This window comes from Cydia pomonella, chromosome 8 (genome assembly GCF_033807575.1).
Source record: "Cydia pomonella isolate Wapato2018A chromosome 8, ilCydPomo1, whole genome shotgun sequence".
Classification (NCBI taxonomy): domain Eukaryota; kingdom Metazoa; phylum Arthropoda; class Insecta; order Lepidoptera; family Tortricidae; genus Cydia; species Cydia pomonella.
Window position 1 is genome coordinate 9,205,814 of NC_084710.1, and position 557,916 is coordinate 9,763,729.

The 557,916-nt window shown below is 38.3% G+C and overlaps 21 protein-coding genes across 48 annotated transcripts; 14 read left to right on the forward strand and 7 right to left on the reverse strand.

Annotated features, from left to right (window-relative positions):
• The first annotated feature begins 16,034 nt into the window (after positions 1-16,034).
• LOC133520313 (uncharacterized) lies at positions 16,035-16,847 on the forward strand. The gene has a single exon (XM_061854682.1). The coding sequence runs from the start codon at positions 16,035-16,037 to the stop codon at positions 16,845-16,847; it is 813 nt and encodes a 270-aa protein (XP_061710666.1).
• An 11,530-nt stretch (positions 16,848-28,377) lies between these two features.
• Positions 28,378-52,392, forward strand: LOC133520504 (ATP-dependent RNA helicase DDX54). The gene is made up of 14 exons (XM_061854954.1): positions 28,378-28,721; positions 29,237-29,416; positions 30,661-30,844; positions 31,654-31,803; positions 32,253-32,449; positions 33,002-33,212; positions 34,222-34,340; positions 39,579-39,692; positions 40,564-40,755; positions 41,445-41,558; positions 45,723-45,829; positions 49,604-49,739; positions 50,508-50,652; positions 52,186-52,392. The coding sequence occupies exons 1-14, from the start codon at positions 28,521-28,523 to the stop codon at positions 52,368-52,370; spliced, it is 2,235 nt and encodes a 744-aa protein (XP_061710938.1). The 5' UTR covers positions 28,378-28,520; the 3' UTR covers positions 52,371-52,392.
• Positions 52,393-52,671: 279 nt separating this feature from the next.
• LOC133520500 (phosphatidylinositol 4-kinase beta) lies at positions 52,672-116,728 on the reverse strand. 4 transcript variants are annotated; one of them, XM_061854946.1, is made up of 10 exons: positions 116,191-116,728; positions 82,391-83,294; positions 71,095-71,295; positions 60,477-60,740; positions 59,975-60,136; positions 58,068-58,301; positions 57,576-57,754; positions 57,267-57,378; positions 56,838-56,979; positions 55,456-55,776 (listed from the first exon to the last, which is right to left on the reverse strand). In XM_061854946.1, the coding sequence occupies exons 1-10, from the start codon at positions 116,280-116,282 to the stop codon at positions 55,595-55,597; spliced, it is 2,472 nt and encodes an 823-aa protein (XP_061710930.1). In that variant the 5' UTR covers positions 116,283-116,728; the 3' UTR covers positions 55,456-55,594. The 4 variants fall into 4 exon arrangements, with proteins under 4 accessions (XP_061710927.1, XP_061710928.1, XP_061710930.1 ...); XM_061854943.1 differs by lacking the exon at positions 59,975-60,136 and having other exon boundaries at positions 52,672-55,802; XM_061854944.1 differs by lacking the exons at positions 59,975-60,136; positions 116,191-116,728 and adding an exon at positions 87,176-87,407 and having other exon boundaries at positions 52,672-55,802.
• Positions 116,729-119,537: 2,809 nt separating this feature from the next.
• On the forward strand, positions 119,538-120,347 carry LOC133520503 (bolA-like protein DDB_G0274169). 3 transcript variants are annotated; one of them, XM_061854953.1, is made up of 3 exons: positions 119,538-119,605; positions 119,788-119,978; positions 120,120-120,347. In XM_061854953.1, the coding sequence occupies exons 1-3, from the start codon at positions 119,590-119,592 to the stop codon at positions 120,249-120,251; spliced, it is 339 nt and encodes a 112-aa protein (XP_061710937.1). In that variant the 5' UTR covers positions 119,538-119,589; the 3' UTR covers positions 120,252-120,347. The 3 variants fall into 3 exon arrangements, with proteins under 3 accessions (XP_061710937.1, XP_061710935.1, XP_061710936.1); XM_061854951.1 differs by having other exon boundaries at positions 119,561-119,703; XM_061854952.1 differs by having other exon boundaries at positions 119,561-119,703; positions 119,788-119,966.
• A 191-nt stretch (positions 120,348-120,538) lies between these two features.
• LOC133520501 (set1/Ash2 histone methyltransferase complex subunit ASH2) lies at positions 120,539-135,929 on the reverse strand. 2 transcript variants are annotated; one of them, XM_061854947.1, is made up of 10 exons: positions 135,621-135,929; positions 135,324-135,502; positions 135,102-135,249; positions 134,618-134,814; positions 125,106-125,323; positions 124,836-125,013; positions 123,546-123,702; positions 122,940-123,063; positions 122,233-122,487; positions 120,539-121,783 (listed from the first exon to the last, which is right to left on the reverse strand). In XM_061854947.1, the coding sequence occupies exons 1-10, from the start codon at positions 135,767-135,769 to the stop codon at positions 121,679-121,681; spliced, it is 1,710 nt and encodes a 569-aa protein (XP_061710931.1). In that variant the 5' UTR covers positions 135,770-135,929; the 3' UTR covers positions 120,539-121,678. The 2 variants fall into 2 exon arrangements, with proteins under 2 accessions (XP_061710931.1, XP_061710932.1); XM_061854948.1 differs by lacking the exons at positions 134,618-134,814; positions 135,102-135,249; positions 135,324-135,502; positions 135,621-135,929 and adding an exon at positions 131,158-131,320.
• Positions 135,930-136,412: 483 nt separating this feature from the next.
• LOC133520502 (uncharacterized) lies at positions 136,413-139,448 on the forward strand. The gene is made up of 4 exons (XM_061854949.1): positions 136,413-136,760; positions 136,989-137,215; positions 138,392-138,504; positions 139,266-139,448. Exons 1-4 carry the CDS (start codon positions 136,529-136,531, stop codon positions 139,435-139,437), a joined length of 744 nt encoding a protein of 247 aa, XP_061710933.1. The 5' UTR covers positions 136,413-136,528; the 3' UTR covers positions 139,438-139,448.
• A 3,253-nt stretch (positions 139,449-142,701) lies between these two features.
• Positions 142,702-168,957, forward strand: LOC133520508 (2-acylglycerol O-acyltransferase 2-A-like). Of its 4 annotated transcripts, XR_009799766.1 has the most exons (8): positions 150,592-150,840; positions 151,068-151,295; positions 151,716-152,159; positions 153,706-153,796; positions 154,004-154,112; positions 155,006-155,197; positions 157,910-158,084; positions 167,539-168,957. XR_009799766.1 is itself a non-coding variant. In XM_061854971.1 (6 exons), the coding sequence occupies exons 1-6, from the start codon at positions 142,875-142,877 to the stop codon at positions 155,161-155,163; spliced, it is 1,056 nt and encodes a 351-aa protein (XP_061710955.1). In that variant the 5' UTR covers positions 142,702-142,874; the 3' UTR covers positions 155,164-155,744. The 4 variants fall into 4 exon arrangements, 3 of the variants coding, with proteins under 3 accessions (XP_061710955.1, XP_061710956.1, XP_061710954.1); XM_061854971.1 differs by lacking the exons at positions 150,592-150,840; positions 157,910-158,084; positions 167,539-168,957 and adding an exon at positions 142,702-142,900 and having other exon boundaries at positions 155,006-155,744; XM_061854972.1 differs by lacking the exons at positions 150,592-150,840; positions 157,910-158,084; positions 167,539-168,957 and adding an exon at positions 142,706-142,904 and having other exon boundaries at positions 155,006-155,744.
• On the reverse strand, positions 155,892-195,639 carry LOC133520506 (uncharacterized). Of its 10 annotated transcripts, XM_061854956.1 has the most exons (29): positions 195,252-195,475; positions 180,704-180,886; positions 178,841-178,981; positions 173,853-173,885; positions 172,487-172,669; positions 172,023-172,166; positions 170,605-170,787; positions 170,123-170,254; positions 169,520-169,834; positions 169,043-169,357; positions 168,643-168,957; positions 168,105-168,293; positions 167,537-167,677; positions 164,833-165,153; positions 164,220-164,402; positions 163,795-163,845; positions 162,283-163,593; positions 161,768-161,998; positions 160,526-160,657; positions 160,120-160,443; positions 159,848-160,036; positions 159,511-159,648; positions 159,201-159,305; positions 158,398-158,712; positions 158,157-158,313; positions 157,908-158,074; positions 157,498-157,824; positions 157,233-157,412; positions 155,892-157,153 (listed from the first exon to the last, which is right to left on the reverse strand). In XM_061854956.1, exons 1-29 carry the CDS (start codon positions 195,412-195,414, stop codon positions 156,966-156,968), a joined length of 6,756 nt encoding a protein of 2,251 aa, XP_061710940.1. In that variant the 5' UTR covers positions 195,415-195,475; the 3' UTR covers positions 155,892-156,965. The 10 variants fall into 10 exon arrangements, with proteins under 10 accessions (XP_061710940.1, XP_061710941.1, XP_061710946.1 ...); XM_061854957.1 differs by lacking the exon at positions 173,853-173,885; XM_061854962.1 differs by lacking the exon at positions 162,283-163,593.
• On the forward strand, positions 174,693-178,566 carry LOC133520507 (uncharacterized protein K02A2.6-like). 2 transcript variants are annotated; one of them, XM_061854968.1, is made up of 2 exons: positions 174,693-175,799; positions 176,216-176,378. In XM_061854968.1, exons 1-2 carry the CDS (start codon positions 174,870-174,872, stop codon positions 176,228-176,230), a joined length of 945 nt encoding a protein of 314 aa, XP_061710952.1. In that variant the 5' UTR covers positions 174,693-174,869; the 3' UTR covers positions 176,231-176,378. The 2 variants fall into 2 exon arrangements, with proteins under 2 accessions (XP_061710952.1, XP_061710951.1); XM_061854967.1 differs by having other exon boundaries at positions 174,693-178,566.
• Positions 195,640-203,453: 7,814 nt separating the features above from the next.
• On the forward strand, positions 203,454-265,403 carry LOC133520509 (myosin heavy chain 95F). The gene is made up of 27 exons (XM_061854973.1): positions 203,454-203,661; positions 237,842-238,031; positions 238,729-238,802; positions 239,631-239,760; positions 240,655-240,819; positions 241,325-241,587; positions 242,758-242,907; positions 244,073-244,329; positions 244,916-245,073; positions 245,651-245,815; positions 246,264-246,387; positions 247,508-247,610; positions 247,871-248,068; positions 248,316-248,540; positions 250,623-250,830; positions 251,781-251,917; positions 252,729-252,833; positions 253,638-253,750; positions 254,745-254,852; positions 255,465-255,602; positions 256,716-256,808; positions 258,228-258,272; positions 260,498-260,618; positions 261,564-261,681; positions 262,876-263,061; positions 263,537-263,676; positions 264,160-265,403. Exons 2-26 carry the CDS (start codon positions 237,848-237,850, stop codon positions 263,674-263,676), a joined length of 3,708 nt encoding a protein of 1,235 aa, XP_061710957.1. The 5' UTR covers positions 203,454-203,661; positions 237,842-237,847; the 3' UTR covers positions 264,160-265,403.
• On the forward strand, positions 207,973-208,759 carry LOC133520505 (myophilin-like). Its single transcript, XM_061854955.1, has one exon. The coding sequence runs from the start codon at positions 208,152-208,154 to the stop codon at positions 208,713-208,715; it is 564 nt and encodes a 187-aa protein (XP_061710939.1). The 5' UTR covers positions 207,973-208,151; the 3' UTR covers positions 208,716-208,759.
• An 11,520-nt stretch (positions 265,404-276,923) lies between the features above and the next one.
• Positions 276,924-293,561, forward strand: LOC133520514 (cytochrome P450 4V2-like). The gene is made up of 8 exons (XM_061854984.1): positions 276,924-277,843; positions 279,235-279,420; positions 280,133-280,329; positions 283,791-283,845; positions 287,863-288,058; positions 291,434-291,585; positions 292,647-292,826; positions 293,197-293,561. Exons 1-8 carry the CDS (start codon positions 277,777-277,779, stop codon positions 293,403-293,405), a joined length of 1,242 nt encoding a protein of 413 aa, XP_061710968.1. The 5' UTR covers positions 276,924-277,776; the 3' UTR covers positions 293,406-293,561.
• A 6,739-nt stretch (positions 293,562-300,300) lies between these two features.
• Positions 300,301-319,791, forward strand: LOC133520511 (cytochrome P450 4C1-like). 2 transcript variants are annotated; one of them, XM_061854979.1, is made up of 10 exons: positions 300,301-300,523; positions 307,830-307,919; positions 308,110-308,220; positions 308,694-308,879; positions 309,471-309,667; positions 314,804-314,858; positions 316,695-316,899; positions 317,293-317,444; positions 317,820-317,999; positions 319,421-319,791. In XM_061854979.1, exons 1-10 carry the CDS (start codon positions 300,364-300,366, stop codon positions 319,624-319,626), a joined length of 1,542 nt encoding a protein of 513 aa, XP_061710963.1. In that variant the 5' UTR covers positions 300,301-300,363; the 3' UTR covers positions 319,627-319,791. The 2 variants fall into 2 exon arrangements, with proteins under 2 accessions (XP_061710963.1, XP_061710964.1); XM_061854980.1 differs by lacking the exon at positions 300,301-300,523 and adding an exon at positions 305,600-306,166.
• Positions 311,867-423,470, forward strand: LOC133520516 (uncharacterized). Its single transcript, XM_061854987.1, has 2 exons — positions 311,867-312,663; positions 420,037-423,470. The coding sequence occupies exon 2, from the start codon at positions 420,511-420,513 to the stop codon at positions 421,654-421,656; it is 1,146 nt and encodes a 381-aa protein (XP_061710971.1). The 5' UTR covers positions 311,867-312,663; positions 420,037-420,510; the 3' UTR covers positions 421,657-423,470.
• Positions 320,168-330,689, reverse strand: LOC133520512 (meiosis-specific nuclear structural protein 1-like). The gene is made up of 9 exons (XM_061854981.1): positions 330,475-330,689; positions 330,226-330,402; positions 329,628-329,858; positions 329,099-329,325; positions 327,162-327,326; positions 326,418-326,496; positions 325,796-325,999; positions 323,661-323,845; positions 320,168-320,599 (listed from the first exon to the last, which is right to left on the reverse strand). The coding sequence occupies exons 1-9, from the start codon at positions 330,475-330,477 to the stop codon at positions 320,368-320,370; spliced, it is 1,503 nt and encodes a 500-aa protein (XP_061710965.1). The 5' UTR covers positions 330,478-330,689; the 3' UTR covers positions 320,168-320,367.
• On the forward strand, positions 331,448-398,094 carry LOC133520513 (myc box-dependent-interacting protein 1). Of its 2 annotated transcripts, XM_061854982.1 has the most exons (10): positions 331,448-331,641; positions 386,571-386,706; positions 387,096-387,286; positions 388,192-388,296; positions 388,807-388,977; positions 390,840-391,008; positions 392,528-392,710; positions 393,584-393,718; positions 394,917-395,059; positions 395,431-398,094. In XM_061854982.1, exons 1-10 carry the CDS (start codon positions 331,573-331,575, stop codon positions 395,509-395,511), a joined length of 1,383 nt encoding a protein of 460 aa, XP_061710966.1. In that variant the 5' UTR covers positions 331,448-331,572; the 3' UTR covers positions 395,512-398,094. The 2 variants fall into 2 exon arrangements, with proteins under 2 accessions (XP_061710966.1, XP_061710967.1); XM_061854983.1 differs by lacking the exons at positions 392,528-392,710; positions 393,584-393,718 and having other exon boundaries at positions 331,451-331,641.
• LOC133520510 (uncharacterized) lies at positions 398,185-403,928 on the reverse strand. Of its 4 annotated transcripts, none has more exons than XM_061854974.1 (2): positions 403,815-403,928; positions 398,185-402,190 (listed from the first exon to the last, which is right to left on the reverse strand). In XM_061854974.1, exon 2 carries the CDS (start codon positions 402,167-402,169, stop codon positions 398,585-398,587), a length of 3,585 nt encoding a protein of 1,194 aa, XP_061710958.1. In that variant the 5' UTR covers positions 402,170-402,190; positions 403,815-403,928; the 3' UTR covers positions 398,185-398,584. The 4 variants fall into 4 exon arrangements, with proteins under 4 accessions (XP_061710958.1, XP_061710961.1, XP_061710959.1 ...); XM_061854977.1 differs by lacking the exon at positions 403,815-403,928 and adding an exon at positions 403,695-403,771; XM_061854975.1 differs by lacking the exon at positions 403,815-403,928 and adding an exon at positions 403,337-403,436.
• On the forward strand, positions 407,982-431,746 carry LOC133520515 (dnaJ homolog subfamily A member 1). Its single transcript, XM_061854985.1, has 8 exons — positions 407,982-408,162; positions 409,547-409,753; positions 410,791-411,038; positions 411,862-412,020; positions 423,873-424,028; positions 424,760-424,931; positions 425,433-425,560; positions 428,541-431,746. The coding sequence occupies exons 2-8, from the start codon at positions 409,555-409,557 to the stop codon at positions 428,688-428,690; spliced, it is 1,212 nt and encodes a 403-aa protein (XP_061710969.1). The 5' UTR covers positions 407,982-408,162; positions 409,547-409,554; the 3' UTR covers positions 428,691-431,746.
• A 9,629-nt stretch (positions 431,747-441,375) lies between these two features.
• On the reverse strand, positions 441,376-443,828 carry LOC133520314 (uncharacterized). Its single transcript, XM_061854683.1, has 2 exons — positions 442,790-443,828; positions 441,376-442,673 (listed from the first exon to the last, which is right to left on the reverse strand). Exons 1-2 carry the CDS (start codon positions 443,826-443,828, stop codon positions 441,376-441,378), a joined length of 2,337 nt encoding a protein of 778 aa, XP_061710667.1.
• Positions 443,829-447,014: 3,186 nt separating this feature from the next.
• Positions 447,015-449,408, reverse strand: LOC133520518 (U3 small nucleolar RNA-associated protein 18 homolog). The gene is made up of 2 exons (XM_061854992.1): positions 449,225-449,408; positions 447,015-448,385 (listed from the first exon to the last, which is right to left on the reverse strand). Exons 1-2 carry the CDS (start codon positions 449,305-449,307, stop codon positions 447,092-447,094), a joined length of 1,377 nt encoding a protein of 458 aa, XP_061710976.1. The 5' UTR covers positions 449,308-449,408; the 3' UTR covers positions 447,015-447,091.
• Positions 449,409-449,883: 475 nt separating this feature from the next.
• LOC133520517 (uncharacterized) lies at positions 449,884-540,385 on the forward strand. 4 transcript variants are annotated; one of them, XM_061854988.1, is made up of 9 exons: positions 449,884-451,393; positions 477,768-477,891; positions 500,050-500,188; positions 513,014-513,126; positions 528,315-532,364; positions 532,575-532,680; positions 534,984-535,355; positions 537,153-537,456; positions 537,961-540,385. In XM_061854988.1, exons 1-9 carry the CDS (start codon positions 450,480-450,482, stop codon positions 538,262-538,264), a joined length of 6,426 nt encoding a protein of 2,141 aa, XP_061710972.1. In that variant the 5' UTR covers positions 449,884-450,479; the 3' UTR covers positions 538,265-540,385. The 4 variants fall into 4 exon arrangements, with proteins under 4 accessions (XP_061710972.1, XP_061710973.1, XP_061710974.1 ...); XM_061854989.1 differs by having other exon boundaries at positions 513,017-513,126; XM_061854990.1 differs by lacking the exon at positions 537,153-537,456 and having other exon boundaries at positions 449,887-451,393; positions 537,961-538,121.
• Positions 540,386-557,916: the final 17,531 nt, after the last annotated feature.

Here is a 557,916-nt window from a genome sequence, read left to right on the forward strand (position 1 = left end):
CCGTCATACAAACCTACTGATATTCTATTCCTAACTATTAAAAAAACCGGCCAAGAGCATGTCGGGCCACGCTCAGTGTAGGGTTCCGTAGTTACTCTTCCGTCACAATAAGCTAAACTGGAGCTTAAAGTATAGTAAATTGTTAACCAAGGGATGAAACGGTACCTTTCACCCAAGTTGAACAGACAGACAGACAGACAGACAGACGGACATGGCGAAACTATAAGGGTTCCTAGTTGACTACGGAACCCTAAAAAGACAACGATCTATATTCTCAAGATACGAAAACCTCCCTCCTCTGTAAATTTTGTGTTTCATGGCCTCCTAAACTAGTTGGTAGTGACCCTGCTTACGAATCAGGAGGTCCCGGGTTCGAACCCTGGTACTTTGTGTGCTTATATATATATTGTGTTCAAATGTCAACTGCCGCTGCATGTCACTGTTGCGGCGCCGCCGTTGCCGCCGCTATATCTGGATCCAAATTCTTTGCGATGTCTTGTATCAAATAAATAAAAAAGTTGAGTGCTATTGCATGTCTTTCTAGCTGTAGATTATAATTCTCTTTAATGAAAAAAATATAAACTTAATTTCACCCCATACAAAAAGCTCCACTCCGTCAAATTTTTGGAAGCATAAAACAAGACAACGAAAAGAATTTTGCCCCACCTGTCACTTTCCTTGATAAAATGAATGAAGTTGGCCGCCGCGTTACAGCCGCGATTATGACGCTCATTCCATCACTCAAAGAGATTGACAGATACAGAGGCGCCAACAATGACGCCGCAACAGTAATGCAGCTACAGTTGACATCCGAACGTCACTTTTATGGATGTTTCCTATGTATATCTTATACCTTTAAACGAGCAATTCTTGTATATATATAAATATATATATTTCTGTGATCCCGGAAACGGCTCTAACGATTTCGCAGAAATTTGGTATATGGGGGTTTTTGGGGGTATACAATCGATCTAGATTAGTCTTATGTTTGGGAAAACGCGTGTTTTCGAGTTTTCATGCGTTTTTCTTTCGACGCAGAATATGGTCGCTAATTTCGTGTTGCCGGCCGCTGTCCGTCAGGTCCAGCGGGTTAAGACGCGGACTGCTAAACGAGTGTTACGGGTTCGAATCTCGCCCGGTGACTAACTTTTGTTTTTTTTTTTATATGTTCAAGTTTATATATAATTTTTATTGTTTTAGACAAGTTTAATTTAGTAAAAAAATGTAGTTAAGATTATCACCTGTAGACCACCATATTACAATAAATAGTTATAACCGAGCAAAGCTCGGTCGCCCAGGTACTAAGTGTTTATATATCTATGTATTAGATTTATCGTTGTCTAGTTAGTAGGTACCCACGATACAAGCCTTATTGAGCTTAATGTGCTTACTATAGATCGTTTCATTCACGACGACGCATGCCATCGTATTGTCATGTTATTAAAGGTTAGATTTGACAAATCTGCGCGTCATCGTGCATGACACGAACTATATAGGTCGATTTATGTAAAATTGTCCATAAAGTATTTAATTTTATTTTTATTTTATTTTACTTTACCTAAAAAATCTAAATAAAACTGGTCTAGATTTTAATTTGGCACTGTCATTGCATAAATTTAAATATTTTAAATCCACTTAACGTCTCGGACATTTCGAGGGTTAACTGCTTGGACTACTAACTGCTCATACCAATTTATCATTCGCGTACGCACTAACGTTTTATAATGAGAATTTATGTCTAGGACTTATTCAAATTTGAGATTTATTCATGCCATAAATTTTGGTTTGCAGGTACGTGATACGCGCTTTGGATTGGGACAAGTTGAGAAAAACTAAAATAAGAATGTGAAAAGTGAAAGACTTATCTCGTTTTTACACCAGCCTATGTTTAAATATCTACCTACCAGTGTCTGATACTACAGTCGGCTGATCAAGACTTTCTTATTCCTTAACCATGATGACAGGAGGCATGGTTATTAAGAGTATGTTTTAGAGTACGTTTCTCTAAACTTTTCTATGCAGTCATGTAAACCCCTATGATTTGTTAGTTCGTGGAATAAAAATATTAGTATAATATCGTGCGGGAAATTGCCTCAAGTCTAACCCACAAAGCAGATTCATAGCACAAAAAAAATGTGCTAAAGTGTAACATGCATAGATATCACCATCACCAGGATCATCATAAAGATTAAAGGCCTTCGGCAGTCGGGTAAGAACAATAAAATCGGGTTCCGCTTATAGTATAAGCATATATTATATTATATACCAAGTAACTCGTTTTAATTGTTCTTCGTTTTATTATAGATTTAGATTCGAATGTATATATCTCATAAGAAATACTTTTAATGTTAATGCACTACGTTTATTATTCAAATTATAGCAGAGCTGTATAATATAAGTAATGTAATACTACATTACGATAGAAGTGCGAACAATATTAAATTAATTCGCAACGAGTGGGTATAAATTAAAACACAACCGAAGGGAGTGCTTTAAATCGACACGAGTTGCGACTTGCTTACTCGCACATGTATTCTACAACATTTTACAGTACATATGACCCTTGAAATTTTCGATATAGTTACGTAATGTGCTAATTAACGCCCTAGTGCGGTAAAGTATCACCATTGTAGCGTTAATTTATTTCTCAATTATATTTTTCTCGTCGACATGATAAATAAATATTAGTCTCAGCAAGTGATAAGTATCGATGTCGATATTATCGACTTTCCCATTCCCGGGATACTTGTTTACGCGATCGCCGGCGCCATGTTGTAACGGTCCGCCGCAGCCACCATTGTACATCTGACTGCAGCGCTGGACGCACGTCGCTCGTGCGAGCGTTAACGGCCGCGCCTTGTTTCGCGATGTCGAATATAATACTCGTATAGGGAACAAGTGCTGTGCCCCTAAGTTTTCGAATATATTCAAGTGTATCTGTTTTCCCCCGCTTTGGGGTCTACCCTACGGGCTAATTCAACGTCCACGCCTGCCCTTATCTGCTGCCCGGCGCTAACGCCAGGTTGCCACTACGCCAGGAACACCAGGACAGTAACGCCCAGCTACACACCGATCCAAGTGCCACCACCACAGTAGGACAACGACCCACGTGATTTAAGCCCAATAAACCACTGCTGTACAATTTGTAGCCAAGGCCTTATTGCTCACCTCTGCCCTAGACACCTAACGCTACAAGTGGCGCCTTCAACCTGGTATCTAGGTGGTTTCTGTGGTATTTTGGATACTTGTAGCGTTAGGTGTCTAGGGCAGAGGTGAGCAATAAGGCCTTGGCTACAAATTGTACAGCAGTGGTTTATTGGGCTTAAATCACGTGGGTCGTTGTCCTACTGTGGTGGTGGCACTTGGATCGGTGTGTAGCTGGGCGTTACTGTCCTGGTGTTCCTGGCGTAGTGGCAACCTGGCGTTAGCGCCGGGCAGCAGATAAGGGCAGGCGTGGACGTTGAATTAGCCCGTAGGGTAGACCCCAAAGCGGGAGAAAACAGATACACTTGAATATATTCGAAAACTTAGGGGCACAGCACTTGTTCCCTATACGAGTATTATATTCGACATCGCGAAACAAGGCGCGGCCGTTAACGCTCGCACGAGCGACGTGCGTCCAGCGCTGCAGTCAGATGTACAATGGTGGCTGCGGCGGACCGTTACAACATGGCGCCGGCGATCGCGTAAACAAGTATCCCGGGAATGGGAAAGTCGATAATATCGACATCGATACTTATCAGTTGCTGAGACTAATATTTATTTATCATGTCGACGAGAAAAATATAATTGAGAAATAAATTAACGCTACACCATATGTTCTGTAAAATGTTAATACGTATCTAGGTAATATGTTATACCTAAGCATTAAAATTTACCTAGTAGCAAATAGTTATAGGCATAGATTCCAGGCTCTAATAATATTGTAATACCTTTATTTATTTTTTATTTCCATATAATTTTATTCCGTTCTAATTCGCTGTCAAATATCATTCTTATCATTAAATACTTAGACAAAGATAATGTACCTAATTCTTACTGATAATGTATATATAGGGCGTTCATGTCAAACGAAAGACATAGTTTTGATTTAAGCGGGCAGTGTGAACAGCCAACGACTAACTATACACCCTGTTTTTTTTTTTGATTTCCGTTAATTTCAAGGGTGCATCCCTGAGCTTAAATTAAGTAACTTTCTCAAAGACACCAGTATTCTAATTAACTCCATTTCGGAGATAATCAATATTGAATTTTTATCTTATAAGGCCCTTATGAGCGTGTACACTTGGCTTTGGCCCTGTTTACATATTGATCAGTGTCAAGTATGAGTTAATACATTTGCTACTAAACGTAAATACTATCTCGGACGATTGTCGTCAATTGTTTCGTTGAGTTGAATGTAATGCCCGTGTTACAACAACGCTATATGCAACATTTAATTACTTTTTATAAAAATACAAATAATAAAAAATAATAAAAAAATTTTTTTTGAAAATTTACTATGGCATATAGTTTCCTTAAACGTACTTACCAATACCCCGAAGTTAACGGAATTCAATAAAAACACGGTGTACGTATATGTACTGACATGTACTGACCCCTAATGTAAAACATACATGAGGCTCATATCGGTAGCTTATAAGATCCTCTATCAATAAACTTGCCTTCGTTTGATCCATACCGAACACCATACTCCCTACAGTCGCAGTAAAATGATATCTGTACCCCTAGTGTAAATTTATTCGATGGCGTAACGTGACGTACGCGTTTGCGTTGTCTCATTTTGTATAGGATTTAGAGTTTCCAAAACTTTTCGCTTGGCGCACTGTTTCTAAATCCCATACAAAATGAGTCTTATCGCAAACGCGTACGTCACGTCACGCTATCGAATAAATGTACACTAGGGGTTCAGATCTAATAGCTAAATCTCTACGGACATTTCTTGTGTGAGAACAAACCGCTACTCCGCTCCGATTGCCACCGGTCGGGCGCTCGGGCGCCATAGCGTTACGTATTAACTTACAAATCGCCGCCTTAGTCAAATTTCAGTATATTTGTAAGTGTAAACATAGATGAAGATATAGACGGTGTCATTTTTTTTACGGATCAGACCAATCAAAGAGGACATTAAGAGCAAACGATTTGACCCCTATATTAATCAGCGAAAATTTGAGAAACCATCCATTTTGTGATTTATGTAAATTGATTATTAAAAAATTTATGATTGCAATCGAATATCTCTTTACAAAGAACTAGTCAAAAAAAATTGAATCGCTTAATTCCACTGTTCTGATGGTAATAAATGTATGGAGCCAAATTTCAACGATTCCTTCGAAACTATAAATGTATCGTGTAGAACATACATGGGGGTCAAATCGTCAGCCCTTAAAGTCCTATATCATTGGATTTGATCCATACTACAACGCGACAACCTACTTATATACAAGGTGCCTACGAGGAACCCGAGAGATGTAAACCACGCATTATTGAGACCAAAAGAAGGAATATTATATGAGTTTAGGTCAATTTCACAACAACAACAAAAAAAAAACGATTTTTTGTATGTATAAAATGTTAACGCTATTTTTTAAACCGTAACTCAAAAATAATTTGAACTTTTTTTTGTAAAACCTATTTTTGGAAAAGTGTTAAGCTGTCACTTTTTGACATCTATCAACAAGGATATTTGGAGTAGGTCGCATAGTGGCAATATCGCCATCAAAAAGGCGTTTTGCACTAAATAACAATACTAAAAAGATGTTTTTTTTATGGTTTTAACTCTCGAGATTAGGCGAATTCCAAAAAAGTTTATAGGACATTTTAGTGTTTAAATATGATCAGCCCGCGTAGCCAACGTGCCTATCGTTCACGCTCCGTGGCGAACGAAACGCAACGGTCACAGTCGTACTAATATGGAAGAGTGATAGAGAAAGATGACTACGCTACGCTACGGAGCGTTAACGATTGTAACGTTGGCTACGCGGCCAGGAATATACTTACTTGTAAAAATTACTAAAAATCTCTCGCAATGTTCGCGGGCACCGTGTATAAATAGTATATTACACTAATCCCGACTATCTCGAGGCCAGAATGTTTTGGAGGAGGATTAACGATTATAATACCGGTGTTATAGCCCCACCCTTACTTCATATAATATACCTAGGTGAGGCCAGGTAAGGTTAAAGGTACACTGGTACTGTGACACGGTCCCCGCTGTCCCGGGCAAATAAACGGTTCATTTTACCCAACCCGTCGTAACAGACCTTTCCAGCGTCGATGTTACACTAATCATGTTAATTGTACTTTTAAGCGTTATCAACGTATAAATATTTAATCAACCAGTTGCAACACGCCACCGGCCTAGAAAAACAAGGTAAGGTTTATGCCGAATAGAATAAAGATATGAAATACACGTGTAGATGTTTTAAACGAGAGGACAGAAAAGGCTACTTAGGTCCGGTTGCATCAGCCACAATAGACGGCCTGGACAGGACACCTTTTGTGTGAAGCTTCGAAATACAATACAATTAGGGTTTGTACGACGGATCCGAAATGTATGGGAGGATCCGCGGATCACGATACAGATCCAGATAATTTCATACATTTCGGATCGGGATTGCAAACCCTAAATACAATACATAACAATTTTGACAAACAATATAATATTAGGTACCATTTCAGACGGCTTGGGTAATTAAGTGAAAAATTCTAATCGGTAAAATAAAAATATTAAATTAAATTCTAATCTGTAACAATTACCCAGTCCTCATTATGTAAGTAATTTAATGGTAGATACAAAACCTCATAGGTTTTAATTCAATCTATTAGGTCGAGTAAGCAGGAATCCATTAGAGAGTTTCATGCACAAAATATACGATCCGATGTAGTTAGTCTCTTTTGTTAGTCCGTATATAGCACAACAAGTCAATAATCATAAGTATATGTATGTGAATATATCCTGCCAGCCATTTGAGCTTTAATTATATTAATGTTATAATTTAATTGTCTGTTTATTTATTCAATTTTACAAAAAAAAATGTTTTATGTATAAATTCAGCAATAAACCTATTTAAAAAATGTTGGATTCTTTTTTATCCTTTTCCCTGTGAAATCAAACTAAAACAAAACCTCAAATTCTTACTTCATCTTCATGGACTAGTTGTTAAGGAGTTTCTTTACGCTAGACATTTCATAGCCTAAGTACTAAGTAACCGAATTAACTTAAATCCTAGATGACTGAACAATTAAAGTCCGTGGCCGTACATAATAACAACAAAAGTCTACCTCTAGACCATATAAAGCCAATTGATGATTATGTCATTAGGCATTAATGAAAGTACCTACATTCAAAACTTAAGTACCTACATTTACTTAAATATGAAAACAAAATAATCACATTGTCTGAACTAAATTCTAGAATAAACAAAGGTGTCTTATCACGGCAGGTGAAGAAGTATCGGAAAAATCCATGAGGTACCTACTTAAGTACTTAGTCGCAAAGAAACGCGACCACGTAAGTAAACAATAAATTCATACCGCGTACGTCTCGAACGCCTGCGCCAATCCATGCCTAAAGCCTCATGTACACGGTACGAGTTTCTTACCTTCTATTATTGTGCTCAAATTAATCAAATTATACCTTCTTAGTGACTTATATACCTCCTGGTGGGATCCCATTGTGGCCATTTTTTCTTTGCAAAATTGATGAGTACGAAATTTATACTATTACTGCGATTTTGTACCTTTCATTAACATTCTTTTTATACAAATGTTTAGCTTATTTCGGGCCTTGGTACCATGATACAACCAATTTAAATCAATGCTGAGAGTTGGCTTTATTTACATGTTTTCTGGCAACTACCAGATATTAAACTAGACTAAATGCGTACAAAATATTGCAGTCTCTTATTTGCTGAAAAAATTGGAGCCTATGCTGGAATTCACTAGGAGTTGCTGGAGAGATGCTCTATAGCAACTCCAACTTCATTTGGCTTATACTCCCAAACTATAGAGGTACAATTTTTTTCAAGTACAAATTCAATACCATTTGTGTACTAAATCCTCATATAATAAAAAATGCCAATACGCAATGTTAGGTTGCTGGAGAGCATGACGTCTGGATCTGGATTGCCATAATATGGAAGATTATCATAATATGGAAGAAATATATCGTGTAAACTACACATCGCAATTCGAAGACCTAGGTATACATGGAGTCTGACCAAGATAACTCTGCATGGCATTTGCAAGTCATGACAAAGTGTGGAATATCATAATTAAAGTATAATTTCTATGAACATATAACGTTTATGCCTAATGGCACTCTTTCACTTTCTTCTATTCAAATCGATGCAATGTTAGTTTGGACTCTAATCACCTTTGACGATTGAATTTCTCCGTGTAAAATATCTAAGAAATCGTGATCAAGAATCATATTAAATTATTACAATAATTATGGCATAACATTGATGTAAACATTTTTATACGATAATCGTCTCGCGATTGTTGCCTATTTTTATTGAAACTCGTACTATGTATATGTACCCTAATGGCGGGAAAATACGGCAATTATTCTCTTGTTCGCTTGTTCCGCTGCCACTAACCGATGATCAGTTCCTTTGTGATCAGGAAAATTAGATGTCGTAATGTTTTGCTTGAATAAAACCTAAAATAACGCCTGCGATATGCGATTTGTACTGGTCAGCTGAAAAAATTACATTTATACCTAGAACTTTTTTTAGCAAAAAAGAGGGATTGACAAAAATATGAATTAAGTATCTAGTCGTCGGTGCAGCTCATGAAATACGGCGTGTCGTGAACAAAAGATTTCCTTTGGCAGGATTAGTGGCTTAAAACCCAAGGATGGATATAAAAAGTGAATCCTTTTTAATCTACATTTTTAAGGGGGGGCTCTCAATTTTATCTTGATATCTATTTCGCTTAGCTTGTTATCGTTTTCGTATAAATTTGAGGTGCCGAATTCATATTGACAAAGATTCTGAAGCAAAAACATATAAAATAACCGCTTAACCCGCTTAAACCGCTGAACCAATTTGGTCAAAATTTGGTATAGAGAAAGGTTTTATCTTTTGAAGTTTTTTTAAGGTTTTACAGTGTCAAGTGAAGACACAGGGACCTCGCTATTGTTATGTACGGGCGACCCTGTGTCCGCGGTGACATATGCGAAAGGTGGTAATAATTTCATATTTTCAGATTTGTCATCACTATCTTACGAGTATTAAGAAATAGTGATGCTCATCGTAGAAATCTGATTTTGACTGTGTGGAACCTACTTGTGGACTTATGGTCCCCGCAGGGATATGGGCGGCCATATCTCCGGCGGTATGATTTGTAATATGATCGTTTATTATGGCTATAGGTATATAGATTTCTCGGAATTTTGACTTTATGAATTTTAAATTATGAAACGATGTATCTTTCGATCTATCGATGAAAAAGATCGCCGTACAAACTTTGAATAATCTCAACTAAACTATAAAGTGTATATGTGTAAGCGTATAGTGTGATTTAACTATAAAGACGAAAGACTTTTAATCAGAAGTACCTGTAGTAAGAAGTAGCTGTATTGTTGTGTACAGCGCTATCTATCGGCAAAATGTGTTGTGTTGGTTTTTCGAGGATAATTCTGTATCATGTAAACAGATCTAAATAATTGTTCTTTTATTTGAAAAAATGTGTCTTTGATATGATCTTATACACATTTTAAGTGTAATAAACACCCGTAAAGTTGGTTAAATTCCAAACTGAATTCGGAAATGTTTTTAGTTAATTAAAAAAGCATTATCAAGATAGAGGTCTGACTAATATATTTTTTCTGTAAAATGTATAGTAATGTTAATATTATGTTTTGACTTTGAAATTGTGCCCCCTCTTCATATTGAGCATTTTCCATACTTAATAAAAAAAAAATACTTTCAGTGTCTGGGTTAGCGTTGTTCATAACTATTCCAAACTTGATATCGATAGCTTAAGTGGTTCTCGAGATATTTAGCGATGTGACAGACAGACATACAGACTGATGGGCGGACAAAGTCGCACCATATGGGTTCCTTTTGTACCTTTTTGGTACGGAACCACAAAAAAAGGTCAAATATAATTTTGTCCGCACGCGATTACTCTATTTAAGCACTTATCAAAATATCAGACACCACCGGTGATGGCAGAGCTAGCAGCTTCCTCGGACAAAGAATTTAGTATTGCGATAGGTACAGCGAGGAAATGCTGCCAGCATCTACGGCACCAAGCCGCAGGGGGATAGTTTTGTTTAGATTAGTTTTATTTATTTTTAGATTTAAAATTTATGTTAGTTATTCAATTCTGTTATTTTGTTAATTGTGTTTTTGTAGTAAACTATTAAAACTAACTATTAAAAAGACGTTAAATTCAAAAACAAAAATATTATATATGAACGTCAGTATTTTAAAAGTAAAACTCATATATATATATATATATATATATAACTACTTGGTTCGTATGAACATACGAAATAATAAAAAATTATACCCATGGGCATAATATAGCTCATATCATCTCAGTGCATACAATAACACCGTTTACGAGTAAGTGTGATGAAAAGGTATATTATATTGAGTAATACCTTAAGAATTAGTAACATACAAGTTTATCAAAAACGTATTTCTTATCCATTGAAATTTTCATGTCTTTTTAAACACACACACATCACTTTATTATGTAAGTCACTAAAGAATTCACGAGAAATATTATAAGTCCACATGATTGATAGGTATTATGTACCTACCTAAATAAACTTGGGAAAATTAGAGGTCAGACAAACACACCTCAAATGTATATTTAGGTTCAAGTTAATTCAAAAGAAGCATCACGTGTTGCCAAAATTAGCAAGTTCGCAAAATAATGAACAAAAAACAATCATCGACGCAATAACCCGAGCTTTGTTAACCACGTGTACGAGTTGCGATTTGCGTCATTAGTATTTGTTAGTGTTTATTACATGGTATACCTGACAGGAATATTCCATGAATACCTCAATGTTGCCCAATTCATTTCAAAATCAGGGTTGGCAAAAGTATCTACCTTAGGGAACCCTAACTTCGCCGTTAGTGCCCAACAACGCCCAAGTAAAATATTAAAATATTGTTTTTACCAAGAAAGAGAAATCCAATGAAATCACAATACGGGTGCGTATATCTTTACGCCCTTTACAAATATCTTTGTCACCCGTATTCAACTTCGCCTTATCATTTTTCTATCATAAAAATTATACTTAAACCTTAAATGTTGAATACGCTTATGAATCCCATAATACCATGTATAGCGGAATTAGTATTTGCTGGTGAAGGCGAAGTTAAGTAGTAAAGGCGAATTAAGTTTACGTTAATATTATTTTCGCCAATCCTGAACTACAACATTGATAAGTAACGATGTTTGTCCATGAGCACTACAGTTTAAAAAACCAGTCGTTCGCGTTGTAGCTGGCCCCAGACGGCGAATCCTTTGTCTATTGTTAACTAAGGAAACTAATGCAGTAAAGTAGTAACATAGAAAATTACGATACGACACAATAGAAAAATACGATACAAGTGCAAAAAAATGGGAAATACTCAACGAGTGGCGATAAATTAAAACACGACCGAAGGTAGGTGTCAAAAATTTAAAGGTTCATATGCACTTAAGTAAAAAGTAAAGTAAAAATTGTTTATTTCAAAAAATATTCACAAGGATACAGTTTTTACTGACCTCCACACTAGGCTTTGCCTGTCCCGTGGAGGAGAGAATGATAACCCTAAATATCTAGTAATACAATAATGCTAATAACGAATAACTTGAAATTGCAAAATCTGAAGAATAGATAATCTGAAGAAAAGATAGATTCTGTCAATACAAAATGTTGTACGATTCATGTGCGAATAGGCAACTCGTTGCGAATTTCCTATTTTTCGCACTTGTATCGTAATTACTATCTTTTAATATATTAGAACCAATAATATTTCCTTTAACTATACCCAAGTCTTACATTTTTATTCAAACAAATATTCGCGTGACAGACGTGCGAGACCAACAAAATATATACAAAATATACTTAATAAGGTCCTATTTTGAAAATACCTACCCTAATAGGTAATATGCAAGTTTTGCACCACCAACCCTGCATCCTCGGGAGCTCTGACAAGCTAATCAACATACATGTCCAAATATTTACCACCGACCTACCACCCTAATACCTCCAAAATACATATCACCGACAAAGTAGTCATGTTATTTGGCTGAGGTCCACTGTACTTGCCCAGATACTCATACATTTGCCCGATACATTTTTACTTTTTTGGCGTTCGTTGATGTACGGTTGTCTTAAATATGTTAAAACGGGTCACTCGAGTATTTTAAATCGAAAACAAAGAGTAAAGTAAGTTATATAGGACAAGAGAGCCCTCTTGAAGCATTTTAAGGAAACTTATTTCGAAGCGCTATCTCTAATTTGTATCCGAAACTAGCTATGTGTGTTTTTTGTTTGATTTCTTGTAACTTTGATAGTATTTTGTTTACAAGATATCAAACAAAGTATTGACTTGTAAGCCGCCCAAGTAGACCTAATATAAAAGACAAGTAGAAAAGTTTATAGTAAAGCAAGTATAGGTATATGTTTATTGCTTATAATTTGGTATACAAGACTGTAATAGACTAGAGGTACTGTAAGTACATGAATTATTCTTATCTATGTTCATCTTTGTGTACAAAGCTGTGTAGTTTCGTCTTCTGTGACTTGTATCTCAGTCTCACTTGGAACTCTTTCATGTGTGCATAACTAACTTACCAATTTTATAGTGTCATCTGCTGATGTAGTTTGCACAATCGGTAGTCAATTTTAAACCATTAAAAAATTAATTTCCAACAATAAAAGACAAATTCATCAGACAGAAGCATAATAAATAATAAATTTCAAATGATCATATAAAAATATATACATAAATAAAAAAATAAAATAAAATTCTCAAATCAAAATTATACCGTAAAAATTTATACAAGCAATCGTCAGGGAAATAAAACATTTTAAACGTGGTAACTTTTATAATTGGTGACTTTAAAGTCTGCGCAGTTAGCTTAAACAAACACTCGCTCTCGTGACTCGTCCTATTTTCTGTTTACCCGACAACGCGACTCAAAGAACGGTAATGTGTTTATTCGAATAAAATCCGATGACTATCGTTCTTGAAAACTCTGTTAGCAATGCTTATTACTACTAATAATACATACAAACTGCTATAAGATTACTTCAGTCGGAAAATCCACGCGGATCCGGCGCATCAAGGCTGTTTCATTCTAGATTATCATGCTAAGTAGTTTTCCATTCATTCAGAGAATCGCAGGTAATGTTTACTCAATTAGATTCAGCGAGTAAACAAAGTAGCAGCTTCTATTTTTGCGCAGATGTTTTCCGAGAATAAAGACATGTCAGTGATAAGTAGAGGGCGGATTACCTGTAGAGTTGTGCCCGCTCGGTCTTTAAAAAGAGCGCTCCGATCTCGGTCAATCGGTCAAACGAACTAGTTCGCTCTTTTAGGTCCTTTAGTTCCTTTAGTTCAGGAGCAAATCTCGAGATCTGAATGAGTATGACTAGGTTATATCTTGCTCTCGCTCGCAAATAAACAGAGCGAGAGCGTGAGAGAGCGAATTTCTTGACCTTGACTCATTCCGATCATTCGCTCCCGACCGATTTGTTACTTGGTACTGAGGGCGAACCACGTTCGACGTGTTGCCTCTCTGTCGCACTTGTAAATTCGTACGTAAGTGTGACAGGGAGGCCACCCGTCGAACGTGGTTCGCGGTAGGCCCGCTGACATACCGACTACTGAACTAAAGGACCGAGACCGATTAAGAGCGCTTAAGATGAACTAGTTCCTTTCGGTCTGTGGTGGGATTTCATTCCTTTTAGTTCTTCGGTCCTGACCGACTCAAGCCTAATTACCTGAGGCAAATTTCACACAAAAGGTATGGAGTCGTTTTTATAATTATTATTTTAGGCTTGAATAATAAAATTATTCATTTACCTAATGTACTTAGTATGGTACCTACTCGTAAATTGGAAGTAAGTACTTAACATTTATTTTCATAAATCGATTTCAGGAACACCTAAATGTTATTTCGTAAATGTTTTGGGTTATTTTTCAATTTCTTTTAACAAAGTCACCATTCATCGATATAATATTTTTTACCATATGCAACCTTTCTTTTCAAAAAGTTACAAATTTACAAATTTATGAGACATTTAGAAACTAATTATTTGACATTGTCAATTTAGACAGCTGCTTTACATCTATATTCTCTGAATTATTATTGCGTCGGCTAAATATTTAAAACCGAAAAATATCAAGATGAATAAGCCATGTGAAGCAACAATTCTGCGGATGATAGAACCGTACGAAAATCTTATATATAATGAAGAAGAATGTAGCATTCACTGTATTTCTTGCTCAGTGGATTTAAAGCAGTTGAAAAAATATAATGTCGAAATATAATATATAATGTTTTGATAAGAAAACATATTATTATGTATTATAGATATTAACAACATATTACATTATATTTGTATGCTCGTAAGATAATTTCTATAAGTTCCTAAAAATTATTATGCAAAATTAATCATTTATTCGTTATTTATTTAATCATAAGAATACTTAGGCGACTCCATACCTTTTGTGTGAAATTTTCCACCGGTACTCCGCCCTCTAGTGATAAGAAAACAGAGCGAGCTGATAAAATAAAGGTGTATACTAATATGAAAAAAGATTTAGTGTAATTCACTGTTATAATACCGATTACAGCATAATATAGATATAAAAAAACATTTAACATAGTTCAACAGCAGCCGCTAAATACTAAATCCGGGTATGTTCTTTTGGAGAGGAAAGAGGTATGGGCATTGTGAATGTCAGCTCGCTTTGTGTGGTAGGGCGCAGCACAGCGAATGTCATTCCAGCTCTAGAGCAGAGCCCAACTGCGGAAGTACCTCCTTACAGAAAACCGCAGCCAAATAACAATAGACCCTACTCATAGTGTTGTGTTCCTGCCGGTGAGTAAGGTTGCCAGAGCTCGACAAGGGTGCGGAGTGTTAAGGTCGGCAACGCGCATGTAACTCCTTCGGAGTTGCAGGCGTACATAGGTTACGGAGAATAGTAATAGGGTTCCGTACCCAAAGGGTCAAACGGGACCCTATTACTGAGACTCCGCTGTCCGCCCGTCCGTCCGTCCGTCTGTCACCAGGCTATATCTCCTGAACTGTGATAGTTCGGCAGTTGAAATTTCTACAGATTATGTATTTCTGTTGCCGTTATAACAACAAATACTAAAAACAGAATAAAATAAATATTTCTTTCGAATCTCGAGGTTCTCATCCAATCACCGAAGTTAAGCAATATCGGGCGGGGTCAGTACTTGGATGGGTGACCGTTTTTATATATATAATGGTACGGAACCCTTCCTGTGCGAGTCCGACTCTCACTTGGCCGTTTTTTTTTATTCCGTTAACTTCAGAGTATGGGTAAGTACGTTTAAGGAAACTTAATGGCATAGTTAATTTTCAAAATTTTTGTTTTTTTTTAATTTATTTATTATTATTTTTATTTCTGTAAAAAGAATTTTAATTTTGCATATAGCGTTGTTGTAACACGGGCATAACATTTAACCCAACCAAACAATTGAAACTGTGACATATCAATGGGATTTCAGTCCGGTTCTCACCGTCATTGGGATTAGTTGTGTCCTTATGCGTTAATAAAAGATAACCAGTGAGTTTGACCCCTCGCCCTTGGTCATTTAGCTTTACTGTCAGTGTCTCGCGCGCCTGGTTTTTGATAAGGTGTTTACAACCATCGTCGCATCTTTTATTCTTTTAAATACCGGCGTATTACTTTAACTATTTTATTATGGAGTGTGGCAAGTGTAGTGAAATAGTAAGTGATGGTGTTTTATGTAACACATGTAATAAACACTTACATTTTGGATGTGCTGGGTTAGCGGAAACAACCTTTAGGCGTATGACCAATGAGAAAAAAGCATCCTGGCGATGCCCCGCGTGCCGAGTGGCCCCGCAATCGCCCCAAATTTCTCAGGAGGCCTCTTTAGCTGACTTGTTTGCCGAAGTAAAAATTTCGAGAGCTTCAATTGAGGCCAAAATAGATAATGTTCAGCTGCAAGTCACTGATTTGAACAACAAGTGGAGCAGCTTGGAGTCGCGCCTGGCTAGTATGGAGGAGAGAATTTCGAATACAGAGGATAAAATAGAGACCCTTTCGACTTTGCCGCCGCAAATTAAAGAGTTACAGGAACACGTTACATGCCTCAAAAAGGAAAATAATGATCGTGATCAGTTTGGAAGGCTAAATAACGTGGAGATCACCGGTGTTCCGTTACGTTCAGGGGAAAATCTGCGTACCATATTTCACAATATATGTACCAAGGTCGGCTTTGCCCTTGACCAATCGGACATCGATTGTATTCATCGGATTAGAGTTTTCTCTACGGAAGCAAAGCAGCAAAATCTTCGTCCACCCTCGATTATCGTCCGCTTTACCCGGCGGGCGCGCAGGGACGAGTTGCTGGCGGCGGCCCGCGCCCGCCGTGGCATCACCACGGCTGACGCCGGCTTGGACGGTCCATCGATCAACGTTTACTTGAACGAGCACCTGACGCCCGCTAATAAGTTGTTGTTAAAGCGTGCACGCGAAGTAAAATCTGAGCTGAACTATGCTTATGTGTGGGTGAAAGAATGCAAGATTTTTTTGCGTAAAAATGACACTTCGAGGGTTATACGTATCGTCTCCGAATCCGACCTGTTAAAACTTAAATGACTTTTATGTTTAACTAAATTGTGCCAACCTTTGTACTACATTAATGCCCAGTGGTGTATATTTAAAGTTACTTGGTATTTGTACTGTATTATTATTGTACTGTGCTTTAATCCCTCGGTTTACATATTTTGTCGCGCCCTTTATGTAATTATAATAAAAACATATATTTATAATACGCTCTTGGTAGTAAACGTGCTTATATTTAATGAACATTATATTAAATTTTTGGCATACTTTGAGCCATGCTACTACTTCATATCCTTATTTTCTACTGTACCTATTAATGTTCAGTCTTAATAAGTTAAGCATTTATTATCAGAACGTGAGAGGACTCAGAACTAAATCGCATTCTTTTCTCGCAAACGTACTCTCGGCTGATTATGATATTATATGTTTAACCGAAACTTGGCTCACGGAGGATTTTAGCGATGAGGAATTTTTCTATCATAATTATGTTGTTTATCGTCGGGATCGACCGTCGTCGGCGGCGGCGCGCGGTGGCGGCGTGCTGGTGGCGGTGCGGTGCGGCCTACGTGCGCTCCGCACTGACGACCTTTGTAGTGCGACGTACTCTGAGGAATTATGGCTGTCTCTGCCCTTAGCTGCAACGGGGTCGTCTTCTGCCGTGTCAGAGCGAGCGTACTTTTTACGCATAGCCTGTGTTTATTTCCCCCATAATCGTAATCATGCTGATTCGTTGCAATTATTTTTTAATAATGTCAATGACCTAATATGCCGTCACCCTAGTGATACTTATCTGCTGTTAGGTGATTTTAATATTTCTCACGCAATTTGGAACATAGATAATTTTTCAATACTAACACTTAATCACAATAACAATCCCTTAGCTATTGCACTTTCTGATTTTCTCTCTCTCTCTGGATTACAACAGTACAATGGTTGTGTCAATGCTCATGATCGTATCTTAGACCTTGTCATGAGTAATGTTGGTTGTGAGGTATCAGCCTGTTTATCTCCTCTTACACAAGAAGATGTACATCATAAATCGTTAGTTATTTCTTTTCCTTTGTCATTAATGAAGTCTTTAAATTCCATAGCGCATTATAAATATCTTTATCATTTAGCCAACTATGATAGTATACGGCAAGGTATCTCCGATGTGGACTGGTCTGTGATCGACGATATGGACACGGAAAGTGCCACAAGTTACTTTTACTCTATTCTTAACACTTTGGTTAATGATTTCGTTCCAAAGCGTAAGGTTTGCTCAACTTCTAGATATCCTCCCTGGTATAACAGACCTTTAATTAAAATTATTAAAAACAAATTGAATGCTCATGCTAGGTGGAAAAAATATAATAACGTTATTGATTATGCTGAGTTTAAATTACTAAGAAAAAGGGAAAAGAAACTTAGTAAAGATTGCTATACTAAATACATTGCCCTCAGTGAAAAGAAAATTACTTCTTCACCTAAATATTTTTGGAGTTTTATTAAGTCAAAATTTTCTGCAAATGAAATACCTTCTAACATGTATTTTAATGATAAATCCTCCTCCGAAGGCAATGTTATTTGTGATCTCTTTAACAATTATTTCAGTTCTGTTTTTGTCTCTGGTTGTAATCAATCACGACTTCCTTCTCCTCAGCCTTCGTCCCCTTCTGTAGATATTTCTAGTATTAATATTACTGATGATTTAGTATACAAGCATTTAAAAAACTTATGTGTTAATAAGGGTGCAGGTTTTGATAACATTCATCCATTATTAGTTTCTAAACTTTACGTTGAGCTGGCGGCTCCCTTGGCTAAACTTTTCAGAAAGTCTCTCAGTGAAGGTATTGTCCCTAGCATCTGGAAGCAGGCTATCATTACACCGGTGCACAAAGGCGGTGATAAACATAATATTAAGCTTTATCGACCAATTTCGAAACTTTGCGTATTCGCTAAGGTTTTCGAAAAAATTGTAACGAATGAAATGACTGCTGTGGTCTCTCGACACATTTCTGTGCATCAACATGGTTTTTTCAAAGGTAGAAGCGTCGACACTAACCTAGTCACCTATACCGACCATATTATTAATGCTTTGGATGCCGGTTATCAAGTGGACGCCGTGTATACCGATTTCTCTAAATGCTTCGATAAAATAGATCATTCAATTTTACTTCAGAAGCTTTTCAGGATCGGCATACACGGTGACCTCTTTAGGTGGTTAAAGTCTTACATTAGTAATAGAAGTCAGGCGGTTGCACTCAAGGGTCATAGGTCGAAGTTTCTACCCGTTCCCTCAGGGGTTCCCCAGGGCTCTCACCTGGGGCCTTTTCTATTTGTCCTATATGTAAATGATATTGATACTATCTTTCAGTCTTCATCCCACATACTTTATGCAGACGACACAAAAATATATAAGACTATTAGGAATTATGATGATTGTGTTGCGTTACAATCCGATTTGTCACAATTTGAGGACTATTGTCAGCGAAATCACTTAATTCTAAACGCTGAGAAATGCTACACTATCACATTTTCCCGTAAACATAATCCTATAACTTTCGATTATAAGTTAGCTGGTGGCAGTGTCTCACGGGTGTCGTCGATCCGAGATTTAGGGATTACTCTGGATGCTAAACTCTCCTTTGTTGAACACATAGATAATATTGTGGCGAGAGCATATAAAAAATTAGGAATGATTTTGCGTTTAAGTAAACCATTCAAAAGTACATTCACGTTAAAAGTTTTGTATTACTCTTTCGTCCGTAGTATTTTGGAGTTTGGCAGTGTTGTTTGGAGCCCACATTTTGGCATTCATAAGTCACGACTTGAAAGGATTCAGAAAATTTTTTGTAAGTCCCTTGATTACAGAACCGGCCGCTATAACTGTGATTATTTTTCGTCAGCAGCTAAACATAGTCTCCCTCCATTGGAGAAAAGAAGAGCATATCTAGATGTTTTATTTTTATTTAAAATTATTAGAAATCACATAGATTCTAACCTTTTATTAGATAGCGTTTCCTTCAAAATCTCTCGTTTCCACTCACGTTCTAAACCCACATTTTCTATTTCCTCCTGTGGCACACAGTATGCTAAAAACTCTTTCTTTAGGCGCACTTGTTATTTGTATAATGAATCTCTTAACGATATAGATATTTTTGTTCATAGTTTGTCCGTGTTCAAGAACAAAGTTCGGCAAATTTTGTTTTCTAGAAATTGATCAATTTGGTTCCAGTCATATTTTTCATACTTTTGTATGTTTTCTTAACTTACTTGCATGTAGCACACAACTAAACCGGTAATTTATAATTGCGTAATTTACATTTCCATGTAATAGTTTTCTTAGTAATGTAGGAAACTTTAGGCCTATTTTTAGTTCATTTACTTTAGACATATTTGTAAAAGGCTGTTTGTTTTCTAAATAAATTAAAAAAAAAAAAAAAAAAAAAAAATTTCGAACATCGATCGTTCGAGATAGTAGGTACGTACATTTAGTTAAGTAGCAAATGTATAAACTCGTACTAAACACTAATCCATATGTAAACAGGTTGTAAGGCAAGTGTATACGCTCGTTAAGGCCTTATAAGATAAAAATAAATTATCGATTATTTCCGAATTGGATTTAATTAAATTACCGATGTCTTTGAGCAAGCGATTACTTAATTTAAGCTCAAGAATGCACCCCTGAAATTAACGGAAATAAAAAAACACGGTGTATATACTTAATACGGTGACGCAAGGACCAAAAGTGAGTCCTGGCCTCCGACACCAGATCACGCCATGCCTCTCGGTCTTGCGATAGCTGTCGCCAGTCGCGTTGGCCGAGGTTGAGCAGGTCTTCAGCTACTAGGTCATTCCCGTGGTACCTAGGACGTCCAATTGGGAGTCTTCCATTTGGTTGTCCTAAATACGCTCTCTTCACGGCACGAATGGCACGATCCTCTCCCATTTTCTCTAAGTCTCTGTCCTAGCTACTGAAGCCTAGCCGCTTTGATTTCTCCAAAAAATGTTAAATATATGTATAACCATGTTATTTTAAAAGCGTCACTAAAAAGGTCTCCGTCTCCATCCAGATGTTAAGCTATTATAATTTGTCCTCGGGTACTACTTTTTAAAGCTGGTCTTCCGTGGACCATGCTGGTTTCCATCCTATACACCAAACAGCAAAACTAACTGGGCATTATTTTAGAGTTTAAGAGTGTTATTTTTTCAAATATTGGATTATTAAGAACCTTTTAGTCCTTCCAATTTTTAAAGACTTCGAGATAGATCGAATCAATTTTTTTTCATTTACTAGCGACCTGCCCCATTCTCGCACTGGTTTCACAAACAAATAATACATCAAAACCTTCCTCAAGAATCACTCTATTGATTGATTGGTGGAAACCGCATGAAATCCGTTTAGTAGTTTTTGAGTTTATCGTGAACATACATACACAGAGAGATGCGGCGGGGGAATTTGTTTTGTAAGGTAGTAAAGTAGTTACATATATATAGAGTGCCACATTATATATTTTTATTTATCTGTCCTAAAATATACGTCACATAAACACACCACCAGTTCAAATTTTCTTTAACATTCCTCATCGTTACTGAATAAAATGGCTGTGACAGTGTACGATATCACAAATGGAAATAATTTAAATAATAAAAGGGTTCCGTTATTGCCATTTTGCCTATGGAAATCCAAAAAAGACTCTTAGGCTACACAGCCGTGTTTACTGTCTTAATTAAGCTCTCTCTTCGTTTCCATTTTTCATTTGCATTATTCTTTCTTTTATTTAGAGGTGCAGTATTATTCCTTTTTTGTGAACAATGGTTGTTTTTTTGTTCAGATACTTTCTTGCGCCGCCCTTAGCACGTTGGACGACGACAAAGACCAGACAAAGTAGAGGAATTAAAGTTAATTAGACATTTATTAAGGTTTCAAAGCGCAATAAATTTTGACATAGACCTCCGATATTTCAAAAGTGCTATAGTAACATATAATATAATAGGGGAAAGCGGAGCTAAAACGTCTGCGAGCAAAAAGGCCTTTTAAGCTTAGTACGTTTAGGATAAAGTTGTCATATAATGAAGGCGTTTTATAGGGTTACGGACGATTGTCAAAAATCTTGAAGGATTTAACAACTGGAGACGCCTTTAAGAGTTTACCCCTCTGTCGAAAAGCTGGGCCAATGGTCATATGTATTGTATGGACTGACGTTTATCTGACATGGCTATTTGTGCGTTCCGTAGAAATAGCCATACCTACATTTGACGTGCCCCTCCCCCGCAAAAACCGGCAGACTGTTTTGTACAGAAAATTACAACCAAGGCGTCTCCAGTTTTTTAATCCTCAAAGTCAAAAATAGATAAATAGGATGGCCATCTTGCAGTAGCACGGTTTATCTACGAGATATACAAACGATTACAAACGTTCAACCAAGAACGCAAATCTTCTTCTGGACATTGCCTATTTACTGTTTTTTACTTTTACTTCAGTCACGGCGAATCCTCAATTCTCATACATGTATAAAGAGCTAGTAAAGCGCGAGCAAACACCGTGGAGAATTGCAAGTCTCGATATAGCGGTCATGTAAGATTATCGATACTACGGAATTGAGCTTCAATTGTCCTTTGAATATCCAATCAATGGAACAATAGACTATCTTTCATACGAGTCAGGCTCAGGTGAAACTGCTCGAATCCAAGGATAGTTCAGTAATGAATGGGTATTCAACGTGGACCTATTATTAAACTGTCCCATCGACAATTCCAAGCATCGGTCGCCTCGCCCGTGCAGTGCAGTGGAATTTGACAAAGTTTGGCTTAGGTAGGTACCACTTTGTAAGTGTGGTTAAAACTTTACTTGTCGTTAGGTATATTAGACGTTTTCATACCTAACTATATTATTCAGAATAAATGTTATTATTTCATAAAAGTGCGATAAGTGTCGTGTAAGACAGACTATGAGTGCTGTAAATATTGTATGTAGGTATAATATTAAACATTTGTTTTACAAGTGGGTAAAATAGATGTTCAACGAGATAAGATCGGGTACACAAAAACTGTAAGTGAGTGCAACATTCGCCGATAAACGTTATGTTTGGCGAAATATTATGTAAATATATACCTATTGTACCAACTTTTTTTGGATAAATAAATTAAAAAAAAAAAAAAAAAAACCACTTGTACTAATATTAATACTCGAGTAGGTAAGCGAAAGATTGCAAAGTTCGAATAGTGCAATCTTGAGCATTACGAGGGTTTTAAGGCACGAGGGTTAAACAAACTTTGCTACCGAGTGGAACAGAACATTTTTCGCCACACCAACGCGAGAAAAATACGGGGTAAATATAAAACATCACAAAATCTAATTCGAATAAACATTAAGTATATCTTCCGGGCACTAACATTGATGCTGGTCAAGCCGTGTCCGCAGCGGAGAACCTCAAACGCCGCAAATACGCAACCCTTGGCAGTAGCTATATTTTGGTCCGTTGTGACAGAATCTACTATTTCATGTCTCATCAGTCTCGTGCTCTGAAATTGGGTCATTATTTATCTATGAAACGAGTTGAAATTGATACATTATTTACAACCCTAGAGTTAAAAAGTGGCATATTTCTCTTTTTCCCCGTCTCATGAGCAAGTAGATGGAAACAAATGGAAAAGTGATGTCTTATTTCCTGCTGATTGGATCTATTTTATTTCAAAAATGTAAGTAAGTGGTTAAAAAATATATTTTTTCTTTTGTTGAATTGTATCCACACCCAGCTCAGAATCATGTGGGAACCAAAAGAATACACCAATAGGTAACATTTTTTTAACATTAAAGTTGCGTAGAAGGCACTTACCGTGACCTTACGGAAAACTAGTTTTAGAGTATTCTCTGTATCTTTAGGTTATAAATAAAAGTAGACAATTTGTACATTTTCGGGTAGTTGTAACATTTATTGGTTAACCAATCGATTACAAAACCGCCTGGATCTGTCACTGAACGACCTGACTTTAACCTGCATTATTTGATCATGTAATGTTTTCATCTATCCTCAACTGGCTTAAGGAGCCATTTGAGGGTAGACTTTGTTTACTTTTATTTAAATACCTATATAGAGGGATAACGTGTAGTCACTTAAAACGGCTTTTATCATATCTATGTATGAGTAATTACTGGTCTCTTTTTATTTGGTTTCCTCGTATTCGAAATGAAAAGTAGAGTGTAACTCTGGTGAAAGGCACCATTTCAGTCTCGGATTACTGAGGTTCTCACTGCGTTTGGGCTCTAAACTGCTTCGACTGAGTTGGATGCCTTTCATGCCTTGGTTATCAATCTACTATTTTTTATGTCTTAAAGAATAAAAAAACCGGCCAAGAGCATGTAGGGCCATGCTCAGAGTAGGGTTCCGTAGTTACTCTTCCGTCACAATAAGCTAAACTGGAGCTTAAAGTATGGTAGATTGTTAACCAATGGATGAACTGTGGGTGTACGTCTTTTTACTATGAAGGGGAAACTTTTTGCGATAACTCAAAAACAGCTAATCTGATCATATCCACTATAGTTTTCATTTAATGTCTTTCTCAAGCTCTACTTCCAAGATTTTTTCATATTTTTTGGACCTATGGTTCAAAAGTTAGAGGGGGGGACAATTTTTTTTTTCTTTCGGAGCAATTATCTCCAAGTATATTCACTTTATCAAGAAATGTTTGTTGAAGACCCCTATTAGTTTTGAAAGACCTTTCCAACGATATCCCACACTGTAGGGTTGAAACAAAAAAAAATGTTCACCCCCACTTTACGTGTAGGGGAGGTACCCTAAAAAAAAATTTTTTAGATTTTATTGTACGACTTTGTTGGCTTTATTAAAAAAAAAAAAAAATGAAATTCTTTTATTTCAGACAGGGTCCATAAACATTTATTGATTTATATATCCATGCCAAATTTCAGCTTTCTCGCACTAACGACCACGGAGCAAAGCCTCGGACAGACAGACAGACGGACATGGCGAAACTAGAAGGGTTCCTAGTTGACTACGGAGCCCTAAAAAAGACGAAGTATCACACTTACTTTTTCACTGTATTTTGTAACCCCGTAATAAAAAGGAAATAGACAAATATATTTCCGGCTGTCCGTCAACTTGAACTTTACTATTAGAACAAATTAAATTATTTTTAGAAAATATTTTTTAGGAAATACTTGGAATAATTCGACAAATGCTGCCGTGACCCCGGTGGCCGAGTGGCTCAGGCACCTGCCGCGATAGCGGAGGACGCTGGTTCGATTCCAGCCTGGGGCACTGGAGGCCTTGGTCACTTTTTCTTAGTATATGACATTTATTCCAGTTTATAACTTGAACTTTACCCATCACAAAGTTGCCCATCAATTATTTATTGCAATGATGGTGCTCGTAGGAGCTAAGTCGTGAGTTACACAATCGTCGTTGTAAATCAGTTGATAACAGCTGGGTTATCAATCTTATCATGAAGGATGAATCACGCTAGTATACTACTATACTATCGTAGTAGTAGTAGTACTACTACTACTGTAGTACTGTACTAGTGTAGTAGTAGTAGTATAGTGTTGTGTTCCTGCCGGTGAGTAAGATTGCCAGAGCTCAACGAGGAGAAGGGGTTAGGGTCGGCAACGCTCATATAACTACTCTGGAGTTGCAGGCGTACATAGGCTACGGAGACTGCTTACCATCAATGAAACGATGTTACCAGTGATGCCTAGAAAGGCATAATTTCTTGTGACAACAACTCCGTATAGGCGGAAGAAGAAGCTAGACCTTGTTCAGATTATAATCATTAGCAGAAATGTTTTTAAAGGTGGTGCATTTTGACCATAAAACCAGTTTCCAGCCTTGAATAAAAAATATAAACACGCTGTGCGTTCAACCATTATTGAAAACAGGAAGTTATTGGCAAGTGCTATTATTAGAGGTCAACGGGAGGTGAGAACACGAATTTTAGGAATCTTTTGACCTTATTCCACATCCGTCTTTCCGTGTTTTTTTAAACATTGACAATCCTTTTCACGGTCAAAATGTAATAAGCTTTGACTTTAGATAGATAGATATAAATAGATCTGCAAGAACCAGGCTGGGTCAGTTGCACCAACCCAAAGAGCATATAATCACCACCAACCACACAGTTAACAGACTAATCAACGTCACGCAGCAGAGATCTATGAAACTTCCCATACAAAATTTTTTTGGGAATGCTTTAACGGTGTCAGACAGTTTGGTACGGCCGACCCTAAGTCGACGTCGACACCCTTTATAAATCTCTAACACGAAGCTTTTGGCGTTTCCCTTGAAATTTGTGTTATAGAGGTTCCACAGTATTAAGTATCCACTTTTCTACACTGCTAGTTCGGCGACGAAGGTACTTTAGGTATTAGAAATATACCACGTGTAAGTCCATACAAAAAGAGAAAACGTTATTCCACTTCTAAATATTTTCCATTCTCCATGATTTGTTAAGATTTAGATAGTGGAAACAGTTTTCTCCCGAAATGAAAAATCCTAGAAAAATTACCGTTATTTCGTTAAATTCAAAACGTTATTCTTCCCTATACGGACCGTGCGCGTTGGAGGGTCTGCCATCTTGTGGCCTGAATCGGAACCATAAACATGTACATTTACACGTCACGTGTTTTCTTGTGCATATAGTAGATTCTGCCATCTTGTGGGCTACATCGGAACAATAAACATCACATTTACGCCTCGCGCCAAAAATCTGACGGCTCCTGTGCTGCCTCCTGCAGTTCATGCACGCTCCCTATTAAGCTGGGGCACTTACAGTAGCTGCATGCCTATTTTAAAGGAATGTCATTGAAATATTTCGCTCTTCCCGTAGTCTTAAGCTCATTGTCCCCCAACACCGAACGGGTTTCATGTCCAATTCTTTCACTGTCCAGGCAATCAGACTTTGGAACGTTCTCCCACTCTCTATCAGACAAGCGCAGACCAAATTCTCATTCAAACGCATGTTGCGCAAGTATTTCCTTGACAAACTTTCATCTTCATTGACTTAATGATTCACACTTGGTATAATTATGTATGTATTAATATATGTATGTTTATTTGTATTAAGTATATGTGTAAGTTTATATTCATATATAGTCTTGGTTACAAATAAATTTACTCTAAAAGACACTGCACCTACTTAATCTTTCTGGTTTAACCCATTGGTTGATTGGTAGAGAATGCCTTAAGGCATTAAGTCCGCCATTTGTACCTTCATGTATTGTGCAATAAAAATTAAATAAATAAAATAATTAAATAAATATTTCATATCAAACATACCTACACGTTATCATACGTGATATGTTACTAGAGTCAGACCACGATAAGTTGGCAACGATTTTGATAGCCCAGCCTGTGTATGTGTTAAGTAAACGTCATAATTTCATAGAAGTTTGACATTTAAAATAACACTTGAAGTGTCTGAGCTGTCAACTTATCTTGATCTAACTCTACATACCTATTAACTACATGAAACTAGCTACTTTTTAATGAAGTAAAACATCCAGGGGGAACATGCATAAGTAGCTACCTATATTTGTAAATAAATTCAAGGAAAACCAAAAGGAAAATATACCATGAAAAAAGGTTCAGAAGGTGTGTGCTCATACAGTAATGGGATATACATATTAAAGGCTGGCAAATTGGCAATGATGATGTAAGCACTTTATTAATGAGCTCCGTTTGCTGACTCTGCACACGTCTTGTTGGCCAAAAGGTTAAAGTCCTTTAATTCCAGCTGAATATCCCATCAATAGGGAGCGTGCATGAACTGTAGGAGGCAGATGCCTCTGCACAGGAGCCGTCAGATTTTTGACGCGAGGCGTAAATGTGATGTTTATTGTTCCGATGTAGCCCACAAGATGGCAGAACCTATTATGCACAAGAAAACACGTGACGTGTAAATGTGCATGTTTATGGTTCCGATTCAGGCCACAAGATGGCAGACCCTCCAACGCGCACGGTCCCTATCATCGTCAGCCATTCCTGTCATTAAGTCAAACACGAAATTTACTTGAATGACGTCATATATTGGAATTGCCGCCACTTTATATATTTAAACTTTATTGCACAAAATATATACAATAATGTACAAAAGGCGGACTTAATGCCAAATGGCATTCTCTACCAGTCAACCATAGGGCCAAACAGAGACACTTTGTACAGGTTGATGCTCTTGATATTTGTATAAGTACTTTGATTGTATTGTACTTATCCCATCAAAACCTATATACCTACAAGTGTCTTTTGTTAAAAAAAAATTGACTCTTCCAAACAAGATATCAACATCAGACCAGCCAAAATGTATGAAACAGACAAAAAAATTTCGTGATTTCGGGGCTAAAGTCTGTTCGGAAAGAAAATAGTCGTGGAATGTATTGGGCCCCATAAATTCCACGACTCTTCTCTTTCCGCGCAGACCCTAGTCCTATGGTAAAAGTTACTCGGTATGTAAGTATGACCTACCAAAGAACTAAACGAAAAAATCTACAAAAAAATTATAATCGGTCCATGAAACGGAACGTCCCGTTGCTGTCATACTTTTGTGTCATTCGGAACGGGGTTGTCAATGTCATTGTCATAAATGTCATGTCATGTCAATGTCATTGTCAGACGAAATACGAAAACAGTCACACGTGTGTTTATAGTTAAGTTTCAGGAAAATATGTAATGAAATAGTGTTAATGTTAATACTGTTTATTAAACACAAAACATGCTGAAACCTAAAGAAAAGCTTGACGATCTGCCGGGCTTCGAAGTACCAACAGATGAAACGGCACCCGAGAATGAATCGCAAAGCAATAAAAAGAAAAAGAAGGGGTCTGGGGGTTTCCAGTCGATGGGGCTGAGTTTTCCAATCCTCAAAGGCATTGCCAAGCGAGGCTATAAGCAGCCAACACCTATACAGCGTAAGGTAAGCTGCTAGGAAAAGTATCCAAACATAACCTCAAAAGAACTGCATGGTTTTGTACAAACTAAAAATATATGTACTTCTTTTTCTTAATATTATTTATTTGAATAAAATGTCACAGTACTACTGACTAGCCTGTCAGACTATTATTAGTCTGAGTCAATTGTCAATTTTATTGGAAAGTTCTAGCACAAATTAACACATTCACTGCCAAGAGCCTGCTAGATGGATTCATTTTGTATAGGAAATGTAGCGCTTGATACTGATAGTGTTAAATGCTAATTTGTGATTACCATAAGTCAAAGCTTATCCCAAGACTAGTCTGCCACTGCAAAGATGGTTCTCCAAACTTTGAAACCTGAAGGCCACAGCCAAGCCTTTGCTTACTTTTGTAGGCTAGGCTTTATAGAATTTGGTTTTTGTTCATGGGCCGGAGAGCAGGTCATGGTTTAGCAACCCCTGAAGCATTGTTCACTTTTAAATCATTAGTTTAAATATTCCCAATTAACCTTTTGCAGACAATCCCCCTAGCATTAGAAAACAAAGATGTGGTAGCCATGGCCCGGACGGGGTCTGGCAAGACTGCTTGCTTTGTGTTGCCAATACTGGACAAGCTCATAGCACCAACCAACAAGCCTATGCCCGGGAAGAACTTCAGAGCCCTCATTCTGTCACCAACCAGGGAGTTGGCTTTACAGGTAGGATGTAAGAGTATGTTAATACTAAACAAATATAGTTAGTTTCAGTTCATAGCTTAAATGTGATACCTTTAAACAAGCAATTCTTGTATATTTATATGTTTCGGGGATCTTGGAAATAGCTCTAACAATATTGATGAAATTTGATTGATATATGGGGGTTTTCGGGGGCGAGAAATTGATCTAGGTCTTATGTCTTATACTCATAACTGGTTAACACAATGGCGCGTGAGAGCTAGTGCTCACAAGTCAAACCACATCACCTTTAGCCTAAGAAGAGGAGATTGCCCTCCAGTCAAACTTGGAAATGATGTCCTGCCACATTGCGAGTGTATCAAGTACCTAGGATTTCATCTAGATAGGCGCCTTACATGGAAAACTCACATAAAACACGAACGGAATGAAATTATATTAAAATACAAAAATCTTCATTGGCTATTGGGACGAAACTCTACCCTCTCAGTGGATAATAAATTACTCCTATACAACACAATCATTAAGCCTATCTGGACATATGGGATCCAGCTATGGGGAACTGCTAGTGATAGTAACATAATGTGTCTTCAAAGAGTACAGAATGCCATCCTTTGAGTGATTGCCAACGCACCGTGGTTCACCCGAAACGATGAAATACACAATTATCTCAATATGACCACCATAAAGGAAGAGATCAAAAAATTCACAAACAATTATATTGAGCGCCTAGCAAGCCACCCTAACCCACTGGCTTCAAAATTACTGGATAAGACTAAAAGTGTACATAGACTTAAAAGGAAGCACATTGTGCAAAATTAATGTTTGGTTAAATGAGACGATGGTCTCCAAAACCCCAATTCCTACATACATCAAAACTGATTATAGTCGTTACCGACTGATGGCAGTTCCAATCAGAAAAAAAAAACAGAAACAGGTCTTATGTCTGGGAAAAGCATTTTGTGAGTTTTTATATGTTTTCCGAGCAAAGCTGAGCAAAGCTCGGTCTAGATATTATGTTGTAATTTTAGCTTTATGTTATTTAATTAAATTTCCAATACACATTCCTGCTGTGGTAGCTTGCCTCGCATAGCGCTAATTTAATGATAGTTATAGAACTAAAAGTAAAAAATAAAAGTTTAAAGAAATTCCTTCAATAAATTTCACTATTTTCATTAATAGTGCTTACGCTACTATTATTTTGAATACAACATAATTTAAAAAACATAGAAGTATAGACTGAAAATGTACTAATTTATTTGCATTTTCAGACACTGAAATTTGTCCGAGAACTGGGCAAATTCACAGGCTTGTCTTCAGCTGCAATTCTCGGTGGAGAATCTATTGAGCAGCAATTCAGCGTGATGTCAGGAAAGGCTCCAGATATTGTGGTTGCCACGCCTGGAAGATTCCTGCACATTTGCATAGAAATGAATTTAAAACTGGACAATATAAGTGAGTTTGTCTTTCACTTGTAAAAACATTTTTATCAAGCTATCAATAATACAAAAAAAAAACAAATACTTTATTTCCAAAAAATATTAGAGCAAGTTACATTTTATTCTGACCCCCACACTAGGCAAAGCCTGTTCCGTGAGGGAAATCATACGATTTACTTAAATATATTACATAAGCGGCTATTGGCAACCATGTTGAACAGAAAATAGACTATTGTCAAATTAACCACAAGTCGTCTCCTTCACGATTTTCGTAGAAATCTCTTCTAAATACCCAAAACTGATACGGACGTGCTCTTCGCTATCTCCAGAACACGAAATAATAGCTGGTAACACTGATCCTAGATGATTCATACTCGTAGTTACCACTCATAGTATGAATTTTTATAGATTACAATATCCAAAAAATCCTCTAATAGATAGATAGATAGAATACGTTTTATTGGCACACTTCAGTAAAATACAGCTTAAAGAAAAACAATTGAATAATGATAGAGACAGACAAAAGGCGTTCTTATCGCTAAAGAGCGATCTCTTCCATTCCAGACAACCTTTGATGATACAAAATAATATTCTCCAATTTTTTGTAATGATATTACTGAATTTGTAACTAAGGCCAATGTTAACCTACAGGGCACTAAAAATTAAGTGTGATGTAAAGACTGCAACATGCAACAGCAGTCTGTAAGTGCAGAAGAAACGGTTAATGATTTAAGTTCATTTGTACTCACACATTACTCTTGGCCATACAATAGTTCATGATGGTTCTTATATGGTGTCTAAAAGTACATATCATAATGTTTACAGAAGTAATAGTGTTTGACGAGGCGGACAGGTTGTTTGAACTGGGCTTCGGTGAGCAACTTCGGGAGATAGTAGCACGCCTGCCTTCTGGCCGGCAAACCCTGCTGTTCTCAGCCACGTTGCCCAAAATGTTAGTCGAGTTCGCCCGTGCAGGCAAGTAATTACTTAATTATTAAATTATACTAATTAAGATGAACAATACTAATGATGATGATTACACTTTATGAAGATGGACCTGTGTCTCTAGTGGCTTTGGCGCGTTTTATAATTTTCAAATTTTCTCTTGTCTCGTTTTGTGAACTCGCACAGTTAGTAAAATGCCTAGATGTTATTAGTACACTCATCCTATAGTCAAGGATTTGTTTCAGAGTAATGCTTGTTTGCAATAATCTTTTCAATCAATTCTAATTGGATAAGGATACATTCAATTGTTGTTGGTCAACTTAAGAACTGAAACATGCTTTTGACACCCTAACAAATAAACTCATTAACAAAACGGGTCAAACTTTATTTGGGCATGCCTATAAGAAACAACCATTTTCATTGGCCTTGAGCTTATATTCACCAGCATAAAACTTATTCCAAGTTATTGATATAACCAGGCCTGTCCGACCCGGTGCTAATTCGTCTGGACGTGGACTGGAAGCTGCCATCCACATTATGGCTGGGCTGGATATACGTCCGCGCAGAACTGAAAACGGCAGCGTTACTACTGCTACTCGAACGGGTGCTGACAGATACCACCCCGCAGGCCGTCGTGTTCGCCGCTACCAAGCACCACGTCGAGTACCTACACATGGTGAGTACGCCAGGTCTAACTGAAGAGCTTCTAGCGGGCACTACAGATTGTTATTATGGACGGGGACTGGAAGCTACCATCAACCCTATGGCTGGGCTGGATCTACGTGCGCGCCGAACTGAAGACGGCCGCGCTGCTGCTGCTACTGGAGCGCGTGCTGACGGACACCACGCCGCAGGTGAGGTGGGGGGGTGGTGTTCGCCGCCACCAAGCACCATGTCGAGTATTTACAATTTACACATGGTAAGAACGGGCACTAGGGGATCTAGCCAAGTGATAATCTCAGGTATATAAAAAATGCCAACCGAAACGTAAATGATGTATGGAAGTGATCACTTGACTTTTTTAATATTAATATCCGAGACTCGCGAGAGATTGGTATTTAGAATTGAACACATTAGGAATTTCTTCGACTTGGTTACTTGACGCTTATTAGTTGACTTTATTGTCCACGCTATCGTCAGCGGCACCCCTATGTAGCCTATTGATGTGAGTTAAGACCCGCCGTGTCGATTATTTTTCATAAAAAACTTTTTTAATATTTCAACCCAGATTCTGCAAAAATCCGGCATCTCCTCAACCTACGCCTACTCCGGACTCGACCCGTCGGCGCGTAAGATCGCGCTTGGACGCTTCACCAACAATAAGTGCTCCGTGCTCATAGTAACGGACGTTGCGGCGAGAGGGTTAGATCTGCCGGCGTTGGATACAGTGATCAATTATAACTTCCCGGCTAAACCCAAGCTATTCGTGCATAGAGTTGGTGAGTTCATTGTTTCAATATATCCTATATGGTCCATTCACACTGCCACTGGGTAACATTGGTAGATTAGATCTGGCGGCGTTAAATACAGTGATATGCTTTAGCGCATGGAGTCGATGAGTTAACTGCAATATATCCGATATCCAATACATTCTCAAAGTACTAATGCTACCCAGCGGTACCCCAGCACAGGTAATATAGACCGTGCTCAGCCGCTTCTACAATATTTGGTCCGTGTTCATAGTAACGGATGTCGTAGCGAGAGGTTTAGATCTGCCGGCGTTGGACGCAGTGATACTGGCTAAGCCTAAGTATTTGTGCATACAGTTTGTGACTTTAATTTCCTGTGATATACATTTATGATTGTATTTATTTTATAGTATTTTAAGTAAAAATAGTAAGATAAAATGGATCATACACTACCGCATTTTAGCGTGGACGGTCTTTAAGGCCTAGACAAAGTGTAAGTCTCCGTCTGCAGCTGCTACAAATGAAGACCCGCGTGCACACATGCTGCTAATGCAAGTTATGCATCTGGTGTGCAGTGGCCTTTAGTCTCTCAACTAGGGGGTGTCAACATTCTAGTTTATTTAGCTTAAATTGACAGAGACAAAGTTGGAGACTAAGTACTAATGTTTACACACGTGGTCTCGTTAGTTTACTCGTAAATAAGTAAGTTTAGTTTTAATAAGTAAGTTTTAGTTTCTATCTGTAAATAGTTTGCTTATTAATCTAAAAAAAATTATTAATATATTATATATTATTATTATATTTTTAATCGTTTTAGCCACCCACACTTATACGATTGTTTATACCGATCACTCTCTGAGTATGTCGCAACTAGCCCTAGCACAGGCTTCGGTCTTTTTGGGCTGTTACTGCACACTATGTCTTTAAACGCTGGTCGGGAGAACCTTTGTTTATATTATTTTGTATAAACAGTAAATAGTTATGTGTTGTTTTTTAATGAATAAAAAATAAAATAAAATACGTAAGATGGTGTTCTCAGGTCGTAGCGCTCGCGCCGGACGCGCGGGCCGCGCGTGGTCGCTGGTGGCGGCGGGCGACGTGGCGCACCTGCTCGACCTGCAGCTGTTCCTCGGCGCCGACCTCAAGTGTCCCGACCAGGTAACGTAACATGATGCTCCCAGGCCGCAGCGCACGGGCCGCGCGTGGTCGCTGGTGGCGGCGGGCGACGTGGCGCACCTGCTCGACCTGCAGCTGTTCCTCGGCGCCGACCTCAAGTGTCCCGACCAGGTAACGTAACATGATGCTCCCAGGCCGCAGCGCACGGGCCGCGCGTGGTCGCTGGTGGCGGCGGGCGACGTGGCGCACCTGCTCGACCTGCAGCTGTTCCTCGGCGCCGACCTCAAGTGTCCCGACCAGGTAACGTAACATGATGCTCCCAGGCCGCAGCGCACGGGCCGCGCGTGGTCGCTGGTGGCGGCGGGCGACGTGGCGCACCTGCTCGACCTGCAGCTGTTCCTCGGCGCCGACCTCAAGTGTCCCGACCAGGTAACGTAACATGATGCTCCCAGGCCGCAGCGCACGGGCCGCGCGTGGTCGCTGGTGGCGGCGGGCGACGTGGCGCACCTGCTCGACCTGCAGCTGTTCCTCGGCGCCGACCTCAAGTGTCCCGACCAGGTAACGTAACATGATGCTCCCAGGCCGCAGCGCACGGGCCGCGCGTGGTCGCTGGTGGCGGCGGGCGACGTGGCGCACCTGCTCGACCTGCAGCTGTTCCTCGGCGCCGACCTCAAGTGTCCCGACCAGGTAACGTAACATGATGCTCCCAGGCCGCAGCGCACGGGCCGCGCGTGGTCGCTGGTGGCGGCGGGCGACGTGGCGCACCTGCTCGACCTGCAGCTGTTCCTCGGCGCCGACCTCAAGTGTCCCGACCAGGTAACGTAACATGATGCTCCCAGGCCGCAGCGCACGGGCCGCGCGTGGTCGCTGGTGGCGGCGGGCGACGTGGCGCACCTGCTCGACCTGCAGCTGTTCCTCGGCGCCGACCTCAAGTGTCCCGACCAGGTAACGTAACATGATGCTCCCAGGCCGCAGCGCACGGGCCGCGCGTGGTCGCTGGTGGCGGCGGGCGACGTGGCGAACCTGCTCGACCTGCAGCTGTTCCTCGGCGCCGACCTCAAGTGTCCCGACCAGGTAACGTAACATGATGCTCCCAGGCCGCAGCGCATGGGCCGCGCGTGGTCGCTGGTGGCGGCGGGCGACGTGGCGCACCTGCTCGACCTGCAGCTGTTCCTCGGCGCCGACCTCAAGTGTCCCGACCAGGTAACGTAACATGATGCTCCCAGGCCGCAGCGCACGGGCCGCGCGTGGTCGCTGGTGGCGGCGGGCGACGTGGCGCACCTGCTCGACCTGCAGCTGTTCCTCGGCGCCGACCTCAAGTGTCCCGACCAGGTAACGTAACATGATGCTCCCAGGCCGCAGCGCACGGGCCGCGCGTGGTCGCTGGTGGCGGCGGGCGACGTGGCGCACCTGCTCGACCTGCAGCTGTTCCTCGGCGCCGACCTCAAGTGTCCCGACCAGGTAACGTAACATGATGCTCCCAGGCCGCAGCGCACGGGCCGCGCGTGGTCGCTGGTGGCGGCGGGCGACGTGGCGCACCTGCTCGACCTGCAGCTGTTCCTCGGCGCCGACCTCAAGTGTCCCGACCAGGTAACGTAACATGATGCTCCCAGGCCGCAGCGCACGGGCCGCGCGTGGTCGCTGGTGGCGGCGGGCGACGTGGCGCACCTGCTCGACCTGCAGCTGTTCCTCGGCGCCGACCTCAAGTGTCCCGACCAGGTAACGTAACATGATGCTCCCAGGCCGCAGCGCACGGGCCGCGCGTGGTCGCTGGTGGCGGCGGGCGACGTGGCGCACCTGCTCGACCTGCAGCTGTTCCTCGGCGCCGACCTCAAGTGTCCCGACCAGGTAACGTAACATGATGCTCCCAGGCCGCAGCGCACGGGCCGCGCGTGGTCGCTGGTGGCGGCGGGCGACGTGGCGCACCTGCTCGACCTGCAGCTGTTCCTCGGCGCCGACCTCAAGTGTCCCGACCAGGTAACGTAACATGATGCTCCCAGGCCGCAGCGCACGGGCCGCGCGTGGTCGCTGGTGGCGGCGGGCGACGTGGCGCACCTGCTCGACCTGCAGCTGTTCCTCGGCGCCGACCTCAAGTGTCCCGACCAGGTAACGTAACATGATGCTCCCAGGCCGCAGCGCACGGGCCGCGCGTGGTCGCTGGTGGCGGCGGGCGACGTGGCGCACCTGCTCGACCTGCAGCTGTTCCTCGGCGCCGACCTCAAGTGTCCCGACCAGGTAACGTAACATGATGCTCCCAGGCCGCAGCGCACGGGCCGCGCGTGGTCGCTGGTGGCGGCGGGCGACGTGGCGCACCTGCTCGACCTGCAGCTGTTCCTCGGCGCCGACCTCAAGTGTCCCGACCAGGTAACGTAACATGATGCTCCCAGGCCGCAGCGCACGGGCCGCGCGTGGTCGCTGGTGGCGGCGGGCGACGTGGCGCACCTGCTCGACCTGCAGCTGTTCCTCGGCGCCGACCTCAAGTGTCCCGACCAGGTAACGTAACATGATGCTCCCAGGCCGCAGCGCACGGGCCGCGCGTGGTCGCTGGTGGCGGCGGGCGACGTGGCGCACCTGCTCGACCTGCAGCTGTTCCTCGGCGCCGACCTCAAGTGTCCCGACCAGGTAACGTAACATGATGCTCCCAGGCCGCAGCGCACGGGCCGCGCGTGGTCGCTGGTGGCGGCGGGCGACGTGGCGCACCTGCTCGACCTGCAGCTGTTCCTCGGCGCCGACCTCAAGTGTCCCGACCAGGTAACGTAACATGATGCTCCCAGGCCGCAGCGCACGGGCCGCGCGTGGTCGCTGGTGGCGGCGGGCGACGTGGCGCACCTGCTCGACCTGCAGCTGTTCCTCGGCGCCGACCTCAAGTGTCCCGACCAGGTAACGTAACATGATGCTCCCAGGCCGCAGCGCACGGGCCGCGCGTGGTCGCTGGTGGCGGCGGGCGACGTGGCGCACCTGCTCGACCTGCAGCTGTTCCTCGGCGCCGACCTCAAGTGTCCCGACCAGGTAACGTAACATGATGCTCCCAGGCCGCAGCGCACGGGCCGCGCGTGGTCGCTGGTGGCGGCGGGCGACGTGGCGCACCTGCTCGACCTGCAGCTGTTCCTCGGCGCCGACCTCAAGTGTCCCGACCAGGTAACGTAACATGATGCTCCCAGGCCGCAGCGCACGGGCCGCGCGTGGTCGCTGGTGGCGGCGGGCGACGTGGCGCACCTGCTCGACCTGCAGCTGTTCCTCGGCGCCGACCTCAAGTGTCCCGACCAGGTAACGTAACATGATGCTCCCAGGCCGCAGCGCACGGGCCGCGCGTGGTCGCTGGTGGCGGCGGGCGACGTGGCGCACCTGCTCGACCTGCAGCTGTTCCTCGGCGCCGACCTCAAGTGTCCCGACCAGGTAACGTAACATGATGCTCCCAGGCCGCAGCGCACGGGCCGCGCGTGGTCGCTGGTGGCGGCGGGCGACGTGGCGCACCTGCTCGACCTGCAGCTGTTCCTCGGCGCCGACCTCAAGTGTCCCGACCAGGTAACGTAACATGATGCTCCCAGGCCGCAGCGCACGGGCCGCGCGTGGTCGCTGGTGGCGGCGGGCGACGTGGCGCACCTGCTCGACCTGCAGCTGTTCCTCGGCGCCGACCTCAAGTGTCCCGACCAGGTAACGTAACATGATGCTCCCAGGCCGCAGCGCACGGGCCGCGCGTGGTCGCTGGTGGCCGGCGGGCGACGGGGCGCACCTGCTCGACCTGCAGCTGTTCCTCGGCGCCGACCTCAAGTGTCCCGACCAGGTAACGTAACATGATGCTCCCAGGCCGCAGCGCACGGGCCGCGCGTGGTCGCTGGTGGCGGCGGGCGACGTGGCGCACCTGCTCGACCTGCAGCTGTTCCTCGGCGCCGACCTCAAGTGTCCCGACCAGGTAACGTAACATGATGCTCCCCAGGCCGCAGCGCACGGGCCGCGCGTGGTCGCTGGTGGCGGCGGGCGACGTGGCGCACCTGCTCGACCTGCAGCTGTTCCTCGGCGCCGACCTCAAGTGTCCCGACCAGGTAACGTAACATGATGCTCCCAGGCCGCAGCGCACGGGCCGCGCGTGGTCGCTGGTGGCGGCGGGCGACGTGGCGCACCTGCTCGACCTGCAGCTGTTCCTCGGCGCCGACCTCAAGTGTCCCGACCAGGTAACTTAGGACCGGTGGCACCAAAACAGTGTCTGTCACTGTTAAAGCGTTCGTTCGCTCAATTTTATCGTATGGGAAGTTTCATATTTCACTGCTGAGTGACGTTGATCAGTCTGCTAAATGTGGTTGGTGCACCTGGGCCTTAGGCTTAGGCTTAGGCTGGCTCGTAGGATGGTATTTCACCTGTCCAATTTATTTGTCCAATGTGCATGGCGTCTCACTATCTCATTAAGCAAAATGTGAGATGCAAATACACATTGGACCAAGTAATTGGACAGGTGGAATACCATCCTTAGAGCTAATAAACTTTGCGCTTCTCTAAAAAAATCTTGTGACGCACACTTTTAGCTATCGGCGTAAGTGTTATGTTGAGGAGCGCGCAATAACGAAATTTAAAGATTGTTTTGTATATAACGATTTCAAGCAAAATTTACTTGCTTCGTTGTCAATACATTATGTAGTGGTCACCACGCATAATTAACGAACTGATCAACGTTAAATGTGCATTTTAGTTAATAGCATACGTAACTGTTTATTATGACCGTTACAGGGATGAGCTTGTAAAAGCATTGTAATATAAGTAATCTGTTTCCTTCCCTTTGTCGGCACTTGCCTTTGTGTTAATCTGTCTTTGTTTTATTTCTTTGTCAGTTTCCGAATATTGTTAACTTTAAATAATAAACTAATTTGTAGCCAGCGGAGTAATCCGTGGGAAACGTTAGGATTCGCCATGTGCGAAACCGTTATAGGTTCTGTACCGCTATTCCTATTGCGTACCTGATGCAAGGTTATAATCTCGCGGGAGTCGAAGATAGTTCGTAGTCAGACGTCAACTCGACAAGTTGTCTCGTACCTATTATCACAGGTCGAGCTTGATATCGTATCGCTCCCTCGCGTTCTCTTGGTACCTATCTTTAACGGTCGAGCTCGATCATATATCGCTCCCTACTTATTATTGTAATTAGTGTTAGTTTAGTATTGAGTTGTGTTAATATAGATTTATTATTGTTACCGCGTCTGAACTTTTTATTTGCAACAATCCCAACACCTAAGTACAAATACCAAACCCCACTGCCAAACATGTTTATAATGCAGTGTTTGTTCCCAGGTATCAGAGCCCGGGCCGGCGTGTCCGAGCGGCGTGTGGGGCTGCATGCCGCCCAGCGCGCTGGAGATGCGCCACCAGGACGTCATGGCCTGGGAGAAGAACTACAACGAGATCGTACGTACAAACTACTCATCATACTCAGAATTTCGAGAAATGTGTCACAAATCGGACAAGCCATAGTAGGAAAACTTAAGTGTATCATCAATGTCTGTGTAAGTCCTTATGGCAATATAATATATTTCAATGTGGTTCAAGAAATAGTTGCTATTTACAATTAACAAGAACCCTTACATGGCAAAATATAACAACATTTTGAACTATTCCTCGTTGCGTTAATAATCGAACTGAAATTCTGTTAATCTAGCTCCAGGTGAAGTAATTCCATTCGGAGAGGTACCCCGCCATGCGTGGCCATTCTGTATGAAATACTATTACCAAAGAGAAATTGAAATAGAGGTGGATTGTCAAAGAAAATTTTGTAGCCACAGTGAATTTTCTGCCATCTTTCGACACATGATTAAAACTGTTAGAGCGCTATTTGACTTTGATCTTTATTCTGTCACTGATATGTGTTAAATTTGTTAAATATCAAAAACTGGCGCCATCTTACCGGGCATCGGTTAAAGGTTGTGTCGCCATCGCTCGAAACGATCCCGCCATACCTTTGGCCTTTGATCTATTAGATGGCGCCACTCTTTGATATTTAAAAAATTTAACACATATCAGTATAGGAATAAGGATCAAAGTCAAATGGCGTTCTAAAAGTTTTAATATGTGTCGAAAGATGCCAGTAAATTTATTGTGGCTACAAAGTTTTCTTTGACAATCCATGTCTATTTGCAATTCTCATCGCTGTTACTTACTCTGGTTATGTGGAAGTTTCTCTGTGGAGAAATATGATAGCAGGTTCTTGGGCCTTGTGAAAGTACCTGCCACTTTAAAACTTTTAAAACCGTTCGTAACTTATTGATAAATATTTGTCCAGGAAGACGCAGCCCGCGTGATGGGCCGCGGTTGGCAGCAGTACATGCGGTGGCGCGAGCCCGCCTCCGCCGACGCCAACAAGCGCGCCAAGGCCACCACGCCACCTGCTCTGACGCACCCGGCGCTGTTAGACGAAGGGCAGAGGGCTGTACTCGACTTGGCCGCGCAGATCAAGAACTACACACCGAAAGGGGTATGTTACATTAGAGACTGACCTAACTTACACCTAAAGGGCTGAGTTAGATTGTCACTGACAGACCAACAAGGGCTAGGCAACTACACCAGTCACGCTCACACACCCGTTAGATGAAGGACAGGGCCGACGGAGCACTACACTACACTACAAACCTAAACGGGTAAGTTTGACAAGTTATACGATTGTTTGACACCATCATAGCATAAAATAAACATTTTTCTACTCGTCGACTGTAATGGTTGAATTAAGATTTCGTATACCAAACGCGTATAAGTGCGTACTTTTCATGTATGGGCTCCCAACTTAACATTAATATTCGTTTCGATACGCTGCAGACAACTATTTAGAAAAAAAATACCTAAAACGTGCCGCCGCGCCCCCATAGAACGGGCGGTGGGCGGACGGGGGCTCCCACGTTTGTACTACATTTTTGTCTACTGAGATACTTACCAATTTCCATGACTTATTTAGGTTTTATAGTAAAAAAGTATTATTTTTGATGACTCGTAGAAAAAGTATTGTATACGATAGTGATATAATCAAGCTCTACAATCTCGTACCCAGCAAGCTTCGTTGCCTAAACACGGTACTCGACTAAAAACATTATGGTGATTGAACATATTATGGTGTTAAAACTTACGTACGCAAACAGTATTTAAAGTTTCTTTCAACCTGACTTGTTCCAGACCATCCTCGAATTGGGCGTGAAACATGACTCCCCGATGAACGTGGCCATGAAGACCATGAAAAAGAAACACGGCAAACTAGTGCAGCGCGTGCGCGAGAACAAAAAACTGCAGGTGAATATACCATTTTCCGCAGATGTATACTAACATAGCAATCATGTGAATTATATCATTTGTTCCGATAGGCAGGACGGTACAGGTTTTCAAAATGGCGAGAGTCAAAAATCCATGGGTACGTTAAACGGAGGCATCGAGAGTTAGATAGATAGATAGATAAACCATTTATTCGCTTGCCACAATACACACAACTAAACAAAAAATAATACAAACAATAGCAACACCAAAATAAAAATTAAATAAAGAGCAAAAAGCATCAATAAAAGGTAATGTGTGCTGTGTGCGTTGCAGCAAAACAAAAGGGTTCTGGCTCAGTAATACGCTCCACTCTTTCGGGTGAAGCACTGATAATTCTGCTAGAACCCAGATCACGAACGATTCACGATGTAACAAAAAAAAACATATATATACATAAATATTTAGTAGCATGCCTATAAAATAATAATACGTGTCGTAGTATGCATTATGTAAAAGTGTGGTGCGTGTTGGTGTATAGTACCTTATTATATCAGATGTCGAGTATAAAACGGCCTACAATAATATAAAGAGTTTGTACACATACAGACTAGATTCGGTAATCTGCAACCAAGTACCCGTGCGGTATTCCTGAAATTTGTTTATTTAAAAGGTACATTTTAAAATAAGACTTAAACGATTGCTTTGTTTTAAGGCATCTTAATGGTGGAGGGATATTATTCCAGCACTTGGTTGCGAGATACCGGAAGCAGCCCGTAAAAGCGACGGTTTTGTGTGGATGTGTTTCTAAAAGACAACGCCTGGTGGATCTAGTACCATGTCGTCTGTGGAATGAGGAAATATGTATTTTTGAATATAAATATTCCGGTTTTTTGTCATTCAGGACACCAAATAAAAGACTTGCAAGGTGTAGGTGTCTGCGAGACGTCATATTAAGTATTGAGGCTTTATTTAAATGTGGTGTAATGTGACTCCTAGGTGGGACTGAATAACAAAAACGATAACAGGCATTCTGAACTCGCTGTATAAGACGTCGCGTTTTCTCTTGTAGACGTGGCCCGTACACTATGTCTCCATAATTTAGTTTGGACAGAACTAGTGATTCGCATAAAATCTTACGTACTTCCTCACTTAAGAGGTTTCGAATTTGATATAGGACCTTCAGGCGAAAAAAGCACGACTTGACCAACTCTCTCACATGTTTTTCGAACCGCAACTGGCTGTCAATCACAAGCCCTATGTTTCTAGCCTCCTCCACTCGTTCTATGAATGAACCTCTTATACTTATTTTAGGGTCAAGATCCAACATTTTTGATCTTTGTGTCTTGGAACCTAATATCATGAACTTTGATTTAAGGGGGTTCAGCAATAATCCATTTTTATCAGCCCAAGTGGATATACTTTCCAGATCCGCATTAATTTTGTGAATTGCTTCGGCTATATTACCAGGACGGGTTGAAAAGTACAGTTGGACGTCATCTGCGTATAAGTGGTATTTGCAGTATTTAACCCATTCATGGCCACGAACCACGAAGCGTACACGACACGCCGGGCCACCATACAAACCGTTTTCAGCTAAAACGTATGACTCAGCTTATGGGTCTAGGGCCTGGCGCGAACGTCAAAGAAATTGCCGCTTATGAATCCGGTCCGTTGGACAATATTATGCAACATTTTTATTAACCAACTGTTTACTGTTCATATTAAAATATATATATATATTTACTAATTTGTTGCTATTTGTAAGAAACTAAGAATGAACATTAGCCTGATCAGAAATAGATGATCATTGTCAAGAGGGCGCTATTATTTTCATATAATTATAGGGTTCAGAAAAATATGAAGAAAAAAAAAGTTCTAATAAAATTCTGCATCTTAGTGCGTGATTATGTATATTTCTAGTCAGCCTTTACTTTTTAATCATAAACCAGGTTGCTTTCAGAACATGAAAGGAAATAGGTTTTTTGAAATTGCAACATTTATTATAAACGATTTAAAGGCATAGAATACAATCAAATACAAAACGTAATATTTACAAACTTAAATACTAAGTTACACTACCTCTCCTTCAAGATTGGCATGGCAATCAAGAAGACTAGGTAAATTCGCTTTACTTCGATTTACGGCAGTTAAAAAGTGACTTAGCTTGATTGTTAAATGATCGATATTGTTATATTTTTTCTTTTCGTTTATCTCTCGTGATTATAAATACTACGAATAAATACATTTTAATTAATCAATAATCGCAAGAATGAAAAATAAAGAAACCTGTTTATCTAATTGAGTTTGGATTGTAATCCGAAAAAAATGTATCTTACCGGCAGGTTCAATCACATTCACACCCATTTCATTGTTGTTTATTTCTTGCATCATTGCTGTTAAATCAGGATGCATATCATTCAACAGGGGCGAGTTCAGGGTTCCAGTATTCTAAGCCTGGTCGTTCGGGTGAAGCAGGTTCGGAGTCCAGTTCATAGCACAATTTGTCAGGAGGTCAGGAGGGTTCAAATTCCGGGTATCCATAGCCAAGGTCACAAAAATCACAAAATACGAAATCACTGAAGAGCACAGAGAGGAGCATAAAGTCGCCAACGAATAAATCGTGACTAAATATAATTTCCCATGTTACTCTAAAATACATCCTAATAGAGGGGATGGGGTGAATCATTTCTTGAGTTTATGTCAAAAATACCACGTTAAAGATAATACCGCCGCTAAATCCGCCGCCGCCCAGGTGCATCCATTGTTTATTGTCCAAGTGTCTCCGATAATCTTACATGTGGCCGGTCATGAACTTTGTTTTGGTAAACGTCATTATAATATAAACAATAGAGCACTTAAAATGTATTATAGTACTTATTACCACAAGAATGTTTAGAAAAAATCTTTTCTTTTAAATATTTCTCACACACTATTGCGATAATACAATATACCATTTAGTTGGTGACTGTTTAAGCTGCCCTGTTTTTATAATGAAACAAAAAAATTGGCATGGTAATAAGTTTGGTTCTTAGAAATGTTGCTTGCTACCATCCAAACAGTAATCCATTGTAAAAAGGTACAATTTGCAACGAGTTTCGTCATGAAATAAGCTTTAAAACCAAGTTATAAAGTTTATTTTTGCGTGCTATGAAGATATGTGTAGTTTTTACAATTAGCGCCAGGCCACGGTGACCCATACCTTGAGTCATGTCAATAACTTCAGGCATAAATATATTTTTGATATTTTTGAAATGTAGATTTATCCATTTGCTTGGGACACGTATGTATCTCGAATTTCAGAATATTTACTATATTACACTTCCAGTAAACCAAACTTGAATATTCTAGACCCTGTTTCACTAAAAAAAAAACATGTTTACAATTATGTTTTTCAACATGCCTTATAAAGATGGTTGTTAGCTCAAATTATACTTATGTTATTTCGTCATATTACGTTTTGTTTATGTTTAAATCAGAATTTATTCACGACTCACATGTGAGTCACGGGCACTGCGCGACTGTTTGAACATGACCCATACGCTGAGTCACGGGCCCTGAATGGGTTAATCGTTTTTATTATATCTGCACTGTAAATAATAAATAACAATGGACCAAGTATAGAGCCCTGGGGGACTCCCCGGGTTGAAGATCTGGCGTCAGAAACCGATGAGGTACCATTTTCTTTTGATAGTTTGACAGACTGCGTTCGCTCACCAAGGTAACTACTAAACCAAGCTAGTGACTTTAAGTCTACTCCATAGTAACTCAGTTTTGAGAGTAGCAAGGTAATATTTATGCAGTCAAAAGCGCGCGAAAAATCTAAAAGTACCAAACAGGTGCCTTTACCAGAATCTTGTTCAGAAAGAACATTATCGACGACATCAATTAAAGCAGTAATGGTCCCCATTCCATTTCGAAAGCCTGATTGCATTTGGGGCAGGATATTTGTGTCCTCTACATACTGGTATAATTGATCGTAAACAGCTTTTTCTAGTAACTTAGATAAGAATGGTAATATGCTTATTGGTCTAAGGTCTTTAAGTTCGTATGCATTATCCACCTTGTTAATGGGGCAGAAGTTATGAATTTACCACATATGAGAATAATGTCAGAAAGTTTCGGGACATCTATAATAGCTTGTCTTTCAATTAAACGTGGAAATCTCTTGGGGTACGCACAAAATGAACTTAAAATAACTTTCAGGCGGAGGGAATATTGAACACAACTGAGGGCAAATCAAAGAAGAAGGAAGTGGTACGAGACGAGAACTACATACCGCACCAAGCCAGCGACCAAGTTACTGAAGTCGGGTATGTACACAATTCAATGTATGAATGAAATTATATGTTTCAAATGGATTTATACGTCCGGATTTATTCTCCCAAGTTCCAGACGACTATATACATTGCTAGGTACAACTTGTACATTTTGCTTATTTCCATTTTGAACAGGACTTCACAATGGTTTCATTATGTTCTAAAAAAAGCTAGTTCAGTTTCTGTAAAATTATAGTATTTTATGCAACAGTTGTATAAGAAGGGTCAAAAAAGGCGAGTGTCCTGAGTTACAATGTGAGCCGGAGCCGAAGGCGTAGGCATTTTTCGACCTACTTATACAACGTTGCATACAATACTTTTCCTACGAGTCAACTAAAATAATACTTTAAAGTAGTATAGAATCATATAGGTAAACAAACCAAAATTATACAGCTAAGATATGCGAGGCGAGCATACATTCTTACGCGCCCGGCCCGGCTGGTCAGCGACACCTTCTCGTCAGTCATGAGGCCCTGGTACTTGTTCTTTGCTAAATTAAATTTTTGGACTGTTTTTTGAGAGAATGGACGAAGATCGGAACGTAAAAAGAGCGTACCTGGGTCGCCTAGCAGGAGGACGTCCTATCGGACGCCCTAGATATCGCTGGAGCGACATGGTGGAGGCGGATCTGCGCGAGCTTCGAGTCGACAATTGGCGAGAGGTCGCACAGGACCGAGAAAAGTGGCGCTGTCTTGTGTCGGAGGCCAAGTCTCATTTTGGGTCGCTGAGCCAACGGAGTAAGTAAGTAAGTAAGTAAGTTTTTTCTCGATTTTGGCCCCAGTAGCCTATGGAGGGTAACAAGCGACGCTAAGCGGTCTTCGTAGTCTATGGGTGTTGTATTACGGGTGTCACATGCGTGTTTCTAACTTATGAAGCAATAGGGTTGTTTCCAATTTTTGAAACGCTTATATTACGTTATATATTAACTAAAAGTTGCCCTGAAATTCAACTTTTATACTAAAAACGGCTTTAATAGTATTTTACAGTACATATGGGGCTACTTTATAGCACTAGTGCGAGAAGTAGCATATTACGTTACTGTGTCGAACATTTAAAGGGCCATATGTACTGTAAAACGTTGTACGATACATGTGCGAATAGGTAATTCGCAACTCGTGTCGATTTAAAACACTCCCTTCGGTCGTGTTTTAATTTATCGCCACTCGTTTCGAATTTCCTATTTTTCGCACTTGTATCGTAATGTACTATTATGCAAAGTTGTATAAGAAGGGTCAAAAAAGGCGAGTGGCGTGAGTTACAATGTGAGCCGGAGCCGAAGGCGTAGGCGAACATTGTAAAGGTATACGCTACGAGCATTTTTTGACCTACTTATACAACGTTGCATACAATACTTTTCCTACGAGTCAACAAAAATAAATCTTAATTTAGGCAAACAAAGCAAAAGTATATAGCAAAGACGCGCGAGCATACCTTGTTACACGCCCGGCTCGCCCCGGGCCGCGGCCGGCCGGTCAGCGACACCTTCTCGTAACTCATGAGGCCCTGGTACTTGCTACTTGCTAAATTAAATTTTTGGACAGTTTTTTCTCGATTTTGGCCACCGTAGCCTACGGAGACTAACAAGCAACGCTAAGCGGTCTTCGTAGTCTATGGGTGTTGCTATATTACGGGTGTCACATGCGTGTTTCTGATTTATGAAGTGATTGTTTTTACTATGCACACGTAGAAGATACGAACTGCCAACTGACATTTGTCATTTGTTGTTTATCGCCTAACAGTGTCAATCCGAGAGTTGTGACGTCATCAGAATCTTCAATGACGTTTCGAGTTTGGTCACGTGACGTGTGCCAAAACATATTTTACAGTACATATGGGGCTACTTTATAGCACTAGTGCGAGAAGTAGCATATTATGTTATTGTGTCGAACATTTAAAGGGCCATATGTACTGTAAAACGTTGTACGATACATGTGCGAATAGGTAATTCGCAACTCATGTCGATTTAAAACACTCCCTTCGGTCGTGTTTTAATTTATCGCCACTCGTTTCGAATTTCCTATTTTTCGCACTTGTATCGTAATGTACTATTACAGTACATATGGGGCTACTTTATAGCACTAGTGCGAGAAGTAGCATATTATGTTATTGTGTCGAACATTTAAAGGGCCATATGTACTGTAAAACGTTGTACGATACATGTGCGAATAGGTAATTCGCAACTCGTGTCGATTTAAAACACTCCCTTCGGTCGTGTTTTTAATTTATCGCCACTCGTTTCGAATTTCCTATTTTTCGCACTTGTATCGTAATGTACTATTAAATTCAATATTTACAAAAATATGGTCATTACAGGTCCCCTAAAAGTAGTTTAACATGTTCTTATAATCCCAAAGAATTTATTGTGATACAATTCTGCCCTAAGATTTGTAGATGGAAACAACCCTATTGTTTCTACAATACAACCAAATGAATATTTTGTAAGTTGGCTGCAATGCACTTAGTTTAAAACTGTATTCAATTTGATTTTGTTAGGTTTGCAGCCATTAGTTACAGTATCGTTATAGCGATTTTAAAGCACAAGTGCTGTTATGAGGAATAGACAATATAGACTTTTCTTCAAACCTTTTATGTAGGTTCTTACATTCGTGTTCATGAATATATAAATAACAGATAACAGTAGAGGAGTAGGAACAATATTTTTTCTACTACCGTACTTTTATTTGTCATTTAAAGGGTCGTGCACACATCTTTAAAACCCTACCTTATAGTTGTCAAGACAAGTATTTAGTTTATTCCCCAAAAACGCATTTTTGCATACACGCAGTATCTTTTTGGCACTTAGATAGATAGATAGATAAAATCTTTATTCAACCACAACTTACATGCGTTGTAACACAAACAAATAACAAGAGAAAAAGAAAATTGACAAGAGACAAAGAGAAAGTAACATACAATTTGACACTAATATCAATGTCTTATTTTTAGATTAGTAGAGATATTAGTAGAGGGTCATGTGTTGTGGTAAAGAATAGGCGCTGACTCAGCATAAATGCTGCGGTAATTACACTTCGTGTAATTACCACTTAAAGAATATTGTATGAAATACATTGTTGCCAACCTTACTTTAAATGTCATCTCTGACAAATAAGTGAACCATAGACAAGTTTTTTTTAATTTAATTCATTAATTTTCCCGCCCGTACCCTACATTCTTTGTTACTTCTTGTATGAGGTTATTGTGGTTGTCGAATAAAAACTTAACTTTTGTGTTAAATAACAGTATGTCTTTCAAGTTAAAATGGATGAAGACGAAAACTTAGTGTCTACGCCTGAAGAAATATCAGTGATGGCCCAAGAAGTCACTAAAAATTTTCTGCCTTCAAAATCGCGATAGATGAATATTTGTTAAATTTACAATTTTATTTCAAAGTAAGTGCTTGGCCGTAGAAAAAGTATTGTATGCAATGTTGTTTAACTGAGTCAAAAAATACTCGTGGCGTCTTTATTATCAATTTTCGGCTTCGCCTCAAATTGTTACTCACGCCACTCGCCTTTTCTGACCTCTCTTAAACAACGATTGCATAAAATACTATAAAAAGTCCCGGGACTGAAACTCATATCGATGGTTTTTTTTATAGGTAGAACATTGCAGGGAATTTATCAATATTTAAATAAATTATTAGCTTTACGATGTTTGTTTACAAAACGGAGGCAAATTCAACACATTAACTGGTATTTGCACATGCGAGACACAGACGACGTATAGTACGAGTATAATAGACAGTGACCAATGGCAGTATGTTTGCAGCATGGCGGTGAACTTCAACTCGGGCGCCGCGGCCGCCGAGCTGGACGTGGGCGCCGACAGCGGCGAGGCGGCGCGCGCGCAGCACCACCAGATGCGCTGGGACCGCAAGCGCAAGAAGATGGTGCACGCCGACCCGGTACGGAGCTCGTTAGTGCACGTGCACTCGACGCCGACTGCCATATATCGGTTAAAACAAATGTATGGCGGCCGGCGTCAGTGCCTCGACGCACTTCCCCGCCTACTTACCGTACGAAATGGCGGCGCGCTGTACCACGGCGCCAAAAATGTCTACTAGCAAAGCTAGGTCTTAAGAGTTAACTGTAGGGGTCCACGCGTCCTTGGCAGGTAACCCAACACACAACCGTTGTTATCTCTTACGGATTACGGTGGTGTCTTGCCCATAATAATGTACATACCTAATTATCAGTTTATTAATTTCACATGGCATTTACTTTCTTTAAAAAATCTGATGACATAGGCATAGGTGTAATAAGCCAAAGCAAGAGGCCCACACCGTTACAGAAACGTATAACATATCATTGGGACACAAAAGGTCTATTTTGTCGAGGACGTAACCCGTATGGCAGCAATCTAACCGAAAGTAAAAAAAAATTAACGGTTTATTTATTTTTGAAGTTTTTTTTTTACATCAGTACATGTTCCGATACTAAACTTATATTTGAAGTGTGGTATTCTACCTGTCCAATTTCTTGTTTCTTGATCCAATATGCATTGCGTCTCACTCTCTCATTAAGCAAAATGTCAGACGCAAATACACAATGGACCAAGAATTTATAACATGACATTATGAGTCAAGGCATGCGTCGTTGTGAATGACACAATCTATAGAGGCTTCTTAATTCTTAGATAAAACTTCACACAATTGTGAACTTTTCTGTCATAGGATGGCGGGCGCAAAATGATCCGAACTGAAAGTGGCGGACGAGTCCCGGCCTCGTTCCGTAGCGGCCGCTACGAGGAGTGGCGAAAAAGAAACGCACAGGACCAGGACGAGGAGGAGGACACTAACGCCAACAGGAAACGGCCTGGTAAGTGTTTAGGGTGCTCGAGTTGCTTATAGGGCAATGATTTCACCAGGGTACACTGACGAGTCGCGCCGCGTCTTTGGTTGCAAATTGTGTTACGGAAATCGACAAACTTGACAGCCGCGGGAATGCTGACTTGACTCGCGGTCTAAGGGTGTTAACACACTAATCCATAGTTTCTACCTAGATCAATCAATTGGTGTGGTAACCTGGTAACATCCTAACTCCCGGATGCAAGTTGTGCTAGCCTTGCTGATGTGTACACAACGCAATAGACTACTTTTTTTTAAATTACAAATTAAGCTTTGGTCAACACAAAGTCATTATTGTAGATTTACCCGTGCTAGAATAAGGACGCTGAGCACGAAAAATTTCGTACATACACTATTCGTAAACCGACAATGCCCTGAAATGCCCCTCGTAAACCGACCAGAAGTAAAAACCTTTTTGTTCTTCCCAAAATAAGGACCAATGCTGGAAAGCGTGTTCCGTTATACATACTATGTAGCTACCACAATACATTTCTAAATGAAATTGATATATTCTCATGCTCCCGCTCCCAGTTCAAGTATGCTGTTACTAAAATATATCTTTAAAATGTCTCTTATCATTCTTATGTCATCTTAGTAATTTATCTTATCTTTACCTTCTCCTAAGCATACAACAGTTCAGCTACCAACAATGTACTTTTAACGCACGGTTTTGTTGTATCCAAATTTAGCAAAGTATTATCGCATTGCGCATCTACTATGTGTTCATACATGTTTGTTCTATTGTTGTTTCTTGTATGATTGTTTCTGTGTTATCTCCGAAATATAAAATATAATATAAATATAAAATTATATATATATATATACTATTATATACCCGGCTGTTCCTATGTCTATCGCTCGTGCTCAATTATATTGCTGTCCCGCTCGCACAGTGGCAAGGGCGGATCAGCAATGTAATAACACGCGTGCGATAGAGATAGACAGGCGGGTGGATGTATGAAATTCTTCGTGCTCAGTGTCCTTACTTTATACTATTTTCATTAACTCACATAAGAATATTAAGTAGAAACAAGTGGAAGTTATATGTTATTTAAATAAATTATATTTAAATTTCACGCAAAATACTGACGCTTTATTTTTCCTGGCAGCATTTAGAAAGGGGCAGAGGGTTCTTTCCTGCCTCTCACACGGTACTTTTTCCTCCTTCATCCTTATCATCCTTACCATGCGATTCATGCGAAAAACTTTAATATGATAGAAAAAAAGTACAGGTTATTTATTTACTTTTTTAACAGTACTCGTTCCTTATCTAAAGCCAGTAATATATGATCACGCGCCATTTTGCTGAATTTCATTGGAACTAAATTTTTCATCCTAAACTGAACTGTCACCCTATACATGAGAATAACAGCGCCCTCCTGACAATGATCATGTATTTCTGGTCGGGCTTTATAAAATATCCTTGGTCAGTCCTTATTCAGGGGCGCTATCTAATTGAAGCTAATTTTAAAAGCAAACACCAACAAATTTCTCACCTTTTCAGTGTCAGAATTCCGTCCCCACTGGGTGAAGCACAACGAGGCGATAGCCAAGAAGAAGGCCACGGCGTCCTCCAAAGAGTTCCGCGACAAGGCGCAGATCGTCAAGGACCGCATCCGCAAGGAGAAGATCAAGCAGAAACTCAAACACAAGCTCGGCAAGAAGGGCAAGGGGAAGAAGAGGAAATGAGACGAATATATTATATTTAAAAGTGGAAGTTTTTGATTTCCGTTCCCTTTTCTGTAAGACTAGTCTGCCGATTCGCTTCTCCTCGGTGGTGATAATGTACGACCAACTTTCTTCTGCAAGTGAACTTCCACCAACAAAGAATATATTTCGTTGAAGAAATATAATTTGCACAAAAATGTATGCGAAATAAGTGCAAGTTTTACTACCACCATACCACTACCATTTTCATTCAGAAATTACTGATACGAAAAACGCAGGTGAAACTCGTATATAAAATATTGGATTATAATAAAAAACTAAATAAAAAATCGTGATATATATTTTAAAAAATTAAGATAAACATTATAGTACTTATAATTATCTGTACACTGATAAATAAATTGGAATTAATTTTGACGAAAATACTAATATTGGACTTTGGATGTTATGTTTCTTAACTGGAATAGGTAATTATTATCATTATTGAATTATTAAGCAAATACTATTCTATTTACAAGTTCAATTTATCTAGAAAACGAATATAATGAGACTATATTAAGAGTAAAATATTAAAGGTACATCCGATATAAGCTATCTACATGTTCAATATCTCAACAGCGACAAAACTCGCGCAAAAATACAATTCGACACATGACCGTACTCACAGTCCAGATTGTTACACAAAAATATAACTATCAAACGACGAATTCGGAGGAAAAACTAATTTTACACATAACAAAATGTACCTTATATTGAGGCGCTTAAAGTTTTATTGTTTGAAATGTAAATTCCCGTTTTTCCTCCGTATTCTGCAAATGTATTATCTAAAACGATCAGAAGGCGACAGTATACTCCAAACAAGTATTTGGGAGGTTTAACTGAAATCACTGAAATAATTCAATGTGCATAAACATTTGGTTTTCTATATCAAGAAGCATCTTATAACAACTGCATAAGGTACATTTTGATATATTAAAGCGACGTTTTATTTTTGAAGTCTGGCGATGTTTGAATTATACAATGGCCTTTTTAATTGCTATGTTATATGTTAAGTCTATTACAATAGGAAAGTCAAGAGTGAATATCAGGGAAATCGTGAATGTATCGAAAAATATCAGCATCTCTTTCCTGCTCAGTAATAATTTGGCAACATTCTCTTTCCACACTACCCTAAGCTAATTTACAAAACAATCCCAACATAATTCAATCGCGAACAGGAAAACTAAATTAAGTATTAACATCAATTTCCAAACATTTTGTCTGGGTAACGTAATGCATAATTTATTCCTTTAGTTATAATACAGAAGCCTATCTAGCGCACCGCGGCGTCGAGACAACATCAAACAACAACCGTCCTTACAACAGGAATCATAACATTACATATATCAGCATGCTGCCACAATTTTATATCTACTTGTCCAATTTCAGTGATGCTATCTAATCTATCAACAATATTCCAATACGTCCATCCGCGAATGCTTTGGCTTTCATATTTAGAACCTGCGTTTATCCATAAATTCATCGTACACAATTAATTTCAATATAGATCATTAAAACTTATATAAGGATAAGAAACCTAAATCTAAACCGCTTCATGCTCGAACATCAGTCTTCTCATTGCGAAAATTATCATAATTTTGTTACTATATACAGGGTGTCCGAAAGTGAGGGTTGTCTGTTGGGGTAGAGCGGCGCGGCGCCGAGCAACTTGCGTTCGGAGGACCACCGACACCTGAATGTGGCCCTGCGCAGACCTAGAGGCAGGCGAACTGAGACAATTTATCATTTTTAATATTGTCAAAATCAAAATAAAGAGGTAGCTCTTTCTAAAAAGAACGAACAAATTAATCAAGCAAAACAAATTCTAACTTTACACCGCTGCGATGCACAATATGCTGATATATCCCCGGTTCTAGTTTTGTTATATTTTCATACTTGTGCGTGTTCCAGTACGGTTCAATTTAAAAGTTACCCATTCTCCTCTACTCTATAGGTCTGCGCTGGCCCTATGGCACTAACTACAGAGGACCTACCGAGAATACCGAATTTCGCAAATTGCGGGCATCTTTCTTCTTTACTCCAATTCAGGCGTAATTAGAGTGACAGAGAAAAAGGCGTAATTAGAGTGGTAGAGAAAAAATCCCGCAATTTGCGAACTTCGGTGATCGCGGTAGGCCCTCAGAGCCGCTTGCGGCTCGAAACGTCGAACATCTTCGACGGACTCGTCAATACGTTCGAAAACAACGCAGTACCTTAAGTAACCAGTCAATAATATGTATACGTATTTATCCTTCTTTCCATGGCATAAGTTGAATACATATTTCTGACTATGTAATGGCTGCGTTCCTCGTTAGGGCAGAATGCAAAGATGTAACTTAACAATATTTCCTATATCAGAAAATTCTGTCTTTTACTAAACAAATTTGGATGAAATTAAGTCTAAATATTCTCCCATGGATTAAATTCGACTGTTATAAATTTATTATATTTATAATTATAATAAGTCAGATATTATTGACTGCAAAGTAGTTTGAAAAACGTTAGAAAAATCTAAACCCATTTTAAAACTAATTCAGTGAATAAGTTTATGATATTCGATGGAATGGAATAAATATTCTATCTACATCACTCAGATATTTTGTCAGAGTCAAAAAATATACATTGAGTACAGCCGTGTTACAATTTGAAAGGACCTCCTGTGTGGTCAAGCATAAAAGGAACTCTGTATTTGAATACCTTGTTATCATGGAAGTTTTTAATACTCCAATGTAAACAAGGCAAAGATACTACTCATACGTTTAATTTCGTTAAAGATCGGCGCTATGTTAAAATGAATTTAAATAATGTATACAATATTTAGTAATAAATTTTTTATGCGATCTTTATTAGATGATGTTCCTTTTAAATTGTAACTTTATTTCCAATACCATTAAGATACGTCGACAAGTTTCACTCGGGATTCTGCTACTTTCATATTTTCACGGCAAGATTTTCTTCCGACCCTACTTCAAATTCGTGGCACGCATCGAACAAAGTCGTGCGACTCGGGCCGACACGTCCGAAAGTGGCACGATAACGAATACGGCACGTGAACTCACACGAATTCGTCCGCCACCTCGGGACACGTACACAACCGCGAGCCGCTTCGTTCGTCTATCTGCCTCTTTATCGCTCGAATATGCGTGCGATAGAGCGGCAGATATGTAAAGTCCGCGGGAGACCGGGAGACGGTGTCGCCAGTGACATTAGAGTATCCCGTTGGTGTAGTACTGGTAGTTGTCGTAGAGGCGCGTGGAGAGCGAGTGCAGCGCGTCGCGCACGAGGCGGTCCACGAGCGCCCGCAGCTGCGGCTCGGTGCGCGCCGGGTGGAAGCGCGCGCGCAGCGCCGGCACCGCCGCGCTGCTGCGCAGGCACGCCAGCTGCCCGCCTGCCCAGGGCCCACCCACGACGATACTTATATTATTATACGACATTATTACACAAATTGACTAACTCCCACAGTAAGCTCAACAAGGCTTGTGTCGAGGGTACTTAGACAACGATATATATAATTACTTAAATACATAGAAAACACCTATGACTCGGGAACAATTATCCATGCTCATCACACGAATAAATGCCCTTACCAGGATTTGAACCCGGGACCATCGGCTTCATAGGCAGGGTCACTACCCACTAGGCCAGACCGGTCGTCAAAATCTTATCACCATAGAAGACGAATCCTCGAATAAACTCAATCAATTCCGAACACCGCAGATGCTCAAATGACAATGCACCGTCCGTCTCAGGCAAAGATTATTAACATTTCAGTAACCAGTGGACAAAATTATATTTTTAGCCAAGGACTACCAACTATTTCAAATAAAATACCTATGATATTGACGAGCAAAGTCACCAAGAGTGGTTGTTTATAAATATGCGGATTAAGGTTTTTTTTTTTTATAAAAAGAGATAATTTAACGGAGGTTCGCAGTTTAATGAATAAGGAGTTAAAACGTGTAATCACATAAAAAGAAATGCGAGATAGACCAAAAGTGATGTTCGTTAGTGAGCAAATTCAATACGGCATTCGGAATCAAAGTTCTAATACAAACTAAGGAAATTAGGCCATTTTCTAGTCTAAAACCACAAGCACATGTCCAACCAACCCAATTAATGCAAATAAGGATAAAGTTACCCCACACAAACTTCACTATAAAGACGAATGCATCCTCCTTCAAACCTACTTATTGCCGATCCAACATTTCGACACAGTTGGCAATGCCAACACAAGCGAACCTTTGAGTTGATTCCAAAAGTCGACGAATTTACGTGTTGAGTGCTTTAGCCAGGTTATATTATATTGCTTAACACGAGTCTCGCAAACACGATATCGACTCGGCAGAAAAGTTACCTCTAAGTTCCACAGACACGATATCGCACACGATACACGATTTATGGAAAGTCAAAAACCCCTGCGACGTCAAATAATGACTGAATTGTACTCACACATGCGCATAAGCTCGACGATGTGTATGATCTGGTCGCAGTGCTTGCGCGCCGCGATGAGACCGCGCAGCATCAGGATCTTGAAGTAGCCGAACATGTCCGAGTTCTCACCGTCCATTACCTCCACGAACTCTTGCGTCAACTGCAATGCCATAAAATCACTTGTTACAAACGGTTAGTTTCCTCATAGACTACAGAAGAGAGTTATGAAAACAGAGATCTCCAAACTACGGTCGGAGCTGGCACGTCTGCTTATATGACCCGCGAAAAGAAAGTCCAGGCCTTGCTGTGGCCCTCGGGTAAAAAGATTCATGTCTTACGGGTATTCCTAATTAGTGACTTGATACAACATAAACTGATACATGTTTGCAAATATAAACAATCAATAAACGTCATCTACTTAAACAATTTCTGATTCCTTATACATACCTTAAAAGGTGAACTCTCAAATCCCAGATTCTTGGGAGAAATTGAGAAAATAAATCCAAAGTCAATGTGGATAATGTGTCCTGCACTGTCCAGTAGAATGTTTCCGTTATGTCTGAAAATAAAATAAGTATTCATTAAAAAAAGACATTCAGTGACACCAATCTAGTTTTTTTTATCGGACCGTTCACATATTTCGAGCTGATTCCTAATAGCCAGAATAATAACGAAAATAAATTGACGTTAGTTCGACAGGCTGAGATCACCCTTAGACCGCTGAACCGGAGTAGTCATTAGGTTAGTAGTAATCACCTGTCCTTCAGCTGTAGCAAGTAGCTGGTTAACGCGTATGCAGCCGCGGACTGCACGAAGTTGTTCTGCGCGCGCATGAAGCCCTCGCTGGTGGGGGGTCCGTGCTCCAGCTCCAACCACGCGCGGAGGGATTTGCCCGATTGCTTCTTGATTTGGTGCAGTGATACGGAATTCAATACCTGGAGAATATAAGTGCACGTTTAGATACGGTTGTTGTGTTACTGCTGGACCAAATTCGTCGTCCGGACATAGGATCTCATAAGGGCTAAGGACCCTTATAGAAAAGAAATGCTACTAGAAAAGTGGGTTAGGTTAGATTTGAACTACGATCCTCACTGAACCGAACCGCTATATATAGTGAATTAGGTAAGATTAAAACTGCAACTCTCCAAGTCCCAAACCTTTGCAGTGATTGTGCGACGAGCTTTTCTTGTCGAAGGTCTTCGACTATCACGATACAAGTAACCGTATCAATTTCTGTTGGACACTCACCGGTTGAATGAGACCTGACTCCTTATCCAGACAAAGGATTTCATAAGGGTGCAACTTTAGTGGCACTCTCTCCAAGTCCCAAACAGCCTGAAGTCTTCGCAGTAGTTGTGCGGCGAGCATTTCTTGTCGAAGATCGTCGCCGACTTTCACGATGCAGCCGAGTAGCCGCCAGCCCGCCAGGGAGCCGTAGGGGGAGGAGGAACGCATGCGAGCGAGCTTACTTTCCCAGGATTCCTGAATAACAAAAAGACGTTTAAACAATTTGCAGTGTGGTAAACACACTAAGTAGACCCAAGTTAGTTTTTCGTAAATAAGACTGTCTGCCTTTCAATGTATAATAATTATTATATATAATAATTATTATTATAATTATTATTGGTGCAATAAAGAATATTTACTTACTTACTCTTCAGTCGCTTCTATACAACATTGATTTGGGAACCGGAGTCGTTTTCGTCTGTACCAAATTACTGAGTTAATTAAAATGTGTTGTGCGTATACAACACAGCCGTAAAATTGGACAGCCATTTTATGAATGAATTAATTCGTAATGTGTTCATGCAATTTTCCAGCTCGCTGTACCTAGAAGGGTAATTACCCTTCACGAGACTGTAACGTAAGTTACCACTCGCTGACGTTACAGACTCGTGGAATTACCCAGAACTATGTTCAGTTCCCCTTCGGGATAGATTCAGAAATCAGTGGCATGGCTTGTTGGCAGGCCTCATAGCCGAAAAATAGGATGGTTTGTTAAGCCATAAAGTAGCGAACGGGGTTAAGCAATCGCAGCGTAGTATCGTCCTCAGCACAGTAAGGTGGACGGAAGTCCTCAAAAGGACCGCTATAACCGGTGGATGGGGTCATTGCAGTACCGCAATTTGTGGTGATCTATGTTTAGGATCAGAAGCTGAGTCTTCTGCTAATATAGTTTAGATAGGTACCTTGAGCGCGAGCGCGGAGGGGTCGGCGGGGTCGTGGCGGAAGGTGTTGGGCGGCGGCGCGGCCGTGGCGTCGGCCAGCCGCCGCCGCACCTCGCCCGCGCCCACCGCCAGCGACTCGTAGTATAGTTAGATAGGTACCTTGAGCGCGAGCGCGGAGGGGTCGGCGGGGTCGTGGCGGAAGGTGTTGGGCGGCGGCGCGGCCGTGGCGTCGGCCAGCCGCCGCCGCACCTCGCCCGCGCCCACCGCCAGCGACTCGTAGTATAGTTAGATAGGTACCTTGAGCGCGAGCGCGGAGGGGTCGGCGGGGTCGTGGCGGAAGGTGTTGGGCGGCGGCGCGGCCGTGGCGTCGGCCAGCCGCCGCCGCACCTCGCCCGCGCCCACCGCCTGCGACTCGTAGTATAGTTAGATAGGTACCTTGAGCGCGAGCGCGGAGGGGTCGGCGGGGTCGTGGCGGAAGGTGTTGGGCGGCGGCGCGGCCGTGGCGTCGGCCAGCCGCCGCCGCACCTCGCCCGCGCCCACCGCCAGCGACTCGTAGTATAGTTAGATAGGTACCTTGAGCGCGAGCGCGGAGGGGTCGGCGGGGTCGTGGCGGAAGGTGTTGGGCGGCGGCGCGGCCGTGGCGTCGGCCAGCCGCCGCCGCACCTCGCCCGCGCCCACCGCCAGCGACTCGTAGTATAGTTAGATAGGTACCTTGAGCGCGAGCGCGGAGGGGTCGGCGGGGTCGTGGCGGAAGGTGTTGGGCGGCGGCGCGGCCGTGGCGTCGGCCAGCCGCCGCCGCACCTCGCCCGCGCCCACCGCCAGCGACTCGTAGTATAGTTAGATAGGTACCTTGAGCGCGAGCGCGGAGGGGTCGGCGGGGTCGTGGCGGAAGGTGTTGGGCGGCGGCGCGGCCGTGGCGTCGGCCAGCCGCCGCCGCACCTCGCCCGCGCCCACCGCCAGCGACTCGTAGTATAGTTAGATAGGTACCTTGAGCGCGAGCGCGGAGGGGTCGGCGGGGTCGTGGCGGAAGGTGTTGGGCGGCGGCGCGGCCGTGGCGTCGGCCAGCCGCCGCCGCACCTCGCCCGCGCCCACCGCCAGCGACTCGCGCGATCCGGCCGACGACGCCGACAGCGCTGATACTGCTGACACCTGCGGAATTACAATATACATTACGTTTAGTTGACTTCTAACTCGGAGTCCTTGATTTTAAGATGCGTCCAGTACTAAGCGAACGCGCTTAATGTGGTAAAGGCTCGCTAACTGCTCGCGCGCATTATGTTAGTACATAATGCGCGCGCGATGCACAGTGCGCAAGCGATTCGCGAACGGCGACGACTGAGCTATATCTATTATCAGTTTCAATTTTAGTATGTTCATTCGCCTTGGAATACACCTTGAAATGGCTATTAAGAAATTGTCTGCCCGGTTTACCTTCGGTTTCATGAACCCTGCATAATGACAAGCAAGGAGCATAATAGTAGGTACTAACCTGAGAAACGCTGTCCGGCTGTGGCGCTCTCGCCGGGTACTGGCTCAAGTCTTCATCATCATGACTCCAGCAGTCTCCAGCATCGACATCATCCAGCGCAGAGTACAGGGACAGCGCGGGCCACTCCGGCACGAGGTTCTCTTCGCTCTTCGTGTGCCGGATGGGGGGAGAGTGGGGTGCGGGCGGCGCTGGTGGGAGGAGGCGCGGCGGGAGCGGCTCGTGGCCCTCTGTTTCTAGGACTTCCACGTACATTATGTAGGGGGCCTGCAACAAGACATAAACAGTTAAATACTAAGTTAAGTATGCCCTCTCCTATAGCCAATTGGTTATCTGATGGTCTCCCGCAAAATTGTAGTTTTTATTTTGAAATTTTAAACGTTTTAATGAAAAAAGGCAAATGCAATGAAGAAATTCATACGTAAACTAGACTATTTTTCCGGCTCGATAGAAATCACGAAAACATGTTAAATTTTCATTAATTTCCAATTATTATTATATATATCGTTATCCTGCATTCCATTTTGCAGTATAGTTTTAGATTAAAATAGCTAGTGATATAGCCGAGGGATTTGAAAAACGAAATTTTAATCGGAAGAATAATTTCAGAGTAATTGAGGTAACACGTCAAAACCCGCACGATCGTCAAATGTTCTATCGCAAATTTCGAGCGGCGCGCCATCTTTTTTGTTCCTTCCTAATTTCCTGGCTTTACGTGCCCACTTAATTAAACCCAGTAATTAAGTAACAGTTGCTAGTACTTTGACTACAAAGTACCTACCAACGACAGCTGTCTTTTTAACAAAATTATTTTACACAACTTTGGGAACAAATCAAATACTTTTTATCAAATATTTTATAGGGATTTTTTAATTTGTTAGTTAGGTTTAGTTTTAGTTGTCTTATTTTATAAGTATCTTTCTAATTGTATGTTACTTTTAATTTGTATTTCTAGTCTAGAATGTTTCTAGAATAAATTCCTTCTTTTGATTTGTGATTTTTAAGTAGTCACACTATACACACTTATTAACATGGCATATAGGCGAGAAATTGGGACCGGTTACGCCGTGGCGAGGTGGCCTAGTGGTTCAGGGCGTTAGCCACAATAGCTAAAGACGCAGGATCGAAGCCTGCCTTCACCACTGAACGGCTTCGACACTTTTTCTTTAATATATGACATCTATTTCAGTTTATAATAAACGATATTGTATTTTTTTTTCTTTAGTTCATTTTATGATAATTAGAAGGAATGAAGGCATCCTAAAACGTGCGGTTTGCTTGTGACTTTGTTAACTCCTTGCCAATGTTCTTAAATTAGCCGATTCCTCATACGGGTAAAACCGATCAAACTCGATTTACAAACACACAGCTATACATAAACACATGTATTGTACAGCCAATTCACAAACAGTGCCAAATGACTCAACGATCCTTTTTGCTTATACGCTCATGCAAAGCGGATAGTGACACATTTCTTGCGTTACCACTTTCGTAATATTCTACATAATTATATACTTAATTGCTCTTGACTTGGCCGTTCTTCTCCGATTTAGTAAGAAAGTTCTCTCGAGATTCACTTGCAGTCCGACTACAGTTATTTCAATACAACTTGTATTCGGATAATTCCGAAAAGTTCAGAATGTCAGGTAATTTAAAAAAAATGGAAGTGTTATGTTTGGAATCATGGGTGATTTTCGGAAATATTCGGAACTACCCGCAAACACCATACAATAAAATGTATGCAAAAACAGATTCTATCTGTTAGATGATTACTTTCTATTAGGTACCTAATATGTTAAGTTGTATTTAACCGATCTCTACAAGGAAAGGAATGTGTCAGTCAACAGTCAACACAACGATGTCGGAAGCGAGAGAGATGAGAAAATGCGTTGCGTCGCGCAATATGCGTAGTATACAATGTCGTTTCCTGTTGAATCATTGTCTCGAGCTTTATAAACATAATTAACAACATTACGTAAATTCATGTGCGCTGACGGAAACAATTGAGTAAATAGAAGTACTTGCGTGTTCAATGTCTTATACTAAGAAAAAGTGACCAAGGCCTCCAAGACCCAGGGCTGGAATCGAACCAGCGTCCTCTGCTATCGCAGCAGGGGGCTTAGTTAAAATTACATATAAATGGAAAAATTCGACCTATGCCGCCGTGACCTGGGTGGCCAAGGGGCGGAGGCACCTGCCGCGATAGCAGAGGACGCTTGTTAATTTCCAATCCTGGGCCCTAAACGCTTTGGTCACTTATTCTTACTTACTTACTCCATTAAGGTGCGAGACGTGGGAGACGTCATTATCATTACCAAGCTAAAATGGAATTGGGCAGGACATGTTGCCAGGCAGAGTGATTGCAGGTGGACCAAAATGTTGACAGATTGGTGGCCGCTTTCAGATGAAAGAAGCGCCTGGCGTCCGTTGGCTCGTTGGTCGGATGACATTCGAAAAATTGCGGGACACTTCTGGATGTGCCTAGCCCAGGACCGGGATAAGTGGCGTACACGAAAAAAGGCCCATGCTCAGCAGTGGGCGACTGGAGCCTAAAAGTGATGATGATGATGATGATGACTTACTCCATTTCCTCGGGCCCTAAAATGAAACTTGGCCGCCGGCACAAGACAGCGCCACTTTTCTCGGTCCTGTGCGACTTCTCGCCAATTGTTGACTGGAAGTTCGCGCAGATCCGCCTCCACCATGTCGCTCCAGCGATACCTAGGGCGTCCGATAGGAAGTCCTCCTGCTAGCCGATCCAGGTACGCTCTTTTTACGTTCCGCTCTTTATCCATTCTCTCAAGGTGCCCCAACCAACGGATTCTGTGAGCTTTACTTCTTAGTATATGACAATTATTTCGTGTTTTTTCGCAAGTTTTATGGTTGCAGTAAATGCCGCCCGTCCCATTCATCACCATCCTTTCCGCTACTAATGCAAGGTTTTTATTTTTATACACGTGGGAAACGTACATATTCTGTGATATCATCAGGTAATATATATTATACTTACCTGAGATGCACTTGGCCTAGAGCCTAGTGCCTGTGCATTCAGTACTTCGGTGAAAGCCGAGAAAATATGAAAAACGAGATAATAAAATTCAGCATATATAACGTCCCATTGCTGGGCACAGGCCTCGTCTCATGCGCGAAAGGGGTTGGGCTATAGTCCCTACGCTGGCCCAATGCGAATTGGGGACTTTACGTAAACCTTTGAATTTCTTCGCAGATGTATGCAGGTCTCCTCACGATGTTTTCCTTCACCGAAAAGCTAGTGGTAAATATCAAATGATACTTCGTACAGTCAGCGTCAAATACTTTGTAGCAACCAAAGTAGCCAAATAGTTCGGTACACCATATATTTAGTATGGTGTACCGAACTATTTGACCACTTTGACTGCTAAAAAGTATTTGACGCTGACTGTACATAAGTTCCGAAAAACTCATTGGTACGAGCCAGGATTTGAACCTGCGACCTCCGGATTGAAAGTCAGATGTCATATCCACTTGGCCACCGCCGCTTATCCACGCTTATTAACAAATATCTAATTGAACTAAACAAATCTTTTTAGTACTGTCACCCTACCAAAATGTACATAAACTGGTCAGTAGGTGTCTTTGTAATAAAATGAATTGCCTTTACTGGGTAATAATAATTGGTGAACCGAATTGTCATTATATAAAGCAAAACATACTTGCTAAATAGGCCGATCCCTGTCCTAAATTCCTTCCGTCGACTCGCAACGGCGCCAACTAGGGAGCCGATTTATCATTTAAATACTGGCCTTATAACCAAGCACAAATTTCCATTTTCGAGAAGTGGAACCTAAAAATAGAATGTTCTTACCGAATTCTGTTATTTAGTAGGTACCTAGGGATATATAAATCAGGCAGCGCCGTATAACACCGGTATTAATTTATTTACCCCTTTCCACCCTGTCTGATATGCTCGTGCGGGTTGATAACAGTTAATTGCCACATGTCACTAGAATCAAATATTAATTTTTCGAATGGAAAGGGTTAATCAACTAATAAGTAGCCTAATAAACGTGTTGTAGCTTTAGTTTGTAGACAGTAGAAAGTTCTGCTATGAAACCTGATAATATTGTCTAGGGGAAGTTTGCACGTATCCAACGACCAGAGCTTGAGCTATCAATTTGTTGTGCTGGAAGATCGTGCGGTTCTTGTGTCAGATTTTATGGCCACCAAACACACAGTATTGATATTCCGACCGAGACATTAAAGACCAATGATAAAAAGTTATCTTTGCAGCATTCGAATCGGCAAAAATAAGGATAATCGTGTATAAAGTATTCTGCAAATGCAATTAACGAGCGGAAAACTGTATTCGTAGCGACTGGGGACCTCTAATCTATAGAGAAATCTAAAGGTTTTTCACCACTTAAGTGAAGCTACGAAATAACTTTAGATTTTTTATACTGTCAACAGTAGCTATTCATTAAAATGCCAAGATACAAATCCAATCCCAGCGCAGCTCCTGCGTGTCGTGAACGGTATCGCTCAATCAGCTGAAGGTCGACCGGTCACTGGATCCGTAATTCGGACCGCGAAAGTCGATCAAGCGCTTGATCGATAGTAATAGTTTTAAATTACTCGAGGTAAACATTTAGGGCCATTTTTAAATAGCGGAAAAAATGTGATGAATCGTTTCAACCTTGCGTTTGTGTTGACGCAATTGCATGTGAAACCTTTGTCTACTCGTAAGTGGTTATTATTTATAACGATACGAACGTTTAAAAGTAAAATGAGTGCTGAGCAGTAAAAGCGGTGCAGCTTCGAAACTGGAGGCCGTAGGTTCGAGAGAACACCGACGCGTACTGATGAGTTCCTCAGAAATAATATTTACCTATTATATTTACAGTTGCTCTTTGGTGAAGAAAAACACACAACAAACAATACAAATCCAAATAAATAAATAGTTTTCCCCCTGTGTTATCGCATTTGCAAAACCTCGGGCTAGCGCCAATTCTTTGAATTAGGACGCAACATGGAAAACACCGGGTTAGACCCTTCTGAAGGCTTCGGATCAGGTGAAAGATCGCAAGTACAATGTCCAAAAACTAATAGTTCGAACAAAATGTTACCTGAATTAAATTAGAGTTGTGATACTTTATCTACACATATACATAGCTTCACAGCGTTTCTCTTACGATTATGAATTCAAGAGTTTCAAGACATCACGCATTGACATCTTGTTGGTTCCTGCAACGAGAGGAATTGTATAAAATAAATCAACCTGCCAGGAAAGTCAACTCTATATGCAGTTAATCCCGTAGTATGCCGTGTGCTTCTTGGCTGGATTTACAATGCGCTCTGTGACCATATTTACACAGGCAACAGTCACAGAAAAGCACTGAGAATAAAACATTCAACGTCGAGAAAACTTGACGTCTATAGAAAGATACCCGAGATAGACCATCTCTCTGTGGAAAAAATCATGCTTGTGGTGTGTGCTGAGCGCTAACTACATTAGGTACGGTAGGTACCTACATAGTAATTACAGCCCAACAGTATGACTGAGCAAAACAAACACGAAAAACGAAGCGCGGACAAGTTTCCGAGCTACCGTGTACCAGTTACAAATCGTATGAATGCCTGTTCGAATATTATATAAGTACAATAAAAAACCTGCTTCTAAGGTCGCAAAAGAATACGTTTCTTATCGTTTAATCGATGCAATAAAACTTGGCATTAACCGGATCTTGTGATAAATTATAATAATATTATGCAAGGTAATTCCGAACCCATTGTTTCGAACAATATCATAATCATACGTAAGAAATTCGTGCAAAAACATTTACGAGTTGAGTCTCTGCTGAAAAAATACTAAACCCACACGACGCCATGAATAGGTGCAACATATAACAACATTTAACCGGAACAAGCTTCTAGTAACAGGAGTTCCTTCTCAGGAATGTTCTAATATGGTAAATTATTTGATTAGATAAACTTTAAATTTCTTTTTTTTTTTGGTAAATTAATTCAAACAAATCATCAATAAAAAGGAGCATACAGCATACTGTGTTAGTCGTTCACAATTAAGATAAGGTTAAAGTGACATTAGTGACATGACATACTCTTTAATTACCGAGTATCTACATACAGGCTGTTCCGAAGTATTAAAACGTAAATCAATGATTTCTCCGTTAATACTGTGTCGTTTCCGGAATAAGACTTTGTATATAGGTTAGAAATACCCCAATCGACATGTCCTATTCATCTATGTCCAGAGGGTAGAGACACGTTGTCTTTTATTGTAAAGTAGTAATAAAGTACTTTTGGTTCACATTGTATCCTACCTTAGGCTTATGTTTGTATTGTATATCAATTTTCTGTTACATACCTATATATTTTATGAACCTCCAGGTCTTTTTAGTAGTAAGATTTATGTGCGTATTATGCACTTTTGACATATGTATCATATGACTGTATGTGTTCTAAATAAATAAATAATGTATACATTATATGCGATATAATCCGTTTACATAGTTTTATTTAATAACTATTCATGGCCAAATAGTAAGTATTAAGTTTAATTTTAAAGGACTTATGACACTGTAATAAGGTTCACACGCATGAATCGCATGGTCGGTTAGTACTGGTCAATCATAAATCAATTTCTGTTTGTTTTTATTTTCAATCAAAACCAGCCTTAATTAGCCTTGTTTCATTCACAGTCTTATAACCGAATAGATTCTACTTCCTATTTCATGGATTTTTCGTCACCTTTAAGACATTATTAGGTGGTACTGTGCTAGCATAAACATAGGTAATATGCGAATATCTTAACACAAACGACATAGAGATGATAAAATATGGCATTTCTCTTAAAAACTGTCAGTGATACTGATATGTAAGTACTAAGATATCATGAGTATAGCGAGAGTGGAAAAACAGGCTTACTCGGCACATAGATGGTACGTAATGCAGTAAAACCATTAGAAAGGCGCGGCGTACTAAGCAGAAAATGTACCATGGCGCCGGTGAAATGTTCACATAACAACTTAACTACATTGTTGCAAGTTCGCAATGGGCCTGCGAGTCTGCTGCTTATGTGCCTATTTGCTATTTTGCTTAATTAAGTTACTAACTAAAGATTAATGCATTGATTGTAGGTTAATCTTGATATATATGCAGTTGCAGTTGTGGTACGCAGCAGATCTAATTATTCGTTTTTGTAAATGGCAAAATTATTGCGTGTATTTCGTATTTTACTATACGATTGCCCGGAACGCCCTTTACGTTACGTTTTATTTCCAATTAGCTCAGGCTTACTTAATTACCACTAGCGGGAACTACAAAAGCTCCCATTGTTTAAAAAATAACTGAAATAGACGCATTGGTTGCATTTGTCTCGGTTGACCTTACCTATACCAAAAATGGCTCTCCATATCTGTCCCCCCAGGGTACCACTTAGTATTTGACGGGAAGATTTCGTCAGATTCAGTAATACCTCGACATTAACAGCTAATAACAGGTAGGTATCGGCCAAAAGAACTGCTGTAGGTATTCTATCTCCTATGCATTTTTATACTTAATCCTTTCAGATATATGGACTTTAGAGAAATTTTGATTCTAATGGCTTAAAGTGGTCCACTTTCACTGTCAGTTTTACGCTTGTACGTCTTATCGGTACTGCAACAGCGACACAATTCTGTACTCATTTGTCATGGACCGTTGACAGTCTTATATTACATATCTAATTAGAGATGCGGCTCGACGACTCATACATTTGAAGACTAGGTTCGGTTGCATACTGTTAAATATTTACGATACACGTTTCTTTTTCATGGTATTTGTCCATACAAATACCATGAACAAGAAACGTGTATCGTTGAGTACGACAAATGAGTACAGAATTGTGTCGCTGTTGCAGTACCGATAAGACGTACAAGCGTAAAACTGACAGTGAAAGTGGACCACTTTAAGCCATTAGATTTTAGCTGAAAATAATTAACAACGCTTTCACTGTGCATTGATAAAATCAATAAGATAAGTAATAAGAGATAAAATAAATTTCATTTTTGGTACAGGCTTTTATCGCTGACTGTACTTTTCTTTCCACAGGCAACTAATACTCATCGAGCCAATTCTAAAAAACCCCAAACACAATTAGGTTGCGTTGTTTTATCACAGAGGTCCTATGTCCTACCTGTTGTCTCCATCGTCAGATCAGCTCGATGGTACCATAATATTGCACTGTCACCCGACTTACACATGTATGCAAATTCTCAGCTCAATCAGAAACCGGTAAGTATATCAAATTTAACTTGCAAGATTTGTCCCATACATACTAACAGGGCAAGTTAAATAAAAGCTTATAAAAAAAGCAAATACGTAGGTGCTTCAATTCATTTGCGATATTATCCTATTTCAATCTTACAATCTCGATTACGAGTGATCATGAAATCAGTTTCGCAAGGTTCAAATAATTTAAAAATCATTTAGTCACTTTTAGACATTCAGGTATTGCTGTCTAATAGATACAGTAGCTAGGTAAAATGTCAAAAGTGGGAATATCAAACTTTAGGGGAAGGGTACTTTGAGTCAAAGACAATTCAGTAATTATTGTTCCTGGCAGGAAATACCCATGAGCCATTGGACGCACTTTACCGTATATTCCGGGCCGGGCGTCTCGATATTAATATACTGCATAAATATTAAGCTTACGAGTAACATGTCATGTCCAAAAACTTTTGCTAAATCTATATCTAATATCCCATCTAACTGCCCTTACTAAGATGGATCGTGCATAAATTTGTCAAAGCCAAATTTGTTTAAGAGACAGAGCCCAAAGTGTTACGTTTATTGTTAATATTCTATATTTAGAGAAAACTACATAGACAGATTGAGTAGAAGGTACCAGGTACCTAAACTGTAATAAAACAGAGTTCGACTAGACTACATTCAATAAATATAATTCTTCCTTCTTTGTCATTCGGGTAAACAACTTCAAAATTTACTTGCATAGATAACTTATATTACGAAAGGTTACGAATGGAATTTCAGCAGATAAGAACGACAAAACATTACGAGATTACGACTGATTTACTATACATAATGAGTGACGACACCATTTGTTGATTTACATTTAACAGCTATCAGAGCGCGCAAGAAGAGGGATTACAGCATTATGATAACAATTATACGTAAAAACCAAAACTGCGTGCAGATACACGTGGCTTATAATTTAACGTAAACTAAAAATATTTACTTTTTATAGCCTATTGAGCACACCGACCAACTCGCAGTAAATGCCAATCGGATAAAAATAATAGGTATTTTATCGCTATTGCCTAAATGCTGATGTCCAGCCATAGGAATCCGAGGGGCAAAATTGTTTGACAATTAGGGAGTTCCTGTATCGATAAACTCAACTATCGATACTAGTTCTATATACTAGTGATCACACAAGGGTTTGCTTGTAAAAATATGTTTTTCCTAAATATCCTATGTCTGCTGATGTCTGACGCGCGACTGTTTTGGTCTATCGGACAATAGGAAGTGAAACAAAGAAGCGTAGGATGTACAGTGATTATATTGCTGTACTTAAAACGTGCGATGTGCTAATGTCAACCCTGAGTGCCTCTGCGACTCTTGGACTTAATTATAAGATTGCAATTACAGTGGTTGTTGACGCGTAATGTCGCCAATTGTTTCTGCAATTTGTATTAAAAACATTACATGCCTACTGAAAAAATAATCGGACAGACAGACGGACATGACGAATTATAAGGGTTCCGTTCTTTGCCATTTGGCTACGGAACCCTAAAAATATATAGAACAAAATGTTAGATCACTGCATTCTCAGAATTACATTTTTAACTAATGACACGTGCAAGCAAAGTTTACAAACATCAACTCGTTTAAAATATAATACTGTATTTCCCCGTGCGGTAGGAACTATGTTGCAACAGCAATCCAAGTTGATAAAACACGGACGAACCGCCAGCCCGTGTTTGAAACTTCGACCGTCTCTCAACAAGTCGATTACTGCGATACTATGGTAGTCGCTTTGTATGTCTAGACGTTGGTAACTATCGTGCAATTTGTGGCTAGTAAGAATGTCCATTAATCTAAGGAACTTCTTGGTGTGCAATATGTTCAATATTATACCTATAGGAGTCCAGTATATCGATCTGATCGTCGCTGCAATCGCCAGACAAGGAAGCTAATGGGCGAGACAACTGAACAATTTGATTCGACGTCAAAAGAGTCATCCACGTTTAGTTATTACCGGCTTTTCCATTCAGTTCTGAGGCCATGGCTACGGCAAACGATGTGGTGGAATATGTTCGCAAGAAAATCCGTCATGAGCTGAGGGTGATCCAGCTGGAATAGCGTCATTACGTGCAGTTTGGCTTTACTGAGCCTTTGCTGGAGCGAGCGCGGATTTCTGGCCAATGGGTTTGGTATTTCGGCGGTTAATTTACCGAATCTGCCGACGCAGCAGAAAACTGTGTCGCCAAAATGATACTTAGCTTTTAAGATTATTATTATTGTATGTATGTAAGACTAGTGTTTTAGGTGTGTATATGGGCCTTAGTTGCCTGAAAATGATATTTGATTTTGATTTGAGACAGCCGTTTCTTCGTTGTCTTACCTTGTCCTTGCTGTTGAGCACAGCCGCAGCCTGCGAGGGTATCCTCAGCACGTGGTGCGGGCGCTGGTGCAGCGGCAGCCACACCCTGGCCGGCAGGTTGAGGTCCAGCGAAGCGAGCTCGGCCCTGAGCCGCCCGTTTCTTCGCTCTTTGTCTTGCACGCCGGCCAGCCTTCGACCGATGCTCGTGAGCGCGTTGAGAAACTGTAGACAATGGTTGTTGAACGTTAACGTTTATTAAACAAAGTAGCTTTATTATACTAATAATATCTAAACAGATTCACATGATTGTTTAGAAGCCGTGGTGGTAGTAAAAGTCTGATAAGAAATATTTAAGCTGATTCATTTTTACAGTTTCTTACTGCAGGTGACACTAAAAAACCATTTTCCCACAATACTAGTACTTTAATGGTCTCATTTAAGCGTAGAAACAAATTGAAAATGGAAGAATTGTCTTGGATTGAACTTGAATCCATGACCACCGGATCGCTAGCCCGCGGTGCTCTTCCATCTGACTTATCTATTTGTAAGAAAAAGATAAAATATAAATTAAGAAATTTACACCTGTAAAGTTTTATGAATATAGGGGAAAGCATTATATTAAAGAAAGAAAACTTCAGCGATATTTGCAACTGCTAACAGTAAGGAAATGTAAATAATCATGTTACAGTAGGACACTTCAAAATAATTATTTGAAACTTGTTTTGTGTTTGTTTCTACATTTGTTTAGCATGTAACGTACACATTTGTCAGTAACGACAGCATACAAGGACTGTATGTATTATTACTTATGCATAAACAAAAGCGCGTTTGTGCACCAATACCAAAATGTCAAAGTTACAAAAGTTCATGAACACCAAAAAGTGATGGAAGTTAGAATACGTTTGTTTACTTTCAAGTTTCCGAAGATTGCTTCAATGTATAATTGAAAAATTGGCGTATAGAATAATGTTATATTTACTTGGCTATCTTAGCGTTCAACATTATGCTTACATTAAGCCCTAATCTGGGACGTTCCCAGCCAGAAGTAATAAATATGTGCAAAACAGTTCTTCTCAGCGCAGATTTGTCAAATCTTACCTTTAATAACATGACAATACGAGTAAAGGCACGCGTCGTCGTGGATGACACCTATTACATGGCGCACGTAATATTTCTTGCCTTTGCATAACTAGGATTTCAGAAGGCCTCCAAACAGTTTACCATCGATTACGCCAACGTCAAACAATGAGCCCTCGTCCCACTACTGGGCACAAGTCTTGTAACATCCAGGTCAATGCCATTGCCGCCATACAGTTTTTATGGGAACATGCAACAGCAATATTTGTTAAATAATCGGATTTAGACCGACTCGCCGGTGCTCGAAAACACGCAATGAATAAAACCAACGAAACGGTATCATTTATATGTCGGTATAAACCAAAGATCGTGTTCTCCTTGGAAAAATGAGCTTCGTAGAAAACTCCTAACCTAAGCAAATCGAGAGAAACATGCTAAACGAAATTCGTTAAAAGAAAAAACCGTTGCCGCTAATCGTCATTGTGAAACCACATATTGATTCTCACTCAAATGAAAACAAGGACGCGACATTGTGTCGCGTGTTAACGATCCATTACATGAATTACAGTTGACTGTATTTACAATATCATATTAATAGCAAAATTAGTATGACCGGAGCAAGGTTACTGTCGTAAAATGAACTCGTACAGCACTAGGTACGATTATAGATACTTCTGTATTTTTTTAATAACACGCCGCAGGCCAGTATATCACGCAATCAACCTAATAGTAAACGGTTAACACATTAGACGGTAATTCTGACACGGTAATTCATTAGAAGATATAAATAACCTCATTGCAAATACGTATCAATACAAATTACTCGACTGTAAAAGATTAGATAAGGACCCCTGGCTCACGACTTCATCTTATTGTTAATGAATATTCATCCGACCTTGTAATAGCTGAGAACCGGCACAGTTTCCTCGTTTCACTCCGACAATCCAAGTATAGTTCTAATTACACCCACCATGGCCTAATTAGTGGAATAGACAAATGTATTATTTAAACAACGACCACAAATAGATAACCAGGTTAGCTATGTATTTCATTATGTACCTAATTAGTTAATTACATATCAATGTTATTTGCCCGTGTCGATGTCAAAAAGGCCGAAATCATCATCACCAATGTTCAATTGTTCACTCTCACTTCAGTATGGGGCTCGTCAAAAAAGGAGTCTACAGATTTTTAACGGGTCGAACATCTTGGAGTTGCAGGCGTCCGCAGACTACAGCGATCGCTTACTATCAGGCGGACCGCATGCTTGTTTGCCACCAATAAGGAGGGGGGGAAAAAGCCAAGCTAGCTATAGCTTAGCACGTTTGTTTTCCGTCTCTTTAGACTAGATCTGGTATCGCCCACTTGATTAGGTATTTGTTCGGTGATTAAGTCGATTTTTAAATAGGGCCCGTTTTTCTGATACGTTCATCTTTGTCTATCCTGACGCGGTTGTTTTGTTGTTGAATTTGGGACCTATTGTTAATAGGGAGAAGGGTAGTTGTCTGCCCCGCACGTCAGATCGCCTCTCGGCAAAATAAATCAAATAATTTAATTAGAATGCCGCAAAAGGCGCTCGAAAGCTCTATTCGTGAGCTCCAACAAATACTCACCACGGTGACAAATCGTTTAAGTGCACTAGAGACGAAAATAAGTGAGCAAAATGAGATAATCATCAAGCAAACAGAAGCAATAAATAGCCAGAAATCGAGTTCGGAGGGTATCTCAGCAACAAACCGTAAGTCCATCACCGCCTATATTACGCCACCAGCCCCGGCAGCGCTGCAGCGTCAGCGCCCAGTGCGTCAAACACGCCTAAAAGCCGCCGCGACTGCTACATCAAGCAATAGCGCCGCAAAAAAATCAAGCGCAATAGCTGCGGGCGGATCACGTACACTACACGTCGCGACGACTCCCGAGGTAAACCGACCGGCAAGTATGAATCCAGACCCAAGTATGACGCCGGACCTAAGTATGAATCCGGACCCAAGTATGAATCCGGCCCCAAGTAGGAATCCGGGTCCAAGTATGAATCCAGACCCAAGTATGAATTCGGACCCGAACACCTCCAACTTGCAGTCAATATATTCAAAAGCAAAACTAAATGACAGTACGACAGAACACACTAACTCCACCGACAATGACTATCGCACCGTGTCATACAAAAGAGGCCGTATGCAACCAAAAACAACACGAGTTGCAATCACCGGAACAGGCCCAGCAGATACGGACTTACTTACTATAGAGCGCGGTAAAAAAATTCACGCCTGCTTTTTTAAAAGCGACACAACCCCGGAGGCTATCAGGTCTTATATAGCTAAAAAGACTGGGTATACGAACTGCACGGCCGAAAAATTACGCCTAAAGCATGAGCACTATGCATCGTTTGCAATCACTGTCCCGTGCAGTAAGTATGAAGAAATGATGTCTCCAAATATCTGGCCATCTGGAACGGAGGTGAGCGAGTGGTTTCGAGGCGGCGCCGGGCGCGCCGGGCGCGCTCCCCCCCGACCCCGACACCGCCGCCTCGCGCACGTCGATCGACCAGCCGCCGGCGCAGAGAACAACTGACACCGACACACAGGCACCGCGAACTACGGTTCTCACGGTCTGCCACCAAAATATTAGAGGATTATATGGAAAAACGAAGCAACTAGAAATGTTACTAAGTAACGACCTGACGTGTGACATTTTAATTTTAACCGAACATTTTTTGCGTAGCCATGAAATTCATGCCGTGACATTAACTAATTTCGATTTACTATCACATTACTGTAGACCAAACATAGAACGGGGTGGAAGCTGCATTTATGCTAAATCAGATATAAAGGCTTTGACCCGATCGGACTATTGTGAGTTGTCTCGCGAGCAGGTTTTTGATGTTTGCGCAATACATATAATACATGAGGATCTTTTAATTGTGGGAATTTACCACTCCAACCTAACAAATCATTCCGAATATCTCGGGTTATTCGATGGCCTGCTGGCCAAAATAAATGAAGACAAACTCCAAGCAATCATAATGGGCGATATTAATATCGACTTGCTTAAGAATACTGCCATCAAAAAACAACTATGTGATATTTTATCAGCTCATAATTTTGGTCAGTATGTTAACGAAGTCACCCGGAAAGACGGTGATAGCGCGACGTTGCTAGACCACGCATATTCAAACATCCGTGACGACCGTGTGTCCGCAACATGCGTTGTCACTAACCTGAGTGACCATACAGCGCAGCGACTCACCGTGCCGCGCACTCCACACTTGTCGTCCCCACTGATAACGAAACGTGTTTTTAGCGATACAAACATAACATCTTTTGTAACTGCGCTTGAGTCTATAGATTGGAAAGGTATAGTGGCTAAGCACACGGGCAATTGCAATCAATTCGCAACTACAGTTGTTAACATCTTCACATTCCTACTCGAGATTCATTTCCCATTAAAAAATATGAATACTCGTCCTAAAAATAATCCTTGGATTGATCAAGAACTTAAAGACCTTAAATTGTTAGTTTTCGATTTTATTAAATTATCAAATAAATACCCGGGCAATATGTCTTTACATGACGCTTCAAATGAACTACTGAAATCGTACAATAACAAATTAAAATGCAAACGTACTATATATTTTAATTCATTAATTAGTAACAACCCCAATAAAAGTAGAGCAATGTGGAAGGCTATAAACATCGAGCTGGCTCGGGCGCCGCGCCCGCGCGTCGACTACACCGAGCTACTCACGGACAGCGCCGGCAGCCCGTTCGCAACCAAACAACTTGCGGTAGACGCGCTCAACCACGAGTTCGTAACGGCTGCCGCCGCATGCGGCGCGCCCGCCGCTGACCACAGCAGCTGTATCACCTCCTTATCTGACGGGTATGTCGCCAGTGATAGCTCTATAAGACTCAGGCCTTTTACACCAGCTGAAGTCGCAAACATATTTAAAACTTCTATCGCGACCAAAACAGTACCGACGTTTACGGCCTCTCTGCTAATCTGTTAAAACGAGCTAGTCCCGCAATTAGCTACGTTCTTTGTGAACTATTCAATAGCTGCATGCGAACAGGAGTATACCCTGAGAATCTGAAAAAAGTAAAAATAAGCCCACTTTACAAAGGTAAGGGTAAAAAATCATTAATAAAATCCTACCGCCCCATATCCCTGGTCCCAGTGCCCAGCAAATGTTTCGAAGTAGGTTTAAACAAGAGGCTACTCGGTTTTTGGGCACAAAAGAATACACTGTCGGACAGCCAATATGCCTACCGCCCTGGCCGGTCCACCACTGACCTAGTGCGAGAAGTAGTGCGCTGCGTATTGAGCGCCCGCGAAGCGGGGAACCACGTAGGTGTCATCTGCTGCGACCTGTCCCGTGCCTTTGACACTGCAGACCACGTACTCGTCTCCAATAAGCTAGCCCACTACGGTATCCGAGGCCTAGCCACCAAGCTAATACTGTCCTTTATGACTGACAGAGCGCAAGTGGTGGTAGGCGACGGAGGGAGGGTCGTTTCTGCCGAGCTAAAAAATCTGATGGGGGTCCCTCAAGGATCGTGCCTCTCCAACACCCTGTTCAGCGTCTTGCTGAACGATCTGCCAATGGCTATAAAAGGTGCTGATATATTCATGTACGCCGACGACGTCACGGCAGTCGTCAGCACTGCGTCGCAGCGGGAGTTGGAAGCGGCCCTAAATCTCGTCATGGAACAACTCCACCAATGGTTTCAGGCAAATGGTTTGGCTCTAAACAAAGAAAAAACCAGCTACATGATATTCAAGCTAAACGGCCATACAAGCCCAACCACTAGGGTGTGCGCTGGCGGTGCCCCTATACAGCACGTGAACGGCGCACGCCTGCTTGGTTTCCATCTCGATAGTGCCCTAACGTGGGAGACGCACATCGATGAACTATGCAAGAGAGTAGGGAGTGCGTGCTTCGCGCTGCGGCGATTGACGATCACCGCCGGAAAGCGTGCGGTGCGAGAGTGCTATTTCGCAACAGTGCACTCGCTCCTCACGTACGGCGTGGAGCTTTGGGGCCGCGCCTCCGACTGGAAGCGCGTCTTCTCACAGCAAAAGCGCGCCATTCGCGCGATGGCTGGTAAGGCGGAGGATGCCCCCGCGCGTGACCTATTCCGCGATTTAAAGATTTTGCCCCTGCCTTGTTTACTCATCTACCAGGTTTCAGTGTTCACACACGGGAACCTGGATTTGTTCAAGCGCAGAGGCACTAACACTAACTATAGTCTACGCAGTAATAGACACCACAATAGGCTGGTCGCCGAACCACACAAACTCGCCAAGTCACAGCGATCTGTGTACTATTTAGGCCCCTCTATTTACAATCGCCTGCCGAACTCGGTAAGAGATGCAGCTTCCACCGCGGCATTTAAGGTTAGACTCAAGAAGTGGCTGACACAAGAGTCATTTTATTCATATGACGAGTTTTTTAGTCTACCGCTTGTTATTTAAATGGTAAACAATATTGTGAAATATTATTGTGACATAATAAAATATTTGAATATGATATAATTTACATACAATATAATAATTAATTACATACAATATAAAATAATAATTGTATCTGCATGAATTTTATTTGTAAGATTATTGTAATTGATAAACTATTGCAAACTCACACGACACGACATGTAACAATTGTTATTAATAAATATTTCATTTCATTTCATTTCATTTCATTTCATTTCATTTCATTTCATTTCATTTCATTTCATTTCATTTCATTTCATTTCATTTCATTTCATTTCATAAATTAAAGTTTATAATAGTGGAATATATACAATTTTGTACCGGGGGTCTCAAGAAGCTATTTATAAAATTATCTGAATCCAATAGCAAGAGCATAAGTATAATAAAGGTGACATGCGGATGACGACTGCAGCTACATTACTGTTGCAACATAACTGCTGCGGCGGCATAGACATGTCTCTGTCAACTGTCAAAATCCTGTTCCTCGAAAATGAGTCCCGCTTGAACGATCTAATCGAGACAGTAACGCCGCAATGAAATCAACGCAAAAATCCATGGATATTGATAGCGACATTTTACGGCTCAACGCCTCAGCAGTAAAGTTAACGTTCCAAATGTTACAATAGTAATACTGCTGCGCTCTTCGTCCAAACGTCAGCTTAAGATGAACGCTTGATATTTGTTGCAACTTAATTTCCATATAGCCAATTACATATATGTTTTGGTACAACGTTCCAATCAAATTAATGTCTTGATCAATAATACCGGTAGGTATATGAATAGGTTTTCGCATGACATAAGTTTTACCCACGCGATGTCATTTTTTATTCGCAAATGCTACAGCCACACCCGCCCGATATAGGTACGCCTACATGTAACTAAACCGTTCCCACCATATTAGACTATGTTTCAAACAAACATGTGTAGAACCGAAAACGAATAGGAAGTTTAGCCTTAATCAACTCCGGGCAAAATATTGTTTTACACATTTGAAAGTTGCAAGAAAAGGTGAAATACTGTATGTGTATTATTCGGCACAAAGATTCGCGGAAAAGTAGACTAAGACGTGAAAAGAAACGTTGGCCGAAAAGAAGGCCGAATGGAAATGCAGCATGTAGCACAATTAAACATTGCCCTTGTTCGCTAATGGAATCCTATGGACGTTTCGCACATTACATGCTCAGAATAAAAGATACGCGGAAACGTTTCCTTGTAAGCGATTTGACTGAGCAAACCCATAAAAGGAACAATAGCGGACTCAAATCACGTTCTACTGATAGTACCTGTTGCACACTCCACGATATTGGAAAGAAAACGTACTGTCACAATATGTCGTATTCCTAAATACTTATGTAGATAATAACCTATATGCATCATATCTTGAATATGCGAGAATCCGTAACGAACTGTAAATAATTAACATTTTGGTTTGTTTAATTTAAATAACAACTTTCATTGACGTTCCTTCTAAATAGCATGTTTTCAATTGTTTACGGCTAAGAGGAAAAAAAAAACTTTATGAGCGCAAATTGAGTTCATTGAGAATGGAATTAACTACTTAATTGTTTTTTGATCGGTCGGTAGCTTGAAACTAAAAACAGCTTAATTTACGCAGTTAAGTTTTTTGAATAATACACTGTCTGCAAATAAAAGCATACTTAAAGTATTTTATCACCACATTTTCAGGTAAGTGAACAAATAATGTATTTTTATTATATTTCCTGACATTGTTTCAAAAACACCTTATACTTATGCCTCAAAGAAAACTGGACTTTTACTCGTATGACACGAATATTTTACCAGGTCTCTTTAAGCCTCGCCCTGGCAACTAAGTAACTCGTCATAAAATGCCTTTCATTTCGTTCCACTGCGATACTGCGGTATAGTATGAATCATCTAAAATGATTTTTGCGCCTTTAACCCTAAGCTGTTTATTTTGTGCATTGCGGTAGATACCCAATTTCTCATTAGTGAAAAGGATCACGCCCGTTTAAACGGCATTTTAGCGCTCTATTTATATGGTTCTAGTTTAGGTAACTAAATTCAGAGAGATAACACGTTTGGATACTGTAGGATGACCGATAAGAATATTTGAAGATAATAAAAAGCTGTAACATAAATTTGAGCCATATGTCGCCAAAACTGCTTTTTAAACCGGCTTGATCCTTCTCACTAATGAGAAATTCGGTAGCCACCGCGGTGCACTAGAGAAATGATGCCTTTTGTTTAACGGCTTAAGGTTAGAGGCGAAAAAATCATTTCAGATAATTTATACCTAATATTTCTCTCTATCTATAGCGACTAAATATATCTACCTAATCTTGAATCTGGTGCAGGCCCAATGTAAACTGTAAGTAAAAATTTATAAGGAAAATCCTCTCAGCCGCCAAAGACTCATGTAAAACAAAGCGCTTCAATTAAAGAAACTATAATGATTCGCTATCAAATCTACTGTAACGATATGGCTATTGTTGTACCTATAATATTTCAAGGATACTACTTCATCTTGATAATTAATTGATTTTAATAACATTATGTATCTTGATAAGTTTTTGACTATGATTATGTTAATTAGTGTTTGTGCTCATAAATAACAATTCCTCTGGTAGGTTCAATAGTTTTAGTATTAGCATTACTGTATAATCGTTCTGGTTGGAACGTACACAAAATTGAAAATGAAAGAGAGCAAGAAACATTGACGGGGCATAATAATATTCGTAGAGAAAGTCAGGGCTTAGGACTCAGGATTTGAGTAATTTTATTACATTATCGAAGTGTAAATAATTCATATCTATGAAACTATTGAAAAATAAACATGTTTAGCGCTGAGTCTATACATAAAAGCGCGCTTTGCAAGGAAAATTAAACAGGGCTTTGCATACGCTGACTGGCTGTCGAAACTGGCTGTTTGTTAAGCAGTTTTCGTCGGCCAGGTAATGAGTGCGGATAGAGTTACGGACATGCGCGATAATCTGCCGAACGCTTGAACGGCAGCTAACTTACTGTTATAACATCGTGTGTCCTAACGAGGACCCATAAAGTTAATTGCATTTGATATGGTTTGGTATTTCTCTAAGATTTAGATGTTAACGATGCAAGCTGTAATATGGAGATCATTACAATGTTTTTGTTGAATGTGTACTTTCATGGTGAATATATTATCATTTGGATTTCGAGAGAAGTACATATATATAAAAGTCTCTTATAGAAGAAACACTGAAATGATCAGAGATTAAATAGTTTCGATACGAAGAAATGATGATGAAGACACAAATTTTGAGTAATTTATATCTATGCTTTTTGTGTAGGTACTTAATTTTGTTCATTATTCCCATTGGGAAAAAAACTTTCATTCCATTGCATTTCTAATTAAATGACTGTTTCAAAGTTCAAACAGAGAACGAATTGAAATATGAAACGAAAATGTGAAACAAAAGAAAATCCCCTCCTTTTTATTACTACAAATTGATTCATTCAAATAAAAGAACTACCCTTTCGTTTTCAATAGCCACCCGCTTGTCGCGTCACGACTCTTTATTTAACTTTATATAACTTTGAACAATAAAATAACAAATTGCAGTCTTATTTTTATACACGTCTTAGTTAAGAAAATTAGGTCAACGAATGTCTATGTTGTGTATAGTATAGATCAATTAAATCAGAACGAATATAATTGCGCTACGTGAAAGCGTAAGCGGCTTTCGCCTTAGCACATAATTATAATATGGATCTTCAAGTGAATGAAGGCAACATAAGACGATAATCTCTGAAACAATTATAGGTACGTAAAGATCTTCCTCTCCCTTTGCTTTTCCGGAATCGCAACTGTATCTTATGGGACTAATGACAAAGTAGGTATCAACGGAACAGCTATATATTCTATTATAGAATGGAACTAATGGAAGAATATAACATGATAATTTGTGACAAAATTAATGTTAAGCAATAAGTAAAGCAGGATAATGTTTTATTTCAATGATAATTAAAGTAAATAGCTACTTGACATGTATCCAAATTCTATTTATTATGTAACATAATGTAACATAATTTATTTTACATTATAAACAATAAGTACTTAACGCGTATTGGGTCCCTATAATTGTTTAATATTAGTTCGATCAACCACCCATAAATACAGCTCATCCCATATTCAGGTCGTATAATTTAGATTATTAACACGTTCAATCACAGATTAAGTACGTGTTCCAATTTGATCAAATCTGGCTTAAAACATCGGCATTATCTGACCCAAACAAAACAAAGTAACTTATTATATTAAAGAACTTATTTAATATTTCACAGCCTACAGCCCATTAGCATAATCTTATTAAATAACACGGATACCTGTTTTTTGCACTTTACCAAGCGCAGTTCATTTACATCAGCCTTTAAAAGTCGCGTTTATTAAGGTTTGCCTTTCATTTTCCGCGTGCTGTACGCGGAAAATGAAATCTGAAATCTTTTGTTTAACCATAAATTTCAACTTAGCAACCTAGCAACTGACATTGCATATGTATATTTCCATTAACATTGTATATTCAAATTTAAAAAGGACTGATATTTCAACCGCGAGACCGCGACATTACATGGTGGATTACATAACTGTTAATTCATTTTCTTATTTGTTTTTATTCGCTGAACTATGCTGCCCATATACGATACATGAACAGCATAGCGCATTCACAAATATACATATTTATTTTGTGGCAATATTCAGCAGAAACCGCGTATGAATGTATGTAACACGTACCTGTGTTTGTGGTGCTAATCGCGGCGCTCCACAGGAGCACTGTTCGCCGCATAAGCAGCCGCTATCGAAGGCCCGGCCCGAGGCCAGGTCACCAAGGTGGCGCCCCGACGGCGTCGCCAGCCGCAACGCCGACGCGTCCGACTGCGACCGGTGGTGCCCGCGCCGCGCCGCCGGCCTGATCTCCTCGGCCAATATTGAATCTCTAAACTTCATCGCTTTCGACCGCTTCGCGTCCCCTCCGAATGCCGTCAATAACCAGGCCAACCTCAGAGAAAACTCCGCACTTTGTTTACACCTAAACACTAAATATGGCTTTAGGACGTCGGCCACATCACTCATCTCTATATACATGGTCGCCAATTGCGGCAAATAAAAGTCTACGTCCTCGTGCGGGAACGAGAAAAGTTTATTGGCCAGGTACGCCTGCACGCCGGGGTCTTTCGAATTGAAGAGGTATGAGATGGCCATGCTCATGTCGAAGAGTTTGCTTTCGAACAGTCGGAGTAGGAAGTCTTTGTTTTTCGATGTGTCCGCGTCCGCGGTCTGGTCCGGTTCGGATTTTGTTTCGTTTGTCTCATTAGTGTCGGGCGGATCGGGTGGTTTGTCAGTGTCTTCGGGGTTGCCGGAGTCGAGACTCTCGCGGGAGCGGGCGGCGGCGGACGGCGGGGGGCGATCGTCCTCGGGCCCATCAGGGGGAGTGTGGATGCCGGAGTCGTCGGAGCCGGCGGGCACCTCGGGCGGCAGCGCGAGTCGCGGCGCCGCCGGCTCGCAGGGCAGCCGGCCGGGGCAACCCTCGGGCGACGTCGGCGTCATGTCCTCGGGTATCCGCTGGAGGACGGAGTCCAGCGAGCGGTTCCGCTGGTGGCCGCATCCCGCCGGCGGCCCACTGGCACCCGTCACATGTCTGTGAACAAACATGAATAACATTAATCAAACTACACAATACGAACTATAAATTTCTATTCTAATTAATATAGACAGTAAAAGATTTCCCCCCTAGTATTCGTAAGATTTTGTACAAAAAACCTGTGTTGTTTGATATCAACTGGCAGGCGCATCTCAAACGTTGTAGGAGTAGGATTAATGAATCATAAATATGGCAGCTGATAGGGATGAATAAAAGAGGCTTCACCGAGCTTAATAAATGAAGCAAGAACAGGAAAATGATGGTGGCAAATATAGTGAAAAATACGTGCAACAACAAACGGAGCTTAAAGCTTTCATCTTTTGTGAGTTACGAAGCTTTTAAAAGCTCCGCGGGTGCGACAACAGCGTTCATAATACTTAGTCTATTGCTGTCATGACACGTTATAAACAACGATGCCTCACACTAGTTACATACACGTACAGAGATTTTACATTTTATAAGACCTACAGTACACACATCATAAATCCTATACGATGCTTTCAAAATCAACAAATATTGGCGAGCATTAAGATAAACTGTTTTGTTACAACAAATCTCATATCTGTAAAAATATTATTGCTTCATTACTTTATCAAACTCGATTTGGTAATGACATTCAAATTTCGAACATCTCTAAAAAAAGGTCAGTTTGATTTTACCTCTATTCTAATATGAGGAGAGATGACGTTTTATTCGAAATGAAATGTTAATTCCAAACAATTTTGACAAATCACGCATGTTCGTTCAAACGATATGGCAATCGGCCCGCGACCCGACTCTTAGTTTGTCTCTGAACTAAGAACCCACTAAGTTCGTTTCATAAACTCACACTCGTATTTTAAATGCCTTTCATTATGTAGCAACCTCATAAACTACTCTAATAACTCTGCGTCACTGATTATTGTAATTCAAATAGCGCAAAATTCGTCTTATATAAGATGCAGGATTTATTAGTGTACCTATCTATGTATTCTGGTAAACCACCTTTAACAACAATAAGAAATACGCGCAACTTTAGTTTATCAAGATAGTTTGGTTTAGTTTTATTTTAGATGAGTGCTGAAATAGCGAAAAATATTGCACTAATTGAGATTCAATTTCAATTGAAACTTTGATCAATGACGACTGCCAAGGTAGAAGATGATGCTTGAGTGACATTTGTGATATTTGACTATGAGTATAATTGGATGATATTGTGTAGCATCTTATTTATAATTACACGTTATATGCACATTTTCTGAAAACAGGCAGATATCAAGTATTTCATATACCTAGTCGATTCGATACGAATTTAAAAATAATGTAAATATAAACCATGACACTCAGTCATTCGGCCAATGATTGCGTCAGAAGGAGGGTAATGTTTTTCGGGCGTATGTATGTGTAAGGGTAAGAGAGATGTGAAATTTAAAATTAAAATAATATATTCTTTTCAATTTAAATTTCAAAGGGCATGTAAGGGCAAAGTCGATTATTAGGTCGAACCATAGTAGTCTCATTCGATATTTAATAACACCGTTAGAGTAACAAGAATAGAGATATCTATAAACAGTAAGGTAAGACGGAGACAGCGCTTTACAAATAAAAGACACTTCCAATATGTCGTTGTTTCAATAATCAAGTCCTTACATATGTATGTCCATTTCTTTGGCACGCCCTACAGCCCAAACGGCTGGACGGTTTTTAACATACGTTCTGTCGTTAAATTCGGCATAAATATGGTAGTGACACAGGCTATCAAAATTTAGAAAATGGCGGGTTTTTTTACAGCAATATGGGTATCGAATGAAAGCTAGTGAAAAGTTCATTTCAAAAATATATGAACACATCGGGTTCTTTGTTTTTAAAATAATTGTTCCTCTTGTGTATGTTATTTTGACATCAATGTGGAATAAACTATAGAACAGATTCTATCTTATACTTCAGTGAATTTCAAATTCTTCTCACAAAAATACTCTCGTATTTCCCGTCATGTCACGATCATTGAGCTAGCAAACACAATTTGCAATATTTATTCTAATAATTGGATAACAATTACTGTCGCCGAGGTCGCGGATAGCATTGCATCGCATCATCAAACGAATCACAAAGAATGTTATTGATGGCGGCGCGAAATTAAGAAATCTCCTCGTGAATGCAGTGGTTTCGAGTGTTTCGACATGGGTCTGAAACTCTTTTTGGTCGACTTAGCCTTTATTGTGTCGAAGCAGCTATTACGATTATAACTGAAAAGATTATTGCTTAAGAACTAGTAGTTCTTTTTATATTTATAAATTTTATATTGAAGGCTTCAAATATTGAATGTCTTGCTAAATTCCCATTGTGGATTCATATCCAATATATATAGATGGTCTATGTCGCCTCTCTATGTTAACCTCTCTTTCTAACAAATATACAAAGAGTAGTTGTTAGAAAGAGTGGCGAACAGCGAGATAGTGCTATTGGTTTATTATAAACGAAACAGGTGTGAACATACTTATATGTTTGGTCGTATTTAGTGGCGTAGATATTTTTATTTTTCCGGTTTCCGGCAAGCAAAATCAAGTTTGCTTTAATTATTTCTGGTATCGCATGTAATTTGTGTTTTTTTTTCTAACTTTGTTTATAAACTATCAATAACACATACAACTCTCTCGCTTCATGCAAAAATATTCCTAGATAGTTTTGTTGATATATGGATTTTGTTTCACTTGTCCTTCATAACACTGATGTAAGTATTCATAGACATCTAAAAGTTTCATAATAATCGGGAAAAGTAGGTAATATACCTAGGTAGTAAAAAACAACAAGTAGGTTGGACCAGTTCGACGTCAGAGGTAAGTAGTTAAGTACCTATGATTTCCAGCCATTTACAATACTTCAAACGCGTAAAATCTGCTTTGATTCGACATAGACCGCACAATTTAACACAGTTAAAGTGGTAATTCGAACAAATCTCGCTAGACCTACGTGTATTGGTTGTTTAGTTAAAAACCTTTTTTCTATTCATCGGCTGTAAAGGTTGAATTAAAATTTCGTATAGCTACGGTCACGTCTGAAAATATGGATACGAAAAAAGTACCAAAAATATGTACACACGACTTTATTGCACATATGTTAAGGTAGTGTATACATATTTTTGGCACATTTTTCGTATCGATATTTTCAGACGTGACTGTACCAAACTATAATTGCGTAGTTTTCATGTATTGGCTACCAACTCAACTATAATCTACATTTCGATACACTGTAGTCAACCATAAAAAAATATTATAAAATAGTGATATAATCAAGCTTTTCAATCTCGTACCTCACACTCGGCTAAAAAGCTCTTTATTATATCACGACTGTATAAAATACTATTGCAAATGAGACACCGCTTGATACTTCGCCTTAAAGTAACAATTTTTTTCCGTTGTGGGCTTCAATCGGCTGTGAGAAAATGGTTCATTCGCGTGGAAAAGGCATCTCAACAAAAGAAACGACTGTTTCCCGAGCAAGTGACATGAATAAAACTTATTACCTAGATAACCTAGGTAAGACTTGTTGGTAATGACATGGCACTATGTGGTGTACACGTTTTTCCTGGTGTGCTCTAAACCTGGTTAATCGGTGAATATTTTACACGGGTACATTAGATAGGTAGGTACGTCCCACTTGTACAATACAACAAGAACGCTTATGACGAATAAAGGCCAAAACACATAATTATAAAACAAATGCTACTCCATTTATTCCTTTTTAATTAATAGACCTTAGCTGTTAACACCTACATAAATATAGTCCTCCTGAAGCTCCAAAAGGCCAGTAATATGTAAAGTATGAAAACATCATAAATCTAGTTTGCACGTATAAATAATAGCGTTGATATCGTACGTGGATTATGGAATAAAACATACTTATAGAACGGGTCCTCATAGTACTGCAGTCCAACAACAACTATTTTCCTAACCATTTCCGATACACTTAGCACTGGTCACCGTAATATTCCCAAGCCTTCACACAAACATTATTGTAACACTGACAATCCAAGAGGCATTGTTGGCGCGAATGTAAACAGTTTCTCAAACGGAACGCACGTCTGCTCCCGAGAACCGTGAGGGGCGTACTGTTTTACGCAACGCATCAGCACGCCGCAGCATACCATTCGAACACTCTACTACGCCAGCAAAATACGCCAATATCAACGGTTCGACCATAACAATAAGAAATAGAATCGTTTCCAATACTTGAAAGCTGTGTCGTCCATTGTACAAGGATCGCCTCGATTACGCTACTAGCCTGAACTCCACTGAACAACAAATGAAACAGTAAACAAAGATTCGCGGCCCAAAGATAAAGATTTCCCCAACCGACTTCACGAGTGTCGGAGTTTACGTGAAAACTGGTTTCTATGGACGCACATACAACACACTTGCGCAAACTGACGTAGGCAGTAGGCACACGTGCAATTAACGATGGAGCTTGACAACAAATTATACTTCATTGTCAAAAAACAATGCCCGTAGTCGAGAAACTCGCCTACGTCACTGGAAATTGTGTTCGAAGGTTTATTGACGCGATTTCTTCATACGTGCGAGCATAGGACTCTAATATCTACACGAGCACTCGTAACATATTTGTATTCGTTGGATATCAACAGGTGCTCATATCGCTACCTTCTGAGGAATGTGCCGCATTAGTGTTCCGCGCAGGGAATATTAAAGAGAAACAGTTATGCTCGTAAACAAAGTTGGCTCATATAAAAGTAGAACTAACACTTGTTTGTATTCAGTAGTGGCCATCTGTCCTATTACGAAGCGCAGACAGACGTGATGACATAACGCTGAATTTGTAAATGCATACCAACATTTGGGAGAAAGCGGACGACGACCCTGTAAATCTCCATCGCTAGTTAAACTATCAATTTCAGAAGAGCCATCTGGCACAAGCGGCCCGTACACCTAGAGGCTTTCTCAACGCGGACGCATATTCACCCAATCAAGAAAGTAGAGGAAGTGGAAGTGTTATGGCCACTTACTGAGCAAGAATTCCGACGCAGCGCGAGTGGGGAGGGAATTAACATCGGTTATTTTTGGAACATTATCGAGTAAGGGGCATATGTTGCCTCCTGCTAACCACATGTGGCGTTGATAGAGTCGCAGCTCGGAAGAGCATTTATCGGATTCCAACCATTCCGGGCTAATGGGATCTAAGCACGTGGAAATGCAGACATTGCAGACTGAGTGAAAACCATTCTATTCATTCGCAAATAAGTCGGGTCGCACGAATGGGAAGTCGCTAGGAAACGGATTTCTAACTGCGACACGTACTCGTCGTAGTTAGTTTCCAGTAATGGAAATGGAATCGTTAATTGGGTACTTGCCACAACATGTTGAATATTATAACAAAATTTTGTTAAATGGATAGAAAATGAGCCATCCATTATAAAAAAGTGGAATTTAAAAAATTATATTGAGATTATAAAAAAATACAAGGCTCCGAAATCTCAAAAAAAAAATTTTTTGTCTTTCTTAAATAGAAAAGAAAATGGTACCATTCGATTCCTTACATTTTATTGAAAAATAAATTGTATGACAACTATACACATAAACGCAATATTTCAGGGTCAAAATGGCAATTTCCTTGATCTTCCATACATTTAGGACCGACTTATATGATGTGATGTCACATCACCTTATCATTTTGTTAGAGGCGTTTCAATCGTCGAGTGCGAGCATCAGACTTTAATTGTCATTTTTGATCTTTGTGTTGCTTAAATGCCATGAGTCCTATATAGACAAGATCGTTTGACATTATTTACAAAAACAGTCAAGTAGCCAATTGCTTGATTTGCCAGAGATTTAGAAGAAGCCCTTTTAGGAGTTCATTGGGTTGAATACAAAATCTTTACCAACCGACATCAATCCATTGAGCTAATTACTAATATCATTACACTTGCCAGGAACAATAAACGTTCATATTTAATGAACAATTACCGCTAGTAAGCGCCGATCTTACTTCATGGACTTGAGCCAATAGACGGTTTTTATTGCCATTTCAATGAAAATTTAAAACCATACCAACGTCATCGTCTGCTAATTTAAGAGATATACGCTGAGAGCGATAAAGGCAATCTATTTATAGCAAAGTGTGATGCGGTCACCGTGACAGATCATTCGGGTCGGGAAGTCGAGCCACTATCAATGGACACACAGCACAGTAGAACTCCGGTATGGCCTTGCATGCCAGCCGATCAGATAAACTCTGCTCAAATTTGTTTATTAGATAATGGCAAGGCATCACGCATTCAGAAAATGAAATCATCACAAGCCAGGCGCGTGATTGAACTAGATCCAACGGCGTAGTGGATTTCTTACACCATAGATTTAACTTATAACATTCAATACTTATGTAATACACTGAGGAAAGTGAAACATCACTGATCCAATTTAATCCATAAAGAGAACTAATGTAGGTATGCACTGTTAAGTAGATGCTCTTGATTGGTACTCCTCAGTAAAATATACAACATACGGAATAAACAATTGATTAATATAAAATTAGATGGCAAGCGGTGTTCTTGTCGTTAAAGGGCGATCTCTACCGTACACACCCCCGTTCCGTTTATACACTAACACGTAATGTTAGACTGCAAACATTATACATCATTAAATACATTTGTAGCAAATTAAAGCCGCGAAATAGGGGAATGCCAGCAAGGTTGTAGCAGTTCATGCCAATAATTAAAGAAAAAATATTGACAAGAAAAAAACAAAACAATTACCGCTTGAAAGGTGTAACGAAATGCAAGTCTTCAATACTGCCAATAAAATAAAATAACGTCAATTAACTGTGGCGGTAACTATATTGATTTCGATTGGTTCATAGAGTTCAAGGAGTCTATGACATGTCTATGCAAACAAACATTCTACATTGTTGAATTTTCTTCTAGTTATACCTAATCAACTCTGAGCCTCCTTTCCTATATAAACGTAATATCATTTACCAACTGCACATAACGAAGACTCACATCTCACATCAGTAATGCGAATGAGCGATACTTGGAAAGGTACATCAATATAAGATACCAAAAAAACTTCTAAACAAAATGAGGATCACTCTGTCCAAGGACAGGAAACTTTCAAGGCTTTCAGAATTTGACGGTAACTAAATGACATGTATTTAACTATTAATAGCTAGACTAAAAATGATCACTAATTGTTTTACGGTTTGCCGAAGAATGCCTAATACAATATAGATATACACATGCACTCTAAATGGTCTCCAATCGAGTTAGCTACAGCAATGCTCTAACGAATAATGATATTCTACATAAGAATTCGATTTCATTAAACAAAAATTCAATTAAACCGTCAGTAAAAAAATCGACCTACCAGACAGCCCGAGTTCTCAAAAGGCATGACGTCAATAAGTCAAACAATGGTTGGATTGATTCGACTCGGCGCCCGGGCGCATTGTTCTGGCCATTGGGTGATTGGAGAAAGGAACGCATGGCTTCTAACTGATTTCTTGGTCCGTAGAAATAATGAAAGATATGAACGTTTATGGTTAGCATTGTTCATTGATAACGAAACAAAGATTCATACATTACATGTGTATTTGAAAATTTAGGACGTATTTTTTAACTATTATACAGTAGAAGTGTTTTTAAATGAAATTTTCTGAAATACGTACAGGACAGCTTTACCGTAGACAGCTGAGCATTTTAGATCTATCTAATGTACAGTCGAGTTCATAAATATGAATACATTTCTACACGTTAATCCATTGCAATAAGGTGAAAAAATGTATACATATTTATGAACGCCACTATAAATGTCTACCAAATGTATTTGTCATATTGTCATATACTTACCCATGTTAATGTGATTAACTAATCACATCCATATTTATTTTATTTGTTAATGTTGAGCTGCTGGTAACTACCAGCAGCTCAACATTAACAAATAAATATGGATTCGAGAAAAAGACCATGTCAATGTTGCGACCGAGTTGTTTATCTTAAATTTCGGTAAAACTAGGAACATGGTATGTTACGCTCCTCGGGGTGGTTAAGTAATTTCTTAAAAGCCCCGCACTCATGATTGTGAACATTAAATTTAAGGTGTTACGTGCTTGCCAAATAGCGCGAAAGTGAACGCCCGCCGACCTTGCGGAGTTGCGATGTTCGCTACACTTTCTGTGCGAAATTTCACGTGTTATGCCTCCAAAATGTATAATTACGTAATTATTTAAATCAATCCGAATATTTTACAACTTAACGCAAATGTATTTTACGTAATTGTAGTTAATATACCTAACTTATTCTCCACGACATTCAATTCTAAAACTGACCATGATGTAAATCACCATTAACATCTCTATGATTTTCTGCATTCAAACAATACCAGTGCTTAGGCGCATTGTAATTCAGAATCCTTCATTACAGAATGTTTAGCCAAGACACTGGAGTAGCCGCTGGTATTACAGCATTAGGCAAACCTTGACCCACTGGGAATTACTCTACTAACTTTGTTACTCGCGTATCGTTGAAGCAATGGTTTAACGGCGCAATAACTAATTAAAAACGTATCGCTTAACATAACTATTAAATAAGCAAGTCATCTGGAACTTCAGATCGTAACATAGATTGAGCAACAAGTGGAACTTAGGGCCACATAATATTTAATAGAACCATCGTATTCTGGGGCCACACGAAATAAACCAAGATGAAAAACACTTTCCTGTTTTATGGTTGAATTCCGGATCCAGCGAAGTTTTATGAGAGAAAATAACTCTTTGTAGTTATTACGAAGGGCAAAGTTATGTTGACTTTAATCTGCCTGAATTATCTTCAAAAGGAATCTAGAGTATCTAAACATAGACGGAGATTGGTGTTTCCTTAACGTCAACATTGCTGAGAAACACGTGCCTTCGGATTAGGTCCATATCGGTCGCCAAATAAGCCTCTATCGATATTTCTGGACGGTATGCCGTCACAATCCAATAACGCAGAAGCCTATTCAACCAATCTGCAGTACCCTGATTCCGTAACTGCTACGGCTTCTTTGAGCAGAGTATTTATTTAGGTATATTAACACAAGCATCGTGAAGAACCAACACTAATTCTGACATTAAATTACACTGAACATACGCAGATTTCTACCAAACACTCGTTCTCGAATTTAACAATTATAATTTCATGCGGTGGCAGCAGGCGGGAGGGTTATTATAGAGATGCACTTCGAATACAATCTTATCATAATAAAACAAGATCGCATAGGCCTACCTATAAGTTAATTGCCTCTCTATTAAAGAAATTAAACAATTTTACTTAAGCCAAGAGTTTAGATTTTTATCGGAGAAATCTAAAAATCATATCTAACTTACATACAATAAATAGATCTATATAAAAGGCAAATTTAAATATAAAATGTATTTAATAAAATTACTGACTGAGAAGCCAAAGACAAAGTTTAAACTTAAATAGTGACGGCATCGTGACCTCAAGCTACCTGGTACCTCAATTTGGCAAACTACTAAATAAGTTTCGTTTGCAATATTTTAAGTTTAGCTTACGATTTAGATTTCTTTATTTTATGAAAGCAAATACACGATAAATTTGCATAAGTTAAATTTAAAATAGATGTCAAATGTCAATTAATTTATTCGTATACCGCCTAATCAAACTTGAAATATTACGTTTTTTTTCACTAATGGTCTCTTTTTAAGCCGACGAACTTTAACTTATTCGAAACTTCTTGTTTCGAATGTTCCGTTTCGGTCTCCCATAAGATAAGTAAAGAGAATATAAACTTAGGTTTGAATATTTTGCTTTTAAAGTATCTCAATTTTAAGAACGTGATTAATGGTTTTGTAACCAATTTAATTAACATCTGTCAATTATCTAACGCTAATAAATTAAATAACGCTCTAATTAAACTTCATAACAAATAAAGCGACGAAAAATTAGAAAACATTACAAATTAATCTAAGTAATAAATAAACTTTAATTAAATATTGTACTCAAGAATTCATTCTCTCAAACTGGTTGTAATGGAAAAAGTCACATCAAAGACATTTCATTTTTTTTTAATACCCATAAAACATTAGAATGACAAGAGATTAACTTGCATAAACAAATAAATATTAATTAATCCCTACTAATATTATAAATGCGTTAGTAACTGTCTGTCCGTTACCTCTTCACGCTTAAACCGCTGAACCGATTTCTATGAAATTTGGTATGGAGATAGTTTAAGGTTCGACGATGTAGGTACAAGATAGTTTTTATCAATCATCATCATCATCATCCCCCGCAGACGAAGTCGCTGGCAGATATTTATGATATAGTTATGACACTTATTACATTAAAAGTAAAGATTGTAACACTAAATAACAAGTACACATGTTTTAGTAAAAATACTATAAAACGCGATTATATTCCGTTTAATGATATAAATAACTGAAGTATGTGTACAAGAAAACTATTGTTAACTGGTCTAAATAATTATAAAAATCACGAAGTAACATTTTCCATACCACGCCTCGAATATACACGAGTTGGCTTGACCGACCGACCTATTCAAGTTGAATAATTCAGGCATATAAAATAAGCGTGTCGGTCAAGCACCGACCTGAAAACGCGAATCACTAGCCCGAGGGCCTGGTGACCCGACATGCATAAATAAAATAACATGTCATCATGGATACTTAATAATTTAGAGAAAGTCGGAGCTGGTGTCGGTTTCAATTACAAATAAATCGATCCCTTTGGGATGAGAGTAAATAACGTGAGAATGATCGAAGAGACGGGTGATTCTCGATGCTAGTGCGTGTATAAATAGAAAGACATGGAGGGAGGTATGGCTATATACTAATCATAGCAACGGAATTAGTTTCATAGAGATTTAATTTCTATCAAATATTATAAATCTTGTTTCTTGTTATACTATATATTTGTGTTATAAAATATATGTTTAAATTAACCCATACATTATTTCTAAATGGTAAAAAGCCTAAAAAACGTGAACAATCAGTTCAGTTACATAAAGCTGTTACACGATTTATCAAATCTCAAGTACCTAATCTAAAACAGTCCCGAAAAATACAATTCAAACATTAAAGTAATGTCATCAATGTCTATTTTAGGATTTTTAGGTAACCACATACAGGCAAAAAGTAATAATTAGTTATTAGTGACTTAACCCGAATTAGGTAGATACAATAAGATTTACTCAATATTGTTGTATGTGATATTCTTGGTCGTAAGCAAAATTGCTTAATGTAACTAAGTGTACCTAATTAATTACCAATATTGTGCTTTATTTCTAAACTAACACGTTTGAATCTTACGAAGTACTTATGTAACAACCTATCTATCTATACTTGGTTATAAAAGATTTGATGTGCTAATTGTTGAATACGTGAAAACAAGATGAACGTAGTGATTTTTAATATCCCTTTTAAGATTATTTTAGTCTTTACAAAAAACAAAAACATAACTATACGGCAGCGACATATGCAAGGTGCATTTGTGTGTACAGCTGCCCGGCGCGAAACGCGGATTGGTTCGTGTTGGAGTTCCGCCGGGCCATCTGTCGATTGCGCGGGGAGATAGCGCGAAACTTGAACACCTAAATTTGAGGGTATCGAGGACTTAATTTTAAACGAAATATATTCATAATTACACTTGCTCAAGCCTTACGGTAGGTATAATACTTGGTCAGGGAGGTCACCAAGACAGCCAATGTCAACATCTTTGAGATGTTTTCGCTTAATTAAAGTATTTTCAATTTGAAGTTATTTTTAAAACTATCAACGTCAAACAAGGTTCTATTAAAACAAGATCAATTAATTGAAGTATCCTTGGTAACGAGAGTTATGTCAAAATTCAAGTTAACTGAAATCCAATTACCAAGTTCTCTCAGGTGAGGTATTGTATCTTTAGCCGTCCTAAAGGGAATCCAATATGAGGGGTATTAAATTCATAAGACTTCTTGGATAAAATGAAACCTCCCCGAGCACCTCCTGAATACTACAGTTTTGGCAGACTTACGATTGCTTTTCCAGCTAAGTTAAAGTTAAAATATGCGGCTAATATGCAACTCGTATATAGTTGACAGTCAGTTTTAAGTTGTTCAAACCGCAGTGACCACACCCTCATTTAGTATATAATAGCCACTAACTAGCTATTCTGTAATAATCCTCGAATAAGGATTGTTCAATCAGCCATAATTCCCGACAAACCCGACTTAACGCCCTTGTACCTAAAATCTATTCCGACCCAGTTACCCGTGTGTAATGACTAATGACGCAATGAGCACTAACTTTTTTTTGGTTGCTAGGTCCTTTGAACTAATATTAATATAAAATATTTTACTGGATGTCATTTAAAAATTAGTTTTGGTCAACCAGAATAATGACTCTTGCTTGAATAACCATCGACAATGGATTGAATTTTTTACGCAATGATAAAAAAACAATACATCTTTGCCTTGTGGATGTGATAAGAGAAAAGTTATTGCCGATACTACATGTACGGCATAATCACGTAATTAACTATTCAAATTAGGCAAAGATTTCAAAATTGCGATATTTTGACCAAGTTAAAATTTCCTATCAGTTGCATTTCGGATGAAAACCTTTCTCGAAACGCAATAAGTTTGTAAACCATTACATATGTTTACTTTTACTTCTTTATGGTATAGTTAGACTTGAGTAGCCTTACCATGGCTGGCTTAGAGCAGTGTCAAACTGGAACTGACAATTTCATCTTACTGTATCTTCGTGCTCACACTAATATGTGAGTAGAGTACGAGCGATATGCATAGAACGTAAGTTACGCTGACGCTAGCAAATATCTCAGTGTCAAACTCGTGGTAGCCGTATAGATTCTGTATCCTCCTCAATCTCAGAGGCTTATATTATAGAGTAAGACTAAGCTATAAATTTTTACTAGTAAAGTATAAGTTCACAATTCAGACAAAATTTTCTGTTAGGTAAAGTTATCAGTAACTACTACCGACAGAGGTAAAAATTGAGTTAGTCTGAATTGTAGTGTCATAGACGAAATTGGTATTGCAATATGTGTTACCAACGCAGGATAGAGACAGTAGAGACATGTGAAGTAAATTGGGTTATTTGTCCACGAAACCGACGACTGAGCAGGCGACAAAGTGGATTACGTCGATCGCCCGGGGATTCAAAATGACATGGAGGTGATAGGCGACATTTATCATTCTAAACTAGTGCTAAATATAATGAAACTATGTCTACAAGTATTTGCAGAATTTACTAAAAACTGTGTGCTTTCTGAAACGTAGAATATTTCTATAACACTATTCGATTGTTTCGATTGTTAGTTTTAGAAGAATAATTAAATGTTATTAGAAACCTGTCCATTTTTCCTTTCCTTCCTTTAATAATTTTTACATTAGGTCTGATTGAAAAAAAACGTGAAAAAACATAAGGACAAAATTTGTTATTCCACGTTATTTTGAAACACCACGCACGCACGCATAAGGGTTTCCGTCACCATCATCAAAATTGACTGTCCCTTCATACAAGATAATTTGATGATTTATAAACCCTGCTTCCTTCCATTGCACGTAATAAAGGGCAATTATCACGAACTTCCTTCGGACACAATAGAATGTAAAAAGCAAGCAGCATGACGGTGGAGTGATTACAAATGACGCTCAGAGATACCATCACTACTGCATCCGGAACTCACGACGTCAGACGCTTTCTGTAAACAAATAGTCCTTTGATAAAGTTGTAGTAAATACAAACGGACCCGGGATCTGATGTTATTTGAAGACAATTAAAGCAAGTTAGAACAATAGTTTATACAGTTGACGAAAATTAGGTCTTTGTACGAAGCAAAACAAGACGGGCACAATTTGAACAAAGGATCTTTCCTTGAGGGTTTAGTTGTGAGTATTGCTAATGGCTTTCCGTTATTTAAGTAGAAATATGAAAAAAAAAATGCTCAATGGAACCATGCTATTAGGAAAATAAACAAAAATATATCTATCTATCAATAATGATTACCCATTTTCGACTCAAGAGAAGCTTGAACGTCGCTTGAAAATGGATGACGGCCGCGGTTCGACCCTATGTTATTACATCAGCGACGCCCTTACCCAAACACGTAAGGGAATGTCTATAAAAAACCACTCAGTATTTGTCCAGCCAGAGCATGCACACCAAACAAAAGACGTTAAATGCTGAATGATACGAAATTCTGATAAAAACAAATAAAAGTGGCTTGGTGTTGTTGACGAATAGCCGCAATTTGGCCTTCGGCATGTCTGTCGTTTTATAGAGTCATGGTTCCAAAGACAAACAAAGCTGACAAAGCAGAACAGTTGACTAATGACAGCAATTAAACGCTGGCTAAGCGATAGAAATCCCGCGAAAGCCCCAGTCAGTGACTGGCAGTCGCAATCTGACAATAGGAGGAACTGCGACAATCACGGTTTCCGCCGGCCGCTGATTGGTAGATTATGTACAGTAATTGTATCTTAATGGATATTGCGATACACGGTGCGCCTTAAGTGCACTATAAATTATAATTGAGTGTATAATAAAATTAGTCTAATACGCTTGAATGGCTATTACAATTTTGCGAGGGTCATGAGTACCTTTTCAATGTTAAAATAATCAAAAAAAAAAAAACATCCAGACAATTAATAAGAAGTTGCGTATCTTTATTTCAAAATTTTCAAAGCTGAAACTGACGCAGTCATGAGATCATATAAATAAAAGCAACGTGTGATGTGATCGATACGCTAATAGCATATGCCCGTCTGTTTTGTTTGATGTTTAAGGTCATTGGGGTTACGTTCGGAGGAAACCGTACAAAGCTCTTGTTTGTCCGTGTGACTTTTATATGAACTACGAATACATATCAAAACGTAACTCCCGAGAAAAGCGAATGCACTAAGCGTGAGCGTCGGTGCACGAATACAATATAAATATTCTTCACTCGTGCAAAAATAGCCCACGAACGCCACATAAAAATACAGGTAGAGCGGATTACAGTATATTTTGCATTGAAAAATCCGATCGAGGTCGCCCACATTACCGGTAATGCGAGATCAGAGCAGAAATCAATTCTATTGTTAACCTTGCCATTTGAGTGACGCAGGTTTATCGTGTGTACTGCCCTTGTTATTTCGGTCTACGGTTTTCAGTTCACCCACTAGCATAAGCAGTTTGTCTACGCCCCTACGTCCCCAAATGAAACCAATCTCGCCGCCCACGCCCGGACATATGCCTACTACAATCTTTACGTCTACAATACAATTTATGGTATTAATAGAATACGAGTGAAACTTATTTTTAACGTACAATGGCTGTGTCCCACGGCGAAAGCAGTGCCACAAAGTTTCCCAAAATACTGCTATAATTAAGACTACAATTCATCAACGGCGCAATCTTAATTATTCTTTAAATATTTCGTTGAAATTGCCGTTCTTGTTTTAAATTGACATTCTTGTGAAGAATTATTTTGCGTATTTTCTCATTACCTTATACCTATTAGTCTTTATTTTTAGGCGGAACAGCCACATTACAGGTAGTGGGACTTTTAAGCAATTAAGTATATCGGTTTAATGAAATGCTTTAGCTTAATAAGAAGGCATGAGAGCAATTTCGCATTTCGGCCTTGCCAAACAAGGCGAGGCGCGACTAAACCTGGCAAACTTGCGAATTGCCATTTCAGAATGCAAAGCAAGGTGGCTTATAATGAGTACATATGTAACTGGAAATTTGAAAGTACATAGTTATATCGATGTCCATCAGTTGCTTTTTAATTAAACGGGATAATAACAGACGGATACAAATCAATTAGGTATTTGAAAAAAAACGTAAATAAAGGCTCTTCTCTAGCGACAAACAAACGCGTTCCGTCATTGTAACACAATTATAATCCTAATCTTATTTCGGAAGATAAGACTAAAAGAAAAATGCTGACAAAACAGTCAAGTCAGTCATAATTGTTTCGTGACAAAACAGTAAAGTCAGCAATAGCCCATAATTGTTTCGCTTAAAGAAAAGTTAAATAAATCGGAGAAAAGCGTACTAGAAAGTCAGAAGTCGAAGCAGTGAACAAGTCAAGATGGGCTCGGATATTCGAACTCTTGAGTACTTTACAATGGCACCCATGGACACTGGCTGTTGTTACGCGGCCTCTCGGCCTGGGGGTCACTGATTGATGGTTTCCGTCCATTGTGGCCCCTCTTATTCTCCCCGGAGACCAGGCGACGTATCTCGGTTATATTTAATCTCAACAAATTGTTGCCGACGTCCGACATGAATCAAGCCGGGATAATAGGGTCTTTACGGACTGCCATAAATACTTTTTATTGGCGTAGGGAATTGTGCAAATTTAACTACCAATTTGGGAAGTCGGTTGGCGTAATTAAATCAATAGACATCGAAACTGATACTATGACCTTTGTTAGGGTTTGTGACGGGGTGTGCCCTGAAAGTTAAAAGTGGGTGAGGTTGAATGTCCTCATTTTCTGGGTCACTATAATATATACAAAGCAAAAAAATGTCTGCGCTCTGATCCAACAAAATTTTCATATTTAACGAATCAAACGAACGAACGAACGTATTCAGAATATTAATTTTATTCTTATTACGCAATTTGTAAAGCAAAAATTATGTTTCTTCTTTTTAGTCCTATGTATAGGTACTGCAGTGCTGCCATATGCCAATATAGCAGTATCATTCGAAGTAAAACAAAATACAATATAGCCAGGTGATTCAATTAGTCAGACGAGCTTGTTTACGTAACGTAACATGTTATTAATAAGATTTAAAGAGTGGGGTACTACATTTAGTTCTGGATTTAGGTATAGTCAGATTCAGAGACCGATGGTTGACTTCTTGATCTTCTGGGAACGGGGATCTTAGTGTAGCCAATAATAAATGTAAACTTAATACTTTTATTTTCCTTGTTTTGTTTTGAGTTTCGTCATTTTATCTGTTTTATTTACGCTACATTTTCCTGCTAGTAATCATCTACTGAAGGAAAGATACTTGTTTTACGTCATTCTGTGGTTTCTATATCAATTACTTGACGTGTATGTCTAACAGTGTCAGCGCCAGCGCCAGAAGGCGACGTAATAGTAGTCTTGTTTACGACAGTAGACATATAAATTTTACTATACAAGTATGTATCTATGTATACCTTTATTCGGCGGCTTCGTGGGCGCGTGTGCGACCTCGATACCAATTCGTGGGAAGTCACATTATGGGCTCGTCTCTCGTCTGTCTTACAGTCACGATAAAATATACAGTTTCTGATCTTATGTCATTTGTAATAAGGTGAATATGTGTGTACATGTTTATGAGCTTGAACAAAGCGATCTCACCGCATAATGGGTCCGTTATGTGTCCTGAGACTGCTAATATGCTATCCGTTATGATGTCATTAGTCATTTTCATTATACACTCTTTCAAAACATCTTTAGATTTTACTAATTACTGTAAGAGATAATTCAAAGCTCTACCTATAACCTGGATCGTCAATCAAAGTATAAGCGCAGTCGTAAGTGCCATTACTGCCGTTCAAAATATGAATGACATCAAGAGTAGACTCACCGAGACGAAATATTAACTCGACTATTTTCCATAAAGACAGCTTTCGTACCTGAAACGAATAATACAATTTGTTTAGTAGAATAATCCAGCAACTATCTACTATTTGTTTATGCTCCAAGGATAAGATCGTTATTTACTAAAATATTTGAGTTTGTTGTAACACGATTATGGTTCTGGACTTCTGAGATTAAGACACCTAAAAATGTGTACTAATTTAGTCTTACGTACAAAGAAAGACTTAGCCTGCTCAGAAAAGAGTATTTACGCTGGGATATCAATGTAATAAAGTATCGACTTTAAAAAATCAAAATAATCGTTTCATTAATATTTATGTCTATCGAGACATAAATATTAATGAAACGATTATTTTGATCAATATTTATGATCTTGACTGTACAATAATGAGTCAGTTAATTATATCAGTACTACTAACATTGCCCAGTAGACGAGTTTATCTTCGGAATCCTTCGTTGACTCATTAAGTACACTGCGTACTAATTTTAAAGGTGTTTTGATTCATTATGTGAACGTGAGTCACTATGAATCGGAAACCAAGAAACTTTGGTCATACTCTTACATCGATAGAGTAGCATGGAATGGAATTATTATAACAATAATATAGTGTCTTAAACGGGTAACATCAAATAACCTTTACAAAACTAATTAGTGAATGAGTAATGACTAGATAAGGTAAAGAGATTGTGGATGGTCCGGAGATTTCGCTTATCTTCAGTCGTCTTGGTTTTGTCTTTCCATATCTCCCTTAACGTTTGATTTCAGCTTCAATCCATACCCATGCGCACCACAATCACGGCACGAAGTTAGGCCTTGTGAAACCGGCTATGGAACTACTATCCCACATGAAAAGCCCACTTCCCACATTACTTTTATCTAGTTGCCTTCAATCCCAACGTCAATAACATTAACCGCGTTTAACATCTTCCTAGTGACCGTGAAATTTTGTTAGGAGGCAAGAGGCGATAAATTATATGACCTTTGCAAAAACATTGAAGATCATAGGTACCTTCATAACGTAATACAGATATAAAATGCAATCATCTTTTTATATTAATTATAAACCTCACCTTGAATAAGTTTAAATATATTTGACACTTCATAACCAAGCCAACTTAAGGTTTATAGAGATTATACTTCACATGTATAAATCAGATATAGTGGAGAAAAGAAAAAAGTAGGTCACATATGTACTCTGAAAATATGGGCAGTCGTGTAAAAAAAAACTAAACAGTTAGTAGTTTCATGCTCTTAGCAGCCAAGAGCCCAAGATGCCAAGCCACCAAAGACTTATAAATTTAATAAGATCCCTCCTCTAATCCAGTCAGGAGCTAAGAATAAAAGATATCAAGTATATCAACAAATTACGTTTATATTTGCGTGCTATAACAGCACGGTAGATGTCACGACAGACGCGAATGTTTCATATTCATATTTGCGCCGTGCCACGGACACCGCGGGCCGGGTGCGCAAGCACTGACCGTATATTATCATTGGTTGCAAGTAATTGGTTTTTACGGATGGCCGGTGTAGTGTGATCTCGATACCCATAGTAACAACTAGGATGCGGTTATTTGCTTTTGCACTGGTTCACCAGAGCGATTAAAGCGATTGGAATGATCCTGGTTTACCCATCAACCGAGACAAAATTAGCGTTATCTTTTGCCTGCTGCTTGTTGATGTTTTGCTGCATTATCATGTTTGTTCAAATATCAGTTTATTGTTTATTGTTTATTGTTTATTGTTTATTCATGCAACACACAAGCTTACAGTTCAGGCACCAAAGCGCTTACATGTTAAATAATAATATTAATAATTAGAATTATTTACAATATCCACAAATAGTTAAACATTACAAACTAGGTACAATCACTCAAAAACATATATAAAGCTGTGGAGAACGATCCTGGGGAGTCATAAAAGACATCAACATCAGGTCTTTGGATTGATAGTTCGTTTAGGAGTGAGAGTGCCCGATTGGTGGGAGCATTGTTGGTTTGACGCGTACGCACCCCGCCCACGGCGAACAGTCTTCTCCGGCGTCGCGGAGGCAAAGCGCCGCCCTCACTGGCGCCTAATACGCACGTCCTCGGCGCTGGAGCGAGCAATCCTATCCGCTCAAGCACCTTAACATTACTGATTCTGTTTCGCAACAAGTTATAGTAATGGATCACTAATAATATTTTACGTCGCAGTTCTAGCGTATCCAATCCCACCATTCCCGACACAAACATCGAGGGGAAAAGAAGTGGATAGTATCCGTAGATCCTTTTATACATATAGCGAGAAAACTTTCTCTGTATCCTTTCCACCATGAGAGAGTACTTTGCCTCGTGAGGATCCCAAATACAGGCACCAAATTCCAACCTACTGCGAACATACGCATTGTACAGAACTACTGCAACATTAGGATTAGAAAACTGCGACGATACTCGCATAATAAAACCTAGCATTTTATTAGCACGTCCACAGATCCCGGTTATATGCAAACGAAAATCCAAGTGCGCGTCTAAAGTCAACCCAAGATCTTGGACTACATCCACTCTCTCCAGTGGTAACCCGAGCAGGTTATATGATGGGGTAATAGCCTCTCGAGCTCTGGAAAAAGTAATCAGCTTACATTTGGTAACATTGAAGGGAAGCTGATTCGCAATACTCCAGGCCGCAACATTGTCTATGTCACGCTGTAGTGCTTCGCGGTCTGCCAAACTTCGCACGCTCCTAAACAACTTTAAGTCATCCGCGAATAGCAGGCACTCTGCGGTGGATGCTCAGTTTAACCATTTCGATGAAATTAGGTGTCACCTGTACTTATCAAATGCTCTGAAATGAGCCTTCTGACTTCTTGCCTTGGCATTTTATTTTATGGAGTCACGATTAAACGATAGTAATTATTAAACGTTCATATGCTACATAACATTATTCATCGATATCTATATCTAATCGTAGCACGACTAGCACGTCATAGCTGTTTTTTTTTTACAAAGTATGAGAGAAAGATCTCATTTATCCAAGTAAGTACTTATTCAAAGTTTGATATCTACACTATAATTCGATTTTACGTGGGCTGGCCTCAAGACGCTTGAGTCTTAATAAAACAAAAATAAATCAGTATTTGTAATAATTCTATGAAATAAAGCTAATCATCTTATAAATGAGGTCAATCACTTGTTTGTGATAATGATAACGACCGCAGCAATCAGTCTAGAGACGCATGGGGAATAAAGTTCATGTTCCGAACAACCAAATAGAGTATGTGGCAACTAAAAACAGATCTCAAGTCTAACTTGTGGAAAATGTAGTCCCCGTATAACAGGATTCAGAATGACGAGGGAAAATTTCAACAGCTGACTTCAAACCGTCTAAAAATTACATATCGCAGCTACTGGCACTCAGGAAAACGTGACAAATGATGGGAAAGAAAGATTTAAACAGCTTGTTTAATTTGACCCAAGTTACAAAGCTAACAAAACAAGCTTAACGACCGGAACTAATCGCTTTTCCTGGGATTTCAATTGAATGTGCAAATAAGGCAGTAGCACCGACATTAGGTATTCTTTAGGCAAGCAGTCAAGCACGGATCAGCTTAAATTGCGGTCAGCATACAAGCGTGCTGTTTAAACGGCGTTGTTGTACAAGGATACTTCTATACATACGCTCTTTGTATTTGTGGTGTACACTGCCGTGCATTCCTAGCATGCTTTGCTCGATTGTCCGCCCGATAAAGGGTCAACAATTAACTGTAATTGAGGTAGCTTATTACACTCGGACTCGGACGATTCTATCTTTAATCGCTCATTCGAATTGACTCATTTCATTGGGAGGAAAGTATTAGTCACGCCAAAGTGGGTGAGTGTATTTGGTCTAGTTTAAAAAGAATGTCTATTTTTTTTGGTTAAAAATAAAGTTAATATACTTCACGGATAATTTTCCTTTAAGATTCATTTTTGACCTCTTATCAAGTCGACAATCCAGTTCGTCAATGTCACATCACATCATTATTTGGGCTGAATTATAAAAATTCTATTTTCATTTAACGCGTACTTAATACTTTCAAAATAAATGTACGTATATGCGAATCGGATCTAATTAATACCATGTAATGCCCGTGTTACTTTATAATGAATACCTAAATGAAACTGAAACTAAAAATATCTCTTACAGTCAAATACATGCTGTTGCTGTTTCCAATCCAAGCTCAATTAATGATACGAAAACATGCCAAAAAATATAACGTGGGCATGACTTTATTTAAAAAAAAACCATCGAAGTAGGTACATAATCTATATTTAAATTTTATCTTAAAACTCCGAAACGTCTAGCCTTATATTAGTATAAAAACAAATGATGACAAATCGCAACCTGGCGAAACCATTACTCACCAAGTCACCATCCGCGAACAATAAATTCGATGAGCACGAGAAAAACGCGAAACGCCTCGAATCGACAATGACAAATGTCGGCAACATTGTAGCTTCACTTCCGGATCTACGAGTAGTTTCCGACGAGGTAAATGGACACTCAATAGCTCTCTCGGCAAGAAGGTCGTCAGAAAAAACTGAAGAGCCACCGGTCACGAGGATACCCACTTATCGTCGGCTGAAATCGCTAATCTCGTAACTTCATTTCAAGGACATTAGGGATTTGCTACTTTAGCCAACAATACCTAAAGTTGCAAACTTCTTAACTACTTTCGGAGGACATATGAGGTTTGTGACTTTATAGCCGACGTTATTCGACTTCGGCGTGTGGCCGTTAAAAAATTAAAATAATCGGTCGCACGGAAGAGGCGGAAATTCGGAAATCGTTACGAAACGAATTGCCACACTCGATAATCGTATGTACATATTGACATAGACGACACGTGTCAACACCCTTGTAATCATATGACCTCTTTTTGTTGTCTATGAGTTCACAACTTGTTTGCCCAATTTTATCTGATAAAAGGAAAAGGAGGATGGGAGGATAAGAGGTCCTTAACTGTTAAAGGATCACTTTTTCACTTTGTAATTGTATGGAAATTGCTATAGAAAGTGCTCCCTTCCCTTTCTCTTTATGTATAGATGTTTTATGTGTATGGCCACACATTATTTATTGTAGAATGTCAAAGAATATAATAATTATGTCCCATTTAAATTTGAAATAAAAACTGCCATTTACCTATATTTACTGATTTTTTTTACTTTACTTATCGTCAGTCGTAAGATGTGCATTAAATAATTTAATTCAATTTGTTAAGGCACATTTACGTAGAAAGTTTTATTTCCCAATTTACATGGATTATGATTTTTTTAATCATATTTGAGATTAAGTAGAGCACGCAAACCTACTGCATCTGTGTGGGTGTGTTTATAACAAAGTGTTGTCTTCCGTCTTCCGCGGCTCTAAAGCCCAATTGTAAATTAATCAGCAGCAGCACCGAATCAAATGAAGATTAGCCTTAATTAGGTGTACTATCATTCTCGTTTGTTACATATATTATATTTGCCAAAGGACCAAGCGGTCCCAGGACTCAAAGGGAAATTAAATTGTATTATATTAAGGAACGCAGTGCTCAAAGGGGTGATTAAGGGGGGGTTTTAGTCAGTTTGCGGGCATTGGTACGTAGTTACTGACAGTATTTTCGATTCCAGTAGGGCTAAGATGGTCGGCTCTTTATCATTTGTCACCATGCCTGTCACGTTCTAACAAGTAAGTAAGTGCAAAAGTGACGGGCATAGTGACAAGCGATAAAAATGGAATCATGCTGCCATAGCAAATCGGCAATTACTTACTGTAAGTTATATACCTGTTTAAAAATTAGTTCGTACTTCGTACTTACATATTATTGCACAAATGAAAAAACAAATGGCGGACTTATTGGCTACATGTCTAAAAAAATTAATGATTTTTCTTTAATCAATGATTTCAACCACATCTACTTATTTAAAATTACGCTTAGTTAAAACCCAATCCAACCCACAATATATTCGGGTTACATACACAAAAACTTGACAGTCGGGTAATTAACCCTTAAAATGGTAGGGCACGTGTGAGAGTTAGCTGTCTGTAGGCATTCCCTTTTCTGGTGGTAGTGTAGTGTGGCTTTAATATATTTAAGAGAATACTTCAGGTAACTTGCTGATTTACGATAATAGATAGAATTGGTTTACGATAATAGATAGAATTGGGTTAGAGTCCATTAGAGTTACTCTTATAAAAGAGGACTCGGCTCTGGACTTAAAAGGCTCAAGGTGTGTTGAGCGCAGAGTCTCGTAAAAACAAGTCGAGTTCTTCATATTCAGACTCAAAAGACTCTAGTTACTACCAAAACTAGGACGTATTATTTAAAGATGCAGGCGTCAAATAGTTGAGCTAATATAAAAGTACACAACACACAACCAATTTTCGTGACAATATTCTATTGACTGAACAAACATACCTACCTACTAAACTACTAACAATAAAGCTGCCTTGGACTGTCTATTGGACAGAAGGCCACAAACAAATCATTTTAGATTCATTGAATGATACACCGAAATTAGTTCAATATACATTTAGAAGGCCCACCACGTTCGGTAATTACATTTTCTTCATAAACCTTAAAGGAGTTGTGAATAAGACAAAAAAATATATATTTACGTGGAAAAGAACATAATACTTTTTACTTTACTGATACTGAAAACTTTGCTTTTTTTAATATCTCTGAATACCTAATGGCTAAGTCACTGGAGGTTTACATACATGAAGCGTCTACTCAATAACGTTTAAATTAATTAGCACTTTGCTAAATAAAGGTAAAAACGCATAACGCATCCGGCAATGAACGTTGACAGCAATTTAGCCTTAACCTTGATGCAAAAATGACAAAAATAAACTGGTTATTGCAGACAAAAAGAAGGAAACAGTGTCGCACCTATAATTAAGGACAAAAACAGATGAATTATTTTGAACATGAATTTTGCGATGACGAGCGGCCATCATGTCACCAATTAGTCATCCTTGTAAAAGACCAGAGGCAAATTTTATGAAAGCTTAAAAAGAGTAAAAAAACTTCCGGTTGTATTACAATTTACAAGTTATAAAAGCTTAAATGATAAGCCCTTCAGAACGTGTTTTATTTTAATAGAACTTTGCTGGTGAGCGTCCGATTATATATGTAGTTATTAGTAATAACTTGAGCCCTGAATCCTTAACAAATAGTGGAATGAGGCCGGAATACCGAGATTTTCTCTAGGGCTACAATATAGGGTTCTTCAAAAAAGGAGTGTACAGGAAAGGGTCGGCAGCGGCATCGCGTACACCTCTGGAGTTGCTGGCGTCCATAGGCTACGCTGACTGCTTACCACCAGATGGGCCATATGCTTGTTTGCTATATGTAATATTTTAGGGGGCTTATGTTATCAAGGACGTATAAATTAAACACGCTTAATTATTCGTTGTAGTAATTGTGTCCACTTGAAGATATGAAGTGTAATAAATGACACCAAAATGTTTGCTATAGCTGCCTCCATTCATTACATCTTTCATTTTCATTACATTTCCTGGCAACTACGAGGTATTGAACTAGACTAAATTTACTTATTTGGGAATAAAATCATGAGTACCTACGAAATATTCGAACCTCTGATTTGCTGGAAAAGTTATAGCCTATGTTGGAATTCAGTAGGCGATGCTCTAGAACAACCCCAACTTCATTTGACTTGTACCTACTCCCAAACTATACAGGTACTTTTTTTCAGATAAGTACAAATTCAGTACCAATAGCCGGGTCCACACAGAGCGAGCATACGCGTGAGGCAAGTGTAACTGTAACCGTACCTCGGCCGAGATTGCGCGCTCAGGCGAGGAAAACGCGCACGCCGCCGAGGCACGTCTACACTGGCCGATTTGTGAGGAAATTGCCTCGCGCGTACGCTCGCTGTGTGTGGACCCGCCTATTTGTGTACTAAATCCTCATATAATAAAAAATGACAAAACGAGATGTGGGGTAGGTTTCAGGACATACTTATAATTAATAGCAATTTTGATAATGAATTAATGACATGTTCAGTTCCACATCCACATGTAGCCAAATACAAATGTGATCTATTTTTCTCGTGCCACACTGAAAACTAGGCGATATTTGTTAACCACTCACGTGCTTTTGGCAACTGTAGTTGCCAGCTGTCACCCTTATTTTATTATAATAATAGAAGTCACTGAAAAATATCAAGCACGTGAGTCGTTAATTAAGAGCCGAGAGTTTCGTGGTCAGTAAATTCATACTCCAACTAAAACAATTTATAAAAATACAATATCTAGGTACCAGTACATAAATTAGCAGCGATTTAGCGTCATGATCGCGGACATGTACTTACGTACCTAGGCCGCAGTTGTTCTACTCGTGTTTGAACACGGCTCAACTCAAGGCATTGTTAAGATATATTATATTTACCTATATATGGAAATCAGCAACTGCTTACTTTTATGTGTAGCAAATACTGACATGTTGTGCCGTATGTGTTGCTCTAATTGTCAATTTTTTATACCGTAATGGTGGCAAAGCGTATAGAGGGCCTACCCTCAATATTGTAAATCGACAATTTGGTTTTCGCCGTTGGCCCCAAACCAAAAGTAGGTATTTGGCTGTCCTCCGCGCTGCTTCCAAATTTGAACTGTTTAAAATATGAGTGAAATGAAATTTCACTCAATCATCTTGGTAGTTATTTAGCGGTCCCATATTTTTGCACTGGATTTGAATTACTTCCGATTAAAAACGTTAATAAAACCAACTGAACCAATAAGTGGCTTGTTAACACTTTATATGGAGAGAGCTCGGAGCGTGGAAGCAATCTCAAACATTACCCGACGGGTCAAAGCCTGGCGCGCTATTAGTATTCCTCTCCATGTTGTGTTAATCTGTTTAAGTTCAGTAACCTAAGCGCGAGGGTTAAAGGATTAATAATTTAAATCGGTAAACTCGGAGCAAACCTTGATCATTATTTTTAAACACGTACCGTCCATAATAATGAAAAAATAAAAACTAAATTTCACCTCATACAAAAAGCTCCACTCCGTCACATTTTTCGGGACAAAAAACAAGACAACGAAAAAATTGTTGATCCAAATAGCAATAATAGGTCTTAAAGCAGTAATATAGAACTGCATGCTACTGCAGTTATATGTTATATCATTTTCAATTCTTTCTCTCAACAACGGTGTTAGGGATTGCAATCCGGTCCGGCGGATCCGGTAATCCGGCCGGATCCGGCACTTTTCAAGAGCTACCGGATCCGGTAAAATAAAAAAAACGCTTAAATACAGCACGCGCTGTGCATTTTAGATGAGGAAAAGGCGACGGGTGAGAAGTATGAAGTTAAACAGAACAAAAAACGAATGAAAAGTTTGAATTTAGTAAGATATTTATATATATATTTATTATGACGATAAATGGGAACAGAAGAGGATTTCTTCTTCTTTCGTGTTGGTGGCACGATATGACGATTACATAAATACTGTAATAGAAGGAAAAATTAAAGGATGCAGATGCCATGGAAGGCATTTGTAATTTATGCTAAAGAGAAAGTTAATGTTGTGTCATAATGTTGTGATAGGAGATTTATAATAGTAAACAAATGAGCAGGATTAAGTCGGCCGTACTCTACCGACTAGAGTTGGACTCATCAATATTTAGTTTACTCCGATTATATATATATATATAATTAAGATAAAATATTGATTCTTTACAATCTCATTCAATCTTATGCGATTTCCTTCATCTCCTGGTACATGCTACTCTACGTGTAGCCAATTCTTTATTTCATCCAAGTAACTTTTCTTAGGGAGTCCCTTTCCGCGATGGTTTTCAATCTTATACTCTATTATTTTTCGCATGAGATCGTCGTTTCGTGTTTTGTTCCCTATAATTTGACCAATATACTTTCCTGTAAATTAAAAAAAGTTCATTCTTTTATCATAGAGTCTGCTACATTCTCGGACAAAAAATTAAAGCAAGATGATACTAGAGCACATTTAATATAATTTTGGTTAAAAGTAAAATATCTTCCTTTCTTACTAGAATGGATGTCAACGTTACAAAGAATTCAATCAAAGAACAGTAACAAAAACATGTCCTTTCAAGGAGTTCCAATTCCCACCCCACATCCCATCATCGGGCTTGGAAACTAATCAAATTTATAATTGTAATCGAAAATTTGAGCACTTCTGAATGGTTAAATATAATAAATGACCGATTTCATATTTTGTTATTAAACTGATATAGACATTGTAACACTTTTTAGTCTTTTTACTACCAAGTTCTATTTTATTGTTAAGAAGTTATATATTAACTTCAAATTATAGATTTAGGAATACGTATTACGCAATAAACTAGAAAAATATGACATTTAATTAACTTCAATATCCCTATACCAAACCGGATCCGGTCCGGCCGGATCCGGCCGGAATAAGGCCAAAATCCGGCCGGATTGAAAATCAATCCGGTTTGCAATCCCTAAACGGTGTCGATGACATGTCACATAATTGAGAGCCATATAGTGACACTAATTAAATACAAGTGGTTAATGTAATAAAAGCCTTATTCTCGTGTTCTGATCATGTAACAGTAACAGGGATTAGTTCGACTACAAGTAATTTTGATTGCTTACGTTATCTCGCTTTTACGATTTGAGAAAAGAGAACTTTGTCAAAACGGATTAAGGTGGTTTATAGAACTTTCTTATTGCATCCGACACGAGGTTTAGAAAGTAATGAATACTAAGCAAAAGGCTGACCAGGAAGCCGGCTAGGTGGCGCTTTGCGCCCACTTTTACTTTCTGTCCATTCACCTCGCGGTCGAAGATCGCCCTACATTTTGTGAACCTTCTTTGTGGTCCAGTCAACAATTTGACCTCCATGCTATTTTTAAAGTTTGGTTTTGGGACCAGCGAGATTGTTTATATAATCGCACACATCTTTTTTCACCAGGTACTTTATTGCAGTTAATAAAATTTTGGTCAATTCCTGGACTTTGAAATGTAGTACTCCACCACAGAAAGAATACAATGGGTACTAAAATGATATAATTAATTTACCTGTGTAGACATATTCTGTTTATTTCAACCAATAAAAAGCTATAAAAACTTATAAAAGTTCCAGAGTTGGACGTACGTATACATTTTCATTTTATCGATGTATGTCCTATTTATGTGACAGGATCTGACTTATTGAATGAAGTAAGCGAAGTCTGGGGTTAAAGGACAGACTGCCTACATTCCAACTAGGCCACTCATCAATCATGAGCATTAGTTCCAACCGAATTCCTAGCATGTTATTTATTCGGAATTGAGGTAAATATAACTATGTATATTGGATACAGCTGTGCCTGATTCAACCCGTTGACCACGACTTGAAAGAGTACATCGTCTGAGGACTAACATTTATACACGTAGTTTGACATATTTACCTTATTATAATTTATTGTAGGTACCTTCATACCAGGCTAATAATTAATACTCAAAGTACTTAAAGGAAAACTACTTCTAATTAATGAAATAAAGACGGTCTTGATAATTTCAAGACCATCTTTATTTGATCATAATTCATCATTTCATTTTAACTAATGTTAGCTTTAGTCGACGACCATTCTGGCCTATTAGGTGGGGACCCTGCCTATAAAGCCGATGGTTCTGGGTTCAAAACCTGGTAAGGGCATTTATTAGTGTGATGAGCACGGATATTTGTTCCTGAGTCTTGGGTGTTTTCTATGTATTTAAGTATTTATATTGGTATTATATATATCGTTGTCTGAGTACCCACAACACAAGCCTTCTTGAGCTTACTGTCGGGCTTAGTCAATTTATCTAATAATGTCCTATAATATTTTATTTATTCAAAAAAAAAAAGAGGGGAATAAAAATGCAATGTTTTACGAAGTTACCGTCTACTGTCACAATAAGATGATATTTGGGGGGTGTCAGTTTTTCAAATTGGTCGCCAATCGCAAAGATTTTCCTACTACAATATTTTTATGGTACATCAGTAGTCGAGTCGGTAGCCGTATGACGTATTGTAAAATATTTTTTCGCATGTGTCCAAGTGAAACGAATTAATAAGTGCAGAACGAGTGTTCAAAATTACACTTATTGGAGCATAACACTAAGTTTAAGAATGATGTTAATAAGTGGTAGTATTCCACTAAAAACGTGATTTAAGTAGGGTAGCCTTGTGAAGTAAAGTAAATACATATGTTATATATGCCACCAAATATATGTTTACAATTTCCCACGTGAGTTGTATTGTAAGTAATAAGTCGAAAAACTACTACAATTTTTTTTGTAAATAGGTACCCCCGCGGCGACTGCAAAGAACCGCATGTGGCTGGCAAGCTGCGGTTTGCGGCCCCTGACCTAATGGATCGCATTAGATTGGACATGACCTGACCTGTGATATGACATGACGTACCTACCAGTGCTGACTATGTTTATAATGATCCTAATAGTCATACTCATAAATCCTAATACATATACTGATTTATTTGTATTTACTATCTAATAAATTTGATTATAGATATGTTAGTCACGAAACAATAACAAAACAGACCCAAACTAATTTTATAGTAGTCGCTACTATTAACATAAATTGTACATCAATCAAAACACAGGTAATGAACTCAATTAAGTGGAATGATTCCATTATTACCTATAGCAAAAAAAACATAACACATAAAGTAAGATTAAAAAAAACATGTTAAAAAAGAAAAAGCTGAAGCAATGAACAATTAGTTTGTTCATTGTATAAAAGTTTATTATCTATACAAAAGGATCATAACTTTAAACCATTTGCCGAACCATAAAATAGTCATATAATAATTATTGCTCACTTTGAACCATGTAAAAGTACACACAAGTACACTAGAGAAGTAATAAATAGCACGTTGGCAACAGTACAAGCTCTTTATTACACATAACTTGTACCACAAACATCTAAATATTTACTTAAAGATACTGTACATTGCTTAACAACACATACAATTCTACTTTGGGGACAAAAATCAACATAAGGAAGTTTATTAAAATGTTTCACACATTATGAAAGAAGCCTTCAAGATTATGCTCCTTGATAATTATTGCAATTATTGTTGCATAGTTATTAGATACAGAGATGGTTGATGATAAAATATTGCTGAATTTTTATCATTATTACATTTACATTCTCATTATTTTAAATGTGATTGTAAAATAATACAATTTATATTGACTGAGCATTAATGAGAGCGTTAGCGAAGGTCTCCTTTTCAGCTTGGGCAAAAATAATTTCGTATGTCTGGATGTTCTCCTATAACAGTCGCAATTCTCAACCGATTCGAGTTCAACAGATTTTTTTTTTGTTGATGCAGGTTTTGGAAATATTTGGGTGGATAAAAAATAGGCATAGACATATTCGATATCGTATTCTGATTACGAAAAAGTAAAAGAGTTTTTTGACACAATTAATAATAGGCCTTTGTATGGGCGGACTCGGACGACCTGCCCCATACAAAAAAAAATGCGTCAAAACAATTTTTCTTCTAGTTTTTCCCAATCAGAACATGATACAGAATATGCCCTTAAATAGATCTCCACTATTTTTGTTACACGTATTTTTGGTAACCTTTATATTCTGATTTAAGTTATGCTTGCAAGGTCTACAGCTAGAGGCACTAGTTATAGAATTTAAATCAAAATGTGTTTTTTTATTCATTGGGACATAGCGGAGAAATCCTAAACTCTGTTTTTTTAAACCTAGTTGCCAATTCGATTTTAATATTGCGAGTCAGTGGCATGACTGTCATCATCATAACTTTCATGAAATGTGTTAAGCAAGTTTACAAAATTAAAAAATGTTGACATCATTACTCTTGCAAACAATTCATGAAAAAATACCAGAACAATGTTTAAGCAAATATAAACTGAGGGAGTACCAAGGACAAATTGTTACAATATTACTATTTTTCAAAGCCATAGAAAATTATACCTTTTGACATATGCCACAAGAGCTCTTCTATTTTCATGTCAAAGATTGCACAAAAACAATGCAACTAAAATAAAATGATGTTCATAAAGTGTAACCAGTTTCTCAAGGCATTGTTTCATGCCCTCTTAACTGGTGGTTCAATTTCAATGCTCACATGGACAAATAAACTATAATGGAATAAATTGCTGTTGTTTGGAAAACTACCATCACGGTTAGACACTGTACTTCTATAGACTATAGCAATGGTGGGCAAACATTCTTCATGGGCACGAGTAAGTTTAAGAAATTTCAAAGGAGGGCCAGAATTACAGCAAAAATGCATTTTTATTATTTCACAACAACATACAAATTATTGTGTAGGTCCAGCGGTGGGTCAAATAAAATCTTTTCATGGGCCAGAGTTTTGCCTGAATTCCCAGATACCTGCAGAATTCCAGATAAAGTAAGTATTATACATTTGTATTACATCACCTAACAGTATAAAGCACCAGGAAAGTGCATATGTCCTAGCATACCTAGTTATTCACAGTTGGAAGATAATATTACATAAAGTAGGGATAGTCTTTTTCAAATATGAAGGGTAGAGTGAATTTGGATTTTTTTTATTGCATGCCATTGACATTACAAACCAATCCTTTTTAACAAAAATAACTTGAATCCCAATCGGACAAAAATTATATAGTTTAGAATATTGCATTATAATAGACACAAATCACCAAAATGTATATTATTATGTTATAAAAATAAAAGACAGATTTTAATATTGTTGAGTTTTATAATGTAAAATGGAACTCAATTGCAATAGAGTTTGACTCTACTTATCGACCAAATCAATTCCACTCATGTCTTATTGTTTCAGTCGACCTCATTTGTCAGCGTCCAATTGTGATAGTATGTTTATTTAAAAATATAAATGGCCTTTGCAAATTTAATCACATTCAGTCATAATTGCATTACAGACAAGCAACTTGAGATTCAAATTCAATATGTAGAAAAGTAATGTTGATACTTACTGTGTTGTTGAATGTTGTCACAAACATCGATTTGTATACAAATTTGGTAGGTGCATTAAACAACATGTTTAATAAGTATGGGTTGTTTTGGACTTGTTTATTTTCCCATGGAATAAATTATTACTTACAGAAACAAATATCTGTTTATGTAAAATAAGAACACTGTGATAGTGCATTTATTACCTGCGATTCTCCATAACAACATAACCTGAATTGTAAAGCCCATTTGGCATTGAAAACAGTACAATATCATTTGTCACGTCAATGCGTCGAGCGAAGATAAAGCACTGATAAGGTTTGTCTCGACTTACCTAAAGTCCAAGCTGAGATTTCTCTGGTGTGCGGAGGCCTTCGAGCCATTGGGGTCACTCCGGCTGCCGTGGACGGGTACATCCTCCAACATGCTCACACACTAACCGACGCTTTGCAAAATAACAATAAACCCATATCACGTCTCGCGACGATTACAAATCAAAGAGTAAATAACAACATGGCGTCCACTCCCCTGCATTCGTAACTAACATCCATAAACACGAAACCCTCGTTACGCACAATTGCTAATAACGATGATAATATATTACATCTCACAGCCATTAAAGTCCTCTCAATTTTTGTTTACACAAAATTGTAGCCCGAATAACTGAAAATATTAAATGGGAATTGCGCCCTACAAAAGCGAGCGAGCGTAACGCGAGAAATTAATTGTTACGAGAACAAAAAACTGCGAATATCAAAACTATAATTAAAGTATAATTACTAATGCGAACGTAACAAAAGAAATAATCACGAAAATTAAATAAATCGATGGCCTGCGACCAAATGCTGAGACATATTCGTTTTGTTATGTGCTGTCAAAAGTGTCAAAATTGGTGAAGGTGGTTTAAGATGGGGATGCCAAGTGAAACAAAAATTAGGCTAAGTACACATATTACGCCGAGGTACACTTATCTAAAGGTATAAATAGATTTACGTACCGGACCACAAATTCGATGCGATTCTATAAGAGTCGAAGTTGGTTTGCCGCATAGAAATAGGATAGTATAGAATGACTGTCAAACTTCGAAAGTGTGACCAAAAACGAAATGCAAGTGTGTGCGTAAATTGTTTATGTGCGAACAAAAATAGTGTCGTCATGTTACAACATACGTTGTGTACAAGTATACGCTGTCTTGTGTTTCCTTGTGTTGGCGGCAAAGCCGTGGAAAAGTGGTTAAAATGTAAGTACTGTGTTGGAAAGTGAAGTTTAAATTTATCGCTTAACATGTGCACCTTCAAAAAAGGTATTATAACAATCGTTATTATTTTAAGTCGGTTATAAAGGTAATATCTTAATGATGTCTTGTCAACAACTAATTCCATACCTACTAATATACCGACAAGTTATCGATACAGTCATTTTGTCAAGCCCTAGCGTAAAGTAACAGTTTAGGTTTTTAGACAAAATTATTGACTAATATGATGAAATATTAACACACAATTGAAGAAAAACTTATAATTAACTGTATAAATTGGTTTTTTACACTTTTTATGCTGTTAATTTGATTGATCGCTATGATGCGATTTGATTTGAAATATCGTTACGAAAATTTCGCTAGGAATATCATAATAGGGTTGTTTCCAATTTTTGAAAAACGCTTGTATTGCGTTCTATAGTAACTAAAAGTTGCCCTAAAATTCAACTTTTATACTAAAAACGGCTTTAAATATGTTAAATTAACAAAATATATTTTGACAGACGCTTTTGCGCGCAAAACGCTCTTTGAAAATTGGTGTGACGTCACAGTTTATGGTTTGACACATGATTACATAAACACGTAGAAGATACGAACTGTCAACTGACATTTGTCATTTGTTGTTTATCGCCTAACTGTCAACAGTGTCAATCCGAGAATTGTGATGTCATCAGAATCTTCAAAGGCGTTTCGAGTTTGGTCACGTGACGTGTGCCAAAAGATATTTTAAATTCAATATTTACAAAAATATGGTCATTACAGGTCCCCTAAAAGTAAATGAATTTATTGGGATACAATTCTGCCCTAAGATTTGTAGATGGAAACAACCCTATTACCTGTGAAATGACTAATGAGTATTTTCCTGGGTTTTTTGGCCCTGAAACACTACAACCCGGCACACAATATGACACCATCTTCACTAAATTACTTAATATATATTTTTCTTTTTGATTCTCTTATATTTTTCACGTCAAAAAATACGGCAATATGATCTTGGCCCTCTCAGCCGACTTCGAACTCTTCTTCTTCTTTTAAAATATGGCTTCCATCAAATCTATGATGATTTTGCCAATGTCAAGTTGTTGTAAGTTTTATGTGTGCTCGTAGAGCATGGCGTTGTTCGGTAGTAGTCAAAAAATGGTTACGTTTTCTCATATGTAGTCTGCCTCTTTCGCACTCATGGCTTGTTCATATACGTGATGGCTTCTCTTTCGCACACTTTATCTGTCTGTCAAGCAAAGCGTTTGACATGTCAATGGTTTGCCGTACGTCCAATAAGGATGCAGCACATGGATAGTAGCGTCGTACCGTACAGCTGCGTACGTCGTACGTGCCAAGATCGGTATGTACATAAGCAGCTGTATGGTGTAACGAGATGGCAATATCGCTTGCCCATAACTGGCCATGTTTAACCGTATGTAGTAGGCCAATGGGGCTTTGTTATACCACAAAGTAAATAGCGGCGGCGCACGCCAGGGGGCCTACCGCGAAAACCGAAATTCGCAAATTGCGGGGATCTTTTTCTTTTACTCTCACTAACACGTAATTAGAGAAAAATGCCCGCAATTAACGCATTTCGATTTTCGCGGTTATAGCCCAGAGCAGAGATAATAGTTCGCTCAGTACAAAGTGCCATTTTCGCCGCACACACACAGACGTGACATTTACGCACCCAAACGTTACATTTACAGGCGCTCTCGGGCACTCTCGGGCAGAGCAGAGCTTAATCGGGCTGTGCGCGCGTTGCTCACTTGACGTCCCCGCTGCTACGTAGGTACCTACTATTATGTACGTAAAATGCAGTCTCTAAGAAATGTAAACATGACAATATGTTTGTATAAACGAATCGATGTATGTATGTCTGTAAACTTGTGTTACCTACTCCTTTTTAAAATTCGATATTAATCAAATATTAATACAGAAGCAACCCTAGTGAGTCGGGCAAGTTTAGGTATGTATTTTCAAGAACGGCGAGAACGGACCTTCTGTTTTTTTTTTTGTGGTTATATAGAAAACGATCAACTCAATCTCTTTATCAATGCGAAAAGCGTCCAAATCCCCGGAGTTATTATGTAACTCCCTTTGACAAAAATGAAAAGTTGATCGCTTTCTAATTAGAGTGACAGAGTAAAATTACGATTTTCGCGTTTGGGGCCTACCGCGAAAACAGAAATTCACAAATTGCGGGAATCTTTCTCTTTTACTCTACTAAGACGTAATTAGAGTCACAGAGAAAAAGCCCGCAATTGACGAACTTCGATTTTCGCGGTTATAGCCAGCTTACACACTATCGATACGTGCGCCGCACCGCACCATGGTCGCACGCAGTGCGGTAGTCTGTTTGTGCTTTTATAATTGAACTGGCGTGCATATAAACCATATATAAACGGTCCTTTACCATCAATGTCAAAAAGTCAAAACTGATTAACTGACAAATGTCAATGTATCAGTAATGACTAACGAGTAAAAGGGAAGGTTATGTGTACGTCTGCATGTAAGATATCTGAGCATTTCTAAAATATTTATTTGAGATTTAGACCTGTAGTATGTTTCTTAATAACTCAAAGTCATTGTATAATGCATTCCATACAGGTATGGAGGAACATTATGTAGTAAATTGAGGAACACTATGTACTGTAAAACAGTTCAGACTTCTTGTATTTTCACTATTTACAGGTATTTCTTATACTACAAGACACAAGTCCGGGGTATTAGAGAGCACGATTAAGAAGAAATTACAGGCTGCTTTGCAAACGACTCACCTAGACGTCATAAATGATCTAGACCAAGCAGAAAAGCCTCTATTCAGATTAGTGGTGGTTACGGACAAGTTCCATGGATTACCTATGTACAAAGTATATAATTATGTAATTACGATAAACTCCATTTTATACTTACTTTTCTTTTTTCTATGAATTCACTATGTGTATTCATTTTGTATTGGAAATGGGGCACTTGGCTATGTAAATGTTGTAAAAACTAATAATTCTATATCACTAACTTTTCAGAGATACAATTTGGTTAATGACATCCTGAAAGAGGAGCTACAAGCTGGGACCCACATTTCTTCAATAGTAGCCAAAACCCCCATCCAATGGCACAGAAGTCTGGCAGCTAAGGAACATAGCCCTGACAGTTGAGGGTTTATAATTATGAGTTATAGAAAATAATGCTGTAATTAATTGTTGTTATTATAAGAAAAAAATGAGTAAAAGAAATTCATGGTACATTGTTTATTGTAGTGTTTTAAAATTAATCCTTTGAATTCCAAGAACCCTTTTAATTATTTACTAAAGCGGACATAATCACATGACTTGAAAATGAGATACATACACCCCCACAGCCCACTATTGCCTACATGTTTCCAGTCCATCATACCTGTGAGGTATCAGATTCATCTCAGTCATCCTATTACAAATGAAACAAATTTTTGGGTATAAAATATTTATCAACATGTACACTTTGCTTACACAACACAACATTCAACTTGTACAACTTGAGATACCTATTGATGTAACCTTGATATGTATACTTTGCTATGATTCTATTGTAATCCATTTAGGAGTTATAGGAATATAATACTCATCATTTCACTCAATATACATATGATTTCGAGATATTAAACATTTCTAAGGGTAATCAACCCTTCGCTTTCATTTTTCAAATTTCCTGCTTTTTTACTGGTGATAGACGTGCTCCTGACTACACAGGAGTACATGAATATTTTGGCCGGACAAAGCATTCTATTCTAATTTTAATAAATGATTCATTTTTGTAAGGCCAACATTCTGACAGAATAGAAATAGAAATTCTAATTTTAATACACGATTCATTTTTGAAAGGCCAATATTCTGACAAGTATTTAGTCGATTTAATGGTAACTATATAATCTTATATGTGACTACTTACTAGAATAGTTACCAATGCAATGAAGATTATGAATCATCATAATAATAGAATTCATATATGATACGTAAAAGGTATATTCCATTTGTATTCAATATTTGAGTACATATTGTTATAAGAGTTACAATGATTTAATTTAATACTTATCATTAATATTTATTCATATGACCAATACAGATTTCAATTATTTACAGTCATGTTCGCCATTAAGGGAGCCCTAGCCAAGTGACAATTGTTTATAGAAAATACCAACAGATATTTAAATAATGTATGGAAATGATCACTTTTCGTTCGCATGTAACAGTCCAATGAATTACTCTTCCGTATTTATAGATAAATGATTGTTATCTTGGTTACGGCCCCAATTAACGAAAATTAGTAATACTGCAACTTCATACCTTTGCCAATTTTTGTCATATTGTTCAGTTCAAGTTCAGACAACTTCCAAAATGTTAGACCATAAAAGATCATCCAAGGAGGTTTGCATTCACGATCTGGTTTTGAATTAAGGTTAAGTCAGTTAAAAGCGACCATGCTACATAAGTCGAGAAGGGTACTTTAATAAATATATTACATATACACATTCATATGATATATAGTTCACTGTTGTGTCGTATCTCACACTCAGTCCATGCACACCGAATTAACGGTGCTACGTATATCAGAGATTGAAGTTGTCGAGTCGCAGCTTGCCCTCGTTGTCGGTGAGGTACAGGAGATCGGCCATGGTCTGTTCGCAGATCGCTTCCTCTGCCTTTTCGGACATCTGGATAAGAACAAATTAAACTCTGCATTTTGGGGTTCGTTAAAAATAACTGTACAGGTTTTTAAAGGGTCACCAACGCGCAAGTAAGATCGCTACAGTCGTGGGCATTCATAGGCTACGGTGGCCAATGACCATCAGGCGGGCTGTAAGTTCATTCGCCACCACATAGTATTAAAAGAAAAAAAAGAAATATTTCCCTGTATGTTATTATTATATTCCTGTCCAGGTAAGATTTAGGCTGTTGAGAAATTAGAAGGCAGAAGAAATGACTTCTTAGTAGCTATATTCACTCCTCTGAAGTTAGGCCCAAAGTTGACACTAACAGTGGCACTCTTATGTAGGCTGGCTAGCGGGTAATAACAACCCTGCTAAACATCCTGGAAGGCAGCTGTTTGGCCCTGGGCATTCATGAAGTAGGCTTTAAAATTAGGAGGAAGGAAGACTCTTACCGGTCTGTAGCTATATTCACTCCCCGGAGGATGCTTGAAGTTGGGACCAAAGTTGACGCTAACCGTGGCACTCTTATGTAAACTGACTGAAGGATAATAGCAGCCCTGATACACGTCCAAAAAGGCTGCCCCTTGGCACTGGCCGTTCTTGAAGAAGTATATCTTGGAGCCAGTTAGCGGCTTCAGATTGTTGAGAGATTCTTGAATGTTGTCTTTGTCTTCATAGTAGAGGTGGCTTTTGAATTTTACTAGTGGCTGGAAAAGAAATTTCGATATTAAAGTAATAAATAGCAATATGAGAGTACCAAAAGAGGATATATTCTTTATTCTATGATAATATGATATTTATGGTCTGCACCCTGAAATCTATTTATATGATGACCTCTGAAGAAGAATCGCTACACATTCGCTGCAAAATTGGCTACATAGATTAATGCTAATGCCTGGATGAATTTTTTTAGAGATAGGAAATATGAAAGTGTGACCGCTTATTCCAGTTGCGTCCACATTTACGAATTGTACTTATATATACAAAAAAAATAGTTTCAGGGATGATAATGGTCTATTATAAAATAATGTAAGATGCAACTCAGTGGTACTATTCGCTGCGCCGGCATAGCGTTTTACAAGTAAGATTGACTTCGCGCTCTTCGTAAACACGTTACGCGGTGTCTGTGTACTGTGCAAATAAATGAGTATAAACTTACCCGATCCTTGTAGGTGTTGGGCGTGTACTTAGTATTGTGGTTGTTAGGCAACACAATAAGGAAGCCCAGCGTGTCACCCTCGCCGTAACCGTTGCTGTAATGTTTGCCGCGCGACTCGTGGAATCTGTACAGGGATGGGGCTAACTTAAATATTGAACATAAGTACAGTCGAGTTCTCAATCATCTTTCCAAAAATATATTCACACGCCTCTAAGTACACTAACAATAAGGTCGTTTAAATACATTATTGGAATGTTGGTTTATAAAGATGTTTGTGAGCTCGACTCGACGGTACAAGATCAATAAATAGCGTATGACCTGTAAATACTTCCTTTAGGACTGCTATCGGTGTGATTATGGACCGAGCGAAGTTAGTTTTTGGGTCAAGGTGTGCAAAGTTTGATTATATTTAATCAATTTTATAAAATTCGGTATAAACATAGATAAGATGTAATAGTGAATCGCTCATCATGTTAAGTAAGTACCTATGTACAGCCCAGTAGCAGAGAGAGGTGACCCCCCTGCATACAATCAGTATATGCAGGGGGGAGGGGGTTACCTCTGCAGCTGACATATGGATGGTGAGTATATAGTATACCAGTTCACCTGGTGCCCTTGCGGCTGCGCCACGAGTAGCCGAACTTGTCGTAGCCGAGCGGCGCCTGCAGGTTCGCGTAGCGCCGGCCCCAGCCCAGGCGGGACGCTGCGCCTTCCGGCATCTCTTCCACGGTGGCTTCCCAGTACCATGCGCCTCGTGATACGCCTGCAAACAACAATTCATATTTTAGAAAATATTCAAAACAAAATATTCAAATTTTAGAAAAAAATCAAAATATGCTATAAAGGTAATATAAGAGCGCCAATAGACATATTCACGCGAAGCCTTACTATGAAGAATGTTATTCTATATGTATAGAGGACTGCAAAGGGCTTTTTAGATTATCTAGAGCGCAAATAAATTTATATGTAGTAAGCCCTAAGAGATTCAGAGTTCAAACTGAAGGTTTGCCAACGCGCTGTGGAACGTAGCATTCTAGGTGTTAAACTAACTGAGCCCCTAATGTAAATTTATTCGATAGCGAAACGTGACGTACGCGATTGCGTTAAGTGTCATTTTGTACGGGATTTTGAGTTTCCAAAACGTCCCGCTTTGCGCGCTGTTTCTAAATCCCATACAAAATGAGACTTGACTCAAACGCGCACGTCACGTTTCCCTATCAAATAAATTTACACTAGGGGTACCGATCGCATAAGAAATACCACGCTGCGCTCTAAAACCCGCATTGCTGACGTAGGCGAGAAAACCGCTAGGCTAAAATGGGACTGGGCCGGTCACGTCTACCGCATGCATCCAGAGAGGTGGGCTAGCTTGGCAACTCGTGGATGCCGGTAGAGGGACGTGGACGGGGTAGGCCCAAACGGAGATGGCGGGATGACCTAGACAGCTTTCTGAAGAGCTGGCCGCAGGAAACACCAAATCGGGAGTCGTGGAAATCAGGAGGAGAGGCCTTTGCCCAGCAGTGGGACACTCAAACAGGCTAGGAAAAAAAAAGCCTTCAGAACTCACCATGAGTCTCAGGGCTCCTCTACACGATGGCCCATCGTACGCCAGTCTAAGGGACGTAGCTATGCAGTGGAATGAGATAGCAATATCACTTGCTCCCTCTAACGCATAAATGCGCCCCTTGGACTGGCCTACGCTGGGCCATCGTGTAGAGGAGCCATCACACACCATGCAGCTCTCAGTGGCGGGCATTAAATATATCCCCCGGGAAGCCGATGAAAATGGTCAACGTACGCTTCGCCACTGACTGATGGCCATTCTCGCTAGTAGGGTAACCTGATCCCGGGACAAAGCCAGACAACCAGCCCGGAATATAGCTGTCCCTGTCTCACCGTGGGTGGCGCGCACCATGCAGTAGCCCTTCTCGCCGGTCACCGCGAGCCGGTCCTCGGATATCTTCAGCTGCGGCGCGCGGTCGTGTAGAGCGAGCAGCACGATGCCGGGACAGAGCGAGCGGTACAACCAGCCTGGGATGGGCTTGCCGCTCCATTCATTGCTCTCGTCAAATTCCTGGAAAATGCAAATTTATATATATATATATATTATAAATATATACGAATATTGTATTTTAAATCTGATTAGTTCATTGGTTTTCTACTGACCTGTCTGAATGGTGCGTGAGGATCAGGCTCAGCCAGTATATACCGGTAGCCATCCTTATTGAATGGATGCTCCGTTGGATACCCATGAGATGGTAACTTGAGACTGGCGGGGTCGGCGGCGCGACCCTTCTTGCCGGCCGGGGCGCCCGCCTCGGCCGCGCCGCCGACGGCCGGACGGCGCTTGCCTTGACGTCCCTTTACGTTGCCTGCCAGGGGTACTGAAAAATAATCCGAAATATGTATAAGTGATCTCGCAGGAAAATGCTGGTAGTCTAATTCAGCATTTACATAAAATATATTGGTGGTAAACGCGTCCAGGCTGCACAATTCTTGCACAGTTTCATTATATTGGCAATTGAATTGTGTGTTGTAGATGGAAAACGAAATTCAAGGACATTAGTTGGCCAATTTTCAAAGTAATTTAGAGGCAACATACCTAATTGTTTCTGATCAAGTTGATTCAAAAAATGGTGACGTGAGCGTAAAATTCAATTGCAACCAAAGGTAATTAGGTAACTGATCAGATTGGCAATTAAATTGCTCATATGGACAGGGTTTAATAAGAACGTTTGCAAATCGCCATACCGCTCGTGCCGCATTTAAAGAGACCTTAAGATATCGATTACACCATCTAACCAAAAATAATAACTTCGTGTTAGTATTTTTGGTTGGTGGTTGGTATATTTTATTTATGCTAAATTGGTATTAAGCCTTGACTGTATAGTACATACATATAAATATTTATCAAAGATTTCCACGTGTAAGTATAAGCAATGCACATTAAATCCGAGCCAATCCGAGGTTAGCGGATATCCCACACTTTGTCACTTCTCTTCGATAGTGTACGTAACGATCCAATAATAAATCCATCGGTGCATATTAACCGACCAATTTCAATACACCTCCTACTGGGACGGAAATCTAGATATTAAGGTGTCAGTATAAAATAGTTACTTTATAGTTTGCATATGAAGTGTGGCTTATCACAAGTGTACTTTACCAACTTGGTTGCTATTTGGAAATTAACTTTGTTTATGAGACAATAAGGTGGAATGTAATACGATTAAGAGAACAAATAAGACATTTTGAAAATATGAGATTCGTATGTGCTACGTGATGGGTTGCGCTATGGAATTTCTTCGCAATGGTGATTGTAAAGACTGACAAGATTATAGAGAAAATAAATGCAAATTGTAAATTACGATACAATATTCCAGTCAGGAAATGATTTGTGCGATTCCATGCTGATAATAGAGCTGAACCGAAATAATTTAGAACATGTTTTAGGTGGGTACTGTCTGATAAGATTTACTAACCGATAAAAAAAACAATCAGTGTCGCTTACAAACTTTCTCCGTTGCCCTAAGGTTGACTGGTAGAGAACGCCTCATCCTTATGTTATGAAGACATTGAAGACCGCCTTTTGTACGACAGTTTTATTTTGTGCAATAAATATTAAATAAAATAAGGTAGTATAAAACCAAATAATTTGTTTTTAATACTACACAGATCAACCTAGCCCCAAAGTAAGCAAAGTTTGTTCTATGGGTACTAGGCGTCGATATTACATACCGTAAAACCACCCAACTATAGTCCAAAGCTCCCAACTATGGTCCACAAATAAACTCATTTTTTCTCGTTTAGGTGTGTATTTTACTATATTTTTGTAGTTCTAAGGCAAAGTATGTTTATAAATGGAAGGTAAAACTAGGAGTAAACCACAAGGAACATTGGTATAGATACTTAATTTCCTTTTGAACTTGTGGACCATAATTGCAGTATTGGACTATAGTTGGGTGGTTTTACGGTAATTAAATAGATAAATAATTAAATACATACTTATATACATAAAAACACCTATGACTCAGGAAAAAATACCCGTGCTCATCACATAAATAAATGCCCTTACCGGGATTCGAACCTGGGACCATCGGCTTCATAGGTAGGGTCACTACCCACTAGGCCTGACAGGTAGTAAACCATGTAAAAGCATGTAAATTAAAAAAAAACTCACATTCCATGTCGAATGCTCCTATATCACCTAAGCCCAATAAATGACAAAATTCTTATTTCGTAAGACGCGCGATAAGATAGCGCTATCAGTGTGAACTGAGTCTAATCGACGTGTATATTTGCTGTGTCATTGCTCAGAGTAGGCGAGCCGACCGTCCAATAGCACCAGACCAGTATGACTATAGCTTACAACTTAGGTAAGTTAAACTACCTTTTTTAGGGTTCCGTAGTCAACTAGGAACCCTTATAGTTTCGCCATGTCCGTCCGTCTGTCTGTCTGTCTGTCTGTCTGTCTGTCCGAGGCTTTGCTCCGTGGTCGTTAGTGCTAGAAAGCTGAAATTTGGCATGGATATATAAATCAATAAAGCCGACAAAGTCGTACAATAAAATCTAAAATATTTTTTTTAGGGTACCTCCCCTACACGTAAAGTGGGGGTGAAATTTTTATTTCGCTTCAACCCTAGAGTGTAGGGTATCGTTGGAAAGATCTTTCAAAACTAATAGGGGTTTTCAAGAAACATTTTTCGGAGATAATCGCACCGAAAGAAAATAAAATGTGGCCCCCCCCCCCCCCTCTAACTTTTGAACCATAAGTCCAAAAAATCGATGAAATAAAGCTTAAGAAAGACATTAAATGAAAACTATAGCGGACATGATCAGTTTAGCTGTTTTTGAGTTATCGCAAAAAGTTTTCCCTTCATAGTAAAAAGACTTACTTTAATTAGGTACTGATGAATTGATGATGCAAATTTGCCTATTTGTTTAACTCGGGTGAAAGGTACCGTTTCATCCCTTGGTTAACAATTTACTATACTTTAAGCTCCAGTTTAGCTTATTGTGACGGAAGAGTAACTACGGAACCCTACACTGAGCGTGGCCCGACATGCTCTTGGCCGGTTTTTATTATTATGATAGATTTAGCCAGACCTGCCAGACTATATTCACCAAAGTCAGAATCTGTTTTTCGATATCGATTGGGAGTGTAAAGCATGTAAAGTTTTTTACGCTGTTTTTTATTTATTATTTGATTAGGTGGCGAATAAGAAGTCTCGCTATTTCTGGTGAGAATTTATGCTATTTGTATAGGTGGCGGAAAGACCCAAAAAGTTTAACCCCGTCACAAACGGCGCCATAACATATTAGGTACCTAAAGATATCTTAAACGAGTAGTAAGGCATCTTACGATATATTTTACTTACCATTTGACAGAGTTCACACACAAAGCTATAATATGATTAATGTTAATGTTTATCTATGTTTAGCAGCAACCACCTACAAAGGTGTGGATCATTTTAGGTATCTTGGTTGCACAGTAACTGATACCAACCGAAGGGAGGAACAGATAGATCTACGAATCCAAAACGCTTTAAGATGCTCGGCAGCGCTCCATCGAGTTTTAGTGTCAAAGCTGATCAGTAGACCAACCAAGATTCGTGTCTACAAGACTGTAATTAGGCCAATTTTGATGTATGGGTGTGAAGCTTGGACTCTGACTCAGAAAGAAGAGAGCAAGCTCTTAGTGGCGGAGAGGAAAATCTGGCGGAAGATTCTGGGACCTATCAGAGATGAAGATGGAACTTGGAGGCGTAGAAAGAATAAGGAGCTAGAGGAGCTGGTTGCGATGCCCAATATAATTGGCGAAATCAAGGCCACACGACTCCGCTGGCTCGGTCACCTAGAGAGGATGGGAGAGGATCGTGCCGTGAGAAGAGCGTATGTGGGGCACCCGGGTGGAAAACGTCCGTCTGGGCGTCCCAGATACCGCTGGAGCGACGAAGTCCTAAAAGACCTGTTCGCCCTCGGAATACCCAACTGGCGTGAAGTGGCACAGGATAGGGCAGAGTGGCGCTCTCTTGTGTCAGAGGCCAAGATCCTGTTTGGGTCACTGAGCCAGTGAAGAAGAAGAAGAAGAAGAAGTTAATGTTTATCTAGTCCGCCTATCTAAAGCTATTACAATTGTCTGTAAGAAATCGCACTCGCACTATAAATATAGCTATAAAAGTAAGCAATAACTTAACAATGTTGGAGGGTAGAATAAGTTTTCTGCCAACAAACTGCTATGCAGTTTGGCAGATAAGTGATCATAGCCGACGTAACTTCTCTTTTACAAATAAAAAAAAAATATATATATATATATATATATTTTGGTATCTTACGATATCTTATAGCAGGGCATCTTAAGATACCTTGCGATATGTAGCTCGATCTATATTACGATATTATTTTGGTATATTTCATCTCTCTCACAATATGAGTGCTTGACAGACAGCGATATATGTTTTGGTATCGTTGGCGTGTGTGGTACTTAGCTATACTGTAAGATATCTGTCGTTATCTTACGGTATATATGTAATAAATAACATTGGAGGATGAAAGTGTGTCTTGAAGTTCAAATTTTATAGTAAGTTAGGAACTTGAAACTTCGTAAAAAGGTATTACAATAAAAGGGGAAAAAACTTATTTCAGCTTTTTTTAATTCATCTCCTAAAAGGTTTAAAATGGGGTTGAAAGTTTCTATTCGGTTCAAATTTTATTTTAAGCTAGGAACTTGAAACTTCGTAATAAGGTAAGATTTTATTAAAAGAGAATAAAACTAATTCCAGCCTTTTTGAAAATTCATCTCTCGAGGTGGCGAAACAGGGGTTGAAAGTTTGTATGGAGATCAAAATGTTTTTCGAGTACGGAACTCGAAACTTTGTATATTTGCATATTATTAAAATACAAGAAAACTGATTTCAACGTTTTTAAAAGTTCATCCCCTAAGATGGTGTAAAAGGGGTTGAAAGTTTGTATGGAGATGAAAATGTTTTTCGAGTGCGGAACTTGAAACTTTGTATAATTGCATATTGTTAGAATACAAAAAAAGTAATTTTAGCGTTTTTAAAAATTCATCTCCTAACTGGGTTAAAAAGGGGTCGAAAGTTTGAATCCATTACAAATGCTTTGAAACTTCTAAGATAGTCATTATACCTTAAATGTTAAAGATACGATTCCACGCGGACGAAATCGAGGGCAATTTAAACATGATTCAGTTATTAGTAGGTATGTAAGTAGGTGTGTATTTTTATGTACATATATCGATTTAAACTTACACGACCTTCACTAATTATTTAAAGAACGTTATCGCGTACTCTTATTTTTATTGTTTATCATGACATTTGATCGTGATAGGTTGCAACTTGCAGGCAGACTCAAGTAAGTATACAATTTAGTTATGGCTCAAACTCAAAACGATGTGCCTATTAACCTACCTACTGCTTTATAGCCTTGTTAAGTATCAGTACTACATTTTACGAAGACATACATACCTGTCTTTATAACGGAGGTATATAAGCGTAATATATCTGGGGGCACGGAAATGCCCCCGCCAAGACGAGAAAAGCGGAGGGCATGGGCACTACCTAACTTTTCTCAAAGCGCTTCGTTGTTTTGAACCCTCATAACTTGGTTCAACAATTCTCGTTTCGTTTCGTTATTACAAGAAGTATTGTATAATAAAAAATAATGAATTATCAATAAATTTTTCATCTTACGCCCATGTGACGGTAGCGAAATGGCCAAGCCATATATATTGACTAAGGTGTAAAGTTTGTGAAGTTACGGACTTGTATAAGTACATGAAAATGTTTTTGATGGGATTTATATTATACCCTGGACTGGCGACGGCTCCGTACGGGTGCAATAAATATCAACCTACATACTAATTATTGTCGTATTTCAACCAATGAAATATTAAAGTTTTTATTGAACACTTGCCTAACCAAAATTTTAATAATTCCAAAACAATCTTTAGTATTCAGGATCGGTCAAATTAAACCCTAATCTTTAAACATTATTAAATGTATCTCATTATTATTCGTTATTAATTTTAACATAGGAATTACACGATTGGCCAATCGTTAAAAACATTTTCAAGCAAACGAGATAAACACGTAAAACAATCGGCGTAAAATATACAAATATACCTGTGTATAATGCATAAGCTACAGCGTCAGTGATAACGCGCAAATAAAAAAAAAATATGTACGAAAAAACTTACCAGCCATCAAAGTTCAAGGTGATGAACCATTTAAATCTAAAATCAATAGTCAAGACACAGCACCGACGACACAATGCCTATGTGAGACGAGGAAATACTGATATAACACATACGTAAAGCGTAGTGTGCATGTTTACAAACACTAATGCATACAATAGCGGACAATGTGGTGATGGAATATTGTAGATGTGTCTGGGAGCTGACCGCGTGTGCGCCGAAGGTAGTGCTTGGTTTGACTGACGGAGCGATAACGAATAATGGGTACACAGACATATATCTAAACTACTTCTGCCTGTGGCTCAGCCCGCTTGGGATTCGGTCTGTGTTTTTCCTCCTCGTTTTCCCCATGGAGTAGTATCCCAAAAATAAAGATCTTTAGCAATATCCTCAAGTTTATGAAATATTCATCAAAATTGGTTCAGTAGTTTCGCCTTGAAAAGATAACAAACGGACTGTTACTTTCATATGTATACGACTATAGTATGGATCAAAGAGAATTTGAAATAGAGGTGGATTGTCAAGTTAACTACAAAGTTGCTACAAAGCCATAGTAAATTTACTGTCGTCTTTCGACACATGAACTATTGAATTATACTACTACTTTTAGAACGCCATTTGACTTTGATCCTTATTCTTTGACTAATATATGTTAAATATCAAAAACTGGCGCCATCTACTAGAGCGAAAGGTTACGGCGCCATCGCTCGAAAATATGCCGCCATACCTTTGGCATGGATATAGACGTGACATGTAGAGATATATCTACATTTTACACACATTTTATACATTTTTATGACATTGACTAACTCAAATTGTACGAAAATTAAGCATACTAATTTATTACTTTTCTCAGAAACTGTTTTTCACTGATTACTTTAAACCAATTTCTAAAACCAAACATACCTATTAGGATACCTAAAAACAGTAAAGAATATTGAAGAACATTTATTCAGTGAAGATATCACATATACAAAATAGTATATAGGTACATATTTAATAAGTGCAATTGAACTAAAAATGAAGTTACAAATGTATTTGTTTATCTATATTTACTACGGAAACTCAGGTACCCATATTGAGGGCGAGTGGACTAGTGGAGTTAATTGCCTGGAACGGGCACGTTCGACGAGAAATGTGACTGATTGTTTAAAACTGCATATGTTGTAATGGTTGTAAACAATCAGTGTGGTGTTGGTATATCTATGGCTTGAATGGGAAAATCGTTAGAATATCACATAAGTGAAATCCCAAGAAGAGCCAAGAATAATAAGTTGTTCACCACCCGAGTCGATATCTAGCAAGGTTTTTATTTTTTTGACAGAATAATTTGCCAGTTGTTATAAAATAAGTTTTTGCCTATAATATCGTTTTTTTATACCTACAAGCTTTTATTGCTGTCTGTACTTTTTTACCACAGGCTACTAATTCTCATCGAGACAATTCTAAAAACCCCAAACACAAATAGGTTGCATTGATTCATCACAGAGTTCCTATGGCCACCTCCTGTCTCCATCAACAGATCAGCTCGATGGTACCATAATATTACATTGTCACCAGACTTACATATGTAGGTATGCAAATTTTCAGCTCTAATTGGAAATCGGGAAGCGAGTCAAATTTAGCTTTCAAGATTTTCCCCACTAACAAACTAACCAACATACTAAAAGGGCAAGTTAAGTAAAAGCAAATATTGTAATATAATTGATTTCGGCCAGAATTCTCGACAATTTGGACCGGAAGACGGTAAAAGGTGTGATTTTCAGTGTTTAATCAGTACTAGTATTTTTAAAACTTAGTTACAATCACCTTATGCAAGCACTAAAAAAATTCTCGCCATTTTACATCTAGACGAGACGGGCCCGGATTACAGAATAAGTAATAGTACTATCGTACAGAAAATAAACTTCCTACAAAACCGAAGTTTGGCAGCGATTCAGGAGCGAATCATGCTGTCCCTTTCTAATGTATGGCACTATCCCTATTGGCTATTTAGGGTTGACAAAATTCAAGTAATTATATTATATGTGGTTGTGCACGCAAAGTCATGGCAAATTGTGCCAACCCTAATAAGTGCTCGGAGCAATGCTGAGCCGAACGGAGCCGAGAATGCCCGAATGCTGCAGTTTGCAAATGCACCACTGCGGACGCGCGCCATTAATATTTACACCAAGTTACAATACCTACCTACTTTACGGCCTTTACATAGTGATGGACTGCCTAGTTTTCAGACAAATTGGCTTAAAAAGAGACCTTTCTAACAACTGTCCAAGAACTACCAAGTAGTATGAGATTCTTTGACAGTACAATGGTTCAATATCTTTCGAGATATGGGCCCCGGAGGCTAAAAACATTCCATAATAAAATAGTAATCCAGTTCATACAATAAAACGGCTGTGTCTAGAAATAGACTGCCCAGTCTACACACATACTTGATCTTAGAGTCATTATCCAATAGCACGCCATGACGCGGTAGTCGGTGTTTGCATTGTACTGGGCGCGGATGCGTTTTTCAGACACTGGCTGAATGCCAAATTATATACTTTGTATAACATGCGAATTGCCTTTTAATTAAATTTAAATTTAAGTAAAATTGCGGTTATTTATCAAAGCACAACTGTTCATTGGCCTTGACTTTATGTTGATATGTTTCTACATATTTAGGTAGGTACTAGGTATGGTACAACCAAATTGATTTTCCTCAATTAGTCCATTTTACAGTTTTGGATAATAAATTGGTCTGTAAGATTAATGAAATATATGTTATGTACCTACCTATGATACAGTGTAGGGACTCAAAGTGTAACAATTTCCATAAAATTTACAAATAGGTTGGGGCAATAACTTGATCTTGTTTAGATCAAGATATCCTATTTGGGAAAGTTGAATTTTGAAAAATTTACTTTGGGATTCTAGTTTAAAAGGCTTTTGTCAAATTTAACTGACAAAACTGGTTCTCCACCACAGTGATATGAGAGTGGATTCATAAGTTTTTCGAAATGAAGACAAAAACAAACATATTTGAATCTGATGTAATTTATTTTTCTAGATATGGTCTTTCTAGCTTGACACAACTAAACCGAGGCTTGGTAGTAATCCTATGGCCGAACTTGCAACTTTGGACTGCTTTAGTTCTTAAACAGGCAAGTTAATCAAATAATTGTAATCAATAAAAGATGCTTATTTTAACGTATTATTTACAGTTGTAATAAAAATAGTAGCAAAAATACGGAAAAAATGTTTATAAAAAATTATAGTCCTAAAATCAGGCCCCCTTTCCTATACCCCAACCTCTTTTTTTACTTTTATTGGTAGTTTCTAAGGTGGACACCTCATTTGATCTTAAACTCCGGGATATGTCATTGACGCTTTGTCGTTTCCATATGAAATCATCATTTAAACTACCTAACCTGCTTATAAATCTAATTCTGGTGCTGACAACTTGTAAAATGTTTTGACTTACTTGTAGCAATTCCCATATCAGTGACTTTCAGCTGCCCTTGCTTGATCATAGCTTCATAATTAGGCTTGATTGAGGTAAGCTCCATATTGTAGAGCCCAAACATTGGCCCGTGGGTCGAGTCCTCCTCGTATGTAAAAAGAACCTGAATATCCTTGATTAGCGCTCTTTGCACTGTAGCATACCAAGACTGAGTCACTCTGAAAATAAACTTTTAATTACCACTCCAAGGGATATAGCACTTTTAATTAGGTACAGCACTGAAATTGATATATTGACATTTTTTTTGACATTTAAGAACTGGCCAGTATGTAAATGACATGTTTAAAAATAATAAAACTAAAGAGATCCAATGACATCAAAACAACACTTTTTTTAACTTTAGAATTTTTTAATGGAACCTTTTTTCCGAAAGTTGGGAAAGTCTAGGTCATCAAAACTAATCACAGACCATATACAAATACAAGTCACACTTTAGTCAGTTTACCTTCGAGGCATAGTTGTCATTGCCTCCCAGTATTGATCTATGTATGGAATAATCTCTCTATCCTTGCTAAAAAGAGACTTATTACTGCCATTTTTTGCACTCTCCTGCTTCAAATTTGCAATAGCTGTCAGACACATTTGCGGAAATGCTGCAAAAATAAAAAAATGTATTATCACCGCAAACTAAGATTCAAATATAAAACTTAAAACAAACAATACTCACGAGCTTGATTCTTCTTAAAAGTCTCCAGACCAGTCGGAGAGCAGTTTTTACAAATGAACAAATAATTTGTCATAAAAGGTACCAATTTTCCTAACTGATACCCAATACAAGACTCATGAAACCATCTGTTACATGAAGCGCACAGTAGTTCCACTATGTTAAGATTCCTGTCTTTGCCACTGTGAAAGAGAAATAAGAAACAGAAAAAGGATTTAAAAGAAGTTAAATTTGGAATGAAGGCTGTTACCTGCCAGTGTCTTAGTAGGAAGGAACTTTTTTTTTGTTAGTTGCACTTACCAGTAGCAAGACCCCTGAGAATCACTTCCAGATTTGTTTGTTTTGTTTCTATCGTAATGATCTGCCGGCTTATGAGATTCTGAATGCATGCATTGTGCACTAGTTGATAGATCTGCTTCGGATGATTTTCTTGTGTCTTCAGACGCCATCTCGCGTAATAGGGTCCCCTGGACACAAATAAATCCTTATTGTCTCAAAATTTATATGAGTATCACATGATTTACTAGAAATCTCTTGACTAAAACGCTCTACTATTGGCAAAACGGGATAAACGCTTGACCAAATCACACCAAATTGTCAGTATTTTTTTGTAAAAATTATAATTTGTTTATATTATAATGTCACATTACAAATCTGTCAAGTTTAGTTTGGCGCTAGTATAGCATTATAATACACTAAAGAGTGAAAGAGATAACCTATGAGTTCTGAAGATATCAACTATCCAACATTATTTTGCTTGATTTTACCGTACAGTCGTTCAGAATTGCACTAAATTGATAAAATAAAGAAAAAATATTTATTGCTAAATGTCGATGATTAATTAGTAATCAATTCAGTAATATTATAGAAAAAAACAATAAAAGAAAAAAGATATAACTTAATGTTCAATACCGAACGAAATCATGCAATGATAAAATGCAAGTGTCTTAGTGTTAAGGACGCAGCTATAAGTTAGAGCGTGAAAGAGATTTTTTTACCACACCAAGGACATTGTCTAGTGCGGTAGTCTGATGAGGCTATTATTGTAAACTTAAAAAAAAATACAAAATGTCAAATTTGAAAAATAATCGACTGTTACGTTACCTTGACAACCATTGGTTAATGTTGTGATAGTTGTGTATGTTATTTATTAATTTATTGAATTTTTACGTGAATTATTGGTACATTATCCTTATTATAAAAAAAACATGGATTCCATAACAAACACTGAGAACAGTGAGAACTTCAATATCGATTTAAAGACGTCCCAAGAGAACATTCTGCTGGAAATTATTAAAGAAGTCTGCAGTGACCCCAATAGCAAGATTTCATCAAAACTAATTGGCAAAGTTAATAGGATTATTGCGGACTGTGATTTATCTCATTATTCTAGTTTACACAAGCTTAGCACAGTCGATGAAAGCACATCTACTTTACTGGGTAAGTGGAGCTTAATAAATATAGGTACCTAATGTAAATTGTAATTTTAGTTCTCTGTAAGTAAAACCTCACTTCCGATCGTTTACAAATAGGCAAGGAAAAATCCTAAAATTCAGCAACATGCTTGGGAATAAAGTGACGACTAAGGGTCATTGACCCTCAGCACTGATGACCAAGTTTTATGGGGAAGGCAGTTACAATAATTTAAGCCATTTTAATTCATTCCAGGTCTCATGAACCAAACCACAAGGGAGCTCAGTTATGATGAGCAATCGGAGCTGATGCAGGCAATATCAGCTAAGATCCAGGCCAAGCTTCCGGCTTACATAGCAGAGCTGGAACAGCTTAAGCGAACCAGTCTGGCCAGCAAAGATGCCCGCAAACAGAAGATCCAGGAGCTTCAGGAGAGCTTGGATGAAAAGCTCAACACTTTGCAAGAACAGGAATCTGAGAAGGTAATATTGTGATATCCATATTTTGATTCATCGATCTAAAGGTCTTAGGATATTAATTGGATATTATTTAAAGAAAAGGATCCAATCTAAAACTGTCCATAGAATGTGAACTTTCTGTCAAAATGTAAAGTCATTCATTTAAATGATCCTTTTTTGCGAAACAATGTCCAAATATAAATAAAACACTTCATTATTGCACAACACAGTGCCCCCAAACACCATCAGTGCCATGACAGCTGACATAGTGTTGCTAACGCATCTGCTCATTTATTTGGTCGCCACAAATATCTTTATATAATCTTCCTTAATTTGGAAGTTCTTCAAAATACTCTATAAAATCTTTGACCCACATTTTGTTTTTTTTTTCTTAACCAGAATCATCAATGATACAGTATTTACTACCAAAGAGATTTGAACTCACACCTTCAATTTCTGCCAAATTAACACATTCACTGCCAGACAAAAACGGCGCACTACCCCAGAAACCGGTGGTCTATAGCTGCGTACAAAACAACCCGCCCAGGGGGTTGTCCGGCATCTGAACAAAGTTACGAGCGCCCACCAGGTGGGTTCCCGGCAGTGAATGTGTTAAGGATTATATATAATGCATGGGAATATAAATAGATAAAATCTGTATTCCGAATATGCCATGACATGACAAAACAACATGTGAGTAGGCAAAATATTGTTTTTTGTTAGGTTTATTAGGCAGGGAAAGCTTATAGGGTTTGCTCAATAGAAATAAATTATGAGGCAGAGTTTATTTACCTTTATCCTTTTTCTTTGTCTCCTTTGGCATTATTCCTTGAAAAGTAATATTTTTAAAATATTATATATCATTTGTATCAGTTCTACATTTCCCGCTACCAAAAGGCTGTTTGGAAGAGATCGCTTTTTAGCGATAAAACTGCATGTTGTTACCTAATTCTATTTTCCTTTAGAATTTGTCTGTATTTTTACATGTAAAATGTATTATTATTGGTGCAATAAAAAATATTTACTTACTTATATTTTCTTGGGTCAATAGTGTGTTTTAAGGGCACCCAGGATTTCAATAAGTTGTAATTCAAAGAGTTTCAATTTATTGGTATTCAATGTATCATAGCTTCATTAAAAGTGTTCTTGAAGTGTTGTTTTTTAAGTCATTAATTATACATAGGAAGAGATATATTTCAGGTGGAGCTGATGATGGAGTGGCTTAATCACCGGCTGCATGATGCCACAAAGTTCAGCGAGTCCTCCACAGAGCTGCTCACACTCAAGACCAGGAGTTTGGAGCTCAAGTCCAAGTGAGATAATCTGAAACCTACAAAAAATGTATTATTGCATGGAAATGTTTGTCTAGGCAGGGGTCAATCATAAGGGGCCCTAATTAAAAAGACTTTCATCTTTAAGTGGTTGAACCGGGAGTTGGCAATCTGACAAAACTTGGCAAAGAGCCATCCATTGTAGAAATCACCAGTTTTTGGAACCACAAAAGTTGATTTTAATGGTTTAAGAACCCTAATATATATGTTTTGGTTGAAGAGCCACAATTATACCGCCAAAGCGCCGCGTTTAGCCAAACCCTGGGACAGCGACAACAACAACGATTCTGACATTTGCAACAGTGAGGCAGTAATGTCGCGCTGCAATACTGCTGCCGTCTGCAATATTACTGCCAACTGCATTCTGAATCATTAATTCATTTTGACACTTGGAGAGACTACCTCCAAATTTTGTTAGTATTAGTACTCTGTCATCGGGGACCTTTTACATCTTCAAATTTAATATATTATTTAACTGAAACATTAAAAAACAAATAAATTTAGATACTGTATTAAAACTTATAAACTAAACCAAATTATAATAATCGAAATTCTCTATTACTATAAAGAGGTTCAATATAATATCTGGTATCTTGATATCAAACAAATCTCTCGGGGTATATAAAAGACTTTAATAATTAACATTTAATATCAAACAGACTTATGGTTGGAATTGGAACAAATAAAAAAAATCTGATAAAGTCCCGTTTAAGCATAAATATATATTTTTTTATCATTCACAGAATACTACACCTTCAGATCCTACAAAACATCTTCACGGAAACCAGCCAGTCGATCAAGGCGTACAGCGAAGTTCACAAAGACTTGAAGGACAACGTCAAAGACGCGGAGACCAGGATCAAGCAGTATAGAGAAATAATTGACAGTGATTTCAAAATGGGCGCTAATAAATAGTTAGTATTAAATGATTTTGTTTAATTTATATATTGTAGTTTGCTAGATGATTCACAGACTCTGGCAAGTTCTGGCGAGGCAAACCAGTGTAACGTGATCTCGAGACTTAGTAGCATAATATACAACATGTTCAAATTTGGGAAAGTGTCCAAAAACTTGGAAAATTTCGTAGGGAACATATGAAATATTTCATAGGGAACATGTGGTACAGTCACTTTTAGCTAACGATTTTTTTGCCATTGCAATAGTTATAATATAAATAGCATTTGCAGTGTGCAGAATTTATTGAAATTTAGTCTTTCTCAGAAATATTTGGACACCTTGGCTGCTCCGAAATATCTGCTGGCGACTGTACAATATAGTGCGTTGGAGTGGAGAGTCGTCGTTGGAGAGAGCCTAAGTCGAAAACTTAAATTAACCCTTAAATGCATAGTGTTGTTAAATGTCTACAAAGCATTAGACAGATCACAGATTTTAAAAATGTAATCATCATTTTTAGTTCTTTATTATTATTTTGATCGTAAATTAGTACACTTTCAGATGTTTTATTCAAATCTGCGCAGTATTTAAGTTTTAAAAAATTACATTAGTTTTAAGACAAATTGGCGGAAAATTTGGAAAATCTCGAAAAGTTGGTGATTTTTAGTATGTGATTTAGGCGGTTTTTTTCGGGGTTTGCAATTATTTTATATTTGAAAACATTATCATGGGTATATAACAAATAGTGTACATTTCTGGTAGTAGTAAGATTTTTCATATATCTCTTACTGAAAGTTATATATTTACATAAATATGATAAATCATATGTAAATTCTAACACTGATTTAGCAGTAAAATCGATGTTTTATTTATTTTTTCCCCCAGAATCAGTAAACAATTATGTAACATATATATTAATTTCAGACAAAAAGAAAAAATAATGCATTTAAGGGTTAAACTTAAATAGTGGATGTCCTATTTTGTGGCATGAATTTCTATCTATTCTGTGTAAAATGATTTTTTTTTCTCGTCGTAATGGTTGAATTAAGATTTCTTATACTTACCAAACTATAATTGCGTACTTTTCTTGCATGGGCTCCCAGTTCAACTATAATATTAATTTCGATACGCTGTAGTCAACTATAAAGAATTTGACCAATCGTGTGCTGCCGCGCTCTCATAGAATAGACATATACGGGCGTCAATAGTCGCACGTTTATGTCTTTGGTACTACATTCTTGTTTACTGAGATACTAACCAATTTTCATTAATTATTTAGGTTTTATAGTAAAAGAAGTATTATTTGAGATGACTCGTAGAAAAAGTGTTGTATATTATAGTGATATCATCAAGCTTTTCAATCTTGTATCTTACTCGGGCAACTCTGCAAGCTTCCTTGCCTAAACATAGTACTTTCGGCTGAAAAACTTTCTAGTTGTTGTTCTTCTTCGCGTTGTCCCGGTATTTGCCACGGCTCATGGGAACCTGGGGTCCGCTTGACAACTACTGAAAAGTTCTCTAGTATATCACGATTATTAGTACATAAAAGGTGCGAAAAATAGGAAATTCGAAACGAGTGGCGATAAATTAAAACAGTTGCGAATTACCTATTCGCACATGTATCGTACAACGTTTTACAGTACATATGGCCCTTTAAATGTTCGACACAGTAACGTAATATGCTAATTTTCGCACTAGTGCTATAAAGTAGTACCATATGTACTGTAATAGTACATTAAGTTACAAGTGCGAAAAATAGGAAATTCTAATTGCGAATTACCTATTCGCACATCTATCGTACGTTTTACTCTTTAAAAATTCGACATAGTTACGTAATGTGCTAATTATTGCACTAGTGCGGTAAAGTAGCACCATGTGTAGGTACTGTAAAATACTATTTGCTTATAGTTTTCACATGATGTAAAATAAAGCGCCTGAAACAATTAAATAGCAAAATTTGTCTTCGGATGAGACATCATCGCACTTAAGCGTGAGTAATTGTAATCTACAATTACACTTTGTCTTATACATCAGACAAAAGCGGTCAAAGTTTCATCGTACCATCGACCACTTTGGTTGCTCACAGTATAGGTTAGTGACAATTCTAAACCTTATTGCTAAGACATAAGATATAAACATGGTCAGTTAAAGAGTGTGGCTGGTTAATACAGTTGTGTTATAAATATATCCCGGGGTTTTGGGTGTGGGGATAATTTCGTGTAATTATAACTTCATTTGCCTATTGTAAATTAGTTACTAAACTAAGAATTAAAAATATGTATCAAGCTCCGAATGTGCTTAGAAACGTTCAAATACTTACATCTTACTATTTGAGATTGTTTGCACAAATTTAAATTTCGGTTTCTGACCGCATCAGCCTCATTAACATTTTTCTCCAGTATCACATTTCAATACGAACGTTGAAACGATTTGAGCAAGGTCCTTTTTCCATTGATAATACAAATTAAAAAAACTTTTCTTTGTATTGTAGGTACTTCTTTGTTGAGAAACCTTAAATGCTTATGGCGGCATTGAAAGAATAACTACTTGTTTTACCACTTTTGTAAAGGAAATACAAATTGTAATAACACCTCATGACATGACCTCGTACGTCTTAGGTATCTATGTATACGTACCTATAAGCCAAAGTATATTGGTACCTATGTATAGCGGAGGAGAGAGTGGCGAAGGGCATCTTTTATTCTGAACTAGAGGAGGATAAGCGGAAACTAACTCCTCCGATACAAAGATGTTCAGAAACGACACATGGAAAGATGCAACATCGAGCCCTCTCAGTGGGATTGTTTGGCAGCACATCGGCCTGATTGGCGCAAGCTGATGCAGGGCAATGTGCAGCGCGATTTCGAGGAGCAACGTAAACTTGACCTCGACGTTTTAAACAGTTTATTTATTTAAATAGTTTTGCGGGTAGTTTGATTGAATATACACACGATTGAGGAGATACCATAGTCCACACGGTCCACACTGTTAATTGACAATTCGTACTGAAAAAGGTCTATCCATGGTCAGTTGAAAAAGTGTTGGTTAAAATTCCGCCACAGAAATGATTTTTTTTTTTTATCTCAGACTCAGTGCAATATGGAAGCCGGGACCGGATAACATCTTGATGATCAACGGCACATCTCGATTAAAATAAATGGTCAGTTTAAAAAGTGTTGGTTATAATTCCGCCACAGAAATGTTTTTTTTATTTCAGACTCAGTGTAATACGGAAGCCGGGACCGGATAACATCTTGATGATCACCGGCACATCTCGATTAAAATAAAACTATCTAATAGAACGAGTTCTTAAGTCCTTCAACGCGACATGTGTTGATAAAGTTCATTGTTATTAGTTCAGTTTGTTAGTAGAACTTGCGGCGCGCTGCCGTTCGCTTGTGTGGTGTGTTTTATGACAAACAAGATATTAGTAAATCAACATAGTTCACGTGGTCGCAATGGAATTGATTACAACTCCAATCAAGTGCGTAAGTTTTGTAATTTTACTATAGGTGTTTATTTATTTAACCTTTATTGCACAAAAGAAAACCTTTAATACAGTACAAAAAGCGGATTTAGTGCCATAAGGCATTCATTACCAGTCAACTTTAAGGTAAAGTAAGGAGATTGTTTATGGTTCATTTTTCGATCCTTTTAAAGCTTAAACTGTAAACAGTTCTCAGCCCTAAAGGATAAGAGCATTTCTACTAACTAAATAGGTGCCTACCTCCTAATTTAATCAATCAGAATATACCTGAATAGTGAAATGTATGTACCTACATTGAGCCGAACCTTTACCGAGGACCGAGTTAAGCTCTTATTTAATCATCATCATATCACTAGGTCATTCATCCCATTCATCCCTAGGTACCTAGATTCTTAACGTAGGTAAGCCTCTAGATTTCTCATTTATAGTCGGTTAACTACGTTTTAAATGGTAAAATGCGAAAATAAGGGGCGGAGATGAAAAATAAGCTAAACATAATTTATTTGTAGGTGGGTATTAGGCATTAATCATCTCAATGTGTCAAATTGTTTATCAGCGTCTTTTCCGGGTAAATACGTATGTAGGTAAATTATTACAACAATGTATGTTAACATAGGTACATACCTACTTGTACTTAAATGAATATTTTGAAATAAAGGAAAATTTCATTTTTGATACAAGCTTTTATCGCTGACTGTACTTTTATTTCCACAGGTAAGCCAGGCAACTAATACCAGTGTTGACTGAACGTTAATTAGAATTGAACCGTAAATTGTAACCGTCCGTTACGGTTTACGGTTCAATTTGTAATGGTTAATGGTCAATTCTAATTAACGTTCGGCCAACACTGACTAATACTTATTCAAAAAATTCTAATAACCCCAAACACAATTAGGTATTAAGTACGTTGTTTTATCAGAGAGTTCCGGGAAGTGGGTCAAATTTATCTTGCAAGATTTGACCCGTACAAACACAGTTAGATATATACTTACATACATCGCAAGTTAAATTTAATATTCATAAAAGTAGCCAAGAACCTCACCAAATATCAACAAGGGGGAGGGGGGCCTCAAAAAGTAGCCGAAAAAACCTTCCGTGATTTGTGCACAAGCCCTTAGAAATATTATAATCTTAGAAAAACCTAAGTATAGATGGCGTCTATATTTTGATATTTTTGCACAGAACGAACATCAGTGTCCCGTCTCAATAATATTTTAGCAATTTTGATTACAGAAATTGCGGAAGTAGATGGCGCTGTCAGTCGCCGCTCTAAATGGGGGCCTACCGCTAAAACCGAAGTTCGCAAATTGCGAGCATCTTTCTCACTCTAATTAGGTACGTCTGAGTAAAATAGAAAGATGCCCGCAATTTATGAATTACGATTTTCGCGGTAGTAGGACAGGACTGCTGTTATTACCTATCGCATAATGCCCGTACACTATGTTTCAACGTTATCTACTTCAACGTCTAAACTGTAGTTAAAGTTAACTACACTACCTATGTTGCACTACTCTACGTGACATTGTAATCTATTAAATTGTTGTAGTTGTAACTCATTACAACACCAGCCATGATTTTATCTACCTATGTGTGGAACTAGGTAAGAACGGCTGATATCTAAATGGGTTAATTCAGTCTTACACGTTCGTCCTTAATTGGTTGTAACTCAAGACTAAATGCAAAGAGTCATTGATTGTATAAGATATTCATAGTCTTATATCTACATATTTTTACGTTAGAAGGCTATTAAGCGATTTTGCTATCTCGTTTCACCATATGCGGCGTCCAGCTGTACCCCTTAGATTGACCTATGTGACGTTAATATGTGTATGTATACAAGTTAATAGGCATAGCATAAGATAAAAGCGTGCTTAGTATTTGAAAGCTAAAGCTAATGAAGGTGGTGCTTGCTGTATGGCGTACATTACGCAGTAACTCTCTTTGTCAAAGGTTGACGTTTGACAATTCATAGGGAGTATTACTGCAATGTTCAGCCGCCAGAGTTCAGCACTAGCACCTATAACAATAGAGTAACTAATACATACTGTGCCTTAAACTGTTTTTTGACAAGTGCATCAAGGTGGTTTGTTTACAAAGGGCTTACCGGGAATCGCGAAAATCGAAATTTAGTCATGTTCCTCTTTATCGCTGGAATATGCGAGAGTGATAGAGAGGTAAGATAACGACATTTCGATTTTATTGTTTCGCGGTAGACCCTCAGATTGTGATGGATTACACAGAGTTTTGCGTAATATTCCCTATTACCACAAAACATAACAAGGCAACGTGTAGTAAAGCCATCTAGTTTGTGTGTCAAACTTGGAGTAAGATTCCTTCTTCTCAAGTCAAGTTTTTGTCTACAATACACCTCTTTTACAAACAATTACTCTTTGCTAAACGTAAGATGACCAGCGCTATCTGAATTAATGGCAAGGTGGAGAATAGGTCATTTTAGTTCTTAGACGCCTGTTTATTACTAAGATGAAAGGTCAGCCGCTATCGGTGACGGCATTCCTGTTTTCTTATTCTTTTATGCGTCATTTATCGACGGTTAAACACAAGTCATTGTGCCATGCACTAACGTTTTTGTTAATATAACAAAGCCAAAGCCTTCGCATATTAAGTACTACTCTACGCTTGTTACGAAGAAAGGATAAGTTTGGTAAAGGACGCTAAGCACAAAGATTTTTGTACATTGACCTGCCTGTTCCTAATATTATCGCAAGCGCATAAAGATATTGCTGCCCCGCTCGTACAGTAGCATTGACCGTCGGTATCATGGGCGGGACAAGACAAACACTTGTACGGAATCCCCATACTTCTACCTCACTACTACTGTTTTTTTATGATATAGGAGGCAAACGAGCAGACGACGTTTCACCTGATGGTAAGCGATTACCGCCTCCCATGGACACCCGCAACACCAGAGGGATTGTAAGTGCGTTCTTTAAGATAGGATGTTTGTTTTGCCCCGAGCAAAATAAACTATGTTCATCTCATCCCACCTTACCTTACTGCCCATAATAAGAATAGTACATTGTGCAACGAGGAGGGTAAGTAAAATATTGACACTAGGGTGATAACAGCCGCAGGCTGGAGGGAATTAAAGACCCGAGTTTGCAATATTCCTACCCTCGGAGTTTGTACACAATGTTTTTCATCACACTTGCGAAGAAAAAACTAAATTTTAAGCGAAATAATTCTTAAATACGGTGACATTTCTAACATTCGTCCGCCATATTGTCATTGTTTGACAGATTATTAGGCATCGAAGACACAGACATATCTGGCATTCAGCCACGATTGAAAATTGTATGAAAATATTTTAAACGGCTATTAAATTTGAAATTAAATCTTTTTAAATATAAACAAAAATATTAAATTTCAAACGTCAGTATTTTAAAAGTAAACCTACATGGTTCGTATGAATTAGTGACAAAAATAACTCCCACGGGAACTATATAGGCCTTTGTCTTTTAGTACACCTGCATGAAATAAGATCTTTTTCGAGCAAGATTATAATAAGAAGGTAGATAGGGTAAGTTATTGTGGCCGAAATCGAAAACTTAAACCGATATTTACTCTTTTCGCCAATAAACAGCGAGTACCTATGCTGCCCCCTGCAGTCGAATACACTTAAACACAACCTTAGCTTCTCTTACTGATACGATAATTAAGAAATGGACTTTGGGTCTAATACTAGATTAGGAACTTTACCGAAAATAATTTATTTTATCGTTACATTGATGATTAGTATTTCCAAGGCGATAAGTTTTAAGTTTAAACAGCAATCGGCGAGATAGTGGTCCTGATAGGATATCGAAGCAATATTTAAACCTGACAAGTGTTATTGACTGATAAAAGTATGAACATTTTGTAACTTGCTGCCTGATTTGGCTCAAGTGTGTTGTTGAATCTAAAAGTGTGTTAGAATATGGATTTTGGCGAAATTTGGGCACATATTAAAGATGGTTTCTGGTACGTTACATACGTAACTTGTTTAAATATGCATATTTATTTTCACCACACCAACTGGCAAAGGTCCTCTTAAGTATTCAGATGCAAATTTTGAGTTATTTCCTTATGTCAGCTGGTAGAATTGACTTTTAAACATTGATGTACGTAATAGGGGTAGATGAGGTACCAGGCGCTCGATCGTGAGCCACAAAATATAGGTTCCGGGACCTATATTGAATTAGTCGTACGGGTGACGCTGAAGTGTCAACATTGTCATCAAATTCGATAAAATATTGCCAAAGAATGCCGTGTTGCGCCTTTTTCCAGTGCCTCAATAGCTCCAAGCACAAAAACAAAGCTCACGGTATCACTTTTCATTCGTAAGTACTGTTATAACATTTGAAAACATATTTTTTTCTAAATAATATTTAAAATTTCCTTGTTATTGAGTGAGCGCGACAGCTAAATTATGCATTACCCATGTGAGAAACACGTTTATCCGACTGTCAAGTAAGCATGCATTGTAGAGTCAGCAAATTTTTTATAAATATGCAACTTTTTAAATCATGTGCTCCTATTCCTTGAAACTATAGAATGTAACCGGTTTTTATTTTAATATACGAATAACCGGTTGTTAACCAAAAATCCAGTTTTTCTGATAGTATTTTTAAAACAATATCTTGCATTAACTTGAAACCCAAATATCGGGAATAGTCCATCAAAAATTACTAAATAGTACTTGTACAACAATAGGAAAACTATGGACAACATTTTTAACCAGAGCTTGGATTTACAATTTTAATATGCGAGTTATAGTGTAGTTTTAAGATGTATTTATGTATGTTGAAAACTGTGTAAAAAATATTTAGAACAGATATTAAATCAATCAAATTTAACCTATTTATTTACTTCCTTTTATCATAAACAAAAGAAATAAATAATAATCATCTCTATTTGTCAAGTAAAATGTATGACGACTTGTCTGGCCTAGTGGGCAGTGACCCTGCCTATGAAGCCGATATTCCTGTCCCGGGTTCAAAGTTCTGATGATGGAATCCATGAAGAATTGAGGGAACACCTAAAATCTTATAGGTACACATATAGTGATTGTTGTAGTTTTTGTCTACAAATTAAGCATTTTCATCCAAAAACTGGCATTTAGTGTAGTGGAACTGCTGATGATGAACAGAACGAAACTCCCTAACTACGTATTTACCGTTTGACTATTTGTTTTAATTTGTCCTCTTTGTAGAGCAACTAAGGTGATGAAAATGAAAACGATGAAAATCAGAACGAATACTTTAAATTGAACATTCTAATGTAAGGGCACGCTGCCGTCTCAAATCGATAAAAGTGGGACATTGCTAATTTCGCCTTCGATAGGGAATGATTTAAAAAAATATAACTTTTTGCAATTTTTTTAACTAAAAATGAGTATGAACGTTAAAAAAATGAAAACTATTATGTTTAGAGAAAAAACTTTAACTTATTTCTATTTTAAAACGAGCTGCAGCAGTGGAAATGCCTAGCGATTGAATTGTGAAAATTAAAAATGATGTTCGGTTTCGTTTTTGATACAATTTTTTTCTCTCCATACATTATAATTTTCTTTTTTATACCGCCCTCTACGCATATTTTTTTTAATTGTATAGATAAACTATCGGTTTTACATATTTTATTTAGTGTGTTAGCGAAAAAAAATTGTTTTCCATAAAATAAATAAAGTGCCTATTTATTTTAATTTCGTATATATTTTATAAATATTTGTTTCCTGACGCTACCTAATAAAGACCGACGTTGAAGGCGCTTATTCCCATGACTTACAACTTGTCCAATATAAGTGAATCCGTATACGTATCGTAACTATGAATAAACAAGGTTCACACATTTATATTGGTTCTCTTGAGTCGTGCGCTCGGCGAACGATTGGAATATATAAATACCAGGAGTAACTACGAATTACCAGTGATTACAATATTGTCTCTTGTCAAGCGTACCTGTCTTTTCCGAAAAACCATCAGAAGTGAAACCCTGAAACCTCGAGATCCCTATCAACTGAGATCATATCGTTATACTGGTTTTCTCGAGGCGACACGTTAGTTGAACATAGTGAATAGTCGACCAGGGTTTCAGAAGTAAAAAATGAGGGTCAATTTCATGCTTTAAAAATATGATAGTCAATAATTTGATATTAATCTCAGTGTAACTCGTTCGCTCAGATATTTGCTTGAGAGAGACGGTCTAAGATTAGGTAATATCAAATCATTGATATTTTTTAAAAATCGAAATGACTTAATATCACTTTAAGACGACAATGTAAGAAGTATGTACGTCTCGCCTACACATTTGTATAATGTTATTAGTTTTTCTCTGTTGCACCTCGAGGAATACGCAAAATATAGGGGTCTCGCTTGCGCAGCACTGTTAACTATATTTGGTTATCCTTGTTGCTCGTTGTGCACATGTACATTATAATGGTGTGCAGTATTTGCAAATGAATGGGTGCTGGACCAGATTTTAGTTTTGTCAACTATTAACGTCACATATCTACCCCTTTTACTTACATCAATGCTTTTAAATCATGATTTTGAATGAAACATTTTTTATTTGATTTGGTCTGATTTTTTGGTATTTCATAGTAAGTATTTTCCTCGCGTTGGCGAAAAATTTTGTGTTGCACTCGGAGGCAAAGTTTGCTTAACCGCTCGTGGCTTGAAATCCCGCTCCGCCCATGATTCGCTACGCTTGTGGTTCAATTTTGGAATCTTTCGCTTGCTCGGGTATCAATATTAGCACGAGTGGTTAAATAACAACTTTGCCCCCTTGTAAAACAAATATGTATTACTCTGATGTCTCTGCTCGACTTTCAAGGACGGATTAAGGAGCAATCATACTGGGTCATTCACGGTTTGGTCGCCAAATGAAAACTATGTGGTTGCTAGGCAACTGACCATATACTGCACCATAAAACTCTTATAATGGTTTGTAAATATAGGTATTAGGTTAGTTGGGGAAGAGGAACACCAGGGCATTATCATATAGGTACCCGTAATGTTTCTCTTGTCCCGAGCCAAATAAACGACCAACGTTTTTAAGTTCCATTTATCCTTCATGACCTTATAATATATATTAATATAGTATTAATTTTTACATGTTTGTTTATTTATATTTTGACGAGTTTTCCTCTTGTACGGACTTTGTTTTTTAAATTATAATTAAGAATTAGATTCATTTTGCCTGCTTCTTTGTGATGAACTGATGAAAGCCAAGCACTAATGTAGGTATCCACGGTAAATTATTCACTTCTTGTGTACAGTTGCCGACATGCAGATAGCTTGGCTATTGGACTATTTAAGTATATATAAAGGGAATGAGGCATCATTATTATTGTTGGCTTCAATATTATTGATTCTAGATCTTAAATGACTTAGGTTTTAGGGTAACATTACCTGTGTGTAGTATTTATATTCTTTCTCTAAAAAAGCAAAATCTCAAATTATCTACCAAAGTCTCGTTCGACGTTTGTTTTTCAAAGTTCCGAAAGTCCCATTTCAAAATACTATACACGTAAAAGGATCGGAATTGACTCATCTCATTATTAAAAATCATTCTATATTATTTCCCCAACGCATCTTATAAATTCGCGTAAAGATTTTATATTACGTACGTATATACTTATCTTTACGGGTTCTTTATTTCTTCACAAGACTTTCATTCGAATTACCTACCCTAACGTCATGGCGCTAAACCAACGCGATTAGACAAACTCCTAACTAAATCAAACATGTTATTTTCACCAAAAATACTAAAATAATTTCAAAATGTAACAAGAAAACACTAACTTTAAAAGCAGTTTTAATCACCAGATTGTCATTTTGTAATTTTTATTTGAGTGCAAAAACTATCCTTCCGTTGCCACTTCCGTTGTTGGGTAAAAATAACAAAATGTCAAGAAGTCCAAAAAGCAAGACATATTCAGGGTAAGCCAAGTACCTTTTATATTTCTTTCACATCCCAAATATGTAATTCAACCGAAACACGTGGAAGACGAAGAATGGGTAGGTACCTATATCGCGTACCTATCGTCCCGACTGGATAGCTACTATAAAAAAGTCAATAGAGTTGTGTCTCCTGTCCTGACGCTGCCTGACCTTAACTGCCCCCTAAAATAGACATATAAATTACCTTTAATTCTACTTAATTTCAGGAGCCTATCAGACGCCCTAGGCATGCAATGGGCGCCACGCGATCTTCCCATGGCGCGGCGTCTTCAAACCCTTGGCGCCATTGGATGGATCAGCCTGGTGCTATTCGGGGAAGCCTTCGCCATCTACCTGTTCTTCAAGCTGCTGTACTCGCACTACTGGTGGCTCGCCATCATGTACTCCGTGTGGATGCTGAGGGATATCGACACGCCGGCTAGAGGGGGGCGGACGTGTGTATCTGGAAAATTATCCATCAATCATATAGTAGCTAGACACCTGCCTCAAGGATGTAAAACAATGAAGGATTTAATGGACGCCATTCGCTTGGCAATCCTATCCCTGATGTTAGCGTTTCTGATACCTTGCATCTTCAATAGTACTCGCGGGACCGCTCTTTGGCACTTTATCCGGAAAATTGGCGTTTAAACGGGCATTTGGGTTAACCTCTGCCTCTGGCTTTTCAGCACAGAGGGTAAACTAAGCTCTGTTGACATTAGTCTAGTTTCCTTGCGATAGTTACGATGTTTTTCTTCGCCGAAGAGCACCCAGTGAATATCAAAATCGTAACATTAGTTTCAATTATATTAATTGGTTCCAAGTGTAGTGTAATGTGGTGTGTATCCCCTGTAATCTTTGTATATTTGTTCCAGGTTTGAATGGGTCAGAAACTGGTCCTGGTGGCGTTACTACCGCGACTACTTCCCCCTCAAGCTTGTCAAAACGGCGGAACTGGATCCTTCCAGAAACTACCTCCTCGCGTGTTTCCCACACGGTGTGGTCTGCACCGGGGCCTTCGGGGCTTTCGCTACAAATGCCTTGGACTTCTACAAGATATTCCCAGGAATGAGCTGCAATATGATCACATTGGGGGGTCATTTTCTAGTACCTTTCTTCAGGGATTTGATTCTTGGGCTGGGCGCTTGCACGTCGTCAAGGGAAAGTTTGTTGTACCTGCTGGATAAGAAGAAGCATAAAGGGAACTGTGTGGCATTGATCGTTGGAGGGGCTGCTGAGGCTTTGGACTCGCATCCTGGAGAGTACAGTGTCATCCTGAGCAGGAGGAAGGGATTCATCCGTATCGCGATGACATCAGGGTAAGCGTTATAAACTAACTGTGCCTATTTAAGTAATTTGTCTAATTGTGGGCAATGAGGAAGAATTTCACTTGAAGTCGCGCGCGAAAATGTAAGTCATGCTAAGCAGTCAAAGTCCCAGAGGAGAGGGGATATAAGTAAGAGACAGCCAAATTTGTTCTAAGGAAACACGAGGCCGATTTTAAAATGCCTACACAACATATTGATAGAGAGAGATTGGCACATATAAACTTTTTTTTATACTACGTCGGGGCAAACAAGTATACGGCTCGCCTGATGGTAAGCAGTTTCCGTAGCCTATGGACGCCTGCAACTCTAGAGGTGTTACACGCGCGTTGCCGACCCTAACACTCCGCACCTTGGGTGCCTTGAAAACCAGTGCCGCGTCTAACAGACACGGCTTATGCTGAGCGGCATCGGCATCCTATTTCGTGTACGTGACATTATTTACTTTGTTGTTTGTTGTGTTTGTGTGTTGTTTTATCTGGCAACTTTATACTCACCCGCAGGAGCACAACACTATGAGTAGGGTCTGGTGTTATTTGGCTGCGGTATTCTGTAAGGTGGAGGTACTTTCCCCAGTTGGGGTCAGGGCTATAAGCGTGAAAATCGAAGTTCGTCAATTGCGGGCATTTTTCTCTGTCACTCTAATTACGTCTCAGTGAGAGTAAAAGAGAAAGATCCCCGCAATTTAATTTCGAATTTCACTTTTCGCGGTCGGCCTCCTGCTCTAGATCTGGAATGACATCCGCTGTGCTGTACCCTAACACTCAAAGCGTGATGACATTCACAGTACCCATACCTCTTTTAAAAACTAATATACATTCGTTGTTATAATTTATCGTATTCGCTGGAGTTCACTTCACTGATTTTATCTAAGTATCTAACTAACGACCTTTGAATTAACCCTTATCAGTAAATTAGTACCTAAACTTTGCAACTTATTTATAACTCGGTACATATATGTTGTTTTTGTTTTGCTTAGCAGTGTTTTGCCACAAATCTAAATTTTATTGACCCGAGATTTGCGCTAATTGTCTATTGACATTATTTGTTTGCGGAACCATTATAATATATTGTACATACATATATTGTTTATTAAATTTTTTATAGCTTGGGGTCAGTTTAGCCAACTATTTGAACCAAAGTACACGCGGTAAAACCAATTTAATCTGGCAAATACCTAGAATAAGACATTCTTAGTTCTTACGACTTTATTCAGAACATCACTTTACATGCTTCTAATATTTTACGCTGATATCAATAATTTGACTAAAGTCTGAATGCCTCTCAAGTTACAAATTAAAGGAAGCATAGTAAACCATAAATTCGTCTAAGTGCTAAGTACCTACCTTCTTCTTGTATATTAATCATCTCAAAATTAATCGATTATGACAATAAAACGATCGATTAATTTTAGACAGAAAGTAAGTTCGATTGGGTTAAAAAAATTGAATTGAGCGATTGGAGGATTCTGTTCTGAAAATCGAATAATCGACTAGTGGATTAATGGACCATCGATTTATATCGCTAGCTTTTATTGCAGAGCGCCCCTAGTGCCAGTATTCTCATTCGGCGAGCCCGACGTGTTCCGGCCGCTGAACAACCCTCAGGACAGCTGGCTGAGACGGTTCCAGGTAAGAAAAACGAAGGCAAAATCGTGACGTAGTTTTGGTCTTAGAAAGAATTCTGGGCACTTGCTTCACCAGTATTTTTAACTCGAAATAAATTAAAGCGTAATCTGTGTAAGATCCTCCTTTAGAAATGATCAGAACTGCTTACTTTTGATATAGTTGTAATTTCTGGTACGAATCTGTTGAACAACTTTAAAACCCTATTTACAGGAATCGGTACGGCGGTGGACCGGCATTTCGCCCATGTTCCCCGTGGGCCGCGGCGTATTTCAATACAATTTCGGCGTGGTGCCGCTCCGTGCACCTGTCACCACTGTAGGTGAGTGAAACCCGCAGGACAGTTTTAGCAGTAAAGGCTGAACTGATCATTTGTAGACTTTATCTCGTAGCAATAAGGTTCACGCATGGTCAATTATTGAATAAACGATGGAAAGGTTCCTCGTGGGATATTCCAGTACATTTTCGGGTTGGTTTGAGGTCTGTCTCAGGCACGCTTAGGCAGTGGACTGTACGCATGCGGGGCGGCGGGCGTGGCGGCAGGTGGCGCGGCAAGCGACTCGCCCAGGGCCAGATTTAGGGGAGGGCAACCGGGGCTACTGCCCCGGGCCTCCACAAAAGAGGGGCCCCCACAATAGAGAATTCGGAAAATTTACCATTTTAAATTTTGGAAAAATTTGGGGCCAGTGGGCCTCCACTCCTTTATTGCCCGAGGCCTCCAGACCTCTAAATCCGGCATTGGACTAGCCGCATGCGTCCAGTCCGCGGTCTTAGGTACCCTTTTTATGTCTTCACTGACTTCCCGGTTCTTGCTATACTAAATCAGCATCGGGACCATTTCACGTAGATCTGACCATTTCTTGAAGAGTTGCCTTAAACAGTTGCCTAGTAAATTTGTAAATTGCCTTAAACAGAAATAAATAAAAAACTCTGAAATACTTGTGTAGGTACAGTCAGCGTCAAATACTTCGTAGCAGTCAAAGTGGCCAAATAGTTCGGTACACCATACTAAATATATGGTGTACCGAACTATTTGGCTACTTTGGTTGCTACGAAGTATTTGACGCTGACTGTACCACACGAAGATTTGTAAAAACTTCGTAATTTACTCATGGGATCTTCTTTAGCCACTATTATTCGAGGTTATGTTTAAGAGGTAACACGATGGTATACTTTTCGACTTGATATACTTACTTACAAATTGTTTTCTTCCAGTCGGCACCCCCATGGAGGTCAAAAAAAATCTGGAACCGACCGACGCTGAAGTGGACGCAGTTCACGCGGAGTTTACCCAGAGACTCGTGGATCTCTTCGAAGCGGAGAAGCACAAGTACTTGAAGAACTCGGAGAATACGCATCTGGTCATTACGTAACGTGAATATTTTACAAGCCATCCTGGAGAAGCAGGTTATAGCACTTGTACTTGTTAGAAGCAGTTTAAATTGATTTCTACCAAAATATAAGGCACGCTAATATTCTGCAATTTACATATTTTCTAATTAAACCAGATGTTTGAAATTGGGTCGATCACCTATTTTGTTAGGTTAATTTTAACCTGACAAGAGATAATTAACCCAATTCAATTTCCTAAAAAATATCGTGTAGAATCTAGGATTACTAATACAAAATCTGATTTTAACTTGTTACAGCAATCAAATCATAATATAGCGTAAGGGATAGCTCAATGGTATTAGATAGATACTTTATTCTATATGAATAGACTGATAGTTTAAATTAATAATAAGTTCTTTAAAATGGATTATACCAATAGAATTATCTGGAATATTTTTCGCCCGAAGCTTTCTATACAGATTTTGGATAATTATTTCAAAATTAATAATATATTTTTGGGCAAATCTGTTTTAGACCAGCTATGACATCATGAAATATAAAATATAATTATGTTACAAGTGAAATGTAAGATACAAATATATTTTCGTATGTTGCTACAAAATGAATTGTTTTAGTGATTTGAACCTCGAATGGCTTCCACTTGTTCCTATCATAGTCAATACTCTGCACAAAACAAAATATTGCACAATACTTACCCGTTTATTTGGGAAAGTACATAAAGTTCAATGGGAAAAATTAAACCAAAGTCCAAGTTTTACTATTTTTATTTATATTATGTACATTTTATATACAATTTTATCATCGAACGCGCGCGCCTTTTTCCGCGCAGACTCTTTTGAGCATATAACACATCGTAACTGCTTAATGCTTCCCTTATCGTTCCTTTATGACGGTATCATTATAATTATACATATAATAGCGGGAATGATACAGAGAATATCGGGCATGCTACTACTATACTTTAAAACTTAATTATACTAAGCTGAATGATTTACGATAGCGGGATCATCGATATAAAAAAGTTACCAAATACACGAAGCAAAAAAAGGAGCAGTAGGAAATACTAGGTCGCGACGTAGATTATTGGCTACAAATAAAGGATTACTTAGAATAACCATAACTTACTTTAAGTATTGTAGTATCATGCTGATGGCAAGATCCCGCCTATTAGGCAGTCACTAGAACAGAGCTCGAATACAATGTCACAAAAAAATAAAAAATAATACAGTCGCCAAAGTAACAAATAAAGTTGACGACATTTAAATTGGTGACATTGCTGAGGAGCTCGAAATCACTCAAACGCAAACTTATCAAAGACTCAACGAAAATAAGAAGGTTGTAGATATCGATAGGTACAGGATCAATACAATCGACCGAAACAGAAACATTGGAAAATGGTTCATCGCACACTAAGATCCATACAGGCAATACTACCAAGAAGATTACGAACAGTCTTAAGGAAGATAACAGCAACATTTTCAAAATGCTAGAAATAAAAAAACTTACTTGAGTATTCTCGTAATTAGTAAAATGATGAACAAAATTTCAAAACCAAAGTACCCTTAGAAAACTTAGCCTATTGTCAATCCAGTATTGCTTTGTCAAAGCGAGTTCTATTATTTCGTAATATCTTCTAAAATATCTATCAAAGAAAATGTTTGATCCCAAGAACTAAAAAATTGTCTAATCTTATTTGATCCATCGTGAACAGACACTTGATGGGAGAAAGTTGAATGTCAATGGATCGTATGTCAAAGTCATGGTAAGAAATCCAAGCCTGAAGGCGGATAAGTAACAATCAAAATAGAAATGTAGTGTTGTCTCACGCCTGCTTTGGATGCGGTGCCGGCGCCGGCGGCGCGGGCTTGAAGCACTGCAGCAGGAACGCAGTGTACATCACGAACGCTATTGACAGCGCTATTAGAGCGTACATGAATATGTTCAACTCTGGCTGTCTAAATCGATTCTTCCGAAGCCAGTCCAGCACTTCCTCTTCGTTCATTGTGTCGCCTTTAAAGATGTAAATATTTTATTAATGTTGATCACTCGTATAAAGCACACATAAAAATTTAATTAAAAATAATCTTACCTCTGTATATACTTGGGAATCTCTTTCTAAAATACACGATAGCTGGTAATTTAGTGACTCCCCATTTTCTTGCATATCTTGGGTCTTCCATTTTTACGAAGGTTATATCTAAGTTATCTGTTTCGCTGTCAATATTTTCCAATTTGTCCAATACAGCGCGACTTTCTGGTGATTTTTCGTCTGCAACGAAAAATAATAATATTTCTGTTAATATTTATTTATGGTGAGTATAAATATTAATTTGATTAATTAATATAATACTTACAGAAATAAACAGCTAAAAATTCGTTTTCCTCCAGCAATTTATCCAACATTTTGCGGTTGACCTCCTCAATTTCATTTTTAATTTCAAAAACGTCTTGAGAAGTTAGCCAACTAAGAACCTTATCAACTTGATGGATGTCACCATCATAGAGCATGGGTATTTGTTTGCGGAAATACACTAGAGAAGGTATATTAATGACGTTGTACTTTGCGGCCGCTTCTGGACTGGCTATTTTCACAAAATCGATACCAAATTGATCTACTTCACCGTCTATTTGTTCTAGTGATTCGAGTAGATCTTCACACTCTTGACAGTCTTCATCATCATCTGTAATAAAAAAAAAATACTTTAACCTTTTCCGTGTTTACATTTTTCAATTATTTAAGAACTAAGCAAATTAAATTACTTACAGAAGAAGACGACAAGTAAATGCGATTCAACTAGGAGCCTCTCCAGCATTCTCTCGTTTACGGATTCAATTTCATCTGCAAGTTCCCGATTTTCATCGTCAATAAGCCATTCAAGAATTGATTCTTCATTCTGCAGATCGCCTTCAAAAAGCAGTGGATTGCCGTTCCTAAAATAAGGTTTGTTGATTTAGTTTGTGATATATTTTAGATTTACACGATCAAAGAGTTCTATTTTTTTTGTTTGAATACCTGAAGTAAACCATCGCCGGGAATGTCTTGATAGAATATCGTTTAGCTAATTGTGGATCTTGTATTTTCACCATATGAATACCGTAAACGTCGCATTCATCGTCTATCTGCTCTAGTCCTTCAAGAATAGCGTCGCAAATATGACAGTTCAACTTGTCTGGAACGCAAATTTGTGAAAGATAAGCATGTCGTTGGCATTAGGTATTTCTAAGTCGTGACATTTGAAAACAGAGTTACTTACAAAAGTATACTGCTAAGTACTGTGTTTCTTCAACCATATTTTCTAGCATCACTCTCGTTATTAATTCAATTCGGTCTTCAGTTTTCTGTGTAATCAACCATTGCAACACTTCTTCCTCCTCCGCCAGAGAACCTTCGTACACATTCGGAACATTGTTCTCAAAATACACCAACACTGGGAAGTCAGTAACTCCATACGACTCCGCTATAGAGTAATCTTGTGTCTTCACGAACTTTATTTTATGTCGGTCACAATCGTCATCTATGTTCTCCAGTTCTTCCAAAATGCCAGCGCATTGCTCGCAGTCGAGCGAATCTGAAACGGGCACATCTATTACCAATTAAATTGTTACGACAGGTTGTCAGTTGTTAGCAATTAAATGGGGATTGGTGCTGTATCTCAGAGCTTGCACGTAATTTATTAAAACTACGATAGGATATGACTAGCTAGTACAAAGATGGCGAAATAATGTTCAAAATTTATTTCTATTTTAAAAAACATAGCACTCATCAAATAAGATTCACCATCCCTGGTCTAGTGACTAGATCTAGAAAAGTCCTCGAACTCTACCTACGAAGACACTACTTACGCTACTATCAATTGAAGTAAGTATTAGAAAATAAAATGCAAAACAATGGAGATAAACGTATATACAATGCAACAGTCTAGAAAAATTACGCATGCACGTGCAGTAAAATTCTTAGTAATCTCTTAAAATGAGACTAAATACAGGGGTGTAAAAGGTGGTTTGGTAGTAAAATCGTGATTTTTCTAATTAAAGGGTTGTTCAGGGGAAGAAGTACCCTCTTCCGGTGCCTCTTCGTCTTCCGGATCTTTTTCTTTTTCTTTCTTTTTCAGTGCTTTTCGCATTGCCTTTGAATTGCATAATTCACATAACGTTTTGTTCCCTATTAAAAATGTTTAACGGTTATTTATTTACATTAGATACTACTATTATTGATTCTGTACCTGTAACAATGTATTTCTCCTCCCTGTGTGGGTTAATATTTCAGATAAAATAATATAAACTAGTATTTTTAGTGTAGCGTTGCATGTATTAGTTGTGTATTGTACAGTGTTAATAGTGTGATAGAAATCAAAGTCGACACTTACAGAAGTACACAGCAAGGGATCCTTCCTCTTCTATCAATTTCAGTAAATCTTTACCCTCAAGAGCTTCAATTACATCTCCTGATGGATTTTTTTGAGTCAACAACCAGTTTAATAACTGATGTTCATCGTAAAGATCACCTGCAATATTTAAAATCTTTGTACTAGTTTGTTATTTATTTATAAGATTGCTGCGCCCTTGTATTATGTAATTTATGTATGACTGCAATAAATGCTTTTCTTGTCCTGTCTATATCATACTTAAAATTGTAGATACATCCGACAATAAATCAATTTTGTTTGGTTCACGTTAAATAGTGAATGAATTACAAGTATTTACCAGCGTAAATTACAGGGTCTTTAGATCCCATTTTGAAGAACAGCACAGCAGGTAAAGCGAAAACTCCAAATTCCTTGGCCATCTGCTTGTCGTCAATCTTGACAAAGTTGATACCGGCGCCGTCAGCGTCGTCATCTATGTGCTCTATCTCCAGCAGTACTCTGGGACACTGTTTGCAGTCATTACTGTCTAAAACATGTCATATGTGCAATACCATTGAAATTATAATGAACCCTCTATTTAATATTCATCACTTCAAACTGATAACTCACAAAAGAATACTGCTACATAATCGGATGTCTGTCGTATCTTCTGAAACATTTTACGATTAACTTTTTCTATGTGATCCGTAAGTTCCATGTTTTCCGGATTGGTCAACCAGTCCAAAATCTCTTCCTCGTCATCCATGTCTCCATCGTAATTGATGTATTTGCCTTTCCTGAAGTAAGTAATGCCGGGCGGATTGCGGAAACCGTATTTCTTAGCCATCAAACGATCGCTGCATTTTACTATTTTGATGCCGTACTCCGATGCTTCGTCATCGATTAGTTCCACGTACCTTAGGATACGTGGACTCTCTGGATCTTCTTCTCTATCTAAAAGTAGAAATGTCGTCAAGCAAAGACTTCGCTTTTCAAAAATTATATAAACAAGGCTGTAAGACTGGTAGATACTTACAGAAAACAACTGCTAAGAATTCTTTTGTGTCAATATATTTGAACAATTTGTCTCTTTCAATATGTTCAATACTTTCATCTTCCTTTTGTTTGACCATCCATTCCAGCACTTCTGATTCATCCAGTAAATTACCTAAAATATTTCCATCGTTACTAATTTGCTGAAAAAGCTGTGTAAAATAACAAATGAATTAAGGAACCCACATCCATTTTAATTATATTTAAAAAAACTCACCCGTTTACATCCAATAAACGTCATGCTCGGAATATACTACAGCAATACCATGCTGACATCATTCGTAAATTAATGAATAATGATAAGATTAAGTATAATAGAAATAAGTATTTATTAAAACAAAAAAATATTGATCCAGCGCCGACTAAACAATAAATAACAGTCATGCGAATTTTCGGTCAAACAATACAACTTACATATCGCCATATATTGTCACTCAATGCCAGCACCGATCAGATAAATAATGGGTTAAAAACTTAAATTACAAGAATTGTACGTCACCGGCATTGCGTTGGTGTAAATCGAAAACAAATTATTTGATAAGTTTTGTAGAAAATAAAATCTATGTTTATATTCTAGAAAATACGTAAAATAGTTTATTAAATCTTTTACAAAATAATGAGATTCCATGAAGACTAGAAAACTATATGAACATGAAATCCTTACAACAATAAGTCTTTCAGATGACTCGGCAAAATACAATAAGAAATGCCTTCGTGTTGTTGTTTCCTCTCACTTTAATTTAAAAATATTGGAATCAATTTACAATAATTATAACGATTTATACATCTGTTCATAGTCACAAAACGTCCCAATATTTGGTCTTCACATGTTCAATTATATAGTAAAAAAGTATTTTTTAAAGATGACAAGAATGGTCCGTATTCACATTTGGTAGAGTTAGTGCTGATTTGAATAAAGTTTGCTGATGTAAATACAGTCCATTTGAGTTCAGTTAAATACAACATTCAACCCTGTTATGTGCTTGCAGGGATCAAGGGACACGAGGTTACAGAAAGCTAGCGTGTTAATGTGCAACAACCGATGCAACGTTAGGCTGGACTCAGAATTAGAGGTGAAACCGTATTGCAAGGACTAAACGTAACATTCGTGTCCTCTTGATGGCCGTGCACTTTCTTGCGGCAGTATCAGATGATAAATACTGCTACAAGCTATATTCTAACATGTAATTTTACCACCACCAAGTAGTTTCAGACCCTTGTGAACCTTTTTTTCCTTTTCCCTTTTCCGGCTTGGCGAGTGCTTTCGACCCCTTGGCGGCCTTTTCCTGCTGCTTGGGGCTTCCCTTCTCGAGTTTCTTGGCCGGAACCTTGGTCGGGGTGGCTTTTGCTACTTTGGTCGGACTTTGAACTTTAGTGGGACAGCACTGGTAGGGTTCGTAAGTCATTTTTGGGGCGGCCGGTTTCGCCCCCAATCCAATGTAGAAACAGCGATCGCCTGCAGTCAGTAAAAATCTCTTTTATAACCCGTAGAAACCTTAATTAGAATAGTTAACTGCGAGTTAATGCGCGTATATTTTGTTATGCGCTGTCTAGAAAAGATGATTTGTTAGTAAAGGTATAAGAGTTCTGAAAACATTTATTGGTAAGCGCGAATGACTGCAGGCGACAGCTGGAATGCTATGCTAGGACCCATGCGAGTTCCTTAACTCGACCATGCAGATGTATGTATGGGGTACGTCCGTGCCTCCGTGCAGGGTCTCAGGGCCAACCTTCATTTACCTGTAAACATTCGTTTTATTCTACCGAAAAAACTATCGTCTTCATCGTCATCGCCATCGTCGTCGTCCTCATCATCATCATCATCTTCGTCGTCGTCGTCATCATTATCGTCGTCGTCGTCATCATTGTCGTCGTTGTCATCGTCATCGTCGCCATTGTCACCGTCACCGTCGTCGTCATTGTTTCGCAAATTCTTTCTATACTGAATTCTTTTCTTTTGTCTCGAATAACTGTTGCGTTTCTTTTTAAATTTTACGCTGTCTTCGTCATTGTCGTCGTCATCGTCATCGTCGGCGTCATCATTTATTTTACGTTTTTCTTTACTCCCTGAATTACTACGGCCTTTATTTATTTTGGAGGTTGGTTCATCATCGTCGTCGTCGTCATCATCGTCGTCCTCATTACCATCTTCGTCATCATCATCGTCGTCATCATCATCTTCGTTATCATTCTCTTCACCATCACTGTCATTGTCATCGTTGTCGTCATCAGCGTCGTCATCGTTATGTTTACTTTTCACGGAGTTTTTATTTACTTGGATTTTTTTTGAATCAGGACCGTGATTAATTCTTTGATACTTATTTGACATGAGTTGTGATTTATAGCTTCTATTATCATCCTCGTCGTTATTGTTATCATCGCCATCATCATCATTGTCGTCATCGTCATTGTCGTCATCGTCATTGTCGTCATCGTTATCATCATCCTCTTTCTTACTATATTTGTTACCAGGAATACGGATTCTTAATTTGCCGACAGTTTTCCATGTAGCTTCTTTATTTTTTCTTAATCGTAGTAACTCCTTTAATTTAGACCCTTTTACTTCATTTTCCTTATCATCATCGTCATCTTTGTCATCATCGTCATCTTCATCGTCGTCATCATCATCATCATCCTCATCGTCATCATCCTCATCGTCATCATCATCATCACTGTCATACTTATCCTCATCATCATCGTCGTCGTCGTCGTCATCATCATCATCATCGTCACTGTCATTGTCGTCATCATCATCGTCGTCATTATCATCATCATCATCGTCGTCATTATCATCATCATCGTCGTCGTCATTATCGTCATCGTTATTAATTTTCAGTTTTACTTTCCCATCTTCCTTCCTTTTACTTTTTGGATCACCGGGGAATCTGACTTTCAATGTTCCCATAGTCTTCCATTCTGTTGGTTTTACCCTTTTCGGTGTAATTTTGTTATCCACATCTGCATTTCCGCCATACCCCGAGGCTTTCCTACCATCTGCATTGGCCTTCGATTTAGTATTAGCTCTATTTTTATGTCGGTTGCTATCTTCACCTGCAGGCATTAGTAACTGTCATGCAAAATGACATAGCTCAAACATCCAGCATTTTTAGCGTAAAAAAATAACAATTTTATATTTAGAAGTCTCTTTAGAATGATGTCATGCACGTAATATTGAATATAAGTAATATAGTTTCTAAGTCAAAGATCATTTTATCCTTAATTAAAAATCTAGAAATGGATGTGGATTCTTACTTTTTTGATCTATAAGCCACTGGAGGACCTTATTTTCGTTCTTTAAGTCACCTATAAACAGGATAAGGAGTTAGCATAGGAAATATTTATATGAAAACTCTTCTCTAAATCCATTGATTAGGAATTTAGAAAAGTTTTTCGGTGAGGAAATTATTTTGTACTTTGATTCGTTTGTTTGTTACGTGGTGTACCACGGTTTCATAGTTTTAATGTGGTTAGCTTATGTACATAATTTAGTAGAGTAACGTTTAAAAAATTAACAATAACATTATAAATTATTAGCATATTTTCTCACTCTATTTATTATTACTTGGCGTCGTTGAAAATCCTTTTTAAAAACATAAGGATTATATCTAATAAAATATAATAATATAGGAAATAAAAAATCAAGATATTGTTTTAGTTATTAACATATTTCAACTTACCATCGTACATGATCGGAACACCGGTCTCATAGTATACCAGAGCTGGGAAACTGAAAATGCCAATGTCAGAAGCTAGTTTGGAGTCCTTGGACTTGACGAACTGAATCTCGTATTTGTCTGTGTCGTCGTCAATTGTTTCCAACTCTTCGAGCACTTCGTCGCAGGTATCGCAATCATCACTGTCTGTAAAATAGTAAACGACAAATTTTAACTAAAATTTCCCCCGAACATTTAATGTCCTTAAACCTTCTCTACCATGTCAATGACATATTTATTATGTCAATGACAGGAATTGCTAAACTTCCATAATAAACATTTACTGCCTTAAATTTTTGAGCTTCTTGTGCCTAATCACGCATTACTTCGAATTTTTCACGTACAGCAACCAAGTACGGAAATACCGAATGATGATATTTCGTACATAAGTTCCGAAAAACTCATGGTACGAGCCGGGGTTTGAACCCGCGTCCTCCGGATTGCAAGTCGCACGCTCTTACCGCTAGGCCACCAGCGCTTATTTATAATATCTTATTAAATATTATAATATCCTATTATATATTTATAATATCCTATTAAAACTGAAAATGAAAATAAAATCGATGTGGATACTTACAAAAGAAGACGGCAAGATGCTCCACATCAGCAATTAAGTCCTTTAAAGTCTTCCTGTCTACACTCTCAATAACGTCAGGCTTAGAGTCAACCAATTCCAACACCCAAGACAAGATATCTTCTTCATGCATCAAGTCGCCTTCATAGATGGTCCTGAATTTGTGGCGGTAGAAAGCCAAAGCCGGCAGTTCAGGTAGGTCGTATTCCCTCTCCACTCCTTCATCAGAAATCTTGACGAAATCGATGTCTTTTTCTTCGCACTCGTCATCGATGTTTTCAAGCTCGCTGAGTACTTTTTGAGATTTCTTGTCGCCCTCCTTGTCTGGAATAATGCAGAAAGAAAACACTTACCCCTTATTCATAAACGTGTACTAAAGTTACGATGACGCTGATGATCGTTTGTCCCTTTCCATCATACCAATACGTCGGAAAGGGACAACAGATGATCAGCGGCATCGTAACTTTAGTACACGTTTATGAATAAGGGGGTAAGAGATAATATTTAATTTAAAATGTTATTAAGGGAATGGAAATAGCAAAATAAGAGAATAACATGACAAACATAAAATAAAACTAACAATAACTAACATTATATTCCATACAAAAGCCGGTGATCGTAGAAAGCGTAGCTTCCTCGCACAAAGAATTGCTGCCAGCATCTAGGGCACCATGCCGGGGGATAGTTTTTAATAGTTTATTTTAAGATTAGTTTTATTTATTTTTAGTTTGAAGTTTTATGTTAGTTATTTATACCTGTTAATTTTTGTTTCCAAGAGCATATATATTACATATCTTCTATTCTACTAATTTCCTCAAGGTTAACTGGAAGCGATCGCATACAGGGATAAGTTCGCCTTTGTTGTATTTAATTTACTCTGTAACTGTGTTTTTCGTTAGTGTCCGACCGAAGTTTCGGTAGGTTTCGGCATAAAAATCATGTTTCGGCCGAAGGTTCGATTTTGGTGAAAAACTGCCGAACCTCTCGGTTGCACCGAAACTTACAACCTTGTACTTTCGCATCAATTTTTTAGTGTCAGGACTATTCAATTTACTAAGCGGACACCCAAAACGGATATATATTAATAATATAAATCGATTATTTGGTCTAGAAACGTTTTATTTTTATAAATGTAAAACCGAATAAAACGGAACCCAACGATATAGAAGAGAGATTTTAAATAAATTGGTGATTCGAAATATACTCGGATGTGCCGCATCAATGCCTGCATATACATTTTTTGACGTTCATTTGTTTATTGTTATTCATTTAAATTATTCTAATGTTTTACCTTCTTCTTTTTCGTTTTTATGCGATAAACACAGCGTTGAACGCATGCGTCAACGGAATGTAGGAAAAATGTTAATGCGCTTACCGCTGCGTTTACCGCGTAAAACAATGTAGTGTCATTACTCATTAGATTATCTGATGTAAAATGGTTATGTCTATGCGGCAAACGCTTGCGTTTATTAACGCTGCGTTTATCGCATGAAACAACCGCGCGCCTAAGTTTATCTTCATAATGCCCCAGTATCTACTTACCTCTAATTATTTTATTCATTTCATTAGCCCCACTGTCTGACCAGCTTAGTGCGGTGCTTGTCAAATCAAGCCTTTTGGCAGTAAAAGTAGGCATAGCATACTTCTGATGGATGGCAACAAATCGTTATTTGTTACATTCTTTTCTGTAAAAGTCGCTACCAATAAGTTCCTGTTGCATAACAGAATGCACTTTTTAAGCCACTGAAATAAACTGGCTGTCAGACAAAAACTTTTTCCCGAAATTTATCTCTTTTTTATGGATTTCTCCACATCGGGTACATTTTCTTCTAAGACAATGTTGGATTGGGGCCATGTTAAATTATTTAAGTCATATTTTTCGTACATTTTGCCATCCATTAAAATGCAACGAGATTAATTTTTTTATTAAAACCTGTACAGGTAGCCACGATTACTGTCTGCAATTTTCATGGGATTTTTTTGCTTTTTATATTTTTATGATATTTTAAAATGTACCTACGCTAGCCCCTGCTTTCTTAGGAATTTAGCGAATGAATATTTTTAGATGTTAACAGCCGCATGACAGTACTTCGGTTTGTGGACTGGTCGGGCCGCTTCTGGGCTGTGATTTTGTAAAATCTTTTAGGTCGGGCCGCTTCTGGGCTGTGATTTTTAAATTATTTTAAATTAGTAGATTAAAAGAGGTGTATGAGTGTTTGCTCAGTAAATTTGAACAGGCCTTATTGAAGCTTGTTTGCTGGTGACCTTTAAAAATTAAAACTTGGGATAACATACATACATACATATTTATCACCGATTTTAATCTCAAGATATTCTGGACAATCATACTTCTACTCATACTTCTTTTGTTATTTTTAGGGTTCCGTAGCCAAATGGCAAAAAACGGAACCCTTATAGATTCGTCATGTCCCGTCTGTCGGTCCGTTTATGTCACAGCCACTTTTTTCCGAAACTATAAGAACTATACTGTTCAAACTTGGTAAATAGATGTATTCTATGAACCGCATTAAGATTTTTACACAAAAATAGAAAAAAAAAACAATAAATTTTGGGGGTTGGTCACATGCAACCAAACGCATAGAGACAGTCGGACATGATGAATCTATAAGGGTTCCGTTTTTTGCCATTTGGCTACGGAACCCTAAAAAGACGAAATAAATTTAAGTTTCAATTATTTGATACTTACAGAAAAATACAACGATGTGGTCGTTTTCAGCGAGGATCTTCTCCAGCATCCTGGAGTTGACCTCCTCGATTTTGCCGGGGATCTCAAGGGTGTCTTCGTCCGTCAGCCATGACAGCACTTCATCCTCGTCTTCGATGTCACCTGGAATTACCAATTTAATAATTTTTATTGACGAATATAAATAATACTTCGTCTTCCTTTGTATTCGAAGGTACAACCATCAAACAGAGGACAAAATATGAAATGGTAGTCAAATTTGGTAATCCGTTCATATAAATATATATATATATTTTTTTAATTTATGACTAATTTAATTATGCTGATGGACAAATAATAGTTTGTACACCCAAGGTGTACTCGTAATAAGTCAATTCAACAAGTCGATAATCAACTGAACAAATTATACAAAAATTAAAAAGTAGGTACTTACTCGGTTGTCAAATAACTTACTTGACATAAATTTTATAAGCTAACTACATAAGGACAATTTTCTGTGTAGCCCAAGTTTGAGTACGGAAATATTTCAACAAGACTTATTTCAAACACAATAATGGCTACGATTACTGACCCTTGTAAATGAGTGGGTCCTTGTTCCTGAAGAACACGAGCGTGGGGAAGGTCTTGATGCCGTACTTCTTGGCGAGCGCCAGGTCCTCAGTGGTGACGAAGATGATGCCCGTTTCGTCCAGCTCGTCGTCGATGTTCTCCAGCTCGTCCAGAATGTTGTCGCATTCATCACCTTCTTCACAGTTGCCGCCTGGAATTAATTGGTTTTTGATTAGATATTTTGCTTAATTTCTTATTGTTGACTATATTTATTTTTAACCTCTATAATGCCTAAAAAAAATATCATACCACCATACTTTAAAATAAAGTTTAATTAAGAATTTGTTACTGCAAGATTAAACGAGGATATATAGTTTAATCGGGAAGCCAACGTATTGCCGTTGAATTGGTATATACCTTAAATGGGCATTAATTAATGCACGTTTATATCTCTATCCTGCGCCTGATGTCAGCAGTTGAACACGACGCTCTGCAAAGAGTACAACGACAAAGAAGAAGATATCTCTATCACTACACAAATTATGTAAAAATCTACTTACTGAAATAAACGACCACATATTCGTGCTCTTCGATAAGATCAGTCAATATCTCATCAGTAACCTCCTCGATGGTAGCGCTGTTCTTCTGTTCAATGAGCCACTCCAATACTTCATCTTCATTCATTAGGTCACCTTCGTAGATAGCGGGGATGTTCTCTTCGAAGTATACGAGAGTCGGCAGATGGTCAATACCGAATTCTTTAGCTTCATTCTCGTTGTCCATTCGCACAATAACGATACCTTCCTTTTCTAGTTCATCATCAATATTCTCTAGTTCGTTGAGGATTCTTATGTCTTGTTTGTCCTCTTTGTCGTCTGAAATATTTAAAGTTTATTTAAAAATTTCACACGCTTAAAAGGTAAAATATAACACTACTTCTTGAGCATTTTTTATACTTACAAAAGATAACGGCCAAATACGGTGTACTTTCTATTAGCTTGTCCATCATCTCATCAGTGACTTCAGGAATTTCACTATGTCGCTTCTGATGTAACAACCAGCCGAGTAATTCATCTTCCTTCATCAGATCGCCTTCGTAGATGTGAGGGATACCTTTCTCGAAGAAAACCATAGTTGGAATGGATTCAATACCATATTCCTTGGCTTCTTTATCGTCATCAATCTTGACGAAGGCAATGTCATTTTGGTCACATTCATCGTCTATGTTCTCCAGCTCAGAAAGGATCTTTTGACTCTTCTTCTGGTCCTTGTCGTCTGAAATAAATTCGAAGAACTGTATTTCATTTTTATGTCAGTTCTTCACGGGACAGTTGAGAACGATTCAAGACATTAATCATCGGTGAAGTAATTTGTGAATTTGGCATTGTTTCAAACTGGCCAATGTTAAGGCTACGTGAGTGTGAAGAAAATACTTACAGAACAGCACAGCAACGTATGGCATTTTCTCGATGATGAGGTCGAGCATTTCATCAGTGATGTCCTCAATTTCGTCGCTCTCCGCTTGATACCTGAGCCAAGCCAATACTTTTTCTTCCTCTTCCAGATTTCCTTCGTAATAAGTTGGGATGCCTTTTTCGAAATACAGTAGAGTTGGGATCTTTTCAATACCGTATTCTTTGGCTTCTTCATCATTATCGATCTTTACAAACGCAATGCCAAGGGAATCGCATTCGTCATCAATGTTCTCAAGTTCTGCTAAAACTTTCTGAGATTTGCGATCGTTATTGTCATCTGTGAATGAAACCATAGTTTCATCAGAATTACGAATGTAGTTATAAAAGAGTTCAAGTAAGCAAACAAGTCAGATGTGTTATGGTGTGTGTAAATTATGACAGTTATTTTTTACTCTAGTCTAAATACACATACTTATGTATTATATAATAGCTATTTACAAGAATATAATGTCTGGTCAGTCTACTTGTCAGTCTGGTGTTAAAAATCATATCCGCATTCAAACTGCTCTGGAAACAGATTTTATTAGATGTTGCATTTTTTGGAAACTGTATAGTGTGAATTTACAGAATAGCACGGCAATGGTTTTCCCGTCCTTGATCAACTTGTCCAGCATCTCGTCGGTGACGTCCTCGATCTCGTCCTTCTCCAGCTGGCCTATCAGCCACTCCAGAATCTCTTCTTCGTTTTCAAGATCACCTGGAAGTATTCATATTTTATGTGAAGTTATTGCAAATGTTTGGGTAAAATTGGTACAATAGAGAATCTATTAACAATTCACATAAATCAAGTTACTTAATGAAATAATCTATAAACCTAAAAATGATCAGTGAAAGAAACTAAGGAAGTTTATAAGTGTTTAGTGTTTAACATCTTTCAAAATAAGACCTATAAAATTCCTCGCAACCCAGTTTTATGTTCAAACATACGAGTAGATACTGCGATATTTTCAGGTGAAAACATGAACAGTAATAAAATCTATGTAAACACAGTTCTTTATTTTGAAAGACTTTTATTGCTAACAAGTCTATTCGAAATATTATTGTTACCGTCGTAAACGTTGGGGATCTGCTTCTCGAAGTAGACGATGGAGGGAATGTTGTCGATGCCGAAGGAGTCAGCGGCCTTGGCGTCGTCGATCTTGACGAACTGGATGCCGTGGCGGTCACAGTCGTCATCGATGTTTTCGAGCTCGCCAAGGACTGTCATTGATTCCTCGTCACCGTGATCGTCTGTAAAAATATTTTATTTATTTGATCAAATAACAAAATACAGCTATTGAAAGGTCTAGATCATTTCAGAAAAGTAATCATCTGTGAGAGCTTTGTTGAGCATTTTAGGAAAATATTATCAATTTGCAAGGGAAACGGAATATCCCAAGTGAAAATACCCTACATATTCTGGGTATGGTGCCGTGAGATCCGAGGTTGGTTCGGTAAGTTTTAAGAGCGAAAGGTCGGAAATTAACTATACGAGAGTTTGGCCTTGGCATTGAAAATTTTATTTTACCTATATGTTCGGGAGATTCAATGATCCCGTTTAATATTTTATGTAGCAAGAGTTGATCTGCAATCCATCGGCGCTTCACTAAAGGAGATAATTTGAAAACATTTAGTCGACCCTCATATGTCGGAAGAGAACGGAGTTTCTTTTGATGTATGGATAAGAAAAATAGAAACTGTTTCTGAATTCTTTCTATTCTATCTTCGTGGCATTTATACTGAGGGTTCCATACACTTGAACAGTATTCTAAAGTATTCCTTACCGAGGAAGTCTAAGCGGTAATTAGAGCACTTCCTTTGAAAATTTTACAATTGCGCCATGCAAAACCTAATAGCTTATAACTTATTTTTACAATATCGTCTATATGGGCCTTAAACGATAGCTGACTGTCCAATATGACACCCAAATCCTTTATTTCGGAGACTTCTTCAAGAGCGACACTGTTGATATAATATGACGTAGGTAAGAGAAATTGTTTCCTTGTGAATTTAATTTGCTTACACTTATTGATGTTTAAAGGTAGTTGATTTATTTCGGACCATTCGACACTACGAGTTAAGTCTTCCTGTAGTAAAAGTGAATCAGATATTGAATCACTCACTTACTTACTTTGAAAATCATTAAGTAATTTTAATGCATACAGCCGAAGATCTTTTATTAGTTGCACCAGCATGAAATGGTTCAAGGTTGCAAATGAACCGTAACCTATTTTAGTGAAAGCTATAATTTCCCGTTTGACGTCATTTACAAGTGTAACCCACATTTTCTCCTTTGAAGTAAGTGTAAATATATTTTTAGAAGTAAAGTTTGGCATGATTAATTGTTATTTATTTCTATTAAGTAAGTAGCTATTATTTTCAAATACCATAGTGGGAATAAAGAGTCGAAAAACAACTTCAAAATACTCGCAAAAGGGTTGGACTGGTTGAGCTTGTAGGTTCATTTAAAACCCGTATGTACGTACAGAAGACAACAACAAGGTTATCCACGTTGCCTATGAGGGTGTTGAGGGTCTTTGCTGTGACGTCTTCGATGACATCTTCTTCGTCGCCAGTGGACTTGTTGGCAATCAACCACTCCAGGACATCCTCCTCTTTGCTCAACTCATCTACAATTTCAATGTCACGTTAGAATACAGCGTGAATTTTATTAGCTTGGCTTACCACGATTTGTTAATAGATTTACAATAACAACTAAATGCAAATACAATTAAACAAATAGTTAAAAAATACTGAATATCTACTAAATATGTAGAACAATAAAATTATTTTTAATAAATGACAAAGTATCAATAAATGCTACGAATGACAAGACACTGGTATGATTACCGCAAATGATGTTATGCGGAATGCTGCCAAGGCTTGTATATGATGCATCCGTCCATGTCGTAACCATTGTAACTAATCCATAAAAAGCTCTGTGACTCACTTTCATAGATAATTGGTATTTCATGCCTGTAGTACACCAGTCTTGGCAGCTCTCCAAGACTATACTCCTCGGCTAGTTCTTCGTCGTGGATCTTGACAAACCCGATTCCCAGCTGGTCAGCTTCGTCATCGATGTTCTCCAGCTCTTGAAGAGCCTTCGCACATTTCTTGCATTCAGGCTTGTCTGAAACACCATGTCGGGATATTTAAACTTTAATATCAACTACATTGGTTTAAGAATAATTATGTGTACTGCTGTTTGCATACCTCCATGCTCCAAGGATTCTAAAGCAGTGCTATTATTGTATGCAGTACTCAAAATTACGATGAGTGTTGTGTGTTACTGGAAAATTAGGTGTTTTAATTGTGTGTGCATATGAAGCGTGTGTCGTGCAGTATGGACGCCTCAGGCATCCTACGATTCGCATAAGTAGAATATAAAGCGGGGTCGACTATGTCCTATGGGACTATAATATAACAAGGTGCCTGGATTCTAATCGCTAAACAATAAAGTGCGTTGGGGCTTAGTGTACTGTGGTTGGGGTTCACTAAAATTGTTACCACATTTTCTGTTTCTATTCAAATTGTATTATTACACAAATGTGCATCTCGACCTCGGCCATATTTCTCTGCATAGTCTAGAGTATATAAATAGGTGAGCGTAAACAATTTGTGACATGCCGTCCGCTCCCATCACAGATTTAGGTCAAGGTCAATTCTTAAACCGACGAAGATTTGGGTTGGTTCGGGATGTTTCATGAGACAATGGGTTTTGAATAGTCCGTTGTCGTCGGGGAGAACGCGACGTGCGTGACAGGTCGGTGGGGCCGTCAATCCCGGCGGCTAACGACGGAAATAGAAGCTCTGAAATAGCTCGCCACTCGGCCCGATAATGCAAACGCGTTTTTGATTCTACTCTTCCCGTTAGGCTAGACTGGATTCATAGTTTGGCGATTTCAAGTAGCTTGATAATAGCTTGCTTTAGATAAGACCAAATATGCGTTCTCGCCGGAAGTTCATGGGTCGATTCTCTGTTCAGTCGTAGATTTAATCTCGAGAGTTAGTAAATTTCAGTTCAAATTGTAGGATACCTAGTCAAATTTGGATAACAAGGGTCGATTCTTTTGTGATTTCATGACTCAGACTATGTGGCATTGTGATAGAGACAAGATTTCAATTAACATTATATTCTTCGAAATAATTTGTAAACATTTTAACCTAAGATTTTCCCTTACTGCCAATCTAGTTTAGCTGAAGCCAAAGCGCGGCTGAAACATAAAAATTACACAAATACTATTCTACAAAGCGAGAAGAGTTATGCCACACGAACATAAAAGGAACATGCCGCCAGCTAGAATGTTACTTACTGTTCGATGGGCCGCAACTTTTGTGATCGGGACCTACGCCAAAAACACAGTAAAAAAACCAACGCCACAATGTACAAGTACAGAACACCACAGTACGCTTAGAGATAGAATGGCGTACCCTCTGTAAACTATAGCTTCAAAATGAAAGACACTTACAATTAAAACTACTGTACAGTACTGTATTTATATAACAGCTCCAATGAAACTAAAGTGAGTTAATTATTTATATTAGTTTAAAATACTCGGGTTTTTTGATTCCGTATAAAAACCAAATAAGTACATACGTAGGTACATCTTGCATTCAGATATAAGTAGGTCATGGTATATCTTATACCTTTAAACGAGCAATACTTGTATATATATTTCTGTGATCTCGGAATGGGCTCTAACGATTTCGCTGAAATTTGGTATATGGGGGTTTTTGGGGGTATACAATCGATCTAGATTAGTCTTATGTTTGGGAAAAAGCGTGTTTTCGAGTTTCCATGCGTTTTTCTTTCGATGCAGAATATGGTCGCTAATTTCGTGTTGCCGGCCACTGTCCATCTGGTCCAGCGGGTTAAGACGCGGACGGATAGAAACGATTGTTACGGGTTCGAATATCGCCCGGTGACCAACTTTTGTTTTTTTTTTATATGTTCATGTTTATATATAACTTTTTAATTTTTATTGTTTTAGACAAGTTTAATGTAGTAAAAAAATGTAGTTAAGATTATCATCTATACACCACCATATTACAATAAATAGTTATAACCGAGTTCGCCCAGGTACTTGGTATATAACGCAACAATTCCTCTACAAGCCCATAGGTCAATCTCGAGAAGAAAACTGTGATAAACATTCTGTCATGTATGTTGGTAGATGACAGTTGCGAATATACCTTGTTATGGAAAGCGTGTTTCATTACCAGCATTCCAGTATTTCCCCAAAATATTTTACTGGCGACGACGAATACCAAAAATCCGTGCGTGCTACGTATAGTTGTAATAATAGCAAACAAAAGAAAGTGCAAATACGATGTCGGTCGGCAAGATAAGTGAATTTAAAATCCATACGGACGATTGGAGGTTATACATTGAGCGGCTCGAACAATACTTTTTGGTTAATAAAATTGTGGACGATTTAAAGGTTCCCACACTAATAACAGTTATGGGAGCCGAAAGTTATGAACTATTAGTGAGTTTGTGTACCCCAACGAAACCCAGTGAAAAAACATTTAAGGACTTAACCGCCATTATGGAACGGCACTTACAACCGAAACCGAGTGCATTAGCCGAGCGATATAAATTCCGCCATAGGAAGCAGGCTACCAACGAAAGTATAGCGGAGTATGTAGCTATTTTGAAAAGGATGTCGAAGACATGTGAGTTTGGACTTTGGTTGGAAGAGAGCCTCAGGGATCAGCTGGTATGCGGGTTAAGTAGTGAAATGATACGACAGCGGTTATTCGCAGAAGAAAACTTAGATTTTGCCAAAGCGTACAGCTTGGCAGTCAGTTTAGCAGCGGCTGAAAAGGATGCGGCCGTGGTTGAGGGATCGTGCAAAAAGCAGGCTGAGGTCAAGGTGGCCGATTGTCAAGCCATGGCGGGAGCATGGCAGCGTAACGCAAGCGTCGCGACAGGCGATAGGGCGCAGGCTAGCAGCGGGCAATCAGGAGTAAACAGGCAGTTTGGGCAGCGCGCGCATTTCTCGACACGAGGGCAGCAAACGAACGGGCAGCGTACGGGCGCGGCCGCGAGGCAGCCTGCAGCGGCAGGACAGCGCGGGCAGCGACAATGCTCAGTTTGTGGGGGCTCCCACCCGGAAGCGCCGGCGCAGTGCAAATTCGCGCGATATGTGTGCAGAGTGTGTAATCGCGAGGGGCACCTGCGACGTGTTTGCCCTAACGTGACGGGGCATCATAGGGTGGAAGCGATGACAGACATGGACACTGACGACAGCGACGAGGTAATTGTAGTTAGCATGAATCATTTATCAGTGTCTGACTGTAAACCAATAATGATTCCAATTAATGTGCACAATAAATCTTTAAGTATGGAATTAGACACAGGCTGTGCAGTAAGTTGTATAAGTTTGGAATTGTATCAGCGTGAGTTTGCTGATTTAGAATTAAATAAAAGTAATGTAGTGTTAAGATATTATACTGGTGAACTCGTTAAACCGCTAGGAGTAATCAAACCATTAGTTAATTACCGAGATCGGAAGTCATATTTAAATTTATATGTTATCAAAGACGGTATAACGCTTCTTTTAGGTAGACAATGGATAGCGGCCTTGAATATACTTGACTTACCCGGCTATGACGAGTATATGTTAGGGTATGTCAATAGCGAAGATGAAGGCTTTAATATAACGGAATTTAGTTCCAGATTCTCTAAGGTGTTTGAAGACGGTTTGGGCCGGTTCACGGGCGGCCAAGTGAGCATACACCTGCGGCCTGAGGCGCAGCCGGTGTTCCTGCGCGCGCGGCCGCTGGCGTACGCACTGCGCGAGCCGGTAGAGCGCGCGCTGGAGCAGCTGGTGCGTGACGGCGTGCTCACCCCCGTCGACCGCTCCGACTGGGCTACCCCGATCGTCCCCGTGGTGAAGAAAGATGGTAATATTAGAATATGTGCCGACTATAAGTTGACTATAAATAAAGTTCTTGAAGTTGACCGTTATCCACTGCCTAGGGTAGAAGATCTGCTAGTGCGCCTCGACGGCGGAGATCGGTTTAGTAAAATTGACTTATCCCAGGCGTATGCTCAGTTTGAGCTAGATGAGTCCAAGAAAGTCACAGTAATAAATACCCATAAGGGTCTTTTCATGTATAACCGGCTCGTGTACGGATTGTCGTCCAGCCCGGGTATTTTTCAGCGCCGGTTAGAACAGCTGTTTGCAGATTTGCCTCACGTAGGGGTCTTCCTGGACGATATTATTATTACGGGTACGGATACTAGGAGCCATATCGAGAATTTGCATAAAGTCTTTGATAGATTACAATCTTTTGGTTTGCGAGTAAAAAAAAGAAAAGTGCGCGTTCTTTCAAAAAACGGTAAATTACTTAGGCCATGTCATTAGCAAGGACGGAGTACAGACATGTCCGGACAAGATTACGGCAATAATAAATACTCCGACTCCTACAAACATAACCGAGTTAAGGGCATTCATAGGCCTCGTTATGTATTATTCGAAATTTGTGGCAAACGTAAGTACAATATTAGCACCTTTATACATGTTACTGAGGGCAGGTGTAAGATTCGAGTGGAATGATGAGTGCCAGGTTGCGTTCGACAGGGTTAAGAGTGCATTATGCTCTAGTAAAGTGTTAGTGCATTACTCGGTATCGCTACCGCTAGTTCTAACTTCAGACGCGAGTAGCGTCGGCGTCGCCGCTGTGATATCGCACCTCACGGCGGAGGGCGAGCGGCCCATTGCTTATGCGTCGCGGGCGCTCACCACAGCGGAGCGCGCGTACGCACAGATCGATCGCGAAGCGTTGGGGATTATTTTTGGTATTAGGAAATTTCACCAATACCTATATGGGAGAAAGTTTATTTTAAGAACGGATCACAAACCGTTGACCCATATATTTGGTAATAAAGTGGGGATACCAGTCATGGCGGCATCACGAATACAGCGCTGGGCCGTTCTTCTGTCAGGATACGACTATGAAATCGAGTACGTTGCGTCAGCTAAAAATTGCGCGGATGCCTTGTCGCGTTTGCCTCAGACCGGCAGAGATCACCAGGCGAGTTCGGAGGTAACTTATGTTAATTTCGTAGAAGATTTTTTACCAGTAACCAATGAAGACGTAAAGAAGACTACAGAAAAAGATATTTTGTTGACTAGAATCATGTCGTATGTGCAATCGGGTTGGCCAACGGGGCAATTGGAAGAAAATCTAAATCCGTTTTATGTTAGGCGTAACGAAATGTATATAGATAGGGGCTGCCTGATGTGGGGATATAGAATGATAATACCGTGTGATTTAAGAGAGATCATATTACAGCAGCTGCATACTAGTCACATGGGCATAGTCAAAACGAAGGCCCTAGCTCGCAGCTACGTGTGGTGGCCGGGTATTGACGCCGACGTGGAGGCGCTGTGCCGGCGCTGCGACACGTGCGCGGCCGAGGCGCCGGCGCCGGCTCGCGCGCAGCCGTCTCCTTGGCCGTACCCACCACGGGTATGGAGTAGACTACATTGTGATTTTTTGGGACCATTTAAAAGCAAGGTTTTTTTTGTCTTAGTTGATGCGGGCTCTAAATGGATCGAGATATTCGAAATGTCACGAACAAACGCGTTATCCGTCATTAAAGTGCTTCGAGAGACGTTCGCGCGTTTCGGGTTACCGGCGGAAATCGTTTCTGATCAAGGGCCACCTTTCACGAGCGTAGAATTCGGGGATTTTTTAAAACGTAACGGAATACGACAGTACTTCTCACCTATTTATCATCAATCGTCTAATGGCGCAGCGGAAGCCGCCGTGAAACTTTGTAAACGCGCCCTAAAGAAGGCGTATCGAGACAAGGTAGATGTAGAAGCCGCCTTACAAACTTATTTGATGGCCTATAGAAATAGTGCACAAAGCACGACCGGGGAAAGCCCAGCGATGCTTTTGATGAGGCACACTCTTAGGACACGTTTAGATTTGTTGCGCGGCGATGGTATTGTTGAACAACGGGTTCACAATGCGCAGGAGCGGCAGGTGCGGGCGGCAGGGGGCGCCACGCGCGCTGTGGCGCGAGGCGCCCGGTTGAAACTTAAGCTCGAGATTTTTCCCTTGATGTAAGCCAAAACTACACGTATTATATATATAGTAAATGTATGCACACGTAAGAAACTCATTTGCTATTAATCCACCCACCTGACATGTTATACTTAGCAAAGTATTTTTGAGATCACTTTAATTTCAAAGGAGCGTAATGTTAGTTGAGAAATTGCTTTTATCACGATAGCTGATAAGTGGACGAAGACGAAAACCCTCTTTCCACGCGTATACTCACAAAAGAGAACGGCAACGTATTCCGTGTCCTCGATGATCTTGGACAGGATCTTCTGGTTTACCTCTTCTATCCGGTCCGGAAGGTCCATGGCTTCTAAACTCGTCAGGAAATCCAGGACGCTTTCTTCGTCCATGAGATCTCCTGGAAATGTAAAAGAATTTTAATTACTGGCAGCAGAAGTTGAAGACATTTTTGAAATTCTCGTTATGATTCTTTGGTCATACGTCCTATTTAGTTTTCTCATCCCATGTTCCTATTACATCAAGTTGATTCTGGTTAAATATTTCATCATGAGTAAAACTACCAATGTTATATCACTGAGTCCAATTATTTTAAGACTTGTGGTTTTTCAAATGTGACAAATTTAATATCTTTATATTTATCACAGTCGCGTTAGTCATCGAGATACATTTTTAGGGTCCCGTAGCCAAATGGCAAAAAACGGAACCCTTATAGATTCGTCATGTCCGTCTGTCTGTCCGATTATGTCACAGCCACTTTTTTCCGAAACTATTACATACTTAGAACTGAAAAAACTGTAACTTCTAAAATAACAGAATGAAAAATCTAAAAAAAATATATGATATACATTACCATGCAAACTTCCACCGAAAATTGGTTTGAACCAGATCTAGTAAGTAGTTTTTTTAATACGTCAAAAATGGTACGGAACCCTTCATTGGCGAGTCCGACTCGCACTTGGCCGCTTTTTTTATAGACCGCCTTTGAAGATATCGGCTGTGAATTAATTTAGAGCATCTCGAATTTCTTGAATTGTGCGGAAAATAGTCAATGCTATCAGATCTGGTTTTAATAAATCTACTTATTGGTGTGTGATATAGTTTTATAGATGTCCGAGAATACCGTAGGCACTTAGCACTGCAACGGTAACGGTAACCACAGACACCGAAAATCGAAATTTTGTTAGGTTAGGTATCTGCCACTTATCGGTCTTGCATATTTGAGTGATATTTGCTGCAGGAGGTCACGGGTAACATATATTCGTATTACGGTGCGAATTTACTGCGGTGTAGGTACTCTGTATGCTTTTCAGTTGGTTTGGAACCATTGACAAAACTTTTAAAATAAGACATATTATTTTCCGCTTTCAAGATTCCCTGTACGCCCACATGATTTACAAATCGCTATCTGCGTAAATAACTTTTACAATGTCATGTAGCCATTCTTTTAAAGCCTGACCAGTAATATATGATCACGCGCCATATTGCGGAATTTCTTTGGAACTAAACTTTTCATACTAAACTAAACTGTCACCCTATACATGAGAATAACAGCGCCCTCTTGACAATTATCATATATTTCTGGTCGGGCTTTATTTTGTTTTTAGTACTAGATCAACCTCTACCATCCTCTACTACCGATACTAACTTATGGGCTAAATCTAAATGCAACACTGACGGCCCCTGGCGCTTTCTGGTCACACTACCTAACCTTTTCAACAAACCAGAAAGTTTGCACGCTACATTTAGTTTAATTTTAATTTTCATAAAAGTCAAGGTGAATTTATTTTTCTTCCAAATTAATGTTAGAGACTACTGAAATAGTAGGTTAGTATCATATATGCCTATCAAAATAATATTGTAATCATCATAAAACTTTGTAACTTTATCAGTAATAATAATCATTAATCACTCCTGATCCTTGATATGGTGAGACGTCTGAGGTATTAGACATCCGAGAATTTTGGGTTTCTCTGATTTATCGTATGCCAAATTTTCATTCGACTAGATAATTTTTTAAGGCCATTAACTTTTACGACAAAAATAACATCAATATAAAAATATGGCAAATGCTAAGACAGGAGAGTATCGAATGACTAGTAGCCGAGATTAACAAACTAACCTTCGTAAATGATCGGTTCCTTCTCACGGAAGTACGTGAGGGCGGGAAATTTCGTGATGCCATACTGCTTGGCGAGCCTCTTGTCGTTGATCTTGACGAAGTCCACCCCGAACGTGTCTGTGTCGTCGTCTATCTTCTCTAGCTCTTCTAACACTTTGTCACATGTCACGCAGCTTCTTGCATCTGTTGGTGATATGATAAAACGTGAATCACAAGACCTCTATAGATTCGGGCTATGGAACTCCGAACGGCCCCGGCCCGGCCTCAGCTCTACTGTTTCCGGGCAGGATTTAATGCCCGCATCGCGTGCCAAAAGTGCTTGCAGGCTGAACCTGGATCCGCAGGGTTTGTGGATATAAATTAAAAAAGCAATAGATGTCGTTGGCATTGCCGGGTCTGGTGGAAGTATAACAGAATAACTAGATTTGCTAGATTTGTCAAAAATATTTGCATGTGAGTATTGTGAGTGTGATGGTTGCCACGCAAATAAACTGAATTAGTACATTACATAAAATGCAGTCATGTTGACTTGATACGTTTGTGTTGCGAGGTGGTTGCAATCGATGCCAATAAACTGTTTACACAAGTTTTTTAAAACACAACAGATCGCCAAGCATCGACCGCTTCACGAAATCGGTCTCTGCACAATCGTTCAGGAATATAACATACATAGTGGGAAATCCATTGGTTCGGTTATGGCTATTATGAATGGCCCATTTTATGAACAGTTGTATTACCTACACTTTACTTTTTTTTAAATTTAGGTTTTTATTGTTTTTACTCAGAATCAAGTGCTCGTTCCATCCTAATAGGAAAAAAAAGTGTCCCAAATCTTCCATATATTTTAAGTTTTTTTCCATTTCGTCGACCTCCTAAGAAAGCCGTAAAGGCGTAAAGTCAGGAAATTAGAAGGGATCAAAAGATATGGCGCGAAACCTGAAGATATGGCCATCACGCGGATGTTAACATTTTACATCAATACCTAACTTTGAAAATAATACTTCTATTTAAAATGTTGGTGGTCACATTCCTCGGCTCGGCTATATCACTATCTATAGCTATTTCATACTAAAATAATGCTGTATGCAGGTAACGATTAGGTAAATGAAAATGATACATGTTTTCGTGATTGTAAATATATTGAGTAACTGTTTTACTCTTACTGACTAGACTAGACTAGGCTCAGTATTGACGGAAAACTTGTCATGACATTTAATCTTGTCCTTGGGTTAGGTATTGGGACCGTGCGAAGTGCATGGTGGGGGTAAGTAAAGCGATCCCAGCGCATAAGGTGGTAAAAAATAGAACTAACTGCGGATAGCGTCTTAAACATTTCGTACAAGTTATATGGCTAGAAATGAAACTTTAATTTACAATTTCTCCTGAAATATTCATTTAAATTGTATGGTGTATGGGACCATTGTAATCTGTATGAATTATGAAATGCTTAATATAACTAACGTATTTAATTTGATAATTATTAATACTGTGTCTGTGTAAATAGCTTTGCAAATGCCACATACTACGTGATCTTTTTCTAGAAATTAAGAATAGATATAGTAAGTTATCTTTAAAAGATAGACATTTAACATCGCGGACTTTTTTGCAGACCTATGAATGAGAAACAACCCCACCATACATTGTTATAGCTCAAACGGATTAGGCAGCGTTTTCGATTAAAGTTCCTAGCCAGCGTGATTTTTTCCGACAACATCGTTATATTTCAACCAATTTACACAAGACCTTAACAAGTTATATACCTAAGCTTTCCTCAAGAATCACTCTATTGATAGATCAAAGTCGTATGAAAATGTGTAGTTTTTAATTTTGGAGCAGTTTTATAAGATGTAGTGGATTGACGTTTTCCTCTAGACTTGCGGACGCTAGGTTGCGTGACAGTCGATCATTACGAGTATGCTTACTGGAGGATCAGCGATAGTTTCAAAGCTAACATTATGCTGAGTTGGGTCCGTTTCATGATGAATGCCGCGAGCCAGCTTGGTCGCTTGCGCTAATTGGACCCGGGTACGTCCTTAAACTACGTCCACAAGAGAGGTATGGGCATTGTGAATGTCATCTCGCTTTGTGTGGTAGGGCACAGCACAGCGGATGTCATTCCAGATCTAGAGCAGAGCCCAACTGGGGAAGTACCTCCACCTTACAGAAAACCGCAGCCAAATAACACTAGACCCTACTCATAGTGTTGTGTTCCTGCTGGTGAGTAAGGTTGCCAGAGCTCAACGAGGGACGGGAGGGGGTTAGGGTCGGTAACGCGCATGTAAATCCTCTGGAGTTGCAGGCGTACATAGGCTACGGATACTGCTTACCATCAGGCGGGCCGTACGCTTGTTTGCCACCGACGTAGTATAAAAAAAAACTATAACATCATACAAAATAAAATTGCGGTGGACTACGCATAACGTAGGGTTCCATAGCTTTAGATCAGTATATTTAGCTCAGTATACTACATTAACAGTATGCTAATGGTTCTGGGTTCGAATTCTAATAGAAAGATTTTTTGTGTAATGTGCTCAGTCTCAGTACGAACTTTTTTGTTTAGGTAGGACTAGTTCACTCTGTGTAGGTTGCCCCAAAAGGTAAGATATTTTCACCACACCTACTGGTAAAGGCCCTCTTGATAGTCTTGATTGTTCAAAAACAAATGAGAAACATGCATTTTATCCACATGTGGGCCAAAGTAATCAGATGCAAATGTTGAGTTGTTTCCTTATGTTAGCTGGAGGAATTGCCTTTTAATGATGATTGATTTGGTTAGATTATTTTGGTATTTCATATTTAGTATTTTCCTCGCGTAGGTGTGGTGAAAATTTGTGTTTCACTCGGAGGCAAAGTTTGTGTTAAACAAACTCGTGCCTTGAAACCCTCGCAGCGCTCAATATTCCACTTCTCGAATCTTTTGCTAGCTCAGGTATCAATATGAGCACGAGCGGTTAAACAACAACTTTACCCCCTTGTAAAACAAATAACTATTATACACTAGTGACTATGTGAGCTGGTAGACCTTGCCATAAGCTGAAATTTTTAAAATAAAAAATATTTACTACATTGAATCATTATCCCAGCAAACTCACAATAGTCTTAAGTGCCATAGGCCCTGTCGGTGCTTAAAAACTTGAGGCCTATTTTCGCAATTTTGAAACTTTTCCAAAAAACGAAACGACAATTACAAAAGGTGAATCGTTTAAGAAATGCGACCTGCATAGGAGAACATCCGGACGTACGAAAGCATTTTTGCCTAAGCAGAAATGGTGACCTTTGCTAACTCTCGGTCTAATTATCAGTAATTTTTCAGTACTCTTAGTACTAGCAATACGAAAAAGGATTGGGAACTCGCCCTGCTTCAGTAAAACATAACATTGTGTACCTAAGTACCAAACGATGCCTATATGGAGGGAGAAATAGATGCGCATAACAAAAGTATGAGAGTTTTATTTTTGCTTAAACTTTTAAATTGTAAATATTTGTATAATGTTAAATGCTACAATATACACGGTGCTCACGAGGAACCCGAAAGATTTTGACAGTGTATTACTGATCACATTTAGAGACTAAAATGTCATATTAACTTTTCTGGATTTCACCTAGTTTCAGAGTTGATATCAATGTATAAAAAAAAAAACATCTTTTTATCGTAACTTACTGCAAAACGCCTTTTTGATCGCGATGATGCCATTATGGGGCGTAGTCTAAATATCCTTATTGATAGATGTCAAAAAGTGACAAGTAACCTTTGCAAGAACTAGTTTTTACAAAAAAAAAATCGTAAAAAATATTCTCAGTGCCAGTTTTACCATAACATTAACTTTTTATGTACAAATACGTTCAACATTTGAAAAAAAAAAAAAATTTTTTTTTGCGAAATTTACTGTAACTCATATAACAATTTTTCCTTCTTTTGGCCTCAGAAGTACGTGGTTAAAATCTTTCGGGTTCCTCGTGAGCACCGTGTATAATTATCACGAAGGCTAATTAATATATCGGCATCTAACGTAACGTATGTAACTCCATTAATCTTAAATTAAGCAGGTAAGTATTACAGGTAGGTATTACGACATAATAACTTAGAGAACCGGAGAAAACGAATTGTGAAAAGCAAGATGATAGGTAGGTACAGTAAGCTGCTGCGATAACTGACCCCCCTACCAACAAGTTTCTATGTAGGTGGGGTCAGTAAGATCTGCAGCTTACTGTACATGGCTAGAAAATTGTAAACTCGCTTGCGCGTTTATGTCTTTTTGTCTACTCAGATACGTACCAATTTTCACTACTTATTTAGGTTTTATAGTAAAAAAAATATTATTATTGATGACTCGTAGAAAAATTATTGCATACAATAGTGATATAATCAAGCTTCCCAATTTCGTGCCTCACTTAGGTAACTCAGCAAGCTTCGTTTAGGCAACACGTCACTCGACTGAAAATCTGTCTATTATATTACGATGGTATAAAATACTATTTTTGATGATTTTATACCAATATTTTCAAACAGGTGGCAGGAGTAGGTAGGTACGCGATGCTCCTAGACTTACAAAGACAAATCTTGGGTTGTGATTTTTATACTATCATTGTTTCTAATATAAAATACTAAATAAAACTGTTATTTAACTGTATGATAATATTTCTAATACTGTATTTTTGTTATTAGGCACTCATTTGTTTAACAGATTATTATACTTATTGTAATTGAAGTACGTTTTATACTTTGTAACCATTTTAACTTAGTAAGGCCCACTATAAAAAATACCCTATTTTTAATTTGGACCTTGTCGTATAGTAAATTGAGATGAATTTCTTTTGTTTGAGAAAGCAACGAAACAAAACATCGGTATGCTACTTTATTTGGTTTATGAATGGTTCTAATTAGATTGAAACAGAGTGTACATTGTAATGGACATTGGGACTTTTTTTTTTAATCGAAACCTATAAGCCTAGAATATATTATGCTGAAGCGATCGACATCAAAATGAAAGTGATATGTTAAGATTTAGTTAGTGGAAACCGTTTTCTCCCGAAATGGAATTTCATAGAAAAATTATCGTTATATCGTTACGAGTAGATTAAAAATGCTATTCTTCCCTCGCCGCCTTAAAGTGCCGTAGGTTCAGAGAACAGTTAAATGATATCGATAATGATATAATAATAATCAAAATAGGTATTTTTATCATTACGATGCCATTGAATCATAAAATTACGGGACAATGTACTGTCCCGTAATTTGGAGAAGAAAAATTCGTAAAATTTAAATTTAAAAAAAAAACGGGTCACTCATATTTTAAGACGACAATTCTTGCCTCGGTAATAAATGCCTTGAATTTACCAAACTTTATACTGGTAGAAGCCGATTCCGAATATTGGGACTTATGAGGTTATAGATAACTTGCCAAAGACTCCAAATATGGTATAAAAAGACGCAAGAAAAAATAAGTTTCCAAAAAAAGTTGTGTATATGTAGGTATATATTGCTATTATTTTTATATGTGTAGGTGTATAGATAGAATATTGTTATACTGTTTAGAATAACTTGATTTGAGTTTCATATTGCCTCCAGTACCCCTAATGTAAATAAATTCGATTTTGAAACGTGACGTACGCGTTTGCGTTTAGTCTCATTTTGTATTGGATTTAGAAAGAGCGCGCCAAGCGGGACGTTTTGGAAACTCAAAATCCTATACAAAATGAAACTTAACGCAAATGCGTTCGTCACGTTATGATGTCGAAAAAATTTACACTAGGGGTACTGTTGTGTACAATCCTGCACTAACTACAAGTTTCTGTTTATCCCAATGGTTGACTGGCAGAGAATGCCTTAAGGCATTAAGTCCGCCATTTGTACAATTGCACAATATTTTTAACTTTCGGAGCGATTACTTCCAAAAGTATACACTAAATCAAAAACACTTATAAAAACCTTCATGTTAACAGGATGAAGAGAAGAAAGAAATAGCCAAAATGGCAAAAACGGAACCCGTATAGTTTCGTCCTGTCCATCTATCTGTCTGTCTGTCCTTATGTCACAGTGGTCTTACTCGGAAGCTATAAGATACAATTTAACGAAATTTGGAACGCAAATGTATATTGTGAGCCGCTACTAAGTTTGTAAGTTAAATTTTTATATTCATACATAAAAATAAGTGTTATTTTTTTAGTGAATCGACATGTGACACATCGTTCCATACATTTTTAAAAATAAAATTAAGGTTGCAAAGAACGTTTTTAAAATTCAGTGAACCCCAAAAATATAATGTCCCCGTCCCGTCTAACTTTTAAACCGGGCGTATAAAAAATTGAGAATCATTCAATCAAATTACTTTGAATATGAACGGGTGAGGCATTAAAGGTTTATAAGAAAAAACAGATCTTCTATTCAAACTACGTAAGTGCCGCGAAGGTACGGAACCCTCCATTGTGCGTGGCCCGACACGCACTTGGCTGATTTTATTACATTAGTACGTCTTAAATAAACTCGCTCGTAATATCGAATCAATAAGATCAGAGGGCCTACCGCGAACCACGTTCGACGTGTTGGCTCTCTGTCGCACTTGTAAATTCGTATGTAAGTGTGACAGGGAGGCAATACGTCGAACGTGGTTCGCGGTAGGCCCTCTGATGCTTAAAGTTCGAATACCACTCAAGGCTTATACGCTCTACGAGAACTACGAGTGCTACGCCGTAGCCCGTAGCAATCATTTCAAATGTTTTTAATACTCTCCCTAGAAATAAATGGTCATAGAGTAGGTCACATAAAATGTTATCATTCGCGTGTGCATTTCGCTCGTGTATTGGCCAGAGCGAGACTCACAAGCGAATAAGAACAAAATTACATCATTTAGATGTCATTATTTTGATGTCAAATGTAAGTTTAGATTGGCATTCAGTATTCAGATTTAAAATCTGTAATGCTTTTTATATTGATTCAAGTATGATAAAATCTTCCAAGCGTATTGAGTTCCGCAAAATGCACTGCAAGTCGCAAGCTCTAGTTCACATTTTATATTAGGTGCGCGTGAGGTCCATTGCGAGTTGTTAATATCGTACTAAGAATCATATCGTATCTAGATATCATAACAATAACAAATCAAGTTGAGATTTTAACTGATATTGGCCTCCATTGTAATCTATTCAGGGATAATGATGACATGTTGGGATAAATCTTGCAAGTTAAATTTCCGATGAAGCTGAAAATTTGCATACATATGTAAGTCGGGTGACAATGCAATATTATGGTAACATCAAGCTGATCTGATGATGGAGACAGGAGGTAGCCATAGGAACTCTGTGATAAAACAACGCAACCTAATTGTGTTTGGGGTTCTTAGAATTGTCTCGATGAGTATTAGTTGCCTGTGGAAAAAAAGTACGGTCAGCGATAAAAGCTTGTACCAAAATGGGCCATTTTTGCCAAAAACTTATTTATGATGCTGACCTTTAAATGTTCGACATAGTTTGCTAATTTTGGCATAAGTGCGGCAAAGTAGCATATATCATATGTACTGTAAATATATTTAACTCTACATATTTATAGCCATATTTAAAATTTGTGAGAGGGAAAATTTTATTAGGTACTTAGTATTATAGGATGCCACACAAAGAATGAAGAACTTTAGAGCAGGTTTTTTGGAACCAAAGGAATTCAAAATGCTACTCGTGAGCTCCATCATCTGGCATATGGAGATGGCCGAAAAAGCTCTTGAGTAGTTAACGGATCTTTCCTAAGGGGGCAATTGCACAAAAGATCCCTATGGGTCGAAGTGTATAAGGGCCCCCAAAAAACATACAATAGGACTTAAAAAAGACAATGAGCAACATAAATATGTCTTCTGTTATTTTTCACACTGAGACACAGACAAAATTTATTCTCAACGAATGAGGCAAAACTCAGTATACCACCCATATATCACAGTCATCGCCTAACTAAATCATAGTTAATTTTATTAAGTCGGCCGGTCAACGTGGCCGTTTTATTTCCAACAATATGTCGGAACAACCAACCTTACGCAAACACATGCTCGACTATTTTAAATGTCCTCTGATTCATATGTAAAAACGTCAGAAATACGTAATGCTACGAAATGCATAACTACAAATGTGTTGTGTATTTTTAACTCGCCCGAAATGATGGACGGTCAGAGAATATAGCTGTGACGTCGACCGGATCAGAGTTTAGATGCAAATTTGGAACATGCGGAAGCACGTATACATTTTTTCTTAAGATTTTATTGCTCGTATTGTAAGCTTTTATTTTTGACTTGCCTCAGTGTATCGGTGTTAAAATATACGTACATAATCCTTAATAGTAGTTTATGTGACTGCTACATAATGAAAGGCATTAAAATAAGAGTGTGGGTTTACGAAGCAGCTTTATCTACATCAATATCATAAGCTTCAACAAAACAAAGTAATTTTACATTTTCAAGTGACTTACAAACTAATTAAACGTCAAAATGGCGGTAATGCATACTCGCGCCTGTCACGCATCTGTTGTTTTTTTTATTCAGAGACAAACTAGAGTCGAGGCCGACTGCCATATTGTTCGATATCAAGAGTAACATTGCTTGAGCTGATGGCCTAGTTGCCAATGCTCGTAATAAATTAAAAAAAAAAAAATCAAGAGTAACATTTGTCAGAAATTTGTCAAAATTCTTTGCAACTGACAAATCATTTCAAATAAAATGTCATCTCGTCTGATATTAGAGGCCAATTCTTTGTTTCTCAGAGATGTTCTAAATTTGAATGTAATAAGGTATCGGTTATCGATAAAGTAAAGTTACAATTACGTTGCACCTACAGATAGGAATTTGACATTGTGCAGCACTTTGTCATTGCAAAATGCCATGTAGAGTTATATATCTTGGTCCGACTCTATTACTTAGTACTTAGCTGATGAGTGGAATGGCCATGATAATATGATTATTTTTACATACTTTAATACTATCCTAGCTTATTTCCTATATTGATATTTTTTTTAAAGACACATTGTAAAAAAACATTAGTGACGAAATGGCGTGATTATAGGATTTAATATCATTTCCGATTATTTGATAGGGTTCTTGCAGCTAGGTACGGGACCAGAGTACCCAAACGCCTTCTAGACGGCCGACCAGAGAGCCGCAGAGGTAAAGGCAGGCCCAAGACGGCGTATACCAAGATATCAGGACCTTAGGAGTGACAAGTTGGAGAAGGAAAGCCACGAACAGATCGGACGGGAGAGATTTGCTTGAGCAGGCTAAGGCCCACCAGCGGCTGTAATACCTCAGATGATAATGAAACTGAAAAGTTGCACTGTACCTGTTACCTATTCTAATAGAATATCATTCCAAGGCAAGACATTGTAGTAAAATACCAGAATAATTAAGACAATCAAACAGCCACATTTCGTACAAATGGATACTACATTACCGCCCACATGGAATGCAAGGTGGTGTTGATGTATATCCAGACAAAATTAAGTCTGTTTTGATTATAACATTCTGTGAATACTCTCTTATTTTGTGAGAATATTTTATATCTTACGCGAAACCTGTATACTTACTTTAAGTACTTTATTTATACTAATTTACAGGTTGTTTTTTTAATGACCTAAAACTGACTCTCCCATAGAAAATATCAACATCATATCAGCTAAAATGTATGAAAGAGACAATTTTTTTTCGTGATTTCGGAGATAGCAAAAAATTCTGTTTTCAACAAGATTGTATCGCTGACTGTTCTTTCCACAGGCAACCAAAGCCTGGCCAGTAATATATGATCACGCGGCATATTGCGAAATTTAATTGGGTACTAGATTTTTTATATTAAACTGAACTGTCACCCTATACATGAGAATAACAGCGCCCTCTACATCACTGACATAAATGTACTAGACAGGCTATCGAGAACAAATTTTGCCCGTCATTTTCGTTTGGCGTCTGTCACTAAGCTAAAGAATAACGTGTACTAAAGTTACGATGCCGCTAATATCGTTTGTCCCTTTCCATCATACCAATACGTCGGAAAGGGACAAACGATTATTAGCGGCATCGTAACTTTAGTACACGTTTATGAATAAGGGGGGTATAGCTAGCCAGAGGCGAAACTGTTATGACAACTGTTAATTTTTTGACTACATATGCACTGTAAAGAATCTAGATAAAATGTATTTATTTCCTTACAAGTGTAAATATTCATAAAACTCTTTCAATATGATTATTTTACTCGTAGCATAATATCGTCAGGTGACTAGCAAAACTCACTAATTACCACCACAAGTTCATAGCCTGCACCATATCATGAACCATATTAATACTAATTTAAGGTTGATTTTTGTTTACTTTTTTTAAGTAATTAATGAAATTTGCTTGTCACCTGACGATATATCATTAATGTGTATATATTATGCAAACAATAAGGTAGGTAATCATTAGTACCTACGTGTTACATCTGCGAAATGAAATCTATGCTCCAAAGAAAATGGCGTACCACCGCGAGTGTTTAAAGTAACGTTTCAAAATAATCTAAATGAACATAAAACAAGAGTTTTTTCGCAGTTGATTGTTATTATATTGATTTTATTAGAATACATTTTCATAACGCAGAAAGGAATTTTTAACTTTTATAATTTTTTTAATTTCCGTTATATTCGCCAGTAGTCGGAGACGTTCTAAACAAATGAAGTGCCGGTACTTCATTGAGGTGCGGAAACATTTTGTTACAGATGCCGACTCTAGTACTATACTTACCTCAATGCCCTACATATGTACAAGTAATTTATTTCTTACGCGAAACCTGTGTACCTACTTTAAATACTTTTTCCTACTCCTCTACTGTTATCTGTCATTTATGCATTCATTAACACGAATATAAGAACATACATAAAAGATTTCAAGAAAAGTCTATATTGTCTATTCCTCATAAAAGCTCTTGTTGTTGCGACTGCAACTTAATATTATATAAAAATCAATGCAGTAGCTAAACGCAGCCGTCGGGCTCGGCTATTATTCGGAGGCTTTTTAAAAGCACCAATAGGAGCGCTCCACATAATCTGTATCGCGGCCAATTGGAAGCATTTAAATCTAAACCTTTTGTACTGATCAAGTCAAATATTGCAAATCACTCTTTCATCATCCTCCATACTTTCAACACCTATTTTCTACATTGAACCGTTTTGACAAGAACCCTTGTAAACCAGTACCCCTTTGGAAGATTATACTTCACTTCATCATAAATCGAAGTTTTATTTAAGTCGTCGACATCCTGACCTGCACGGCGGCTACACTTGTGCTTTTATAAGCTATAATGTTACTGCGATTAATGGCTACCAACCTAACAAAACCAAAACGAATACAGTTTTAAACTAAGTGCATTGCTGCCAACGTACAAAATATTCATTTGGTTGCATAGTAAAAATAATTACTTCATAAGTCAGAAACACGCATGTGACACCCGTAATATAGCAACACCCATAGACTACGAAGACCGCTTAGCGTTGCTTGTTAGGCTCCGTAGGCTACGGTGGCCAAAATTGAGAAAAAACTGTCCAAAAAATTAATTTAGCAAGTAGGCAAGTACCAGGGTCTCATGAGTTACGAGGAGGTGTCGCCGACCGGCCGGCCGCGGCGGGCCGGGCGCGTAGCAAGGTATGCTCGCGCGTCTTAGCTATATACTTTTGCTGTAATTTGTTTACCTAAATTAAGATTTATTTTTGTTGACTCGTAGGAAAAATATTGTATGCAACGTGTATAAGTAGGTCAAAAAATTCTCGTGGCGTATTCCTTTACAATGTTCGCCTACGAACAACTGTTGCATAAAATACTATAAACTAAGTACCTGGGCGACCGAGCTTTGCTCGGTTATAACTATTTATTGTAATATGGTGGTGTATAGGTTGATAATCTTAACTACATTTTTTTACTAAATTAAACTTGTCTAAAACAATAAAAATTAAAAAAAAATATATAAATTGAACATATAAAAAAAAGTTAGTCACCGGGCGAGATTCGAACCCGTAACATTCGTTTAGCCGTCCGCGTCTTAACTCGCTGGACCAGACGGACAGTGGCCGGTAACACGAAATTAGCGACCATATCTGCGTCGAAAGAAAAACGCATGAAAACTCGAAAACACGCGTTTTCCCAAACATAAGACTAATCTAGATCGATTGTATACCCCCAAAAACCCCCATATACCAAATTTCAGCGAAATCGTTAGAGCCGTTTTCGAGATCCAAGAATTGCTCGTTTAAAGGTATAAGATATACAGGTAGTTTTTTTCATGACCGGAAATATTTTACGATGTGAGCAACTGGGCAACTTTTACTGAAACCTGAAATCGCGAGAAAAATTTACTCTCTCATAGAAAATATCAACATTAAATCAGCCAAAATGTATGTAACAGACAATTTTTTTTCGTGATTTCGGGGTTGGTCCCATAGTCAGTTGCTCAGTGTGACCTATATACTTACACCTTAAAATATAGGTCGTTAAAAAACACCTGTAAGTAATTTAAGTTTAAAGCAAAAAAAAAAAAATTTGGTACAAGATTTAGTACAAACTGCATGTTTTCTTTGTTTCCGAAACCTTCAAAAATACTATGATCATGATCTATACGGTATGTAAAATTAATTCATTGAGTTGAATCACTATAGAACTACGAGTAAGTACTATTATTTATTCTGTAATTGGGCAACATCCACTGCCAGACTGCCACTGGATGTTGCTGACTGTGCTTCTATATGCCTCAATTTTGCAATTAACGTGAGTATATTGGACTAGTCTACTTAAAAACAATAGTAAAATTTAAATAACATTTTGGAAAGTTTCATTTTTCTATGATACAAGATTTTATCACTGACTGTTCCTATACATGAGAATAACAGTGCCCTCTACAATCCCCCCCCAGGTCCTGGGCGCAAGCGAGCTAATGTAAGCCTTACTCGAAAATGTGAAGGTTACATCTATAGGTATCCTTGGCACTGCGGTAACGACGGCACACACCTTTAGGAGTTCTTGGCGTTCAAAAGGTTAACACTCGTCGAGACAATTCTAACAACCCCAAACACTATTAGCTTGCTTTGCTTTATCACTGAATTCCCATGGCCACCTCCTGTCTCCATCGTCAGATCAGCTCCATGTCATCATAATATTGCATTGTCATCCGATTTACAAAATTTCAGCTCAATCGGAGATTGGAAAGTAGGTCAAATTTAGCGTCCAAGATTTGACCCACACTAACTAACATACCTACATACATACTAACAGGGCAAGTAATATAAAAGCTTGTAAAAATCACACTAAACATCTGCGTGCTTTACATAATGCGGCCGTTATTTTCATTAATCCAGTAACTAAATTGATAACATTCGGTGATTTTGGATGATTTCCAAAGAAAACAGTTGTATGGAACATTTTCTTAATTGTCTTTTCTGTAAAACACACTAAGCAACCTGCGCCTATTTTTGTAACAACACGTTTTATGACCGAAACTCTAGCAAGGGCTTCAACCGCGCGTGACTATTGGCCAGATGTCTGTGGGTTATTTGAAGTCTTTGGAATGTTTTCAATTGATTTCAGTAAACAGATGTGAAATGAGCAGGCTGGCTTGTCAACAATAAACTTATTTCAATACACAATTTTTAGTCTATCGACATGATATCAGATAAATGACTGCCCTCTAATGTTTTGTTTATGTTTTTGTTGACGTCACCAGCCACGTCATCTGGAGCGAAATACGAAATAGACACCTCAAAATGCATTTCGCAAGAAATCCGAGTTAAATCAAGGGATCGCCGAGCTTAGTGGAACGATCGCAGTTAGGTCAGAGCGACAGCGTTTCAGCCAAGAGACAAACTTGCATCGGCCGGGCTCTGACAGTGATTTATTGGACTTTTTGCGTCTAGCCGGCCACTGCATCCTTCAAATGAGTGAGAGCCGCATTTGACAGACGGGTGACGACACTTATATCGGGAGTAACATTTACATTCGAGATAGCGTCCGAGCTAAATCCGCACTCACAGATCGCACTTTCTCAAGCAGGATGTACGAGTCAACGAACAGATTAAATTGCCGCCACGCCAGCTGGTGACAAGTAAAAATAAGTGGAATGCCTAAGAGCACGTAATGGAAGTCTATTTCAGCGGCACGCACGGCACACCACACTAGTTAGTTTTAGCCGGGCCCGGAGCGTAGGCGCCTGTGACCTTGGAGCCAGCATCGGTGGAACGGTGGAAAAAGAGACTCGCCGCCATTTTAGGCCACGCCGACGGCCGCAGTGGTCGGGTCAAGTTTTATTGTCTCCGCTATTCGGTTGCATAACGAAAGAATCTCTCACCGAGCCGCTCGCTTCGAAAATATCATGCGCACAGCCGAAAGCTTCGGGGAGTCGAGGCGGGCGGCTCGGCCGTCTCCCGAAGATCATTAACTCGGCTATAACCCATTTGGACGGGCGCCGTCGCAGACGTTTCGACACGGCGGCCGCCCCCGCGCTGGCTCCAGGCCAGCGGCTTTCGAAAGCACGAAATTAATGGAGACGCGCGCCGGTCGGCCGCCGCACTTACACCAGTACACCGCGACGAAGTCCTTGTCTTCCAGCACTCGATCCAACTGTTTGGCGGTAACTTCCTCGATCTGGGGTTCGGCTTTCGGGGGCGACTTGCGCGCGGCGGTCGCGGCGGCGGCGAGGAGGAACACGGCCGCCAGGGCCTTCAGCCAGCGAGCCATGGCGAGGGCGCGCGCGTACTGAGAGCGCGCCCGGCGTGCGTCTGCGCCGCCCGCCCGCGCTGCGCATGCGCCCCGATATAGCGGCGTGCGCCCGCCCCACGTCGCGCCCTACGCGGAGCGGAAACGCTACCTCTTATCCCAAAGCAATTCATAAAACATCCTTTTAAGCGTCGCGCGTTTATTTAACTACTAAACTTATTGAAACTTTTAGAAAGTCACGCTAGTCCATTGTAACCCTTTTCTTGGCAATGTATGTATCTTACAGATACATAATTTAACACCTTTTTGTATTTTTTTTCTAAGAGTATTTTTTGCTCTATCAGGCGCAATCGAGGCTTGAACTCACTTTTTTGCCAAGGCTGCCAAGAAAAGTAAGTTAATAGTCAAACCTTTTGCAGAACAGAACTTCTTAAAAATGATCAGTAAAAAAAACTAAAGGAAAAACTGCTATCAACACTATTCATTGCCACAATCGCTCCCGCTCCCTCAATCGTCGAAAGCACCGCTCCAACCTTACCACTATCCATACCAATCCCGCCACCCAAGCCATGGGTATCGACGTGAAGCTCATTCTACATTGGATATTTTAAATTCTCTGAAATATCTAACTCACTGCTTCTCTCCCCATTCAAACGTAAGAGACAGCGACGCTCTTGAAGGTGATAAAGTCTTAACGTTTTCATTTTTCCCGGTTTCCCGGCACCTCGAAGCGAATGCTACAGTTTTGTTTACATCGCGTTTGTTAAGCATGGTGACACGGCCTTGCTGGCGTCAGTTATAAATGTCGGATAATTGGTAACGTTTATCGTGGAAACGTGAGTATTTTCCACTACGGGATAGGTAAAATAACAAAATTTATTACGGCACATATCTTGTCTGTATTGCCCCATACTTTTTAAACTCGCTAGTTGCGACTACCAATATTAAGATCTCTTGACCCCTTAATTTACAGGGATTGGATTGACTTGAAGTTTAAATACTTTAAATTGGGATTCAATTTTGAAGCTCTTTGCCGACTTGATATCGAGGAAGTTGATACTTTGAGAGGTTAATACCTACTCGGTTCGGCTTGTGGACAAAGTAAATGCCCGCAGAGATATCTTAGGTACCTAGTAACTTTTTGAGGAACTAAGTACGCCAGGAAATTTTCTGTGCTTTCTCCCGAGTAATAGGGTTGTTTCCATCTACAAATCTTAGGGTAGAATTGTATCCCAATAAATTCTTTTGGATTATAAGAACATGTTAAACTACTTTTAGGGGACCTGTAATGACCATATTTTTATAAATATTGAATTTAAAATATCTTTTGGCACACGTCACGTGACTAAACTCGGAACGTCATTGAAGATTCTGATGACGTCACAACTCTCGGATTGACACTGTTGACAGTTACGCGATAAACAACAAATGACAAATGTCAGTTGACAGTTCGTGTATATGTAGTTATGTATCAAACCGTAAACTGTGACGTCACACAATTTTCAAAGAGCCTTTTGGGCGCGAAAGCATCTGTCAAATATATTTTGTTAATTTAAAATATTTAAAGCCGTTTTTAGTATAAAAGTTGAATTTTAGGGCACCTTTTAGTTAATATAGAACGTAATACAAGCGTTTCAAAAAATTGGAAACAACCCTATTTGGACTCTGCGACTGTTTATTATTTTATATGGGATAGAGTGTTTGCTGCTCTTAAGACTGGTGACTTAAGAGGGAAGAAAAGCTTTTCGAATCTAAAGAAGTAACGGAATTTTTTCTATGGAATTCCATTTCGGGACGTTTTCCACTAACTAAAAAAAGAATATTTACTTTTACTTACTTACTTAAATCTTAACTAATCACTTTGATTTTGATGTCGATCGCTTCAGCATCATATATTCTAGGATCACAGGTTTCGTTTAAAATGTTTGTTATGCAAATTTTGGAAAAAAAGGAAAATCATTTATTTATTTATCGTATGGCATATTCACTGGATCAATAAATGGTCAAAATCAATAAAAAATATGAATACAGATCAGGTATTATTCATTGTGTCAGTAACATACTAAAAAAATCATGGAGATTGGAAAATGTTTAGAAGTGGATAAATGTTTTCTCTTTTTGTATGGAAGATCAAGTGGTGGTATAGTTTCTTCTTAACGTATTCGATTTTCTGTTAAAGGTCGAGGCCGAGGCCGATCGGATTCCTATCATGACAGTACACCACCGAGTCCACCGGCATAAGTAGATGTACGATATTGCTGTTGGTGGTCAAGCCTTCAGCTGATCTCCCTTATTTATTTAATCTTTATTGCACAAAAGAAAAACAATCTTATACTTAGTACAAAAGGCGGACTTAATGCCACGAGACATTCTCTACCAGTCAACCTTACGGCTAAGCAGAGAGATTTACGTCGAGTTTATTGCGGTGCTCAATGCCGAAGCCGTGCTGCCTTCTGTTCCCAGTCAGGTTTGCAACTGCAGAACATCCTCGTATATAGGCAATAGGTTCTCTTACAATGAGCAGCAGCAGATCCATAATTAATGGACCCATTCGATCTTTGTTCATGGGCTCTACACAAAAAAGTGCTGTAACTATCGTTTGATCGCTTTAATCAATCATTCCAGTAAAATTTTACTGCACGTCATAAAGGAGAGACTGAAAGCATAAGGGTTGTACCAAAAAAACTGTAAACTTCAAATGAAAAACTAATGTGATTGAGTATAACCTTAGTTTGTAGGATAACTACAATAAAAAAGTGACTTTTAATTTAGATACTTGACAGTTTTTTTAACTATATTTTTTCTGTAGGAGTGATAGGCAGCTTGATCTTAGCGCATTCTGTGGCAGCTTTTTTACGGACCCGTTTTTCATATTTGCCTGGATCTGCCCATCACCTGCTGGATTTGTTAATGTTTTTTTACTGTTTCATGCTTCTCTTTTGATTAAACTTTTGATTTGAGCCCATTAATAGTTGAGAGAACGTTGGTGCTCTTACTCTGATCTTCGTCAATTACCAAATGCCTTTTTTACGAAATTGTATGATTTTTGACTTGAGTATAATTAATAAACGCAAATTTTCAGTTACTTTAGCTATACTCACTTTCGTCGTAGATCATTCCACTTTAGCCGCATATGTGTCCCAGTTTTTACGATAAATATGACAGGCATGCTTCGTTTTCGCAAATTCCTAGAGGTCTTCCGCTTCGAGGCCTCTGTTCAAGAGACAACATACTAAATTCGTTATTTATTAAATTATTATGAAATGCACGAAACGAGGTAATTTTAAGTGTTACAAAATCAAGCATACAGGGCATTAAAAATATTTCTTGCTATTTGGAAAATACGAATTTTCAGTTATCTCTTTTATTGTTCGCACCAGAACAGGCTGATGGATTTGTAAAAGGTAAAGGAACTAGAGAGCAGATTCTCATACTGCGCCAAATAGTGGAGAAAGCTAGAGAATTCTACAGACCAACATACATCTTTTGTTGACTTTCAGAAGACTGTTAAATGGCCGCATCTATGGGAAATTCTCTTGAGTGGACGTCCTTTTACTATGATATAGTATAGTATAGTACTTTTACATTGTAAGAAATGAATGCCTGAGATTCTTTGAGGTAATGGATGCGAGGCACATCTGTGAAAGTGTATTTATTGATCCTAATTTGTAATTTTATGGTTTGTAATAATTTGTATGTACCTGTTTGTTATTTATATTAATTGAAATTCATGGCGCATTGAATCTGTCTGTAAGGTCATGAAAATATATATTCAAATAAAATAAATGATTGGACGATTTTTTGCGAAAACCATAAAACGTTTAAAGTCTTTATTAAGCTTTAATTTCATAATTTTTGGTTCAATTACAGCGAATTTCTGAAAATATTGATATTGACTTTATCCTTATGATATTGAAATATTGATATTTTCTTGTACTAACGAAACGGCAACGCTACATATTATTATTTTGCCTAAGGTCTAAGGTTAGAAGCTTGGCTCTACTAACTGGGATCTAATAACTTTTTGATTTTTGACAGTGCAAGTTTTATGGTTTCGTCTTGGCAATAGGTAATACCTACATACCTACCTACTAACCTTAATTTTCCTTTAACCTTTGTTTACTAATCTTATTTTACAACCACTTTGGTGTTGCAGGTGTCCATGGGCGGCGGTAATCGCTTACCATCAGGTGATCCGTCTGTTCGTTTGCCTCCTCTATCATAAAAAGAGGAAAATATATCACGTGATCATCCATACAAAAACAAAAAACGTTTTCCACTTCTAAATATTTTCCATTATCATGATTTTTTAGTATGTTATTGACACTATGTAAAACTAGGTTTATTGGTTATCCTTTTTTTTCAAAATTTGCAATACAAAAAAAATTGTATTTTTTTTTAAAAAGCGAAACCTATAAACCTAGAATATATTATGCTGAAACGATCGACATCAAAATCAAAACGATTTGTTAAGATTTAGTGGAAAATGTTTTCTACTGAAATGAAATTTCATAGAAAAATTACCGTTATTTCGGCAGATTCGAAAAGCTATTCTTCCTTGTTAATGACTGAAATACCTTAAAATAATATGAATTTCCACGTAAACATAAACTCCACTTTATTCTATTTCTGTCAAATTCCTGACATATTATTAATTTCGTTATTGATTTCTCAACTTCACTACCCATTTTCTTCTAAATTCTGTTTTTAGGGTTCTGTAGCCAAATGGCAAAAAAACGGAACCCTTATGGATTCGTCATGTCTGTCTGTCTGTTCGTCCGTATGTCCCAGCCACTTTTTGCCGAAACTATAAGAACTATACTGTTTAAACCATGTTGAAACTTGGTAAGTAGATGTATTCTGTGAACCGCATTAATATTTTCACACAAAAATAGAAAAAAAAAACAATTAAAATATATGATGTACATTGCCATGCAAACTTTCACCGAAAATTGGTTTGAACGAGATCTAGTAAGTAGTTTTTTTTAATACGTCATAAATGGTACGGAACCCCTAAAACCCCTTTAAATAAAAAAAAATACGAAAAACGTTACTGTAAATTGTCATTAAATTGTCGATTTCCGAACGAAACAAAACGATGGAAGTAGGGTTGTACCACTTAAAAATGGGAAATATCGATATCGAAAAATTACACAAATTACTGAACACAGTATTAAAGAGCAATGTTTATAATATTTCGTTAGCTTTGACACTTTTGTTGTTATTACGAGTTTTTTGAAGATTTCACTAGTTCACTGCACTGCTTTTGCCATATTTCTCTTACATAACTGAACGGCGTTTTCCTTGTTTAAGTAGTGTGTAGTTCCTAAATTATTTTTAAGACACCATTTTATACGGAGCCGATGTTTACTACACAGCGCACTGGTGCCATTAGGTTTGTTTGCTTTTAGAGGTCGATTACTTTAATCATTATATTAATATGAATATGCCGCAGGATTTCGATCAAGACATCTTTTGACAAAGTGAATTGATAATGACATTCTGCTTCTAATCTGCCAAACAAATGGATCATGTTTGGTGATGACAGACAATTTATTCCGTAACTATCGTTATTTCGTGCCAAACACAGCTCAGGTGGCGCTGCAACCCTCAAAGTAAAATTAGATCCATTTCTGTTTATGAAGTTGAGATAAGAACTCTTAGCTCACATAAATGAATAGAATCCCTCAATGTAAAAATTTTTGTATCATGTGTTGCGAATTTAAATTATAATAAGAATCAAACAACCAAGAGAAAGATGTGTCATGGACTACCTACTGACTTTTCTAGGTTCATTAAGCCTGATTTACATGTGTGACGAGACTTAGCAAGTTCAAGTTCAAGTTCAAATATACTTTATTCATGTAGGCCTAGCAACAAGCATACAAGCGTCAGGGACGCAGTTATGCGTTAGAAGGAGCAAGCGATGTCAAGTCTCGACACGTGTTGTGAAATCCCCTTACATATGTATAACACATATTACTTTATATATCATTATTAGGACTGCGATAACATACTAGTAAGTAGAGGGCGTCGCGATTCTAAACCAATGAGTGCCTAGGTTTATGGATTTGATGATCGCAGTCTCTCCATCTGCTTCGCTAACTAACGCCTCGCCGTTACCACGGCGCCATCGTCCTTCATCTGAGGGTAAAATAGTTTTATGACTACAGTGTCAAGTTCAGTCCGGTATGGTAAGATACATATGGTCATTAGTTAAGGTCTGTCAGTAACGTCATGGAAAGTCAGCATGGTCACATTGTCAGTAATTCAGTTACTTCAATCTGTTGGTCACTCAGGGAACTATCTGTACTCCATGTACTCTCTTCATGTTTTGACACCTTAACAACAGCCGCCTAGCACAAGAGCCTTCGGGACCGGCCTACAACATACGTCCCAGCACACAAGCCTTCGGGAGTTAACTACGGCTGCCCAGCACACAAGCCTTCGGCCATAACCTGTGGAGTATCGCCAAGCATAAGGCCTTTGGGCATAGCTTACTATGGTTCTCAAGGAGGGCATTCAATATTAAGCGTCATTACGGATTAAGATCAGACAATGCATATCTCCATATGCAATGTCTCCACATTACAGGATTATATTTATCGACTCGTACAAACACATCAGATATTCAGGATCATAATCAATCACAATACAAAGAATAAATACGAGACCAAGGGATACTTAACGTATCAATCACTAATCAGATAATTAAGATCAAAATACAAGTCATAGATACCAAGAATGAGCGTATTTAACTTATAAGCAGGGGTCGGACAAAAAGTGCGAATGACGTCAAACCACTTATAGGATGATTTCAAATAGTATTTTTGATTTTCATAAACAATTATCACGTATCATTTATCAATCTCTTTATTGACCTCTTTATTAAACGATATCGCCACTTGAAATGAGTAAGTAAGTTTTTGACTGACACATTGTCAATCAGATGAACAGTCAGCGTCAAATACTTCGTAGCAGTCAAAGTGGCCAAATAGTTCGGTACACCATACTAAATATATGGTGTACCGAACTATTTGGCTACTTTGACTGCTACGAAGTATTTGACGCTGACTGAACAATAAATTGACTTCGTTATTGTTTAGCTATTGTATCCTCACGATTATATTTAGCTAAAATTTATATTTACTAATATATAAGAAAACGCTCTAAAACGTCATCTTTACTCGAATATTGTGGCAATTTTCCGTTTTTGGAGGTACGTGACAAACACGTATACTGCTAATCTTACCTACTGTTCCCACTTTTGACTATTAAACCTATTTATCTGAGAATCCCACAGACTTGTTCTAACTAATTTCAAATAATTATACCTTATGGTAACAAGTTTCGTGAAATTTATTTTATTCACTACATCACCCTACCACCTGTATTATTAATTCCATGGATTTATTTACGATTATTTTGTTACTTCATTAATACTACTTTGTTACTACATGTCACACGGAAGTTTAAATACAAACTCAAACATCATCCTGTGTGCAAGATTAAGTACGTCATTTTTACGTCATCCGCACTTTTTGTCCGACCCCTGCTTATAAGGGATAAGCTGCCGTCGTCTCCATAATCCGACGTCAGCACGTGGCACTCACATTACTATACTTAATAACACTACTGTCCACTGTGGCTGATGCGGGCAAAATGGCGGAACGCACGGTTGCGTCGGAAATTTAAGAGTACCCACCCACTTATAAAAATATAATTAATTTTGCCGATATCTACATTACACTGTCCGACTAGATTGGTACTCGATTCGCAACAGCACGCATGCAAAATCTATGGGTTTTTAACCTCATTGAATATAATCATTTTGTGGTAGCATTAGAAAATTTTAAAATTTAAAGGCTTTATCGTGTAATAATTCAAGTATGTGAATAGAAACAAAATTTTCGTTAAATACTATCATAATCTCGGTTCTCCATAACATTGTGTGACGGACAATGCTTACATGCTCATCTCTATTTTCCAATCGACCAATCACAAGTTCGCCCGGAACTGTCACTTTCAAAACTGTCACGAGGAGGGGGCCGTAGAAGTGGGAGTAAAGGTTTCCGAACGGATAGTCAGCGCGCCGCGTACACCGTTGACTACTCGTTGTGTCAACAATTTTTTGTTGGATACGTGCGGTCGGTTGGCTGCTAAAAACTTGTGATAGTGCTGTGATTGTGAAATAGTACAAATGGATATTCAATCTTAACTCGTTCCTGTTTTGTGAAAAGTGGTATATTAATACGTATCAAATACTTGGTAAGTAATAAGAAAAGTTTGCAAACTAAGTTACCTACTTTTTACCTTTGTTACATTTTGATTAAGTTCTTATCATTGATTGTCGAGTCTATCACGCTGGAGACTACACGTTTTTCGCGATCTAAGTAGATCTGATCTGATTAGAAATAGGAATGCTTTCATAATTTTATTTTCTTCGTGTTCCAGTGCGTTTATAAATTATAAGCAGTTGTAAGTACTTGATATTATCGGGTTCGCTATTTTTGATAATCTAATATGATTATCACCGTATTCGGATAAGTTCTTTGTCCATAGACGGCGTGCGTGATTCACCTTAGATTCTACGTTTTTTATAAAAATTAGATAAACAACGTCATTAATATTCCGAATGTTTTAGTGTGCCTGAAGGTAATATATAATGGGCGGCTAACACATGCCATGTTAGTACCATGCCAACCCCATTTCATCATGCAATATGTACCCTTTGTACACAAAAATATAAATTGGTTATAAAATTTTATTTGTCTCAATTTGAAACAGTATTTTTTGTACTCAAGAGGGTATGTATACAATCGAGATCACAAACATCTTTATAAGCTAACATTACAAAAATATATTGACATGCATTTTAGAGCCTGTTTCACAATGTCCAAGTATTGGATAGCTAATAAATAAATAAATAACTGCCAAATAAAACAGCAAATTTGAAGATTGTGAAACACCATCAACGACTTTATTCATCAGATTAGTGGCAAGTAGCTTATTCAGGACTTTACTTAAACATTGTAAAACAGCCCCTTAGACACTGACAATATGGTAGTATAAATATATTTTTGGAAAAATGTTTGTGAACTTGACCATATTAACTGACAAGTCACTACTTATATGTACAGTCAAGTGTAAAAATATGGGTTCACGCAACTTACTCAAAAATATGTCCCATAGCTCTTAATTTGCCGACATAAGAGCTGTGGGACATATTTTTGGGCAACTTGTGTGCACCCATATTTTTACATATGACTGAACATATTTGTATTGTATTTTGATGTGAGTAAGAGATCATTACAAAACTGAGTCTTATTCAGTGTGGGTCATACCACCTTATTATTATTTGTACTCTGAAACTGCTCATAGTTTTTTAGTTATATATTTTTTGCCATTATGTTTTTGATTCCATAAAATATAGGATTGAAACTACTTTGTTATTTTTGAATAATGTGTTAAGATTATGTATGGAAAGAGAAGAGTCATAGATTGTATTTTGAATGACTGATATTTTTACCTACATAGCTGTGCAATACAGAGAGCATTGTACTGCGCCATATGTTTTGCGGTCACTGAATAGGGAATGTTACACAAATTTCTGCGTAGGGGGAGCCACTAGCACATTCAGAGGGTCTACTGCGAAATATGAAAATTGAAATCTCGATATCTGCCTCTCTATCACTCTTGCATATTCTAAGGAGATGAAGCAGATAACTAAATTTAATTTTTGCATTATGTGGGAGGTCCCTGTAAACATAATTAATAAGATTAGTTTTAAGTATAAGTACTTATTGTATAAGAATAAATTGCTGTGCCCTTACATGGTCTGTATTTATTGTAATATATGTGTTTACCATAAACTAGGTGGCTAAAGTAGTATTTTAAAATTACAGTACATCCTTTAAAGACAATATGAATAATTATATGCATAAAGAATTATGAAACACGAACACTTCGAAAATGTGACTGAATCAAATCAAGGTCTAACTAATAAGTCTAGGTAATAACTGTTGTTCTTTTTTGCATTAGAAAACCTAGAGTTAGACCAAGGCAAGTCTGCAATGATTTTGATAGCACACTCACTTGACACAGTGCAAGTGTTAATATGTCATAATTTCATAGAAGTTTGACATTTCAAAAATTCTATCTCAGTCATTGGAGACTTATCTTGGTCTGACTCTATGAAGACTAAGTAATGACGAGGGTATTTATAGAGTATGTTATGCAATATAACAATGAAATATTCTGATGATTAAAAAAGTATTTGTGCTTCGACAGTTTATAGAATGGTACAGATCAACATGATTTGAATAGGTAGGTAGCGGGAGGCACACTGCACCTACACCTAGCATGGGTACTGTACCTACAACAGTCAAAAACTAAAAAAATTGTGACAGCCAAATATACCATAACACACTTTTGTTAACATAGGTCATCAACAAAGGGGTCATCAACAAACAATTGGCGGACCACTGGCCTATTTTTTGCTATACATAGGGTTGCCATCTCTAAAATTTGGAAACCAGGACTAGACGCGTGGAAACCCCGAATTTTAGAGCCCAGAACCCGGACAGGTTTTTTTAAACAGGTTGTGCGTGTGTTGCGGGCGGCCTAAGACTTTAAATTTTTAAACCCGGACTACAAATAAAGACCCTCGGACGTTCTCTGGTTGCCCTCTAAACTAGGACAAATCTGGGGAAACCCGGACGGATGGCAACCCTAGCTATACATAACATTATTATTGTTTATTTAATAAACTCAGTAGAAACGGAACCCTTGACAATCAATTTATTTTAAAAACCAGACCCCTGAAGAAACTAAATGGTGACCCCTGCCATAGGTAATGTAGGTATCGTCTTGGTCAGGGGACCTTCGCAGTATGTTTCTACTTAAGTTTCTTAAATAAGCAAAAAAATTAAAATAGGTCGGCGGTCTGGATCCGGACCGCGGTCCGCTCTTTGGTGACCCCTGCTTTAATTATATATTATGAGACAAAATGGATGCAACTGAAAACTTTTTTCATTGTGTAGTTCATATCTAGATAATTTTAATCATTTTTTACCTTGTTGATTGCTATCATAAACTTTAATTGCCTCCCACCTATGCACAAAAGGAAATGTGAAATAAATCAGCATAATATATCTGTCCTATTTATCAGGACAAAATGATATGATATGTGTATGCTTTGTGCTAAACATAGAGCTACTGAATGTTTTGATAGTGATCACTTGATTCCAATGAAAATGTATAGAAGTATTTAAGTTGAGAAAAGTTATTCGATTTTAGCATTGGTGACACTTACATTTTGAGCACTAAAAACCAGAAGAAGGTACTTAATTCATTGTCATGCCAATAATTGACATCCATTATTTACATTGCAGTTTAGGCAATTTTTCTCTTAGTTATTAGTGAGATTTTGCTTGATCCTTTCCCACACTCCACTAACTAATGTCAAGTGAGGTGAGGTGAGAGTTGAGTGAAAATATTTTCTATAAGTAAAAAAAAAAATGTGTACAGTGGTATTATGCACCAGAAGTTAATTATAAGAAGTAGCCCATTAAGAGCTCTGCATTTAGAGATTAAAATCTCACTAAAAATTCATGACACACATTGACATCTGAGTGGAATGAACATGCCATTTTCAGACATGTTCTATCCGTGTACCCTTCAAATGCCGTCAAAATGTACATTATATATTTATTAACATAAGCAAAGAAATAAACAAACATAATAAAAAAGGTAAATTCAATTCATCCATACCTACCATTAAATTTTGCTTATGGTCAGCTATAGCTATATCCATCTTAACTAAGACTGTTGAAAGCTCATAGTACTTATACCTATTATTCCTGTCTCTACACTATCAGTATTTCTCAGATATTTCTAGTTTCCAAACATAGGTAAGTAGGTATGTTTTTTTTGTTTCTTGTAGGGCACATAGTGTTACCTAAGTCAGTAGGTATGGATAGGTATGAATACGAGTTGGCTATTAAATTTTATCGCAGAATATCATCTGATATAAATATGAACGTGAGTAGGTATCGTTACGTTACGTCAGCGATGATACCTATAAAGGTAAATCAAAATTACACTCTGGATAATTCTTTGAATTACGAAATTCCTGAAAACTAATTGATCCATATGCTGCGAGCTAATCGAGATGCAATTTTTGCTTTATAAGAAGTCAGTCTGGCAAAAATGTCACCCTTGAAATAATTGACGATTCCTCTTTTCTGTAACCTAATATATTATATTATGATTGTGAAATATATGAAATACCTATATTGAATCTTACGAATATTAATCACATACGTCCGATAAGCTCATAAGACTTTTAAGGTGTATCCGGGTAATTTCGAATCTATTACGAATGTCGGCTGATTCCGAAAATCACCCATAATTCTATCATATCAGACTATTTTCGGAATAAGCCGACATTCGGAAGTGATTTTAAATTATCCGAAATTAGTTATCCGACGACGAATACTTACAGCTTTTATAAGCCTAATAAGTACTCAAGAATTCCCTCGTAATCATGTGATACCTAGACGATGATTTCATACATTCTATCACATCGATCATATAATTAAAGGAATAAGTATACACTTATCAATATTGCCGCAGTAATAAATCGACTTCAATTCGTGAAACAAGTGATACCTAATCGTTATCGACCGTATCGCGCCGATATCGAGATATCATAAGGAGGCTCAGTGGATCCTTGTCTGCAAAGCCAACAACACATCATGGCAGAGAACCGCGCGGGGAAAGCTGGCATCAACGCCGACGCCCAGGCCAGAATCAACAGCAAGTACAATGATGACGTCGCCCGCGAGACGCTCGAGTGGGTCAGGGTGCTCACCGGACAGCCCGCCAACACCTCCGGCGACGTTGAGAACCTCTACAACGTCCTTAAAGACGGTACCCTGCTCTGTAAGCTAGTCAACGCCATCCAAGAGGGCTCCGTTAAGAAGATCAACCAGTCCACCATGGCATTCAAGTGCATGGAGAACATAAACGCCTTCTTGGAAGCGGCCAAGAAGCTTGGCGTACCTCCTCAGGAAACTTTCCAGACTATCGACCTGTGGGAGAGGCAGAACCTTTACTCTGTTGTGATCTGCCTGCAGTCTTTGGGAAGGAAAGCCGGTAACTATGGGAAGCCCTCTATTGGGCCCAAGGAGGCCGACAGGAACGTGCGAGAGTTCAGCGAGGAGCAGCTCAAGGCCGGCCAGAACGTCATCTCCCTGCAATACGGCACCAACAAAGGGCAGCAGACTGGCATCTCTTTCGGAGGCAGGCGGCAAATATAAAACCCTATCTATGTATGACTAATAAATTTGTAATACTTTTCTAATTTATAGTATTTTTATTTCATTACTAGGTGTGCCGTAGATTATAAATACAGTGGTATGCGTAACAATTTCTGATTAGATAAGGTTAGCGCTAAATGTTTTAGTGCAGCTGCGGTCGATTTATGACTTGCCTAGTACTTACCTGAGATAGCATGCAGTTTTAATTAGCATCTTGCATCGCAAACCTATTAGTTAAAGTGCCGGCATTGAATAAGCCTAGGAGGATTCAGTTCGGCACTCGATAATAGATAAGGTGCACGATTGCATTTCCATTATGTACTTAGAAATGAGTACTAGATCAATACTACTTAGCAACGAGGCCAAATGCCTCAAAGCATCCTATAAAGACAAAGCCGGTCTAGACCTACCTAGTTACATCGACTAAGATTATTATATTTAAACACGAGTCGTACCACGCTAAGTTTTCATGCCAAGTGCTACGTCAAGTATGGAGTTTATAGTGATACATATGCGTTCTTACTGCCAGTTTGTGCAAAGTTAGCTTGGCCAGAGTCTCAATGATATAATGCATGTAGATTGTAGATACTTGCCTGATTGCTTACTTGAACTGATTGTAGTACAGTCAGTTGCCGAGACGTCAGTGTCACCCTAAGTTTGTATGTCAGATATGTCTCCAGCTCATTGCAGCTTGTCTGTGAGATGATTGTAAGTACCTAAATTTAACAGGAATTACGTATTTAGTTATTATGTTATTAAATGTTTCATTAACATTGATTCACAAACGATGGAATTAATCCATGAAGAGAAATACACGAAGATTAGATTGCTGCTAATTATCACGTCAATTGTTTTAAGTATGATGCAATCATACAAGAAGAGCCTCGTATAAATATCAATAGTTATAAACATGGGAGTAAACTTAAACACGAAACCCTAGGAAGGAACCAGTGTATGCCGTTTTTATTTTTAAACACTCCTTTTGTTACTTTTATCAGCACCAAATGGTAAATAGCTGACACCTGGCCAAGTGTTCACCCAACCTTGAATGGAACGAGATAGCATGGCCATTTCTCCGTGACCATTACCTTCAGCAAATGTCGAGGGGAGAACTTGTGACGTCACATCCTAAATATTGATCTAACGTTCGCTTGCACACAGATAAGATGTTATTATGATTGCTTATCAACCACTGGCGAGTTGAAGACTCGAGCAAACCAATATAAATGCCCCTCCGATGATGGTTATAACAATTATTATGCATAGCGAACCTATAAAGGTCTCGAGTTATAGCTATAGCTCGCCGCTCGCCAGAAAACTCAACTCTCCTGCGCTCTTAGATTCTTGGGAATATAAAGCCAGGGTATAAGCGGTATCAGCTACCGCCAGGTACCAACCGAGAATTTATGATTAAGTGCTGAACAATGCAAGTACCTATGTATATGCTTATAGTTTTTTACTTTACGTAAGAAGTTAACTAGTACAATCATCTGTAATATGCCATGGCAAAGTGTAGCGTTCCTTAAGGCCTCCGCATGACGCTGTACAGAATCAATAGCGTCACGCTCTATATAAATTTTGCTGTCTTCTAATGCAATGAAGCTGTAGGTACGCAACGTCCTTCGGAGACCGGAGACAGGTCTGACTGCCTGATGCCAAAATCAAAATTTCGTTTTCTGCCTCTGTCGCTCTCGTATATTTTAGCGATAAAGATGCAAATACATAGATGAACGAACGAAATGGTTTGCGGTGGGCCCTCGGATGGGGAATCGGAAGGTCAAGTTTAAATGAATTAAATTGGGTGTCGGTGTCAATGCAAGTCCTGTTTTATACTTCGCTTAGTGTTAACTCTTGTCTGAGTCACAGTATAATTGGAGCAATTACACTGGTGACCTTCAGTTATAAAATGAATGCCTTCACCACTTCAGTGACAGTTAGCTTCAATTTAGCACTACAAGCGGTCGTATATGTTGTTTAATGCTATATTTATTGTCATATGTTGACTGGATAAAAATAATCATAGTGCCACTAATAAGTTGTGGAAATTCTTATTACATGTATGAACACTACAACTTATTTACTAAAAAAGTAATAATTTTATAAAAACTGTCAATACCACTGGAGAACAGTGAAATTTGAAGATGGCATATGGCGTATATGCAAGGAAAAATACCATGATATGAAACGTTATTACAATATTAAGTTTATACACTGAACTTTACGCCCACAACCATTTAATTAATGTACCAATTAGTGTTACATTTTTTGTGAATTATAAAGCATGTCGTTAAAAAATAAAATTAAACTCTAAATGTCCCAACAATTAAAGTCCGTGACTGTACGATAAGAGTAAATGTTACGTACAATAATAAAAATAATAATTTAACAGAGCATATTCTTCCACACCCATACTATCACCATAGCTATAGTAACACTTTTCGGAGGTATGCAGTTTTCTGATGATGAGAAAGTTTGGGCTTCCGAGGATGCTGTGATGGCCGAGGAAAGAATACTGAATTGCTCATGTCGAATATTTCGATTCGCTCTTATAACATTTTGATCGTTTATCTTATTAGTCCCAAATGAGTCACGTACTCGTATCTAAGCAAGCAGTCGGGCAGTGTCGATGACGTCACACATAAACAAAGCCCTAATTTTCCGTCACGGCCGTGTCAGCACCCCAGCCGGAAGCTATGGTCACGCGTCGGTTGCCGACGGAAGCACGGATATCCCCGTGTCTATGCGACAATTGCTCCATACGGCTGCGCCGCGCTAGCATGTTGCTGATTATTTTTATTAGTTTTGAGCCGGTACATTTCTTCTTAATTCAACTCGTAAAAAAATCTAGGTACCCTGCCAAGCTCCTCGGCATAGCCGGGCTGTAATTCACACTTCCATGATAAGTGGCGATTACACAGCCGAACTTTTCCATAATCCATGGCATAATCCTAAAACTATACTACTGTGTGATACTGGAGATAGATGCATTTAATAATGACTACGTTTCATGAACAGACTTGGACATTTCAACTCGGTGCATTGCTCCTAGGTCAGCTGTAGTTACATAGCAGTCAGTGGGTCCAATGCTTTTGAGAATACTTGAGCGACTGTCGTTAAGTATAAACTACTTAACGTCAGTCGAAAGAATTGTCTGTAAATAAAATACATAATTCATCTCTGATGACTAACCGGTTTGCTTGTGCCATTACCTTGAATCATAAAATACCGCTTTTACCTCAACGTGTAGGTTGTTTCGTCATTTTTTCTAGGGTCAATTGCTCTAGATAAGAGGTTTTTAAAGTCTTCTGCGTTGTAAATAGTAAAAAATAAAGGGCTAACCAAAATACGAATTATTTCCACCTGAATGCCAGATGTGTCTAATAAGTAGACAGAGCTGTTGTTGCAATTATTATTGCTGTTATTTCGTGATGCACTTCATGATTTCTTCTTTTCTTGCTTTTGTTGTATGTACAGACATTCGTACATGCTTTGTGATCGTCACGAATAAATATATTTTATCTTTATCTTCGATTATGTTTATATTATGTCATCAGCATAAGTTGCTAAGCGTGCGAGTTGTTGAAAAATGAACTGAACGCAATTTCATTGTTACGATAATAAAACCATGTCCAGGTCCCGCTTAGCTACTTCTGCTGCTAGTCTGTACCTAGTGTACCTATGGAATAACGAATAGTTAAACATTGGTAAAGAACTCGTGCTCGACGCCTGCCAAAGTTATAAAAGGGTTTGATTAATGCATGTCTAAAACGTTGTAATTTTTACCCGATCATTGCTTCAGTGAAAGCCGTTTAAATATTCGCTGTATCATTCCAGCTTACCTTCGCATATAACGCGTTTGACACTTTGATGACGATGATACTGCAAAAGCGACATAATACTCGTAATGAAATAACTTTATGGCTTAGAAAGTTGTAATATTTCAGTAATTCGCCATTGCCGGGACAGTTATGTTGCGTAACTTTTAACAGTGGGCATTAAGTTAAGTTCGTGTGCATAAAACTGTGTACAATTTATTGCTCAAGATAGTGCCTGAGAAAGTCCTGTTGAGATGCTGACATGAGCAACTGAGAATTAGTCTTTAATATTTTGTTAGTGAAACAAGAACCGGGTAGAAACGGGCCATGAATTATCTTGGTGGATGATCATGCCTTCACCCGGCTGCCTTGCAATTTTCGTTTTATTAATACGAACTATTACTATTTTCCGACTCTATAGAAAGATTCAGGGAAGAGAAAACCAATATCAGGCAGGTCAATGACTTACTTAGATATTGGTTTAAAAATCTGCGAATGTTAAGGGAAGGATGAACACCCGTGGGTATTTCAGACCGGCTAAAGTTAGTAATTTGTATTTAGTAGTGCAAAGATGATATCTATCCTCCTAAAAAAATTGAATCTAGAGACTGGTGCTAAAAATCTCTACATTTTTATAAGGGGAATCTTGTTCAGTTCATCCTAGTCAAAAGATACCACTTTATGCTTTGTCAATAAAATATAACTAACAAAAAGATGGAATCAGAAATTACATTAATACAGACTCCATCTAAGTCGTACTTGTATCCGAATTGGACGTCATTCGCACTCTTTTCATATTCTTTATTTGACGACCGGCTTGGCCTAGTGGGCAGTGACCCTGCCTACAAAGCTGATGGTCCCGGGTTCAAATCCTGGTAAGGGCATGTATTCGTATGATGAGCATGGATATTTGTTCCTGAGTCATGGGTGTTTTCTTTGTATTTAAGTATTTATAAATATTTATATATTATATATGTCGTTGTCTAAGTACTCTCAACACAAGCCTTATTGAGCTTACTGTGGGACTTAGTCAATTTGTGTAATAATGTCCTATAATATTTATTTATTATTTATTGCAAACCATGGTGTTACAGCTGCTACATGATATAAATTGTTCCATATAGGCCCTGTAAGGGCATAGTCAATGAAATACGACCTAATTTAAAACGACTTAATAATACTGAATTTGATATAAATGCAGCATGGTGCAGATCAAAAATTTCATGAAATTATTAAATAGTTACATTGCATTAAAATATATTCGGATTAAACATATGTTTAAATAAATTTTGTTACGAATAGTTAATATTGTCACATAATTTCCATCTCCAATCCCACGCCACGCGATATCGATCACTGTTGCAAGGCTTCCGACTCGGTCCGCTGCAGAAGGCTCCGTTACTCAATCCGGGCTTAACGGGATGACGTCCGATGACAACTGCTCTCAGGTGTACCAGGCCATTTTAGCGTCTTGTCGCAACAAGAAATACCGAGGTTATTGTATTTTATCGCAGTAACGGAAAGAAATCCTAGGCAGTTAAATATTATATATCCCATTAGAGCTACAGGCACAAACTAAAAAACCGGACAAGAGCATATCTATGTTTAGTGTAGGGTATTTTGAAATATGATTTGGTGCTCTCGACGTGCTTAGGTTGATTTCACTTAAATTGCGGACTTTGAAATTGCACACATGACACAGCATCTAAGTAAAACTATCCATTAGATAAAAATACCTACATATTTTTGTCTTGCGCAGCTACTTGGAGACTGCAACGCTAAAGCCAATTAGAGGTGCGATTATCTGTTACATTCGGGTATTTTTATCAATTATTATAATAAATAATTTTATGATTTCTAAACTTAAGAAGCGGTGGTAGCCGAGTGGATATGACGTCCGACTTTCAATCCGGAGGTCGTGGGTTCAAATCCTGGCTCGTACCAATGAGTTTTTCGGAACTTATGTACGAAATATCATTTGATATTTACCACTAGCTTTTCGGTGAAGGAAAACATCGTGAGGAAACCTGCATACATCTGCGAAGAAATTCAAAGGTGTATGTCAAGTCCCCAATCCGCATTGGGCTAGCGTGGGGACTATAGCCCGAGCCCTCTCGCGCATGAGAGGAGGCCTGTGCCCAGCAGTGGGACGTATATAGGCTGAATTATTATTATTATTTAAACTTAAGAAATGACCATTAACTTTGGTATTTCTTTACTTCATTAGAGAAATTTACAGACAGTACAAGATTATACCGACACAAATGATTAGGTATACCTTATAAGTAGTAAAATAATCTCACCTAGAACACTCAAGAGTAACCAAAACGACTTTCTTCGTATGGATGGTATTTAAATTTCCACAAGAAGTTATCATACGATATGAATATGCACACCTTTGCACCAGTTTAAGAGAAAGTGTATCTTAATGGCTTAAGTACGATAATGACCTAGATCCACTACTAATTGATACTGGTGCTTACGTATCAGTTTCCCGTAATCAAATAAGCGTAGCGTGAACATTTAAGATTCGCGTGTTTCAAATATTTCTCATTTGTTACTGTTACGCCAGAAATCGTCATTGTTTTCGGTTTTGAAAGTAACTTGGTTTCGGACTGGAGCACGGAGTAAGTGAACTCGAATTAAGTGGAGCTGCATAACGCATTGTGCACCCGAAATGTGGGTTACACGTAATTGTATTGTCTTCGTTGATTATTCTTGATATGATGTTTGTTGATAGATCTTTTTTATTTGTTTTTTGGTCACGTTTATATTGTCCTATTCATTATGGGTACAAATGCTTTATTTACATAATAGATATATACAGACAGAAGTATTACAGTAACTGTACAAATACTAAACTAAATGAATAACTAACTTAAATCTAAAATAGGCTCTTCATGCTTTGTACAGTCAGCATCAATAGTAGCGGATGAAAAAACGCGCCAAAAGTATCTGATATTCCGGATAACTTTTCCAAATATAGATAAACCTCTAAAATTTACGTTCACAAGTATATCTTATACCGTATTAATTGTTCTACATATAGGACCATCACATTTTGTTAAGCTGTTACAGAAATGAAAAGTATCTACACTTTTGAAACCTTGTTTGATCCGCAACTTTTGATGCTGACTGTACCAAGGGTGCTCGCGACATTTTCTCATTGTATGCCAGTGCTGATACGTTGTGCGAGGAAGCCGTCAGGGGCGCATTTCTCGAAAGGTATTAGACTAATATTATTTGTCCAAGAACTGTCAAATCGAATGGGTTACCATGGCAACACACTAATACTCGTAATATTAGACTAATACCGTTCGGGAATTGGGCCCAGCTCTTCGGTCACCAGTTACGTCAACCAGACGGTTCGCGATTTCTGCAAAAAACTTGTGCGCGCTGGTCCATAGGGTCCTAGAGTTCATTTTAAATACCTTATTAATTACGGAATTAATTTTTATGGTGGGCATGATGATTGCATATTATATGAACTCATATCGTATGCCGATTTGAATGAGTTACACATGCATATTATTTAATTATGTCTCAGCATTCACTTGGCAGAATCAAAACAGTAATTTAGCACTAAAATGTAAAAACCAAACCGAAAAATCATGATAACTAGTATGCTGAAAAACAAACATTCTCAGATAATTTGGCAGTTTTGGTAAATCACCACAGCCGCATTATCTTAGAAATTGAACCTATAACATCTACTTACAAATTAAGCCCAAAGAATCTGGAATCTCCAGCGGTGGCAACATGGTTTTATTTTTATCACTATTGTCACTATGTCACCGTCACTTTCGCGCTTACATACTTGTTAGAACGTGACGAGCGTGTTGACATGATAAAGAGCCGACCATCTTGGACCTACTGGATTCAACGGGCATTAGTAATGAACTTTAAAGAACTATCACAATAGATCACGTCGACGTGGCACTCAAAGGCCCCAATAATAATAATAACACCTACTTTAGATAGCTCCGGCTTGCCTTAGAAATTGTGGGATACTCATTTATTTATTTCCTTTTATTTAAACACGTATTCTAAAGTTTATCCGTTTTGTAACTACGACGTTGGATATTTTCATTATCCCGTATTTCGCACGTCACTCGCTTCGTTTGCCGAAGGGGAGGCCAAATTGATACGGCCCTGATGCCTTATGCATGATTTATTCGTTAACCTGCGTTATTGATAAATGCAGCTTGACCTTATCTGTTGATCTGTAATTGTCACAATTAGAAAACTACGCATTAGTTCAGGATCAATCATTGACATTAACTAAGATTATCGTCATATCGATTAGTTTCGTGGATGAGCTTATGAGCTTGGATTAGAGTGCTATGCCGCGCCACGATACGATCCGACCGGACCGGTACAGACTGATACGTTCGTTTCGTCCGTGCAATTTTATTTAAACTTAGTGTTAAGTATGTTCGTCATGTTTATTTTATGTTTCTTTCCTTTTTTCTGTTACCTTCCGTGATTATTTCGCACTCGATGGTCTCATCGGAAGATCAGCGCTGGAAGTCGCCAGCAACATGCTGAGATAAGGCCATTTCGTGACACTCACTTTTTTACTCTCACTATGTTCTCTTTATGTCTGTCTATTACTGTTTGTGTGTCTATTCTATTCCATTCTATACCCTGTTACTTAGTGAAATTGATAAATCGAGTTAGCAAGCTAGTAAGCGCAAATCGGCTTAGGTTTTATACGTTATACTGTATTTGATATTACTCGTATTAACATAAATACAAGCTTTAAAGGAATTCAAGTAAAAAGAAGCTTTGTGCTTGCATATTGTTGATTTCTCGTATGTATCCGACGAAAGTGCTTCTTTAAAGTAAGAGTCTATACATGAACGAAACAAGCATCTTACAAATACTCTCTGGAAAGTCACATAGCTCATTTCCGTTCGCTGTTCCTTTTCCGTTTCTATTGACTCTATGCTAATGCACCTCGTAATCGTAACCATTCGCGGCAATTGATTCCAGTCAGGTTTCTAATGTCGCCAGTTCGTCTCGCTATGTCTGATTTATTTTTGTATTGTGTGATGATGATGTGAAGTCATCGATCTTATACGGCTTTTTTCACTGCTATTTTGATATCTTTTACAAATTCAAAGCTAAGTCCTAGGAACCTGCACACAATTTTGACACTAATTTTGAACTAACAAGGTAAAAACCACCAGGTATTTATAAGATTCAAATAGATTTTGTTGGTCTTAAACATTGCATTTTAAAACCACCCCAACATTGAGTTGCCCAAAAAGTTCAAATCTTTATACCCGTAGACACATAGGGCGATTATAGCCACACATAACTATAAATGTGACATGTCCAAGGCCAAATAGGGAAAATACATTTATCGTTTTATTCTGCCGTTAGCTGTTCACTTTTGCTTGTGTTTTGCAATACTTCGTACTCGGGAGTGCGGCGTGACATTTAAATTAGCTAAAACTAGCCACAATGTCAGTTTCCTTGACATGTAAACGGCCATTAAGCGATACTGTGGGAAATTAGTAATAGTCAGGATTTGGGCCCACAGTTAATTTCTTCCAGTCAGAGATATCTTGTACGTACTTTTGCCATATCTTTGGCATTGTCGCAACTGCCAATGCAAAATGACTAACGATCTAAAAGTGGATCTGTTAGCTGTAGTCTGTAGTCCTCACGAACCACAATGGCTCCGCCATTTGCATTTAGAAAGGTAAAATAAAAACTGAATAGATATGAAAATATATTTATTTATCGATCCTGTTAACCAAATTTCACGAGAATCGGTTGAAAAATGCAATTTGTAAAGGGGAATATCCGGACAGACATGGAAAGCATTTTGGTCCAAGCTGACGCGGACACTTGGCTCTTCTTCGGTCAACTAAGCTACCTCTACTTTATCCTATACCCCGTCTCTATTGTTCCAAATAGATAAAAGTGCTTCAAGTACTAATGATTTTTATAGATTTGCCGTACTAATCGACCAGTTAACGACTAAATGTCTCCTTGACATATAAACGCTCATTAGGCTAGTGTTAACCGCAGAGCCTGGTGTTTCAGTCCGCGGCATCGGAAGCTAATTCGTTCCATGTCGCCGGTCCGCTATCAGTTGTATCTTGTATCTGCGATCAGCTTTGTTATGCTCTGCCTTTTTATTTTTGCGTGCCGGTTTCTGCACTGCTGGCTATAGTGTAATTCATTCATCTATTCCTTTATAAAACATAGTTTTACATGTCAATCACAGTATTTCATATTTAAAGCTGTTACGTTAAATTACCACTTGCCCTAGCTGAGGGACGAAAGCTAGCTGTACATTTTTGCAAATAAAGTTAACGTCTGTAGAAACCGTCTTTGATATTAACAATCACGACTTAATTAGCAGCGTCACGTTGCAAGTGACTCTATACATAGGAAGTAGTTCATACACATGTATTACGTATAGAATGCTGTCTAGCAGGAAGATAAACAAAAGCCGATTGCATAAACACATTTTTGTCGAAAAGTCATGCACACATGCAATCATGGAGTTGCAGGCGTACATAGGCTACGGAGAATGCATACCGTCAGGCGGGCCGTATGCTTGTTTGCCACCGACGTATAAAAAAAAACAATCATTAATTGTAATTACTCTAAATGATATCACATAAATCGAGTCATTTAGGCAAGAGCATGCTAAAAGGTACTAATCACCAAAGATACATTGATTAAGATGCGTAATATCTAAGACAATTTCGTGCTTCAATTTTGACAGGTAATCGAGATGACGCTATTTTACATACATTTTGCGGTAACTCTGATTAACAAATGTTGACGTTTGACAATTCAGTGACCACAAAACATATAGCTCAGAGAGCTTACCGCGAACCACGTTCGACGTGTTCGTGTTGTCTCCCTGTCACACGTACGAATTTACAAGCACGACAGAGAGGTAACACGTCGAACGTGGTTTGCGGTAGGCCCTCAGTACAGCGCCATGCGTTTTGGGTGTCAAAGGGGCACGTTTTTAGGGTTCCGTACCCAAAACTGAACCCTATAACTAAGACTCCGCTGTCCGTCCGTCCGTCTGTCACCAGGCTGTATCTTATGTACCGTGATAGCTAGACAGTTGAAATTTTCACAGATGGTCTATATCTGTTGCCGCTATAACAAGAAATACTAAAAAGTACGGAACCCTCGGTGGGCGAGTACGACTCGCACTTGTCCGGTTTTTTTTTCTTAGACTATCTCTCTATTACAGCTAATTATCTACTCCCTCTCTATTAATATGAGTATGAGTATTACAGGAAATCTTTGATAATCACTAGAACGCTTACTTGAGGCAGTCTGTTAAAACACGATCTCAATTCATATTAGTATTACCCACCAGACACGCAAGGACGGTACGGACAGCAATAACTCTGCCTGATGTGAAAATTACTACTGCACCGTATGCACCCCATTTGACTGGACTGACTATCATTATTTAAAATTGTGTGTATCGCAAGGGCTAATTTTGGTCAAGTACCTTTATCGACTGGTTTTTAAATTAGCATTTGACATGTTTTTAATTAGTATTGTACATAATGAAGTATGTTGTTGTTGTTGGTATGGTGCAGTGTAAATAAGTATATACTAAAATCTCTACATATATTTGTACATATGAAATGTTATTAAATCAAATAGCTTAAGAGGCCAAATGATAATAATTATTAATTATGCATTAAGTATTTTTATTTTAACAACCAAATAATTATTTTGATTAGTCTTATTCAATATCCAACAAATTCCTAAAATGTTTAATATATACAATGTATGTACCTAGGTAGCAAATATTACATTTAAGATATGTATTAGTATTGTATTCTGTAATGAAGACGTATTTAAATAAGAATAATCTTATTTGCTCTTAAACGTAACAATTCAAATCATGCTCGCTGCCTCACACACTTCCATTTAACTTAAAGACCAGATGTGGTGTTCTGAGACTTATTAGTCGTAAAATAAAAATTATGAGGCAGTATGAAAGGAAAATTAACAGTGTAAAGATCCATTTTTTTTCCAACATTGGGCTACTGAAAAAACTGGATTTTTTTTGTATACATTGACTTCGCAAAAAAGTTTATAAAGAAAATCGTATTGCAACATTTAGGTACAGTTAAATCTGTTGAAATATCTGCAGAAGCACGCTTGACAGTTCCGTATGAACAGTGAGCATTCTCTCAATTTTACCGTTGTTGCATGGGTCACTGCAGCGACCGTGTTTTCTGAGCTTCTTCATTGCGGAACGAAGTAACCACCTATCTGGGTATACCCAGTTACTGTCTTTTAGAATGTGATGGCCGCCGTTTACCGGTTCGAAATGGTGCCCAGCAAACCAGTTCCCTTATCATTCACCTTGCCATTGAAGACGATGACTAACGTGTTACGTCATAAAATATGGTTATACGCTGACATTGAATGGAAAAGGACTTAAGAATCATGAATTATTCTATATGTCAAGCCGTTTTTCTAACATTACAGTAAAGTAACGAATAGTTACTTGTGTTGCGCACTGTATCGCATGACGATAATACATATTTTATAATTACTAATATGCCATTTTGAAATTGTGTCTGCATTTGTATGTAAGTAAATTGAGTATTGATTCGGGCCTTACTAACCTACTTAGGAATTTACGCTTGTAGGTTTGCGACAACTTGGTGTGGTAATTTTATAAGTTATTATATTGCAACACGCGATTTTGGCCAAAACAAAGTTTTTCTAAGATATTGGTGAGTTGCGAAGGTTGCCTATGATATTGCGTAACCTAGACTTTCAATAGACATTGTGGATAAACCGAAAGTAACTCTAATTGTTTTTAATTACTTGTCAAATATTCTGTTATGACTTTTAGGGTATTATTTGCTCTTATTTTTTTAAATTTACTCATACTGGTTACTTCATATACCTTTTTGGAGTAGCGGGTATAATATTTGCATTGTTCACAATGAATGCGATTGCGTCTCACTCTGGAGTCTTTTGTCTACTAGCTTTCCTAATCTGTACTACAGATCCTGTATACCATTTTACTTATCAATTCCCGGCTCTTTAATTCACGGGCGAAAAACGACAGTCACATCAGGCCTTTTATGCAGCTGATGGCAAGAGTCAGATAATTAAACCATATGTTTAACACGCCAGCAAGTTCAAGGTTTAATTGGATCAATAAGAACTGGATTCTCAACGATGCCTGTATAAGTCGAGGCAGGTGCCCGACTCCTACGCTCCAATCATATTCTGTATACAATTATCTTCATCTTATTACAATGGATTACGGTGCACAATTGCATAGATAATTATATTTTAACTCTACGCCGTTTTTGTATATGCCTAGCATGCCAGTGATATGTAAAGTCTTTATTACCATTGAGACAATGGTCTGTGAACATAGCATTACACAGGTAAGTACTTTATTTTTATAAGGAATGCAGTTGCAGACTCTCGTCTCGGGTCTGTGCATTTGTTAGATTGTATCAAACCAAGAACACAGTGCTTTATTTTAAAGACAATTGTATTCAGGAAGGCAACACGTTGACTATTCAGGAAATTTCGAATAATTTAAGATAGTGATATTGTCGGTGCGTGCTGTTAGAGTACTTATTCGTAGAGTTGTGTTAGCGAAAAGTTCTCGCTCTCGGAAATTCCTTCTCTTGGAAATTTCCGCACTCTCGAGAATATTGTCTTGGATGAGAATTACCGAGAATGTTAAAATTTTAGTATCCGTTTATCATTATTTAAGTAATTGACAGACATCTGCAATCATTCAAATGCAATACTATATTATAAAGGTGACTCTCTCTACAGTCTCGGGAAATTTCCGAGAGTTTTATAAAAGCTTGTAAAAACTCAAGTATCAGAAAAACACATGTACAAAGAAACAACTTGATATACATAATAAATAGTTTGTATTCAAAATACTAGGGACGCCTTATAAAGAAATGTGTCTGAGAACTTTCCCGAGAATATTCTTGGGAGTAATGAGAAATATGCTCTATTAAGTTCAAAAAATTGTTTCGAAACCAAGTCGCTTTACTAATATCAATAAAACACACATATGAAATTAATTTGAGCAAAAAAGGAACATTATCCTAATAAATTAGTATGTTTCCTCCAATAAACAGACAAAGAAACTGCTCGAGAAAGTTCTTGCAAGAACATTCCCGAGAATATGCTCGGAAATTTCCCGAGAGTGAGGAGAAAGTTGCCTTTAGAGTAATTTGTTCGTTTCCACATTGTTTTAAACATGTATTAAACACTTATAGAAAGATATATAAAAAAAAAAAAACAGAATTCATGCATATATTTTGTACTTTCTCGGAAATTTCCGTGTTGGTGAACATTCCCGAGCACTTTCTCCCAATGTTCTCTTATTCGGGCATGTTCTCGAAAACGGCATATCTCTACTTATTCGTGAGTAGTAGATATATTTTTCACGTCAGCAGCTCGAACAAGGGTAATTTGTTGCTTAAAAACAGTGAGCAAAATCGCATTTTGCTCACTGAGTGAGACAAAATAACATTTAAGTGACCTTTATATTCGAATGTCATTTCAACGTGCGGGGCCTAATACAAGTTCGAAGTATTTGGATTTTATTGTCTTTGTCCCTTTTACGTCATTAGCAAAAAGAAAGAGACAAAAAAGTGCATACGTAATTCAACGGTATATTGACGGTTTATAATAGACCCCTGAAATAAGTCAAACCGCATCGTTCCGAAACACCCAACGAGTCTTCATTCGTAATAATTAATTAATTAAATAAAAGTTTAAAATTTAATAGCAGCGTTTTACCTTACAATAAAACGCTTATTAAGCGAAATACCTTATTTGAAGCCTATTTAATATTTGAGAGTGCGATGCTGTTTGACAGATGACGTAGCGGTTCACTATAGGCTGACACCTACCCCCATAGATTCTTGTATTTCAAGTTTTAACCCGCCCCACCAGGCGCCCGTGGCGTCCGGCCGCGGAGTGCTTCATTGGGTCTCAAAATATAAATAAAACGAAGTTGCAATATACCACATTCCAAAAAGGGTTGCATTTGATATTATTAATTATTTCATTTTCAATATGAAGAGATATACCAGTTGACATGTATGTATAGACTATAGATGTTGCTTATTGCAACCTGCATGGTAAGAGAAAAAGCAGTGAGTTAAAAATACCCTCGACGGGCATTATATAAGTGATTTGGTTTATTGCAACTGAGTGTTGTAGCCACAGGCGAATTTAAAAATATAGGCTTCAAATAAGGTATTTCGCTTAATAAGCGTTTTATTGTAAGGTAAAACGCTGCTATTAAGCTTCTGTACCGTTATTTGAAGCCTATTTAATATTTGAGACGTGTCTGTGATCGCCTGGTGGTCAGAAAACGCCAATGTGACTAATTTATACTGATATGTGAAAATGGTGGAGACAACAAGTACAAGTGTACTTAACAATCCGGGTACATGGATGAATGTGAAAAAGCTTAAAGTGTGCAGTGACATATTTTACTTTACAATGTTATTTATAGATAGGACCTGTATATATAAAACTGTATGTTTATTAAAATAAATTACGAAAACATAATTATATTTTTTATTTTATCCCTCCAAAAATTACATTGAGATCATTGTACGAGTATGTGTTTCAATTGATTTCAAGGTCCACATTCTAACAAACTGACTCGTATTCGACCTTATATTACCTTGCCAAAAGGAAAATAAACTTAATTATTGACACTTTTAAGTGTCTTTTACCCCGATATGGTTACCAAATATTGGTATTTACTTATGAGGCAGGATACAATTTAACTTATAGGCTCACAAAAACGATTTTTATATAATTTTTTTCAGAGCTTCGCTTGTTTATTTTCAAAAATCCTACAGTCTTAAGGGCAAAGTAAATCATATGAAAAGTGCGCTTATCACAACATGCAATAGTGTCTATTATATTGTAGAAGTAATCAGGCTCTCGGCCAATTAATTCATGGATTAACATTAGCTGTCCTTATTTTCCCGCTTTTGAACACTCTTAAATAACAAATAGACAGTAAGTGATATAGTAGGTTTATTTTGGTAGCGCTATTAACAGCTTTTTGTTACTCATCCAAAAGAGTTCAACCCGTTACCACTCTACTGTTGTAGCTGTGTACAGTGCATAGCCATTCAGAATGTAAATAAGCTCGTAGAATATCCAATTTTCAATCATAATACACAACAAAGCTTATTTGCTGTAACCGTTTTAATTTTTCTTTGATATTCGCTACGATGGTAGTCTTACCCCAGAGAGTATTCTAAAATATTTTTGGGCCTAAGCCCATACTTTAACCAGCCTATAATGTGGTTTTATTTTATTACATGTACAATAATTAGGGCCAGTATGGTAAGAACATAACCTTTATCAATTCAATGCCTGCAATACAGCAAAAATAATATTAGGATTCTTCCTCTTGGAGGTATCATTATTATTATGTTGCAATTATGTACCATCATGCAAAATGTATAGGTATATTTAAGGCTTTCCCTGACCTGAATATACTTACTTGGCCTTTAGTTTCATACATATTAAAAACATAAAGTGACTGATTAAAATCTTAAACAAGATCTGTATTATTGGCACTAAAAGCTCGTCAATTTCAGTTAGTGAGCTACAATTTAATCTCGAAAACTCTGCCAGGAGACTGCTCTCCCGCTTGGTTCTTTGTATCGTCTGGTATTTCACATATTACAATGTCTGCGTTCCTGATAAGCCAAGGTTAGGCCTGTGCGTAGACTCCCAACCAGGCCTAGTTTATCCTCTGGGTTGGAAGGTCTGATGGCAGTCGCTTTCGTAAAAAACTAGTGCCTACGCCAAATCTTGGGATTAGTTGTCAAGCGGACCCCAGGCTCTCATGAGCCGTGGCAAATGCCGGGAAAACGCGAGGAAGAAGAGGAGGCCTGTGCGTAGATGATAGATCTACGTTCGCTAAAGTGTTTGAATAAATTACAATTCGCATAATTTAAAACATATAAGTAATAGCCATGCTAACTGATAGTCCCAGCTTTGTCCACAAATATACCTTATTTCGGGATTACCTACTTGTACTACCTGGTGCAAGCTCAAGGAAGCGCAAGATGTATGGACATAACTATTTATCTTACCAAGGAGATGTTATTGACTGACGGGTTAGACAGTAAGGTCAAAGACCTTCGCTAAAAATAATCAGTATTTAATCATTTGGGATTAAGTAGCCTTCCTATTTTTATGTTTTTGAAGAAAAACTAATGTTACATTACTTTAAACGAGATTTGAGAACTATATACATATAAGTAGGTAATTCAACCTGTGGCATACCCATAGCCAATGGCGCAGACTTGTCTAGCATTTACATTGTATCAACGATGATTTAAAGCAATTCTAATGTTATCTCAGCGAGCTCACTGATTCTCACATATATTTGTAACATACAGTAGGTATACAATACAGAAACTTTGTCTTGTACATTATTGTTGCCAAAAACTGAATACTTATGGGAATAATTTCATAGGACACCAATTAATGAACATTGGTATAGAAATAACTTTCGAGGTTGCACTACGTCGGTGGCAAACAAGCATACGGCCCGCCTGATGATAAGCAGTCTCCGTAGCCTATGTACGCCTGCGACTCCAGAGGAGCATGCTTAATTCCTCCCGGGAAATTTGTAAAATAACCACACGGTCTTTTAAAGTAGATTCGAACCAATAGGTAAATGTATGTATCTCAACCCTTAAGGGTTTGTATCCGTTATCCAAAAAAGCACTTTTTGCTATTAACAAGAAGTCGTCCCGACATCTAGGACATATATCTTTAACGTCCTGATGTATTCATCTAGATCAATAACCGAAATGGCTTTCTTTCATTTGTACTGAGTTGATGAGTTGTATTGAGCTATGATTATACCAGTTGTGGGTCATATACATTTTATTAAATCCTTCACTTCTTTCCTGTAGACAACGCAACGTTAACGAAGTTCAAGCTACGCTATGCTGCTGCTATTTTGTTATGCTGCACCCTTACAGGCGGGATACATTTTTCCCAACCTTTGTTGTGTTTGACCCAAATGGGGTTAAATGATGAATGGCCAAGAACCTTGAACCAGTCCAGGGTAATATATTTATATCTTTAAATCATTAGAACTATGTAGCGGCGGGGCGGCCGGTTGATTAAGGCAATTCAAAACAAATCTCAAAATTTTTATTCAACGATCAGAGTATCATGAACTCGTGATTATCAAGACCTTGGGCATGACATATAAAATAACACGATTATTAGCATGATTGAATGGGCCACGTTTGAAGTATGAACCACTTATGGTGATTTTTAATATTACTCACCGGAAAGCCAGTTAACAAATTCAGTGCCAGCATGAGCTACGCGTTACGAGCGAAGCTGCTAACGTGAGAAGACAGTATGTCTCGCAAAGCGCCTACGAAAAGGGAATACGTCTAGCGGGTCGCTGGCAGTGAGTGTGTCAAGGCTTATTTTATCTTTTTAGGGTTTTATTTTCTCGAAAGCCTTGCGTAGGCTTTTTATGTGCAAATAAATGATTATGAATTATTATTATGCAAGCATACGGCCCGCCTGATGATAAGCAGTCTCCGTAGCCTATGTACGCCTGCGACTCCAGAGGAGCATGCTTAATTCCTCCCGGGTCCATTAGACGGAGATTTACATGGGAGTTGAAATCTTGGCTTATAGAAATAGATACATGTTAAGTAGGTACTTGTATCATAAATGCTTTGTAGTACCGATATTTGATTAATGATACCTTGAACCCATTGATACCCGCTTGCGCAGCAGGCTAATGGATGTTGCATGCCTTGCGCAGGCATGTTGTATGATCTTAATATACTTTTATCTAATAACAGTTTCAGAACCATGTCCGACTTTTAGCCCCAGTGACTAATTATTTTCACACACCTTGCGCAGGCGGGAAAGGTCTTGGCGCTTGGAACCATGTTCATTGTATTAAGTATACTGGTATTATAGTAGCCATTTTGCTTCATCTGCTAGCGTAGCAGGATAATGAAAATCGCACACCTTGCGCAGGCGGCAGGTCTTCAGCTGGCTAAATAGTAATATTCATTCGCCTTACGCAGGCGGGAAATATTAGGTACGTTATGTATATATATTTAACAGCAAATATTTATATTTTAATAAACCTTCTGCTAAGCAGCAGAATAATTATTGTAGTAGGCCATGGCGAATATCCATAATTGGTACAGGTAGTATAGGTACAATAAGTTACGCAATGGTAGTAAATTTCTCCATACCTTGCGCAGGTGGGAAAGCTTACAGTATGCTAATTTAACATAGTGCAAGATTGTTCAACTCTGCTTACGCAGCAGGCAGGATATGTGTTATGCCTTGTGCAGGCAGCGGCGGTCTGTAACCACCCGACCTCCCAGTCTCAATTACGTTCTTCAGTCATGAAAAGAAAAATACTTCGAACCTCCTTTTCTCACAAGGGTTATAGTTATAGCAAAGGGTTAAATAGTGCCCCTCCTGTATGCAGTTATACATGTCAAAACTAAATTTTTTTTTTATATATAAATATAGTAAAAACTCCTTAACCGAAATTCACATTAACACAACTGAATTATGTCAGTTTTACATACAAGAGTTTCACTTTTAAATCCCTTGCTTTAACTAGAAGGCACTTTTAGCAGCGGCACTATTTATTATTAGGTACAAATACCTTAATTGAAAATAAAATTCACTAAGATATCGACAGTACTGTGCATCCAAAATTGGTATTATTGAGAAATAACTTTCCAAAGGATATAAACAAAAAGATCGAAAAGGAGGTTTTCGATGTAGGTTTGTTAGTTACCTTTCGTCCCTCAGAGCGGAAATAGAAGCCCCGCGATAGCGGGGCTTCGTCGACTTTAAGGCGGACAGGACCCTAATTTGGTAGCCAGCATGATACTAGAGTAACTTTACTGTTTAATGGTACCCATGGCAGTACCAAACCATTTCTCAAATCGAATCATTTCTTTAATGGCTTCTTATTCTAGCTTGTTTTAGGCGTTTTAGCCCCCGTTCTCAAGCATTCTAAAATTGGGGGTACTTCCAAATCCAGCCTTTATTGTGATATTTCGATTTAAATGCAAAAGAAAATAATTTGTATCACAGCAGCACAGTACCAGAAAATATGGAAATGCACGGAAAATATCAGGTCATATATATCTTTATTATTGTAATTACCCTAAGGTTACTTAATGCAAAATCACAAGTTGATTAGCATAAACTACGACGTCACAGAGCGCGTCTTTTTAGTTATTCCTAAGTTAGTCAGTTCTATACTGTAATAGGAACCGTTATAACCTCCCTTTCGGAGGACAATAAAACTGTGGCCTATAAATTGCTATTCACGTTTACACTTTTTCAAGGACCTGCTCCGTGCTTAAGATGATCCGATTCGCTGTAAACAAAATAAAATAAGAATCGCTTACTTACGCGACAGCTACGCTGCGCTCGCGATGTGAATCGATGAGGTGTCAGCTTTGCTAAACACATTGACGAACACAAGCTGTCCATCAAATCATTGAAGTAATATTAACAATCGAACGGTAAAACCGTTTACAATACTTTTAATTAGTACTTGCAAAAAATTCTAAGAATCTAAGGATTTCTAAGAATTTTTTGCAGTGAACCGAACGTTCCGACAAACAGAACGCCAATGAAGCACTCCGCGGCCGGACGCCACGGGCGCCTGGTGGGGCGGGTTAAAACTTGAAATACAAGAATCTATGGGGGTAGGTGTCAGCCTATAGTGAACCGCTACGTCATCTGTCAAACAGCATCGCACTCTCAAATATTAAATAGGCTTCAAATAACGGTACAGAAGCTTAATAAAAACACCATATTTTACGTATTTTACCAATCAAAACAATGAACTTATACAAATTTACGCAATTGTTACGCAGTAATAATTCTACTTAACTACTTTTAACGAACTATAGTTGACAAATAGTAGTATCCGCAATTCAGACCGTATCTTACAAAGTTTTTTTTTTTACAAAGAAAAAGTTGTCGATTGAACTGTCAATTGATGTTCGTTAATTCATTATTTTCGTATTATTTTATTGAAATTTCTTTCGTATTGTTTTATTGCGGTAATTAAAGTAAATTGTTAGAATACCTTCAGAAAACATGAGTGAAATAGTGATGAAGACGGATTAAATTTTTTCAGGTTGTATTTTTTGATGGCTGACTGACGTGATAAATTTTGTGTACTACACGAGATCAAAGTTATTTACATCTCGTGCGCTTATGAGTCCCTTACTACGCTCAAGATTCTAAATTATAGAATCTTTCGCTTGCACGGGACTCAAAACAAGCACTCGAAGAAATATCAAACTTTGCTCTCTTGTTGTACAAATAACTATTGCATTGCGAGTGGCATTTTTAATACAAAAATTAAATTTAACATACAACGTTTCATGATTACGTGACATAAGTATATAATAGCATCCTAAAGAAAAACACCCAAAAATAAGTGTAACGATGTTTTGTTCAGATTGTACACTTGTAATTGCAACTAAATCCGTCCACCATTTATCTATTCGCTAACGTGATTTTCGTTTTAGAATACAATACTATGTATTTGCAAGGAATCGTAAAACCGATATTTAACACCGGACACAAATTCACACCGTTTCATCACGAAGTGTCGACATGGAAATAGAGCAAGAGTTTTCATTGTGCTTTGAGCCTTGGAGATAAGATAAAAGACCGGCTAATTGTGCGCCATTGTTTTCAACATTCCAATTGGTTTACTACACTTTTTTGCAGTTTCAGTTAAAACTGTTTAAGAACAAGGTGAGATCACTTATTAGATCAATCATATGTCGTATACATGTATCTCTGACGATGTCTGTATCACCCGTCCTATAAGAATAACGTTTACCTACGCTCTAAATACATAACTAAATCATGGCAGACGATTGTTGCAGCGACAGTTAATTATGAAGAAGAGGTCTCTGCGCCGCTGGAGATCGGAGGTGCGGCACATCTTTTCCTGTGGCTGTAAAGTCCACTCGTAGCACGGCACTTCGTGCCACAAAGATCGCAGGTGAAGCGCGAATCTGTTGATTGTACCTGTGCAGTCCGAAGTCAATAGATAAGAAATAACTAAAAGTTACATAATGAGACTCGTACATGACAAATCTTCACAACTGAATTGTTTAAAAGTCCTAATTTCTATAAACCTGAGAATGCATTGTCTTATCTTTAGATCTATCTTCTTTATTTGGTTAAGAATTGTCCCGTCGTGGTTTTGATCGATATTTGCTGCGATTATTTCCATCGGCCGTAATACATATTCAGAAACAAAGTACCTAATCGAAGTGAACGTGTAATACGGTACTAGACTAACCGGATTAGACTTATTATAAATGAAGTAAGAAGTAAACAAAACAGCATTTGGTATTTTACTGCGTACTACTGCAGTGTTTATTGAAAGGTAGCCTAGTTAAAGAAATAAACGAAATATCTACTAAAATTATGCCGACGTTGACAATTTTATAGTGTAATTTCTTTAAGTATTTTATTGGGCGAGGCTATTCTTCAAGTCAATTAATTTAGCATCGAGGCTGCTATAATTTATTTTGCTAATAGGTATATAATATCGGGATGATTTAATTAATCAATAGAAATTTAGTTTTGTAATATTTGCTATTACTTCGCCCTAGTTAAGAACCTAAATGACCGAATGATAAATAACCGAGACGGAATGTTTAGCCATTTGAGGGTAGATGAAAACGTTCCACGTTACAAATTAAATAGGCAAAAGCTAGAACGATGAGTTACAGATCCGAGCAGTTTTCTATATACGCGAAAATTTAAAAACACATTGTTTATATTTATTTGTCTACCTAAAGAAATATACTATATTTATGTGAATAAGTCGCCGAGGGGGAGAGTTCCGAATTCACCAAGGATGATATGATCATGTCGTTCAAAAGGTCTATTTAAGGTCTCATGAAAGTATCCAACTGAGAATATTTTCAATATTAAATAAATAGATTCTCTCATAAAATTAGAATTTTATAGCAAATTTATTGAGACATTTTGGTCTATTTAACATAATTTGTCAAACCTTTTCCTTATTAATCTTAGATTCCTTTAGTTTGGAGTATAATTTTGGCTTATGATTCACAAACCTGCAGTGGGCAACTTATGTTTAAGTACGTATTTACACACGCACCATCTGTATCTACACCATAATGTGGGGTTACAATTCCATAACATAACTCTTTAATCATCTAGCTATAAGAACGAGGAAACCGGGCATTAAAATACTTGAATGACTTTCGACGTCATTAAATTGCATTAGTAATAACTTCCGATCCCTAGAATAATTGATTTATTTGTATACTGCCGTAATTACAGGCCTTCCAGTCCAATTTAAACGTTCTCATCTCGATGTGTCATCTAAACAAAGAGAGGAGCAATTGCGTGCGATCGCGGAGATGTCTGGCGTGTCAATGAATGTGAATCATTCGCTTTCCGGCGATTTACAGGCATTACCAGCCCAGATTTGCTACACTCGACGAACATAAACTACACAGACTCTGCTTCAGATTTCTACTTAAATTTAGTTTGAATTCGGACCTTGTGTTCTGCACTTAAAGGATGACTTCAAGACTATTTTCTATTTAACTACATCCAATTACTGACTAGAAAACCTGTTAACAGAACCCGTTCGCTGTTGAGATCGCCTGCATCTATAATCTAAACTAATATCGAAGGAAGTATACATATATGTTCTAGGTAATCTTTAGAATTGATGGGCAATTTAAAAATGTCAGTGCCTGTATAAAACAGCCATGTTGTTAGATACGATCCTAAGATATTTGCTGCTTTTTATGCGAAAATGTCTGTACTATAATTACAGGCCTTTTTATTGTCAACATGATAGTCTACCATGGAAATTAAGTCTAATATATGTGAAAGGGCAAGTCGTGACTCGAGACATCCAAGAATAGCGATGGTAATGATGGGACAATGAAAATTGACACGGTAAAAGCGTAAAGGTGCGGTCAGTGGTCCTATTTGCTGAAATGGCACGGTTCGAGGTCGTGGGGTCAGGCCTAATGTACGACTTGACCAGATTTGTCCAATCTTGCAAACGTAAACTCTAGATATATGAAGATAAGGTTTAGTCTCGATGAAAGGGTCTTCGTAAGTTCGAGGAACCATTGTCGAACACGGTCTAAAAATGGCAGAGGTCGCTAACATGATTTATTAGGTTCTTCGTGATACTTTGTGTTGGTTTTGTTCGTGTGAATCCGGCGAGTGCAAATGGAATCGGTGTGACTCATCAATGTTATGGTTGCCACAGCCTGTTTGCGTTACAAGTTTCGATGAAATTATCTTGTTTTCGTATATAAGAGTGTTATCTACTTAATACCTACATGTTTCTATGAACTGTAAAGTCGAAAGACTATGCAAGGATGTCTCGAGCTTAAATCAATAGTTAGGCGAAGGAAAACCCGTAAAAATTTATTACAAGAATAGTTCAAGATTAACTTACAAAATAATAACTTTAATACCGTTACAATTTTAAATTGTCTGTCACTAAAAAGATTTTTAATTATTGATCGTGATTACAGGAGAGATCTGACCTTTTTACAAAAAGCCCTTCAAATGCAAGTGCACGCAACTGCAGTTAATAGACTAAGATCAATGCAAGTACATGAACGTGTACAGCCCACATTTACTCAACCAGTTTTAGCTGTATAACGCAGTGTTTTGCTTCCCATTCTGCTGGTGTTCGTACTTAGTAATGAGTTCTAGTAATCCAAGCGATTAGTGAAGTGAAGCTGCCATCTTCCAGATTTCTTGAGATGCTATAAGCTATTTGATTGCAAGAGTTTATTCTGTTAATGTTATTTCTGTTATTGTTACACTATTCAAATTTGGAGACGATGTGGTATTCATAATTACATATAAGAAACTGACGATCATGTTGTTTTTTTATTTATTTAGCAGTACTTACGGTTTATTAAAAAAATGAGTTTGATATTGTATTGTAGCGAACTGTTTCCAAAACAAATGGAACAGCAAAGAAAACAATATAAATTGCAAATAATGTTAACAAGACAATTTATCTTCATTTCTTCGTAATCAATAACCATGGTTTTATCAACAGTTTATATATCAACTTCAATATTTCATTTATATCAATTATTTATATTTATATCAATTATATCAATTACGAGGGAGAAGGCCCCTGCTCTGAGGGAGAGGACACCCGCTCCGAGGGAGAGTACTCCCGCGCCGAATCCTTTTTGGTGCAGAGGCTGTCTGACATTGATGCATCAAGGCGGTTTGTTTATAGTATGTACTAGGGGTGCCCGCTCTGCAGAATTTTGCGTAATATTCCCTATTGGTATTAACATTATTTTCTATCATCTAGCAAATAAACTCACCATAAATCCATCCTGGCAAAACTTCTGATATATGGAAAGTGTCATCAAAAAACCTTAAATAGGTGGCGCTACAATACCTAGAATACTTGAAAAATCATAGACAGCGCACTTCACTCCGTCAATAACGCCTAGGTTCTTAGCTACTCTAGCGCTACTCTGGAGAGATTTAGAACTATTATTTATAGCTGACAGCTTAACACTTTTGCAACAGTTCTACCATAAGAGATTTCACTCCTCTTAAATCCACACTCCATATTCTGATATTTATCTACGTCAAACCGCCGTGAAAATGACATTCTGGCCTGTTGTTTATTTATGTTTGTGAAATCTGTAAAGTGTATTTAGTAAAACAAATACAAATGGGTTAATAATAATAAAATAAACTCTAAAGGCAACGCAAAAGCATGTGTTCGTTATTAAACCAATATCACAATTTATCCCCAGCGCTGCGCTGCGCTGCTGCATTCTCAGAAGGATAAACGAGCAAAAACGCAACTTTCATCAACGGCTTGATTGTGTCACGTTCTTAATGCACCAGTATTATCTCTACACTACCTACCGACGCAACATAATGACCATATGTTAACTCATTAAGAGCTATAGTCGCGTGTCAGGATAATAAAGTAACTTTCATTGGATCGTTTCGAACGATTTCTTCGATGATTCTACAAGCCTGATGATAAAGGAGCAGTTTGTGAAAACCAGATCAGTCACAACGTTTTATTAATGTAATGCGTAATACTTAGCTCGTAATTTTTTTTTTTTGCAAGTTATAATATTTCTAGACCTGGAAAGAGTTGTTTACGTGTGCTAAAGTTGAATGCATCTCCATGTAAAACCGCGTTCTAATTTTTCCTTTCGTTTCATATTTTAATATAATCTCTTATAAGTCATACTCTTATATTACTAATTAATAACTAAATTTTTTACTACATACTTGCATAAAGAAGTAAAAACATAATAGCTTTCTTAACAATTAATAAACAATTAAAGCATTTTTTTAAATATGAACCAGTAATAGGTCTGGAAATTTAATGCATGTTATGTAATAGTTAGTATAATTAGTGTCAAGATCATAAATTGTATGACTTATTGTTTGTTTTACTAATTGATTCTCAACGTTGTTTATAGAATTTTCCATGATAATGAGTACTTATATTATCGACCACATTTAGATTGCTATCTATAAGTGCGGTAATATCCGTTTTAAGTTTAGTATCAGTTTTGATTCAGTAAAGTGTTGTTGATAATAACGACTTAACAAAATTAAGTGTACTTAATTTTGGACTATTGTTTACTTATATTTTTAAAACTAAGCAGCATCTATAAAATTTAATTTATAGGTAAAATGTTTTTCGCATAAGATCGAGTGAAAGGTGAGGCATTCAAAAACATTTGATTATTTCCACTTTAATATCATAATATTTAGTCAATTATTTAAATCATAATATCATATCAAGATTCGTTATTATCCGTCCCTTGAAACCCACCATTGACTAGTCAATAATCAACGCGATGGTTTAATACCTCAAAATTGCTAGAGCCGCCGTTATAATATGTACTTACAAAATTTAGAATGGCTCGTAATTTGTCTCCATTTTGACAGCAGCCAGTTTTTTTTCCATTGCGCTTTCATTCGCTTTTCCTGCTCGTTTCTTCTCGCTGCATCGAATAATTCCCTTCGTTTATCCACGCCAGCAGCCATTCATGTTTACTCGTACCTTTTGTGATTTTCTCCGTAATGTTTTGGACAATTTTCTCGGCTTTGTCCCGGAAGCAGGTCAGCGTTCAGAACTGTGTCGTTATGGTGGAAGTCTTACAGCTACCCTTAATTTGTAGGGCACTGTGGGTAGTGAACTAGTGTATTGAATAATCCGGTATCAAATTACCAAGTGAATTGGTTTGTATGAACAATTTGTTACTAAATCGCTATGCCTCCTGCTGATCCTGATATTAATTTATGTAGTATGTTTACTATGTTCAAAAGTTCGAATTCGAAAGTTATGCGTAAGCTCGGGCTCCTGACTATGAATAAATTCCCTCTTCTTGTCAAGAAGCTCAGCTCAGGCTGCATCCTCATTTTATTTAAGTACCTGTAAGATTGCCTGGTGTAGTTTACAATTCTACATCATTGTTGTTCTCACGTTTACCGCATTAGCTACGACCAATCTAGTGTTTCGCGAAATTACGCGGATGCGGCGTTTGTCTTGGTACGTTTTGCCGTAAAACTGTCAGGGTCTATTGTTTCAACTTGACTGAAATCTAAATATAGGTACTCTTCTCAAATTGTATCTCCTTTTAGTAATTTTCATAGCTTGACAATTGCCGGTCAAATTTTGAATGTTGACTGATTTTTGTTGATACTACCAATACAGCTTTTTCTTCCCTTAGACGTCATTGTTGGTGTCACAGTCAAAATTAATTGAATTTGCCGCAATCCGAAACGTAACCGGTCTAGTTTTTGTTTCCGTCGGTCCATCTAGCGGAACGAGGCGCTTGTTTTTACGGACCCTCCTTACGTCATTTTGAAAGTGTAGGTTATGCTCGCTAGGTCCGAAAGTGAGTTAATCGTACGTTAATTCTAGCGGAATTACATCGGGCTTATCTCAGTGCAAGTTACGATTTTGACAGTTATTTCCCAAATAATTATATTTATTGTAAACTTTTAAACACACATTATTCAAAGCTCCCTACTTTAGTACCTACCTACATTTCTGCTTCTGCTTTGGATCAAGATTCAATTTCCCATTACTTGTCGTGTTATATGTCCTAACTAATTTAAGAATAATTCAAGGACATTTATAATTTAGTTCTTTGGATAATCAATGTTCTGTTGGCTTAAGGCTTAAGTATACAATTATATTGCAGTTTTAAGTATTTTGTACTTAATACCCGGGATAACACGCTCGATAGATTTATGACAAAATACATAGTTATGTTTGTGTCAATCTATACATATATTATTATACTCTTTGGTGACAATGTAGAAGATGCATTAAAAATTAGTGATCTCGGTAAATTAAACCATTACACAATCTTCTTAGTTCCTAAGATTTTAAGAAATTTATTTTCTTTTCATGTTGCAATACCATCACTAAGTACACAAACAATGAACATCCTCACTATAAAGATGTTTATCATCACTGTTATGTTCAAGTGGTACAACACGTGTTTATTGGACTGTTATTAATGTGTTGCACTTCCTACGTCAAAATAAACCTAGCAAAGGTTCTTATTCCATCACAATAAGGTGTAAAACGTTCATATATTTTTATGTCTGATTTCATACGGTTCATCTTGACGCTTCATGCGTGCTGTGATGTAATTTTAATTAGTCTGTACTCATAATATGAATAATGCTTCTGGGTTAGGGAAGTCAAGACCCACTTTCGGAAGGAAGATAAAGAGATTATTAATTGCTGTATTTACAAAGCTAATTCATTAATTGAGGTAGGAAGTTGCTTAAGCAATTTTTATGCGATGTTTCTATTAAATGATTTATATAGTATAGATATTTTCGATGTTGTTGATATAAGGAACCACAGATTCTAATAGACTGTGATGATCGTTCTAAGTGTTCTAACGACGTGAAAAGGCCGTTTTACGACTAATAGTCCTCAAATTTTTACTGTTTCTTTTCTTATATACATATTCACAAAATTAACAGTACCGCTCACACCATTGAATTCGAAACGGTGCTTAGCAGTAATCGATTAGTATCATGTGATGGCTTCAGTAATAACTAATAGCTTAATCCGCGATTGGAATTTCTCTTGTTCGTAAAATTGTAGAAACATTTGAAAAGTATTGGGAGCGAGGACTTAATAGAACTTAACTGTACTTTCTATTGTCGCAGGTCACGATGATAGACAAGCAGCTGGTGTGGGTGCGCGACCCCACGGACGGGTTCGTCCTGGCGCGCATCCAGGAGCTGATGGGCGAGGAAGTAGACGTACTGCCTCTGGATAACAAGCATCCTCGTCGAGTGTGCAGCTTTGAGGATGTCATGCCTGCTGGAGATCCTGCCAAGGATGTCGATGACAATTGTGAGTACCGTAGACTTGACAAGTGGGAGAGTAGGAGCTGATAGTCGAGGGGGTGGGCATACTACCCCTGGATAACAAGCATCCTCGTCTTGTGTGCAGCATTGAAGGTGCCATGCATGCTAGAGATCTTGCCATGATTGGGAGTACCGTGACTTGATCAGCGGATTGCTTGGAACTGATAGACGAAGAGATCAACGTAGTCCTCAAGAAGCATCCTCGTCGCAAGCTTGAGGACGTCGTTCAGGCTGGGAACTCCATCCTGCCCTCGATGTCGATTATTTTTTAGAAACCAATCTATACTTAACACAAATATTAGGTCATATTCACCTTTTAGTACTACTGTTCTCATACTTTTTGGTGACGTATGAGTAGCGCATTGACAGGCGCATTTTGCGTAACCGCCAGAACCTTATTGTCTACTGTAATGTGATGCTGCAACGAACTGTCTTGACCAGTATCAAAATCTACCTATTTGTATTGAAATTAGCGGGGATCTGAGCTTCAGATATATCCAACAGATGGTGACACTTATTGTCTACTGTAATGTGATGCTGCAACGAACTGTCTTGACCAGTATCAAAATCTACCTATTTGTATTGAAATTAGCGGGGATCCGAGCTTCAGATATATCCAACAGATGGCGACACTTATTTAAAAATAATAAATAAGGTACCTAATGATAATCTTTCGTTTTCAGGCGAACTAATGTTTCTTAACGAGGCCACACTTCTGAACAACATGGTGGAGCGCTACAAAAAGAACAAAATATACGTAAGTATTGTCTTTACGTACTTGTTCGTAAGACTCATTTTTACGACGTAAATGTTGACAATGGATCTTAGATCTTATGAGTCATATTGCTTGGATATTATCACCTTGGCCGTTACACTTGGGATTTATTCATTATTGCGGCTGATTCTTGTTTGCATGAATATTTATAAATACTAAATATTGAAAAATTAAGGCGTCTCGCGGGACTTGGATTAGATTACTTTCATCATCTAAATTACGAGATGTTTAATTTGATTGCAATAAAGCCAATAAAACAAACATTTCTTAATGCCAGTTATCGTTTTTTTTTTTCTGAGTAAAGTACATCGACTTAATTCAGAAATTTCAACATCGTGAAACTTTTCAATCACCTTGGCCGGCTTGGCCTAGCAAAGAGCCAAGAACAATGGGCTATCCTAAGTCAGTTTCTAAGTGTTAATTATATATGATACATGCTAATTATCAAGTTCTCTCACATCTCCTCCTACGTTATAGCCTATTTAACCGAATCAGATGTTAAACATGTAATCAACTGACATTCAGAGACTCTTCTAACTTTTTCACAAGACTTGCTCTTCGAGGGCTTTGGAAGGTCTGTAACATTAGATGAGTTTTTAGATTAAAGGAAGAATTCAAAAATTCACATTTTGGGGCAAGACACTAACTTGTAATATTTTGGAACACCGGTGCAAAATTTGTCAAGTTCGGGTCTTGCTCGAAGCGATGTAGATATTTATCCAATATTCCTTTAATTTTAAAATGTATAGTATCGGCTTCAGACATGAAAATTTTAGATCAGATGCAATGTATTATAAATTCCTTTTCCAGACATACGTGGCGAACATACTGCTGGCAGTGAACCCGTACCGCGACCTACCAGACATGTACTCTTCGGCAACTATCAAGCGTTACCAGGGCAAATCCCTGGGCGAGTTGCCGCCGCACGTCTTTGCCGTCGGTCAGTATTTAAGTTCAATGTCGGTTTCCGGACGACGTGGCACTCAAGTAAAAACTCCGTTATTGTCGCTTTGTTTCCAACTTGATCCTTATATTTTGAATATTGTCAGAGTGCCTAGCCCAGAGCGCACAAAAAAGGGGTTTACACCTTGAAACACATCCACATTATAACTTAAAAAGCAGTGGGAAGTAGGCAGGTGTTGTATGCAGCGCTACCCGTTTTAATATTTTAGCGTTATTTATCGTCTACGACTCTACAGTATTAATTTAGGTTTTATTTATATTAAATTTGTTTTAGGCTGCAAGGCCCATATTACAAATAATTAATACAATTATCATTGGTGTATTAGTCGGGACACTTCGGACTTTAAGCGATGTACGACCATAATGAATTATGTATGACGTCTTAATAGTCTTAGTGTACGATTGATAGATCAGCATCCATAACGCTATTGAAATGCATTCTGTCAGCATTATATTACATGACAGTCTGTAATTACAATTGCTAATACTATGAGTTATATCCGTTGAATAGAGATTAAAACTAATTAATACGTGACTAATTTAGTACGAGTAAATTTTTTATGATGTTATTAAAAAGTTGAGGAAGCTGTCTCTCAAGTAGCATAATGCTTTTATTGGTTATGGTTTATGGTTGTAGCTAGGTAAATAACTACTTATGTCACCTCGACTCTTGAATAAAATATCGAGTTAAGCGTGAAGGGAAAAACCTCTGACGTTTTTCTTTATGACTATAATTCTAAATTTGAGTTTTGAGCTAGCTACGTCATTGCGTTGACTTTTATTATAGTTTATTTTTTCTTCTACTACCTTACCCCTTCTACTACCCTTACTTCGTTCTACTGTCTACTGAATAGTGTATTTTGCTTTTCAGCCGACAAAGCATTTCGTGACATGAAATCACTGAAGCAGTCGCAGTCCATTATAGTGTCGGGCGAGTCCGGTGCGGGCAAAACGGAATCTACCAAGTACATACTGAAGTATCTTTGCGACCTGTGGGCTAAGGGAGCCGGGCCTGTTGAACAGAAGATTCTAGACGGTGAGTGCTCCTTTACTCCTGATTTACTAAGTGTTTTAGCATCAGTTCAGGAAATCTTCGAAAAGAAAGGAATATATAGAAACAGCACATAAATTACATGATGTGTTAAGCTATGGAATGGTGGAAACTTTTAGAAAATCTTATGTGAGGAAAATTGATGATTCGTTAACCTTTTGACCGCCAAAGACGTCATATGACGCGCGCGGCGACAGCCCAATATCAATCTTCATGCATACCGACAAGGTTCACGAATACACGCCGCGTACGATAGGCGTGGCGTTCAAAAGCTTAAAAGTGATAGTAGCTTCTTCCTCTGTCTACTGACTGCTTAATTTTTTTCCCATGTGACTAGAAAAGGGTTACACAGACGGGAAATAGAATTCTCGGAAGTGAGTCCCACACTTTGTTCTAAATCTACAACAGGAGGATGGAGAGCAAGTCCGCGTGTAGTCTTAAAAGCTGGTACTGGGTCACGAAATTATATTTTCTGTTTTTTTATCTACAGCTAACCCAATTCTAGAAGCCTTCGGTAACGCCAAAACAACACGCAACAACAACAGCTCCCGCTTCGGTAAATTCATGGAGGTCCACTTTAGCGCCAAATACCAAGTAGTCGGCGGGCACATCTCCCACTACCTCCTCGAGAAGTCCAGGATATGCACTCAGAGTGCTGAAGAGAGAAATTACCACGTGTTTTACCTGCTGTGCGCTGGTGCTCCACAGGAGTTGAGGGCGGCGCTGAAGATTACCAAACCTGACGACTACCACGTAAGTTGAGAGACTTCTAATGATGTACCTTTTCTTAGGGATGGGCTCGGTGCCCGAAAGGATTACACTATAATACAGGCTGGATTTTAAATGGGAAATTGATTGGCAGCAGTCTGGATGCGTAGACAAGATGCCGTTTACGCTCCGTAGCGTAGCTATACCTCTCGATCACTCTTCCATATTAGTGTGACAGAGACATTGGCGTTTTGTTCGCTGCGAAGCGTAAACGATTGGCATATTCTTTACGCACCTTGATCTCATGCTGCTACGCTTTATAATTAAGGATTTTAAGTAAGGATTGGGATTTGAACATTTTGGAAAAAATTACAATCAGTGACCAAATCGACAATTTTGACAAAATATTATTTATGGTAATCTATTATATCCTAAATTCCTAGTTATTTCCTATCTAAGGGCCCTCTTTGAGAAATCCACCACATAAACATAGTAAAATAGGAGGATGCTAGGATCACACTTGGTAAATGACAAATAATTGCCAACGTATAGCTGATGACTTTCTTGTAAGTTCCTTACATTGAGAGACTTCAAGTGGGTATAACCGGCTGGTTAAGGTCGGTGCCTGAGACAAAATTTATTATAAAGTAGAAGGGTCGTTATATGCGGTTCTGTCAGAGCTGGGGCAATAAATGACACTGCTAAAATCTTAATGGATTCTAGTAGCGAATTGTTTTCGAAAGTCACGCTGAAACCACGCATTCAAAAATAGTTAACTATTACCTAATTGTCCAAGTCTCATTATGTGTCTGTCGACGGTGACAGGATACCATCATCGTGTCACCATGACTTGCTCTTATATGAAATCAATTCCAAATAAATAGGTATAGTCACCTGCAATAATATTATTCGAAGTTACTTTCTAAGGCCGCAAAAATATGTGACATGCTGTTATGGCTCTACAAATAAAATCGCGTCAGATATTTTTGTGGCCTTCGTTTTATAACATATTATTGCAGGTAACTATAGATGATCTTATGGTTTTCCGGCGTTTTAAGAGTAAAGAGCCATACAGATAAGCTAATTAGTTATTACGATTTATCACCTTTAGAAATAAAGACACTATTGTAACAAGTTTTATTGGTTTTTACTCTAAAACAGCGTACAAACTATACCTGATACGTTCTTATACTTACGTTGAATGTAAAATTCCAGTACCTGAAGAACGGTTGTACGCAGTACTTCACGACGCCGGAGTCCGACAAGAAGCTGTCCGCCGCGCAGAAGTCGCAGCAGCAGCAGGCCAAGGGTGGCCTGCGGGACCCCATACTGGACGACGTCGAGCACTTCCAGGCTCTCCACCAGGTAACACTAACGCACTTGGCTGGCCATTTACAGCGTTATGTCATTGCAATACGGATCAACTTCGCGACGCCGGAGCCGGACAAGAAGCTTTTCGGCGTGCTGAAATCCTAGCAGCAATAGGCCAAAAACCGCGAAATTGAAGACCTAGTGGCTAAACCTAATATCAAAACCTAACCCTAATATCTAAAGCTCACATGTCGTTGGTTAGGCCATCTTAAGGGAATAGGTGAAGATCGATTTGTGAAAAGAGCGTACCTGGGCCGCCTAGCAGCAGGCCGTCCTGTCGGACGCCTCAGGTATCGCTGCGGCGACATGGTGCAGGCGGAACTCCGAGTCAACAGTTGGCGTGAAGTGGTGCAGGAACGAGAAAAGTGGCACTGTCCTGTGTCAGAGGCAAAGTCTCATTTTGGATTACTGAGTAAGTAAGTAAGCGGGCCAAGGGCAGCCTTCGAGACCCGATCTTGGATGACGTAGAACATTTCCAGGTTCTGCACCAGGTACACACTTAACTGACGATATGTTGGACTTTATGTCGTTGCAATAAGATTCATTCATTATATTAGCTACGACATGAGGCGCAACGAATTATAGTACCTTGGTTTTACGATAAAGGGCAAAACAATACTGCTCTGTTTTTCCTTTTCAGCTGGTTATTTGCCTATTCGTCACAAAGCAGATTTGGCTTTGCACTGCATACTACGGGTTAAACATTATGTAAAATTATTTTAGATGTTTTCTTCTGAGAACTAACTTCTTTCTGCAAGTATACTAATATTGCACAATCTCCAAAAGTCAAATCGTGCTGGTTTCTATGACAACACACCAATACAGCATTTAAATGAAACCCAGCAACTCTGGACCCCCCCCCCCCCCCCTCTCCCCCCTGACTCCCCAGATAGCCTAGAGAGAGTTATTATGACGGACAAAGTTGAAGGCACCAGACCTCAGGGCTCTCACCTTACTAGATGATGTGCTAAAATCACTGCACCTAAGCGATTAAAATTGCACGAGGCCATGCGCTTGGCGTGGAATAGAAGGTACCTGGTCTTCAACAGAAGGACATGATGTCACGATCCTCAGCATTGAGGGACCGACTGAAGAAGAAGAAATCTGACTATTGCGAACACATTAAGCATGTTATCTGAACAAACCCTCTTTCCTACAGGCCCTAACCCGCGTCGGTCTATCAGACGCCGAGAAGAAATCAGTGTACTCCGTAGTAGCCGCCGTGCTGCACCTCGGGAACGTGCAGTTCGAGGAGGAGGGCGGCGCGCGAGGCGGCTGCCACGTGGCGCCCGCGTCGGAGCCGGCCCTCGCCGCGGCGGCGCGCCTGCTGGGCGTCGACGGCGGCGAGCTCCGGATGGCGCTCGTGTCGAGGCTGATGCAGAGCTCCAGGGGAGGGATGAAGGGGACCGCTATTATGTAACTAACTTTACTTTCTGATACTTCTTTAGATATAATCTTTGTTGCTAGTGAGGAGCTCGGGATAGCGTTAGAGTCGAGGCTGACGCAAAACCCTACAGGAGTCTAGATAAAGATAGTTTATTATTCAAGTAGGCATATTACAAATCGCTTATGAACGTCAAATAAAGCTACACCGGCTCTAACCCTACACCTCTGACCCGAGAAGATTTAAATCCCCCCTCAATTGGAGGAGGGTATCCCAATATAGATAGTATCTTAATTAAAAAAAATCTACTTCATAATGCACACAGCCTTAGCTACATACAACTTACTACATAGTATGTTTATAGCATAGTATTTGTATGCCTTGCAGAAAAATGGGTTTAGTAAAATAATAATTTCACATCAAAATAATAAAAGTTAATTCTACTATTTTGTGGAACACAAAAAAAAACTATAAAGTACCTAAGTCGCGTCAGTAAAATGTTACGAGAAATATTTCATGTAAACCGTATGGAATTTTCGATTATCATAGCATCAATTAATTTTTAATTATATAGAAATAGTCCATTTTTTAAATCTTATCTGTTTTTGTTTTTGAAAGGGTCCCTCTAAAGACGTACGAAGCAGTGTCGGCGCGGGACGCGCTGGCCAAGGCGGTGTACAGCCGCCTGTTCGACTACATCGTGCACCGCATCAACGCCTCCATCCCCTTCCAGGCCTCGGCCTACTATATCGGAGTACTCGACATTGCTGGCTTTGGTGAGATATTCTTACTTGTACCTGAACGGGTATAGTTGGCTGATGATATTCAGACTAAAAACGTTCGAAAAGGTTTCGGGCCGGGATACACTATATAGCTTTGGCCTATTTCATCAGCATCGGAGTACTGCTCTTCTCTTACTGATCTTCCTATAGGGTTGGTTGTTTTATCGAAATATTTCGTGAGATTACCCTCTCGTTGTGTTACAAGTTGTGTTGTGTTCTTAAATAAGAGTCTCAATAAAAGTTACATCACAAAACGCTGACAACGGACAATATACCTGTGATTTGGACAAGATCCTGTTATAGTTTATTTTTATTTATTTATTTATTTTATTTATTATGAAGAACTAGCGCCCCGCCCCGACTTCGCACAGGTTACACAAAACCTTAACAAAGTAAACCTTCCTCAAAATTCACTCTATTGGTAGGTGAAAATCGCACGAAAATCCGTTCAGTGGTTTTTGAGTTTATCGCGAACATACGGACATACAGACAGACGCGGCGGGGGACGTGGTTTTATAAGATGTAGTGATTACGAGCGCTTCAGTACTCTACATGTTCCGTGTTCTTTCAGAGTACTTCCAGATGAACAGCTTCGAGCAGTTCTGCATTAACTACTGCAACGAGAAGCTGCAGCAGTTCTTCAACGAGCGCATCCTCAAGAACGAGCAGGAGCTCTACAAGCGCGAGGGGCTCGTCGTGCCCGAGGTGCGCTTCAGCGACAACCAGGACTGCATAGGTACTCGGCTCCAGGCTTGCCTAATATTGAGACGTTCTATGACAGTGTTTTTCAACTTTTTTCTTGACAACATACCCCCTAGCTTGACATTTTTTCGCAATGTACTACCCTTCGCTGTAATAAGAGATTTTTTTTTATCTACTGCTTAGTGTCATTCCTTCATCCATTTAAGGATGCCTTTCAACCTCCCAAAGAGAGGTTCTACTGCTGAGTATAAGAATAATGGATATAATTTATATCCATAACTTCAGATCCATGAACGTGTCGTCACGATCTCACGATCAACATAATTCTAATAAATTTGAATCTCTAAAAAACAAAACGTATTCGTGTAACTAGCCCTAACTTTATAAAAAGGTGGCGTAATTTTAATTTTTTTCATACAAAACCGGCAAGTACTATTTCTTAATAGGCCACTACCATAACTAAAAACAATGCTTACTTGCAGATTTAATCGAAAGCAAGAACCACGGCGTTTTCCATCTCTTGGACGAAGAATCCAAGCTGCCGAAGCCGGAGTTTGGTCACTTCACACACTCCGTGCACAAGCAGCTAGGCGCCAATAATTCAAGGTAAACTGTTGTTAACACGTTGTCAGCTAGGAAAACTTGTTTGTGCTGTTCGAAATTGTGTTTATTGTTGACCGATAAAGTGACGCTGGTGGCCTAGCGGTAAGAGCGCGCGACTTGCAATCTGGAGGCCGCGGATTCAAACCCCGGCTCGTACCAGTGAGTTTTTCGGAACTTATGTGCGAAATATCATTTGAAATTTTCGCTTTTCGGTGAAGAAAAAATTGTGAGGAAACCGGACTATTAATCCTAATAAGACCTAGTTTACCCTCTGGAAAGGTCAGATGGCAGTCGTTCTACTTCTTCCTCGCGTTGTCCCGGCATTTTGCCATGGCTCATGGGAGCCTGGGGTCCGCTTGACAACTCATCCCAAGATTTGGCGTAGGCACTAGTTTTTACGAAAGCGACTGCCATCTGACCCTCCACCCCAGAAGGCAAACTAGGCCTTGTTGGGATTAATCCGGTTTCCTCACGAAATTTTCCTTCACCGAAAAGTGAGTGGTAAATAAAAACTAGTGCTTACGCCAATTCTCGGGATTAGTTGCCAAGCGGACCTCAGGCTCCCGTGAGCCGTAGCAAAATGCCGGGACAACGCGAGGAAGAAGAAGAAAGTGACACTACCGTAATGTTCTATGTATTTGATGTGAGGTTTTTTTTAACAATTATGGCCTGGATGCGAGTCCTTTAAGCCAAATATGGGGTTAAACTACAAAGGTGTCCTCTGCATTATGTTGCGATAACCGGATATAAGTAATACATGGAGCTTTTACTGCCCCCTCCTGGGTCCGGTGGAACGGGAACGCCCAAAACATTGCTAGGGATATGCGCGCTAATAGTCTCGCAAATAAAGAAGCAAAAGGCCTTGCTAAGTAATGTAGGAAAGCTGACCCAGGGCTCCAAAGCAGTAGCGTTTTAAGACGCAACCGGGATAAACTCTGATGGCGTTATTCATAAACGCAGCCTGGATTACCTATTAATCGTTTTGTCTTTATCTGTCATTTTGACTAATGTATTTGTAAGAAAGGGATAAAATATAATTTAACTAATTCAGGCCCATGAAGTTTTATGAGTAAGGAAGCAAGAAAGTGGATTAGATGTAGAAGTAATATTTTTGCTTTTTCAGATTGCAGCTACCTCGCTCCTCCCGCCTAAAGGCACACCGAACTCTGCGAGATGACGAGGGATTCCTTCTGAGGCATTTCGCAGGCGCCGTCTGTTACAATACTGTGAGTTACCATTTCAGGAGTGGGCTCCTGGGTACTTAGTAGTAAATTATAGCTACTTCTTCTTCCTCAGATTGGATGATTTCAAAGAGTAAAGTCGTGCAAGTGGTTATACACGGCAATGCATCATTAAATTTTAAACTAACTTGCTAGGATCGATGGTTATTCTAAGATAAAATTTGCACGTATGATCACATTAATCAGTCGCATTTTCATACTTTACCTTTTCAAAAATGTCAAAAAATTGAAATTATTATTTCCAGAGCCAATTTATAGAGAAAAACAACGACGCCCTTCACGCTTCCTTGGAGTTCCTCGTCCAAGAGTCCGGTAGCGCGCTGGTACAGCAGCTGTTCCAGACCACAGACAACAACAACGCCAAGGGCAAGCTCAACTTCATATCCGTGGGCGCCAAGTTCCAGAGCCAGCTGTCGCAGCTCATGGACAAGCTGAAGCAGAACGTGAGTACTAGTTCAGCAGCTGTTCCAGACTGCAGACAAGACTCTAAGGCAATGAAATGCATTCGATGGTTTCTTGCAGCGGATTATGGCCCGTAAACGCTCCCATTGCGCACCTTTCCCCGGTCTCAATGCCCAAATGAATTTCGCGAGCATAAGGCTGCACAATCGCGTGCAGCTAGAGTAATGAGGTGCGAGGATGCCGGCGGGCGCACAACGTATAACCAATAATATTTAGTTATTTTTGTAGGGCACCAACTTCGTGCGCTGCATCAAGCCCAACTCGCGCATGGTGGGGCTGGCGGTGGAGGGCTCGCTGGTGCTGACGCAGCTGGAGTGCAGCGGCACCATCGCCGTGCTGGCGCTCATGGAGCACGGCTTCCCGTCGCGCGCGCCCTTCCACGACCTGCACCACATGTACAGCCAGTTCCTGCCGCCCAGGCTGCGCACGCTGTCGCCGAAACTGTTCGCGGAGGTACAGAATACCATCCCACTCGTACATATCTCATGGAGCACGGCTTCCCGTCGCGCGCGCCCTTCCACGACCTGCACCACATGTACAGCCAGTTCCTGCCGCCCAGGCTGCGCACGCTGTCGCCGAAACTGTTCGCGGAGGTACAGAATACCATCCCACTCGTGCGTGTCTCATGGAGCACGGCTTCCCGTCGCGCGCGCCCTTCCACGACCTGCACCACATGTACAGCCAGTTCCTGCCGCCCAGGCTGCGCACGCTGTCGCCGAAACTGTTCGCGGAGGTACAGAATACCATCCCACTCGTGCGTGTCTCATGGAGCACGGCTTCCCGTCGCGCGCGCCCTTCCACGACCTGCACCACATGTACAGCCAGTTCCTGCCGCCCAGGCTGCGCACGCTGTCGCCGAAACTGTTCGCGGAGGTACAGAATACCATCCCACTCGTGCGTGTCTCATGGAGCACGGCTTCCCGTCGCGCGCGCCCTTCCACGACCTGCACCACATGTACAGCCAGTTCCTGCCGCCCAGGCTGCGCACGCTGTCGCCGAAACTGTTCGCGGAGGTACAGAATACCATCCCACTCGTGCGTGTCTCATGGAGCACGGCTTCCCGTCGCGCGCGCCCTTCCACGATCTGCACCACATGTACAGCCAGTTCCTGCCGCCCAGGCTGCGCACGCTGTCGCCGAAACTGTTCGCGGAGGTACAGAATACCATCCCACTCGTGCGTGTCTCATGGAGCACGGCTTCCCGTCGCGCGCGCCCTTCCACGATCTGCACCACATGTACAGCCAGTTCCTGCCGCCCAGGCTGCGCACGCTGTCGCCGAAACTGTTCGCGGAGGTACAGAATACCATCCCACTCGTGCGTATCTCATGGAGCACGGCTTCCCGTCGCGCGCGCCCTTCCACGATCTGCACCACATGTACAGCCAGTTCCTGCCGCCCAGGCTGCGCACGCTGTCGCCGAAACTGTTCGCCGAGGTACAGAATACCATCCCACTCGTGCGTATCTCATGGAGCACGGCTTCCCGTCGCGCGCGCCCTTCCACGATCTGCACCACATGTACAGCCAGTTCCTGCCGCCCAGGCTGCGCACGCTGTCGCCGAAACTGTTCGCCGAGGTACAGAATACCATCCCACTCGTGCGTATCTCATGGAGCACGGCTTCCCGTCGCGCGCGCCCTTCCACGATCTGCACCACATGTACAGCCAGTTCCTGCCGCCCAGGCTGCGCACGCTGTCGCCGAAACTGTTCGCGGAGGTACAGAATACCATCCCACTCGTACATATCTCATCATACGTATCACAGCGTCGTATTCATTTAAAAACCATCACAGACATCTGGATTGTCACATTTTTACGTGATCGTACACATTGGGTCTGAATTTATCAGAATAAACACAGATCCGATACGATCGCTAGATCACGGATAAAGATAACAGATTTAATAGATGAGTTTGTCATAACTCCTAATTGTTTTTAAAGAGTGATGTGACAAACTGAAATTTCTTTACGTCGTAGAAATTTTTATCTCTAAATACCAATATTTTTACACAAATTATAAAGGCATATCTCAAAATTGTTTAAGTTCTAGACAAAAATACCATATGAATAGGCTAGATGACATTTTTTTATGAATGGTATTCAATCGTTCAGGTTCGTTTTTAAAATCAAATGTCTATATGGGACCCATTGCATTAAAGCAATACAAAAGTCAGAAATGATAGTCGTATCCGATAGTCGTACTTTACTCGCGAAACGCTCCTCCGGCCACCGAGAGCCTATCTTGAACTATGAAAAACATTAAAATTGCGATTTTGTCGGTGAAATATTGCGTTTATGTATATATTTGCTATACAATATTTTTTTGGATAAAATGTAAGGAATCGAATGGTACCCTTACTTTATTCCTTTTTGGAAATAAAAAAAAACCTTTAATATTGAAACTTTCAGGTCCTATATGTTTTTATCATTTCCATATATTATATTAATAACCAAATAAATTGCTCATTTGCTATCTATTTTACTAGATTTTGTTATAAAATTCAACATGTGTCATCATTCGTATACTTAATATTTTTAGGCCATAGTGCACAGCATGGGGCTGTCCACCTCGGACTACAAGTTCGGCATCACGCGCGTGTTCTTCCGGCCCGGCAAGTACTCGGAGTTCGACACCATGATGCGCTCCGAGCCGGAGAACCTGCGCGCCGTCATCCACAAGGTGCTCGCCTGGCTCGTCAAGTCGCGCTGGAGGAGGTCCATATTCGCCGTGCTGTCTATTATTAAACGTGAGCTTATTATTCTATACGGCATAGCCTAATATACTTCTAACTACAAGTTACGGAACGACATGTTCGACGTAATCCTTATTAGCGGACAAATCTGTTCTTTTCTGATTTTCGATAATTCAAATAATTTATCCGTCACTCAAACATGGCTAGAGTGATGATACAAATTGGGCAAAAAAACCTAAAATGCAATAACAAATTAATCCCTCAAGCGTCAAAGCAATATTATAAATTTTCGCGCCGTGCGACGCCCAACCTCGAGGCGGTAAGTTTTCATTATTAAAAATGGCGGTCGCCGCATGCACAGTTGTCAGAGAGCGTCCATTTCGAGGCATCTTGCGGCTGTCCAAACGAGGGGTTATGCGAATCTGGGTTATAACCGCGAAAACCGAAATTCGTAAATTCCGAGCAACTATCTCTGTCTGATAAAAAAAAAATTTTTTTATTCAGTAGCTTAAAAAACAAATTACAATATCTGCGCTGGTGCCTCTTTTTAAGTGAGAAAACACTTGTGCTAAGAGAGCACCGCTCTTCCACGCGGTTAATTTTCAGTAACTTAGATGTAGAAAGTATGTTAAACTATAGAAAAATAACAGATAACAACATTTTTTTCATTTACAAAAAAAAAAAATAGAAGAGTAAGATATGCCCATGCTAACTTCGATCTTCGCGGTAGGCCCTCAGATCTTAAACTCCCTAACATTGGACTGCAAATATGTTAGGGATACCTCACAATATGTTTTACCTTAATGTTTTACTTTAACCTTTAGAACGCCACGCCTATCGTACGCGGCGTGTAATCGTGAACCTTGTCGGTATGCATGAAGGTTGATATTGGGCTCATGGGCTGTCGCCGCGCGCGTCATATGACGTCTTTGGCGGTCAAAAGGTTAATGTTCGAAGTTATGGATTACAATTAAACATAATTTTGGCGTTAATTTGTGTTGCAGTAAAGAACAAGATCGTGTACCGGCGGCAGTGCCTGGTGAGGATCCAGAAGGCCGTGCGCGGCCACCTGGTGCGGCGCCGCCACCTGCCGCGGCTCCGGGGGCTCGCCAAGATACGCGCTCTGGAACACAGCCTCCAGGTTGGTTCACGGCTCACCTTCTTCTCTCCCTCTCACTGAGCGTATGCGAGAGCGAGACGACTGTGCATGCCCGGGACCGCGGATATCATGTTTTTGAATTATTATTTTTAGTCAGTCTTAACAAAAAATAATAATCGATGAGTTCGAAAATTGCACATTTTTGGAAGCATATATTTGTAGCCTTTGTGCATGAACTTACTGCACCTTAATATAGGTGACTGAATCGGGGAAAAGAAAACTCCTAGCAGCAGAAGTCAACCAAATAGGACTAATCACCAAACCAGTCTGTTCTTGCCGTTCTTGGGCTGTATGAGAAATGTACCTAACATGTATCCCGTTTTTCAATGCAATGATCATTAAATGAAACGGACACATTCTGCTTATTGAAAAAATATTTTAATATTTCTAAAATTTCTAATTCTCTTTTAACATTGGAATTTTGTGTCAACTCACACTGGAACAAATTATGATCATACTTTTTTTTTGCCTAAAAAATTTCCCCTCTGTCTTATAGAAGACAGAGAAAATAAAGAGAAGAAGAAAAGAGAAGAGAAGAGAAGAGAAGAGAGGGTAAATGCGATGATACGACTACTATAGAGTAGTCGTATCATCGCATTTACCTTACCCACAATCACATTTGTCCATCGTCTTCATAAATTTTCGGGCTGATCGTTTAAACAATTTTAGTATAATAAAATAAAAACGAATGCTTAATAATTCACTGAATGAACCATTTGTCGACGTAACTAGTCGAAATGAAAAAAAAAAAAAATTGCCCTATTTAAACTTATTAATGTTTTTATTCTGAAAGGACATGGAAGCAGTCAGTCAGCAACTGAAGAAAGAAAAAGATCAGGCTCTGAAGAACATCGACGGTTTAAGGAACAGTATTAGGAATGCGTGTGGAACAATCAAGGTACGTTTAATTATGCATACCGTCTTGATCACGAAAAATATTGTAAAACAATAACTAATTTCTCAAAACCTGATCCAAAACTCTGGTATGTCGAGGAGGAGGTACCGAACGTTGACTAAAAAAAATAACACAATCAAAACCAGGTTTTGTTATTTGTAAGCATTATAAGGTTTCGAAACATTTTAGTTTAAATACCATGCATGTATGTTGTTTTCTAATTGTTGTAGTATAGCTTTATGGCTATTGCATTGCATCTAAGGACGGGCCTTACGGCCATCAGTCTAACGCAACTAGTTGCGACTAATCGTGCGCGTGATGCGAACTCATCAACCAATCGCGTTGCGGCGTTAGATTGCACGATTGGCTCGAATTCGTGTGCGTGACACCGCTGTACTGGCCCCATTCTTATTGCCCGTAAGGCTTGTCTTTACATATATGTCAAAGGGCTACTGATACTGCGGCAGTTATAGTACATACAACATGACGATCATGACAATCATGATGTAAATCTTCACGTTCAGCACTATTTGCTAAACAACCTAAAACACTAAACATTTGGGACTATTTGTGACCGCGGTCGGCACAACGGCCTACTTTGTCGCTTGCCATAAGGATGCCTTGACAGGTTTTTCGTATAAAGATACAAGCAAATCTCGTCCTTTATGGCTAGCGACAAAGTGGGGCGTCTTACCGGCCGCAGTCACATTTAGGCATTTTTCCCGATAGTACTTACCGTTTTATTGTAACGTGATGTTGTTTGGTTAGTACAAGCGTCAGTGCCTACAATAGTGAATGTTTTTGCAGACCAACGACAAGATCAGCCGCGCAGAGATAGACCAGCTCTTCACGAAGCTAACGAAGGACATCGAAGTGCAAATGGCGACGCTGCAGAAAGCCATGGTCGACCAGAAGAACAGGTGAGCTGGTCTATTCCATCCATACTCTAACAATTAATATCTTATAATTAACAAGAACAAAATAGGTACTTTTACCACGTCGGTGGCCAACAAGCATACGGCCCGCCTGATGGTACTCAGTTACTATGTTTAAATAAACAATATTTAAACAGGCCCTAAGGCAATTGTACATCCTCGTAGGGACCTTATCTGATAAACATAAATCATTGTCTCCTAAATGGAGTTAATTAGAATACCGGTTTCATTAAGGTCAGGAATGCACCCTTGAAATTAACGGACATTTGACTGAACTACTACATACTACATTTGACTATATTTGGACTGAATATATCATGGGACACAATGCTTGTAATTTAAGATCTTGTGTTACCATATGTTCATTGTGAATAAACGATTTCATTTCATTTCATAAAAATAAACACCATGTGTGTATAATTTAAGTTGATAGCATTTCGTACGAGTTCGTTTTAACATACACCCGAGCCCAACCTCCTTACTATATTTCGCGGGATTTCAGGTAGATGTCGTATTGTTCAGCCCGTCCAGAAGCTTATAAACCGTGCGTTTTCAGTTCAATGGGATGTATTTTAAATTAACCTTTTATCAGAAAATAGGTGCGATTTGGTTCATTCGTATTTACAAAAATTGACTAAGTCTTACAGTAAGCTCAATAACGCTTGTGTTGATACTGTGTGTGTTGGTACTAAGACAACGATATAATAATAATAATAATCTAAAAATACATCCAAGACTCAGGAACAAATATCCGTGCTCATCATATAAATAAAAGCCCTTACCAAGATTTGAACTCGGGACCATCGGCTTCATAGGCAGGGTATAAAGCAAAATCAATAAAATTTGCTACAATATTGATTCAAGTTTCACTGCAGGTTTTGTACGTTGGGCTTCACGAGGTTCTCATAATCTCGTTATCCTAGAGCTCTCTCTTTCTCGCTATTATGTTGTTATTCTGCAAAGTCTGTGTAACTAACAGGGAAGAGCAGGAGCGATTACGCAAAATCGAGGCGGAGATGCGCGCCGCCGAGGAAGCCAAGCGGCTCGAGCTCGAGCGGCAGCGCCAGGAGGAGGAGCATCGCCGACTGTGAGTCAACCTGAACACATCGATTTTTCGAAATCGGACAAATTATGGCAAAAAAAGCAGCTACTTTTCGATATTTGTTTTGGAACTGTAATTAGTGAACTCTCGTACAGTCAATACCAAATAAATAATGGCGCCCAAATGGTCATCGGAATATCTTATGCACTTTGGCCGTTACTTCCTATTTGATGCTAATTGTACCCTTTCTTTAAACATTTTAGTTTATTTTTCACCACACCGGTAATGGCCCTCTTGATTGTTCAAAAACCTAATAAGAAAAATGCATTTTATGCACACGTGAGGCAAAGTAATCAGATGCAAATTTTGAGTTGTTTCCTCATGTTGCTGGTAGAATTTACTTTTAAATGATATTTTTTTTATTACGTTCATTTGGATTTGATTCCACTTTTCGAACCTTGAAATTTTAGAATTTTTCGCTTGCTCGGGTATCAATATTAGCTAGCACGAATGGTTAAACAACAACTTTACCCCCTTGTAAAACTATTAACTATTATTTTGTCTTTGAAGACAGTAGATTCCTGTAATAACGAAAGTGGGCAGCAGTATTTTTATCTATCCAGTTTATGGTAAATGTAATAATGTTATGTCTACCAGGAAAGCGGAAATGGAAGCGCGGCGGAAAACGGAAGAAGCCGAGCGGCTGCGACAGGAGGAACAAGATCGGCAGCAGGCGCTGCTGATGCAGCAACAGCTCGAGCAAGCCGCGCAGGCTGACCGCGACAGCCGGGAAAGGTAAGAAGATATACGTATTATATAATAAAATAACCTTGAACATTAAAAAGCCCCCGACAAATCAGAACAGCGCCATCTAGTGAGTCATGAGAGCCACTTTCGATTAAAAAACTCACTCGATGTCGCTATAATACGCGCATAGCGTTATCTCGCTCAAACATCAGAGCGACGTGCGAATCGCATCCAGTGTGAAAACCGCCTAAATCGGTCCATCCGTTACGGAGCTACGATGCTACTGACAGACGCACATATACGCATGTTAAACTTATACATACATATAATCACACCTATTTCCCGAAGGGGTAGGCAGAGACCACGGATTTCCACTTGCTACGATCCTGACATACCTCTTTCGCTTCCTTCACTTTCATGACATTCCTCATACACGCTCGTCGGTTTAGGGTGCTCTTGACCTGGCCTTTCTTCAGGATTTCCCCGATTTGATCAGAGAAAGTCTGCCGAGGTCTACCCCTTCCAGCTCCCTCTTCTACTTCTCCCTTATACACTCTCTTTGTTAACCTTTCACTCATTCTTTCCACGTGTCCAAACCATCTCAACATACCTTTCTCAATTTTTGTCACTACATCTTCGTTCAGTCCACACTTTCCCCTTATCACACTAATTCTATCTTGTAATTTTACACCACACACACTTATCAACGCTCTCATTTCCACTGCATTCACTTGACTCTGATGTTTCTTCTGCCATACCCAACTTTCATTACCATAGTGTAGGCACCAACACCCCTCTATGCACAGCCAACCGTGCTTTTTGCGACACCTTCTGGCTGCTCATAAAAGCGTTGAGTGCCCCATTTACACGATTTCCAGCATTCACTCTCCTTATAAGGTGTAGATATATAACCTAGCCTTTGAAACGTCACCTTTAAGCAAATTCATCTTGCGGCACGGGGTACAAGGCAAACCCATCTTTGTTGCCTCATAAAAAAAGGTTGAGTATCGCTGGGTTAAGCTGTCTTTACATTGAATGCGGATTGGCACTCCGCTCCTGTATGTGAGAGGGAAATCGGTATATACATGAACAGCGTTGTCGCGCGTTCTTTGGTTACAGTGCGTTATTGACAAGTATCTCTTACTCTATCCGTTTGTGCAGGTTGGAGCAGGAGCGTCGAGACCACGAGATGGCCGTGCGGTTAGCTAAGGAGACCAACGGGCACGTGGAGGGCTCGCCGCCGCAGCTACGCAGGTATGCGCCTATACTCGCATATGTTGACCAATATATGTACGTAAAGTTACCTCTAAAGCTGGCTAATACGCCGCTGTACTGTATGTAGTTAGCGATTTTCGCCAATAGTTCGGTAGCGGCGCATTCGCCAGATTTTGACGACCGATAAGTCGACCGTAGTAGAATTACTTCTGTACAGATACCGATCATTTATTATCGTTGTCGCACATACGTTTTTTTTTTTTACGCGACCGACGACAACATAATTGCGAGTAAAGAATAGTACCGAAATTCTACTTGGCGCTTATTTCATTATAACTTGTATTTTGTTACTCAAAAGTTAAAGCCCGTTTATAGTAAATAATTGTTTAAAAAACAAGTCTATACATCCGAAATAAGTTATCGCGAAACGGGCGTACAGTCGACGACCATTCTTTAAATATACCCAAAAATCAAATAATTAGAAATAATTGTCATCATTTTGACGTTTTGAAACAATAGGTACAACATTATCAACTGTCGATAAGGTTGATTTCAAATTGAAGCTATATATGGAAATAGCCTTATTGACAACCGACAATAAGTTTCCTTTTGGTTGAAAATGGCACATTTTATTTTATAATCGAAACAGGTTAATATTTAAACACAAATATGTGACATAAGTTCAATATGTTCAGACAGACATGTTTTAACATCTACTTTCGTCGGTATACTACTTTTTTTACTGTCGCATGTCGCGCCTTTCTTCCTGTAAATAGCTTGGCACGACATACTGCGACAATGCCACAATCAACAATCATAAGCAGTACATTGACTTCATACAAACGTCGAGTCAGTCCTCACGGTAATATGTGATTATCATTTATTAATTCAAATACACAGTACCCTGTACTCAACCACTGAGTGCGTTAAAATAACATACAACACACAGAGCTTTATGATTGAGCCTGTTCAAAGGCTGATTTAGACGGTGCGAGAACTCGCATGCGAGTTTCATTACATTGCGGTATTTGATCGCTTAGCTGAATTGGATGTAACCGTGACATGACCAACGCAGAACCTCTTAACGCAGACTTTTGAACTATAATGGAATAAAAAAAGGTTCCAAATATAAAATTGCATTAATGACTCTGGAACTTAGGAGGTTATGAGAGAAAGCTTGTCAAGATAGAAATGTATTTTAAGGCCTTATGCATGTCAACTATTTGAAATTTGATGATGATGACATTCAGGACACCAAAATGGAAACTTTGAGCTTCCATGGAACCATATCACTTTGACACATGTTAGGGATTTCGTATGGTTTGATTTATTAACTCTGCGTAGTTCTAAGGTAGCCCGATAATATTTGATTGAATTTACGCAGAGTTTTTTGTCCGAAGTTGATATACTGCGAATGATTAGTATTGTGATGATAGTAAGTATTATTTGTTTGCACAGTTTCCCAACAATGGACACAGTGAATGGAGAAAATAAGTTGAACAGGTATTCAGTGAGACTAACGTTTCCTTCTACGCACGCTCGCTATATCTATGATTCGCTTTCAGTTATTATAACAGATAGTAGAGCTGTGATAGTGTCATAAGCAAAACAAAACGTGACGTTGAATACTGACACTTCGTGCCACTGCGATTGTCTAGAATTGATTTCGGTCGTTCGGTATCAGTGGTAACTACGCGTAGGGTTCGAAATGATCTAAATCTATTGACAATAGAATAAGTTTTAAACATTCTTTTGCGTATCGAATAATGCATATACAGTGTGATTCACGAGAAGTGAGCAGAACCAAGCCTACACAATCAGTAAATGTTAATGAATCGTTCACCGTCATATTTAAGTAAAACAATCACGCTTTTTTCTGTTATCACAGTTTTTTTAAGGTAATTTGATTATCTCCAATCATGGACACCCTGCAACACTTAATTAACAAAGATAAAACTTCTTTAACCGTTATGACAGCAGTTTGATTAATGAAGAAAATAAAATGTCACACTTCAGTGAGTTGAGATTTTTCAAAAGTAACCAGACTCCGATGACATTCAATTTGTCACTTGTTATGGATAAAACAAAGAGGGTGACCATAAATGTCGTAAATAAAATAAAATAAATTTTTGAACAGAAATAATAATTTAACGTTAATCTCACAAATACTGGTACGACACAGTTACTGATAACTTACTGAATACGCAGGCTTGATCCTGCTCACGTCTCCTGAATCATTCTGTATAGAAGATAGTCTTGTCAAGGGGTTTCTACATAGTTGTGTCTGTGTTCTTCATTCGACGATTTTTCAACGTTGACATTATTACAACCCTACTTTCTGATATAAACTACAAGATGCGTTCTTTTACTGATATATTTATAATATCCCGGATATGTTTATTAGACAATCTTCGAAATATTTCGCTGAATTGACATTGGCTTGATAGTGCAAAAACTAAGATTCACACATAAGGAATAAGCAAGCTGTCTTCGACAAAATCACTTATACAGTTCTACTAAAAGATATCCCTAAACGTGAACAAAACGTGATCTCGCTGGGAACAAAATAAAACAGTAACGAAACAGTAGTACAGAATAAAAGTAAGTGTAAGTCGAAGGTATGATTTGGATCAAGTAAGAGCGCATCTATAGTAAAAATAATTGAAAGCGAAATGATCTCTACTGACACCTACTAACTCACTGCTAACTTTATACCGCTTGTTTCTACTATGGCATGGACTGTGCTTAACTATTTAGTTGTAAAGTAGTCTTTATTATTATGTAGATGTGTAACTAAAACAGTAATTACATTAACATGAAACGTGGAATGATCTTTAATTCTTTATAGTCTAAATTATTTATGTTTTTTGATCATTAAATAAAAACATGGAAAAATTACGGTACTCGGTTTTAAGGTTGAATACCTGTCTAGGTAGTAGATAAAAAGCAAAAAGTGCAATTAAATCTTAGTATTGTCGAGTCGTGCATCAATCAATATTGACTGATTATCGTTCGATCAAGCATTCTATGTATATCGATCAAGTTGGTATGGATGGAAACTTTTTGCATAGATCCTGAATAGCATTTTACAGATTATTAAAATAAGACTGTTGTGTGTAATTTTTTTGATTATTTTAAATTCCTATGAGCTCTTATTACCTTATCAGTGGGGTAATTTAGTTTTGTCGATAAAAGTTACTGCATGCGTCTTCAGACTTGCATCTTGCTTCTACTTTGATAATTATCGTTTTGCACTGTAATTTAAAGCACTTACACGCTCCGAATTTGAAAATCGTCTATTTCCGTCTATCGGTATTTCTGTACTTGAGCAATGGATGATTTTTTTAATTTCGGTCTTCGCGGTAGCTCCCTTCTGTTTTATCAAATTTGTTTATTCAGTTTTTTGCATTATAGACAACAAAATTTTTGGTACTGATAGTATTTCTGTCTCAATAAAGTAATTAAGTTGTGTACTGGTAAATCGCTTGAACTTAAATATGACAGTTATGTAATAAATGAAATAGGTAATTTACGGATGTTGACTATAGTATTCTTTTTAAATCTTATTAAGATACTAATTTGTTCTTTATAATACCTGTACGAATGTGTTGTTACTAATATCTGTAGGACTACGTGAGATATTATTTTTGAACAAAACTGCATGTAACTGCATGTTAGTTTTATTTCACCGCAATACAGTTTGCAATAACACGCGTTTGGCTTTGTAGATCCGAGCGAGTTAGGATGCAGCAGGCCATGCAGGGCAAGCAGAAACACGACTTGTCCAAGTGGAAGTACTCCGAGTTGAGGGACACCATCAACACGTCGTGCGACATCGAGCTTCTAGAGGTCAGTGGACAGTCAGCCGGGGTTGCGGGCGCTAAATTTGATTGCATAGGAAATTTATTAGTTCATTGCAGAGTAGCGGTGATCGATGAGTTATAGTTGATGCAGTTGGCCCTAAGATTCGTGTTTGACATTGTCTTTCTGTTTCACTCATCCAAGCCTCAGTAAAAACAGTGATGCAGGAGACTTTTACTTTGTAGTAACAGCGACATCTCAACTGGCCAATAGGGATGTTGACTGTATTTAAAATAATTTATTTCACGCCATGCATGAAATAAACACCAGAACATTGATGGAGAAACGTAGACAGAAGTTATTTTTAAACACAATTTCTATTTTACAAACCGTATAGAACTATAAGGAGTGTAGGTACTTTGATCGTGACGTCATTTCTAGAGGTCAGTGGTCTTGGTCAAATTGTACAATAACTTACCTAGTGAAGTGAAAAATTGTAAGTCATTAAAAATGTTTAAAACCAAGTTGAAGAAATATATCAGTGATAATGTATATTAAGTATCATCGACTAGCTGGATGTGATTGTAAACCACGTATGAAATTGTTTATAGTTTAAGCTCATTGTAAGTGAACTTTTGTTCTTTATGAGTAATAAAAAATCTTTAAACCCATTTGCTAGTATTTCATATAAATTCCATCTTTTTGACAGTGCGAAAAAAGAAACTGATTCGATTTGTAGTCAAATACCCTATTGGTGGCCTATGTTTTGCATTAAGGTTTACGAAGTTATTATACGGTCAATAACGTTATCTAAACTTATTGTTCTCCTACTTGGTTTTTCGTCCCAATACGATGAAAGCTGTCTGTTGTTATCTCATTAGCATGGCTAGTTCTTTATGGGAAAGTAGTTATTTTCTCAGGCAGCTAGATTTTAAGGCGGCAAATTGAAAAAGTGTAAGCGCTAAGTAAAAACTGATATTTGTTGTTATTTAGGCATGCCGACACGAGTTCCATCGGCGCCTGAAGGTGTACCACGCCTGGAAGGCCAAGAACGCGCGCAAAACGACCATGAACGAGCAGGAGCGGGCGCCGCAAAGCATCATGGACGCAGGTACTATACGTACATATATTGAAACTTGCGCGGTGGGATCAGTGCGCCCGTGCGGGGTGCGCGGCCTCGCGGAGCCTGAGGCCGGCGGGGCCGAGCGCGAGGCCCACCAGCATGCTGAAGCAACTTGCTACCCGGATTTTTAAGGTTCCGTAGCCAAATGGCAAAAAACGGAACCCTTATAGATTCGTCATGTCCGTCTGTCTGTCCGATTATGTCACGGCCACTTTTTATGTATTCCATGGTCCTGAAAATTACTTCAGTAAAGTTTTTTTGTATTACAAACATACTTATACTTTATAGAATTAATTGTATTGAATCTAGGTTATTATTTGCTACACTATCGCATTGGGTAACTTTTATGATAGCTGTACTATAAATAATGTGAACATGATATAATAATATAACTGTTATAAATAAATAAGGCCCGAGGAAGGCCAAAACGCGCGCAAGACGACCATGAACGAGCAGGAGGAAGCAGGTAGGGGTCACTGGTGTCACTATTTACCATAATTTGTGAAGAAAAAAAAAAACAAAATGTTTAACCTCTTTGACCTAATATTGACGTAGGTACGTGCTTGAACGGGACGTAAGAAAACATACGTGTAGGTTTTTACACGGATTTTTAGTCAGGTTGTTTAGTTACCGCCATTGTTTTGGTTTCCTTTCGTAGACTTATTAATAATTCAAATACGGAACACTATATCTAGGGATAAAAAAATATTAACACCTAAATTTGCATCACGGATAAGGAACACCGCCATGGAATCACCCGTAGGACGATTCTGTACAAAATAAAGATAAGCATGTAAAGGCGACTATAGGTTAAAATTCTAAGATGTAATCCTCGCACATCGTCATGGCTCCGCCGTTTTGAAAAATCCATAAAGGAATCGATCAAAAGATTCTATAATATAATTATTAACTATTTGCTCACGAAATTTCACGGATGAGAAATGCGACCTGCAGAATACATCCGAACTTATGAAAGCAAATTGCAATCTGAAACAGAGACTTCGCGCTCGCCGAGATAATAATGCAGGGTGACCAGTTTTAATAAATTTATTATTTTTATAGTGCAGTATCATTATGTTAATATCCTTAAACTTATCTGCAAGTGAGTCTCACTGATTTATTTTATATATCGCTCGAATAGCCCTCTTCCGTGTAATAGACATATGTATGTCGTCCGTGCAGCCAAGACTCCCCGCCTGGCAGCCAAAGGCGACGTGCTCGGGGCGCGGCACCGCTACTTCCGCATCCCCTTCGTGCGGCCCGCGGCGGCCGACCGGCGCGGCTGGTGGTACGCGCACTTCGACGGCCAGTACGTCGCGCGCCAGATGGAGCTGCACCCCGACAAGGCGCCCGTGCTGCTGCAGAGCGGTCAGTCGCGCGTACACACGTTACATTATTGAACATACCGAGGGTGTTATGTACATAGTACCCTCGGCCACACCAACAAACTAAAATAGCTATAGAAGCCTGACTACACCACAAAAATCACCTCACGTGTATCGGTCGTGAGTGATTTAGCTGTACACACGCAACAAGTAGAACGTAAGAAGTTTGACTTTTTTACAATGTTATTTTAAAGACTGATAAGATTTATTTATTTAAACTTTATTGCACTTAATGCCTTAAGGCATTCTCTAGTTCCTCTACCAGTCAACCCCAGGCCAAAACAGAAACTCTTGAATGTGGGTGCACTGCCGAACCGGGTTAATCCCGATGGCAAAAATATCCTAATCTTACGGCCCTTGCACTTTATCTTGTCACGTGGTCCACGATACGCTTGCGTGCTTTAAATTGATAATTATTTATTGTGTAAACGCCCTTATTTTATTTGCTTTTGTCTCAGGCGTGGACGACATGCAGATGTGCGAGTTAAGCCTGGACGAGACGGGGCTGACGCGCAAGCGCGGCGCCGAGATCCTCGAGCACGAGTTCGAGCGCGAGTGGGCGCGCCACGGGGGCGCCCCCTACCACAACAACAGATAGGTAACTGTCATAACAACAACACATGGGTAACTTTCATAACAACTCATATGTAGAACTGAACAACACACGGGTAAAACTGAACAACACTTGTGTAACTACCACATCAACAGATAAGTAACACACAAAACTCTTGTGTATTAACTACCACATCAACAGATAGGTATTACACAAAACACTTGTGTAACTACCACATCAACAGATAGGTAACACATAAAACTCTTGTGTAACTACCACAACAACAGATAAGTAACATACAAAACTCTTGTGTAACTACCACAACAACAGATGGGTAATACACAACAACAGTTAGGTACCTACTAGTATAACAAATAAATAACACATAACAACACCTAGGTAACACACAACCACATATGTAACTACTAGGTATTTAACACACGACAATAACAACATGTGTAACTACCACAATAACAAATAAGTATCACACTATAACAACACCTGTATAACTTATGTTTTATGCTACAGGTACCCAATAATCGTGGCGGACATCAAGAAAACGTGACATAAACAGCGAAACGCAACGTATCATAATAATTTAATTAACAACTAATTCTATCTTAGTAGAATTAGTAGAGTACATTATAGACCTACACAAAACTTAGTGCTTTTCGATGTGCCTTCACAGGTTCCTAGTATCATAAACATCAAAGTGCAATAATTAGGCTTGGGAATTTTTGTAGAACACTGTATCGTAAGAGCCATGGAGTCTTTTGTAACAAAATATTTTTAATGGTTACATTGATATTAAGAATTGAAAAAAGTAGTTAGACATTTGTGGGTATGTATTTAATAAGATAGCCATTATATGGTAAGACTAACGCTTTTCATGAGTTAAAGAAATCTTTAGTTAAGTATACTGATTAATGCGTGAGAAAAGAGCCTCCACTTCTCAATAACGAAATCAATTATTTCAATTATTTCGATCTTATATCTACTATATCAACTCCATGATATTTCTGTACAACATATTGCTACAAAAATTCCTTAATCGAGCAACTTTACACAAATTTAGATGCATTATCTAGCTATCATTTCATTCAAGTAGGAGATTACATACGAGTATAAGTTTATTGTAAAAAAAAAAAAACAAATGAATTATACATTATTTGTATCACTTTGAAGTACAATGAATTCATTAGTTGATGTTTTAAATTACAGTGTAGCTCCTAGTTCGAATGAAACGGTTGTAGAAATTAATGCATAAATCGTTTACATTTGTAGTTGTTAAATAAATAAATTACATATTACTTAATAATAGTAATTTAATAATAGACAAAAGTATAAAACTTATTTCAAAAAGCTAATAAGGTGCTGGAAAGGAAATAGCAGCTATTTTATAAAATATATGTGTATGTCTAGCGGGTGATGAGATAAAAGAAAATCTACTTATACATTTTACAGCTACTACTTATACTTCGTGTTTGATCAGTGTAGTTAGCGCAATGTGTATTATTGAAACGTATGAAAGTATTTTAACAGTATTTATTTTATTTGTACATTCCTTTAATAAAACATTTCCCAACAAAAACGTCCATACATTCCTAATCGAAGACTTGTACAACTTTTTTTATAGTTTTGGTATTGTTTTATGAAGTACAATTGTACATATAATCATACCGTGTGCCTTTTAAAGTTATAAGCCAGAATACTGCTATGTATTTATGTAATGTGTATGCTTTACCAAATAAAAGTAACGTGAATTTGAATAAGTTTTTTTATATACCCTCTCCGACACATACACTTACAGGTTGTTTTTTTGTAAATCCTGTTAACTTTGGCGTTTGACTAAGTACATTTTTTTATAGCCGCATACAGTGTCCCACTGCTAGGCACAGGCCTTTCCCTTAGACCAGCACGCCCTAATATTATGGGTCGCGACCCACTGGTGGGTCGCAAGCGAAATTTGAGTGAGCCCTGAAACATAAGGCGACATACCGACCGATCGGGTTAACAGCCGCTACTAATAATGAATAATATTTCACGCTCCCTATGTAAGACGGCCAAGATGTGGGTCCTGAATTTGGCAGTTTTTGTTAGGTGGGTCGGACCCTGTCAACAACTGCCCTAAACTGGAATTGGAAACTTGACCGTTTCGAGGGTTTCAAGGCACGAGGATTAAACAAATTTTGCCACCGATACACAAAAATGTTCACCACACCAAGGCGTGGAAAATTGGTACTAACTAGAGATGTGCCGACTAGTCGCCGACTAGTCGGGAAAGCCGACTATCCGGCCACATTTATAGTCGGCGACTAGTCGGCGACTAGTCGGCAAAATGAGCCGAATAGTCGGCTGCCTAGATCTTCCAAAAAAATAAGGAAATAAAATAAAAAACCACCATACTCGAAGTGTTTGCCGATTTACCCAGTCCACCTCGCGAAATAAGTACTTGTCATTGATTACACTTCACTTTACTTGAATCATCTTCAACATCGTCAAAAAATGTCCACACGCGTGATTTTCTTTTAGTCATAATGTTTATAAAGATCACTACTTGTTTATTTAAACTTTTAAACAACAATTACGATTCGTTTTGTATGTTTTTCTAATAATAACACACCGGAGCAACAAGTGAATCGGAAAGGTAAACAAAACTAGTCAAAACATGAAAACGCAACCACGTGCGGCAGCGAATCAGGCGACCCGAACGTTCCCGATTACGCCCGAACTTAGGCGAAGACCATAGTCGGCTACGCCGACTAGTCGGCCGACTAGTCGGCCACCTGACTGCCGACTAGTCGGCTAGTCGGCTAGTCGGCCAAAACCGTAGTCGGCACATCTCTAGTACTAACCGTAATAGTACATTACTTAATTACCTATTCGCACATGTATCGTACAACGTTTTACAGTACATATGGCCCTTTAAATGTTCGACACAGTAACGTAATATGCTAATTTTCGCACTAGTGCCGTAAAGTAGCACCATATGTACTGTACAACATTAAACAAAACCATATCCAAATGAATGATATTAAATATTTAACATTCGAAATCATCTTTTAAAAGTTAATTCTACCAGTCAACATAAAGAAACAATTCAAAGTTTGCATCGAACTGATTGTGCATAAAATGCAATTTTCCCGTCAGTCTTTAAATAATCAAGAGAGCTTTTACGAACTGATGTGTAGAAAAATAATTTTCACCACACCAGCTGGTAAAGGCTCTCTTAATTGTTCAAAAACTGATGAGGTAGTTGCATTTTATCCACATGTGTGGCAAAGTAATCTAATGCAAAATTTGAGTTGTCCTTATGTTGCCTGGTAGAATTGACTTTTAATTTATGATTTTGAATCTTCATTTGGATTTCACTTTATTTGATATTTAACAGTTAGTATTTTCTTCGCGTTGGTGTGGTGAAAAATGTTGTGTTTCACTCGGTGGCAAAATTGTTTAACCCTCAAGATACCACTTTTAGAACCAACCCTACTTATGAGGATCAATTTACAATTTAAGATTATGACATATCAATGTCATGTCGGACATCTATATACTTAGTCAGGTCATAAGTTATGTCACAAAGGTTTTGACTGATAAGAAAGCTACAGGTACAGGTAGGTACCTTTTATTTTTCAAAAAATACTTATGACTATATCCATATAAAAGCTTCGCCAAACTGAAGACAGTTTGTTGGCGAATAGTGCGCTCTCAATTATTATTATAGGGAGCGTGCATGAACTGTAGGAGGCAGCACAGGAGCCGTCAGATTTTTGGCGCGAGGCCTAAATGTGATGTTTACTGTTCCGATGTACCTCAAAAGATGGCAGAACCTTCTATGCACAAGAAAACACGTGACGTGTAAATGTGCATGTTTATGGTTCCGATTCAGGCCACAAGATGGCGGACCCTCCAACGCGCACGGTCCCTATAATTAATTCTCTGTGCCTTATATTAGTTACCTATAGAGTACAGAACAAACTTCATATAGTATACTTAGGTTAAGTTAAACAAAATTTGCGTGAATACATAAATTGTTCCACCAGATCGGTTTTTATTAGGGTTCCGTAGCCAAATGGCAAAAAACGGAACCCTTATAGATTCGTCATGTCCGTCTGTCTGTCCGTTTATGTCACAGCCACTTTTTTCCGAAACTATAAGAGCTATACTGTTCAAACTTGGTAAGTAGATGTATTCTAAGATTTTTACACAAAAATAGAAAAAAAAAAACAATAAGTTTTGGGGGTTCCCCATACTTAGAACTGAAACTTAAAAAGTCTTTTTTCATCAAACCCATATGTGTGGGGTATCTATGGATAGGTCTTTAAAAATGATATAGAGGTTTCTAATATCATTTTTTTCTTAACTGAATAGTTTGCGCGAGAGACACTTCCAAAGTGGTAAAATGTGTAACCGTAACTTCTAAAATAACAGAACGAAAAATCTAAAAAAAAATGATACACATTACCATGCTAACTTCCACCGAAAATTGGTTTGAACGAGATCTAGTAAGTAGTTTTTTTTATATACGTCATAAAATTAAAAACAATTTTTTTTTTCATCAAACCAAACCCATGGTGTATTATGTCTGTGCGTATATGCGTATTCGTGTCTAACGAATATCCTAAAGGAAACAAGTAGTAAATAAAGACGCGATATAAATGTTAAACGATCAGTATAAAACAAGCTTTCAAATCATGGCAATTTTTTTTTTATTAAAGCTTTGTATTACCTTACCTTTTATCAGTCAAAACCTTTGTGACAGAACTTATAACCTAACTATAACAATTTTTTTCTACTCGTCGACTGTAATAGTTGAATTAAGATTTCGTATACTAAACAATTATTGCGTACTTTTCATTATGGGCTCCCACTCAAATATAAGATTCATTTCGATAGGCTGTAGTCAAATGTAAAAAAATACCAATCACGTGCCGCCGCGCTCTCATAGAGAAGACTAAACGGGCGCGGGGTGGGAGTCGCGCGTTTATGTCCACTAAGATACTTACCAAATTTAATTAATTATTTAGTTCTTATAGTAAAAGAAGTATTATTTCAGATGACTCGTAGAAAAAGTATTGTATAGGTACAATGGTGATATAATCAAGCTTTTCAATCTCGTACCTTACTTGGCAACTCAGCAAGCTTCGTTTCCTACACGATACTCGACCGAAAAGCTCTCGAATATATCACGATTGTATAAAATACTATTTTTTATCACCTTGATATTACCTATTTTTACCTAACATATTGTTAACAAATAAATACCTACTTAAAAATAAAATACATACATAAATATAATATATACTAAGGTAGGTATACTATTACTAGTGAAAAATATAAAAATAAGGAAATACTTAAACCCATGCTTATTGGAAAACCAAAGCCTCTTCAGATTAGCCTTGAGCGACAGACTAAGCCTGGGACTGTTTGGGGTGGATTTATACCTATTACCTACAGCCGCGCAATCGCCGACAGACAACTCTATAATAATAAAAAAACCGGCCAAGTGCGAGTCGAACTCGCACAGGAAGGGATCCGTACCATTATCTACATATAATAACCGGCCAAGAGCATGTCGGGCCACGCTCAGTGTAGGGTTCCGTAGTTACTCTTCCGTCACAATAAGCTAAACTGGAGCTTAAAGTATAGTAAATTGTTAACCAAGGGATGAAACGGTACCTTTCACCCGAGTTAAACAAATGGGCAAATTTGCATAATCAGTACCTAATTAAAGTAAGTCTTTTTACTATGAAGGGAAAACTTTTTGCGATAACTCAAAAACAGCTAAACTGATCATGTCCGCTATAGTTTTCATTTAATGTCTTTCTTAAGCTCTACTTCCACGATTTTTTTCATATTTTTTGGACCTATGGTTCAAAAGTTAGAGGGGGGGGGACACATTTTTTTTTTTCTTTCGGAGCGATTATCTCCGAATATATTCACTTTATCAAAAAATGATTCTTGAAAACCCCTATTAGTTTTGAAAGACCTTTCCAACGATACCCCACACTCTAGGGTTAAAGCGAAAAAAAAAATTCACCCCCACTTTACGTGTACGGGAGGTACCCTAAAAAAAATTAAATTTTTAGATTTTATTGTACGACTTTGTCAGCTTTATTGATTTATATATCCATGCCAAATTTCAGCTTTCTAGCACTAACGACCACGGAGCAAAGCCTCGGACAGACAGACAGACAGACAGACAGACAGACAGACGGACATGGCGAAACTATAAGGGTTCCGTTTTATGCCATTTGGCTACGGAACCCTAAAAACGGTCACCCGTCCAAGTACTGACCCCGCCCGACGTTGCTTAACTTCGGTGATTGGATGAAAACCTCGAGATTGGAAAGAAATATTTATTTTATTCTGTTTTTAGTATTTGTTGTTATAGCGGCAACAGAAATACATAATCTGTAGAAATTTCAACTGGCTAACTATCACGGTTCATGTGATACAGTCTGGTGACAGACGGACGGACGGACGGCGCAGTCTCAGTAATAGGGTTCCGTTTGACCCTTTGGGTACGGAACCCTAAAAACCGGTCAAGTGCGAGTTTGTTTTACTCGCGCATCGAGGGTTCCGTACAAACTTTGAATTATCTCGTGTAACTATAAAGTCGAAAGTTTTTTGAACAGAAGTACACCTATATTAAGTATAAGTATGTACAGCGGATACTACCCGGGTACCTCCTTAAACTACGTCCACAAGAGAGGTATGGGCATTGTGAATGTCATCTCGCTCTTTGTGGTAGGGCACAGCACAGCGGATCTCATTCCAGATCTAGAGCAGAGCCCAACTGGGGAAGTACCTCCACCTTACAGAAAATCGCAGCCAAATAACACTAGACCCTACTCATAGTGTTGTGTTCCTGCCGGTGAGTAAGGTTGCCAGAGCTCAACGAGGGGTGGGAGGGGGTTAGGGTCGGCATCGCGCATGACTGTAACTCCTCTGGAGTTGCAGGCGTACATAGGCTACGGATACTGCTTACCATCAGGCGGGCCGTATGCTTGTTTGCCACCGACGTATGAAAAAAAAAACAGCGCCATCTATCGGCAAATTGTTTAACTAATTTCGAGGATAATTCTCTATCATGTGAACCGGTTTCAAAAATTGATCTTTTATGTGAAAAAAGGTGTATATAATCTCATAGAAATTTCAGGTGTAATAAACACACGTAAATTTGGTTAAATTGCAAACTGAATTCGAAAAGGTTGTTTCTTAATTTAAAAAAAGTGCACCTAGATACAGGTCTGATTATATTTTTCCTGTAAATTTTATAGTAATGTTAATATTATGTAAGAATTTCATAATTTTACGTCGGTAAACTTCGGAGATAAAGAGAGGGGAACGGTATTTTTTTCACGTTTTCCTTCATAAATCTTTTTTTTTTCTCTATGAAAACATTCTAAAACATTTTTTTCTTTTTTTCTCTATGAAATAAAAAAGAAAAAAATGTTTTAGAATGTACAATTTGAGCTCTTTCAAATGATATCCCACTTGACCTAGTCACTAGACTTTGAAATTTTGCCCCCTCTTCATATTGGGCATTTTACATAGTTAATTTAAAAAATAAATGGCTTAGCGTTGTTCATAACTCATAACTATTCCAAATTTCAAATCGATAGCTTAAGTGGTTCTCGAGATATTTAACGACGTTGCAGACAGACAGACAGACGGACGGACGGACAGAGTCGCAACATAGTGGTTCCTTTTGTACGGTCCTTCTTTTTGGTACGGAATCCTAAAAATGCACGGCTCGTGTCTGGCACGCATGATGTCTGAGATAAGTATAAATCGACACTTGACCGACAGATCAACTCGTTTCACAACTTCACAGCGCACATCGTGAAAGAATTAGCATATGTTTGCGTCTCATTAGCAGGAATATTAAGCGTTAAATTAGAAATAATAATAATAATAATAAATTATTTATTCACGACCAACTTGGATCATTATGTGTTAGTGACAATTTTTATCTTAATGCTAATGTTAATATATACATATGTATTTAATTATAGCAAACTATATACTATATTTGAGTTTCTTATAAATAAATAAATAAGCGGATTCAAGGAAATCCGCCTAGGTACTCACTTATTTCTGCGCACATGAGTCACGCAGCAGTTATTTAAATATAGGCCATCAACCCTGTCCGCAAGCATGGTCAGGATGCTGTTGGAGCTGGCCTGTACTCTGCGCACCAGGGATGTGGCTCGCTTGCGCATCGTGGTGTAAAAGCAGTCTACCCGCGCTTCCGCGAACATCCCTGACGCGCTACAGAATCTAGACAACCCCATCAGCACCCTGTACGCGTTATTATATTGAACGCGCAGAAATGGACTTTTTTACTTTTTAGCCATCTATTTCTCCAAATAGGTATAATCCAGTTTTCGCGTGTCTTTGCGGACTAATAGGTAGAGTTGCCATAATTATTTGGAACTGATACGGGCCAATGGGGTGGTACCTAATGGCGTTACGGGGGGGAGGGGATACAAATAGATGATTAACTTTACTGTTATGTCCCTTTTTTTAGTTACATAGGTAAAGAAACACTGGTTACACAGAGATGATGTGACCATTTCTCTAGGTAGGTATTCTAAATCTACAGCGGTATCGCTATACGGAACAGATACAAATACGGGCTGCGATCCTTATATACGGTGACAGTTCGGCACGGACGTATGGCAACCCTACTTATAGGTATTATTTATATCATTATTATTTGTATTTACCATCTGTACCTACTTAGCATCGCACGTTATCCAGAGTCACAGCAATCTTGAAACAGAAACGATTACGCAGGTTGGGGCACGTGCACAGGATGGAGCCCTCTCGTTAGCAACGTAAGAATCTCTTGAGCGAAATAGCGCACACTAAACGACCGGTTGGGCCAATGCTTCGTTTGATGGCTCCTCTACATGATGGCCCAGCGTAGGCCAGTCCTAGGAACGCATTTATGCGTTAGAAGCAGCAAGTGATATTGCTATCTCATTTCACCGCATAGCTGCGTCCCTTGGACTGGCCTACGCTGGGCCATCGTGTAGAGGAGCCCTTAAGGATAGCGCAAAGCGAGACATTGATGTCCTTCCGGATCGATGCCATCGACTGGGAAAAGCTGAAGATCACGACCACTGGAGGAAGACCCTGGATGAAGGGATAGTTGTACACGATGAAGTATGGTTTATTACTTAACTTTTTGGTTTAACCTTCTTCACACTAGGCGAGAACTGAGACACCAGCGCGCCGTTCACCCACCTTCGTCATCGGGCACCGCACTATCCTGCTAGCTGGACGGTCGCGGCTGCTGCTCTCGTATTGGACTTACTAGTAATTTGCGGAATTACCGCAATGTTATGCACGCTGTTTGAGCCATCATTTTTAAGGTTCCGTAGCCAAATGGCAAAAAACGGAACACTTATGGATTCGTCATGTCTGTCTGTCTGTCCGTCCGTATGTCACAGCCACTTTTTTCCGAAACTATAAGAACTGTACTGTTGAAACTTGGTAAGTAGATGTATTCTGTGAACCGCGTTAAGATTTTCACACAAAAATAGAAAAAAAAAATGAATTTTGGGGGTTCCCCATACTTAGAACTGAAACTCAATTTTTTCATCAAACCCATACGTGTGGGGTAAATATGGATAGGTCTTCAAAAATGATATTGAGGTTTCTAATATCATTTTTTTCCAAACTGAATAGTTTGCGCGAGAGACACTTCCAAAGTGGTAAAATGTGTCCCCCACCCCTGTAACTTCTAAAATAACAGAATGATAAAACTAAAAAAAAATATATGATGTACATTACCATGCAATCTTCAACCGAAAATTGGTTTGAACGAGGTCTAGTAAGTAGTTTTTTAATACGTCATAAATGGTACGGAACCCTTCATGGACGAGTCCGACTCGCACTTGGCCGCTTTTTTATTGATGTTACAGGCCAATGATGATGATGTCTTAACATGATGTAAGCGAATTGGTTGTTATACATATACTATAAGATTATTTCTGTGAAAACAAAGTTGAAACTAAACACTCCGGAGTTGCAGGCGGTTACGGAGACTGCTTACTATCAGGCGGGTCGTATGCTTGTTTTGCACCGACGTAGTATAAAAAAAACTAAGCTAGCGTTCGTTTCGTATCTAGTCTGTTTTTAAAATCTATCAATCCATTAAGATGTCTGGATGTCGAGAAACAGAAAAAAACGGCCAAGTGCGAGTCGGACTCGCCCATGAAGGGTTCCGTACCATTTATGACGTATTAAAGAAAACTCCTTACTAGATCTCGTTCAAACCAATTTTCGAATCTATAAGGGTTCCGTTTTTTGCCATTTGGCTACGGAACCCTGAAAAGATAACATAAACCTGACATAAATGTTTATACTCGTAACTCATTACTCGCCATTCTCCAGTCGGTAAATCAACGCTTTAAAATGTTTCACCTTACCGATTTACATAGTTAAGAGCAAAGGGGACGGCCGCTTCACCATACAAACGAAGTCCCCATTTTCCTCTCTGGATATTGACATTATGGAAAATATTATAACATAATTTGATGTATATTAACCGTAGCTATGCCCTACGTTTTAGTTTTTTAGATGTTTTGATTAAAATAAAAATTAGGAGCGAAAAACAGATTTCATACTTTTTAAATGCTCCTAACGCTTATAATAATATTAAAAAATCAAACGTATAAGGGCACAGCTGTGATTGATATACAATAAAATGTGACAAAATATTTTCAATAATGTTCATATCCTGAGAGGAAACTGAGGACTACGTTTGTATGACAGGCGATTTCACGCAGGTCCTCCATTTTCGTCTTAAGTAGTACCTGTTAGGTTCACGTATTTAAACAAAAGCGCGGTAAAATATAACTACAGTTGTGATTTTGTACCGAGTGCCGAGTTTATATTATTATAACAGCTAACTGGGTACACTAGAACAATGTTTTGGTCGCTAGTATTGGTTGCTGTGGTGGCGGGTGTAGTGTGCTACAGGTGGCAACGGCGAAGGCTCTATCAGATCCATAGAGAGCTTCCTATTAGTGCAAAGCCATACCCTATTCTTGGTCACACATATCTAATGAGCAATTGTGATGCTAGTAAGTATACTATCGTCATAGTATAAGTAAATCGTCTGTCCGCGGTTTAACTAAGAGACTGTTCGTGAAACCTGTAAGTTAGGGATCAAAGTAGCACTTTTTTGGTCTAGGACATTTTATGGCCAGTATAAAATATTGAGAGATTACAATTTCTTTTCAGTTACGTGCATGCCTCTTTTTAGGGTTCCGTAGTCAACTAGGAACCCTTATAGTTTCGCCATGTCCGTCTGTCTGTCTGTCTGTCTGTCTGCCCGAGGCTTTGCTCCGTGGTCGTTAGTGCTAGAAAGCTGAAATTTGGCATGGATATATAAATCAATAAAGCCGACAAAGTCGTACAATAAAATCTAAAAATTTAATTTTTTTTAGGGTACCTCCCCTACACGTAAAGTGGTGGTGAAATTTTTTTTTTCGCTTCAACCCTAAAGTGTGGGGTATCGTTGGAAAGGTCTTTCAAAACTAATAGGGGTTTTCAAGAAACATTTTTTGTAAAAGTGAATATATTCGGAGATAATCGGTCCGAATGAAAAAAAAGATGTGTCCCCCCCCCTCTAACTTTTGAACCATAGGTCTAAAAAATATGAAAAAAATCGTGGAAGTAGAGCTGAAGAAAGACATTAAATGAAAACTATAGCGGATATGATCAGTTTAGCTGTTTTTGAGTTATCGCAAAAAGTTTTCCCTTCATAGTAAAAAGACTTTAATTAGGTACTGATTATGCAAATTTGCCTATTTGTTTAACTCGGGTGAAAGGTACCGTTTCATCCCTTGGTTAACAATTTACTATACATTAAGCTCCAGTTTAGCTTATTGTGACGGAAGAGTAACTACGGAACCCTACACTGAGCGTGGCCCGACATGCTCTTGGCCGGTTTTTATTTTTGAAACAATAATTTCCTCATAGGTAGGAATAATTGTTCGGACAAAGGGGTAGGAACAGCGGCGGTGGAATTACGTATTAACATAGCTTAATTAGATGATTATGACCAAATAGAGCTTAAACAGAGAAGATTAAGACCAATTATATAGGTAGGTATTCCTGCAGCGGTATTGATATAGGTATACAGGACAAAAACGGACGGGTGAAAATACGGGACGCGATACTGAAATACCCCTATATATGGGACGCATGGCAATGGCAACCCTACTATAGGTGATGTGAAAAGCAGTATATTTCACATGGTATCAAATTCGATGTTATTGTGTTCCTCTGTACGAGACACAACCTACTATTATTAGATATAGGTACCATTAATGTTATTGTATATTATATCTACTTAATTACTTGTAATACAAAGGGAAAAATAAATTTTTAACTCGTGTCGTTATAAAACAGTGGCCTTCGCTCATGTCCTCTCGACACTCATTATTAGGAATAATGGTTGAATTCGTCGACTGTAATAGTTGTTGAGAATTCATATACCAAACTATAATTGCATACTTCTCATGTATGGGATTCCAACTCAAGTATATTATTTTAGATGGCTGATAGAAAAAAATATCGTATCAATAGTGATATAATCAAGCTTTTCAATCTCGTACCTTACTTAGGCAACTCAGCAAGCTTAATTGCCTAAACAGGGTACTTCACTGAAAAGCTCTCTTTCATATCACGATTGTATAAAATACTATTATAGTTGACTACAGCGTATCGAAATGAATATTATAGCTGAGTTCGAAACCCATACATGAAAAGTACGCAATTACCTATAGTTTGGAATACCTACATATCCAATGCAACCTGGATCATTGCTCATAGTTAGGTAGATCAGCACCGGCCTTATGATGCTTTTGTATACGAGACCTTTAAGTTTGACGGACATCCTCTGGTCGCAGGTTACAACAGTCGCCTATTACGATAATCGTAGTGTACTTAATGTATTGTATATTTCAGACAAGCAAGTTTGGTTCAAATCTCTCGGCCATTTGGCCATTCAACATGGCGGCGTTACGTCGGCTTGGATCGTAAACAAACTGTATATACGTAAGTTTTCAGTGTTACTAATTTATTTGCAACTGACATTTTTTAATACTTTGATGTGGAAATAAGAATACGTAAGTATCTGGCTCAAATACCATAATTAGGTTTATTTACGTCTTTACTGTAGACATGCCCAAAGTCTAGGGCTGTAAAGCTTAATTTTCTGATTTAACCCTGATCCGCATAACATGAAGCAGTAGGTACTTGTTTCCTACTAGCCTGTGGGATAAAATCATTAATAATGTGCACCGAAGCTATCATGAGGGACATGGAATATGCATTAGGTAATACAAACATGGTAATCAATAAGTTTGTTTACATTGCGTTTTTACATCAAAGTTACGAGTATTCACTTATTTCTTATTTGGCAAATAGTTACGAAGTACCTACCTATCAATGATTTCGTTATTTTACTGAATAAATCAAACGTTCGTCGCTAATAGACGTGTACAGTACACTAGTAATGTTTTCTCTTTGTATCTTATCGGTTTTCATGTAGCTTTGATATCCCTAATTTTTTGGAGTCATCAAGTCTGAATTAAATAAATTAAATTAAATTTAAACTTCCCAAATACCACGGTAATAGGCGCCTTTACCTTACCTTCCTGTATATTTCTTTATGGAAAATATTCTTACACTAATGTCGTACGTATACTATATTCGATTATTTTAGAAGGCATTGAAAATTATGGACGAGCAGGTGAATGACGTTAATTTCAGCTGAATGATGACGAGTAACAAGGTAAACGGCGACGGACTCAGGTTGGCGACTCCTCTCGATAACCTGTCAAAATTTTCATTGAAATTTGTACTTATTTGTCGATAACCTGCTTCTATTATCGATAACTTGCGGACCAATTATCTTATTATTAAGCGGAGCCAAACATGTGAAGTGATTCCATTTCTTTGCACGCGAGTGTAAGTACCTGACGATCCCCAACTAACAAGCGGTACCTACCTTACCTAGTAGGTAACCTAGAAAAAATGTGAACAAATATATACTTATTGTACTGTTCAACAGTTGTTGCGGACCCAGACACTTCCGAAGTCGTATTGAAGCACTCGATGGAGAAAGGCTACGTGACTCAATTCGTTCGCACGGTGATCGGAAACGGCAGTATATTTGCTGCAGGTAAATACTAGCTGTCAATAGCTAAAGCGCGCACACTGTCTATTTCTATTGGAGTAAATGAGATAGCACTGTCGCATGTTACTGGGCCTGGGCAAGGGAATATTAAGAAAAAATATTTAAATAAAAAAAAGTGGATTATTAGTGTAATATTTTACTCAACCACGGTTTAGATATAAATGTTTTGAAATTGTGATGTTAATTGCAGACCCATAAGTCAAAACAATAAAGACATAGAACCGTTTAATTAAGATTTTAAGACCAATCTTTGCAATTATTTTCTATCGAGCCGATTTCGTTCAATCGTGTATCGAGTACAACCACGGTCTTTGAAATATAATTAATATGAACAAATATTTTTCTTACTTGACTAAAACAAATAGTCTTTCTTAAAAAACTGTTTAAGTAACATCAATTTCAAGGACATTGGGTGTTGACAGCCTCTTAATATTGTACGGAAATGCGGCACGGCACACAGCCTTGTAAAAAATTAAAGACTGACTCAACAACAAGAATTTATCGCAGACTCCAGCCACGTAGGTATTCACCATACCTAATCAATTTTGTTTATAAACAGTGACCGTAAACGAAGTTTCTCAGAAAATATGTATGGTACTCATTACGAAACAAAAAAAGTAGGCGTATGTGACGTATGATATGATCAAGTATTTTAATACAATGTGTAATATTTATAACGGAATAGGTACTTACAATTTCCTGCTTATTATAATATTATTATTTATATGCAAAAGTTTAGCCTTATTTACTTATATTTCGTGTTTTGGATCATTATCCATTAAACACGAAATTCCATTGACAGTTGATTATTTATTTCTTAAAATGATAAGTAGGTATCCGTACATAACATTTTGAACGTTCCATCATCGCGTTGCCAACCGAACTGAGAAGAGGCCAGAAGTCCGCCAGTTTACTGTCGCGGTGCGAGTAATTCGAGTGCGCCGGGCTCTTTGTGGCAGTTCTGTATGATACATATTACTATTTGACGACCGGTCTGACCTAGTGGGTAGTGACCCTGCCTATGAAGCCGATGGTCCTGAGATCGAATCCCAGTAATGGCATGTATTTGTCTGGATACTGAGTATATTTTCTATGTATTTGAGTATTTGTATATTATATATATATAATATACAAATGAACAGTATATATATATATATATATATATATATCGTTGTCTGAGTACCCACAACACAAGCCTTCTTGAGCTTACCGTGGGACTTAGTCAATTTGTGTAAGAATGTCCATATAATAATGTTTATTTATTTATTCTGTGCAGTAACCTAGCAATGGTCTTGAGATGAAAAAAGAGGCCCCGTTAAATTCTAAGTGCTAAACTAAGTGTCTCACACTGAGTGCATGATATTTATTTCTTACAGTGGACATATGGCGGCCGCGAAGAAAAATTTTAGCCCCTATCTTTAGTATGAAGAATCTAAACCAATTTGTGAAAGTGTTCAATAGACAAAGTATGATCATGGCCGACATGCTGGAGCCGATGGCTGGAGGCGCAGGCTTCTCCGTGTGGAGACATTTTAACACTTACACATTCGATTCAGTTTGTGGTAAGTACAAGCCAAACGTCTATTACTGACGTGTATTATTAAACGTTTATTAGTGAGCTGTATTCACTACAGTGGCAGAATATAGAAAGCAAGGAATAACCTAGTAAATGTCACTTAGCGTTAAAAATAGGTGCTGACAGATCGCAGAGAGAAAGTCATGCAAATGCATAGATAGAGGATATCGGTATGGTCAGTTTCATCTGGCCAGTAATGGCAATATCCTACTTAGGTATAAAGGGTAACGTAAAATTTAAATATTTAGTTCCAATATTTAATACATAGCGGGACTATTAGGTCTCTCACAATTAGTAGTTATAGTACCTACCTAGTTACCGTTGGAGTACCTATATTTTTTAATTTACCTCGACGACCACAATTTTTAAACATCACTTTTAGTATCTACATATAAAAAAAAATTCCAATCATATATGCATTTTACATATCATGACAATACATGATTTTAATGGTATTACACTTAAGTTAAATCATTTGAAACAAAATTACTACTGGATCAAGTGAATCTATTTCAATGAATAAATTACGCTTAACATACCTATTCCCTGCCAATGTTTCATTAGCGCTACGCCCCCGAACCCGCTTTGTAGAGGAAAACAACTAACAACAGAGAACCTGCCGATTGGGTTCCCGGCACTCAATGTGTTAATAGATAAAAATCAACATTGTGATAAATCGTAATCATTTATGTTTTTAGAGACCACCCTGGGCATTGATTTAAACAGTCAAAAGAACCCAGAGCACAGCTTTCTCGTCGCCTTCGACTGGCTCTCGCAAGACGTGGCGAAGAGAATGACGTCTCCGTGGCTGCAACCGGACTTCGTCTATCAGCGGCTGCCGAAGTATGAGAAGTTTGTCTACCACAGACAAAATATACATAACTTTGTTGATGAGGTAGGTATTTAGTTATTTAAATTCTTCTTAGGTTACGTAGGTAAATGCGAATAATGCGATTGTATAAGGTCAACAGTTAAGGGCTAAGGAGAAAACCCCAACGCGATGACTTCCAAGCGCTTCCTTTTTAGGGTTCCGTAGCCAAATGGCAAAAAACGGAACCCTTATAGATTCGTCATGTCCGTCTGTCTGTCCGATTATGTCACAGCCACTTTTTTCCGAAAGTATAAGAGCTATACTGTTCAAACTTGTTAAGTAGATGTATTCTATGAACCGCAATAAGATGTTTACACAAAAATAGAAAAAATACAATAAATGTTGGGGGTTCCCCATACTTAGAACAAAAACTCATTAAATCTATATAGGTTATTAAAATATATATATAGGATAGGTCTTTAAAAATGATATTGAGGTTTCTAATATCATTTTTTTTCTAAACTGAATAGTTTGCGCGAGTGACACTTCCAAAGTGGTAAAATGTGTGTCCCCCCGTAACTTCTAAAATAACAGAATGAAAGATCTAAAAAAAAATATGATATACATTACCATGCAAACTTCCACCGAAAATTGGTTTGAACCAGATCTAGTAAGTATTTTTTTTTAATACGTCATAAATGGTACGGAACCCTTCATGGGCGAGTCCGACTCGCACTTGGCCGCTTTTTTAGTATCAAATCTTATTAGATATTTAGGTACTTTAGTCGAACGAGCGAGCGAAGTGAAGCGAAATCCGTAGATTAAACTTGGAACGGAACTAGGGGCTAAAAATTTAATGTTTTTAGCTTTTGTGCAAAAATTGTTACAAATTATTTAAGGTGCGTTTTAGACCAATGCTCGTGTTTTTTTTTTCTAAATAAATAAATAAATAGAATTATATTATTTCGGATAGAAAATCCATAGTTGTTAGTTACATTTACATTTAACTTATAAAATAGTGTTCTAAAAGAGGAAAATCTAGAAATCGGCTGTTGAATCGATGAAGTTACTAGAGAAAGGCCTTATGCTTGTTTATACAATTTTTGGCAACCGTATTGTCATATAAAAAAGCACAACGATTTTTGAAAAAACTGCCCGCTGAACCTACTGCACCTTAAGCCCCTTAAGGGGTAAGGAAAATCCCCCGAACCAACGATTACTTCCAAACGCTTTAATGTGCTTTAATGTTTGTTTGCCCGCAAACGGTTCGTTATTGTTATACTAAGGTAAACTGGTTTAAGAGGGAAGAATAGCTTTGCGATCCTAGCGAAATAACGGTATTTTTTCAATGAAATTCCATTTCGAGAAAAGACGTTTCTCACTAATTAAATCTTAACAAATTACTTTGAATTTGATGTCGATTGCTTTAGCATAATATATTCTAGATTTATAGGTTACGCTTAAAAAAATGGATTTGCAAATTATGAAGAAAAAAAAAACCTAGTTTTTTATTGTCACTAACATACTAAAAAATCAAGGAGGATGGATAATATTTAGAAGTGGGAAATCGTTTTCGCATTTTGTATTGACGGTCACGTCGTATACTTCCCTTTTAAGGGTCCCGAGTAAGCTCTGATCTCGATTCAAAGGTAGTTACCCTCTCATTTTAAAACGACTACTTAGCTAGATTGCTCTGAAACTTTGCACTTACAATAGAATAAGGTCTCTAGTCCTGTAATTAGTTTATGTAGCTTCGGATACAACAGTTTAAAAAATACAGCGAATTTGTTTTTGCTCTGTTTCGTTTGTTTTATAAACAGGAGCTATATAAACTAATTACAAGACTAGAAATACCTCATGTCATTGTATGTGCAAAGTTTCATTACAATCCAATACTCAGAGTATCGAAGACTTATATTCGTATAACCTGTAGTTTTAAAATGAGAACGAAACTCCGTTTGTATGGGAAGGTGAGATTCGGCCGAGCTTGCCGAGACTCTTAAGAAAAACAAGTAAGGTTACGGCCATATCCGAGTGCGGGAAATTCCGTACATATACACGAGCGCGTTATTCTAGAACAATACACTAGAGACAGATCAAGTTAAAGCTAGCCATACACACTAGGGTAGGCCTGCGCAGTTTTGCCTGTACTGCACAGTCCAATGCCACATACGCTAGGTTTATCTGTGCAGTTGGCAAAACTACGCAGGCGTACCCTAGTCAGTGTTAAAAGTGACGTTTTTGGTTGAAAGAGTGTCACTTTTGACTTTTACTTTTAAACCTGTTATTAAAATCAGAATACGCCTGAAAAGGAACAATAAAGGTCTTTGTCCTTCAGTACACCTACATAAAATAAGATCTTTTTCGAGGAAGTGTGATGAAATAGTTATTTACGATATAAATGCGGAAAGTAGGGAATTTACCACGAGCATATAATCACTAGATACATGTGCACGTGCATCGTACAACGTTTTACAGTATATAATTATGTTAACGGCACCCATCATGGGAAGAGAAAATTTGTAGTATTTATAATATTTCACCGAAATCTGTAAAATTTCTACTGCTTTGTGCTTTAAAAGTTGAATGTCCAACTCATCCTTTATGTTTTCTACGAGTATGTATTTAATGAAAGCTACTGCAATGGGTTTCAATATTATTAACCAATTAAAGCTATGTTTTTTTGCTCCAGTCATGGGATGTATGGCGCCATTAATTTTCAAACTAACAAATATCCATGAAACATTGAACTTAAGCAGCTCTTTGGCTCTTGTTTATGGTAAAATGTTTCCAGCGATTAAAAACTGATGGTAAATACTTGTTTTACAGGATTTGTCTATACCGTCCGATTACTGGTGCCTGTTCCATTATAGGGGAATGTACTATATGACCCTTTAAACTATTGACAGCGACATAAGGCTCGCACCGTCAATAAGTTATCAGGGAGTCTACCGCGAAAACCGAACTTCGCGGGGATCTTTCTCTTTTGCTCTTGCTTTAGTGAGAGCATTACGTTATTAGAGTGACAGAGAAAAACAATCGCAATTGACGAACTTCGATTTTCGCGGTTATAGCCCCGATATCTTGTAGAGCCAAGCTTCTATCTCTACTAGTCCTAACTTCACCTTAGTCACCAACTCTACACCTTAGTCAAAATATGCGGCTTGGTCGTTTCATCACTATAAGAACTATTGTATAATAAAAAATAATGAACAGTGAATACATTTTTCACCTTACGCCCATGTGACAGTAGCGAAACGGCCAACCCACATATTTTGACTAAGGTGCAGAGTTTGTGAAGTTAGGGCTTGTAGAGTTAGAAGCTTGGCTCTACAAGAAATCTGAATTTTTTGACAGCGCGAGACTTGTGGTTTCCTTTTGGCAACATTTAACATGAAAATGTTTTTGGTCCATTTATTCACAAGTTGTTACGATGCCCTAATGTAAGAATGTGTTATGTATTTATTTTAAATATTTTATAAAGATGTAATATAAGGATTTTTTTATACATACAAACATTTAACTCCTTCGGTGTTAATGTGCAGATAATACAAATGAAACGCAAAGAGCTTGATGCGATTCAGCGAGGAGAAAACAAAAGTACGTATCAATGGATAATAAATGTAGAAGTCTGCAACTGAATAACAAATAACTACGGCCGGATGGATACGCGGGCGGCAACCCCGTTTCTCGCCGAGATTTGTATAGTGCTTTTCTCAAACTTGCAATGAAATAATAATAAAAATAGGATGACGATTCAGATGATTGTTTCATGTCCTAATGTGATAGGTAATTCAGTGCGTGGGGTATTAAGGGAGAAAAAAATGTGATTATTTTGGCGCTACGACACACGACGCCATTACGCTTTTTTTTCTTTTTTGGGTTTTTTCCATTATTACTTTGAGGGTCATCAAGATGGGAACGAAAATATGATTATTTTAGCGCTACGACGCACGGTTTAGGAGATACCGCCCTACAAAGATTTTTGCATGACTGAAAAAAAAACTTTATAGGGCTGTGTGCTGTATCTCTTAAACTGTGCGTCGTAGCGCAAAAATAATCTGTTTCGTTCCCCTTCAGGAAACCCTGAAATAATAATAAATAAACACAAAAAAAAAGAAAAAAAAGCATAATGGCAGAATTTTGCTTAGAGGTTTTTTATGGTTGCATGCCAAGACATGCCACAATTTGACATTTAAAAACAACAGAAGGTTGGTTGTCTTACAGGCCTAGGTATGCTGTGTAAGGCTCTATGAAATTCCTTTACATATCATCATCTTATCGCATCTGATATGTAGTATTTCCGGACCTAATTTGAAGTAAGTCATGTCAACATTTCATTGCAAGTTTGAGAAAAAGTCACTTAAACATGTGATAAGCACGAATATTTATTTTGTTTCTGAGTCATAGGTGTTTTCTATATAATATTTAAGTGTTTATAAATATTTATACAATGTGTTTGTGCACGTATAGTGGAGCCGTTAACCACATATAGTACGATGAATTTTATCGACAAATCACTCCCCATACCTATGTATTTTCTCAACCATTTAAAAATACACCCCTTGAATGTTTTATGGCGACGTACCATTATCTGTCCATTTACCTATCGCAAATTTAAAAAATAATAATCATTCGATAGTTTATAGTATTTTATGCAACAGTTGTATAAGAAGGGTCAAAAAAGGCGAGTGGCGTGAGTTACAATGTGAGCCGGAGCCGAAGGCGTAGGCGAACATTGTAAAGGAATACGCCACGAGAATTTTTTGACCTACTTATACAACGTTGCATACAATATTTTTCCTACGAGTCAACAAAAATAAATCTTAATTTAGGTAAACAAATTACAGCAAAAGTATATAGCCAAGACGCGCGAGCATACCTTGTTACGCGCCCGGCCCGCCCCGGGCCGCGGCCGGCCGGTCGGCGACACCTCCTCGTAACTCATGAAGCCCTGGTACTTGCTACTTGCTAAATTAATTTTTTGGACAGTTTTTTCTCAATTTTGGCCACCGTAGCCTACGGAGACTAACAAGCAACGTTAAGCGGTCTTCGTAGTCTATGAGTGTTGCTATGTTACGGGTGTCACATGCGTGTTTCTGACTTATGAAGTAATTATTTTTACTATGCAACCAAATGAATATTTTGTAAGTTGGCAGCAATGCACTTAGTTTAAAACTGTATTTGTTTTGGTTTTGTTAGGTTGGTAGCCATTAATCGCAGTAACGTTATAGCTTATAAAAGCACAAGAGCTTTTATGAGGAATAGACAATATAGACTTTTCTTGAAATCTTTTATGTATGTTCTTATATTCGTGTTAATGAATGCATAAATGACAGATAACAGTAGAGGAGTAGGAAAAATTATAAATTAGGGCATAAGTTTTAAGTATAAATGTTTCTGAGAATTTTCCACAATTACTCAAGCATTAATAACAAAGATAAAAATTGTCTTCAAAAAGTTTTTTTTTTTCGAAAACGCGGTCGGTGACCTGTCCTTTTTATTATTGATAAATGATAGTGCAGGTTATCAGGTATAAGTTGACATTAAAATAATAGCCCTAATTAAAACATTTCACGAGAAGTTCTTGTTTGGACTCGAGGGGTGATTAGTCGATAAAATTATACGTACTATACGTGGACAAACACATTGTATATTATATTTATCATTGTCTAAGTACCCACAACACAAGCCTTATTGAACTTACTGTGGGACTTAGTCAATTTGTGTAATAATTTCGTATAATATTAATTATTTATTTATATCCATTCGTAATTATTTCGCATCAGGTTTAGAACTTTGAATGTTACTTATGTTTTGTTTATTTTCTTGTTTTTAGGGTTCCGTAGTCAACTAGGAACCCTTATAGTTTCGCCATGTCCATCTGTCTGTCTGTCTGTCCGAGGCTTTGCTCCGTGGTCGTTAGTGCTAGAAAGCTGAAATTTGGCATGGATATATAAATCAATAAAGCCGACCAAGTCGTACAATAAAATCTAAAAATTTAATTTTTTTTAGGGTACCTCCCCTACACGTAAATTGGGGGTGAATTTTTTTTCTGGTTCAACCCTACAGTGTGGGGTATCGTTGGAAAGGTCTTTCAAAACTAATAGGGGTCTTCAACAAACATTTTTTGATTAAGTGAATATATTCGGAGATAATCGCTCCGAAAGAAAAAAAAAATGTGTCCCCCCCTTCTAACTTTTGAAATATAGGTCCAAAATATATGAAAAAAATCGTGGAAGTAGAGCTATATTTCTTAAGATTAAATGAAAACTATAGCGGACATGATCAGTTTAGCTGTTTTTGAGTTATCGCAAAAAGTTTCCCCTTCATAGTAAAAAGACTTACTTTAATTAGGTACTGATTATGCAAATTTGCCTATTTGTTTAACTCGGGTGTAAGGTACCGTTTCATGTCTTGGTTAACAATTTACTATACTTTAAGCTCCATTTTAGCTTATTGTGACGGAAGAGTAACCACGGAACCTTACACTGAGCGTGGCCCGACATGCTCTTGGCCGGTTTTTTAAAATCATTTTACAATAAAATAACAATTAAAAATTACTCCATAAAATTTACACAAGCAAACCGCTCCCCGCCGTCCCCGGTGCGAAGGTGCCCATGCTCGCATCATTTTAACACTGGATTACCATGGACAGCCTTTGCACCATACCATCAGGAACAACTCGGAGCGAGGGCCCTCTCCATCATAGCGGGGCAGAAGTCCGTTAGTCCGTTAATCGTTAATTAACTAATTTAAGTTTTCGAGTAACGGATTACCTTTTAAGTTAACTTTAAAAACCTCTAACGGACTTGTTAACTTCTGTTAACTTTCCTTAAGTCCGTTAATCGTTAATACCTAAGTACCTAGGCCGCGCTGCCGCGCCGCGCCAATCACGTTCCGGCTAGTTTGCGTTAGGTTAGGTCAAAGGTGGAAATAAGCGTCAATTCGCTATAATAAATAATAAACCAGACTACAACTAATACCACTAAACTAATAAACCAGATTGATAGTCCATAAATGAAAAATTGTATGCCTTACGGAAAAACATAGTGATGCAATGGTGATGTATATGGGACCTGAGGGCCTACCGCGAACCACGTTCGACGTGTTGCCTCTCTGTCGCACTTGTAAATTCGTACGTAACCGTAATAGGGAGGTAACACATCGAACGTGGTTCGCGGTAGGCCCTCTGTACCGATGTATATATATATATGCTTATATGTTGGACAAATAATTGCTTTTGACGTTTGACGATATAAAATATTACCTAAATAAATAATTATTATAGGACACAACTTGACTAAATCCCACAGTAAGCTTAATAAAGCTTTTGATGAGGGTACTTAAACAACGATATATACATATATATAAATACTTAATACATAGAAAACACCCATGACTCAGGAACAAATATCCGTGCTCAACACGAAAGAAGATGCCTAACACCTTCCCTGTTTCAATCGGTTTATTTGCTATGTATTCTTTATAAATAAATATAAAAAAAAACACACACACGAATAAATAAATGCCTTTACCAAGATTTGAACCTGGGACCATCGGCTTCATAGGCAGGGTGCAAGTACAATCTACATAATATTGTCTGTGTTTTTATAGTAATCAGCGCAAGAACTTTCTTAGACATGATGATAGAGTCATCCGGTAACCTCGACCAGACATATTCCGACCTGGAGCTGCGTGAGGAGCTGATGGTGATCGTGATGGCCGGCACCGACACCTCCGCCGTGGGCGCCTCCTTCGCCGCCGCCATGCTATCTCGGCATCACCAGGTCCAGGAGAAACTACACCAAGAGTAAGAACGTAAAATAAAAGCTTAGTGCGAAAAATAGAATAGTACATATTTTTCCTACTCCTGTACTGTTATCTGTCATTTATACATTCATTAACACGAATATAAGAACATACATAAAAGGTTGCAAGAAAAGTCTGTATTGTCTATTCCTCATAACAGCACTTGTGCTTTAAAATCGCTATAACGTTACTGCGATTAATGGCTACCAACCTAACAAAATCAAAACTAATACAGTTTCAAACTAAGTGCATTTTTGCCAACTTACAAAATATTCATTTGGTTGCATAATAGAAACAATTGCTTCATAACTCATAAACTCATAAACACGCACAGATAGAAGCTTGCAATGCTATAACAAGACGACAAGTGAAACACGAAAATATACTAATACTATCAGACAGTAAATCAGTACTACAAGCGCTATGCAGCGACAAACTTAATTCAGAACTCATACTCGAATGTCATCGAAGCCTCACGGAAGTGAGCAAAGAAGGCAACAAAGTAACAATTCAATGGATAAAGGGACATAGTGGATCAAGAGGAAACGATGCTGCGGACGAACTGGCCAGGAAAGGCTCAGAAACGCCGGCATATGGACCCGAGCCCATCATACCCCTACCAATATCCTATATACACAACCAGCTAGACCTACATCACAGACAACGGCACAATAAATACTGGAAGGAAATGGACACATGCAGGCAGACCAAGGATTTTCTACCGGAACTGAACCACAAACTCACCAAAATACTACTGAAAACACCTAGACATCAACTACGTAAAATAGTAGGATTAATTACAGGACATAACATACTTAACAAACACCTACACAATATGGGTAAAACAGACAGCCCCATGTGCAGAGCGTGCATGAAAGAAGAAGAAACAACAAAACATATTCTCCTAGACTGCAAACAGGTAGAAGTATACAGGAACAAATACCTAGGGACTCCGTGCACACTAGGAGAGGCAATTAGCAACCTGAAAACTTTGCTAGGCTTCGTGGAGGAGGTGGGGTGGTTAGAGTAGCGCTACCTCGTTTCACGCAAAATAGGCACAATGGTTGTCGATTTACGGAAAATGCCCAGAAGCACTAACTAACTAAACACGCATGTGACAGCCGTAATATTACGGGTGTCACATGCGTGTTTATAAGTTCATGCTATATAGCAACACCCATAGACTACGAAGACCGCTTAGCATTGCTTGTTAGTCTACTGGGGCCAAAATCGAGAAAAAAATTGTCCAAAAATGTAATTTAGCAAAGGACAAGTACCAGGGCCTCATGAGTTACGAGAAGGTGTCGCTGATCAGCCGGGCCGCGGCGGGCCGGGCGCGTAACAAGGTATGCTCGCGTATGTGAGCTATATATTTTTGATGACTCGTAGGAAAAGTATTGTATGCAACGTTGTATAAGTAGGTCAAAAAATGCTCGTGGCGTATTCCTTTACAATGTTCGCCTACGCCTTCGACTCCGGCTCACATTGTAACTCACGCCACTCGCCTTTTTTGACCCTTCTTATACAACTGTTGCATATTAGTACATTACGATACAAGTGCGAAAAATAGGAAATTCGAAACGAGTGGCGATAAATTAAAACTCGACCGAAGGGAGTGTTTTAAATCGACACGAGTTGCGAATTACCTATTCGCACATGTATCGTACAACGTTTTACAGTACATATGGCCCTTTTAATATTCGACATAGTAACGTAATATGCTAATTTTCACACTAGTGCGGTAAAGTAACACCATATGTACTGTAAAATACTATTATGCAACAGTTGTATAAGAAGGGTCAAAAAAGGCGAGTGTCCTGAGTTACAATGTGAGCCGGAGCCGAAGGCGGAGGCGAATATTGTAAAGGAATACGCCACGAGCATTTTTAACCTACTTATACAACGTTGCATGCAATACTTTTCCTACGAGTCAACAAAAATAATACTTTAAACTAGTGTAGGATCATATAGGTAAACAAAAGTATACAGCTAAGATACGCGAGGCGAGCATACATTCTTACGCGCCCGGCCCGCCCCGGCCCGGCTGGTCAGCGACACCTTCTCGTAAGTCATGAGGCTCTGGTACTTGTTCTTTGCTAAATTAAATTTTGGACTGTTTTTTTCTCGATTTTGGCCCCAGTAGCCTATGGAGACTAACATGCGACGCTAAGCGGTCTTCGTTGTCTATGGGTATTGTTATATTACGGGTGTCACTTGACTTGACTTATGAAGCAATTGTTTCTACTATGCAACCAAATTAATATTTTGTAAGTTGGCAGCCATGCACTTAGTTTGAAACTGTATTGAATTTGATTTTGTTAGGTTGGTAGCCATTAGTTACAGAATCGTTATAGCGCTTTTAAAGCACAAGTGCTGTTATGAGGAATAGACAATATAGACTTTTCTTCAAACCTTTATGTAATATGTAGGTTCTTATATTCATGTTCATGAATGTGTAAATGATAGATAACAGTAGAGGAGTATAGGAAAAATAAATTAAAACACGACCGAAGAGAGTTAAATCAACACGAGTTGCGAACATTAGCTATTCGCACATGTATTATCGTACAACGTTTTACAGTACATATGACCATTTAAATTTTCGTCATAGTTACATTATATGCTACCTAATTATCGCACTAGTGGTACCTAATTAGCGCAGTTCGATTTGCATACTATTTTGTCTATAGATTACAGGAAAACCTATAAAGACAAGGTATCAAAGGATTGTTTCATTCATGTGACACTCACACCGCTTCGCTTTGCGTTCGAGATTGCTCGCCTACGTAAGACGCTGCGTAAAATCGGTTCGTCGCTGGAAGTGATAAGCTTTGTGTTTGACATGTTTATTATCTGCAAGGAGCCAAAACTAAAAAAAAGGGTATTTTTACAAGAGCGAGGAGCAAAAAGTGATATACTGATATAAGTTGACTACGTCGTCAAAGAGAACACAGGCAGCGTGCAGCATCGAGTTTTAAGTCTGAGGTCTTCACAGATAGATACGAGATCAGGTCGATAAAGACAAAATTGTGAATTAATGACAAGCCGATTTCGCGCAGACACATGTTATACCCACTTATCGAGTTTGAGTCATTCATCGTTCAGACTGCTCTCTGCTCTGCGCTACGCAACATTACACTAAATTAGATCGTTATCAACTTATCACAATCAAAATTATAAAACCTTTGAAAAAACTAATAGGTATTTAAACGACTATTTTACCTATTTGGCCATGATGCTTTTTCTTCCATTCCAGTTGGGCCATAAAATGCATATATGCTCCTAAATATAATATGAAGGGGGAATACGATTTCCGCTTCATAATTTACAAAATTAAATGACTAGACTACTACAATTCCATAACTTTATTCACCAGGTTAGATATGATATTCGGCGACTCGAACCGTGATTTGACCGTGGAGGATTTGCGAAAGCTGAAATACATGGAGGCGGTCATCAAGGAAACTTTACGGCTGTACCCTCCGGTGCCCGTCACGGCGAGAGAAGTCACCAATGACGTGACATTACGTAAGCTTTCGTCTTTCTGACCGAATCTTTCAGCCATCATTTTGCATTTTTTACAAGCTTTTACTTAACTCGCGCCATGTACGGTCAACTAATTTGATTCCTAGGCCACTATAGAACCATGTCATAATGACTTCTACGACAGTGCTTATTGAGTGATGAATGTCATGTATAGAGTAGTTAAAGCGACAAGGTTCTATAGTGGCCTAGGATTCAAATTGGTTGACTGCACCTACACATGTATGTATTTATGTTTGGGTCAAACCTGCAAGCTAAATTTGACCCGCTTCCCATTATTCGCTTGCGCTGAAACATCACATACATACATATGTAAGTAGGGTGGCAATGCAATATTATGGCACTATCGAGCTGATCTGATGGTGGACCCAAGATGCCCATAGGAATTCTGTAATAAAACAATACTTCTTAATTGTGTTTGGGTTTGTTAAAACTGCCTCGGTGTATTAGTGGCCTGTTGAGAGAAAAGTACAGTCAACGATGAAAGGTTGTATCATAAATGTTTTTATGACAAAAAAACTGTTTTATATATATGTGGCACGACCGATATTTGAACCCACGATTTTAGATCACCACACAAACGAAAGTTTAAGATTTAATAAGATAATATCTTGTAGGCTATACTTATATAATTAGGGTAATAATATGACAACATTGGGACGAAGGTAAAACAGAAACCAATCATAGATGCAGAGTCTAGATTAAATACGAAAATTACCCAATAGATTCATTTGACACGTCATAAGACTATTCAATTAATTTAACAGTACTTCAAAAATATCGCTGTACAGCCCCGTAGATTACCTACGTTATGCGATAACTCTTGCAAAAATTAACGTTTAACAATTCAAGTACAAATATAGTTCGAACGTGGCTCAAAAACGTGGATTTGTTATTTCCAAGGTCTAGTACGGGTTCCGGCAACGTTGTATTCCCATTAGATTCCATCGGGCACAGATAGGAATAGTTGTTTTCATATAAATCATCCCATCCGTCCCCAGCACACAGCAGAGAATAACTAATTTGCCTTTTTAACGAATTCGCAGCTTCCGGCACAACCTTGGTGGACGGGGTGACTGTGATACTGAACATCTGGGCGACGCATCGCAACCCTACCTTCTGGGGAGCTGATGCGGAGCAGTTCAGCCCAGAGCGCTTCCTGGAGGGGCCGCTCAAGCACCCGGCGCAGTTCCAGCCCTTCTCGCTGTCCATGAGAAACTGCCTTGGTTAGTTTTTGACTGCATTAGCATATTAGCTGGTAGGCATCCACTACTGGACCTGTTGACCTGTATGGTCTATGGTGGTCGATATGGCGTGAGAAACTTATGGTCAAAGCTCATCTCATAAAACATAAGCCTATGGTAGTGATCTGCTTTCATCCAACGGGGTAACTAACATGAACTCATGTTCACCACACAAGTAGATTTCTGCTCGACCAGGCAGCAATCACAATAGTTATAATATTCAATTTGGTCAAGCTTTAGATCAAATTGACTGTAGGTAGGTATGTAAGCAGAATTCTATTGTGTATACTCAGAGTAGTGTAAATTAAATTCGGTTATTATATGTATATTTATTTCAGTGCTTTGTTTCTAGGATACAACTACGCCATGATGTCGATGAAGACCATGATGGCCAACATGCTGCGCCGTTACAGGATATTACCGCCTGCCCACATGGACGAGCACAAGCTCAAGGAACCCTTGAGAGTCTCATTCGATATCATGATGAGGGACATGGATAATTATGAAATAAGGCTAGAGGGTAGGACAAAAATAAGATCTGCAAGGGAATACGAAATTTAAATTGATTCAATGAGCAGAAAAATCCGGGGTATATTCTGCTAAGTATTGCTGCTCAAAATGGAAAACAATTATATTGTAGGGTCTGCGATTTTTCAGAAAAGCAAAATGTCTGTATTTTACACGGCTAATAAAGTAACCCATAATAATTTTTGACAATTGATTGCTTTGTTACCTATGTGCCTTGCAATTGCCGTCGCCGCGCCGCTCCTGTCAGGTAAAATAATAAATAAATATTATAGGGCTTGTGTTGACGGTACCAGAAGAAGATCGAAATAGATAATATATAGTTATATAAATAGAAAACATCCATTACCTACTGGAAAACAAACTGTGGCCTAGGGTGGAGCGAAATTTTTTTTTCGAAATGGGGCCATATGCGAAAAGATGCTCCATAATAAACTAAATAAAAAATATTATGGACACTTTTTCATATTTTTGTGTTTCGTACTGCCGCAAGGACATGAGTTTAAAAAAAATAGCTTAGACGTGTCTATATCATAATTTTATTACAATATTAGCGCATAAGATTAAAATAAGCTACATAAATTATATAATAATAGTGTCGGAACCTAAATATCTCCGTCTAACATGACAATTTTTCCGGTATTTCACGCAAATTTGTACTTTTTTTAGTGTTAAAAACAGGCATTATTTTGCGTGATTCCCGCCGTGTTTTAATGAAACCATCTCTCCTCTCTGAACTACATACTGCAGATGCAGCTTCACCACATATTATACTAGTAGTCGATGAGGGAGACAGGTGAAAGAAAGATTATTGTTGATTTTGGATTTCATACAATAAAATTAAAAAGACTGGTAAAATACCCGCAATAGGGTATTCGACTATATTTAAAATAACTTATTTCACACCATGCATGAATTAATATTAAAAAACGGCCAAGAGCATGTCGGGCCACGCTCAGTGTAGGGTTCCGTAGTTACTCTTCCGTCACAATAAGCTAAACTGGAGCTTAAAGTATGGTAGATTGTTAAACAAGAGATGAACTGTGGGTGTACTTAACTTAACTGCCTTTTTACTATGAAGGGGAAACTTTTTGCGATAACTCAAAAACAGCTAAACTGATCATATCTGCTATAGTTTTCATTTAATGTCTTTCTTAAGCTGTACTTCCAAGATTTTTTTCATATTTTTGGACATAATTATGGTTCAAAAGTTAGAGGGGGGGGGGGACACATTTTTTTTTCTTTCGGAGCAATTATCTCCGAATATATTCACTTTATCAAGAAATGTTTGTTGAAGACCCCTATTAGTTTTGAAAGACCTTTCCAACGATATCCCACACTGTAGGGTTGAAGCAAAAAAAAATGTTCACCCCCACTTTAAGTGTAGGGGAGTAAGTAAGTAAGTAAGTAAATATTCTTTATTGCACCAACAATTATACATTTTACATACATGTAAAACTACAAATGAATTTTAAAGGAAAATAGAACCAGGTAACAACAGGCGGTCTTATCGCTAAAAAGCGATCTCTTCCAGACAACCTTTAGGTAGCAGGAAATTTCGAACTCATACAAAAGTCAACAGGTAGTGCAAGGAGCTAAATATGGAGACTATTAAATACAAACACACATACTACTTATATAAGTATTAAAACAATACCTAATATACTAATAAATATACAATATAATATAATACAATATATATATTTATACTTACACATATACAATATATAAATGGCAACTTAAGGTAGAGATAGAAAGTATAGTTTCAGCTGATTTTTGAAAATGGGGAGAGATTTAGCTAATCTTAATTCTACTGGCAGAGCATTCCATAACCGAACAGCCCGGAAAGTAAAAGAGCTATTATAAAATTTTGAAGTAGATAAGGGAGGAGCAAGAATATGAGTCTGAGAACATCTGATAGAAGAGAGATACTTGAAACGCTCTTTGAGATAAGGTGGTGTAGCGGGGTTAAAGAGAATGCCATAAAGGAGGGCAAGAACATGAGAGTCACGGCGAAGACGAATAGGAAGCCACTTGAGCTGAGAACGAAACTGAGACACATGGTCATATTTGCGCAAGCCAAATATAAACCTTATACAGAGATTCTGGAGGCGCTCAAGCTTATTCAGCTGATCCTGCGTAAGGTCAAGATAGCAAATGTCAGCATAATCTAATATGGGCAGTAAGAGAGATTGAGCTAGCGCAATTTTAGTGGCGTAAGGCAAGAATTTCGAAGTCTGCGGAGCAATGCAATTGCAGCAAACATCCTCCTACTAACCTCACTCACCTGAGGTGCCCAAGAGAGACTCTGGTCCATCATGACACCGAGATTCCTTACCTGGAGAGAGAAGGGAATCTGAATACCGTCAAACACAATGGCAGGTAGAGAGCCAAAATCAATCCGGGCAGTAAGCTTTGAGCTACCTACTACCATAACCTGAGTTTTAGTAGGGTTTACCTTGAGACCGTAACGCTTACTCCAATCTAAGATGGGAGGTACTCTAAAAAAAATTTTTTTATATTTTATTGTACGACTTGGTCGGCTTTATTGATTTATATATCCATGCCAAATTTCAGCTTTCTAGCACTATAACGACCACGGAGCAAAGCCTCGGACAGACAGACAGACGGACATGGCGAAACTGTAAGGGTGCCTAGTTGACTACGGAACCCTAAAAATGGCTATAACTTTTTTTGCTTAAAAGAGTTGAGAAGTACCCTCAATTCCTCATGGAATGCATCACAACTCAAGCTTGACAAAAATGTACCTTGAAAACCTAACTGCTTCACAAACATGCGAAGAGAACAAAATTGCTAAACGTGAACTATGCGGCGTTGAAGATTTCCATTCTGTTCATCATCAGCAGTTCCGCTTTATCAAATGTCACTTCTAAAAATATAAATGCTTGATTTGATGATGAAAACACTAAGATCACTATGTGTATGCCTTTAACATTTGAGGAGTTCCCTCGATGCCTCATGGACCACATCGTCAGAACTCGAACTTGACAAAAAATTGTTTTGAAAATTTTATTTACTTAACAAACACAGCAAAGAGGAGAAATCGCCAAACGTGCGCCACTTCATCAAATGTCACTTTTTTTAAAATGTAAATGCTTGATTTGTTACATAAAATACAAAAATCACTATATCACATTTGAAGAGTTCCTTCGATTCCTCATGGATCCCATCATCAGAACTGAGAAAACGGGACCAATCTGTATACATATAAATTCAAACAAAAAAATAATTTTCAAAATCGATTCAGAAATGAAGGAGTTATGGAGTAACAAACATTAAAAAAAAAAACAAAAAAACATACAACCGAATTGATAACCTCCTCTTTTGAAATCTTGAAGTCGGTTAAAAACCATAACTATCGAATAGGGTGGTCCGACTTTGTATGTAGAAAAAAGTGGAATAGATTTTATCTTCACATTCACAAGGCTCCCTATATAGTATTATGGAATAGTAATGTATGTGCCAAATTTGAACTCACTTGCAAATGATTTAGTGATCACTTAAGTATGATTTTGTGATTTGCAATATCCTCATACAAATAAAAAAATGCAAAGCAACCTAAAAGTTTAAAAAAATCGACTGCCATAATTTTTGAATACTTCTAATAAATAAAACGTATAAAAAGCCCTTAAAAACATTTCCAAAGCGGAATGATTCATAGGTAATTATTTTTCATACAGTTTTGGTATGGCAGAATTGTTGATAACGACCTCTAAATGATGTTTAATTGCTCAAAATTTTGCTATGGATACTTTTTACGTTTCTTGGAATTAAAAAAACCCGCATGGACAAGAAATTTTCAAAACATTATATTTTGGACCACCCTATTACCAAAAGAAATCACGAAAATTGATTTAGAAATGCGACCTGTAGAGTAGAACAGATGGACTATTTATACGAATCAATGTTTGCCTAACAGGCCAATTCTAACGTACACTGATGTCATTAGCATCTAAAAGATGCCATTCAGTTAGTGTGCATTTCGCTCGTACTCCGTACATGTATTGGCGTAAGCGAGACGCATGATAATTGATAACTAAATAAAATGGTTCATATATATTTCATGGCTCCTCTTCACGATGGCCCAGCGCTGGCCCAGCGAGATGGCCATGCGATGGCTGACACGCCACTACACGATGGCGACATTCAGTTGCGATCTATTCGTTTTCCAAGATGGACGTGGACGCATTATCCGCTGCAGCAATTTATTTATACGCAACGTACCGACCTTTTCTTAATCTGCACAATAATAAAGTAATTAAAAAGAAATGACGTAGAAGATTATGGTGGATGTTATCTATCCATCGCAATAAATAAATAAATAAAGTACTTATTACAGAACAGTATTACACAAATTGACTAAGTCCCACGGAAAGCCCATTAAGGCTTGGGTTGTGGGTACTTAGACAACGATATACATATAATATACATATGTATAAATACTTAAATACATAGAAGACATCCATGACTCCGGAACGAATATCCATGCTCATCACACGAATAAATGCCCTTACCAGGATTTGAACCCGGGACCATCGGCTTCATAGGCAGGGTCACTACCCACTAGGCCTCTATTACCCCACACGTATGGGTTTGATGAAAAAAACGGCTTCAGGGCCTATACATTGTTTTGTTTCCCGTTGACCGGGTATTTGGGCAAACTGAGGGCTCCTCTACACGATGGCCCAGCGTAGGCCAGTCTAAGGGACGCAGCTATGCGGTGGAATGAGATAGCAATATCACTTACTCCCTCTAAAGCATAAATGCGTCCCTTGGACTGGCCTGCGCTGGGCCATCGTAGAGGAGCCATGAATGTATGTACATTCAAATTCATTAATTTGAAGGTCAGACGGCAGTCGCTTTCGTAAAACGTAGGCTCTATGCCAATACTAGGATTAGTTGCCAAGCGGTCCTCAGGCTCTCATGGGTCGTGGCATGAATGCCGGGACAACGCGAGGAAGAAGAAGACTTTGTTATAATAGATATTCCATTAGACCATTACTATATGCGAAATTGGTACTGCTAAGTTTTTCACAAAGTTCAACTACCTAAATAATATATGACTTACTTGACTTATTGTCCTACGAGTATGTCCCCTAGATGGGGCAGAGGGCGTCCACAGTGCGCCGCCATCTGAATCGTTATTTAGTTTCGTGCAAGAGTTCGCTCCAAGTCTTCCCAATAGCCTTCGCCTCTGCAATTATAGTCAGGCGCCAGGTCTGCTTTGGACGGCAACGTTTTCCTTTCCTTGGGGATTCCAGTCTAGGGCTTGCCTCGGTATGTGTTTAGGATCCCTTCGAAGCGTATGCCAATCCAACTCCATTTCCGGCGCTTGATCTGCTGGTCGATCGGGGTCTCATTGCAGCATCTCCAGAGGCTGGCATTAGAGATTTTCTCGGGCCAGTATATACCGAGAATGCGGCGGAGGCAGCGGTTAACATAGACTTGTAGCTGGCGCGAGATGTCTTTTGTAACCTGCCACGTCTCGCACCCATACAGCAATACGGTTTTTACGCTTGATCGGAATATTCTGAGCTTGACTCTCCGAGTCAGTTTACTTGATTGCCATACGGGTCGGAGCAGTGCGAAGATTGCTCTTGCTTTGGCTATTCTCGAAGCGATGTCTTCTTCGGTCCCTCCAGTTTCTGACACGACGCTCCCGAGGTAAGTAAATTTTTGGACTTGCTCCACAGCCTCTGTGCCAATAAGGAGCGGCACGGTATAAATAATATATGTAGGTAGTTTAAGTTCATACCGTTAATATATTTATGTCATCGACTGAATTTACTAATTTACATATGTACCTGCATTTGCATATACTTAAATAAGTATGACAATATTTAAAAAGTTATTCATAATAATCTTGAATTCTTGACTCATAACAGCGTGTCAAGCCAAATTCATGAAACTGGTGACGTATTAGCAGCCGTGTGTTTACTTGAATACTCGCACGAAACAAATGGAGTCAATGTGAAATCGTTAAAAACTCAAAAACATTAGGGTTTATATTAGAAAATCGTCGAAAAATATGTCTTTAATCCAGACAGGAGAAAACTACTGAACGCCTCGAGAATATAGAAAATTAAAGATAGGTACATATAAACACCTCTAGAATGGAACAGGCACCAGTAATGGGATGGTATAGACAATTCCTGTAAAACAAATATTTACCATCAGTTTTTCATCGCAGGCAACATTTTACCATAATCAAGAGCCAAACAGCTGTTTAAGTTAAATTTTTTATTGATATTTGTTAGTTTGAAAATAAATTGCGCCATACATCCCATGACTGGCTGGACCAAAAAACCATACATTTAATTGGTTAATAGTATTGAAACCAATTGAAGTAGCTTTCATTGAATACATAGAAAATATAAAGGACGAATTGGACATTCAACTTTTAAAGCATAAAGTGGTAGAAATTTTACAGATTTCGGTGAAATATCAAAAATACTCCAAATTTTCTCTTAAATGTCCCATGATTGGTGCCGTCACCATATACAAGCGAACAAATAGGTATACATAGGTGCACATAATTTTCTTTCTTTCGGAGCGATTATTTCTGAAAATATTAATTTTATCAAAAAAATGGTTGTTGGAGACCCTTAATCGTTTAGAAAGAGCTATCCAATGATACCCCATTACGATACACCATTACTACCATTACTTACGTTAAAATATGTACATGATACTAACTGATAACCCCCGTTTAGCCTATTCTGTCAGAATGGTAAACTAAGGAACCCTCCACTGAGCTTGGTCCGACATACCCTTGGCCGATTTTTTATACTCGTACTGATTTGTCTTTCTCCAGTAGGTAAATCAATTCTTTTCACCTCACCGATCTATAAGTTCTTAGTACCTACATGCGCTCGTATTTAAACAAAGCGCGGTAAAATACAAGTGCAGTTGTGATTTTGTATCGAGGGCGCAGTTTATATTATTTTAATAGTGAAGTGGTTACACTAGAACAATGTTTTGGTCGCTTGTATTGGTTGCAGTGATGGTGGGTGTAGTGTGCTACAGGTGGCAACGGCGAAGGCTCTATCAGATTTATAAAGAGCTGTCTAATAGTGCTAAGCATTACCCAATTATTGGTCATACTTATCTAATGCGTAATTCTGATGCTAATAGTAAGTTTAATCATGCTTTCGTAATATACATTGTCTGTCCGTGTCCGCGGTTTATGCAAGAGACTGTTCCTGAAAATATAATTACACTACTATATATAAATATAAATAAAATCATTTATTGCAGACAACATTGATCCATATATATATATAACATTTATAAAAAGAATTAAAATAGAAACGAAAATTAAAATCGATTTAAAAACTAGACATTAAAATTTACATGATTAAGCATTTCATTGATTAAATTAAAATAATAAATGGATTTTATAGACAAGGTTAAGCGCAGTCAAAATAAATTAAAATGTCAAGCTTACTATAAACTATAAATAACTGCAATTAAAATTAAAATGTAGGAATATGGAGACTGTGCCAGTGTCTAGCAATCGGGCAATCTAGCCTGTTTGCCACCAGACTCAGGATGCTGTTGGGGCTCTCCCGTACACGGCGCATAATGGAAGCTGTCCGTTTCAGCAATATGGCCGGGAAACTATCTATATGTGAGTCCGCAAACATACCAGAAGCGCTGCAGTACCTAGGAAGACCCAACAGCATCCTTAGTATGTTATTATACTGAACGCGCATGGCGTTTATTGCCCTCTGAGTATAGTTAACCCACAGGCTGCACGTGTACAAGGACTGGCAATATGCCTTAAATAGGGTTAAGGTCTTAGCACACTATTAAAACTCAACAGCCACTCGACTCAAAATTAAATATTGAAATTAAAGCCTTATCTTGTATGTCCTACAGTACAATGTTTAACATTTAGGTAACTGTCGGGTGGTCTAGGCGTCGTCCACTCGTCGTCCACTAAGCTGAACCAAAAGTGAGTTGAGTTGGTGTGGAATTGATATAGTGTGCGAAGACCTTTATTTTAACTTCCCTTGTACATCGTGCAAACCTGCGAGCCACCATGTTGCCCCGGACAGCCAACGCCCTGCGCTCCCTCTCAATGTCTGGATCGTCCGAGAGGCACTCCGTGACCCAATGACCCAGGTACTTGAATTTCTTGGTTCTATTAATAGGTACTCCATACAGCGAGATATCCGGCACCCTATCCACCTTATGCTCTCGCGGCTGGAAAACTAGAACCTCACTTTTAGCCACATTGTACCTAAGTCCATGAGTCACGGCATACTCCTCGCATATGCTCAAAAGTTTTCTGATTGCACAAACAGAGGGCCCCAACAGCACCATGTCATCTGCGTAACTGATATTGTTTACCATTTCCCCGGCTATGGCACATCCGACCCTGGTGCTGCTGAGACTCTCTATGAGCGCATTGATGTATAGGTTGAAGAGACGCGGAGAGGATAACCCCCCCCCTGCCTCACCCCGCACCTCAACCTGTACTCATCAGAAAACGCGTTGCCCCACTTGACGACATTCGTTTGGTTATTATTATACCAATAATCAAAAACACCTATTACCTCCTCCGGTACGTCTGTCTCTGTACGCAGCTTATGCCACAGCAGGTCGTATGACACCATATCAAAAGCTTTAGATAGGTCAAGAAAACACCCGTAAACCGGCGTTTTCCTATCGGTATAGTATCGGACAGTGTGCTTGAGACAAAGAATTGCTGTTTCGGTCGATAACCCAGCTCGGAAACCAAACTGTGCATCATGCAACTTAAGGTATTTACCAGCGATTGATAATAAACATAGATGACGAACTAGCTCTGCAAAATGACCCCACACACATTGTGCCGAAGTGGGCGGGGCGTCAACTTTGTGCCGCGGAGCTATTTAGTTCGCAAATGGCGGCCCGTTGTGACAGTCATAGTAAGAAGTATTCAAATTATATCTTTAACGAAAGAAATATGCCTTAATGTGCGGATAAATGATGTGTTAGTCGTTCCAACAAACACTGGAAAAAATATGGGATTACTTTACACGTATAGTTTAGCTAGGATCATATTATTTTGATTTCTCTTGATCACAACAGGCTTTATATGGGGATGATGTTATGCATTTTAAACAACCATTGATATTAAGAAACTTTAATTTTTAATTGCGCATCGTCTTATCTGCCTCATACATCGCTGGTTCTGTTTGGTGTTCAGTTGGTAACGTACAGATAATTATGTTCCGAGCGTTTAGTTTAACTATGAATTTAATAACATGTTTTTTGTGTACACTGTATGCTTAGACTTAGTTTTAACATGTGAATTTTCTCATGTAAGTGAATTATATAATTCTTTATGAGAATAAAGTTCTTTAAACCTAAACCTTTAATTTTTTCAGATTGTTATTTTAATAATTTAAATATGTGATAGTAAATACGAATCGCCGTTGTAGGTGGAGGTTTTTTTATGTGTACTTTCTTACTGAGTTCCGGTATCTCGCTGCTATTTATAACTTTTCGTTAAATTCGCGGACGGCTGGACCGATTTGGCTAATTTTGGTATTGGAATATTTCTAGGTCCAGGGAAGGTTTGTTCGGTGATAAATTATGGACAGAATGCGAGGAAAATAGTAAAAACAATAATGCTATTTTCCCATACAAACTGTTCCTATGACGACGTGTTCAATACGAATTTCTGCATGTTTGCTCTCTGATCAAGATGAAAATCGATATCTGAGGATCCTCGAGGACCTTTATAACGAATATGAGGTCAAAATGAAACAAACGCCCGCCATCTTGGATTTCTGCATTTTGGCTCTGATCGAGATGAAAATCGATATCTAAGGATCCGAGCGACCCTTCATTATGATTCTGAGGTCAAAGTTGGCAAAAACGCCCGACATTTTAAATTTCTCCGTGTTTGCTTTTATATGATGAATGTAAAATTCCAAATGCCAGCTGTATTTTTCCAATTTAGACCTATCAAATTTACATTCATTTACATCTGACATATTTCTGTGCCACCTAACTAAACGTCGCAGGTGCTAGAGTATACATAAGATGAACGACACAATGTATTAATTGGTTCGAAGGCTTAATTGCCTTTAAACACGTGCGATAAACGAACAAATAATAAGCCTGTAAAATAAAATAATAAATTATCATACAAAAATATTGCATTTAAAACTAGTCTATATTGCATGAAACCGTGGCTAATCATGGTCAAATGAAGTTTCGTCGAAGAAAACAAGACCTGAACTTTGACGAGTTGCAATTGGTCCTGTGGTGTCGACCAGCCGCGCCGACAGTGACAATGAATGTTTTCATGTGGGCTGACCAGCGGTGGCAGCATGGTTGCATTTTTATCATTTGTCACTATGCCTGTCACTTTCGCACTTGCATACTTGTTAGAACGTGACAGGCGTGGTGACAGGCGATAAAAATGCGACCGTGCTTAGCCCGCAGGGGGCCCAGTCTCAATCGCAAGCGCCGCAAGTCATAGTCGTTGAGTACCTAACGCGGCGCCGGCCTGAATGCCCCTGAATACCGTAAATCACGATTCACGACCCTGTCTAGGAAACCTATGTTATAGGACCCAGTTTCGTTTTTGCTAGTTTAATAATCTATAATATTATTGATACAAATTGTAGAGAGAGAGAGTTACATTGAAACTTACAGATAGCTATGCCTATTTTAACTTAAATGTTATTATTTCTTGTGTACGAGTGTTTGTTTATATGTAAGTGTATATGTGTGTGTGCGTATGTGTAAGATTAAAGTTCCGTTTCGACCATATAACAATAATTTTAGGTTTAAACAATTTTGTAAACTGTATGCATACACAATTACCTGCAAGAGGAGATTTACTAGTATTTTTTCTGAAAAAGTAGGTGTTTATGAAATTATTTTCAAAGTGGTTCGAATTAGTATAAATAATTAGAGGATATTCTTAGGATGCACTTCCGTAAGCAAGTTCTGGCTCCCACGTAATTCTTGACCCGGGGCCACAGCGCCGTGTTGTCGCTGGACCGTGACCCTCGATTCCTAGTGCACGTGGACAATTACCATAATTATGTACTGTTATTATGAATAAGATGCAGATTGCAGGTTGGTTAGTGTGATTTAACTTTTTGAACGACTTTTAGTAGGCCTGTAGGGTTTCGTGGTTACCATTCTATCAGATAAACGAGGGTTATTTGTAAGTATAGTCACTACAAGCATTAGAGAGTAGCTTCGCAGCGCTTTGTATTTACGGTTTTTGTACGAGATTTTACCGTTCTGTCGCCATGCATGATTTATTATCCAAATTGTAGCTTTCTAGCACTAACGATCACGAAGTAAAGCCGCGGACGGACGGACATACGGACATGGCGAAACTATAAGGGTTCATAGTTGACTACGGAACCCTAAAAACAAACGAACCTGGTAGGTACTTGCCTATAAAGAAACTTACTGTACCTAAGTTTTTTAAATTAATTTCCTATCAAGTGTATCAATTATTTAATGTAGGTGCGCTACAACCAAAGATTTGTCCAAAAGAGAAATCACACAAAATAATTACCGACATCTTCATTTAGGTACTTAAGTAATACCTTTCAATGATAACATATAAAAACATTAAATGAAGTTCTTTTAACTATTTCTGAAAAGCGCCATTTTAAACTGCGTAGGTTTGATCTTTTTCTAAAGTATGCTACTTAGGGGTATGTTTCGTTTCAATTGGTTAGCCGCCTTAATCAGACCAATACAAGTCTGCCGCGATTTTGATAGCACTCGCCGATAGTGTTATTTTAAACGTCAAACTTCTATGAAATTGTGACGTATAAATACAAGTAACACTTGCACTGTGTGTGCTATCAAAACCGTTGCAGACTTACCTTGGTTTAACTCTACTGGCTTACCTTCCTGGGAAATGTTTAATCACGGTGGAAAGGCCTTTAACCCTGTACTTGCGGTTGTGTCTGTAGTAGAGTTCTATCAAAAAGAAAATTTGTACGCATTGTGCCGGTGTCGGGCCGGAGCTTCCGGCGCTTCGTGTTCTATGGAAAGCACCACATGATCACCGATCAGCCGGCATAGAAAATGACGTCTCAGTATGACCTAAGATTTGTATGGCAATAGGTATAAATCCTTTGATGTAATTTTGTTAGTTTCGAACTCTCGACCCTCCCTCGCTCTCCCTCAAATCTTAAAATATTTCAAAATGCGGGTGTTAGTGAAAAACATATCTATTCTAAGCTTGGTACTTACCTACTTTGAATTTATCACAAAAAAAAAACGAATGAAGTACCCATCAACAATATACTTATTTTCTAATGAAGGCTTTGGATACATATATAAGTACAGAAATATTGGAATTCACCTTACGTTTTTGCGGAAAAACATAATTACCCCTCTGACGTGAGTTTTGGTGAGTTTAAACTTGACCCCCTCATCCACTTAAGCGCGGAGACGCTCATTTTCATAATAATGGATTTATTAGTACCTACTACATAGCAAGGTAAGCTGCTTACATAAACAGGTGCATTGGAACTATTTTTCTTCACTTATATTCTGATAGAAGTGTGAAGTAGTTCTTTACCGACAATAAAAATTTAAAAAAATAGGATTAGTAAGAATAGTAAAAGAGAGTGGCCACGCAGCAATGTTTTGGCTCCTTGTGTTGGTGGCAGTGATCGTGGTTGTTCTTTACAGACGACGAAGGCCAGAACTTGGTCTGATCCATTCAGAACTTCCAATCGGCGAAAAGTGCTATCCGGTTATCGGGCATGCATATCTAATGAAAAATTCCGATACAGGTGAAGTTTCTTCATTGTACCTAGCTTTTACTAACATATAAAATAGTTATTTGTTTTAGAAGGGGGCAAAGTTGTAGTTTAACCTCTCGTGCTAATATTAATACCTGAGCAAGCGAAATTGAACCACGAGCGTAGCGAGTGGCTCGAAAATTGGAATCTTGAGGGTTGAGAGGGTTTCAAAAGGCACGAGGGATAAACAAAGTTTGCCACCGAGAGAAACACATTTTTTTTTACCACATCAAGGCAAGGAAAATACAAACTGTAAAATATCAAAGAAAATCAATTCGAAATGTATGTTCAAAATCATCGTTTAAAAGTCAATTTTACCAGAGAACATAAGGAAACAACAAAAAGTTCGCATTTGATTACTTTGCCACACATGTGGATAAAAAGCAACTTTCTCATCAGTTTTTGTACAATCAAGATCCGAGAGCCTTACCAGCTGGTGTGGTGAAAAATATATTGGTACAAATTATAAATATTTTCATAGTTATTTGTTTTACAAGGGGGCAAAGTTGTTGTTTACCCGCTCATGCTAATATTGATACCCGAGCAAGCAAAAGATTCCAAAATTGAATATGTATATTTTGGAGTAAGGTTAATATAACTCATCAGTTTGTTAAGTAGGTATTTATATGTTAAATCACCGTAAAAACCCATTTGTAGTAGAAACGCGATTTCTCTGGTTTAAACTAAAATTCCATATCGCGTCAATGACAACGTGTTTTCACTATAGGTAGTTACGTAATCCGTAAGGCTCGGTGAAAACTAGTTGTAATTGTAACTGAGATTTTTCAGTCAAAACTAGTTTTCGCAAAGTGCCTTGGGGAGAATTAGTATTATTCAAAATTAATTTCAGTTAGGTACAGTCAGCGTCAAATACTTTGTAGCAACCAAAGTAGCCAAATAGTTCGGTACACCATATATTTAGTATGGTGTACCGAACTATTTGGCCACTTTGACTGCTACGAAGTATTTGACGCTGACTGTACCTATTACAAGTTTTTACTAGAGGATGCACGCAACACACGAAACCGGTCTTGTTCTAAGTTAAGCAACATTATAACGGTTCTGGCGCTTGGCAGTCAAGGTGCTGGGAATAACACGTGAACTTTTCTCTCATGTCGGACAAGGAGATTTAAACTTTTTGGTTTTTAATTTGTCCTTTATTGAGCCTACTGTGCCTGTAAGCGGACTTTACGTATAAACGGTACAACGCTCTGCGCGTTCAATATATAACAACGCGGACAGGGTGCGAATGGGGTTGCCCAGATTCTGTAGCGCGTTATGGATGTTCGCGGAAGTGCGGATAGACTGCTACTACACCACGATGCGCAAACGAGCCACATCCCTGGAGCGCAGAGTACGGGCCAGCTCCAATAGCATCCTGACCATGATTGCGGACTGGTTTTGCCTGATGTATATAAATAACTGCTGCATGATTCATGTGCACAGGAATGGGTAAGTAGGCAGATTTTCTTGAAACTGGTTTTAGAGACAATCTGCTTATTTATTTATTTAGAAACAAGAATGGTAGTAAGTATATAGTTAGATAGGCAGTAAATAATTATGCATATACTAGCATAAGATAAAAACTGGTCCCTAACACAAATTGATCCAAGTTGGTCGTGAATAAATGACTCTATTTATTTATTTATCGCAGATGGTGCTGTTTGGTTTAAAGCTGTGGGCCGGCTGGCCATTGAAAATGGCGGCATCACATCTTTTTGGATGGCTAATAAGCTGTATATAAGTACGTACTTAACTATAACAATATAATGATATATGATGCGATTTTCCCGGGTTCTGTAATCTTAGACGGGGTCTTAGACGAGGCCAGACAGGTCATCATAACATATAACTCTGCTATCTAATGACACTACATTACGATCATACCGAAATATTACTTCTAAATACACTTAAGATACTTAATTTTCCAACAGTGGTTGCTGACCCGGAAACTTCTGAAGTAATATTGAAGTCTTGTATGGAGAAAGGCTTCGTAACTCAATTCATACGGACAGTGATTGGCAATGGCAGTATATTTGCTGCAGGTAAAATATAACCTTACATAACACCTGCCAGCTTTCAATTTACTCTACGCCGAAAGGTAGGTGCGAAATTTTCCTTCACCTTTACCAAACCTATAATATTTACGCCCGAAAAAATAAATAAGAAAATCCGTAAAAAAAAATACGTGCTACTCGAAACTACGAGTGCATTCGACCACATTGTTTTTTTTATGTGACGGAAGCATGTGTTTTGTACCTACCTCTATCTTCAATTTTCATGTTGATTATCACCTACTGTTACTGTGGGCTTACACAGTTTCACTTTAAATGTTACTTTGTTTTACTAATAATATCTTTGTATATTATATTACAACCAACGGATAACTAATTGCCCTAATGCTATGTAAAAAATACCTAAGTATAATATGTTAGTTGTATATCTACGGCTGTTGTTGTCCTGAATACCAAGAAAATAAAAATAAATAAAATGATTAATGATGGAATTTTATTTACAGTTGACATCTGGCGGCCACGACGCAAAATTTTAGCCCCTGTCTTTAGTATGAAGAACCTTAACGAATTTGTGAGAGTGTTTAATAGACAAAGCATGATCATGGCCGACATGCTGGAGCCGATGGCTGGAGGCGCGGACATCTCCGTGTGGAGATATTTTAACACTTACACGTTCGATTCAGTTTGCGGTAAGTAGTTAGGTATACACAACTCTTTCGGACACCTTAAAAAATCTCACAACAATGTGATATAAAAAATCTTATACTTAACAAAATTAATACAAATCTCTTGAACAGTTCTGAAATGGTATGTATCTGGTCTGGTCTTCATGTCCAGGCCAATTGACATTTGGAGACCTCGAGGAGCCGCCGCCATCTTGGAAAATCTGTTGTCTTAAAAAGATTTAGCGTACGAGAAGTAAAAAGAGAACTTCTCCACGAGGAAACACAATACATAATTTCAGGGCTGTTAAAGAGATTTCGAGTTTTGTCTTTTTTTTTATTATTCTTTTTTTTTATATACTACGTCGGTGGCAAACAAGCATACGGCCTGCCTGATGGTAAGCAGTCTCCGTAGCCTATGTACACCTGCAACTCCAGAGGAGACTTTTTTGAGATTGTGATTGTACCACGATGTCCACGATTGTACTATGGTTATGAATGACTTGAATGGCATTTTAAAGTATTTTGTGAAATCAGTTCCTTTTTGTTTTACTCTTTGTGGTTTAGGGTCAAAATATTATGGTACTTTCGTACTTACTTACTATGGATTTTTTTTAGAGACAACATTAGGCATTGATTTGAATAGTCAAAAGGATCCAAATCACAGCTTCCTCATCGCGTTCGACTTCGTGTCGCAAGAAATTGCAAAGCGAATGGTGTCACCGTGGATGCACCCGGAGTTCATCTACCGAATGCTGCCGAGATACAAGAAGTTTGTCTTCCACAGGAAAATCATACATAATTTTGTTGATGAGGTAGGTACCAGTAGCGGCGCGTGGAAATTTTGGCTAGGCAACTCGGACCAAAAAAAAAAACACTTACCTTGACATTATGTACTTATTTTTCCGTGATAAAAGTGAAGCGTGCGCTATGTGTGTCCTTGGGCGCGACCTTTTGCAGTTAGTGCATAAACCACCTTTGCCATACTAGTCATCACTGACTTCACGTAAACAGTGTATATTGAGTATGACAAAAGCGGCTTTGAAAAAAGCCTTTTGAACAGCATTCACATCCCAGCACGTAACACACGTTAGTTTAAAAAAAAACACAAGCATTACAAATGTTAATTAAATAAAAAAACACCAAACCAGTGAAACTTAAAATACCGAGTAAAAATCATTACTTAAAAAGCTATCATGCACATCATTAAACCGAAACCAACGACCTGCTCTAATAGACAACACCTCTTGCAAACGCAACTTGCTTATTTACAAAAAAAAACGGTGAATTAAGCAGCACACACGTTGGTTAAAAAATACAAACATTACACATGTAAATTAATTAAAATATGACCATATTAGTGAAACAAAATCACCAAGTTAAAACACGTCAATTAAAACCTATTATTGAATTATTAAACCGAAACCTGCCCTCATAGACTCAACACGTCTTTCAAACCCTAAACACCTATTTAGAAAAACGTGCGTTTACTAAACCTGCAAATATCATCAAAACTACTTTTAGGTTTTGTTAATCCCTGCACGTTCCACGCGTTATTTAAAAAACACAAGGATTACACGTTTTAATGAAATAAGAAATGACCAAATCAGTAAAGCAAAGCTTAAATCACCAGCTAAAAAACACCAATTAAAAACTATCTTGCACATTATTAAACCGAAACCAGCAACCTGCCGTAAAGCTTTGCGAGCGAGACAGCGCTATGGTCATTACATAGCGATGTCTCGTTTGCACAACGCCACGCCACGGCGCGCGGATCCGCGTCCGTGTGTTCGAGCCGTAATAGACTTAACAGTCTCAACACCTCTTGCTAACGCTAAATATTTATTAAAAAAAACATGCATTTACCTAAACTGAAAATAGGTTGAAAGCTGATTGATTTTTTTAAATGATAATTTCTGATTTAGGCTTTAAATAACAGTCTATTTGTATTGTAACATAATTCTGCGGTCTTTTTTAACAAAATGAGCCAAAACACTATCGTAAAATTCGTGACGTTTTTGAATTTTTAGCAGTAAATGTTTTTCTATTGAAATTATGGCCAAATTTGACAATCTTTCTTCTTTTTGACAATTTCGCGTGTAGGTATGAATGCGCTTCAAGGCCGAAAACGATCTTTCCGCGGATACAACCGATACGGGAAGAGTCAAAAAAATGTGACACAAAGTTAAAAGTTGCGAGAATATGTCCCTCAAGGATGAATTGTGGAGGTACAAATAAAGTTCGTACGCGTCTAATGTATTTAGACTTGGCGAGGTGTACATAACATTTAATTCATTTTTTAAGGCCGTGAAATTGAAAACATTTGGAAACTCGTTCATTAAATCGGATATTTTTTCATCGGGGAATAATCTGCAATATTGGGTGTATTTGTGTTTGTTTAATAAATCCAAGAAAGTGAGTTTATTCAATGATCGATATCGGGAATCTATTTAAATTAAAACGTTATCAATAATTTTTTGATATAGTAGTTTATACTGAGTTTTTATGTCCATTTCTGTGTTTAATCGGCGACGACGTCGCGGGGGCTCACTATAGCCTTGAATTCCTTCGAATATGGAATCAAATATTCATAAACTCCTCTGTTAGCCAAGAGCGAAATGAGTCATTTAATAAATAATCTACTACACAACAATCGAAGTGGACTAACGCGGCCATAAGTAAAATAAAAGAAAGTACCTTTTCCTAAAAACAAGGTCAGTCCCTTGAAAACACCTGCGCTACGAACAATATCCAACACTTATACGCACAAAATTTCACTGGTTTTGGTTTAGTAACATAATAATACATATATAAAATGCACAAAACTAACTAAAATCACATAAAAACACAAGCCTTGGGAACAACCGAGACGGGAGTGTTGTCATAACATTATTCCATTTTCACCCACGAATTCTAAAACCTATTACTACAAACCTTCAAACAGAACTTTCTTTGAAGAAACGTTCGTTATCAAATTACAAAAATTGAAACTACATAAGTTTCTTGGATTATGTAATAAAATGTATCTTTTTTGAAAGGTTTTTACAAACCTTGGTATTAATTATAGCAAAATACAATAAAATTTTACCCGTTTATTCAATTCAATGTTTTTGTATGGCAATATTAAGCATACGCGCGGCAAACGCCACTCGATTCAAAATTGTGAAACATTACACTCTAATATAAATCTTACCTGTTTGTATTTAAAGTTTAAATTCAAATAAAGCAGCATGTTAATATAACGGACGTTGTTGCGGCCGTGTACTACGGGGCCTACCGCGAACGCCTTGGTTTGCAAATATTGCGAGCACCTTTCTATGTCACTCTAGTTACACCATGATTGGAGTAAAAGAGAAAGTTGCCCGCAATTTGCGTACTTCGGGGTTCGCGGTAGGCCCCTCAGTACTCGCGTGAACTTTATGAATATGTGTGTGCATTTTTCCAATATAAACCTTAATTATTACGTTTAAGGTTTTTATTCAAATGAATAACTCGATACAAGACCGAGTTGCTTTGAAGCTCATTCGCGCGGACTCTCTATAGCAAACTTTATGAGTGTGTGTGTGAGTTTTCGTATCCGTGTAGTGTCTTATGAATGAATAGTCAAGTTTAGGCTTAACTAGCTTGACTTTGCGCGCCCGCTCGTGAAGCTTTAGTAAATCGTGTTATCAATTCCAAGGTAATGTAAATACGTAGTGTTTTCAATGTGGATATATTTTTAATTTTAATGATGATTTATAAGTTTGGTATATGTAGCAATAAATTTTAGGCAAGCCGGTGGGAATCGAGTTGTATGGAGGCGCCGCCCCTGGTAGGTACCTCTTAGTCACTTAAAGCGCACTCTTAAGTTTAGGTTATTGATTCACGAAAGCTGACGCAGATTTAATAAGAGACCTTGACAGTTGAATACAAATCTCGCAATCTGAATTTAAGGTAGGTGAAGCATATAAGGCTCACCCACTTATTTAAAATAAAATATTTTTAAAAATTGTACGGATACGGATAGGTATGTAAGACTCAATCCATATAGTATTCTTGACGACCGGTCTGGCCTAGTGGGTAGCGATCCTGCCTATGAAGCTGATGGTCCCCGGTTCAAATCCTGGTAAGGGCATTTATTCGTGTGATGAGCATTGATATTTGTTCCGAGTCATGCTGGGTGTTTTCTATATATTTAAGTATTTATCAATATTTATATATTATATATATAGTTGTCTACCCTCAACACAAGGCTTATTGAGCTTACTGTGGGACTTAGTCAATTTGTGTAATAATGTCCTATAATATTTATTTATCTATATTTATTTATTCTATTTTTTTTAAGTTATTCATATACCAAAACTGTTATAAACCTATTACGGCACTCTTGAAAAATACTAGTTTTATAAAAGTACTATTTTGGGCCTATTTGAACACCAGGCCCGAAAAAAAAACATTTTGACAGTAATAACAGATTTTAATTGTTTTAACTTTTATCTTATACAAAAAATAATATTTGGTATCTTCACAACAGGAAGATATTTTTAATTATTGGAAATAATTCGCTTTGGGCCTTACTAGACTAAAGATATAAGTCTATTTTACTCTAAAATAGTAGGCTAAAACTAAAATTAACCTTCATTAGTTACAGCTCTTTAAACGAAAAAACGCTAATTATTTTTCAGTTAACGTCATTTTTTTTGGGCTTTATTGAACTTAAGACATTTTAAAGAATCAAAACGTCTAATAACATTGACGCACTACACTTATACTTCTGTAAGTCAATAAGTCCTTACTTATAAATCATATGATTATCAAAAATAACTCAAAATCATCTTATAATATTAAAATGTACTATGTCATCTCATACGTTTAACAAGGCCAGGGCCGTATCTTGTTACCAACACTGACAGTGAGCCTTCTTAGCCTTAGTACAAGTTCAATAACAATAGAGAATATATAAAAAAATATACATAGAATTATAAATTTTCCCTTTCTCATACAGTAAGATAACTTCTCGCCTCCATATACATTAAAACGTCAAATAAATCAAGAAACTCGATAAAAACAAACTTTGTTTTCGTAAAAAATCATCAAGCGCATCTTTCTGGCTGTATGGATGCTACTTGCCGGGTCGTTAATTCGTTATATCTGCTATTTCCATGAGTGCTTGATTTTGTCTTGAACAAATAATACTTGTGTAATTGCTATTTTTGAATGCTGGGCCTTGTTAACCGCCGGGCCTTCTATGTATGCCTCATCTACCTTACCTATAACCACAGATCATATAACTGACGGATTCAAAAGTATGAGGATGACAGATGCTACGAAAAGTCACGTGACTATTTGCACATTATTAACGATTGTCATCTTGGCTAGTAAGATTACGGCACCTTAAGTGTAGTAGCCCTTCATTAGGACTTCATTGATTCCAATCCTGATTATTTTTACTTTCGCTTGATAGAAAAGAAACATGAACATAGGTCTGAAATGCACTATTAACATTTTTAAAGCCTATATGAAGCATATATGAGCATTGTCAAGAGGGCGCTGTTATTTTCACGTATGGGATGACAGTTCAATTTAGTATGAAAAAATTAGTTCCAATGAAATTCTACAATATGGCGCGTGATCATATATTACTGGTCACTCTGGTCAGACTTTAATAATTTATGCACAATAGCTAAAATTATGTTTAAACTAAAAAATTGTTTTAACAGGTGAAAACTGCTTTTAAAAATGCGCAATTTTATATTTAACGGAATTCCTCAATACTTTTTTATAATAAAACTTACAACAAATTAAAATTCAAAAACAGACATCCGCGGTCCCGAGCACGCTTACGCTCAGTAAGAGTGAGAAAGGAACACGAACCTAATAAATTCCCTCCATTACTTACCTTGTACTTAAATTTTACATGACTAACATTTGATCTTAGCTAAGTATTTATCTTCGACCCTGTTAATTTACAGGTAATACAAATAAAACTGAAGCAGCTATCTACATTTCAAAAAGGAGGCAATAATCGTAAGTATGAAACTCGAGGTTTGGAAGTTTATGTCTCCTAAATTGTAATTAAGTAGGTACCAGCAAAACATTCACAGTAAGTAGGGTAGTGGCACCAAAAGATGACCGGCCCCCAAAATATGAACATTTGGCCTTAAAATCGATATACGCACCTGAAGGTATTTATTCCTAACGCGGCAATACTTTGCCGAGGCTGACATTTAAACTCCCGGACAATTGGGCTGTGCGTGTGGCTGAGAGCGGTCGTCAAATGAGCGGTCCACACCAAAATCGCCATTTGTATGGAGATCTTAATAAGATTAGCGCTTCAAAGTATAAGCTTATAATTGCGATTAAATTGAATTATGCATTTACTTACATGTTTTTACATAGAAAAGATTCTAGACTAATTCCTCTAACGTTTTCGTTATCAAGTATTGCATATTAAAATAGTATTGCGTTTTCGTTATCTTATTTTATTAAAATATTTGCAGTTCAAGTTATGGTTTCAACATTGTATGCTTAAGCCAATAGATGAACGGCAGTCAACTTTTGGTCAAGGGATTGTCTTTTCAAATGCTTGTATAAAACCTAATAGAAAAAGGTAGACGCATAATTAATGTTTTAAATTGATAGCTGGCTAGGCCTTGATTTTTTGACTAAAAGATGAACAAAGCTTTCTTTTATTTAACCCCGTTATTTCAAGGTTTATTTTAGTATGGGCTGTTCAACTAAAAATCTTATCCCTAAAAGATGAACTATTTTGATAGTTCATTTCTTCAATACCGTATCCAAAACTTGAACCTAGTAATTTGTTCGTTCATGTTTTGGGTAGCATTTTCAACACTGTACAAGTTTAATTGTAAAAATAGTGAATTTTATTTCATTAATCGGTAGCTTAGTTACGTTTTTATATTATTTACAAATACAAATTTAAAAAGTGTAGACTTTAATTTATTAAGTCGTTTTAGTTTATTTGAAGATCATACTTTCTTCTTGGAGCAAAATTCCACCTAGGGCATTTTTTTTCTCTCTCTGGCACAAATAATTTAAACTGAGATTTTATAGACCACTTTTTATAATTGCTCAGTGGTCAGAATTTAACAAAAGGGGCAAAGTTACACTCTATCTATACTAGTTCATCTACTGGCATAATGTCGTTCAATATTAGGGTACTTGATTTTGGTTTTATACTGGTTCATCTTTTGGGGTCAAAACGTTCAGAGATGGGGCACCATGTTCATCTTCTGGGCATTTTGCCCTATTTCATCATATAATATGTTTTGCTGAATTACAATATGAGCATGTGAAATAATTAATTCTAATCTAGATTATATGCTGAATCATATTAAAAAAAATAATGTCGTTAAAAATAAGTTACAACATATGTAAAAAAAAATCTAAAGTTGAGGCAGTCGCTTATAATCATCTTTTGGTGATTACACCCTATTAACATAGGTTCTCAGTCTCTTTAGTTCCATTTTTTTTAAATAAAATTTAGGTAATTAATACCAGAAATTAGAGTCGTGAAGTACCTATTCATGCCAAGTGCTACGTCAAGTATGGCGCTGAAATTGAATATGTATATAATGAATATTAACATTGTTACTGCCAAGTCAGTGCAAACTTAGCGTGGTCGGAGTCTAGTCGGCCTCGTTTTGAACACGTAAAATTTTTGTTTACCTCCTTCGTCGTTTTACCACGCAATCAAATAAATCTACAATTCTGCCCTTTATACATACCTTAAGTTGGTGCCAAAAAGCATTATCAACTACAAAAAAATTAGCGCTTACATATATATAATATATTTACTACTACTAATACTATGGGTATTCAGATTTCGGCCATTTTGTACAGAAATCAGCGGCACTGTTCCAAAAACATTCCTAGACATGATGATAGAGTCATCAGACCGTATAGACAAGAAATATTCTGACCTGGAGCTGCGCGAGGAGCTGATGGTGATCGTGATGGCCGGCACCGATACCTCCGCCGTGGGCGCCTCCTTCGCCGCCGTTATGCTGTCCCGGCATCTCCACGTCCAAGAGAAACTGCACCATGAGTAAGGCTTTAGTATATTTGTGGATCATGCGATTTATACAGTTCTAGACCGACCGACCATTTGTTCGACCTTTAGGTAAATTACAATTTTGCACAAAAATTTGAAACTGCAATTGTACAGTGGGCGTTTAGCTCAGGATTTAATTTCTGAACTCTGGGCAGATATGCTAATTGTATATTGTTAGTTAAATTTTATTTAATTTCTAAAATTTCTTTTAGCACTGTAACTCAATTATTTAAACTGAAACGGGACTCCTCGGTCTGTCATATTACCTATATAGGTTTCTATGACAAAAAAACACAATTAATATTAATACTGTTCAAGAAATGATCCCCAACGGACACAGGGCGGCCATGACAATGATGGTAAATATGGTAATTACTCTATTCACAGGTTAGATATCGTATTCGGTAACTCAGACCGAGCTTTGACCGTGGAAGACCTGCCAAAACTCAAATATTTGGAGGCGGTCATCAAAGAGACTTTACGGCTGTACCCTCCAGTGCCCGTCACGGCGAGAGAAGTCATGAATGACGTGAAATTACGTAAGATAATTTAAATTACCCAAACTCGATAAAGTTTTGTAAGATTGAACAGCTCAAAATTAAAAACCTCATGAAGTTAGGTCAGTATCAAAGTATCATTACGCACCGCATTTTAGATTTCGATTGTCAAGAATTCAATTTTATGATACCTACTATTTGCTGTAGTTCCGAAACAATTGGGGCGTACCCCACTGCAAAGTATTTTACAGTCGTAGTTTTTCTCGACATACATACAAAAAGGATTTCCTTGTTGCATAAGAAAACTTCTGGTGTCTTTTACATATAAGGAAAAGTCCTTGATCGAAGTCGCCGGCAAATCTATACATATGGATAGTATGTTAGTTTATATTAACAAAATAATGACCTCACTTCCAGCATCAGGTACAACTCTGGTGGACGGGGTGTCGGTGATACTTAACATCTGGGCGACGCACCGCAACCCCACCTTCTGGGGAGCTGACGCGGAGCAGTTCCGCCCGGAGCGCTTCCTGGAGGGGCCGCTCAAGCACCTGGCGCAGTTCCAGCCCTTCTCGCTGCCCATGAGGAACTGCCTTGGTTCGTTTTATTATAGCGTGCGTTTAATGGTTAGCAAAATTAATATCATTTTCGTCAGCGTCATATCAACTGGAAAACATCCACAGTTACACAAGAGAAGACACTCCCACAAGAATTTCTAAGACCTTGCCTTCCTTGGTAAGATCATTGATTCAACTTATTGAGGCTTATCTGACTAGAATGGTGGTTCACAATCGCCACTTAAGATTTCTGTTCCACCGGCCATTCTCATACGTGCTGTAATTGTAGTTGTAATAGAAAAATCCAAGAAATTATTGAACGAGCGAACGAAGTTTTTACATTCAACTTGGAACACACGGCTGGCTAGTGGCTAGGGAGCTAGGGACACATCCCGGCATTTTATGTTCCGCGATAAATAAAATATTCTTTAAGTAAATGAAATTAAGTAAAAGCGTAGTTGGAGGAATGTTATTCTTTTATTTCTAACATGCAGAGGATCGATCAAGCAAGTGGCAATATGGAACTAGAAGACCCAAAACCTATTTAATAAGGGGTCTCGCTATTGGTACCTCTTTTAATGAAACTATGCGTGGCCATACGTGACGTAGTTGCATAAGTAAGGTGAGTTGGACTGTTTTCTGGTCAACAGTGGTGGATACGGGGGAAACTGGGCGGTTTAGTTGGCATGTCAAACATTAGTAGGTATCACTGATCTGAGAGTAGGCGGAAGGACTTTTAAAACAAAACGGGGGTCAACCATGATAAAAGTTCGCCATCTTAAATTTGTTCATAATTGGCCTAAACATGTAAAAAATTTATAACTTTGATAGCATCTGAAAGGCCACTTATTATGAACATGTAATGAAAGTTAGAACAAATTTTGCACTAATTACGTTAAAAATTGATATCTTCGAATACTACTACTCCAATTCGAAAGGCCTGTTTATATGAAACCGTAGTCAAAATTAAAAATAAAATGCAGTCTCCATCTTGATTTTTTTCATTTTTATATTAATTGTGATGAAAATGTATATCTTGAGGTTTCAGAAGGCTTCTTTAATATCGATCCGTAATCGAAATTCCATAAACCGGTCGTGATATTGAGTTTGTTAATTTTTGGACTAATCATCATGAAAACTGATATCTGAGGCCCCGAAAGGTCCCTTAATATGAATTCGTAGTCAAAATTAACCGCCATCTTGAATTGCTTTATATTTGGTCTGATCAGGTTGAAAATTGATATCTAAGGATCCAAAAGGCCCTTACATAAATAAAAAAGCAAAAAAACGGCATATATATTGGATATCTGTATTTTTTATTAAATCTCAGCGAAAATTAAATAGTTGTCTGTGAATCCACTATTACTTCTATTTCAATTGCACGTTTTTGGTGAATCGCGAGTTTCAGTTCAGGGCGAACCACTAGTTAATATACAATTTGATCCAGAATATTGTTTCTAGGATACAACTACGCTATGATGTCGATGAAGACCATGATGGCCAACATGCTGCGCCGCTACAGGATATTGCCGCCTGCCCACATGGACGAGCACAAGCTCAAGGAACCCTTGAGAGTCTCATTCGACGTCATGATGAGGGACATGGATAACTATGGAATAAGGCTAGAAGATAGAACGAAAAATCATATCAACGAGGCAAAGATGTAATTAAATTGAATCCTATCAGCAGTGTTGGTTATAAAGTCAACTTCGTTGAAACACTTTTGGATTAGACAGCAAATAAATGTGAAAATGAAATGAAGGTGAAAATGTCAGCCATTTTTCAGGAATAAAAAATAGTTTCACTTTTCCATAGCACTCAATAGTATGTTCCGATAATTGTTTTATTTCCTCTGTACATGACGACTGATATAAATGTAAAATTGTAAATGTATAAACAATCTAATATAAATGGGTGGAAATGCTAGGGATGGCAACGCGCATGTAACTCCTCTGGAGTTGCAGGCGTACATAGACTACGGAGACTGCTTACCATCAGGCGAGTCGTATACTTGTTTGCCACCGACGTAGTATTAAAAAAAAAACACTTTATTATGTACATATAAAAAGTGTTGCTCGTATCCTAGGTCATCTCATGATGAATGGATATTCATTTTCAAATGGTTATTAATGTTATTATTTGCTGAATTTTAATTCGCCTATCGTCAGCCTGTTACAGGAACTGTTAGTCATGTAAATAAAACTTGGATTGTTACTGCACTTGTTAATTTAATACAAATACTGGTAAATCAAATTTGTATAAGTAAATATCACATTTTTAAACATGCTACATAAGTAATAAAGTTATCGAATGTAGTGTTTTTAGGACGGACATGGACATTCATATGATCCTTATATTCCGTATAAAAAAGAGGTCAAGACTAAAATATACAAAAGTGGTGTAAGGATCTAAAACTCCCTGAGCACCCTGCACTGCGCGTTGCACTTGGGATGCCGCTTGACGCCGGCGCCGGCCGCCAGCGCGGCGAGGTCGAGCGCGGCCAGCGCGGGCGCGCGCGCGGCGCCGGCGCGCACGGCCGCCAGGTCCGGCGCGTCGATGACGCCCGCCTGGATGTAGCCCAGGGTGGGCGGCACGTGCTCCGCGACGATCTTCTCGCGCTCCTTCGATACTTCTGCTTTCCTGGTGGGACAACTTCGTTTTAGTACTTGAGAATTATTTCGGCGAGCGGCCGGTAAGATAAAGAGAGAAAGTTTATTGTTCAAGTAGGCATATTACAATGCGCTTATGAACGTCAAATAAAGCTACACCGGCTCTAACCCTACACCTCTGACCCGAGAAGATTTAAATCCCCCCTCAATTGGAGGAGGGTATCCCAATATGGACCGGCAAGAAACTCGGCGGGACACATCTTTTCAAAACATTACATCTTATTATTAACATGCATTAAGAATAAAAATACAATTTAGATTACTATAGAAATCATGCAATTACATACAGTTGCTTTTAGAAAACATATCGAATTCTTACAAAGGGAAAAGAAAAATAAAATTAATAAAGAAATGAGAATATACATTATATAAATCTGACAGATTGCTATACCTACAAAAAATATTTGATGTGCTTTCTTACCTGAGCTATGTCTCCTATACAATGATTTTACATATACACATAATACAATTATTTTAATTGCTACTTGTTTTTACAGTTTCTGGTATGGACCATGCATGTTTGTCTGTCAAGTAGTCCTCGACTCTGTAATATGCCTTCTACATCAATGACTATTTTAAGTAATTCTTAAGAGCTATTAGCCAGGGTAATCTTAAAGCATCGTCAGGTAACTTGTTATAAAAATGAATGCATTGTCCAACGAATGACTTTTGTACTTTGCGGACACGAAACTTTCTGCTAGAAAGCTTATTTTTATTTCTAGTGTTATAGTTACGGGCATCTGAATTCTTAGTGAAGGAGTCTACATTCTTAACAACATACATAATACTATCATAGATGTATTGGGAAGCTACAGTTAAAATATTAATTTCTTTGAAAAGTTTTCTTAATGATTCACGTGCTATTAAGTTATATATAGAACGAATAGCTCTCTTTTGTAAGACAAATATAGTATGTATGTCAGCTGCTTTGCCCCAAACCAGAATACCATATGACATTACAGTATGAAAATAATTATAATAGACAAGGCGAGCTGTCTCAACATTGGTCAATTGCCTTATTCTCCTAACTGCGTAAGCGGCCGAACTGAATTTGTTAGCTAGCGTTCTCCATTGTAGATTTTTGTCCAATGTTAAACCAAGAAACAGTGCTTTATCTACCATCTCTAAGCATTCATTATTCAGAAGTATCCTAGTCTCGACTGGTTTAACATTCGGCAAAGAAAATCTAATACATTTGGTTTTTTTACCATTAAGAAGCAAATTGTTAATAGTAAACCAGTTACGTATCAACGAGTGTGCTATTAATTACACTGTAATCGGTAGATTTCCGATCAACTTTAAAAAGTAGTGATGTATCATCAGCAAAAAGAACTATTTCACAAAGGTTTTCTACTATACATGGCAAATCATTTATATAAACCAAAAACAGGAGTGGACCCAAAATAGAACCTTGTTGCACTCTTAATTGGACTACAGTTCCGCTAGACTGGGTTTTGTTTACAACTGTTTGTGTTCTATTGCTAAAATAGGAAGACATAAAGTTTAGGGCATTTTATGATAGACCATAGTGTTCTAATTTCATAATGAGCGTTCCATGCTCCACACAATCAAATGCTTTAGAAAGATCACAAAATATGCCAATTGCATCACAAAAATTTTCCCAAATATTATAAATATGTTTAATGAGTACCGAAGCAGCATCGGTCGTGGAACGGTCCTTTGTGAAACTGAACTGATTGCTTGTAAGTAATCTATGTCTGTTGAAGTGACCTAATAAGTCATTTAACATTAACTTTTCAAAAACTTTACTTAGTACAGGAAGTATTGATATTGGACGGAAATTAGTCATATCACTCGAATCACCCGATTTAAAAAGAGGTATGACTTTACTATATTTCATAAAATCTGGAAATACGCCTTGTGAAATTGAAATATTATAAATTACGGCTAAGGCGCTATTACGTCTATGACATGACTAAACTGATGTTCCCCATAAGTCTTCCGTTTTCTTTAAATTGAGTGACTTGAATGTTTTAAAAATATTTGCTGAATCTACTTGACTAAATTCAAAAATAATATTACATTTCTTAACATTAGCGCAAAGTAATGAATGAGCTCGAGACGAAGATGATTGTAGGCATTTCGTGGTATTAGACAACCGAGCTGGAGACTTAACCCTATGTTGGTCACTGCATTATGTTGTAAACACCCCGCGTCCTTTTAGTCTTTTCTATGGGAACGCGGCGGCAAGTGATTGGTAATTTTTTTATATAGTTGACTGTTAACTACAGCGTATCGTAATGAATGTTATAGTTGAGTGGGAGCCCACACATAAAAAGTGCACAATTTTAGTTTGGTATACAAAATCTTAATTCAACCATTACAGTCAACGAGTAGAAAAAAAAAACATTACACAACCGACAAACATTATAACATTTACTAAGTATAGCATCGTTTTAGTAAGAAAACGAAATGCAACAATTTCCTCTGGACGTTGGTAGCCATTCCTTCCTGTTCCTATCTGCCTGGGTCCTCTACTACTCGTAATATACCATTATGTTCCTCAATAAAACTGACCTCATGGTTTATTGATTACCGGCTGTACATGACAGCTTTTTTTAAGCTTTTAATTATTTTTTCATTTCTCATGCTCTGACAGTTGATTATAAGAAGCAGTTTGAAAGTATAACACGTGCGTGCGTTTTTAAAATTCGGTTCTAATTTAATGTATAATTTCCATTTCGATGTTAGCTCCAGATTAATAACGATTCTTTTACCTAAATTGTTAATTGAACATACCCTCAAAATATACTATACAAGTATGAATTTCGTTATATTTTGGAAAATACACATTTTTATTTTATTTAGTGTTTTACTCGGTTGAATATCTTCCAACTTTCACTTCGATCCAGCGCCAAAATATCTCGTCAGAATTTGCTGCTTTTCACCACTCTTTTAACAAAACAATCTACCTACTATCGTTATCCCTGAAACTACCTACTCTAGTTTCTAATTTTCCTTCCCTTTACTGGCCAATTTGAATTGCTCTGTACGAGTATACCGGTACTTACCAATCCTTGTAATAGTCGAAGACAGCTTTTGCCCTCGCATCCTCGAGACGTCGCTCGCTCTCCCTCCTTCTCGCGTTGTCCTCTATCTGCTGTTTCAGGTCTATCGAGTACTGACGCGCTTTCTCTTTCTTTATACGTTCTTTTTCGTGCTCTTTCGCGTCCAGAGCCGCTAGCTTGGCTTCTGACTGAAAACATTTTTTTTAGAGTGTAGTCTTAGAGTAAAGTTATTTACATTGACTCTGCCAAATATTTCCGATACGTTAATAGTACATTATGATACAAGTGTGCTAAGTTGGTCATTACATACGAGGCGACATTGTGCGCGCGAGCTGTAAGCGAGCGCGCAATAAGAAAGCCGATGTGTGTAATGACCATAGCATACGCGTTTCATACGACGTTTTTCAACACACTTGCGAGGAAAAAACAAAACTTTTTTTGTAAATACAGTAAAAGTACAATATTCAAAATGGCTTACCTACAGTTTTAACATCGAATAATTGCACCAAAGCGTGCTGGGCTTATGGCACTTATTCGCCAGTTCATTGAAGTAAGCTACCAACACGTTTTCCAAGAAAGACTGGGCGTTTTTGCTGATTTTCCATTGAATAAAAGTTTCATATGCCGCTAATTATTTTTCACCCGATTTTGATGGTTAAAGGCTATCGTTCTCGGCTCTTTCCTCTATTAGTATTACTGGCAGCGTCAATTTTATGTGTTCTTCAATTTCGTCAATATATAAACTAAAAACATGCAAAACTATACCAATTTTATGACAAATACGGAAATTGGCTGGCGCGATATTATTTTTTTACGCACGATTTCAATGCGCGCGCAAGGCAAAGGCGCTAACGAAATCGACAAGCAGCCAATGACAAAAAATTAAAAAAGCTAAGATTTCCGTATTTCTATTCGACGGATGGAGATCAAATCAATAAAATGTTATATTTATTCATTAATGTAATTTACGAGATAATTTAATCTATAAATTATGTTTGGTGTGATAAAACCTCTTTGAACTAACATTTGAAACCTTATAGTTGGTTAAAAAAAAAAGAGTATTACTCGACCTAATTAAGAAGGCTCCGTTTCCATGCATATTATTAGCAATCGGTTACCTCTTAACAAAGTCGGATAATATAATGAAAAAGCACGAGTGTTATAATATACTGAAAAAGCACGCGTGTTTAATATCTAGGATTATGAGCCAAAAATCGGTGGAATAAAAACGTCGTTTTGAGCAAGTGTGTTGAAATAGTTATTTACAGTACATATGGTGCTACTTTACCGCACTAGTGCTATAATTAGCACATTAATGAATTTAAACAGCAATAAATACTGTAAAATGTTGTACGATACATGTGCGAATACCTTCGGTCATGTTTTAATTTATCCCCCTCGTTGCGGATTTCCTATTTTTCGCACTTGTATCGTAATGTACTATTAACACACTAGTGCGGGAATGAGCACTTTCCGTGCCTATGTCAAAAGTTTAAAGGGCTATATGTGCTGTAAAAAGTTGTATGATACACGTGCGAATAGGATATTCGCAACTCGTGTCGATTTTAAACATTCCCTTCGGTCGTGTTTTAATTTTCCTACTTTCCGTACTTGTATCGTAAATAACGATTTCAGAGTCAGCCATGAAACAAATAAATTAAGCCATAGGTACGTTATCACAGGAGTACTCGACCACCAACCAAAAAAATAAGAAGAGATTTGATTTGTTTTTGTTGCTCCTGATCCCAACAACGAAAACAAGACAAGCGGAAGACTATAATTCGCCGTTCATTCATGCTAGGATTGTCAAATTTATGCGACTTCGTGGTTGTACTCCCATAAAAAAGTGTTCAGTATATTACTAAAGTTCAAGAAATTGCATACGATTTTCGTTACATTGCGGTATTTGATCGATCGACTGGATTCATTATACTCTGTAGTTAGCAATGTATCTAATATCGCATGCAAGTTCTTGACCCGTCGAAATGGGGTTTAAACGTTAAAAACACCCGGTACGAGTGAATTTCGGACTCCGCCGGTTAGGACACGCATTGTTCATAAATGAGCCTTGGTACGAGTATTAAAACAAACTTTTTTTTTATCTATAAAGGTCACAATACTCCATAATCTAAACCTACCTCCTTCCTAAACTCGAACTGCCTCTGTTTCTCCAGTTCAATTTCTTTCTTTTTGAGGTCCATCTGCGCCGTGAGGTCGGTCATGGTGCTGGCCCTCACGTACTCCTGCTTGCGACCCGCCGCTATGTCGTCCTGGATCTGTTTCTCTAGTAATTCGTGCTCTTGTAACAATTTGATTACATTGTCGCGATCTTGACGCTCCGCCTGATAAAAGGAATCCTCATTTAAGTCTGTTTTGGTTAAGTTCGTTCGTTTAAATCGAAAGAGGGCTGTTTCACAGAGCTATTGAAATGTACCTTCGCTTTAAATACGAATTGCAATGCTCGATCGCATGCAAAGTTGAAAATAGGAATGCTGTAAATTTAGAAAAACTAGGCCTTATTGGTTTAGATAGTCCCATTACCTCACAATGTTTTCTTTCACCGAAAAGCAATTGATAGATATCAAATGTTTCATACATACGATCCGGAAAACCCATTAGTACCCAAATAATTAGCTGATTACATTCAACACTAGGTTTTGAACCTGCGTTTGAACCTAAGAGAATTTGAAATAGAGGTGGATTGTCAAAAAAATAATGAACTTCATATAAATATTTAACATTTTGCACAAGTTGCATTACCTCGTCTGCCATGATTTTAGCACATATTTTTGCGTTTATTTCCTCTTTAATTCTCTCACAGCGTTCTCTTTCTGCAGTGCTGTAAAATAATGATCATGTTTTTATTTATTTCAAAAAAATGTAGGCACTATTTTAGTTTATTCGTAGTTAACACTTAATTTCCTTGGCACATCTTTAAACATCTAATATTAAAGTGCGTATTCCACCACGGTACCTATACAAAATCTTTAACAGGTAATAGGCCCGAGGGAAATGGTCAGGAAACGACGCTTCAATTCCTGATGTGCTACTTGAATATCGGCATCCAGCATTTCTAACCCTCAAACTCGAGGTCCTAAAGTACTTTAAGTTACCAGGCTATTGGACGCGAGACAGTTACAGAAGCGTTGGAGTCAGTAGCGACCTGCTGTTGTATATCTATGGCTACCTGCTCCTAGGCTTCCAGTCTAGCGAGGGAGCATTGCTTGACTCACCATGCGACACACGCCTACACGAACATCGCTATCTAACGTTGTGGTCTTTAAAACTACCAGGATAATACATTAGAAGCATATAGGAGTCACCAAATGGCGTATCGTATTGGAGCCTTGGAGGATTGTTTTGCTTATTTAATAAACTTAAGTAGAAACGGACCGTGATGGTCATTTTATCAGTGACCCTTGGTATAGCCCTTTCCAGACTCGTCAGTGCAGCATTTTTTTCCTGACAGGTTGGGAAAGCGCCTCAAAGGCCTTAGTCACTCACATAGAAGCGCTGCGGTCGGCGGCGGCCTGCTTTTGTTTCTCTATGGCCTCCTCCTCCTGAATAGCGAGCGCGCGTTGCTTGGCTCGCCATGCTTCGCGAGCTTTTTTGAAGGTCACCATCTCGCGTTGCGTTTTCTCCATGAGATCTCGCTTCTGTTTCAGCTCCCTGAAAATTGAGATACATATTTGGCCATACTACCTAGACTTCAAATGTAAAATATCTTGACCATATGCTGTACCTTCTGCGTTCGTAGTAATGACGACGGTATAATTATTGAAGAATTGTAAGTTGACAATGATTGAAAATTATCTAGCGAGCGTAGCGTAGCCCGAAAATATTTCAATAGAAATAACGCAATTTATACACACGATAGTATCTACCTTCATTTTAATTTGAGTCCCAATCAGGCGCAGATCCAGGATTTCGTAGAGAGAAAGGATGGGACAGGTTTCTGACAGCTTCGCATAGGCGAAGCTGACAGAAACCTGTCCCAGCAGCCCTATGGCTCGATATGGAAGGGTCTCAGTGAGGTTAAATTTCATGCGAGGCGTTAAGCCGAGTGTAGTATGGACACGAACCAATGTTGATTTGTCTCGAAAACGGAGGCCAAAGCCCGAGCTGCAGAAGAACCCTAACCACTGGTCATGTAGGGAGGTGAAAGTTTGTATGGAAGAAAAATTAAAACAGCTAATTTTCGTTTTTTGGATAAAAATCCATTTTTTTTGTATAAGTACTTAAAATGTGAAAGGAGTTAATTCATAAATGAATTCAACGTCCCTAATATATACGAAAAAGGTAAGCCCAAGAGTTAATATCGTGGCTAGAGCATTAAATTAGCTTAATATGATCCAAGGAACAATTGTACTAATCAGTGCGGGGGCAAAATTTTATGTGGGCAAGGTACGTTTAGCGAAGCCCTCTGGTGGCGCAAGAATACGAAAATTTTTACATTGTGGCCGAGGTATACTTATTCAAGGCGCGAGGCCCCTCGGACCGCGAGGCCGTAGGCGATGGCCCACGCCTAATGCCGCCTCTGGCTACCAAGCTGCACAACCTTTCTGAGACAAAAGTTGCACTTATTTCCCCTACAATTTGACATTACACGAGAGCACAGAAACTCAGAATTAATAAATTAAAAGCAACACCTATATAGGTCCCAAGGCAATTGCTCCTAATTAAAAGACCTGGCCAATCAGCCAACTCAGTAAATATTCTTTTGCAACTCTTTTTCTTAAGAATTGTTACTACTAGTAAAGCAGTATCTTCCACACATTATGTGTAGTATAGGTAAAGTTTAATGTCCTAAGGGGGTTGGTTGGATAATAGAAGGGATGGGTCTACTCAAAATTGCTCTGCCTGTGTAGATGGGCATCGCGCGAGGCAAATTCATGCGCGGCCAGGATGCCTCAGGCGAGGCGTGTCTTCATGTGTTTTGGCTCCTCTACACGATGGCCCAGCGTAGGCCAGTCCAAGGGACGCAGAGGGGAGTTAGAGGGAGCAAGTGATATTGTGGGTTCCTTTGAGTGGTTATTATAATAGAAACCCACGAGCAAGATTGCAATTATTTATTGGATAACTAATCACAAAGAACGATCTCGGTACAATAATAACAATATCACTCGCGTCGGTTCGGTACGTATATCGCACTCGCGAGAGCGGCGAGCGTAGGGACGAGAAGCGTGACCGCTCGCTAGAAGTGTCTGGCTCGCACTGGCTGCCGAGGCGGCGCGCGCGCGGCGCTCGTAGGCGATTCCCGGAAACTAGGGATTGGCGAAGGGCCGCCGGTTTTAGTGATGGGAAACCGTGTCGAATATGAGCTCGCCTCAATATTGCTATCTCATTCCACTGCATAGCTGTATCCCTTAGACTGGCGTACGATAGGCCATCATGTAGAGGAGCTTTTAGAATGAAGATTAAGGATGTAATAAAGGTCTTACCTCTGGTCCTCATCAGCAATGGTTCTCATGACATCATCAAGCATTTTCTGCTCAATGAGCGCATCTTCATACTGGCACTGTCTCTGCCTCTGCCTGTTCACCAACTGCTGCTGCAGTTCCTGACAGTATGCTGCAGTTTGCTGTATCTTCTGCTGTGCTTTTTCTTTTGCTTTCTGGTCATCGCCCAAGGCAGATAGGAGGGTGGAATTGGCCCGGTCTTCTTCAGCCTAAAGCCAGTATTTATTATTTAACACCTAACCTTACACACTTGAACATAATAACAGTATTTTGTATACTTCATATGCAAACAGAACCTAACCTATTGACCAATATGTCTTTCTCCTTCTTGTTGTTGGAAGCATCCAATATCTCATTCAGGGGACAGGAAGGGTCCTGTTTTTGGGAGCTTGACAAGTGGAAGATTCAATTTCAATGGTTCCATAGCCAATTTTGGCCAATTTTTCCATTTGGCAATAAAAGAACCCTAAGTCATGTCTATCTGTCTGTCACAGTTATTCTTCTTGCTCACCTTTTCCTGCAGCCTCCTATATTCATTATGCATTATCTGTTGCCGCAGATCCCGGCACACATAACCAGCTTGCAGTTTCTTCATCAGCATTCGCAGCTCTGGATCTCGCTCCCGCAGGTAGTGGCGACGCAGCAGTTCAGTAGCTTCTTCATGACGGACTTTAGCCACTTCACTGGCAAGGTCTGCTTCTTTTTTAGCTCGAGCATTGACAATTGCTGCATGATCTGTTCTCTAAAATGAACAACTTTGGGAATTATAGCAACCTAAAGTTTGAACCTCAACCTAACCTTACCTAAAGGTGGTCTGGAACAGATCACTTTTTAGCAATAAGACTGCTGTCGCCTACCTCTACTTGTGTTGCTATTTTATTCTGTATTATTTTATTACGGCAATTCATCATTGACATGCAATATACGAAAGAGCGTTATCATTGGAGTGTATCTTTCTAGGCAAGCCCTTTAATATAATCAGCTTTATGATAGAAGTATGGCATTGTTGATTTGTCTAGGTTTTGAGGATTCAATATGATATAATAAAGAACAAACCGAGGCAGCAAAGAAAACATTCAGCCCGCCAAAATTTGTAACCTATAACTTACCTCTTGGAAGTCCTTCTCCATCTGAGCTTCCTTCTCTATGAGGGCCAGGCAACGACCCATGCGGCCGTCAGCCATTCGATTGTTTAGCCATTGTGTGTCCAAGGCCCTCTGGAAGTAATCTAGCTCCGCTTTACGGGCGCGGAATATAGCATTCCGCGTTAGCTCGTTTTGAGGTTGCTTAAATAAAAATTTTGATTATTAAAAGCTCTAATACAATGTAAATAAAATAGAAATAAATTAGTATTGTACCATTGTAGTAAAAATAATAAACTCCGCTGGAAACCGTTCGTTAGCGGTGCTATAAAAACAAAATAAGAAGAATCTTCTAAAATTTCAATGCAAGATTGTCAATTTGTCAAATTTGTTTGTAAATAGAACAGATACGGTATACAATTAGGAATGAACATGTAGCGTTTGATGGTAGCAAAAATATTGTTCAAACGTGGTTCAAACAAAATTATATAGTGTGGCAGTTCTGCCAACCTAACTATGTAACGATGGTGTAACGCAAAGAGCATATAATCCAAGGAGTGTGGATTTATGAGGAGAGAAATCTCTTATGATAGAACTGGGGGCCTACCGCGAAAAACGAAATTTGCAAATTGCTGGGATCTTTCTCTTTTACTCTCACTAAGACATAAGTAGAGCGACAGAGAAAAATGCCCGCAATTGACGAACTTCGATTTTCGCGGTTATAGCCCTGTTGCAAAAGTATCCAGCTGTCAGCTATAAATAATAGTTCCAAATCTCGCCAGAGTAGCGCTAGAGTAGTTAAGAACCTAGGCGATATTGACGGAGTGAAGTGCGCTGTCTATGATTTGATTTTTTTGTTGAAGTACTCTAGGTATTGTAGCGCCACCTATTTAAGGTTTTTTGATGACACTTTTTGGTATATGACATGGAGATTCCTTTCCTTGCCTCCACCTTCCATAGTTTTGACGTTTGACGTTGACGTTTTGACAGACAACCATTTTTTTATTTATTTACTGTATGCTTTTTGCAGATTTGCCTTTTACATTTTTGGGCAGATTGTTTAGTCAATTTTGAGTTTAGCGCCATTTCATGTTACTGCAAATCTGATTGTAAATAAACATAAACGAAATGGACGCTTCCTAAGACGCCATCTAGTTTAAAATGATTAAATATGTTTCAATATAGCGCCAAGAGCCATCTATCGTTGACATTAGCAACTAGAAACAAGAATTATGTTCAGTCCGCCAGAGTGCCTTTCTCAGGGTAACACGCATTTGGATTTTGACGTGTGACAGTATAGAGCTGCAACCAAATCTGGGTGCAGATTGATGGTGTATCGAAATAAAGACGGTCGGTAATGAAACAGTGATTAAAATGGCTGAAAGTAAAAGTGCGTTAATCGCGAAATCAGTGCAAAAACATGCCGGACGGGCGAAGGAAAAGGTATTTATCGTTTTATGTTACCTTACGTGTAAGTGTTATGTTTGGTATGTGACGGTGTTTTCAAGATTTTAGACTGCCGAGTGCTGTGAAAGTGGGTTTTTGACGGGATTCGAGAGCCGGTCAGGTTTCTCGTGTCCCAGTGAGATCTCTAACCGGTGTTCGTGTGAAAATATTTTCACCTGTTGCTCGCGCACAGGTGTAGAGCCGACCTGCAATTCCGTAATTTTGTTTACATTGTGTCGTCGTCAGCTGCTCGTGTTGAGTCTATATAAGCGCCTAATTGATTATGACACGCGTCGCGTTATCATTTATTACCAGGGTTTACTGATACCTATTTATAGGCGCACCAGATGAGATAAATTTGGATTACGTACAGCTAATAAGCTTATAGATTATAAAAATTGGAAAGGCTGGCTTTTGGTCACAGATCTCAAGAGTAACTTGTAGAACCGTTTATGAAAATTGCTAACACGACACTGGGCGCATGTGAGTTGTCTAGGGAACTGTTCTAAATTTAAAAATAACACAGCAACAGTGGGCTTGAGCGGAGACAGGACAGAAGTCTGTGCTAGTTTCTCAGAAATATCATAGTTATTTTGACTCCTCTATTTTTGTGTTAGTGAGCTAAAATTTTTATGAATAATAAATTCTTCTCGAAGAACCTATCCTAGTTAATAGACTGCATCCCATTCACATAAATTACTTGCATTTGGTTACCTATTTTTGGTGCGGGAAGTAGGTCATTGTTTTGCTGTATGGCCTATATGTGTGTTTCAGTATTAAGATTCAAAGGAATCTTTTTAATTGTATATGTGTGAAGGTGTGTGCAACTTGTTCTAATGTCAAATGAGAATGATAAGTTAAAAAAATAATGATTTGGGGACAACCTTACACAGATTGACCTAGCCCCAAACTAAGCAAAGCCTGTACTATGGACATTAGGCGAATACATATGAATAAACATAGATAACATCCGTAACTTAGGAACATATATTCAATTCATGATAAACACACAAATAAATCCTTAAGTCCACCTTTTGTACTATAAGGTTTTCTTTTGTGCAATAAAGATTAAATAAATAAATGCCCTTACTGGGATTCAAACCCAGGATCTTGTAGGCAGGGTCACTACCAATTAGGCTAGGAGGCCATTAGCCCATTATCATAATGCCGTTAGTTAAAAAAGTAAAAAATTATTAAAGTTTTATTTAACGCTTTAACAGACAAAACAGTCAAACCTCATGGCCAATCTATAGTCCTAAAATTCTAAACAAGAAAAAATTACAAACAGATGATGTTATAGGGTGGTCTTTTTGGAGACAGTTGCCCTATAGAGGGTTAAATCAAAAACCGAATTCAGACACAACAATAAATGTCTGTTGGTGGGTGATCTTAAAGTGAGATTGGGAGTAAGAAGTTAAAGTCACTCTGCAGCTTTCAGAAATATTAAAGTAAACTTTGTTTATTTCAATGAAACTTTTGGATTTGTGTCATTTTGTTTGGAACATAGATAGATGTACTAAATTACAGCTGCTACTTATGATTTTTTTACTCATAATTTCACCGAGTGCAAGTTGGACTCGTGAACCAAGCATCCTGTACTGTACATTGTTACATGTTCATGTTAAAAAGTTTACTTTGTTCTTCCTAACAATCCACTGTGAAGATTGACCAAGTCACAAGGTCATTGTGACCAGTTCCCAGCAAACCAGAATTCAATTTGGTTGACTGTATGTAGGAGCATTCTCTACCCTACTACAGAGGCCCTACCGCGAAAAACACAATTCAAATTTACTCTATATGCCTCTCTATTGCTTAAATATGCAAGAGCGATAGAGACAGATAACATTTTTCAATGTTGGTTCCTAGGTAGGTATAGCGAGTTGCAAAAATAGCATGGACACATTATAAATTAAGTCATTAAGTGCAATTTTGCGGGGTATGCAAGTGTACTTATAGTTTAGTTTTAGATAGGTATACCTAACTGTATTGCATAATTGCTTGCCGGAATATTTGGTGGGGACTTAATGCCGTGCACTACTCGTCAATTTGCAAAATTAATAACGAATAAACTGAGGGGTCAACTCCGGGGTATGGATAAGTACGTTTAAGGAAACTAAATAAATATATATATTATATATAAATATATATTTTTTTTAAATTACCTATGCCATTAAAAAATTGGCATTTAGTTTCCTTAGACGTTCTTATCCATACCCCGGAGTTAACGGAATTCAATAAAAACACGGTGTATATATTTTTTTTTATAAAAAGTAATTATATGTTGCATATAGCGTTGTTGTAACACGGGCATTACATTTAATTCAACCAACCAATTGAAAACTATGACATATCAATGTCATTTCGAACATCAATCGTCGGAGATAGTATTTACTTTTAGTAGCAAATTTACACACTCGTACTAAACAATAAATAGATATGTAAACAGGCCCAAAGGCAAGAGTATACGCTCGTGAGGGCCTTATAAGATAAAAATAAATTATTGATTATCTCCGAAATGGAGTTAATTAGAATACCGGTGTCTTTGAGAAAGTTACTTAATTTAAGCTCAAGAATGCAACCTTGAAATTAAGAGCAATTCCTAGCTGAGCAACTTTTCAAATCTCGAATTTTTGAAGCTATGTTTCTGTCGCGCTGCGGTGGGCGGGAGCCGGAGCTATCTAAGTGTGAGTGCGCGCACACAGACGCGAGACTCGTGCGCTCGCTCATTGCGCGCCGTTCCGTCGACATCGCCCGCGAGCCAGACGGAATTTATTCTGCGCTGCCCGACGCAAGTTGTTTTTGTTGTTACCACGTAATATTGTTTTTCATTTTTATATTATACTGTACCTATTACACTCTAATACCAAACACCCTATCACCTGTACTAAATGTATTTTACACCTATGATGACGAAATAATAAATGATTGATTGATTGATTGATATTATTTACCATATAGGTAAAAACTGCAAAAAAGAATGATGTCTCAGCTTCGGTTGTCGTCGTACAGTCAAGTGCAAAAATATGTATCGAAAGAATCGTCTCATAAATATGGTACTACGCTCTTATTACACTGGAATAAGATGCTATGGGACATATTTTTGAGTAAGATGTCTACACCCATATTTTTACACTTGACTGTACCTATCCGTACCAGTAAGTTGGGAGTGATCATGGTGTGTTGTGAAATTTTGTAAGTAGGTATAAATATACCTATGGTTAAACTACAATCTATTTAACTTGTAGTACGATGGGGCTAAACTTGGGCCGCCTTATTGAAGAACGTATCGCAATGACAATCTGGGTAAAGTATGTTGGGATAATGCCGGACAATTTTGGGACCAATTGAGAGAACTCGTGAAAAAATGTTTTTTCGAGATCTCAACACGTGACAGATTCTTGCGTAGCGAATCGTTAAATAATAACCGTAGATTCGGCCTGAATTTTGGTAATCATCAATATAGAACGGTTTTAGTTGTGTACCTGTGTAAAGATGAGACATACTTTTTTTTAGGGTAACGAGTGTTTTGCCATCAAGGGAGAACATTGGATGGTGAAAAAAAGTTGCTTCTAATGGAAAGAGAATAAGGTATCACAAAGAAATAGGTCCGGTGTCTACCCTTTTGTATCCGATCTTAACCCGGATACAAAAATTGGTAAAATTGTGGCTCTCAAACTTTGATACCTATGTCATAAAGGCAATTTGATAACTAAACAATGTGCTAAGAAACCTCTTATTGTAAGGTTTACCCGAAGTAATAAAAAAAAAAACCACTAAAATAATAGATACGTTGCGTAGTTTTGACAATTTAAGATTTCATGAACTGTACAGGTTTAGGGAAAGTGTAAATGTATTGTTTATTGAATGGAATGTACTGGAAGATATTAAGTACTTAAGTAGGAGGGACAAAAATCAAAATAAAAAATAATCGTGCCCAGTCATTTTTAATGAAGGTCGCCAAAAAAATTAGAATCAAACTTAGAAATCAAAAAGACTAAGTAGTTCTTTAAAAAGGTCAAGGTCACTGAGAGCCCATCTTGAAGTATGGAAAATAATTAAAATTGCGATTTTGTTGGTTTAATTTTGCAATTATGTATATATATATATATAGTTTATATACAATCTTTTTTTTTATAAAATGTAAGGATCGTATGTAAAGAGTAAAGTAAATATATAGGAAAAGAGAGCCCTCTTGAAGCATTTTAAGGAAACTAATTTCGAAGCCCTATCTCTATTTTGTATCCGAAACTAGCAATGTATGTATGCGTGCACATCTACATATGCATCCGTATGTGTAGGTACTTTATTGCGAAAAATTGCTCATTTGCTATCTAATTTACTCGATTTTGTTATTTTCAACATGTATCATCATCCCTATATAATATAAATACTCTTTATTGCACACCTCAATAAAAGAAAACATACACATAAGCACAGGTAAACAACATGCGGTCTTATCGCTAAAAGGCAACCTTTGGGTTGCGGAAATTAAAAAAATTACATTGTCAGTAACCGTCGCGCTGGTAGTGGTACTGGATAAAAATAATGGTCCGAAAGTGTGATCAAGAAAACAATAAATGTGATAATTAAGGTCAGTAGGTAAATTGAAGAAAATTTAAAGTTTGATAATCACTGCTTTTTTTTTAAATAGGTAAAGATCTGATTGTTTCTGGTCCGATATTTACCTGGAAGGGTCAAGATCGGATATCGGTCTACAGCAGTGCTAGGTCTGTTAACACAATTACAAAAACAAACACAGTTTCATCACAATACGCAAAATAAATTACAGAGCGAAGATCGGATAGAAGGAAGAATTCGCGAAATTTACCTTGCTCTCTGTGATTGCACATAGCACAAGCCCGACTCCCTGAGCGACGTGGGGACACTGACAGTCGAGGCGCAATGAAACGGCGTCTTACACAATGTTGCCAACATTAAAAAATAAAGCCAAATTAGGGGGAAATGAATGTCCTACGTTCTTCACCCGCATCCGGTATTTACCCAACATACCTTAATCGTTGAACCGCCGCATTTCAAAATGGCCCTTATTTTGATATCGGCTAGCCGTAATGTAATACGGCGGATTATACAATACGACTGCGATACTTATATATAAATCCCCTCGTCAATGTAATTTCATTAAATTTGCTATCTAGTGGCAAACATCAAAGTAGTTATCTTTTACTTGTGACGCACAAGTGTGAGCAATGTAAAATACTATATTTCTAAAAAAATTGCCTACTACGTAATAAAAGAAAATGTGATTATTAAATTATAATACGAAAGGTGGTCATCGCAAAATGCTGTCGTTTTATTTAAAATAATGAAATAATTAGACCAGTTCCGAAAGTACCGAGAAATCCCGGTTCTTTAAAACAGTACCGGTTCTGCAATCCCTAATAAGGATGTTATGCCCATCACTATTCCTTCTGTGTACGTATATTTAGAAACTGTCTCCGCCTCCAATTCGTGCGATAAGGACAACTGCAGCTCGGACCGAAATTCACTCGCAAAAAACTCAAAAATCGAGGTTTCGCTCTCGACTGTTTCCTCCTCCAAAACGCAACTAATCATTATGAAATTTTGGAAATTGCAAGAGGAAGAAATAATCTATGCCGCTATGTTTTGATTTTTTGGATATTTTTTGTCATATTTGTATACTGTGCCTTTTTTTACAGCCAATTCAATTTAGCCGTTTTTGCGATTTTCGAGGCGCTGTATCTTTCTTCAAAATAAAATAATCCAAAAAAGCAAAACATAGCGGCACAGATATTGATGATATTGATCTTATTTGAAAAAATCACTGCTCTAGGTTAAAAATCCAGGGAGGAATCAGTCGAGAGCGTTTGTATGGAAAAATCGCAACTAGGAATTCCTCTTAACGGAAATAAAAAAAATATAACTAATAACTAGACTAGGTAGCTAATGCTTGGTTTTAGTTTAAAAAATACTTCGCCGTTGCCTAATGAAAGAAAAGTCATGTTAAATTTGCAAATACGGTGAGTGTATTATTGGCGTCAAATGAAGTCTTGTATAAGTAGGTTAGATTAGATGCTGAGATTGTGAGATGTCGGTAAGATCCTTAATGTTTTAAACCGGTCACCATCATAGGTAACGTGTTTTTCCTACTAATAAATCTAATAATATTGCTTAAGCCTCGTAAGTTATTAACCCTTCATTGATCATGCAACACGATCCATTCACAAGACTTGGACAAGTTATGTTGTTAACGTTCCTAACATAAAAAGTCATATGTAAGGATTAAGTTGAAACATGCAACGCCGTTTTGTATTCGGGTCTTAACATCTGGCCAGCGAGGCTGATGGTGCGTTGACCTGAGACCGTTTCATAATAAATTCAACTTTAATCGATAGTCGTAGGCTTTCCCGTTCGAAGACTTGGGAGAGAACAGATCGTTTGAATTTTTTAGTCTTTGGAAATTTCATTACAATGTGATATATGTACTTTAATACTTAAGTACCGCAGAGAAAACAAACAAAGAAAATTGATTTTTTCCTATAACTACTTACTTAGAACCTGTTCCTTTTTGGAATTTATTCCAAAGTTAAAGGTTGTGCCATTGTGATAATTTGGTCTGCTGAGTAAAGTTGCCAATGTTGCCATCAGATACATACATATATCGAAACGGCCAAGATGCTCACAAATATCTGAAAACGCCTCTATTTTCAAAGCGTTAGAGTGCGTGTTCAGATATTTTTGAGCTCCTTGACCGCTCCGATATATCTTATGGTCACTGTACAATACTGACGGAGGGATGTAAACATTGTAGAGGGTTACTTAGATACACGAAATAAAAGGTATTCATGCTCTTTAATATCATGAATTACACAAGTACTGAAGCGTACACTGCAGCAATGCACAGTTAAACCAACACAGTAATCAACCAAGTTGATAGAATGATCGATACAAACTATAATAATATCGTTCACGATTTATCACGAAGTTCAAGTGGCGTGTAATTGTTAACGACTCACATGAATACGGTCTAAAGGTTACCACTTATAAATAATGTTTAACTGATATCATTTTCTCTGTTATTGCATTTTAAGTAGTACCAACCGTCCGGATTTACGTCCTTCCGTTAAGAATTCGGAATTTCCGGATTTTAATTAGTCTGGCATTTACGCCTAGCATCGTATTCCCATTGCTGGCGTGCAGGGAATGGCACGCTTAGACTAACCAATAGAACTGTGACTGTGAAATTCGTATAAAAACCGTGCACAATGGGAGAGTCCGCGTACTGGTTTGACTCGCATGCGCCCGTTTAGCGATTGGAGTAACACCCTCTGTTAATGACAGCCTTTTTATAGTTGGAAATGCTCGAGCTCCTCATGATATTTTAACTCAGTCTAATAGTTTAGCAAACGCAAAAAACAGCAAGAAACATATTTTATTCTGTGATCATGTCGTCGATTAAGATTTTATTTCTTATAATTTTTTAATTCTATATCAAAAGAATAAAAAACGGTTCAGTTTCAATTCGACCTCCATCTTCCATAGAGCCGGCATCCGAACCGCCTTGGCCTAATACCTCCGCACGATGACAATGAGTTATTATATTCTAAACGGTTATGCAAACATGCAAATGTAGGGTGACATGTTGTGGTGATTGCGAACTACAGGTGATGGTTGGGCATAATAGGTAATACTTGACATTGCGCCCGTTCCGTCTTTTTCCAATTGCGTTGTAAAAAAAAAAGAAAAATGAACCGACAAAATACCGCTCTGAAAAACGATAATAGCATACCGGTATTCTAGAGTCAGACCAAGCTAAGTTGGCAGCAATTTTGATAGCCAAGCCTGTGCAAGTGTTAAGTAAACATGATAATTTCATAGATGTTTGACTTTTAAAATAACACTTGCACTATACGGGCTATCAAAATCGCTGCCAACTTATCTTGGTCTGACTCTACGTATTCAAAATTAGGAGAACACAGTAAGTACGTAAGTAGATATACATTATTGCCACAAAAGAAAACAAATTCAACAACAGAACAAACAATGTAACATGAACATATTCATACAACAAGTTTAACATTTGGATTGTGTAAAGTCCAAGTTCAACATGCAGAGTTTGTAAGGATTATCTTGAAAATGTTGAATCAAATCCGATATCACCTCGATCTCCGTTATGCATAAGCGTAATAAATTTTGGCTATCTCGATAGTTTCGAACTCTTAACTCTAACGTTATCTGCGACATCCATAACTACTGTAACTATTAAATAACTGGTCAAGAGCATGTCGGGCCACGCTCAGTGTAGGGTTCCGTAGTTACTCTTCCGTCACAATAAGCTAAACTGGAGCTTAAAGTATAGTAAATTGTTAACCAAGGGATGAAACGGTACCTTTCACCCGAGTTAAACAAATAGGCAAATTTGCATAATCAGTACCTAATTAAAGTAAGTCTTTTTACTATGAAGAGAAAACTTTTTGCGATAACTCAAAAACAGCTAAACTGATCATGTCCGCTATAGTTTTCATTTAATGTCTTTCTTAAGCTCTACTTCCACGATTTTTTTCATATTTTTTGGACCTATGGTTCAAAAGTTAGAGGGGGGGGGACACATTTTTTTTTCTTCCGGAGCGATTATCTCCGAATATATTCACTTTATCAAAAAATGTTTCTTGAAAACCCCTATTAGTTTTGAAAGACCTTTCCAACGATACCCCATACTCTAGTGTTGAAGCGAAAAAAAAAAATTCACCCCCACTTTACGTGTAGGGGAGGTACCCTAAAAAAAATTAAATTTTTAGATTTTATTGTACGACTTTGTCGGCTTTATTGATTTATATATCCATGCCAAATTTCAGCTTTCTAGCACTAACGACCACGGAGCAAAGCCTCGGACAGACAGACAGACAGACAGACAGACAGACGGACATGGCGAAACTATAAGGGTTCCGTTTTATGCCATTTGGCTACGGAACCCTAAAAACGGAATGCGAATACTAGCAAAATAAATTATTTCAGCATCTTGAAACCAACCAAAACCTCTTAGACTTAGCTGGCCTGGAAACTGGAACTAGCAAAGTTTTATGGTTTTTCAAAATCGCTCGTAAGTCATAAAACTCATAAATAATAAACAAAGTAGGTTTTAGGTTTAATTTTGTTTTTCTATAGCGAAGTCAGGAATGATTGACATCACAAACAAATAAACCATCCCGTTTATTACATAAGCTTAATCTGCTTACATGTTATTCTGACCTAAATCCCTACCCCGGCGCAGTTCATAGTATCGTAATCACTCAACAGTATCTTAACTTGATGCTAACTTCAATATTTCCGTCTTTACCGTTCATCTACTTTGCCATGCCAATGGTAAACATTTTTTTGATCTTAATTCACAAGTTGAAAGGTGTGAAACAGCTTATGATACTAAATAATCCCATGCCATTTGAATGAAGACAAGAAGATGAATCATAGCGTGGTGTCGAACTGTCGATATTAAGTCTTACTTACAAATTCATTTATGGAGGTCTAAATGCCACTGTAATAGTCCTCGACCCCAGGCGAGATTGCCGCCTTACGGCATTTCTGTAATATTTCAAAACGTAGCGTTTCGTTAAGTAGCTTTAAAATGGTTAACATAGACAATTCAAGTAGCCGATGGCGCGAATGACGCGTTCGCGATATACATAAACTGTGCTACTCAGGAATCTCGTCTCGGGATACTGTGTAATACTCAAACTGCGACGTCGCGAACTATTTACCTTTTATCGGCTTGTTTGTCTAACGAATGTGGTCTTCATTACTTCCAACTTTCAAGACTTACTTCGCTAATTATACGCGTCATTTACTACATTCTTCAACTCGCTACGCACCATTCGGACATAGTTTTAGATCTCCACAAATAGTGTTTTAACCTTTTCGACGCCGAGTCAAACACAAAAGCTGTCACTCAGATGCCACGTCGCTTATGTTGCTTTGTGGACTGTGACGGATTAATCCGTCTTTGGCATTGGACCTGCGGTTCGGATATATCCGTCGTTGGCGTCGAAAAGGTTAAAAGACGACTTTCTGTTTTAGTAAATACGTTATTTTTTCAGAATTTGCGTTGTTTGATTGTTGTCTAATATTAAATAATTCGTTAATACTGATTGAAGGTGAGACAAAAGTACCTACTGAATGTAACAGTAGTTAATAATTGGAATACCTTCAAGTTTTACGCTCTAAAAGCAGGTAAATAATACTATGTTACGCTTGTGCAATGGTTTAATTGCATTTAGCTATAGTTACATTTTTACTGCCCACATTTGCGGGATGTTTCAATGAATGTACCGTGTTGATAATGATATGATTTTATTGATAATGATATGAATTTACAGATCTTTTTAATGGTTACATTTTCAAATTTTATTTATACATTTAGAATGTAGTTTAACTGGAAGAAAACGTATATACGTATATACGTGGAATATTGCCTGAGATAAAAATGGTGGGGATCCGTTTAAGGGCATACTCGGCAGTCGGTTTCGTGTTCTGATTAGGAAAATGTAGAAAAAAATGTTATTGACGCGATTTTTTTTTGTTCTTTGTATGGAGGGTTGGCCGACTTAGACGACCTGACTCATAGAAAAAAAAATGTTCGCGTCATATATTTTTTTCTACTTTTTGTAAGCTTTTTATTTAACTTGCCCGCGGACCCCAGGCTCCCAAGCCATGGCAAATAATTCCGGGACCACGCGAGGAAGATGATGATGTGAGAGTATCTATCACAATTAGACTGTGATAGATACTTCTATGACCGCGTAACGTAATATACAGACATATTTGGAAAATTAACTCATAACTTCTTTATTCCCTGACCCTGTAAGGGCACAGCAATATATTCTTATACAATAAGTACTTATAATTAAAACTAATCTTATTAATTACATTGCACAGATGTATGTAACAAATAAACTGGCATTCTATTTTTTCGGAAAGGTATCATCAAAAAACTCCTGTAAAGAATAATAACTTTTATCTAATAAATAATTATTTGAGGTTGGTAGGTAGATACTTTTAGTGCGTTTTTTCATACGTCGGTGCTAACTGTATGTTGTATTATATTATAAATGGTAACACCTACAATAAGAAGCTCCATCGCCGCTCGACAATGAGTTTGCATTTGTTACTTTTTCCTTGGCGCACCTTTTGCAATCCGTACGGTACTACGAGTACTACCGTTACTCAAAATCTTGTAAAAACTCACTGCAATCGCAAGTCGCAATTGTTCCGGTCGAGGTACATGTAGGTTTACAGTCAACAATAACTATACACTCAAAGGGACAAAGATATGTAACATCGAATTTTACTCTCATTTTCGCGTTTTAATTATTCTAATCCCCTGGAAAAGCTATATCCGGTTAATGGTAGGTTTTGTACTCATATTTTGGCCTCTAATGCGTCATTAAACAGATCTTTATTTACTACAAAGAATTTTGCAAATAATTAGGTACCATATCAAATCCAAAGCTATTTTGACTAACTCCGGTCCTTCATCTTCTTCTTCCTTGGATTTTTTTTTTAATTCTACGTCGGTAGCAAACAAGCATAGGGCCCGCCTGACCTTATGACGTTAAGCCGTCTCAGTAGCGTATGGACACCTGTAACGCCAGAGGTATTTTGTACCGATGTGATAATCTGAGAAAATTATACATTTTGTGTACGATTCAGAGATACACTCTTATAAAATTCAGTGATCTATCGGCCTAATTTCAAGCTGGGTTTAACCTTCTGACGACTCGCGTCGTACACATACCTAGTACATTGGCCCCAATTAATTTTTGACTCCGTCAGACAGAGTTAAAATTTAAAATTAAACTGGCGAATATTGAAACCCAGTCGTCAGGAGGTTAACGAGTACCGGTACCTACTTATTTATAGTCTTAAATTAAAAGTTACTGAGATAATATTTACTCATATAACTGATATAACATACGAGTCAAAAAAATCACATGATGATGAATCTAAATATTCTAAAAATACTTACCTATATAGAAAAATACATTTACACGAAAACAAACCGTCTACGTTGTTTACCAAAATCATAACAGGATCCTGACATGTTTCATATGTATGTAATTAAACATTGTGCAACGTATGTGTTTGGTGTAAGATTCAAAATTGAACAAATATAATTAAACGTTTGTAAACCTGAAATAGCAGCGCGCAGCTTTCCTTTGCTGGTGTTAACTTGGGCGTAAACCGGCAGCGGCATTTATTATTCGTTGAATAACCATACTTTATTGCACTGAAACAAATACAATACGGAAAATGTGAAGAGAGTCTGTAAAAATGAGTTTAGAGAACACTGCTAGATTTCGTAACCTTAATGTCATCCTAGTTCTAATAATTTATTCTGTGGTCATGAAACAAATCATCTCACACAGTAGCTGCATGACTCTGAGCCCAGCCTTTGCTCATCCCATAAATATGGTGACATAAGATAAGGGCATAACATGACTTTTTGATTACTAGTATGTATAAGGGCATGCATGGAATTGTGTGTCAATGTCATCGTATTTTGTTATAATTTGCTTGTTGTTTTTTATAAATAAGAAGAGTTTGACAGTACGCAATAGGATGACAGGTACTGCCACCATATTGCGTGCGTGGTTCAACCAGCTCTTTGTTTATTCTACTCACAAAATTCCAGCTGCAAAATGCATGGCCGCTGTACCTCTTTCTTCTAAAAGATTTAGCAAAATTTTATGGTTTATATAATACTATAATAACGCCTCCGCTAAGATATTAAGTGGTTTATTTACGGCTCTTTGCCCAACCTATACCTATCCACCCACTTGTCGATGAAAACACCTTTATCACTATTGACATTGCGTGATCATCTTCAGTACTTTTACTTTGGCACGCCACACCACCCACCGCATCAGCAAAGATACTTCGGAAGAATTTAAATCAGGTAATACCTTGAGTGTGGATTGCCCGAAAGCCGCAAATCGACATTAATTATAACATTAAGGACCACGATTTGGGCCTGAATTTGTGACACCTTTTAAATAATACGGAATTTACCATGTGAGGACAATTTCATGTTTCCGAAAAATATGCATTCGTATTACATCTTTCCACAAAAATATACTTAAGGAACATTTACAAAGTACACTGGATTCTCCAGGGGAAAATTGACATGTTAAATTAAACCTCATCGTTTCTGATAGACTACTAAGGGCCTGTTTCACAATGACCAAGTAAAGTCCTGAATAAGCTACTTGCCACTTATATGACGAATTAAGTCATCGTTGACGTTTCACAATCTTCAAATAAGCTCAACTGGCAGATAAAGTGAATGTTTTGCAGGAAGTTATATCTGGCAGTTAATCTGTTTGTTAATTAGCTATTCGATACTTTACTAAGACTTAGTGACACAGACCCTAATACTTATTTGGCGAGCGACCATGACCAAACCTTGCCTTGAAACGCATGCAGCAACCATAAGATTGTAAACACAGCATTAAATGCAAACACCTCCCTTTGAATGATAACGGCAGAGTTCAAAGGCATTAAAGGTCGCCACGACAGTTAGCACAACTGTGTTCGTCATGGGAACGCTCATGAATGGGCCACCAGGGCCTTTTTACTATTCCCACTCATTCGCTCGGTTTATCATTGTGATGTATACTTGTCATTTTTGCTGAACTCCTATGCCAGCGTATAATTGATAAATGATAACGAGTAAGTTAATAATATACATTGTCTTAAATTGTCGAAGCGCTGGTGGCCTAGCGGTAAGAGCGTGCGACTTGCAATCCGGAAGTCGCGAGTTCAAATCCCGGCTCGTACCAATGAGTTTTTCGGAACTTATGTACGAAATATCATTTGATATTTACCAATCGCTTTTAGGTGAAGGAAAACATCGTGAGGAAACCGGACTAATCCCAACAAGGCCTAGATTACCCCTGGGTTGGAAGGTCAGATGGCAGTTGCTTTCGTAAAAACTAGTGCTTACGCCAAATCTTGGGGTTATTTGTCAAGCGGACCCCAGGCTCCCATGAGCCTTGGAAAAATGCCGGGACAACGCGAGGAAGAAGAAGAGAAGGTTGTCTTAAATTGTCAACGTCCTCAAAACAGACGTCGGCAAACTTAATGCTTATGTCTTATGTTTTAGTATAGCTTGAAAAATTTTCTAGACTTCTAGTCACATGGATTTCAATCTACGGATTTTGGCTATTAGATTTTGTATACTAAAAGTACGCCATAATTATAAAACAAACCCCGATCTACACTGCGCTCAGCCAGTTATATGGACCTACCGCGAACTTCAGACTATCAAAATGTATCTGTCCTTGCTTATCGCTAAATAGTATTTAAAGACGATGTGATCGGGAGCAGTTACTAACAAAGCAACAGGTTCTTCACCAAATAATATCGTAGAAGATTCAGTTACGCTTTCTTGGTGACCGCAAATGAGTGAGCATGTTCGACAGGGCAGTCGAAACTTTCCAACCTATCTTCTTACATTGTTTTACCGAAGACACCAACAAGTCTATGGTCATTTCTCGCTTTTGTCTGAACTTTCTACTCTCTATAGACAAGCGTTGACTGGCAATGTCTAAGCACTTCACATATGTAAATTTTGCCTCTGTTTGGTTAGCAGTCTATTTTCTAATGTTCAGTCAATTCAGTAAGGTTTTAAGTCAAATATTGCGAGAAATAGCTGAATAGCTGGATTTTGTCACGGATTGGATGTTAGATAGATAACATTTATAGCCTATTTTATCTATGTAATCCACTCGACGTATTACTTCTTCATTAATATTATCTTCCATTGTCAGCTATCTTGATAGCTGACAATGGCCAAACAATGATTCCGTAATACGTTACGGTTAGCCAAACGTAACATCCCTGGTTTAAACATTAACAATCGGTTACCAAACAATAATTAGTCCATTCCATTTAGCCTCATTTACAGTTCTGTAAGTATCTCCATCCGAAACAGTGCAATGAACCAGTTTAGAAAGAACTTACGAGGCCGTACGTAACGATGTTAGCATGCATCTATTCTCTTTGGTTGCATAAGCGCGGGCAAGTCCAATTCTCATAACATCGATATCTGTTCGTTATCGAGTATCACACACTTTTAAGTACACTGGTCGCCCAAGCATTCAATCAGCCAGTGGTCTGTAAGCGGAATGTATGACACTCCAGGGCAGCAGCATTCCAAAGGTCTTCGACAGGTGACGTCACTCGATATCGGCAACCTGTCATGTGGGAGCTGTCCTTGCCTAATGCACCCACGACTGCGATTTTGTTTCTGTGTCCCACGTGTCGCCCACGGAACACTTTCATTTAACGAGATCGCTTAATACTCGCTAAGATTTATGTTGGTGAAAACGATTGGTGCCATCATGCGGCTTTGTGGCAGTGACATTGTCTTGTTTATGGCCTAAGATGTATTTAGTCATCCTTATGTTGGAAGGACACAGAGTTAAACCAATCTTAAAACAATAGCTCGAAAAATCCTACCTTCCACTTATCCACAAAGATCTGAACATTTAATTTTAGCATTTAAGCAAATACATTTTCAACAAAATTTCCAAGATTCCCTCAATCATCTCAAGTTATCTTATCGCAACATTGGCAAGGTTACGGTTATCTCAGTAGCACCTGACGAACCCTCTCAACTCAATTCTGTACCTATTTTATACAGCTATTTTATCAACGAGAAGGTAGCATTCTGTATAGGTTGCAGATTGCAATAGGTATTCTATGGCAAAAAAGGCTACGCACCTTTCTATTACAGAATTTTAAATGACTACCTTTCCGATCACGGTTCTCGGTACCCGGCAACCGGTTAATTTAACACGCACGACACACTTTAGGTAGTAGGTACCCGTGCTCGATTCACACTTTTTTGACTTGACTTGCGAATTGAGGCGCTAACAAACAGGTAGACTTTTACTTGCATTATACTGCAAATTGGTTGGTTCGGCTTGTTACAGTCGTTAGTCGACAAGATCAGACGAGAAAAGTACCATCTATAAAATCAAATCATCGCATTTATATTCGTGATAACTATAACATACAAAAGTATAACACAACAAGGAAATTTAAACATAAGCGAACGCAAGTAGTTGCTATATGCAGTACTGGTCGAACCTGCACATGATATGTAGTTTTTGTGAAGCAAATGTATGTATCATATTTTCATGTTCCTGCAGGGACAAATGTGCACTACAAGTGTCAACTAGCCTTGTATGGATTTTTGTGGTCCGAAATAAATGATTTTTATTTTTTAATACAATGGGGCGATAAGAATTAGCTTCAAACTTTTAATTGCACCTAGTCGTTAGAGCGTCTTTAGTCCTCACCATTTCCTTCTCATCGTCATCAGTGTTATGCGAGTGAGTTAAGAGGGAACTATACCACGTGATCGTCCATACAAAAGGAGAAAACGTTTTCCACTTCTAAACATATTCCAATATCCATGATGTATTAGTATGTTATTGACACAATGAAAGACTAGGTTTATAGGTTTTCTTTTTTTTTTATTTGAAAAACAAAATATTTTTTTTAAAGCTAAACCTATAAACCTAGAATATAATATGCTGAAGCGATCGACATGCAAATCAAAGTGATTTGTTAAGATTTAGTTAGTGGAAAACGTTTTCTCCCGAAATGGGATTTCATAGAAAAAATACCGTTACTTCGTTAGATTCAAAATGTGAAAAGTTACTCGCCACGTTTTGAAATAAAATGTGTTTCTCTACTTTCTTGTTAGTTGTGTGAAATACATTCAAATATCGAGTAGAATAATCTTGTAAGTAGTTTGTGAATCTTATTATGGCGTTTATTTTTTCTAATTTTCTAAAAAAAGTGTCCACAAGTCTGCGTCCATCTGCGTTATCCACTACGTGATGCTAGAAGCAGTAGTTACAACTTGTATCCTTCTAAGCTTACCCAAAATGCGTCAAATCGGCCAATAGCGAGCTTCCTATAAGGCCTTCCGAAGCACGCCCACATTTCGCCAAGCACAGGCTAAATTCCGTACGTTTCGCGACCACGCACTTTCTTGTACTTTCTCCGCGATAGCCTCCAGTCGTAAATTGTGGAATTTGTATGCTATTGTTAGACTTGGCCGTAGCTTCAGATGTCCACTGTTTACTAAACATGTTGGCTAATATTTATACGTGGAGACATCTTCGACAATACTCTGATTTCAGTGGATAACATAATAACATAGTTTAATAATTCACATGCTTTCGCTATCAATTTAAATTAGTTACAATCATACGCAATCTAAATAGATAAGAAAAAAAATTAAGCATATTTTTGTCACTCAAAAGTGACTTCTCCATCCTATATTTTTCCATATTTCATATTTTTTTAGAATATTAGTCCTTTAAACTGTGTATGCTTCCATCTTAAACCATGAACCTGTACCCCTAGTGTAAATTTATTCGATAGCGAAACGTGACGTACGCGTTTGCATTAAGTGTCATTTTGTATGGGATTTTGAGTTTCCAAAACGTCCCGCTTGGCGCGCTGTTTGAAATCCCATACAAATTGAGACTTAACGCAAACGCGTACGTCACGTTTCGCTATCGAATAAATTTACACTAGGGGTACTGTAGTATCCGAGTACTACAGTGTTGATGAAATACAATTTATTTATTTTTTGCGTTACAAATTTAGTTGCATGACTAGAGCTAGACCAAGCTAAGTTGGCAGCGATTTTGATACCCCAGAATGTGCAAACTGTTATTTTAAACGTGAAACTTGATAAATCATGAATAATATACTTGCTTGAATTCATGAAATTATGACGTTTAAATAGCACTTGCACAGTCTGGGCAATAAAAACCGCTGCCATCTTAGCTTGGTCTAACTCTATGATACCCGTTTGACGTTCGCACCGTCCCTTACATGGTGAGGTGTCGCATTCCCCTTATTCGGTGATCTCCATATCAAGATACCCAATTAATTCTATTCAATTAATCTTCACATCTACCGATTTCCCGTCCTGAGACTAAATTAATACTATTTTGATGGCTAATTAGAAGTAACCAACATGAAAAGCTGTAGTTTGTGAAACAATTTTGTAGGGGCAATCGGGGCAAATTATTATCTATGTACCTTTATACAACCTGCCTCGACGACGACGACGTACATATCTTATCTACTACGTCTACGACTTCCCAAATAGAGATTACAATAAAAAAATCCTGGATCATGATATCCGTACAGAATTGCTATTAAAATAAATAATGAAATAAACTGTCTGACGACCAGTCTGGCCTAGTGAGTAGTGACCCTGCCTACGAAGCCGATGGTCCCGGGTTCAAATCCCGGTAAAGGCATTTATTCGTGTAATGAGCATGAATATTTGTTCCTGAGTCATGGGTGTTTTCTATGTATTTAAATATTTAGTACCTGGGCGACCGAGCTTTGCTCGGTTATAACTATTTATTGTAATATGGTGGTGTATAGGTGATAATCTTAACTACATTTTTTTTCTAAATTAAACTTGTCTAAAACAATAAAAATTAAAAAAATTATATATAAACTTGAACATATAAAAAAAAAACAAAAGTTAGTCACCGGGCGAGATTCGGACCCGTAACACTCGTTCCTAGCCGTCCGCAGCTTAACCTACTGGACCAGGCGGACAGTGGCCGGCATCACGAAATTAGCGACCATATTCTGCGACGAAAGAAAAACGCATGAAAACTCGAAAATACGCGTTTTCCCAAACATAAGACTAATCTAGATCGATTGTATACCCCCAAAAACCCCCATATACCAAATTTCAGCGAAATCGTTAGAGCCGTTTTCGAGATCACAGAAATATATATATACAAGAATAGCTCGTTTAAAGGTATAAGATAAATATTTACATATTATATATATATATATATATATCGTTGTTTAAGTGCCCTCAACACAAGCCTTATTGAGCTTACTGTGGGACTTAGTCAATTTGTGTAATAATGTCCTATCATATTAATTAATTAATTTTTATTTACCTGTGAACGTTTAAGACCTTTTTCATTATAAAATTATTGTTTTCTTTTACAGGTATGTTCCACAATTCTTCAGCAATGACAGCAGCATCCTTTGGTATTTCGTGGTCTATTGTAGAGGCTCCGTTCGTAAAGCGAGAGAGTTTATCAAAATATATCATAAACACTACTATCCACTTCATAGTGTATCACTACTACTTACGGTGGCATTTTTCTTTTACGTTATCTGATAACGGAGTGACACTTCAATAACAGTGTCATGACATGGTTTTCCATGTGATAGTAATCTTAGTAAGAGAATATGTAATATAAAAAACGGGCAAGTATGAGTCGGACTCGCGCACGAAGGGTTTCGTACCATTATTTTTAAAATTTAATATTTATTTTATTCTGTTTTTAGTATTTGTTGTTATAGCGGCAACATAAATACATCATCTGTGAAAATTTAAACTGTCTAGGTTCTTGAGATACAGCCTGGTGACAGACGGACGGACGGACAGCGTAGTCTCAGTAATAGGGTCCCGTTTGACCCTTTGGGTGCGGAACCCTAAAAACGTTCTCATTTTTCGTAGAACTACTAATTTAAACTAATTTTTTACTCAATATTGCAGCCCATATATCCTAGGATTGGGCACATAGGGCGACTGCGAAAAATCGACTCTCTTGGTTAATTTCGTCGTTCTTGTAAAGAAAAAAAATTAAGATTTATCAATTTTTAACTAGAAAATTTAGTTTAAATTGAATAAGTAAATATTGCAGTATTTATCATGGTCAACATATTAAAGTTCAATAATTTCAGAAAATATTGCCGTCAGTTAGCCTTATAGGGTAACGCAGGCGCATGTTAATATAAACCTCTTTTTTCCAACGCGGGTCGTCTTGGCCAAGTATTTCCTTTGCTAAACAAACAGGCGAGACGTATTACTAGGACAACCACAGTAACTACAACTTCGACAATCTCGACAACCATAACAAGATATATTAACACTTTCATTGCCAAGAACCCTATTTGCAATAGAAAATGAACCGAGCAGTTTCTTAGTAGTGAATGTGTTGAATAAGTTTTACGGAGTGGTCACTTCTATTAGTTCGGCTGTGCTTTAGAATCGTCTGCTCTCTGTAATCAATTGGAATGGAATAATACACCTGTATTTGGCTTCGATAACGTATCTAACATATCGTATGTCTGTTCTGGTCCAGTGTTTTCATTGTTCTACTATCGCCCGATAATGTTCTGCATTGTTCCTCTTTTTACCGATATCGGTTATGGCAATTGCGACAGTTTAACTTTTGTTCGATATTTCTAATGTTATCGCTCTTACTATCTAATCTTTCATTTCCTTTGTAATCCAGACGATGAGGCACCAGTTTTAGGGAAAACGATATTTACATAGCAACATAGCTCCCATAAGTTGGTCCCACCTATCTTTATGGAAATCTATTTAACAATACTCCTTATGTAGCGTTTTGTTATGTGTGGCGTTTGTCTCTAATTACTACTTAAAAAAAGACTTCGTCATATTATTAACCAAGCATAATACATTGACTACGCATTGTCCACGTTAGTTATTGTTCTTGAAAAACTCATAACTTTTGACTATGTCAGTTGTAAATTATATCTTGCAGTTCATAACGCATATTATGTACTTGCGCATAACTTTTCAGAGATTATGGCATCGTAATTTTGAGACAAGTTATTTTGTAAAGGAATTCCTAATATTTTTCATAAACCAAACTCAGTTAAGTTGCTGAAAGTCTCTGGGCTCGACGGACAAAAAATCAAGAAAACGAAAATATTTTCTCGATAACGTCAGCCAATTTGATCTGCACCAATCGCCGCCGACCCAGCCGCAACAGGTTACTGTTTTTGGAAAAGGTCCAAGCATATTAGTCAACATAGGTGAACGGCCGAAACCCACGCGCAAAAATCCCTCTATCTATAAATGGTACCTTCTATTATGGTCATTTTTGCTGATTCTTGCCCAGGCTCAAAGTAATGAAGCTACGTGACTTGGTATAGGCAGCGTGCAACGTGCTTTTGTTCCACATTCACTATGTAAATGGTTAAAAATATATTATAAGGGTTTACGGCTTTTCTGTAACACGTCTCCTTGCCACCGTTTATTATTTAATCACTGTCCATCTTGCTTGCTGCAAAGGAATTAGCTGCGGGACTAATGGCATGATGTAAGTCTGTAACCGGATGAGGATGAGGTCTGTGGTGAATGTAATGAGTGAAATGTGAAACTTTCATTTGCCTAACATTTCCTTGAGTAAATTGAACCCGAAATTAAATATTTAGAAGCGATTGATGTAAAACTTGATTGAAATATTCTAAAGAATTTTCTAGTGTTGCAAAATAGAGTGGGCAAGCTTGTAACTTCCTAATAAAGCGATCACGACAAGTGAACGTAAAAGGACACTTCAAGCATCATTTAGCCGACCCCTGCTAATCAGACATTGCGAAGTCTTCAAATATCATGTTACTCGAGGGAATATATTTTCAAGTCAACTCATGGCGAAATTCATAGTCGACTTTAAGCGGCTTATCATATATGACCTAAAATTGTGTTTAAACAAGATATGAAGCGAGTTCTTACTCTTTAAACATGCAAAACGACGTGGGAGTGGAAATGATTCAACTCCAACAAGGTTACAGGAACAGAAAAAAATACTCTCGTCTATTATTATATACCTTGGTAGCGCATCGGGAAATGTACCGCCGAAGTAATGTGTCACCGGACCGCCGTGCCCTAACCAACTATCTAGGTTTGTTGTCAGAAAGAATTATACCCGAACATCTGTTGATGTTTATCAGTTATTTCCGTACCCCATAACATTTGGAAAAATAAATCTTATTTAGATATTCCGAAATGCAAACATATTTTATTGCCCATATAAAATAAATATTGGAGATTATTCTAACCTTGCAACGTTATCCTTTGATTTGTTAATGGGGTCAGGATTCATTTGTCATCCGGAAGTATCTAAGTGACGTATCTAGTCCGTCTAAAAATTACGTAAGGACCGGCGTAGACGCAACGCGACTTATATTCGTCACACGGCGTAGCTATTAGCCTATCTGTGGCGCAATCTACAAGGGGCAACAGGCGTAAACCCGGGGCAATAGGATTGGGAGTCGTTTGGACGTGAGTTGAGTTAGGGCTTTCGACTGTGTTGTAGGATATGGACGCTCGCCAGGCCAGGCTGGGCGACTATTCCCGTCTGGTCGTGCTCGGCGATGGCTCTGGCATGTGCCATTCAATATTGGCGCCGGTACATGGACATCCGTAGACAATGTGGAAAATTTTAGCGCCTATTTTTGTCTATTATTTATACAGATTACAATTCAAGCTTATGTTCTCAGAGTACCTAATAGGTAGTTGGTTGTTAACCCGAAACTTACACAAATTGTCCTTATAATTTAATTAATTAAAGACAGTACTCCGATTTCAGTAATATGATGCTCTACAAATTTTAACCTTTAGGTTTCGTTTAGGTACTGTATCCACTGCATGGTGCCATACTCGCGACTGAAAGTTTCGTTATAATGGGCCCATATTTTGCAATAAAATTTCTGTATCTTGTGTATGTATAAATTCCGCAGCTTCGGATCCATTAAAGTTGTTATACTTCCGACTTTGAGTCATATTGTGGTTTGCGAATAATAAATTTCTACAGCATTGCAGTCTTTCAAATCACATAACAATAACTCTAAATCATTACATACGCAGCACCGATGTGGGTGTAAATATGAACAGATTAGTGCCTACCTCCAGCAAATTGCAAGGCCAAAACTGTGCATGTGATGTCAAACGATATTACGATTGCAGTTTTGACATAGCATCACTGCTAATTTAAGCGTCATGTTACCATTATTATCGAGTGCTATTTAGGTTTCGATTATTATTCACAGCAGATTTATTAGGTGTTGTTTGATTATAGTTTTGGCATCGATATTGTGTTTGACATTTTGTTCGTCGCTGCAATAAATTACTGTTGCTTTGTTGTGTTCATTATGAATTGTTAACAAACACTTCTTATTCGGTTGTGTGGCTTGAATTATTAATAGGACAATTATACGAGTATATAGTAATAGAGGTTTCTTTATATTTATTAATACGTTGGTCGGAACAATAAATATAAGAATTTAATTGTAAACCATGATCATTTTATTGTCAAGAGAAATATTATTCTAGTGTAGGAAAGCATATCATAGGTTATTTTTGAAATATTACAGAAATTGCGATTATTTCCAAAAACGATACTTCCACACTATCATTGGAACATTACTTTTATGTCTATTTACTCTTTATGGAAATTTAATATTTATAGTTGTCTTAAATTGTACCATTTTATCGTATCAGCCTAGCCAAGATGACGCTATCATTTCGTTTCGTTTTCTGCAAACGATTGTCATCTTGGCTAGGCCTCCAGGTGATTGCCGACTTATATTTATTATTATTCCTATTTTTTTTCCTTCTTAAGTAAGGATTTTTACAATATGCATATAAGAGTAAAATGTAAAACACGTAAAGAAACAATACAGAATCCATATATATATATATATATATATATATATATATATATATATATATATATAACACAAAACCCCAGCATCGGGGCAGGGCCCAAAGTGCTGGTGGTGAGGGCCGCAGAGTAATAAGGAACCGACGTACTATATGCACCGTACAAACGTACTCGACTGTTTCCTCCGTGGTTTTTGAAGCTTAAGCAATGATTTTTTCAACACAGACTATAATTAATAATATCTGTTTTGCTTTTTTTGATATTTTTGTTTACTAAGACGGCCTAATTTACTAAGCAGCAAAAAGAAGCATGGTATTCAAAACTGACATCAGTTAGCCTAAAAAGCAAAACAGTCCGACACAGATAATTTCATTACCATTTAAATCTCAAAATTTCGGTTTATTTGGTTAAGTTTTGGAAGAGGAGACAGTACGAAACATCGTTTTTTGAGAGTTTTACGCAGGATTTTTCGCCTAACCTGGCATTGTCCTTATCGTACTAGTTCTAGGAGCCGCCTCCGTTAACGGGTCGGATATATTCACCTAAAATATTTAAATCTCAGCTCCCGTATCCTCTTAAGTCTGACCTACTAGCATGAGTTGCGTTCTCGCGCGCAACTCCATACCTCTAGCGCGACTGAAATCATGCTAGCCGGTCTGAAAAGAAGATCTTGCCTAGCTAACTACTATTGTTCCTATGCGATAAAGATTAGCTAATGGCACAACAAAACTCAGAGTAGGCACATTAGTATCGGATTAAAGGCGTCGCCCTGCAGTGGGCGATTAGTGTCTGATAAATGCGGCAACATCGACCTACGCTCGTTTATAAATAATTTATTGGTACTGCAGAGCTGCTTGATGCATTTCTTTTCTCAAATTTCATATCATTTCAATTTATGTTCTTCCTCATCTTTAGCGGATTTCTAATTGTCCTCAAATTCTTTTTTTCGTATTGTAATTTCATGAAACCTTACGTTTACTTTCGTATTTTAAAGAGACGTTCATAAATTAATTCCCAGTTCCCACTGTACATTATAATATAAATCAAAAACTTATTACATTTCTTATTATTTCATTTTAGTTATCAAATTTTTGTTAAAGATTCCGCGATGTTAAAGTTTCATTGTAGAAATGTAGATACAATGAAACTTTAACATCGCGGTTAGACTTTTTATTAATCAGCTTGCGGTTATCTCTTAAAATTTATCAAGTTATGTTCAAATAATTCATTTTACATCTACCTATACAACCAAACCTAGATATCACGACGATTTTTGTAATATTTCATATTCCATTTTTAGGGTTCCGTAGCCAAATGGCAAAAAACGGAACCCTTATAGATTCGTCATGTCCGTCTGTCTGTCCGATTCTGTCACAGCCACTTTTTTCCGAAACTATAAGAGCTGTACTGTTCAAACTTGGTAAGTAGATGTATTCTATGAACCGCATTAGGATGTTTACACAAAAATAGAAAAAAAACAATAAATTTTGGGGGTTCCCCATACTTAGAACTGAAACTCAAAAAATCTTTTTTCATCAAACCCATACGTGTGGGGTATCTATGGATAGGTCTTCAAAAATGATATTGAGGTTTCTAATATCATTTTTTTCTAAAATGAATAGTTTGCGCGAGAGACACTTCCAAAGTGGTAAAATGTGTGTCCCCCCCCCGTTACTTCTAAAATAACAGAATGAAAAATCTAAAAAAAATATATGATATACATTGCCATGTAAACTTCCACCGAAAATTGGTTTGAACGAGATCTAGTAAGTAGTTTTTTTTTAATACGTCATGAAATTAAAAAAAAAATTTTTTTTCATCATACCCATACGTGTGGGGTATCTATGGATAGGTCTTCAAAAATGATATTAATGTTTCTAATATCATTTTTTTCTAAACTGAATAGTTTGCGCGAGAGAACCTTCCAAAGTGAAAAAAAGTGTGTCCCCCCCCCGTAACTTCTAAAATAACAGATTGAAAAATCTAAAAAAAATATATGATATACATTGCCATGTAAACTTCCACCGAAAATTGGTTTGAACGAGATCTAGTAAGTAGTTTTTTTTTAATACGTCATGAAATTAAAAAAAAAAAATTTTTTTCATCATACCCATACGTGTGGGGTATCTATGGATAGGTCTTCAAAAATGATATTAATGTTTCTAATATCATTTTTTTCTAAACTGAATAGTTTGCGCGAGAGAACCTGCCAAAGTGAAAAAAAGTGTGTCCCCCCCCCCCCTGTAACTTCTAAAATAACAGAATGAAAAATCTAAAAAAAATATATGATATACATTACCATGCAAACTTCCACCGAAAATTGTTTTGAACGAGATCTAGTGAGTAGTTTTTTTTTTAATACGTCATAAAATTTAAAAAAAATTTTTTTCATCAAACATATACGTGTAAGGTATGTATGGATAGGTCTTCAAAAATGATAGTTAGGTTCCTAATATCATTTTTTTCTAAACTGAATAGTTTGCGCGAGAGACACTTCCAAAGTGGTAAAATGTGTGTCCAAAGTGGTAAAATGTTGAACAAGATCTAGTAAGAAGATTTTTTTTTAATACGTCTTAAATTGTACGGAACCCTTCATGCGCGAGTCCGACTCGCACTTGGCCGCTTTTTGTCTACAGGTAATCTCAAGTTAAGTAAAAGGGTCAAGACTTCTAAATTTGTAAGTGGTTAATAGGTTCCTGTTAACGACCTTGAAGACCCATTAAAGGCGCTCTCTCTTAAGATAAACAAGTTTATTGATATTGCTATCGAGCTTACGAGTACAGTCGGCTATATGAGGTTTTTTATGATATGATTTATTAATCTATTGTTAAAATGGAAAGTAATAGATTTTTGTGAAATAAAAATAATAGTGAAATAAAATATCACACATTGTTTAGGAGGTTAGAATCTATTGCATAAGAGATAGATATATGTCTACAGATAATGTAAATTACTGTTACCTTAACTGATAAAAGTGCATGAGATATGTGGGGGGAAAAACTTCACTCTCTAGTTCAGGGTTGTACCCATGCAATGGAAATTACTGGATTTCATCATATGCACTTCTATTTTCTCTTAGCTTGTTGAAAATATTTCTGACAATTGCTAGATAGACAGAAGTGTTATTATCTAAAAAAATTGTATACAACTGTACCAAAGAACCTGTCCAAGTATCCACTCCCGGCAAGCTATGCGAGGCCTCCGAACGGGTTTCGAACATGCCTTCTATGCAGCTATTTCTATCCCCATACGGTGAAAACACGGCTTTTTCTGTCTGGCTCACTTTTTACAGGCCACGTTAGAAGAAAACTGGAAAGCATTTAAATAGGTTGTTAAAGCAGTGATCGGATGCGGAGAAGAAACTTGATAGACGCTGACATCGCCTTTTTGCTATATTCTTATTCTGAGGCTTTCTAAGTGTATCGACTTGATGACTATGATGATATGTATGTATGATGATATATATGATATTATTCACAATTTCGGACTTATCATCATCAGTTTGAGTTTTCGTCGTAAATACACTATACGTACGTGTATACGTACAGCCCGTACGGGATGTATTCTAGTTATAATTTCAGTTTCTAAAATTCAAAGTACCTACCTATGTTTTTCTCATTTCGACATCAACGTTCGAAGTAAATTTGGGCGTCCAAACCAACTGCATACCTAAATGACCAATTCGTAATTTACACGGTCAAAGTCAAAACATGTTTTATGCGTTTGTTTTCTCCGTTCATGCTTCATCTCCTGCTCGTCGATATTCTACACGATTGCTTTCGTGGAATTTAATCTGCATCTTTACGTTAACTTTTAATATTCCTTTGTTTATTACATGTTCAGGTAATTATTTATTATTAGATTATTTTTTGTTTATGAAGTAATGATACCAAATTCCTACCTAGTTATAAATGTTATTACCTCATTTGGCAGAATTAATACCTACCGAACTAGTTACTATGTCACAGCAGCTCTTTTTACTGACAAAAAATCATAGTATCCTTTAGCATTTAACTATTGACATTTTCCACTCGGATCTAATTTGTAATCTACTTGTTTAACTATTTGAACTGTTAGCTTTTGGTCGAACTGCAATGTTACGTAAAATTTACGGCGCTTTACGCCTACTTTAACCTAAAACTAGATAACACGTCTTCTGTGAGTTATTTCCGTAATTTTGTTATGTACGGCTATAAAGCGAAGATTAAAAATATATTGAACTGTGCTAATACACTTGATGTACGACTTGATGCTTTCTGCAATTGGGTTAATCATCCTCTGTAATAGGTATCGCGCGTTGTAAAGTAAACGTTGATACTGGTTATACATAGGTCACTAGATAAGTTTTGCAATAGTCAAATATGTAACAATGAGGTGGCCTATCACATTTTTTTTTAACTATACATTTTTCCATAGACAATATCTAGGAAACACATTTACTTTTTTTTAAGTTTACTTAATAAAATGAATGAAATTAATTTAATCAAAAATAAAAAAATGATTAAAACTTTGAAAACGTCGGCGTGGGCTAAGTGCGATTTACGCATATTTTATACAATATTTTCATTTCATACGAAGTTTAGATTGTTTATAAGTAAATTAAAAATAAAGTAAATGTTTTCCGGCCAATCATTGTCAATGTAAATATAATTTTAAAAAGTATATGTGATAGTCCACCTCTTTGTTTCATATTTGTAAATTGCAAAACTTATCTAGTGACCTATGTATCACAGAAAGAAACAGAACTATTTGAAATCTGTTGACAGTAAGACTAAAAGCCATTAAATTATACACTTCATTCATAAAGTGTCGTGTCAATAAGATACGAGTATTACGATGTGTCTGGTACAATGTTGACAGGTTATTTCCATGAAACATCATTATATTCACGATATAATTACAATGGTCAAATAACGTACAGGTGATTCAATTATACGTTTTCAAGGAACTGATTAAATGATAATTTTTACATCTCATTATGTCACTGAGGAGCGATTTGATGGTTGAACGAAATTGAAAACAAGGCCGCCACGGCGCACAGACATTTGGGCCAGTGTAACCATTATCTCGCTCTCCGCCATCGGTCATATTCTGTTATTTATGGTTCACGGTTGAAGCAACAGTTAATCTTACTGAAGCTTTTGATCTGGTTACCACATTTGTATTAAAACAATGGGTTTCTATTTAAATCTTAGTCTTACAGAAGTAACGTTTGGATATAAGTATACAATTTATTAGTCATATAGATCGTAATATCAGAATAACTCAGAATATAAATATAATTGTGTCAAGGATATAATCTTTCACTAGTCATCTGTCTTCGTAATCAATCAAAGCACCACATGGGATCTTGAAAATGGCATACTACGAAATATAACATTCAAAGAAAGAGTAATTAAGCGAGACACATGTAGCTAGCTCACGTTTAAAAAAGAAATGAGGTCAAATTTCGAGAAGTATTCGATTGTGAATTTATTTCTGTTTGTGTGTCTCATCGGTATTAATACACGCGGCCAGAAGCATGGCCTTGATATTGAGATATTTAAATCTTTATGAATGTAGACAATAATTAGGGAAAGTATGAATGAAAGTTAGAAGTAATTTAAGATGTGCATCCGTTAGAACCTTTATATTCCTCCATAGACGTCTCGTGAGCCAAAGAAGATGACCAAGAAGAAAGCTATATTTCAAAGTTTTAATTTTCTATTCCAATGAGATAGCGTTTATCGGAAAAAAATATGCTAATTATAATCTACTACTTCATCTTCATCGTCAATATCATCATCTTTATATGACTTATTCAGCCTTTATTTACGCCCAAGGAACATTCATGTATTTACAATTAGCTGCTTAAATATCACTTCTTTAGCATGTAAATTACCTCAGATAAAAGTAAAGATGTCTTTGATTAGAATTTTATCAGGCAAACATCTGACACTAGATTTGACTAGACTTTCGGTGTAATCTGGTCATGTTATCAACTTGTTAATGCTTATCATTATCAGGGGCAGTATTGTTTACAACCTACAACCTGTTTTGAGATTCAATAAGAGCAGCCTTACGATACCTAATTATGACGTCATTCAGAGGTTGGAGGAAAGTTCGCGTACTCGATCTAAGCTAACCTTTTTCTTGACAAAGGTGTCGTACACAATCATTATTCTGTTGATACTATTACAGTGACTCCTATGTAATTTAATGGGATGATTGTCAATCTGTATTGCTGAATCAATCTTTGAATAAAGTGCAATAGTAATCAAATAGCATTTTGAACCTAAGCAGATATACGAGGAAGAAAACATTTATTTAGAATATAAAATAGCGTGAATTCCAACTTGTGTTGCTGCTGAGAGCTAAGGAGTACCGTTATTACGAAATTTGTGGCGAATTCATGTAGCAGTACTCGCAATATTGTTTTCCCTAAAGCAGTTGACCTATACAAAATAGCGAGAAAGGTACGATATATGTAACTAAAATGATGCGAAGGGTCGCATATTTTATTTACAATACGTATGGCAATGAAGTTGAAGGACACCTTCAAATTGTGTTTGAAATTTGCAAGCTTTATATCTAAAGCCTCTTCAGCTGCTCGGGCCTTAAAAGTCACAAGTTTCGTCAGAGCGCATTGCCTCCGTGACATTTGCTGAACAGCACTGCGAGATGCTCGCGCACTACGTTCACTGCATTCCTGACTATTGCAGAACCACGGCTATCAGTCAATTACATTCCATGAAGTGTAAAGTACAAAATCTTTCGAGTATTTCAAAGAAAATATCGGTGAAAAACTAACGATTTCTCACGGTGTTTATTACCTACGTGTAGTTATATTTGACCTATATTCAGTAAGTTAAGAATTATTTTTAATGAAGAAAACGATATTAGTCAATGTCGTGAAATGAGAAAGTACTACATATTATTTTACAGTTTAAAATAGGTTCTTTATCATTACTCCTGATCTGAAATGAGTTGCTTCCGAAAAAAGCCCAGTTTTTTTTTAATCCCTGTGAATTACGTTGACTTACTAACACATCTTTACTATCATCATAAAATTTGATCATCGCAAACTTGTTAGTTAATAATTTAATGTAATTCGTATACTTCCGTCTGTATTGTACTGTAGGTACTGCGTATGACATTTGAACAATCTGTAGGGCTAAAAATGTCGTAATACAAATACCGTCTTCAGAGTATGGAAGGCAATTTGAGTTATGGCCATTGTCAGTAGTACGCCAGCTGAAGAAATATTTGCTTTAACATTGCCTTGTGTAATCTTCCTGCTAATTTAGAGTAGTGTACTAGTAAGTTTATGTGGCATGTTCAACTATTAGCATGTATATCAACAATACTACTACTACAGAAAAAGAATGAAGAATCAACTACTCACTGTTCTTTCTTGATTAACCAAAATGGCTTAACTCGCGATAGATAAGACATAAAATTGCAGGTGTCCATGGGCGGCGGTATTCGCTTTCCATCAGGTGATTCGTCTGATCGTTTGCCTCCTGTATCATAAAAAAAAGTTTTTTTTTATCCAGTAGAGCTATCATGAAAAGGTTATTATTATTTTAAAATCTATAAGACGTTGTCTAAGTTTTAATATTGACTTAACACTTATTAAACGATTGTCAATTCGTACATTTCTATTTAACTAACAGGCCCGTGCCGTCCTTACATCCGTCACATCTCTATATTTTCTTCGAAAGACTGTTTGTGTGCTTAGAAGTGGTTAGACTGGAACCTGTCCCTTTCTCGCACGTGGCATTTATAATTTTGTCTCTGTCGCGTCCACCTGCGCTCGCGCCGACATCGACACACATTTCTCCGTCCATTTGCTTTCTATTTTTACCCGTCGCACTTGTTATCTTTACGTATTCCTACTCAAATATACACTAATCTCTTCAACTGTTCTTTCTGCATTTGTTAGATGGAGTTTATGATTTTCTTTTGTTGCTTACGTTGTTTTCACTCAATTGTTACTCATCCCTATTGTTATAGTCTCGTGCGAAAAATGAATAATATGGCACTCCCAGGGCATTAAAAGACCATGACATTTAAGATTCCTATTCAAATTTAACTCTTAACCAATTCGGTTAAGAGTCAAATTGGAATCCCTTTATATTTGTAGTAAAACTCTTAGTTATTTTGTGAGTGATTCGCAGACTTTTAAGTTTATATAGCGGTTACTCTTCAACGCTTATTATAAAGTTAATGTTGATCACGTAATGAGAGGGTATTTTCTCCGTATTATTTATGATAGTGTTGCGGCTAGCGGCGTCTGAAATCGAAAGTGTTATGGATGCTAATGATGTCCAATCAAACTGTTTAAACGTTGGCTAACTACTTCAGTCAGTTAAAGCTCAAACTAGTTTTCAATTATATCATATTCCTTTTATACATTTTACTAACTTTTAACTTGCCTTGTTAGTATTTATGATAATTAACACGCTTTTATTAGGTCGACCTGTAACTATGTAATGGAATCTAAGGTAACTAATTTAACCATCTTCCAAGGATCGTAGCGTCATGAAAATTGGCAGCTGTATGTAGTTCTGATGACAATACAATAATATGGTACTGTCGGACTGATCTGATGATGAAGCCGGAAGATATGAACATCGTTTCAGCTGTGTTTGGATTTGTTAGAAAAGTCTTGTAATGCACTTTAACCACGATTAGGTTTCAAGGTCTGATGATGAAGCCGGAAGATAGGCACTGGCATTCCATGATGGAATATCGTATCATAGTCGTGTTTGCACTTTGAAAAAGGTCACGTAATGGACTTTGAACACGATCAGGTTTCAAGGTTATAATAAACCTATTATATACTGACTTTTTGGTTTAAACTTGCATTTATAAAAGCGTGTTTTTCTAGTGTTTTTTAACTATTAATTTATATGTATGTTAGTTAGTGTGGGTCAAATCTTGGAACCTAATTTGTCCCACTTCCCGATTTCTGATTGAACTGAAAATTTGCATTCATATGTAAGTCAGGTGACTATGCAATATTATGGTAAAATCGAGCTGATCTGATGACGGAGAGAAAAGGCCATAGGAACTCTGATGAAATAACGCAGGCTAATTGTGTTTAGGGACTGGGGTTTTTAGTATTACATATCTCGATCAGTATTAGTTGCTTGTGGTACAAAAGTACAGTCAGCGATAAAAGCTTACTGTACTAAAAATGTAATTTTTGGCAAAAACTTATTGAGTTTGAATTACTTAGATATTATTTTTGTACTTTTGTAGTATTCACCATTAAAACTAATTGATATACAATCTGTAACAAATACATACCTATCTGAACTGATTACGAAAATTAGAGTGACACATTTAACAATTAAATTAATTAAATAATGACACAATTAAATCCGAAAAACTTCTTTAGCATCTTGCTCTAATTCCTAATAATGACAGATAAAAAGTTAAAAACCACTGTGTTAAAATGTTTTAGGTTTAGTCGAAAAAAGTTTAGTTTTATTTAACTTGTCCTATTAGTATGTAGGTTAGGTTAGGGTCAAATCTTGGAAGCAAAATTTGACCCACTTCCCGATTTACGATTGAGCATAGGTACATATGTAAATACCATCGAGTCTAATTTGAACATATAACAAAGAAACCTGTAAAATTGGGCCAGCGACATGTTAAGTAACCATAATTCGTATGCGTTGGCATATTATATTGTATCGATTAACGTATTAATTTTACTAATAAGTATTGGTTTCTTTGTTCAGTATATAATATAATAAGTATTAATATTTAAAAATATTAGTGGTAACACGTTGTGAAAAATCTAGTGCTAACCACCAATTATCTGTTAACCTGTTGCTACGGGTGGGAACCTATAATTGGCTCTTTGTTATTTATATATATAACTATTGTGCAATTTATAGCTGTTGGTTCTCCGAACAATAAATAAATAAATAAATAATTGCAATTTACAGAAGCACTCGTACCTGATCCTGATCCAATCAATCCAAGTGCGATTGGAGCGTGCCACGCAAATTTAGATCACGTAAGAAGTGATCGTTCCTTACGGGATCTAATATTATGTGTGGTGTGTATCGATAGCGTTTGGATCGCTTGGATCAGGCTCAGGTGCGGACGCATCTGTACATTGCAATTATGATTACTTGAAATTAAATTGCAGCTTACTGAATCCCATGAATTATTATTCTATAGATTTGTAATTTCTAATAGTAAAAATATTACTGAAAATAAGAGTGCTGCTTTATTATTTCCAAGCAAACTATTGTGAATTTTAGTCATGGGATTAGTAAGACCAAGAAACAAAACACTAGATAAAACTTCTCGGCTTAATAAATTCCATGACTTTTTTATAATTCCTAGTAACAGGTATAATAAAACCCATAAAAAAGTTACTAAAAATAAGAAAAACTATTCTTGTTTAAAAGTTTGCTTGTTTTTAGTAAACAGTATTGTTATTCCAAGGAGGACATTTTTTTGGTGTAAAAAATACTATTAGTAAAACTGGTTTATAACCGTTAGTATAATCTCCTTGTCCTGGGATTCACTAAAATTTTACTAATGATTAATATTTTTTACTTGTTCCTAGTAAAAAAAAATCCCGTGTAATTTTGTTTGGGGCTTTGGGAAGATAAGTACAGTCAGCGATAAAAGCTTGTACCAAAAATTAATTTATGCCAAAAACTTATTTTACTCTATCCTAAACCATTCAGCGGAGGTATCATGGTCGCATTTTTATCACTTGTCATGTCATGCGTCACTTTCGCACTTACATACTTGTTAGATAGTGCCAGGCATGATGACAGATGATAAAACACCGACCATATTAGCCCTACAGGTGATACAAGTCGACCAAGTCGTCAATTATTTTATATTTAGGTGGCCGATGTGTGGCGCCATAGTGTAACTGCAGCACAAACAAACACAATTATTCAGTCAATTACCTAAAGGTATTTATAACACTTACCGACTATTGCTCGATGTTGTATAATAACATGCTTTACTATTACAAAATATCGCGTGTCATGAATTGCTGTAGATATTATGTGTACATGATTGGCAGTTATCAGAAGAAGGCTTAGTTGTCGAACGCCTAGATAGTAAAAAGACAACAATGAATCAACAAGCGATTCAACTTTTTTTTTTTTTCAATATTCGGTAAATCTCAGACAGTCTATTCAAGACTACAGTCACCAGGGGCATTCAGGGATCCATTTTGGAGCCCATCCTTTTCATTTTATACAGTGCCGACAGTAAGTTATATCAGGAATTGTAAATGCCACTTATATGCAGATGACTTACTTACAGATTTATATTTCGTTTATGCTGAAAATACTAATTTAACCATTACAAAATTAAATCAAGAACTTAATCGGGTATCATACTGGTTCACAAAAAGCAGTTTAGTTCTAAATCCCCCGAAATCAAAGTTTTGAATACTAGGTACGAAACATCAAGTGGCAAATACTACGCAACTCACAGGTCAGCATTTCTCGCGTGTCAGAAGCCAGAAACCTGGAAATAGGGTTTGCACGACGGATCCGAAATGTATGGGAAAATCCGCGGATCCGGGTCTAGATTCGGATTGCAAACCCTACCTGGCAGTAATTTTGGACGAGAAACTGGAGTTTGAAAATCACGTTGTAAAAACTACACGTAATTGTTTTTACCTCCTCAAAGTTTTATATTAGATTTGGAACTATTTAAGCGTAGACGTGCGAATAAAACTATGTGACCCTTGTATTATCTTAACTACGCGGATACGGTAATTGGATACTGCATGCTTGGTATCTCGTACAAAAACTGAGCTACAAAGACTTCAGAATGCCTGTGTCAGATTCTGTTTTTCGATTCCAATAAGTGACACCGTTTTTAAATAGTGCAAGATGCTTAAGACTGCCCGGTCCGTAGAAAATTACATTTTGCTTCACTCTTATTCGGGATCACATTCTCCCATAAACACGTAAAGCACGCCCCCCGTCTCATCTGTCCAAGACACAGGTCGGCTAGTTTCCGTGGCAGCTCCCGGTACGCAGCCACGCGATGCTGGATCTCCCGCCACCAATTAAAAATTTCAATTTCACTATACGTGTTCAAATAAAACTGCACTTAAAGAACAAACCACCTAGCCGACCTATACCTATACCTACACCCACCTGTATTTGTATCGACTTCTGTGCTTCAGAGATTTACAGTTATTAATGTATTGTGTACTTATGTATTTATTAATAATCATATCTCGGTATTCTTATAAATAAATTATAACGTCAACTGCACATTCTGTTGTATTCTGCTTCGGTTCTGTTTTTATATTCTGTGTTGTTTTGTTTGTTTTACGTGTCAATGGGTACAACTGAAAATCAGCGTCGTAACACTCATGTGCTGCGACACATGCTGAGTGTTGTCCTTTTCTGGAACCACCCACAGTACTGTAACTTCTAATTAACCTACATTTGTGTGTTTCGAATAAAGGCATCATTCATTCGAATCATCTAAATAAGTAAAAGCATTATGCTATCGTATCCAAATAGTCTATTGGGTCTTCGTTTAATAATATCCGCTACTTCCACTGTATCACACTCACAGCACAATTGATCTTATGAACTACAATTGGCTCCTCCAGTATGACAATGGTGTCAAAATAGGACTTATTCAAGTTTAATCCTTGGTAGCCTGCTTTCGAATACTCCCAATGTTAAATTGTTCCTGCCAACAACACGAAAGCAAACGGCCTTGATTGTTATGTGGAAAAAATCTTGACATAATTCAGTTATCTTCATATTACTCGAATAAAAGAGTGAAAAAATTCATCGCGTACGATGAATGTTTTCACTCTTGTACAAGACTAAGATCTCAAAGTAACCGCATTAGAACTCGGGTTTTGGCATTTCTGGCGGTCTTGTGATCTTCCATGGTCATAATACTCATAATCATAACTTCGGCTTGCCTTCTTACGTTACATTATGTTCAAAAAGTGTGTTTATATGGCGATGCGTTTAAAAATTCGGTTTGTTCGTAACTCTAGCTGAACATTCCCATTTCCCATTCATGAAACATTAGTCGCGACTTATACGACGATGCACTAGACTCGCAGAAAAAAAAAGTTGTATATTTATACGAAACTCTTATGTACATAGGGCCTTATCGATGGAAATTAGTAGCAGAGGACAGAGCGCACTCATACGGATGCCGGTGGAGGGTAAATTACCTCTTGTTTGTTCATACTTCGCTAAACAATGCTGATGTATCCATTACTATGTATATTGTACTCGTACGTATCTCATGCCTTGTGTAACATTGCTTTGTTTACCATAACGATTCCACGTGCTTAATGACAGTAAGTTTTACCTATTTGACCGAAAGACTATAAGCACTCTCTTTTGGCATAGACTACATATGTGTATAAACACTGTTTACTAAACGAGGACTTACTAAACTAAACTAGGAAGAAGAAATAAGAGTAAATCCTACGAAAAATAAACACGGAAACAAGTTCTTTTCTCAAAGTGCTATAGAAAACTAAACATCACAACATGACACAACCTTCGTAAAGATCGAACATTGCAAGCATTGCATATTCTTTTTCATTTCACACCATTTTCAGACTAGTTTTAACTTTTTATTGTTCTCTAATTTCTACAACGAGTAGGCCCACATCGCGGTAATACCGCAGAATAATGGCTCAAAAATCGTTAAAGAGTCCAACAAACAAAACACCATCGACAGAGGCCCCATTTTAAGGGTTCCGTATTTTTCATATTTTCGAAGATCGCGATGACGCCAAAGGTATTGTATTGAACGATTGAAATAAAACCATTTACCTATCTATACGTGTCTTCTACCAAATTCTTCACATCGTTTAACTAGCTATCATTGTAATCCCCATATTTTCGACCACCCACCACTGGGAAAACGTTAATTTCGTCGACTCACTCCATTGCCTCCTCATTAATTCTATTTTCTATCGGTGTCAAGCACCACGAGGTTTGAACTCTGACCTTCGATTTCACGGCTATACTCCTCGGCCAAGGCGTCAATTATTAACTGGCTAATAGTCAAATTAACCTTTAGAACTCGTAAAACGACGATGATGAAGGAAAGTAAAGTTTAGTTTGCTATTAAAATCTATCCTTTTCTAGTGAAAGTCAATAAAGTCATGCAAAAGAAATGAATACTAGTTTTTTTGTTGTGAATGCTCTTGCCATGCATGTGAAACCCTGGGAACAGCGAGTTTATAATAACGTAAAATTGTTAGTTAATATTATTAGCAGCGTAAGTTATATTAATAATAAGAAGAATAATTAAATATCCATTCTGAACACGATCTAGTATCTACACCAACTTTTGTGATACCCACTCGTAATACTCATTTGCCAAAGAACTCTAATGCTATACGGATGATGCATTTGAAGTAAACATTAGCGCCTCACTCCAAGGCTGGTGCCAGCGTGCAGCGCAGACACGCGACCTAGTGGCAGGTGAAAGGGCCGGATTCCGCAGGACGCGGCCACTTGCAGCTGATGTATTCTGCGGCGCAGTTGCATCGGAAACAAATATTTGCTGTTCTGAGAGAGAACATACTATACTAAGAGGTTTTTCAGACACTGCTGACGTATGTATTATTTACTTCGACAATTAAGAAGTGTCTAAGACACGTAAATGTTGAAAAACCAGCAGACATCATCGTGGCCATATTATATTACATTAGGATAGGGTGTGTCTGAAACCTAACATAAACGGGTATATGGTCAAGTGTAATATTTTCCTTCAAGTAGATGTCGATATTAAGGACACGAGGAAGGAATTTAATGACACCAAGTCGTAGGTAATTCGTATTTATTTCTGAGACACACCACCTAACCATTTGAAGATCTGTTAATGCAAAGTGTAGCGATCAGTTAAGCATGTTACTTAGCTTAGTGCAATTAGGTATGTTATGGGTAGCATACAAAAATGTTGTCTGTACTGTATCAAGGTTTCAATATGTGGAGTGGATTCCTGACAGCTAATTCGGTTACAGCATTTGACTCGGAACGCTGCCAATTCAGTCTTTTCATTAGTCTGTATAATTTGGGAACGTTATTTTATTACTGCGTCGAGTTTTTGCGATCATACGAATTCCATTGTGCGAAGGATATCATTTAACGTAATAATGATAATTAAACACACACAGAAAGGACATCAGCTGGTAGAACGTAAGATTTTTCCGCTCAGTGGAAGTTATTTGGAGAGTTAATTACTCGTAGGATATTATTAATCATAATTTATACAGTATCGCTAAAAAAGGATCGTGAAGGAACTAGACAAAAAGGATAGCATTATTAACCGTGATAAAATGAACTATACCAAGTTACACAAGTACCGGCGTGTAATATGGCAATTAGCCACTTTCCGTGTTTAGCAGTGACATTATGGTTTACTGCGACATAAACGCATATTGTTTGTGTCAGTGCAACCTAACGTGTATATATAGGCAGGTTTTTAGAGAATATACGTTCTTATACAATCACACATACTACTCCCTGGATCCGCTCAACGACAATATACATAACAAGTTCACTCCTTGTTATTTGAGGCGTAAAAAGGCACATTACGCGGGAAATCGTATTAAAATGGTGTGACAAGAAGTCATTTATGAAGGGCGCTACAGTGTTTTATTAAGTTTGATAACAACAACCAAAGCTGTAACTGGGTCTGAGTAACGCAAGTAATAATTACTAAATGGATAACATTAAGCCGCTGAACTAAGTCAAACCTACATATTCATAAATACTCTCACAACTACTTTGCCACTTGTGTTGTCGAACAACCTTCACCAAGATTGATGTGTATGTTGCCGGCTAACAATGCACACATGCATTAACTACGTCATTCGAATTCACAGTCAATTCCAGCGAGTGCCTACTTATCTGCTTGCATTTTTCTACTAGACTGGCCACGGTATGTAAATAATCGCTCCTCTTATTCTCATAAATACCTTATTAACAGCAATTACTACACATCAGGGTATTTTTTTTTTCTATGAGTTAAGGTTATGAATATAATATGAATTTTCTGTGGAAGTCATAAAATTAAAGGACTTTCCTAGTTTTCTTGCGGGATCCGTATAGGCTTGTTCATACCTTTTTCTTAAAAGTTGTGTGATGAAAGCCAAATGTACCTAAATCGTTCACTGTCATAATATCCACAGAAAATTCTTACGCCAGTTTTCCCGAGAGTTTCTGACCCATCAATGTCAGAAGCTTATAAAAATCAAAAATGTCGGTATCGGGTATAAGGATTCTAGGTCCGATAATTTTGTCATAATACCTACAACTCGCCAATCACTTTCAGCCACAAAATTCTAGCTGCAACTAGTGTTTAGGGAATGCAAACCGGTTTTAACCGAAACCGGTTAAAACCGGTTTTTTGACGGAAACCCAAAACCGGGTTTTTAGAATTTGAAAAAACCGGTTTCGGTTTTATTCGTTTTTTTTATTTACCTAAGCTGCATGTTTTATTCATTATAAGGGTATAAAATAAATCGGTACTAAACCGGTTGAATCGACATCAAATCAAATAATGTGGTGTTGTGTTAGTTTGATCATTTGTAACGCTAAATGAATTTTTACGATACAAAATACAAAAATACGAAAGATTTATATAATATAAAGTACTGGCAGTGGCAGGACATCCGTGCTGGTGTACGAATTGGTATAAAAGGTCTTACTTATAATTTTATTATGCGATGCGCTGTAGAAAAATTCTACTTAATCAATTATATCAATGGCAGCTTTAGAGTCTTTTGTTGGTTCGGTGATAACGACTTACCGACAACCTTTTTTGTCTTTTTCGCACTAATAGGAAAGGGTAGTTCAAACCCTAAAGAATGGAATTACTTGACTACCTGTGTTTGCCCAGTTTAAGCTAACACCATCAGTTTCTAATCGACTTTTCGAGAAGAAACACGTGACGAGAATTGTTGTATTAGCTTATTTCATTTATTTCCTACTTTACAAATCCATAATAACTTAGCAAATATTTTATGAAGGAAGGTAGTAACAGTAAACGAATTAACTACTTGAATATTTACTAAAAGACAGCGAAAAACTTAGACCAAGATTTTGGAGTGGACCATTTGATTTAAGATAAATAACATTAAATTATAAATTGATATTGTCATATATTTAAAATAAATAATTTAATAAAATTGTTTTGTTCCTATTCCTAGTTACAAATAACATTAAGTTATTTGACAATTCCCATACAATACAATAAAATAGTCAGATATTCTGTCTTTAATTTCGTGATAAAATCGTGTTTATACTATACTAGCATTCGTTTTTACACGTGAAGCAATCTTTTCTTTATTCCATGGCGATGAATTTAAGAATTTTTGATTCGGTTCGGTTTCGGTTTTTTTTGTAAAACCGAAAATAAAACCGGTTTTGAAAAACCTCCGGTTTTTGCATTCCCTACTAGTGTTGTAGGAATTACTTGTATCTGTAAATAACAATGAATTATCATCAATCTGCCCCAAAACAGTCAATACTATACCTAAACATCAGTTTTACCAATCGCTCTACTATGCCCATGATGCAATAGTTTCAGAGCAATCCCTTCGCTAGCTGGCTATAGTTGCAACTGCAGCGCAATCTGCGGTCAGCACTTGTACTTGTATCCTGATCTAGAAATATCTGTTTTGAAACCTAACCGAGCTTTGGTCACGTTTACGGTTTCATATTATTTAAAGTCTGTTATTGTTTAGCTCAAACTGTTTCTAACTACTCCTCTTCTACATTGACGATTGCCTATTATTATTTATGGACGCAGATTTAATACATGATTATTATCTAAGTGATGAAATAAATGGAATGTGTTTACTTTAAAATGTAATTGTTGTCAAAATGTTCTTCCCTTTATACACTTTGACACACAGTTTCAGTAACAGCATTTGTCATCTATTTCCTAAAAGGAAGACTATACATCAGCATTAGCTAATGCTAAAGCATAGTTCATATAGAATTGGTACGCACTAGAAGATTGTTATTTTTTAAGTTAATAAAATAAGAAAGTTATGAATGGTGAACTTTAAATAGTAATGTATTTAGCTTTCAAATATGTATAAATAAAATAAAAAAATCTCTGTTATGTAAATAATTACGAACTGTTTTCATAATGGACCCCCGTCATTTTCTGCACAACACTTTTGTCGACATTTTTGGCGTGTTGATTTCTTGTAGATCGCAATGAATTAACACCCTGGACAATTTGACTAGTCTTATTTAATTTTTTTTTTCATGATTGCCCAGTAGTTTTTGATAGATTTAAATTGGGGACAATTCGAAGGATTCATCTCGCGGGGTATGTAATGGCCTGATTATTAGCATACCATGCCAAAACTTTTTTTGAGTAGTGGCAGCTGGCTAAATCTGGCCAACATTTCACAGGACCGATGGGTTCTAATAAATGCCAATACTCTTTCTCTCTCTCTCTCACTCTTTAATATAAAGGTCCGACTGCATTGTTGACTATATTATAAAACTTTTCGTCTTACAGCCGCAATTATAAATTCCTGGCCATATCATATGTTTTTTTGCGAACTTGACAAGTTTCACGAACTTATATTTTTCGGGTAAATTAATTACCTCTATTATTGGCCATACAAAACTTCGAACCGAGTAGTTGATTAAAATCGAGTTTTACATACGTCTTGTCGTCCAACAACAAGCAACCTTCGAATTTAGTCAATACTGGGTGGTACAATAGTCGAGCTAGTGTTATAGCTTGTCGGATCTGTTTAACAGTCCGATTTGGCTGTTTTATTGCTCGATAGCTCTTGAGGTGAATCATCTTTATCTTTCTAGAAGTTTCTTTGAATTTTTGGGATAAATCGTAATTTGACCGTCCTGAATTTTGTTTGAGTGACCTTGGGACTTTTTTCCCAAAATCTTGTTATTTGTCCCGGACCTCTGATTAGTTTGTGTTTTCCTGTCGGCTGATAGAGACTCCTTGTAACGTTTTATGACCCTACAAATACTAGCTTTTAGCATCTTAAGCGACTTAGCTTTGTCCGGGATCGATAAGAATTTTCGAAGTATTTGTGCACGATCAATCTCCTGTTCTCAATTTTCATGGTCGAAAACTTTAAAATGCATAAAGCTAGGAAAATAATATTTTCACCCTTAATACTTTGAAGGTTGGTGATTGAACTGTAATTGTCAATTTTTTTGCCGCCATGGAATTATAATTTTTTAAACAATGCTAATTATGTGCCAATTCTATATGAACTATGCTTTAGGTACATGTGGTAGACGAAACAAAATCGTTTCTGATCATACAACTCGATTTAGAATAGACAGCGCTATTATGATTTAAAAAGTTCAGTTCTTATTCATTTATGTTTTGCCGGTGTGGCCCGTCTGTTCATTCGTTCGCGGTTTTTATTACATGATTGTCGTCCGTCTTGCAGGCCGCAATTACGTCGTTGCTTCGAGCATGCAATAGCCTTGCTAAGCTGCCACGTTTACAGCTATCATAAAATACTAGTTGGTCACGTATTCCGTACAGAACATAATATAAGCCAATAATATTATTTAAATATACCAGAATTTTATGGTACATAATTGAAAAACAATAACATTCATCTTCTCAGACGATAATGCCGGTCAAACATGGAGTCTAAACAGTTCATCCCACATCCCGACATCACAGAATCTGATGCTTAAAATACATTAAGGTGACATATTTTGACCGTAGGTACTCGTACTATATTTTGTACATAAGAAATACTCATTTTATCTACACACATATCATAAAATTCATAAACCCTCTATGATGCCTTCAAAATCCGTAAATAATGGCCAACATTACGATAAACTGTTTTGTTACAACTTTCTTATCTGTGATAATGTAGTTATAGCTTTATAACTACATCAAATTCGATTTGGTTATGCATTCAAATATGGAACATCTCTGAAAAAAAAAGCAATTCGATTTGACCTCTATTCTAATATCAGTCGAGATGCCTTTTTGTTCGAAATGAAATGTCAATTGCATACAATTTTGACATATCTCGCATGTTAGTTTGTATCGAATGATACGGAAATAAGCCCCCGACTCTAGTTTGTCCCTGAATTAAAAAAAAAACTACATGCGTGAAAAAAGTTATCATTTACAGCCATTTGACGTACAGTTTATCTTTTAATTAGTTTTAAGTATAAAATGAACATGTTTTATTGTTTTTAAGGTAACTATAGCAAAAATTTCGTGTAAAATAAGTTATAAAAATATTTCGGTGACGCCACCACATATCCGCGAGTTCCGCTAAGAGAGCAACGATTTGGCAACGATGCCCTAAATGTGTGCAGATAAAATAGTGTATGTAACTGTACATAATTAGGCATTAAAACACTCGTGTGTACTTTTTAAGAAACTCACTTCGTTCGTTTCTTAAACCCACACTCGTGTGTTTTAATGCCTTTTATTATCTAGCAGTCACATAAACTACTATTATACACAGTCTCACAAAACAATGAGTTCTACTCGGAAAATTATACGCCATTTGCGCTGGTTTTCAGATAAGATTTACCTAAAAATTACGTGGTTGTGATGAACATTATTCTTGACATATATAAAAGTTTTTTTGCAGGTACATATGTATTGACTCCTTAAGTTCCAGTCGTAGCAGCATTTAAATATTTTGGTACCAGCTAGGACACTGAATGTTAGTGTTTGTTCTAGCAACAGTAACTTAAGTTAACTTTACCTCACTGCTAACGAATAATTACATCCATGTTTACCTTATATGCCCAAGTATGTTGCAATACTTGAAATGTACACTCCTCAATCTTCCGAGGAACTGTATCTAATTATAAACATCTTATATCCTGCTTATATCCGATTCCGGATTTAAATGGTAGGGATGCAATACCTCAGGTTTCACGCGCGTTCGATTTGTCGGCCAATTTGCCCTTCCTTCCGCAATAGATTGCCCTGTCGGATTGTCCAATCAAAACTCTATTAGGAACTTTGGTGATTAACGAGTTTCCTTTATTTGACGTTCAATTAATCCCTAGGTAATTTGATGATAGACTTCTTCTAATTAGAGAGCTAACGCTTTAAAATAAAAAATAACATAGATTTGAGAATGGGACAACTCTATAGATTGTGGATTTTTTTAACTAAACTCATGCGTTATTATCTCGGATTTTCATTCTAAAAGCATCATGGCGACATTGGATCGATTTATTGAGATTGCCATAAATCTTTAATTTAGTAGCTATCGAAAAACCTTTATCGTCGAAAGTTAAAATCGTGTGGGCATACATATTGCATCTCATTTGGTTACAAGATATATGTTACGTAAACTTACCAAAGATTTAGAACCACCATTTTAGTCAGTAGAATTGCGTGAAATTATTCCAGCCGGTTATAGGAGATATCAAATTAATTTTGGTCTGATTGAAATTTTTAATACCCTTACTAAAGCAGGCGGTGTTCGCACAGATTTCATATTCAACGAGTCAACGTAAATAAGTTGTGCGTGGCTCAACCCCCCTTATTTTCCTCTCGCTCGAACTATTAATCGATGTCAGTTGCAACGAATTTCGACGAATCTCGCATGTTACTTGATATCGAACAAGATGGCAGTCGGCCCCCAACTCTAGTTTGACATGCGTAAAAAAGTTTACATTTACCTCCATTTGACGTTTTGTTTATCTTTTAATTCGTTTGTAAGTATTAAATGAGTTTGTTTTGTTGAAGCTTATGATATGGGTGTAGATAAAGCAGTGTATGTAGCTTTAAATACTCATATGTAATCCTTTTATGAAATTCATTTCAAACACATACGTATTTTAATGCCTTTCATAAATTAATTACTTTAATTATTATTTTTTATTATTAAATTTTAAATGTTTTTAATTACCTATATTATGTAATTAATGTATGGGTCTAGTTATCCGAAATAAATGATTAAATAAAAAATAACTTTCATTATGTAGCAGTCACATAAACTACTATTAAGGTATAGTCGGGTAGTACATTTCTTACAAGTTTCAATGCAATGCGTTCCATTCTACGTGTAATACGTCTACTGCCTAAGCCTAATCTCCCTTCAACTTGTTAATTACTACATAGGACTACCATTCATCATATTTATACCTCTTAAGGCGTGCCCAGATGGACCAGAATGCATCTGATGCATATTTAATCGCCGTTGTACAGTTAGGGTTACGATTTTACGAGTCTGCATTTACATGGCATTAGCCACTGGGACCGGTTAAGATTAACCTGTTCTGAAGTTCCTAGAGGTTATGCTTCAAGTCGAAGGCTTGTTTCAGATCAATATAATTGCTGGTGACAACTGTTACTGAATACTTCGAATCGTAATTGTTTTTACAGTGCATTCATAAATACAATGGTACCTAATATTAGTCTTTCTATGTAGTATTGGTCATGTCTCTGACTTTACAGCGACTGATACAAAAACTGGATAAGCTATGTGTGGTTTGGTTCAGGCATGTGTTTTTTTTTTTCGCAAGGCAGGGAATTCGAAACCTGACAAAATATCTTGTAAAAATCCAAGTGAACATAATATATCTACTCGGTATCTGTGGTTAATTTATTTTTATACACAGCTTTGAAATTCGCATAACCCGGCCCATAATCCCCGGTTTGTGAAACGACGTTAAACATATCTGCGGGGCAAGACAAATCATTGGTCTTATTACGCTTGATTTTTTAGGCATGCTGGTGGGAATCGAGTTTCATGAACACCCCGCCACTGCAGCAGGTTACCGTTACATAGCGTGCGCGTAACGCATATAGCCGCGTATACGCAATCAATTTTGTATGGGCGCCCGAGTAACCCACTTGACCGGCCGTTTCCCTCTTTAATAGTTGTTTTATTTAGTTAAAAAGTTTCTGAAATACCGGTACAGTCAAACTTACCGCTACAGAACGCTTCATAGGCTCGAGCATTCTTTTTTGTAGGTTTTGTAATTTTGCCTAGTTTCGTGCAGGTAATATCTGCTTAACTATGGAACCTTATTTTCTTAACATGAAAAACAGATTAATTCAATAATTTAACGCCTGGAAAAATTAGCGTCATTCCATTGCAGAGCAAATTATTGCAAAATACACAACGCGTTAATTTAACAGGTCCGGTGCGACCGATAGATGGTCTCTTGATCCGCTATAAAATAAAAGTAAAAATATTTAAAAAAAAGCTTTTATTTAAATGCTCTAAAAAGAAGAAAATAAAATTTTCCTTTAAAATTTTAATCATCAACTTATAACCTCATTATACACAATTTATATGTTCATAAAAGCTTGTTTCCTCTTCTCACGTACATTTGGTCGTTGGTCCATTTGTCTCTAGGAGGTATTTCTACTGTGTACAGTTTAGTAAAATGACATTCAGTGTGCGTGTCATCGGTGGGCATGCTAAGGGTTCTATTTGCAAAAACCCAGGCCTTTAGTTTGGTTAATGCTTGAGAGCGCCATTTTGGCCTGTTTAGCGTGCATATTCTGTAGACGCACTGCTTAGCCTCCTTTTGCACCTGCAAGTGGAGTGGTATAATATCCAGCAGTGCGTCTAGGGCCGCCCCCGGTGTCGAGGAGAAGACGCCTGTTGCTGTTAAACAAGCCGTGCGCTGCAGGCTGTTTAGAGTTTCTATTGCCGTCTTTTGGTTGGTTTAGTTACACTAGACTGCGGAGGCCGTTGCTAACTAAAACCCTTTCATTTGGTTTTTTAAGTGCTTCATAATACTGGTAAGCTGATACCCGTTCCTAAGCGCTAACCCCTTGAAGGGGTATCGATTATAAATTATAACGCTTATGCCATCTTAGACTTTCTCTTCGTAGAAATAGAATCGAATATTGCTTGTTTATGTTTAAAAAGAGGACTGGGTATCTAGCGCGTTGACAGCACAGGTGTCATAATTTTTTGAATATGTTACCCTTTCATTTTAGCGGTATCTCTGAAAGGGAAACCCCTTCCTAGAGCTAATTCAAATGCCATTCAAAGGGTAGCCAATCGTCGGGGTAATTCGATGAACGGCTAAACCATTTAAAGGCCTTTTTCTGGGAAAGGATGGACGGGTCCCTGAACTACGCTAAGCTTCGGAGCGTGAACGATTGTCATTTTCTCTATGCACCATATCAGAATCGAAATTAACGTTAGTATCGCTGGGAAGACAGTGTGGCGGTAGGTCTGCTTCTGCTTCGCGTCAGTAACTGGCAGAAACTAGGAAGTTGCGCAGGATCGGGACAGGTGGCACGCTCTTGTTTCGGAGGCTAAATTCCTTTTGGATCACCTTAGAAAAACGTATAGCGACATGGCACTGACTTATTTTTTCTGTATTGTTGTTATTTGCATATAAACAACGAGTTTCAATATGATACTGATACTTTTTTTTAATTAGCATTACAACTGGATTGGGATTTAATTTCGCAGTTCTAGCAGGGGGAGGAAATTAGAGCGTTCGGGCTTTCTCAGCTCCGCAAGGTTCGGAAACCGGTAAAATTTCTAAACCGTACTCATGTACTTGACGCACAACCTTTTAATTTCGGATTGGCTCGAAAAACCGGTTTTTATGAGAACAGTTCTTGTCACATTAACCAGTTTAAAGCAATAAAGATCGGTTTCTTCCTATGTCGGTGTCTATGTTTACGTGGCACACCAACAGGCCGGCTGGCCGTTACGTCGCTCGTCGAATAAACCGGTTTTTTTAGGTTACATTAATGTTCTTAAAACGATTGCGTTCTTATAAAAAATCAGAGGAAAACCGAAATAAACCGGTATTTTACAAACTGGTTCCGAGCCTTGCGGCTCCGTTCGGCTCAGCATTGCTCTGAGAAATTATTCTGGTTGACAAAACTTGACGTTCCTTTGCGTTCACGACCACAGATAAGATAATTGCATGAATTTTGACAATCCTAAATAGCCGAAAGGGATAGATCTATACATTAGATAGGGACAACATGATTCGGCCCTGAATCGCTGTCAAACTTCGGCTTTGTAGGAAGTTTCCTTTCTGTACTTATTATTTATTCTGTGGTTCTAGTGAATGTTTCATAAACGCGAAATAAAAAGTAAACAAACTTACTTTCACATTTATTTTACTATAGGTACATACTATCTATTATTGTTGTTGGCGGCGGGCAGAATCGTAAATTGATTTATTTTATTTCCAAACGACGGTTGATAGCCGTGAAATTGTAATGTCTATCGTCTAATAGCTCTTACGTCAAACCGTCTGGCCGTAATTTTACAGTATGAAGTCGCCCTATGACCCCAGGAAGCCTACCCAAGAAGACAATCGTGTATCGACAAACGCCAATCGAAAATTTAAAAATGTACAGTACCGCGGTGACTGATGCAACGAAAAGTCACGTGATCATTTGCATACATTATTCCAGTTTCGATCGGATAGTACAGTCATTATATCCAAAAAACCGACCCTACCCGTGAATAATCAGTTCTTGGATTTTTTTTCGTAGGTCCCTCGGGAGTAACTGGGAGTGTAAATTCAAAAGTAGACTGAATCAGGCTCCTGTGTATATTCGAAAAACAGTTTTTCTTGAATAACTCGGCCATTTTTGATTTCACAGTAAAACCGTGAGGACAAAAATTGTAGGAAATTTGATTTTCTACAAGTTTGGTCCTCAAATTTTTCTTCTAGGATCGATATTTTGGAAATTAAACCTGAAAAACGCGACAAATTCAAAATATTATCATTATTGAAATATTATTATTGAGCTTACTGTGGGACTTAGTCAATTTGTGTAATAATGTCCTATAATATTTATTTATTTATTTATTTATCTCCTATGTTCCACGTTTTACGGCATGAATGAAGAGAAACAAAGTTATGAATAACGCTAACCCAAACACATTGAAAGTATTATTTTGTTTTTATTTTTAACAACTATGGGAAATGCCCAATATGAAGAGGGGGCAAAATTTCAAATTCTAGTGACTAGGTCAAGTGGGGTATCATTTGAAAGAGCTCAAATTGCCCATCCCAAAACAATTGTTTATTATTTTTTAGTAGCGGAATAAAATTGATTTATGGAAGGAAATGTGAAAAAATACCATAGCGTAGCAACGTTACAATCGTTAACGCTCCGTAGCGTAGCGTAGTCATCTCTCTCTATCACTCTTCCATATTAGTGCGACTGTGACAGTTGCGTTTCGTTCGCCACGGAGCGTGAACGATATGCACGTTGGCTACGCGGGCAGTACTATAACTAACCGCCTGTTGTCTGCCTCTACATTTAATCAATTGTTTATTTTCTTGTATCTTTTTACTGAGGTGTGCCAATAAAGAGTATTCTATTTATCTATCTACAATTATGGCCCATAAGTTCAGCACGTAATTAAGTATCAATACCATCTTCTTTTTGGTGTTGCCAGTTTATCCATCCTTTTATGAAAATATTTTTCCTCGGCGATACCTGAACGATGATATTCGGGTTAATTTTGTACCATAATTCGGAGCTTTTGGGTACCAGTCAGTTGATTTGATGATACAGGAAGGATGGTTGGGTAGTAAACTAGCCAATAAAACTGTCATTTTAGTATCTGGGATATAACAACACAGCTCGGTAAGTTGCATTGAGTAGCGAATATGATCAATTATGCTCAGTGATTGTGGTTGCTGCCCTTCACAATATGCCGAAATTTATTAACACAAGACTTCCAGTACGGATATGATGGTCGTATTTGTCTACGTGACAGCGTTGATAATGACAGTATCTGTCTCTTTCAATTGCGTGGTATTAAAAAGTGACACTTATAAAGTCATCTATAATACGCCTGCAGGACGAGCTAAATCTCGTATATTAAATCGAAAATGCATGTAACTTCCTTATCGACTTCACCTGCACAATGCACAGCCTATGATATTCACACCAAGATCTTAATCTCTGTAATCCAAATTAAACCCTTATTATATCACAACAAGACGTATAACACCTTGAAGGCGGCGTTAATTGATGCTCAGGCAGAAACAATAGGTGTAACCAGAGGCCTCGGTCAAAGACAATCGAAAACGAAAGGAAACGTCGCCGGATGTGACGTCATTTGTTGAGGCTTCTGAAGACCTCACGTGATGAGAATTATGGAGTGTGAGATTTATGGTTAATTTCCCTTAAGGCTTATTTATATTTACTTCCGTATTTAAAACCTGATTAAATCATACAAAAACAGAAAATCATAGAAACAGCAAATCGCTGGCCCAATATTTTATGTTACATTTTCAAGATAGTTAAAATTCGACTCAATGTCACTATGACAATGTTCAAATTTAAGTTCGATAAAAGTGAACCATAGAACCCTGTAATATTGGGCCAGCGAAATGAAATAATCTGCAGCTTGCGTGAAATTTTTCGTCGCAGACCATGACATTTTGACAAGCGAATTAAATGTGATGATATTATCGGCGAATTGACAAATTTAAACTATCGCAAATTGAGTACATATTTGCCATGTTACCGACTGCCAAAATATAGAATTGGAGTTGTGACCCTGAAGTTAAATTGACATTATTCACTTTCATTTGTAGTTTGCTAGTTATTTTGACGTCACTTCAGATATTATTAAATCTGTGTTTATTATTCTTTAGGATGTATTGACTCAAACTTCCTTTCTCCGCGTAAATGAATGCAAAATGTAGGTATTATTACTGCAATAATATAATAATGACGTTATAATTCATTCAAAAACTCGTTTTAGTTTTTTCTCTTTATTGATGGCCAAGACGAGTGTTGTGGTTTCACTGGTTTCTAAAGTTGGTTTGGTGGATGATGATTGGTATTCTAGTGCCCAAGCCCAACAATGTGTCAGGTAGACTAGAAGATCACCAGTCGAGCGGCCTCCATTTGAGCGGTCGCTTTTGTAGGGATCGGGTGCACCAACGCCAACGCTTACTTCCACGAGGTCGGGACTACGCCAGAACACATCATTAGCACAATCAGAGGGATTGCGTCGGGCCTACTCGACTTATTAGTATCGAGGGAAAGAAGTGCTTTACCCACTGAGCTTTGGCTGAACCGGACGTCCGGCATACTGCTCTCCGCACCGCGGTATATTGTCAGCGGCACGTAACCCCCGTCATCCAAAGTCGATTTGGACGCAAAGAGTGTATCCAGAAGATCAGCTTTGTCTTTTTCGTCGTGGGCCAATGAATCATTTCCCATGTGCAGAGGCGGAAAAGATGGCGTGCAGAAATTCCCTTGGATAGCTTTAGGTTTATTTTGTCACTTCTCGCGGAGGTACACCTAAAAAAATATAATTACAAGCCACTATTGTTCGCTTAGCCTGCTAGACCCTTTCTTAATGTATACGCTATAAATCTAATAATAAATTCGTCATGACGTGTTTAGTGTTTGATGATCACTGCATAACAGGTCAACGACACAGGGACAGTAACATGCGGCGTTCGTCATCATTATGTTATGGTTATGGACGTTATGATATCCCATGCAGTACACATACATATTTCTAAAATAAAATATAAAAAATACTGTGGCTGTGGCACTGTTAAAAAAGTTTTGGTAGGTCAATAAAGCGAACCAAAAAATTTATGTTCTTTATATATCCATACTGCCTTAGTAATTTCAATGAATAAAAAAGTCGTTTCATTCAAGGCTTTAAGAGATCTCGATGAAGAGACGCACTTTACGGTGGTCCATTTATCTTATTTGATAGCGCCCGAAGCTTCAAACTATTTAGTCCATAAAAGGTAGACTGTTTTTTTACCCGATTTCTGCCAAGGGCTTAAATAAAAAACTAGAGGATACAAAAAAAAGAGAACATCAATTTTCCAAATTGCACATTACGGATCGTACTTCACAAGTCAATTAAGGTACAAATTTAGAAACCCGTCTTTATTGTTTTCCTGTTTGTTCACCTAATCTTCGATCTCGCCTTGACATTGGCCGTCGGGTTTAATCATTAATGTAAATGACCGCCTCATATGTAGACGTATCTTCGTATTCCGTATTTCTCGTGCTTTATGTTCGTCCATTTATTATACTTTCATCAGAGACATACCAATGCAGATCTATTTTTATAATTCTGACGTGAACGAAATTAACTAAACAAATTACATCTATCATTGTGTAGATAGTGTACATTATCGGAAACATTGAGAATATGATAGGTATGATGGGCTGTTTATGCATCAGATTTTTCCTGTGTGTGTGGATGTTTAATTATTTGACTGTAAAAGAGGGAGGTATTGTGTTAGCAAAACTTTTATTGCTTGTTCCACTAATTTAAAAATTTGTGCCAGGTTAACGTGCACCCGAGGCAGATTTTGTAAATCCAAATCGCGTGTGTCCAAATCTTTTATAGGTAATACGCCTACTGAAAAGTGAGAGTTTAGAATATATTACACCTACGTTCGTTTCAACATCGCATTTAATTAGGGATAATATTGTTTAATACGGAAAAAATAATGGTGTTACTTATTCCACTAGTTGCATTATACTCAATTACCATTATAAAGAAAAATAGTGTGTTTTCATTATTATTTGTATCTCCGTTACAATGGGGATATGGATCTAACACGTAGAGGCCGTTTGGAGAGCTTTGATGTCATGTAGAAAGCCTGCTGGTCCTATTCATGTAAATTATTATAATTATCTATCAAGTAGTTACAAAAACTATATTAACCTTATTTACTGAGTATCGTTAAAGTTTTGGATACCCATGATGTGATAAAATCATATTTAGTTCATCAATTCATCATAATTAATTTAACGACTATTTCAATTTACTACAACTATAATTCTCATAAAGTTAAATTGATAAATGAATAAGTTTTATTTTAAGTCAATTCAACTTTTGATACGCTCAACTTGCTATCTACTCAGTTTTAATTAAAAGAAAGTTTGCTAGAGAACGATTAACAATCGTCAAATCTAGACATTCTCAAGTGCTTATTTCACCGTCGTCGCATATTATCAAATGCGTACTTATTCTCGTCTAGATGTAGAGATCTTTTTTAACCGGTTTGAATGCAGCCTGTCTATGTGTCATCTCAGGCGGGTATTGTGATAAAACTATTTCATAATACCCATTCATGACTCGTCATGTTATCCTGAATACCGTCTGAAACGATTTTTTTTTCGTATGTATTATAAGAATAAGGCTATTGTTGTCTCCGTTGTCATAATCAATGCTAATTAATACCTGTGATTTATTGAACAACTTTAAGAATTAAGTTATCTAAAGTATATAGAAAATATAACCTTGCTGGATTTGTAGGTTTTCTAGCGAATATGTAATTTTCGGTCAAACTTTGTTGGAGCTACCAAGAAATCATGTTGCAAATTGTGCGGGGCAAAAAAGCAGATAAACTAACAATTACCTTCTGTTTTTCCTAATATAAATGATCTAACAATCAAAACAATGTTCCATCTGAAGCACAAACAAACTTTGTCTTATATTAAATTTTATTGTATCTGCAACCAAGATAGCATGGCACAATATTTCAATGACCCATAAACATGTAGATAACTTTTAATTAGTTCGTCTAATTATACAATATCGCATTTTATTGATATAACTTTGTTTTGATATTTCTCGCATGAGTCATTTCATTTGCATTACTAACTAATTTTGTCCATATTTTATGTACTCATGTGCTTGCCCATGATAAAAAACGTTATTGATTAAAACTGAATTGAATTAAACATAATATATCGCTAATAGTCTAGTCTACGAGAATGCACCTTAGTATAGCTCTATGTCAGTACGTCACCATTCGTGGCGCCTTTGGTACAAATATTTGTACAGCTCAACCGAGATTACAAAATAATCATGTGGGCGCGATGGCTGTCAAATCGTCTCTTTTCGCAATGGCGTCCTTGTATGGAATATTCGCATATGCTCTGCATTTATAAGAGCAACTCCGCCCAAACAAAGTTACAAGAAAGGTTATAAAATATAGTTCTTATTATTCTATAGCTATAATCTAAAAACAACTGTGTTACTTGGGTATAAAGCCGTAATTACATATTCTGGGAACGACTGAAGTCTTAAACACATTTCTTAAGTAGGTGTAGTGTGACAAATTAATTCATTTGCATATTGCTGACTGTTAATTATCTATTAGGGTAGCATTCTAATCCTAATGTGTGGGTTAGCAATGCTAATTTTCAAATCGAGTTAATCACTGGTATACGATGTATATATACATACGCGTATTAAACGTACAAACACAGTCAATTGTCTGTATACGAGAAAATAAATGACGACACCTCTTCCTTTAGAAGTTAATGGAGACTGCCTCAAATAACTTGAAGTCATTCTTATTGTATTTAACATCATACTCGTAGCTTTTTCAACATTATTTTACATTTTACATTGAATACTTAAAGGAAACTACAAAAAGACCTGCTCAAACATCGAATTTTCTTTGTCTGCAGCTCCTTCAAAACCTGGGCAAAGTAGACCGCACTCTCGACGACATCTTCGAAGAGCACCTCCAGAACTTCAACAGGCAGCACCAGCAGGCCACGAGGCTGCAGAAAGAGTTCAACAACTACATAAGATGTATACGAGGTGAGGATACTAACATACTTGCATTAGTTCCTGATTTATATAGGCATGGTCATACAGTTTATTGTATCTTCAGGGTTCAACTGTTTGAGTGGAATTCTCTAAAGCTTTTGGAATTTCCCATTAATTAATAATAAAAGGGTTTCTTAAACAAAACCCATAAGCATAGACAACTTTAACAAAAACCGCGACTTCTGTTATTCTATACGAGTATGAATCTGATCATGTCGATATTAACTGTTTGGCGATCTTGTGAGATCATCTAACTTTGCGAGCTCTTGGAGGAGGTTCTAATTTTTATGAATAAGGGTGTTAGGTTTGAATAAAGCATAATACTTTACATTAATTTATATTTTTAAACTATTTACACCTTAATCATCGCAAATTTCTAGCCGTCCAGACCGCATCAAAGTCTCTAATGGAGGCCATTACTGAAGTGTACGAAAGCGGCTGGTCAGGCCACGACTTGCTGTACGTGCAAGCGCAGAGCATGGAGATGCTCTGGCAGGACTTCTCGCACAAGCTGGGCGACCAGGTGCTCATCCCGCTCAACACCTACACCAACCAGTTCCCTGAAGTCAGGGTGAGTGATCCTTGTTACAGTCCAATTTTAACAGGATATTATTGAAGTTTATTAGAGCGCCTAGTCCGGACATGTCTGTATGTGCAAGCGCATAGCATAGAGATGCTCTGGCTGGACTTCTCGCACAATTTGGGCGACCAACTGCTCATTCCGTTGAATACCTACATAACCAGTTCGCTGATGTCAGGGTGAGTATTCCTTGTTCAAGTCCAACTTTAGCGGGTTATCACTGAACTTTACCAGAGCGCTTGGTCAGCACATGTTGTGACACATAGAGATGTGCAAGCTCAGAGCACATGGAGATGCTCTGGCAGGATTTCTGGCACAAGCTGGGTGACCAGGTCCCGCTCAACACCTACACAAACTAGTTCGTTCCCAGAAGTTAGGGTGAGTATTCCTTGATCAAGTCTAACATTAGTAGGTAAACGAAATGAGGTTTTAGAGAGCGACCAGTTAGGTGACGAGCTGTTTGCGCAAGCTCAGAGAACGGAGATGCCCTAGCAGCACTTCTCGCACAAGCTGGGCAACCAACACATCAACCAGTTCTATGAAACTACTGCTGTACTATCGAAGATGAGATATTCGTTGCGTGATATGAGTCTAAGGTTCTTTTAACCGATGTCTTACCTAGGTACCCTAGGTAACCTTATAACTCTTTCAGATGAATTTGCCATTTGGGGCTCAAATTGTTTAGTAACGCATTTGCTAGCGACTGTTTATTTATTTTTGGTTGACTCTGTAAATTAATGGTGTATTATTGGACTGTGGTACAGTTTTGAATTTCGAAAAATAAGAACGGAACTTTTGCATTTCTAGTTGCATCATATTTCCATGGTTTCCATGAAAAAAAGACCAAACCATACAACCATTTAGATTATTTATTGTTGTCTATTAAATGTTTTCAGAAAAAAGTGGAGAAGCGTGGCCGCAAGCTGGTAGATTACGACAGCCAGCGACATAGTTTCCAGAATCTTCAGGCCAACGCTGCCAAAAGAAGGGACGATGTCAAGGTTCGTAACTCTTGTCAATATGTTTACCTAACCCTTTATCCACTTTATACTCATCCTCTTCCTCGTGATATTCCCGTTTGCATCCTTCTTCTGCGGACTTCTGGCCGAAGGGTAATATTTCGGCGGTTTCGTGGGAATCTGCCGAATCGAAAGAACTACGTCGTCAAAATGATTTTTAGATTTTAAGTTTTTTATTATTGTATGTATGTTAGTTTGTAAGGTATGTATGTATGGGCCTAAATTGCCTGAAAATAAATTACTTATACTTAATTTTGTAATTTAATTTAAAGTCCACTTTGGCTAGGAATTCGAATTGTGTAAAAATGTTTTCTATCATGTCAATATCCAAAAAGAAAAATGGGGCCTAATACGTTTGTATGATGAAGCGATGATCCATTATCCTCTTAACCCCGAAGCTGCGCTGGTATTCTGCTGCAGGGATAAAATAGCGAGAATGTATATACTCTGCTGTCGTATTGTATACCTTATGACAATCCCTTCTTATTCCAGATCACAAAAGGCCGCGAACAACTAGAGGAGGCGAAACGCACATACGAGGTCCTCAACTCGGAGCTCCACGATGAACTGCCCGCGCTATACGATTCAAGAGTCCTCTTCTACGTCAACAATCTACAGACGCTGTTTAGCGCCGAGCAGCTCTTCCACAGCGAGAGCTCTAAGGTAACGACATAAGGTTCACTTTGCTTATATAAGGTAGCGTACACTAAAGATGAACTACTTGCGCGTATCGCGAAGCCTCTTCTACGTAACAGCAACCTAGCAAATATGAACCTTATGGTTAAGGTTCATGTTACTGTAGCGTCTGTCTAGAGTCTAATAGACTCTAGACAATACACAGAACGAAACCAGAGTTAGAAATTCGCTGCTTGCGTTTAAAGATACTAGGACTAAGAATTACACGCTATCTTACTAAATACAGTTCGTCATGCAGTGCAAGAGGCTCATAATCATAATCATTTATTTGTAAAGCTAATTTACATGTCACTAATAATAAAAAACGAAACAATACAATATACTTCTATGTTCTATAAATTGTATATATTTTTTGGGGCTAGTACCGTAGTACCTATAATTCTAACACCAAAACTTCAGAAATAATCTGATATGATACCGTTAACAATGGCAGCTAGATAATGTCACAAACTAATAGGGAAAATACGGACAAAATGACATGTATGGACAAAGTGACACAGTGGGCTTATTTCGATATTGGCGGGCTGTAGTGAGTTTATCGACACGGCAACACCTCACAACTATCATTTTTACAATTCTGTGTGATGCCCAGCATCATTGACTCATTGCAACGAAGTAATGAGTGTGAATGTTTTCGATGCCCACATAAGTAAGTTTATTTTATACGTGAGTTTCTTCAGATTTCATGACAATTATTTGTAGTAATTTGTGATTGTTTTGATTAAATATCACCTACTCATTTTTCTTAATTTTACTACAATGGGCAGTAATTTAATGCCATTCAATTATCAATATCAGTTATTATAATTATATATAATTTTAAATGCGCCTTGTTTACAATTGGCAAAATGGCATACATACACACTGGACAAAACGACATAGTCTATGCCATACAGAGGATGACGACATCTTTCCTTATAATAATTGCAATGAACTTTAATCCCGTTCTAAGCCCGGGGAAAGCTAGTTACGATGTAAAAATTGTCCTCGTTGGGCTTGTGCTTCATGTGCTGTTGTTCGAATAAAGACCAAACATTTTAAACCATATCCTTAGAATTTTAATATGCCATTATATCCATGCTTAGTGTTATTTTTCCCATACTATATGGACAAATGTTTATTTTGCATTCCTGTATATTTTTCTGAATATATCCTTTAATATTGTTCCTATTCAATTTAAAGGCTGTGTTAGGCCCTTAGAACACAGCGCGTAAGCGTAAGTGACGCGTAAGCGTATCGTAATACGCGCATAGAACCAGAGCACTACGAGCACGTACAACTTCATACAAGTCCGTACACGAAGCGTCGTCGTAGCGTAGCGTATGAGATTTCTGACGTCATTATGACAGGCGTAACGTAATACACGCGTACAAAAACAAAACTTCTGATATATATATCAAACAATAAAAAAATCTTCATCTGACGAGAAAGTAAGATCGTAGTAACATCCGCCGATGAAATCTGACGCCAGCGAGTCCAGCGACTACATGATTTTAACTAAGAAAATTTCACTTATAAAGCGATTACGCTTACGCGCCGTGTACTGAGTGCCTTAATGTTAGTCAATGAACCTATGATCAGTATTAATAACTGAAACTAATTATAATTACTTTATATAACGAGATATAGTTCAAAAACAAAACACCCTGTAATTTTGTCCGTACTTCCCCTACTTCTTAGCTAGTCTGATCGATAGTGAGATCTTTTGTAACTTGAGGGAGAATTTATTTCCTAATACAAAGAAGCTTTAGAATACTAAGCGATGAATCTATCGCCCTCAACCAACCTAGCAAACAAGCCCCGATTAACGTTAAAACTCGACATTCCAGGTGTTCGCCGAGCTAGAAGCGATAACTGACAAGCTCGCGAACGAATGCCAGCGCGGCTCCTACACGAAGAAGTCCATCGCCAACAACATCTCGCCCATCTCCTCGCCCAAGACCAACACGCTCAACTCACTCAACGGCAACGCTGCTTCGCCCACCGACACCGTTCAAAGTGAGTACCAGTTAACTGATTGTGAACTTTATTGCAAAGGCAATAAGGTACATCGATGGTTAGTTAAGAATGTTACTGAATTATCACAGTACCAAAAGTGATAAATGATAGTTGCTGTTAGTACTAGGGCGGCAGAAGTCACAAGAGCTTGTTGTTGGCTTATCACTTTAGATGCCAGCTGATCACTTGTGCGCTTCGGATCTCTTCACAAAGCGACGGCAATAAAGCATGTCATTTTGTTCTGTTCCAATTTATAGTTAGAATAGAAAATGATGGGTTGTGTTCTTCTCGCTTGCTTCTGAAATGTGCTGATCACTTGATGGGGGGTAAAATGAAAAACTGGATATGCCATTACAATTTGAGTGAAGTAGTATTATTTATTCTTATTATTGGAAGCCTATAGTGTCCCACTGCTGGGCAAAGGCCTACCCCCCACTTTTTCCAGTCTTCCCGATCATCAGCGGTCTCTGGCTATTCCTTTAAAAAAGGAGTCTTAAGTCGTCTCGCCATCGCCGACGTGGTCTGCCAGGTCCTCGTGTTGAGGGGCTGCCACGCTGTGGCGATCTTGGCCCACCGCTCACTCGGCATGCGGCAGACGTGCCCAGCCCAGTCCCACTTTAGCTTGGCCGCTTTCCGAGCTATGTCGACATCATTTGTTTTGGAGCGCAGCGTAGTGTTCCGAATACGATCCATTAATTTTACTTTACACCTAATATGCTGCGCTGATATCTCGTCAGAAAACCTAAGTTTGGACATGTTCAAGAAAGTTTATGTCCGCTGTTTCGCTTTTACCCTTAAGTTGTAAAGGTCTAGTACCTAGACCTAACAGCAAGACAACAGACCATTATTGAGGTGGATTCTTGGGATATACCTATTAGATGATGGGGGGTATTCATACAACAGCAACCTCGACGGTTATTTTCGTTGGTAAAACATAGTTTAAATAAATTTCCCATTTAAGTTAAATTATAAAGGACATTACTAACAAATAAGGGACAATTATTAATTGTACACCTTAGCCGTAGGAATGTATCATAAAATTGTACCTACATGTGATGTGATGTCTAGAACTGCTATACTAAACCAGAATGGCTTTTGTCGTATATTAATAACAACGAGATTGTTTGATAGGCCACTTTTTTCTCAACTAATGTTGTGTTGTGATTTATATCACTGAAAACTTTCCCCAATGTATTTTTCTTAGCATTGAGTGTTTTAAATGTTATGAATGTTTATACTTACCTAATTTCTGTGGAGCAAAGAAGGTGGTGCCATACATACTTATAAAAGCAGGTATCGCAATCATACACAACGGCATGTCATTTTCACAGTGATGCTCAATTTGAAATTAATTTTACCATAGTCTTTTTAACCGTGTGGGATACCTATATAGTTTACGTCTTCTCTCAGTCATCAGATCAGAGAAGGCAGATAATGATATAGCGATTTTCGCGGGCGGTAGCGTCCCTAAAGAGCCTTCTTTGCCCCACCGTGTGCTGCATGATTAACCTGTGTGTAGCGCCCCCCTCCCCCGCGCTCAACGGCGACTCCCCGCCGCCCGCGCCCGCGCGCCACGCGAGCGACGAGCGCGGCCAGTCCCCCGTCTCGCTCGCCCTCCCCGCGCCGGACACGCCCACCGCGGACGCGCCCACCAACAACAACGAGGACAAGAAGCTGGAGGAACTGTATGACATACCCGTCGGTGAGTACGCGCCTGCGCGGTCATGATGCCGGTTGTTGGTCGCACTTGGATATGACCCACTTTATTAATTGTTGGATGCTGGAAATTTTATGTTTAGAACGATGGTTCTAAACCGGTGGCCCGCAGATGGATAAAATGCATGCACATTTTGTAGTCCTTTGCAAAAATGTATTTTAGGGCCCCTGAGGCCCCTTATCACTAAAAGGTTAAGAACCACTGGTCTATAAAGTGAATCCAGGCGTTTTCGGTGAAGAAGTTTCAACTTAGCCATTCATACTGAGATGATTGCTCTTTCGCTCAACGGCTATGTATATGGGACGGAGGTGATAGTTGTATTAAAGATTTAGATTTTATGACTCTTAGGACTGTGGTTTGAAATTCTTAATCTTAGAATAAGAATTATGTACTCACCATCTGAGAAATGTAAGTCTTAGTTCATATTTTAGTTTGCTATTCTTAAATAGTTGTTTCGTAATTCATAGCCCAATATTTTATTTGATACACTATTTTACCCTGGTTCATCTTCCAACTTGATCATTTTAGCTAATATTAGTAGAAGTGAATTTTATGGACACACGATTTTCGCTATTATGTTATTATTTTGGCAAAGAAACTGAATAAAATCCATAGATATTACAATATTTACAATTTCTACAATATGTAAGTGGCAAGTATATTTTCTTAAATGTCAAAAGCAGTTAGATGCATGCTTGCCTATTTCTTTTCTAATCACTTTCCGTTTAAAAGTTAAACCACTTAAACTTTCGTCTTAATTTTTCATGTTTTAATTTTCTATTTCATTCCCCATGTAAATTATTTCTATAAGCTAGGCTAGTCTAGTAGAATTAGTATCGAACACCCCAACATTCTCAGGGTCGCCAGTACCGCCCGAGAAGTTGAATAATAACGTCGAGGAAAAGAAACACGTAGACGTAGAACAGAGTGTGAAAGAAAAGGACAAAGAGAATGACAGTCCGAAGACGGACGAAGTGTACGACATACCTGTTGGTAAGTGTATATATTTCATACTTTACATTTAGCAGCGATAATAATCGTAAGTTTCACATTTCATCTCATAGATGGCGTTAGTATCGCTTTGTGCATATAAATCAGGCTTAAAATTTTGAGACAGACCCATTAGAATTATAGTCTAAAGTATACAATGTGTATCATATATTTTATCGCTGGTAGGTGACGAAATTAAAACCTATGCGAGAGTTAAATCTTTTATCCTATTTATCTAAATATTTATTATCTAAAACAACAGTCCGTGTGGTTAACACGCACAACACAGTTAACTTCGCATAGGTTTTAAATATTGGTGACGGTGGTGGACCTTAAATAAAACTATTATAATCGTATAAAATGGTTAGTAAATTGTGGTAGAACACTGTAATTATGTATAATACCTATAATTTGGTTATTGGATAAACACTGCAAAGGAATTGTAAATATTAATTTGTAAATATTATCTGTTAAACATATTATTTTAAATTAATTATAATAATTAAATATGTTTATGTATTATTATGTACGTGTATATTTTATTATGTTTATGTATTATTCTTCAGGGCAGGCAAGTACTGGTCTTTTTGAAATTATGGCGTTATTTAACTAATCTGTGTTATGCTTTGCTTTTAGTTGTGTAAATGTGTATTTTTTGTGTATATTTATCGAAAAACATATTAGAAAGGCAATAATGATAAATTTGTTCATTTTTCATCCGAGATAAAAGTACCATTTTCTTTTTAACAAGTAGAAATAAAGTACAAAATGGTTCTTCATGTGATAAATCTGACATAGTTATTTTCACAATTAATTTTTATATTCGTTTTCTGAAAAAAAAACAGTAAAATAATTTATGGAATAGACCCCGCAGGCGGTCTTTTTTTAAATGTCAGTGACTCGGTAATTTAATGGTCCATTCCTTAGGCCTAAGATAAACTTGTAAGTTTTGCTTACGTAAGTAGGAACTACAGAATCTGATGAATATCATAATAGCTTTGTCCCTACTTACGGAAGTAAAACTTACAAGTGTATATTAGGATCATCGTGTACCTCTTCATCTTGAGGTCTATACGTCTATCTCCTTCTCTACCGCTCCAAATGATCAAGAGCTTTATCGCTCTATATATCGGCGATAGAATAATATTGTAATTTAGTAAGGGTTTAAGCACATTGGCTGACATAGTATTTCCCGGTGCAGGGGCGACGCTGGCCGGGCTGCCGGCGGGCGTGCTGTACCGCGTGCGCGCCACGTACCGCTACACGCGCGAGGACAGCGACGAGCTCAGCTTCGACGTCGGCGACACCATCCGCGTCGTGGAGTACGACGACCCCGAGGAGCAGGTACCTGCAGGAGTGACGCTGGCTGCAAAAGCGTTTACGGCAGTGGTGTAATTATACCTATATGAAAGCCGTGCCACATTCTTTCTGTATCTTACTGTCAAATTGGGGCCCCTCTCGGGCGGAGCCAAATGCTCTATCATTTGCCCTGCTGCGCCACCCTATTATTACACCACTTTGCTTACGGTAGGCCCGTGGGGTAGCTCGAAACCTTTTACGAATCAACGTTGCGCTATGATTGTGAGACTTCAGCGATCCACTATCGACATCAATGTACTAGTTTAGCACTACTGCGGTTTCTTATTAAAACCCTTAAAAAAACGACATTTATTTTCAAGTGAATAAACTCTTGACCTTTTATTTCTCGCTTTCAGGAGGAAGGCTGGCTAATGGGCATCAAGGAGGGAACGAACGAGAAAGGCATGTTCCCGGCTAACTTCACGCGGCCCATATGAGGCGCTCGAGTATCGCCTGTACCTTCGAGTTAGGTTCAACCTTGCGTATCTAGATTACCATTTGACCGCCATTCGGATTTGCGCCATAATGATATGTTTAGTAGGCTAAATAGTTGACGTTTGGCTCAAGTCTCTTACCTTACTTGCAATACGAATACAAATACAGTAATTATGTCAAGTAATACGAAATAAACTCAGTACTCCGAAAGCTTTGTTCAACCATTGATCAATTATATTGACCATTCAGGTTAAATGACTGGGTTAATTCTGGTATGTCAGTAATGCCTCAGTCAAAATCAAATTCATCACGTGGCGGTCAAACGGTGTAAGTGTATTGCGCATTCTAATTATTGTTACTTGTTAGGGATGTGTTGTTTGCTCGAAAGTAATTTGCCGAAGATACGAGTTGAAATTTCAGTCCTTTTAAAAAGTGTTTCCGCGGCTGAGAGTACTCACACCATTTGAATTTTCAAAGTCAATATACATTGATCCTACCTTATAAAAAAAAAAACATATATCCTTTAAGTTAACCATTGATCACATTGGTGATGGTTATTTGAACTATCTATAAAAACATTTGAATGCCCATTACACTTTGTATATCAGTTTAGTTAAAGTTGTTAAATGTTTATAGATCTATTATTTATTATGTTACAACGAATATTGAATTTGATTTTATTATCCCTTTTATAACAGCTTCTATATCCTCGTAAGGCCCAAGGTCCTACCTATAGGACTTATTCAGTTCGATGAAATTTAAATCATATTCAATTGGAACAGAGTTGCATTTGGTTAGTTTCATTCAATTTTCAAACAAAATAAAATCAACTGTATTCCCTGCACTATAGGTTCAAATTCTAGTGGCAAATTTAGGATTTTTCATTTCTATGGCTGGGCCTTAGGAGGATAGGATTTTTTTGTATATAAATTTGATGTAGATCATGATTTTAGTCACTATCAGTATGGTGTAGGGTTAAAACATTTTAATTGTTTTACTATAGACATTATTAATTTATTTTATAGACCCTGTTTGACAATAATTGAAGCTCGAAAGGATAAATTTGCTCATTTGTAAAGTAATGGATTCAAAAGAAGTGACCTTAAGTGTAATATATTTGACATTTTAACTTTTGAACGAACAAATAATTCTTAAGCTTTTATTTACAATACTACCTACCCTATATTTTATTATTAAAGTTACATAGCACATTAATCAAAATTCCACATGCCCATTTTTATTTATTTAATTATATTTACATATTGTGCATTTCCATCTACACATTGCATTTCATGATTTATGGTCTAAAGTGGCTTGATTGCATTTCAAATAAAAATGTTCGTTACGAAGTCTATAGTGTTAGTGGTCACACTGAAAAGTCCCGAGTCGAGTGAATGTAACTTCATGTAATCATATAAATTCAGTATAAGTGTTAATGTATATAAACTTAATTTAGTTTTTTTGTTGACCCGTTTATTTTATTGTTAATAATTATAACATAGTTAGTAATTTATTCGAATATGTCATTTTATATATAGACAAAAACTCCGTAATGTTTTCTAAGTAGATTTTACTTTTTGTTAAAATTAACATTATAGTGAACTGAGTACTAACTTGTTATGCTAAGGGAGCTTTTCATTAACAGTGTTTAACGTTTTCCGATCAAAAGACTATCTCTGTTTGAGGTTAGAATGCCGTTACATCCATTATTACCACTACACCACCGGTAAATCAGTACTTTTTTGGGTAGTGGCTTAATAAAGTCTTTAAATTGGATACTAATTTAAGTAAAAGTGTTCTAGATGTAACTTCCCAAAAAAAAAAGATGATAAAACACGTGTCAAAAACGGTGCTTTAAGCATTTATATATGCGTTGCGGGGTATCTTTACACGGGGTCTAATAACTCCCCCGTCGTGTAAGTTATTGAATTTTGTGCAAAGTAGAGCAATAAAAAAATGTGTACCAAATTCTGTCTTCAATATAAATTTAAATCAAGAATCAATATTTATTATACAATTTTTATTAGAAATTGAATGGATGTTTGCAAACGTTTGTCTATGTGTGAACAGAGGGCCTACCGCGAACACCGAAGTTCGAGAATTGCGGGCATCTTTCTCCGTCACTCTAATTACGCCTTAATTGGAGTAAAAGAGAAAGATACCCACAATTGGCGGACTTCGATGTTCGCGGTAGGCCCTCAGGGCTATTATGAAACCGAATATTGAAATTCGAAGTCTTACCTATATCTTTATTGTCTTGTTTTGCTGAAATAATGCAAGAGCGATAGAGATTAGCGAATTTTGATGTTCGCAGTAGCCCAGCCAAGGCCGGATTGTGAAACGCCTTTATGAACCACAGAAAATAATTTTAAATAACCCACAGACTTTGAGAAACACTTTTTAGACATTACTATTTTATTGTAATATAGTCTGTGAAAGTGAGCGGCAAGCATAGAGTACAACCGGTACGCAAATGCGAGTTGTGACTTCGTCAGCAGTGCCATGCGAAAGGTCCATATAGGTGTTAATATAAGTTTGTTAGGACTTGTACAGTTTTTACAACTGCAAATAAAATGTTTCTCACACTTTTGTTTTTTTTTTTTTGGTGTGTATTTTGTTATCCTATGAACCAAATGATGAGTTCAACTTAATTAATAAAAAATAATAACTTCATATTTAAAAACCAAAACTCTATTTATGCCGTAACAATTTATAAAAATACAAATATACATAAGTAATCATATTGAAGGTGGCAGCTTCATCAAGTACAAATTTTTATATTTCTATCTATATTCATGTAAACCTTTATTCCTGACATTACATGATGATCTTGGGTGATGGTGATCTTGGGTAGTATCTCACAACAGCAAATAAGTTTAATTTTATGGTCTTGCTTGTGTGTCAAACGAAGGGTTATTTGGATTTTTTCCTCACCTGTTACCACTGGAAACAACTTGAAAAAATCTGGATCTTTTATTTCAGTTGTTCCGAGGGGTAATAGATTAGAAAGAAATCCCTAGCTGGTCACAGTGGTAACAACTTGGCGGTAACAGCTGGGAACCGCAACTAGACCACCTACGTTATCATAATTTTCCTTACTTTGCAATCACTGTATATGAACTTATCGTTCATAAAAGCTTTAAGTTCTTCATTATCTTGTTTTCTTATAGTCTTGATCACTTCTTGCAACTCATTGCCGGCAACAGAAATAGTCGACAGGTCCTGAGGCAACATATGCAGTGCCAGCATCGACGTCTCCAGTGTTTTCTGAAGGGTTAGACCGTACGCTATAAGAACCTTCAGGTCACAATCGGTTATTGACTCAGGTTTACGAATATTTAGAATTTGTATAAATTCCTTTATTTTTCCCATAATCTTGCTTAAGAATGAACTGTAATAGCAATTCTTATTCTTCAATTTTTTTACAAACGTGCCTAGTATTGAACCAAAACTGATATATACTTCTTTGTCAAATTCATCTCTGCCGTTTATAACTGTTCTTGTTATTACCGACAACTTCCAATCCCAATAGTAAGAGTACATTTCTCTTAACGCAAACTTGTTTTCAAAACATTCGAGTAAATATTCGAATATGCGAGTTACCCGACTTGAGTATGTTGTTCTGTAATAATAAATTATACAATCAAGTTTACTCACAAAGTCTTTGAAAAATAATTGGTAAACGAAGTTTTCCGTATTGTGCGTTTCATTCCAATGGTTAAAACATTCGTCTACTATTAGTTTTATCACATTCAAACTCTTTTGTTGTTTCAGTTCAGTATCAACGTTTACGATATATTCTACTACAAAGTCCCATAGCGCTTCATTCAGTGGTTCAATGTGAGAGTTTTCTTCTGGCCTCAATTCTTCTTGCGACAACCTCTTACGGACGTGACCGTATACCAATACTTCAACATGCGATTCATCTATCAAAACGATGTTTGATTTCATTGCCTCTGCAACAACAGTCCTGCGTTCAATATTTGCCTTGTTATCCGGCAAAGCTAATACCGTTTTCCATACAGTTTCCAAATAATCACCCCTTAGATACTCAGGTATTTTGTTTCCCGTAAAATATTTGAAAATTTCCTCATCATCATCCTGATGTATGCAAACTGTGAGTTCTTTTAAAAGTTTGAATAATTCCAATTGAGATTTCTTTTTTTCGGTCTTTATTTTCTCCACAATCGATATGTAGAGGTTGCTTCTTACAGAGACATTTTTTGTTTTCTGCCACACATTGGAGACGACATCTTTTAATTCACTAGTTTCAAATGCATGAAACGCTAAACGCAAACCCCTCTTCTGAATGGACACTGGAGAATTCAACAAAAACTTGATGAATTCCGTCCGTGGAGTAGGAGTTAATTTCATTAAATACGTGTTGAACATGTCATTAGACAAATGTACATAGTCCCCTTTTAGGTACAAAGCAGATTTAGCGAGAGGCACTGGTGGGCGGGAATAACAGTGCAATCGGCAAATTGCTTCCTGGGTGTACATAAGATATTGGTCAATCTTGTCGTATTCTATTTTACTGTTTGTTGGCGCATGTAGATCCATAAACTCGGTTTTGGTATGCTCATCACCCAGTTGAAATATTGCGTAAATATTAGCAAAAATAGCATTTCTATGAAATATAATGCCATTCTTTTCATCACCTTTTGAGGAAATATTTGACAGAGAAGTTTTACACAAGTCTAAATACTTTTTTGCCAAGTCATTTGAAAAGTATATTTTAATTTTCTTTAAAACCGTATTTAGTCTAAAATCATTAGGCCAATTGAACTTTTTCTCTATCAATGAAAAGTTTTCCAATATAACAGTTGGGTCTTGTTTCAAACATCTTATTAAAAAGCCTTCTGATATATCTTTCTCAGTTGTTGCAGGTTTTGGATTCACAATGTCACCAAAAGAATCTAAATCTAATTTCATGAATTTTAAAGCGATTACTGGAAATTCTCCATCCTTTTTGAAGTTTCCCTTCCATCTTATCATTAACTGCAGACACCCTCGAACTTGTTTTTTTACTTCCTCAGTATAATCCAATAAATCAAAGCCCTTAATTTTCTCGGTCAAAAACTGAAATATATAATCATACACAAGATCCTTTTTGGCTGCACAAAGCATATCAGAGCGTTCTTTTATATTATCCAAATATCTTCTAGTATTTAAATGTTGAGTTAAGTTATTTGTAAGAGTCATTTTGTTAATGATGTGATATACTAAGGAATCGCAAAGAAATTCGTTCCATCCTCCGCCGGAACAGGAATTATAAACGTCAAGGCTGTGTAATAATTTATCAAACGCAGCCCAGCATACACCATCGAACTCGAATACTGAATGAACCTCAGTGACATTTTTTAAGAATCTATTTTTTAAATGTGATCTTTCATTGACATGCCTTTGATAATAGTAGTTCAGTAGTTCTTTCAGCTCATTCTGGGACGTTGCGGATTTTATTAACGTATTCAACATGTTTGATCTTTTGTCGGAATTTGTAGTTACTCTTATTTTCTTCTTTATTTCTTCAAATGCCCGCGGAAAGTTCACAAACCCATACCACCGGTAGTCTTCATCTTCAGGTATCACACCCGTTTTTTTCTCTATGTGCATCAAAGCCCAGGTTTCCCTCTCCTTTACAGTCATAAGTTCATAGTACTCCGACTCATAAAATTCTTTCGTCAATTCAAATGCTTCATTTGGATATTTGTCTGAGAAAATTTGTTTGATAAATTCAAAAATGCTCTCAGCTTTTACTAAATCGAGTATATGCTTGTGTGTTTTATAATACTTTGTCCTCCAGAACTGGTCCGCCTCTTTCGGAAGAAGAGCAACGGCGAATATCCTTGCATCGTCAGATGAACAATATTTTACTAACTCACTTTTTTTTAGCACACTTAAATATGGTAATGGCTTATTGAGTATTCGCGTTTTATGTTTCTTTAAAATACTTCTTGACATTTTGCCGCCGAAAAGAACTTTATAGGAATAGTACTGAAAGTTATCATTTATCTTTGTGTGTTTTTCAAATAGATTGAGGTACTCGTCATCATTGACAGAGTACAAATACGACAGATCCGAAATTCTGCCTCTACATTTTTCACCATAAACATCAGCTAAAAGTAACGAATTGCCAATCATGTCCTTATGATTTTGACTATCTCTGTCGTCTTCCACAAAATCAGGAAGTAATTCTTTTTTGAAAGAAACACTTGTAAACTTTAGAAATTTGTACGCATTATTTTTCATGTTCGTATTTATGCAGTATTCATAGAAAAGTTGGGCTCTAGGCTCATCTCTAATATGTTTAGATATTGTTGACAAAGTTTTTATCTTCATTTTAAAAGACATTGTTGGAAAAATGAAGTGATGTAGATAATCTGGATTGATTATATGAGAGTAAGCATCCTCGTAAATCCACTCCCATTTAAGTGCCCTGGATATATACAAGCTGTCACCACATTTCAGCACCTCAATAAAGTAATCTGTGTCTTTATATTTTGATGCCAGGTCTATCTTAAAAAGTCTATCGACATCAGAATATTCCTGTGCAGATTTGACATCTTGAAAATTTACTTTTTGTTGAGCTGCTTCTTTTACTTTTAAGTTGAGTTCTTTTTGTCTCTCACAAAGATTCTTACCTTGAAAGGTTATCATTATGGCTGATAGTTAACACACCTGCAACATGAAACATATTCATTAAAAATAAAATCAGTCAACAGTGTTAAGTTTAGTAGTTGTTCGTCCCGTCCATCACAACAAGCCCCCCCCTAAAATAAAAACTATGCATATGCGCGGAGGACTATCTCACTTGTGCTGCACTCAGCGCTGGTGCTTGTGAAGCATACATTTGAAAACAAACTTGCTTGGGGCTTGTCTAATTGTCAGGGGAAGAAGGGGAAGTGCAATTGTATTATCGAACTCACAAAAACATTTCAAGTAAAATTAAAATTGTGGAAATTCCGATAGTTTATCGACATGACCACAACGTCTGGTTACTCATTGTTAATCGTACATAAGGGTGGCTGTGTGTGTGATGTGTGAGGCCTACGGTGACAACTAACTTAGTCTGACTGACTCCATCCTTAGAAATTTAATATAATTCGAGACAGTATTTTTTACTAGCTTTTATTTAACTTGCTCTATTGGTATGTATGTAGGTATGTTAGTGTGGGTCAAATCTTGGAAGCTAAATTGGACCCACTTCCCGATTTTCGATTGAGCTGAAATTTTACATACATATGATGACATGGAGTTGATCTGATGATGGAGACAGGAGGTGGCCATGGGAACTCTGATAAAAAAAACGCAAACTAATTGAATTTGGGGTTGTTAGAATTGTCTCAATAAGAATTAATTGCCTGTGGAAAGAAAAGTACAGTTAGCAACAAAAGCTTGTACCAAAAATGTTTTTGCCAAAAACATATTTCGGGAAACGGAAAACAATCCTTGTTCGGGCCCAAGGTCGGTACCGAGTACTACCAACATCGAATCCTAGCAAGGATGGATGTATTAATTTCCTTTCCTACATAGAAAAGTACCTAACAGAAACAAAAAAATAATAGATCATTTTATAGCATAATAAGAGTAAGGCAAATTACGTAGGTGCATAAAGTTAAGAGCGCTTTCATAAAATTGTTGTGTAGCGTCACGTGACGTGACGTTTCATCCGAGTTAAACACTACTTTTCATTTAAAATACAAGGAAAATAAATAACCTGTGCATTAAAAGTACAAGTATTAAACTTCTGTAGTATTCGTTGAGGGCAGGGCACTTGCAACAAAAATTAAAATATTGTTATTTATGGAACGGGCAGTTAATTACCAGAATGGAAATTGTACAACTAATCCATTTAAGACCAAAGTTAATTACTTATCTTTAATGAAGAAAAATATTTTAAAACGTATGTTAAATACTGCACGGCTACCACGAGTTGGCGTTTGACATTTATGTTAGCGTCTGCAACTCTGCGTGAACTCGATCGCATTCCCTCTATCGCACCAATACATCAGTGCGAGCGAGAGGTTTAGAAATAAATTGCCTAATAGTAATATAAAACGGGTTTTATGCTACATAGCATACATACTTACCACCTAGTTTACATTACAACTAAAGATATTCAACTCAACTGTAAACTTGACACACCTCAAAATTTTCAATAAACATAAACAAGCCTACCTACCTACTCAGCTAGGTGTAATGATACTTATGATTTATAAAAAAATCATACGACTTTCACGATAAATAGATTGAAACAAAGCGATAACTTATAAACAACCTCGTAATATAAATTATGACATACCTTTTATGGACGGTAAAGGTAAGGAATGCAATCTTTATAGGCACAGGCACAAAGAGCATATAATCACTACGTCACAGGCAGAACTGTTGCAAAGATCGAGAGAGAGAAGCACGTGTCCAGCTATCAGCTATAAATAAAATAAATAATAGTTCCAAAGCTCTCCAGAGTAGCGCTAGAGTAGCTAAGAACCTATGCTGTCTATGATTTGTTTTTTTTTTTTTCAAATATTCTAGGTATTGTAGCGCCACCTATTTAAGGTTTTTTGACGAACACTTTGATACATGGAGATTGCAATCCTTACTTCTACCTTCCATAATACCGTCTTTTTGGAAGGCCCACGGACTTATAAGATTATCCGGATAGGGTACATTGGCCAAAAAGTGTGTCCACATGAGAAGTCAAGGTGGGCCGTTGCATCTCTTTCTAATTAGGGTGACCATGAGTTATGTATGTATCTGGGATATTAGGATAACGTGGAATATATAGTTTGGCCAAGATCTTTTCTCATTCGTGCATAGTCAGAGAGAATTTTACTGTATTTTTGCTGTGCTTGTATTTCCAAAAAAGAAGGTATTATGGAAGGTAGAGGTACCTTCCATAATACCTTCTTTTTTGGAAGGCCCACGGACTTATAAGATTATCCGGATAGGGTACATTGGCCAAAAAGTGTGTCCACATAAGAAGTCAAGGTGGGCCGTTGCATCTCTTTCTAATTAGGGTGACCATGAGTTATGTATGTATCTGGGATATTAGGATAACGTGGAATATATAATTTGGCCAAGATCTTTTCTCATTCGTGAATAGTCAGAGAGAATCTTACTGTCTTTTTGCTGTGCTAGTATTATGACCCCTGAAAAGGGATGAATATAGTTTATTTTCTTCTGTAAAACGCTTCAAAAATTTTTACTTAATTTAGTCGTCCTTAAAGCTGTTACTGATAGGTGTACCGGACTGCCACCACAATGATCGATCGTGAGGAAGGTGGTCCGCCGTAACTTCTGTCAAGAACACAGGTATGAGTAAGCGAGAGAGACAGATATGTTGACAGACAGATATGTTGGTCGCGGTCCGCTCCGCCCGTTTATTATAGTTTTTAACCAAGGCGCTTGTCAATGGAGCGTAATAGACATTAGAGAGAAACATATTATCTTTTTCTTACGATAGTATTATGGAGCTTGTTAGAGTCGAGCCTACCGCGAACGCCGAAGTTCGCAAATTGCGAGCATCTTTCTCTGTCATTCTCAACTCCTTTATATCTCCATGTATAAATTATTAACTAATATAAACAGGACTTAATCTCGTATTAAGTTTTATATTTACGTCCGACGTTCCGAGGACGGCGTTGTCCCCGTGTTCTCGAAGAAGACTGGCTAAAGTTGACATCAACATCTTTTAGCCGTGCGAGTTTTTCGAACTACTCTCACTTGGTCTTGTTTATTTACTTGAACATTTTGCGCACTAGGGATGTTACTCTGTCGACACACAACACTAACGATATCCGATTTTTCGACTGTCGATATTCGTTCTCGCTCACACATACGAATAACTGGGGGCTACCGCAAAAACTGAAATTCGCAAATCTTTGTCTTTTACTCTCACTAAGACGTAATAAGAGTGACAGAGAAAAACGCCCGCAATTGATGAACTTCGATTTTCGCGGTTATAGCCCTGGATTCCATTTGGATGAGATTTATATAATCTGTGTTACGATGCCGGACATGTGTTAGAAAATTAATAAATGGCGGCCGTTAGCCGCCACTGTCGAACTCAAAAATGGTCTCGATTTTTTATTTTTAGTCTGCCTCTTCCGCACTCATGGTATGTTCATATGCGTGATTGCTTACGTTTTGCACACTTTAACTATCTTTAATTATTTAAGCGTCATCTGCTCATCGTAGTTCTGTGATTGCAACTAGTTTTCAAATTTGCCGCCTTTTTCTACTGACGGAAATGTGTGTCCAATCTACATCGAATCGATTACGTATATATAAATAGTTAGTAAAACCGTTTCAGTATTAAAATATAATGTATAAACATAAGTCTGGATTGTTTAAGAACATTGGATTTCAGTTTTGGCAATTAATTATTCTGTAATAGCTATCATTCCACCAATTTAATCATGCCGAAATATAGACATACCTAATTAGATAAACCCACTGAAGTACTTAATAAGAATTGTGTAAAACTGATTCACATCGTGCCGACATCATGGTCACCCTAATGAGTTTGACAATTATGGTCTTGTATTTTTATCGTAAAATTGAATGAATGATTGTGGTTCACCTGTGAAAATATATACCACAATCAGCAAAACTTTCACTTCTACAACCTGCCGTGTGCGTGTGGCAGTGACATTTTTACCCATTTTTTAAATATTTCGCAATTAAATGATTCACGTGTTTTGGAAATATCTCGAAAATATGTCATATGTCAAGTTGGGTATACCAATTAATATTCAAAGTTTCTACAATATCTACCATATTAAAATTAATGTTTTTTTTTGTTGTGCACATGCTTGGTTTAATATTGACATCATAATTATTTACAAATTAATTAAAAGATTTGAGAACCGCATTCTGTATAAAATAGTATAAGAAATTATTTAATTTCAGTAGTATATTGATATAAATATTACCACAATGGTATGTTTTTAACATTGGCAACATGTGCGAATGAGACACCGCGCCCCACTTTTGCTATCTCAAGTGAACCGTTTTCTCTAGTCTGGTAAGAACACCTTTCTGCCTGAGTGATAAGGTTCAATTTACTATAACAAAAAAAGTTAGAGTGTGCTCCACTTTATAGCTCCATGGGAAGGCCTTTTTTCTTTTTTTTGGGTGTTACCAGCCCATACCCAATTTCACCCCCAATATTGGCAAAAAGTTTTGTCAGCTAATGGGTTAGTTATGGAAGGTGGAGGTAAGGAATGGAATCTCCATATACCAAAAAGTGTTATCAAAAAACCTTAAATGGGTGGCGCTATAATACCTAGAACACTTGAAAAAAAAAAAACAAATCATAGACAGCGCACTTCATTCCGTCAATAACGCCGAGGTTCTTAGCTACTCTAGCGCTACTCTGAAGAGATTTGGAATTTATAGAATTTATAGCTGATGCAAGAGTATCCTTGCATCAGTTCTGCCTATAGAGATTGCATTCTTTATCTCTGCCTTCCATAGGGTTAATGACTTCTCGAAGTGTTGCAGATAATCCCATGCGATTTGCAATACATTGCGGCATTTAACCAGTCTACCTCATGTGTTGCAAGGTCTGTAGAAGCCTTAATTAGGATCCAAACAAGACAATTTATTTGCACGATATAATTATATTTACAATTTAAGTGTGCTAGAGTCAGATCAAGATAACTCTGTAGCGATTTTATAGCACAAACTTGCAAGTGGTATTTAAACATCATAGTTTTTTGACGTTCAAGATAACACTTGCACGTCCGTGCTATAAAAATCGCTGCGTTTATCTAGGTCTTACTCCGAGTGACTCTTATTGAATTTTGTACGTGTAGACCGTAGTGATTATATGCTCTTTGGTGTAGACGCTGAGATTGACACCAATTTAATTTCTGAACAAATTGGCAATTTGATTGTCTCTTCTGGACTGAGCTAAGCAGTACAATAAAGAACTCTTTATCCCTCTTAGAATTATGATCTGACAAACCAAGTTGTCAGTAGAACAAGGCGCGCAATTTCAAAATGGCCCAAACTTTTCAGACTTGCTGCCTTTTTCTACTGATAAAATTGGCTCGCCACACTATATAATATTAGCATTAGAAAAAGTCAGTATGACTCTAAAATCACATGCGATTCGCTGCAATGTGAGTAGAGGCCTATATGCACGCAGCTGTAGAATCTTTTTTTTTTTTTTCAGATACCAGGGAGTTTAAACTTATATCTTGAATAGCTTTGGTATTAATGTATAACCCTACTAATTTAAGTAGTCAATATGTCAAAACCAATCGTTGTCATCTTTAGCGCTAGTATCTATGTACTAAACTATAGAAGTAAAAGAGATAGCGTGTTAAGTTTTTGTTTAATTTGTATTTAAAATCACTTATTTGTAATTTTATTTGCCAATCATTGAATTCAAGAATTTTCTCGAAACAGCACGTTTTGCGTTCGACTCATGTATGTACCGAGGTTTTATTAAAGTGTTCCGCATATTTCACGTCATTTTTGAACTTCGACTGCGTCAGACTGGTGTCAAACCGTATTCTGTGGAACTGAGATAGTGTGTGGTGTGCGCGCTCGTGATTCGTTTTCTGGAAGTTTACACGGTGCAAGTAACGTATCGTTATTATCTTGTTAAAATCTAGACTTGGAATTGTTAAATTAAGGTAAGTTTAATCTCCGCCATAATTCTTGGGATTGAGTCGATGTCGATAGGACTTTTTCCTTGGTCGTAATGTCGGCTATTTTCTTTTCCACCACAGTACCTAATCAATATTCGTAACTTACTAAAGGAAAAACCACGTTTTTTAAACAATGGCTGTTTTTGACAATTTATTTAGATATTACTATTATTAAGATAAAATACCTATTCGATGTAACATAAACCAAAATCTGAGAATGCGTAACAATAGATTAATAGACTGGAGAAAGGTATAGCATTCTAGAATAATTAACGTACAAAGTGATTCTGTGTTCTAACGAGATTAAATTGTATCTTTAGCAATCAGCTGATTGCATATGTGCCATCTGAATTTCTAGATACGTATGTTTATCTCATTGTTTAATTATATATTTCTTGCATATCTTTACCACACTGGTTTAACCGCTTGAATATGGCAAAACCTCTGGTTAGTTATAATACTGATATACTTGTATGTTTTCATTGTATAGCCTAGCTACATTTAAAGTCATCAAACTTGTGGGCTGTGGATAAAGTTGGTTTAGAGTAGGCAAAAAGACCCTAACTTTCTATCTTTATGGCAATATTGCTGTATTGACAACCAATAATAAGAATCATCTAGGTTGAAAACAACAAATATCTCCTCATATAATATAATCAATTCAAATATTCAGGTTGCAAAAATCTGCATTGTTCAGTATAAATATAAATATTCTATTCCATTTGTATCTGATAAAATTGTAAACAAAAAGAAAACATGACAGGTTGATGACATAATTCCATAGATACAACTATGTAAAGTATGAGGTTCTTCAAAACAAGAGTGTACAGATTTTTAAAGGGTCAGCAACGCGCATGTAAGTCGCGCCTCTGGAGTTGCAGGCGTCCATAGGCTACATTGATTTCCTACCATCAGGCAGGCCATATGCTACTTTGGCACTGTTGTGGTATTAAAAAAATTTTTGCAGCTCATTGGTCAAACAAACAGGTGGTTTATTTGATATCAACCAAACTAATAACAAACAACAAGCTGGTCAATCCCATAACAAGTAAGTTATGGGATTGACCAGTATGAAATACTTATTTTATTGTTTTACACATTTTCTCTTTTTCAGTTCTTAATTTTCAGAATAATTTGTAGAATATGATTAATTTAAGTGGCATTGCTTGCCTACCATTTCAGAGAAAAAGCTAAGTGCTCCATTCCAATACAAAATGAACTTCTTGGCAGTGAATGTTTTAAAATGATTAAGGAAATATATATATTTTTTTTCTTTTTAAGTTAAACATTGTATTTTGTGTGGCAATAAATGGTTTCTTATTCTTATTTAGCATCTATTTGCAAAACTCTTTTACAAATATGGTTACAGATTAAAAAATGGTTAAGGAAACAACATTTTATGACATCCTTGGAGTGAAACCCAATTGTACAACAGATGAGCTTAAGAAGGCATATAGAAAATTAGCACTCAAATACCACCCAGACAAGAATCCCAATGAAGGAGAAAGGTTCAAGCAGATCTCCCAGGCTTATGAGGTGCTATCCAATCCAGACAAGAGGAGAATTTATGACCAAGGTATGTACAATTAAATTTCTATAATGTTTGTGTTTGTGTAATGTTTATTTATTGTACCTACATAGGATTTATATTATTTCACCTGCCACTTTCCAAAAAACGAAATAAAATTTGATTAATTTTTAGTATACACCTTCAGGACTTAACTTTCATATAAATTTTAAAATAGAATATTGGGAGCGTGCACGACTGTCACGCAACCTAGTGTCCGCAATTCTAGGGGAAAACGTCAATTCACTACATCTTATAAAACTACTCCAAAACTAAAAACTACTGAACGGATTTTCATACAACTTTCATCTATCAATAGAGTGATTCTTGAGGAAGGCTTAAGTATATAACTTGTTAAGGTTTTGTGTAAATTGTTTGAAATATAACGATGTTGTCGGAAAAATCACGCTGGCTAGGAGCTTTAATCGAAAACGCTGCCTAATCCGTTTGAGCTATAACAACACAATGTATGGTGGGGTTGTTTCTCATTCATAGGTCTACAAAAAAGTCCGTGATGTGAAATGTCTATCTTTTAAGGATAACTTACTATATCCATTCTTAACTTCTAGAAAAAGATCACGTAATATGTGGCATTTGCAAAGCTATTTACATGGATACATTATTAACAATCATCAAAATAAATACGTTAGTTATATTAAGCATTTCATACAGATTCCAATGGTCCCTTACACCATACAATTTAAATGAATATTTCAGGAGTAATCGTAAATCAAAGTTTCATTTCGAGCCATATAATTGTACGAAATGTTAAAGACGCTATCCGCAGTTAGTTCAAATTTTTACCACCTTATGCGCTGGGATCGCTTTACTTACCCCCACCACGCACTTCGCACGGTCCCAATAGTTTATACTCACATTTTACTTTACCACATTCTAGCAATAGCCAGAAAACTGTCAATTTTGTCAGTCCATGTATAGGAATTACAAAAGCAAAAGACCAACATATGTATGTTATGATAGCAATCCTGTCTTTGTACAACAGTTTTTCTTAACACAGATTTAGTTTGATAAATAATCTCGTACAGGCGGTGAGCAAGCTCTTAAAGAGGGTGGCGGTGGCGGCGGCGGCTTCTCTTCCCCCATGGACCTGTTCGACATGTTCTTTGGCGGGGGCTTCAGCGGCGGCCGCCGGCGCGGCCGCGAGAGGAAGGGCAAGGACGTCATCCACCAGCTGTCCGTCACTCTGGAGGAGCTGTACCGGGGTGCTGTTAGGAAGCTGGCACTGCAGAAGAATGTTATCTGCGAGAAGTGTGAGGGCCGCGGTGGAAAGAAGGTAAATGATAAGAGAACATTCAATTGTGTCCTTAATATCTGAAAATAGTTCATTCATTTATTACGTAACACAATTTTTGCCAGTTTTTGACTTTTGACTTTGCCCTCCCATATGTAAGAAAAAAAAAGAATAGGCCACCCCCCACCCCCTGGATTACGTAAGAATCTCAGGCAAAAAATATATTCACGTTAGGTTTTTATTTTTCAAAAATGCCTTTTTTAAACGTTTATGTGTATTTTGTACCTACAAAGGTACCGGAGTCCTTTTAAACTATCTCAACCCCGTGTTTGATAGCATAGACTGAGATAGATAGAAGTGTTACTTTAAACGTCATAATTTCATATTTCATAGAAATTTGAAAATTTTCGCATCTTTGTGATCATACGTAAGAACTATCAAGACCCCACTTTGTAAGAAAAAATAAGACATGTTCGCCCCCTGCCCCCTAAATCGCCTTACATAATATGAATGCCGCCAAACCAGTTACACATACAAAACATTCTGTATTATGATGTTTGGTAAAATCTGGTTGAATTAGGAATAGATTAGGAAGTTGTCTTATTATTTGTCTTGTTATTATTATCTGTGCAAAAGACATGGTGTGTGGTGTGTATATAGGAGGTATGGATTGCCGAGTCATCATCCTTATCAAAATTATAATTGGTATTTTGATGAATTATCCTTAATTTCTAATATCGCAAACTAAAATACATAGATCTCATCCTGTTAGATTTATACGTTGGATTCAAAAGGACTTGATGCAAAGCCTACTTGAATAAAGAATGTTTTAACTTTGATCTGCTAAAATGTTGCCAAATTCCAGGGTGCGGTCCAAACTTGCCCCACATGCCGCGGCTCCGGCATGCAGGTCCAGATCCAGCAGCTGGCTCCGGGCATGATCCAGCAGATCCAGACAGTGTGCAGCGAGTGCCGCGGGCAGCGGGAGATCATCGACCCTAAGGACCGCTGCAAGCTCTGCCAGGTAATTTAATTTATTTTCTTAGCACTAATACAAACAAACAAATTTTCAAGAAAAAGACCCATTCATAATACAAATCACCAGTTGTAGGAATCTCAAAGAGCCACAAATGTTGTTTTATGGGGTCACAGAATTGAATGTGTTTATATTTTGGGTAATTTAGATACCCTTGTGGAAGCAAAGTGCATGGCTTTCTTGCGCGGCAAGAGGCGGTATTTATTAACCCCTGCAATATTCCAATTACATCGTAAAGGTACTAATTAGCTTAATTGGCATACATGGCAACAACTGCGACATCTTCAAGCCATAAATGAATATTTTTCAATACAATTCAAATTATTCACACAGATGACCTCAATGACAGGGCCCGTCCTGTATTGAGGTATAAGGAAGGAAAGGCTCCATATTAATTGACCGAGTGCTCCGTTTCAGCTTAGGCAAAAACGCTTTTAAATGTCCGGTTGTTCTCCTTTATAGGTCGCAATTGTCAACCGAATTTCGTGAAATTTTGTGAAGAGGTTCAAAAATGTAATAGTTTTATTTTTGTTGATTTATTTTTTGGAAATATTACAAAACAGTGGAGCCTTACATTTATTCAGTTTTAAAGTATGCTCAGAGCGAACAGCTCACAGATAGTACGGTCGCCAAGCCGCTCCGAGGCCAGATTTAATTGACTCAGCTCGGCCTTACCCACAACCGGTATCAATGTGTTCGGACAGTTCTCCTGATCACCGTACATGCGGTAGTAAAGCGGAAAAATGGTGGAGGGGATAGTAATGACGTCACAAAGATGGCGGCCGGACCTATTCTTTTTGGCGGTGTATCTCGAAAACCACTTAACCGATTTTAATCATCGAGGTGTCAAATAATAGCTTATATTATGGAGATTATTTCCTTTTCTACAAACATTTACGTGAAACCTATAGGAAAAAAAATAATCACAAAAAACAGTTTTTTTATAAAATTATTATTTTTTATTTTGTAAAAATCTCCGTAAATATTAGCATTTCGCAAATTTTGTTTCATATAAAACTGTCCAGCTTTGGCCTTGTATTCTATAAGATTTTCTCGTATTTACTGTGGCAACATCAGCTCACAGTTGGAATTTGAATATTGCTCTGTCATAGACACGTCAGTGTGTCATCAACCTACCACTAGTTAACATCGTATTTCGTCGTTCTCGCTAATTTTCGCAACTTATTGAAAGCACTACTGCCAATCACGTCTCTAGCATTTAGACTCAGTGTTGTGTGGACGAAGGACACCAGGCACATCCGCGAAGTGGAAAATCCGAGGTCTAAGTTGGACGACTCAAGGTAACGGTTCTGAGCTTACTTCTAGCTGGCGACAAGGACAGCCAGAATCACCACCAGCGGTCTTCAACGGCGACCAACGATTCAGCCCCACAACTCCCGGACTGAAAGGTAACTTCGCCCTACACTATTTCACATTTTAGTTTTAATTTAACATTCTAATCTTAATATCTCACAACTTTCTTGCTCAACCGGCCCCTAAATTTCATTCCCTATCGCCCCCCTTTTTCGAATTACAGTCCACTCTCTCGCTATTGAACATTTTGGCCTTCGATCCGCATAATTTGAAAAGTGACCTTTGGTTTTTCGTTTCTCGTTGTTTGTTGCTTATTCGAATTTGTTTGGTCATATCATTTGTTTAATTCAAAATTTAGGGTACACTTATAAAAAAGTCGAGGGTAAGCAAGAAAGTTGGTGGCCGTGTAGTAGTGCTTTTAGTAAATCATTCGTTCACTCGTGGTTAATATTGCTGGCAACATTCTCATAGTTGTCAAGGGTTAACGTCAACTGTCAATGTCACTAGTATCAGTCAGTAGTACTTCGTTTTTATTGAATTAATTTTGCAATTAAGTTTGAGTTTTTCGCCGTTTTAGTGTTTTTAATTGCACTTAAAACAATATGAGTGTACATGGTGATAGTGACACGGATCCCGCGACAGTAGACATGTTCCATGTCGCGCGAGGTTACGCTATTTTTCGGTTAGAAAATATTGAGGGTTCCGACTTGAAAGGGTATGATGAATCAGACATCAAGGATATAGAAAAGGACTTTCACAAAGCACAACTACGGATTTTACGTCCACTGAAACCTGAAAAACGTGTGGAGGAGTATGAAGTCACCAAGGAATTTGAAAGTAAGCTAAAATCCGTAAAATGTAGGTTGAGACAAATGGCTAGAAGTGAAATAAGTGATAAGCCTGAAGTGAAATCTTTAACGCTTGGGAATAATTTAGCTAAGCTTCCAAAAATATCGATTACGCCTTTTGATGGGAAACTGGAAAGTTGGGTGTCTTTTAAGGAGCTTTTTGATTCCCTTATACATAGTCGGAGCAATATTAGTAATGTGGAGAAATTGCACTACCTTCTATCAAGCGTTCAGGGTTCCGCACATGATTTAATAAAAAGTTTTCCTTTGTCAGGTGACAATTACAGCAGTGCATATGAAACACTGTCCAACTATTATGATAGGAAGAGGCAAATTGCTGTCATGTACTATGAAAAACTGCTAAATTGTGAGCCAGTCAAAACAAAAATGGATTTGGAAAGGGTTTTTAGAACTTTTAATGAGAATTTAACTATTTTGTCAAAATTTAACCTCCCCGACAAGAATTTTATGTTATATTATTTGCTTTGGGCAAAGTTAGATGTCGCTACCCGAGAAGCATTTGAGTTACAACTCGCTTCCAATACTGAAGTTCCAAAGTTTGAGGAATTAAAAAACTTTATTGAAAAGCGGAGCAGGGCTTTGGAAAACTCCAGTGTTAGTGTTAGGCCTCAAGTTCAGAATGTTAAACCGTTAACCAAAAACAAAACGGCCCTTGTCGTTTCGACTACATCAACACCAAGTTGTGTTTTTTGTTCGGGTCAACATAGTCTCGATAAATGTAACAAGTTTATAAATCTCAATAATGATGGCCGGTTTAATTTTGTTAAGGAGAAGGGTTTGTGTATTTTATGTTTCTCAAATGCACATAGGGTGAAAACTTGTCGAGCTTCTCGCTGTAGTGTGTGTAATCGCTCGCACCACAACTTATTGCATTTCACAAAGAGTGTGGAAGCACCCACGGGCACAGAGATTGCTACTGCACCGCCTAGCAATGGCATGAGCAGTAGTAGTAGTAACACGGTTTTAGCTGCTATGGCGGGAGATAATACAATCTTCTTCGCTACTGCCCAGGTGTTAATTCGGGACAGTTCTGGTGTCTTCCGCCCAGTGCGGGCGCTCTTGGATGGTGCTAGTGCATGCAATTTCATGTCAAAATCCTGTGCAGAAATGCTAGGATTTGAAACTTCTGGACAACACACTGTGTTTGGCATTGGCAATTCGCCATATCAAACATTTGGCGCACTATCATGTGAGGTCAAGCCAATGGGAAATGAACCCTCTTCACTGAGTACTAAACTCGAAGCTTTCGTTTTGTCGCCGGTATGTGCCGACCAACCTCCTCAACCTGTCGATTCGTCGGGGTGGTCTCACATCAGGAATTTATCGCTGGCTGATCCTGGTTTCGCCCGTCCGGCGCCGGTGGACCTGTTACTTAACGCACAGGTCTTCGTTTCGTCGTTGTTGCCCGGTATACGGCGCGGGAAGCCTGGACAGCCTACTCTGTTGAAAACCATCTATGGATGGGTCGTTATGGGTGAGTGTGACGGGAGTCAGCTCACAACAAGCGCTCTCGTATCGTATCGTAACAATAAAAATCATTGTTTTTTCGTGTCGAGTCCTTCGCAGATTTTGTCGCTTGATGATTCTATAAAAAAATTTTGGGAATTAGAAAACGTTAGTTCTCCGACTAAACCTTTCGTATCTGAGGAGGACCAACGCTGCGAGGACTATTTTCTTGAAAAATACTATCGCAATGAAGAAGGCAGGTTCGTAGTTCCACTACCATTTGTCGATCCCGCGAACAAACCTACCTTCCTCAATTCGCGTGAAATTGCTCTCAAGCGGTTCACGTCGTTGGAACGCAAGTTGAACTCCAACCCCGAGTTCAAAAGGGCGTATGTGGAATTTATGGATGACTATGAGGCTCGTGGTCACTTGGAAGAAGTGGAACCTCCTTCCACAAGTGAAGGCCACTTCTATTACATACCTCACCATGGAATTCTGCGCGATTCCGTCACCACTCCTCTTCGCGTGGTTTTCGACGCAAGCGCTAAGGACGCCAACGAGGTGTCCTTGAACGCTACTCTTCTCGCTGGGCCCAAGCTTCAGACTAACATCTTCGATCTGCTCACACGTTTTCGCTGGCATGCCGTCGTCTTCACAGGTGACGTGAAACAGATGTACAGGCAGATCCTGGTCTCTGATGAAGACGCTGAATTTCAGCGCATTTTGTGGCGCCCTTCTGCTGTCGGTCCTGTGCGCGACTACCGTCTTAAAACGGTAACCTACGGGGTTTCTGCTGCGCCATTCCAAGCTCTTCGTACAATGGCTCAACTTGCCAGTGATTCTGCAGCCGCATACCCAAGTGGTTCAGCTGTTCTCGCTCGTGACATCTACGTCGACGACGTCGTCACCGGAGCGGATTCTGTCGAGCAGGCGCGTTTACTTCAGGTGGACCTTACGAAAATATTGTCGTCGGGGGGTTTCCACCTCAGGAAGTGGACCTCCAATAGTAGTGAGTTCTTGGAGAGCCTTCCGTCTTCTGATCTGTACTCGGAAGACTTTAAACATTTCGAAGAAATGACTGACATTTCTCTAAAGATATTGGGCTTGCTATGGCAACCTCAATCAGATTCTTTCCGGTTTCGTGTCGCCGCTGCTCCTAACGGTCGGTGCACCAAGCGCACCATTCTGTCGGAGATAGCTAGAATCTTCGATCCATTAGGTTTCCTCTCGCCTGTAACATTTCTCGCCAAGTATCTGATGCAATTGCTTTGGGTTTCGGGCGTTTCCTGGGATGGAGATGTCCCGGAAAGCATCAGGCTGGAATGGCAGGAATTCAAAACTCAACTCTCGTCGCTGAGTGCTGTAGCTGTGCCACGCCGTTTAGTCGGGAAATTCGACGTGCTACATCTCCACGGATTTTGTGACGCGTCAGAACGTGGCTTCTGTGCCGTAATCTACTGCCGTACAGTAACTGAGGAGGGTGACGTCGACGTACAGCTCGTGTGTGCTAAGTCCAAGGTCGCGCCATTACGTAAATTGTCAGTGCCGCGTCTCGAATTGCTCGCAGCGGTTCTGCTGTCTGACTTGATGGCTTCAGTCGTGGAGGCTTTGAAGCCTTTCCACTCGGTAGACAGAATCTTTGCATGGTCGGACTCAAGTGTGACGTTGACCTGGATTAAGTCGTGTCCGTCCAGGTGGAAAACGTTCGTGGCCAACCGTGTGAGTCATATCCAAGACGTTATTCCTCCCGATTCTTGGCATCATGTCAGAACCACTGACAATCCAGCCGACTGCGGATCGCGTGGTTTGCTTCCCCAAGATTTAGTCAACCAAACTTGCTGGTGGAACGGGCCTGATTGGCTCAGGCACCCCACTGAGAGCTGGCCTAAGTCAGTGCTGATGCCAGATAGGGACGTTCTCCATGATGAGCAAAAGATTACAGTCCTCGTAGTGTCCAATGACAATGCATTAATCGACAACCTACTGGAGAAGTTTTCGTCGTTAAGAACACTTCAACGTGTTTTAGCGTATTGTTGCCGCTTCGCGAACAACACGAAGAACCGAAAAACGTCCGGGAAGTTGTTACACGGTCCTTTAACATCTTTCGAAATAAAGCAGGCACTCATGGTTCTTGTACGTTTCGTGCAGCAGCGCAGCTTCGCTCAGGAAATCGAAATCATTTTGAAAAATCATTCGAACTCTCTCCCAAAAGCGTTCAGAAAACTGTCCCCATTCGTGGATGACGCGGGTCTCTTGAGGGTGGGCGGTCGCCTGTCGCGAGCTTCTCTCGACTTCGACGTGAAGCATCCTTTGCTTCTACCTCGCGACAATCGGCTGACCTTCCTTCTTATTGATGATTATCATAAGCGGTTCATGCATCCAGGCATCCAAACACTTCATAACTTGCTAGCGCAACATTTCTGGGTTATGTGTCCGAAACGGGCTATTTATGCAGTCGTATCGAAGTGCATGAAGTGCTTTCGGGTTCGGCCACCGGGTGCTCCTGCGCCATTCATGGGCGACTTACCATCGTATCGAATATCCCAGCTGAAGGCTTTCTCGAGCGCAGCGGTTGACTTTGGTGGGCCTTTCGACATCGCTCTCGGTCGCGGACGTGGTAACAAGACGTACAAAGGTTATATTTGCGTCTTTGTCTGTACCGCAACAAAGGCCATTCATACCGAGCTCGTCACCGAGTTGTCCTCGGATGCTTTTCTCGCCGCACTTCGGCGTTTCGTCGCTCGTCGTGGTCGGTGCAGCCGGTTAGTGTCTGACCAAGGTAAAAATTTTGTCGGTGCGAACAACATCCTGCAACGCTTAGTGAAGGATGCTGCCGCACACCATACAATCAACTTCGAGTTCAACCCGCCGGGTAGCCCACACTTTTCAGGACTCGCTGAAGCTGGAATTAAGGCCGTTAAAACACACTTGTCGCGTGTCGTCGGGAACCAAAGGTTGACATACGAGGAGTTCTCGACGATCTTGGCCCAAGTCGAGGCTTTACTCAACTCAAGGCCACTAACTCCTCTCAGCACCGACCCCAACGACCTGTCGGCCTTGACACCGGGTCATTTCCTCACCACGGAACCCCTATCGGTCGTACCTGAGGAAGACTTCTCAGACGTTCGGGTTAGCCCTCTCCAACGCTGGAAGTTGCTTCAGAAGATGCACCAGGACTTCTGGAACAAATGGTCGAAGGAGTATATGCATACTCTCCAGCAGCGGATGAAGTGGCACGACAGACACCCTAACGTCCAAGTTGGCACACTTGTGCTCGTTGTAAACGAGCAGACGAGCCCAATGAAGTGGCCCCTGGGTCGCATTATCGACACACACCCCGGATCTGACGGGATCTGTCGTGTGGTTACTGTGCGCACTGCCACAGGGTTGTACAAACGGCCTGTGGTCAAGCTGTGTCCACTACCTGCGTAGTCGCTTTAATGCACTACATTTGTGTCGTCCCTTCTTCGTTTAGCTTTAATATTATCGCACTTGTTTCACTTTTACTGTTCTTTTCGCTTAGTCAAAATACAAATGCATTTTGGTGGGCGGAATGTCCAGCTTTGGCCTTGTATTCTATAAGATTTTCTCGTATTTACTGTGGCAACATCAGCTCACAGTTGGAATTTGAATATTGCTCTGTCATAGACACGTCAGTGTGTCATCAACCTACCACTAGTTAACATCGTATTTCGTCGTTCTCGCTAATTTTCGCAACTTATTGAAAGCACTACTGCCAATCACGTCTCTAGCATTTAGACTCAGTGTTGTGTGGACGAAGGACACCAGGCACATCCGCGAAGTGGAAAATCCGAGGTCTAAGTTGGACGACTCAAGGTAACGGTTCTGAGCTTACTTCTAGCTGGCGACAAGGACAGCCAGAATCACCACCAGCGGTCTTCAACGGCGACCAACGATTCAGCCCCACAACTCCCGGACTGAAAGGTAACTTCGCCCTACACTATTTCACATTTTAGTTTTAATTTAACATTCTAATCTTAATATCTCACAACTTTCTTGCTCAACCGGCCCCTAAATTTCATTCCCTATCGCCCCCCTTTTTCGAATTACAGTCCACTCTCTCGCTATTGAACAAAAACATATTGCTTCATTATCAAGGAATATAATGAGCCTTAAAACATACAGATCGAGTAATAAACAATGAAGCTACACTCATTTATTTGCGCATGGGTAACGATAACTGGCTTTTACCGGTCGAAACTGTGGTGACTGTTACGATACGTATTGAATGGAATTTATAGAGCATCGGTTTTAATTACTGAAATTATAATTAAAATTATAAAAACCAGACACAATAATGTTACCTTACTTCGACGTTAAACGAATAATGTTACGTTTTTCGTCTTAATCATAGGTAGGTACATATTTCTTTTTACTTAAAAATTTTATACAGGGTGAACTTTTAACCACCAGTCATACTCTGCGCAGCGACTTTATAGGTCATACTTAACAACTTTTACTATGGGACCAATTCCGAAATCGCGAAAAAAATTTTGACTGTCCCATATAAAGGTGCGACCAACTTTACCAGACCAACACTTTTCCAAACTGAGCTACAGCTGTCCGATGAAGTTAAGTACTTAGGACTAACTCTCGACAATAAACTCAATTGGAACAACCACATCAACAAACGGATAGACAAGGCGGGAGTTGTCTTCTGGCAGTGCAGAAGGATGATTGGTAAGAGGTGGGGACTCAACCCGAAAATTACCCTCTGGCTCTATAAGACGATAATCCGCCCCTTACTCTGTTACGGTGCTCTGGTTTGGTGGCCAAGAACAAACCTAGGCAACGTACGAGACAAACTACAGAGACTTCAAAGGCTCGCATGCGCGGCCACCACTGGCTGCACGAGGTCTACCCCGACTGCAGCCATGGAGGTCATGCTAAACCTTCCACCGCTGCACCTACACATACAGCAAGAGGCCTAGAGACCAAGAGTCTCTCAGCGGTAAGGTTGCGAACCCTCAAGATATGGTCTAACATCACAGGAGCTCTTCACACAAAATGCCTGGAAAAGGTGTATGACGAATTTCCAGTGCTTAGGTCAGGCACGGACCGGATTCACAAACAAGCTATCTTCGATAAAAGGTACAAAATACAGTTATATGAGGACGACAATCATGAAGGACTCAATCCCCGGGAGCTGAGAATCTTCACTGATGGGTCCAAAACAGACAGCGGATCGGGCTCTGGAACCTTCTCAGAAGACCTGAACATGTCGATCACCACTCCGCTAGGAGCCCATAACTCGGTATTCCAAGCTGAGTGCATGGGCATCATAAACGCGGCGGCTGCCATCACTGCAAGGAAGGTAGTAGGATCCTCCATCCGCATACTCTCCGACAGTAGAGCAGTCTTAATGGCTCTAAATAGCCATATAGTTACATCCAAACTTATACACGAATGCCACGAACGACTAATGGAGGTATGTCATAATAACAAGATCACCCTACAATGGATCAAGGGACACAGTGGATCCCGAGGTAACGATGCTGCGGACGAGCTTGCCAGGCAAGGATCGAATGCGGGGGCGATTGGTCCGGAACCGATTCTTCCGATACCATTTAGCAAGGTACGCTCAATGCTGCTGGCACGTACAGGGAAACTACACACAGAACACTGGCTGAACCAGACTGGATGCAGACAGGCAAAAGAAGCCATGCCTGGCATCAACGGAAAACTCACAAGGGCGCTCCTGCAACTAGGGAAGGTCCGACTGAGTATGGTAACCAGTGTCATAACAGGTCATGGACTATTTAACAAACATCTTTTCACAACAGGTGTCACAGACAGTCCCCTGTGCCGAGGTTGCATGGAGACAGAAGAAATAGCCTCTCACGTGGTGCTGGAATGCAGCGGAGTGACTCCATACAGGGCTAAACATCTCGGATCTCCGAGAGACCTCCCCGAGGTCCTACTCAACATCAAAGGTTTGATAGGATTCCTCGAGGAGCTGGGCTGGCAGGACTAGCCCACCCCCAACATATCACGCAAAATAGGCGCAAGTCGTCGAGTTGCGGAAAAATCGCCCGAATACAATACAATACAATACAATACAATACAATACAAGGTGCGACCAGACCGCAGCTTAAAAAACGGTCACGATACGGAATCGCAGTGACGCGTCGTATGCGTACCGTTTTTGACGCATGCTCCCCACACCGCTGTTTAAAAAACGGTGACGGTACGGAATCGCAGTGACGTGCTTCACGCGAATCTTTTTTGTTCGCAAAACAGTTGCGTCTTTTACGTCACCGGTACGGTGTCTGCCATATTAAGATCTCCGTGTAATATTTTTTGCGATTTTTACGCAGTTCAATTTACGGTGCGTCAGCTTATTTTAAGCAGCGGTGTGGCGAGCATGCGTCATGGACCCGGGTACGTCCTTAAACTACGTCCAAAAGAGAGGCATGGGCATTGTGAATGTCATCTCGCTTTGTGTGGTAGGGCACAGCCAGTGGGTGTCATTCCAGATCCAAATTTTCTTGCGTGATTCGGCATTGGTCCCATAATAAAAGTTGTTCAGTATGACCTGTAAAGTCACTGCGCAGAGTATGGCTGGTGGTTAAAATTTCATCTTATACCTATATTCGACACAAGTAGTAAGTACTTACAGACCAACTATGATACACATTTTGCCTGTATAGTGATACATAGTGAATAAATTAATACCTGATTTAAAAAATAAAACAAAAATAACAAATAGCATGTTATTTAATTCAGTAATCACTAATCAGTCTTAAACAATGAACATCATACTTTTAAATTAGACAACAAAATGTATATTTATACTGTGTTTCGACTTGAAAGATTTTACTGCTTTAAAACATAAGACAAACCTACCAACCAAATGTATAAAAAAAAATGTTTTTTGTGATTATTATTTTCCTATAGGTTTCACGTAAATGTTTGTAAAAAGGAAATAATCTCCATAATATAAGCTATTAGTTGACACCTCGATGAATACAATCGGTTAAGTGGTTTTCGAGATACACCGCCAAAAAGAATAGGTCCGGACGCCATCTTTGTGACGTCATTACTATCCCCTCCCACCATTTTTCCGCTTTACTACCGCATGTACGGTGATCAGGAGAAACGCCCGAACACATTGATACCGGTTGTGGGTAAGGCCGAGCTGAGTCAATTAAATCTGGCTTCGGAGCGGCTTGGGGACTACTAATAGTAAAAGTTGTTCAGTATGACCTATAAGGTCGCTGCGCAGAGTATGACTGGTGGTTAAAAGTTCACCCTGTATAAAATTTTTAAGTAAAAAGAAATATGTACCTACCTATGATTAAGACGAAAAAAGAGACTAAACGTCGAAGTAAGGTAACATTATTGTGTCTGGTTTTTATAATTGTCATTATAATTTCAGTAATTAAAACCGATACTCTATAAATTCCATTCAATACGTATCGTAACAGTCACCACAGTTTCGACCGGTAAAAGCCAGTTATCGTTACCCATGCGCAAATAAATGAGTGTAGCTTCATTGTTTATCACTCGATCTGTATGTTTTAAGGCTCATTATATTCCTTGATAATGAAGCAATATGTTTTATATGAAACAAAATTTGCGAAATGCTAATATTTACGGAGATTTTTACAAAATAAAAAATAATAATTTTATAAAAAAACTGTTTTTTGTGATTATTTTTTTTCCTATAGGTTTCACGTAAATGTTTGTAGAAAAGGAAATAATCCCCATAATATAAGCTATTATTTGACACCTCGATGATTAAAATCGGTTAAGTGGTTTTCGAGATACACCGCCAAAAAGAATAGGTCCGGCCGCCATCTTTGTGACGTCATTACTATCCCCTCCACCATTTTTCCGCTTTACTACCGCATGTACGGTGATCAGGAGATCTGTCCGAACACATGGATACCGGTTGTGGGTAAGGCCGAGCCGAGTCAATTAAATCGTGTTTCTAGAGGGCTTTTGAGATTTGGCGACCGTACTAAGAGCCACTAGCTTAGTATAGGAACCTAACTAATACTGAATACAGTTGTCACACTTACGATAATGTATATTAAAAATATTTATATTTTAAATATTAATCTGGGTTGTTATGGTATAAAATGGTCTAGGATCACGTATATAAAATATAAATATAAAAAAAAAAAAATTTTTTTAAAAACAATCAATGTGAAAATATTGTTTAAAATTGTTTATTTTTTCTCACAGGGCCGCAAGACCGTGCGAGACCGCAAAATCCTGGAGGTCCACGTGGACAAGGGCATGACGGACGGACAAAAGATTGTGTTTAGCGGGGAAGGCGACCAGGAACCAGAGCTTGAGCCCGGCGACCTTATTATCGTTTTAGATGAAAAGGAACATGAGGTAAGTTGCATTTACTAATTGACAGAAATCTCTTTTTATAATTCACTAAAACGAACTTATGACCCAACGTTTCGAGGACAGCAGGGGAGGTTGTAAGAATCGTGAAAGTCGCATTCTGTCCAGCCGTCTTAATTACAATTAATACCAAAAACACAAATAGATATGAACTTAATTAATTTATCAATTGGAAACAACGCTATTGTACTATTTCGCTAATGCCAAGATTTTTGTTTTTATATATATTCTACTGCGTGACTACAAAGTAATAATGCTATCAGGGTTCTAGCCTAACCACACCTTGATAATACAATTTGTATAATGTACAAACAAACATTCACCATGTTAATTGTGGTATTTTGCTTTTAATTTGAGTTTGTCTATGCTGTTTTTAGCAAATCACATTCTTTAGCGTGTTTCCGTCGACTATTTATATTAATAAACTTCACCCAGCCACTTTTTAGGGTTCCGTACCCAAAACGGGATTAGTAATAACTAAGACTCCACTGTCCGTCCGTCCGTCTGTCACCAGCCTGTATCTCATGCATGAACCCTGATAGCTAGACAGTTGAAATTTTCACAGATGTATTTCTGTTGCCGCTATAACAACAAATATTAAAAAGTACGGAACCCTTGGTGGGCGAGTCCGACTCGCACTTGTCCGATTATGTAGCCTTTGCCTCTATTATCATGAGTTTCTTATGAAGAAAAAACCTTAACCTTCTTCTCTCCAGGTGTTCAAACGCTCTGGCAACGATCTCATCATCCGCCTCAACATCGAGCTGGTGGAAGCGCTGTGCGGCTTCCAGAAGGTCATCCGGACCCTGGACGACCGAGACATAGTGATAACGGTCATGCCCGGGGAGGTCACCAAGCATGGCGAGGTCAAGTGCGTGTTGAATGAAGGTGAGTGTTTTAAGAGACTTTCTATTTATTGTGTCTCAGTAGAAAAGGCCTCTATAGGGCTATAGGCCTATGATTCGTACGACTCGATCAAAATGTATACGTGTGTGTGTGTGTTATTGAATGAATCTGTTTTGGAAACATTAAGTAAGGCCAGTTATCATAAAAAAACACGGCTTCTAGTTGCTAAGGCTTTAAACAGAATTTACCAAAGCACCAAGAGCGGGAAAGATAAAGAGGTATTTCACTGGAATTGTCCAGTATGTATCGCTATTGTTAATACTTCTAATAAACTAAGCAGCCGACAATGAGGCATGATAACTGATATTAAAATTCAGTGGTACATTCTACAAATTTATGTTATAAAGGTACTGTGTTGTCATTCTGGCGGAATGCCCCTAAACCATGGAGATCAGGTGACAATTTGTCAAAGAATCTCTGATGATGATGAAAGAGCCTTCTATACTCTCTATAGTGAGTTAACCCATTTTTTTTAAATTCCAGGCATGCCCATGTACAAAAACCCATTCGACAAGGGTCAGCTGATCATCCAGTTCCTAGTAAACTTCCCGAACACCATTCCCCCTGAAATCATCCCCGCGCTCGAGAACTGCCTGCCGCCGAGACCTGTGGTAAGCCTCCATTTATACTCAAGCTAATTTCATTTGAGTGTAGCAACTTTTTCTTGTCATTTGTCGCCATGGTTACGGTCTCCCGTTTAAACTTTGGTTTTATGGTGATTAAATTAACTAAACAAGCATTTTTGTGGTAGTTAACTTATAAGCCTGTGAAAAGTCACAGTGGGCTGTCTACCAACCACGATAGTATAACGTGGTACAGATCTAACCAACTGGTAAAGTTCTCAAAAATAACTCGCATGAAATAAAGAAACGAATCTGAAACCACTTCAAATAGCGCAAAATAAAATCATCAAAATGCTTTTTCATTATGACTATCTAACACCCAGTAAACAAATTTACATGGAAACAAAACTTATGAATATTAAACAACTATATACCTACAGTACATGTATACTAATAAAAAAAAAAAAAAAAATTCTAAGCGGTATGATTCATAGTCAAATCACATTTATTAAAAAACACCAGATATCCAAACGCAATAGCCGAAGAAAGGATCACATTGTTTTGCCACAAATAAAAAGCGCTCAGGGAAAACGAATATTAACTTTTGCAGGAGTACAATTATATAATAAATTACCTGATACTATAAAAAATGCACGCACTTTTATAATATTTAAAAATAAATTAAAACACTATATCCTAAATGACCAAAGCCTACTGAGTTATAACTGACCTACTGTTTTACTGTTTCACTATGTACACCTTGTTTGTGCAACTTGCCCGTTGAAATTCTACGTCTACCTCATTTTTCATTTTTAATGTGTAATATCTGGATCTTCCGAACATATATTTTTTAATTATGATAATTACTTTAATTACAAACCATGTAATTTTAGTGATACTGCATGCTTTAGTTCTTAGAAATAAATCTGTAATAGTATTGTTTACGTTTATCGTATTATATTAATGCATGTTTGTTGAACCAAACATTTGTAAAACTTAAATACTTTATCTACGAAATGTATAAATAATAATTATGAATTCTATGTACCTATTCATCTTTGATAGAAAAATGTTTCTCATATAAGTGAAATGTAAATTTCTTTTTGAGAAAATAAAAATATTCTTTAACCCGAACTTTCGATCCCCATACAAATTTCTGAAATTATTCCATGTACAATTCTATTTTCAACTAGCTCTAACAGCAACTTTTCCTGTGTGGGATTTGGTCTGTCCTAAAAGTAGGTTTCTCTACGGGCCGATTTTTTTAATGGGTGCTGCGAATAGTATTTTTTTGTATGTTTCTTTTTTTTAATGAGATTGAAAAAAAAAACATATAATGTCTTATATGCTATGTATGCTGACGCTTGCAAATCCAAATGTTGAGATTATCTTGTTTTGTATATTACTTGAATGTACGCGTAATTGCGATTAAACATGCAAATTAATCTTATGTCGGGTACTGACGTGTAGGTTTACAATATATTGGATATTGCGTCATCTTTATTGTCCTACAGTACTTCAGCAGTTGATTGATAGGCAAGACTCTGGCGAAGCCACGCAGTTCTATCATCATTGTCATAGTCGCGACGATTTCAGGCAAAATGTACCCATTTGTAGTTACCATTAAATCATAATTGCACCTTAACAAAACTAGTAAAATAGTATTGTTTGCTATTTTATGCAACTTCTAGACTTCTTACGTTTATGTAAAACGTAATGATTCTTAAATTGGCACTTAATCATTGCAAGCTAAACATATGCTAATGACGTTTTTTGTGACGTGAATGCTGAATTTAGAGGCCATAGTGACGCGGACGCCCCCATACGGATATTACTATTAGTACACATTACGACGCGACAAATATTACAATAACATCGTATGTAGAACACAAAGTAGGGAAGCCAAGCAAAGCGTAGATACATGAATCGATTAAAGGAAAATAATAATTCGTAATGATTCTTAAGAAGGAATCATGGAATATCTTCCATGATATAAGAGCTTAGAGTTGAAGAGTATCATTTAAATAAGATATCTGTTTTGCACTTCTAAAAAGTGTTATTTCCTGTCCCATAGGCATAGGTATGTGTGTAATGTTTTTATTAATAAAGCAACGAAGGTCGCGAGTCGCGACACCCACGCCCATGTTTATTATGAAAACATGGTGGTTAGGAAAACAAGCAAACATGTGCAAATATTAGTAATGCGACAAAATGTTCTTGTTACCCGATGGAACAGAGATAGTATCGAACATGTATATTTATGGTGATAGAGGAATTCAGGTAGACAGAAATCATATAGGGTGAGAAATTGGTTGAGCATGCATACAAACAAATGTGCTCAATTATTACCAACATGGATTCAGTTATGAAGTCGTTTATTTAATTTATGATTCATTAATTGGTAAAGGCCCTCATGATTGTTCAAAAACGAATGAGAAAGTTTCATTTTATCTACATGTGGGGCGAACGAATCAGATGCAAATTTTGAGTGTTCTTATGTTAGCTGGTAGAATTGACTTTTAAATAATGATTTTGAATAATTTCTTTTTTATTTGTATTTGATTTGGTTGGATTTCTTTGATATTTAATAAGTATTGTGTGTGTGAGTAAATGTTTCACTCGGAGGCAGTTTGTTTAACCCTCGTGCCTTGAAACCCTCGCAACACTCAAGATTCCACTTCTCGAACCACTCGTTACGCTCGTGATTCAATTTTGGAATATTTCGCATGCTCGGGTATCAATATTAGCACGAGCGGTAAAAAAACAACTTCTTGCCCCTCGTAAAACAAATAACTATTGTTGTTTTTTAGATAGGTGTCTGTATTTAAATTGATCATGAGACCTTGTTGTTGTCCTAAAGCACCCCAGAGGTGCAAAGGGCCTTCACAAGCTCGCGCCACGCCTTCCTATCTTCAGCTCGTCCTCTGGCCTCGCTCCAGCTCAACCCGACCGCTCGTAACATGAGACCTTGGTATAATAAAACAAAGTGAAGGCGGTTTTAAATGCAGCGTTTACACTATCGTGGCAGGTGGACATCCCGGAGCTGGCGGAGGAGTGCCAGCTGGTGGAGCTGGAGCCGGAGCAGGAGGCGCGGCGGCGGCGCGCGCACGCCGGCCCGGCCTACGACGAGGACGACGACCAGCCCGGCATGAACCGCGTGCAGTGCGCCACCAGCTAGGCCGCCTCCCCCCACCCCACCCCACTAGACCCGACCGGCCTCCCGCATCCTTTCATGCGAGCGAGATCGCGTCGTCGATATACCATACGAGTATAATAAAACTGTTCATTACCATGTTTCGTTTTATAACGCGACTGACCCGTTTTAACATGTATTTAACACTTACAATGCTAAACGCCCCGTTCCTAAACGCACTTAGTGTATTCTTGGCAGGGAATGTGTCACTATTGTGTCGATTGTGGACAAAAAACTTTGTTGTACGAAAGACATCGATTAAACAGTACTGTTCTAGCCATGAAATTCGAAATGAACTAGACGAGTAGCTTGATGCCATCGTTTACGCGTAGTATACCGATACTTAGTGACGCAAGTTAGCGAAATCCTGATATTGTTTCTTTTCTACTCGTTGACTGTAATAATTGAATTAAGATTTCGTATACCGAACTATAATTACGTACTTTTCATGTATGGGCTCCCAATTCAACTATAAGATTCATCTCGATACGCTGTAGTCAATTTAAAAAAAAAAATGGACCACTAGCCGGATCCACACAGAGCGAGCATACCCGCGAGGCAACTTCCTCACGCACAAAACTTCCCGTGTAAACGTGCCTCGGGCGAGGAAAGCGCCATGCGCCGCCTCGGCCGAGGCACGTCTACACTGGCCGGCGCTCCGATAGAAAAGACTAGACGGGGGACCGGCGGGCGGGGGACTTGGCGCGTTTATGTCTTTTGTACTACATTTTTGCCTACTGAGATACTAATTTCCATGAATTATTTACATTTTATAGTAAAAAAGTATTATTTTAAATGACTCGTAAAAAAAGCATTGTATACAATAGTGATATACTCAAGCTTTTCAAGCTAGTACCTCACTTAAACACGGTACTCGACTGAAAAGCTCTCTCACGATTTTATAAAATGCTATTTTCAAATTTTCAAAATAAATATGCTTTAAGTATGCTCGCGGATTTGTCTTTAATAACAGAACTGCCTACATATTTTAAAAGTAAATCGTATATTATGATAATCGTATGATGTTACTCCCGTATATCACTCCAAGTGACATGTTTCGGTGAAAATAGGTTTCCTTGTTCCATCACGAGAGTCGTAAGACCCGTTCGCATGTAACAGGAATAAAATCGTATGATTATTATGTATTATATGACACACGAGAGTAAATAAATTGAATATAGTAGCAGTAGTTTCCTTTTCACGACCGACTCTCGTTTATTGAATAATGTCTGAGGGGTTTCAAATCTGCTCTTTCTATACAATGACTATGCGTTGAGCGCTATAGTAACTTTACAGTGGGAGGCTTATGGCAGTGTATGTCACTTTCCAATACCCTTTGACGGTATGTGCTTTATTTTAGTTTACCACGTAATATCGCAACCATGATACGCCTTAGACTCTAGATAAGTTGTAATAGAGTGCTAATTGCAAAACAAGTCGTTCACACACAATGTGTACTATCCATGTATTTTGCATAGTAATAATTAGTCTGACAAATCTAACTCTGTGAAATTTGCAAAGACGAAGTTGAGGCAAAGTCAAATTTATATGAAAATATGATGTTTATAATATAACACTTGAGTGTTATTTCAAGATGTTATGTTCAAGTTGGTGCAAAGATCGTCTTTTTTAGCTTTAAAAATAAGTCACAGCAAAACGGGGGTATTACTGCAATGTTCTGTTACCAGAGTGCAGTACTAGCTTATATTGTAAACCATAGATTAACTTATTCATACTATGCCTTAAACAGTTTTTTTGAATTGCGAACTGCGAAAACCGAAATTTCATTATCTGCCTCTCCATCGCTCGAATATCGCAAGAGTAATAGAGAGGTAGATAACCAAAATTTAGATTTTCGTGTTTCGCGGTAGGCCCTGTATTTGTGCTAATAGCGCAGCCTACGCAGAGTTTTGCGTAATTTTCCTATTATTTAAAAATCCTTTTTAATAAAAAGACACGTCAGGATTGTTTACCTTTTTTCTAATGCTAAAAAAAGTGGCTGTGACAGAATCGGACAGACAGACGGACATGACGAATCTATAAGGGTTCCGTTTTTTGCCATTTGGCTACGGAACCCTAAAAACGAATTATAGCTTAGACGGACTCAAAAAAATATTGGTAACAGCGCAATTAAGTTAAATAATGTTTTGATGCCCTATTTTCAATGTCTTAGCCCTCTATTATAACTTGCCAGACTCTGAAGGACAATTAGAAAAATAATCAAATATTTTAACATAGAATTAGTTATTCTGAACGCAAGATTATAATTTTAATCGAGCGTATCTTTGAGTTCCCACTTGAAGTTCGCAGGTAAAGTGGATGACTAATAATTTCCGAGGTACTGTTGTATCGACCACGCCAATGGACCTTATCCTATAATATGACTTATGATTGTATTTAATTGTAGGTATCGCATGTAACGTTACTACGAAACTATTATTTTTTTATTTGCTAGTTTTAATCATTTATCACTGTGGATAGGATGTAACGTTCTATCTACTACTTATACTTAATCTGAGAGTGCCGAATTTCTGTCCATATCGATAAATGATAAAAAAGCGATGACAGACCCCCAGTTGAAAGAAATAATGCTAGCGTTAATTGTTTATTTCATGTATTACATCGACGATACTATAGCTCTTGCTAGATGAATTACCTATTTATATTATTTAGTAACAAAAGCATAATTAAGCGCAGGATGTTAGGTCCATTAGCTGTATGGTGATTGTATTAGTGTTAGTGTATTGTAACTATGAAGTAATCATCATTCATCACTGTGATTTTTATTTCTTTTCTCTGTTTAGATAATTGCTTTCGTGCAATTTTTATTTTAAGCTCCTAGCTGACCTGGTATTAACATACATAAATATTTAATTTATGTTTAGCCATTGTTTAGCACGAAAACGTAACATTTTGAACACTTTTATATCGTCAAATTAAATTATTTGTTTGACTAAGTCGTATTGGATGTTTAATCTCAACAAAATAGACAATTGATACACACCTGTAATACAAATATAAGAAAGTTTTTGTCTCAAAAATGTTTTTTATTTACCTCGCCGGATATAAGATAGACCCGGTTTTAATTTGTTTATTTATACATATCGAAAGAAAAGTTATGGATTATTAATATTATACAATCAATGAATCTTTAATATCTGAACTTCAGAATATAGACATACTCACAGACTGAAAGAACCCAAGGGTGAGTGTGACCCCCCCAACCCAACCCCAACCTTCACAACCTTACAACGAGGTCCTCAGCCAAGTCCGAGTCGGAATCAAGGATTCCAAGCCGATGAGTGTCGCGCAATTGGAGTCCCTCTGCAACACCATCTTGCAAAAGATTGCGACTCTGGAGATGGACGAGGGACCGAAGTTCAAAGGTTATTCTTACAAGCCAGGCTGGTTACTCATCACCTGTAGTGACCAAAGATCTAAAGCCTGGCTTGAACAAATAACACCTTCCCTAAAACCATGGCCGGAAGCCAACCTCGGGGTCATCCCTGAAAATGAGCTTCCCAAGCCGAACATAGGGATGGTGTTCATTCCAGAGATAGACGACTCTAAGGTAAAGCAGTCGCTATCTCTACTCTATGCACAGAACCAGGGGCTGTACACAGAGTACTGGAAGATTCTCCACACCAAAGTCGAGAAGAGTGGGGTTATGGTAACCCTATCTCTAGACGACTTGTCTGTGGAGAATCTACAGAAAAAGGGCCTAAAGGCAAACTTAGGTTTCCGGGAGGTCCAGTTTCGGCTAAAGGGCCACCCAAAGACCCAACAGTCCGAAACTCAACCTACCCAAGACCCACCACTGCAGTCTGCAAACCCTACCCCACCCAACACCTTATCCCAAAAGCCTGCCCGAAAGGTGCCTTCTGGTCCAAAACGGGCGGCTCCTTCAACCTCCAATCCCATCCCAGGACCATCGGGCATGCAGCGGTTTCTCGCCAACCGGGGAGGCTTCAGGGGCAACAACCGCCCAAGGGGTAATGGGGACCGAAGACGGCACCAAGGGCACACCAGTGCCCAGCGCAGTGCCAAGTAGTAACGACGCTTTAGAGGGTAGGGGGGTGAGGTTCCTACAGGCCAATCTACATCACGCCATAGCGGCCACAGCGGTCGTGGAAAGACTTTTTGGCGAAAATGGCCTGGACATCGCCCTCATACAAGAACCATGGATCAACACTAAGTCCATGGCATCAGGACTGAACAGAGCAGGAAAGGTACTGATCTACGAAAAAGGTGCTAAACCGAGAGCCTGCATCGTATTTAACAAAAATATTAACTTCTTGCCTGTTACAGAACTATGCAGTGAAGACCAAGTAGCTGCCTACGTCGATCTCAAAGGGAGAGGAGCACTCAAGGTAATAGTCTGCTCCGCCTACCTGCCCGGAGAGAAGCAAGATCCCACAGAAGAACTGACTAAAGTGCTTGAGTACGCTCAAGCACAAAAGGCGGAACTTATTGTGGGATGTGACGCCAACGCCCACCACACCATCTGGGGGAGCACTGGAATCAACAAAAGGGGTGAGTTACTATCCCAATTTATCTTTACTAATTGTCTGCACTTGTTGAATAAGGGTAATATGCCCACCTTCGTAACTAGAGCTAGGCAAGAAGTACTAGATATAACCTTCGCTACTGAAAAGGCGGCAAGCTGCCTAGCCGACTGGCGTGTCAGCAGCGAAAACTCAATGTCGGACCACAAACATATTTTGTTCAGTGTTAAAGGCTCTCTAGATAGGGAACCACTTACGCGTAGAAATCCAAAAGAAACGTCATGGGAAGCCTATAAGGCTGACCTCGAAAAACGTCTAAAGGATGTCCCAAAATATGTCAAAACACCAGACTCTCTTAACATGGCAGTTAACCTAATATCTGAAGGCATAAGTAGGGCCTACGAACAAAGCTGTCCGCTGAAAGAGTCAAAAACTACTAACACAACGACGTGGTGGAACAAAAGGCTAGAAAACCTCCGTAGGTCTACACGTCGCATATTCAATCACTCAACCACACCGAATGAGTGGGAAAGGTATGGTAGAGCGTTGACTGAATATAATAAACAAATCAGGAAGGCAAAAAGAAGGTCATGGAGAAGGTTCTGTGAAGAGATTGCCCAAACTCATAAAGGAGCGAGAATTCACAAAATACTCTCCAAGACATCAACCAACTATCTCGGTCTCCTGAAAAGACCAGATGGCACATTTACGAACACAGAAGAGGAAACTCTTGACTTGCTCAGAGGCACACACTTCCCCGGTTCGTATACAACCAGTAACATACAACTTTGCGCCCAAAGGAATCCTCAAATCCACAGGGCACGCAATATCGACTGGAATTTGGCAACCAACATCTTTAGACCAAACAAAATTAAATGGGCTTTAAAAAAATTTCAACCATTTAAATCAGCGGGAGAAGATGGAGTGTTTCCGGCGCTTCTTCAGCAAGGACAGGATCTCCTCCTCCCGCATCTGGCCAGAATATTCCGAGCAAGTTTCGCGTGGGGAATTATACCAGATAAATGGACTCGGGTCAAGGTACGATTTATACCAAAAGCAGGGAAGAAGGACTACTCACAGCCTAAATCCTTCAGACCTATTAGTCTAACATCGTTTCTACTCAAAACGATGGAAAGAATCATCGATCAGCACATTAGAGCCCAATACCTGGTGGAAAGACCACTAAGTGTAAACCAGCATGCTTACCAAAAGGGAAAATCTACGGAGACTGCCCTACTTGACCTGGTTGACAAGGTGCAGAAAACCCTAGAGGACAAGCAAACCGCTCTATGTGCGTTTCTTGATGTAGAGGGTGCTTTCGACAATACACCCACAGAGACCATACTTAATGGTATGAAATCAAAGGGTGTTGACGAAACCACCACCAGATGGGTACATAGCATGCTCTCGAACAGAGTAGCCACTCTGACCCTCAATACTATAGAGCATGAATTTTATACCACAAAAGGGTGCCCACAAGGAGGCGTTCTTTCCCCTCTATTATGGACCCTGGCAGTGGACCAACTTCTTGCAATTATGTCAGGCCAAGACTATGACACACAAGGATATGCCGACGACCTTGTAGTCATCATCAAAGGCCCTTGCCTCCACACGATATCAAACCTAATGCAAGGAGCTCTAAACACAATATTCAAATGGTGTAGAGAAAATGACTTGTCCATTAATCCGAGCAAGACGGTAATAGTACCATTCACAAGGAAACGAAAGCTCGAAAAGCTCACAGAACCAAGACTTAATGGACAAACAATACCATTCTCAGACGAGGTCAAGTACCTAGGGGTCACTTTCGACCAAAAGTTAACTTGGAACCCTCACCTAAGAAATATTATACAAAAAGCGAAAATGGCCATGTGGTCATGCTGTCGAATGGCAGGAGCAAGATGGGGCATAAGACCCAAAATTGCTATGTGGTTATACACAGCGGTTGTGAGGCCCATAATTACCTACGCCTCCGCAGTCTGGTGTAACAAAACCAACCAAAAGACGGCAATAGAAACTCTAAACAGCCTGCAGCGCACGGCTTGTTTAACAGCAACAGGCGCCTTCTCCTCGACACCGGGAGCGGCCCTAGACGCACTGCTGGATATTATACCACTCCACTTGCAGGTGCAAAAGGAGGCTAAGCAGTGCGTCTACAGAATATGCACGCTAAACAGGCCAAAATGGCGCTCTCAAGCATTAACCAAACTAAAGGCCTGGGTTTTTGCAAATAGAACCCTTAGCATGCCCACCGATGACACGCACACTGAATGTCAATTTACTAAACTGTACACAGTAGAAATACCTCCTAGAGACAAATGGACCAACAACCAAATGTACGTCGAAGAGGGAAGCCATATTTGGTACACGGATGGTTCCAAGAAAGGCATTGATGTAGGATGTGGGATCTATGGTGAGAGACCTAAGCTCAGAGCCAGCGTCAGCATGGGCACACAGGCCTCAATCTTCCAGGCTGAAGTCTACGCCATCAACAAATGTGCGGAGATTAACCTGGATAAAAACCTACGACACCAACATATCTACATCAACTCAGACAGCCAGGCTGCTCTGCTGGCACTAGAATCCCTTGAGTCAAACTCAAAACTAGTCCAGAACTGTAAAACAAACCTCAATGCACTGGCAAACTCCAACAAAGTCACACTTAGATGGGTACCAGGGCACTCCGACATTAACGGAAACGAAGAAGCGGATGAACTTGCTAGAAAGGGCGCAGACACACCCCTGGTCGGCCCAGAACCGTTCTGTGGAATCACAAAACGGGATGCATATTCACTGCTCAGCAATTTAGAAAAAATAAGGGCAAACGATTGGTGGAAGTTCGTAAAAGGACAAGAACACTCGAAAGCTCTAATCAAAGGGTTCAACAGCAAAACTGCTAGGGAGCTTCTAGGGCTCAAAAGATACAAAGCCTGCGCGGTGACCAGAATTTTGACTGGACACTGTAAATTGAACAAACACATGTTTCAAATCGGAAAGAAACAAGACGCGACATGCAGGTTCTGCCATGAGTCAGAGGAGACTGCAATGCACATTCTCTGCTCCTGTGGACCACTAATGTCAAAAAGAAGTACCCACCTAGGGCGGCACGTATTGCAACCCTATGAGGTACAGAACATTACGGCCCAAAGAATCTGGAATTTCCTGGATTCAACGGGCATCAGTAATGAACTTTAAAGGGCTGTCACAATAGACCAATGCCTGGTCGACGTGGCATTCAAAGGCCCACAAACTACAATAATAATAATAATAATACTCACAGACTGCGGGCCAGGAACAATTTCGATGACTAATAGTATCCCGGGCGATAACTCGTACAGAGGACGTCAGTCCGTTAGCTACTCTAAACGTAAAAAATTGTAGTAGATGTAGTCATCGCATCCCTGTTGAGATTTTGTCAGATAATAGTTAAGTTGCTATTGTGAAATTAAAAAACCGGCCAAGAGCATGTCGGGCCACGCTCAGTGTAGGGTTCCGTAGTTACTCTTCCGTCACAATAAGCTAAACTGGAGCTTAAAGTATAGTAAATTGTTAACCAAGGGATGAAACGGTACCTTTCACCCGAGTTAAACAAATAGGCAATTTAGCATAATCAGTACCTAATTAAAGTAAGTCTTTTTACTATGAAGGGAAAACTTTTTGCGATAACTCAAAAACGGCTAAACTGATCATGTCCGCTATAGTTTTCATTTAATGTCTTTCTTAAGCTCTACTTCCACGATTTTTTTCATATTTTTTGGACCTATGGTTCAAAAGTTAGAGGGGGGGGGACACATTTTTTTTTTCTTTCGGAGCGATTATCTCCGAATATATTCACTTTATCAAAAAATGTTTCGTGAAAACCCCTATTAGTTTTGAAAGACCTTTCCAACGATACCCCACACTCTAGGGTTGAAGCGAAAAAAAAAATTCACCCCCACTTTACGTGTAGGGGAGGTACCCTAAAAAAATTAAATTTTTAGATTTTATTGTACGACTTTGTCGGCTTTATTGATTTATATATCCATGCCAAATTTCAGCTTTCTAGCACTAACGACCACGGAGCAAAGCCTCGGACAGACAGACAGACAGACAGACAGACGGACATGGCGAAACTATAAGGGTTCCGTTTTATGCCATTTGGCTACGGAACCCTAAAAAAACGTCAGCTGGTTGTCTTATAGTGGAAAAACCGTTTGCTGGTCACAAGCTACCTGCCGAGGTTTTCCCGAGGGTCTACAGTATGAGGTTCTTCAAAAAAGGAGTGTACAGATTTTTAAAGGGTCGGCAACGCGCATGTAACACCTCTGGAGTTGCAGGCGTCCATAGGCTACGGTGACTGCTTACCATCAGGCGGGCCGTATGCTTGCTTGCCACCGTCGTGGTATAAAAAAAAAGCACATGTTAAACTTATTTAGTCGTATCCCAATTGAAACTTTGTCATGTGATAGTTTTTAATAGATGCTACGTATTGCGTATAAATAATACAGTCAGCCGGCTGTATAGCGGTACAAAGGCCGTAAGGCTGAATCCAGACGGGAACATCTCATATCTCTTTTTAAATGCACCGTCCCTATTTCTAAGGGGACCTTAAGAAGTAAGGATTCCTACCACTCCTGGGTTTATGAGCCATTCCGAGGTCAGGATGGCGGGTGGATCATTTTTGGGGCTCCGTATCCAAAGGATAAAAATACGGGACCTTATTACTAAGACTCCAATGTCTATCACCAGGCTGTATCCCATGAATCGCGATAACTAACATGTTGAAATTTTCACAGATGATGTATTTCTGTTGCCGCTACAACAACAAATACTAAAAAGTACAGTACCCTCGGTGCGCGAGTCCGACTCGCGCTTATTTTTAAATAGCTCAGAGAGAGGTACACAGAAGGCACAATATGTTTATAAATATTTATTTTGTTGAAATTTGCTGAGGTTGTACCCAAAGAGTAAAGTAAGTATATGGTCTACCCACCATGCTGACAATCATGATTCTGGCCCATTTCAGAAAACATAAAATTTTCTTTCAAATATTTTTTTATACCGCTGTTTTGGTCTTTTTAATTATTCGTTTAAAAACATTAATGAAAGCTAAAAAAAAATTTTGGTCCCTCTTGCATGTATAGTGATGTGGCGTTTCCGTAAATTACGAGAACAGAGAGAATTTTGGGGTAATTTACGCGGTAACGTTCTCCGAACGGGTAATTATGGAGAAAGTTGCCTAAGTTTTCATATTTTTTAACTTTTTTTTTACGAAATGGATTTTTATGTAGGTAATACAATCTTATCCAGAAATTTTCAAATAAATCTGTCAAAAGGAACTAGTTTATTACCAAAATTACTGTAAATTACGGGGAATCTTCCCCGCGAATGTTCTCGGGTAATATTTCTAGAAGAAATTTTAGCTTTATTCAATGATATAATTATTAGATGTGACGGATGAAATACACAACAATATAGGTACAATTATTTTACTAATATTTAATAAGTTTCATTAGATGTGCGATTTAAAGTGTTTTATTGAAAGTAGGTACCTACTTGCCTAACGAAAAATAAAGTGAGTTCTCTATTATTTCACCTTAGGTAATTGTATAATATCCTATAACATTATATTATAACACTAAAAAAATCTAAACTTATTACTTACAGTGATTTTAAAATAATACCAATAAGTAATAATAATAATTAAAAAAAGCGCTGGTGGCCTAGCGGTAAGAGCTTCTTCTTGAGCCGACTTGCAATCCGGAGGTCGCGGGTTCAAACCCCGGCTCGTACCAATGAGTTTTTCGGAACTTAAGTACGAAATATCATTTGATATTTACCAGTCGCTTTTCGGTGAAGGAAAACATCGTGAGGAAACCGGACTAATCCTAACAAGGCCTAGTTTACCCTCTGGGTTGGAAGGTCACATGGCAGTCGCTTTCGTAAAAATTCCACCGTACAAGGAAGCCGAGATAGAGCCAGGTCTACAGGCCCAGGCCTAAGATAAGACGAAATAAGACTATTAATACTACGTGTCACATAACATTACTACACTTACTTAATCATAATAAAGTAAAAAATATTTAAAAACCACAAATGTTGTAAGCAAAATTCAATCTTTTATTTTATTGTTTTAATGGGTAAATTACCGTAAATTACGGTCATTTTCACTAATGAAAATAACGGTAAGTGCGTAATTTCTCGGCGGCACATCACTATGCATGTAGTTCTGTACAGCTAGTTTTTTTATAGTATGGTAGGGAGAACTAGAACATTGAGAACATTCAGACATAATAAAAAAAAGCGGCCAAGTGCGAGTCGGACTCGCCCATGAAGGGTTCCGTACCATTTATGACGTATTAAAAAAACTACTTACTAGATCTCGTTCAAACCAATTTTCGGTGGAAGTATATATATTTATATATTTTTTTTTAGATTTTTCATTCTGTTATTTTAGAAGTTAAAGGGGGGGGGGGGGGCACACATTTTTTCACTTTGGAAGTGTCTCTCGCGCAAACTATTCAGTTTAGAAAAAAATTATATTAGGAACCTAAATATGATTTTTGAAGACCTATCGATAGAGACCCCACACGTATGGGTTTGATGGAAAGAAAATTTAATTTTATGACATATTAAAAAAAACTACTTACTAGATCTCGTTCAAACCAATTTTCGGTGGAAGTTTGCATAGCAATGTATATTTGCATGGCTATTTGTCAGAAAACACATTGAGATGTTCGAATTTACAAGAAGTGAGCGCCGCCGTAATATCTTAGTCCTCCCGCCTCATAGGATAAATATGTATAAGGTCGGGCCATACTATAGGTGTATACAAATATATAACAAGCTCCCAATCGATATAAAGAACGAAACCAAATTTATCATTTACAAGAATAGACCAGGCTGACGCAACTAGGAACAAAATAAGTTTTGTATGGAACTTGTTACGCAAATCTTTGCCAACGAAGAAAAATAAAACGTCAGTGCTATTTATTCTGTCAAGTTTACATCAAGTCAACTGTCAGCCTAATTGTTTTGTTTGTTATGAAGGGTTCAATGTTTTGTTCGGGTATTTCGTGCAATTTCTTTATTATTTAGTGAAAATATCGAAAATAGTGAACCGTGATCAGAGTAAAGAGCGACTTTGTTATAATGCCACCGAGAGAATGGTTTACTAAGTGTGAAATATGTGGCAAGCGAGCCACTCGAGAAAATCACGAAAAAAGGGATTTTATGGCGAAATTTCCCTTGGATAAAGACCGGTACGTATTGCTTTAGATACTTTTGACCTTATTTTGGTGCAGCAGGCTTTAAACACATCGAAAATTTGATATTTTATTTTATTTTTAGTTGTGAACTAGGGATGTAGTAAAACTATCGATAATTGTATGTTTATTTGTATATCAGTGTAAGTAATTAAATAAAATATGTATAATTTCCTGAGAACTTGCATGCAATATGACACAAAATTAATTCGTCGAAGATTTTCAGTGGAAAATAATCTATCATCTATGCATAAATGATCATTATTTGACATATTTTTTTAATCTAGTAATTATTTAATATATTAATCTGAAATGTAAGTAAATTAATCTCTCTTTTTGTGATCAATAAAAAATATTATACGACATTATTACACAAATTGACTTAATCCCATAGGAAGCTCAATAAGACATGTGTTGTGGGTACTTAGACAACGATATATACATATAAATACATAGAAAACACACATAACTCAGGAACAAATACGCATCACACAAATAAATGCCCGTACCATAATTTGAACCTGGGACCATCGGCTTCATAGGCAGGGTTACTGCCCAGTAGGCCAAACCGGTTCTCATGACAGACATATAAATACATAAAAAGTTAGAGCATTGATAAAGGGTTGTTGATAACTGGATGCCGAAAAACATGATTTATAGATGCATATTAGCGCTAAATAATCAGTTGATCATCTCATTAGCAAATACTTGGAATATAAACTGTAGATACAAATACAAATACAAATACAAATACAAATATTTATTAATAACAAAAAGTTACAAGTCATTTCTTGATTACGATTATAAAAACACAGTGTTGAATTAATTAATTATTCATTATAAAATCAATGTATAAAAGTTCAAATTATAATAGTAACAACAATATTATTTATATAATCAGAAACAATAATATTATTTACTTTAAATTATAATAGGTAGGTTAAAGTATTCTGCGTAATCGTAGAACACTTCGCTCATGAGCCACATTTTTAATTTACACTTAAAGACCGCGGTGGTAGCTGTGTTTCTGATACTATCGGGTAAGCGGTTGTAAACAGATGGTCCAGCGCAGTATACAGATCGCTGGGACTTAGCGAGTCTGTGCGGATCAGCGATCAGTCTGTTTTTATGCGCATTGCTACGGAGATGGTAGTTATCATTCGTTCCCTTGAGTTTGAACTTGTTCAGATTTTCGTGTGTAAACACCGCCACTTGGTAAAGGTAAAGGCAAGGAAGGGGCAATATGTTGAGATCCCGGAAGAGGTCTCTTGCTGGGGCATCTGATGGTTTACCGGTCATAATACGGACGGCACGCTTCTGCATAACAAATACGCGACTCCAGTCTGAAGCGCGGGCCCATAACTCCACGCCATAGGTGAGGAGTGAGTGCATAGTTGCGTAATAACACTGGCGCACCGCGCACAGCCCGGCGGTGCTCGCTAGGCGCCGTAGCGCATAACATGCCCGCCCCAACCTGCCACACAGATCATCGATATGGGACTCCCACGTTAATGCGCTGTCGAGCTGGAAACCCAGGAGGCGTGTGCCGGAAACTTGCTGTATAGGGGCACCGCCCGCACACACCCTCAGGGTTGGGCTGGGGTGACCGTTTAACTTGAACGTCATGAAGCATGTTTTTTCTTTGTTCATGGCCAGGCCGTTGGACTGGAACCATTGGTGTAGTTGTTCCATGATGTCATTTATCGCTCCCTCCAACTCATGTTCAGCGGATGCGGTTATGACTGCCGTGACGTCGTCAGCGTACATAAATATCTCCGCTCCTTTTATCGCCTTTGGCAAGTCGTTTAAAAGAACGCTAAACAAAGTGTTGGAAAGGCACGAGCCCTGGGGAACGCCCATGAGGTTTCGTAATTCCGCAGACACAACACTACCTCCGGCGCCAACGACGACCTGAGCTCTGTCTGTCATAAATGACAATATTAGCTTATTGGCCGGTCCCCGAATGCCGTAGTGCGCAAGTTTGTCGGCGACGAGTGCGTGGTCCGCCGTGTCGAAGGCGCGCGATAGGTCGCAGCAAATTACGGCTACATACCGCTCTGCCTCGCGGGCACTCAGTACACCGCGCACCACTTCGCGCACCAGGTCTGTGGTGGACCGGCCTTGTCGATAGGCGTATTGGCTCTCGGACAGTACGTTCCGCGGTGCCCAGAAACCAAGTAAACGCTTATTTAACCCCGCCTCAAAACACTTGCTCGGGCCTGGAACCAATGATATGGGGCGATAGGATTTAATAATTGATTTTTTGCCTTTACCCTTATAAAGAGGGCATATTTTAACTTTTTTAAGGTTTCCGGATACACTCCTGATCGCATACAGTTGTTGAATAAGTGGGATAACACGTAGCTAATTGTAGGGCTGGCTTGCTTTAGCAGGTTAGTGGATAAGCCATAAGCGTCAGTGCTGTTTTTAGGCGCAACAGAATATTTAAATAAATTAGCGACTTCGTGCGGTGTGAAAGCCCTCAGCCTCAGCGAGCAATCGGCGTCAGCGTACCCCTCCGACAAGGCGGAAATGCATCGGCCGTGGTCGGCAGAGGGCGCACCGCACGCAGTGGCCGCCGTCACGAACTCGTGGTTGAGCGCGTCCACCGCGAGCTGTTTGGACTCAAATCGGCGGCCGGCGTTATCCACGAGCAGCTCGGTGTAGTCGACACGCTCGCGGGGGGCCCGAGCTAGCTCGGTGTTGATGGCCTTCCACATCGCCCTGCTTTTATTGGGGTTATTATCAATGATTGAATTAAAATAGTCACTGCGCTTAGTTTTTAATTTATAGTGGTAGCATTCCTGTAACTTACTCGAGGCGTCATGTAAGGGAATATTATCCGGGTATTTTTTTGATAGGCTAGTAAACTCTAAAGCCAGTGCTTTTAGATCTTGGATTTCGCTATCAATCCAGGGGTTGTATTTAGGACGTATTATTAAAGGTTTTAGTGGAAGGTGGATATTTAGTAAGTTAGTGAGGACATTAATTACTGTGGCTGCAAATTGTTTACATTCGCCGCTGTGTTTAGCCACAACTGCTTGCCAGTCTATGGACTCCAGTGCTAAGACGAAGGCCGTTCTGTTTTTGTGGCTAAAAACCCGTTTTGTTATCACTTGAGGCGGTGGGTGGCGCGGGGGGCACGGCGCGATCAGTCGCTGCGCTGCGTGATCGCTCAGATGGGTGTCAACGCAGGCGGCGGTAACTCGATCGTCGCGGATGTTTGTGTACACATGGTCTAGCAAAGTTGAGCTTGAGCCGTCCTGTCTGGTTGCATCGTCGATATACTGCCGAAACCCCTGTGTCGTTAATATATCCATCAACTGCCTCTTTGACGGAGTATTCTCAAGAAGGTCGATATTAATATCTCCCATTATTATCGCTGTAAGTTCGTCATTGTTAATTTTTGTTAGTAACTCTTCGAATAGTTTTAGGTACTCGGTATGGCTGGTCAGATTTGAATGGTAAATTCCTATTATTAAGATATTTTCGTCTACAAGGTATACAGCACATACGTCGAATATCTGTTCCCGGGATAAATCGCGATAATCGGGTTTGTTTACAGCTTTTTTATCGGACTTGACGTATATGCAGCTACCACCGCGTTCTACATTCGGTCTGCAGTAATAGGATAGAAGGTCAAAATTTGTTAGGGTAACAGATTGGATTTCATAGTATCGTAAAAAATGCTCTGTAATCACTAACACATCACATGACAGCTCGTCGCTAAGGAGCGCTTCTAGTTGTGTGGTTTTACCACTCAGGCCCCTAATGTTTTGGTGACACACTGATAAGGTTTTTTGTCGAGGTGCACGGCGGTGGGGATGACTTTCCTGCGCTGGGGGCGGCAGTGACGCGGTCGGGGGAGCGACGCGGGGGGAGTCGAGGTCGGGGGAGAGCGCGCCCGGCGCGCCCGGCGCCGCCTCGAAACCACTCGCTCACCTCCGTTCCTGATGGCCATATGTTTGGAGACATCATTTCTTCATACTTACTGCACGGGACAGTTATTGCAAACGACGCATAGTGCTCGTGCTTTAGGCGTAATTTTTCGACCGAGCAATTCGTATATCCGGTCTTTTTAGCGATATAAGACCTAACGGCCTCCGGTGTTGTGTCGCTTTTAAAAAAGCAGGCGTGAATTTTTTTTCCGCGCTCTATAGTAAGTAAGTCGGTATCTGCTGGGCCTGTTCCGGTGATAGCAACTCGTGTTATTTTTGGTTGCATACGGCCTCTTTTATATGACACGGTGCGATAGTCATTGTCGGTGAAATTAGCTGCAAGTTGCAACTGCAAGTTGGAGGCATTGGGTTCCGGATTCACACTTGGGGCCGGATTCATACTTGGGTCCGGATTCATACTTGGGGTCGCTGGCGGTGACGGCTCGTCTGTAGACTCGGTAGGTGCCTTGGTTGCCGGTCGGCTTACCTCGGGTGTCTTCGTGACGTCTAGTGTGCGTGATCCGCCAGCAGCTGTTGCGCTTGATTTTTTAGTGGCGCTATTTTTGCTAGATGTAGCGAATGCGGCGGTTTTTAGGCGCGCTTGACGTACTGGGCGCTGGCGCTGCAGCGCTGCTGGGGCTGGTGGCGTAATGTAGGTGGTGATGGACTTACGGTTGATTGCCGAGGTACCCTCCGAACTCGATTTCTGGCTATTAATTACTTCTGTTTGCTTGATGATTATATCGTTTTGCTCACTTATTTTCATCTCTAGCGCACTTAAACGATTTGTCACAGTGTTGAGTATTTGTTGGAGCTCACGAATAGAGCTTTCGAGCGCCTTTTGCGGCATTTTAATTAAATTATTTTGTTTATTTTGCCGGGAGGCGATCTGATGTGCGGGGCAAACAACTACCCAACCATAAAGATAAAGTCATGTTTGTCCAAGGCTGTATGTTTTCAGATGCAGGCAGTGGGTCAAATTTGTTGGGAACGAAGACCTGACGATACATCTTCCCATAGAAAAGTAACATTTATTGAAACATGTATGTGCAGAACATTTTGAAAATAAAGCTTTAAATAAAATAAAGAAACACGACTTAAAAACTGTATTAAAATAATTCGGGTCCACATTAAGCCCGACAGTCCACTCAAAGAACTATCCACTATATAACATACAACTTAAATGTGGACTCGATGCTAACCTGATTTCGAGTACAAAATTTGTAGACAGGAGCCTATGTTTCAACCCTACCCATTTTATCGATATCGATAAGAATCGCAAGCGTGTAGCGTACTACACTATTTAAATCGGTTATGTTGGTATTATGGTTCCTTGACAGTTCTTTGTCGTAGATTTTGGTAATGATTTGCGAAGCAAACCGAGTCCATTCGCTAGTATGGAAGTCCCGTCTCTTAAAACGTAGTGATTATATGCTCTTTGGAATAGACTAAAGAGCTTCTTAACCTCGAAAGCCTACTACTCAGTCGAAGAGTTTATGACAGACACGAATTTATGATTTGACCTGGAAATTACGCCTGTATGTTTATTAATAAATGTGTAACTTACCTACTTTAAATAAACTATAATAAAATGTGAATAACTTAGCTAGTACTCATGAACCTTCTATGAATGATGTCTATGTTTTATGAATTTAATTATTAATGAACTTCAATTTAATGTATGTATTATGGTTATTTCTCATTATTACTTGAATCTGGATTTGTGACTAGAACTAATATTTTAATAATTATAGTATTATTGCTCTATTTTAATTGTAAGAATTTCCTAGTATTACGTAAATGCTATTTTGTGTTTGAATATGTATTTATTTTAGTAATTAAGTAGTTTTAGAATATCAATAATGTTGCTATGCCCTGACAGGGTAACCATGCATGCACTCAATACATGTTAACACCTTAATGTCCTTAATGTAACCATGGTTCTGCAATAAACGAAATAAGAAATATCATATATATTTTTTAGATTTTTTCATTCTGTCATTTTAGAAGTTACGGGGGGGGGGGGGTCACACATTTTACCACTTTGGAAGTGTCTCTCGCGCAAACTAATCAGTTTAGAAAAAAATGATATCAGAAACCTCAATATCATTTTTAAAGACCTATCCATAGATACCCCACACGTATGGGTTTGATGAAAAAAGATTTTTTGAGTTTCAATTCGAAGTATGGGGAACCCCCAAAATTTATCGTTTTTTTTCTATTTTTGTATAAACATCTTAATGCGGTTCATAGAATACATCTACTTACCAAGTTGGAACAGTGTAGCTCTTATAGTTTGGGAAAAAAGTGGCTGTGACATAATCGGACAGACAGACGGACATGACGAATCTATAAGGGTTCCGTTTTTTGCCATTTGGCTACGGAACCCTAAAATGGACTATTATGGGTTTATTCTAATGTATGGGGTATGTTCCCTCATAACCCATACATTAAAATAAACCCCCTACACAATCGAAAAATAAAGTCCACTTCCATATCCCATTGCTTTAAATTAAAACATTATTTTGGATATAATATAGCCTTCCTTTATGATATGATAGCATGAGGCAATGGGGAGGGAATACTAAGATATTCATTATTGAAGAAATAAAACAAAACAAAGACAATATTATGTCATTTACTGGTACATATTATTGTATTATACATATTATGGTAACATTTTATTGTAATATAATAACCTAATAATTTTTGTAATGTTTAAGCCTATATAGTAGAGCACGCTGCTTGTCATTTCCAACACCCATGTAACCACTGTTAGGTGAAAATCCAATACCATTCAAGAGACCAATATCCCTTTCTTGAGTGGGAAAGTTCTGGAAAATCTTATAGGAAGGAATGTGCACAAGTTTTGCAGCACTCGGTAGAACATTTGATATGATAGCCATTATCTCTGTACTTGCATTGAATTGGAGACCAGTTATCTTGGTACACAAACTGCTGACAACATGAAATGGCTCTGGGTTATATGTGGTTGATTCTTTCAGTGCTGATGTTTGATAGATATTCACAATGCCTTCTCCACTGCCTGTGGCCAACAGTCTCCCGCACGGACTGGATGTTATAAGGGAACCATTCACACATCCTTGATCATAGAATTTCCTGTATGATCTAAATGTAGACAAATCCCACATTGTTACCTCACCATAAGTTCCATAACAATACAGCTGTTCACTAGTGTGTGAGAAACATATTGATACAATGTTTGAATTATTTTTCAAACGTCTGATCAACTCTCTCGATGTTGCTGAGAAAATAAGTACTTCATCAAATCCACCACAAATGGCAATATACTTTCCATCTCTGGACAACTCAAAATTATTGATGTATTCTACAAGATTTGGCAGGTCAATAATTTCTGGCACAGCTTTAACAAGATCATAGTAACAGTACTGTCTGTATGGGCCTGTTGATGCAATAAATGCATGAGTGCCACTAGGAGTGAATCTAGCGATATTAATTTCCCAATTTTTCAACTCAAAACTATGTAGTTTTTTATTTTGTTGCACTGATATAGACAGCAAAGATACAACCCCCGAAGAGCCACCCACCATTGTAACACTTAGTTTAGGATGAAACTCAAAACAATATATGTTAGGGCCTTCATTTTTTGTCTCAACATTTGCATCTTGAACCGACCTTATTTCCAAAACCTTTGGTTTTAGCCCTGTACCAGTTTGCATCCTCTTTTTGGACTCTAAATGTCCAACTCTGTTTAAAATGTTGTCTGTGTCCTCATCAGCTGTTTTTGGTTTGATTTTTGCCCAACTTGGTGTACCCATCATTGTCTGAAATTTTTGTTTCAGTTTATCAGCATACTCTGCTTTGCCTTTGAGCATGGGATTTGAAGCCATCTGGTTTAGGTCATCATCATCAACCCATGCAGGCTTCAGGTCCAACTCCGAGTTTAAATCATCTTGAGACTTCAGTTTCTCTGACATATTTTTTGATTTGTGGAAGAGTAACTCTGACAGCCTGTAAAAATATTCCTACTATTGGTAAAATTGGTTAGGTACCTATAAAATTTTAAACTAAGGAAATGATAATGGGTGCTGCATGGCTAGGATAATTGCTGCATCAAAAGTACGTGTTAATTCTTTAGACAGTGCTATTGAAAATAGTTTAAAAAAACTTGATTTTGAAATGTGGCACACTCAAATGGATACATAAGTTTTCACCTAATAGTCTCCAAAATATAATTAAATTACTTTTCAAAACTTTTATTACCCTCTTCAACAACATAATCTATGTAACCTATAATATTTATTTATTTATTTAATTTATAAACTAGCTTATATCTAAAATAGGCCCTTGAGGCATTGTACCAAGGATGCTGGCAGCATTTCCTCGTTGTATCACAATACTGATACGTTGTGCGAGGAAGCCGCCAGCTCTTCGGCGCGCCGTCAAACAGACGTTTCGCGATTTCTCCAAAAAACTTGTGCGCGCTGGGACCCCATGGACCTAGAGTTTCAACGCCAAATGGTACAAAATGGTACTCTCTACCAAGGCTCTTATATTTATTACGTTTCAAAATTTCGGCGCTTTCCGCCGCTGCGCCCGCTTTTACATTAGTCCGTTGGAGGTGGGACGGTGCCAGTGTGCCTACGCAGGTGGCATCCCACACTAACATCCGGCCCAAGCTCCAAGGAACCAAGGACACCCCATCAGGCCTCTTGCCATCATCCCTGATAATGCCAGTCGACTCAAGAAGAGCAGGCACATTGATGGTGGCAAGAGATCGACGGATTATGTCATTAAGCGACATAATCTGCTAGGATGCTACCTATAATATATTGATTCTTGTAACTTACTTTGCTTCTTCGGAATCTACATCGTTATTCCGCGTTTTCTTTATCTGTGCCTTCCCACGAGGTTTACTCCAGTTCCTCTTCATCTTACTGAATTTTATAATTGATTACACAGATTTTACAATCAACGCATATGATGTGTGAAATGCACGCTGTACTGACACTTGACAGTTAACAATGACATGACAAATTGACAACTACGCCAGTTGACAGTGACACATAAAGGTAATGTTCTAAAATAATCGACAGTGGCGGGCTGCTGCATGTAACCTGCAACAACGAAGTGTTCTAAAATATTGGAGTGGCGTATCTGTTCTATCACATAAAGACTTTATCAAATCAATAGATTAACTCTTAAAATATAAAAATACTTCATTGTTAAACGATTGAAATATATCACATTTGTAAAAAATATTCTTTGCTGTGATCGAACTGTAACGGAAACAAAATTTTGGAACGGTCCGCTTCGACAATTGTTCCATAGACAAGAGGGATTTTCTTGTCCATAACAGATGGCGCTACTGAAATTGTCGATAAAGCAGTAAGTGATATGCAGACATTTTAGTTCTTAATGCGGCCGACAGATGACAATTTATATCAGTGTTGCATCTCTTTTACTCTACCAGTTAATTTTTAATGCAAGAAAGATGTAGAGTCAGCCAACAGATATTCCTAGTATAGAGCTAGAGTTTCTTCATTCGTTATTCGCCGTGCTTCATTTCAATGCATCGCCGTTTTGTGATGAAATCGTTTTCAAAATGTTTTAAGTGATCAAATATTAGTTATACGGTGTCAATTTGTGTAGTGTTACCGATCAAAACAAAGTTTATGGAAGCCATATAAGTTTGTTACTCGATTATGAAGCGAACTCTTTTTATTATGTGACCTTTTTACATCCTTGGATAGTGTGGCAATGGTTTTACTAATGAATAAGAAACAGTTGTAAAAAGTGCTACCTATTTTATTATCTCTACAGAGGGGTCTATTAGGTTTTACAATGGGGCCGATAGGGGCACCCCCATAAAAATATTAGGATCGTTCGTTTAGACCATCATAAAAACATCACAGATACGCTTCATGACAATCGAATCGAAACGTTCTGTTGAGGATGGTGCGGCGCCTTCGCGGTACGGAGAGGTCGCAGAGCGATGATAGGAGGCCCGACAGCGATGCTCGGAGCGGCGCCCGCTCCGGAGGGTCGCGTCCAGCGTTCAGCTAGTGAGCAGCCGGCTCGCACGGAGTGTGATGTGCGTGCGGGATGGCCAGCAAGCCCGCGACTCCGGCGGCCGCGCGAGGCGTGCCCGGCGCGCCGCGCGTGCTGGTGTACGTGGCGGACTCGCGCCAGCTAGAGCCCGGCGCCGCGGCGCCCGCCGAGCCGCCGCCGCTCTATCCGCACGACCTGCCCGTCGCCCTGCCCCGCAACGCGCTCTACAGAACACAGAGCGACGCGGCGGACCGAAACCCGCCCAACACCATCTTCTACAAGCCCTTGAACAATGAGGGCAAGCTTAACACTTATGGATCAGGTGACAGTTTGGTCCAGAGAACTGATTTCTTTCCTGTCGCTCAGCAATTTCTGAAAGAAAGTGTAAAACTTGATGAGAACAAGTCAGTAGAGAGGCAAAGTAATATTGTTGTGCGAAGAGACTGTAGTAATAGTTCAGAAGTTTGTGGTGTAGAAAGTTACAATTCAAGAGTACCATTAGAATCAGGGGAGTTAGCAACATATCAAACCAGATGCCCTGTTCCTGGGGTGTCTGATAATGCTGTGCCGTTGCAACCTATTGTAGTTCAGCATGGTTTCAATCAGTACACGGAGAGTGGCTCGGTGAATGTGAATAGTGAAGGAAGAAATAGTGACAGAGAATTAGTAGACAAGAGTTTTGTGAACTATCAGTTTTTAGAACAAAGTGTATCACACCAGTCAATAGTGAATCAGAGTATAAGTATATTGAATCAGCAAGTGGGTGTGAGCCGAGTGAGTGAAGGTGAAGGTCCGCAGTTGGTGCGGACACCAGACGGGCTGGTGTTGGCGGTGCTGCCATCAACAGCTCCACAGCCGGACTCCTCAGAACTTTGCAGTAGGACTCCACAAAGTGAATCTTCTCAAACAATTATAGTGCCTTTAGGTTGGAGAAGAATAGTCAGTGGCACATCAGTCCTGTATATAAGGTAAGTTCATAATTTCATATTTTTTAAACATAATTTTTAGGTGTAAGTTGTTTTGTATACCCTTGATTTTTGAATACTCTTTTTTCTGTAATATTGATTTATTTCTTGTGAATTATGAGATGATGGATGACAGAGAAATATGGGCAAGCAAATCATGATTGATTCATTTCTTGTGGAAGATTAGGAGGAATACTGCAGACTCCCAAGGATGATTTTAATTTTTATTGATAGTAATTTATTAGTATGTACCATTATCCTTATACTCATCCACCATAACACTATGTGGAACAGGCAAATTTACTCCTTACAGTTTGGTAATCATTGTTCCTTAGATGATGTTCCCGAGTCAATGTCCCAATATGTTACATCTGCTATTTAGACCTCAATAACCTTAAAACAGAAAAAACATAATACAGAGAATTAAACATCATTTAATACAACCCAGAATTGATAAAAAACAGATTTTATTGGATTTATATGTTAAAATGGTTCAAAATCTTAATCTGTCTGTCTTTTCTCCACTTATTTGGTGCTAACCTAACGCAGGGTTAAATTGTACTGGTAACTCCGAGTTTAACCAGTTAACCCCGCGTTAATGGCTAACCCTGGATGGCACAAGTGGCCCAGAGTTTTGTAAAACTATAGACAACCCAAGATAGTGATTACAAACACAGTATAAAAATGTACCTATTTGTTGATATATTTTATTTTAATTCACTTCCTCAAATATAATACCTGTTAATATTTTACACTTACAGATTCAACTTTTGTAATTCTCTGAACCCATGAACTGTAAATAATTTAGCACAGACCTTACAATAATAGGGGCACTGTATTTAGTAGCATGTACAGTCGAGGTTTTAAATATCGACACAGACAGAGTGCCAATAATATGTATACACGACATTATTGCCTGTACTTTAAAGTGGTGTATACATATTTTTGGCACTTTGTACGTGTATATATTTAATACCTTGACTGTACAACAATGACCACATTCATATTGTATAGAATAAAATGTAAAATATGAACATAAATAATATGAATTTTAAGTTTTCCGAGTCTAAAAAATGGTTTATTTATAGCAACATTCGGGGGCATAGAAAGAAATAAACCACAATTTTATTACCAATTTACCATTCTCATAATTTTTTACACGTGTTTAAAACCTTTTTGTTTGAGCATAGTACAAATCAACATCAAATAATATTGTATATCATACACCATCTTATTCCAATCTGACAGATAGAGGCCGAAAATCTTTGACATTAACAGTTATCAATTATCATAATTCAAGATAAGTCATTGTCTTTTCCCTCTGAAGTCTTGTCTTTTGGTGGACTAATTAAAAGAGGACAAAAGATATACATTTGCATAGGTTAATGTTAGAACAAGCTAGCTGTTTCTCTCTCTGAATATCTAGCAGAGCTAGGGCTACACAGTATCCAAGGATCCTTAATTTAGGGCAGTGAACCTAATAGCAATATGCTTCTTTGCCTATAAGTCCCAGTATACCTAGTAGGTTGGTTTAACACCTAATAAAGTTATTACCTAATCTTCTTAGTCCATAAATTAAGTTAAATTCATTGTTAAATTAAAATAGGCACGTATTTCGATGCGATTACAGCCTTTACTTACGAGCAATTCTACCAATATAAATTGAACTTAATAAGACAACCATAAAGCGAATGCATAGTTGCAGAAACCAGTTTGCAACAGCAAATCGAATACGTTTATTGACGTCTCACTACTTGACGAGCACTTGCCATGATAAAACGAAAAACAAAACCCATTCGGTGCAAAAATATGATGAGTTGTAAAGGCACGCAGGTAGTTATGAGATACAAAAATATAAATTTAAGGAAGCTTTTAAGTAATTATAGGATATCTTTGTTGTTTGTAATTGCAATTTGAAATTTACCTTGACTTAAACTTGACTGGTTTAATAAACTTAGATTAATTTTAAGTTTTTTGTTGGCCTTCTTTTTCATTAAAGGAAAAAGCTTGAGGCTTTATTTAACAATTGCATTTCATTCTATTTGGTTTAACAATTCAAAGTTTTCGACGGTATTGAGACGCTGCGAAATATTACACACGTTAAAAGTAATAATAATACTTTAACAGTTGGTTATATTTGACGAAACAAACGGTTTGGTCGAATCCTAGAAATTTTGTAAGTGTTAAAACATTGACAGATCTACCGTTCAGTACCCCTAGTGTAAATTTAGTCGATAGCGAAACGTGACGAACGCGTTTGCGTTAAGTCTCATTTTGTATGGGTTTTTGAACAGCGCGCCAAGCGGGACGTTTTGGAAAGTCAAAAATCTCATACAAAATGACACTTAACGCAAACGCGTACGTCACGTTTCGCTGTCGAAAATATTTACACTAGGGGTACTGATCTCAACACGTGCAAATAGAATTTTGATACGTATCAACAGAATAGTTAAACACAATGATTCCCCGATAAATAGTTAGTGTTAATGAAGTACGCGACGCGAGCCTCGGATCGAGCGCTAACGTTAAATCAATCCCGCGCAAGTGGACAAACCAGTCGGGCAGCTGGGCGGACGTGGCCCGGCGCAAGTTAGAACCTTCCATCCTATCTTTTAATTGAAAGTTTACAAGGTTTATCTACCTTATTGACTATTGAATGGACTTCGCGGAACATTACATACGTTTATAATTCGATGCAGGGTTAAAAGAGACCTTAATAAAATAACCGGAAGAGGGCGAGTCGGACTCGCCCACCGAGTGTTCCGATTTTTTTTAGTATTTGTTGTTACACCGGCAACAGAAATACATAATCTGTGAAAATTTCAACTGTCTAACTATCACGGTTCATGAGATACAGCCTGGTGACAGATGGACAGACAGACAGACAGACAAACGGACGGACGGACAGCGGAGTCTTAGTAATAGGCTCCCGTTTTACCCTTTGAGTACGGAACCCTAAAAATATCCAGTCACTCTGACTTCAAGATATTTCAGAGTATCAGATGAATCGTAAAGAGTCGTTTTATATAAAAAATAAATTACAGGGAAAATATCAACATACCATGGAAAATCTCCTAGCAAATAAAGAATATTCACAAGTTATGTTTCTTTTTAACATGCCATTTTACATCAATGCAAACAAAGCCCGAGTATCGATTTAAGAGTAGCATTTAGCGAGTTACTCTCTATGTCTTACACAATCTTAACTCTTGGCCTTTTTCTAACCTTTTCGTTTTCTTCAGGGTCCCCAAAGGTCCATTAATTTCCGTTGATTTTCCCGTTTAAATAAGCCGCCACCGTTAACTCTTATTCCTTGCACGCGAAGCTCCAAGAGCAACTCCTTACGTCCGTCGGCAGTCGGCACCGTCCGCCGGAGACCTGTCTCCCGGGAATATCTCTTGATGCCTGACGATTTGAGACGCGTTTAAGATAACGCAAAGTCAATGGCCGGTGATACTCGGGGCCTATCGGGATTTTCAAGATTCGTTTCAGTCGATTTGTTTCAGACCAATAACAACAACCAACTGAGAGGCGAATCGTCAAGAATAGTTTCATGTATAAATTATAGGAAAGGATTAAAGAACTCTCCTGTTGATGCGTAATTTGTCAGTCGTCACTCTCCTATGTTCACTTTTCTTTTTTCTTGTATAAGACAATCTTATTCTCTTTTCGGCTTTCTCTACCCTTTACAAAGATAACGCAGAAAACATCCGTGTGTGAGTAAACATCAGCTGTACCTGCCAAATCCATTATTCCTGTTTTCTGTTAATGATAATTAGGGTAGGGACCTATACTTGACGGTACCTACGTTCATTCTTTAAATAATATGTCAAAAGACTATTCTCCCGTTTGATTAAACCTCCACCGCCAACTCTTACCCCTTGCACGTGAAGCTCCAAGAGCAACATCTTACGTCCGTCGGCAGTCGGGACCGACGGCCGGAGACCTGTCTCCCGGGAATATCTCTTGATGCCTGACGATCTGAGACGCGTTTAAGATAACACACAGTCGATGGGCGGTGGTACTGCGCCTATCGCGAACTTAAACTATTAATGAACTATTCGTGTATCTTTGTCAGTAATTAAAGAGCTTCGTCTTGGAATGTCGATGCTTCGTTAGCCTCTGTCTGTCGATGTGTGGTAACGACAGCCAACGGTGGTATCGGTCCATCCAGGGTAGACTTGGGTGTAATAAAATTGATTACTTCTGTAATTGAATAATATATAATTGATTAATTATTTGTAATTGAATTAAATGTATTTACCAGTACATATTATTCAAACTACTATTGCATTAGTAATTGAAATTACATTATAGAATAATTAAAAATCTTTTATAAGAATGAAAGATGATTTATGTAATAAAGTTAGTTTGTAATTGAATAAAGTAATTAACTACAAGTTTTAATTACATTTTAGGTTTATTAAGCTTAAAAACAAATTAACGCACGAAGACGTTTCTGTTTGTTACAAAATACATTTTAGATTAATTGTTTATTTGTAATTTTAATCACATTTTGCTCAACACCGATCCAGGGGTGGAGGTGGTTTCTTCACATTCAGGACTTTTAAATGCGAAAATGATTATCTGCTTGTGCAAATTTTTGGACCGTACGATATTGTCCTATACCTATAGATAGGTACTAAAGAAAACTTAAGTAAAGAAGGTGAACCAATCCCAGCATCGTCTGGTTTTTCCTTTGGGGTAGTATGAAAGACAGACGCTAAGATAAGGACGATTATTATTTAGATTGCAAGTCTATTAATAGTGATTTTTATGTTAGCGATTAACATACCGGAATACAAAAAATAATAATAAGGGAATATTATAATATTTAATTGTGTCCCAGAGTTCGTCTTTTCATTTGATTTAACATAAAACCATCTCCAAGAGCATTCTTTGTGTTAAGCACGATTAGAAAAGAAAGTTACGTATTCATATTTCATAGCGACTATGGGTGTGCCGAGGGAGGCTCTATTGTGCCTGCCTGTGCTCATTACCTGCCTCTTATCTGTCATTGGCAGCACAATGCTAATGCAAACAATGCTGTAAAACTCAGCCTGCCCGGTAATGGTTCTCCGTTAACAAACCATTGACTATAATACTTCCTATTAAAGTAACAAACGGGGTTACAAACGAAATCAATTGCCGCTTTTCTCATAAAAAAGGAAGAGGTGTTTACAAAGTATTAAAAAAATCCGAGGAGGCTGCGTATCTGTCCGACCGAGGATAGAAAGTTGTTGTGGTTTTGACATTTTATTGAGGGCCACAGGATCCCGAAAGATCCCTAATATTGCTGTTGAATTAAGCTTGTCACATAATGTGCCTGTTTATAAAAAAATCACTGCATATTCATTACTGTAAGTTATACCTACCTATCCACTGAGTAAGACTGTGTTGAGTTGACCTTTTTGGGCAGGTGATATAGAGCTTTTAATATTTAGTTACCGAAAAAACTTCGTACAATATCCTTTGCTGTTTATAACGGGTAACACCAGGGATTCCTTTTCGAGTTTCCAAAGAGCAGCTGACGAAGACATCGAGCATACGGCTTCGCCTCGTTGATTTACTGCCATTGCAAGATAAAGCCGAAACGAGGTGACGTCAAAAATCTGTTTTCTCTCGGGCCATAAACTCTGTTGGATTTCTCTGGCCTCCTTTGTGATGTATTGCACAATAACTCCGGGATGGTCCGTGCATCTTCGATACTTTACCTACGGCGTATTGTCTCGGCCGGCCGATGGGCGTCGTCGGCATTCTGATCCGATTTACAATTCGTTCCGACTTTCTTTACAATGTTAACAATAAGCCACATGCACAGTATCAAAGCTTTTTGTCATTTCCTTGCCACCCGGCGTGATTTGTTTCAATACTAAATTCTCGAAACTTAAAATCAAAGTGCCGAAAAACGCCTACTTTTACTTGCCTGATAAATCTCTAAAATGTTTTAGCAAATGGCTTTTTAGTTGAAATATGAACTCTACCTGAGGCGGGCAGTCAGTAAAACTTTACAATGTCCCTAATTTGAGATTTATAGTCCCGCTCAGTGATGAATGGCTATTGTGAAATACGATATTGTGCCCAAGTAAAACAAAGAATACAGTCCTCGCTTGGAATTCAAATCTTTGTTTTTTATAAAATATACATACACGTTAATGATTGTTTGTTTTGATACTAAAAATTGTATCATGCATTTGCGAATTCGGAAAATGATTTGTTTAGAGTTGGCCTCGCTCTCGAAAAGAAGTAATCCAGAACACTTCAGAAACACTATATCCTGGCAGTGTTTGGGCTAATTTTAATTGTTATGAGATTGCACTATAATTGATATAAGTTACACATGAGAATGTTTTGTAGGTACATTCGTTTTTATAATCCATATTTATACATGAACCTTGCTGTTTTGTAGAAATAATACCATATTACTGCTTATAAAATACAATCTTTATAGGCTCGTTAACGCGTAGCCAACAGTACTTATTTACACACTATTGGTACTTATCCAGCGATACAATGGTTTTCTTACCTACAATGATCGTCAATAGCTTTAAGATCATACGCGCGTTGACCTCCTCGGCTTCGACGCGGAAATAATTCGAATTACGTAAGCCGAGTCGAACATTTTTTATTGCTCCATTAAATGAGGCACGAGAGGTGGAGACTCGCACAGCGTCTCGGCACAACAAATAAACGAACTTCTCCGATGATACGGCTATTAGTCTTCCTACTGGTGATTGCCACTCGAATGGGAGCCGTTTGATCGTGACGAGTAATTAATTGTTCATTTATGTACCTGCTTGGTGTCCATAAAAGAACATGCGAACCGCTAAATTATGTAGTCAGTTAAGTAACCTCATTCGGACTGCAAAAAAAAAACAGACATGGTGACGTGGATACTAAAATTTGAAGATAATGTCGTCGACATTTTTATTACCAAACAAAATTTACAATAAGTTAAGTTATACACTGTATTTTTTTGAGTTTAAGTGTATTTTATAATAGCTGTACATATTGGACAAATATTGCGACAATATGTTGTAACAACCCTTGACACCGGATGCGTTGCTCACATGTTCACCAGACGGTCGAAGAAACGAAACGTGTGCTCCCATTCTATCTGTTCCCACAGCCAGTAACCGAGGGGATCGAGTCAAGGTTAGCTATGCGAATCTAATAAAAACACTTAACTCGACACAAAAACAAGGCGTACATGTCTCAGTGTTCAAATGTATTTACTTGGTGATGCGGCGTTGTGTGCGGCAGGTGTTCGCGGTCCTGAACTTATATTCGCATCTACTGATACTCGGTTGTAGAAACGAGTTTATTTATAGATGTGCCGTACAAGGCAGATAAATTTAAAAGAGATTATCACAGACAAATTACGATAGCGTTTAATGAGCAAAACAGAATATTATACTTCGTAATTTCATGTATTTTAAACCTCATATCAGATTCAGATATCTATCAGTTATTTGCGTGAATTATGATTTATGGTTATGGCATTTAAGCGGTTGGGAAATAAAGTAAAACAGTTTTATATACTTAGCTGTGAATGTTTTCACTTAATGTTTTCGTGTTTCTGTGTCATCACAAAAACCGGACCGACCAGTCTTCTTCTTACCAAAATGCGCGTACCGAATCGGTCTTCAACTATTTCGACACAAAATTCAAACTCGTAAACAGTGTCGATTATTGAAATAACAAAAGCTTTGGAATGGCTGGGTTATTTTCATAATTCTCAGCAAGCAGCAAGTAGCACGCGTATGTCAGTGAAGGTAACGCGTGGCTGTTACGCGTCAGAGCGGCCGTTCACCTGCCAATGTAATTTAACAAAAATGTACACCGCTTATGTGTTTAAATACTTAACCCTTGTTAAAGGTATCCTGGCCTTTTATCTCACATGTAACTACAAAAGTTACTAGATACCCGACTGACGAAGGGAACGTAATACTAATAATTATCAAATGTGCATATGTTAGTATATTTTCATTTGACATGTTCAATAGCCCTTCTCTTTCTCTTGTTTTTGACCCTTTCTATGCTGCTATTGTTATTATATTATACATACATGTAGATACGTAGAGTTTTTATTCCCATCCCAATTAAAATATTCACGATTATTATAATAAAAGTGTGTTTTAATGACAATGCAATATGCAATGTTGAGAAGCTGTATCCATGAAAAATGTTCAATAAGGGCATGATGTATCTTTAAACAGACATATACCTGCATACATAATCATACGTTTTTAATGTTAATGTAAAGCTTGTTTCGATACGGTACGCAGTATAAGACATGAACTGACTCCGTTTGGATTGACTTAATTACATGCTTTTGACACAGGTATGGCCTTCATGAAGATCGAAACCCGTTCGTATTGGCGAAGCGGTCCGAAGACAACCGAACAACATCATTTATTTAATACAACTTTCGTGAACAATAGGTTCTCTAAAGTTGTGACAGTAGACGTTTAAGCAAAATACTGACGCGCATTTTGGCACCTTTTGAAGGGTTCCAAAATTAGACGTCCCTTATCGAGCGACCCCGACCCATATCAGCTTTGGTCCCCTCGCATGAATAAATAAAAGCCCAATTTGTAGCTCACTCGTTTACGGACGCATTGATATAAATGCCTCCGGCCTAAAATGGACTCTCATGCTTAACCCGCAACTTGATAGAGCAGTATAAAGAAGTCGGTTTATAGTATTTTAAGAGCTCTTTTGTACTGGCCGTCAACAGGTTATGAAAAATCAATCACCCGCTTTGAGTGGCCAGTCCTGTTCAATTTATTCAATTATGTGATAATTATTTAGCTAGTCGGACCAGTCTCGTTTTATAAACAAAAATGTATTTATTAAGAATTGACGTGTCTTTTGAAGGAATTGAAGAATCGGGATTAGACCAGTTTTTGTGTTTCGTTAGAGAATATTGCTTTATAGAACGACTGTGACAGAGACCTGGTAATTTTACAAATGATTTGATTTGCCAATTTCTATAGCGACATTAAAATTATGCATGCTCAAGTAATTTGCTTGTTTGTACAAATTCGAATTAGGCTTCTCCTGAGTTCAGAAATGCATGTAAGTATAGTGCACAGTTGTTGTCACCTAACACTATCGAGGCATTATAAAAACATGATTTCATAAGACTAGTCCAACAGGATCGAATATAAACAAATATCCGTATAGTCAAGCGTCAACACCTTTTAGCTTAATATATGTTTACACAAACGGGGTGCATAATGACGTAAAGGATGTACGACAGGGAAGTGCTCGAATATCATGTAACAAGGGTGTTATTGTGATCGCTTATCGAATAGGCGCCATTTTGAAAAAAAAAAACAAAAAATTTAATCGACAAAAAAAAAGTTATAATCAAACCCCATCACAAATCTCATGAGAATCAGTCGAGAAATACATACACTACATATTAAGGCATCTACTCACCTTGCAACAAATACATATGCGATTTTTGATACATTGCTGCTTTTCATCGATCTGGCAATGTACAGTCAGCGTCAAATACTCTATCGCAGTCAAAGTGGCCAAATACTATCATACTAAATATATGGTGTACCGAACTATTTGGCTACTTTGGTTGCTACAAAGTATTTGACGCTGACTGTACCTATCCAATAAAATCGTATGCGATTTGTTGCAAAGGCCTTTAAGGATATTGGATTTCAAAGTTGGTCTGTCTTAGGAATCAAGTCGCATACACTCGGCAAACTAATCAAAAATAGACTGCCAGTATAACTGAATTCACGGAGTGCAAGGTTGTTACGGTTGGCGAGGTCACTTTTAACTGGTCTTAGAACTCGATCGCCTTCGCTTGCGAAATAAACGGGAATAGATAGATTTATGTGTTTACCTTGCGGGCTCATTCGGTATTAAAAGGGATCGATGTTGACATTGTTAACGCGAGCCTTCGTCAAAGTTGGAATTTGGGGGTTTACACCTCCTACTGTGTAACCAAATTATGTTCATTTGCTCACAAATAATGTTAGAGTCAAGGGGTTGAAGCTTTTTGGTATTTTATTTAAATTTAAGTTACAAAACGTGTCTGGCTACTGGTATTAAAAAAAGATAAGTCATTAATACCGTGACGGGTGGATTTAATACATTTTATAATCCTAAGATCCCGTAAGAAAAATTCCCAATTTATTTTACTACTGTGCTACCAGATGCAACGCTCGCAGTGGGTTTCTAGGTTTATAATTTTAGTTAGGTTTGTAAGGTTGACGACCGGTTTGGCCTAGTGGGTAGTGACCCTGCCTACGAAGCTGATGGTCCCGGGTTCAAATCCTCCGGGCATGTATTTGCAGTATTTGTGTGATGAGCATGGATATTTGTTCCTGAGTCATGGGTGTTTCTATGTATTTAAGTATTTATAAATATTTATATATTATATATATCGTTGTCTAAGTATCCTCAACACAAGCCTTATTGAGCTTACTGTGGGACTTAGTTAATTTGTGTAATAATGTCTTATAATATTTATTTATTATAATATTGCAAAGGGGGCGTGACATCTTGAGTTGCTCAGATGCACTGTGAAGTGAGCACATCGTATGTCATGTCGATACTGCGTCGTCTCATACGTCGTTACATAGTGAGGTTTCGTCTTAAACGGCCAATGGATTTTATAGCATACATACAGGTGTTCTTAAATCTGGATACGTTGTTGTTATACATTATCACTTATTATCAGATTAATCGGACTATTTTAGACAATCAGATAAATTGAATGGCTAGATTTAGTACATACATAAGAATAAGCAGCAGGAAAATAAGACCTTGCTTTGAATGAGTTTCCGGAGTTCGGCCTAGTTAGATCACGGCTCCAAGTTCCAAGGCACTTGTATTCGCATTTGACATAAAGTGACTCATTCAGAGGGAAACCCTTACGTGACTCAACTTGTTATCGGGTCGCGCTTAGGGTTACCAGTCGTCACGAATTATGGACATGTTGGTTTTTTATTATTATTCGATAGGACTGAAGATATATCAGAATTTTTTTATAAACAAATTGTAATTTTAAAATACTAAATAAGTAAAATGACTGCTAGTGTTTGCTTTGCTTAGTTAACACAGGCAGCATTGATTAAATTCGTTAAAAACGCTTTGCCGGTTTAGGTGCCCATTGCTATCTTAGGAATTTTGTTTATGAATTTTGCCATGCCTTGCAAGCTTATGCCCGATGGAATGTCAGGAATTAGTTTGGATGAAGATGGTTATGAATTTCGTCAATATTTAATACTGTATCTGGTAACCCTAACCGGGTCGCGCTTACCCTCCGTGTACATAAACGACGTAAGCGCATTGGAACTCGATGTTGCGAAGGATCTTTTTAACTTTAGTAAGTAAGTAGCTCAAGTAGCTGTAGCCCTGTTGATATCCTTAACGTTGTGGTTGTCATATTTGTGAATGAACGTAATTGAAACATAATAATAGCTTTCGTGTGTTGCGGTTGACTTCACTAAAGGCATACGATGCGTAATTGTCTTGCAGGAGGTAGGGTGGAATACCCGATAAATTGTTTACTTTAGGTAAGTACGTATAAATGTTAATATATAATTCGTTTGAGGCTTACGGGAGCTCAACTAGAAAAGTTAAAATAAATAGAAATATAAAGTGTGGGTATTTTACCTGTCTTATGTACTTATGTTTTCTTAATATATCATCACGCAAATGTCGTAACTTACGATTTTTTTACTGTAATTATTTGCCTGTTTTACAGCAACCTTAACGGCTGCGCACGGCGTGCACATTACATGTCAAGGATAATTAGTTTTAAATACCTACCTAAGACAGGGTCAGTTAATGGTTATGGTTAGGTTAGTAAGATTAGACTTTCCTCGAGGCGTAGGTTTCGTATATACGCGTACTGCTCCGTGGCGTGTGCTTTCATTACTTCTTACGGTTTGTACGTGCCTACCCGTTGGTATTACTATATAATTAATTTCACTAGATACAATTGGAATATAAAAAAGTTTCCTTCTAGTATGTAATGTTAGAAATCAGGAACCAATAAAAAAATAAAGTTCGGAACACTGGTAAAAGGAAAACTTTCAACATTTCAGGTATTCATGGGGGTTAAAGCGTTAAAACTTGTTTCTATCGAATAGTTTTGCCTACACTTGAAGTAGATTAAACATTTAGTGCATTGTCTCACCGTTTCGGTGGCCGCCAGCCAAGAATCACCCCACACTATCCAATCCGAGCGGGCCATTGTGTCCGCTGGAATGTCTATTGTGAAATATCGCTAGCGAGCTTTTTAAATCATCTCAATTATTTATTATATACTATTTTCTGAAATTACCAGTAGATACCGCTCTGCTAATAGTGCTAAATAGCTGTAATGTAGTGGGGGTAATGAAGAAAACTGATGCAAAGTGAGACTATGTTTTTGAGAATAATTACATGAAAAGCTACTTTTAATTCGGATAATTATCAGTTTCTTTAATTATTATTATTTTCTGTAGGAGTGATAGGCAGTTTCTTCCTAGCGCATTCAGTGGTAGTTTTTTACGGAACTCTCTTTCATATTTGCCTGCATCAGCCTATCACCTGCTGGAGATGTTATAATATTTTATGCGACCGTTGCTACCTGCTAGAGATGTTATAGTATTTTATGCAACCGTTGTTTAAGATAAAGTGGCGAGTGGCGTGAGTAACAATTTGAGGCGAAGCCCAAATTTGTTAATAAAGACGCCACGAGTATTTTTTGACTCAGTTAAACAACGTTGCCTACAACACTTTTTCTACGACCAAGCACTTACTTTGAAATAAAATTGTAAATTTAACAAATATTTTTCGCGATTTTGAAGGCAGCTAATTTTTAGTTCTTGGACCATCACTGATATTTCTTCAGGCACTCTAAGTTTTCGTCTTCATCCATTTTAACTTGAAAGACACAATGTTTTTTTTTAACACAAAAGTGAAGTTTTTATTCGACAACCATAATAACCACATTCAAGAAGTAGCAAAGAATGGAGGGTACGGGCGAGAAAATGTATGAATGAAATTAAAAAAAACTTGTCTATGGTTCACTTATTTGTCAGAGATGACATTTAAAATTAGGTTGGGAAAAAAAAATTCTCACAATATTTTTTAAGTGGTCATTACACGAAGTATCGAAAAGTGCTAAAAAGATACTGTGTGTATGCACAAATGCGTTTTTGGGGAATAGACTAAAGACTTGTCTTGACAACTATAAGGTAGGGGTTTAAAGATGTGTGCACGACCCTTTTAAATGACAAATAAAAGTCCGGGAGTAGAAAAATATTTTTTTGCTGTTTTATCCTGCCCTTTAAAACACTTGTTTTGAGCCTAATAATGTATGCGGAATAAAATCTGGACAAAATTCAACGTCGTATTAAATAAAAAACAACATGGTTGTTTTTTATAAATTTTCATGTTTTAATAACGTATTTAACAACGTTAACTGCAAGATAAAGTTAACTCCAAAGCGGTAATTTTAACGACAATTATGGTACTTTAAAGCCATCGCTGTCGTAATCACAAATGTTGGCATTTTTTTTTAGTTACAATTATATCTACTTCCACTACCCAAAGGTTGTCTGGAAGAGATCGCTCTTTAGCGATAAGACCGTCTGTTGTCTGCCTCTACTTTAAATCAATATTTTCTTGTATATTTTTACTGAGGTGTGCTTATAAAGAGTATTCTATCTATCTATCTTCTTTGGGGATACTTTTTTAGGAAACGTATGTTGGACATATTTCACATTCTCGTCCGTTGGACCATTGATACTCTCAAAATAATAGTTACCTTGCCAGTTTTTCGGAGACGGTGGGCTTAACTTTTCTCGAACGCTTGCCGATGCTCATATCTTCAAGATATTTTAAACAGTTTTACTGCCACATTTGAAGGTTTCCTCTCTGTATAAGATTTAGACACTCAGCGAGCCTTCATTTTCTTTCATCGATCTTTCCCAGAAAACTAGCTAATGCTGGAATGTTTCCCAGAACCAGACTTCCTAGCGATAGTTTTTGTGAAGAAAAAGGACGCAAATATATTATAAACAGATCTTCAGCTTTAACCCATTTCCACAAAATGTTCCACTATCTTCGCTTTTGGCCATAAGGAAATAGTCCTGGAGAAATTATCTACACTTTCGTGACGGTGTTCTTCTAGATCTACATTGACTATAATTTCAAGAAAAAAAATCCAATGCTCATGAATCTTACTGTATTAATTGACAGATATATAGACTTTAAATTGGCAATTAGATATTATAATTTCAGTTTATTTATTTTTAACAAAATTTACATGTTCCAAACTTTGTCCAGATTTCACTCCGCATACGTTAATAGTCGAGAGAACGGCTCTGAGGGACGTTTGCTGTTCTTACTCTGTTCTTCGTTAATTACGAATAATGAAATGCGAATAGAATAAAATATCGCAAATCAATATCGGTTATTTTAGCTTTCCTAACTGTCGTACAAATCTAAATAGGTAAACTCTATTAACAATCTTTCTGCTGGGGTCACTTGTTTCTAGTGGTCTGCCGCTTCAAGGCCAGGCAAGGGACAATATACAAAATTATTTATTATGACATGCTCAAAACTTCGAGGTTATTTTAAGTGTTTCGAAATCAAGCCTGTACGATGTTACAAATTATCTTGCCATTTGGGAAATACCAATTTTCAGTTATCTCTATTCATCGGTGTAAAGTACCCTAGCGTGAAAACAGAACTATTTATATTGTAAAATATAATATAATAATAGAAAGCCGTAGTCATATCGCTGAGAAATAAAATTACAGCCGTTTGATATTTAGAGTTTTTTTTTCGGTACAAGCCTTAGCTGTATCTAATTCCCGTTTACGACTCAAATGATAAAGAAATATTTGGCATGCAATTTCACTCGACACGAGATATGCCTAGTTCGAATAATCGTTACAAAACATAATGCGTGTATAAAATAAATCGAGTTGGAGCTACAGAAGTGTGACGGTCTGTTTACGACCCAGTTTCTGCCAGGTCAGCGCGAGACGAATCCCCGTCGTTAACACTTCGGACGCGCGTTAACGCTGTTTTAGATCGAGTTATTTTGAGTAGCACTGTTTCTATTTATTCTGCTCTTATCTTATTTATTATTTTTTGCTATTTGAACTTACTATACGTTGTCGCTCTACCGCAAAATGTATTTATTTGCTTCTCTATGGTTCGAATATGCAAGAGCGATCGAGAGGCAGAATAAACAGAAACAGTAGCACTGTACTGAAAGATTATGACGATTGACGATTAAAACGAAAGTGGAGGACCCGTACGAAATCGCCTTTTCATACAAACGTAGTTCTCATTTTCCTCTCTGAATACTCGTATTAACATTATTGAAAATAGTTTAGTATATCAACCACAGCTATGCTTCTACGTTTGATTTTTTTCGAATTTTTATTTATTATAAGAGTTAACATTTGTATAAAATCTGTTTTTTGCTCCTAATTTTTACAATAATCAAATAATCAAAGTATGGGCATAGCTGTGGTTAATGTATATAAAACTATGTCAATATCCAGAGTGGAAACTAGGGACTACGTTTGTATGGAGAAGCGGCGGCCCCCTTTCCTCTTAAGAGGAAATATTAGTTGAGCTCTTTTTTAAATTTAAGAAATTGAAGTCAATGATGCTGTCTCGTAGGCGCGGCCGGAGCCTCAAAAATGTGTGATAAGGACGGCTCAGTTCAAAAATCCGACATAAAAATCTCACAAATCGAGGTTTCGTTCTTAACATTTTCCACCTCCAAAATTTAACCAATGGATACAAAACTTTGGGAACGAAATGAGAGAGAACAAAATATCTGTATTTGACCTTTTTGATTTTTGCGTTTATTGTTGCCGATTTTGTATGCTAGGCTCTGTTTACGGCGCATTTAAAATATGCAACGTTTGTATGGAAAAATTATCACTAATTTTCTAATTTCCTCTTAAGCAATTGAATTACAATAATTTCATAAATTTATATTTCTGCAAATTAAGTAAAACAAGGGTAAAGTAATTTTTATCAACAAATCTTTTTCAGATAAAATTTCGTCAATAGCGGGGTCCACACAGAGCGAGCATACCCGCGAGGCAACTTCCTCACGCACAAAACTGCCAGTGCAGACGTGCCTCGGCCGAGGCGACGCGCTCGGGCTAGGAAAACGCACGCGCCGCCTCAGCCGAGGCACGTCTACACTGGCCGGTTTGTGCGTGAGGAAATTGTCTCGCGGGTATGCTCGCTGTGTGTGGACCCGGCTAATGATATCTATAGCTTCTAAAAAGGTGAAGATTCAAGACATTATATTCTGTGTTTTCTGAAAAATTTGTTTCTGGCGACAAATCTGTTTTTTTTTGGCAATCTGAAAGCTTGTTCAGATTCGATAGACTATCATAGAATAAACGGATTAGGCTTATAGCATTTATGGCAAGTTGGCGACACAAACTGGCACAGAGGCAGATTTTGCATTATTTAAGTGCCATGAGGCTGTAATGTTAGGTACATAAACACTTATGGAACGCTATTACCTCCTGCTTTCCTGTTTTAAGATATCAAGCGATATACAGCGACGAATGTATATAACTTGTGTAGTAAAATTCTGTTAAGTACTCTGGTAATTAATAATATTCATACTCACTTATACTATGTATAATATAATAATAATAACCCAGTTATATAAGTCCCACTGCTGGGCACAGGCCTCCTCTCATGCGCGAGTGGACTCGGGCTATAGTCCCCACGCAAGCCCAATGCGGATTGGGAACTTCACGTACACCTTTGAATTTCTTCGCAGATGTATGCAGGTTTCCTCACGATGTTTTCCTTCACCAAAAAGCTAGTGGTAAATATCAAATGATATTTCGTACATAAGTTCCGAAAAACTCATTGGTACGAACCAGGATTTGAACCCACGACCTCTGGATTGAAAGTCGGACGTCATATCCACTCGGCCACCACCGCTTATATATAATTAAAATATTGATAACAAATTTAATGTTGCTTTTGTACAGAATGTTTAACGCTTTACTTAATTGAGGTAGGAACATATCAACCTATCTAATTGACATTTTACGATGCAATTTGCGATGTGTGAAAGATAAGCTTTCCACTTTTCATATATGTAAAAGCTATCAGCTTAGCACCCCTGCATACAAATATGTATGCAGAGGGACAGTTTCACCTAGAAAATTCGTAATTCAAGTATTTTGCTACAACTGGTTGGTGCAAATACATAAATTACCCGAAAAAAACAGACAATACCGGCTAATTAAAAGATCTCCTTGTGCTATCTAATAAATACTTCAGTAATAGTACGGTCAAATTAACTCAAATTTCACTAAAGTCAGGAACTAATTCTAAGGACTAATAAAATCACTACGGATTGTTTTGTATGGGCTAAAAATCGAACTTTATACAATCGTTACTAAATTCACCCCCCCGGAAAGGGGTGAAATCGGCTGAAAATAATGTAATGGTTATAACTAAGAAGAGAAAAAAGGTGTACTCGGTGCAATTTGGCGTACGTTTTACAACACTTATACCTAAATTCGCACGTGTTATTTATGTTAATTTAAGCTACGGAACAGGTAAAAAAAAAAACAACATACAAAAAAATCTGTTTTGGCCATTGCGGGTCTGGGGAAAGTAATGTACTCGGTGCAAATTGAGTAAATAATTAGAAAAAATATCTAAATCCAATGTCAAATTCGCACCAGGGTGCGACACCTGGAAAGTAGTTTTTCATGATTTACTGTCGCTGTACTTCGGGGGAAATTTTAATACTATTGGAAATTGATGCAATCATATTCTTTTGATTTTGTTTACATTCGCACCCCATAAAAAATTGGCATTTTTATACGGAACATGCAGTTTTGTAATCAAGTACCAAAAACGTAGAGCAATAAATACACAGAAGCGACAAGCGCGTGATTAGTGGCAAGAGAAGGAACGCGCGTAGATGCACCGACGAAGCACGGCTCTTGAGGCACGAGTAGTGGCATGTACTGCAAAAATAGTAGGGTTTCTGAGTATGCAGACAGACAGTCAACAAATTAAATACAGGTACGCTCAATGTTTGTTAAATTCGAAAAATCGTGTTTTTCCATATACTTACGAAAACGTTAGACTACTTAGTTCACTCAATGATTGTTTAAAACAATAGTTCCGTTTTAATGCCAGAAGAAAGATTTGTGCTCGTTGCCCGTCAAAAGTGTCAAACAAACTGTCTCGGAACAATCGCTGCGCGTAGCGTTTGAGATCCGGATATCCGTCAACTATAAGATCCGGATCTAGCGGGTCATAAGATCCGGATATTACGGGTCCGTTAAATATGGTTATTGACCTATAACCGAAACAATTTTCTAATGAAATTTATCAATAATTTCATACCATTTTGTCATTTAAATATAGTATTTTCATATATTTAATCAATTCAAACACTAACATCACATCAATTTTGATAGGTAACTTTATACAATGAATGCGAATGTTGCTTAATGCAAACATTAGATCATTGGATATCCTGATGACTTGGGGCTATAGGCTCAAAACAAAAGCGACCTGGAGGCCAAGGCTAGGATAGTAGAGTAGGAAGGAGAGAAAATTGGTCTGATAATCAACCACTAGAATATCTCCAAATGAATAGGGCTAAGATGGTCGGCTTTGTCATGAAGGGCATAGTGACAAGTGATAAAAATAGAACCATGCTGCCACCGCAGATCAAAAAGAAAAGACCTACCTAAAGTAATCGGGAAGAGGAGATAGATGTTCGAATCCAAAATGCCCTAAGATGCTCAGCAGCGCTTCGCCGAGTTCTAGTGTCCAAGCTGATCAGTAGACTGTCCATGATTCAAGTCTATAAGACAATAATTAGATTTTGATGAATGGCAGTAGTGACACAAATAGGTAATGTAAATACTGCGAGGAGGATCTTGTTTAGGAAAAACCAGAGCGATCGAGTATATTCCGTCAACAGGATGCTCTCCCACAGCATATAAAAAGGGCTTAACAGGCCCACATTGGGACCAATTTACCTGAATAGCGACCCACAAATGCTAGATTCTTGCAACTAGGCTTGGCGAAAGAAAAATGATGGACCAGCGTACACCTCTGCAAGGAGCTATTGTCTTGCAAGTGCAAAGAACGCTGTACAGGGTGTGGGTGAGTAAAACACGGATTTAAATACACTATGCTTTGCGCATGCGAAGGTGCATGCTCTGGGACAAAATAATACGTAAAAAAATAAATATTTTTGTTTAATTAGTGTGTAACTTTAATTAGCTAGATCCGGAGTAAATTACAATAAAACGATCTCAGTATTCTTAATTTTGATAATAATACTTTAATCGAAAATATTACTTTACTATAAATATCGTTCAGCAAGTTACCTTTACTTAAACATCATTTGCCTTGCAAATTGTATTGAAACAGCCATCCGACTCGTGGTGGTGTCATCCGGTATGGAACAAAAATAGTGTAATTTGCTTGTTTATAAACCGATTTTCAAAATGTTTATGGAATTTTATAGCTTATTAATGTAGCATTCATATCTTGATACAATGTTTTCCTGTAAAGTTGCTAGTAAAGTTGATGAAAACAAAAAACGGATTTTTTTCGGGAAAATTTAAATAAAACTTAAAATTTCTCGCAAACTATGGTATTTACAAGGTCAAATGTATAAACGATATTGTAGCGCATTTAATTTTGTTTTTTATGACACAACCCCACACAAGCTTACATGTGATATACTTGCTGTGGTATACGCAATATTCTGAACATGGCACCGGCCATTTTGATGACGTCATAACTGGTGACTTAACCACGTTAGAAACTGTCTCCCGATGGTTTTTAAGTCAGAATAACATGCTTAACAACATACTAAAATAATTATGATGCTGGTTTCATCAAATGCACCTTTTGGGCCCTATATGACCCTAAGGGAAGCGACTTCATACCTACTCGTATAACATTTTTTTATACAATCAAACACATTTGAATAAGTAGTCGATAAAGCGGTCAAACACCGATAGATTATTAATATGTTGTAACAAGACATCACTATTTTTGATCTCACATAGACAATTTACGCACAAACTTGCATTTCATTTTTGATCGCACTTTTGAAGTTTGACAGTCGTTCTTGATATCCTATTTCTATGTATCCGGATCCGAAAAATTGTCGGATATTGCAAACCAGCTGCGCGCTGCGCTATCTCCCCGCCCCGCGCGCCCCGCGCGCCCCGCGCCGCATGCTGCCAACCACCTTCGCTTGCAGTTCGTTGCGATTAATTCTATTTACTTTTTGACAAACTTCCGGTAAAAAAAATCTATTTTTTATTTAGTGCAAATGTAGTGTCTTTAGATAAGTACCGTTTTTAAAATTTTCACGTCTCTCTTAATTTCCCCCGAAGCACAATGTACAAAATAATTAAAAATACATGTTCCATAATTTGCCCAGGCGTGCAAAGTTAACTGAATGTTTATAATGCTTTAAAAAGCTTAACTTGAGATTGCACCAACCGACTGACTTATCCTCGAGCCGCAATCGAAAAAAAATTTTTTTTTTAGGGTATCATACATTGCACATCTTTTTAATTAAGATATACTATGCACCAAGGTGTTCTCTATACACTACTTAGCTTGAACCTAATAGCTTTTAATTTACTCCAAAATTACGGCACTTTATAGTTTATACCTAAAATTTAACGGTCTTCCGTACATAATAGAAATGGTGCAACTCGGGGGAAACAATCTAGTTGCGCCATCTAACAAATCCAAAAAAAGCACGACTACACGACTTACTTCCATACTTTTCCTTAACTTGACTATACTATAAGTACTCTACACGAAACAAAAACAGTTTGAGTTCGTTCGGCAGTATAGCCATTAGCCACGTAACTTCTAGAAGAATGGCCATCATCACAGCTATATTTTCAAAGACTAGATATTAAAAAGCGAGTTTAGATATCGTAATGAATGTAAATTATCTGTATCTAACAAGTCCAGTCGGACGAGGATAATGCTGTAATGTATTAGTCATATTTGTCAAGGCCGCGAAGGGGACTAAGTCCTCTCATGTCTTGCGTTTTAATATTTTCTTAGAACTCTACATTCATATTAAATGCTACTTTATTTTTAATTTTTCAAGCGAATAGTAAATTAGTCATCTATCTAACTGTACCTACATATGTAGAATTGGCAATTGCATTCATGGATTTTTAAAATATGTTATCCCTGACATTCAGCTATTGATTTCGACTAAATTTTAGAAACAATTCGGAATCGATTTTTTACAATGACAACGAACTTTTATGCATATGCATTAATCCGAATGTTTGTAGACAAGCCAGATCACTTAGTAATTGTAATGTTTTGTTGTCATAGGTAGATGTCTATGTGGAAAGTAAAGACGGAAAGTGGCATTTTAAACTAAGAGAAGATCGTTTTTTTTTGTCAGAAATGATGTCCGTGTCATAATTATTTTGCGTCTTCAATTTTTGTCTTGCGATTGCGTACGAAAAAGACGCAAGTTAAACAACATCTTCGTGATAAATTCAATTTACTATTAATAAATAATCCTCTGTCCGCAATTAACGTTGTTAACTGGCGACGTACTGTACATTTATGTTTTTGGCAATAAATAACCAGTAGTTAGCTGATTCAGTAAACAACAGGATTGTTGAGCGGGCAAGGTGCGAAAGGGTTGGCGTGTTGAGTAATTATTATAGGCAGCTGCTATGCATACGTGCACGCTCCCCCAAACGTACATGCGATTGCTAAATACCCCAATCAAAATGCGTGGACTTCAAGAATAATACTTCCTAGTTGTGTTGATTTCGGTACTGTTATAAGTTATAAAATAAGTAAAAATCATTCGCAATACCCGCAAGTTTTTATTGCTTACGGATAGAAATTAGATGGAGAAAACGAAAACGTAAGTACGGCTTACGAAGTTCAACAATCTATCTAGCATCTAGCCAGTAACAATTTCACATATTTGCGAGAAAGATGATGGCTTACCTTCTTGATTGATTTTATTTTATATAACATAAGATAACAAATTGCTACGTATATAACACAATTGAAGGAAAGTTAGAACGAAGGTTGACTCCGGTACGGTATGGTACTAATAGAATACACATACACTCAACGGCACTCATCGGGGTAAGAGCGCATGTCACTGCACATACTGCATTCGATGCACGACCGCGAACACCCCGTGTAGCGGTCGAAACCGAGACTACGAACAAAAAAGCTGGTAAACAAAATCTTTTTGCGGTTGCGGCTTACCTTTACCGAGCGACCAGACCGTGAACAATCGTGAATTATCATGTGGAGCGCTTACAGACATATGCATAAATAGATCTAACATGGACAGCAGCACAAGTTAATGTTTAAAACGATCGAGTCATGAGCTGCGCAGATTATTTTGTACACTCTAATCGCGTAGCAATTTTCGTTTTTTTTTTGATGGGCTAAGTCGTATTAACCGGTAGGTGGTAGGATTTCAATACACAACAACAACAACTATCTTATAACACCTAACATCCAATTGCGATAGGTAATAAAAATTTGTTTTTGTTATTAGAGTTGCACGCTTTCCTTCGACTTTATTACCTGAAGTAGTTTTTAGAAGCAGATTTTTTTTTAATGTATTTAAGGTCGCTTTTTAACAACAAAGGTCATTAGCGACCACAAGAGAATTACAATTTTATATATATATATCGATTAATTTTATAAACCTGAGTACATGTAAATATCCATAATTCAAACAATCATTTAAGGTGTTAGGCAACTTACAGATTTCTTTTTCTTTCTTATATGCTAAACACTCAACTAAAATATGGCTCACAGTCAACTCCAAACCGCATTTATCACATAAATTTTTTTCTTCCTTAGTGATAAGACAGCAATGGGTTAAGTTTGTGTGTCCTATTCTTAACCTAGTAATAGCGATCTGATCTCTTCAACACGTGAATGGTATCGGTGGGGTTTCAAAAACTGATTCTCTATCACACGATAAACTACTTACGTAACCACTTTTCCAATAATTATTCCAATATGTTTTGATTGCTGATTTGATCAGTTTTTTAACTTCAGTGTGGAATGGGTGGTATAAGCAATCTTTATTCTACAGTTGATTTAGTCTGGACTGATTGTCTGGACATATAACAAGTATTTGAATAAAACGTGTGGATTAACTACAAGAACAGCTTCACTGTATCCCGTGTTAAATATGTATAAGAATTTGTGTCGATCTCGATGAACAATAAATAAACTTACTTATGCCATGAAATGCGCAGTGCAGAGCATAAGTTCTTGCCGTGCGTAGTAGGTCGCGTTTGGGTGATCTCATCATCATAATAATGTATATCAATTAACTGAAAAGCAACCACTGCTCTCCTATCATTGATCAAATCGTTAACCTTACGAGTATCAGAAGCTTTCCCACACCGCGTCTTCCGGTGCATGTTTGCTTGTCGCTACTCGGAAGCTTTGTTGGTTGTACTCTTGGTTTATATGTCTGTGTGTCTTTTGAAAGAGCCTGTTTGTTAAGCTAGACGTGTAATAATGCCAGCAACGCTCTGTCATCGTAAACGGATTGTTGTTTGCAAATTGTGCTTAATAGCCCATTAGGTGCGCCGTTGATATTAGGTATTCGTATCTCGCTTAAACGAGAGCTATGCGTTCAATATATGACTTCCAAGTGTAATTGGTTCATCTTAAACAAAAGGTACCTAATGTACCTACTACTAAGAATACCTAGTTCCACGTAAATCGTATTTATTTTGATACCAATATCAATATAGTGTTATAAGGTTTGGTAATGGTAACATGCATTTGACTCCGTTCTCCGTTGAACTTACAAGTCGCGGTATAAAAAATACGCACAAAAAATATGTAAATAATTGGGTTCGGGAATAGCTGTTTAAAATTTAAGGAGTCGTAGTTTATTTATTTTACACGATAAAATTGTTTTGAAGCCTTTTTAGGTTTTTATTAACATATACGTAGAATGTCCTCAAGGCGCCTCGCCATGAACCGAAGTAGATTTGACATCTCACCGTTCTACCTATTCTTTAAGCAAAAAGGTTCACAAAAACTTGCTGCGCGTTTAACCGCTCTAAATACAAATTTAGACAAAATAGACCGTCATTGTTAGTACGTAACAGGGCGAAGTAATGGGTTCTTGAAATTAAATATCGATTGACCGGAGAGCCAGTTGGCCGCATGATTAGTCCGCAGAATCGGCGCTCACGCTTGACTAGGTGCTTTTGCATCGTTCGCTTTTCAGCAAATAATGCCTCCGATCGTTTACACGAATCACTGCCCAGCTCCCCTGCGCCCGTGTGTTAACATTGTTTGCGCGAGCGCCAGTGAGTATACTATTTAATTGAGAGCGCGTTTATATTGGTTTATCTGAATTTTGGACTAGCCTTTGTTCAAAAACCATTGGAACGGCAATGGTTCTGTATTTTCATAGCTTTTTTAAAGCAAGCGACTTGTCTCAAGCTAACCAGCGTAAGGGTGACCTCGTGAAACTTAACAACAACGCGTTATCAGAGATCTGGTTTGAAAGCGCTGCCAGTGAACGTTCTGTCAATTACAGACTTCACTTAACGCGTTTATTATTGAAGTTAATTATTATTGTTAATTTAGAATTTGTTCAGTTTCTTTATCTCATTTTTAGGGTTCCGTAGCCAAATAGCAAAAAACGGAACACTTATAGATTCGTCATGTCCGTCTGTCTGTCCGTTTGTCACAGCCACTTTTTTCCGAAACTATAAGAGCTATACTGTTCAAACTTGGTAAGTAGATGTATTCTATGAACCGCATTAAGATTTTTACACAAAAACAGAAAAAAAAAACAATAAATTTTGGGAGTTCCCCATATACTTAGAACAGAAACTTAAAAAATCTTTTTTCATCAAACCCATACGTGTGGGGGTATCTATGGATAGGTCTTCAAAAATGATATTGAGGTTTCTAATAGAATTTTTTTCTAAACTGAATAGTTTGCGCGAGAGACACTTCCAAAGTGGTAAAAACTATAATTGTATACACAAGCTATCTCTATTCTTATTCTTATTCTTAAAATGTGTGCCCGCCCCCCTGTAACTTGTAAAATAAGAGAATGATAAACCTAAAAAAATATATGATGTACATTACCATGCAAACTTCCACCGAAAATTGGTTTGAACGAGATCTAGTAAGTAGTTTTTTTAATACGTCATAAAATTAAAAAAAAAAAAAATTTTTTTTCATCAAACCCATACGTGTGGGGTATCTATGGATAGGTCTTCAAAAATAATATTGAGGTTTCTAATATCATTTTTTTCTAAACTGAATAGTTTGCGCGAGAGACACTTCCAAAGTGGTAAAATGTGTCCCCCCCTCTGTATCTTCTAAAATAAGAGAATGATAAACCTAAAAAAAAAAATATATGATGTACGTTACCATGCAAACTTCCACCGAAAATTGGTTTGACCGAGATCTAGTAAGTAGTTTTTTTTAATACGTCATAAAATTAAAAGAAAAAAAAAAATAATTATCAAACCCATACGTGTGGGGTATCTATGGATAGGTCCTCAAAAATGATATTGAGGTTTCTTATATCATTTTTTTTTTCAGCGACGCTTCCAAAGTGGTAAAATGTGTGTCTCCCCCCCTGTAACTTCTAAAATAACAGAATGATAAAACTAAAAAAAATATATGATATACATTACCATGCAAACTTAAAATTAGTTTGAACGAGATCTAGTAAGTAGTTTTTTTTAATACGTCAGAAATGGTACGGAACCCTTCATGGGCGAGTCCGACTCGCACTTGGCCGCTTTTTAGGGTTCCGTAGCCAAATGGCAAAAAACGGAACCCTTATAGATTCGTCATGTCCGTCTGTCTGTCCGATTATGTCACCGCCACTTTTTTATTAATATCCTTATGAATTATGATTCCATTATGCCGCCAGCAAGTTCGCGTTATTGTTTGTGTTTTTATGTTATGTCATCTGTAGCTCGTTAGTACCTATACAGCTATATATATATTAATATCGATGTAATACACAAGCACTATTAAAGCGAATGATATAATTGTTTAACAATAGGATTTTCTTCATGTAACGAGTGAAATGTATTTTATTAAGATTACTGGCAATCGTCGAGATTATTTTCCCCTCATAGTTTTTCCGATAATTCTGTAATTTCAAAATATTATTCTAAACGTTCCTAGAGGCGGCGCGTTTGTACCTCTGTACCTACATAGATTAAGCGCTCCATGAAGCGTGGAGTACGAAGCTGTCTACTTGTCTAGTGTACTTACATATATTGCTCTTGAAATAACAGATAATTAATAGTCGTTTTTTTGTTTGTTTCAGCCCTAGCGGTACGGCTTTGAGCACGCTACCGCAGCTGAGGGACTACCTGCAGACGGCCGGCACTTGCAAGTGCGGGCTGCCTTGCCCTTTACGACCGGAGACCACCTTTAGTTTCGACTCTAAGGTAAATAATATAAATGTATTTGGACGTGAAAATTGCTTTGTTTAATGATTGCAACTTTTCTGAAGCTAAACAGTAGCAAAGATGACATAAGAAAGTTCTAATTTTTTTCATTCACGAATACGCGTGCCTTGACTCGTAATGTCAAGATTAGATTTGACAAATCTGCGCGTCGTCTTGGATGACACGAGCTATGTTTTCCTGAACATTATGTAACACTAATTAGATATGGCAACTATGTGTAAAACTCGTATTTTTGAGAATCTTTCTCATACAAAACTGTATGCAGTTTATTAAAAAAAAAATACATGAAAATAGGTAACAATTTTACCATAACCATCAGATATTTTAAATTCTAATGTTCAAAAAAATCAACGCGGGGAATTGTCTCCATTATGTTGAATTGTTGAATGAGACGAAGACTGGGAATTAAACGTCTAAAACATTCTTGAGACCCTCGACAGTAATTCTAAATGCGCGTAATTCTAAAATACTTAATTGCTTACTGTTTCTATGGTTACTCCAGCCGTCAGTGCCGTCACACAATTCCAGTTATCGGCATGCTTGCGTCTGTCTTCTACCACTTTTTGCGAGGTGGAAATGATTCCATTTAAGCCCACTGTGGCGTCTGCTTTTTGCAATGATCACTACAAAAGCAAAACGTCGTTTATATAAATTTATGAGCGTTTATTGCACCTTCTGCAAAAAGTGGAACCATTCTCGTGATAATATTTTATCTGGGTTGGTTGTAGAATGACTCTGTAGCTGCAAGGCGTCTTCAACCGTAGGGCGGTAATTAAGTTTACAATCTTGCTACGTTGTAACGTTTTCACACGGCATTTAAACTCTGCATTTATCAATCTTCTGAACAATGTAACTACGGCAATTATAACACTTGTAATATTAACATTAGTATTGTCGTCCTCGGAATTGGAGCTAACAAGATGGCCGCAAATATCTTCATAAGCATATATTTTTGTTGCATTATATTATATTATTATGATTTTTTCATGAGCATTGCGAAATGTGGCTTATGTGCAGTTTAACAATTTATTTTTGATAATTTCCTACAATTCTGATGAATTCGTCAAACCGCCGCCCGGAAACGTATGACTGTTTCTGTCGAAGTCCTATTCCGGTTACCCTAGTGAAATTATTATTTTAGATACATAAAAATATTAAATTAATGTTCGTGGCAATCGTGGCTCTTTGAACTGCCAAGGAATCTTTCGGGTACGGAACTCTTCTAAATTTATTACGTATTGGACTATACATAGAGTACCTGTCATAAATTTCATCTACGTTGATAAAAAGCTTGTAGGTATCAACTGGTCTTCGCTGAAAACATGTCATGACGTTCGACAGCCTTAGTATTTCTGTAGATAGTTGACACGTCGTTTAGTTACCTTTATTGCTAGGAATCAAGATTGAAGGTGGTATCTATTGAAGTTGTACCAAACACTGACACTTTTAGCAATCATTTACTTAGGATTGCTTTACTTGACATTTATTTGCTAAACCAGTACATACATATATGCGGTACATATTGAAAGTGGTTTACCAAATTAAACAAATCAATCAATTGTTTCTAGGTATTACATAATATTAAACAAAGTTTACCTACATTCATTAACTTGCATCATACTTATTCAATGAAATGTTGTAATTTTATCGAGTGAAGGGTGGATAGCGGTACGAACAGAGACGAGGAAAATTAATGTACTTGATAATAATTATCATGTCCGTATCTCCTTGACACAACGATCGGTAATAAAATTCCTTACGCCCATTTCACCCTGTATTGAAGGTTTATATCATTATATCCAATACTTACACAATACACAATTAAATGCCATAATGAAATGTCTCTCTTCATTGATAATTAATGAAAGAAAACAAACAAACATTTACTGCTTAAATAGTACTGGGTGCTTAGCTAACATGCCAATCACTTACGCTCCGTAGCGTAGCGTAGTCATCACTCTCTATCACTCTTCCATATTAGTGCGACAATGACAGTTGCTTTTCGTTCGAAACGATTGGTATGTTGGCTACGCACCCAGTAGTAGTTAAAGTTTATTTGCGTACACAACAATGTTGTAGATGAAGGTTATAAAGTGTTGAATGTGCAATTATGCGTTTCACTTGGCTCAATATATTGATTTCCGTATGCTAAGTATGTAGCAATAAATAACTAAATGTCGTGATTTCGACTGATTTTTACCTATGTGTATTTGATAACATATAAATATGTTGTTGAAACCCAAAAGACTCATACAAAGTCAATAATCAATACAAAGATGAAATACATGAACGAACAGATAGGAAACGTTAAGTTATGCTTTAAATGCCTCAATCTAGTAATGTTATATACCTAGTAATCAATAATTAACTCACTCAATGATTGGTTACGCATGTAAACGTGTGTTTAAATTGAATTGCTAATTAAATATTCCGTGTCCTTGGTACTAGTAACAATGTAAAGCAACAAACAATACAGAATTTTGAAGAAGCCACGCCGTGATTGCGACAAGCGATTACATTTTTATAGCTTCAATTTACTTTGTAATACAAAAGCTACATTTCAAATTCATGTCTCGATTCAAATCAGAACGCTGAGCAGCTAGATAGGTCTATGGAATCCCATCCATTGCCGACAGCACGAAAAGATACGAGAGGGTCGATCCGTCCGTCTGAATGTGAAATCGAGATCTCGCAGAGTGCATCTCAAGACGAATGCTCGGGACAAAGAGGAATCGATGCGAGCGCAGAGGCGGGGAGGGGGGAGAGTGCAGCGACCTCCCCCCTCTGGGCCGTGCAATTTGTACATTTCAAGTGCACACAAAGGCGAGGCGAGGAGGTCGCAGCAAGCTTTGACAGAATTAACTTGTCCGTCGCACGAATGCGAAGGCTCACCTTTATTGGATCGCGCGGACAAACGAGAAGGAATTTTAGATGCATGCAATTTCAAACCAGAGTGTTAGACACTTCACGCTTCGCTGCATATTAATTCACTAAGTGTTGGACGTCAATCCTCATTTCGCAACGTGTAGAAAAGCACTGTTCACTGTTTGTCTAATGGAGGGAAATAGCTGCAAATGTTTGCGCTTTGTTTTACACGTGTGCTAACCTAATAAAAAGAGAATGCACGAATCGAATGCCGTGACGATATAATTAGCAAAAGTTTTATAATTATTGTCGGGTTAAGTTATTAAAATAAAGTTATGAAGAATAGGCACTTTTTGTACAATAGCGCTATCATTTACACGTGTCGTTTATATTATAACCATAGAGTGTGTCATAATAGTACATTGTGCAACGAGGGGGGTAAGTGAGATATTGTTAACGAGGGTGAATTAAAGGAGAGAGGAGTAGGAGCGAGTTTGCAATATTCTTAACCCCGGAGATACACAAAATGTTTATTCATCGGACTTGCTAAGACAAAACTAAATTTTAAGCAAAATAATTCTTAAATATAATGTCATTGAAACATTCGTCCATATTGTAAATATTTTGATAGGTTAGGCATCGAAGGCACAAACACATCCGGCATTAGCCACGATTGAAAATTGTGTAAAAATATTTTAAACGGCTATTACATTAATCATATAAACAATACACAAAAAAATAAACGGAGTGTATTTTAAAAGTAAAACTCATATATACCTAATACATAGGCCACCAGATAAGTTTTGCAATAGACAAATTTAATATGAAACAATGAGGTGGCCTATCGCATATATTTTATAAAACTATATTTCCATAGACAAAGTTTGGCCGGAAAACATTTACATTATTTTTAAAGAACTTATTAAAAAATAAATTTTAACTTTGAAAACGTCGGCGTGGGCTAAGGACGATTTACGCATATTTTATACAACATTTTAATTTCATACAAAGATTTAAAAATAAAGTAATTCTTTTTCGGCCAATCATTGTCTATGGTAACCTCTTGGTTTCATATTTGTCTATTGCAAAACTTATCTAGTAACCTGTGTACTTCAATCAAAACATTATGCCCAATATGCCCAGGGGAATAAAGATATTAAAAAAAAACAATAGGTTGCACTCCGGGAGTGCCGGCAGAAGTGAAAACTTGAAATCAACTTCCATCCATAATTTCAACGACTCTTACGCCATCATCATTACTAGGACGATCATGGAGTTTTTCGATCAGGTCTCGTGTCCGTCTTACGAATTTTCGATCTGACGAATCTGTCGGTCACGTGACCTGTCGCGAGTTTAAAAAAATCCCCATCACAAAAAGTGCACAGCAGCGCCGCTAAAGAAGTTTTCACTTCAAAAAAATGTATTACGCCCGTGGGCATAATATAGCTCATTACATCTCATGCTGGCATACTATAACACCGTTTACGAGCAGGTGTGATGAAACTGATGAAAAATCAATTGTTCGATTTGTGTCGTGTTTGCATAACGTAATGCTCAACCGTGAATGTAATAGATTTATGTTAATCATTTCAAGATTGGAAAATAGATAGGTAAGTGCGGCTTTAATCACCGTTTATTCTAATGGAACATTTGTATTGTACATAAGAACAGAATTTTATCTGCAAATGATCTATCTGAGAACGTTTAATACACAGACTAACCTACTTAATCGAATATTAATATTAGCCTCGCTCCGCAGTCCGCGACTGATTACACTCGGAACACTTCATTACCACCGGATCACGTATGTATATGTATTCGTTATAACGTATTTATGAGGCTGGTTTGAATGCTAGTTGATATTAATGCAGACAAGTCAGTGATAAAGACTGATAGTTGCCGTAGAAAGTCCAAATCTCATTAGCGCAGTGTCAGTTTCCATATATTTTCTAAGATGCTTGAGGTCAAATAAGGCTTGGTAATTGGCCCGTGGTGGCGCCATTTATAACAATGACGGGGAATACGACTTGTATCGATTAACAGTTTATATTACTTACTAGTCTTTGATATTACGAACGCTATATCTGGATTAGTGACGCAACTTTTGAATTGAATGAGACACATCTAGTTCAATTCGGACAAGCGATTTGATTGCTGCTTATGGTGGTCCCGTTTATCAACATGCGTGCATTCGTTACTTTCTGCATGACTAGCGCAAGATTATTTATTAATATCTAACAGAGTTCTAACCGGCTTACTATATTTGACATCAAAGTACGTAACATTCTTTCATACCGTTTTTTATAAAACGTTAATACTTTCATAAAATTCTTAGCAGGGTTTTTTGTTGTATAATGCAATTGGTTAAGATTTACAGTCGTGTAGGTTTCAATAATCTAATAATACACATCTTTATATTGTAACCGCAAAGACTTTGACTCAAAGTAAAGCTTCTTTACGACCAGAGTGTGATTATTCACTCACCAAGCTACCTATAGTAATCCGCTTACATACTTGCAGTAGCGCGGTGCTGACCCGTATCTCGCCAGGCTTGCATTGTTCATATACGTTTCAAAATGTGACACTTTCTTTCATCTTACTTTTTTTTCCTGTTGTATAAGTAGATTCTATGGAACCGATTGCCCCGGAGCCTGGCTTCATTTATTGCATTTTTTTCCATCAATTGGCTAGTTCTGTGGTTCTTCTTTATGAGACCATTTGCATTTGTACTTTTAGATTTTGTGTTGTAGGCCTTCCTTGTATTCGGCGATGGCGACTCCATGTGGCGGCACAAATCAAACTTCCATGTTCGGTATCGTGTCTTGCCACTTTATGCGTAGAATTGAGCGCAGACATCGTAGGTAGAAGGTGTCAAGCTTTTTAATTTCTACTTTATTTTATAGCTACACCACGTTTCTGAGGCATTAATCCCTCAGATGCGGCCTGTTAAATTTGATCATTGAAAAAGTGACCTTGACATTTAAAACCACATTTAAATTCCCACGCACGGATCCTTATCATACACAGACAAGGGGTAAAGCAGAGTTGGTATGATGATTGCCTTGTATCCCATAATTTTAGTGGAAAACTGCAAATTTATGTCTTATAATTCATGTGGTGAAAAGGCTAGCATTCCGTGTTTTTCTCATAATTCAAAATTTTTAAAAATATTTTTCTTCTGCCCTATTCGGAAAATTCACCTTTCACCTTTCATAGGCTGATAGCCGAGTAGAAAATTTCATTTCACACCAGTATTTTTTTAATTCGTAGTTCGAGGAACGGATAACAGCCATATATGTCATGTTAGTCAGTTAAAAGGTCTCATATTTGTTTTCGCATTTTCGGACCAAGTAACATCGAAATTAAATGTCAATTGCATTGCACTAATATAATATACTTGACTTGGTAAATACTAGGTATGTATTTTGTAGCATTAGTTTATGAGACTGCTAGCTTTTTTTTGACATTATTACACAAATTGTTTAAGTCCCACAGTAAGCTCAATAATTGCACATTGTCACTTTATTGCACATAAACAGGTTAACATAAAACAGACAAAACAAAACAAAAAAAAATGTTATGTACAAAGGCGAACTTATCCCTAAAAGGGATCTCTTCCAGCCAACCTTGTGGCTTGTGTTGAGGGTACTTAGACAACGATATACCGGGTGTGGCCTGTAACAGGAGCCAAAAATTCAACTGTAGGCTGTACTCTTCAAACTGACCAACATTTGTTCAGCAACTTTTAAAAATAACTTTTGATTTTTAAAACGCTTTAGTTTATTCTAAGACGCAGTGTATTGCGATTTTTTTATGATTAAAGCGTGACAATCAACGTCAGTTACACTGATGACAGCGTACATTGAAGGTAATATTTAATTTGTATGAAAAATAGGAAGTATAAAGAATTCATAATTTTCAGTAATCGCTGAACAAATGTTGGTAAGTTTGAGGAGTACAGCCTACAGTTAAATTTATTGCTCGTGTTACAGGCCACACCCGGTATATAATATATAAATATTTATAAATACCTAAATACATGTTTTCTATGTATTTATGACTCAGGAACAAATATCCATGCTCATCACACGAATAAATGCCCTTACCAGTATTTGAACCCGGGACCATCGGCTTCATACGCAGGGTCACTACCCACTAGACCAGACCGGTCGTCAAGCTTAACAGTCCAGACGCGAATTTTAAGATTATTATAATGTAATGTTTACCCAGGTATTGGCTGTTGTATTTATAGATGTTGTTATGTATTTTTCATGTCACTATATGATGTTACTAAGTATAAATGTTGTATTGATTTGTAAAAGAGCCCTTGAGGCCTACTTGCAGAATAAATTTTTGAATTTTGACTATTAAAAATGTAAGTAAGGGCTCTTTCATAAGTCAATACAACATTTACGGTGATATGATATAGTGACATAAAAATACATTGCAAGATTTATAAATACAACAGCTGTTGCGAATGCAACTTATTATTGTATAAAAATCAATGCAGTAGCTAAACGCAGCCGTCGGGCTCGGCTAGTATTCGGAGGCTTTTCAAAAGCACCAATAGGAGCACTCCACATATTTTCTAACGCGGCCAATTAGAAGCATCTAAATTGAAACCACTTTTTGTACTGATCAAATATTGCAAATCACTCTTTCATCATCCTCCATACTATCAACACCCACTTTCTACATTTAACCGTTTTGGCAAGAACCCTTCTAAACCAGGACCTTTTGGAAGATTATACTTCACTTCATTATAAATCGAAGTTTTATTTGAGTCGTCGAGATCCTGACCTGCACGGCGGCTACAACAGCCAATACCTGGGTCAACAGTACATACTAATAATCTTATCGTCTTCGAAGAGTTCGCCTTGCGGCGTGCAAATTTCACACTCTCATTTGTTTTAGCACTATGTCGTTCCGCCTTGTTTTGTGTTTGCCTTTGAATCTTTGATCAGGGATGGAATTGTCTTAGTGTTAAATCTACAACATACTATTTTACGTAGTCCTAAAAATTCATGTTACTATTTTTTTTATTCTATGAAAAGTAGCGTTTGTATCGCAAGCGCCAAGCAATTGATACTACGAATAGGTATCGGTATCACAACGAAGCTTACACCCACTCCACATAGTTGACAAGGCTCGTTTTGTAGCGATTATCTTGTTACATCGGTTTACACGATGGTTCGTGGTTGTTCCCCATAGAGAGCACGTCACGTAACATTCTAGGGATTCGTTCATTTCATTTAATTAATTTTCTCTTTTTAAGTCTCTTTAAAAAACATTGTAAATAGAGAAAAAAACAGAAATGAGTTGTTTCTCAGACACCTATGAAATAGTACCTAATAATTCGTGATTACATATGTAGATAGATAGATAGATATATAGAATACTCTTTATTGGCACACCGCAGTAAAAAGACACGAGAAAATAAACAATTGATTAAATGTAGAGGCAGACAACAGGCAGACTTATCGCTAAAAAGCGATCTCTTCCAGACAACCTTTAGGTAACGGAAATAGAGAAGTCAATCGAAAAAGTAGGTTTTGTTAAACCGTTATGAATCCTACATTCACACACACAATTACAGTGAATAAACATACACATATAAGGAATACAAATAGACATACATAAATATATATAAAATTAACCGAAACATAGCTAAATATGACAGTAGCATGTCAGCCACAGAGTAAAAATAACTATGTACTATATAAACACTAAGGGCTAATAATGTTCTTTGAGTGATTTTTAAACACAGCAAGAGATTGAGCGCGTCTAATGCCAACGGGTAAAGAGTTCCAGAGTCGGACAGCTTGAAAAGTAAATGAAGTGTTGTAAAATTTTGTAGAAGAAGATGGGACGGAGAGAAGCAGGCTGCGCGACAGCCTCACAGAATTTAGATAGTTAAAACGCTCCTTGAGATAGCGGGGAGTTGCTGGAAGGAAAAGAATAGAATATAGGAGAGGCAGAATATGAAAGTTACGATGAAAACATATAGGCAACCACTTGAGCTATGAGCGGAAAAGAGAAATATGGTCATATTTGCGTAACCCAAATATGAACCGGATGCAGATATTTTGGATGCGCTCAAGTTTATTAAGTTGCTTCTCCGTTAGATCAGGATATGAAACGTCATCGTAGTCCAAAATGGGGAGAAGGAGGGTTTGGGCAAGCGCAACTTTGGTCGGTATTGGTAGATGATTTCGTAGCCTTCTAAGAGAGCTCACTGCTGCAAACATTCTCCTGCTTACTTCGCCAACTTGAGGCACCCATGATAGGGTACTATCCATAATATAGTACATAATATCTTGCTTTGCTAAAATTTTTACAATTGTCTACATAATTTTGATAGATAATGGCAGCTTGGTTCAATCGGGTCTTATCCTTTAGCCAGTTTGCGTCTGTTGGTACAGTCATTGTCAATTAACAGGAAACAGAGGTCAAAGTTTGGATACCTCAACCAGTAAATTGATATACTTAACAGTCGCTTACACTATTAATTCAATAAATACATATTTCGTCTATAAATAGGTAGAGTTAACCAACAAGCGATAAATATAGCTTGTGTTATAAAGGTACGGTTCCAATTATACAACCACGTGTGATGCTCCGCTGAGCCTGGCTATAATAACTCGGGAGCGCTTTGTATTATTACTGGTGTCATAATTCAAGTTGCTATTCTATATTTATAGGTCGTTACCTATTAGTTCAACTGAATTATTGTGGGACTTGTGGGTTGTGGGTGCTTTTTTGGGTTGGTATAAATATAGCTATTGTATTCCTTCCTAATTAAACCAAAAAGTTGACGACCTCATTTTTTATTTGACACATAAGGTTGACTGTTGTGATATAGGCTCAAAATCGATGACATTGGCAATGAAAACGAGCGAAGATTATGTGACAAGGGAAAATAAAGTTATGGTTCGCGCCGTAACGACTGGTGGAGCACGGCTGCAAGCGCCCGCGGGCTCGATACCATCGCATCCTGGGTTGTATTCCAGTAGCTTATACTAATCACGAGAATGGTAAGCTCAGGAAGACCAGTACAAGTGCACACGTAGACAGCGAATGGTTGTTATAGATCTGAAGGCCATGTTATACTGTTTCTCATAAGAGCGGCGCTCGCGCAACGAATGGGAAAATATCAAAATATCACAGCACAACACGGCTTGGCTGCTGTGACGTTTATGGACCATTACCCGCTACGGACGACCATCCAGATTGCTCGCCACCACTACAACTCACAGCTATCTAGGGGACTGTATTACGTTACGTCATACAATCCTTGTAAACTCAAGCGCAGAAATCTGTCGGCAATAATAAATAGCCTATTCTTGGATAACTGTATTTCTATTTATAATTTATTTAGTCTGTAAAGCGATAAACCTTTATAAATACCTTCTAATATCTAAAGATTACTTACTACGGAACACACTTTGCCGATGTAGCTTTTGTTCATGCTTTTCCCGCACTGCAAGCCCCAAATAGCTATTACTTACTTACTCCGTTGGCTCAGCGACCCAAAATGAGACTTTGCCTCCGACACAAGACAGCGCCACTTTTCTCGGTCCTGTGCGACCTCTCGCCAATTGTCGACTCGAAGCTCGCGCAGATCCGCCTCCACCATGTCGCTCCAGCGATACCTAGGGCGTCCGATAGAAAAAAAGAGCGTACCAAATAGTTATTATTCGTTAGTATTTATCTATAATTTGACATTTGTAGGAAAGTTAAAGTATAAGTTCAAGATAAATCGAGCCCCTACGAAAAGTTAATATATACACGATTCCCAATTAATCCGACTTCATTGTTGCCTCGGATTGTATAGTCTGCCTGAGAACAAAGAACCGTTCCGCGTGGCAACAAGTGACATTTAAGCGATCGATCGAGGTCGTGATCCTTGTATTCGAAGCTGTCGCTGATTGAAAGTTGCGATGTACAGCTCGGTTTGGGCATCATTTATTTGAGCCACTCCGGCACAGTATAGGACAATACAATGGCAGTGACATATCTTCGGCCGTTTAGGGATTCTCTCGACATTACGAGCGACGTTCAATTCTCCTACCTACATCCTTACTAATCCAGGTTAGTCCCTTGTAGTGCGGTGCCCTTGTGACGTTTTAGCACTCTTTGCACCTGCCTTGCGCATGTATAGTCAGCAAAACTTAACACCCATGTATATATACAAATATGTAGGTATACCTACCTACATATTTGCAGGGCTGCTAAGCTAATAGTTTTATTCATTGTACCTTTCAAAAATAGATTACTGTATAGACTGTGTACATATATAAGTCTGCACTGACTCAGTTTACTCATTAACTTGAGCTAGGTTCTGAAACTATTGAATGTGAACTTTTCGCACTCAAGCAAGCAGGTTAACGATTTCTACTCGAGGGTTTTCTAATGGTGACATATCAAAATGCCAACCGCAGCGCTAGGAGAAAGTTGCAAATTATATCGCTTATTTACCTAACCATTATACGTTAGGAATTGTAGAATGTATAATTGTATAATTCAAACATTGTTGGAAAGCATTCCGCTAATAACCCACAGGGGCGCCTTTGAACGTAAAATGTTACAATCGGTGGTACGGAAAGTTAAACCACTGGAAGAATATTTTTGGTCTCTTTGAAACACAAAAAGAGCATCAGCTTTCCCTGTTTATTTTTTTTACTATACATAAGGGAATTTTATGACGGATGTGTGAATTTTTATCCCATGGGCAGGAACGATAAATGTGTTGTCGTATGGTTATGGTGTTTATGTCAAGTTTATGACGATAATTATGGTGCAAAATTACACATTACATTCTGTTATTAATTTGAAAATGAAACACATTAGACATGGAACAGTTACAGTATAGAAAAGCCTTATTCATAACCACAATTTCATACAAGCGGAGTCCGTTGGAGTTCAAATATAAATTAAAAATATATTATAGTCTTTTAATATCATAATGAAAATAATTTATTTGATGACCTGTCTGGGCTGTCTGGCTTAGTGGGTAGTGACCCTGCTTATGAAGCCGATGGTCCCGGGTTCAAATCCTGGTAAGAGCATTTATTTGTTTGATGAGCATAGATATTTGTTCTTGAGTCATGGATCCATTCTATGTACATATTTAAGTATTTATAAATATATATATGTGTATATCGTTGTCTAAGTACCCAGAACACAAGCTTTATTGAGCTTATTGTGGGACTTAGTTTAGCTGTGTAAGAATGTTCTATAATATTTAATATACTTAATATTTATATTTAACTGTAGTTTCTTAATACCTTAATAGGATATTGTATGTCGCTAGCGTCTAACTAGTAAATGTTTAGTCGGTTTCTACACTCCGACTTTCCCACCGCTGGTGAAAGTGCGCTCGCGCAGGGCCGCACGTAACATTCCGATAGGGAACATAACGCTTTGAAATTGTTATGAATCGTTACCAGTTTTAGCCTTAGCTATATTTTTTTCGTGAGTGTTCTGAAAAACGGCGCCATGGCGCCATGGCGCCATGGCTGAGAACTGAATTATAAAATCTAAAGGGTGAGTCCTAGCACCTGTAGTAGGTAAAACCATTTAATTTTGACCGTATTGCTATGATTGATCTTTTTTACACGTACAGTTTTTTTTATATTGCAAATCTATGACGCTGCTATAAATATAAGTACTTGCAGAAGATAATGCTATTATTGTAACCTCTATTACAATAACTTATTTTGTAATTTTACAGTTTATATTTGATGTGTATAATTTGGTATGTTAATCTAAAATATGGGTGGAAACATACTCATTAACCACATTAATCCACAATAGCGCTCTAAATTTCAGTAATAGTATTAGTAACCATCTGCCACATGAATAAATTATTCTTTCGGCTGGTTAAGAGGGGTTAGTACCCACATACACTATCAGTCAGTCAACACGTGCATATGGCACAGTACAATATATGTATTCACCGACGCTCGCGACACGCTCTGCCGCTCCGATGGCGATGGCGATACCGAGATAGCTAACCGAGCTCGCTTTGTCTACAATCTACAAGCTTTGTTTATTGACCATTGTGAGCCCTGAGATCAGCTCCCGATGTGGAATGGAGTCGTATACCATCCTCGAAGGGACAATAGCTACAACGCAGCTAATACTCCGTACATCCTTAGTGCCTTTTTCTTTTAAACGGCAGTAAAATGCACAATCAGTTGTAGGTGTTGTCCGACGCTCTGAACTCGCTTATTCACTTTGACAGTACAATATTATGCTGTTAGCACGCATTGTGTTTTCAATGTTTTCATTTGCCCTCTTTGCTTACTATTCTTACCAGTAGGATGTGGTTTATGGGGCAATTGAACTCGTATGTGGGTTTGCTATTGTATATCAATCATGGTATTGACGCTTTGACGACTGACTAGCAAACTCGTTAGGATTTACTATGCATATGTTATCTCAGTATAGGGACCGTGCGCGTTGGAGGGTCTGCCATCTTGTGGTCTGAATCTGAACCATAAACAGACACATTTACACGTCAAGTGTTTTCTTGTGCATAGTAGGTTCTGCCATCTTGTGGGCTACATCGGAACAAAAAACATCACATTTACGCCTCGCGCCAAAAATCTGACGGCTCCTGTGCTGCCTCCTATAGTTCATGCACGCTCCCTATAGTGCGATTAGTTAGCATTGTTGACGGCAAAGAGTATTAATACTTGTCGACCTAATAAAGAGGCTAAATACATCGTTAACCCGTTCAAATTCTAGTACCTTTATTCTAAAAACAAAAATATAAGTAAATATAAGTATACACTCTACTACACCAAAATATTTACATCATACTTAGAATTCCTCCACATTCCATGGTTATTTTATATCAACAACTTAAAGTTAAACCGCGGAATGACGTGTAAAGTTATCACAAATAATCCAAATCTAACCACATGTATGGGGATTTGACATCCCCTCATCTTCCTCCCTTAACCAGGTCAAGGCCGTCGATATTCAATAGCACAAATAGCAATACAAGTTACAACCCTCACCCTTACAGGATGATACTATTACCGGGTTCGAGTGGGGTAAACATAAATAAACATGACGCTTTATAGCTAAAACAACACTTATTTATTGGATATTGTTTACTGTTGATCAATTGATCGTTCACACGCGACAAATTTTTGAGAACTCAGATAAGTGATAAACTGTTCGATAAATGGAAAACTGGAAATATTTATGTATATACATATATGCTGTTATTTGTACACCATGAATTTATTAAACTAGCTTATAAAAAAAATTGAATGAGTAAACTTATCACTTTGGACACTGCGTATTGTTTGATGCAGTGTTTTGTGTCTAATTTGTATTGGCTATACTTAAATAGAAGTAAGTAAATAATTTTGTAAGACATAAAAAACGCAACATTGTTACATACACTTAGGAGCAAAACTGTCCCACTAGTAGGTAGCATATTAGTAGAATGTGGAGAAGATTATGTCGATCAAGAGGAGGGGCACATGTTTAATACATAACAGTGCTCCTTGAAATTTTCTACAAATCCGCCTAACATATGATGCTTGGCATTAACGGTTAATTTGTAATTTCGAATCGAAAAGTAGAAAAAAAATTTTTTTCCAATATTTTTAGTTCGTCGTATGGAAACTCCAAATAGGGAACCATATATAATTAAGAAATTCTGCCACTATAAAATCATCATGAAATTGTTTGAATGGGGTATATTTTTGAAGTTACTTTTAGGTGCCTTATAGTTCGGTGCAAAAGTGTACCATTAAAAACAGCCATAGAAAGTGTCTGTTAGTTCAATGTTAAAGACGACTGTTATTCTGCCATAACTAGAAAACTATGTTCACGATTTAAATAGTTGATACCTCATTTTAGAGAGGCTAATTTTTTTTATTATGTATGGTTTCCTATTTGGAATTTTCATAGGAGGAACTAGAAATATTGGAAAAAATAAAAATGTGTTTTTTTCTACTTTTCGATTCGAAATTACAAATTAACCGTAAATGCCAACTACATCATATGTTAGGCCGATTTGTAGAAAATTTCAAGCAGTACTGTTATGTATGAACCATGTACCCCTCCTCTTGATCGACATCAACCTCTCCACATTCTCCTAATATGCTACAATTGGGACAGTTTTGCTCCTAAGTGTAAATGCTTAATCATTAGTCAAGTACCTAATACAATAATAGTTTATGTGACTGCTAGATAATGAAAGGCATTAAAACACAAGTGTGGTTTTAAGAAACGAACGAAGTGACTTTCTTAAAAAGACCACACGAGTGATTTAATGCCTAATTATGTAGAGTTACATACCCTATTTTATCTAAACACATATTATAAACTTTCTATGATATATTCACTAACCCAAAATACAGCCAATATTGGGGCATCGTTGCTCTTTTGGCGGAACTCGCGGATATGTGGCGGCGTCGTCGAAATATGTTTATCGCTCATTTTAAGGCGCGGTGTATAGTAAAATGCGCTATTTTTAAATTGATATTTACAAGCTTGTACAAAGATTTCATCGATTATTTTCTAGTATGTATAACTTCAGTCCTTGAACTAGCCGTATGCTTGTCAGAAACACGAGGGCTCATCATAAAATTGTGTCTTTTCCGATATTTTAGAAGTACTATTACGAATATCAATATGAAATTTACTTCATTCGATAGCTTTTAAGTAACTCTATGATTTTGCTTGTCATTTTATCGGTGCGTTAAATTTTTCATTCATAATTATGAATTCAACGTTTTGTCTACTAAACGTTACCCTGCGCGGCAATACCGTCAGTACGCCAGTACGCCCGTGACCACTGTCAGCGTCGGACCTGTGCTAGTTTAGCGGACGTTACATAAAATGGATAATCACACTATAATTACACAAATATGTTATTCACACAATGTTTTCATCACACTTACGAAGAAAAACTAAAGTTTAAGCTACTTGATTCCTAAATACGGTGACATTTCAGACATCCGTCCGTCATATTATCTTTTTTGACAAGTTTTACACACGCATCGTCCGGCATTCAGCCACGATTAACCAAAGGGTGAAATGGTGCCTTGCACCCGAGTTAAACACTCTACTTTTCATTTTTAATACGAGGAAAGTAAAAGTAAAAAAACACGGCTAAATAATTATAAACTTCAGTAGTATTTCGTGAGGGGTACTTTTAATTATAAATTTAGGTAAAACATAATTATTTATGGAATGGGCAGTTAATTATCAGAATGGAAATGGTACATCAAATCCATTTAAAACCAAAATTTGAAATGCTTATCGTAAAAAAAAGAAACAAATATACTAAGAACGTACAGTGCTCTAGACTCTCTCTAGAGCAGTAACTTTTCTGCACTCTTTTAAAAACAACAAAGACCCACTTTCGGAGCATGAGAAATGATAAAATATTTTATTTTAAATGCTTATTACTGCAATATAATAAGCAAATTGAATACCTATTTTAAAACGTAAACAAATAAATTAATTCGCTTGTTTAATTTATATAAGTCATTATATTGGAACAGCTTCAATTTTAACACATACTGGATGCAGGAGATATATTGGATTAAAATATGTGGGATTGCTTAGTGAAAGGTACCATTTCACGACTTTTAGTTTCCGAGTTACATGCGTTTTTGTGGATGCGTAATAGTTTTGTGTTATATAGCCTGTTCCGTTAAGTCTATATACAAGAACTACTGCTGAATTTGGATTTCTGGTTTATTAACTTTCATATTTTAATGTATCATAGTATACATATAAGACTTTATTTACAACATTTGTCAATTATTTGATTTATAACTAAAGAACGTAGATCGTCGAGGGCGGAGCTCGCGTCACCGCCTATGGTGCCGTCGTTGGTATACCGAGTGTTAAATTTGGAATTTAGAGCCGAAATAATTGGGTTTATTGCTAGGCTCAAGAAGGTTGGTCCGAGTGGGTCACCTTGATGACAGCAGACCAAGGAGAGAATTTGATGATGTCTCAAATGGTACATAAGATTGGAGGGATGTCGCATGTAGCATTGCCAGATATATGGGTAGAGAGGCCAAGGATATTCTTTTGTATCTATGTTAGCAGGGTGCTGACTGCAGTCAGTTGAATGCAATATTTACGAGAAATATGATTTGCTCTGTCCTCAAAACACTTATGTTTCCGACTTCCTGATTTGAAGTCCCGTTTTCGAATGATTCTTCTTTTAAATTTAATAACATCTCTGAATGAGGAACTTTTATATGTTACGAGTATGTCGCTAGTTAGACCTACGGCCGGTTGCCTCTTACAGTAGTAATGTGCTAGGTAGTTTAATTTTAGGTTCTAGGTATTAGAAGCGCTGGTGGTCTAGCGGTAAGAGCGTGCGACTTTCAATCCGGAGGTCGCGGGTTTGTCCGCTGAGTTGCGTTAATCGTCGATTCTTGCATTGCAATGCAATGCGACCCGCCTTTTGTTTACCATCACCAAAAAACAGGTGGACATAAAAAGCACAAAACATCTGTTGTGTAGGTAATTTCTTAACTATTCACAATTTGATATAATTGTGAAGGAAGGCAAGGAATAAACAGTTAAAACGGGACGTCGAAAAGGTTTTGTATGGTCGGAATGCCTGCTCACATTTTCCCCTTAAAGTAATTTACACGATGCTTAAGTTACCTACTGATTCAATATTCTGGAACACCTGAATGTAATTAGCAGTGATACTGCTAGCGACTTTAGAGCGATGCACTCGGGTCGAGGGGGAGAGACAGGTTGTTCAGATACAAGCAAGTTTGGCAGCCGTAAACTACTGATCAACTCCTCAAACTCGCATCTGTCCTCCATCGCACAGAAATGAGATCTCTCTTCCATTTATAACAAGGTTGCTTTCGCGATTACGCGGTCAATTGAGATCCGAGGTTTAGAAGGTAAACAGTGGAAATGTTCCCGTTAATTAGTGGCTCGCTCCCGACGATGCGCCGACAAATTACCGGGTGACATTCAGTCGCCGCACACAAATAAAACGACCGCACAGTTGGTCTCTAGGGACCGCATTGTTCTTCCGAGCTATATCCATTTGAAACAACTTTGTCTAATGTATTATTATCAGGTTAGTGTATTTGTTACGTAGTATAATCAAAATCGTTTAAAACTGATCACTCTGAATGGCATTTCTATACAACCTAACCCGTTTTCTTTGCTATTAAGTTGTAAATTAACCTCTGTGAATTTAATGATTCGTTATGTAAACACGCAATTTATTTCGTGTACTCGTAGTATCGGTGTCACGGAGAAAATGTAAACCTATACCTGTCAGATTACTTTTCAATATTACCACCAAAGGTTGGGTTGTAGTTTGAAGAGACTCCGAGGTCGTCGTTTAATTTTACTCCGGTTTTATCAAGTTAGTTTAAGTAAATTAGGCCTCAGAACGCCCGGGCTTAGCATTTGGCATTGAGAATAACAATCTTATTCTCTCTCATTTAATTGTAATAATTGAAACTGTAATAACTCTAAAATGAGGATCTCATAAAGCACCTACTTGTTTGCTTTGTGTGCGGTAGTCGTTTTTTACTGCACCGAACACTTGTTTATCCTCCGCCAAGGTCGGAGCACACTCAAGTCCACATGTTAAACGATGTCATATTGGAATCACTTGTGCATATGATGCATGCAGAGTATTAATTAGAGCTCGGTCATTAGTTGACACGTGACACATCGGGTATAGGCGTTGTAGCCGCATCCATCTCGTAGATTGGTTTCATATTGAAATGAACGGCATTGTGTTGTGTTGTGTAGTGGGCTTATCGGCCTGCCCAGGCATTCCCATTTAGCCGGATTTGCCATTAGCCCCTCTTTGACAAGACATTGTTATGGATGTCCGTGCCAATTGGGCATACCGCAGGCAGTATTATTTAGTTCCGGATTTGTATTTGTTACCCTGTATTTGACTTCAATGGATTTCACTGTAACAATATTAACAATGTTGAGGAAACATGATGATAACACACTTTCTTATACGCAATTAAGATTGTTTATGAAGTAGGTATTTATTTTTTCTGAGGCGTGATTACTATAGTCTCTATTTAGATAGAGAAACTGGCTCAAGTTGAAATTAGAGATATGTTTTATAATTTGCTTTAAGTACCTATCTTAATAAAACTGGATGGAATTAATTTTAATGATAGATAGACGAAGTTTTAAACAATATTTGTTAGAAATGAGACTTAGACAGTGATTGAAATCTATGACAGCATAAACTAAGTAAGACATGTTTTGTGAAGACGATTTATTGAGTAACGTCACTGGAATGAGAGGTGAACCCTGACATACCGCCTTAACTGTTCATCGGGAATGTTAAACACACGCTGTGCCACTTTTGAAGTGTCGTCGTAAATCACCCACCGGCCCCGACCGCGTCAACTCCGCAGTTACTTAAGACCCGTAAGCGGCAATTTCCTCGTTTTGTACAAATCTTTACATGCAGCTGTGTCAGCGGGCGAGCTGGGAGCAATTTGCGTGTGCAGCCGTGCACAGTAGGCGTCCGCCTATAATGAATTGCGGACGTGTTCACAGATCGTGCACAACAGCCACGCAACACCCATCCTAAACTCCTATCTGAACAACCCTTTATTTCCGAATGTGAGCTCTACTTTCCTGATTACAAGGCTGCGCCTCCTATACCGAATTGAGCGATATTGGAGTTCGTGAAAGTTACGGGTAACGGTACAGTAATGCCTGCAAACTAGCCTGAGCTCGTTGCATAGTTGCATTATGCACTGCGCTTAATCGCTCCCAGCCCACTCATAAATTAATAGTTGACACGCTATGCCCTATGTATTAGTGTGACGGCAGTACCTAAACACAATTTAGTTGAAGATGCTATTGCCTGATTTGTTCGCATTGTGTTTTCATGTTAACGTCATTTAGCAAACTATTTATAAAGTGGTATTCATTGTCAGTAATTTTTGACCTCAATAGGGGAACTGGCTGTTGGCTGCGAATTCGGGTAAAGCTGGAAATCTTAATCAAGGTATTAATTTATAGAATATCGTATCGTTCACAAAATCTTTAATAAATATCGAGCGTTGAAAGTTGAAACAATTTTTAAAAGTCCCGCCACTTACTACTTAATTAAGGTATAGTGCCGTTGTTGCCTCGAATTCTTTTAAACGTCAATGAGGCGTGACATTTTTGGTCACAAATAATAGTTTCAGATCAAGAAACTAAATCCGAATCGGGGTCCATATCAACCTCTTCATCATTAATATGCAATTAAATCCAATCAGCCGGAAATATCGAGCACTAAATTGTCTGCAAAACGCACATGACGAAAACTTTCAATACGCGGTGATTGCAGTAAATATGCGAGCGGCGCGTTAACATGAAACCAGGAAACGGCGACTCGATGACGGGTGTTGCTCATAACGCGAGACTAGCTGAATGCCAGTGTACGCGCTAAAAAACGATTTAAGTCAACACAGTAACATGCAAATAAGTCCTTTTTGAAAGCGTTGGAATGGTACATTGGCTACAGCGATTAGCTACGCTCTGAAATATGCACATGGTCTGTTTCGATTGTGCAAGTTAATCTGCATCAACACGGATATTATAAAGGGCAAAAGAGTATGGGTTTGATAGAGGTAGTATCAGAAATCACTGAACGTAGTCATATACTTAGAAAGACACCGTGTGTTAAAGTTTTACTAGGTTTGGTCATTATTTGACCATGACTGCGTTAATCCACGTTAAAGTTATAATTTTCATATACGTTGTCCAGTGGTTTAATATGCCTTTGTGCATTAGGCACTGTAGGTAGGAACACTAGGTACTATTTTGTTTATTAAGCGAGTTTTCAGAATAGAAGTTTTTGTTATTCATTGATTGGCAGTTTTAAAAACACTACACTAACATTTAAGCTGAACGTTTGCTCAGTAGTGCTACATTTATAAGATATTTACATGTGAGAGAAGTAACCGGTAGAATTTAATATTTTTTGATTTGATTTTAGATTTAAAGGACAAAATTTGGTATAAGTACCAATACTTATCGTACAAGACTTTTTCATTCAGCAGGTATGCCTTACTATGGCTTAACTTAACTATGGCTTAAGGCTAGGATTATGCAAGGTGTAATATATATTTTATAAATGGTGACAAAAAATTTACTTGTTACATCTAAACTTTACTACAATAAATACTATATACATTACTGTCTAATTAAAATTTAGAAATTTTCTTATTAAATAGAGTATTTGTTTCTTCATCTCTGATATTCTATGGAAGTTTATTCTAGACTTTTATTTACATTACGTGTGGACTAGAGGCGTGCATTGGAATTCTGTCTCTTAGTCGTAACTTACAGTTTGTGGGTATTTTTGCTACTGGGAAGAACTGGTTATATTTTCTTAAAAATTTGCATAGTTCAAATATGTAGGTATAAAGACGTCAGGGTCATAATGTTGAGCTTGGGAAAATGTGGTAGATAGTTGCAATCTATTAGATTTATGTTTACTAAGATCCTTGTACATTTATTTTACAACAGAAAGAAATCGTTAACATTTGTACTGTTGCCCCATATTATAATCCCATTCCGTAGCGTGATAGGCACAAAGAACTGTATTAAGATCGGTGTGTTTCTTTATTTCCATTAAGGCATAGGTAAAGCTTGATAGCTTTGAAACTATTTTTTGTGTTTTATTTCCAGTTCATATTTGTGTCAATTTCGAGTTCAAGAAGTTATGATAAGATAAGTCAATACATTCCAACGTCCGGTTATTGTAAATAAAATGTATATATAAATGACGTTCTTGATGTGGTTTATATTTCAATTCAATTCAAGGTTGTGAAGATCGAGCCAGTCGTTAACTTTGGTTAGAATGTTGTGTAAAATGGAGTTTTGGTTATTAGGTACTATTAGTAGAATAAGGTCAACTCTGTTATCATAATTGTCTTTCGATCTGTTTAATTTTAGTCTGCAACGAAAGCGTATTTATGATCCGTATATAAACGAAACAATACTGAGTAACCATGAATTACTCTCATCAATCATTTTACGAGAGATTTGTCCGAGCGGGGTCTCCGACCGTTGACGAGGGAGCTGAATGTGTTCGATTTTCATATTACAATCTCTTAATCTAGTTACCTTTATTCGACATAGTCATTAACTTCCAAACAGTTGGTGTCTCCTGCCAAAGAAGCCCTTTTTTTTTTCAAGGGTCCCCATATCACTGAACGGTTATGTACCACTGTTCTGAACAATGTCATCAAAATTGTTAATTGTCCGCAGGTGGTAAGCAAGCCGTATCAGGCGGCGTCGGGCGCGGAGCTGACCAAGTTGTGCAACCACAAGCGGAAACTGCTGGCGACGCTGCAGGCCCGAGCGCAGTCGCCCTCCACGCCGCCGCCCATCGCAGATCAGAAGAAAGGTACACCATTGAAATTTCTAGTGATTAACTAATTCTAGTAATGAGTCTAGGTAGTCTAAGGACTCTAGATATATAGCATGAATGATATATAGGCGATTTACTCGTATACTATGAATAATCTTAAATTACTCTTTCGGGCTTGGTCCCTAATCTATTAAACAAAAGTTATATCTTCCTTCATGCAGTGGTTACACTGCTACTGCCAATAACCCCGACATAAGTAACGGGAACAATCCCGTTTAAAAAGCAAATTTACTTATTAGTATTATATGGTACAAATTCATAAAACAGCCCATTCGGAGATAACACGTTTTGTTATCTCCAAAAATATTACCACCCGCATACTTAGTGGCTTATTCTTTTCTGAATGAGCTGTCACATAAATTAGAACCTTAATACTATCACGATAGTTGCTTTTTAAACGACCATGTCACGCTTTGGCACGCACCGAAGGTGCTCTGCATAAAGAAACAAAGGCTTTTGTTTAACAGATTAGGAACAAAGCCCGAAAAATCATCTGAGATGATTCAAACTATAAGTTTCTTCTCGCGTTTTTTCACCGACTTCAAAATTCACACATGAGATTCTCAACTCGGTTGCATCATGTTCTTTTTTGATGTAGATTTGGATATTTTTTTGATTGAAAGTATAAGTAGTATAAGTAGGTAATACCTACACATCGGTCCCATTTTTGTAAAAATCTAGTTCTAACTAGCTATATAAGGGTTTTCCAATTATTCAAAGAATATTACCAATAATTAAGACGTGAGGGGACGACCGCGAGAGATCACCATTTCATATAAACGTAGTCCCGATTTTCCTCTCTGGATATTGACTTTAGCTATGTCTCTTCGTATGCTTTTATAATAAACATCAAAATGTGTAAATATATTTTCCATTATGTCAGTATAAAAAAGAGGAAATTGAGGAGTACAGTTGTATGGAGAAGCGGTCGTCCACTATCCTTTTACGCGCTTCTTATATTTGTCTCAAGACGCCTTGTTCTGTCAGAGAGGTTAGAAGGTGAATAAGACCCGTATTTCTTGTGGTAAAACCGTATTTTTCTTGTAACCTACGCTAAATTTACTGTTTTACATATTTTGCGAGGTGTCTTATATAATATTGTTTATTGCACAGTAATTAGCTCAATTTACATTTATCAGGACCCGTTAAAGTAGTACAGTGTAAACTCTATATAGCAACACTCAAGGGACCGGACGTTTTTTGACCGTATAGAGTTTTCGTTATAGAGAGAGAGAAATGAATACTAATGTAAACCAACTATAGCCAACAAATGTCGACGTAATAGGGAGTGAATCGTTATATCGAGTGACGTTATATTGTGTTTACACTGTATATTTATAAATTATAATATGCGCCTCCAAGAGGATTTTAACAGGAATTATAACTTTTCATTAAAGTAGTAAGTACACAAATGGTCATTCTTGAAACAAAAGTACTTACATGATGATGATAAATACCCAAGGTACGTGACATTACAAACCATAAATTGTGCGTTTATTAAATTTTCTTTACCCTCATCCTGTCCGTTAATACCGTTGGTTCAACTTTAATCTATCGCTGTAATTAATTTTACTTAAGGCTCATTGATACTTTAAAGTTAAAGTAATCGCCCCGACGGCGCTTTGCCGGGTAAACAAATTACTTTGCGAAACTCAATCTGCAATTTGACGGGCAAACAAGGAGAAATGAGAGAACAATAAACAAATTATTATTCATGTCATAAGGAAGGAGCGTGGGATGAGAAGAAAATTGTTGTCGAAATAACAGAGGGTGAATTGTGTTTAGTAGATGCTCGGCATTGGCAGAGTGGATTTATTTCGAGTAGTCCATCTTTAAGATAAAAGTACTAAGTAGTAACATCAACGAACTATTTAGAATAACTATAGAAGTCTGACTAGAGCTCAAAAAAGATCCCATGGGTATTGTGCTACGAGCTACTCAATCGTACATCGAGCAGTTTGACAATGTCAAATATTGTAATGCGCGCAAGAGGTTTGACATTTATAGAATTTTATTTTAGCCAATCTTAACTTTTATTGACCATTCACAACTTTTTAATAGCGAAGATGTGTATTGGATAATATTCAAAGCTGCGGGCGGAGCATGTAAAATTATCATTATCTTGACAGATTATTGTTACAACGACAGTTCATTAGGAAGAAGAGGTCTGTGCGCCGTCGGAGATCGGAGGTGCGGCGCATCTTTTCCTGTGGCTGTAAAGCCGAATCGCAGCACGCACTTCCTGCCACAAAGATCGCAGGTGAAGTGTGAATCTGTTGATGGTTCCTATGAAGTGCGAAGTCTTATCTGCTTTAAGTCATCGAGCCAGACTTCGTCATGCTTCGCTATGCCATCATGTAAAAGGTTACGCCATTCCGCTCTTTTAAGGGCTTCCGTTTCCCAGGTGTTCGGGTTGATGCCAAAGGACAACATGTTCCGCTTGCAGGAATCTATAAAGCGAAGCATCGGGCGTCCGAATGGTCTTTTGGCGTATGCAATTTCACTCAGCATCACTGCCCGGGGAAGTCTGTCTGGGTTCATACGTAGAACATGGCCTAGCCACCGCAACCTTCGCTGTTTTAGGGTGGCAGTGATTCTGAAGCAGTCGACAAGGTCGAGAGGGTTCCGTTGTCATACGGTCCTTTCAGGTGACTCCGAGAATCGTACGTAGGCAGCGCATGTGGAAAGCATTTAAGCGATGCTCTTGTTTGGAGTAGGTTGTCCTCGTTTCAGATGCGACAGGAGGATGCTTAGGATGCATGTTTTGTTATCAAGAATTTTAGTAGAGAGTTTCAGCCTGTTGTTATTCCAGACTCGAGCTTGAAGCTTTCCAAAGTTGGCCGCAGCTCTACCTATTCGTGTATCAATCTCTCGATAATTGCACAACTTGCTGGTGGTAGTCGATCCAAGATAATAAAAGTTCTCGACTACTTCAAGAGTATCATCACCAAGCATGATACTGGGTATATGATCCGTGCCTTGAGGCAGAACCACGGTCTTTTTACTAAAAAAAAAAAACAGACGGATGTTGAAAAGGTGCCCGTTTTTCCTTGTATGCACTCCGACGTCACATTCTTTATAGGCCACCATGGGGAGAACAGAAAAGAATATACCAAAAAGGGTGGGAGCAAGAACGCATCCCTGTCTTACACCTCGATTCACATTAAACGGGTCAGAATCCTCCCCGTTAAATACCACAGTACCACGCATGTTGTCATGGAAGGATTCTCTTAAATATTATAAAATTATGGAAAAGTGATAACTGACAGTGTTATGTGTCAGATTAGTGTCAGTCATATGGACCGTTTTCTGAAGTCAGAAATGTACTGAGCTTCGTCTATTCCGTCGCTGACTAGCATACCTGGATTGCGCGCAAAAAACAAGTGTAGGTACATGCTACAAAGGCTAGTCTGGATTAGTAGTGACAGGGCAGGGACGAACATTAACGGCTTTGGAGATTTTAACGAGTGTGACACGAGATTTTGCTCATGTTGCTATGATGCCGTTATGATTCAGCAAGTCATGGTCGACGGCAGTGAGTATTTACTTATGCGAGTAACTGACTGTCTGATTGGCTGGCAGGACCATGGGCTTGAAAGTGTTACCACGTCCTCTCTGCCTAGCTCGCTTCCCTTTCCGAGCTGCTCCCATCGTCAGCCAAAGTGTAAATGGGGTCTAATACAGTAATACATATATGTCCCAGACGACTACTAGTTTACTGTCATTTTCCCTACACCGTGGCATCAGTATTCATGCCCGGTCGACTCGCGTATTCTTAGCCTTATTTCATTTCCGCCATCCGACTGTCGCTTTATTCTTTGCATCGGAAAGAAGAAATAGTGCAGAATGGAGTCTGTTCGTGAAAGCTTTTGAAATATGTTTTCGATTCTTGCCTAGAGGAACTTTAGACTTAGATAAACAGATCTGATGAATAGTTTTTATATTTTATATGTTTATGTTTTGACATAAAATACCTTTTCTATTTTACGTTGACATGAAGAAAGGTAAGGTGTTAACAGAATGTTTTTCCCTTTAAGTCCGCTCCTTAGACATATTGGCCGCAGCCAGTGACAATTCCTCTTTAGGTACCTATTAAATTGACATTCCTTATATGTAAAATACAATGTCTCGTACAAATTACCTATGACGGGTATTCTTCTAAGAATCCATGTCGCCATTATAGGTATTATCCCGGTAAATGTGTATTGTAGGGCGTTTAACTCCAATACGGACGAAAGTGTGCAAAAAACTGAAAAGTCACAAAATGACCCGTAAACAATTACGACTTTCTTTATTGTGCCGTTTTCTCGACGTTTTGTTTAGGTTTTTCTTTTTACGTTGGCGTTAATCGGCCTCGAAGTCATAACACGTAATACGGTTGACCCAGCAATTGAAAACAAAATAAAAGTTACTTGATTGTGCAAATGAGATTACGAGGGGAGGTCCAAAAGTCCGCGGAATGGTGGGGATGGGGGTGGAGGATGAGCATAATTTCTAGTATAGTACTATTTAGGGACTTATTATGGCTATATATTATAGCCAGTTTCAGCCTAATTAATTGAACAAAAATATCGTCGTTTTTATCTTTGCTGTCGAAATGAGCCAAAATTTAGCTCTCTAATTCATCATCAGTGTAAAATTTTGTTCCCAGCAACTGGGGGGAGGATCCTAAATTTCGAATACACATTTAATACATTTATTAAGGGCAGCCATCGCAATACGACTCTTGTGAACTGGAGCATTTTCTTGCAGCAACAGCACACCCTTGAGAAATGTTCCTCACATTTTTTCTTTAATAGATTCCCGTATTTGCTCCAATAATCATGCGTAATAATCTCCAGTAATAGTGACACCTTTACCTTTATATCAAAATTCTTTGAAAGTATCAAAAAATCGTAGCTCCAGCCGATTAAGACACCTTGAATTTCTTAGGTGGTGGAATTTATTTCTTGTGCCACTGCATTGTGCCCTGTTTAGGCTCAGGTTCCAAAGGATGAACCTAGGTCACATATCCAGTACAGTCAGCGTCAAATACTTTTTAGCAACCAAAGTAGCCCTATAGTTCGGTACACCATGTATTTAGTATAGTGTACCGAACTATTTGGCCACTTTGACTGCTACAAAGTATTTGACGCTGACTGTACAATCCGCAAACGACATGTTTTTTTGGCCACACTGTTCCAAAAGCTTCCTGGTCGCGTCGATTTTTTGTCGCTTTGCTCTATTATTGCAAAGTTCTTCCGGATTCACTTGTTCAATCGGCGATATTTTGTAAACTAATTAGTTCATTAGGCTGAAACTTGGGATACCTAGTTGGTTACTAAGTTCTGTTACTCGATTTGCAACCTCTTTATTTCCGTTAAAACGAATGCTACCGAAAAAATGACATAATGTGATGGATTTTTGAGCTATAATTATATACCACACAACGCTTATCTCGTCGTATCTATAATGAATTGGGGCCTAAAAGAGAATCGTATCGCAGTCATTGCGTTGCACAAATGTGGGCACCCGCTAAACATGATTTTGAAGTTGCTTGAAAACCTAAAAATCAACAAACAATTTGTTTATCGCACAATTAATAGATACAATAGTACTCTTCGATGACCGCAAGAGGTCTGGAAGACCACGCACCGTTGGGACCCCAGCTCTAATAAAGGCAGTGAAGGTGAGAATTGCAAGAAATCCCGTCCGGAAGCAAAAGTTGTTGGCAATACAGATGTCTGTGAAGAGAAGCTCCCTAAAAAAAGCTATCAATGAAAACCTTGGACTACATGCTTACCGCAGACAAAAAGGTCATTTGCTTAATGGACGATTAAAGACTATGAGGCTAGAGAAAAGTCGCGTGCTATTGAAGCGGTACGCACAAAATGGCCACCGAAAAATACTAATAATACCGAGGATGACTGGCCTCGTCATTTGAGGGCCAGAGGAGGCCATTTTGAATGATATTGTCATATGTAATTCCTGATTTTGTGTACTTCATTTTAATATATAGTTTATTCAACTTTCGGTCGTATATTTTATGTAGATAAATATTATTGCAGTAACTCAATTTAGTAACCAACTAGGTATATATTCATAATAACTTTTCAAATAGTACTATAATAGAAATTATCCTCATCCCCATCCCTATCCTCACCATTCCGCGGACTTTTATTTAGACCTCTCTTCGTAGTTCTAAGCCAAGAAGTCCATTGTTTGAAAGTTGGATTAAATTAAATCAAAATGAAAAATTTACGTCAGTTGTATCCTATTTTGTCTTCATATTTTAATAGTAGTGAGTCGGGTAAAGATTCATCTAACAGAAGCTTCGCCGGGAGCATTATTATCCGATTAGCGGTGGGCCCGGCGTTCCGGACGCAATCTCCGCGCGGCTCTCTTTATCCAATTACACGAGTGTGAACTGGGAGGATTAGTCGGCCCGGCTGCCGGTACGGTAAGGAAGCGCACCGGATCCGAGTCGGAAACCGCTGCCCACTTCATTGAAGTTCATCTAACAGAAGCTTCGCCGGGAACATTATTATCCCATCTAGCGACGAGCGCGGCTTGCTGGGCGTGATCTTCGCGCGGCTCTTCCTCTAATTATCTATAATGGGTGAACTAGCAGGATTAGTCGCCCCGGCTGCCGGTACGGTAAAGAAGTGCACCGGATCCGAGCCGGAAACCACTGCCCAATTCAGTGAGATTCATCTACTTCTAACAGAAGCTTCTCCGGGAGCATTATTATCCGATTAGCTACGCGCGCGGCTTGCTGCATTGGCGCAATCTTCGCGCGGTCTTTCATCCTATTACTCTAATGTGAATCGGCAAGATTAGCCGGCCCGGCTGCCGGCATGGTGAGGTTTGCGTGCCGGATCCGAGCTGGAATCCGCTGCCCGCCTCACTGAAATACATCTACCTAACAGAATCTTCGTTTGCTCCCGCATTTATCATCCCAGTAGCAACGCGCGCTGTTCGCTGGGCGTGTTCTCAGCTCAGCACGGCTGTTTACCTAATTGTATTACTTACACATCACAGTGTGATGAAACGGCTAAGGCATGATTACTGTTTAGTATTAGATTAGACAGCCCCTCTATAATCATGCGAGCTTTCAGTGCTATTTTGCCTCAACTTCGCTTCCTCCTCGTAGTTTCTACTTTCTAGTACTTGCTGCAGAAACTGTTGGTTGGAGCTACCCCAAGTATCAGTATCAGATTAGATGGCCCGTATATCGATACGGCAGAGTGCCGTGCCACATCCGTAAGGCCCTCAGCACACGAGAAAGAGAGACGCGTAAGCGTATCATCAAAACCACCAAGCGTCGCGTAAGCGTAATCACTTTATATGTAAGTAAAATTTTATTAGTTAAAAGCCTGTAGATGCTGTACTCGCTGGCGTCAGATATCATCGGCGGGTGTATCTATCTAATCTAACTTTTTTGTCAGATGAAGATTTTTTTATTGTTTGATATATATGTCAGAAGTTTTGTTTTTTACGAGTGTATTACGGCTATGCTGGTATCACGCCAGAAATCTCATACGCTACTCTACGACGACGCCTCGTGCGGACTTGTTTGAAGTTGTACGTGCTCGTGCTTTCGTTCTACACGCGTATTACGATACGCTTACGCGTCTCTTACGCTTTACGCGCCGTGTGCTGAGGCCCTAACGGATACCGCTTCAGACCGGTCTTACGCGTGCATATGCATAAAGTTCAATTTTAGTTTAGACACTTCGGTGACGTGGCGTCTCAGTGACTGCTTTTGTGTTTGACACGGCGTCGAAAAGGTTAAAATAATTCTACTTTTTTTTTAAATAAATATATAATCGTAAGTAATCAGTATATATAACCCCTTATCCAACTACAGGAGACGTGGCTAACTGTGTAAACCGAACGAGATTAATGCGAACCAGCCCGGAGTGCGATCTCTGGTAAATTGCTAGCCTTACTTAAGCTGCAGTAATTAACAACTTCCCGTATGCAATGTTGAGATCGTTTACTACATACGCAATGTATAACTCTCATTTATTTTCAGTTGTATATCGTTACCCTGCATACTATATCAGTAAAACGTTAATATAAAATAGCTAGTAATATTGTCAAGAGTTCTGACGAGCAACATTTTAAACAGAAGTATATTTTCATAGTAATAGAGATGAAAGGTGTTTACCCGCGCGATAGCCATTTCTCCCAGCGCAAGTTTCATTCACATTTCATTTCACACGAGCGTGTTATCATTGTGAAAACGCCCATGAAACAATCGATTTATTGTAGTAACAATTTTCAAACAGGGTCACTTCACGAAATTCAGATGTCAACTGATCACCATCATGATCATGTAATTTAACGCCGTGTGATTTCTTTCTTTGGGATTTTGCGAAAACTCGGGCTAATGGGAGTTAAAAACCGAGATCCAACGCGTTATCAGTAAGAGAGCCACTTTATTCATAGTCATCGAAAATTTATTTATTTATTTTAAACTTTTAGGCACAAATACAAGTATAACGTACAATAGGCGGACTTAATGCCTTGAGGCATTCTCTACCAGGCCACTACTGGGCCAAATAGAAATTTGTTAAGGTTATTTGAAAATATCATGAAAATAGATTTTTAAAAAAGAGAATGGCCTGGCGTTGCCGGATATTTTATTCCGTACATAATCGGAACATGTCTTCTTTATAATGTTACTAGGTACCCGCCCCTGCTTCGCACGGATTACACAAAACCTCAAGATTCACTTAATTGATAGGTGAAAACTGCATGAAAATCCGTTCTGTAGTTTTTGACTTTATCGCGAACATAAAGACAGACAGACGCGGCGGGGGACTTTGTTTTATAAAATGTAGTGATATAAATGTCAGAACTTACTCAAAAAATACGTGTTTATTTTTAAATGAAAAAGTGCACTCTTATTGAGACAACCTTTATAAATTGTATATGTATACCGATGTCGATCGCTATCAAAAATTGGACGGTGATCTGTTCAATGTACTTATTGATTTATGAACAGTATCCTGTATAATGATTTAAACGGTATGTATCGCTATCCGCAGACCGCTATCTCACTCGTCTGTAGTTCTTTATTACTTCCCACAGTCAATATCTAACTAGATATCCGTTCGCGCACTCAGATGTTTTGCCACCCGATCGTGCGATTTTAAAGTCATACGCACGGCTGAGCGATAAAACTTAGTGCAGGGCCTTGGTTCCGTTTCCTTACTTTGGGTATATAATTATTTACAAATGGATGCAAGTAAAACATTTAGCAAATGCACGCAAGTAAAATATGCACCGTGTTTTTTGTTAACTTCGGGGTATGGCTAAGTACATTTAATGAAACTATTAAGTTTCAAATTTTGTTATTTTTTTCTTTTATAATAAATAAATATTATAGGACATTTTATTACACAAATTGACTACGTAAGTTTCACAGTAAGCTCAATAAGGCTTGTGTTGTGGTTACTTAGACAACGATAAATATAATAGATAAATATTTGTAAATACTTAAATACACAGAAAACACCCATGACTCAGGAATAAATATTCGTGCTCATTACACAAATAAACGTCCTTACCAGGATTTGAACCCGGGAACATCGGCTTCATTGGCAGGGTCACTACCCTCTAGGTCAGACAGGTCGTCAAATTATCTATGTTTTGGTAGTTTATGTTTTTTTTTCGTAAAATGTAATTAAATGCTGCACATAGCGTTGTTGTAACATGGACATGCTATTTACCTTAACCAAACAATTGAAAACTTTGGAATATTAATATCATATCTAACATAATATTGTCTGAGATAGTACTTGCGTTTAGTTAGAAATGTAAAAAACTCATACTTATTACTAATACATATGTAAACAGGCCCTATTGCAAATGTACATGCTCATAGAGGCCTTAACAGATAAAAATAAATTAATTAGAACACCGGTGTCTTTGAGAGAGTAACTTAATTTAAGCTCAGGTAGGTACCCTTGAAATTAAAGAAGTTCAAAAAAAAACACGGTGTATAAAGATCTTGTACGGTAAAAACCGGGCCATGCTCGATTTGTTTTTTTTTTTTACTGGTTATCTTGAAGCATCAAGAGATGAGTACTTAAATATTTTAATAATCCTCGGATAAGTACAATAAATTAAAAATAATACAACGATATTCAAATGTCGATTTGGACATATATGTTTTATCATACCTATATTTTTCTAACTATTTGTTTACCTACTGTCATATCATTCTATTGCAGTCTTCGTTTTGCAACTTAATTTATTTATACACAGTTACACATAACATAAGCGCCAGAGAAAAGTTTACAAGCCATGCCGCTACCTACTTACTTCCAAGGCACTAAAGCAACACTGAAAAGTGGTTGGTCGGGAGGGTAGTTGTTTCTTGTAACAAAGAGGGTAGAACGATCTCTTTGTTGTTAAGTGGCAGCCGGCGGGGCGAGGTGCGGGGGTGCATTTAGTGCATGAATAGCGGGTAACTGCACTTCGTCACTGCGGGAGGAACAACCTAAGCCCGACACCCCCGCCACTTGATGCTAACGCCTCAAACATTTATTTAGACTGATTAAATTGTACTGTTTAAACAAAGGATTAGAAATCACTATATGTATATCTCAGGTACTAAAATAATATCACTTACAACTTATGTGACCAGCTTAACCCTTTATCTTTATAGCACCCTATAATATCATATTTTTGTATTTGTTTCTTATACAGAAATTTTAGGACTTTAAACGGGCGATGATGATTGTAATGTGTATTTTTTTATCTGGGCCGTTAAATGGTTGAAGCATACCTAAAAGGTATATATATGTAGTTTTGTCATACCATGCAAGTTATGGATAAATACCAATGATTTAATGACAAATATCTAACAAATTACAGATTAATTGCAGAAGGAAAAATGACTATACCGCAGTTTTTTATTGCACTATTAAAACAAGAGATTAAATATTGAACCAGTTATTTAATCAACCCGTTCAATAAATATTCCTAATAAAGTATGCCTCGTGCTAGCAAAAATAAAAACCCGATTCGTATAATTACACGCCTTGTTAACCCCTGCCTACGAATTTCTATAAGCGGTCCCACGGTTGCCGTTCGGGCGCCACTCATTAAGACCCCGTTTTATCCCCCTCGCTTGCCCACCTTAATGTTGTTTTCGAGCTTTTAAACAACTGATTACAGATGATTAAACAACGAAATTTCATTAATTACACTTATCAAACATTTTCTCATAATTGTGCCGTAAAAGAAATAAATAGTAGTCACGAAGAACGTTAAGAAGATAATGTTTGTGAACGGCATTACTGCGCTCGGGACGGCCGAATGGTAAATCGGGAAGTCTACACGGCGAGCCGCAGAATTGCGTAATTACCGTAAAGGAAGTCGGCCGTTTAGAGCAAACAAAAACGCTGGCGACTCGATCGGTGGCAACAAAGGGACGTAATTTGAAACAATCGGCGGTGGTGCAGAGCCGCCTGGCGTGGGCGCGCACCCTCCGACTATTGATCTGACGACTCGCGCCACCCCAGCGCCCCACGTCTCGCCCGTCGGGCGGACTCCCGCACGCCGCCCACAACCCGTATTTTAATTGCAAATCTGCCAGATAATGTGCAAATAGATAACGGTATTATATTCGGCTCGCTAACTAATTATGAAGCGCTATCAAATTACAAGCACGATATACTTTCAAGCGCTCGGGTCTAGCTTGAGAGTGATCTAACGGTGTAGTGTATTAACGACGTGTTAGCTATCTTTACATTCGCAAACATAATACAGTATCTACATACTTAATCTTAATACAAAGGAGATTGAACGTTCCCACTCGGAGCCACACGGGCAATCCTTGGGTTCGTTTAATACACAAATGGGTCGATGATCGGATGCTCTCTACTCTTCCGATTTGTTGTGGAACCGCTTATTTTCCATTTCCTTCGTCCAGAATCTGGGGCGTTCGCAGTTTTCTTCGGAAATGAATATCGATAAGGGTATATTCAAATAGATTTTGTTATATTTCTCAATTGAGACGATTTAATGACTTAAGCTTTTTCTTATCAATCGTAAGATATTGTAAGATGCGATTTGATTAATTTGATTTGGAATTGTTTTGATAAGTGCTTATTCTTTTTAGGGGCCAACATTTTTATATACGTACACTATAGTCGATTTTATATTTAATAAGTAAATATGTAAATGTTTTTGTTTTACTTATTTGGTCGGGGCTATTTCTTTCCAATTATGAGCTGTCTGGAGAGCGGGACAAAGTCACGAGGTCGGTCCCTCTCAATAACGTCATTGCGACAACTCTTTGTGCCCGCTGCCCGCAATCCATGGCCCGCTCATTTCGCATTTAGGCCAAGCTTGTACGAGCGGCCGTTGATCTCATTATTTATTGACATCGGTGTTAATTGGTGACGTTGTGTTTATTGTATTGTGTGCTGATAGTTTGATGATTGTTATTGATTGTATTATGTACAGAAGGGTACAAATAGTACTATACATATTTTGGATACGTTTAATTCGCCAAGGGTTTATTGTTATATATAATAAATGTTTACAAAATTTTAGAAAACTATCTTTGTATAATTAGCAAGCAATTTTAGGAACTTTGATGTGGACTGGTGGCCCACTTATAAAAATGAAAATAGGAGTTTGGTTCAGATGTACCTACTTATTTTAAATGTTAGTCCTAAACATAAGCTTTATTATTTAACCGTAAGCTGTAAACAGTTTTTTTTACAGTAAATAATCAGTAATGAACTATTCATATTTACAATACAGATATTTATTAATAACGTCTTTTTTATGTTTCAGCAGTCGGTACGGAGTTGAACGCCCTGAAGAAGAAGATGAAGAAGCGAGCGTTCCCGAATATGAGCGTGTCGCAGCTCATGGTACAGCGCGAGCGGCCCCTCGCGGACTTCAAAGTATGCACATTCCTTATTTATACTTCATACATTTTGAATTGGTTCGGCACGGAGTTGAACGCCCTGAAGAAGATGAAAAAGCGAGCGTTCCCGAACATGAGCGTGTCGCAGCTCATGGCGCAGCGCGAGTGGCCCCTCGCGGACTTCAAAGTATGCACATTCCTTATGTATACTTCATACATTTAGAATTGGTTCGGCACGGAGTTGAACGCCCTGAAGAAGATGAAGAAGCGAGCGTTCCCGAACATGAGCGTGTCGCAGCTCATGGTGCAGCGCGAGCGGCCTCTTGCGGACTTCAAAGTTATGCCCTTCATTTCTTATTCATACATATTTCATCTTCATACATTTAGAATTGATTACTGGCGTTGAGCACGGGTACAATGTATGATTAGTTTACTTTATTATGAATAGCTTTGTTGCAGGCTGATTCAGGCGTGCTCAGAAATAAAATTTTAACAATATAGGTATAGGTAATTTATACCGTTACAAGAATATTTACATGAAACATAATGAGTTCGAGAAAATTGTTAAATGTAAGAACAAAGTTTATGAAATAACTGAGTTAGAAACTAGATATTATACTTACTAACTAGGTAGTGATGTTAAAAGATAATTTTTATTTAACAATTAAGCACAATAATCATTACACTAAAAATACATGTCAAAACATAAAATCTAAAACAAAAACGTAAGAACATAAAGAAAAAAAAATAAAACGTAGACACTAAAAAAAATAAGCTCATTACTTAATATACTATCCTACTTATACTATCAACCCCATTCCGAGTATTCCGACCCCCATCCAGCCCAAAAGTACCAAAGTTACTTGCGGCATTGCCGCGCTGGATGGCAAGCGATATTTCGTTGGACAAAGTAGGAGCCTGAACGGGGATCGCACCCTGTATCACGTACACGTATCCCCAAGGCTCTAACCAACTTTTTTTCCTCCGAGCACCACGGCCTAGCCGTTTTCACCGCGACCGGAACAAAATCGGTACTGATTATGTGTTTATTCAAATTCTATATTTCGGTTTTTGGTTGGTTTTGTCAAAAAAAATATCAAATTAACCGATGGCTAAAAATGGCATGTGGGGCTTTATAATCAAAGTATCCGATATTTTATCACAAACGCAGATTTTTGATGGTTAGGCTCTGGTAACACTATTCCTGATCCGTTATCCGCACCTGAATCAACCTGCAAGGCAAACACACTCAACAGCGAACGCACGTCTAAAACGTCGGCTGCTGTGAGCCAAGTGAAACTCGTGAAAGGCCTTTTTATAAATAGGTAATTTATCGCTGTTCTTAGTTCTGCCGTCGCCGATAAATAAGATCAATCTATACAAACCCGGAATTAAGCCTGTCTTACTTTAAAAAAATTGCAATTACACGAGTCGAAATTCCTTATCTGCCATTTCGAAATATCAATAACTTTTAAGAAAAAAAAAAACAACTTCAATGAGGGAGACCGGTGCAAGAAAGATTATTGTTGATTTTGGATTTCATAAAGTGAACTTAAGAAGACTCCTATGCCTAATCATGTAGAAAAGGAGGTAAAATGATTTTTTTTTGTCACTGCATCCACCTTGACACATTTCAGATTTGCCCTATGGTTGACTGGATGGATGGAGTTCCGTTCTGTTCATCATCGGCAGTTCCATTTCTTCAAATGTCACTTCCATGAATGTAAATGTTTGATTTGTTGATGAAAATACTAAGATCACTATACTTATATATGTCTTTAAAATTTGAGCCGTTCCCTCGATTCCTCATGGACCCCATCGTCAGAACTCGAACTTGTCAAAAATTTGTCTTGAAAATCTAATTTGCTTAACAAACACAGCGAAGATGACACATCGCCAAACGTGAACTATGCGTCGTTGATGAGTTCCATTCTGATCATCATCCCCAGTTCCACTTCATCAAATGTCACTTTTTAAAATGTAAATGCTTGATTTGTCGATGAAAATACAAAAATCACTATATATATATATATACCTATCACATTTGAAGAGTTCCCTCTATTCTTCATGGATTCCATCATCAGAACTGAGTTTTGACAAACACGGGACTAATTTGTATATATATAAATTCAATATAAAATAATTTTTAAAATAGGTTCAGAAATGACGGAGTTATGAAGTTACAAATATAAAAAAAAAACATACAATGAATTGATAACGTCCTCTTTTTGAAATATTGAAGTCGGATAAAAAACGGTATAAACGATTCGACAGCTTGACGCCTACTGCTAGACAACCAGACATACACTTTTTTTGCCTAAGCTGAAACGGAGGCGGAGATAAAAGCAAACTTCCCAATAATTCGAATCTGAAGCGGGGGTCTTCTTCCTCGGACTTCAACGCGCACTCCATTCTATGGCATAGTTCATTCATTCCCCATCGATGCCTGCCTTTTCGGTTATACATAACATAAGGCATATCTCGCGTTCTATCGTTGATCACGTAAAAGGTCGCTAGCGAAATTGGTACAAATGAAAGATGAAGTAGCAAAACTTCTCAATAATTAGTGTTTCGTAGATTCTGATGCAGTCTTCTCCCTCGGACTTCAACACGCATTCCATTTTCTATTCATAGTTTATTCTGTTACTCGTATGCATAAGGCAGTTCTCGCGCGATCTTAGTTCACTGATTACGGGAAAAGTCGCCTACCAAAATTTGAATGGAACGAGATGAAGAAGCGAAACTTTGAATGAGCGTCTCGTAGTTTCTGATGCGCTCATCTCCCTCGGACTTCAACGTGCACTTCATCCCTATGCATAGTTCATTCATTCCGGCTCGATGCCTGCCTATATTCTATTGTGCAAAAGACATGTCTCGCGTTTTTAGTTCGGTGAAAACAAACATTTGGGTGGAGGATGAATAACCTATGATATGCTCAGTGTTTTGTCTCTTTCTACAGATTGTCTTGCAACTTGACTTTCAAGAGATTTTCTAAGGGACAGATCATAAGTATGATGTATGGAAGGTAGAGGCAAGGAACAGAATCTCCTTAGGCAGAACTGTTGCAAAAGTGTCCAGCTGTCAGCTATAAATAATAGTTCCAAATCTCTCCAGAGTAGCGCTAGATTAGCGAAGAATTTAGGCGTTATTGACGGAGTGAAGTGCGCTGTCTATGATTAGATTTTATTCTCAAGTATTCCAGGTATTGTAGCGCCACCTATTTACGGTTTTTTGTCGGACACTTTTTGGTATATGGAGATTCTGTTCCTTGCCTCTATCTTCCATAGTATGATGTCAAGGCATATTTCACACCAAGCATTACTTTTATCCGCAACCTCTTGTTTGCTTTAAGCTCTCAGCAACAGTAACCCTCTCACGTGAGGGTTTGGGATATCGTCCCGCGTTAGCTAAATGCAGATCGGGAACTTCATGCACATCTTCACTAAAAGAGCTACTGGTGACCAACGAACTAGAAAACTATAAAAGTCTGACTAGAGCTTAAAAATGACCCCACGGGAATTGAGCCGCGAGCGACTCAAGTACTGTGCGCATATTGACAATGTCAAATATTGTGAACGTATGACATGCCATTTTATTTTGGCCAATCACATTTTTTTTATGGCAGGAAATGTTGTATTGGGTAGTATTCAAAGCTGCGTGCGGGGTGTACAAAAGCTTGTGGGTACAGTCAAGTGTAACAAGATGGGTGTACACATCTTACTCAAAAATATGACCCATAGCATCTTATTCCAGTATAATAACTAATAAGAGCGTAGTACCATATTTATGCGACGATTTATTCGATACATATTTTTGCACTTGACTGTACCAAAAATGAAATTTTTGCCAAAAACTTATAAGTATAATTCCGTCACTGCTGGTGACAAAATAGTTGGCAAAGACAAATACAAAAGTATTTCAGGAAACCTACCTTGAAGATTATAGTTTTCTTCTCTCTGTTTTGTATAGCAGCATATGTGGTTGCAGAGTGCGCCCTCCCGAGATCAAAGTGTGCAGCACATTAAGTATTCATAGCGGCAATAAGTGCCGGCCCGCTGCCAGCCTTTACTGTCTATTATGAATATTTTGCGATTCCATTTCCGTTCAGTCCTTGGCAATGATTTTATAAGATTATGATCTTGTTTTGTATTTGTTGGTGAATGACTGTACTTGATTTGCAACAATGTATTTGAATGTAACTAATATTGCATTTGTAAGTATTCGCACAGCTGTTTGTTTTTTGTTTTACAAGATATGGTTAAACTTTATTCTATGATCATTATTATGCTAACGTGAAATAATTAACAATATATGAACTTAGTAGTTATGTTCATGTATGTGTGTTGTTCTTTAGCGCGAAGGACTACCTTGTTCGTTATTCTTAAGAGGAATTCCTAGTTGCGATTTTTCCATACAAACGCTCTCGACTGATTCCTCCCTGGATTTTTAACCTAGAGCAGTGATTTTTTCAAATAAGATCAATATCATCAATATCTGTGCCGCTATGTTTTGCTTTTTTGGATTATTTTATTTTGAAGAAAGATACAGCGCCTCGAAAATTGCAAAAACGGCTCAATTGAATTAGATAAGATAAAAGATAAAAAATATGTTTATTGCACAAGAAAGGACACAGAAAAAGTATACATCGGTTGTTTTTAAGAGTTGGTGCATAACTAGATTGACAACAGAGTTTCCAGGAGTCCCCGCACTAGGCTAGGCCTGTATCGCGGGAGACCAGAAGTGCATATAAATGTCATGCAAGTCAACGAAAAACGAAAATTTATTTTTATATAATAAATATGACATTCAGGTTTATACCTAAGTTGATACATGCAGTTTTCAGTTTTTAACTATTTATCTAATGCTTCATTCTTTATAGCTTCGGTTCTATACTAATCTTTTAGTCAAGTTCATTTTATATAATTAATAAAGTTAATGTTAAACAATTCTTAGGAGTAATGTCTCAGTTTCGCTATAATCAAGTGACAACAACCAGTTGAGGAGTAACCTTTTGGCTACATGCACAGTGCAATTAATTAATTCGCTCTGAAACTTTACGGCCATGTTGTAAATCGAAGAGCAGAGGAAGTCGCCAAAACGTCTCCCAAAAGCAGTGTTAACCCTCGGAACAGGCAACTTGAATACGCGTTTAGATAGTAATTTCGAATAATATTCGGATTTAGCAGCGCGTTTATGAATCGAGAGACAGACTTTATGTATGTAAAGCTGGCGGACTGTCAGTACTTTAGCTTCCTGGTAGAGGCTGTTTGTCGGATATCTGAAGGGCTTTTTGAGCATTACCTTTAAGACCGAACGTTGGGCTCTTTCAGCCATTAAGATTGACGTCTTTGCAGCACTGCCCCATACTCCAATGGCGTATGAAATTAGAGACTGACATAGAGAGATGTATGTATTTTTTAAAAGGCTCATGTTCGCGGAATGTCGAAGTTTCTTAAATATATACATCGTTTTCCTAATCCTATTGGAGAGACAGTTGATATGGGATTTGAAATTTAAGTTTTCGTCTATAACTAAGCCCAGATATTTGATAGAGTTGGAACGACATATGACTTCACAAGAACATGCTAAGTTACTGACATTGTTGCAATTATGAATTTTGATTAGATTTGTAGAATTAGTGGGACTGGAAGCGGCAGATTTATGAAAACACAAGAATTTAGTTTTTTTACTATTTAAGGTCAGTAGGTTATCTCGAAACCAACAAGCGGCGTTACTCATACCCTTTTCTGCTGCAGCAAAAGCACTCTCCCAAGTATCGCCTTTAAAAAGAATCACTGTGTCATCGGCATAGCAGATTATTTCAGCTTGGGGGAGGGAAATTTTATGAATATCGTTAATGTAGATTAAGAATAGTGTAGGCCCAAGCACGCTCCCCTGCGGGACCCCGAAATCAACTTTATCCAGACCGCTGCTGTGGCAATCCACTTTAACCAGTTGACTTCTTTCTGATAGATAACTATCGAACCAGGCCAGGGACACGCCCCGAATCCCCATTTTCTCAAGCTTTTTAAGAAGTATTGGTCTAGACACAGTGTCAAAAGCCTTGGCCAGGTCCAAGAAAACGCCGATACAATTTATGTTATTATCCAGGTTTAAAGATATTTCATTGACCAAGAGTGAGATTGCATCTTCAGTGGACCTGTGTGCCCTAAAGCCAAATTGTCTCTCCGAAAGCACTCCGCTCCTTTCAAGGAATTTTACGAGTCTGATATTGACTAGTTTCTCCAGCATCTTCGAAAGAACACTAAGTAGGGATATAGGTCTATAGTTGCTAGGTTCGTTCTTAGCTCCATCCTTATATACAGGGGTGATAGATGCTATCTTCCACTGCTCTGGGAATTGACCTGAACCTAAACTTAGGTTATAGATATGCGTTAATGGTTGCAATATTAAGTGACCAACAGACTTTATCAGGTCGCTGCCCATACCATCTAGGCCCGGTGCACTATTTGTTTTGAGCTGCGAAATGATATTCTTGATTTCGCTGGCATTTGTCGGATGCATGAAGAAGGATTCGGAAGGACTTTCTCCTATGTTGACTTTGGCAGCTAAAGTCCCCTCAGATTCCCCAGTTTGAGCAAAGATTTTATCTGCAAGCTTTTTTCCTGCCGACGAGAAGACGTGGTTGCACTTATCCAAAGACTGTTTGGGGTCACTAGGGTCAACTAGGTCCGGGTGTTGAGTCGGTTTCTTTGGAATGTTTGCATATATTTCTTATCGTACTCCATAACCTCTTGGGGTCCTTGTTGTGGGTCAAGAGAAGGCTTTGTTCATATTCGTGTTTTAGCTTTCTTAGAAGGTTGTTAAAGTAATTTTTGTACCGGTTGTAAGTTACTTTCGAAAATTCGTCATTTGGATTTTGCCTGGCCTTTAGGTGTAATCTGTCTCGATGCCGAGCACATCGAAGCAGCCCTGGCGTCATCCATGGTTTTAACGTAAACTTTTTTCTACTAAGAATAACTTCCCGCGTGTTATTTTCAACTACAGATTTGAAGGTTGTCATAAATAATTCAAGGGCCAGATTCGTATCGTCAGCTTCTAAAACCGGAGCCCAATTGACTACAGATAGTTCAGCCGCAACACCATCAAAGTCGGTAAGTGATCGGCGCCTATTTAGGACTGCCGGCCGGGGTTTCGTTGAGGTGATTCCAACAGCGACCATCTTGTGATCTGTAATGTCTGTGTCGCACACCATGCCCACTACTTTAAATTTGGATCTGACAAAGATATGGTCTAAGCAAGCGCGTTCTCTGGTGGGTTTAGTTATGGCTGACGCTAAACCGTGTTCATTCATGAGACATAAATATTCTGAAATATTTGCACTATGCACATCATCTGAAAGTATATCGATATTAATATCGCCAGCAATAATAAATTGCTTTGTACTATTAGAATTGCTTATTAAGTCATCCAGAGCGACCAAGAAGTTAGCGGTATTCTTAAAGGAAGGTGACCTGTATAAGCCCAAAACAGTTAAATAATTAGGTATATCAATTTGCAGGCAGCAAGCCTCATTGAAGGGAGGTTCGCATACGGAAGCGTTCCAAGAGCTCTTTATATATGCTACAACCCCGCCATTTTGGTTAATATTGCGCTTAGAACAGTAAGAGGTATAGCCCGGAATAGGTCCTATTAATGTTAGCGGTTGTAACCTACACTCAGTCAAAATTATAACGTCAAAAGTTGCCTGAAATCTGTGTAAGGATATTAGAAATGGATCTAGGTTCTTATTTATGCTGCGAATGTTAAAAGTTATTATTTTAAAGTTCGCGGGCTTAAGTATACCCGTGCAGGCCTCGGGGCAGTCCAGGTCATGACAAGTAATATTTAAAACCGAATCAAGATCGTCAGCTACATCAAGTACTGACATTATGTAAAAGTGTATAGTATTAATATGCATAAGGATTTGCAGAGGTGAGAATTATAACACAATTTGTTTAGGTATCCAGATTCAAAACTAGGCACTTGAGGTTCCAATTTATTACTTTGGTTTGGTATCGGTGAGAACTGAGTATAGTGGCTTCGAGTATAGAAAGTATAGAATATATGACCGTAAATAGTGGCAGAAAGAGTAACATTATAAGAGTAGCACTGCTTCTGGATTAATATGAGATTTAGTTTTAGTTTAATTGCACTATTGCATGTAACAGTAGTCATCAAAGTTAGCATACACATATATATCTGAGACTGAGACAACGGCAGGTTATCCTTAAAAATAGTAATACTTTTTAAACTTATGAAGACAAAACAACAAGTATAATCCTTATAAATATAACCGTAATGAGACCTAACAAGATTTAACACATATGATATAATGAGTATCAGGCTACTACAACAAGTGAGATCAGGGACAGTGCAACTCGCTAGTAAATAAGGCTCCTCTAAAAAGACGGGGCGTTCACAGTCGGGTCAGTGGGAGGTAAACCTGCTGTATCCCTGCTCTCACCTGTTGCAGGGGGCCCCTCACTGGTTTGCACATTCTTTAACAACTTATCTAACATTGAGTCACTGGTAATATGGATAACTGAGCTAGTTTCGGATCGGCGCAGGAATATAGATCCATTGGATGTCCAAGCATATTTATAGTTAAGTTGTTTTTTTACAGAGCGGGTTTTGCTGAAGAGAACTCTATTTTCTTTAGTTAAATGTTCATTGATGTAGACTGGACGGTTGTTACCTTGAATGCCCAAATCCGTTGTGTTAAGCACGCGGCGTACCCTCGCGGCGCGAAGTAATTGGTCTCGTGGAGCCCGGCGAGAGAATGTCAGCACTACAGGTCTGGGCCGCTCCAGGACACTGGCGGCGCCCTCAGCCTTCTTGCCCACACGCCTCACATCGTCGACGTCGCGCGAGTCCAACTGAACACCCAACTTTGTGCTTACAATGTTAACAACCTGCTGTAGATTTTCACCGCGGGTCTCAGTGAGTCCAGTTATCTCAACATCCTTGAGATACTTCCGCTGCTCCATGGTCGCAAGCTCTTTCCGCAGGTAGGACACCTCTGCCCGCAGGTCTTGTACTTCTGTCTTGTAGGAGTCGAGTTGCTTCAGTTTAGATTTCATGTCTGATATTTCTTTGCGAAATTCGGTTATGTCTGCCGTAGTATTGTTTAGCGATGCTGTAAACTCTGTCATTTCTTTTTCATCGAGCTGAAAAACTTGCTGTAGTTGTAGCAAAGTGAGTGTGAGTGTGGATGAGATTTCACTTGGAATAGCCATCTCCGCTAGCCCACGCGCTGTGTTTAAGAAGTCTGCTTCGGCATCTGTATGCTCGTCATCAGGCTGCTCCTGCTCGGGATAACTTTGTGATGTGTTACGGATGGGGGTATCGTCGTTGCGAACTTGTTTACTCGTCATTTTGCAACTCGGACAAACATATTTGGATGCACTCCCACGTATGGCTTTTGCTTCCTCGCGGGTCAGTTTCAGGCAGGCTGTAAAAAAAGGCACAGTATACAAATATGACAAAAAATATCCAAAAAATCAAAACATAGCGGCATAGATTATTTCTTCCTCTTGCAATTTCCAAAATTTCATAATGATTAGTTGCGTTTTGGAGGAGGAAACAGTCGAGAGCGAAACCTCGATTTTTGAGTTTTTTGCGAGTGAATTTCGGTCCGAGCTGCAGTTGTCCTTATCGCACGAATTGGAGGCGGAGATAGTTTCTAAATAATCTAAATATACGTACACAGAAGGAATAGTGATGGGCATAACATCCTTATTAGGGATTGCAGAACCGGCACTGTTTTAAAGAACCGGGATTTCCCGGTACTTTCGGAACTGGTCTAATTATTTCATTATTTTAAATAAAACGACAGCATTTTGCGATTTGACCACCTTTCGTAGGTATTATAATTTAATAATCACATTTTCTTTTATTACGTAGTAGGCATTTTTTTTTAGAAATATAGTATTTTACATTGCTCACACTTGTGCGTCACAAGTAAAAGATAACTACTTTGATGTTTGCCACTAGATAGCAAATTTAATGAAATTACATTGACGAGGGGATTTATATATAAGTATCGCAGTCGTATTGTATAATCCGCCGTATTACATTACGGCTAGCCGATATCAAAATAAGGGCCATTTTGAAATGCGGCGGTTCAACGATTAAGGTATGTTGGGTAAATACCGGATGCGGGTGAAGAACGTAGGACATTCATTTCCCCCTAATTTGGCTTTATTTTTTAATGTTGGCAACATTGTGTAAGACGCCATTTCATTGCGCCTCGTCAATGTCCCCGCGTCGCTCAGGGAGTCGGGCTTGTGCTATGTGCAATCACAGAGAGCAAGGTAATTTTCGCTAATTCTTCCTTCTATCCGATCTTCGCTATGTGATTTATTTTGCGTATTGTGATGAAACTGTGTTTGTTTTTGTAATTGTGTTAACAGACTTAGCACTGCTGTAGACCGAGAGACCAGAAACAATCAGATCTTTACCTATTTAAAAAACAGCAGTGATTATCAAACTTTAAATTTTCTTCAAAATACCTACTGACCTTAATTATCACATTTATTGTTTTCTTGATCACACTTTCGGACCATTATTTTTATCCAGTACCACTACCAGCGAGACGGTTACTGACAATGTAATTTTTTTAATTTCCGCAACCCAAAGGTTGCCTTTTAGCGATAAGACCGCATGTTGTTTACCTGTGCTTATGTGTATGTTTTCTTTTGTATTGTTTTCTTTTATTGAGGTGTGCAATAAAGAGTATTTATATTGTATAGGGATGATGATACATGTTGAAATTTATAACAAAATCGAGTAAAAATAGATAGCAAATGAGCAATTTTTCGCAATAAAGTACCTACACATACGGATGCATATGTAGATGTGCACGCATACATACATTGCTAGTTTCGGATACAAAATAGAGATAGGGCTTCGAAATTAGTTTCCTTAAAATGCTTCAAGAGGGCTCTCTTTTCCTATATATTTACTTTACTCTTTACATACGATCCTTACATTTTATTTAAAAAAAAGATTGTATATCAACTATATATATATATATATACATAATTGCAAAATTAAACCAACAAAATCGCAATTTTAATTATTTTCCATACTTCAAGATGGGCTCTCAGTGACCCTGACTTTTTTAAAGAACTACTTAGTCTTTTTGATTTCTAAGTTTGATTCTTATTTTTTTGGCGACCTTCATTAAAAATGACTGGGCACAATTATTTTTTATTTTGATTTTTGTCCCTCGTACTTAAGTACTTAATATCTTCCAGTACATTCCATTTAATAAACAATACATTTACACTTTCCCTAAACCTGTACCGTTCACGAAATCTTAAATTGTCAAAACTTCGCAACGTATCTATTATTTTAGTGTTTTTTTTTATTACTTCGGGTAAACCTTACAATAAGAGGTTTCTTAGCACATTGTTTACTTATCAAATTGCCTTATGACATAGGTATCAAAGTTTGAGAGCCACAATTTTACCAATTTTTGTATCAGGGTTAAGATCGGATACAAAAGGGTAGACACCGGACCTATTTCTTTGTGATACCTTAATCTCTTTCCATTAGAAGCAACTTTTTTTCACCATCCAATGTTCTCCTTTGATGGCAAAACACTCGTTACCCTAAAAAAAAGTATGTCTCATCTTTACACAGGTACAAAACTAAAACCGTTCTATATTGAAGATTACCAAAATTCATGCCGAATCTACGGTTATTATTTAACGATTCGCTACGTACTTCAAGAATCTGTCACGTGTTGAGATCTCGAAAAAACATTTTTTCACGAGTTCTCTCAATTGTCCGGCATTATCCCAACATACTTTACCCAGATTGTCATTGCGATACGTTCTTCAATAAGGCGGCCCAAGTTTAGCCCCATCGTACTACAAGTTAAATAGATTGTAGTTTAACCATAGGTATATTTATACCTACTTACAAAATTTCACAACACACCATGATCACTCCCAACTTACTGATACGGATAGGTACAGTCAAGTGTAAAAATATGGGTGTACACATCTTACTCAAAAATATGTCCCATAGCATCTTATTCCAGTGTAATAAGAGCGTAGTACCATATTTATGAGACGATTCTTTCGATACATATTTTTGCACTTGACTGTACGACGACAACCGAAGCTGAGACATCATTCTTTTTTACAGTTTTTACCTAAATATATGGTAATTAATATCAATCAATCAATCATTTATTATTTCGTCATCATAGGTGTAAAATACATTTAGTACAGGTGATAGGGTGTTTGGTATTAGGGTGTAATAGATACAGTATATGTAATATAAAAATGAAAAACAATATTACGTGGTAACAACAAAAAACAACTTGCGTCGGGCAGCGCAGAATAAATTCCGTCTGGATCGCGGGCGATGTCGACGGAACGGCGCGCAATGAGCGAGCGCACGAGTCTCGCGTCTGTGTGCGCGCACTCACACTTAGATAGCTCCGGCTCCCGCCCACCGCAGCGCGACAGAAACATAGCTTCAAAAATTCGAGATTTGAAAAGTTGCTCAGCTAGGAATTGCTCTTAAATGTATCGTAAACATTCCCAACGTTGCCTATTAACTGGCTTGAAGTGGTCGCCTTTTTCTCATTATTTGGAATAAGATATATATGTACATAGACAGCTGTTCGGCGTTGTATCAATGTTTTTTCAAACCAGGAATGATGTACAAGTTTACGGTAGGTGTTAGGGTTGGCAACGCGCATGTTTACACCTCTGGAGTTGCAGGCGTCCATAGGTACGGTGACCGCTTACCATTAGGCGGGCCGTATGCTAGTTTGCCACCGACGTAGTGTAAAAAAAATGATATCGAGAAGAATGTGTTTGATTCATCAACAATAACAATAAAATTGATAAAAATTGTTTACTGGTTTTTAGGGTTCCCGTACTCAACTAGGAACCCTTTATAGTTTCGCCATGTCCGTACGTCCGCGGCTTTGCTCCGTGATCGTTAGTGCCAGACAGCTGCAATTTGCCATGGATACATAAATCATACATTGCGTCAGAACGGTAAAATAATAAGTAAAACAAAGAAACCTTCAAGAAAAGAGTGTACTCCCATCTTAAAGGCCGGCAACGCACTTACAACCCCTCTGGGTTGCAGGTGTCCATGGGCGGCAGTAATCGCTTACCATCAGGCGATCCGTCTGTTCGTTTGCCTCCTCTACCATAAAAAAAAGGAGAATTTTTTTTTTTAGGGTAGGTACCTCGCATACAAAATTGGTTATTGGTTAGGTATTTTAAAACGAATAAGGGTCTTTCTTTAATAAAGTGGATATTTTCGGAAATGAACGCTCCGAAAGAAACAAAATGTGTATCGCCCCTTTAACTTTTAAACCATGGGTCCTAAAAATATGAAAAAAATCTTAAAACGAATGCTTAACAATTACTTTGAATGAAAACTATAGCGAATATGATCGGTCCAGCCGTTTTTGAATGATTGCATAAAAGTCTTCTCTTAGTAAAACGACGTTCAAAAACGCTGTGAAGGTACTCCCCTTGGACTAATAATACTACGGACGTAGTTTTGGTAATACACAACTAGGATTCCATCATCCACCATTCCTTGTACTTACTGTAACGTAATACGTTACATGTTTAATAAAATAGACCTTGCGCAACACACACACATTGACAGCTAACATCCACTAATCTGCCGTCAGTCGGATCGAGACATCATTGGAGTGAATTGTAGAAAGAAAAAAATATATGCAGGCATGCGTGGTTAAATGTTGTAAAAGTTATCCCAAGTTGTCCAATCGAAAAAAAAAAGGTAACGGAATAACGTTATCGTACGGTTATCGTACTTAAAATCACGATATATCATGCAAAACAGGAGTGTGACCAGTAAGTTCAATAGGGTCATGTCCCGAAAATTAGGGTAACTGATGCCCTTCTTATTTAATCATTAATATCATTATGTAAATGGCAAAATTATTGAATGTGCATTTCAAAAAAACGTGCATATGGTAATTTCCCGCGAATAAGGAGATTAAAGACGCTTTAATGACTAATGTTTACTATATTGACTATGTTTGCATTTATACTTATAAACTTAATTGTGAATTGATGTACAATACCTACTTAATACGCAAAAAATGCTTATACGTAGTCCCACAAAAATATTTTGCTATTGTACAAGTAACGGTTGATGAACAGTGGACCAGGCATTAAACTACATGTATTATAAGTACAATGTAGTCCAGCGGTTGTCATTTCTATAAATCCTTAAGAAGTTACGACATTACACCTTTCTCTACTTTTAGAGGGAGGAGGATTACCAAAATAAACTAACCTATTTCCAAGATGTATGTGCTGATGTGGTTTTTATGTATGTTTACTGTAGGGATAGCTTGTGTATTGTCAGCATTCCGCGCGCCTACGGAAACTAACACATGGCTCGCTCTTAAGTTGTCCCGGTCGTGAAAGTAGCAATATACGTTCCTAACTAAGTAGGTACCTCTGCTTTCTTATTTCATCATTAGGTATCGCATCTTTTTCGAACACTGTTTATCACTTTTCCGATTCTGTGACATTATTTTTTGTTAAAAACAGATGTTTCAAGTTTAAAAATACACCCGGCCAAATATGATTTCATTCGGATGGTAAATATTAGCATATTACAGTACATATGGTGCTACTATTCCGCACGAATGCGGGAATAAGCATTTTTCGTGCCTATGTCAAAAATCTGAAATACTATATGTACTGTAAAACGCTGTATAATGGAACGTACGTACGTGCGAATAGGTGATTCGCAACTCGTGACGATTTAAAACACTTCCTTTGGTCATGTTTTAATTTATCAACCTTGTTGCGAATTTCCTACTTTCCGCACTTAACTATTAAATAATGTTTGCAGACCTATAAAATCAGGTGCATATTTAATGTTGAACATAAAACAGTGCTGTTATTTTATTTAAAAATAATGATTTCACCTTCGGGGAGATTTTGTGTTACATGGTATCACTCGCCTACACGCACCCTTTCAACCGTCCGCCATTGCAGTGTCACAGTTTGTCATAAGTCAAATACTCTCTGTCAATATCTTAACTATATGGTACTCCCTTATGCTTATAATGAGTATGATACTTACTATAGCCCCCGTTTAGCTAATTCTGACAGAGTCGTAACTACGGAACCCTACACTAAGCGTGGCTCGACATGCTCTTGGCCGATTTTTAATGTTTCATGTCATTCTCGCTTTCAGGCTCACGAGAACGAGCACGCTCGCACGGTGTCGCCCGGGCTCGCAGGCATGCGCGCCGCCGCGCCCACGACGCCCTACCCGCCGCACGCCGCCCCCGCCCCCGCCCCCGCCCTGCACGACGACAAGCACGAGCACGTGCAGCGCCCCGCACACTACCTCACCGTCAACAGCGGCTGGATCACGCAGCAGCAGGAAACACTCGACCCCGCGAAACAAAACCAACCTCCCGCCATTCAAAATCCTCTCAACGTCGGCATGCCCGTCTTGGGGACCAACGGCCAGATCATAGGCGTCAACACCGGTTACAACAAGCATCCCAACTTTAAAAATATTGCGGGTGTGATGCAGCTGAGCGAAGAACAGAAGGAGGAAAAGAAGGAGCAAAGTTTACCGCAACAGAAACCTCCGGCGAAGGAAGACGAGTCGCAAATATTCTGCGGGCTCAACCAGCCGCTGACGCCTGAGGTCATGCAGAAGATTAACGAGCAACAACAACTGTTCATACAGCAGAACCAAAAACAGATAGAGATGGCTATGAAGGGTTATAGAACGCAACTGGCGGAGTCCGCGAACCAAAACAAGCTCCAGGGGCAGAACCAGTACATGCCACAGGGGCAGCTGGTGATACAGAACGGTGCCGTAGTCAAGACCAACCCGGCGAAGACGCCGCCCTGGCAAGTCAAGAGGAACGATACCGCCTCCAACCCTATGTCGAGTCCCAGCCCCAAAGCTCCTAAGTTAGACAATATGGACTATGAGGACCCACCCATGAACATATCAGATGACTCCTCGGCTGTTAAGAATAACTTCGTCAACAATGATGCCATGAACCTAGCCATGTGCCCTCGCGTTCCTCCGCTGCCTCAACACTACAACATGATGAACCAGCAGTGGCCGAACGCCGAAACGAACAAGAAAAAGTTAAAGAACAACAACAAGGGCTCCAAAAAGAAGAACAATGCCACCGAAAACAAAATAATAACGTTCAACAATGGCATGCGGCTCGTCCAGGAATCTAAAGGAAAATCCTGTGAAGACATGTCCGGCAACAGCGTGCCGTCCTTCATGGACGACCCGAACGGCTACCTGGCGCAGCAAACGGTGCTGCTCAACAACACGATATCCAGACAAGTCGGCATCAACTCTTCCTTCGACGGCGGCCAGTACGAGAATGCGAACAACTGCTACGCTAACAACCAGCCGGATAAAACGTTCAAAACGTTAAATAAATCATGCGACATGAACGTGTACAGAAGTAACATGGTGCCGAACGCGTCACCCTCCCCAAACAATACCCCCGACAGCAGCGTACTATCAGATAAAACCCAGGACGGGTCACAGTGCTGCAAGGGATGCAACGTGTACAAGGGGAACGGCGCAGACTTTTCCGAAAACCAAATGCGAGTGAAATACATGAAGCACAACATGTACAAGATGGAAATAGATGGAAATCGTGGCGAAGCGCGCCTCGCGCCCAGCCCTAGTCACTACGATGACAACCCCGTCTCCTCCTCCACCTTCCTCGAGCGCAGCCCCGCGCACGACACCCAGCCCATCCAGGCCGGCACCGTCAGCACCAGCAACGGCTCACCCTCCGACAAGCTGCCCCCGCCCGAGCCTTCCCCCACCTCCTCGAACAGCTCCCGTAACACTGACACGCCTCACAGCAACGGCGGCGGCGGCTCTCAGTTCACACCCAACTGCACATTCCCCGGACAGAGCCCGGCCTACTCCGGCGCCGGCTCCTACAGAGACGGCAGCGACCCCTCCACGCCGGGCGGGCAGTACCAGTACCACTCCCCGGGTCCGCCCGCCTCCCAATCCATCACCGGAACTCAGATGATGCATTTCATATCGAACCACAACGTTAACAAAAATCTCATGGAAGTGGACAACATATCAATGGTCGGCGTCAAGCCCGGGTTGAAACTCCCGCAGGAAATATTTAGGGTAGAATCGAGGAAGAGGATAGAGAATTCCATGCCGGGCTATTGTCCGCCTCCGCACTTGGGTGGCGGGCCAGCGCACTCGCTTGTACAATCATGTTACGTACAAACATTTGTCACGACTATGGCCAGCGGCTTCTCGGTCACGAGAGACACTGTGACTTCCGTGTTAGCCGGCAAAGCCAACACCGCCACGACCTCCATCAATGCGTCTCAGATTAACTTTATCAGGCCGCCGCCGCCTCCGAGCGTAAACTTGGCCACCACCTACGCGATACCAAACAACCAGCCGGATCCTTTCATAAATTCAGTAAATTTACCTACCAGCTACCCCCTGCACATAGCGGGCACGACGGCGCAAAACATGATATCGAAATCGCCTCTAGAGATGGTTCAGAACGTTATCGGCAACGGGCCCGCGAAACCTGAAACTAGCGGCTCGGCGACGACTATACAAATGAATAGGAGACCGTGCCCGCCTACGACGCCCGGCCAGATTTTGATATCGTCGACCGGACAGATCATCGTTTCAAATAATCAAATGCCGCCGCCGCCGCCGAAGACCACGACGGTGGTTTCGCCCGTACAGGGATCGAGTACTAACGTCACCACCTCCGTCGCCCAACTTGGGCCGGCGGCCGGCCCGCCGGTAGTCAACCAAGTCGTCGTCAACACGCTACCGACGCCGTTCATGATACAACCCCCCATGATGGCGGTTGACGGGCAGGTGGTGCAGCCCAATACCATGCTGCCTCAGATCGTGGCCGGCGGGCTGGTCCCCGGCCAGTCTCCCAACGAGAGCCCGCGACAAGTAGACGCTAACAAAGGCGGCCCCGGCTTCATGCCGGGCGTGGCCATGTTGTCCCCAGAGAGTTTGAAGAAGAGAAATAAGAAAAAGAAAACTAGCGCGAGCATAACTAATGTCCTACAAATAACGGCGCCCCAGCAGAACCCGAACAACATTATGGTGCATCACACCTCGCCGCAGCAGAGCTCCAGCCCACAGTTCTCCCCCAGAGGGTTCCAGCTGTCGCCCAACAACAATATATCGCCGGCACCCATGCTGCAAGCCTTGACGATCGTGCCCGGCAAGTCGGGTACCCCCGCTCACATAGTCATGAATGGCCAGGGTAACTCTAGCAACTTTGGATCTCAACAAATCATAGCCAACACGTCGCCGTCGCAGCAGATTAACTTACTCCAGCCGGTGAACCTAATAAACAACGCGAGCAACGTTATGTCCAACTTCCCCGCATTCCAACAGTTCATAGTGCCAAATATCGGCGGGATGGTGATGACCGCGGACGGGACGATCATACAGGACAACTCCAACGGAATGCCGATGCAGCTACAGTTACAAACCGTTAATGGACAAAACGTTTTGACCCCGGTGCAGAATCCTGGCGTTTTCGCCGCCGGCGCAAACGGTGGAGTCGTCATCAGAGCGCAAAATCAACAAGGAAAAATCATACAGTCGCAGCACAGCCCCGGCGCACAGTTCCTCTCCCCCAACAGCCAGGTTATGATGAACAGCCCCAACTTCAACGGGCAGCTGAGCCCGCTCCTCGCGAACTTGAGCCCGACAAACGTCGCCTTCAACGCGCCACAGGTCCGGTCCGGGAACGTCCAGCAGGAGTTCATCCAGACCAACCAGATGGGGCAGACGCTAATGGTGCCGCTGTCGCCGAAACAATCGCTCGCGCCGACCAACAGGACCAACACGTTCGTCCAGCAGAACACCACCATAGTCCAGCAACAGACCACTCTAGTGTCCAACTCTCAGACGCACTCGTCGATCGCTCTCGGCGGCGGCTCGCGTTTAAGCATCGACCCGAACGTGCTGCTCGCCTCGAAGCAAATTCAGAAGCGCAACTTCGACCCCCCGTCGTCGCCCGAGAAGGAGGAGAAGTTGTTGTCGTTCCCTCGCGACTCGGTGCCGGAGCGCGCGCACTCCGTGTCGACGCAGACGCTGCTGGCGCGCAAGTCGCCGGGCGGCTCCCCGCCCGACACCACCACGCACTCCCCGGCCGACCCCGCGCGCTCGCCGCGCTACGTCTCCCGCCCCGACACCACCACCGCCGAGCCCGACGACCCCGCCGCCTCGGTGAGTCACACGCAGTCTGAACAACGAGATTGATCATACTCCATACTAGTATCGGTTAGCTTACCGAATCCCCTTTAAACCGACCTGGTGTACCGATCAACACTTCTGCTTCCGTATCATTGTCCTAATATTTAGTCAAATAAACAACCTTAAAGACTTATAATTAGACTTATATTACACTCAGTTTGACCCAAACGTTTGTGACTGCAGGCGATGGTGCAGTGCGTGTCGAGCAGCGAGCAGGACATGGCGGAGTCCCGCGAGCACGTGTGGCCGGCTCCCAGGCCTGACTTCAGCCCGGACACCGATGCGCAAAGTAAGAGCCCAATTTAAAACAACTGAACATACTTACAGGCAGGGACCGGTTCGCTATCCCCTTCGACGGCTTTGGTATTTCAAAAGGCTTTGCTTACCAAAGCCGTTGCTCTCTAAAACCCTTTCATTTGGCTTTTTAATCGCCCACCCACCCACTCCTAACTGCTTACCCCTTGAAGGCGTATCAATTATAACGCTTATTCCATTTTCAACTTTCATAAAAATAGGATCAATATTGCAAATTCATGTTTAAAATGTAGGACAGGGTGTCTGTGTCTAGCGCGTTGACAGCACAGGTGGTATATTTTTTTGAATTTGGTAGGAGATATACCAGTGAACGGAAATAAATCATGAGAACATTACCGTTCAAATTCTTGGGACAATAAGCACACATACACAATTACGCCTACATTTAAATTAGATACGTTTACAGAACCTGTAATCAAAACTGGTAAACGAAACAATAGTCATCTCTATTACACTAATGTACACAACTAAGTGTAGATGAAATGCATATGTATCAATAACTACCAATCAGTGACATTAATGCGCTAATAACCTTCTTGCTGTACGTACTGGCAGCTGAGAGTTCGCGGTTCATATTTGATTAGAATACGACTTGAACAGGGATGGGTTTATGCTATACATTGAAGACCCAGCCAAATAATCCACGTATAATATTTTTATTTTTGTGCATCAACAGCAATATAAAAAGTAATCTGTCATTGGTGATCATTGTTATCATCATCTGTCATTGGTTATGATAAAAGGCCTTTTTTTTGCGCATTCTTTCATTATTCTTCCAATAATAAAATTAGGTTATTTATAGGCCAAATTACTTGTTTAAAAACAAAGAAACGTCAAAATCATTCAGTTCACGCTTAAGGCGTTTTTACTTTTGTAGCTGTTCGTGGTTTTTTAGCAAAAACGCTAAGTTTAGAGTCGGTTTGAAGCAAACGACAGAAAAACGCCTCTTAAAAGTGATAAAAAAGTTAAAAACGGCCGGATCGGTAAAAAAATAAATTGGAAAGTGTCAATTGTTTTTCACAAAAAATACAAGAAACACGTATCTATGCTATAAAAATGAATTCTTCTACTGGAGAATATATAAATGTTCCAGGCAGAAATACATAGCTTTCTTTCAACAATTGTCCTCACGCCAATGTTCATATTAATTTCTTTAATAGAAGTACTTATAGTTATGCAAATGTTTTCTTATTTTCTCGCAAAAGTCGTGAAAAGCACTATGTAATGCCTCGGCCGGAAACGAAAACACCATCTTTGAGCGGTTTTCCGGCCTCCTCTACATTGTACTATTTTTCTGGGAAGGGGTGGCAACCTCGCGAGCACAGTATTCTACCCGAAGGGTGTGGTATGTCAGCGGTGACGGGGAATCTGCCGAATTCTGCACCGGAACATGTGACACAGCAGAAAACTGTCATGTCGCCAAAATGTTTTATAGTTTGTAAGAGTAAATTTATTGCAGTCGTAAAAGGTTCGTTATTGCTCAGTATTAGGCGAATTATCTTTCCCCGTTTTGTTATGCTTGAGCATAGAATCTGTATTTACTAGTGCATACCTCGCATCGCATCTTTGGTTTATGTCCGACTGATTATTCTTCTCTCTGCTTTACCTTGAGGTTGACTGGTAGAGAATGCCTTTTGGCATTAAGTCCTTTTGTACGATAAGTTTTCTTTTGTGCAATAAAGTTTAAAAAAATAAATAATAAATAAATTATTCATCATCCCGTCCCGGCATTTTTAAGACGGCTCTTGGGAGCCTGGGGTTCGCTTGGCAACTAATCCCGAGAATTGGCGTAGGTACTAGTTTTTACGAAAGCGTCTGCCATCTGACCTTCCAACTCTGGGGGTAAATTGGCCTTATTGGGATTAGTCCGGTTTCCTTCACTGAAAAGCGACTGGTAAATATCAAATCGTCAGATGACAAGCAAAACTTACTTATCACCCCCACAAGTCTCTAGCCATAATGAACCATATTACGACTAAAATAAGGTTGATTTTTGTTTAATTATTTTTTTAGTAATTAGGTTTTGCTTGTCACCTGACGAAATGATATTTCGTATAATAAGTTCCGAAAACTCACTGGTACGAGCCGGGGTTTGAACCCGCGACCTCCGGATTGCAAGTAGCACGCTCTTACCGCTAGGCAACCAGCGCTGTCCGACTAATTATATTGTTCATAATTTTATAAATGCCTAAAGTGTTAAAATTTCCAGCCAAGATATATTATATATACTTACAAATAATTTAAGTGGCATTTACGTAAACATTGTTACATTTCCAGATGTAATATCAAACTTGCCGCTGATGCGTCAGAACCGCAACCATAACCCCGTGGAGTCCACCGATATGCATTACAACCAGAACGTCACCGCGCCCGCCAACCAGCAGAATCTCATGCCCGTCACCACCAACTATTACGAGCGGACGCACACCTACAAGAGGAAAAACGACTTCGGGGACGGCTCCTCTTACAGAACCGACAAAATGATGCGGACCACCTACGGCATGGTCCACGGTGTACCCAAGGAGGACTACGACATGGGGTTAGCCTCCCCAGACAAGCAAGTGAGGCACTTCCCACCCTCCGGAACTAGTTCCGACTCGTCCGCCATCCAGAAAGTATTTGACAGACACAATCTAGGTTCTGGAAATGGTAAGTAGTATTTTCTGTTCTATGTATAACCTTTCTCGCTACGCTTACGATCCTTGGCTAATTAATTAAACTATACAATCCCATCAGCTTGAGTATTGGCAACACTTTTGACTATTTATATGAGATCTTGAAGCCCTTTTTCGCGAATATAAAAGTAACCAACAACTTACATTTAAATTACAAATGTTTGAATATGACTAATTCTTTAGTATCCATCACTTTTGAGTCTTCACTTAAATAAATTGAAAATAAAATAAAAATTAAACCTAATTTTACAAGTAAAAAGGGCTTTCAAATTAACTTGTTAACAATTTGGACCAAAAACCGTTGCCACAGTTTACTAATTTATCCGGAACCATCTCACGCTTTGGTCACAGCTAACAAAATTCCAAATTGATCATTATGTTGTGTCTTGTATTGGTTTTGGATTGACTGACGCCGACGTACCCGAAATTGGAGGACATTACGTGTATAATAGACGTTTGTTGATAATACATACTGACGTGTATTGGTATATTTCAGCTTCTACATAATGCGATACTGTATTGGTCATTGGTTTTCTTTTGGTTGGGTTAATACAAGATACAGCTGTTAATAGAGGGTGTACTGGAAACTAATCAGAATATAAAGCGACGTGCAGCGTCCAACGTTCCCACCCGGCTTTCTGTCGCTTTCCATTGCACCACACTCGAACAAGTAACAAAATTGGCTCACAGATTGGGATCCCATTACTAACGCATCATTGTAAAGCCATCATCATTTCATCTGTTCATCATTGTAAGTAAAGCACAATTTTCATATTACTGTTCTTCTTTGGTGTGGGAATATGTAAATTACGAATCTGCTTCACCTATTGTACACGGTTACCTCTAGTTTGTGATTAACTTGATTTTCTACCTTTACACAATAATCTTTTAAATCCTTAGAAAAATCCTCATTCTCAGGATCATGCTATTGGCCTCTTGGGCCGCGTGTTTTAAATATCGACTTTATTATGTTTGTGTTAAAGTGGAAAAAATAAAAAGTATCATCTCAAACTAGATGTCATTTATCAGTAAGTTTGCACTTGTGATTGAATTACTGGAAGTGTTACGTAGTCGGATTTTTAATTAATCAGTGGGTTGTTTTAGTTGGTTATGCAACATTAATTGAAACTTGAATTGCAGTTAAGAGATTTAATGATATTTGTATTGAAGAATGGAACTTGTATTAAGATATAATTGTGACCGCGGCCGGAAAACGTGTTCCATCTTGTCGCTTGCCATAAGGACGAGATTTGCTTGTATCTTTATATGAACAACCTGACAAGGCAACCTTATGGCAAGCGACAAAGTGGGACGTTTCGTCGGTCGCGATCACAATTCATTTTATGTCGCAAAGAAAGTTGAAACGTATTTTCAAGGATCACAGCTTCCGTTTAAGTTTCTTTTTAACTCAGTCGGATGGAATGAGTCGAATCGAACGTTACCGTTGAGACTTACACATGTTTCAATAATCGTTCTACTGGGATTGAAAATCCGATTATTTATTGCACTAGACTATGTTACTGCAAATGTATCTAACACTGAAATACTTGTCGCTACTTCTGTTCTAAAAATTATTTCTCGTATTTAATGTCTTCTCGAATTGTGTAAAGTTAGCACTTCGTTTTTATCTAAAGGACCATTTATATGTAATGTAATTTTGTCAATTTCCACGTCGTACTCCTCTCGCATGTATAAATTTAGTCGACGTAGTTATCGGTGTCGGGCGAGCGGGGCCGGGTGAACGCGGGCTAAACTGTGACAATATCGGTAGATAACAAGAGCGGGGAGGAGTCGGACGGCTCGGGGTCGGCCTCGGCCCCGGCCTCGGCCTCGGCCTCGGCCCCGGCCGCGGCCTCGGGGCGGACGTTCGCGGTGGGCGAGCTGGTGTGGGGCCCGGTGCGCGGGCACGCGTCGTGGCCCGGCAAGCTGCGGCGCCGCGCGCCCGACGGCCGCTGGCGCGTGCGCTGGTTCGGCGCCGAGCGGCCCGCGCCCGCCGCGCTGCTGCCCGACCACGCGCTGCTCACGCTCTCCGAGGGGCTCGAGGCGCACCACGCCGCGCGCACCAACCACCGGAAGTGAGTCGTCGGGATACCTCCGATGAAACCCTTTCACCCCCAACGACACAGATGACCGACCATATTCAAATGCGGACCAATTTGACGACGCGCGACTCGTTCGTTGAGGCCGCCGCGTTAGCTGTTATTGTGTTGGCGTGGCTTTTTACCCTTAATTTGTGTCTTTGATGTTGAAAGGGTTGAGCGGTGTCGACGATGAAATATAAAATTTATCTCTGTTTGATTGTATACTGTTATTAGTATCTCGCTGCTTCCCCGCGAGTTTCTATTATTGTAATGAAGCTTCTACCCAAAAATATTCATACTCACAGTAAAACTAACGAAAGCGGAATACTAATATCAAATACTTAAAAACTAATAAGCTGTTTTAAATTTAACTGTGTGATTTCTATTAATGTAAAATTAACCCAACCCAAAAGATTTCGCGAGAATTTGCTGAATATGCCAGTTGAATTTTCTCACATATCGATAAATATTAAATTAATATTTTATATATCGAAACAGGAGTAGAAAACTAAACACGCTGCTCGAGAATGCGATCCAAGAGGCGATGGCCGAACTGGACAAGAAGAGCGAGTCCGCTGAAGCGTCGGGGCCTGAGGCGGCGGTGGGAGGGGCCGGCGCGGGCCGGCGAGGACGGCGCGGGCGGCGCGAGCGGGACGAGCGGCGCGAGCCGAGCGAGCGGAGCGTGCCGAGCGAGCGGAGCGTGCCGAGCGAGCACAGCGAGCGGCCGCGCAGCCGAGACAAGCACAGGAAGGGCAGGCCGGCCGCCACCAAGCCCGACACCAGACTAAGGAGCTCACGATGACATACGGAACATCACATTTATTATATTGTTTGTGCTGGCATACTTTGGGCTGTAAAAGTGTCTCCTAGGACATGATAAAATACAAAAAATTGTCCCGATTTGACTGTTTACATTTATAATGTCCATGTCCGAAGACAAGAAAATATAAGTGGTAAACCCGGCAGGTGTCACCGCGGAGTTCGAACGTTACTGTTTAGGCTTCCCGATATGTAATAGATTTGTATGTCTACAATTTAGTATATACTTCTTAAATACATCACATAGTCAATGTCATCAATGTGTAGAAATAGTTAGTAAAATTATGTTATGATTGTACAAACAGTATCTGTACAATTTTTGTTTTCGACGTGTCTAGAGTGTTATTACTAACCAGAGATTATCTACCATTCCGTACCTTTATTAATAAATATTGTATATATCCTTTTAATCTCTTTGTTGAAATACTTTTATTTGAGAGTATAGTATGTTGGATTGAACTAAATTTGGACAGAAAGTAAGAGTTCCTGGCATGAAAATTATCTATATTTTGGTATTTACTTAACAATTACCTATATGAAAGTGATTTATTAAAGTAAAAATAAAACGTAGGTACGTGTAGAGCAGCAGTGGTTGTGAACCACGGCCGCTAGAGTAAGCCACGACTAGGTTCGTCTTAGTAATCTTCGATATCAACAATAATAATACTATGAAGTACACCCCTGTCATCGATGTATTGTACAAGTTTAGTGAACTGTAAATGAATAAGAAAGTAAATCGCTATATACCGTGTAAATTTTTATGTGTGTTGTTAGAAAATAATAAGTGAAACATGATTTCTAGTCAAAATATTGAGCATATTAAATGTAGATTTTATAGACGAGGTAATTGACAATAACACTGGCCTGCGTTTGTTGACGCGATCAACATTGTTTCGGTTACATAATGAGTAAGTACAGTACATGACTATGATTTACAATTTGTTTGCGTTGGTCACCTCACGTTTGTTATGCTCGAGTGATAGTTATTGAGGGCCGTTTGATTTTTTTGAACACGCTACATTTTACACATCATACAACCTTCGTTGTTTCGTGGTACCATGCCTCAATATTCAATTTTAATTAACCCTTTACATGTTTCCATATTTTGGTGTCTAAATGGTTACCAAAATAGAGGTATTTTGATATCCAAATGAATACATACTATTGTACGGGGTAATTTTGCTACTATACTTAATAATAAATGATAACTTTATTAAGTTTCTCATACAAGTTCTTGCTGATCTCAGTCATGTAATTATTTTTAACCACGGTCTGAAACAAAGTCCTGATTATTCAAATTAATTCTTTTGAGAATGTGAGAAAGAAAAACGGTCACATTATACGGCATTACGATTATTTGAACTAAACCACCCGTAGTTTAAATGCTCAAGATTCCGTTGGCAGCTGCGGCCTCATCGCCCGCACAGGACTGTATCCCGCCACAATACTTACATGGCATCACAATGAACACATATCCTTACATAACCTTGTCACCCTCTTGAGTTAACGTAAAATAAGATATCACTGTAAGTGTCGCTTAATTTATAAGTATTTGTTTTGTGGTGCAAGGGAGATTATGTTAAAACATTTCTAAAATGCTTTTTAAACACATTCAAGTAATATAATGAAAGATTTTTAACTCTAGGTAGAATTAATGTTAACTATAAGTAGGTCATGTCATACCATGGATCCACTTGATAGGTAATTTGTTATGGATAGTCATTGTTAGATTATTATCAATGTGCAAAATTAATTTGTGATTTCTAAACATGTCCGATAAGATTATATATCAAGGAATTATCTCATAGCTTACTTACTGTTTTTATAATATCGTATTTTAACCTTAGAGATTCCACTTAAATCTGAAATAAGAAATGTGACTTCAGATGCCGACATGTATTTAATGTTGAATGGGAAATGTTTATTATATTGATAGTCGGAGCCTCCCGCGAGATGGTATTATGTACATAATCTTACTGTAGTTATGTATAGTATTTTATTTCGATGAGAATTAATGTTTTATAGACTAATATACAACATAAGATTATTTATTTGTTTTGCTGTGTACATATTTTTTTCAATAAAATGTACCTGTTTTATTTAATTTGATTTTTGATTTACTCCATCTCCATCCTTAATCATCTAAAAGTTAGTGCGAGAGCCTTGTGCGATTTAATACTAATGTTGCACACTGCACTGTGATTCAAATGGTCTACCGGTAAAAAACAAAGCCATAATTATGAATCTTGGGTGCTACTGGGTTATACCCACTAGTTACCACCAAGTTGTTACCAGTGGTAACTACTGGGATTTTTTTCCCACCTTTTACCAATGGTAACTACTGGGATTTTTTTCCCACCTTTTACCAATGGTAACTACTGGGAAAAATAAAATCTTGGTAGTTACCACCAAACCGTTAGAAGTAGTATAGTATAAGTATAGAGTGCTTTAATAAATAATTATAAGTCGATTAGTGTTTCAGTAGACTGCCTTAAAAGTGATCAAAAATATTAAAAGCGGTGCAAGTTAAAAAAAATATAGAGAGATATTAACTTTTGTTTAAAATTGTACTTTAAATTAGAATTTATTTCTCCAACAGAACATTACAATTCACTTACAAAGAGAAATACAAGCAATCATACATACATTCTTTACATAGTGCACGAATAGCATAAAATATAGTCTAAAACAAAACAACTTATTTTTTTTAATACAAAAATAAGTTAATAATTGACAATAACAATATACATAATGGATATATACAGATGATTACTATAACTAGCTTATATCTAAAATAGGCCCTTGAGGCATTGTACCAACAACTTATTTATTTCTGTAAGAAAAAAGTCGGTACGTACATGTACTGTATGAATTGGCAATTCGTAAGCCAGTACAGTACATACAGTGAATCATCACGCGAGCGCGGGCGGACCGGGCTGTCGCGTAGACCAGCGTAACGTGACCGAGACATTAATAAAGAGAGCGCGCCAGAGATACGCGTTTATACTGGTTGGTCTGAGCGGTCAATACGTCCACCGAGCTCACCCAGCAGTTGGTGACAACAGTCTTACATCAGGCATGGGGTTATTACGGGTATATTCTTAGAACTACGTGGTACTTTGGTTATATTACGGCGATCGACTGTTGGTTGTTGGTGTATTTTTTCTCATTTTAACCAGAAGGATGTTATGCCCATCACTATTCCTTCTGTGTACGTATATTTAGAAACTGTCTCCGCCTCCAATTCGTGCCAACAACTGCAGCTCGGACTAAAATTCACACGTAAAAAACTCAAAAATCGAGGTTTCGCTTTCGACTGTTTCCTCCTCCAAAACGCAACCAATCATTATGAAATTTTGGAAATTGATGAGGAAGAAATCATCTATGCCGCTATGTTTTGATTTTTTGGATATTTGTTGTCATATTTGTATACTGTGCCTTTTTTACAGCCAGTTCAATTGAGCCGTTTTTGCGATTTTCAAGGCGCTATAAGTTCTTCAAAAGAAGATAATCCAAAAAAGCAAAACATAGCGGCACAGATATTGATGATATTGATCTTATTTGAAAAAATCATTGCTCTAGGTTAAAAATCCAGGGAGGAAACAGTCGAGAGCGTTTGTATGGAAAAATCACAACTAGGAATTTCTCTTAGTTTTGCCTCTGTTGCCCTCTAATATGGGATGATATTACGCTTATAAGCGTTTTTTTTTTTGTAAGAAAACGATTTTATTGCCAGTTTCGTTAGATGTCTCTATACAGACAGAGAAACCAAGAATGCCAGTCAAGAAGAACAGCACTTAGCATTTACGGTGGACGACGCAGAGTGGCGCCTCTGACGGATATAGTCGACGCGAGGTCGCCACCGGCAGACGCAAACGTTTTCAGTTTGACAAAATAGCCATAGATGGCATACATAACCATGTCTTGAACTGCGTTGATTTCTTAGTGAGAGTTCAGAGAAAAAACGACATAGGTCAAATTTTTCTTTTAACATTGAAAATGTTTATCAGATCGTTTTCGTGGCAGAGTGTAATTCGGCTATATTTACGAAAGTTATAAAGATAGACGAAAAAAAATGTCAAAATTTCCGGACAGAGTGTAGACTATCCTGAAAACAAAAGCCGATATCGAAAAACGAAAAAAAAGTGTCCGAGGCAGATAGATCGTCTATCGTTTCAAAAAAGAATTACCTACACTTACGGTTACCCTGGAGTGAGATTCGGTTATATTTCCGAAAGTTATAAAGATCTATATATAGACGAAAGGCAGTGGTGACTAAAGATGAAAGAGATTGCGGGGCATCGTATCGTACCAAATTTTTGAAAATCTGTAATTTTTTTGTGAAATATCAAAAATGATGGGTAATTCGACGATTTATTCCGTTTTATTCGGACAAAAAAGTTGAGTTGCGTTAAGTCGAGTCTAGACTATAGAATATAATCTACACTCAAGGGTCTGGGGTCTAGGGCCTAAGGTTAAGGGTCCATGGTCTTGAGTTGAGTTGAATTGTTTATCAGTTGGTTTTCGTGGTGTATTTCGGTTATATTTCCGAAAACTATAAAGAAAGACGAAAGTCAGTAGCGTCAAAAGATGCAGGAGCTCTTATCGTAAGTACCAAATTTTCGAAAAATAGTCCTTTTTATTAGGGTTCCGTAGCCAAATGGCAAAAACGGGACCCTTATGGATTCGTCATGTCCGTCTGTCTGTCCGTTTATGACACAGCAACTTTTTTCCGACACTATAAGAACTATACTGTTGAAACTTGGTAAGTAGATGTATTCTGTGAACCGCATTAAGATTTTCACACAAAAATAGAAAAAAAAACAATAAATTTGGGTTCCCCATACTTAGAACTGAAACTCAAAAATTTCTTTTCATCAAACCCATACGTGTGGGGTATCTATGGATAGGTCTTCAAAAATGATATTGAGGTTTCTAATATAATTTTTTTCTAAACTGAACAGTTTGCGCGAGAGACACTTCCAAAGTGGTAAAATGTGTCCCCCCCCCCCCTGTAACTTCTAAAATAACAGAGAATGATAAAACAAAATATATATATATACAGGGTGATTCATGAGACGTGAGCAGGTCCAAGCCTACACAATCAGTAAATGTTAATGAATCGTTCACAGTCATATTTAAGTAAATCAATTACGCTTTTTTCTGTTATCTAACTTTTTTTAAAGAACAAATTTGATGTTCTACAATCATGGACACCCTACAACACTTAATTAACGAAGATAAAACTTCTTTAATCGTTATGACAGTATTTTGATTATGAAGAAAATAAAATGTCACACTTGAGTGAGATACGATTTTTCTAAAGTAACCAGACTCCGATGACATTCAATTTGTCACTTGTTATGGATAAAACAAATAGGGTGACCATAACAGTCGTAAATAAAATAAAATAAAAATTTTGAAGAGAAAAAAATAATTTAACGTTAATCTCACAAATACTGGAACGAAACAGTTACTAATAACTTACTGAATACGCAGGCTTGATCCTGCTCACGTCTCCTGAATCACCCTGTATATATATATATGATGTACATTACCATGCAAACTTCCACCGAAAATTGGTTTGAACGAGATCTAGTAAGCAGTTTTTTTTAATACGTCATAAATGGTACCCTAATAATGGTTACCTAAGGGTAATGGTTACCCTTCATGGGCGAGTCCGACTCGCACTTGGCGGCTTTTTTTTTCTATGTCCTCCGATAGTTGCGAGGAATGCTGTAATTTAATTTTTTAATTTTTTAATGTGTTCTCGTATAGTTAGAAACTTTTGTTACTAGGTATCTATAAACTAACGTTTATACGAGAGTTACATGTATACGAGATTTACGAAATAGGCAAAAGTAAACTCCTTATTTTTCATAACAATCTTAAAACTATTATATAATAGGGTGGTCTTTCTTTTGAAATGTTAATCTTAAAGTGTTAACTATTCAAGTCATGTTTATAAAGTACCTATGCACGTGTGTACATGTGCTGATGTGCCCTGGTCATCAATGTGCACCTAATATTCCTCTATCTCTGGTACACTATATGCACCAGTGTTCAGAGTTAGACCTGTCGTTATTTAGTGGCCGATTCAAGACTATAAATAAGCATGTAATGTGCTTGTTTTGATGGGCCCACTTCCCGAACTGACGTAGTAAGCCGATTTAGTGCGGCGCGACCATCGTAGGTTGATCCGGCTGTATTGTTGCAACCAAGTTTAACACACACTGCCATCGCGAGCCACGCGCTACGAGTATAGCCTATAAGTCCTGTAACACGCGTTTTTCGCTTAGTGCCGAAAAATGCATACGAACAGAGAACTCGCCTAGCGGGTCGCTGGCAGTGAATGTGGTAAGATAACAATGTGCCCAACGGAAGGGTAGGCTGCTAAAATAGGTTTATTTATATGCGATTAGCGCATAAAATAAAAATCTTAATCCTATTTCCTTAGCGATAAGAGCCCACAACCACAATTCGCCATATAGCGCAGTCGGCTGGACAGGGGGTCGCACTGCCCGCACAGCTGACACCTTCCGCGCATGGCCATCGAAATTTCGTTTTTCGCGGTGAGGCCTCAGGCTTTGGAAAAAATCTTCCTTCGGACAGCCACAGCTTCTTTGCCAAAGACTGGTCCCTATAGTTAGCTTTGGTTTCATGTAGCTAAACTAAAACACCAAGAACATAGTAGTAAGCAAAATTGTGTTTTTATCCTACCCAGTAAGATTAGGGTGTATCTTTGTAAAGTGGCTGTACAGTAAACAAATTCCGGTTGGCAAGTTTAAACATCTCAGCCGTTGCGGGCCCTATGGGCCGTGAAGTTATTGCCTCGCGCGGCTGCAAATGCTTGCTGTGCAGGGCGAGTCGAGGGCTCTATAAAACCAGTGTATGGTGGTCTAGCAGGCTATCATTATAGATCTTTTTTATAGGGGTAACAGAGATGGAGATAAGTGTTGATTTGATGTGGACGCGAAATTTGACAGTTGTGCATCTCGAATAAGGCCCAAGTATCCTAACCTCAAAATTCACAGTAGGTAGGTTCTCTCTTCCGCAGTGTATTTTTTTCGTATGAGCGTTCGGGTAGCGTTGAATGAAATCCTGGCTCGTGCCAATGAGATTTTAATCCCGAGAAAGTAGGTAGGAAGGTACGGAAAAACCAGAGAATTCTGATGTCCCAAGCCGTTAGGCAGTCTGGTATTGTGGGGGCTAGTGAGGGGATTATAACTAGCCTTGTACGTTGAGAGATAAAGAGCAGCATACAGACTGGTGATAATGATTTTGAGTTTTCGTTCCGCTGGTTCGCAAAAGAGCTCTACGACTGACTACTCGCCCGCGCTCGGCCAACGGATGGTAATGCAGCCCGGTGCGGCGACGGAACAATTCGTTGCTATTAGACTGTATAGTTTGTAAAAAAGAATAGCTATTTTCCGAATACCACTCCTTCTACGAAAGGAAAGGAAAACAGCAGGTATGTAAACTCATTGCATTAAATCTCGCCACGAGTTCCATACGTTGTGAAAATAAATACTTACATATATCAAAGTCATAATAAATAAACATGGACTTACAAGTAAAAGGGTAAACAATAAATGATCTGATTAGACTTTGTAAAAAAATATATTTTCGAAACCCTCAAGAAAAGAGCGTACTCCCATCTTAAAGGCCGGCAACACACAGCCAGTCTGGTGTTACAGGTGTCCAATGTCTGCGTCCTAGCCTCCTATACTTACCTATCATAAAAAAAATAATGCCTAGTTCCAGTGATTGTAGGTACTGAGATACGAGTACAAAATTTTTCCATATGTTTTACGCCGTACGAACGGCTGCACAAGACGTATTTGGTATTTATTTCACGTTAGGTACATATCTATGAGTACATTCCGCGAGATCCTAGGCCAAATGAAAATCTGCTTCCTAACATTGCATGGTGGTACAGTCGCCACCAGATATATCGAGGCAGCCGAGGTGCACACAAATATCTGAACACGCCTCTATTGTCAACGCGTTAAATTGCGAGACTCGTGGCCCTAATTAACAAACACTGCCACTGGATAATTAGCCATCCCTCCTAACAGAAATCCACGTAAAAAACGCCAGTTTCGCATCGCAAGCCGCCTGTCAGCTCGCTACTTTAATGCCACGGTATTACTTTATTCATGCCGGGATTCGGCATGTTGTCGGATGCTTTTGATGCCCCGCAAGTTTGCACGACAAACAAACAGCAACTAGCGTCCTAGAGCCTGCCTGCAATATGTCCGGATTAAACAATAATGCCGCTGCTATCCTGCTTGGTAAAACTCGGGTATTTCGCATTCGCAGGCGACGACGCGGTTTCTGCAAATAGTTTCATACGAATGTATACAACGTTATGTTAGGGTGAATATTAGCTGTTATTTCTTAAATTACTTCCTGTAAAACTATTTGCTGTCGTCATGCAGGTCGTCTGGGAAAATACAGAATGTATCCTTGGCCTAATACCGAATGTCAAAGGCGTGGCAGTTGAGTTTCGTAGTTGGCCGCATCACAGGACGTACGCTGGCTATAATTGGGTTGCAAGTGTACAAAGCCAAGTGGGGCCAAGTGGGTCAATAACCAGTTGATAAATTTTAGGGGATTGCTCTAAACTTTGCTTTATGATCGCGAGTTTTAAGCAATGTCTTTACAATTCGGTGCCAACAGCTAAATATGATATCTTTACCCATGTTTCTAACACGATATGCTCGATAAAAAAAATTGGGATTAAAAACAGATTCTCAGAATTATTTGTCTTTGGAATAACATAGAAAAGCACTTTTGTTTAATTTTTCAGGAGCTAAATATAATTGTTACTTATAAGTTATTTACTGGCCTTTATTTATCTTTCAGTGTAGCTTTAAGGGTAACTTTCAATTAAACTTGCCCTAAAATTTTAGATTGTTTTAATGTTACAAAGCCGAAGTGCGTAACAATGAATTTCGTTCAGGCATCGGCTATAGGTAGGTACTAGCTATGACTAAAATAGACTCCAATTCAGCATTCCAGCTAAGTTCTGGGTCAGTTAGATAAAATGTAATTAGCGAACATCACAGGAGATACTACATTGTTAGCTTTTTATTAAAAGCTCATCACTATGTTGCCAAATATTTTACTAAGTATTATGAATATAACAATGCTATGAAATAACCGTCTAAATATTCCGATAGAATATAGTAAACAACATCCGACCTCACAGTCTTCCTATAGTTCCAACCAAAGAGCATATAATCACTACGTTTTAAGAGACGGGACTTCCATACTAGCGAGTGGACTCAGTTTGTTTCGCAAATCATTACCAAAATCTACGACAAAGAACTGTCAAGGAACCATAATAACAACATAACCGATTTAAATAGTGTAGTACGCTACACGCTTGCGATTCTTATCGATATCGATAAAATGGGGAGGGTTGAAACATAGGCTCCTGTCTACAAATTTTGTACTCGAAATCAGGTTAGCATCGAGTCCACATTTAAGTTGTATGTTATATAGTGGATAGTTCTTTGAGTGGACTAATATCTGGTCGGGCTTAATGTGGACCCGAATTATTTTAATACAGTTTTTAAGTCGTGTTTTTTAGGGTTCCGTAGCCAAATGGCAAAAAACGGAACCCTTATAGATTCGTCATGTCCGTCCGTCTGTCCGATTCTGTCACAGCCACTTTTTTCCGAAACTATAAAAGCTATACTGTTCAAACTTGATAAGTAGATGTATTCTATGAACCGCATTATGATGTTTACACAAAAATGGAAAAAAAACAATAAATTTTGGGGGTTCCCCATACTTAGAACTGAAACTCAAAAAATCTTTTTTCATCAAACCCATACGTGTGGGGTATTTATGGATAGGTCTTTAAAAATGATATTGAGGTTTCTAATATCATTTTTTTCTAAACTGAATAGTTTGCTCGAGAGACACTTCCAAAGTGGTAAAAAGTGTGCCCCCCCCCCCCCCGTAACTTCTAAAATAACAGAATGAAAAATCTAAAAAAAATATATGATATACATTGCCATGCAAACTTCCACCGAAAATTGGTTCGAACGAGATCTAGTAAGTAGTTTTTTTTTAATACGTCATAAAAATTTAAAAAAAAAATTTTTTTCATCAAACCCATACGTGTGGGGTATCTAAGGATAGGTCTTCAAAAATGATATTTAGGTTTCTAATATCATTTTTTTTCTAAACTGAATAGTTTGCGCGAGAGACACTTCCAAAGTTTTCACTTTGGAAGTGTGTCCCCCCCCCCTGTAACTTCTAAAATAACGGAATGAAAAATCTAAAAAAAATATATGATATACATTACCATGCAAACTTCCAACGAAAATTGGTTTGAACCAGATCTAGTAAGTAGTTTTTTTAATACGCCATAAATGGTACGGAACCCTTCATGGGCGAGTCCGACTCGCACTTGGCCGCTTTTTTATTTAAAGCTTTATTTTCAAAATGTTCTGCACATACATGTTTCAATAAATGTTACTTTTCTATGGGGAGATGTATCGTCAGGTCTTCGTTCCCAACAAATTTAACCCACTGCCTGCATCTGAAAACATAGAGCCTTGGTTATGTACAGTTTATATTCCAAGTGTTTGCTAATGAGATGATCAACTGATTATTTAGCGCTAATATGCATCTATAAATCAAATCATATATGTTAAATAATGACCATTAATGCATAGATAATAGATAATTCTCCACTGAAAATCTTCGACGAATTAATTTTGTGTCATATTGCATGCAAGTTCTCAGGAAATTTCACATATTTTATTTTATTACTTACACTGATATACAAATAAACATACAATTATCGATAGTTTTAGTACATCCCTAGTTCACAACTAAAAATAATATAAAATATCTAATTTTCGATGTGTTTAAAGCCTGCTGCACCAAAATAAGGTCAAAAGTATCTAAAGCAATATGTACCGGTCTTTATCCAAGGGAAATTTCGTCATAAAATCCCTTTTTTCGTGATTTTCTCGAGTGGCTCGCTTGCCACATATTTCACACTTAGTAAACCGTTTTCTCGGTGGCATTGTAACAAACTCGTTCTTTACTCTGATCACGGTTCACTATTTTCGATATTTTCACTAAATAATAAAGAAATTGCACGAAATACCCGAACAAAACATTGAAGCCTTCATGACAAACAAAACAATTAGGCTGACAGTTGACTTGATGTAAACTTGACAGAATAAATAGCACTGACGTTTTATTTTTCTTCGTTGGCAAAGATTTGCGAAACAAGTTCCATACAAAACTTATTTTGTTCCTAGTTGCGTCAGCCTGGTTCCAACTACCGTAGGTATTTAATTACTTATTATTGGAAAGGTCTCAGTTGCCTGTTAGTTTGCCGTGGCTTTGTGTTCTCATTAACAGCTTTCAATAAGAGCCTCATTGCCGACGAGTGTCGGTTATACTCATAGTGGCTCGATGTTCCCGTCGATATTACGCCCTTAACTTAAATAGGGGTGTTTAATTATTAATAAAGATCACTTGGAACCAAGAGCTATCAATGAAACTCGATATTCAAAGGTATCGATATTTATTGGGTTTGATACGTAGCCTGCGCTGGCGGCAGACAAAGACGGTATTAGAGTTACTACGAACATACTATCGTATGCGCATTTAAAACTCAGTCAATTGTATGCCTTATTCTCATGGAATAAAGTACATGCTAGAGCTAGTTATCATGCACACGCGGCAGATAATGTATGTGCAGCAGCGAGGCTCCGCAAAGCGCCGCCTCACAGAATGACACCACGGACTTAAAGTGTATAGACACACATATGTCTCTATTAGCCTGCTGCTGGACGTAAATCTCTTCAAATACGAATCGAGCTTGTTGGTACAGTCAGTTATAGTTATTCGCACCCGGGTGGGTGGGCACCCCTGTATGCAAGTGCTGAGTTTACTTACAGGCCAATTTGAACGTACACTGACATAAGATAGATATTTGAATCATGTTATTTAGCAATCGTGCGTCTCACCCGCGCCAATACATGTACGGACAAGTATGAGCGAAATGCACGCACTAACATGCTTCAAATATCATTCTGATGTCAGTGTACGTCCGAATTAGCTTGTGACAGTTACAAGTTCAGAACGCTACGGGCTACGAGCGTAGCGTAGCGCTACGCAATGAGTCGCGCAGCGAAAGTGACAATTGAAATCAATGAGCGTTAGGTACTGGAACGTAAAATAGGATGTTGCTGGATAGGTATTTTAAAATGAACATATTATATTTTATTTATTATTATTTTTTTTAGAAAGAAAAAAAAATCCTCCTAGCTTTTGAACCATAGGTCCAAAAAACGTTGAAAATAAAATCACAAAAATAGTGCTTGATAAACACATTCAATCAACATTAAAACAAACGTGATCAGTTAAGCAGTTTATGAGTTATCGCTAAAAGTCTTCTCTTCTTATTTTATTTAAAAGCCTGGCAACCCTCATTTGTGACCGGATTTTCGCAGGCAACCCTATACCACTGTATTCGCAATAAAATTGCCATCATTATGATATATTTTTCAAGCGGTAGGCACATGAGTGCAATTAAAGATTTGAATTCACCTCTTTTAGCGACCAGAAAAAGATATGCAACCTAACTTATTCATGTTGTATTAATTGTATACTTTCCATTTGAACTTAGTTCGTTCGGTAGGCAAGCCGGTCAAATTTGAAGAAAACATATTTTTTTAATAATTAAAAATAACCTTGACCATATTTCTTTAGGCAACCCTATTTATATATTCAGGATCATATTTTCTTTTCTAAAATGTAACTTTCATCCAGTAGTTCGGTGAAGGTCGGCTTTATTATTGAATCTCCTAATATGTGGTAAATCGATATTTTTAGAATTAATACAGTACGAAGCTATAGTTGTGCCGTTCTCGAGAACATTCCCCATACAAAACAGAGAACGTTCTCGAGAGCGGCACAACTATATACGAAGCAGAGACATCTGCTAGCGAAATTACTAACCATGGATAACTAGTGAAAGCGCATGTTTGGTCATATTTACCTACGACGACGTCCATTCGTTCCTATTCTGTGACGGTGGCGCGCCTACACACACTGCAAGCACCTATTCAAATTAGTTACTATATGCGCGTACCAAATGCGAAGTGATAAATCGATCGGATTATTGCCGTTATTAATTGATGCTGGCCATGCATGCTAATGTATTCTCGGGTGCCAGCAAATGACACGCCACAGAAGTCTAATTCTGTATTGTATGTGGATATTTGTTTATATGACGATATCTATGTATTTAAATATACTCGTAGACGTAATATCTATTACATATACTTATCGTCGTCTCGTACAACACCAGCGTTATCGAGCTTACTGTGGGTCTAGGTCTAAGTCGATTTGTGTAAAATTGTCTCATAATTATAAACTGAAATAGATATCACATATTAAAAAACCGGCCAAGAGCATGTCGGGCCACGCTCAGTGTAGGGTTCCGTAGTTACTCTTCTGTCACAATAAGCTAAACTGGAGCTTAAAGTATAGTAAATTGTTAACCAAGGGATGAAACGGTACCTTTCACGCTAGTTAAACAAATAGACAAATTTGCATAATCAGTACCTAATTAAAATAAGTCTTTTTACTATGAAGGGAAAACTTTTTGCGATAACTCAAAAACAGCTAAACTGATCATGTCCGCTATAGTTTTCATTTAATGTCTTTCTTAAGCTCTACTTCCACGATTTTTTTCATATGTTTTGTACCTATGGTTCAAAAGTTAGAGGGGGGGGGGACACATTTTATTTTTCTTTTGGAGCGATTATCTCCGAATATTTCTTGAAAACCCCTATTAGTTTTGAAAGACCTTTCCAACGATACCCCACACTCTAGGGTTGAAGCGAAAAAAAAAATTCACCCCCACTTTAAGTGTAGGGGAGGTACCCTAAAAAAAAAAAAAATTTTTAGATTTTATTGTACGACTTTGTCGGCTTTATTGATTTATATATCCATGCCAAATTTCAGCTTTCTAGCACTAACGACCACGGAGCAAAGCCTCGGACAGACAGACAGACAGACAGACAGACAGACAGACAGACAGACGGACATGGCGAAACTATAAGGGTTCCGTTTTATGCCATTTGGCTACGGAACCCTAAAAATAAAGAAAAAGTAACGAAGCCCTCCAGTGGTGAAGGCCGGCCAGTATAAAATTTATATAAGTGTAGTAGTGTGACTACTTAAAAAACCGCTCGAAGGGTTCCGTACCATTGTTTAAAAAACGGCAAAAAAAAAATGTTTGTTGTATTGGAGCCCCCCGTAAATATTTATTTTATTCTGTTTTTAGTATTTGATGTTATAGCGGCAACAGGAATACATAATCTGTAGAAATTTCAACTAGCTAACTATCACGGTTCATGAGATACAGTCTGGTGACAGACGGTCGGACGGACAGCGAAGTCTCAGTAATAGGGTCCCGTTTGACCCTTTGGGTACGGAACCCTAAAAACACTCAACTCAACTCAAAATATTTGATAAAAATAATTTAATTTGTTCCCGAAGTTGTCTCATAATATTTATATCTTTTTTTCAATTTCTGTATCTTTTTAGGGTTCCGTACCCAAAGGGTAAAACGGGACCCTATTTCTAAGACTCCGCTGTCCGTCCGTCCGTCCGTCCGTCTGTCACCAGGCTGTATCTCATGAACCGTGAAAGCTAGACAGTTGAAATTTTCACAGATGATGTATTTCTGTTGCCGCTATAACAACAAATACTAAAAAGTACGGAACCCTCGGTGGGCGAGTCCGACTCGCACTTGTCCGGTTTTTATCTAATGTGCAATAAATAATTTAATTATTATTATGTTTGTCCTTTACATGATCTCGGACCATGGGGACCTCGACATTTGGAGGCGTGCGTGGGGCCGGAGCCAACACGCAGAGACCGCTTGTGTGGCAATTGACTCTAAAAAGCGATGTGACATCAACCGACGATTATCCCTGTATGCACTATAGTAGTGCACCCAAGGACAAGCCCCGGTTAGTGTAGGACTATTGTAGTGAAAAGAAACAAAATAAACTCGTCTATTGGGTTGAGATGTTAGTGTACTGGTAACTGGGTCTGTTTAAAAGAATATTGCACCTACCCTAATCTGTTTAAAAACACGGAAAAAAAATGGGCAGGTGGTGACTCACCAACCCACTATGGGTCCCCAAAAACGGCCGCTCGCACAGAGCGACAAGGGGACAACATTAAGTGAGTGGCTCAGGGTGTAGAGAGGTTTGTGCCGCTTTCTACCCAGTGACTGTAAACAGCCACTGTGTCAACTCGCGTCTTATGCATATTTCACTTCCAACCCGCGAGCAATATACTTAGCTCTGACACCCCACTCTGGACAGCCGGTAAAGGTAAGCCAGAGCTGGAGAGTCCTGCGGCCCCTGCTCAGTGTTCATCCCAGCCGGCCAATCAAGGCAAGCCGGAGAGAGGAGCCAGGGGGCTGATTTTTGAATTTCGAGCGCTCGAATTCGTCACTCGAAAATCTGTGGAAAACGGCGAATTGATATTTTAGAAATACGAGCAATAGAAATTGTGAATCTAGTGGTATTGACCACTCGTTTTCAATTATATTAGTAGAATTTAAATGCCTAGTAGTGGAGATAAATTGAAGGGAATTTAGACGAAATCGAGCACTCGAAATTCAAAAATCGGCCCACAGATCGACTCTCGGGGGTATGGGACCCAAGGGACGTCACTCTCATTCAGCTCGCCACAAGCTGCCCTGGGGTGGGGGCTTATATTATTATTAATATTTAAAAATAGCCACAACCGAATACAAAACCTCCTCCTTCTATGAAATTGAAGTCGGTAAAAAAACATTTAATTTATTGGCTGAGGAGCGGGTGAAAGTTTATCTGACGGTAAAATGTGCGTATTTTGACCATCCTAATAAAATTGATTAAGTAGATAGATACTTAATTGCTTAGCCTCATGGGTTTTCGGCCCGTTATGTAGAATATTTCTCTATCAGCAGTTAAAATTTGTAATTGCAGTAAAAACCAACGTTCTATGCATGTTACAAATCTATTTGTTTTTTTTGGTAGAAAATTTTACTCATTACACACATTTAAGCCCCTTTCAAATTCCCGGCTTTTTCGCATACCTAAATACTTTAGAAGTAGGTATAGACATAGGTATATGTATGATAAAAGTAATGAAATTCCAAAGGTGAATTTTAAATTCATAGAATTTAGCTTAATAGAAACACACCACAAAAGTTTGCACCAAATACTGTGTTTTGCAACGAAATGTACTTAGCTATCAAACTAAACACCAACAGGCTTTCAAATTCAAAATGGATTGTAATGATTTGCAATGCACTTCGAAACGAGTGGAACGTTAACGACGATCGTTACGTGTACTGTTCCACGCATAATGATCCCGTCTGGCAGAATAGAACCACAGAAAATCCGATTGTCATTAATCTACCAGAGGTCGAGCCCGCCACACCGATCGCAAATGTATGGTCATTGAAATGAAGACGTATGGAACGAACATATCACTCTGGCATTTTATTTCGTTTACCGACTGACCTGTCCGGTCACATTACGCGAGACGTTCTTTTCATTTAAGTTAAGCTGCGTTCCGAGCAGGCCGATTCTAAAGTTCTTTCCTTGGAGCATTACTCTTGTCAGTGTAATTGGATAAATGGCTCGGAAGGATTGTGAAGTCTTAGGTCAGAGTAATCTTCATTCATAGCGGGTAAATAAAGACCACTCCAGTTATTATCTCTCTTTAAAATCTAAGTAGGTACTCAAGGAGAAGTTCAAGTTTTCCAAGATAGGTATCTAATTATGCACCTAAGCACTTTTACGTAGATATGACTAAAGAACTTCGAGAATATTTATAAAACCCTGTTTTTATCAACACGCATTTGCCAGTTGGAGGATTGACAAACAGATTTTAAAAATGTGATATTTCAACCAAGCAGTTAACTTAAATTAAGTTAGCTTCAGAAATGTCAAGCGCAAAGATTCGTATCATGGGCTCGTGCGTGATTCTCAAGAGATCTACCTGTCTAAACCTGCCTACACATCTTCGGCTTTGCAACTTCTTTCACGCATAAAAGAAAATTGTCACGTAATTCTCAGGGGATTCAGCTTGCGTTTAAGCCCGTCGAGCCGAGATTAAAGTAATGTTACCATTTATGTTTAAACAACTTTCAATCTTCAGAGGACGCAAACCGAGTAGGTAGATCAAAGCGGTCTATGTAAAAATAATAATTTCAATTTATATTAGTCAATAACGTTTCGTGTAAAGGATTTGGTACTGTCCTTTCTGGGTGATCGACGTCACGTCGTCGGCGGCTGGGGAACTAGAAGGTGGAATACCTAAGTAAATAAGTTGACTACCTACTTTAAGTTTACCCTCAAACCAATAACAAGAACTTTAGGCGTTTGCTTTTCACGAGTACAAAATCACGGAAAAAGAAATTTACCCAGAAAATAAACAGAATTAGGTAGGATAATGTAAAAAAGTGTAGGTGTCAAGTTTTCCACATCGTTATCAAAAATATTACGACATTCAGGTGTTTGTTTTCAGATACCTTAAAACCCGTTTATCCTTAAAATCCGGAAAATGAATTTTAGTAAAAGAAGAATAGATATCTATTCCTGATATTACATCCCTTTATTGTACATTTAATAGAAATCGTTGAGGTCGTTTCCGAAAAATAGTTATACCCATATAAAAATGTCGATTGTCAGCAAAATATTTATTTATTCGGGTTGTCCGATACACTGGTGGCCTGACGTCGCCATCGCTCACAGGCGCAGCAGCCAGCTAACGCGACACGACAGCTGCGAGCTGCAAGTCTGCTCCCGCTACTGACACCACTGACCCTAAACAATATATCTGAGCCTAAGCCCTATGACGTAGTCTTGATATATACTAACGCTCGCTCGCGTTTGACTACAGCGGTGGCAGATTATACTATTATTATCCAATAACTATTATTTATTTCTTATTTGATCGGATCGTATATACCTAGCACCACAAAAGAAAACGAATAGAGAATTAGTTTTAAAGTGAAGTGTGTGATGGCATTTAAGGAAAAATTGCAATATAACTATGTTTTAAAGTGTAAAACACTGTTTAAAAATATTTTAATATGTTGCTACAACAGGTGATTTTATCTCTGCCACGATTTCTTTTAAACAACCTCGCCGAACTCAAAAACTGGAATACCTATTTGACTATTCCGCTTCACCACACATGAGCATCGCCTGTTGACATTGCGATGCGCTGAATGACATTGCATGCTCATCGCGATGCACCGATGCATGCACATAGGGGCTGCGGCGTGCCGCGACATTGCTGCCCTTCTCCCAATATACCTTTAAGTGCATACTGCTATTGATCGGCTTTGCCGCGCACGACTACGAATGTACTGCACTCACAGATCGCTTATCATTAGATGGTTAATACATATAGATAATAGGCAGATTATAATATAATTAATATAATTCATTTCATAAACATCAAAATACACAGATTTCCTTAAATTAGAAACTTCACCTGCACTTTAGGGTAAACAGCGCTCCTCCCCAAAAAAATAGTTGCAGGAGATATTTTATTTATACAATTTGAGATAAAAATTGAAAAACATTTAGAATCATTAATAGGTACTGAAAATTTAACTTATAAATCTAAAGTTGTGTATATGTGTGTGTGTGTGTGTGTGTATGTGTTTGTATGTGTGTGTGTGTGTGTGTTTGTGTGTATGTATGCGGAAAATTGACAAAAATTTCCACAGGTAGTTCTTCATAAGATTTAAGAGGAAATGGGATGGCCGCATCTCCATACAAACGTAGTTTCCATTTTCTTCTCTGGATATTGACATTATGGAAAATAATTTAACATAATTTGATGTATATTAAGCATACCTATGGCCCTACATTTGACTTTTTTAGACTTTTTGATGAAAATAATAATTAGGAGCGAAAGCAAATTTCGTACAAATTTTTAAATACTCCAAATTTTTATAATAATTAAATTTTCGAAAAAAATAAAACTTGCAAGAGGCATAGCTGAGGTTGATATGCAATAAACAACAAAATGTGGCTGATATGCAGAGCTCAACGAGAGGGGGGGGGGAGGTTTAGGGTCGGCAACGCGCATGTAACTCCTCTGGAGTTGTAGGCGTACATAGGCTACGGAGACTGCTTACCATCAGGCGGGCCGTATGCTTGTTTGCCACCGACTAGTATGAAAAAAAACTGTGTCAAAATATTTCAATAATGTTAATATTCAGAGGGAAAAATTAGTACTACGTTTGTATGTAACGGCGATTTCGCGGCGGTCCTCCATTCTCGTCTTTAGTTTATTTATCTTTCCGCGCTGTATGGCGATACTTCGAGTAATACGCAGTGCGAAATAGTGGCTAGCCCTCTGGTTACCAGAAGCCTCTATTAGGCGCGTTGACAGCGATCTGTGTCAATTTTTACATCTATAGGTTTTTGTACTAAATAGTAAGTTTTATTATGATTGTTTATTTCTTTTTTGTTATTAATGAAGAAATTTTTATCTTTCCTGTACCCAAAGTACTTTGTTACAGTCCAAAACAACGATAGAAATTAGTCTATTATCTTAGAC

Excerpts from the sequence above, each read along its gene's own strand:
- LOC133520313 (XM_061854682.1), top strand. The coding sequence starts at position 16,035 with ATGACCAATGAGAAAAAAGCATCCTGGCGATGCCCCGCGTGCCGAGTG.
- LOC133520504 (XM_061854954.1), top strand. The coding sequence starts at position 28,521 with ATGCTGAAACCTAAAGAAAAGCTTGACGATCTGCCGGGCTTCGAAGTA. Across the intron at positions 34,341-39,578 it reads ACCTCAAGTGTCCCGACCAG|GTATCAGAGCCCGGGCCGGC; the intron begins GTAACGTAACAT and ends GTTTGTTCCCAG. Across the intron at positions 49,740-50,507 it reads AGATGGTGCACGCCGACCCG|GATGGCGGGCGCAAAATGAT; the intron begins GTACGGAGCTCG and ends TTTCTGTCATAG.
- LOC133520500 (XM_061854943.1), bottom strand. The coding sequence starts at position 116,282 with ATGTTGGAGGATGTACCCGTCCACGGCAGCCGGAGTGACCCCAATGGC. Across the intron at positions 58,302-60,476 it reads AGCCGGACAGCGTTTCTCAG|GAATCCTGGGAAAGTAAGCT; the intron begins GTTAGTACCTAC and ends TTTGTTATTCAG. Across the intron at positions 55,803-56,837 it reads CGTCGAGCTTATGCGCATGT|TATCGTCGTGGGTGGGCCCT; the intron begins GTGAGTACAATT and ends TAATAATATAAG.
- LOC133520503 (XM_061854951.1), top strand. The coding sequence starts at position 119,658 with ATGTTTCTTAATAACTCAAAGTCATTGTATAATGCATTCCATACAG. Across the intron at positions 119,704-119,787 it reads GTATAATGCATTCCATACAG|GTATTTCTTATACTACAAGA; the intron begins GTATGGAGGAAC and ends CACTATTTACAG. Across the intron at positions 119,979-120,119 it reads TGTACAAAGTATATAATTAT|AGATACAATTTGGTTAATGA; the intron begins GTAATTACGATA and ends CTAACTTTTCAG.
- LOC133520501 (XM_061854947.1), bottom strand. The coding sequence starts at position 135,769 with ATGGCGTCTGAAGACACAAGAAAATCATCCGAAGCAGATCTATCAACT. Across the intron at positions 135,250-135,323 it reads TTTTAAGAAGAATCAAGCTC|CATTTCCGCAAATGTGTCTG; the intron begins GTGAGTATTGTT and ends TTATTTTTGCAG. Across the intron at positions 123,703-124,835 it reads CATGGTGCGCGCCACCCACG|GCGTATCACGAGGCGCATGG; the intron begins GTGAGACAGGGA and ends TGTTGTTTGCAG.
- LOC133520502 (XM_061854949.1), top strand. The coding sequence starts at position 136,529 with ATGGATTCCATAACAAACACTGAGAACAGTGAGAACTTCAATATCGAT. Across the intron at positions 137,216-138,391 it reads AAGAACAGGAATCTGAGAAG|GTGGAGCTGATGATGGAGTG; the intron begins GTAATATTGTGA and ends GATATATTTCAG. Across the intron at positions 138,505-139,265 it reads AGTTTGGAGCTCAAGTCCAA|AATACTACACCTTCAGATCC; the intron begins GTGAGATAATCT and ends TATCATTCACAG.
- LOC133520508 (XM_061854970.1), top strand. The coding sequence starts at position 150,806 with ATGTCAAGAAGTCCAAAAAGCAAGACATATTCAGG. Across the intron at positions 150,841-151,067 it reads AAAAGCAAGACATATTCAGG|GAGCCTATCAGACGCCCTAG; the intron begins GTAAGCCAAGTA and ends ACTTAATTTCAG. Across the intron at positions 153,797-154,003 it reads GCTGGCTGAGACGGTTCCAG|GAATCGGTACGGCGGTGGAC; the intron begins GTAAGAAAAACG and ends CCCTATTTACAG.
- LOC133520507 (XM_061854967.1), top strand. The coding sequence starts at position 174,870 with ATGTCGGTCGGCAAGATAAGTGAATTTAAAATCCATACGGACGATTGG.
- LOC133520506 (XM_061854956.1), bottom strand. The coding sequence starts at position 195,414 with ATGGCTCGCTGGCTGAAGGCCCTGGCGGCCGTGTTCCTCCTCGCCGCC. Across the intron at positions 164,403-164,832 it reads GCATCTTGCCGTCTTCTTTT|ACAGTGATGATTGCGATACC; the intron begins GTAAGTATCCAC and ends ACTATTTTACAG. Across the intron at positions 157,825-157,907 it reads TTTACTTGTCGTCTTCTTCT|ATGATGATGAAGACTGTCAA; the intron begins GTAAGTAATTTA and ends TTTTTATTACAG.
- LOC133520505 (XM_061854955.1), top strand. The coding sequence starts at position 208,152 with ATGGCAGAGAACCGCGCGGGGAAAGCTGGCATCAACGCCGACGCCCAG.
- LOC133520509 (XM_061854973.1), top strand. The coding sequence starts at position 237,848 with ATGATAGACAAGCAGCTGGTGTGGGTGCGCGACCCCACGGACGGGTTC. Across the intron at positions 247,611-247,870 it reads GCGCCGTCTGTTACAATACT|AGCCAATTTATAGAGAAAAA; the intron begins GTGAGTTACCAT and ends TATTATTTCCAG. Across the intron at positions 261,682-262,875 it reads GCAAAGCATCATGGACGCAG|CCAAGACTCCCCGCCTGGCA; the intron begins GTACTATACGTA and ends TCGTCCGTGCAG.
- LOC133520514 (XM_061854984.1), top strand. The coding sequence starts at position 277,777 with ATGGAGAAAGGCTACGTGACTCAATTCGTTCGCACGGTGATCGGAAAC. Across the intron at positions 283,846-287,862 it reads TCAGCGAGGAGAAAACAAAA|TAATCAGCGCAAGAACTTTC; the intron begins GTACGTATCAAT and ends GTGTTTTTATAG. Across the intron at positions 288,059-291,433 it reads CAGGAGAAACTACACCAAGA|GTTAGATATGATATTCGGCG; the intron begins GTAAGAACGTAA and ends TTTATTCACCAG.
- LOC133520511 (XM_061854979.1), top strand. The coding sequence starts at position 300,364 with ATGTTTTGGTCGCTTGTATTGGTTGCAGTGATGGTGGGTGTAGTGTGC. Across the intron at positions 308,880-309,470 it reads CACGTTCGATTCAGTTTGCG|AGACAACATTAGGCATTGAT; the intron begins GTAAGTAGTTAG and ends GATTTTTTTTAG. Across the intron at positions 309,668-314,803 it reads TACATAATTTTGTTGATGAG|GTAATACAAATAAAACTGAA; the intron begins GTAGGTACCAGT and ends GTTAATTTACAG.
- LOC133520512 (XM_061854981.1), bottom strand. Across the intron at positions 329,859-330,225 it reads TGGAGAAGGACTTCCAAGAG|AGAACAGATCATGCAGCAAT; the intron begins GTAAGTTATAGG and ends TGTTCATTTTAG. Across the intron at positions 323,846-325,795 it reads AGTTCGAGTTTAGGAAGGAG|TCAGAAGCCAAGCTAGCGGC; the intron begins GTAGGTTTAGAT and ends AAATGTTTTCAG.
- LOC133520513 (XM_061854982.1), top strand. The coding sequence starts at position 331,573 with ATGGCTGAAAGTAAAAGTGCGTTAATCGCGAAATCAGTGCAAAAACAT. Across the intron at positions 387,287-388,191 it reads ACCAGTTCCCTGAAGTCAGG|AAAAAAGTGGAGAAGCGTGG; the intron begins GTGAGTGATCCT and ends AAATGTTTTCAG. Across the intron at positions 392,711-393,583 it reads ACTGTATGACATACCCGTCG|GGTCGCCAGTACCGCCCGAG; the intron begins GTGAGTACGCGC and ends CAACATTCTCAG.
- LOC133520510 (XM_061854974.1), bottom strand. The coding sequence starts at position 402,169 with ATGATAACCTTTCAAGGTAAGAATCTTTGTGAGAGACAAAAAGAACTC.
- LOC133520515 (XM_061854985.1), top strand. The coding sequence starts at position 409,555 with ATGGTTAAGGAAACAACATTTTATGACATCCTTGGAGTGAAACCCAAT. Across the intron at positions 424,029-424,759 it reads TAGATGAAAAGGAACATGAG|GTGTTCAAACGCTCTGGCAA; the intron begins GTAAGTTGCATT and ends TCTTCTCTCCAG. Across the intron at positions 425,561-428,540 it reads GCCTGCCGCCGAGACCTGTG|GTGGACATCCCGGAGCTGGC; the intron begins GTAAGCCTCCAT and ends CTATCGTGGCAG.
- LOC133520516 (XM_061854987.1), top strand. The coding sequence starts at position 420,511 with ATGCGCGGCCACCACTGGCTGCACGAGGTCTACCCCGACTGCAGCCAT.
- LOC133520314 (XM_061854683.1), bottom strand. The coding sequence starts at position 443,828 with ATGGGAGATATTAATATCGACCTTCTTGAGAATACTCCGTCAAAGAGG. Across the intron at positions 442,674-442,789 it reads ATCCCACTTATTCAACAACT|GCCCGAGCAAGTGTTTTGAG; the intron begins GTATGCGATCAG and ends CATTGGTTCCAG.
- LOC133520518 (XM_061854992.1), bottom strand. The coding sequence starts at position 449,307 with ATGAAGAGGAACTGGAGTAAACCTCGTGGGAAGGCACAGATAAAGAAA. Across the intron at positions 448,386-449,224 it reads GTAGATTCCGAAGAAGCAAA|GCTGTCAGAGTTACTCTTCC; the intron begins GTAAGTTACAAG and ends ATATTTTTACAG.
- LOC133520517 (XM_061854988.1), top strand. The coding sequence starts at position 450,480 with ATGGCCAGCAAGCCCGCGACTCCGGCGGCCGCGCGAGGCGTGCCCGGC. Across the intron at positions 477,892-500,049 it reads CCTTTAGTTTCGACTCTAAG|GTGGTAAGCAAGCCGTATCA; the intron begins GTAAATAATATA and ends AATTGTCCGCAG. Across the intron at positions 532,365-532,574 it reads CCGACGACCCCGCCGCCTCG|GCGATGGTGCAGTGCGTGTC; the intron begins GTGAGTCACACG and ends TTGTGACTGCAG.